The sequence below is a fragment of the Diabrotica undecimpunctata genome, chromosome 5, assembly GCF_040954645.1.
Source record: "Diabrotica undecimpunctata isolate CICGRU chromosome 5, icDiaUnde3, whole genome shotgun sequence".
NCBI classification, from domain to species: Eukaryota; Metazoa; Arthropoda; class Insecta; order Coleoptera; family Chrysomelidae; genus Diabrotica; species Diabrotica undecimpunctata.
The window spans coordinates 135,814,650-136,313,658 of NC_092807.1; the positions used below are offsets into that span (position 1 = coordinate 135,814,650).

Consider the following 499,009-nt stretch of genomic DNA (forward strand, 5'->3'; position numbering starts at 1 on the left):
TGTAGATCACTGTAAGAAAATATACTTATTTAAATAACTTTTATCTTATTTTTATTGAGTGATTCGATAATAAGGGAAAGTAGCCTAATTTCGGATACCATTTACAATTATTTTTCACCTAATAACACATTTTAAACTTTTATCTACTCAAGAGTACTTGCAGAGTAATATAGAAACTAATTTTATTATCATAGACAATTTATTGAAAATCTTTTTTACAAAAAATATTGTTCAATAAAATTAGTGCTTTTGTATGTCAAAAATTTTAGGGCTCCTAATTTCGGATACCCTATCCGAAATTAAGACACCATTTTGTTCATCATAAGAATAGTTACACATCTTGACAAAAGTCGCAAATATAGGTTTTCTTCTTATCAGCATTGGCGCACATCTCATGACACCACTTGAAGCACTTTATACACCTTATCCACTTCTCACCGTGTGTATCTTCGGAATATAAACTGTCACAAAACATACATTCTGTGTCTCCATCTTCATCGTCTACATCCATATCAGAATCATCATCCAAAATAAGGTCATCACCAGGAAGTGTCACTACTACTCGATTCAATTTTTTTCTTTTGCTTTTTTTGGCGTGGAGTTTTTTTTCTGTTGACTTGATTTAATTCGTTGCTTATTTTTGGTTTCTTTTCTTTCAAAGACTTTTTTCTTTCTTGTTCGGCTACACTTCGTTCAAGTTCATCTTTATAAGGTGTACTAGTTATTATCCAACTAGAACCTTTTCGAGGATTTTTTTGTTTGTTTGTTTGTGAGGTATAACTGCAAGAAGGCAGTGGACTAATATCCTCAGCTCTTATCATAGTTGCCGTAGTTTCAGTTGCATTTCCATTGGATGATTTATTTGTTAAGTTATGTTTTGGAGGTGTTCTTTCGATAATGCTTTGTGGTTCTGGTCTTGACTGACCTCTTGTTGGTAATACTTCCCCATGATTTTGATTTATGGGTGGTGGTGTTCTTTCTCTTTGTCTCTCCATTATAAAATCGTGATCAGAAAAGTTATTTTTATTAAAAGGATATATTCCAGATTTGCGAAAACCATTCGCGGAAATTTCTGCAGTAGCACTTTTCAAATATGCCGGGCACATAAGCTTACAAATTTGATACGAGTTTATGGTGCGTCCAGGATTTTGCCTTAACCACATCTCAATTTGTTGCGAATAATATGTTTTAAATGGTGACATAAAAGACAAATCTAGAGGTTGTAGTTTGTGTGAACTGTGCGGCGGGATACACAAAATTGTAACGAAATTTGCACGTCCTGCTTCTATCACATCTATATTTCTTGTGTGGCTGTAGTGACCATCAAGAATAAGCAGCACTGGGTCTTCACGGGATGGTTTCACGTGAGCTACGAAATGCTGTAGCCATTGGGAAAAAATGTGCTGCTGAATCCAACCTGATGGATGGCAAGCTGCAATAGAGCCAGGCGGCGATCCATCTAATAATTCCACTTTCATGTTCTTTCTTGGAAACACGAATAATGGAGGGACAAACCCACCAGCAGCATTCATACAAAATACAACAGTAACTAATGCGCCTCTTTCAGTCGCGGTAACAGATCCAACCTGTTTTTTTCCTTTTAATGTTATAACACGAGTATTCTTGGACTGAACCGTTGTTATGCCGCTTTCATCAACGTTATAAACTCTTGCGGGGTTGAAGTTAACTTTTTCCATTGACGTTTCTAAAAGATCATATAATCTGCTGACATTTTCTGGGGTAAATCCCTTAATTCGGGCTTTCGAGATTCCTTGTGGTTTTCTAAGGGACAAAACTGCGTTTCGCCTCATAAATCCCCTTAACCATTTTTTACCGGCAGATTCGGCATGGGCAAATGGATGACGAAGACCATTTCGTAAAGCTATTTGATATGCAAGTCTCTTGATATCAGCGGTCCCAATTCCGTAAAATCGCCGGTCCATTTCTAGGCAATACGAGACTAAATCTGCTTCCATTTCTGCAGAAAGTACTGGTCTTCTTCCAATTTTAACAGCAACCAACTGCTCCGGAGTTTTATTTTCTTGCTTAACATAATCTTCCAGAGTTGATTTCGGAACAGCAAATAACTTCGAGGCTTTAAGATACCCCATTTCCTTTCCCCTGACGGCACGGATAGCACGTATCATTCGGTCTGGATCCCATTGTTTATGTTTTTTACTTGTTTTTGGCATTTTCTTCTGAAAAGAAACAAAAGTTTTTATGCTAACATGATCATCAATTTAAGGTTCCTAATTTCGGATATCCGAAATTATGGGACTTGTACTATCCGAAATTAGGAATTTTTTATTTTTAAGGTTAGGGCTCTCTAATTTATATGTGATTAAAATCTGCTTTAAATTAGTAGCAAAATCAAATAAAACAGGTTTCTAGCTTACCCCTGCCAAAAGATCAAACTTCAAACAGGAATAAAAACACGAAAAAATAGGCTTTGAAATACGACCGAAAAAAAAACTGCACAATAACGTTTGGTGGTTTCGGCACTGCCATCTAACGGGGAGCAGCTCTACTACCTAAACAATTTAAGATAATGTTCTCTGTGGTATTCAGCGTGACATACGTATAGGTTTCTGTTCGCAAATAAAGAAACTTTTTTAGATACACCGCTATCCGAAATTAAGACACTATCCGAAATTAGGCTACTTTCCTCTATGTGCTATTGTTCAATCAGAGGGTAGCGTTTCTGGTTCCCAAATATTTAAGAATAATGTTGTGAAGAAGCTGTACCGTGTCAAGATCGGAGAATTTCCACATTCTAGCCAAAACACAGTCTTCACTACACAAGGTGTTACTTTTCGTGTCAGGTATAGTTTCCATGATTTCATCTAAAATGGGCGGAGGACTATCTGAAGGCTGAATATGATAGAAGTCTAGTTTTAAGTCCTCTAATACGTAACGTTGGAGGTTTAAATTTATTTATTTGTGATTTAAAAGTCTGATAGAATTCACCTGATAGAGTATGGTGTATTTTGAAATTATCTTTAAAGCTCAAAGAACGCAACATTTAAAAATCTGTAACATGTCAAACATAATATTTCACAGTTTTTCTTCACTTTTGGTTACCATGGTTTTTTGAATGATATTAATTTTTACTAGTTATAAGTAATGATCTGAATCAATGTTGACGTTCCTCAAAACTTTAACATTGATAAATATGTCTAAATTTTGTGAATTTAATCACAGAATGACGTCAATAAAACTATTTGAATACCTAACCAAAATAATACACCAAGGACTGTCTTTTTGACTTTGACAGTTTTCGCCATGGTTTTGTAGAGGTGTTCATTCAGACCTAGCTTTTTTATGTTTTCTACGAGGTTATTATTATTATTAGGGCTACCAGAAAATATTTCAAATTCGATAATCCAGAAGATGTCGAAGTCGACATCTACGAGTCGAGTGATAAAGAACATTTTATAGACGACAATGACATCAATAAAGTAAAAGCTATCCAGAAATGGTCTAAATGGATCCAATTTTACCAATACAATTACAATATTCCATTTAAATATTTATTTTTAAGCTACTGAAAATTACTTATGTTAAAATTTTTAAATTTGAAATTTAATTTAGTTGGAGTCCTTGAATACCTTACTACAACGGAAATATCCAGATTTTTACATCTAAAATGATTTCCTGACTGCATAAATTTTTTAGAATAGCTCTATGTATATTTTATACCTGGGAACCCAGTGTGTAATGTTTGTCTTAACTAATGTATGCATTATTTTATATTATGCCTTACACTTATAATAGAATATATACTATTGTTTGACGTTTAATTTATTATATATTAATATGAATAAATAACCTGAACTTTAAACTATTTCTAAAAAAATAACTATTTTCGTATCACCACTTGACTACGTCGGTTGGTTCCATGGTACAATGAATACACATTCATTGTACCATGGGTTGGTTCCATCACGTTCCATTCTCATTCGCGTGCCATACTTCTTGGCACAACGATGGGGCAGTTTTTGCGTGTGAGAAGATGTTCTTAACTATTTAATGAAAATATTTTCATCTATTTGCTACTTCCGGCTATACCTGAAGTTGCTTATTACTTCGTTTTTTTTAGTGGGAAATCCTATAGATTTTTTTAATTTTAGAAATATCTACGTTATTCTGAACATTTTTTATTAATACTTCTTCCCTATATCTATTGTGAACCGTTTTTGAGTTATAATGAATTTTATATGAAAATTACACTTTTCTACCATATATAATATAAAGTTCAATATCCTCTAATGTAAGTTGAATAAAGGTTTAAATTCCTTAGGAACTTATTTAACACATACAGCAAAACCGGCATTCTAAATGTTCGCCTAATTCTTTTTTTTAATGGGACACCCTATATCGACGGTGTCACGACAGAAAGGCATAAGCGCCATTGACAGTTTTTTTCAGGAGACACAAACGTTTAATATCGCTTAATATTTCTTTTTTTAGATTTTTTTGGCATTTTATTATTATCGAACTGAGGCATTCTGACTTACCATATGTTATTTATAAAACAATTATTATAAACATGAGATATTTAACATTTTGGTGATTACGCCTTTAATGTTAGGTTCTGTGGTGTTTAAGCCTTTTTGAAAGGCGGTTACCATATTTCGAAAAAAGTATTTTGATCAAAAAATGTCGCTTAGGAACTTGTACGCCTTTTAATTTTTCGGAATTATAACAAAAATGGAGAATAAATCTTTTCATTTTAAAGCATAACAATTAAGTAAAAATAATACAAATTAAACAATACACAATAATATATTTATGAGTTTCTTAGAGTTATATTGGTGTAAAAAAATACAAAAATAAAAGTTAATATATTATCATTATCACGTTATATTAAGTAAAAAACAACAAAAGCTATTAAAACGTACCATTTTTTCTACATTGATAACTAAGTAAGTTGTATTATAAAACTAATAGAAATAAAATGCAAATCAAAATTTGATAACAGAAAATAACATTTATCAATAACAAAACAAACTAATAGAAACGAAGAACCGATATAACAGAAAATTGAACCAGTTGATGAGCTAGAACTAATGCTGTCAATTTCAGTCTCATTTTTAAAAAATACTGTCAAGGATGATAAATCTGATTCGGAGTTTAAAGAATCATTTTGTTGTATAAAATCATTACAACCTATCTTATCATCAACTAATGAACTAAATACTATTGCGGCATTATTACTACTATCATCAGCATCATCACTATCTGAGTAAGGTACAAGCTTTTTATCACAGGTTAATAAATTAGTCTCTTCTTCGGCAGTTTCATCAATATTCGAAAATAAACGGCTGTCAATATTCAAATTTAGACTTGAGAAAAACTGAAATCCACAATGGCATCATTATCTAGAACAGAACTAGGCATTTGGAGTTCTTGTTCATGGTCTTTTAGTACAGGCTCTAAAAGAATATCATGCTTTAGCGCTTCATTGAGGACCTCATTTTCTATGGAAAATGAACCATGGTTTTTATTATTTCCGCTGGATTCCTGCACATTGCTTTTCTGATCTTCCCAAATGGATTGCAATGCAAGATTCATTATTTTGTGCCCCCGAGAAACCATTCTAAAAACCATTTAAAAAAAAAGAAGTAAGCGCCATTCAAATGTTAGTTTTTTAAAATAATATTACTACCAAAATATTACTTTAAAATTAAAAAAAAGAAAACTATACAACAAAGTCAATATATATTTTATTTAGGTTCAAACCTTATTTAAGTCGGTTAAGTAGTAACTTTTCTATGGCAAATCTAAGTCATAGTGTATTTTAAATGGCCAAATGGCGGTTGGATAAACGAAAAAATTTTTTCTGAAAAGGCCTAACCGACAGTCGGTAAAATTGTACATTCTTATGGTATATTATGATTTCTCAAGATAAATTATCTAACTAAATGCTTAACAAAACATTAAATATTAATAATATTTCAAATTATTGTTTACCTTATTGATATAACCACGTTTTCAGACCCAAGACGTAAGCACCACCTTCCACTACGGATCTTGTCGCTTACTGATTTCGGTGTCTTATCTTTTAAGAAACTCGTTTGGCGGTTAGAAAATTCAAAGCTTGTTTTAGTCGAGTTGGAATTTTTTACAGCTGCGTCATTTTAATAGTCGATAGGACGTAAAATGTATTTTATTTTGATACCAAAACATAAATTTATAAATTTTGGCGCTTATGCCTTTTTGTCGTGACGCCATCGATATGTGATTCATTATTTTTGAAGAATACGTTTCTCCCTTAATATCTGTATTAGTATTTCCTATTATATCTCTTGCAGTGTTCAAATAAATTAACTTAATATATTTTTATCAGAAAAAATGTATTTATAAAGTAGTCTATATGGAATATTCTGACAAATGACAGTTATTGTTAATGTTTAATAGTAACTTTGTTGTATGCCGTTGGGTGACAGTTATAATAAAATTTGTCTAATTTTCTTGACAAAACAATAATGCAGTGGCGGATCCAAGGGGATGGAGGGTCATTACCCCCCCCCGAAACAAAAAGAAATAGATATCAATCAAATAATCTTAAAAAAATAATTTAATACCCATCAACCCTATATTATTTTACGCCAAGATCAGGTAAAACAATGAACAAGACTAATATTAATGATGTGAGACCTATTACTTCTTATTCTTTCTATGTTCTAAGTATTATAGTCATTTTAAAATTGTATTGAATATGTCGAATATAGAAATAGTAATATTTTTTTCTTAATATGTATGCGTTTTCCAGCGTAGCTTTAAATCTAACGTCATAGCCAAATATTTTGCAGGGTACCTATTTGGTTTCTATTTATATTGACTGGAATGTGTTGTTCTCTTTTGTTAGTAAAATTGACATAAACAGATTTTGTTTCATTCAGTTTGATACTCCATCACCTGGTCCAGATGTTAATTTGTTCAAAGGCATATGCACCATACTTGTAGTTCCGAAAGGTATCCGGATATCCAACGATAAGATAAAGTTTATTAGGAATGTTTAATACATTCATTAATGTTTACATTTACATTAAGTTATTGCATTTAACTTACTTAAATTTGGTTTATACTTATGTATCCTTGGTTTTTTCTAGATATTGTAGCCATAGGATAGGTGGGTTTAAATTAATTGTCTTCAAAATACCTAGTTTAATTAACAGTCCTTGATTTTTCATTATTTATATTTTAATAACTTTTCTTTCGTTTAATAGTCTTGTAAACTTGATTTTACTATTATAGAGTATGCGGGTTTAATTTTTTTTGGTTTAAGTTATTGAACCCCTTAATGTTGCACCCCTCTTTGCTCCTGTAGGGTATTTGGGTTTTAATAACTTCCCATTGGTTTAATATATCGCTTAAAATAATTATTGAGAAAATGGTTCCCTTATATGAGGCACCATATCAATATGCTAAAAATATGCTAAAAATAAGGTGTTCTCACCTGTCACTACTAAGCAAGATATGATAAATAAAGTTCTTTAATAAATCCGTAAACTGATTTTTAAAACAAAGTTTAGATTTCTGCTTTAATCTGTGCCTTCTAAGAATTGCAAGGCAAAACAGACATTGATAAAAATGTTATTAGGGACATGGGGAATCTAAAATTGCATTCCACAACATATCTCCTCAACTAAGCAAAAATCCTTAGCGAATTGGTTTCTCGTACATTGGTTATGTATGACAGGTACAAAAAAAAACAGTAGACAAACCCGTCTCATTAAGGTTGTACAAGAACTGCTTCTACCGTTTAAACCTTGCATTTAAAAAACCTAAACAGGATACTTATTCTAAATGTGATATTTTCGAAACAAAATTAAGTCCTTGAGAAGGAAGAGAGGAAAGAGAATTTGAGACAAGAGAGGGATAGACACCGTCAGCTCGCAGACGAAGCCTACAAGGCGAAACAGGTGGATAAGGAGGTTGAGTCTTCAGACACTAAAAAGGAGCATTCATTTTTGATCTTCAACAGTGTCTTCTATGTTAGACTAGGAAGGAGCATTAATCGTTGTTAACACCGATGGAGAAAAGTTCCTGTAGCAGCCAGTGCAGTGGTTCCAGTATAATAGTAAAATTGAATAAGTGAAATATAAACATAGTTTAGCTGTCTCCAAAGAAGAAGGGGAAAACACGTTGTACCAAGCACATTGTTCCAAATCACAGACAAACTTCTGCTAGGTAGTAAGGAGAAAAAGAAAGACTTGATCTTTTTCCGCTCATCGATAAAGTTTTTTATAATTTTTACTGAAATTTTCTCATTACAGATATGCAAACTTGGGCCCCGATTTGGAAGAGTTTGATGCAGATAATCAGTAGTGTTTTAGTTTTATTTTCCAATCCAATGTTTTGTCCTGGAATTTAAGTACAATAGCTCGGTAACTCAGTAAGAACACAGAAATTTTTCGTGAATAAGTGGGTAAGTTAGATTTTTTTAAGCGATATAGTCACAGCTCGTAATTATGTAGGTATGTCATTAGTTGTATGATTACCCAACAATTTCTACGAATACGAAACTGAACCTAAATTTTTTATTCTTCAAAACTATTAAAATGTTTAAAATGGCCATACTGAAAAGTTTATATTTTTGATTTATCGACTTATTCACAGACGGTACAGATATGTGAAAGAGATATAGTCTATAAATAACTTAAATTATTAACATAAACTAAATACTACAAAAAATATACTGAATACTGAATGTAGAAGGAAACTTAAAAATATTTAATAATTTTTATTACAAAAAATAATAATTAGTTGTTTTGATTTTATTTGTTTATATTTAAATATATTTTTTAATTCACTATAATATTAATTTACATAAAGTTTAAGGTTTTTTTTATATTATTGACTTAATAATTCAATAACTAAAAACTAATAAAAATATTACTTACTTTATGTGGGTGAGGAGCCAGGTAAGAGTTTTAAAAAGAGCTATATCTCAGAAACAGACTATTGAAACTATAAAACATTTTTAGAAAAATTTTTAAGTTAAAGTCTTGTAGATTATAGTTTAAAAAAAGTATGTTTTTTTTTATTATTTTATAAAATATAGCCCAATATATGATGCAAAATGGATTTACTTTAAGATTGTAAACTTAATTTTTTTAATAATTATTTAACACTTCTACTCTAATATATTCTATTCTATTCTATTCTATTCTATTCTATTCTATTCTATTCTATTCTATTCTATTCTATTCTATTCTATTCTATTCTATTCTATTCTATTCTATTCTATTCTATTCTATTCTATTCTATTCTATTCTATTCTATTCTATTCTATTCTATTCTATTCTATTCTATTCTATTCTATTCTATTCTATTCTATTCTATTCTATTCTATTCTATTCTATTCTATTCTATTCTATTCTATTCTATTCTATTCTATTCTATTCTATTCTATTCTATTCTATTCTATTCTATTCTATTCTATTCTATTCTATTCTATTCTATTCTATTCTATTCTATTCTATTCTATTCTATTCTATTCTATTCTATTCTATTCTATTCTATTCTATTCTATTCTATTCTATTCTATTCTATTCTATTCTATTCTATTCTATTCTATTCTATTCTATTCTATTCTATTCTATTCTATTCTATTCCATTCTACTCTATTCTATTCTATTCTATTCTATTCTATTCTATTCTATTCTATTCTATTCTATTCTATTCTATTCTATTCTATTCTATTCTATTCTATTCTATTCTATTCTACTCTATTCTATTCTACTCTATTCTATTCTATTCTATTCTATTCTATTCTATTCTATTCTATTCTATTCTATTCTATTCTATGCTATTCTATTCTATTCTATTCTACTTTACTACATTTCTATTACTACTTTAAATATGTAGAATACAATATTTATTGTATAAATACACAATAATTAATAATATTTTTCATTATATTTAGATATAGATACCTAATATTAGGCTCATGACAAAAGTTTACAGAACGAGCCTGTTGCGAGTAGCATGCGCCTACAGGACTGTATCTGCGGCGGCCTTGTGGGCTATCACGGGTTGTGTTCCTCTGCATGTCTTAGCAGTAGAAAAGAGACATCTCTATGAGAGAAGAGAGAATTTGATAACAGCTATAAAAAAAAGAAGAAAGGGAAAGATCAATGGAAAGATGGCAATAAGAGTGGAATAACAAGGAAGGTGTTGCCCAGTGGACCAAGATGCAGATCCCGAGACTAAGAGACTGATTAGATTGTCTGTTTTAGGGCGTATCTTCATAGGTTCAGAAAAACAGATAAAGATAAATGCCTATACTGCGAATATTCTTAGATTGTTATTCACACAATGCTGGAGTCTAATAGATGTACAGTGAAGAGAAACAGAATGTATAGGTATGAACCATGTGACTGTGAGAGAGATGATCGTCAAGATGGTGGGAAGTACGGAGGGATGGAATAATGTTCACAATTATATCCGAGATATCCGAGCAGTCATTAAAAAGAAAGAAGAAGAAGAAGAGAAACACCAACCAGATCAACGACAGAAATAAGATCTAATTACTATTTTAATGGGAATAAGCCACAATTAAAGGTTAAAATAAATTTATTGACATTTGAATCTCCACTTCGAAATTCGTTCTTAAAATAAGGTAGGTACGCTAAATATTTCCACGGTTCTTAATAGTGTCACCCCCGTATCACAGATAGTATGGACGCTGTAACTAAAGTGGCACCAGGTGCAAGTGTCTTTGTCTATCAGCAACGTGTTTTCTATTCGGCGGTTTTGGTCTATAGTATCCATCAGATGTAGAAGCTCGCTATTTGTTTTTCGTGTCCTCGTTTTAAATAAACCTGCTTTTCCCGTTGACCCTACGCAAGATATATTAAAATTTTTTGGATTTTTGTAATTAAGTTTAGGTAAGTACACTCCAGTGGGTATTATTTTATGAATTGCATGAATTATTTCAAATGAAATTTTAACTTACGGATTTTTTTTCTGTACATCATTTGCTCCTAATATTGCCATAATAATTCCTAATATTACCAGTAACAATATTAGGGACTAAATATTAAACTCTTTTCCAGAATGCCAAGAAAACGAGCTGAATGATCATAAGATCTACGCTCTGCAGAACACATAATCCCGTAAGAAAACTTGGAAGATCACCGGTGTTGTCTGCAGCACAAGAAAATGATTTTGTCGAAAGAATTTACACATTAGTTGAAGTAGGTATACCTATTACAAGCAAGATTCTAATGAAAAGTGTGTTTTCTTACGCTACAACAAATCATACACCAAAAACGTTTTCTAAAGAGTCAAATAAAGCTGGTAGAATATGGCTTAAGTAATTCTTGTGCAGCCATCCAGACGTAGCTAAGCGAAAAGCTCAACTAATGAATACGGCTCGAGCCCAAAAAATGAATATAATATTCGTCGATGACTTCTTTCATAAATTGAGAGATACCATAGAAAAACTAAACCTATTTGACAAACCTGGTAGCAAATGACTATCTACAGAACACTGATTAGACCCGTAGTAACCTATGGATGTGAAACTTGGGTAATGACGAAAAAAGATGAAGCCCAACTCAGGACATTCGAGAGAAAAATACTGAGGAAAGTATATGGCCCGGTACAAGAGGAAGATGGCACATGGAGAATCAGGAGAAACGACGAGGTTAATGAGTTAAATGAAGGTTATGACATTGTAAGATTTGTGAAAAGTCAAAGACTGTCATGGCTGGGACATGTGCAGAGACAAAGCGATGCAAAAACAACTAAGAAAATGTTACAATGGAAGCCCATAGGAAGGCGAAAAAAAGGAAGGCCCAGAACGAGATGGTTGGATGACGTGGAAGACGACCTGAAAACAATGAACATAAGACAATGGAGAAGAAGGGCACAAGAGAGATCTGAATGGAAGGACATAGCCAGACAGGCAAAGACCCATCCAGGGTTATGATGCCAAAAGAAGAAGAAGGTAGCATATATATTACGGAAGAAAAAAGGATGCAGATTGACAATCCATAAGCAACAAATTGTTTTTTTTAATGGGTACATTTAACAAAATGTACCCAAGCACTTTTGTGCTATTTAAAGACCAAAGGTTTAAACCTAAATGGTCTGATCACTTGCCCCCTGGCTCAAAAGCTATTGTCACATATGTAGTACGACAAAGGTAGTACGACATGCGAAGAATTTGTTTTGTGGCTTGACTACTTCTTTTCATTCAGAAACCCTGGTCCTACTCTAATATTTGATGAAGCTTAAAGTCACCTAGATATTTCCGGTATTTATCCGTTTAAACCAGACGCTATACCTGAAGCTGCCTTTGCTCAAAATATAAACAGAGAGGCAATACGGTTACAAAAGAAACAACAAAATGTAATTCGTGGTTTAATCAAGTAAAAACTTTTTACTCCAAATGCTTAAATAGTTCTTTTAAAGATACAGGACTGCTGATTACACAGGAAACTAAATTATCTACCATAAAGAGAAAGCCAGCTTTAAACAGTAAAGCCCATCAAGTTACCAAAGATTTGTTAGTACCAATACCAAAATTGCAATCAAAGTTGTGAAAAAAGCGACGAACAAACGACAAAAAAACTACAAACGTAATGAAGAATCTTGGTATTGTTTTCCTTGTAACATCTGCAGTAAAGAAGATATGCGCTTGTACATAGTGTGCTATCGTTATATTCACGAGGTCTGTACAGGACTGACTAAAGATGACAAAGAAACGTTTACTTGCCCTCACTGTTCGTAAGTTATATTTTATTTTTTTTAGAAAAATGTGTCACTGTTAACTGTAGTTCTGCAGTGTCTAATATTGACATGGGTGGCAATAATAGGAGATATCCTAATATTGCCACTCGAAACGTCAATAAAAAAGTATTGTTTATTTGGTTTTTTGATATAATTAAAATATACTATTAAAGAAAATACATTTCATTACTACTACTCAAATTTGATTTCATTTAGTAATAAAAGTGTAGGATTTATTTAGAACCAAACGGTAAGGTGGCAATATTTGGCTCACTTTCCTTACAAACATTAATGTCAAACATCAATAAACTTATTTTAACCTTCAATTGTGGCTTATTCCTATTAAAATCGTAATTACTTTAAAATGTTACAAGAAAATAGCTCCAGAACAATAGATAAGATTTAGATAAGAGAAGTGAGTGTTCTAAAAATGTCGACAGTCAAATGCACACAAGTAAGAGAGAGCGGTTTTAGTTGGTAGGCAGGATAATAGATACCTGAATCTTTGGCACTGCTATCTTTAGTACTTTAAATTAAACTAAAACCCAAATTTTAGGGACTCAAAATGGAGGTAGCATAAAATAATTTCGAAAGCTTCCCCTCAGGCAAATTATGGGTGCGCCACTGGCGTCAATCTTTATCTACTTTGTGACTACTGCACACTTTTTACGTTATTTAATGTGCTTTAATTAAAATAAATAAAATTCTTATAGCTTGTACTTACCTTTGTTAGTCATTTTAAGGCAATCACTACAAAACGAAAGACTCCCCAAATGTTGTTCTTTATTGTCAACTGTGCTATTAACAACATTAAACAGTACTAGTTTGAATTATTTATTTCATCGTTTTCAATATTATAATACTTTTCACTAATAAAAAAAATTTTTAAACCTTAAAATAAAAGGTTTTTGTGACTTATATTATTTATATTAAATTCCTGCAAACTTAATCGCTATATATATATAAAGCGTTTCCATAAAAAAAACATGAAAATATAAACATCCGTAAAAATATGACTGTACAAAAGCACATCACCTTTTCCTCGATTGCAGATTAAAGAATTAACTTTAAATAACTATGGTGTAATTGATATTAATAATCTATTTGGTGTTATGTTGACCTATTAGTAAAAATATATTGAGTTTGCCCAATGTTCACGTAATTAAATATTATAAGATTGGAATTTCTCAGAAAATGGATGAAAATCTGCATTCAAGGTGTATTTTAAATAAAAAAAATAGATATTAACAGCAATACCGTTCTTAAAATGCAAATATTTACCTCCTTATTTAAGCTTATCTCAGTGCAGGTAAATCAAATGAAAACGTTTTATTCATTGGAATATTTTATTTGGAATAAATTTTAAATTCTTATGCTTATAGGGCTAAATTGTACTAATAATTTTCTTCGTCAAAAACTGTTTTCATTCGATTGAATCTATCAAAATAGACGCTATCATGCTCATCTATGTACAGACAAAAAGGCTTTATAAAAAAACCTAGTCGTACCAGTCGAGTATTTTATAATTTCTATTACTACCTTTATATTTACACTAACAACAACATTATAATGTATAAAATGTACTATTTTTATGCACTCAGTCATTTACAAGTGTACACACAACAAAAAGAAATAAGTTAGGTTTTGGTAGGAAGAGTAAAAGAAACCACGTTGATCGACCTATCTGACCTGCAGATACGGTTTTTACAGAGTTACAGGAAATGAAATAATTCTTTACGAAAACAGCAGGTTTGGTGTATTTCAATATTTACATGGGAGTTCATAAATCTTTTTTAAAATTACACGAAAGTGGTCTTGCTTTATTCTTTCACTTATAAAATTTTCGATATCTATCTTATTTTGCACCAGATGTTTTACATATTTTTCTTTTATTTTAAGGTTTTTGTTTTTACAGTATCTTCAAGAAAGTATGACTATTACAAACTTTTGGTTGTCACTGTTTGGTCTATTACTGCTTCATTGAATATTTCACCTTCATTGAATATTTACTTATTAAATGCTTCTTTTTAATCTTCTGGTTTTGTTCTCCTTACAACTTTTTTATCATTTTTTTTCTCTAGTTGAGTACTTGGTAAATACTATAAATATAGAAAAAATAGGTTGATTTAAATCTAAAAGAGGCCCATGAAGATATATTTGGATGATGTCGTCTTACGGAAAAATAATGTGAATTGCAAGAACTCGTAATGCAAGTGCATAAAACGTGTCCTCCGTTATTACACTGATAGGTCAATAAAGGCTAACAGGCCTCATACCAAACTATCAATGTCTCTTGGAAATACTCGTAGAATATTTTAAATAAAATACCACATACCATTACCACACAGGATAGTGCTGCCCTTTTTCTTGCACAATTCCCCTTTCTTCTACTGACACCAGCCTACTGCCCATAAACAAATCAGAAACGTCAGCAAGTCAAATTAATCAAGAGTTTCTTAAAGCAAAGCAAATACGATAGATGTTACAAAGTTTACACCGATGCCATCAACAATAAAGACAAAAGTGTAGCAGCAATCTACTCATTAGATTAGACAGCAGCTTACAAATTAACTTCATCTATAACAACAGAAAGAGCTTGCAAATAATTACCGGGACAGATAAGGCTACCATAGCCAACGAATATTGCATAATGTCACTTATAACATAAGAATTGCAACTCAAGAGAAGCTCATTGAATTGCAGGAAGAACTTAACTGGATAAAATGGCATGTATTTCTGAAATATGAAGAAAGAGGAGAAAAGCAATTAGTTTTAAAATAAGGGCATTTGCTGCATTCCATTGGAAATACACGATAGAGCAGATGGCGGCGTAGGCTTCCTCGTGCACAAGAAACACCAAGATAAATTTATAAAAGTAGAGAGTGTAAGCTCAAGAGGTATATACCTCATATTAAAACTGAACGAGAGACGCTCTATTAAAATTATTCATGTATGTGCATTCATGACGAGCCATAACGATGAAGAAATCCAAAACAAAATTTATATATAAGTAATATAAGTACTGCGGAGGATGAACACAACTGCGGATTTGGTCAACATCGTGAAGAGCCGTAAGCTGCAGTACTTGGGATATATAATAGGAAATCAAGGCAGAGACGAGCTACTTCAATGCATTTTGCAAGGTAAAATTGAAGGAAAAGGGCCCTAGGACGAAGAAGAATATCCTGGCTTGCTAACACCTGAGAGCATGGTATAGAAAGACCTCAACACAGCTATTTCGTATAGCAACCAACAAAGTCATCATAGCCCTAAGAAGAAGAAGATAACGCAGAAGTGCCTATGGGCTCATTTGGATACGGAGAGCGAAAAGATAGAAGAGGTATGCTACTAAATTTTTTGTTGCATCATCGGCTCTATGTCATGAACACATTTTTCAAATAGAACCAACAACGTAAGTGGATGTGGGCCAGTCCGGATGGTATAATGAAAAACGAAATTGATTTCATAATCACAAACAGAAAAAATATTGTCCAAGATATTACAGTAATTAATAAAATCACTGTTGGGAGTAAAAGAGAAAGGAAAGAGCAATAATAAGAGAGAGGCATTCTAATAAATGGAAATCGATAGAAGATAGAGTCTTATCAGAATTTCATAACTTCAGAATTTAAAGAAGCAGAACATCTAAATGAAAATAAATTAGATGTAGAGAATTGAAAGACAAATACACAGATAATTTTTTAACATTTTGACAGTTTAACAAATATATCTTAAAATCAATTCGAAAAAAGGCAGACCAAAGGCAGAAGAAAATATGAAATCTCTACACGCCCACCTAAAAGTATATTTTAGATAAAAGGTTATTACAATGTGGCAGGATACCTGGTAGAATTCTCCTAAAGTTAACCATCATGAAATTCCACAATTGAAAAATGGAAGAGAACAAAAGTAACCTTTACCGCCTCTGGATTGGTCATACTCGGTTAACATATTATGACTACTTACTAAAACGAAAACATGCGGATCTGTGTGTGATATGTGTGAAAGTATTTTAAAGATAAATTATTGTTGACATTGTTAAAACTGTATAAGATACTTCCAACACTAAAGAGTGTTATTGGAAAAGACAGCGAAACAAAAATCTTTTCACATTCCTCAGAGACTGCTTGCTTCAATCAAAAATGCAGTATTTTAGATGGTATAGAATTGGCTATACTCATTGTCTATTGTTGTAAGACCTAGTTTTGTAACACAATCCATAAACGTTAATAACCCTGCGTGGTTGATGCGTCATGTAAAGAAAAATTTTTTTTCTAGAATACTCGTTAGAATTATTTTAAATTTTTATTCGTCAATCTTATCCTACTATACATTCTGGTGGAGGAGTAGTGATTACCATCAAGTTGGCCATATATCATAGCATCAGTGTAGCTTCTAGTAGTAAGTAGAGCTACATCAACTACTTTTGCTCAGGTTTAATTTTTTGATAGACTTATTTCTACGTATTTTATTAAAAAAACTTCCTGTTACTAACACGTTTGTCATCTTGGTTTTTTTAGTTTTAGTTTTTTAGTTATTATCTTGCAACTATAATCGTTTTTAAGCAATAGCTCAACATTTTGAATAAAATGTAAGTCTCTTTTACATCTCAGTTTTATTCTATCTCTTGTCTAACAAGAGACACATTGACTCATGCTAGAAACTAGCAAACAGGTTTGATAATTTTTTACTTATTTCTTTTGTATTAATTTATTGTTTCTAAATAGAAACTTATTGCTGCAGTATCAATAATAAACTAAGAGTCATCCAATCGACTAACTCTATAAATGTAAAGCTAATTAAACAAATAGACAAAGAAACATTGAATATTAAGTCAGATAAAATCAACAGAAGTACTCAAACTTAATATTTCACTTTAGTTGGGCGGCATACATTTTTTGTTTTAGTCCTTTAGTGCCGTTTCACATGTAGCCGACGTTCAGTGCTGATCATCAGTGATGATGAATATATTATGCATAAGCGCAAATTAATCATTTTACATGATTATCGGTCGGCGAGCAGTGTTGCAGTATTTTCGTGATTTGGTTTGCTTATTATTGTGTTGGTATTTGCTTAAAGAGTGTATAAAATAAGTGATAAAAAAGTAATATTTATATTAATACTGAACTATTAATAGCTGCAATACAAGAAGAAAAATGCCTGGGGTTTCTCTTGCGAGGATTATAAAAACCGTGACAACAAATACGCTGCTTTTGAACGAGTGGCTGAAATAGTGATTGCGGATTTTACTAATATATATGAGCAAGAAAAGAAGGATTCAGGTAATTGAAGCAAATTAGTACCAGATTGCATAACTTTTATTGTACAAGTACCTAATATTTGTTGGAATGAAACTAGTTTACACAAAATTAAATTTTCAAGTCTTGCTACAAGACGCGTCCGCCTATACTAGTAAAATAATTTGCAAAAGAATTTTTAACAGAAGTGGCAGATCTTGTTAAAGAAGTAGATGTGTTGATATCTTCTAAACGGCTTATTGACAGTGTATGTGAAAATAAGTAACCGTCTCTTATTCGCACTAAATTATGTAAGAGACAACATGCTTTTACATTTTTTTTAAAGCCTGAAAGATACATTTAGAGGTCTATGGAAAATACGCCATTTATTGGTTAATATACGAAACGTACATTCTATGAATCATCTAGCTCGTGTCAGTCGGTAATTGAAAACTTTTTTCTTATAATTCAAGTTATTTCTTGCATATGGACGTACGACGTGTCTGGTCAACGCAAACGTTTCGTCTGCGACAATAACATATGGTAGAGCTGTTTCATCACCGTTAGGTAATGCAGAATCATCTGGAAGGTCCAGACGTTCGCTTTATGAAACATTACGAAAATATTTATGAAATTTTCTTTTATCTTCTCTGAGGCTGGAGTATAATGTTACGAATGCATACCCACATCTTTTTCTTCGGTTTTTGTTGCCGTCTTCTACGTAAAATAATATAAACGGCAACGGCGCGCACGATGTTGTTTCGCACATACATTATATTGAAGAACTGTAGTACAAGGGGATATACCCACATCTTTTTCTTCGGTTTTTGTTGCCGTCTTCTACGTAAAATAATATAAACGGCAACGGCGCGCACGATGTTGTTTCGCACATATGACATATTGAAGAACTGATCATACGCAGCATGTGAAAATACGATAACGAAGATGCTGCCGGTCAGCACTGACTGTCAGCGCTGAGCGTCGGCTAACATGTGAAACGGCACTTAAAGTCTATAAAATTATAGCCTACCAGTATTACCAGTACTACTATTTAGTCGTTTTCCACTAATTTTTGTTGTAACTGTATTAACTTCCTACTGTTTTCCTAAAAAATCATTTAATACGACGTTCATATGATAGGTTTTGTATAAGTATTAACACCTACTAACTATTTTGTGCAGATTTAGTTCCGAAGAAATTTCACCGTCGAGATTTATTTGAGCTTCCTATACATACTAAGTATGAAAAATCACATTTCATCTAACTTAAATAAAAATATATTTACTATTATATAATATAACAACAACAATGCTAACACTAGCAACAATAAGTATATATATTTTTTTAACTTTTTAACAATCACAACAATGCAAAGCAGATTTTTATTTTATTTCTTTAGAAATATCGTCATCATTAGTTATGCTCACATGCAATTCCCAGAATAACCATTATCCATTATCTTAACTAAACAGAGAGCTTGTAACATGAATGTGGAAATATGTGCCTACTTTATAGATATCACAAGGCTTTTACTTGTGTTTAACACTAAAAACTAGCAGAAATACTCAGAGCACCGAGTATAGGTATCGAATCATCACAAGACTGTATTGGTATAAGATAGCTCAAGTAAGGGTAGACAGCAACATGTCGGAGATAGCCATAAGAAAAGGTGTACGAGGGGGATGTATATTGTCCCCACTTCTCTTTAATCTTTATTCGGAAAACATCTTCGCAGAGACTCGTAAAGGTTATAGCACAGGAATCACAATCAACGGCAAAGCGATTAATAATACAAGATATGCCGATGATAAAGTCGTTTTTGTCAGAAGCTCACAGGAACTACAAAAGCTTTTAGACGGCATTGTAGAATTTAGTAAGTGTTATGAAGTATATGAATATCATCATCAAAATTACAAACCTAAGCTGTAATTAGAATACATAACAGAATCATTGAACGTGTGTCTTCCATCAGATACCTGGATGCACTAATGAACAGTAGTTGCATTTCGACGCAAGCAGTACTATCAAGAATTGAACAAGTGAGCAAGGCGTTAATAAAAAGCAAACATTTCTTTATCAGGCAAGATTTAGACATGAGACTTCGTATCCGAATGCTGCTCTTAAGTATTTTAATTGTGAGTTGTGAGAGCTGAACTCTTAATCACCCACTAGAAAAGTGCATTGAATATTTTGAGATCCTTTACACAAAATACTATGTATTCCTTGGATCAAAAGAACAACAAACACCGGAGTTCTTAACAGAATGTAAAAGAATAAGCAATTGTCGAATCGGTTAAAACGCGTAGCCAAACGTACATTGGGCATGTAATGATGAAAAATTCAGGATAAAAGGTCAATAGGCCGGTGGTAAAATTCTTGGTTCAAGGACCTGCGACATTTGTCCAGCAAAACATCGACCGAGATCTTCAGATATGCTGTTTTGCGCGTAGCTGTATCCAATTGAATTCACAACCTTTAAAGGGAGGAGAAGAAAAACCAAATATTTACCAATTCTATTTGGTTATTTATTCTTTATACATATATCTGCCAGGAAGCTGATCTAGTCGTAGAATAATTCTGGTTTTACATTAAAAAAATGATGATAAAAATATCAATAAAAGGTATATCATTACACATGTTTCATCTGGTACTTAAGAATGGAAGACTACTGCTAGGGAACCAAAAGAATAGCGACTCGCAAAGTAACCAAACCTCCATAGTAAATGCGTTTCAAAAAAGAATTGCCATAAATGGTCTACTAAAGGCATCAAGTTGCACCTTATTTTTATTAGACCTTATATTTACATTGAGACCACACTATGTATGGATTTTAGGACTAGAATGGACTTAGACAAGAGTTTGGGCACTCTTACAGAAAACAACGAGAATAAAGCTCATAAAAGGAAGCTTAGAAATGTGATGGAGTAGATAGTAGATAACAAGGTCATCATATCCGGACATCCCGACTACACCTCGAAAGTGGGTTATTATTGAACAAGCTCTTAAACCTACCATTTTACAGAACTGGAACAGAAAAAAATTACAGAAAAAAAAACAAACCAGCAACTTCCTTAATTAAATATAGTGGTTGTAGAAATTACATAATTGCTTTAACAAAAATCAAGATAGCAGTCCAAGATTTATAAGGCTGGATAAAATGGCCTCAAAGAAAAAATAGGACCCATATGAAAGTAATCAGTAAAACCCTTCGATGAATCTCCAAGTCTTTCTCCATGGACGGGTATTATAGTTTGATATGTGCTGCTAACTCGAGAGCATGGTATAGAAAGACCTCAACACAGCTATTCCGTATAGCAACCAACAAAGTCATCATAGCCAGAATGATCGCCAACGTTCGGAACGGACAGGCACCCTAAGAAGAAGAATGTGCTGGGGAGTTCTTTAATACCAGAATTAAAACCCATAAATCTAATCGTGTGATCGTGTAGTTTGCAGAGACCAAAAGTGAGGACATTAAGATGACATTTGCTCCACTTGGTAAACAAAATAAGGCAAACAGGCTAGCTTGGTGAACAATTCTAGATTTTAAAGCGGCCATTAATGAAAGACTACTGTGAGTGGATAGAAAGAAATCGTAATAGTATATGGGCAATTAACAGAACATTCAGAAGATTATAGGATAACATTTTTGGTAAAATTTATTAAAAGAATAGGATTAGATGCAAAGTTCGTACGATCAACGTACGACCAACAAAAAGTGACTATCCTTAAATTAGAAGAACTAAAACTGGAAAATATTTCCTTTTAAAACGAATAATTGAAAAGGGCCGAAAGATGAGCTATTAATGGTCAAATTAAAGATGCAATCAAACAGATAATAGCCAATACTTTTTGATAGATAATAACACATTTTAAATCATTCATCTAGATGAAAAAATATCAATAAAATATAAAATAAGAGAAAAAGGGTAATTAAGGAAAAAAAATGGAAGTAACTACACTAGTGTAAAAGGTAATACCATAGTTGAATGCCTAAATAATTTTATAAACAGAATCACAGAATAAACGAAATCAAGAATACAAAAAAACTATAACATGAGCAATACTTTTAAACACTGTGGAAGAACCACAGTTATGCATATAACATATAAAAGAAAAAATACGAAATTTATATGCAGTAAATAAATAAAATAAGCTAGTCTTTTGAAAACAGAAGGATCTATAGAATTAAAAAAAAAAAAAACATGAAGAACCCAATTGTTAAACGTAAAAGTCTGGCCAAGTAGACATGTCCGTTGTGGCTAGTGGTAAAAGTAAGCAGGTAACCTAAAATTTTTTATTTTATGCTTTTTTGGACTAAAAATAATTCATATATGAAAATAATTCAAATTAAAACCAGGAAAAAAAATACCCTAAGAGTTATGCAACCAGAAATGTTAAAAATCTGTAAATTCATCACGTTTAAACTTAAAATTGAAGATTATATTATTTCTAAATTAAAAATACATATCTGAGAATTGCAATTCATATTTTTATTCAACTTATATTGGCAGTTACTATTATAATATATCGGGAAGTAATACCACCACTCCAATTTTAAAAAATGATAAATATCGCAACTTTATAGAAAATTACCATTTTCTAAAACTAAGTGTGAACATATTTTTTACCATATCAATACTAAACAAATATGGTAATGTTTATACTACACGCTCTAAACTCCATTTTGCATTGTTGAAGGCAATTCACATATAATTTTACCTCATTGAGCCACATTTAACAAAAATCAATATAGCTAACATATGCAAATATAATACTGTTGACCTAATCACACAAGTATTATAAATATTATACAATTAAAATAATCTTTACTTTATATATTGCACATAAGACATTTGTTAGTTGAAATATCGGGAAAATCCGTCACGTATTCTAAAAAGGAGGTAAATATTTTTTTAAATCCACTTTCAATTGGAATATACAAAATTAGGAATTGGTGTTATAAATTGTATTACAATTCTTTTTTAGTTTTTATGGAAACGTTTGGAAATTTACAAGGGTACTATCAACTGGACATCCTGGAAATACACCTTGGGTTTTAATTAAAAAAACGGTTTTGTAGTACAAGTACTTATACTCTATTATTGGTCTGTTATAAATATAGATAATATTGTAACAATATATCAATATTAAATTGATTTGAAGGCTGGAAATACCAAATTCAAAATTATTTGTTACCGTAGTTATGTGACACTTAATATTCTCATAAAAAACCGTAAAAATGATTTGTGACAGGTCAACAGAAGAACGTAATACCGAATGCTACAAAGAACTCTATACAAAGAAATATTGAAGGTAATCCAGTATAGTAGTAAAGCGAATGTTTTGGCTTCAACCTATGTGCGAGTTCCGAAGAACGACACCGAGTGTCATAGATCAGCGAAATTATTAACACTTTTAATATATTACTCGTATACTGCAAATAAAATTACCTGAACTTGTTTATTTAATACAAATATTATTGTAATTTATATAAATATTTAACTTTTTTTAGTGGAATTTTAATTGTAAAAATGAGTAAGTCCTTATATGTTTTATGTTTACAGTTTTTTAGAGAGATATTTTTTAGAGAGCATTGAAAGGTACCTAAACATTTAGGAAGAGCGACACTTAGTGTCATAGATCAGCGAGGATTTTAGTAAACTACAAATAAAAGGACTTAAAATAGTTTATTTAATACAATAATTATTGTAATTTATATTAGAAATCCACTTTCCTCTTTGCATCAATCTGTGCTTATAATTTGGAAACCAATAAACCTTTAATTAACCATTTCTTGTTGTATTTTTACAATTTATAATACAACATTGGCGAAATCGCATTTTCTTTAATGATGATACTTATGAAATGTGCTAATAAAAATGCAAGGTTTCGCCACTTCACGAGCATGATCGTTTCTTATATCCCCTCCAAGTACTTGCGCACAGTGAGAGATTAGAGATTACTTTTACCGAGCAGGAGATATTGAATTGCCATTTATGGTGATCGTTAAACTTCTTACTAAGATGTTACAGTAAAAGGATAATGCATTGGATAAAAACAACTGTATGAAGATCCACAATGTTACCATTGCCGTTTATATAAATCGACGACCTTTTGAGCTAGTATGTTATTTTTATATTAATAAACTTCTTTTTATATCTTTTAACAATACTATGATGATTATTAATAATATCAACGACGTTTTCCCAAGTAGTATTTCAAAATTGTCCAATCTTTTCATATTTTCTCATAGCTTTTGCAGATGTATCTAACGAACACGGCTAGTAATATGACACCACTAGCGACAATCTCTTGTTGCAGACGACTCTACCATTAAGGCAGAATCGTCCACAACTATTTACCATATTTTAATAATATATTTTTGATTTCTGTACTAAAATTTACGCACACAAACAATTTCACAATTTTCTTAATTATAAAATCATGGACCTGACATTTTTTTATTCGACAAACTTTTTAATAGAGTTGTATATACTTAACACAAAATCAACTACTTTTTAATATTTGGTACTGCTAGAGAATATATCCGTTACGAAATAGAGCTTGGATTTTGTAAAACTCGAAATTTTTTTATGTTTTTAAATTTAAACCTTAAACATTTTTATTAAATATCTTATAATTTTTAAAGTGGGTCCGAGGAGTAATAATAATTAACGCAAAACTGTAACTGACATATTCTCATTTATAGTATAAATTATATTTCAAAAAAATAAATACTTGAAAAGTAGCTATGCTATTGTACAAACTTGAATGTCTCATTTTCAAGTTAACTTTTTTTCAAATTCAACTAATAGAATAATATAAATTTACCCTGATTCAAATTATTATAGAATAATGTAACATTCCATGCACAATAGCTGCTGGTTTTCTTTGCATAATATTGACGATCAGAAATACAGAGCATTCCACTAGAAATACGTAAGGATATTAATAAAAACATTATATACCCACACATATTTTCTGACAGTATCGATTAATGGGAGTATTTAAAAATCGACGAGACTATTACTTAATAACAATCTCTTAATGGTGATAACATTCGATTAACATAACAGCCAATATTTTGGAGTGCTCTGTATACAAAACACAACTAAATCAATCAGTCTGAATACAAAATCAATGTTAATCAATACAGAAAATGATCCATAAATTTTAGCAAATCGATCTTTTTTATAAAGAGTTTTATGTAATAAAAATACTCCTATAGTTGGTGGTTCTAAAAAAGCTCACCATGACAAAGGACCTAACAATCTCAGTCAGAGAAAATAAAGAGTATAGGCTATCTATGAACCGAAGACTTTTTTACAAATCTGAACACAAATGTTCTGTTTGTTCCAAATCTTGCATCAAATATCCATTTTCAAAGCCTAAAGAAGAAACTAAGTCTTTTACTAGTGAAATCATGTTTCTCTTTTCAATCCTGATCCCTCGGAAGGAGTGTAGTGGTTATCGTGATATTGTGTATTGTTCGTTTCCATAGATCTCTGTCTCTGGTCATTTCTTTTAACTCATGCATAGGTCTTTGGCATATTCCTATAATTTAATCGATCCATCTTGTTGGGGATCTTTCTCGTGATCCTTGGATAATAAGTCTTTTCATGTTTTCTGTATCCGCTCTCATAACATGTTCAAAGAGTTTTATTTGTTGAAAATGGACTTTGCTGACTCTTAGCTCATTTAGAATTGAAATATTTGTCTGTCCTGTGATCGCTCCACGGAATTCATACTCTCTCCTACGACGACTTTGGCCAGATCACTTCTACGTTTCATTTTTTCTGTAGTGACCCTGTGTTTGTGATCAATGATCCCAGATATAAATATAAGCTTACAACATCAAACCGTGATTATGTGTGAATGATTGTTATGCAGTTCATCCACTATCATGATCTTTATCGTTGATATGTTTAACTGCAGACCAAATATTTGACTTCAAGTGCTTTTCTCATAATATACTAACCACATGTATTAAATTATTGTGGAGAGAGTATATATTCTTGTGTGGCACCTTATTCTGGATTGAATTTATTTGAGGGTGTGTCAAGCACTTTAACTGTTCCAGTAGTATGTCTGTATAGTTCAGTTATAATTAAGTGTTATGGTGGTAAAATTAAGTGTTACCTGCCATAAGTGTTGCCATTTGACCATGTCGAACGCTTTGCGATAATCTATAAAACAAATGTATACCGGGATATTGAATTCCCTAGATTTTTCTATTATTTGTCTTATGTTTAGAAGGTGTTCTCTAGTATCTCTACCTTTGGTAAATCCTGTTTGCTCTTGGGATATTTCCCTTTGTAAAAAAGTTTCCAGTCTCTCATTGATTATGTGTAGGATTATTTTGCTAGCATGTGAGATAAGAGAGATGGTACTATAGTTGTCACATTTATGGAAGACTAACCCAAACTAACCGATCCAATTTTAATATATTACAAAGAACAATATCGCTGGTAAAGTGGACAACAAAGTGGACTACAAATAGCTACAAATGAGTTTCTATAGGGGCAGAAAATAATATAAAACATTTATAGGATATATAGATGATTCTGGTAGTATTGATCTGGTAGATTGAGAAGTTCCTAGTGTGAGGATTTAAGTGATAATATTTAAGAACAAGGATATTTCTAAAGACCTTTACATCTAGGAAGGCCTAGGAAGAATTTCTGTACGGATACGGACTAGGCACAAAAGAATAGACGGGAAACAAATAAGCGAAACAAGCAGAAGTATTATGAATGGGATGTTATGCTAATAAAAACGTAAGTAACTATCGAAAATATTTCAAAAATAAACAACATATGTTTGAATTACAGGTCTACTATTTTTATGAATACTGAATATTAAACACATTTTACTTTGTTGCCTTAAAATTTTACTATTTTATCAGTATAATTAATTTTCTCAGTTGTTTAAAGAATTATTGGTTATCCATATTAATTTCGTATTCAGACCGATTATATACGCATAACAAAAACTTTTTAATCTCTCAGTATCACAAGAATTGAATATTAGTTCGCACTTTTAAAACTTTGCAAAAAAGAAATCCAAGGTATGGGCTCTTCATAAAAATATCCTTCTAATCGGCCATTTCGGGTTCACAATTCGAAAATAAAAATATCGACACAGGAAGTCATCTGTTGATATGAAGTGGGCGTGTCATCTCGTTGAACGATTTAGTTTATTTTATTCAGAAAAACACTATATTTAAATCACTAAGCACGCAATGTGAGTTTTTTTGGCAGTCGACATTTTTTGCACAAAATCTAAACTAAAAGATGGTGTTCTATGTAATATTGAATTGCTACAAGATCAGTTCAATATTTGTTTCGCTACTTTCCAAAAAACTACAAGATCTTACAGTTAACAAACTTTATTTAGCATGTTCTCATTTTGTTATTCTACATAGGAATGCCAAATTTTGTTAAAAACTCATAAATGGGCTCAAACTGAACATTAACTTTGAATATTTTATAATTATATCGAACCATCTAATTCACTAAATATTTCAATAATTTATTCTATTTTCTTTTAACCAAATTAACTTTAGTGACCATAATGTTCAATGATGTTCTCGATGCCATACCAATTACTGAATATGTTGACTGTACAAAACAAGACTATCCTCATAGTTTTAGATCGTGCCATTTTTTTAAATGACATGATGCAGTGTTAACCCTACCTCATATTAAAACCGTTTGTTTGAATCCATAAAAATATCGAATTGCTCAGTGGGACATACTTTCAAATGGACGCATTCAGAAGATTCGATCGTTTATCACTTTTACACATTTTAACGGATACGTCCAAATTTGTACTACTAGCCGAACACCAAAAAAGCGTAGATAGGGGAATCAAACCAGAAATTACATGGGGTACATAAAACAGCTTATCACCCACAGCTTCATTTTGTCATAAAACAGAACCAGCATGTGTTAGGAAATAGTCAGCAAATGTCAGTTTAATCCCATTGCCAGCAAGTCCCCCGCGTACATTGTGCGAAGCTGTAATATTCGGCAATCCAATTCGGTCAAATAGGTACATTCAAAATTGCCTTCATCTTTTCCTCTAACAAATTTATGTAATACCGTACAGACTTTTACTATGCAAATCGCCGTAAATTCTTGAATATCTAACTGCCCAGACGGTGGAATATTCGCCATTTATTTGCCAATACATATACCAAACGCACACTTAGTATATCGCCTTGCTCGTGTTAACTGACTTTTTTGTTTAAATGTATTCGACCAAAACGTATAAGTAAATTGTCATAAAGCCCAAAATCTTCATCATCAATAAACTCAAAAGGTACAGTTATTTGCGACTGTTCGTGCAGAGACATGGGGTTGGATATATTTATTGAACCCTACATGAGTTTCTTTCAAACTATAGATTCTTGAAAAATAGAATTTCTATTCACATAAGTATATAAATGTCGATTTTCGGAATCGACAATATTTGCTAGTAGTACCAGAGAGAAATAGTCTTTGTAGGTAAAGTAGATAGAACCAATGTTATTAGGTTTTTGGGTTGAGTGTGTTTACCTTAAAAGGCTCCTGATTTTCCTAATTGAAGGAAATTAACTTTTCTCCAAAATCTGTTCGCTTGTACGTTTTATTTCTATGGAGAATTCGGAATTTCCATAAACCCAACAGACAAATTACTCCATATATTTTAAGTAACTTTTATCACTCTCTTAATAACCGTAGAAATTCAACCTCTGAATGAATAATGAAGGTCTTTGTAAGAATATCCAGATGCTAAATACTTAAAAAGTCAATATTTCATTGCTGCAGGAAAGTTGGTGGTAAAAAAATGGACACATATTTAACATGTATGTGCGAAATAATTTAAGAAATATAAGAATGAAAAATATCTGGTTTTGCTGCCAACAAACCGAGACTTTATTTGCACAAATGTCTTTATTACAGGAAGTCACAGATATGAGTGCCGTTCATGAAAGTACCGACAAATGTGATGACAACGACACTATGATAGATGGTATTAATTCTGAACGCAAAATACCGAAGGTGCTGCAAGTACTAAAAATGTAAAACACAGCCTATTACATCCACGAGAAAAAAAAGGAACTAAATGTACTCGAGGAAAAAATGTTGAAGTGCATGGCTTCTTTCAACGTTACAAAAAGAAGGGACAAACCACCATGTAACATTTTTTAAAAATGTTCTGTCCTTGGTATACTCATTTGATAAGGTGCTGAAACTTTGGAATTGCAAATCACTACACTTAATTCAACAGATCAAAGGAAAACAACAGCGACATTTCGGATCAAATCGTGCACACGTGCAGTAGGCTATATACAAACCTTCGGTACTCCATCGAATCAACAGTAGGCACCCTGGACAATCAGTGTCTGTTTTGTCAAATCGTTTTTACTTTGTTTAACAGCTCATCAAACGTTGACATTGACGTTTTAAAGGAATTAAAAAATTTTAGTTTATCCGTAATTAGCTGACACAAGTTTCTAGAAAGCTCCCAAATTATATCTTTGTCTTACAATAGAATGTTCCCAATATCTTCTTTTTGCCGTCTTCGGCGTTTTATACACCAATACATCGTAACAAATGTATTGAAATCTATTATTTAAGTTGCCTCCAACTAAGTCACTGGGCTGTAATATTCATACCGTGTGACTGAATGTCTCGATTCGAATAAAACATCGTTTCGAATAAATTATCGTATCGTGATTGCCGTCTGAACAAGCTGTTAAACCGTCAATAAAAGTATGGTCGTTTAATGCAAAAACAGTATAATAAAAACTAAGTGTAATAAAACGTTTTGTTATTGCTAGTGGACATTCATCTCTGTATCGTGCAATAAAAAAACGTTTTATTACACTGTTCTTGCGATAAAAGAACATACCTTACATTTATACGTAAATTTTTTATACATATTTAATCTTTTCTTTTATAGGACAGTGGGAGAAAAACTTGAAAATATAAAAAGAAGTCAAATTATAACAAAGTTGACACTGTTTCCTGCTTTCGTTATATTTTACACCACGCTAGTTTTAATCTAGATATCTATAAATTGAGTATCCATTAGATATTCTTCGCTCCTCACTTATAAAAATCGGTAGAGTCAAATATTTTTAGTGGGGGATTTGTTAAACTTTTTACTCCTACATTCACTTCACTTTTTCTTTTGTAGCCTATAGCGTCTAACTTTTTTGTTAATTGTACATTTTGAATTTTTAATAATACCCACTCGATCCATCTACATTAACCGCTTAACGTACTCATCCGAGTTAACTCGGCAATAATCTACGTTTCTATTTTCACATAACCGAGTTACCTCGTGCTTAAAATATTTGTAAACTAACGGTTCCCCCCACTTTCTACGATCGACCGCCAACTGGAATGTTTAGTCAAGGCCAAAGTTGGTTAACTTTAGTGCGTTTGGAAGGCAAATATAAGTGGCATATTTATTCGTCTCTTTATTTATTTTTATAGTTTTTTAATTCTTTTATCGACTGCAAAATAAGTAGTGATGAGTATTTATTAAGTTTAGATGTATCTGATGTCAAAGCTAATATGGATGAAATAGGTTTAGATACAAGTATCGACCTTTTTTAAAAAATTCTTTAACTTTGGATGATACTATGAGTATGACTATCATACGAACATGGTGCAAATTACAGCCAAATGCTCCTGCACCCCCATATTTTCCTTTAAGTGCTGTTTCGGTTATAAATTTTACTGCTTCTGGAATATATTGCAATTTTTTTAACATTTCTTGAATGGTGACCTAATAAATTCCATTGTAGAAGAAACTAACCGATATACTGATCAAAACAATAGAGAAAGTAGTTTTTTTGGGCCTCATTATTTTGCAAAGCATAATCAAGGACGACACCTTTTTTCTCAAAGTTTTTAAGTAATAAACGGTTTGAAGCAATAAACAACAACCTTCATTTCAGCAACAATGATAATTTCGATGCCGCAACATATCCTAATTCTAAGCTAAACAAAATTTGGAAAGTGTACTATTATACAAAGGTCGGCTTGAATGGATCCAGTATATTCCAATGAAAAGAGCCAGGTTTTGAATAAAAAGCTATCTATTGTGTGAATCAAAAAGTGGTTACGGGTGGAATTTTCTCATTTACACAGAAAGACAGACCAATCTTGATCCAGATTACGCAGACCTTCCAGTTTCAGCTCAAGTAGTCATGACATGTCGAAGCCATTACTCAATCAAGGATACTATTTGACTAGAGAAAATTTTTAAAATATTTCCAATAAAACCGATGTGTACGGGACATTGAAGGTATCCAGAACAGAAGTTCCAACAGAATTAAAACATAGAAAGTTGCGAAAAGGTGACATTATAGCCTTTCAAAGAGGCAAGATGTGTGCTCTCAAATGGAAGGATAAAAAGGATATGATTCATTTCAACTGTCTATTCCAACGCTACCCGGGAGGTAACAAAAAGACTACATTTGTTATCGACTACAACGATATGATGGGCGGTGTCGATCGTGGCGATCAGCATCTAGCAGATTACAATCTTCCACGAAAAAGAGGAAAAAACTATTATAAGAAAATTTTCTTTCACTCATTAGATTTGGCTTTGTGGAATTCCTTTGTATTATTTCGCAAAACTGGACGGAATAAATCATCATTAGTTTATAGACTGAAACTAATACAACTTATATTGGAAAAATATTATTGAGATGATTCCGCATGTCGCAAACGACGTCCATCAACGAGTCTTACACCTGTTAGACTCACAGGGCGTCATTTCCTCGAGTATATTCCGGCTACTGCAAAAAAACAAAAACCAATTCGTCAATGTGGAGTATGTAGCAGAGTTCGAGATGCGCGTGGAAGAAGATTAGAGATATTTCTGCCCTGACTGTGATGTATCTCTGTGTATCACTCCTTGTTGAGTGTATCATACTGTCACCAATATTTAAAAATACGTGAATTGTGGTTTTCTTCTCTTATTTGTAGTATTTTTGATGTAAAAAGATTAGGTCTGAGTAACTCGGGTGAGCGCATGAGGGTATTTGTTATTTTAAATTTTTCTAATAAGATGTGCTTTTCTTACTTTAGATTATATCTAGTGACAATAGTCTGGAGACTAAAATAATTTAAAAAAGATGACAGAGTTGCTTGCCGATCTAAACAAACAAATTTTAAATGTAGTTATAAATTTTTGTAGTCGAGTTTGTAGTTCTAGTTAAAAAACTATAGTTAATAGCTTGTGTAGACTTTAGGGGCCTGAAACCAATCAACAGACATAAGCATTTGATACCATTTTGATTAAATTTAGGTTAAACATTTTTAACGACGATGCTTTAATATCGTCGGGACATCATATTATTGAACAAATTCAAATAATTTCGCTTATTATTCGTGCTAAAAGCCTATAACAATATTTATAGGTTTGAAATAACTTCAACATTTAAAGTTAAAACATGTTCAGTTTGCTCCCTATTTTTTAAAATTTAGTCAATAAAGACTTGACTGCTTTGGCTGCTTGATAAGTATATTTTATATAGGTTTAATTTATATTTCGCAACAATTTTATATAATTCACAATTCATCTAGAAAAAATTATCAATACATTTTATTGTACAACTGTTAATTTTAGTGCCTCAAAAGGAGTTCCACTGTATCTGTGGAAGTTTTATTCTTATTTGGACGGAGAGGCAAACTCAAAGCGCTCAAGGTTTTACTTTTAACATTACCACCAATTAATCTAAGAATCCGTCATATACTCAAACAATGAATGATATTTTAGTATTAAAATTTTAGAAAAGTTATTTTACATTAAATTTGTAATACGAAGACCTGAATTTTTATTTTACCGAATCATGTGCTTGTCAAGATATGGTAGTTATGAAAAAGTATAACCTTAAGTAATTTATAGAGCTAAAAACTTTAAATAACAATTTAAATAAGAAGGCATTGTTTCAATTTGTATATTACCAATAAAGTTAACAATTATTATAACATAAAACAAAAAGTACCCTAAAAGTATATTTTGTAATCACTGTACGTATTATTAAATTACTCAAACCGTTAAGTTTTTATATTAGAGCAACTATAAATTATAGAAATAATTGCTATAAAAATTAATAACTCTAGTTAAATTTTTCTTATTCATTTAGATGTATCATTCTGATAATTATTATAAAACAATCCAATACAAGATAAAGATTATTATTTTAACCATATATTTGGTATATTGATAGCACATTTTAAACTGTTTGCAACAAATTTCATCATATGAAACTTTTTATCATCTACTATTTATATGTGACTACGCGATTTTTGATATTAGATAAGTTTGAGTATAGGGCAAATATGTTTTAATAACAGCACTTACCACGTGGGGTAAGGTGGCCTAAGAGTGCAGACACCTGTTTTTATTCAACTATATATTTTAGAAGTGGTAGTGACATCTATTCTTTACGTTCTCAACTTTTACCCGTAGAAATACAGACCCTCTGGTGGCAAATTGACAAGTTACATCGTTGTTTATAATTATGCCATTGTGTAAATCGTGCTTGCAGTTGCAGTATAGTTTATGTATAGTTTTGTTCTTGCTGAAAATAACGTGTTGTGTGGTAAGTAGGCACATTTATTACACTTAAATATGATTATTCTACAGATTATGTTTGCCTTTATTTATTTTACCTTGTTTTACTACGTTTTTTGTTTCGAAAATAAAAACCTACGATTTTTTGTACCAGTTAGTACGCTATCACAAGAACAAGAGTACGCATTTTAAAGTTCTGAAGAGTACGCAGTATAGTACTATTAAAGTATAGTAAAGGGCGGTGTACCTACTGTTAAGAAGACAAGTAGGTGTATATTATAATCTAAAGAAATCACTAACAACAGTTAGCATTGCTTTTATAGAAAATTAGTGCTCACACCATCTCACACCTACAACAGAACGCGTCACAGGAACTGATTTTTACTGCGCAACTGATGGAACGAATATAGACTGATATTGAAAATGGTAAATCAAAAAGGCAAATATCTAGAGAACTAAATATTCCTGAGGCCACCATTCGCAAGCGTTTAAAATGTGGCACAAGTATCTACATCTTTAGGTAGATTCAAATGTGTTTTTTTAGAGATATGGAAATCAGAACACCTAAGGCAACTTGATATAGGGTTTAATGAATTGACAAGAAAAGACCTTAAGTGGAACTTTAAAATTAGTTTCAGAATCAGGGTTCATAAATGCAGACTTGTTCTTTTAGTATATTTAACATTTTCAGCAAGCAGTGAGATTTTATCAAGAAACACCTGTTTGGCTTCTTTTTGATAATCAAATTTCACATCGTACCCTACAAGTCATTAATTTCTGAAAAAATCATACTCATCTTGTGACTATTCCATCCCACACAAGTCACAGACTTAAATCGCTTCATAAATGGTTTTTTAGGCCTTTTAAGTCGACTTATAGTCAATTTTGTGACACCTGGCTTGTCAGTCATCCTGTTAAAGTTATTAACCAGACTGACGTAGCTGCTTTGTTTTTAAAAGTTATAAAGTTGCTAACATCGAAAAAGCTGTAAACCCTTTTAAATCGACCGGAATTTTTCCGTTTAACTAATTAATATTTTCAAAAGAAGACTTCTCTCCTATGGTAAGTGACAGACCATACACCCAAAAGCAATTGAACAAGAAATATTAACGGTGTAAGCAGCAGAATCTGTCTCAAACAGAGAAAACTAAAAGGAGATAGAATCTGTTAGTATATGGGAGGAAGTATGTGGAAGTAAAAAAAATTCACTGAAGGTGAATTAGAAGTAATACATTGTGAAATTTCCTTAGATATCAATAATGAAAAAAAAATCAGTAGCTCAGTTAAATTTTGACCTTTTGAACACACCAGTTTTAATCTATGGATCAAGTTGAAATAATAGATGTTCCCGATTCAACATTATTAATGATTAATAAAGATAGTCCAGAAGACAATCACGCTAAACAATTTCCGGCAATATCAACTAACTTTTCTATTGACAACGTTGAGTCATCAACTTAGGTGAAATTAGGATACTACCAAAATGGAATGTTCTGAAGCTCAAAAAAGAAGAGCTCAAAAATTATAAATTTTAACCAGTACGCCCTTTATGGATACTCTTGAGATAATAGAGGCATAAGCTCAAAGAAAAAGTTCCAACAAAAAGAAAGCTGTTAAGATGCAAAGAAAACAGACGTGAAAATGAATGAAGCACAACTTCAGTTTCCGACATAGTGTTTTTATGTCGATGAAACCAGTAACCATAAAGGTGTTTTGGAGACCCCCTGAAGTGAAAAAGAAAATTGCCAAGCCACGAACAAAATCTCTTAATGATTCAAGAAGTGTTAGAGTAACTAAATAAATCTAGATAACTAACATAAAGCTCTATTTACTGAAATGAAAAGTAAGAACTCTAATTGCGCAGAAGTGTGGAACAAAATATATGATCTTCAACTCTCGCAAAAAGTATTTTTGATAACCACGTGAAAATTTCAAACACTTTCTTTTGGCACGTTGCACAAATATTGTTTTTGTAAATATTTTTATACATTTCAACCAATTAATGTTTAAATATAATATTTTAAAAATGCTGCTTTCAATATACCACTTACATGTTATATAAAAATCATGTATTATGCATAATAATGAAATAAACATTAGTTAATATGTACTGCCTCCTTATTTATTATAGATTTAGCAATGAAAGAGACAAATGCAACTTAAGGGAAAAGCTTAGCGTTTAGTGAATAGCTCTCCAGTTATTGCTTTGGGAAGAAAGTGCGACTTAGTAATTTAGCTTATTTTGAATAAGGTTTCAAAAGATTTGGACCGATTTAGATCTTTGGTTTGCATCAACCGGATGTAATTATTGAATTTCATAAGATCTCTCATCGCATTCAAGGTGACTGAACCAATTATTGACGCAGGCCCTATTTTTGACACTTTTTAGAAATTCGTAATTAGCACCTTTGGTATGTAAAAGAAATGTGTGCTTATTCATTAAGAAATACATGCTCCTTTAAAGATAATAGATATACACTAATAGTGAGCTAGTTGGGCGAAACAACGATACAACATCATATCATAATTTTTACGAAAAATGAAAACAAAGAAAAAATATTCAAATAAGAAAGTTTTATAAGAAAACACAAAATAATGCAATAATAATAGAGGATAAAATGGACGAAAAAATATGTCAACCAGTGAAATATGAAAATATAGGAAAAAATAGGAATATATAATATTTATATATATATATATATATATATATATATATATATATATATATATATAGACACTTTAAAATTTTTAGTAAACATAAGCCAAATTGATGAAGATTAAAGATAGACAAATGAAGCATTAGCCTAAATCAAAACATTAAATAAAATCAAGTTAAAAGAGAATAGAGATAACATTCGCGAAAACTCTTCAAAGGCAATTACTAAACGGCAGCGAGATACTAAGAGACCACAAGAAAAGATAGCCATATAATGTAAATGGAGGAGACTTTTTAAACAGAGAGGTGTCTATTGAAATAGTCGGATTGATATGAAAAGGATAACATGGGAATACCTAAATCGTTGTTTGTTGAGAAAATACAGTGGTTATATTTCTAATTTACCACATTAGATGTCTTTTTTAATTAGCAATATTAAAATATGAATTAATTTTTATTGAAAATTTATTGTTGAAGCGTCAATTATTGGTACAACTACCTTATGGCAAACAAACTCACTGTATCAAATAAAAACTCATAAAAAATTAGTAAATACATCTTCAACATCAACAACTATATAGTAAAATTTTATACTTTTGCAACAGCCATTTTAAAAAAATGAGAGTCAGTTAATACCAAACTCCTTCCTATATTTTCCAGTACATTGGTAGGTATACGAAAACGTGTTTTCTGCCTATTAGTCATACAAAAATACCGAATAATTGACAAAAAATGTCGGTATTTCCCTGACTCCACATCAAATGCAGTCCTAGACAAATTCTATGTGCTTAAATATTATAATTTTTTTTTCTAAAAAAGAATACCAAGTAGCCAACTAGATCTGTCTGCGTAGCATGAAATTAAAAGTTCCAACGTTAAAATATAGATGATTTTCACTCTATTCCTCGATTTAAATTTTATTATGTATAAGCTTACGGTAAGAGTTATAAAGTGGTTGAAAAAGAATTCTGCCAAACGACCAACAATTTACCAAGGACAAAACTATTTTACTTACAAAGCAAAATTTTAACATAGTACGTGCATATTAAAAATAAAAACTTTCGCATGTTTTAAATTAGTATTTAGTAAATGTTAAATTGAGGTAATTCATTGGGGAAATAGTCCAAAATTAAAGTAAACTATTTCTTGGGTATAAAAGACCCAAGTCTTCCAAGACCAAACATCTTCATATAAAATACAAGTGCTACTAAGCAGCTTCTTTGTGCTTAATCGTGAATCAATTGAATTGGACGCATTATTATTATATAGTTATTTAATTAAATAGGAAACCTACTTGTGACTCTTCTTCTTCTTCTTCTTCATCTAGCCATTCACGTCCACATCTGAACATAAGCCTCTTCAAGTCTTCCTTTCCATTGTTTTTTGTTGTACGCTACTTGTAGCCATTTTTTCCCGGCAGTCCTTTTCAGATCATCTATCCATCTCATAGGAGGTCTGCCTCTGGGTCTTTTGTGTCGGTATGGTCTCCAGGTTAAAATTGATCTGTGCCATTTGTTTAGATCGCTCCTAGCTACATGTCCAGCGTATTTCCATTTCAACTTTAATGATTTTTGCACCACATCGGTGACTTTGGTTTTCTGTCTTATCCATGTGTTTGTTTTCTTGTCCTTAAGTGATATACCTAGCATTGCTCTTTCCATCGCGTGTTGAGTGACTCTAAGTATATTCATGTTCTTTTTTGTGATTGTCCATGTTTGTGCCGCATAAGTTAATATCGGAATAATGCATGCATCAAAAACTTTAGATCTAAGATGTAATTGGATTTGTTGATTTCTGAGTATATAGTTCAGTTTACCAAATGCTGCCCAAGCTAACTTTCTTCTTCTTTTTATTTCTTCAGTTTGAATTTCCCTATTTAGTATTATTTTTTGTCCTAAGTATATATATTCTTCAACTTTTTCTATAACTTTATCGTTTATTATTGTCACGGTGTCTTCGGAGTGCATGACTTTTGTTTTGTTTAAATTCATTTTCAGTCCTATTTTAGAAGATTCGGTATGTAGTTCTAAAAGCATGATTTGCATTTCTTGTAGGTCAGTAGCTATCAGGATTATGTCATCTGCAAATCGTAGATTACTGAGGTAGCGGCCATTGATGTTTATTCCCTTATATTTCCAATTTAGGTTTTTAAAAACGTCCTCCAAAACTAAGGTGAACAGTTTGGGTGATAAAGTATCTCCTTGTTTGACTCCCCTGTTTAATGGTACAGGGTTCGTGTGTTCATTTTCATTTAGGTAGTATGTAGCTGTAGCTTGGTTTATAGTTTCTTTTATTAAGTTAATATATCTGCTGTCTATTCTACAATTTTGCATTGCGTTTATTACGGCCGTGTGTTCTATGGTATCGAAAGCTTTTTCGTAGTCTACAAATGCTAGGAAAACTGGAAACTTGTATTCGTTACATTTTTCTATTAATATTTTTGTGGTTAACAGGTGATCGGAAGTTGAATAGCCTTTTCTAAAACCTGCCTGTTCATATGGTTGGTATTCGTCTAATTTCCTTGTTAGTCGAGTAGTTATGACTTTGGTGAGTATTTTAAACAGGTGTGACAGTAGACTGATGGGTCTGTAGTTTTCCAATTTTCGACTATCACCTTTCTTGTGTAATAAGATTACTTTAGAGTTGTTCCAGCTCTTAGGGACTTTGCCCTGATGTAAACAACTGTCCACAAGCTTAGTTACAATTGCAATTAGTTCCTTACCTCCTTCTAATATCATATCTGTGGTAATACTATCTTCTCCTGCAGCTTTATTTCTCTTCATGTTTTCCAATGCTGTAGTTACCTCTGAAATTGTTACTTTTGCCATTATTTCTGATCCAACATTTTTTATTGACTCTACATAAGTAATATTAGTTTCAATCTGTTTGTTTTATTCAAGTAAACCTGTCTGTCTAACACTACATCGATGTACACCAACGCAGACCTCATCACACTCTTGTATATCTTTCCTTTCAGCCCTTCCACGATTTTTCGATCACAACCAACCAGTCTGTATCCTGTGGGCAATATTCAGATCAAGTGTACTATTTTCCGTTGTGTAGGAGCTAAGGTATTTAAACTCTCATACTTGTTCTAGTTTTTCCCCAAGCAATCTTCGATATTCCCAACCATTCCTGTTCCTTCCAACCACACATACTTCGATTTCGACCTGTTAACCTTAAATCCTTAATCTTCAATAGATTCTCTAACCCTCCAACTTTCGACCATTTCTTTGCTGTTTCCATTTGCCTTCCCATTTTATAAATCGTTTGTTCTATTTAAGATATATGGGAGCTAGAGATCGTAATACTGGGTGTGATGCTACTATTTTCTTATTCGAAGTCGAAAAACTTTAGCTTTAACTTATTTTTTAGACTTTTATTGATTGATTCAAACATATTCTCATAATAGTATATACCTATTTATCGCATCCTTAGTTTTCTTTGTATTTACCAGCATTTTATATTGTTAAATTATTTATATTTATTGACCTGTTTTGTTTGCATTACTTAATATAACTCAATTTGTCATGGTTAGTAAATTTTGCAAAATATTTAAATTAATATTTGCAAAGTATTATGCTCTAAAAATCAATAACCGTTTGCATACGATTTGAAAGGGAAAGGAACAAATTTTAAATAAAAACTCGAGAAATACGTTCATATTCTTCACGAGGCATGTTTTGAGGTTTTGCAAGACTTTATGAATGACCTGATTGACTTCTAACCCTACGATTAAGTTCATCCCAAATATGTTCAATATTTTTCAGATCAGGGCTGCAGGCTGGCTATTCTATAGTATTCATTTCTACTTCCCCCATATAATTTACCACGATTCTTGCAGTATGCGGCCGTGCATTATTATGCATAAAGACGAAATTGTCCCCAATAAAGGGATCAAATGAAACTACTGCTTCTGCCAAAACATCCTCTATACACCGATGAGCATTCAGGGAGCCATTGATGAAAATAAGGTCAGTTCGAGCTTCCCATTAGAATTCAGCCCAAAACCATGACACCACCGTCGCCAAACTTTCTTCTTTGGAACATATTAGCTTGAGAATATCTTTCATTTCTTTATCTCCAAACCATCTCTCGACCAACATCAGACTTCAAACAGAACCGCGAATCATTAATAAAGAGAATTCGGCTCCAATTCTGTTTATCCCAGTGTTGATATTGTCGAGCAAAAATTAATCGATTCCTACAGTGTCTGGGTTGTAATTCGGGAACAATAGCCGGCCTGCTTGCCATGCTCTTTCATTGAGGTGTCTTCTAACCGTCCTCTCACTTACATTCACATTTCGAACCTCCTGCAGACGGTTTCTTGCAGCAATTGCAGTGGAATGGAGTTTTCTTAAAAGTTCCATCACAATAAAACGATCATTTTTTTGCGAGGTAACACTGGAACCAGGTCGATGAGTATGTACCATCTCTATAAAGCGATGGAAAGCTCACCGTACTGTAGTTCTCGGAATACCCTAGGTTTTGGATGTATAAACTGGACTTTTTCCGTCTTGTAGCAATGCAATAATTCGAGCAACATCTACTGTAAATGTTGCTCGAATTATTGCATTGCATTGTTGTTGTACTGTAGTACCATATCTTATCACGTAATAATTATTCACTTAGTCGAATTCCACTTTTGAAAAGCTAAATTACTGTTTATTTAAATGTTTTTAACTTAGAAGATAAACAGCGACTACAGAAAACAACGGCATTAGCGACAAAACTGTCAAAACAAGCATACATGATCGCAATAAATATTTAAATTGAGACGCAATAAAAAACAGTGCATAAAACTTCAAATGAATTTTTATTTTCGGAAATTTATAGAGTGGCCACTTTTTTTGCCGTTCAGTGTATATCTCATGGTCTTGTATTATTGTTTCCATAATTTTCTTATAACTACAGAAAAGTTTCATCTCAAAGACTGGCCATTCCTTCCATTTTTTAGTCAATTTTTGTATGTTTATGTCAATGTAATAATAGTCAACATAATGTTGACTATTATTACAAATACTACATGCAATTTTATATAAAAATTTCCCCCAGTTAATGACTTTCAATATAGCTATATGATAACATTATTAGAAACTTTCTGATCTAAACATTAAAAGAGTTCAAGTAGCACATCTTTTATTGTACAATGCAAGCACAAAATAAAATATAAAATTCATAATACTGTCTGATTTCAAACAGAACTGCAGATACAATCCATGTTAGAAAACTACTATGACAAGGAGATGTCTTATCATGTACCCTACCCAATATTACTCTAGAAAAAAATTAGAAAAACATTAGAAAATTGGTCAATACCAGAGGAAAAATAACAAAAAGTAATTTTACGTTTCCTAACGACGTCAATATCACAGCTAGAAGTGGAAGAGATGTGATAGAAGCGGCCTAATATGAAAAACAGTGTAGAAGAGCGGTCTAAAACTTATGCCAGCTGTGCGTTAGCTGACAAGTTAGTAGAACTAAGGTCTAGCTCTAAAACATACGGTAGGAGAATATAACTTTGTAAGCGTGAAGGACTTCGCATATCTGGGTTTGCTAGTTACACCAAACAACATAGTTAGGGACAACAACATAGTTGGTGAGTTTATAACTAAGTAATGCTCTTTATAAGGCTAATGTTAATAAGCGGATTAGAAATATATTTGTCACAGAAAATATAATTTCGAATACTACATACGAAGTTGGAATTGATAAACATTTTAAAGCAGGACAAGATTCATACAGAAGAGTTGAGCTAATGATGAATATAATGATAATATACAGTTTATTCTTCATTACAGGGTCTAGGCTTTTGTTGCTTGTCTTTGCATCAAACTTCGGTTTCTCCTTTGATGTAGCCTTTTGATGTAAATTTCTCCTCTATTTTGGTTTGTAAATTAATATTCGTTTACTTACTTAATGTTCACCTATTCTGTTTATATGTTTTCCATTGTGTACTGTATGGTAATATTTTCAGATTGATCTAGTAGGTAATCACTTCTTAATTTCTCTGGATATGAAGTCTTTTAATCCTTTTCATCATCATCATAATCACCCAGCCCTTTGCGTCCACTGCTAGGTATAGGCCTCCCTCATTTTTGTCCATTGTGCTCTATCTTGAGCACTTTTCATCCAATTTCTTGACATTTTCTTGAGATCGTCAGTACAACGAGTAGGGAGTCTTTTTCTACTTCTTTTCCATCTTTCTTTACTGATTTGGGCGACGCATCCGGCAATTTCAGTGTGGCAATTCGGGAAATTACATCGGTAACTCCTGTTCTTCGTCTTAAGTCTTCATTTCTAACTCGATCACGAAGCGATATACTCAGCATTGACCTTTCCATTGTCCTCTGAGCTATTTGCAGCGTTTTAGAAGTTGTCAATATCAAAGTGTCGGCACCATAGGTCATCACAAGCAACACACATTGGTCAAATGGTTTACGTTTGAATGCCTTTTACCCTTAAATTTCATTTCGCTAGCTTATATTCCAGAGTTATCTTTTTGCGTCATAACCCAGCTGTTCCATCAATACAACAGAGTTGGTGTGTGATCGATCAATGTATTAAAAATGTATTGTTTCCCTTTGTTCAAAATTTTGTGAATTGTTCCACATGTATATTGAAAATTGTCAATGTATAATTAATGTCTTTACCTTTGTAGAAAAATTATATAACACCTTAGTTCATTCAAATGGCTCACTTGTTTTAGTGGATGCTTAAATTATTATTTTTGTTCTTGGAGTATCTACCTTCGAATACCAAAATTTTCCTTTTTTTCTTGTTATTGTCTTGTTTTTTTTTAGCTGTAACCTTCAAACAGCACATTATTATGTCGAATCTTTGTTTTCAATTGCTAATGGTTTTTTTTAGATTAAATAGCTGAAAATTCTATAATAATCAGTTGTATTCCACTGCCTTTTGTGATTATATTATACAATTGAAAGTATATTATTATTTTGGTTTTATTTTCAAGAAATAATAAAAACTACGTTGGCTTGAACAACAAATAAAAAAATAATATAATATGCAACATAATATTTATTATTTTTAATGGGAATTTACCACAATTTCAGTTGAAAATACATTGATACCTACGTTCCGATTTCCACGTCTGTAACTTGTGGTTAATTTCCATTTAATATACTAAATACCATTAAAATGGCACATGAAAATAGCTTCCGAAATATAACAGAATAATCTAGTTTTAGGTAAAAACTCCAAAAATGGTTAAGCCAATAACTTAAAAGGCGTTTTTTAGGATATTTAACAAATTTTAGTATTACGTAGCTTAAGTTTAAACTTACATTGGTAAAATAAATAGAAAACACTTGGCAATATTGTTTAAGTTTTTTGGCATCATCATTGATTTTCAACCAAATATAAATGTATTATTACTACTTATTCTAATGTCGTTGTACCTTTTACATATTTTAACGCTCATAACTTCCATATTATAAAATGGAAACTGTTTTTTATGTACAATCGCCGTGGAATTGACTTTCTAAACTTCGACAGACAATTTGCATTAAGTCTGAAAAGCGTATTAGAAAGTTCTTTTATAAATTCTTACAAATGTTAATAAACGTATGTTATTTGTAAGTACCAGTGTATATTGTATTAAATGAAACTACATGATATTCATACAATACACTCCCAACATTAAACAACAAATTATACATTTGGAGAGAACAGGAGAACAGTTCTTCAACCTCTTATGTTTGAATTGATAATCAGCAGAGTGTTATGCCGTCATTTCAGGCTCCAATTCCTTCATCAGATACTCGGGCTGCCAACGAATGTCTCCCAATTTTAATACATCGAAGCAATTGTGAGCTTGTGTTAGTTGTGAACTTTTGCACATTTCGTATAGCACAAAGACAGAAACCTATATCATTAGGTCGTTTTGTGAATTGTCACTTGAATGTTAAACAACTAGGAAACATTCGTTTGCCTTCCGCCTTTGATTTTTTATCCAGCCCGAGTGTCTAATGAAGGCATAAAAGCATGAAATGACAGCATAACACTGCTGATAATTAATTCAAACACAAAAGGTTCACGAATTGTTCGCCTTTGTCATATATCGGCTTTTAATACATCGAAGAAATAGCTAAGCTTTCGCTTGGAGATGTGATATATATATATATATATATATATATATATATATATATATATATATATATATATATATATATATATATATACAGGTTATTGTAACGCTCAAGATAGGTTTGATTTATTTAGGGAACCAAAATTCCCTCAAATTATGGTGTTTTATGATTGTGCTGTACTTACATTTGAATTGGAATATCACTTAAATTTTAAAATCCCATAATGGTTCTAAGTGAGACTATTGAGTCTTTGTTTATAGTTGGAAATTCGTTGTACAAATACACATTAGTGAAAATCATCCATTGTTTTATTGATTTGCATGTATAAAATGGTCGTATGGCTTTTGTCTTTAAATCACATAGGTACAATATTTTTAATTACATATTTAGCAACAATTTGTAATAGAAAGAACGTCTTATACAAAAATATAAAATGAGTTACACACAGTAATCTTAGAAAGTAATGAAAATGTATTGTGCGCATTTTATTATATTCTTTATTGAATGATACTCTTTATTTTTTGAACAGATATATCGACAGGTCACAAGATATATTCGGTATACAGAAGCAAATGTTTTTTAATATATCTTAAATTTCTGTACAAATATACACAACCTTTACTATTCTCATAATTTCGGTAAAATTCCAGAATCATGCAACATAATCAACGTATTTAATAAAAAATTAACATAGATACCTAAACTGTTTTTTACAACATTATCGATTTTTGGGGGCCTGCGTAGCGCAAGCGGTAGGATGCTTGCCTCGCATGCCGGTGGTCCGGAGTTCGAATCCTACCGCCGGCAAGAATAACTAGACATTTTTAAAAACCAGGGGTAATAATTTTCTACAACAAAATGACATTTTTAGTATAATAACAGTACTGATTTTGAATTATTTCCAAAAAGAGGAAGTTCAGTTACCCTTTTATTTTAATGATGAATGAAAAAAACAATATAAGCGATAAGTGATACCCAATTATTTTTGATTGGTATTAATTTAATACCTTATTATTGCTGTATAACTGCTAAAACGCGTACGTTTTTTTAACACGAGTGATTCTCATTATTTTAAAAGATCTCAATGATTCTGGAAATTTACCGATATTAAAGAAGTCATTTGTTTAAGGCATCTTAATCTGGAAATATCTTTGATTCTAGACAATTGGTTATTAAAATATAAAACGACATTTTTACATTAAAATAAATTACTCGTCTTGTATGTCTAGCATCAAAGCTGCTTAAAATAAGCTTTTCGTATTGTTCTTCAATTTCTGTGTTTAAAAATATGAAATACCTTTTTTGTTTTCTGAAAGTATCCTGTCGTCGATATAGATTACCTTTGTTATATAAATGGGGAGCAATGTACAGATATACGTACGTTTATTAAATGTAGGTAGTTAAAACTGTACGTTATAGTTTATTTGAACACTTTTTACGATAAAATTAAATTAATTATCCTATTACGATTATTGCAATAATTTTCTATATCTTTAGGAAAATCCTAGATCCGTTGCTGCTCTGCATTTTTACAAAATTATAAACCCAAACTAATACAAATTGATATATTTTAATTACCTAATTAAAATTCATCTATAAAACAAAATTGTTAATAAATTATTGTTGATAGAAAATTGTGTTTATAATTTAAATAAGAGTTGACTCTTTTTGGGCTATTAGGCCCTCGATATCTATTGTTATAGTTGAAATTATAAACAAATGTGTTACTGGTATTGGTAATTGATAAAATAGAATGATGAAGAATAGTTTACCGTCTATGGTTTGGTATGGTTTGTTTTATGCTTTATGTTTAATGGGTAATTTCTACTATAAAACGAATAAAATTCAGATTTCACAAATATTTGTTTAATATGTAATCTGTTTATTTATTAGAACAATTTTTTTGTTGGACTTTGTATATTTTAAATTTTAATACAAGCATATAGTAAACTCACAACCTTTCTCTTACATGGTTACTTAAAAATATTAACCAGGATATTCAATCTTGATCTTAATAGCCCAAAATGTGTAATTGTAATTAGTTGAGAAGGTAATAAAACTTCAATAGAACTAATATAGAATATAGAATAATATAGAATTTGGTGTTTTGGCTTATAATTATTTGCAAAAGATCTAGGAAGTGAATCGTCTAAACCTGCCACCATAGGTCTTAAGGTGTGTCATTGGAAAAATTGAGCAACATGCACGACCACAGACAGACCTGTTTGAGCCATCCAGTATCAGAACACATATCGCCTAAAACTTCTACAAATTCTATGAGCACGAATGTCTCCATACGTTCGAGAACCGGATCATCGTCCGAATACCGTATTCGCACATAACCAACAAAGTAACCAGTCTTTCTGTCTGTAAGAATGTTATCCATGCTGTCCATAGAAGAAACACTTTATTAAAAGTCCGTGGTGAAGAACCCCCTTAAAGGGGCTCGACGAGTTGGGAGGCCGCCCTGGACAGTGCTCACAAACGCTTAATAAATCTCTGTGTTGTCGTTCGTCCTCTCTTTCGATGTTTTCTTCTTGGAGCTGCTGTTTATCTGCACCCCTTGCCGCCGAAAAGCAATAGTTATAACAGCAATCGTCTTCTCCTCGAGATGATTTCAGTCTCTGTGCACCGATTTCACGTATAATGGGATCTAAAACATATATAAATATATTAAATAAACTTACAAAAAATATAATTATTTATATAAAATAAAAATTAAATTTCGTAACATAAATATAATGCTCAACAGCTATACTGGGAGCGGTATTATTGCGAGGAAGTCCAATAGGGATGTTCACTAATTTTTAAATATTGTTAAATTCAATAGGTTATAAGATATATAAAAACATAGCAAACATAAAATTGTTTAAAAATATATATTTCTTAAGATAAATCAATTCTTAATTTCAATTCTGATTGAAGCTAGAAAAACGGCTCCTCGCAGCGAGGCTACGGTGTGTGACGTCAGCAGTCGTATCGACAACTTATTTTGTATACGTATTTACGAAGTGTGACCAGTTTTTTAAGTATTTGATCACCGATAATGAAGCCGAATAAGTGGTGTTTTGTTCCTGGGTGTCTAAATACATCTAAAAACAATTCTGAGAAGATTTTTATTATAGTTCCAAATAATTTAACACCATATTCACTTAAAATTGTCAAACCACAGGTTTTTATATCTGTACCTCGGAGGGATACAACACTATGTTCATTTTTTCAATTTTGACACTTTTACAGACTAATAATTAACTTTTATAACTTTATTTAAAGGAATAGAGCACTAGGTCCTAAACCATTTGCCGATAAAGAAAGTGACCTTTAAAAGAACACCAAGGCCATTTTTACTTAGAGGGATAAAACACCATGTACACTTAATGTTTTGTCCCTCTAAGCATGTGAATTACCGCCGCGCATATCTCTATGATGAGAGGTAGACTGTTAGTGATCTAATAATACTTTTGCCATTTATGGTGTGTTTACAGTGGTTTGTTACTAATAATAAGAACAATGAACCATAATTCTCGTAGGAGAAAGATTTTTATAGTACCTACTAAAAAGTTCTGCGAATTCTTCTACTGAATTTACAGATAAGCTACCTTTTTGCTTATTATTTTTAAATTATTAAAAAGCATAACCTCGAAAAAGGGTAATGTAGTGATTTGATACCAACCTTAGACTAGCAATATTATTAAATCTTTTACAACCAATATTATACGCCTTGTTTAATTTCAGAATCAAATAATACACCAAGCAATGATGTTTTAAATGAAGAGCATATTATTAGAGATGCCTTGAGTTTTGATAACGAAGATCAGTCTGATATAGACAAAAGTTCTGATAAACTATTTGTAGTGGAAATGAAATAAGATCTGCATTACTAAAATGGGCAGATACCGTCATTCCTGACAGTAACATAGAAGAAATCATACTATGGTCTTACAAATGTTACGGCCAGAATAAAAATGTTAGCATTAATACTTGTTTAAAAAGTAAAAATTATCATCCAGAAGTTTCTACTAAAGAGTAATACCCACATGGAGGCGAACACTGTCCATGCGCTGATAGAGCGAAAGAGAAAAAACTGACCATTTCTATTTACACGCCCTGGGACTGGCAGCAGTTAGTCAGACAAACCTCAATGAAATATACCGTACATAATATGGAACTAGAAGATTTTAAAAATTTAAGGTCTTTGTATGATGTCAAAACATCTTAAAATCCGCCTTTGATTAATAGAAAAGAGACATTAACAAACAACAAATTCTTCTGTCAAACTGTGTTTAACTGCAAGTTAAATAAAACAGCATTGGAACTCTGTTTTTAAAAAGTAATTTTCATGACGAAAACCAGGAGATTGACTTTGTTAGGTTTCGAAGGCGACACCTTACATTGCCAAAAAATTTGCAACTGGTATCACAAAGTTCAATACTTATACCACAACAAAAGTATAACGATCTATTGGCATCACTGTCATATGTTCCTACATTTTGCCATGATTTTTATCAAAACTTAAAGCATACCTACTAGTAATACTAATAGTGACTATCCAGAAGGAGACTTACTTGAGAATGACTGAGTGGTTTGGACTTAAAATGCCATTTTGGTTAAATACATAGATGTATTATTTGTATTTGTAAAGGTAAATTGTATGGTTAAATAAATTTTATCAGTAAAAGTCAAATAGGATTGTAGTTTTTACCCCATAGAATACCCCATACTAATTCTTACAGTACAATAACTTTATTAGATGGATACAACACCATGTCCGTTAAAAGGGTTAAAAAACACAGGAACAAATTTGTTTTTAATTATAACAAGTTTTAAAAGTTTTAAAAATGAACATAGTGTTGATTCCTTCCGAGGTACAGATATTTGCATTTCTTTTTTTTCTAACTTGCATAATAACTGCCTTTTCTAGTTTTTTCCTCTCTTTGTAGCAAACACCACTTATTTGGCTTCATTATCACTGTATAAATACTTAAAGAACTGGTTACACTTCGTAAATACGTATACACAACAAGTTGTCGATACGACTGCTGACGTCACACACCGTAGCCTCGCTGCGAGGAGCCGTTTTTCTAGCCTCCATCAAAATTAAAATTAAGAATTGATTTATCTTAAAAAATATATATTTTTAAACAATTTCATGTTTACTATATTTTTATATATTTTATAATCTATTGAATTTAACTGAATTTAACTATATTTAAAAATTAGTGAACATCCCTATTACTCATTTGACGTAAGATAGACAAAAAAAAATTAACGCAAAAGTTGGAGCATAGATAGGAATATAATTTAAAATATTGAAGCGAAGCTTCTATACTGGTGTTGTATTACTTTATTTCTCTATCGTAAAATCATGAGGCGAGCGTCACGGAATAGGCGCCACGAGAAAGCGTCACGGGTAGCGTCATATAACAGCGGTTCTTGACATCGATTAACTACTCCATCTATGCTGTAGATATAATCACCAACAATAGAACAGATTTAGAACATTAAAGCACGGTTAAAAACAATGAAAGCTGTGAACAAAAAGTTCGACGACGATAGGCATACAGATGGGTAAAACTGATAATAACCTAAAATTACGCTACATCTTCTTCTTACAGCGTCGCGACGCCGAACCTTTGATCAAAGGCTGCATTTCCTCTTTCTATCATACACCGTATTCAAAGGGTAAGTAATTTCTTTACACGGATAACATTTTGTGAGTCATGCCAAATGTTTTCTTATTTTAAATAATTTGCTAATTTGAGTCACGATCACATATTTCATTTTTCGTTATTATTTTAATTATTCCTTCTGTAATTTTACTGTTGTTAATTAACGACACTGACAGTTTTTGTACATACTTAGGTTAGTAAGTAAATTATTTATAAATAAGAGTCATTTTGCCTTTTTACTGATGTCATTTTTTGACTAAAAATTATATACCTAACTGTTGTTCCCACCTCTAGTTTTATACGTAAGTAAATGGAAATTTATTAAGAAAATGTCACTGACGGGATAGTTTTTTCAATCTTTTTAAATGAATTGATTTGTGTTTAACTTCTTTTAGAATAATACTTTTTCGTTTTTCGGTGGGCATAGCACAAAATACAATTTTTCAAAGGTGTTTAACTGCATTGCAATAACTTACAGATAAAGCGCAGTTGCCACACTTACCTCAATGTGTATTACCAATGTCCAGCTGAAAGATTTACGTACTGTATAATAAAAATGTTACGGCTTTGATAATATTTTTTGGACTTGTAAACGAAATGTTAGAAATAGAAAATTTCGCAGCAACGTATATAAACCCCGTAATCAATGACCGAATTATTGCAATTCACAAAATTTCTTCAGAACAACCTAAAGTACTCAATAGAATGACTAATCTGGCCAGACATAAATATTTCTTGTTATGTTTTCGTTGTAAATACTACCGAATTATTTATAATTTATAAACAAATCCGATTAAGCAGTATTCATATTGCAGGCACTTTTTTTATTCATTTATTACATTTAAAATTATTTGCCAATATAAACTTAGCACCGATTCGATTTGATGTGATGAATTGTAAATTAGCAAGTAAATCTTTAATTTAAATCAATAAAGAAGTAGACCGAAAACGATTAGATCTTTCCAGGTGAATGCGGACCACAAAATCCCCGCCAAACAAGTCTGAGGATGGTAGTGCTGATATTCTCGTGTTTCAAAACCTTTGATCTCTTGATCATAATTTTGCATGTTAATCATTCAGTCCCTGTGAGCTCAATTAACATACGTAAGTATATCATTATTACCACATTATCTGTAAACTGAGTAGAAAATTACACATTATTTCGTGTCTAGTCATTGCAAAACCATGAAAATGCATTGCAGTTAGAGTAGATGTTTATTAATATGTTTTATTGAAAATATAAAATTTACTTTATAATATTAAAATACATAATAACTATGTATAAACTACTTTAAAAAACAACATTGTTTTTTAATACTATACTACTAATATTATTATATTGAGTGGATCAGTGAATCATCAAATGGGCCATAGGAAACTCAATTAAGAAATTCTAAAGTGTTGAATTTTACATCAAAAGTCATGAGAAGCTCTTTGTATAGAACTAAAATCTGTATTAAAAATAAATATTAACGTTGTTATACGAATTTTGCAATTCATTCCAAAATTATGCAAAAATTTAATACATTTTCCAGAGTATTGTTTTAAAATTTGAAAAGTTGAAAAAAGTGTATAATGTGTTGCGTTCGATCACAATGAAGTTAGGATTAACAATATTTGAATTATCAATATTTTTATTGTATGATGCCCCAGATTAGAGCAGTAATTAGACCAGTAATCGCGTAAGGTGTAGAAGTAATATGTCTGCCACAGAAAGTTGAAGAAAAATTAAGACTGTTAAAGAGAAAAGTAATTCGGAGAATAGCAGTCCCACGAAAGATAGATAATGGTAAATGTAGAAAATTGATGAACCACGAAATAAGAGAACTTTTGAAAGAAGAGGACATCGATAAATTTATCAAGGTAGAAAGACGCAGACGGATGTGACATCTAGAAAGGAGAGATTCAGAAGCAGTTACAAAGAAAATCATCAATTAGAGACCAGTAACAGGTAGATCACTAGAAAAATCCAAAACGAGATGGGAGAATTATTAGAGAATTAATATTAAAAAGGGAATTATTAAATCCTTATACGATAGAGCCAAAATTACTTGTTCTAACGAAAATTCGTTCTTGGAGGAAAAACATTTGTTAACATCTGTTTTATTAAAAAATGATTATCCTTTATCGTTTATAAATAAGGAATTTTCAACAACCGATCGAATAGAACAAAACAACTTAGAACGAGATAAGGAATAATACGAGGAAAATAACAATACCATACATAAAAGGATTATCGGAAAAGCTTGAAAGGATAGGAAATAAATTCAACATTTCAACAACATTCAAAACAACAAACACGTTGAGATTTATCTTGTCCAAAACCAAACCTAACAATGAACAAGAAAGGACAAAGAATTGCATTTATAAAATACCTTGTGAATGCGATCAGTTTTATTTAGGTGAAACATCAAGACCATTAAATGTTAGAATAAGTGAACATCAATCCTATATTAAAAATAGAGCATTTGATAGATCTCAAATCTGTAAACACGCATGGGATAATGAAAATAGGGTTCAATGGAATGATTCAAATATAGTCTTAAAAGAAACGGATGGTAAAAACAGAAAAATCAAAGAAGCGGCTCTAATTATGCTAAATGAGACCAATTGTGTCGCGAATTCCTCGGCAGAATGTAGTAGGATCTGGTTACCCATATTGAAAGAGGAAGTTATTAAAAGGAAAATACCAGTATTGGTAAGTCAGTAACATATAGAGAATACATCATTTATGTTTTTTAAATAACAAACATAAAAAATCGGAATTTGGTGTTTATTGAAGGTAAACTAAATGCACGATCAAATACTTACCATGTCGGGATAGTATTATGAGGTTTTTTCCTGGTTTTTCCCTCATAATTTACTATGGAATCACTAACAGGAGAATTTTACTGTCATCATGGCATGTATTTGTCTTTTTAAAGACGAATTACATGTTATGATCTTTTCTGACGGATATTCTCAAGTTAAAGTTGATTTCATGTAATCGAATGAACTATCTTATAAGTAAAGTCGTCCCAGGAACGCAACTGAACAATATTGGCAATATCATTTTAAAGCCGTCTACTTTAAAATGTATAAGGTATGTCTGAATTGTCAATATAGATGAGTCAGTTAAAATTAAGTCATTAGAAGAATTTTTCACTAAGTAACAAAAAACAAAATTTGTTTAATTTACTAATGTTTGTATTTTGAGAACGATTTCCGAAGTGGAAATTGAAACGTCAATAAACGTATTTTAACCTTTAATTGTGGCTTATTCCCATTTAAATATAAATTAACAGTAGAAATTTGCATTCATTTTCCCACAGATAAACCCAACTTTTGTTTAATCGTTAAGGAGACTATGCGTTTAGATAAAGTACAAAAAAAGGGCACATTGCAAGAATGAGCCCCTTGTTCCTTTGCAGATATGACATGGTGCGTGAATGTTAACAGATCGTCTATAACGAGTACATAATTAGACAAACAAAAGTACATTTATATTATAGACATTCAGTAATAAGGGGATATTATTTTATAGTTTTTTATTATATGTGTTTTAATGAGGCCATATGTAAATTATCTCTTAATTATATTGATTTACTCAAAAGAACAAAATGCCCCTTTTATTTTTGTACCCTTCCTATGTGATTGGTTTTTTACTCATAACTCGGTTAGCTTTTAAGCTATGAAGTACATAAAAAAAACTATTTTGTAAATTTTTTTAAATGCAATAAGATCATTTGAATTCATTTTTTAAAACCCTTATTTTTAAAAGAGTTGTAGTTGAAAGGGCTTAAACGAGTCACCCATTACGACTGTATGCAAACTTTGAACAACAATATCTTTATTAACCAATTTTTGTCTTACAAAAAAACAACAAATCTAAATTATAAAATTCAGAAAAGCAAAACCTATATCTTTATTACTCTTCAAGATCTTTCGTACCACTAATAGACTAAATTATTTTGATAACAACAGCATCAAAATTTCTAATATTTTTCTTCTATTTTAAAACCCATTTTTTTGAAATAATTACTTTGAACCGATCCAACTTACAGATCATATAAACAATACATAAATAAAGTAAATTGTCAAGCGGGAACGATCGATTTTATTTGGGGTGCTAATTAGGCGGTAATTTTCACGATATTTTTACATGCTTAAGTTTGATTTTAGAAATTTATAAAAAAAACATAAATAAAGCTTTTTCAAAATCTTTCAAAAAGTTTTGATGAGTTTTCCCCGAACAGAGCTTCATTTTTTGGTTATTTCACGTCTAAATATTCGATTTGGAATTTGACAAATAAGAACCTACTTTTCATGAGCTACAACTCTACTTCTACTGGGTCTACAGACTTTATAAGTACACCATTTTTTTTTAATTTTTATACGCAACATTTTTACTAAAATATTTTTTCGATAAATACTTACTTTTTCTACTATTTGTGAAAAACCATCTTACGGTTCCAAAGTTAAAATTTAAACATCCATTAGCTGACCGTCAGGAAAGAGTTTTAAATTTAAAAATTATCAAACCTAACTAAAGCCAGTTATTGATTATTAAGTAGTACATTACACTGAGTTACATATACCATTTTTCAAAGTAAAACACTTGCACGTCACGATTTATACAAAGTGACGTCACTTGTATTTAAAATTTCCAGAACGTCAACCTTAGAGTTCAAATTTTCCTAACACAGCTAATAATACGAAACCCATACGGAACTTTATTTTTTAAGTATTTAAGACAGCGCTGGAGGAAAGCACAGAAGGCATAAAGATAAATGGAGAAATAATTAATAACATAAGGTATGCTGATGACACTGTGATTCTAGCAAGTAGCATGGAGGAACTGAGTTGCCTAATGAGTAAGATACAAAAAACAAGTGCACAATACGGACTCAGACTAAATATCACAAAAACCAAATGGATGTTAGTAAGCAAAACCCAACAACCACCACAGCAACTGATATTAGACAATGAAAGAATTGAACACGTGGATTCGTACATCTACTTGGGAACAACAGTTAACTCAAATTGGGATCAAGCGAAGGAAATACGTATAAGAGTAGAAAAGGCAAGAGCATCGTTCACTAGCATGAAGCAAATTTTCACCTCTAAAAGCCTCACCCTACCTCTCAAAATTCGACTTCTAAAATGTTATGTATTCCCGGTTTTGTTATATGGAATGGAGGCGTGGACAATTACTGCAACATTGATGAAAAAAGTAGAGGCCTTCGAAATGTGGGCTTACCGACGTATATTACGTATATCCTGGACTGAGCACGTGACCAACGAAGAGGTACTACGCCGGATAGGTAAAGAGAGAGAGGTAGGAATAAGTATAAAGAAAAGAAAGTTGGAATACTTGGGTCACGTTATGAGACATAATAAATATAGAGTACTACAACTGATCGTTCAAGGGAAAATAGACAGCAGAAGGGGTCCAGGGAGGAGAAGACACTCGTGGCTCCAAAACTTGCGGCAATGGTTCGGATTATCATCTGCTGAACTATTCAGATCTGCCGTAAACAAAGTCAGAATAGCCATGTTGATTGCCAACGTTCGGAACGGACAAGGCACATGAAGAAGAAGATACGGAACTACTCGATCTTTCATAGTCGTCAACATGGTGTAATAACCAGAAAAATGTAATCATCATTAAATTTAAAAAATTTAGAACTATATTGATTAAATAACCAAAAACATTTGTTATTATTAATAATATAAATTTTATGAAATAATTCTTCAAGTCTAATATTGCACAAAATAATAATTTTAATTAAATAGATTAGATAATTGTAGGCAACTGATACTGGCATACTTCAAATTTTATTGACAGTTCAGCGTGTGGCAAAAGTGTATAAAGTGTTGCCGCTTTTTTAGAGTAAGAATTTTGTTTATGTTTTGATTTCTGACACAATTTGGTCATAATATAATATATATTAATAAATTATATTTATAAATACATATTAAATTTAGACTAATAGCTTTAAAAACTAATTATTGTTGTGTATTGTGATTGTGCTATGTCAAAACAAATAAATAGTCTGTAGGAAGCTGATAAGCTTTCATATAAGCTAGATAATTTTAAACAAGAAATAATGGCGGGACGTCTTTACTATTACAGCCTAAAACAGGTAAGTTTAAAATTTAGAATATATAATTTTGTATTAAAATGTTTTCTTATGTATCTTAGTGTGTTGCAGTAGTCTTAAAACTAAGTGTATTTACCGTTAATATAATAGTTTGACAAATAGTTGACATTTTAAAAATTCCTCACTTACTAACTATTCTGATGTTTTGGCAACGCTGTGGGGTTCTGACGTCGTAAATCTTGAATGACGTGCAAGCATTTTTATGTGAAAAATGCTATATGTAACATATTGTTAAAAACATACATTTGATATCTGAGAATCTCTGATTAGCCATTTCGCTTTCCAAATGATAATCCAAATGACGATAGTAAACCCCGTAGTAGGCTATTACTTAATCTCATCTCATTAATCTGCCTCTTAATTGTTGGCTTCGTCGGAAGGTATATTGCCCAATTACGATGTAATTCTCTAATTTCAATCTCTCTTTGGGTAACATTCAGATTACATGTGTTAATCTACATCAAAATTCCGGTTAATGATAGATAGTATTTAGGGAAAATGAGTTGAAAATTTTCATAATAATAGCTTTAAAGAAAACTAACATGATTGCAAGTTGGAACTGTTTAATATTTATTTTTTTACTTCAACGTTGAGACCAATAAATTGGTCAGAGAGGCAATTAACCCTTTCAGTCACGCTACAATAAATAATACAAATATCTAAAAAATCAACAAAATATCACAAAAAGAAATACACAATTATATTACTTGTTATGATACGTATTTTAACAAGAATTAATTAATTAATTAATATTAATTAATAAAAAGCAGAGGTGAGGACGCAACAATACAAATGTGTAAGACTTAATGCAGCTTAGCTAGCTAGGTACGCCAAAGAATGACCAATTGACACATAACAAAGGATTCGGCCAATTTACATACCCGTAAAAGATAGTTAGATATAAATAAATGTGAAAAGTAGGTAGAAACAGATAAATTGATGAGAATCAGAGTACTGAAATCAGAAACTTACTAAAGAATGTTTTTGGGCGCCAGAAAAGCATCAACGTTTACTTCCCAAGGTATCTTATACTATGCTGTACGAGTTCTCTTAAGTAATTTCTGAAATTGTACGTTGAATAAAATAAAAATATTAAACATTTCCAACATGCAGTCATGATGGTTTTCTTTAAAGCTAAGCAGTCGATACCCTAATATTAGTGCTTTGATTAAATGCTTCCTCAAGGTCTCAAAGGCAGTTTGATAGTCTTTATCCCAGCATCTCTTTGTTTATTGACTATATGGCCCAGATAATTGACTTTACTTTAAAATAGCTAGTACTTATTAGGGCTTAACATCAATTGTGCAGCTTTAAATCGATTAAAAACGTTTTCTAAATTTTTCGTATGGTCTTCAAAAGTCTCTTTTAAAACGATTAAGTTATCTAAACACACCAGCCACGTTTTTCAAGATAACCCTCTTAACACGTTCTCCATAAGCCTATCAAACATACCAGGAGCATTACAGAGTCTAAATGGCATAACGTTGAATTGCCAGAATCCAGAACCGGTGGTGGAGGCTGCCTTTTTTTATCTACTGCATTGCTACCTGCAAGTATCCAGACTTCAAATCCAAAATAGAAAACAATTTACTTTCAGACAATGTATCCAACGTATTATCGATCCGAGGCAGAGGGTAACTATCTTTCTTGGTAACATTGTTCAACAAACGGTAGTCCACACAAAACCTTGTCGTTCCGTCTTTCTTCTTGATCAGGACCACTGGAGAGACCCATGGACTAGTAGACGGTTCTATCACACCGTCAATCTTCATTTCGTGAACAATCCTTTCAGCTTCCTCTCTCTTCGCCTGTGGTAACCATCGAGCTGTTTGACGAATTGGCTTAGCATTACCAGTATCAATTTTATATTTAACAATGGTAGTTCTTCCCATATTTTCTCCTTTCGGCACGAAAACGTCACGATAGCGCCGAAAAAATTTCCTTAATTTCCTTTTCTCCACCTGGTTTAGAGACTGGCCAGCAACTGCAACCATTTGGTCGAATTTGTCGTTGGAATTATCGGATATTATCGTCTGACAGATAATAGATGTCAAGGTATACAGGTTTCCACTTTTGTCTCCAAAAGTCACCAATTCTTTTGCAATTATGATTCCTCGGGCAACGTCCTCGTCATGGTTTCAAGACTTCATCATAACAGGTGTTCCTTCTTCCATGACTCCCTGTAGCCGCGCTACTATCGTTTTACTGCTCGCAGGCACAACTGTATCTTTTTAACTTCTGCTTAAACAGTGCTGTCATTATCATTATATGGATGAAGAAATACCTTCTCGTTACCAACTTTGTTTACCCTATTCTTAAAGTCCAATCGAAATCCATGTATAATCATTACGTCCATTCCTCATGTAATATCCTCTTTGATTTTAGCAACTATGACGGTATGAACGAATTTTTCTGCTTTGATTTGTATTGTACTTATGATGTTTACTTGAACTCCGTACGTGCCCCTTTTCACCACAATGTCAGCAGCTTATGGTTTTTGTTTTCTTAGTTGTAATGCCTTTTATGATATTAAAAAGATGATCAAGTTTGTCTTCATCCTCTTAATCTTTGATAGTCCTAACTTTACTGTACCCACCAGAGGCATGCGTAGCTGATTCGTATTGAAAGATGGGACTTTAACATAAACAGAACCTTTACTTCGTTCAAATGTCGGCCGTGTTTCCAACTTAAATTTTGCCTCGTCATCTTTTATCTCTACGGCAATTGGTTTGTTTTCCCTCTCTATTGTCTCCTGCTTCCTCTCTTTGCTTTTCAGAGAGACAAAATCACTAAAAAATTTATTTTCTAAAGAAATCTCATTAGAATTTTTCCTTTCCAGAGACACAAAATCACTCGAAATTTTATTTTCTGAAGATGTAATGTAACCAGAAACTTTGGCCACATCGGAAGAAACTTTCAAAATCGACGAGATGACAGCATCATGTTTGTCCTCAAATACATAAGTTTCCGGGTCGAAACCCTCTTTTTTCAAGGCGTTCCTTAGTTGTTGGAATAAACCAGCCTTTTTTTTTTCAATAGAAGTCAATTCTGGATCCTTGAGTTCTTGCCTCACGAGCTGTTACTTTTAATTATTAGATTGTAGCCATGTTTACACAATTTATTTAAAAATGTTCTACTTCTGACAAAAGTTTGTAATGATTTTAATATTTTTCTTTACAGTCTTTTAATTTATTATTAACATGTTATAATACTTCACTTTATTTAGTATTTATTTACACTTATTTATATACAGCTTAAACTAAATTATTTTACACTAAAAACATAATATTAATTTATTATACAAAAGTTTATATTACACTTATAATAACGAATTTAGAACACCAACTGCGACTGTCCAAAACTAAATTATTTCTGTATTTATATTGAGTACCGTTAATCTAGGATTTTCTCGACTTTGCTTGAAGAATGGAATTCGGTTTTTACCTTTGATCGTCGCTTCTAGATTTATCAGAACCAGTTTACTTGTTCCCCAATAACCCTTCGCGAACCCTTGACAATGATGTGGACGCCAAAATAGGTTAATAACAGCCAACCATCGAATTTTCTGGTCTTGACTGGTAGTTTTTAACCATTATAGTCATGAATCAGTAGCGTAACAATAGCAAAGCCAAGCGTCATATATTATTCCTAAATTCTTTGCTGCTGTAGCATGTGGAATCTGAGCGTTATTTATTTTTTTGTAAATTTATTGTGTTTTTCATTCTTCTTCTTCTTTGAGTGCCTCTCCTATCGGAGATTGGATATCATTAGGGTGATTCTAATTTTATTTACTGCTGTTTTGAATAATTCGTTAGTGGTACAGCCAAACCACTCTCTTAAATTTCTCATCCATTGTTCTACGGCCTGTATTTCGGCGTCCTTGGATTTTCCTTGCATTATATTTTGTAGGAATGTGTACTTTTGTCCTCTCATCAGGTGGCCTAAGTATTCAAGTTTTCTCTTTTTTATATTTAGTATAACTTTTGGATCGTTATTTATTCTGCGTATTACCTCTTTATTTGTAATTTTATCCACCCAACTTATTTTTAGTATACACCGGTAGCACCACATCTCAAAGCTTTCAAGATTTTTAACATTCCTGTGTTTAAGAGTCGATGCCTCAACACCGTAAAGCAAAGTACTGAATACATAGGATTTTAACATTGTAGTTCGTAGCTGAATACTAATATCACGATTCCAAAATATTTTTTTCATTTTTATAAAGGTAGACCTGGCAATTTCAATACGTCTTTTTATCTCGTGATTTTGGTCACGTGTGTTTTTCATTAGTAAAGTTGAAATAAACACATTTTTTCCTTAAACGTCAAATAATGATGACATTACTTATCCAACTTGATCCTGTCAAAGTTTGATGTCTCCGCCGGCAGCAGTTTTTTTCCCATTTCTTTAGGGCGGAGGGAAAAATGTTGTCATGGCAACAATATGAAACATGTCACAAAGCAACAATACAAATGTCATTAACAACAATTAAACATCATTTTTATTTATAGTAATATTAAAAGTATAATTAGTTAATGAGGCATTTTCAAAATTGAAACCGTGCAAAAATGTTCCCGACTCTTGATACGCATTGGTAATTGTTGATGATACTGATGGTCGAGAACAACTTTCAGCAATCATTCCCGATGTTGGCGAATCATGAGGGTTTAAAATTTTTTGAGCATTATCGGACTTGGAGGGCCCCAAACGTGCTACTGCATCATTAGCCGCGGACTCAATTTTGTTTAGGTTTTCCATTTTTGCACTAAATTTGCGCTTGCGGTTGCAACAACAATAAGCTGTCTTTACTAATTGCAAACAACTGTAACCAGGGAGACGCAAATCCCACCGACGACTTAATTATTTTAATTTCTAACATCTAGACGACTTTGATAGTTGTCACAGTTAATTTCGAGTAAAAATAGCACATGAATTGTACTATTTATGGTTGAAAATTGCTACGTTTGAAGAAAAAATAGTATACTTTATTCGGCAAAGAAGCGACTTTCCTTGACTTGCCCTCTATTACGCGCCTCACTTCGTTCGGCGCGTAATATCGGGCGCGTCAAGAAAAGTCATGCTTCTCCGCCTCATAAAGTAATATACTATTCTTTCATTCAATTTTATACGCCATCTTTTGGCGTATAAATATAAAATATCTATACGACAAATATATCGCTATGGATATAAATTATTCATAACGAAGAGTTGAATAATATGATTTAAGTACTGAAATTAAAATAAGATATAAGTTAACTATAACTTCTTAATACAGATTTAACACATCGTTGAAAGCTAATACGTTTATTGATAATTTAAACTACATTACTCGTTTACATAATTGTTGAGGTAGGGCCTGACAACCAACAACGGCAACCGCAGCTAATTGCTTTACATGCAAATTCCGATTTATATCTAATCTTAGATTTCTATAGTTATTAGATTTGATAACCATGAAAATATTTGAGTTGTGTATAAACAACAATTATTTTAACAAGAGTATTGTTTAAAATCACTTATTTCCTATAAAAGAAAGGCACGTGTATACTTCACAGTGAATCTGGTCTAAGATGTTTCAATTTCATGTGTGCTTCTCCATGATTTCTGGAACAGCCAGGATGGCAGTATCATCAGTAAATTTTGTGTAAGTTTAGTATCGCATTCAAGGTTAGGAATATTATTGGTGTACAGTAGATAAAGTATTGGACCTGGTACACTGTCTTGTGATACCACTGTCTTAATTTCTGTTACCCTAGAATATGCATTTTGTTTTATTCTAAAATGTCTATCTGATATATAAGATTTTAATAGTTCTGAATATTGGTGTAATTGTAATAAATTCAACGTATAGTTTAGGCTTTCATGCGAAATTTATTAAAAGTCTAGGTCAGGCCTAGGAAGACAGCGAAGTAAAATTTTCTTTCCTCTAATGCCTTTTCAACGATGTCTATCATTCTATGCACCGATTCAATAGTTGAGTATCTTTCTTTCAAACTAAATTAAAAGTAAACACACTACCTGTTTCTGGAATTCGGTAGCTAGGAAATAGGCTAAACACAAAAATATTTTTAAACATATTTAAACTTTAACTAATATTCATTTAAATAGTACATATCGATATTAGGTTTCAATGGGTAATATACAAAGACATTCTTAATAACCTTCTCTCTTACTACGCCTATGAAACAAATTTTCGTGTTATTTTCTCTATGATTCCAAACGAAGCAAGTCAGTTTAAGGGGGTTGAATTCTCTGGTGGATTACCACCATTTTAATAAACTACTGAGTGGTCTGGAGAGTGATTAATTTCGACCCAAATCGCTCTAAATAGTTAAAAAGACGTTTCTGTTCTAATTGATTGCAATAGCTACACGATTAATCCTTAGAGAAAGCGAAGCAGCAAGGTCGGTGTGAAATTTACGTTTTAGCTGGGGATTTTGTGTATTATTGAAATCCCTTCGCATATACGCATGAGAAGATCAGTAAATAGAACGTCTTAAACATGAATAAGGTACATAATGAATTTGGCCGATACATCATTATATATTAAGTTCATGTGCACTTTGCTAATTAAGAACTGTATACTTTCATTGCATATTATAGTAATTCATTAAAAAAAAATAAGACGGTGTTTATATTATGCTAATAGTATTAATTATGGAGTAGTCCAAATGAAAAACACAAAAATCAAATGGATCACATATTTGTGCCGTGAAGATGGAAAATCTTAGTATCATAAATTGCTTAAAATGAACTGCAGGCTGAAACTACACATAACTAGAAAAATACATCAGAAAAAACAGCTAAAAAAGCTTTAGAGTTTAAGTCGTTTTTCGTACAGAGACCGAGGCGTTTAGAATGGGCCACCATATATATATATATATATATATATATATATATATATATATATATATATATATATATATATATACAGATTGAACGAATTTAAAACGGAACATACAATTTAATATATGTCTGTTTGAACTGCATTTGAAATAGTGGACCAATATAAAACTTGGACAAAAATAAATCCATACCCGGTGATAGACATTGTATAAAATATCGTTCAACTATCTGTCTCCTCTAAAGGAAAGAGGAGCTAGCCTAATAGTCGGAGAGATAGTGCCGAAATTTTGAACTGATCAGTAATAAGACATTTCTCTATTGGAATATATTCATTGTAACTGGGTTAAGACTTTGCCTTACAGGCGGACGCCCCTCGTGGTACAGGGGGTGGCTATACAGGGATGAAGTTGTAATTTTTTTCGGAAAAATTAACCATCGATAATATGACTGAAAATTTGCCCAGAGTAAGATCTTGGTATAACTATACGAAATCCCAAAGGGTGGACGAGATATTGGATACATAAGGGGTGGCGGACAGGGGTGAAATTGCCATTTTTTGGGGAAAAATTAACGATAAGTAATATGTCCGCCATTTTCATGGCTCATTATTTAGCCCCTAAAAACTCTAAATCGAAAAGAGCGGACAGCTGGGTTGGTACAGAGAGCCATAAAACGGGATCAAATGTACCACTTGCCTGCGCATTTTAGGTCTCGGTAACAATTTTCAAACTGATTTTATTATGATATTTTTATACCGATTGATTTGAAAATTTGTGTGCTCACTTCTGTTACTATTCTGAAAAGCGTCAAGTAGAGTTTTCCTCAATATTTTCCAAAAAAATTTCCGTAAATGAAAATTTTCGTAATTTTTTAAGATAAAATCTAATTTGTAGAATCCTTTCGATTTTCTGTCACTTATACCATGATTTTTTTCCAAAAATTTTTAAACGATTTTTCCGATAAGAAAAAAAATTTAGAAAAACTTTTCTAAAACATTTGATAAAACTCTACGTCATTGTCTGAATCTTTTATAGAATATTTTGTAGTTTTAAAATGATATTATGATAATGTTTGTTTTTTCAAACTAAAGTCATATTTACTTTACAAATCACATTTTTTTCTTAAATATACCTCTGGGCAAATTTTCAGCCATATTATCGATCGTTAATTTTTCCGAAAAAAAAATGACAACTACATCCCTGTATAGCCACCCTCTGTACCACGAGGGGCGTCGCCTGTAAGGCAAAGTCTTAACCCAGTTACAATGAATATATTCCAATAGAGAAATGTCATATTACTGATCAGTTCAAAATTTCGGCTCTATCTCTTGGACTATAAGGAAGCGATAAGTGGTTTGACAGCATAATAACTGCTTGTGTAGTCTAGTTTTTTCAGTGATTCTAGGCAACCTATTTGGGTGGAGTTCTGACTTGTTCTTGAAAGAATTCAGAATCTAGCAGCCCGCTGAAGTATTGGATTTTTATAATATAATTATTTGACAACCTTTTGTTGGCCAACCACCTAGAGCGGAGTTGAGCCGAAATACATTGATTTCGTATGTTCCGTTTTAAATTCGTTCAATCTGTATATATATATATATATATATATATATATATATAAATATATATATATACATATATATATATATATATATATATATATATATATATATATATATATATATATATATATATATATATATATATATACAGGATGGTCCTTAAGTAATTGTACACACAGAAACTGTAGATTCTGCACTTTATTATATTACAATTTAAGCCAACTTGCTTTAATAAAATGTTGATATTAAGAAAGATACAGGGTGTTAAAGTGGAAATTTCAAATTTTATTTTTCGCTATAACTTTTACGTTCGTAAATATTTTTAGACAAAAATTCACAATTGGATGCTTTTGAGTAGGATAAATTATAATTTTACACATACTTTAATGTAACTGATAGATGGCGCCACATATGTCACATGTGTGGCATAAATTTTCGCTTAACTTTTTTGGCTTTAAATTAGCTCTATTTGTGTTAAAAATATTAAAGATACATTATTTTTACAAAGAAAAGGTATACTTGTTAGTAACCTCAAAATTCAACCGTTTTCGAGATAATCGCATTTTATAAGTTAGCTGCATAATAATATTTGTGCGGTAAAGCACTGAATATCTGTAGATAAGCATAATTCATAGTTTATTCTTATTAAAACAACTCAAAGATGATAATGTTACATCACAAAATGCCTTGTTATGGCTGCTTAATGTCTTATTGGAGAAAAGATTCTTCATCTTCTTCTTTAGGTACCGTGTCCGTATTTTCAGACGTTGGCCGTCATTATGTTTACAATTTTCCTTTTCTATCGCTTCTTAAGTTTCTATACTGGCGTTCTATTACTTTTTCTCTATTGTAATATGCTGAAAACGCAAAATATGTGGTTTACGCAAGATGGTGTCCACATTCCAGAGAGAAGGCAGTGAGAACATACTTAAATACAACTTTTCTGAACGTTGAATTGGTGGTGGTAGTTATATTCCTTGGCAATGTGGTGAGAAATTGATATAATTATTTAATTTATAAAAAATCCCAAAAGATTACTTATTATTCATTACACATTAAACACACAGGCAATTTAGTTCAGCATAATATTAGTTCGTTAGTAAATCATAATAGTTCATTAGTTCGAGATGTAATTATAGTTACTCGTAAGCTGTAACGTAATCATATAAATAAGTAATGTCATCGATAGGTTATTCGGTATAGGGTATATAAGTAACAAATGAACGAGATACATCACAGTTTAATACATCATTTAACCTCTGCGACAAATAAGATGTAGTTCCACAATATACCATAAGATTTGGATATGTAGCCAAAAGAATATATTCCTAATGACCCAATACCGTCACTTCAACTACTTCATTTCTTTTTGTTGTTAACATCACCTGTAGCTTCAAACTGATCAGTTAAATGTTTAACGTACTGGTGACTTACGTTTTTCTGGGTTGGTCGTGTTAAAGATCCTTGCCGTAGACTTAGCACTCTGATTATTTCCATAGTACAGCTTAACTAAATCTATTCTTTCTTCACTAGAATATCCAAATTTTGAAAGCCTTTTCAATAATGCTTCTGATTAATCAGTCGTAGACAAATGTCATTAACCTAACCTAACACGACCTATTAACAACAAGAAAAGATGTATTGAATAGATGGGTGGAATACTTTAACCAGGTACTTAATATAGAGGAAGAAAAAGAAAACATGAAAGACGAAAGAGATAAGGTAAGGGGAGCAGACGAGAGGAAAGAGGAACCATCAAAGCTTCTTGAAGTTAAAGATGCAGTTAAAAAACTAGACAGAAACAAATCACCGGGAATAGATAATTTCCCAGCTGAACTATATAAATAAGGTGGCCATTATACCATAATGGCATTACAGCAGCTTATAAATAAAATATGCACACATAAATCCCCCCCCAATATTTGAAATATTTTGGAAAATTTTGGAATTCCAATTTCTCCCCAATTTAAAAAAAAAAACACTGGAATATGGCTTGAATAGTCATTACCTATTTATAGACTACAAAGCAGCCTACGACTTTGTAAATAGAAAAGAAATGTTTAAAGCAATAAAAGAGCTGGAAGATACCAAATCAGTTTATAAATTTAATAAAACTAACTTTTAAAAAAGTTGAATGTAGAGTACGAATTAAGGGAAAACTGTCTGAACCTTTTAAAACAAATAAGGGGCCACGCCAGAGAGACTCTCTTTTCTGCATACTGTTCAATGTGGCTCTATGTCACAAATCACAACCATTGATTCAATATATAATAAATCAGTGCAAATCCTGGCCTATGCTGATGATATTAATATTGTTGGGAGAACGGAAAACGCTGTACGAGAGGCGTATGTAGCATTAAAGGAATCAGCTACAAAAATAGGTTTAATAATAAACACAACAAAAAGAAGTATATGAAAATAAGCACCCACTTGCAAATCCTACGATCACTTGTTATAGAAAACGACGTCATCGAAGCAGTGAACGAATCTGATTACCTTGGGCTCAATCTCGTCCTTAAATCCACAATTATATCGAGAAATACAAAAATAAAACTCTACAAACCAATAATACACCTAGTCCTAACATATGGTTCAGAGACCTGGACTCTAACAAAAAATAATGAAAACATGTTAGGATGTTCCGAAACAAAAGTACTAAGGCGAATCTATGGAGCAGTGAATGATAATGGAGTGCGAAAAAGATGATACAACTCCTAATTTTATAGAATATACCAGAAACCTGATATCGTAAAACGTATTAAGATAGGACGTCTGAGGTGGATAGGGCATGTAATTCGGATGGAACAAAATGACCCAACTAGAAAAAAGCTTCTTGATAGACCCATTGGTCAGAAAAGAAGAGGAAGAACCAAAATAAGGTTTCTTGATAACATTGATAAAGACATGAGAAATATGGGAATACGTGCTTGGCGGAGAAAGGCCATGGATAGGGACGATTGGAGAGAAATTCTTGAGGAGGCTAGAACAAACGCAAGGTTTTAAAGCCAGAATGATGATGATGACTAATGTCAAATCAAAGGTAACCTGGTAAACACCACAGAAGATAATTTGGATTTATTATCTTTAAAAAAAAAATCATATGAAAAAGTGATATTTTTACAAAAAGAAAAAATTATCTTCAACACAGTGGCGTGTGGATATCAATTTGCACGTTGATTGAATTATTGTATTCTAGGTCACTAAGAACATTCAATTGGTTCATTTGGTGAAATTTTATGTTTTTCTTATTATTTGTGATATTCAACCAATGAATTTGTTAAATACAAAATTATCTTTTGTTGTTATCTTTTGTTACAAAATTATTATGTAAATAAAAAAAAAGTGTCGTGTAAAAAAATACCTTTCAAATGATGTGATACTCGATCACACTTGCTATTAAAAAAAACTGGAGGTTGATGCTGGGCATTTGAGGGCATGAATTTTGCATGAAAATTCGTCCCTCTCCCAATAAAAATTGTTTTTTTAAATGTTGAAGAAACTCCTGGTTTCTAAGTTTCTGGAAGGGTCAAATTTCCATTGGAACACACTGTATATTAAAATTAAATATCTTGGTACCGAAATTTTGTTCTTAAAAACTTTTTTATTACTAAATAATACCTTATCTAAACTGAAAACCCAGAGAGGTGATATATATTTACATATTTAGTTCAAATGCATTTGAGTGGATAATTAGTTAGAAAATACTTATATAAAAAGTACAAAAATACACCCGTTTTAAATAAATAAATTATAGATAGTACACATTATCTGCTTTATAATTGAGTTATAGCTCCATAAGTTTACTCTTAAAATTTATAGTACGTTTATTTATCATTACGACGTCCACGTGGCGTTTATTATTTAATTGAATAAAGAGTCATCAAAATAATTAACAATTATGATTATATTATGTAATCAAGTTGTTAATTGTTATTTATATTAATAATTACTACATGAATTAAATTTTATCAATTCAATTTTCATTTTGTAAGTAATAATTAAACCCTATTGCCTTATTTATGGAGCTGTTATCTATTTTACCGTCAGTAATTGTCTCTAAATCCAATAATTCGATGTTGCATTTTTAAACCGTCGCGTCGCATTTTGTGTTCAAATTGCAATATATACACATAGTTTCAAAAGTTATGCATCATCACTCGTATTCCTGATTTTACTTTTTTAACTTTTTTAAATCCGTATCCTGATCAAATATTTAATTGGTATTTTTCATACAAAATACACCTTTTTTGGTTGTTTATTTTAATTATATAATCAGATAATTACCCATTTAATTGATCTGTTTTTGCCAAGGTATAAACATTGGGGGACAGGCCATGGAGTTGGAGTGCACCTTATCCTCCATGCTATGGCATGCTGGACGAGCCATACAGTCTGTAGTAGTCAACACCACGAGGTATGAGCAGGAACACAAAGTGCATAAATACTCATACGCTTAAGCATCCTAAGGGCCTTCACAAATTACTCGTTTACAACTTGTCTTGAATGATATATCTTTAATCTTTCCTATCAGCCTCTCTTGCAACTCTTGTTTCTTCCGACCTTGAATGGCTATTAGGTTTCCGAGGGCAGATGGGTCACTATATTTCCTTCTACCTCATACTCTTTAGTGTGGCGAGTCATTCAGTGTGACGAGTCATTCACCGAGCGATTGCCGGTATGAGCAATCCCCCACTTACTGACCAAGATACACAGCGATACGCCCTAGTCAATTAATCATGACAATGCTCAATACTAAAACAAATTCCGGAGTAAGTCCTCCGATCGGGTCTCCGGGGAGGACAGTTTTGAGTTTATTAAAAGATAATAAATTAAAGTGAAGAAATAATATCAAGATCTGCACATGTCAGTCAAGAATGTCAAAACTTTATACAAAGCAGGAAAAATCCACAATGCAATACAGGAGATGAAGACAATGTATATTGAAATAATGAGAATAGCAGAGATGAGATAACCAGACTCTGGAGAAATACAAATAGAAAAGCACAAGGTATATTATTCGGGAAAAAGTGATGGATCATATGAATATGGAGTCGGAATAGTCGTATCACTTAAGGTTGCTAAATGCGTTACTAAGTTTACAAGAATATCAAAGAGTGATGTTACTACAAGTAGAAGCCAAACCTATTAATATAAACATCATCCAAGTCTATGCTCCCACTGCAGACAAAGGTGAGAAAGAAGCAATTGAGTTCTATTAGAACATCAACAGTATCATCATACAGAAAATTCCTAGACAGGAAGTTGAAGTTCTCATCATTATGGGAGATTTTAATGCCAAGATATTAGCTGGAGATAAGTCACAGTACATTGGAGCACATGGACTTGGAGTCAGAGACGAGAGAGGAGACCTCCTAGAAAAATTTGCAGAAGAATCATAATATAGTCACAATATACATAGGAAAGTTAAAGAACTCAGAGCGTTATATTGGTATTGCGATTACAGAAAAGTTTTCTCATTCTGTTAAAAGTTGACCGGGTAAATTCAATGCAGCATCTTATTTTTTTTTTGTCTGATCAGTATTTTTTGTGATTCATGCTCCAAGATATTTGTTCAATTTCTATATTATCTAGTGCTAGTTTAACTTTGATGTTTTGTGCTTTTATAAATACCATAACCTTGATTTTCTTCAAATTTATTTTTAGTCCATAATAGTTGCAATGTATATTTAGTGGTTGATCAAGGTGTTGCAGTTCTTCTAGTATTCTCGCCAGAAGAAATATCGTCAGCATATCTTTATGTTGTTAAATGGCCCATCGTTTATTATTAGACCCTCGTTGACTTTGTCCAACGGTAATTCTGAGATGGTTTCATTGTATAAATTAAACAACAAAAGACATTCATATATAAGAAAAAGAAATATTAAAATAATTTAAAAACTATAGCGAAATTATTTTAAATATTTTTTAAGGTTATCTTTCTTTCTTCATTAATTTATTAATTTCTTTATCTTCAGTTTCTTTTTTTTTTTTTTTTTCAAAAAGTAGTTGGCGCCCTCTTTTTATTTCTGTCATTTAAAATTAATATTTACCTTCAATCTTTGTCCGGTAGACTAAATATTCTGTTATATGTTGACAGAAATGTTAATTCAATCATAAGCATACGCCCTATGTCATCTGTGCAAACTTCATTTGAGTCTCCCTACTTTCTGTCAATCAACTCTTCTAACGTAGTGGGAATATAATTTTTTGCCTGTTTTTGAAATTTACAAAAGAAGGCAAAAATTATTATAAGCTTTATTTTATGGTCTGCAGAATTCTCTTGGGGTGAGTACTTTCATTGTAATCTATATTCTCTAATTGTGACAGCATTTTCAACATTTATAACCTTACTTATTTCAAAAGCACGTTTTCAGTTATATGCATGTATTAATCTTACAAAGAATTTAACTAAGTTTAATAATAATTATATTTCGGTTTATCCTTGCTATCTGCTAGTTGTTTAATTGTAATTTGGTAAAATGACAAGGAAGTTAAATCCCTTTTGATGTGTCTCTAATACAAGCCGTTCCTTATATTTTAGTTTATTGGCCGTATTCAATAATTTATTGGCTGTATTATGAAGTTTTATTGGCTGTATTATTGGAGAATTTATTGACTTTATTAGAGGACCTAACCACCTAATTCGGAGGCCACACAAATATATGGAATAACATGTTCTGGAGGACATAACTGCAACTGTCAGGAGGGCCTAACCATCTAATTGGGAGGCCACACAATCACCCATCGATGTCATAAGTACCGCCAAATTTATTTAGTGTAAAGCATTGGCAGGGTTGATTGTTTCTTATTTTTAATAAATATGATTAGTTAAATAATTGTTTTATTTGCTATCAGATAAGAGTTCATGGTTTAATTCCTAGTTTAAGACAAGACGAACTCACACTTGAGATACTGAACTAGGCGAAGCATAGACGATAAGCTCTCATGGTTGATTGAGGTATTATTTTTATAATAGTATTTCACTTCTCTTTAGTAGTCTTATCGTTACAATACATGTATATTACATAATAAAATCATGATACAATTTAGAGATAACTCAATAACTTTAAATAGAGCATTTTATTTTCAAGTAGATAAAAGCGAAGGAATTTTCAAATTTACTGCGAATAATAAATATTCGATAAAGTAACGAAATCAGAATACCACTATGTGAAAGTTACGAAATTTTTACTGTTTGTTCTGTTTCTGAAATATGTGCTCTGCTCGGCTTACTTTACATATTATGGTCTTTTTTGTGAAATATTTGGTTTCAAGTTTTACGCTCTAAATTTTTGTGGAGTTGAAAAATGCTGTAAAAACTTAATGGAGATAAAATAAAATATATTTTATGTTCAAGAGAGAATCAAATATAATTTGATAAGGAAAATTATTGTATACAACAGGTGAGAATAACAAGAAGCAACATAGTCCAGGGAAATACATTGAGTTGCAAATGGGTTTTTTTGGGTAATATATGTCTAATACAGTATAAATACAAAAATGCCCGTCACAGTTTGAAGGCATATAATAGTTATTAACAAATAAGGGTCAAACATAGCAGTTTTTTCGTTTAAATTGCTAGAGGTAAAAATAGTATTGTTCTGAAGCTATTTTCTTGTGGCATTTTAAATTAATTACTATTTAAATGGGAATAAGCCGCAATTAAAGGTTAAAATACGTTTATTTAAGTTTCAATTTCCACTTCGTTTGTATTTTGAGAACGATTTTCGTTCTCAAAATACAAATAATTAGAAAATAAATAAACGTATTTTAACCTTTAATTGTGGCTTAATCCCATTTAAACAGTAATTAAGGTAAAAATAGGGTAAATATATTATTTAAATATATTCATCTTTTAGTAGATGGGCATAGGTTTAAAATAACAGTTTTGAATTTAATCCGATTGTTTGTTGCTTCGGAAATTGCAAAAGAGCGCTAAGGTTTTGAAAATCAAAAATTTGCTATAACTTTTGCAAAAAGGAACCTGGTACTTTGAAAAGTTGGCTTAAGTAAACTAAAATAAAATAGAATAAAATAAAATGACATAAAATAGAATAAAATAAATAAAAATAAAAAAATATATATAAAATAAAATGTAATAAGAATTTAAATTAAATTAAATTAAATCAAATAAAACAAATTCAAATAAAATAAATTAAAATAAGACGCTCCAATTGACATTTGCGAGTGTTTTTGTAGCAAGATCAAAGTTCAGTTGTGTTTTCGAAAGAGTCGTTAGACATTGGAAATGGCAAAGGCGCTATTGAGACGTCGCTCGACTGGATACATCATATTACCCACAGATTACAGTGTTACTTCACAGACTGGAAATATGCGCTTACTGAATTTTTGACACATTTGAAACATCAAATGTAAAATTCATTGATATATTGAATCAAAACAAAATTTTTCTATCTTCGATCTCACACAGATCATATTTTTCTAACGTGCTCTCTGGTTGTAATAATTATTGACAAAAACTGTTTCTATTCAATCACCAATAAAATATTTTTAAATCATGAATGTGTTGCTTATGTGAGTCCATTTCAAAAGGTAAAAGAAATAATAAATTAGACCTACTCACAATCAATTTAATTTAACTATCCAGACAACCGGTTTCGCTTTCTACAATACGCAAAGCATCTTCAGGTCTCGATACAAAGTTAAATAAATGCTGAAATAATAAACCCATATTAGGGTCTTGTCTAATAAAGATAAACAAAGACTTATATAAATTACAGTAATTATGCCAATATTACATGTCTGTGGTTTTTCAAAATGAATATATATATATATATATATATATATATATATATATATATGTATATATATATATATATATATATATATATATATATGTATATATATATATATATATATATATATATATATATATATATATATACTGTTGTGATGTATTGTTTGTGAATGATGAGCAATGAGTATTTTTAATAATAATATATAGGGTGTTTATCGCGGTTCTCAAAGAATTAGTTTGTAAGTACTTTTTTAAATTATCTTTAATATATCTATTATGAAACAGACATATATATCTAACCTAGCCAATGTAAATTTAAAATAAACTATCTTTAAATTGAAATTCTTATGAAACTAATTAAATTCTATAGACAATGTAAAATTTAAACAAACTATCTTCAAAATTGAAATTGTTATGACACTAACTAAATTATATTAACAAAATTTTGTACCTTTCTGTCACTGAATGCCTAAATGAACTGTTTTGCACTATATAGATTCTAATCACCACTCAATGTCTTCGTGCTTCGGTTATCCTTGTTTTTGTGAAATTACTTTTTCCAATTATCAGCTTCCACCAATTTAAAATATATTTCTTCTTAAGCATTTATAAACCACCAAGCAAACCAGCAAACAGCATTTATAATTATTCTTCTTTTCAATATACCAATATCCAATCACCAAATATATTATATAATTTTAATTTTCAAATAATACTTCTTGCATTATCCAATCACCATTTATACATAATATAATTTTTAATCTTCAATAATATTTTCTTTATACTGTTTCTTAATCTTCATTTAACTCACTATATTGAACAATTGGACCTTCTGACTGACTATAATTGATCTGACTTCTTCTTACTAACTGAATGGCTTATTTCATGCTAACTTTCTTACTAAACTGGCCATCTTGAATCCAAATCACCGGGTATTTATACCTTTTCAATGTTCCAGAACCATCTGGTAAGAAATCATATTCCATTTGTTCTATTAAATACATGTCTGAATTTTCTGGAACAATCCATTTCGCAAACAAGGCCATCTTCGGTGATCTAGAGAATTCCTTTCTTTTCTATCGAGAATTCTGTTGACATTTAGGCTTTTCAGATCAGAATATACACTTAAATCAGTAACTAACACTGTAATTTAATAAACTACACATTTTAAACAACATATTATTATAACCACACTTTATATTCGCAACCATTACTTAAACGTCACTTCATTGTATAGTTGGTTGCCTATGCACATGTCTCACTTAAATATATCTACAATATTATAATTATTAAAATACAACTTTTTACAATTATTATATGCTAATTTCTTAAAAATGCCCTCACATAAATATATTTTTATAAAATTCTCTAGTATATAACTTATTAAAATAACCAAATACTTTTTATATCTAATATTATCTAGTAGTGTAACTTATAAATTATTTTCTATAAACACCAATCATATCAATATATATATATATATATATATATATATATATATATTTATATATATACATATATATATATATATATATATATATTTATATATATATATATATATATATATATATATATATATATATATATATATTTATATTGGCAAAAATAAACTGGTATTATCTAAACACAAACCTTTATATATTTTAAGTAATACTTTAGTATGCAAATTTTTTACAAATCCACCTAAAAATTCAAGCGAGAAAGGAGCTAGATATATTGGAAAAGGGATTTCGTGAATTTTTCGTAAAACAATTTTACCTAATTTTTAGAAAGCTGTATAAAATGGTGCTTTAAGAGAATTCTAAAAGCTATTACACAAGCTCTAAATGGCACAGGTGTTAATAATTGGACGTTTTAAAGCTGCTTTTTATAAACCAGGTAATCCTTTAAGCACAAAATTCTTAAATTTTTAGAGAAATAGCTAATGTAGAGCAAGAGAAAATGTTAAGGGTAAACATTTAATAATAGAAGCAAAAAAGATAGTTTGTGTTTGAACTATTTATCAACGGTAAAATATTGTTGATTATTTTTCGTTTGTTTTTGGTTATGTGGATTCTAAAAATTATAAAAAATAGTAGGCAAGCGTTAATTCGATTAAAAAGTTTATGAACAAAATATAATATTACTATATAATAAGTACACGCTTAATTTTATATACGGCTGCCCGAATGAAAAACACAGTATCTGCAGACATACTTTTCGAGAAAAACGCAATTAACTTCTAAAAGTTTCGCGGTACTTATCTATAAACACTGTTTAAGTGAAATATTTTTATTTAACTGTAAATACGTTTAAAATATTTTGTGAGGTTGCCGTTTTTATGGGTTGCATTATGGGAAGCAAAATAACTTTTTGTAAGTCCATTGGGAAAAACTTTACATGTGCTAGTGAGGTTTTTGCAACAGCAACATCGGATTTATATAATTCGTTAGTCTTTTTGCTTTATCAATGTGAATTTTATAATTGTCTAGACTTTCCGGAGGACTTTCTATACCCATTGAACTTATAACTCCCTTTCGTATTAAGATAATAATAATGTCATTTTTTAAATATTTTTGTTTATATAGGATTAAGTCACAATTATTGGTTGTATTAAAAATCACATTTTTAACTAACTTTGGAACTTCCACTTTGGAAATCGTTTTTAAAAAAAATTATTAAATAAATTTTGCCAAATGTAAAACCAAAGTTTTTGTTATTGTTTAGGTCATTGTTAAATTAAATTAAAAAAATAAGGGTACCGCAAAATATGGTCGTAATAAGAAAACAAAACTAGTACAAAGTTTACTAGCATCCAATTTGGTTTATTATGGTTCAACATCTTTCGTTTATAGACAAAATAAGATTGTCCATATCCTGTTGAGGTACATTTGCCCATTCTTTTATCAGACAGAAATGAACAAATTGAAACAAATGAACAAAATGAAATAAGAGAAATGAACAAATTAAAGACATTAAGGAAAATAATGTTAATAACAGTAAAAGATTAAAAGAGTGGTAGCAAAAATCAGAATTAAAAAAGATAACATAATAAAATTCGAAACAATAACATAAAAAATAAAATTTGAAGTTTAGATGGAAAAAAATAATTGACAAATTACAACTCTATGATACTATCGCTGTCATCTTCAGTAGAATCGTCATCATCTAATGTTATAATTATTGGTTTAACCCATTTGAACTTACCGTCCTTTATAAAGGCCAGAAGGTTTCTTCTAGTACATTACAAATTTAAACTTTTCAAATGTAGATGCCGTATTACTTTTACAATCCTAAATTATCATATTACTCATCGAATCTTATTATGAATCATTTAGTAAATAATTTCCAGTGTGTCAGGAAGTTTTTGTGTAGGAGTGATTTCAGCTACTTGAAATGGATAAAGCTAGGTAAGCTATTTCTGTTTTGTTTATAATAAGTGATGTCGGATCGTGATAAAATATAAAGTTTAGAGATGAAATAATTATTTAAGGCATATACAAAAGAATTTTGGTCGGTAATAATATCATAACACGTGCTCAAAGTATAATGTTCTTTTAAAAGGCCCGTAGGACAATCGGCGTCTACAGTGTTCTGTATTACACGGTATTACTAATAAATGTTTTTTTATTTTTCTCAGTCGTTCGTACTGGAAAAAGCCCCTTACGCTAGCGGAGCTACTTGAAGAAATAGAAAAAGAAGATATGGACGTTCCAGATAGCATTGCAATTTTGCCTCCTGAAAATGCTAACGATGACGTTACCGATGAGGATTCGGGTGAAGAAGATAAAGTTGATATTGAGAATTTACCTGGATGTCAACTTAGGGCAGAGTGTCAAGTTAATCTACCAAATCAAACTGATTCAGATGATGATAAGTCATTAGCAGACTTTGTTGAACACAAACCTAAGAAATTTAAAAAATTCAAGTACTCAAAACGAGATTTACAATCGAATTTCTCTACATGGATTCCAATTCAATCTGTAAACAATCAGCGCTCACCAGCAACGATATTTAAATTGTTTATAGTTAAGCAAATTACGGAATATAGTAATACATATGCCCAACAAAAAAATTCTTTAGGTGATATATCTACGGATGAAATGTTCTGCTTCATTGGTATATTACTGCTTAGTGGTTATTGCTCTGTTGCTAGAAGAAAAATATATTGGCAAAATTCTGATGATACGAATAATAAAGTAGTTTGTTCAGCGATATCCAGAGATCGATTTCAATATATTATGACAAACATTCACTGCAATGATAACACCCAACTGGATAAGCAAGATAAGTTCTCTAAAATGAGGCCAATCTTCGAATCTCTGAACAAAAAATTCTTCGAATATGCTCCAATAGAAGAACACCACAGTATAGATGAAGCTATGGTGCCCTATTTTGGACGCCATAGTTGCAAACAATTCATACGTGGAAAGCCCATTCGCTGGGGCTACAAGTTTTGGGTTGGAGCAACAAGACTTGGATATATCATTTATTTTGATCCATATCAGGGAGCATCTTCAACTCTACCACCAAAATATAGTCATTTAGGTTTAGGGTCATGTGTTGTTCTCAAATACGCCGATGTTTTACAGAAGATGCCATTTGCGCCATTTCATTTGTTTTTTGATAACTACTTCACATCTTTGTCTCTCCTGAAAGAATTGAAGTTCAGAAACATAAAAGGTACAGGTACCATAAGAGTAAATAGAATTCCAGAATGTCCCCTAAAAACAATAAAAGAGATGAAAAAACTGGAGAGAGGTACTTTTGATTATTCCATGGTAGATGATGATAGTATAATATGTAATTGGAATGATAATAGTGTCGTTACTTTTGCATCGAACGTGTCTTCAGTTTTCCCTCTAAATAAAGTAAAATGATTTTCACAATCCGAGAAGAAGCATATATACATAAATCAACCTAAGCCCATACAGCAGTACAACGAAAACATGGGTGGAGTTGACAGAAGCGATCAGAATATTGCTCAGTATCGAACAACTGTACGAGGAAAAAAGTGGTATTTTCCTTTGATATCCCATTGTGTTGATATGGCTGTTCAGAATGCATACCACTTGCAAAAACAGGATGGCGGAAAACTTGACCAGTTAGGATTCCGAAGGGCTATTGCAGTTGAGCTGTTAGAAACGCACAAGCGAACCACCAAAAGGGGACCTTCAAAAGCGCCAAGCAATCAACGGGAACACTCACGTTATGATAGGTTGGATCATTTAGTAACCTATCAAGAACAGCAACGAAGATGCGTACACTGCCATAAAAAGGCAAATTTTATTTGTCATAAGTGTAATGTTGTCCTTCATCCTAAAGAATGCTTTTATAATTATCACACTCAATGAATTTAAATTGTACTTGCTAATAAATAAATATTTTTAACAAAAAAAAAAATTTTCATTTAAAGTAACTTATAGTCCTACGGTCCTTTTAAAAGAACACCAAATTGTGGCCAATCTGGAGGTCGGATATTTTTTTGTTTATTTTTCCCTGACTTTTGAAGCCTTTTTAATCACTACTCAATGTATACATTCAGGTTTAAACAAAAAAAAGTTTCAGGACTAAATGGGTTAATATGTGAGGTTAATGTTCTGTAATGATCTTCCGTTTTTATAACATGTAAAACATAATTTTGGCAAAGTGTTGGGGAAATCTATTTTATTTCTTCTACATGTGATACTGATTGGCTACTAAATTTGGGACAGCAGTTGTTTCGCCGTAAACTTCCCTTAAGTTGGCTCCAGATTAATTCAATAGGGTTGAAAACACAAATATGACCATCACGTTTGGCTAATTCGTCTATAACAAACTTTTCTCAAATACTTTTGTGTGAAGAACTTCCAACATTTCGTTTTTTGTATATGTTTCTTCAAAGTATAAATCATTTTCATACAAACAGTACGTAAACAGTACCACTCTTTTAATCTTTTACTGGTATTAACATTATTTTCCTTAATTTCTTTAATTTGTTCATTTCTCTTATTTCATTGTACATAATATACATATAACTATAACATACCTATAACGACATATAATAGATATAACTACATATTAAATATATGATATGATATTTCATTTTATATTTATTATTCCTCTATTACTCTATTAAAATATTAGATGTACTTGAAATTTTTTGTTAATTTTAGCGAATCCGCTCCTGGAGGGATATATATTTGATATTATTTTATTTATGTACCCTAATACTAAAAATAAACTTATCTATACGTAATTTCTTATCAAAATTTGAACTTACAACTCATTTAAAAACCAAGTCATGTACGCATATGAGGTAAAAAGCAGCTCCCGCAATCCCAACATGTCCATGTGATTGGCTGGTAATTGAGATTGGCAGAGATAGCCGTAGGCACGTCTGTCATTTTGTCTAAAAGATCTGCCCGGACACACCGGCGGAGAGGAGCGTATTATATAGGAGATAATATGAAAATTCTTCGACAATATTTACAGAAGATATTTTATACAGGTATGACAAGAAGCAAAATAAATTCGTCTCAAAAAATAAAACATTATTTTTAGTTGTCATAAAACTAATTACTATTATAAAATCCTGTCTTGAATTTTTTAATGTACTATAGTAGAAAACAAATGAAAAAAACATGGCTTTAGCTATAAAGTCGCAAACTATTAAGAAAAAGCAAAAAAAAATATAAATTATCATTTATTTGCTCTTTGCTTTATCCCTACGCGGGGACGGCTTTTCTAAATTACATTTCTCCATAGGTTTTTATCTTGGTTCATATCAATAGTAATCGTCCTGCCTATGCGTCTCCCCCTAGGTCTTCTTTAGTCTTCCTCTATTTCTTCCAGGAACCCGCAGATCAACAATTCTTCGTATTGGGTGATTGGTGCCTCGCCGTTAAACATTACCAAACCATCTTAACTTATGCTCTCTCATTATGGCAACAATTAGTGCTACCCCTAGACTTCCCCTAATAAACTCATTCCTAATTTTATCATTCTTTGTCACTCCACTCATCCATCTAAGCATTTCTAAGTGCCTTTAAAGTACCTTCAGTTCCATACATCGTAGCTGGTATTATGGCTGTTTTATAGAATTTTTCCTCCAGCTTCATTGGAATTTCCCCATTACTCTGTAATACCGATCCTAGGTACCTATTATTACTTTTTACAATAATTTCACCTATATAGAGAATATAAAAGATAACTTGATAAAAAGGTGGAGTAAACGCCCAAGTAATTGTGAAGAAAAAACATACTGCATCAAACTGAACATCAGATACTTCAATCTAAGAGTACAGAAGACGAACAAAAGTTACAGATGTAATCCAAAAGATTGCCATGTTAAAATGGAACTGGGCAGAAAACAGGAAAAACAGAAGACAATCGTTGGACGTACCGATTTATTGAATGGCGAGCAAAAGTAAACAAGAGAAGTAGAGGCAAACCTCAAACCAGATAAACTGATGACATCTAGAGAATGGCAGCTCACGAATAGATGCAAAAAACAACAAACAGACATGAATGGACACACTTAAGGTAGGCTTACATCTGACGATGAATAAAATAGGTTTTGATGATGATGAAAGAATATCAATATCTGATTTATGACATGAGATATTTTATGAGAACACTATACTTGTATAAATAACACCCTTTCTGAACAGAACATAAAAGATAACAAAATATAGATAAAAATACACCAACACACATTAGAGAAATATGGTAACAAAAAAAATCTTTAAAAAGATGGTATAGTAGGCGGTACAGTAGACTATCGCAAAGCTTCATAATATATTTTTTGTATTTTTAAAATTTGAAGATTATTTTTAAAATTAAATATTATAATTTTATTATTTATTTAATATTTATATTTCAAATAATTTATATTTTATTAAAATAACACAATCAATTATTATTTTGTATGCGTATATTATGTATATGCGTATCTCCTACGCTAACGCATTAACAAAGCATACGTTGTTTACTTCTGACAGACATGTCAAATTCTGACGAAATATTAGATTAATAATAAAATATAAATAAATATAATTTAAGTAATAGTAAATTTAATTAATATATAAATTAAATAGGGTGTTTAAAAATATTAATTGTATTTATATGAAATTATTTTAAAAAGAAAAGTGTCATATAATTTATTAAACAAATTATTCAGTATAGTGATTAATTGGATAACATTTATGACTTTTAAATTTTGACAATCGTTACGAATAAAATCTGTCATTGGCAGATATTCTTTTAATTTTTTCTTCTCATTTAATATCTTTACTTTGTTAGTTATTTTCATGCAGTTTTTAATTTAAACCTAACTAAAATCTGTAGCCTGGTTTCAAAGACGGCCTTTTTTCTCTTTATTTTTTTGAAAATTCAGATATGGACGGCTTCTTGTGTAACATGGTGAATCCAAATCTAAATAGTTTTTAAAGTAAAGTTTAAAGTTAAAGTATTTCAAAGTTTTACTAATATACTAAAAATATATTACTGTAATAAACCTGCAGAAATAACATGGAAGGAACTAATGTTAAAGAATCTCCTTTGTTGAAAGGGAGAAAGAAACCATCAAATCCTTGAAATTGGAAAAGAGACAAACAGAAGATTTTGAGGTTAGTATTAAACCGTAACCTAACATTGAATAAACTTATAGACAAACTTAAATAACATTCATTCAAAGTTACTATTACTTAGGCCTAGGCCTAGTTAATAGAGTGAAAATGGACCAATTTCTAGTAGGCCTAACCTATTCACAATTCACATTATTTTTATTTTTCTTTACCTTATGTTAGAATAAAATAAATTTCCCTGACATAAAACTGTTTGTATTTTGGTTTTGAATCCAATGTTTGTTTTAGGTACAGTTCAAAGGGAATAAAGGGATTACCTGATGCTTCTTCATGTGGCCACAGAGGGAAGAAAAATTGCAGTTTATTGAAGATGCAAGATGTAAATAGTTTTGATAATGCATTTTATTCTGAAAAGACAAAAGATAGCCAAGATGCTTTTATTCTTAAGTTTTGAGCAGCAACACAACCAAAAAGAAGCAGACCTGGAGATGGATCAAGACATACTAAAGGCGTAACCTACCAATATTTTATTGAAACAACAGCAGAAAATAGATTAGAGATATGTGGGAACACGTTTATTATTGTATTGGAAATCACAAAACACAGAGTTGAAGGTGTTTTCACAAGATTTAAAAAAGATGGATGTCTCATCCCCGTTGAAACTTCAGGTGGTTATAGGAAGACTAACACATATCAGAAAAAATGGATTCTGTAATACATTTTGTAAATCAGTTTAAAGGCACAGCACATATATATATATATATATATATATATATATATATATATATATATGTATATATATATGTATATATATATATATATATATATATATATATATATATATATATATATATATATATATATATAACGTACGAACTGAAAATATCATCCACATTGGAGTTTATAGAAGAGAAACAACTGAGTTGGTGGGGTCATTTACACCGGATGAAGGATACCGTACCAGTAAGAAGAGAGAAGCAAAAATATTGAAATGCAAAAAAGGGGAAGACCAAGGCCAAGACCACATAGGATGAAGTAATCGATAAGATATTGGATAGAAGCAAAGTGATATGGACAGATGGTCCATTTTGCTTATGTGGTGATTTTATTCTTTTTTCTATTTTGTGTCAATTCATTTAACAATTTACGTTACATTTTCTTCTAATGTCTTCACTTCTCTTTCGATCTCTCAGCATATTTCCTGTAATTCTTCTCAGTACTTTCACCTTTGCCGTTTCCAGTAGCCTTTGCGTTGTGGCCGTATCGGGTCTTATCTCCGAGGCATATGTCATTATTGGTCTTACACTGGCAGTCTATTTGCTTTTTGTACTTGATCTATCACTTCTCTGTCCAGGTCTCGATAGCTAGACAGTGTAATTCCCAGGTATTTCATTTCCATTACTTGTTCAATACTGATGCCATCTATTTCTATTTTACATCTGGTTCGTTATTTGGTGACTACTATTGTTCTAGTTTTCTGAGATGAAATTGTCATATTAAATTCTTTTGTTCTTATGTTAAATCTGTGGACCAGTCTTTGCATCTTTGCAGACTATCTTCATCTTGGGCTATCAATATTGCGTCGTCCGCGTAACAGAGTATTTTGATTTCTTTGTTTTCCATTCTGTATCTTATTCCTTTGTTAACGATTTTGATGATTTCATCCATGATCAAATTGAAGAGCATGAGGCTTAATGAATTCTCTTGTCTTATTCCGCCTGCCTATTTCTATAGGTTCTGTAAGTTGTCCATCTATTCTGACTTCCATTTTGTTGTTTTGGTAGATGTTTTCGATAGTTTTTATAATATTTAGGGGAACTTCTCTATTATACAGAAGATGGATTATATCTTTGAGTCTTACTCTGTCAAAAGCTTTCTTTAAGTTAATCAGACACAGTAGTGATTTCTCAGTAATTTGCTTTCTAACGAATATTGCATCTGTACACGATCTTCCACTAAGAAAACCTTGTTGTTCATCTGCTAAACTTATCCTTTGATTTATTAGCACTTGTAAAATTTTAGTTGTAAGTTTTAGCGTAGTATTTAACAAATTTATACCTCTGTAGATTTCCGGCTGTTTTTTATCTCATTTTTTGAATAGTAGAATTAGTTCGCTCCTTCTCCGATCTTCCGGTATTTTATTGTGTTTTATAATTTTATTAATTAATGTTGTTAAATTGTTCTGTCATTTCTGCTCCACAATATTTCAACAACTCGTTTGGTATCCCGTCTTTACCTGCTGCTTTTCTGGTTTTCAAGCATTTTCCGAACTTCCTGTACATTTATATTTGTTTAGTCACATATAAAGATATACAGAAGCTAAATATTTCTATTATAAGATCTAAATATTGCTTTTCAAATGAAATAAAACGTTCAGTAGTATTCGTAGTGTTAAACTATATAGCACCTAAATGCCAAACAGCTGCTCCAGTTCTGGCAAAGGCATGAAGATCAATCAATAATTCAGAAACTACATGAAATCTCTACGGGCCCGAAGTCGGTTTCCATCCGTTAGAAACGTACGTCTCTTCTCAAATTTGATATCTGATGTAGAATCTTATTTTTCGGTGTCAATTTTATTCGGTTGCACAGGAAAAACGAAAAGTTTGGAGAAATAAAGGAATGTTTGTAGACTCACATATAATTCAACATTGAAACTCTATTTTTAGAAGTCAGAAAGTTACTTTTACATTCCACAGTTTTTCATTCAGTTGTATTGAATTATGTGAGATTTTATCTGTATAATTTCCTAAAATTTCAATGTTGCGCTAAAAAACCTTATGAAACTTATACGTGATGAAGAACTGAAGAACCAAGGTATAATATTTAATAAATCTACCCTAATATTGGCGTATGCGGACACATATTAGCCGTAACTTCAAGAGGATGTTTCTTGTATTCTTAAATGCAGTATATATGCAACAGCAGACAAAGATGACGAGATTGTGGAAGAATTTTACCAACAACTGGAGACCCTGATGAGAATGACCAAGAAAAGCGAAGTGACATTAATAATGGGCAACTTCAATGCAAAGGTCGGCAGAGGTAAGGTGTCAAACGTTGTGGGCGGTCACGGATTAGGAACTAGAAACGAGAGAGGGGAACGTCTCATACGCTTCTGTCAGGAACAAAAACTATTGATAACTAATACTTTTTTTAAACTGCCCCCTCGCAGACTTTACACCTGGAAGTCGCCAGCAGACTCGAAAGAAACAAATGTAAGAAACCAGATCGACTTCATTGCCATACCAGAAAGATTCAGAAACTCAATCACATCAGTGAAAACCTATCCCGGGGCTGACGCTCAATCGGATCACAACCCAGTGGTGGGTAAACTGGGAATCAAACTAAAACGTATAGAAGGGAAGCCTAACAAAACCAAGATAAACATTAGGAAATTAAAGGATCCCAACATTAAACAACAAGTACAGGAATCCTTAAGAAGAAACATTGGAAACTTGAGTGAACCCGCACAAGACGCAGTTGCTAAATGGGAAGAAATAAAAAGAGCTGTTGAAATGACAAACAAGACACTTCTGTTACAGGAGCGCGTAAAGAAGTAAGAATGGATGACGGATGAAATCCTTGATATGATGGAAGAAAGAAGACAATACAAATGCAAAAATCAAGTGAAGTATCAAGAAACAAGTCACAATATAAAAACAAAGATAAAGGAAGCGAAGGAACGCTGGCTGAAGGAGAAATGCGATGAAATCGAAGAGTGCGACAGAAGATATGACTACCACAACATGCACAAAAAGATCAAAGAATTAACAACTAAAAAAAAACCAATAATCCCCACCCGACACTAATAGACGCAGACGGTAACCTTATATCAGACGAATGAAGCTCATTGACACATGGAAAGATTACGTAGAACGACTTTTTAACGATAAACGCAGAGCGACAGTGGACCAAGATGACGACATGACTGGACCCGAAATACTAAGGTCTGAAGTGGAAAAAGCCATTTCATCGCTAAAAAAACGACAAAACACTAGGTCCCGACAACATACAGGGCGAGATCATAAAACTCCTATGCGAAACGGATGACCACTTCCTCGATTTTCTGACAGGCCTTTTTAAGACCTTTTACGACAAAGGGGAGATTCCGGAGGAATGGCTTCAATCGACCTTTGTAGCCATACCTAAAACACCAAGTGCAAAATACTGTGATCAACACCGCTTAATAAGCTTGATAAATCACATTACCAAAGTTTTCACCAAAATCATACACAATAGAATATATAACAAATGCGAAGCAAATATATCGGAGTCACAGTTCGGATTCCGAAGCGCATTGGGCACAAGAGAGGCGATCTTTAGTCTGCAAGTTTTAATTCAAAGATGCAGAGACATGCACAAGGACGTCCACTTGTGCTTCATCGGCTTCTCCAAGGCGTTTGACAAGGTCAAACATGATAAACTCATAGAAATGCTCAGGAAGATGCATATTGATGGCAAGGATCTGCGCATAATAACCAGTCTCTATTGGAACCAAAGTGCTGAGATAAAGATGGGCAACTTACACAGTGGGAAGATAGATATTAAAAAGGGTGTACGACAAGGATGCGTCCTCTCGCCGCTCCTGTTCAATATATACTCTGAACAAATCTTCAGAGAAGCACTGGGAGATGTTTCGGAGGGTATCAAAGTAAACGGAGAGGTAATCAATAATATTAGATATGCTGACGACACAGTTATTATCGCAAATGACTGCAACGAGCTTCAAAGACTCATGCAAAGCATACACACAGCAAGTCAAGAATATGGTTTAGAACTCAATACAACTAAAACTAAATGCATGCTCATCAGCAGAACACAACAACCTCCGATGCAATTGACATTAAACAGCCAAAAAATAGAACAAGTGGAGATATACACATACCTTAGAACCACAGTCAACACAAAATGGGACCAGTCAACAGAAATAAGATCACGAATTGAAAAAGCGCGAAACGCGTTCAACAATATGAAAAAGTAGTTCACAAGCAAAATCTCAATGGAACTAAAATTAAGACTGGTCAAGTGTTATGTCTTCCCGGTCTTGTTCTATGAAGCAGAGGCATGGACCACAACGGAAGCCACCCTGAAGAAACTAGAATCCTTTGAGCTGTGGATATATCGCCGTATTCTTCGGATATCCTGGACAGACCACATCACTAACGTGGAAGTAATGCAGAGAATAGGCAAAAGCAAAGAAATAATCTTCACCGTAAAGAAACGGAAGCTTGAGTACTTCGGACATGTCATGAGGCATACTAAGTACCGGCTGCTACAGTTAATAGTCCAAGGAAGAATCGACAGTAGGAGGGGACCGGGAAGAAGACGACACTCATGGATACATAACCTGCGACAATGGTTCGGACTAACATCGACCGAACTGTTCAGAGGTGCCGTAAACAAAGTCAAAATAGCCTTGTTAATAGCCAACGTCCGAAACGGATAGGGCAAAGGAAGAATATGCAACACAAACCTTATGGCATTGAAGACAGACTACAGAATCAACGATATGCGATAAAACTTTAACATTGGTAACAATAATTTTAAAGTGATGCAAGTTCTTTTACTCGGAAAGCTTCTTCTTTTCTTCATCTTCTTATTTTTATGTAGACATGACTCTGTCTGTTTTTCAATGTGCCTCCAATAAGTTGTCGTTCCGTTTTCGTGGTCTTCCTACTAATCGTCTTCCTATTGGGGAACCGTCTCTTACCGTCTTTACTACTCTATTTGTTGTCATTCGGCTTATATGATCGTTCCATTCTACTCTTCTATTTCTTACCCAGTTCTTGATATTCTCTCACCTTGCATCTACGTCATATATCTGTACTTCTAGCTCTGTCCCATAGTGACTTGCCATCAATTTTTCATCTCTGCTGTTTATAAAATCCTTTTTGTCCTGTCTTTGTCAGGTCGTGTTTCTGCCGCGTATGTCATTATTGGTCTGACTACTGTTTTGTATTCTTCTGTTTTGTGATCATTTCGATTTTTCTTGTAAATTAAAAGGTTGTACCATTTTTAATATTCACACTAAACAAATTTCTTTTCAAACAGAAACAAAACTAAAAATATTAATACTATCTATTTATAAAAGCTGTCAAAAAACAATTTACATATTTGCTATGCAACAAAAGAAAATCATAATTTAGATTCTGAAAATTTTCAAACCAAAGTACTATACATTTTTTGAAATCAGTATTTCAAAAGCTTTTAAATAAGGTATCACATAATGTAGTATGTACATACTTCATAAAAAAGGAGATGCTACCGACCTCAGGAATTACAGGCCCATAAGTCTACTTGCACATATTTATAAACTATTTACAAAAATAATTACGAAACGACTAAAAAAATAAATTGGAATTTTATCAGCCCATAGAACAGGCGGGTTTTAGAAAAGGCTATGGAACAAACGATCACCTACTGGTAATAAAAAATCTTATAGAAAAATGCACTGAATATAATAAACCACTAGCTTTAATATTTGTCGACTATGAAAAGGCATTCGACACCGTAAATCAACAAAAAATGTTGGAAGCCTTGACAGAATGCCGAATTGACTATCGGTATATAAATATAATTAAACATATATACCAAAACGCAACAGCCAGTGTTAGAGTGGGTGATCGTCAAACCCAGAAATTCCCGATACAACGTGGAGTACGCCAGGGGGACACCATATCGCCGAAACTGTTCACTACGCTATTGGAATATATATGTAAAAGGGCAAAACTGACCGACAAGGACATAAACATAAACGGAGAAAAGCTTAGCCATCTAAGGTTTGCAGATGATATTGTACTAATAGCTGATAGGATAGATGAGGCCAAAGAACTTTTAAATCAGCTCTACCTTTCCTCGCTAGAAGGGGGATTGAAAATAAATATATCTAAAACCCAGATGATGACAAATCTTGTAGTCAGCGAAGATATATGCGTAGGAACAAGATCCATAGACCAGGTAATGGCCTATAAATACCTAGGTCATGAGATTCGCAAAGGAAAAGATAACCAAACCGTTGAGCTTCTCCGTCGTATAAGACTGACTTGGGCAGCCTTCGGCAAGCTGAACCATATTTTTAAATCGTCTGATATACCAATATGCCTTAAAAGAAAAACGTTTAATCAGTGTGTTTTGCCAGTGTTAACTTACGGTGCCGAAACGTTGACCATGACAAGGAGGACAGTTCAAAAGATCCGTGTGTGTCAAAGGGCGATGGAGCGTGCCATGTTGGGCGTTTCACTACGAGACAAGATCCCAAATCGCCAGCTACGACAAAGAACAGGAGTGGCTGATGCAGTAGAGAGAGTAGCAACACTAAAATGGAACTGGGCAGGTCACGTGGCTCGAATGACAGACAATAGATGGACAAAGCGGATACTGGAATGGAGACCAAGAGATGATGCCTACCGAAGTAGAGGTCGTCCACCAACACGTTGGACTGACGATCTAAAACGTTGTCATAGGAATTGGATGCAAGAGGCACAAGATCGAAATAGATGGAAAATTATGGGGGATATCTATGTCCAGCAGTGGATAAGCGAAGATTGAATGATGATCACATAATGTAACTTCTTACTTAAAAAAATATAAAAATCAAAGTTATGACTCTCACTTGAAGAGGGATCGCGTAAAGTTCGAAACATTGATGTTATAATATACTATGATTATTTTAAAAATCGACCTATTCAAGCGTTTTGCTTACGTGCTAAAAATAAATAAGTTAATAAGGGGGGTTAACACAATAAAAATTAAGTATGACAGAGCGCTGGTTTCAAACAATTAAAATTCAACGCGATTTAAGACGATTTCTAAATTAAACGATATAACCAGTTTATATTCTTTGTACCATACTTGATATATTTTGTATATCTCTATTCACTTATTTGTATTTAAACGCTAAGATTAAAAAATACTTTTTCGAAACACACTAAGTGGATAAAATACATACCAAGGCAGAGAAATGTCGGTTCCCCGGCGTATTGAGGTGTCGGATGGGCCGCCTCTCCAGGAGACACAGTTTGATCCGGCAGCAGGTACGGACACTGTTGTTCGACATCTTGACACACGCGTAGGCACGGTCGTAATCGTTCGCCAGAACGTGTGTAATGAGGCACCAGAGAACTGCACACCCATCGCCGGTATGCTTCCTGAAAACAAAAATCTCTATGAAAAATTGTAAAAATTAATTTATCGAATACAAAAAAAAATCCACAAGGAAAATAATTCCTGCAGCTGGCTGTATACAACGTATAACAAAAAGAGGTTAATCTTTGTATGTGGGTATATTTTATTTTATAAAAACCCTTAAAAGGGCAACATTAAAAATACGAACGTTTTCGGAACAACTGTTCCATCATCAGGTTAAAATACAGTTTACCATGCCTGAGCCACCAAAATATTTGGGTAAAAACCCTTTTTAATATTTTAATTAAATTTTACTTCAGGTAACATACACCCATGCTTAAATGAGTTCCAGTGTCCGGAGAGTAAACCCTTTTTTTTTTTTTAAATATTTGTATACGTAATAGCTGCATTAACAATATATAAAATAAGGTTTTCCTTAAATCCGATATTTAAATATTTGAACTTTGATCAGATAAAAGGCATATATCGAGCACAGTTTAATTAAATCTTGTCCAAGTACTTTCGATCCCTAGATCATCTTCAGGGGCATTTCGTCAATTGCGGCCTATCCGGCAAGAACAAAATGTCATAAACATATAAATGTACATCACACAACACTACAAAAGGACAAACAAACACTTTAAAATTATTTAAGAAAGGCTACATTACTTGCAGAAGCCGGAGACAGAGTCTTTTTGTAGTGGAAGACTGTTTGTCCTTTTGTAGTGTAGTGTGATTTGTCCTTTTGTACATTTATATGTTTATGACATTTTGTTCTTGCCGGATAGGCCGCAATTGACGAAATGCTCCTGAAGATGATCTAGGGATCGAAAGTACATTTGCAAGATTTAATTAAACTGTGCTCGATATATGCCTTTTATCTGATCAAAGTTCATTTATTCGAGCATTCAACCTTATATTTATTTAAATATTTAACTAAAGCTGGGCATTCACGTTCCAACTTGCGGTCCCACTTAGTAGTACTACTAGTTGGATAATCGTCTCCACTCATGCTCCGACTTTCTATCCAACTAGCAGTCCAATTTCAGTTCTAGTTTGTTTTCACGACGGTATACATCGCTTAATCAAAAAATGTATCGATTAAACACTACGCAAAATATAATTAGGAGGAGGAAAATGGCAGCATTGTGCTTGTTATTGTTATCATTTGAAAAAAAGAAGAAAAAATGTTTTTTTTTCTTCTTTTCATCAACGTGATGAAAAAATTATTCGTTGATCGTGTGAACTATTGTGACACGACATTGCTCAATGTCGTTGATGAGGATGATTACAAAAATTACCTCTGAATGGACAACTTCACTTTTTCGCTGTTGCTGGAAAAAGTTGGTCCACTCATTTCCAAAAAGATACCGTCATGTGTAAATGTGTTAGCCTGCTCTGGCTGGCCTCTACACTTCTGCCAAAAAGCTTAATTCATTGTAGTGCACCCAATTAGGCACGTACACTTCGTCTGCTCCGGTACCAGTTCCACTTTCACTCACTTGAACTTTTTTATATTCTCTGAAGAAGATAGAACGTAGAGAGTCAATTTTTTTAACGCACAGAAGCTACATTGGCAGTGTTTTCGTACTTACATCGAACATTACATTCAGCAGCTGTTGTTGGGCTGTTTTTCGCGCATTTCGGTTCGCGTATAAAGCACTACCGCTATTCCACAAACAGAAATTATCTCTGTAAACATCGATAAATTCGGAAATTCCTTCACTGTTCATTACGAAAGGCGTGAAGTAGATACGAAAGTTGGCGTTATAATGAGTTAATAATCGGTCGATATGTATGTTTAAAATTAGGTTTCGTTTCTCTAGTTATTTGTCTAGGGCTGGACTAATTAATTTTTGATTTTTATGACTTTTTAAGATGCAGGAAAAAATTACAGTTTTTAAGGATTTGTGTAGGTATATTCTATTTTAGAAAGGAATAAAAACTTGTTTTAAACTGGAGCTGGGATTTATTTTGTTGTGTGTGTGTCGTATATTAATAAGAATAATTTTTCGTGCAATTGAAAGTTATTTTCTATTATTTATTTGCGAACTAGGGATCTTTGCTACAACTATGATTTAATTTTCGTTGTTTGTTGATAATTCTTCTGTAGCGAATCCGAAGTGTTGGAAATTGTACCTGTGTGGGACTGTCCGAAATAGATCTACAGAAAGAAAAATTATTTGCCCTAACAAAAAGTAGATGATGATTAAGAATCGTGTATTTTAATAATGGTAATTTTCGTGCAATTGAAAGTTTATTTTCTATTAATAATTTTTGAACTAGGGATCTTTGCGTAAAGTAATTCATAGACATTTAATACGTAACAGGTGCCGAAGGTCAAATGAACGAGGAAATTTTCGATCCGACCTGTGATTCAACTTCACCATTCATGCTCCGACTTCGTCGCCAGTCGGAAGTCGGACCTTCAAGTCGTCCCACTAGATGGTCCGCCTCGTACCACTAGTTGTCCAACTAATCCAACCAGCCCACTCACGGTCCGATTTCAGATCCAACTGCAGAAGTTGGACCACTAGTCGGACTAAAAGTCGGAACGTGAATGGCCTGTCTAATAGACCACAACCTTATAAACTTTCTGTTTTCTGAAATACTTTTATGATCGGTACTTTCATTCTTTTTTATTTAATATTTACTATGTAATCTGATAACTAATCACAGATAGGCATATTTATAACATGAATGAACAAGTGATGAACATGCTTGATCTGGTTTAACTTTAGTATACACTATACTACTCAATACTTACAATAATGTGGGCTCATTTTAGCTACGTATCAACATAAATTTGTTAGGTATTTAACTTCATTTTTTGGTAGAATGTAAACCCCAGTCAAGGAAGAAAACAACAGTACAGCTGATTTTTCTTTGTTTTTTGTTTTTTTTAACAATCTTAAAAACTTAAAAAATATTTTTTGCCTACAAAACGTATCTTATAAATATATTCTAGAGAAAAATAGTTTACATAAAAGTTGAAGGTCATAGATAGTTCTTTGTTTTGAGTTTTCAAATTAAAATACATATCGTCTGTGATAGAGGCGTTCAGAACCATAGTGGATTGAGTCCACTTTTTACGAAAATTAAGTTAGCAGTGTATCTATGTTCTACAAATAGAAATCTTTTCGGTGCTATAACAAACCACGTCCAAAGTTACCGCAATAATAAACATATAAACACATACCTATGTCTGAATAATGTGTCATATTATTTCGGGACAGAGTGAATCAAGTCCAGTTGATTCGTCAGATTGTGCTCAGTGTATTTATTGTGATAGTTTATAATCAAAAATGAATTCAAATGACGACACTCATTATAGCAGAACAAAAATCCCTTAAAGAAGATCAAATGTCCTTAAACTGTCCTTAAAAATAGCTGCCGCAACTGAACCCGAAACATCCAATTAACTTATTGTTGAGCAAAATGTTCACCTAGCAAAAGCAAAACAAGATCGAGATGTAGTAAAATCGTACAGTGATGACGCTTGAGATGAACACTATGTTGCTACTTTTGACCTCCAAAAAGCACTGCCATACCCGAAATTGTCTACAAACATTTTGCATATTACAAAAGAAATTTGTATGTCTATAACCTAGGAAATCATTCCTTTGACAAAAACAACGTATATTACCAATACGTTCCTGAGAATATGCTTGAGAATGACAACTTCAAGCTATACTAGGATCGCACTGTGCCCACAAACCAAACAGTAGCACATAATAGACCAGATCTCATATTAGGTAATAAACTAAAGACACAAACAACACTAATAATTGATGTGGCGATGCCCAACAATAATATACTTTATGTTAAACAGAACAAAAAGATCGCCAAGTGTAGAGATCTGGAAATAGACATGAGACAATGGAGAATGGAAAGGACCTAGACAATACCCATTATTCTTTCTACAACTGGAGTGATTCCGAAGAACTTCCTAGAAAAATATATAAGACCATGCAGAAAGCTGTGCTGCTCTAAACGTCCAAATGCGTACGAAAATTTTTGGGAGGTACACCGACGTATCAAGTCACCTACAGCTCGATAATATGGAAAGAGTCCCCCAGAGCCCGATCCTTTTGATACAGTAGGCATCTGGAATGAGTGAATTTTCCCTTAAAGGGAGTGTGAGCCGTATGGCTAAATATGGATAAATAATTAATAGATAAATTAATGTTTTTTTAAGGAAAGTACTATAAAAAAAGCTCTACAAAGAAAAGTTATTACGCCTCGAAAGAAGAAATACCGGTTTTTAAACTTATTTTTTATTTTTTGAAGCCAAAATTTACTGTGTTAGTGCATAGCAATAAAATTTTATTTTCAAAAATAATATAAATCAAAAACTACTTAAACTGGTCAATCACTATAATATTCTTTATACTAGACACAAAAATTTAATATTTCTTTATGCAAACTTGAACTTGTTTGATAATAATTTTTGATAACGTTTTTGATAATAATTCATCATTTTTGGTGTAGGAATCATGATATTTCATACAATTTTTCAAAATTTATTTTATTGTGCTAAAAATAAAATTAAACAGAACAACAAAGCCAAGCTTTATATTAGTTTAATGGCAGTTCGAAATATTTGAAATAAAATCGTTTTCTCAGCGAGGAAATTCTAATAACCCCAAAATCGCGTTTTCAAAACAAAAAGGAAAACCGTCGGCGAGTAGATGAACATCAGAAAATACAATAATTACCCTTCGGAGTACTTCATCATCACCATTCATAAAATAAATTAAATAACTTTGGGAATAATACTTTTACAAATGAACGTAACAAACAGGAACAGCAACGCGTTGTTGAGGGTAGAGATAAGATCCAGTGTTGGATTTACCAAAGTATATGTGCCAGGTTAAATTTTTGTAAACGATTTATATGATAAATTCTGTCACAAAAGAAGTAGTAAATATATCATATACTACAATAAAAAAAATATGGTACAGTAGGCGGTACCGTAGACTAGTACGAAGCTTCATACTATGTTCTCTTCATTTTTCAAATTTAAACCATATTATTTGTAATTTGTAAAGTAATTTTATAATTTATTTTTTTAATATTGTTCTGAAGCTATTTTCTTGTGCCATGTTAGAGTAATTACTATTTAAATGGAAATAAGCCACAATTAAAGGTTAAAGTTACTTTTATTGACGTTTCAATTTCCACTTCGGAAATCGTTCTCAAAATACAAACGTTAGTAAGTTAAACAAATTTTGTTTTTTTGTTACTTGGTGAAAAATTTTTCTAACAATTTAATTTTATCTGACTCATTTATATTGACAATTCAGACATACATTATACATTTTAAAGTAGACGACCTTAAAATGATATTGCCAAATTGTTGAGTTGCGTTCCTGGGACGACTTTACTTGTAAGATAGTTCATTCGATTACATGAAATCAACTTTAACTTGAGAATATCCGCCAGAAAAAATCATAGAATGTAATTCGTCTTTAAAAAGACAAACGCATGCCATGATGACAGTAAAGATCTCCTGTTAGTGATTCCATAGTAAATTATAAGGGAAAAACCAGGAAAAAAAATTATAAAAATAAAGTATAGAAAACCAACACACACCAACAGATATTTAAATTTTAAATCAAATCACAATATTAATATTAAAAAGGGAATCATTAAATCTGTATATGATAGAGCCAAAGTTACTTGTTCTAACTAAAATTCGTTCTTGGAGAAAAACATTTGTTAACATCTGTTTTATTAAAAAACGATTATCCTTTATTGTTTATAAATAAGGAATTTTCAACAATCGACCGAATAGAACAGAACAACTTAGAACGAGATCCTACAGCATACACTAGGAATAATACGAGGAAAATAACAATACCATACATAAAAGGATTAGCAGAAAAACTTAAAAGGATAGGAAATACATTTAACATTTCAACAATATTCAAAACAACAAATACATTGAGATTTATTTTGTCTAAAACCAAACCTAATAATGAACCAGAAAGGACAAAGAATTGCATTGATAAAATACCTTCTGAATGCGATCAGTTTTATTTAGGTGAAACATCAAGGCCATTAAATCTTAGAATAAGTGAACATCAATCTTATATTAAAAATAGAGAATTTGATAGATCTCAAATATGTAAACACACATGGGATAACGAACATATGTTTCAATGGAATGATTCAAATATAGACCTAAAAGAAACGGATGGTAAAAACAGAAAAACCAAAGAAGCAGCTCATCAAGAACAGCACAACTTTTTCTGTATGATTTTTACCACTTAGAGTATCGTTTGCACCGGCATATATAGTAAAATTCAACACAGTTTTATCTGTCTTCGTTAACATATACAGTTTTATACACCATATCTATGCTTTTTTTTGGAAGATATTGTCTAAAAGCAAGTTTTCCTTTCCAAAGTACCATTGACTCGTCCAAAGACAAATGCTTCCCAGGATAATATAATGTCTGCATTTTCATATTAAAATGGTTCATCAAAGATCGTACTTTATACAGACGATCTGCAGGAGGTAGCTCAGTAGCTGGTAAATTTTCACAAAAATGTAAACACCTCATTATTAAAAAATATCGGTCTCTACTCATATACCTAGGAAAACAATTTGAAAATAGCCTATGCTTTTTCCAGTAGTCGTTTATACGAGGCAATTTTATGGTTCCCGTGTATAGAGTTATTGCTATAAAAATAAGTAATTCCGATAAAAATAATTAATGCTAAAATCATTTCTTTTTTGTCTTGACAGCTTGGACTAATAGTAGTTTGACGGTCATGTTCTTTACTGAACATTTTGCAAAATAATTTAAATACGACATTAATTCACAGAAAAATATATCTGTGTTTTAAAATCATCCTCAAATGTTTTAAAGAGGACATAAAATCGATAGTTAAACGACAATGCGGCTCTGAAACCGAACCTGACTAGAGAAAGACGGCTACAAATCTAGGTTAAAAACGTCTTCCAAATACACAAAAGAAGGTGTTCTACGTGGTTAAGAGGCATCGACCGCTTCCTACAACAGTTCATTAAGTAGCGAAGTATGATAAGCTTTCGCAGAGCCTAATAAACCTCGGGCTGTATCATGTTTAACAAGCTTCCATTGAAATGGAAAGGTGCACCTCTAACGACTGATCAAAGCTGGCACTTGAGACCCACCCCGGCGAATGCTTAGTTTATTTGTGCCTGATTGGCTACTTCAGGTAAAATCTGCCGCGAACGACAAACTTTTATAAACTTTGTGATTGAACGACTTCCTTTTGTGTAGGTTTTTAAATTCTTTTGAGGTACATGAGTGTAAAAATATTTAACACGTCTTTAAAAAGTAGTTTTATACTTAAATTTATACATATTTCTAGTTGCTAAACAAGTAATCTTCTAAACGATAAACAAGATGATATTATTGTAAAGTTTGTCCAAAACCATAGAAATAACTAAAGAACTAATATAAAGCTCGAATCTGCAATATAGTCCAGGGAAATAAGTTTTTTCTCAGGATATCCCAATAGCCAGATATTTTTTTTTTCGTTAATATATATTTTACAATTAAACTTCCAAAAAGGAATATCCCGACATTAACTGCATAATTTTGACTTCAACTCTTTAACAGAAATGTAATGTTAATGTCATACATGTTGTCATACATGTTGAATAGTTGGATTAGAAAATACTACAACATTGTCAAGTGTATAAAAAATAACTACAATTTATTTAAACATGTCAAATTGCCTTGACATTTAAAGTTGCATTAAATATTAGCTGCTTTAGAGTGGCACTTTTTTAAACCACATTTGGTTTTGCACGTGCCATTTTTGTATCCTTGACTACTACATAGAGACGAATTTGCTATACTCTCACGAAGAGATTTTTCAACAACTGAAACTTTTTCGGTAGCAATGAGGGAAGCCAAACATACACTGAAGTGATTTATTATAAATAACTGTGGTAATCTTTCTGTCCCGATTTTGTTCATACATAGTATCTTTAACTGTCACAACAATTCCTAATAATATATTTCTTGAATCAGCTCGTCCTCTATCAACATTGGGGAATCATTGTCTATAATAGATTTCTTTTGGCAGCATTTCTTGTTGCACGAGATACACACGCAACCGTTCGAACAGTCAGGCTCACAAACACCACAAAAAATAAGGCTGTAAAAGACAGATTACCATCCTGCAACTGTCAAATTTAACTAAAATGTCAAGCAATAATCCTCGACATTCTTAAAATCCTATATGACGTCAAAATTAGTGACGCACTGAAAGAAGGGTTTGGGACAGACAGTATTAAAATATTATATTATTATTTAATGAATAAACACCTTAGGAACGGCTATGATTTACGACCGTTTTATGAGTTTGAGGCATATTTCGTACTCTCAACAATTTGTGAACAGAGAATATACCTAAGACTAATATTAATTTTAAATACGTTTAATCTCTTTGTTATATGTAAATGCTACACAAAGATCCGATGTTACTTTTTTGATAATAAAACAATCAATAGACTAGTCAGTCGTGAAAGTTATTCGACTCGATGACTTTTTGATGGAATGAAAAAAAATAATTTTTTCCTTTACTATCCCTGTATAAAAAAGAAAAATATATATTTACATTGCTGAATAGAGCATTAAAAACCCTTTAAACGATGTATCACACGCTACTCCTTTTTATTTAAGATTTTTCAGGTGTAACTACTACCCCTAGGAAGTTCAAGATACATATATAAAAATTAACTTGTTTTAGGATTTTTCATTTGCATTCATAATATTGTATAAAATGAATCTGTTACTTTAGGACCTCGCTGTATAGTAAGCTAACATATACGTTTTTTTTTGCAGTTTCGATGTAGTTTTTAATTATTATTAATTGAGTGCGAAAACTGCAAGTATTTGCTTAATTAAATATAAACATTTTATGTGTTAAGTGAAAAAAAAAAACCTTCAAAATGGCGTATTAAAAATGTTTTTAATTAATTTGTTTCTCCAAAAAGAGCAAAATAAAGCATTCTCGTTAATTATTTATAAATTTTGTAAAAATTAACTTACACTTTTGTGATGTTTTGTGAAAATTGTAAAACTGTCCCAGAGACAACAAAATAAGAAATAAAATAATAATCATATGTAGTCCAGTTACTGTGGCATTTTCCCTTTAAATTTTTTATACCTACACCGATTTATATGAAATTTTTACAGTGGGTAGTAAATTACTCAAAAAACATAAGTTATATGGTGTCGATGTGTGCTTCTACCCCTGGGGTGGTTGGCACCCCATCTAGGAGGTTGAACTTTTTACACTCAAAATAACCCATGGAATTGATATAGAATCAAATTTTAAACAAAAAATGTCATATAAATTTTTTTTGCTAAATTAATACTTTTTGAGTTATACGCACTTGATAAAGTAAACTTTTCGCAAAAAGAACATGTTTTCCAATGATTTTGTACGAATAACTCAAAAACAAAGCGTTTTATTGAAAAATCTATAATGAGCAAAAAAAAGCTTATAAAAAAACAAAGAGAATGTTTTTTTACTAAGTTTTATAAGTACAATACTAAGCGATTTATAATTGTTTGAAGATGACTTTTGGTTTTTAGGATACTATACTCAATGCATTTAACATCAAATATCGGAAAATGGACATCTTTTTTGATAAAAACTCATACAACACTTTTTAAAAAACTAGAAAAAACCTTTAAAGCCATTTCGATTAAAACAAAGCGAAATACAAAGGAAAGAATTTGAATTACTCTAGCGTTTAAAAAAAAAAACGAGCAGTATAAGTAACACTATTTCGATCAGAATTGAAATTAAACGTATATCTTCTACAATTCATTTTATTTTAGTGTTATTTATAAGTTTTAAAAGTTTAACCTGTTTAAAATGCGTATTTTTTGAAAAAATCATGTTTAAATTAAAAAATCTTTTTTTTTAATTATCTAAAAATTTATATTTTTTCAAAATAAATCTAAAACTATAAGAGATACGTGAAAAATAGTTCTATACCAAAATGTAGTTTTTTTTTTAACAAAAATTTTGATCTTTTTATTTTTGTTGTAGCTCGAAAAATAATAGAGATATAGCCAATTGAAGTTTGAGATACAGCGGCTGACACACCTTTAATCAGCACTTTGGGCCTTTACTATTTAAAAAGAAATAATTTTAACATATTTTAATCTACTTAATCTTGTAGCTTTTGAAATTACCTTCAAAATATTTTTTTAATGGACACTGTAGCTTAAAAATTAACGGAGTTATTCTAAAAAAAATTTGGAGCATGTTATTTATATTTTGGAGCATCAACTTATTTTCTGTATATATAAATGCTTTATTCAAGTATATTCGAAAAACTGGTAACAGACACACTAATACTCACACAAATATGTATATAATACATACATACATACATACATATATATGTTATGTATATAATATAGGCACCTCTAAACTGAACATTTGCTTCAGAGAACTAACGAACACAGAGAACCGACACTCCTTTGAAGTTGCGTGGGCAAACCGCCAATGAGTGCCAATGATAGGAGTACTTCAGATCTCGAAGACATTTTAGAAGCTGGGAGATACTGTACAATTTTGGTGTATGGCCTTGCCAAAGACACCCACATGAACAAAATGAATAAGGTCGAAGATTATTCATCATTACTTGAACAAATGCGATACGAATCGTTTATTAAAGCCACAACTAAAAATAGTGCAGTTAAATTATCATCTCTTGTACCAACTGTAAGTGCCCTCATTGAGCATATCAAAAGAGTTTATTTACAAACTCAGATATGGCTTGGAAACAAAGAGATTGATATAACGGATTGGGGATGGTTCAAGAGTGATGATATTTTACAACCAATAAAAATGACAAGTTCACCTGCACAAGAAGAACTATTGAAACTGATTTTTTGCAATTGCAAAACGGGTTGCGGCTCAGCGTGTGGCTGTCGTACACTAGGTCTATTTTGCAATGCTACGTGTGGAACATACTCTGGCGACAATTGTCAAAACTGTACTGCAATAGACGAAGAGGTGGAGTTAGAACACGACGAGAATGACGCTTCAGACAATGAATAATTTGATATATTGTAAATAATTTTTATTTTTGTAAATATATTTTGTATACTTTCTAATGTAAAGTATTTTCATGCATAATTTTTTACAATAAAAACAGCATGAGTATACTTAATTTTTTTATTTAGACATTTACCAAAGGGGAATTTGTTTCGTGAGCATAGAGGTGGTTTTAAAGGTTGAAAATAAGCAACCAATCAAAAAATATTTTATTGATAAGAAAGGAATTTTTGAATATACATGTACATTAAAAACTTTTGAAGTTGTTTAAAAAGATTTTTTTATACATTTTGACATAGGGGGTAGTTTTTAAGGGTTGAAGTGCAATCAACCAAAATTATTTTATATAAGCAGAGAATTACATTGTAGATGATATAAATGCACTACAAAAGCGTTTGAACCTGTTAAACGATTTTTTACAATTATTTTTATTAAAAGGGGTGGTTTTTAAGATTATTTAAGGGTTGAGAATGTACACAATATCCATTAATATAATTGACAATATTTCAATTACCTGATTTAACACGATTTAAATCCATAAAATGCTTTAATATAAATTGTTTTCATTATTCTCAATAAGGGGTGATTTCACCCCTTAAAAATAAAAAGCTCACCTATCGCATATATAACTTTTGAAGAGGGAGGTAAGATAAGCCTAATTCCAAATTATTAGCAAAATCGATTCAGTTATAAAAAATTTAGAGGTATTGACCTCTTTTCCTCCACAGTGACTGGAGTAATGGTAATTCTGCTGGTACCGTGAATGTTGAAGACTTTTACTTTTAATATGCACCAAAAAAATTTAAAAATTATTAGTTCTATACGTACTCAAAAATCGTTTTACAAAGTTACTGTTATTTTAACTCATAAACAATTAGAATGTTTTTCATATTGAAAAAGCTGCCAATTTTACACCAATGAAAAGAAAGTTATTCTAGAACGATTAGGTAAAAATGGGGATTTTATTTTAATTATGCTAATTTGTTTATAATAATTCAGAAATGGTATTAGTCTTATTTTAAAGATTAAATTTAAGGTCACATTATACACATAAAAAAAAAGATTAAACTTCAACAGCATTGTCTGTGAGTGTTAAATGTTCAACAAATGAAAAATACCTTCAGGTTTGAACGTTAGTACCTTGTTTAAGTTTACGCTGCTTGAAGGAGGCTGCTTCCCCTTTTGTTGTTGCAGTAGCTTTTGAGGGAGTGAGTAATGTCAGTTGCGAGGGGTTAGTTTTGGGTAGCGTGCTGCTAGTGGAACAAAGGCTTTAACGGAGTAGTGTTTGTCAGAAAGAAGCATCATGAAGAAGAGTTTTTGACTAAGTCAACCATGAGCAGAAGGTATCTCTGGTGTTACCAGCCATACAAAGAGAACGGCTTTTGAATCAGCATTTTGGCGTGCTATATCTGCGATATTTGAGAGGGGTTATTTCTAGGGCGTCATAAGAAAGTGAGGGACTGAAAATTTTGTTTGGGGAAGCCTGGTGAGTATGTGCTCTAGGCGATGGCAAGGAGTCCTTAGAGTTTGTTTGGCTCTTATGTTGGAGAGCCGATTTAGTCTAGAAAGAAAACGGGTCCTGATAGACGACAAATATTCTGGTTGAAACGTATTAGCGACTGGACCGGTTTAATCACACATACACTTTTAAGAAAAGCCGAAGATATAGATGAATTTGTAGTGGGTGTAGCCAATCTACAAGTAGAGTCGGCACTAGAAGATACAGAAGATAATTCTATATTCTGGATGATTTCCTGCTCTCTTTTCTTTCTTATATTATCGAATTAAACAAACAGTAGACTCAGAAAGTTTTTGTATCTGATTCACTTTTTACGGAGATAATTTTGTATTGGTTAATTAGGATTAAGGAGGTTCTGTACTGACTTCTCTAGAAGTTTTTATTTTTTGGCTAATGTGGTTATGTTTTACATTTTAAATATTCATCATTTAGATAAAAAAATATATTTTCTACTATCTGAAAGCTTAACAAGCAAATGGAAACAGTGATTACACAGTTTTCTAAGCCAAAGCTTGAATTTTTTAGTAAGATACTAAACTCTGTTTACACAAAGTTCTTTCACAGAGTTAATTAATTGCTGAGTTTGTTCGCTAGGTAATTGCATCTGTAAACGACAGAACTCTGTTAAAAATATTAAGCCTGTAAAAAGTTTTCTGCATTTTCACTGAGCGTTTTAATTAATGGAGAATAATTGCCGAATCTCTGGCTTTTAGTTTCAGCAACGACCTTGTTTTGTTCTGCTTGGAAGGTAAGTTCTGGTTGCCGTATACATTTAATTTAAAATAATTTAAAATTTAAGCCAACTTTAAATAAATAGTGAATTACATTTTAGTCATATTTTAAAACTTTTTATCAATAGACGGAATGGTTATCATATCATATTTGGGAGTTTCTATAGAAAGATGTTTTGAGAGAATTCCGTAGTTTAAATTACCTTGGAAAAATTTTTAAATTCCGGCAAAAAGATTAAAAGACTAAGTGGACTTACATATCACATGCGTCTTTATTTAGAAAGAGAATGCGCAATATTGAAATTACTGTATAGCTTGTCTCAAAATAGATCGTCTTGATTTTCCTCTCGTTCAAGAATTACTGTTATTATACTCATTGTTATTAATGGAATAACCAAAGTTCTTGATTCTTAGTGACAAAAGATCAGGGGCGGACTCCAGGTAAAAATAACAAAGCGATTTTATTTAAAGACCTCCATTTTATTGTAAAAAAATTATTTATTGCTAAAATTGATCGCTATATAATATAATAATAGTGCAAACATTAAAAATAAATATTATTCCAGATTTAATTTTGGTTCACTGTCAGAGTCCTTAAAGAATAATTATAATAAGTTGTATATTATAACTTTGAGTAGACGTATAGAACTGTTCAACTTTTACAATACGTTGTTCTAAATTTTTCCAGCTTTCTACCGACATATTTATAACAGTTTTAATTACTATAGAAATAACATTGTTGGTTTCAGACAAGTAGAAATTTTCAGATTTTTACTTTTTGCTTTAGTTTTAATGGACTGTGTGATAGTGATACTCAGGGTAGAAGAACTACTTTTCGCCTTTCTTTGACTTGAAGCCACATATGCTCAATAGGGTTAAAAATGGTACAGAGGAAGCCCTAATACTCTACGCCTTATTGGGATCCACACATTTTGACTTTGACTTCTTGTTCAAGGAGTTTTTTCAATTAAAGAAAAATAAGAGTCCAGAAAAGGATGAAGTAACAGCTGAAATATTCAAATATGGAGGACCAGTACTAATTAAACATTTGGAAAAGTTATTAAAAGAAATATGAAAACAAGAAAGCATAGCGAAAGAACGGGCTGAAGCCACACTGTGCCTAATTCACACAAAAGGCGACAAAAGTTTATGTTATAATTACAGGGGCACAGCGACATTAAATGTTGTATATAAAATACCAGCAGTACATATAAAAGATAAGATATCACAAAAAATAGATAATGCTATAGGAGAGTATCAATGTGGATTCAGAAGAGGGCTCAACACAGTAGATCAAATTTTCTTGTTGCGTAAAAAAATAGTAATAATTATGTAAGTGACACTCAGAAAAACAGAAAACAGTATTAAAATAAATGGAAAAGAACCGGTAAGTTTGAAGTCAGTGGAAAGTGTAAAATCTATTACCAGCAGATTTACCTTCAAGATGCAGATTTGCAAATAATATCCGAAACAAGCAAAATCTTGACCGCTCATTCGTCGATAGAATATTATTTACGGACGCTTTACGGACGATATTACGGACATTTACACGCCATGGTATTTTTAATTTAAGGAATAATAATTTCTGGGATACTGAATATCCTCATATAAAGAGAGCATTTTCAATATGTAATATTGATAATAATAATAACATTTCTTAATTTTTCATTTTTTCCCTGGAGTAACTGCGTTAAATAAGAATTATGCAGCTTATTTGTAAAATGCGATTATCTCAAAAACTATTAAAATTTGAAGATAATAATAAGTAGGTGAAAGTGGTACACAGTGACATGGTTCATAGTGAAACACCGAAATTTATTTTTAAATTTGCTGCCCTCGTAAAGCGCATTTGTGAAATCTACAGTGGTCCAGTAGAGTTGAATGTTGTTGTGAGCGTTCACGTACGTGGAATAAGTTTTTGCGAATAAGAATTAGATTTTATGTGTTTTAAAGGTATATTGTAACTTAATAAGAGCTGTTTATTTGCATGTATTTGTTATTTATTAACAGTGGATTTAAAGCATTCTTACTATTACAATGGCATTTTACCTATGTAATAATATAACCTAAAACACAATTTGTAAGATAATGACTCGCATAGCAAAGTTCTAAATTTTATTGTGTGGTTAGGTTATTGAGACACACTGAAACGGAGTTATGTGGTACACAGTGACACGCGTTTCACTGTGTACCTCAATATCATAAATTAATATTATAAATTATTACCAACAATTTGTTATTTTGGTATTTCAAATGCAAGCAAACGCCTAGAAAAATAGGTAATACATCTGCAGATGTAAAGGCTGCTGCCACAAAGTTGGTATTAGAGGAAAATTATTCTCTACGTGGAGCAGCCTAGAGATATAATACTGGTTTTGTTACTTTACGACGATATGTGCTCAAAAAACGCAATAATCCTGACGCAAATATAAAAATGTTACCCAATTATTTCGTCCGATAAATTTTTATCGAGGAAAGGAAGTAAGATTAGCAGAGTATATTAATACCTGCAGTAAAATGGCATATGGATTGTTAACAAAAGAGTGCAAGCTTGCGTGGGAGATGGCGAATGTAAACAAACTGGTTGTACTTAAATCTTGGACAGAAAACAAGCAAACTGAAGTTAATTGGCTACGGCAATTTATGAGAAAACAAAAGAATCTTAGAATTCGTCAGCCGGAAGCCTGCAGTTTTAGCAGAATCAGTTCGTTTAACCCACACAATGTGAAAACATTTTTTAAATATCTACACCAAATATTTGAAGAGCAACCTCAAGTAGCTTATGCATCGAGAATTTTTAATCTTGATGAAACTGGTACTAGGACTGTGCAAAACTCCAGAAAAATTGTAGCTGAAAACGGTTCCAAACAAGTTAGTCAATGTAGCAGTCCCGAACGTGGAACTCTAGTAACAACTTGCGCAATCATTTGTGCTAACGGCTTATACCTTCCCTCAACAACGGTGTTCCCGAGAAAATATTTCAAAACTCACATGGTAGCTGGAGCACCTAATGGTACACTGGGATTAGCAATGCCCAATGGTTAGATTAGACGAACTCTTTTTACATGTTCTTGAGCATTTCATAAAGCATTCACGACAATCCTTCCGTTCTAAAATATGACAATCATGAAAGCCATGTATCAGTTGCCGTTGTTGAAAAAGCTCGAGCTGCAGGTGTGATTATTTTGACTCTACCTCCACACTGTAGTCCCAAAATGCAGCCATTAGATATATCAGTCTTTGGACCATTCAAAGCACATTACAATGCTGGTATTGATTCTTAAGCTTCTACGATATCCTGAAATTCTCATGACTATTTACCAAATAGTCGAATGTGTTGGAAAAGCTCATGCACAATCCTTAACTCCTTCCAATATAATGGCAGGATTCCAGAAAAGTGGAATTTATCCATTTAATTCTCTAATCTTTGACGACACAGACTTTTTAACATCAGCAGTATATGGCAGGGTACGACGGAAAGATGTCCTCAAATATGAATTACCTGGACCTGCCACCTTACAATTTCGTAAAGAGACTACACCAGATACTGAACGTGGTCCATCTGGCGCACAACTTCATAACAATATTACTCCAGAAAAAAGTGAACCTGGACCATCTAACATAGGATTTCAGCTAGAAACAACTATGAATAATAAACTTCCTACATTTGCCAGTCCAGAAGATGTCAGAGGGTATTCAAAAGCACCACCCCGTAAAGCTAATAGGAAACCTAGAAAGCGAGGTAAAAGCACAATTATTACTAACACACCTGAGAAAGATGCATTGATGAAGAAAGAAAGGGGAAAAGGGAAAGCACTAATTAGTAAAAAGTTTAAAAATCGTTTAAAGAAATTCCCCAAAACAACCAAATTAAATAAACGGTAAAAGACAGGGTCTGACTCCAGTGAAGAAAGTGATATCCAACTAGCCGATTCCTCAGATGATGATGATAATTGGATTCCTGAAAAACCTGACGAAGAACCTGAATATTTTCGAAGTGCTAATAAGGGCGATTTCGTGTTTTCGGGTACGTTTTCGTAAAAAGGTCCACTATGCTGGAAAGCTACTTACCGATATTAATGGCCAAAATGATTATGAAATTTCATATTTACAAAAAAATGAGAAAATGGGTAGTTCTTTTCGCTTTCCTCCACAGCCTGAGTTAGCTCTAGTGAGTAAAGTTGGTATAAAAATGCTTTTACCTCAACCGGTTTCCGTTACAACCTCAAAGAGTTAGTGTAACATACGGCTTTGAAAATTTTCCTTTTAATTCAAAAATAAATTTTTGAACACAAAAACATTTTTTTTTGTTTCACTATGTACTATTCTCCCCTATATCTTTTTTTTGTTAAAATAATGTATCTTAAATATTTTTTGACACAAATAACGCTAACCTGAAGAAAGTTAAGCGCAAATGTATGCCACATAATGTAGCATATGTGGCGCCCTCTATTAGCTACATCAAAGTATGCATTAAATTATAATTTCTCGTACTAAAGAGAACTATTGTAAATTTTTATTTATAAATGTTTACAAACATGAAACTTATAGCGAAAAATAAAATTTTAAATTTCCACTTTAAAACCCTGTATCTTCCTTACTATAAACATTTTATTAAAGTAAGTTGGCTTAGATCTGAATATTTTAATGTGTAGAATCTACTGCTTCGTTTTGTATATTTACTTAAGTACCACCCTATATATATGTAAATTTCTAATCTACTCTACTTTTTTTTAATAGTGTCGTTATTAGTTTTCAGTTGAGGTAATATTTCCAAAACAAAATTCTACTAACGAAATAACAAAGTTTTAAAACTTTCAAAGAATGAAAGTGTATAAATAATCGTAATTAATCATTAGTACATTTTTAATTTTCCAGTAAATTAAAGATGCAAACCGGGAATTCGAGAAATACAACGATGAGTTTTGAGATGAACTAAACAATTCTGTTAGGATCAAAGAATAATTTAAATTTGGCGGAATTTTCATCACTGGGTCCTCGTATAATCACAGAAAGAGAAGAATAGGACCCCGTTTCGTGGCGGGTGGTGGCGAATCGATTTCGTCGTGCACAGCTGGTGCTGGGGCGGTGGCCTCTGCGTCTCCCCTCGCTGTTCTCTGCGATTACGCTGAGATAGACCAGGAACATTAGAACTTTTAAATCGCGAAATTCGTACTTGACATAACTTGATTTTATCATCACTTTCTTCATAACATGATATACCACTTATTTATTTTTATTTAAATTGATATACATTTAAATATTTTTTTAGTATTTTTTTTTTATTTAAAGAACAAAGTCGCATTCACCCCAAGATTATTTATTAGTGACATTCCTGTGACATTTGTAATAATTAAATTTTATGTAACATAATTTGTTCATTTTAAAAAATGTAATCAATTTTCCGGAACAAAATTTTAATCTTTGAACTACTGCTTTCAGGTTATCTAGAAAATTGTGCGAAAGTCTTTGAATTACATATTAAGGATAGTTTATCAGGTAGTGCTGTATTTGTATACTGTCTACTACATTAACACGTTAAGCACGGTGAGACATCAACGCAATGTCTCACTGTCCGGTAAACATAGGCCGGCGTGACACCAATAGACGTCTCATGTCAAACAGAAAATAAGACGGCGTGGCTCACTGTAAAGTCACACGATAATGATAAATTTATGGGAGGCGATAAATAGCCGTCTATAGAAACATCTAATGTGAACCGGTCTGGAATTTTTAGACACATTCAGTACTTACAGTCAACTGAGTGTCATCAATAAGGAGATATTGTATTTCAAAAATAAAATGCATATAAAGTAAACAAAACATTTATTAGCAAAAACTCAGTTACAAAATAAAGACATAGTTTTATATAAATGAAAAAAAAAATCGCATTACTTTGATTTTGTAGCAGAATGCGTTTCAAAAAAACATGGAACACAAAAACTCTTTTTATAAGATGTGCACTGCCATTTCGTTCTTGGAGTTTTGCTTTGTGCTTCTTGCCGTCCTAAAGTTTCTTTTTTTAAAGCATAGTACAAAACACATCGACCTTCAGCGTGCTCTTGTAATACATGACGCTCATCATTTTGGATGTTCTTGGCCGATACAAGCTCATGAGGTACATCTAAAAGTGTCAAGGCAAGATGCTCTCTGAATTCAGTAATCTGCATTTTATTTTTCGTTATTTCCTTATAACACAAGTATGCATTCACTAAAGCAGAACCTAAAATTAACTCGATTGCTAACTTCCGGTACCATTTCGTTCCCTTTCTAAGAGAATGCGAATATGCTTTCAATTGATCCGAAAGATCAATATAAGCTTTGACTTTGTTATAATCCGCGATGGCTTTTGGTTTTTCTATCTCTTTTCCACGTTGTCTCACTCCCACTACCTCATCGGTGTGTTTGGTGGTCAATAGCAGCACATCTCTCGTATCTTTCCATTTCATCATAACGACACCTGTACCACTTTCCTGGGCAAATACTTCATGTCTTTTTAGTTTTTTTGCCACAACTTCTTTCGCGTTCAGTTTTCTGTTCGTCCTTACAGTTCCAACAAGATGTGTTTTTCTGTTCAATAATTTAGATGCTAAATCCACACTAGTATAGTAGTTATCCGTATGGAGGGTTCGACCTTTGTCCAAAAGATTGTCCATCAAACTCATGACTACATTCGCTGTTGCATTACTGATACCATCAGTTCCACAATACACTTGTAGATTATAGGTATATCCACCAGTTGTACAAAGTTTGTACAATTTGATTCCAAATTTGTTCTTTTTGTTTTTAATGTACTGTTTAAATTTTAAACGACCTCTAAAAGGAACAAGAGTTTCGTCAATACATACATCTGGTCCTGGCACAAGAACGTACTGAAATCTTTTTATCAACTTATTGATCAGTGGGGTCAACTTTCTAAGTTTATCATTTGCAAAGTTCACATCCTCGTTATTGTTGAAATGCCACATTTGAAGGAGTTGTTCGAATCTGTTTCTTGGCATAAGATCTTTTACCTTGTTAGCGTATAAAAAAATAATTGTCCAATAAGCTTTTAGACGTGGTAGCTGAACTAAACCCATCCAAATAATTACACCAAGAAATATTTCCATTTCTGTGTTATCAATGGGAACCCATTCCTTTACGTGGCCTTTTGGCTTCTGCTTCTCTCTCAACACTTGCTCGGCATAAAGATTGGTTTGGTACACCACATGGTCAATAATCTCATTTGTAATAAATAGTTTGAAAAAGTCGTATGGAGTCTGCTCATATCTATCGTAGAATTCAGCTTTAATTCCAATATCAACACTAGAGAAATCAAACGTTCTTAGTGAAGTACTATCAACGGGTCCCCATACTATTTGAGTATCCTGGGTAGTGTTATTTTCTTCATCGGCGTCTTCGGATATATTTCGAGCTATCACATCTTCAATAGTTTGATCAATCTGTAACAAAATAACTGCTGTGATCCAAAAATTTTTCAATTGATTTATAATAGCAATGTCGCCAACAAAAAAGAAAGATCTGAACTAAGCTTACTCACCATACTGTTGTGTTCAGTTGTAAGTTCACTGATACATTCAACTGACGTGGATGGAGCAAGTTCTCTTTCAACATTGATCGCCTCAGTGGTTTCAAATTTTTTTGCACGTTTTGTAGGAATTTCTTTATCACTACAGGTTACGTCACTACTATCAGGTACATACTCATCGGATAAATAAACGTCCTCAAATTCACTTATTTTATCGTCTTCATCAGATACCAATTCATCCCACAATGTTTGCAGCCTACGTTGCTCTTGTTCATAATCACCGTTAGCCATGCTGCTCTCTTGATGTTTCGACTTAGAATGATGAAATGTGCGTAGTCAATGAAATCAGAAACACAAATCAACTTGTTGACATGCGCAAAGTGTGACATCACATTCATGTCTCGCCGTCTCTGTAGGCCGATATATTCGGAAAGACGGCGAGACATTAATGTGATGTCACGAGAAAAATGATAAAAAAATACGTAAAATTTTGCAATATTAGAACTGAACTATATGTCAGTTATACATATTGAGTATTCTATTTAACAAAAAATAAACAAAAAACTCCCGTCCATGCGGACCTTTTTTTACTTAGTACACCCGTGCTTAACGTGTTAAGAGTTTCGCATTTAAGAGGTTCGCTATTTGAGAAGTGATAAGCACGAGTATACCTACGATCTTGCGATCTTCTACTTCTGATCTTCCAGATAGACTTTCACGAAAATATGTGTTACTTTTGATATTTCTGGAATCCTTTCACTCCTGGTTCCTTGCACTTACACCTTATTTTTGACGTGTTGACGTGATATGGGGACTGATATATATTTATCTTCTAAAACTAAGAATGTATTCTGGCACAGAAGCACTAATTTTTAGAAATATCATACGAGAAACAAGAATTAAACCGATTTTTTCTAACTCGAAGATAAAATTTTTCTATCTGACTTTTCTTACCAAATTAGCTCGTGCTGTAATATAGGACATATAATACGTCAAAGAGAACAAGTTGTTCCGCTTCTAACGTAATCGACCAGAGAACTAAGGATTTTTTCCGAGACAATAAACAAAATATGCAAAAGATTAAATGTCATTTTTTACTTATAAACAATATATAAACAATGTGAGATCACTAATTGATTCTAAATACTAATGGTCTTCTTTTTTACGTGCGATCTTTGCGACGAAGGTTGGCAATCATCTGCTATTCTTACTTTTCATACTACAGCCTGAAAGAGTTCAGTTGAGCTGCACCAAACCATTCTCTGAGGTTTTTCAGCCAGGACATTCTTCTTCTACCTTTGCTGCTCTTTCCTTGAATCTTTCCCTGCATTATTAGTTTTAGGAATTCATATCTGTCACCACGTGTTATATGACCCAGATATTAAAGTTTTCTTATTTTGATAGATTCTAGTATCTCCTGTCATACTAATGGTGAAGACCCGCAAATTATAAGGAAATGTGGCCTAATTTTATCGAAAAACATAAAAAAATCTTTTAAACTGAGGGGTTTTAAAATTATTTTTGTTAATTCGTTTTGTTAATTTCATAAAAATGCACAAAAAACAGTTATTTCAAAATTTAAATTGTTTTTCACAAGAAGCTATTATCTACAATGTTCTTATGATTAAACTATTGGGTCTACATGAATTCTTAAAGCACAAGATTGAAGAAAGAGGCTTATTTTATCAAATTAAATCATTTAATTTACTAACCTCACTCAGAATCACACTTATCACGGAGAAGAAAACTACGAATCGGCCATACAAGATTGATACATGGCTACTTAATGTCCACCGAGGAACGTCCAACATGTCAACAGTGCAATTGTGCCCTTGCAGTAAACATTATATTAACGAACTGTCAACAGTAAACCAGCCCAGCCCGGAAAAATTGCTTAAAGACATCGCTTGCAGATATTCTATCTAAGTAAATACACCAAAGTGCTATAGTTTCTTAAAGACACTAATCTATTAATTAAAATTTAATACCTATTGTGTTATTTCTAAGAATTATGATGAATGAACGTCCAATATGTCAACAGTGCAATTGTGCCCTTAGCGGAAACCATATATTAACGAACTGTCAACAGTAAACCAGCCAAGCCGGTAAAAGTAACTTAAAGACATCTCTTGAAGATATTCAAAACTATTCAATTCACCAAATTACTTCAGTTCCTCAAAGACACTATTCTTTTAATAAATTTAATACCTATTGTGTATTCTTTAGGAATAAATCAACTGTACCGTGCCAATGGCCTTAGTTGTCGAGGCACTTGAGCTAAATAAAAAAAAACTTATTTAATGATTAAAACGTTTATGTTAAATATTGCGAAAAAGGTTTGCAAAAGTACTGTTGTTTTAAGCTTAAAAACAATTAAAATAACCGACATGCCATAACATGTAAACAGTTATTTTTTTATATTCATTATGTTTGACATTTTAACACGAATTAAAAAAAATATAATATCCTATAACCTTTAAAATCTGAGACCTTTTTTGCAACAATTTACCAAGGCTTTGTTTATGAAAAATAACCAATTTAAACAGAACCGTTTGATTGAGCAGAAGTTCAAGTTTAGAAAAATAAATTAAAAATGATTTCTTTAAAAATGAGCTATCTATAATGCGCCAAAGATAAAGGGTTGACAAACGAAGCGATTTTACAATTTCAAAAATTGGGTTCTAAAATTTAAATTTATAAAAGTCTCAATATATCTGGATCTAATCAACTAAAATTTAGGTTTTTTTTTTAAATTTGGAGAACCTTGTGGCATAGATCAGCCTAGTACATAACCCAGTAACCAAGTAACCAAAAAATTTAAAATTTATATTTATTTTGCAAAATTTCACTTTTTCTTATTATTAATTGTAGAAAAGGGTATGAACAGATAGGTAGCTTCAATATATATATATATATATATATATATATATATATATATATATATATATATATATAAATAAAGTTTTATGTTGGGGTTGCAGTCATTAATAGGGCAGGAAAGTGAAACTCTTTGTTCTTTATCTAGATTTCGCAAAATTTATTTGCTTCTTCAGGATATGCTAAAATATGGTATCAGTAAATACAATGAAATTAAAATTACATATCATTGTATAAAACTAGTATAAAAACTTACAACATGAGGTTAATCCATTAAATTTTCAAATTTACAAAACATTAAAACTTAACTTATTAAAATTATCTAGTTATGTAAGTACAATATTTTAATTTTATTTAATTTTGTACAAAAAATGAAACTTTACAAACTTTTAATAATTATAGTGAACATTTACAATTTACATGTGAAAAAGAGATAGAAAATAGCATCCCATATCTTGACATAAAAATCAAACGTAATGCACAAAATGTATTAAGCACTGAATGGTACAGAAAACCTATATTTAGTAACAGATTTATTAATTGTCATTCACAACATCCACCTCATATGAAAATAAATTTGATATTGGCTTTAAAAAACAGAATAGTCAAATTATCACACATCAATAACATCAACAAAGGGTTATTAGAACTTAAAGACATTTTATTAGAGAATTCATACCCAATTAAAATAATTAACAAATTTTTATTTAACAATCCTAATAATAGAATGATTGACATGAACCAAACAAGAGAACCAAATCAACAAATCGTGCAATCTCAATTTACTTTCACATCACTACCTTACATACCAACATTAACACCCAAACTAACTAAAGTCTTTGCTAACTATTCTGATAATAAAATTGCAACTAAAAATGTTAAAACATTAGCATCATTGTATACAAAAACTAAATAACCTATTAGCATTATGGAAAGCTCAAATGTAGTTTATATAATACCATGCGAAAATTGTGATAAGTCATACATCGGACACACATCTAGAAATCTAATAGGCAGACTAACATCACATAAAAGTGAACTTAGAAATAATAAAAATACGTGTGCATTAATAGATCATGCAATTAATAAAAATCATTCATTTAATTTCAATGAAACTAATATATTAAGACGTGAAAACCAATTAAATAAAAGAGAATTCTTAGAAATAGCATGCATAAATAAATATCAATGCGTTAATAAAAAAAACTGATATTGATAAACTAAGCAATATCTATAATTACATTCTGTCTTACGAAAATTAATACTATAATTTTCTAATATTAGATTTTCTGACTATAAATACTATAATTTCAAAAAATTTTAATATTCATATTTGGCGCCACTTTGTACGTAACCATAATAACAATCAAGAGCTAGTTATCAACAACAAAAAATATAATAAACAGAAACGAGTGTCTTTCTGACATAAATCAAACATCAACATAATCAATGTCATAATGAATTTGTACAAAATTAAATAAAATTAAAATATTGTACTTACATAACTAGATAATTTTAATAAGTTAAGTTTTAATGTTTTGTAAATTTGAAAATTTAATGGATTAACCTCATGTTGTAAGCTTTTATACTAGTTTTATACAATGCTATTTAATTTTAATTTCATTGTATTTACTGATACCATATTTTAGCATATCCTGAAGAAGCAAATAAATTTTGCGAAAGCTAGATAAAGAACAAAGAGTTTCACTTTCCTGCCCTATTAATGACTGCAACCCCAAAATAAAACTTTATTTTACATAACGTGTCAGTCAATAATACCTAACTACTTTATATATATATATATATATATATATATATATATATATATATATATATATATATATATATGTATTCTAGTTATAAATAATATCCTTTAAAAATAATGATGCAGTTAATTTTTCTTGAATTATGCTTAATCTTTTACAATTTTTTTTCTTGACTAAAAAACGTTATAAATATTTTTTAAATAAATTAATCGTTATAAACTTTTCAATGAAATAATAAGCAACATAATATTTATGTATTATAGTAGTAAATATTATCTTTTAACAATAAATTTTACAAAAATTAATTTTTTATTTGAAAATCAAATCACTACATGTTTATTTCTTTGAATTATGCTTATTATTTTTACAATTACTTACTTTGTCTCAAAAACATTTTAAATATTTTTTACCTAAATTAATTGTCATAAACTTTGTATAATTATAAATAGAAATTATGGAATTAATCTGTAAATATAATTGACATGTAACCACTTACATACTCAAATGTTACTATTTATAATTATGCAAAATTTGTAACCATTAATTTATTTAACATTTCAAACCTGCAAAATTTGTAGCATAGATCTTGTTTCTCCTTCTTGTACACATTGCAGCCCGAGCACTCGCCCTGTATTAAGTGCTTCATTAACAATTAAAAAACAATGCTTTAAAATTAAATAAGCCCAAAATATTCATTTTTGAACTTAAAATTAGGCTCTTGGTGAATTCAAAAATAATAATTTTTACTTTTATTTTAGCCTTAAAAATTGTAATTTTGCATTTTTTTCAAATTACTGGTAACTTGAGAATGGGAAGTTTACAAAAAAATTACCACAGACCTATTTTATTCAAAACAATCAAAAAATAAAAAAAAATGTTGGGTCCGTTTCAAAAAAACTTGATTGTTACAAATTGTTTCAATTTTTTTTTTTCTTTAAATTTAAACAACTTTGTATCTCATAAAAGTGATGAGAAGATCTCATGAGAATATTTTTCTGAACGAAACTGAGCTTTTCGTCTTTTCTATTTGGAAATCTAACAATTTTATGTACCTCATAACAATTTTTTTAAATTCACATTAAATTTAATTCAATCCACGTGTATTAACAAATACTGCACCGGTTCAACGACAGCTCATACAATCGTACTCATCTGAATGGTGCCTTTTTGTCTTCCGAGTCATTCAAATATCGGAGGTGGCTCCGAATGAACGTTGACCTTAGCAAGCAGCCTAGCCGTCGCTCGCTACGTATACCGAGCATATGTCACCCATTCCACTATCGAAGGCACAGTTTGAGGATCGTCGATTAAACAGCGGATTGATGAGTTATTATTTAGAGATTTTTAGGTTTAATGTTCTACATTTTACAACAAAATTTCATTACAAAAGGTGATACACATTAAGGTGATGACGTCATCGGCTCTTTTTTAAATGTAACACCCTATATTTTATAACATTTTTAGATCAATAAAAATGAGCTGGTTCCTAAAAAGTATAAAACTCGGGATCTAATGGATATAATTTGAAAGATATGCGCTTAGAAAATAAATTATTTATTATCAATTGTAAACAAGTAGCCTACTATTAGATTTTAGTGAAATGTAATTATTTTTAGTAACGTTCAATAACAATTAAGTAGTACAATAATTATATTATTTCGTGAATGTTCTGTATTATTGCTTAGAACTAATTTTAAGTAGAAATGAATTTGAGTGTAAAGCAAAGAATTGAACTACTCATGATGATTGGGTATGGAGACAAATCACGAACTCAGATGGAAGTATGTAATTTATTTAATGATAAATATCCAGAAAGACCCATAAACCAGTCAACAGTTAGTAAGATTGAAAAGAAATTTCGAGAAACTGGTATCATTGAAAATCAGGTCGTCCCTCTGTAAATTATGATACGACATTAGATGGTCTATTTGCTTTTGAACAAGATGCGCACACATCTGTTCGTAAGGTTAGTCGTGATCTCGATGTTTAGTACACAAAGTAATAAAACTTGAAAAATGGCACCCCTTTAGATGCACACTTGTACAGGAATTACACGAGGATGATCCAGATAGAAGAATACAATTTTGCGAAACAATAATGGAAAACTGCCACCGAAACCCTCTCTTGGTTTAAAATATTTTTTCTGATGAGGCTACATTCACATTAAAAGGCGGGTCAACCATCAGAATTGTAGATACTGGGCAAAAGAAAACACCAACTGGATGCGGGAACATCATAGACAATACCCGTAAAAGGTAAACATGTGGGCTGGCATTGTAAGAAATCATAAATAATCTCAACGACTAGTAAGTTGCACTGAAGAATTGTGATATTTTATATATATTTACATATTTTTATTACAGTGTCTTGAAAAAGTAATAAAATCATTCCGAAAGCTAGACAAAAAGTCAAAAGAGTGTTTCATTAACATCCAGGCCAATTTTCTGACTGCAGCCCTAATAAACTGTGTTGTTTGTATATATATATATATATATATATATATATATATATATATATATATATATATATATATATATATAATATTTTAAAGTAGTATTTGCAGTTAATTTTTTGGAATTATTTATTATATTTGGAATTATATGTTTCCAAACTAGTTTGGAAACATATTTTGTTTGACTTGGTCTTTTCACAGTTTTACGAATGAAATAAGTATACACTTTTTACTTTGTTTGTTTTTTATGAATTATTAATTTATTTACAAATTGTTTCTATTCATCTTATCTGGAACATTGAACGTAAAATACGATTGTTATGATCGTTTTATAGCAACCAAACAAATGGAACGTTTCAGCTATGTCCTAGTATTCAAATATTTTGATTAATTATATTCGATAGACATTTATCATACGGCATCAGATTTGTTTACCATCGTTAAAGATGCCCCATTTTGTAAATAATTTAAAAGTGTATTACTCTTGAGATAGATTGATATCTTTGTCAAAATTGACAAAATTATTGTATACAATTAAATCATAATTCTTTTTTGTAAACTATTATTTTAAAAATAGTAAAATCTCATCTATATAGTAATTAATAAGAAATAAGTGTTATTTTAACAAAATTTTTGTAGCGGACAATATAATTGTACATTTTTATAAATTTATTTTAATTTATCAGGCAACTTATTTTCTTTAGTTTGTATAGTCTACACCCGACTACTACAATTTTCTGTCCAGTATTGGGCTAAGTCTACTGCCTTTGTATTTGCGGGTCATAAATCATTGAGGGTACACTGTGATGGACAAAGATTGCATACTCCCAGGTGTTCCACATTCTATCTTTCTAGAGATGTATAGTTCACCATCGAAATAGTTCAAATGAACGATTCTTTCAACTGAACTAATTGAAATAGTTCATTAATTTTCATAGAACTAGTTTACTGCGAACGATTTGCATTATAAATTGTGTCTCAACTTTTAAAGAAAAAAATAATGAATGAATGAGATCATATATTTATTATTTTGAGAATGGGATGGACTTACTAGTTTAAAAAAAGAAGTGTCGATTAGCCTCAGATAACAGATCATAATTCTTATGAACGTGACAATAACATAAACAGTCTTATCTTAATATCATAATGGTTCGGATCTTATGCCCAAAGTGAGAATGAATATGTGCTATTTAATGTTCCTAGAAAATTCACTGATTTTTTTTATAAGGTTCTTTTAGAAATAACCTAATATAGATACCTATGAGTTTAAATATACGTAAATATCAAAATAAATCATACGTGAACCATATTTATATTTAAAACGGTTAATAAAAAACAAATCTTAATAATTTTTTGCAAATAAAAAAATGTTATTTGAAAAACATTTGAGAAATAAATTTAAAACATTTAAACCTAAACATACGATCGAAAGAAATGGTTCCGAACCCGAACTACTTGTACGGTAGTGAAAGAGTGAAAGACTTACTGAAAACCGAAGAAAACGCGCGGCCGGCGCCGAGCTTGTGTGATGATAAGACGAGACATCTGGCAACTAGTTATGTTAGGGTTGGATTTCGATTTAGGTCCTACAAATAGTTCTTTCGCGAATTAGTTTACTGAACTAGTTCATTTTTGTGAAATAGTTCTCTTGAACTAGTTCGTCTAAAAGAACTAATAAGCACACCTCTTTATACCATGTTTAATTAGGCTTTCTTTTACAACGGCAACGCCGTTAATGCAATTGAGTGTATACTAGGTTCGTAGGTTCTCCAGCCCAGGTCTATTCCGTGTGGTGACTCTGGGTGGAGAGGGAACAATTGAGGGGGTTCGACGCTAAAGCTTCTTATAAACTTTATTCTTAATTTAAGCCAGCGGTTCCTTGAAGTCGTATAATTGGTGCCTTTCAATGAAAGTTTGCCTGAAGTCTACATATTAAGAGATGGATCTATTTGTGCGAATATTGGGTAGGTTTTTTGAGTTCGGCATCTGCTATTCTTTCCATTTAGTACAAGAAGAAGAATCTATTGTAAATCAATGACCTAATGATCTCTACTTAATCGTAGTCAAACACAGTGTGTGATCTTAGTTAAGGTTCTATGATTTATAGCTATATAAAGCTACCCCTACTATCTCTCTCTGCTCAAATACCTCCTCTATGTACTCTGTTCAGTACTTAGCTTGTGTAGGATTTGCCTGGCTTTAAACTTACTTGTAGAATTAGTTTTACTAGTTCCGCACCCAGGAATCATTAGTTAGAGCGATCAAAAATCGCATTCCTCATTAATCTGCTCATTTATCCGCCACTTGTCTCACTTTTAGAATTAAATTAAAGAAACCTATTAGCAAGCGTATTTCTTTCTTTCCTATCACTATACATACTTCTTTACCAAGTACTGGTCCAAATGATTATCTTTTTTTAATTTTTTAAGTACTTACATATGTCATTTTTCGTTAAAAAAAACATGTTTTTCAAAGGTTTTTTAAGAATAGCTCTGAAACTAAGAGTTTTATCAAAAAAACTGTTACAACTAAAATTAAAGCTCATAAAAAAACAAAAAGAGTGACCTTTTAATAAATATTTTCAGTTCAATATTAACTGAGTTATGGCTGTTCAAAGAAGGTTTGTTTTTGTTTTTGTCTTTCAATACGAGTATTTAACGTTAAATAACGGAAAACGGGTACATTTTTCGACAAAAACTCATATAATATTTTTAAAAGAGCTTGAAAAGACCTTTAAAATGAGTGGTGGTAAAAGTCCTTTTCAACAACCGTACGTGAGATACGATCAAAAAAACGATGGGTTTCTCAAATTTTTGTAAAAAAAAACGCAATAAAACTAACGTCATGTTCACTAGGATTAAGATAAATTGTTTTCCTTATAGAATTCACTTTATTTTAGTGTTTTTTGTATGATCCAAAAGTTTAGCCACTTTAGAATACCCAGTTTTTGAAAAAAGTATGATTACATTTTTTTTGTAAATATTAAAAAAAAATATTTTTTTTATAATAGGTTTAATATAAAAAATAGGTTTTTTTTCAACAAAAATTTTAATTTTTTAATTTTTTTTTTAGCTTAAAAAATAACGGAGATATAGTTGGTTGAAGTTTGCTTTATAGCGCATGAACCACTGGTCTCCGACCCTTTGACCCTTCACCCTTTAAACATGAAGGACTTTAGAATGTTTTAACATTCCTATACTTATAGCCCGTTAAATTACCTGTAAAATCGTTTTTTTATGATAAATGATTTTTTGCAATTGTACAAAAGGTTGCGGATCAGCGTGTGGCTATCGGAGGCTGGGATTATTTTGCAATGCAACATGCGGAACATGTCCTCCAGTAAACGAAGACCAATTGGACGGTGAAAATTATGATTCCGATGAAGAATAGATATTCATTTATTTTATACCTCGCTTTATATATATATTATTTATTTTTAGTTTTTTGGAAAATAAAAAAATTGTAATATATTATAAACAAAATTTTTTCTATTTATGTCCTTGTCTAAGTTAAGGATTTAAGGATTTTATTTTCATCAAAAGGGGTGCTTGTAAGGGTTGAAAAAAGTAAGCTCATTTTATAAGTAAAAAAATTAATTTTTGTCTACAAACAATGCACTCTAAAAATGTTTCAAATCGTTAAAAATATTTTTTAATTCATTTTTGACAAAGGGGGGTGGTTGTGAGGGTTGAAATGTTGAAATTATAATAAAGTGTTGTTTTATAAGCAAGAAATTAATTTTTGTTTAATAAAATGCACTCAAGAAATGTTTCAGACCAATAAAAATATATTAAATTAATTTTTTAAAAAAGGGGTTGCTTGTGAGGGTTGAAATGTTGAAATTATAATAAAAAGTTATTTTATATGCAAAAAATTAATTTTCGTTAAATAAAATGCACTCAAGAAATATTTCAAACCGATAAAAATATCTTTTAATTCATTTTTGTCATAAGGGTGGGTGTAAGGGTTGCAAATTTCCAATACATAAAATATTATTGTATAGCTAGGGTATTAATTTTTATTTGTATTTAAATACATAATTGAAATGTCTCAAGCTGCTACGATTCTTTTTTCATATTATTTTTATAAAAAGTATTAGCTTTTAAGGGTTTTTCAAAGGGTTCTAAGGGTTGAAAATTGTGAATAATTAATTTTCATATTTATTACAGAGATCACATTACAATATTTACCTTATGCGAATAAACAAGATTTAAAGTGCATAAACTAATTAAATCCGTGTTTTTCCCAGTTTCTTCAATAAGGGGTAGTTTTCACCTCTTAAAAACAAGAAGCGCACCTAGAGCGTATATAACTTTTGAAGTGGAGGGTAAGATAAGCTTAATTTGAAATTTTCAAAGAAATCGATGCAGTTAGAAAAAATTCGGAGGTATTACCATATTTTAAGCCTCAGTAATTGGACTATATTAATTTTAGGTAACCATCATTTAAATTACTTACAGTTGTAGTAAGTTCTAGTTCATCGTCACTCACATTGTCGGAAACATTGTACACCTGTTCGTTTTCTTTAAAATCACTAACACAACTAGCTAAGTTTACCTCAGGATTTTCAGTCAATAGGGCTGCATCAACCTCTAGGTAGTTCAAAAAGTTTTCAACTCCATGACTTTCGCAAAAGGTTGATAATGTTATGAAATATTTGGTGACCTAAAAACTGTTCGTTCAGCAGAGGTTTCCGTTATGGAGAAGTGTCCGTTAATACAAGTTTTTCTGTATTATTATTATTATTTATTTGATTCGAGAGATTATAAAAAAAAGTTAGTTATGTTTTCAGATAAGATGTTATTTCCTATTCCCATAGCAGTGGCCAATTACAAACTTTTGGTCGTTAACTTATCGACTGCTTTTGAGAAAAATAGGAAATCCAAAATAAGCAATAATTTTAAAATAAAGTTTTTAGAAAAATTCGGAAAATAGATGTAGCCTCGATCAGCTGAAGGTAAAAGCAGTTATTGAAATGTCAGTACACATTTGTACTATTTTGGTTTCTCCTCGTAGTTAGACCCTCTTTGTAAAAGTTATCCGTTAGTTAGAAAGAATTATACATTGATTCATTATTTCACTATTGTTTAGATAATACACAGAAAAACATATTTAACCTGTGTATATAACTTCCTCCTCTCCATGACCTAGTGTTGTTGTGTCTTATATAAATCAATGCCTTGATAGGTCCCTAGGCAAGAAGAGTGTGTCCCTGTTCTCCTAATATCGATGTAATCTTTTATTTTGATAGGGCATTTAGGTAAATAATTATAATGATGACTGTCTTAGTCCTTTTGTGTCTGGCTGTATGACGATAAGTCTAAGCCAAAAAAAAACCCAGTAGTAAAATTCAAATGTTTATATATTTATTATATCGTAAATTTGAGACGTGATGTTTCATGATATCCTTAAGATAAGGTTTATATCCAATTTAAAGTATTTGCGTTTTGAAATATCAGTTTGGTTTTCTTTGAAATGAAAGAAACACATCTGTTGATTATGGGTCCACCTGTACCCAGAAGTGTTTCCAAATGTACGTGATGTTTGTTTTGTTTATTTTTCTGAGAAGGGTGATTAGATTTTATAGGTTCTATTTTCGGAAGCGTTTGTCGAGTATCTTTAGTGTTGTACCAGACTTGATCGCTTGAAGTTTAGAGTTGAGAGTGTGGTGTACAATCATTTGTGAAAAACCGAATAATAAGCGCTTGCTGAAAAATGAGCTCCAGGAGAGGACTTACGGAAGAGAAATTACGAAAAATCCTTGAAGAAGACTTAGAAAATGAAGATGAATCTACCAATTTAGAAACCGTCACTAGTGATGAAGAGTTGGTAGATGAAGAATTTTCTGAAGAAGATCATGTATCTACGGTTGATGATGACAAAGATAAAAGCGAAAATTCGGAAAATGAAATAGAAGTTTCAATTTACTCTTAGTGGAAACTAACAGAGAACGTGGCCGCATATGTAATGAAAAAATGTTAACTGTAAAAGAGATATCACTGGTAGAGTTAGAAGCTTTTATAGGTAAATACTTTCATTACAGTTATAAAATAAATAAACTTGAAATTTTGCATTTTTATTCAAGGTTTACTTCTTCTGGCTGGTGTTCATAAAGGTGCCGGAGAATCTCTGCAGGAACATTGGAGCAATTCTGAAGGTAGGCCCATTTTTAGAGCTACTATGTCTCTGAAACGATTTTGTAACATCAGCCGATTTTTGCGATTTGATAATAAAGAGGGTAGACCTATTCGATGGAGGCACAACAAGTTAGCTCCAATTAGGTTTTTTTGATTTATTTGTAGCACAACTTCCATTATTCCATATTCCGAACAATTTGTACCATTTAGAGGTAAGTGTCCGTTTTTACAGAACAGTTTATTCCAACAAAACCACGTGGGAAATATGGAATTAAATTATGGCTTTTATCTGATGTCAAAACTGCGTATGCGTATTGTGCAGAAGTGTATACAGGATAAGCAGAAAATCAGCACCGTGACGTACAGCAGTGCAGAAATGTGGTTTTATGACTTATAAAAGATGTTCAGAATTTTGGGTGAAACACACCCACGGATAATTTTATTACTGACTACCATTTAGCGACTGAATTATTAAAACGTAAACTAACACGGAACACTGGAACATTACGAAACAACAAAACTTTTATTCCAGTTGAATTTCTATCAAATAAAAGTTAAGAAGCCATATCATTATTTTTTTTTTTTGAGTAAAATATGACTTCAGTTTCATCTAGTCCTAAAAAGGGTAAATCTGTTATTATTCTGCCCTTGATGCATTTAGATGATCAGGTATCATTGCAAGAACATAAGAAACCAGACATTATTTTAGAATACAATACAACCAAAGGAGGTGTAAATACAACAGATAAATTAGCGTCAGCCTATAGCTGCAAGAGAGGAACTAGAAGGTGACCACTTTGCTTATTTTATAATATTTTAGATTTGGTGGCAATTAACGCATATGTGTTATATATGCATGTAAATCCTCAATATAATAGAAACAAACCACAAACTACATAAAAGAGATTTAAGAGCTTTTTATAAAAGAATTGGCATATAATTTAACAGAAAAATGCCGAACTACCCGAATGACAACAAAATCCAAAAAATTTCAAATAAATTTAGATTCAGTAGCTGGAACAAGTGGAAGTGCAAATGGAAGTCCAAAACGTGGAAGGTGTAAAGACTGTGGATGAGAAAAAGACAGAAAACCTCGTACAAGATGTCAAGCATGTAAGAGGTTTATTTGTCCTGATCATTCAAATATCTTTTGTAAAAGTTGCATTGAATAAATATATAATTTTATTGAATATAAAGTTTTATTATATTTTTTATTACAAAAAAAAATGTTTTTAGTTCATTCAAATATCTTTTGTAAAAGTTTCATCGAATAAATATATAATTTTAATTGAATATAAAGTTTTATTATATTTTTTATTACAAAAAAAAAATGTTTTTAGTTTTGATACATCGATAATATGAAACTACAAAAGCTTCTACGAATTAATAAAAAAAAAATTGAAATTTAATTCACAACAGGTATGAGTTCTATCCACTGGGTCCACCTGTACCCATGGACAAAGAATGTAACATTTACTTCAGGAGAGTAGGAAGGTTAAGCACACTCCCGCATTTTTTCCCATAAAGATAACTTGTCTCTATTTGACTGTGTTTTTGAATAAAATAAATTAAAATACAGTGTACTAGTGAATCGCGTGTTTTTTAATAAGTCGTAATAAAGATTTGTTAGTTTATTTTTTTATGTTTATCTTAGAATCATATTTCCAGACATTGAGATCATAATTTTCAGACATTGAAAACCATAGTCCATTATTAGTTTTGCTGAAAAAATGTTTATTTTCAAAGAAAGTTTAGTTAAACTTTCTTAACTTATAATCTAATTTAAAGTTATTTTGTTGTAAAAGTACTTGTAAAGTGGATCCATCTGAAACATATTTAGATAAAATTCTATAGTAGAGCGGTGCTTCTCGCAATAACGTGCCATTGTTTCAATTATATAGACGTAAATGCAACGCTTGGTGATATTGTACATATGCACAAACAAGGAAACCGTTGTACAAGAACATGATACCTCCTAATTTCCATATATCTTTCTCAAACTGTTTACCGTTTGGCTGGTTGCTATTGTAAAATCAAATTCATCTGCAAATGCGTCCAATTTGATATATTTTATGGTCAAGCTCACACGATTCTTGCTCACTTGCATAATAATCGCTTTCAAAATGTCTATAACAACGAATATGCTCTGAAACTACTTTCTGGTGGCATTTTAATTATAATTACTATCCAAATATGTGTTTAAAATGGCATGACAAAAAATATTCAAAATTTCGCAAAAATTGTAGTCCACTGAAAAGTTACTTTGAGATTATATTTTTAAAAGAACGCCATCTTAAAAAAAGGAGGCAAAGAGTTTTCGCACTGTATCTTGTAAATTAGCATAACTTTAGATATTCAGAGGTGTTGGAGTTTTGAAAGTTTCGATTAGTATCAAAATTTTCCTATGCTTTTTTCAGTCCCAATCTTCAGGATCGCAGTGTTTCCTGGTGATAAACTCTAACAAAGAGTGGAAAAGAGCTGCACCTTGTGTTGGCGGAAGCGAAGATGAGTTAAATGTAATTTTGGTCACTGTCTTGGCGAATCGTTTGTGACTCATGCTATTAGAGAATAATCTTTATTTCCACTATATAAAGAGATGAAAAAACTATGGCTAACCATAGTGGGCAAAGATGGTTCGGTTTTCTCATTGAGAAATAATACTGTTCCGCTAGTTAACTAAAAATGTTTCTGTAAAATTTTAATGAATTTAAATGTGGCATCACTTCTGATAGAGCAGTTTTGAAAAGGTCTGTTCAGTTTGTTTCGTTGTTTTTATTATCAAGAAATTTGTCTTAGAATAATATTGGTACGGTACTCTTATTACACTTTACCTCTGCCCATTGGTGCTTTTTCGTGCAACGCAAGCGAACGAGGTGGTGTAAATTTTATGGTGGCGGAATAGGCGAAATAGTATATAATAAATAAATAATAACATAGGAGTATTATTAAAATAATAACCTGATTTAAAATAATATAAATAAAAAATTTACTTTAAGTAAAAATTAGGGCGAACAGCAAAATTATTAACATAATAGGGATATATGCACCAGAAGACTGCAAACCTGACAGCGATAAAGAAGAATTCTATGATGAACTACAAACATTGATGGAAAGAGAAGTGAAGCAAAACGAATTACTTATATTATTGGGAGATTTCAATGCCAGAATAGGAGACAAAGTAATACCAGGAATAAAACAAAGGTTTAATGAAAGAGTTATCAATGCAAACGGAAAGAGAATGGTGGAATTCTGCACATCAAACGAACTAAGGATAACCAACACATTTTTCGATCATAAAATTCAACACAAATACACGTTTGAAAATACAAGAGGACATAGATCAATGATAGATTATGTGGTCACAAACAGAAATATTCACCATAAACAGATAGTGGATGTGAGAAGTTTGATGTCACCCAATGTGGGAAGCGATCACTATTAGGTACTTGGTAAAATTAGATTCAACGAAAAATGGAAAGAGAAGCCTAAACAAACCAATTAAGAGGAAATAATAAAAATAAAAAATTTAAGAGATGACTCCATAAAATCATTATATAAAAAAACGCCAGAACAGAAAATACAAATGTAGAATATCGAAAATGAAAGCAATGTAGAGACTAGCTGGAGAAAACTTAAGAAACATATTCTGAATGCTGCCCGAGAAGCACTTGGAACGAAAATAATAAACAAAAAGTGGTCAACGAAAACACCATGGTTTACACTAGAGGTTAAACAAAAATGTCACCAATAAAAGAAAGCTTTCCTAAAATATAAGTCGTATAAGAAAAAACGAATGAATCATATAAAGAATATAAAAGAATAAGAACTGAAACTGATCAAATGGTAAGAAAAACAAAAACAGATTACTGGGAAAGATTCACAAAAGGACTAGAGATGGATTTCTATGAACAACAGAAACAAGTATGGCGCTTCATAATAAAACAAAGAAGCGAAATGAAGGAACTAGTTGAAATAGAACACATACAAGATGATACATGGGTGGGCTTCCTGACAGAAATGTTTAAAAAACAAAACGAAGAACCTTTACCAGAAACGCCAAATATAATAACTGAGGAAAAGACCAAAATCTCCCAAAACGATGCGAACGAAGGAATAAACAAATTAAAAAATAGAAAGTCACCAGGAGAAGATCAAATACCAAATGAACTCTTAAAATATGGAGATGATCACCTTATACAACAACTGCAACTTCAAAAATGGAGATAAGAAAGACCGCAATAATTATCGAGCAATAAATCTATTAAATACAACACTTAAATTGACAATAAGAATAATAGCGACAAAAATAAACGAACGAATATCTCTGCAAGAGGAACAGCAAGGATTTCGAACAGGAAGATCATGCACGGATGCAGTTTTGTTAAAAAAGATTAAAGATACATTATTTTTACAAAGAAAAGGTATACTTGTCAGTAACCTAAAAATTCAACCGTTTTCGAGATAACTGCATTTTATAAGTCAGGTGCACAATAATTCTTAGTTTGATTTTTGTGCGGTAAAGGACTGAATACCTGTAGATAAGCATAATTCATAGTGCTAAATATGTGCTAAATATCTTATTGAAGTAAAGATATTTCATCTTCTTCTTTAGGTGCCGTGTCCGTATTCAGACGTTGGCCGTCATCATATTTACAATGTCCCTTTGCCATCGCTTCTTAAGTTTCTATAATGGCGTTGTACTACTTTTTTTCTATTGTAAAATGTTAAAAATCCAAAATATGTGGTTTATGCAAGATGGTACACAACCACATTCCAGAGAGAAGGCAGTTAGAACATACTTAAATACAACTTTTTTGAACGTTGGATTGGTCTTGGTAGTCATATTCCTTGGCAATGTGATGAGATATTGATATAATTATTTAATTCATAATATCCGAAAAGAATACTTATTGTTCATTAACTAAATTGTTTACCCATTTTTATTAGGACAAATAGAAACTAGAGCACACGTATTGAATAACGCATATGTGTTCTGTTTCATAATACTTTTGCTAAAAATCTAACCTGAAAGACTCAGCATTTTTACAAAAACATCATCGTCGTCCTAATAACCGATATTGTTATAAATATAGTAAACACACAGGTAATTTAGTTTAGCATAATATTAGTTCGTTAGTGAATCACAATAGTCCATTTGTTCGAAATGTAATTATAGTTACTCGTAAGCTGTAACGTAATCATATAAATAAGTAATGTCATCGATATATTCATCCATTATACATTATAGCCACCACGTAGCCCCAATTTAATACGCTTGATTTTGGTGTATGGGGCGCATTAAAACAACGTGTGTCATAAACATTCGAAACCAATTATGGGAAGAAATAAATACTGCAGCAGTTTCTTTAGAATCAATAGTTATTTAATATGAGACGATCTTATGTGGAATATATTGACAAATGAATTAAAGAAAATGGTGGACATATCGAACACTTACTTTGACAAAAAGTTATGTTATTTAATTTAACTATTTCTTAATTTGGTTTGTAAACATAATGTTTGATTATAACTTTAATTTAACACAAAACGTAAAATGTTTGATGTAAAATCCAACTATTCTGTTATTTTGTCAAATCCTATTATTAATTATCCTGCTGATATATTTATTTTGTTTAATATTTTGGTCACTATTAACTTAAGTTAAAGGTATTTTATACCAAAATTCAGAAGTATTAATGTTTTTGTCTATTTTTTCTCCGTTGCCTGGAGTAATTGTCTTAGATCAGAATTATGCAGCTGATTTTTAAAATGCAATTATCTCGAAAACTGTTGAGTTTTGAAGTTATTAACAAGTATACTTTTTTTTGTTAAAATAATGTATCTTTAATATTTTTTATCACAAATACAGTTAAATAGCAAAAACGTTAAGTGCAAATTTATTCAACATATGTGGCATAAGTTACCCTCTATCAGTTACATCAAAGTGTGTATCAAATTATAATTTTCCATATTTAAAAGTACCTAGTTGTAAATTTTTATACATAAATGTTTACAAACATGAAAGTTATAGCGAAAAATAAAATTTTAATTTTGCACCCTGTATCTTTCTTAATATCAACATTTTAATAAAGCAATTTGGCTTAAATCATAATATTTTGAAGTGTAGAATCTACTGTTTCTTTTTGTACAATTACGTATGGACCACCCTGTATATATATATATATATATATATATATATATATATATATATATATATATATATATATATATATATACTTCCTCTTTGATACAAAATAACTCTTCAGCCAATAGTTGAATTAAAACTCATAGAAATTACAAAAAAGCTTTTTTATATAGCTTTTAGGTTACTATAACTCAATCTAAAATTTTACGGTGGTAAAAAGTTAGCGGTTATTTCCAAATTAACCGTAATCCGATGCTTTGTTGAATTCATTAAACTTGCTGGCAATTTTTAATGAAATTAAGTATTTTCAATCAGCGTTAATTAAAAAAAAAGGCCTTGGTCGTTGTGAAAGCTTTTAATATCGACAACCATTAGCAATTCGAGTAGTTCATGGAGTACGAAGGTAATACAATTAGTGTAATAATGGTACAGCCGGTTTTTTGTAATAAATTTTGTTGCCAAATGTTTTAAAAAACTTTCCAATCTTTTTGATGTTGATATACTAATTTCATAAAGTGGCACATTATACGTGGCATGTATATATTATCTACTATATTAAATTCAAATAAATGATTATTTTATTTTAGAGTTTTATGCTTCAGAACGGTTTCCACGTAGAAATCGAAACGTCAAAGATAAATTACTTTTATTAAAACTGTGGTTTATTCACATTTAATATTGTAACTTTATAAACGTCAAAGGTTTTTTTATTTTTTTTAATAATTATTTTGTTCTGTAGTAGCAGCATTGGTAGTACAATTAACACATTCCTTGCGGATGGCATACATGTGAGCCACAAGGTGCCTTTACCAATATTCGGACGGCGCACATGTATGCCACTAATTATACACATTTTTAATATGTGTTTCTTTACAGTATTGCGCCGAATGATTTAAATTTACTATTAGGTTGTTGGATAAGGTATTCTTCACTTATAATTACATTGGTTTTAGAATACATAAACAAATCAAATATCTATCATCAAATAAGAGTAATGGTTGTGATGGCCAATCTTTTAAGAAATAAATTCTAAAGTATATAAGATATCGTATGTAATTATTATCTCTAAATAATATATATGCCAGACGAGAATCCACTTGTGAATAAAAAACGTTGAAATCACTTCTGCTCTTCAAATCGAAGTTAGCGTAAAAGGGTCCCTGAAGCGAGTACCTAAGTAATTTTAAAACCGTCGTTTTTATAGAAAAACTAACAAGACGTATGAAGATACAGGTCTATAAAACATTCATACGACCCGTTGTGATGTATGGAAGCGAAACGTGGACGATAACAAAGGCAAACGAAGAGAGACTATGTGTTTGGGAAAGAAAAATCCTAAGGAAGATCTTTGACCCTGTGCTGGATGAAGCATCAGGACAATATAGGATAAGAACTAACAAAGAGCTCGAAGAACTTTACCCAGACGCCAAATCATAAAAGAAAGAAAGTCCAGAAGACTCCAATGAGCAGGACATCTCAGATGACATTCTGACGAACGAACAGTAAGACTGGTGTGGGAGGAAGTCCCAACTGGAAGCAGACCACGCGGACGCCCTCGTCTCCGGTGGCGATATAATATAGCAGGAGACCTTAGCACTATGGGCGTGGAGAATTGGATGGAGGTTGCTCAAGACAGAAAACAGTGGGGGCATGTTGTCGAGTCGGCTAAAACCCACGAAGGGTTGTAACGCCACGGAGTAGTAGTAGTAGTAGTAGTAGTAGTAGTAGTAGTAGTAGTAGTAGTTTGTATATAAAACGTTAACCCTTTCCGACACGGCGTACACTGTAGTGTACATATACTTCAAATGCTAGTAATGGGCTATTTCCGAATCAACTTTCTGTAGGTCATGCGGCACACTGTAGTGTCGTATGACAAATTGCATATAAAATTGACGCATCACACCAAAACGTTTACCTTCTACTGTTTTGTGTAAAGTGACCATTCTTAATACAGTAAATATCACGTTAGCGTATAACCTCAAATTAGTTATAAGTGTTTCTGGTGTTTTTTGCGTGTTTATCAAACTGTTATATTTTTCTCGAGTCTATTGTCGAGGTAAGTTATGAATTATTGGTTTCTTAGAAAACTTCTAATATTTTGATAGCATGAAGGTTTACAAATATGTACTTTACAGTGTACATGATGACTGACAGACGGTACTGGAAAAAACCGTTAAATGAGAAGGAACTTTATGAAATCATCAATGGAGATAATTCCGATTTAGAGGAACTAGATATGGAAGAGGATAATTACTTTGAAGATCGTGATATGCAGTGTAGGGGTAAGTGAGACTCTTCTTAGTTTTTTATTTTTTTTTCTTTAGCAAAATTGTGTGATATTATAGTACTGTTGTTTGTAGATGAGAATGAATTGGTGGAAGGCGATATATGTGAGGAACCAGAAGAAGCTGCGCTGATTGAAATTGTGTCCGAATCACATGATATTCAAGACACGCCAATGCAAGAAATACACACATGTCAGACAGCACACGAATTTGCAAGCGAATACCTGAAGTCACAAAATTTAATTGAAAAACAACAGATCAGTTGGACAAAGGGGATCTATGAAATGTCAAAAAATATTCAGTTTTATAAAAGTAAGAAATAAGAAGTGATAAGTTTGCCCAGTCCAGTAGAAATTTTTTACCAGTATTTCACGGATGAGCTCCTCAATATCTGCGTAGAAAAAACAAACTTATATGCTGTTGTTAGCTCTGTGCCAAACTTTCCCGCTACAAACATTGCAGAAGTCAAGACATTTTTTGGAATTCTGTTAATAATGGGTAATTTGAATTATCCAAGAGTCCGAATGTACTGAGAACAAAAATTTGCAGTTCCTCTGATATCTGAAAATATGCAAGTAAACAGATTTTTCAAACTACGAAATACGATGCATTTCACTTTCAACGAAGATCAACAGCCGGAAGACCGACTGTGAAAAGTACGCCCCCTTTTCAATACCATAAGAAAAAGATGCAGGCAGTTGGAACCGGAGGAGGTATATAGTATCGATGAACAAATGGTTCATTTTAAGGGTGCTGTGAATATTAAACAATACATTAAAAATAAGCCGACGAGATGGGGTATACAATTATTCCTATTATGTGGGATAAGTGGAACAATATATGATTTCATCGTCCACCAAGGTGCAAATACAGAACTGAAGGCAGAGTATATGTTGTTTGGACAGGCTCCGGCTGTAGTAATGCACCTATCCGAGCAATACCTCCAGGAGCACAACTTTATTTTGACAATCATTTCAGTTCTTATTGGTTATTTCAATGGTTGTCAAAGAAACCAATATATGCCGCTTTTACAATTCGGTTGGACCGCTTTTCTAAACCACCTTTTACTATGTGCCAAGAGAATAAAAAGAAACTACCAGAGGTTTCGTCGAGAACGTTATCTGCAGAAAATCTGGTGTTGTACTAACCAAGTGGATTGATAGCGGAGTTGTTACTCTGGGTTCCAATTTCGTTGGAGTAAGTTCTTCTGATGTATGTCGAAGATGGGATAAGAAGATAAAAGAGTATATTGAAGTGACACGCCCCAAAGTAGTTTCTCTTTATAACAATGGGATGACTGTTCGATTAATGTCACATGCTGTTGACATGGCTGTAACCAACAGCTGGTTGGAATATAGAAAGCAATCGGAGGAGCTGAAAATACTGCAAAAAAATGTCATGGACCTTATACATTTTCGACAACACGTTGCTGAGGCACTTTTTTTGGCAGGAAAAATACTCGGCAAAAAACGGGGGAGACCAGTTTCAAATAATCCTCTACATCCTCAAGGTAGTTCTCCTGTAGGTAATGCAGCAGGTCCTTCTGGTAAATAAGTGCGTCCGATTGAAGATATTCGTTATGATAACTTTGGCCATTTACCGACTTTCTGTGACAAAATCGCTCGTTGTAAAGGAAGCAACTGTGGATCAAGAACGTATATTCGTTGCACAAAATGTCAAGTATCATTATGTATTGCTCGAAATCAAAACTGTTTTACAGATTTTCATACCAAATAAATAGTTTTTGTCAATTACAGTCTTATAAATAAAAATCATTTCATATTGATATGTGTCTGTTAATCATTGTGTACACTGCAGTGTACATGACGTAACTTAAGAATATCAAATTTGACAAATTTCCTGAGGAGCTTATAAATTGTAGAAAAATATTTCTAATAATCGCTAAAACTTAAAAAAAATTATATATCGTTTTAAAAAATTCGTGTCGGAAAGGGTTAAAATATACACAGTTCGTGGTAAATTGCAATTATTCGAATATGTATATTATAAAAAATATGAGTGACTTGGAGGCAGGTCCGTCGCGGCCCAAAATTTCTAAATCAGGTAAAATATCTGATAAAAAATCTAAAAATTTTAGTAAAGAGGAACTATTACAAATGTTACTAGAACATTATAGTTATGTATAGATAGTATAGATAGACGAATGACTAGTGACAAGAAAAGTTCTGATGATGACTTAGGTAAAAATTAAGATTTTTAAATTTTCGAAAATGTACCTCTTATTATTTTTAGATGATCACTAATATTGAGGAGGTAACAGAACCACCTATCGATGACCAAACAACCGTTACTCCTAAAATAACAATTAAAGTTAGAGTCTGAAATGAAACTCAATGTTCCATGAAGTCCATACCATTTACTCGAGCACAGAAAACTTTATTATGGACATGAGCATAAAAATGCATTTGATTTCTTCTGCCTACTATTTGATGACAAATTAGTGCAAAATATAGTTAATCAAACGAATATATATGCAGAAAGCGAATTTACATTAAAAAGTAGTTATCAAAAATCTCGCATATCTGAATGGAAACTTGTGAGTGATGAAAAATTGCGTTGTTTTATTAGTTTGCTGGTTCACACTGGAACAATAAAGTGTTTAAGATTGCCACATTATTGAAGAACTTATAGATTATTTAGTTTGTGTTTTGGACAATATATGAGTAGAGAGCGTTTTCTAGCCATCTTAAGGTATAGCATTTATCTCTCCCAACAGAAATTCCTGTAAATGATCTGCTATATAAAATCCGACCTATTGTTGAATATTTTATTAAAAAAAAAATAATAAAATCTATTACCCTGGAAAAAACTTATCTTTAGATGAGTTCATGGTTGTGTGGTGTGGCAGACATAAAAGTGTGTTCCGAAAATACATAAAAAATAAGAGAGACATTTATGGGGTTAATGTTTTATATCTTTGCCGAACCTGATGGCTTACCTTTAAAAATTGTTATATACACGGGTCAACTGGATGAACTGGGTGAATCAGGTCATACTGAAAAAGTCGTCATGCATCTAATGACGGAAAAATTAAACGTAGGACATTCTTTGTTCATGAATAATTTTTATAACAGTACAAATTTAGCAGAAATTTTGCTTCAAAATAATACGTACTGTACCGGTACTATACGAAAATATAGAAAAGATCTGCCACAAGATGTAATTTCGGAAAGGAAAAACTATAGCAAGATACTCAAATGACGTAATGGTAGGAGCATGGAAAGAAAAAGAAGGTCTATTATATGTCTACCGAATTTAAAAAAGAGAAAAGAAATCCAGAACAAAAGAGGAAAAATTTAAGTAAAGCCTCGTTCCATTATAGAATGTAATATTTATATGAGCGGAATCGATCGTTTTTACCAACTAATGTCCTACTTGAGCCTTGTAGCCGTAAAACTATGAGATGGTACAAAAAAATCGTTATTCATATTTGGCGCAGGTGTTCCACAAGGGAGTGTATTGGGTCCAGTCCTATATCTAATATACACGTGTGATATACCTGAACTAGAAGACGACACCATAGCTACCTTCGCAGATGACACTGCTGTCTTAGCGGTAAGTGACACCGTCGAAGAAGCTACAGAAAAACTACAAAATTCAATAAATAAAATCCATGAATGGACCAAAAAATGGAAAATTAAACTGAATGAGAATAAATCAGTCTATATAAATTTTACCAATAAGAGAATTAATAATATTCCTATTAGAATAAATGATGTCCAAGTGCCTATTGCAACATCAACAAAGTACTTGGGGATCACTCTTGATGCGAAACTTCGCTGGAAAGCTCACGTGAAGAAGAAAAGAGAAGAACTAGGCATCCGCTACAAGAAAATGTATTGGTTAATGGGAAGACATTCCTCTCTATCCATAAATAATAAACTCCTAATCTATAAACAAATACTGAGACCAGCATGGACCTATGGCTGCCAACTCTGGGGCTGTGCCAAGCCTAGTAACATCAAAGTAATCCAGATATTCCAGAATAAAGTACTGAGGAACATCGTAGATGCGCCTTGGTACGTTGGGAACAACGACCTTCACCGGGACCTCAAGATGGAAGACGTCAATCAGATAATCAAGAAATTTGCAGGGAGCCATGAACAACGACTCCATCATCATGTAAACGTCGAGGCTATCCAGCTCCTCGACAATACGAACCTAGAAAGAAGGCTCAAAAGAACAAAGCCTTTTGAACTGGTATAATGAGTGAGTGAAAAGCAGAGTAAAGTGTTGTGCGAGTATGCATGCTAAATTTAATGCTAGTTATTAGAAATAATAGGAAAGATACTAGGGAGTAGACACCTAATTTTAAGATTTCATTAGTAATTTGAGTTAGAAACAAATTGATAATTGGTCTTACTGACCAGATTTTAATGTAAGTACACTTCTGTGTCTTTAGTAAAAAAAAAAAAAATTCATATTTGGCAAATGCTTTTGTACAATTCATATTACCTATTTAGAAAATATTCAGGGAACAATAATTTGGTTTTTTATGATTTCCGTATGGAAATAATCGACAAACTTATACCACCACTACATCGGCAATCACTAAGGGCTCCCAACCCTCAAACAAGTCACAATTTAACGAGAATTCAAGAAAGCGATGGAAGAGGACGGAATTAGAAAACATTGTTTATAACTTTAAAAAAAGCACTAGGCTCACTTAGTTAACCGATTTCAATTGTTCAAAGTGCGTTTGAAAACTTGGCGTTGAGCCTATATTTAAAGAAAGTTTCGACTATTTAGAGTGCTTGTTTTTGGCTTACCATAATTTTGCAGATTTACTACTTTTTTACAGACCCTTTTTGATTGCAACATTATTGTGCAAAAACTATTAAACCGATTCTATATTAGACACAAAGAAAAAAAGAAGAAAATCAACAGAAATAGGATTAGAGTAAATCCTCCGTATATCTGTTTACGGCAGTTTTGTTAAATTTAGGAATATGTTTTTAGAGATTTTGACGTTTTACATGACATGTCGCTTGCATCATATGTTGCGGTTAAAATTACATGCCAACTCATTAACCGTAAATTTGAATTCAACTATAAAACACGAATAACGTACGTCATTTTCAGTTTTAAAGCTTCACTAGATGAAAAAAATTAATCAACAGGAGTAGAGATATATTTTATTATAATTAAACCTGTTCATATTTTGACACACAAAAAATAAACATCAATATGATGTTAAAATTTAAAAACATTAACTGTTTCAATTACAAATATGACACAGCAAAAAGGGGATAAGTAAAAAAACGGTAATTAAATATAACATAACATATATATATATATATATATATATATATATATATATATATATATATATATATATATATATATATATATATATATATATATATGTAACATGTATATAATAAGATTGAAAGATTTTTGAAAGTATTCTTTATGATGATATACAGTGTAGGTAAAAGTTTATGGTCGGTATGGACCTTATGTGAGATGGAGTGAGAAACACCTGTTTAAAAAGAGAGAGGTATATTAGGTCCGCCCTTTAAATATCGCCGAAAATACATGAGTGGAAATAATAAAAAAGGGGAAATTCAACGTTGCCAAACTTATTGGTTTTGGTTTTATTTGACCTGTTCTGTCTCTTTAGCATTTGAACAATGTTCTAAGATAATCAAATTTGGGCGAAATGGATTTAAATGGCAGCTTACTGTTTTTTATTTGGAATATGCCACAATTTTACTTTACAATAAGTGTTATTTAACATTTTGATTTCCAGTTCGGAAATCGTTTTATACAAATAAAATTTATTAATATTTCGTATTTTAAGTACGATTTCCGAATTAAAAATCTAAACGTCAAAATCCACTTGTTTTAAAGTCACATTCTGCCTTATTTCCAATAAAAATAATAAACGGCATTATAACGCCAACAATAAAAAAGCTTCATACAAAATTATTTTGCAACGTCGCGTTACCACACCAATACCATTTTAGCAAGAGCTGAACCCGTATTCGACGGGCGATAACTAAGAAACTAGAGGTGGAACGTTGACATTTTTATCGTTAACTAAACTGAATCATTTTTTGTAAACAAGTAACTAGTTGATTGTTACCAGTAGTTTCAAATAAGCGAGTACATAAACAAACATAATGGATATTATCGTTTATGTGTATATTTATTGAAGTGAAAGAAACTAATGAAGGATGTATTTATTATAACTTGAAAAATAAACTAAATAATATAAATAGTAAATCGCATTTACATTTACATTATACGTTATTATTAAATCGCGAATCGTCTAAATTGACATTTAAAAACATAAGTTTTTCTACCTTACTTCTTGTTAACCGTGTTCTTCTATCTAAAATTAAATCAAATTTTGAACATGTGTTCACATTTACAATATTTTGTGAATATAGTGATTAAGTTAGGATATACATTGATCAAAAATACTTAAGTCATCTTTATCGGTTTCTTTTTCTTGTACTGGTTGATTTTCAATAGTACAATCTGTTTGTTCTTAAATTATAGAAGTAACCAGCTTCTTAACTCTTTCTTTTATTTTTTTTAGCTTCATTTTTGTCAGAAAATCCCTGCACTTTAAATCGTGAAACCATAAATGTACATAATGATATTATGAGTGCCACTCTGTTCTATCCCTCTAAATCTTTTTGCTAAACCCGATATAAGTAATTGTACTACGTCGGATACTATGGATGTAGAGTTACCGTTTGCTAAAATTTTATTGCAAAATTCTTGCAGGCAGCGTACCATAACAATCACTGAACTACCCTTCAAGTATTTTTGGCCACTCATTGTACTTGTTATTTCTTTAAAAGGCCGTAAAATTTGGAACAGTTGAGAACAAATAATCCAGTCTTCATTATTTAGATTTGGTCTAAGTCTAAGACTGTATTAACTAATACCAATGGAGAACGTATTGCCTCTTCTAACTCGGTCATTCTTTTTAACATGTAATAGATGAAGTTCTACCTAGTTTTCACGTCTTGGATTGGCCGTTTGAGAACTTTGTTATGTTTTAATTGATATTTAAAAGCCTTTTTGATAAGGTCCTTTTTTTGAAATGTGTTTTTTTGCTGAATTGTCGAAAAAAGACTTTTTATTTTATCTATTTGTACACAACAGCATTTAAGTGCGTCCTCCACCAATAAATTTAATGCATGAGCAAAACAATTTAAATGTTTTCATTCCAAAACATATTTAATAGCTTTGACCATATTTGACGCATTATAAGTTACTGCAAAATGTACTTTTTGTTTTAGACCCCACTGATTAATAATTTCACTAATTTCAAAAGCGATGTTTTCTGAATTACGGTTTCCAGAAAAATGGCAGCAGCCTAATAAAACTGTTTTAAATTCTAAATTTTCGGTTAAATATTGTCCTGGTAATGCGATGTAACTTTCAGTTACTGCAGATGTCCAGAGCCCAGTAGTATTACAGATTTTTTCTACTTCTTTAACAACTTATGATCTAATAATTTGCTCAGTTTTGATATAACATTCCTGAAGTAATGAATAAAGATTTTCTTGTTGGCGGTTTATATCCAGGAATCCACCCTGCAAACTTTTTAAAAGCTCGTTCTTCAACTATGGAAAACGGATGAAACGAGTCTTTGCATAGGTTTAGTAAATCCATATCTATTTGTTTCTTTTGTTTTAAACTAATATTTTTATTCATATAAGTATTCATCACCTTCTAAAATGCAGATTAATCGTAAATCGAAACTCATTCATTATTCAGAATACCTAGTTATTTTATTTTCAAAGTTAACCGATAGCCCGACTGTCCACTGTCCCGAAAGAGTTATTTTTAGTTTTGTAGTAGTCTCTCAGATGAACTAATCGTCCTCGTCGACGTAAAGTGTTCGTTGCTTCTCTGTTTACGTCTACACAAAACGTAGTTTTTTTGAATTAACCATCAACTAGTTGGCTTACCAGTTAGAAACCGTAGATTCGTAAATGACAAATAATGATTTAAAATGCAGGGATGTTCTGATAAAAATGAAGGTAAAAAACAAAAGAAAGAGTTAAGAAGCTGGTTACTTATATAAAAAAAGAAAAAGAAGATTGTACTATTGAAAATCAACCAGTACAAGAAAAAGAAACTGATAAAGATGACTTAAGTCTATGGTGTATTTTTGATGAATTGGACATGACTCATCTAAACATACACCTGTATCGAGAGATATAAAAGAAGTCGACATATATTTGTCTGATGATATATTACCCACAAAAAAATTCGAACGGAGATTGGAACTGTCCATTACAGTGGTGGAAAAACCATCGCCATGTGTATCCTAATTTAACCACAATATTCATAAAATATTGTAGTATTGTAACAAAATATGTTCCTTGTGAACACATGTTCAAAATCTGGTTTAATTTTAAATAAAAGAAGAACACGGTTAACAAGAAAAGTGAAAAAACTTATGTTTTTAAATGTTAATTTGGACGATTCGCGATTTAATAATGTGTAATGTAAATGTAAGTACTATTTGTATATTTAAAATGTCAACGACCCACCTCTAGTTTCTGAGGTATATTAGGATCGGAACCAGAGATGTAAAATATCTCTGATCGGAACTAATCGTCTTACTAATGGGCAATGGGCGTTAATAAGAAATATAGAGGGGAGACCAAGGGGAAATATGATTGTTATATTTGTCTATTCCCTGAAAATATGATTTTATATCTGTGTTAGATATCCTGTTAAATTTTACGATACCGACCATAAACTTTTACATGCACTGTATATGAGCATGTTAAGAGTAAAATCAGCAAATTCCAGCATGGTTTTGTAAGAGACAAATCAACAGTAACTAATCTCTGTGTTACCTCTGAACATATTGCTACGGCTATTGAGGCAGGGGAACAGTTGGACGTTCTGTATACTGATTGCGAAAAAGCATTTAATAAGATAAATTACTGTATTCTTTTAAATAAAGTGGTACAGTTTGGTTTCTCAAGAAAAGCTTTTAATTTATTAAAATCTTATTTGTCAGACTCATGGAAAAGTCCTGATGCAGTGGGCTCTATTGCAAAATTTCCAAGGACCTCAATTTGGGATGCTTCATTCAATAATCTTGGTACATCCCTATTTTTATTTTGCACTGATCCCGTTTCTCTAAACTTTTCAACTAAATCGCGAACGTACACGTGACTTACATTCTTGTCCGGATGCCTTTCATGAAATATTTGAGCTGTTCGTAAATAAAAAAAAAACTGGAACAGTAGAAATAATTTCTTGAGGAAGAGGGTTTAAACCTTATTACGACAAAAACAGTCTCTGGAATGTTTATTTACATGTCTAAATACTATTGCAAATAAACAAAGAAACACATTTAGTAGTTTTAAGTTTATTAAAATACAGCGACTTAGATGGGTTATATACCTATTACGAATGCCAGACAACACGACTGATAAAAAGTTAGCCACAGAAACACCTGTAGGAAGCAGAAGTAGATGACGACCGTAAATTAGGTGGTAAGATGGAGTTAGAGTCTGACTTAAGGGTATTAAAAATGGTAGAAGATGGCAACAGGCCATGATCCACAAAGGATTGTCGAGCCAAAGATGAAAAAGATGATAGTTTTAAATTCTAAGGATCGGTATTACAGAGCAATGGAGAAACTTATTATGGAGTTACATGTATTAGATTTAACGCCGGATAAATGAAATAAAATGAGGCGAGTGTTGTGTTCTTATAAAAAGTTCTATACAGCCGTCATAAGACCAGCTATAATATACGAAACTAAATATTAGGCAGTTAAAAAAAAAAGAGAAACAACAAATGCATATATCAGAAATGAGAGCGCTTATAAAAAAATTAAGAATAAATGTGTTAGATTAGGTTAGGTTAGGTCTGGATAGTTCCAGATCTGGTACCCATTTAATGCCAAAATAAGAGATTATAGAACGTAGATGCTAATCATCCAATACAAAGAACTAAGATATTGGAAGAAATAGGAGAAAAAGATTAAAGAGGACCTATGGGGAGACGCTTAGGCAGGATATATCTGTAAACAGGATTCATATTGCTTCATATTGGTATGACATCAGATAAAGACTTATGAAGAGTCTTCATAAGTTCTTACTTGGGAAATGTAATTATAGAAGTCGACCCTGCACGGATAATTATGACGATAATGGACGTCTATGGGGCTTTGTGTTTATATTAAAAAAACTTTGAAATTAAAAGTTTTAAACTTTTAAAATTATAATTGAATAATTATTGTAAATAAACTTCTCGTTTTAAGTAAAATTTAAACTAGCGCATCACTCCTAATTTTCTCCGGAACTGACAGTGGGCAAAATAACTGATCTCGACATGTAACGTGTACTCAACCATAGACATATATAGTAGACTCCCTCTATAACGAGAACTGAAATGGCAGACTAATTACCTCGTTATAAGCGGATCTCGTTATATCCAACAACAATAATACTGTGCATACATATGAATATGTAGTTTTCTAAAACATTAACTTTCTATAGTAAAGCCATTCGGAGCAATATAAGATGCTAATAAATATTGTTTGAATGGCGTTTTTAAAACAAAGTTGTTTACTTTTATTGTCAATGAAATGCATTAAAACAAAAAAGAGTTGTTTACTTTTACTGTCAATGATATACGTTAAAACAAAAAATCTGTATTCTGTAAATATGTATAAAGCGTATAAAGTTATTTTGTCATTTTTGACTGCTTTAAATTGTCCAGTATTCTATCTATCATATTTTCTAAAGATGTGAAACAGTTTTATGCTTCTTCATTTGCGTTTTGTCATTGGATAAAGTTTCTGACAACCTTTAAAACACTTTCCACATCTTGTCTATTAGGACCCATATTATTAGGTGTGAATGGTCAACCCAATACAATGACACTTGTGAATCATAAATTTTACACTTCCGACTAAGAATCATAAATTGTAAGAAGTTTATTGCGGGCGGCCCGCAGTTGAAAAGGGTATTTATTTATAGCTACGGCCGGGCCAAAACGTAAAAACACGTTTTTCAATCTTTTTTTTTTCTCGTTATAAGCAAATTTACCTCGCTATAGAGGGTTACAGTTCAATACAAATTTCAAGGGACATCTAATGTACCTCGTTATAAGCGAAACCTCGTAATAACCGTGTACGTTATAGAGGGAGTATACTGTAATAGAAATAAACTTAGCGGTTCAATACAGAACCATTCCACTAGTACAATAGAAAAAATTGAAGCTAAGCAGTACCTGCATCTATAATGAGCCGGATTTATCGCCCACGTGACCTAAATGAAAAATGAGAAGGTCACGTGGTCGATAAACCCGGCCCAAAGAGATGCAGGAACTGCTTTGCGTCAGTTTTTTCTGACGTACTGGGGCAACGGGTCTGTATTGCCGCGCTCAATCTATTCGAATTATATGTCTATGGTTGTACTATACCATTTTTCTGTGACAATATAATTGGTTATGGTGTTAACCCATTAGCGCCCAGTGAAATCATACGGCATCACAAAACACGCCTACTTCTCTTGACCTTGAAACCTATTAGAAACGATCTTATGGTCTCTTGTTCTCTCCTAACTATAAACAACAGAGCAGTACAGCATACTAACCGCTCATCAGTGCGTTTGTAATATTTGTAGAGTAAGTGTGATTTTTCAAATATTTGGTCTGTCGAAGTTGGGTCGAAAAGATGCACTTACATTTTGCGAAAGTAAATTTTATTTATCTATATAATAAATTTTAACGATATTTTGTAAAAAATCTATGCTTAATCAAATAAATATTTATATTCTTTCTGTCAAATTTAAATTTATTGAGACACTTTTCTAATATCTTACCAAATATGTCGGTGATACCATAAGGTATCACTGGGAGTTTATCATATCATTTATAATTTATGATAATTTTTTTTACAGCAGTGGATTCTGATTATCGGAAGCTCTAGATATGATATATACTAATGAAAATGTCGCTAATAAACTGGAAGGAATATTTATTGAGCCACCTAATCCATCTGTTGACACTGATGAAAATTCAAGAGATGAAATAGATAACCTCATGATAAATAATTTAACTGGTCGTCAATTGCACTGAGCTAAAATAAACCAATATCAAACTTATTGAAGCTAGTGATGATGATGTAAATCTACAACCAACACATTCTTTTGCTGGTCCTTTCCAGGAACCTTTGAGGTATGAAAGTAATTGGATTCAAAACAGATTACAAGAAGTTCAAAAAGAAAAATTACTCAATTTGCAGAGAGGTAAAGAAAAAAGGAAAGGAGTAGAAAAAAATGATTAAAAAAATAAATGGGTAAAGGAGATCTTGTTGAAGAAGTATCCGATTTTTTCTTAACTGACTACAGTGTGTATGAAGGTGTGACATGTACAGAATTGTTTAAATGTTTTTTTGATGATGAATCTCATTTGCGAGGAAACAAGAAACTATGCCTTATTTAAAAATCAAGCTAATCCAAATATAACTCTAAGATTTAAAATGTTTCTTGGGAATGGGTGAAAGAAATAATAAGTTAGACTTACTCACAATCAATTTAATTTAACTAATCGGACGACCGGTTTCGCTTTCTACAATATGCAAAGCATCTTCAGGTCACGATACAAAGTTAAAATGCTGAAAACAATAATCCCTTATTAGGGTGTTGTCTAATAAAGATAAAAACATAGGTAGGTGATACAAATTATATAAATTACAGTAATTATGCCAATATTACATGTCTGTGGTTTTATAAATGAATAAAATTAATAATAATAAAATGTTCAAGCAGACAAGGTAAGACCCACAAATTGGTAACATCGTCTATTAAACTGTAATGAATCAATAAATAAATGAACAACTAAATAAACATTACTTACATGCCGGTACTCTATTAATTGATGGTTGAAAGAACATGGTTCAAACTATCTTGGATTGTTGATTGGAGAACTCAGGTTAACTATTGTAATTGTTTAACAGTAAACTGGGAAGTTCTTGAGGAGACAGATTTTATCCAATGAAGTAGAGATAAGTGGAATGTATTGTTTGTTTTATGAAAGTAATGTTCTATACCATTAATTTCTTTAAAGTTATTTAAGTTTATTCTGGAGATATATTTATGAAATATGTGTTATTTATTGAGATTTTATGTTTTGTTCTGGAAGGTGACAGTTGTAAGACAATGAATAGGAATGGATGTATAGATTGTGTGGGTGTGCAATTGTATAAACTTGAAGTTATCAAAATTTCTTTGATAAATTTGTTGCAATAACTGGCAAATTATTGTAAAGTCGAAAGATTTTTATGTTAAAATTAAATTAAGACACTTTTACACACACAGAAACACACAGAAAACACTTTAAAAAACGGGGGACGAAACAAACATTTAATTAAAAATAAAAGGAGAGGATTTCCAAAAGAACTACATTTCTTATTAGGAGACAATGAGTTTTTTATGTGCTGTATATCAGATTTTAGAGGTAAACTTGACAAATGTAGGTTAAAGTGTGACAGTTCTTCTTCTATTTTAAATGCTGTAAGTTAAGTTATCCAGTTTATGAAACAAGCTGATATTAATAAAATCTAAATTTTTTAATTTTAGATATCAAAGTTATTTGATGTGTTAATATTGGCATACTTTAACAAACTTTAAATAATTGATTTCAATGTAACAATATAAATAATTGTAATACAATTACAATTATTTATATTGTTACATTGAAATCAATTATTTAAAGTTTGTTAAAGTATGCCAATATTAACACATCAAATAACTTTGATATCTAAAATTAAAAAATTTAGATTTTATTAATATCAGCTTGTTTCATAAACTGGATAACTTAACTTACAGCATTTAAAATAGAAGAAGAACTGTCACACTTTAACCTACATTTGTCAAGTTTACCTCTAAAATCTGATATACAGCACATAAAAAACTCATTGTCTCCTAATAAGAAATGTAGTTCTTTTGGAAATCCTCTCCTTTTATTTTTAATTAAATGTTTGTTTCGTCCCCCGTTTTTTAAAGTGTTTTCTGTGTGTTTCTGTGTGTGTAAAAGTGTCTTAATTTAATTTTAACATAAAAATCTTTCGACTTTACAATAATTTGCCAGTTATTGCAACAAATTTATCAAAGAAATTTTGATAACTTCAAGTTTATACAATTGCACACCCACACAATCTATACATCCATTCCTATTCATTGTCTTACAACTGTCACCTTCCAGAACAAAACATAAAATCTCAATAAATAACACATATTTCATAAATATATCTCCAGAATAAACTTAAATAACTTTAAAGAAATTAATGGTATAGAACATTACTTTCATAAAACAAACAATACATTCCACTTATCTCTACTTCATTGGATAAAATCTGTCTCCTCAAGAACTTCCCAGTTTACTGTTAAACAATTACAATAGTTAACCTGAGTTCTCCAATCAACAATCCAAGATAGTTTGAACCATGTTCTTTCAACCATCAATTAATAGAGTACCGGCATGTAAGTAATGTTTATTTAGTTGTTCATTTATTTATTGATTCATTACAGTTTAATAGACGATGTTACCAATTTGTGGGTCTTACCTTGTCTGCTTGAACATTTTATTATTATTAATTTTATTCATTTATAAAACCACAGACATGTAATATTGGCATAATTACTGTAATTTATATAATTTGTATCACCTACCTATGTTTTTATCTTTATTAGACAACACCCTAATAAGGGATTATTGTTTTCAGCATTTTAACTTTGTATCGTGACCTGAAGATGCTTTGCATATTGTAGAAAGCGAAACCGGTCGTCCGATTAGTTAAATTAAATTGATTGTGAGTAAGTCTAACTTATTATTTCTTTCACCTTTTGAAATGGACTCACACAAGCAACACATTCATGATTTCTTGGGAATATTAATTCTTACTGGATATAACGCTGTGCCATCAAAAAGGCATTACTGGGATATAAAAGACGATCTTAGTAATAAACTTGTGACTAACGCTATGCGTCGCAATAGATTTGATGAAATTCAAAAATGTATTCATTTTGATAATAATACACAGATCAATGAATCAGACAACATGTGGAAATTATGCCCACTTATGGACAAACTGAAGAAAAAGTGTTTGTATAATTTTGAGCCTGTAAAAAATGTTTCATATGATGAAGTCGTGATAAAATATTTTGATCGTCATGGATGTAAACAATTTTTCTGTGGCAAACCAATACGTTTCGGTTACAAAATGTGGTGTTTAAATACCAATGACGGCTACCTGATCAATTTTGATTTATATCACGAGAACAATCCTCGGGGAAATAAATCTTATGAATCTCTTTTTGGAAAATACTCTCCTCCTTTAGTACATTTTTTGGAAGATTTACCAGACGATAAAAGACAGTTGCGTTATGACATTTATGTTGACAATTTGTTACTAATTATAATTTGTTTACTTATATGAAGTACCTAGAATATTCTTCAATTGGAACAATTCGTGAAAATCGGTATGGTAATATGTGTCCACTGACAAATAAAGCATCATTTTCTAAAAAATCCAGAGGTACCTCAGAACATATAATACATAAAAACGACGAAATACTATTAGTTTGATGGATGAATAATTCAGTGGTGACTGTCGCTTCAACTTCTTCAGGTGTTTTACCAACTTCGTTGGTAAAGAGATACTCCATGCAGCAACATCGTCGCGTTATGATAAACCGTCCAAATTGTATATCTAAGTACAATGAAAATATGGGCGGAACTGAGCTTCAGCATCAATGTGGGCAAACTACAGAATAGGTTTTAAGAAAAAGAAGTGGTACTGGCCCATATTTACTTGGATGGTAGATATCGTACTAAACAATGCCTGGATCATTTACAGAAATAACAAAAATGTATCCAACCTCGATTTTCGTCGAGAAATACCATTTCGACCATTGGTATTTCGAAATACCAATTTATTCACCGACCAAAATCGGTGGATAAATAGAATAGAATAGAGTGGAGCCCGATAGCAAGAAGAAAGAGAGGCAGACCCCGAAGATCTTTCAGAGATGAAGTGGACGAAGCAATGAGAAAAAGAAACCTACAGGAAGGGGACTGGCTAAACAGGAAAATTTGGAGAAAACGGTTGAGTGAAGGAATACAGTGAAAACTGTGGAAATCCTTGTATATATATATATATATATATATGTATATATATATATATATATATATATATATATAAATAGTTAAGGTTTTTTTGACTCGATATGGCGTCAAATCGACAGGTGCTGGCAGAAAGAAGGTTCACACGGAACCTTTCGCAGAAGTAAGGTATGACAAAATAGATCATTTTGTTGCTCCTTGTAATAGAAGACTTTTCGCTGGAATTGGTTGTACTACATTTGGGAGGACACAATGCATAAAATGTGGTGTCGGACTATGTGTAAAATGTTTTGTTTCGTTTTATTCTAAATAATTTGTTTTTGTAAATTGGATATATCATAAGTTCCCAGTGATACCATATGGTATTAGTCTGTATTTTTTTTTCTAATTAAAATTTGACAAAAAATCATATGTTTCCTTACATAACTTTATCCATTATCTACTTACACTCTGATGTTAAAGTAACATACCTGAAATAAAAAAAAAAACGTAGTTAATATTTTTGGTTTTATAGCAATATTAATAATAGCCATAACTAATAATTAAGACTCAATAATTTTCTCGTATTATTACAATAGAAAGTTTGTATTTGCATTACCGTACAAGTTAACTACTTTAAAGGAAAATGTTACTAAAATATTATAGTTAGCGTTATTGAAATTGCTTTTCCAAAATCTTGCTAAAATTTTTTCTAAAATTTTGTTCTAAAATTTTATAATCTCAAATAGAGGTAATAATATTCAGTTTCGCTTAAATATCAGATTTCCAAAATTTTACGCTTCAAAAACTAATAATAACTCAGCAATATAAATTTAAAATCTGTTTATTTAAATAATTCCAAACGATCGAAAAAGCGCGCGTGCACTTATGACGTCATAAAGTATGTTTCTGTAATGACAGGTCTCTTGTCTCGTATAAAAATATAAACCATTTTGTTTATACTGGTCATAGCACACTACCACCTAGCATTTAAACTTCCGTGTTAACGAATAAAACAACGATTGGCGCATCACCTAGTGACCGGGAGCGTAAATATATATACATGGCGCTAAATTTAAAAGTTTAGTAATATTGACTAGGATTGTGAACTCATTTTAAAGTAAAGGAAACTCGATATAATCCTAAAATAACAAGAAAAATCTTTATCATATACGATAATAAATATTTTTCGTATACTTTTTGGGTTTTCTTGTTAGGTTGAGACTATATTTATTTTCCATTACATTAGAATGTCAAAGTGATTAAAAAAATTAAAGAATAAAATATGAATAAAATGATACTTATGGCATCAATGGGTTGCTTGCTTCTGTATAGGATATTGTTGCCTCTAGATTATGTGGGTATTTCTTAGGTGTTTGCCATTTGAGTGGTCTTGAAGACATCTGCAGTTTTAGTTGGTTGGTTTTATATGTGGTTAATCCATAGTTTTATTTAATATATTATCCCGTAAATAAATAGCAGATGCGGCTGCTGCACTATTATATATTTAAACCGATAGTTTATTGAAATCATAATTTAATCTGATCCAACCAAAGTTAAATTGCATATCTGCCATTTCCTGAAGTGTGTAGGCCATTGTAATATCAAAATTTTTAATATTAATCCTATTCACACAATAAATGATAGCTTTAAATTATTGACTATTATTGATGAAACTGTTTGTAATTATTGTATCCGTAGTAGCTAATTGTAATTTTATGGCCAACTAGGAAAAAACTAGTTTTTCGAAAAAGTGATAAGCGGCCAAAAAGTTTTAAAAATAATGTGTTAAACTAATGATGCCACACAATTTCATTTGATTTAAACGTATTCAAAAGTTTGGGGGGATTTAGGGCTGCATTTTTCTGTGCGCTTAGATTTTGTTGTTTCTTTTGTATGAAAAATGCTTTTAGAACAAGAAAGTAACGTGTCCATTTTTATTACAAAATGTTAAGTAGTTTAGGAAATAATACAAAAAAACAATTTTTATTTTGTAACTTCATAGGGATGTAACTTTTTTTGTGTACACTTTTGTATTAAGGTAAGTTGGATTCAATCAATTTATTGTTGTCCCCGGAATGCGTGATTTAATTTATGGAATACCTTTTTGAAACACCCTGTATCATAATAAAATTTTAACGTACGTAAATGCATACTTTCAATAATATATGACTCTTGGTACCAAAACTCTTTAAAGATCGAAGAATAATGCTATTACATTCCGTATAAATAGACTAATTACTGTAAACTGTTGAGAGAAGCAAAAACATATCAAGATAAGAAGCTATGATGACTTGGCACAACGACTGGGGGTGCCACATAATAATAATGCCATTTGTGACACAAAATATAATTATAAGGCTATTGTTCTTGTTAAACACATTTATATCTTACATATGTAGGGTCCATTATAAATGTGCTAATTTATTAAAACTTTCGAGAAATTTAAATGAAAAACAGACTGAAATATTTGCCGTTTCAGGATTTCTAATTCCCTTCTAATATCTCTGAAATCCTATCAACCCTTTTCAGCCAATGCAATATATTAAAATTAAAGTCAATTCAACGATATCCCTTTTTCCTTATGCTTTATATGTGTTGTCCCTTTTCATAAATACAATTAAGTCCGGCGAGGGTTCTCTTTGTCGTTTATTTTCTATTTTTTCATATATTTTTATTTTGTGAAATCAAAGGAGATGTTAGGAAAATTGACTTTTATTATTCCTGCGTTGGTATGGTGCCTAAAACTTACGTGTCTGGTGTGGTGGGGAGTGACATTCCCCATAGCAAAATACGTCTTGGAAAACTCAATACTTGAGTATCTGCATCAAAAGTATAGACTTTTCGTTTGAAATAGTGCGTACTAATAAGAAAATTGAAAAAGTATTATCAGTTCAAAAAATTTATTGCACAGTTCAAAAAAGGCAGAAATATCAACTTAAAATCATTACATTTTTCTGAAATGAAAAAAAAAAGAAACTAAAGACTTCTAAACACAAAACACAACAGAATTTTCTTTATTGACTTATAAACAAATAAACATTATAAAGAATAATACATACATCAACAAAAGTTACATCATTTATTGACTTTCCTCGTTAACGCAAGTATCGCATTTAAAACATGCGTGTTCTAAACAAACAAAATGTTTGCAATCATAACACAAGTAGCGACTTTTTCTGTCTCTTGTTCTGGGACACATTACAGATCTACCTTGTACTTTCTGAGGTTTAGGCAACAGTTCATCACAATCTGCAGTCTTATAGCCCGGTGTCTCACACAGTTTTCTCGACAACCGAGGATTCTGTTGTCTTTCTTCCATATAATCTGCTATCAGTGACAAACTAAGATATTTCAAATATTTTCGACGCTTCAGTGTATAGTCATTATTGTTGATCTTATAGATTACTTGGGAGTTAATTCCACACATATTCAAGAGCGCATAGAATACCGTCAACGACCACCTTCTGCTGTTTCGGGAAACGTCGTATGTACCTGATAACTGGTCAACGGTATCAATCCCTCCTTTAGTAACATTGTAGAATGTGACTATTTCTGTCTTCTTAGCGTTTCCTGTAGATGAGTCTATTCTGTCATCATGGTGCAGTGTTGATATGATAACAACAGAACATTTTTGTTTTTCTTTGGGATATAGGATACTAAAGTTGTATTTTTTTGGAAACCAAAACGTGTAGAACACTGTTCTTGATTTTTTGTGTTGACCATTGTGGAAGGAATTTGCTTCTTGTTCTTTCGGACAGTACCCACAGATGTTAATTGGTGTTCTTCAAGCAGTTGTTGTATTAATGGATAATTAGTGGACCAATTGTCGAATGTGATATTTCGTTTGCTGCCAAACACTAGTGAAATCAATCGTAAAACTACATCTGTAGGCTTCGTACTCAATTTGAAAGGACCATCCGGTTGAGAACCACAATAAAGTTTGTAGTATAATAACATCTTAAATCGACTAAAGCAATAATTTTGATTCCATAACGAGCCGGTTTATTTGGAATGTATTGCCGAAAAGGGCACCTGCCACGAAATGCCTCCAATTTTTCATCAACAGTGAGATATATGCTAGGTGTATAGGCAGACTGAAAATTGTTAACTACTATTTCGAAAACACTTCTAATTGGGGCTAATTTATCGATTTTGATTCTATCTACGCATGTAGCTCCATTGTTAAACCGCAAGCACCTTAGCAGAAATTGAAAGCGTTTTAGAGACATAGTTTTCTTGAATATTAGCATTTCTGTGCCGTCATTTGCCCAGAAATCTTTAAGGTTTCGCCGAGATGATCGATGAACTCCTGCTAAATAAGGAAATCCAAATACAGCCTTGATTTCTTGCTCGGAGGTCTCTTTTACTACGTATTGGTGATCATCGTTGTAACGTTCACTTACTGAATTGATTTTCTAATTAGTATGTTTTACAATACCAGCAATGAGTATTACATTCATGAAAAGCTTCCAACAATCAATTGCAGTTTTAGCTTATTTATGCCACTCAATAGTGACGTTATAGTAACAGCTACTGAACGATAGAGGTAAGATACTGTTTTTAAGAGAAATTTCATTTTTTGCATGCGTGGGGCGTATCACATCCCACAACACCAACGCAGGGTTAAAATAATTAGACAAAAGTTGATGTATTACTTTTCCCAAGTCAATTAGTACTAAGTGAGGAAGCAACTCAATACAAGAACTACATACGTAAATTATAAATGTTTTTCTTATTTTAATTATTTTAATTTTCTTTCAGCTACAACCTTCTTCTAGCTTTCAGATCTGCAATATGTTTAATTAAAAACACAGATTTCAGTTTATACAAATCTACAATGTTATGTAATATAAAAAATAATTTGTCTAAAGGGGAAGTGGTATTTAAATGGACAAAAGGACATAATAAGTATAATAGGTAACGAAACTATTCGCTGTTTATTTACTATGTACTTTATTTATATACAAACATTATATTTTGGAATTTTAACTGGTTTAGAAGGTTTATTTTGGGAAAAATTCCGACTTTTAAGTAAAGACACTGTTTTTGGAATTTCTAAAAAAATTCCACTTTTTCTTTAAAAGAACTCAACAACTAAACAAAGTACAGAAAAAAATGTTTTTTTCTGTACTTTACTTCAGTACATACAAAAAACAGCTTTTTTTTACTGACGATTTATATTTGTTTTCTATTTCCCTGTACTAAAAATTAAACGAGATATTACTGTTTAAAAGTTGTATTCGCCTGCGTTTAGCATCATCTTCAAGCCCTTTCAGCGCAACTTTTTTTTAAAACGAAGGCTTAATAAAATTGAATATGCACCACTTTGTATTTTTTAAAATAAACTGCAAAATGGTGTTATATTAAATTATTTTCAAGCCCTTCGTTTTAAAAAAGGTTGGGCTGAAGAAAATCAACAACAGTCTTTTCTCTCCCTTACCTCCCGAAAGCTTGACCCCTATCTTCGATGAAGTCCAGAAAAGAGGAATGGAAGAGGTCTTGCCTGTGGGCCAAATAGGAATCAAGTGGTTACTTAGGGATTGCATTGCAACGGGCCGTCCTTTTTGAAGTTTCTTGTGAAGATCTACTTCAACTTAACTAGTGTTAAAATCAGTTTTCATAAAAATACTCAGTCATTTATTCTTTCTTATTTCAATTTCTCTTGTTTTAAACCACCTTACCTTACTGTTTTCTATGTCTGATTTACGGTTTGTAATCATAGTTTCCAACTTCTTTGTTCCAACGAATTCTTCTTTTTTCATTCAATGAACTACTAGTGGGTTCCTTTTACGGGATTTATTCATCAAGTTTAGGTAATCATCAACGGTATATAAACGTTGTTGAAATTTTAGGGTATTTTCAGTATCTCCAAAATCACTATCATTGGGTAAAAAACTATGACCAGGAAAGAGATAGCGTAATGTATTTTTTTCAATGGAAGGATGAGTTTCCAAAATCGTTTTCAGAATCAAAACTATTTTGATGTTGCGGTTTTGGCCACCACAAGAGTCTGACCATAAAATTACATGTTTTGCAGAAGTAACGTTTTCTTTAATGAGTTTCTTAAGACACCTGCCTACTTCTTGAGCTCCCCGACCAGCTTTACCTTCTATCCAAACATAACAATGATCTTTGTTATCTTTGCCGCTATGGATACCAAGGTTGTAAATACATAATTGACGCTTATAATATACGATATTTGTTGGAATTCTCAGAAGGGGAAGATTTTTTCTAAATCAAAATAAAAGGTTTCCACTTCTGGTTGATCTTTGCTCATCTTCATGTCTAGCTTTCTTCTAGATTGTGCATTTTCAGCTTCTTTTAAGTGCACATTTTTTTCTTCCTTTAACTTGCTTAATTTTTCGTTATCTGCGCAATTTTTAATTGTATCTAATTCAAAATAATCACATCTACTACAAGTATCTTTTTTCTTTGAAAATTAAATCGTGTTAAAAATATTTTTTTGTAAAATGAAAATTTAGCAGGATCATTGTCTGCTTCTTCAATATATAATTCATACATTTTACTTAATATTGTTTTTTCTGTTAGGTATTCTCTTTCTGTGTTAGCTCTTCTGTACTTAGGGAATTTCGTTATATGCTCAATTACTTTTTGTTCACGATGATCGTTAATTTTATTATGACTTCCACTTTGACCACGATAATCTCGAACACTCATTGGACGTTTCATAGCTTTCAATGCTGCATTGACTTTGCAACTTGATATTCTCAAGGTCTGTAAAAAGAAAAGTTTATACACTGTCACAGCGGATATATAGTAGTAGTATTTCTTTTGTTACTGGTTTTTGTTCTTTTACGCTTTATTAGGACTTCGGAAATATTTGAACAAATTATAGCTCTCTTAATTTTAAAGAAAAATTTAAGCAATAACTGATACTACTTTTTAACCTAAACGCCTCAACAAGTTATTGTCAACAACGCTTATGTACGTATGTTGCCAAATATTCGATTTACAATTATTAAAACGCTTGCAAAAGGCGCTTGGTCTACTGATGCAAAAGGCGCTTGGTCTACTGATGCAAAACTAATACAGAAAATTGGTCGCTTGGTCTAGTTATGCAAAATTCAAAATCCAGAATAAGAAGAAAGGCATTTAGTTTTCTTAAATATATCTGGTTAACTGTTACTAACAGACTAATGGAATTTATTCTGTAGATAGTTTATGCTATTTCCCACCAGAAAGCACCATATTCCACAATTTGAGAAAATAGCGCTTGGTCTAGTAATGCATAGTTATTTTGAAAAAAAAAAGGAATTTTTTGAGAAATTCCGAAAATAGTGTCTTTACTTTAAACTCGGATTTTCTCAATACTAAACCTTCTAAAGTAGTTAATCTTCCAGAATGTAGTGTTTTTATATAAATAACGTACATTTGAAATAAACAATGAATAGTTTCAACTAGGGACGATTTGGCGGTGGTGAATTTGTTACTTTCTGCGTCACAAAAAATATGAGCGGACTTTATTTTAGTTGTAATTTAGCTTAATGTTTATGCAAATCACTATTACCAGCGGTCATTTTAAAGGTTTCTTAAGATCTTTAAAACAGTTTTTATAAGTTTTCCCTGAAAAACTTACCGTTTTACGCTTATTCAACATCATTTGTTTGGATTGTTATATTCGATGAATAAAAGTCTACTTTCGAACAGCCATAACTTTGTTAATATTAATTGTACGGTATCAAAAAAAAAAACAAATCAGTATTATAAGCTTCATGTTAAATTCAAACAGGTTTCAAGACAAAATTATTGAAGTTATTCGCGAAAAACCGTTTAAAAACGTGCTTTTTTGACGTGTAACCCTAAAGATTATTTTTATCTTCAATTCACTATTCTTGCAAAAAACATGGTTGTGTTAGAACCACTTCCAGAGGAAAAGCGCATATTGCCATAGGATAGATTTTGATCTCTAAGCTAGTTCCTAACTACTGTCAAAATTTCAAGAAAATCACTTTCGGATACTTGTGACGAGATGCCAAGAGGGTTTGGGATTACTTCTTACATTGTAAGGATTATACCAAGGCTTATAACTTGACGATCGTAGTCCTGTCGACAAAATTAGAATACAAATTATAAAATATTTGGTTTATATCATAAAAGATATAATAAAGGCGAATATTATTTGTCCCAAATAGAACCTGATTCTGAATACTTAAATCAAAAGAGAACATAAAAAATTAATTAATTTTTTATATCGGCATTAATTTGGTTAAAAATAAAAATGAGTTTGTTGTACAATTTGTATAATATATATTTTTTATGTCTTTAAGAAATAAACCGATATTACGCAGTATATGTATAAATCTCTTTCCTGGTCATAGTTTTTTACCCAATGATGGTGATTTTGGAGATATTAAAAATACCCTAAAATTTTTATATACAACCAACAACGTTTATATACCGTTGATGATTACCTAAACTTGATGAATAAATTCCGTAAAAGGAACCCACAAGTTCATAGAATGAAAAAAGAAGAATTCGTTGAAACAAAGAAGTTGGAAACTATGATTACAAACCGTAAATCATACATAGAAAACAGTAAGGTAAGGTAGTTTAAAACAAGAGAAATTGAAATAAGAAAGAATAAACCACTGAGTATCTTTATGAAAACTGATTTTAACACTAGTGAAGTTGAAGTAGATCTCCACAAGAAATTTCAAAAAGGACGGCCCGTTGCAATGCAATCCCTAAGTAACCACTTGATTCCTCTTTGGCTCACAGGCAAGCCACTTTCTGTGCCTAAGCTTAACGACTTAAGATCTTTAATGCACCTAATACCAAATACTGCAAAACCTCTGTATCGCTCCCTCTTCAGTAACAATACAGTAGAAGATGACATCGACAAATTTGATGGAGACTTAGACTTTGACATATGAGATGAGAAATGTTTATTTACTATTTTCATAATATTTAGAAAATTGTACCTGCTTAATAAATTATTCAAAACAACGAATTTTATTGTCATACCTAAAAAGAAAAACTAGCTTGTGGCTTACTAATCATTCACTAAAAGTGATATTTTAGTTACTTACGCATCACTAGACCAAATGACCTCCATGTCGCTTGGTATTTTGATGTATAACACAATTATACAATATGGCGAAAATCGTAAGTCAACCAAAAGCCTTTTTATTTTTTTTGTTTTTCTTTAACATTAGCAAGTTACTATTTCGCTCTTAAAGAAAACATAAAAAACTGTCTTCGAAAACAAAAAATTACGACTATTCTAACATATAACTAAATTTTAATAGAGTGAAAACTTTTGGTGCTTGGTCTAGTGATGCATAACGCCGTCCAAATAATATACAAAAAAAATGATACAATATAAAAAACAAATTTTGGTTAATAAAGATTTTTATATATTTTTTAGTTCTAGATACTAAAAATTAAACGATATATGACTGTTTAAAGGTTAAATTCGCATGCGTTTAGTACTATCTTCAAGACTTTCAGCGTAACCTTTTTTAAAACAAAGGGCTTGAAAATAATTCAAGCCCTTCGTTTTAAAAAAAATTTGCGATGAAAGGGTTTGAAAATAATGCTAAATGCAGGTGAATACAACTTTTAAAGTCATAGCTCGTTTAATTTTTAATACAGAAAAATAAAAGATAAATACAAATCTTCAGTAGAATTTCAAATAAATAAGATATAAGCAGAAGGTATAATCGAAGACTAATACTCCATTTTCCTCGCCAATTTGGATCGTCCAAAAAAAGCAAGACGCTACAGGAAAATGGAAATGGCGTCTAGTAATCGATTACAGAAATCTAAACGAAAGGAATGTAGACGATAAATACCTATTACCAAATATAACAAAGATTTTAGATGAATTAGGAAGAGCTAATTCGACATTAAATCTTGCAAGTGGCTTCCATCAAATAGAAGTAGACCCGAAGATGTGGAAAAAACAGCAATTAGTACACTAAAAGGTTACTTTTAATTAAGAGAATGGCTTTTGGTTTGAAAAATGCACCTTTGTCATTTTAGAGAGTTATTGACAATGTCTTAAGAGGATTGACAGGCGAAACGTGCATATTATACTTTTGGACGACATTTTAATTTATAGCACATCGTTACGCGAGCACCTTGAAAATTTAAAATAGTTTTTACTACTACTATTTATCGGTTCACAGCGTTCTCCATTCTTTTCTATTTAACCATAGGCCTGGAGGGATTTCTCTTTTCTCTAGTTCTTTTTCAATTCCCTCTCTCCAGCTTCTTCTCGGCCTTCCTCTTTTTCTTCTTCCTTGTGGTGTCCACGTCAAAATCTGTTTCGGAATCCTGTCATCTGGCATTCTCTGTACATGGCCGTACCATATTAACTGTTTTGTTTTTATGTCATCAACTATTGTATGCTTGACTCCCATCATTTCTCGTATTCTCTCATTTGGTATCCGATCTCTTCTTGATTTGCCTGCTGCTCTTCTCCAGAAGTCCATTTCTGTTGCTAGTAACAGTTTGTCTGTTCTTTGTTTCATTGGCCAAACTTCAATGCCATATGTGATTACACTTTTAAGTATGGTTTGTATATGAGTTGTTTGTTCGCTTTAGATATTGTTTGGTCCCACAGAATGCTGTTCATCATGGATATGGCTTTTCTACCCTGTATATTTCTGTCTTTTATAGCAGCATTGAGTGTTCCATCTTGAGTTATCTTCATACCCAGGTACTTGTATTAAAATAATTTTTGATATAATTAATTAAAGTAATTTATTGGTACTATTAAATGAATCAGAATTTTTACAAAAAACAGTGATGTATTTAGGATATGTAATCCCTCCTCAAGGCATAAAACCAAACCTTGATAAAATCGAAGCCATAAAACGATTTCCTATTCCAAAAACCCAAACTGAAACAAAGAGCTTTTTAGGATTACTAGGTTATTATAGACGATTTATTAGAGATTTTGCTAAAATTACGAAGCCAATGCTTGAAAAAAGATTCAAAGCCCACGATAAAGATTTTATTGACTGTTTCGAAACTCGTAAGCAAATTTTAACGAACGACCCGAATTTACAATATCAAAATTTTACTCAACCACTTATATTATCGGCAGATGCTAGCAATTTTAGAATTGGAACCGTATTATCACAAGGAAATGTTTCAAATGATCGATCCATTGCATACGCCTCAAGAACGCTTTATATTAGAGAGAAATAATTCAATCAAAGGAAACTTTATGAACGGAAATATTATATGTACACGAATCACAAACCATCATCTTTGCTTTTCAGTCTAAAAGAGCCAAATTCAAAATTAATACGATGGCGTCTAAAGCTAAAAGAATACGACTACAAAATTATTTAGAAAAAAGATAAATATAAGACAAACGCATACTGTCTATCTCGCATTACAATTAATGCACTTAAAAATAAATCAAAAGTTAATAATTCTGGAGACGTAGACGAAGATATTTTAAAATAACTCCAAAATCTAGCAGATGAAGAAGACAATATAAACGATCTGCACACAGTTCCCGTTCATTTTCAACAAGTCTTAGCAATTATTTTCCTTGTGTACACTATTTGGCAAATATACAGAAAAAGGATAAACCAAAACCACCAAAGAAATCCAGGGAATGAGAAAAAAACAGCGATAATTTTCCATGCCTTCAAACTATGCTACTCCATAGTTCTCATCTAGCAACAGAGGAGTTCCACTAAATGAATAGGGGGCGTCAGCAAGCGCTTTACCGATATTAAAAAATGCATCTGTATGAGATGATGAGGTGTTAAAATTTTTGGTGAACCATAATACCGAACGTACTATCAACCAAGCAAGATTTGGGCAAGTATTCACGCCGCGCCGGTACGGTATAATTAAAGTTAACTAGTTTTTGAAGGAAACAGACCTTATTGAAATAGTAGTTAAACAATTAAATGGAAATTGTAAGCTAATAACGTATGGTCCTAAAGTTTTGGGAAAAATTTTACCTAGTCTGATTGAGAAGCAAAATGCATTTAACAAAGAAGGCCATGGAATTGAAATGTCATCAGTTATTAACATTTAATAAACAAAGCAGAATATTTTGGTTTGTGCTCTGCGAAATGTCTTATAAAATTGATATTCGTCGAGGTGTTTATAATATGGTTGGGCGAATGTCGAAACGAGATATTTTTAATATTTATCGAGATCAAAACATAAGCAAATCGACAATTTATCGCACAATCAGAGAATGTAAAGAAGGGATACCATGTGTTAACTTGCGTAAAAGTGGCCGACCATGGATTTTGAACCATATAAGAGAGGCAAGACTGATTGAAGCAGCTAAGAACAAAATTGGGGTCTCACAGCGAAAACTGGCCAGAAGATTTCATGTTGGAAAGACTACAGTATACAGGACCCTATCGAGTATCAGTATTATCTACCGGGAAAGAAGGAAAGCTGCAAAATACACAGAGGAACAATTAGAGAGAATTCCGAGATGTTGCCGCGCGTTAAGGCGAGTGCAATTCGTCAACAAGTTGATCGTGATGGACGATGAAAAATATTTTACTTTGTCCAACTCTGAGATGAAGGGTAACGATGGGTTTTACACGAACGATTACAAAATTGTACCTGATGAAATAAAATTCAAAAGTAAGAAAAAATTTGAGGACAAAATTTTGGTGTGCAATTTCTGAGGCTGGCTTTATCTCACAGCCCTACATTGGTGTTGTTCGAGGCGAAGCCTTAAACGCAAATATTTATATTCAAAGATGTCTCTCTAAATTGCTTCAGTTTGTGAACACACATCATGCAAGTGATCAAATAGTCTTTTGGCCAGATCTTGCTTCATGTCATTACGCGAGGATCACAAGGGACTGGTACGAAACTAACAACATTACCTTTGTACCGAAAGCAGACAATCCCCCCAACCTATCTCAGGCTCGTCCAATTGAAGAGTTCTGGGCAATATTAAGTCGGAAAGTCTATAATAACGGATGGGAAGCACAAAATCAGGAACAGTTAAGACGCCGCATATATACAAAAATTAGAGAAATTGACGCCGAGGTCGTCTAAAGGATGATGCAACGTGTCAGGGGAATTATTAGGCAAATCGAAAATAATGGTCCCTTGTCTGTCATTTGAATTTTGATTTATAATAAGGGAAGTTAAGTTAAATTGTTGAATAATTTAATAAAAATATAAGATTCTTGTGGTCAGAGTTATATGCTTTTGAAATTTTTCCCAAAACTTTAGGACCATACGTTATGTTTAATATTGGCATATTTTTAACAATCACTATCCCTTCACTAACCTTCAACGAAAGATTTCAAATTTAGATCCGCCGACATTCTCACACCCCCAATACTCTTCTTGGTATATTTAAAATAAACTCTATTTTTTTTCTAAAACTAAATTAAATATCAGTATTTGACTGGTATGGTACCTCAACTTATTTGTCACAAAAAATTTTTCTAATATAGTCCACCTGGCTTTTTAATATATATACTCATTATACAGAATTTGATTTAAGTCAACACGTGGTTTAAAATTCTAACACGACATTTAAGAATCGTTCAGACTAGTATTACTAATTAAATCAATTTATTTTAACTCTTAATTCATATACAAATTACATGTTGTCGAATAGATATACCCACTAAACTTATAACCATAAGTAACTATAAGTTTGAATTTGTCTGCAGAAATTTATTGTACAGACTTACCAATGTCGAAGTGGACGTTACCTCTTGTCTTGGTACCTTATAAACTCAAAATAAGACTAAAATTTACTGTTACACCGTTTAAAAAGTACATCAGTAACCGGCAAATATGCCTATATCCGGCTCTCAACTGTCATATACCAGAGTTGCCAAGCTCATTATTAATTTAATTTTTTAAAAACTCTAAAAAAAGTTAATTTCTGGAATTTGTTGCTTTAAACAATTTATCTATTTCTCTTGTTTCCACATTAATATAAAAATTAAAATAATAAAAGTTTTTCAAAGTTTTTCAAAAGTTTTCAAAAATTTGTATATTTATTACATATTTGGATTAATATTTTGTTACCAAATACCTACACTTTGTTTTGTAATTCTGACTTTTTTAAAATTTTCTTATAATAAAATTATTTCAATTATTTTGATTGTTACATTTAAATTTAATTTATTTAGTGATTGTTAAAAATATGCCAATATTATACATATTAGCTTACAATTTCCATTTGATTGTTTAATTACTATTTCAGTAAGGTCTTTTTGCTTCAAAAACTAGTTAACTTTAGTTACAACACTAAGAAATAGAAGAAGAACTGTCACCCTTTAACCTACATTAGCTTGTCAAATTTACCTCTTAAAATACTGGTAGACAACAAAAAAACTCAATTTTACCAGTTCCTCTCCTACACAGTGATGTAGTGCCAATAAGCCCCCCTTTTTAAAAGTTTTATGTCTGTTTTGTCCTTTTAGTTGTGTTCTATTCGTCCCTAATCGTTCTTAATTGTCTTTAGTTTTATTATTTTAATATTTGTCATCACAATTTCTGCCAAAACAGAAATCAAATGCTTTTTTATCAAAAATCTGATAATTACAAGCCAAAGAAATTGCACACCCGCAAAATTAGTACATCTAATTTAATTTATTGTCACACAACTGTCCTCTTACTGTAAAAATTTTAATAAATTAATATACATTTCTAAAATATATCTCTTGAAACTTTCAACTTGAAACACTTTCATTTAACAAACAATCACATATACCTTACTCGTATTTCATTTGTTAACATCTCTTCCCTCAAGAAACTTCCTCGTTAATTGCCAGACAGTTTTAACATTAACCGAATATCACTCAACATCAGCAATACAGGATAGTTTGAACTATGTATCACGAATCAATAACTAAAACTTTTTGTACCGGACTGTAAGTAGTATTTTGTTTGTTACTAATTTATTACAATGCAATAGTTTATTTATTTCTTACCAATTTGTGGGTTTTCACATTGTCTGCTAAATCTATTTCATGTATATTAATAAACACAGACAGGTAATATTGGCATAATTACCATAACCTTTTGGATCTTTATCTTTACAAGACAGCACCCTAATATGAGCTTTTTTATAATTTTAGCATTTAATTTACTTTGTACCGTTTGACCTGAAGATTATTATTATTATTATTATTATTATACATAAGTGAGGGCAGAGGAACTAAGTCCCTATTATGCCCAAAAACAAAGAAATTTCATTAATAACCTACTAGTAAAAAAACCAAAAATTACAAATAAAAGAAATAAAATTACAATTTTTGGTTTAAAAGAAAAACAATATTTTAACTATAATGTAAAACGGTCAAGTCTGTTTTTGAACGAATTGGTAGAGGGAGCAGAGACAATGTTATCGTTAAGGTTGTTCCAGCACTCAAAAACTCTATTTGGTAAAAAGTTCTGCCTTGATCTTGTAGAAAAATTTTCTTTCTTCAGTTTGAACTGATGACCTCTGAGACGTTCATCTTGATTAATGATAAAAATTTCATCGAGATTTCCAAAATTGAATTTTAATATTTTAAAAGTTGTAATTAAGTCCCCACGTTGTCGGCGAAGTTCAAAGGAAGTTAGGTTAGCCATACTAAGTCTTTCTGCATAAGAAGGGCTTCTCGGTCCCAAAGAAATTCGGGTGGCTTTTCTTTGAACGTTTTCCAACATAGTCTTGTCTCGAACCAGATCAGGATACCACGTTGGTCCAGCGTATTCAAGTATGGGTCTTACGTACAGAGTGTAAAGTTTACAGAATGCTTGCATTGAAACTCTCGAAAAACACCTCCGAATAAGATACAGTCTAAAGTTCGCACGTTTACAAATAGAGGTAATATGGTCGGACCAAGTTAGGCTGCTGTTTATGATAACACCAAGATCGTTATACGAAAACACTGAAACTAATGGCTGCCCGTTAACAAAGTACGGCACAAGTGGGTTATTTTTACCAATTCGAAGCACTACACATTTTTCGGCGTTTAAGGGTAGTAACCACTGGGAACACCAAGTTAAAAAGGAGTCCAAGTCCATTTGGAGGGTTAGCTGGTTTGTGATTAGATTGGCATATATTTTTGTGTCATTAGCGTAGAACGATATTTTACTTGAGACATAATAAGGAACATCGCTGGTGTAAACCGTAAACAGCAGAGGTCCAAGGACGGAACCCTGAGGCACTCCACTTTCCACTTACCTGTCCTGTGAGAAAGATTCGCCAACTCTAACTTTGTAATATCGATCTGTCAGAAAATCATCTATCCAACGAAGTAAAGTACTGCGAACTCCGACATGTTCTAGCTTATGTAGAAGTCTGCGCTTAGGTACACGGTAAAGGCTTTAGAGAAATCTAGATAAACAACGTCGACCGGCTGCGAACTGTTAAGGGATGACGTCCAGTCGTTAACACAATGCAAGAGATTGGTTAGAGTAGAGCGACCAGAGACAAATCCATGTTGTTGTGTTGGAATAACATGTTCCTGGAAAAGGAATTTGGTCATCTCCTCGGAGATAATGGCTTCCATAACTTTGGCAACTACTGGCAGCAAGCTAATAGGACGATAATTGTTGGGATCGAGTTTATTGCCTTTTTTAAAAATATCGGTAACTATGATCTACTGTGAATTCAACTTGCTGTAAGGATGCGTCGACACGATTACAGTTAATAGCAGGTAGATAACCATCATTCGATTCTTTAGTAAAAACCTGTGAAAATGCTAAAGAGAGAGTTTCGGAAGATTCTTTGTCAGAAGAGCATAAAGTCTGGTTGGATTTTTGAAGTAGAGGAATGGAAACTTTAGACGTCATGGAGGAACGTATGTATTTGTAGACTTTTTTAATGTTACCGCTTTCGATAACATTTGCTTCAAAATTTTGTCTTAGGGTTTTTAGAGATGTTTTTAAGTTATTTGAAAATCTGCGGTGGCTTTGGAAATCTCTAAGAAGCCCGGTGTGTTTAAATTTTCGCCATAGATGTCGTTTGTGGTTAATTTGTTTAATTGCTGTTCGATTTATCCAGAGGTTAAGGTTGTTTTTATAACTCTTACGGAAAGTGGTATTTGTAGAAATTATATTGTGGACTTTATCGAGAAATCCAGTCCACCTTAATGAGGGGTCATTTAAGTTTGCAAAAAATAAATGCCAGTCGATTTGAGTGAGTTCAATGTCCACTTCAGAAAAGTCGGTAGTAGCATATGTTACAATATTATTTTTGGGGGGTAATATTTGATTGAACTGAATGTGAGTCGTTATAACTGCATGATCTGACTTTCCTATAGGAGAACTGACGTCGAGAGATGAAATCAGCTGTTTGTCATTAATGCTTTGCAAAGATGCTTTGCAAAGTGTAAAAAGCGAAACCGGTCGTTTTGGTAGTAAAATTAAATTGATTGTGGGTAAGTCTTGTTTATTTCTTTTACCTATGTATATATATATATATATATATATATATATATATATATATATATATATATATATAATATATTTTATCAAAGAATTCACCGTGCTGTTAAAAAACGTCTCGGAAGAAACAAAATCTGATATGGCGAGTGATTTTAATTTATTTGAAGTATCTGTCGGCAATATTAATAAAACAATGTCGTATAAAATAACTATTTTTGTATAATTGCCAAAAAAATAAAAATAAATATATAAATAAAGATAATTACATTAAAAAAAAACAAAACCGAAGGACGCCTAGGTCGGTTTTGCAGGCGGACACCTTATAGGTACCCTAGAGCCGGGACTGATAACAATTCCAAGATAAAGGCAAGGATATAGAACTCAAATATGGTTAAATGATTTTAATATGATTTTCACTTGTCTTCGTTTATAATTAAAAACATGATAATATATTGATAACGATACAGATTTCTTTGAGTTTGGCGAGGAAGACAATATTAACAATTTTATTTGTAATGAACAGTACCCATGTTATAAACCATTGCAATTTTCTGATTTGAACCGTTATTCTTTGGAGCTTTCATAACATCCAGTTATATAATCCATGTGCGATTTATCCTGAAAGCAAAACTAATCTCCTGTTTTTGTGTTGTGTAATTAGTTATAAGGGGTTAGGTAATCCTTTGGTTTAGTGAATTTCATATAGTCCCTTATTAACGGTTTTCTCCAAATTAAATTGGATAAAGTTGCTAAATACAAATGTGAGAACGTTAATTAAGTAAGTAAGCTTTATGAGATCCGTTTAAACCTTTACAAGGTTCACGGACCGTGATACAGAAAAGTTACGTACATTTAACTTTCATCTATTATTTAAAAACTCGTACTAATTTTTCCCCTTAAAGTTTCCGCTTTCCTAATTTTGTTAGAAGCCTTAATTTATTAGAGACCTTTATAATCTTCACAGTCACCAGATTTTTTATTTGCGAGTCCTGTTCGCCGATGGGATATTTATCCCCAGTAATACGAATCAGTTTTCTAGCTGTTATTGCGTTTAGTTCCTACTAGCGGACCAACTCGACATCGAGTTTTTTAAATGAAATTTTTATTTTGCGAGAAAAATATACAATCTATACAATGACCGGAAGTAAAAATATTTTTATCAATAACTCAAAAACTATAAATGATAATTTCGTGAACTTACATTTTTGAAATCTACGTTGAATTCTCTATTGATTTGACTAATAAAAACGAAACCGGAAGTCGACCTCAAAACCGGAATGAAATTTTTAGTTCATCAAATGTCGACATGGATATCATTTAGCAGTTAATTTTGCATGCTGATCACGAATCCGGTGTCAGATTTGCTCTATCTTGACGTTTTATGCGCGTTTCGAGTCACTTCCGGTGTCGGATCGCAACCGGAAGTACATATTTAGATTCGTCTCGACGAGACCTTTCGATCCATATATACATTGTGGGGTCTAAAACTTAAAGTAAATTTTAACTTCCGGTCATCTCAAAACCGGAAGTGAATTTTTGTACCAAAAGTATATCTTGAAAATCTCATACGTAATACTAATAATATTCCGAAAAAATATTTTAATTATCTAACATGGTTTTTGAGTAAAGTGGTGGACAAGAAAAGGGCTTAGCGTTTTAGTATATAAGATTTCCATCTCTAGTCCTTCGCAAGCATTTTTTTAAACCGCATTATATTTCTTTACATGATGAGTATATAAATGAATAATGAATTGTCATGATAATAATTCTATACAATTCAAGATATTTTTTAAATGCTTTAACATTATATTATATATTTAAAAAAATATAATTTACAATTTATTCATCACAAACTTTCAGGTTAATTCAACTTACTTAAAAATGAAAAGGCTGCTTAAATGCATGAAAACAACCTATGAGAAAGTTTCCGAAACTGTTTTCTTGTGGCATGTCATATGGCAAGTTAAATAATATGTTTCTTTGAGATAGAACCAACGAGTTGTGAGTAGTGTTATTGGTAGTGTTGTTAATCATAGACCACTAATAACTAGACATTTCACGCAGGTAGCTCAAGGTCAAACTAAACTAAATGTCATTTGTAGTACGGATACAAATCTTAAGATGTCGCTATACTCTGTATATAGCTATACTCTACAGTTTAGGTTTAGAGCCAAACTAAAAATTATAATTGTCAATCGCAAATTGTCAGTAATTGATTAGCGTCAATATATTCAGATTTCAGATGGTTATTATTCGTCTAAATTGTTTGATTTAATGGTTATAATTGCAAAAAAATCAAACTAAACTTGGTTTAATATCTCTGGGTTATTGTTAGCATCAACCTCAAATTAGTTTGTGTTTTAAATGTTCCTGGACTTCAAATAGTATTTTGCAGATTAATAATTAGTTAAATATAGTTTTTCACAATAAATGTTGTATCCTACAATGTACCAATTCGTCAACAATTAGACATGCCTTTCCAAATTCTGATAAAGACATTATACGATTTAGGAAGTGGCTTAGTGTTATAAGAAATCCTAATTTTGATATGATGAATTCCACAATTCCACTACAGTTTTTAAAACAAAAAGAATATGCCACAGACACTTTGAAAATAATTTTGCTTGTACATGGAGTCATAGCTTATACCAAAATGCAATTCCCGAGAACAAATAGCTGACTGATTTAAGATTCCTGTTCTAATCTACATCCCAGAAGTATTTCAATGTTGTATGCGGAAGCAAATGTAACAGAAAGTAAGTAACCCTGATATGTAATTAATAAAACTTATTTTAAGTGAATCATGCTATAAATTATTATATTAACTTTTTGTTTCAGTTGAAAGTTCTTTAAAAAGTAGAGATGCACAATCTACACACATGTTTCAATCATTTGAGATACCCCATTGTAGTAACTATTGGGAACATAACAAATTAATAATTTTCCAATTGGTTAATATTTCATGAAACTTTTTAGTTGTAGAACAGAATTATGCAGTTACTAAACGAAGAGATTTTAATTGTAAAAACTGGTGAGAGTAATGATTTAAAAGGTAATTGTAGTTAAAATTTTATATTTTGTATTGTCATCAGCAGATTTGTAAACATTCTCTAATATGATTAAATATAGAATTAACAGTTTGCTTAACCTTCGGGTAGTGATACTAGAGTTTTTTTATAAGTTTAGTTGCCTCTGTGTCATAGACCAGCTGGGGCTAAAAACTAGAAATAGGAGCTTGCCTGTGTTCATAGTCTCCATCAAAAAACAGTCTACTAAGTATCTCACGCAGTAATGCCACTGGACGAAGGTTAATATAATGAGTATGTTTTGCCTTGTAAGTATTGAATAAAGAAATTGAAATCACATTTACTTTTAGGCGTTTCCCTTAAGAATATCACACCGCTGAAAATATTGCAGCAGTGCAAGATTACAAGAAGTAAAATTACCCCTAAAAAGAAAAAAATATATGAAGCATTAAAACAACTACACCATAAAATATTCTTTGGAAAGAAATAGTAAAAAGTCTGTTAAACGCAGACTGTTTTAAGCTAAAGAGTTTTATAAAGAAAATAAATTGGTTGACCTTCAGAAAATTAATAGAATGGCAGCTATGCTAATTCAAATTTAGTACAGAGAGTAAGTAAGTAAGTAGTAAACCAAAAAAAGCTAAGACGATTTACTCTTAATGAGAAATGTTTAACTTTGTCTTTATAAAAACAAAGTGCTCGTTCATATAGTATTCTTTCCAATCTATTTATCTTACCCAGTAATTCATTATTACAAAAACTTCTGGCTTAAACTATTTAGGGCCTGGGAATTAATTAATTATTATGTTAATATTTGAGTCACTAAAAGCAACAATATCAAAAATAGAAGGAATTGATAAGTATATAGCTATATAATTTGATGAAATGGCGATTATGCCAAGTCTTCGTTACAATGAGCAGAGTAGGCATAGATGGCGTTAAAGACATAGGAGATAACAGAGATTCCTATATAGCAGATCATGTTCTAGTTCTTATGGTAAAAGGTCTAAGAAAACAGTGGAAATCATCTATTTCATACCAGTTTTGTAGCAGAGGTGGTGTAAAAACCCCTCAAATAAAAAAAGTGTTGGAGGAAGTCATTTTTAATTTTTTAGAAGCCTCAGCCTGCTAAGCAGTAAGACCTGTTTCGAAGGAAATCAATTTAGCATCTTCCAAAATAACATATTTTTCTTTGTTCGAGTCTCATCTTTGATATGGTCTTCTTTTTTGGGGTTCTAGAACAGCTGCCTAATCTAATGTTGTTTTTAAATTTCAGAAAAGAGCAATACAGTATCTTTTTGGCCTCAGTAGAATAGCATATTGAAGAGGGTATTTTAAAAATAACGGGATTTTAACTCTTCCCTTTTTATATATTTTAGAAAGTGTTTCTTAATTCGTAAACACCTACTTGTTTTACCAGCAAGACCTAATCATGACTACTCCACTAGAAATTCAAAAAAATCTATATTAAATCAGCAAAATAATTGTACAACTACCCTTTACAATTTAAATCTTCAACTTCTTTCCTTAAAATCCGTAAAAGGACAAAAACCTATCTATCTGAAAGACCATTATTCAGTAAAAGAGTTTCTGAACGAATAGCTTTATGTACAAGTAGCTAAAGTATTTGTATAAATATATATTTCAGTATCACACGCAGCAACTAAAACTATGCAATTTGCAATTTATATAAATTTTGCAATACATTGCGTATTTTATTATCTCTTATTTTGTGATATTGACGGTTTATGTAATTTCAGTAAATTTTAAATTGTTGTTATTTTTTTGACTTTTTGTAAGTTTTGTCCATAAAATTGTACAATTTTCAGTGGCATAAAGCACATTTCTATTGTATTCTAAATTTATATACAAAGTTGTTTTACAGGTATTAAATAAATAAATAAATTATATTTTGTCTTATTTTTCGTAAATAGTATCGTGTATATTTTAATTTAAAAATAATTTGCACATTTTAAAATTTCAAATGCACTTTTTTTTAAATACCAAATTATATTTAAACATTTTAAGCTTTATATAAATTTTCCTACCAAAATTAAATTTTGAAATTCCCGCGTAATTTCCCGCTTGAATTAGTTCCGATACAAATCTCTTGGAGCACTGAATTTCATATCTAACTAAAGTATTGTCGTGAAGCATCTAGAGGTAGGTGATCTGTGTTGTTAATAAAATTTACAAGTGAAATAGAACCATATAAACAATATTCAATACTGAGAAGATACTCTTATAATTGGAAAATTAAGATATAACATATTCAGCAGAATTTCATTATATTAACAGAGAAAGCGACTAAAACACAAAAGTCTATTAACAACACAGATCACCTAACCTCTAGATGCTTCACGACAATACTTTAGTTGGATATGAAATTTAGCGCTCCAAGAGATTTGTATCGGAACTAATTCAAGCGATAAATTACGCGGGAAATTCAAAATTTAATTTTGGTGGGAAAATTTAAATAAAGCTTAAAATATTTAAATATAATTTGGTATATTTGAAAAAAAAATTGTATTTGAATTTTTTTTTAAATTCAAATTATTTTTAAATTCAAATATACACAATACCGTTTACGAAAAAATAAGACAAAACATAATTTAATTTATTTATTTAATACATGTAAAACAACTTTGTATATAAATTTAGAATAGAATAGAAATATGCTTTATTACCACTGAAAATTGTACAATTTTATGGACAAAGCTTACAAAAAGTCAGAAAAATAACAATTTAAAATTTACTGAAATTACATAAATCGTCAATATCACAAAATAAAAGATAATAAAATTCACAATGTATTGCAAAATTTAAATAAACTGCAAATTGCATAATAAATCCTTACGAACTAATAGGTTTAAGTTTTTGCATGTGATAATTAAATATACAAATACTTTAGTTACTTGTACATAAAGCTATTCGTTAAGAAACTCTTCTACTGAATAATATGGTATTTCAGATAGATAGGTTTTTGTTCTTTTACGGAACTTAAGGAAAGAAGTTGCAGATTTAAGAGCAAAGGGAGATGGTTGTATAATCTTTTTACTGAATATAATATAGATTTCTTTACTAACGCAGTGGACGGGATCAGTAAATACGCTTGAAAGGTTGAATTTCTGGTGGAGTAGTCATGATTAGGTCTTGCTGAAAATCATGTAGGCGTTTACGAATTAAGCAAACAGTTTCTAAAATATATAAAGAAGGAAGACTTAAAATCCCGTGATTTTTTAAGTATCTTCTATCTATCTATCTGCAATATGTTATTCTACCGAGACCAAAAAGATACCGTATTGCTCTTTTTTTGTTTGTAATTTAAAAACAACTGTCAGATTGGGCAGCTGTTCTAGAACCCCAAAAATGGAGACCATATCGAGGATGAGACTCGAACAAAGAAAAATATGTTATTTTGGAAGATGCTAAATTAATTTTCTTCAAAACAGATCTTATTGCATAGCAGGCTGAAGCTAGTTTCTTACTTAACAAATCGATATGAAGGGACCATTTAAGGTTGCTGACTATAAAAATACCAAAGAAATTTTATAGAATCAATGATACTGATCTGGCTATTATTAAGAAGCAAGGATTGAAGAGCTTTATAGGATAATGCTACTGTCTTATCCACGTTAAAAGACAGTAAATTAGAGTCTGACTAGGTTTTTATTTTAAATAGATCAGAAGTTATAGTTGCATGAAGAATTGCAATATTAGAGTTTCTCCAGGTAATACTGGTATCATCAGCAAAAAGAAAAATGTTTCCATCGGTTTTAAGTTGGTGATGTGATTTATAAAGATAAGGAAAAGTAGATGACCCAATACTGAACCTTGTGGTACTCCACATACAATGCTTTTGTGACTAGAAGCTGTATCATTTGCTTTAACTAGTTATTTTCTATTCCCTAAGTAAGATTGGAACCAATTCAAAGAAATACCTCGAATTCCATAGAAATTTGTTTTTATCAAAATGTCATGATTTACACAATCAAAAGCTTTGGCATAGTCACAAAAAACAGTGGCAGTGTAAAGATTATTGTGTAGTGCTCGATAGACCTCATTTGGTACATACATAGCATCACTGGTACACTTATTACATAAAAACCAGATCTGACTTTGTGATTTTTTACAAATCATTAAATATAAATATAACTAAAACTAAAGGAGCACATAATACACACTATACAAGCATAAATACAAACTGGTATGACTGGTATTAAGATGACCAATTATGGGGATAAATAGGATACTATGAAACATATATATTTTTTATGTGTGCAACTAATCATCAGTAAAAATATGATACCAAGATCTCTAATTTCACTCATTTTAGTTGCTTTAGTAGGTACTTGAATGTATTTATTTATTTACGCATGTACCATTTACACAGGAACAAATATAAAATTTCTATAGTTAGCATATTAACATGGTAATAAAATAAACTATTTAAAGGCCGTTTGGAAATACATAAATACAAATTTCAATGTCAAAAAACAATTGAGATTTATTCTAAGAAAAAAATGTACATCAATAATGGGTACATCCACCTTTGGCTCTCTTGAATTTTAAAATAATCGGCTACACTAGTTATCTCTACATAAAGTTTGAGATTATCAGCAACGACTAAAAACCTGTTATACTTAATTAATAAAGCTATATCATTAATAGACATATTTTACAGTAAAGATCCCAAATAAGGGCCATCAGATGAAACAATTATAGCAGAGGTAATAAGACTTTACCTTCATGTACCAAACCCAATTACTCAAGTAGAGTAATCGCTTCCACTTAAGCAGAAGGTCCATACAGCTGAGGTTTATGAAGCAACACACCATGATTCAACCAGTAAAAGACCTTTAAAAAGTTAATATATATTTCAAATACCTGAACCTCCTTTTGGAAAGCTAAAACAATGTGTTTTTGATAGATAATCAAATTAGTTAAGATAGACTTTTTACTCCCTGTTGGTGGCTCATCAATAGAACATTACAGTACCAATTAAAAGGTGGCACAGAAGCCACTGAAATAACTTAGGGATTGAAAATAGCATAACCACATCATCATTTCTTTAAAAAAGGAGTAATATAACTACTATCATTCCAAGTTAAAGGATATAAGTTTAATGATGGTTTTAGTATGGTTAAATAAATAATAACATAAAGGTACACAGATAGTGTAAGGCATCCTTTTAGAGAATAACTGCGAACATCATCAGGACCATAGTTTAATTTATATTTCAGGCACAAAATTCTATCATGAAGATTAGAAAGCGAAAACGTAATGAAGGGTATACCCACAGTATTAACCAATTTATATGCATATAATAATTATAATATAAATTCAGGTCTTTTAATACATTTTCTTTTTACTCTGCCTACATACATCTTATTTGCCATGATTTTTGTTTTATTTGTTCCAGAGTAATGCATGCTTTTACCTTGCAGAATCCGATTAACATCCTTACACCAGTTATGTATTATGGTTTTAATTGAAAATTTTAATACTAATTTAATTAAATTGATTTTATGGGGCTTGCAAGTTATAAATTCAAAATTTACCTTATCAAGCACAATTGATTCTATTGTATTTATTAAAAACTTTGAATGTGGTTGTTCATTTAAACAAAAGTGAATAATTTTTACAATATTATAAAAAGCTTCAACAAAACAAGAAGTAGGATAACACAATCTTCGAATACCACTGGTATATTCCCTTAAATCCAGCATCATATAGTTTTCAGATGTATAATTGGCAGAAAACATTGTTTTTCTACAATCTGAACAACGAATGAGTTTTTTAATTTTCTTTAAAATAAAACCTGCAACATAACTGGTGGAAAGTTCCTGAATTTTCTTTACAATTGGAATTTTTGATATTGTTATTGGACCAGAATATGATATTTTATAATTATCATAATCTGGAGATTGTAATATGTTTGAATTAAAAAGTTTTGTCATTGGCACAAAAACATTAAAAGAATCATCCTTCTCACAGTTAAAGGTTTTTTTATACCTATCTAAAGGCATAATGGAATTCACCAACAAGGTTTTAAAAATCCCTGTAAATTGGGAGGCTGAAGGATTAGTATTAAGTGCCCCAAAACTTCTTAATTGGCCAAAAGTATTTTCCAAAGCATCCTGATTTAGCCTTCTTGTTAACAAATATTGAAATCCTTTAGTCTTTAAATAATTCCAAATTGCCTTTGTATTTTGTATATTAAAAATCCAATTTTTTAAGCTAGGTGGTCTTGCTTGATCATGATTTGACCTTTTTATAAATTTCATAGTCTGAAGAAGGGGAAGTGCTTCTTGATTCCAAAAATGTAAATGACCAGATTTATCAGAAAGGCCACATCTTAATTCTTTTCCTTTATCAGGAAGTTTATTCGAACCATTCAATGAATCAAACAGACGATCAAAAAAATACAATAGGCTTGTAGTTTCGTCAACATGTTCTCCAATTCTCCTTTCAGTATCTAAAAATAGTAAGAAAAAAATTATAAAGAACACGAAAAAGTAATAATAATAATTTACCAATACGATGAATTAATTGAAGTGCTGCTGCTACTCTTTGGCTAAATATCTGTACTGCCATTTTAACCTTCATTTTCTTTAATTTATTTTCATATATATGTTCATCAGATATATGGGGAAGAACTCTTAAGCCATCTGATGCTTCACTATCATATTCATATAATTTTTGGATATGGGTCCACTTTGCCATTTTTTAAATATTATTAGTAAAATATATCAAATCTTTTTTTATGAGATTATTTCTCATCCCCTTCAAAAGATGAGGAGGATCAAACAAAGGGTATAGAATACATCCTTCGACCTCAAAGGAGTTATTTCTATATTGATTTGCATTGCCTTGTCTCAGATATTCTGCTTCTGTATCTTTTACAAGCATATTTATTACAGCTGAATTCTTTTGATCACAGATAACAGTAACAGGTGTAAGTCCAATATTTAATAAATTAGAAATGATTTCCACCAACAATTTTTTAATTTGAGGGGTTTTTGCACCACCTCTACTACAAAAGTGGTATGAAATAGGTGATTTCCACGGTTTTCTTAGACCTCTTACCATAAAAACTAGAACATGATCTGCTATATATGAGTCTTTGTCTTCTCCCATGTCTTCAAAACCTTCTATACACCTAGTATGCTCATTGTAATGAAGACTTGGCATAATCGCCATTTCGTCAAACATTATAGCTATATGCTTATCCATTCCTTCCATTTTTGATGTGGATGCTTTTAGTGACTCAAATATTAACTTATTAATTCCTGGGCCTCCAATAGTTTGAGCCAGAAGTCTATTTAATGTTGACTTACTGGGTAAGATAAATATATTGGAAAGAATACTATATGAACGAGCACTTTGTTTGTATAAAGACAAAGCCAAACATTTCTCATTAAGGGTAAATCGTCTAAGCTTTTTTGCTTTACAGCTCTCTCTGAACTGAATTTGAATTAGCATAGTTGCCATTCTATTAACGTTCTGAAGATCTTTATAAAACTCTTCAGCTTCAAACAGTCTGCGTTGAAAAGACTTTTTGCTATTTCTTTCCAAAGAGTATTTGTGGTGCAATTGTTTTAATGCTCCATATAATTTTTTCTTTTTAGGGGTAATTGTACCTCTTGATATATTACACTGCTGCAATATTTTCAGTGGTGTGATATTTTTAAGGGCGACACCTAAAAATAAATGTGATGTTAATTTCTTTATTCAATCCTTACAAGGCAAAATCGATTCATTATATTAACCTTCGTGTAGTGGCATTATTGTGTGAGAGACTTAGTAGACTGTTTTTTGATGTGAGTATTAAACAATTTATTATAAGTACCAGAATGTTTCAGTACCTTCATATATCTTTGTTAGATTTTAGCAATGGGAGATTATAAACACAGGCAAGCTCCTATTTCTAGTTTTTAGCCCCAGCTGGTCTATGACACTGAGGAGGCAACTAAACTTAAAAACTCTAGTATCACTATCCGAAGGTTAAGCAAACTGTTAATTTTACCGTTAATCATATTAGAGAATATTTAAAAATCTTCTGATGACAATACAAAATATAAAACTTTAACTACAATTACCTTTTAAATCCTTACTCTCATCAGTTTGTATTAAAATTTCTTCGTTTGGTAACTGTGCATCATTTTGTTCGGCAACTAAAAAGTTTCATAAAATAGTAACCAATTTGAAAATTATTGTTATCTTCGTAATACTTACTACAATGGGGTATCTCAAATGATTGAAATATGTGTGAAGATTGTGCATCTCTACTTGTTAAAGGATTCGCAACTAAAACAAAAAGTTAATATAATAATTTATAACATGATTCACTTCAAGTAAAATAATTTTTATTAAGTACATATTAGGGTTACTTACTTTCGGTTACATTTGTTTCCACACTCAACATTGAAATACTTCTGGGATGTACATTAGAAGAAGAATCTAAAATCAATCATCAATCAGTTATTTGTTCTCTAATATCAAATATTTATGTGACTCACCATACAAATGTAAGCTAGGAATTGCATTTTTATACAATTTATGGCTCCATGAAGAAACAAACTTATCTTCAAAGTGTCTGTGGCAGATTCGTTTTGTTTTAAAAACTGTACTGGAATTCATCATATCTAAATTAGGATTTTTTATAACACTAAGCCACTTCCTAAATCGTATAATGTCTTTATCAGGATTTGGAAAGGCATGTCTAATTGATGACGAATTGGTACATTGTAGGATACAACATTTATTGTGAAAAACCATATTTAACTAATTATTATTAATCTGCAAAATACTGTTTGAACACCGCCACGAACATTTAAAACACAGATCACTGAGGTAGGTGATTTGTAATATACAAACTAATTTGAGGTTAATGCTAACAATAACCCAGAGTTATTAAACCAAGTTTAGTTTAATTTCTTTGCAATAATAACCATCAAATTCAAATCAAAATCTGACTATAAAGACGCTAATCAATTACTGACAATTAGCAATTGACAATTATAATTTTTAGTTGTGTTCTAAACCTAAACTGAAAAGGTAAAGACAGACTAAAGCGACATCTGAAGATTTGTATCGGTACTACAAATGACATTTAGTTTAGTTTGACCTTGAGCTACCTACGTGAAACGTCTAGTTATTAGTGGTCTGCGATTAACAACGAACAATGACGGGAATAGCGAAAAATATACTTATCAACAGAATATGCCAGAATGATAAAGACAATTATACATTACGACTAGAATAGCAATAGACGTGAGCGGCACGCAAACCGGAGGAGTGAATCATTGTTTATAATGTATTTAATTATTTAAAATTTTTAAATTTTAAATGAATATTTAACCCTCCAGCGGTGACGTGAGGTCTACAGTTCCGACTATAAAGTGAATCATTTTTTACTGCGCCGAATTTCATCAAAGCGCTTCGTACATGTAGCTACATGTACCGAATAAAGTCCTTCACTTCGCAGCCCCGTGACGGCTTTATACGAAGTTCCTTAAGGCAGCTTTACATCTAGGCTATGCAAGTCTCATGCTATGCAAGTGCGTCTTGCATGGCACATCTCTTGCGTAGCTTGACCTTTTTACATCAGAGATATTTCTGTGCAATTTTAGATCCCACTTTCATTGTTGCCAACAGAGAAAATATTTATCAATTTGAGGTTTTTATTATTTTAAATAAATATAATTAAGTACTAAAATAAATAATATAATAAATAAATATACACTATTTATGGTTATTAAAAGGGTAAAGGATGTCAACCAAAGAAAAGAAAACATTGTTATTGTTGAATATTGCTGTTGTAGCAACAATCATGAAAAATAATAAAAAAAGAAAACCTAGAAAATGCTGGGTCAAACCTTGGTTGAATGCAGGACTGGGAAATTTGAAGTTACCCCAAGAGTTCTTGGATGCTAGAGACCTTCAAAGTTTTAAAAACTTTCTTCAAATGAACGAGTCCACTTTCCTTAAGCTCCTGGAAAAAATGAATCCCTTAATTCAGAAAAGAGATACCAATTTTCGCCAGTGCATTCCATCAAGGACAAAATTAATTATAACTTTAAGGTATCTGGCAACTGGTGAAACGTTTCGATCTCTAATGTACAATTTTAGAATATCAGAATCAGCTATATCTCAATTTATTCCCATTGTGTGTAGGGCAATTTATGATATACGCTAAAGATAGAGATAAGGTTATGTTTTATTCTGTAATCTATTATAAATTGTTATGTTGGCAACATGAATTTTAACGATAAATTGCAAGAAAATAGCATGAAAAATAGAACATGTTCTAATTTTTCGTCTAGCACAGGAATTGCATGGAAATAGCCCGTGGGCAGGCAGTTCCATGATCTGTCTTGCATGGCTCTTGCCCATCGAGCAAAAAGACAAAAGAGGGAATCTAATCGTTATGAAAAGGCGACCAAAAAAGTGGCCTCTGATGGCGGACATATCCGGAAATGCGAATGCACCAAATTTAAATTTTCCGACACTTATTAACAGTAGCTATAAAATAGTTTTCAGAATGTGTCTTAGACGAGAAAATTTTAATTAAATATTAACGATAACAGTCTAAAATGTGAAACAATTGTTAAAAAACTTCAATATAAATAAGATTTCATGTGACAGTTGGGACAAATAATAACTTAACCCAACTACATTTGATTTCTTAAACAAGGAAAGACTCTCTTTCCTTGTTTAATTTGGCCTCTCAAGATGGCACTTCCTGTCTAACAATATTTTTGCCCTCACCACCTTTACATTCCCTCTTTTGTCTTTTTGCTCGATGCTCTTGCCTAGCATGAAAATAGCATAATGTAAAACTGTCTTTAGGCCCATATCATCAAAATGAAAATTTTTTATGAAGACTTTATTCAAAATATTGATTTGTTTTGAATAAAGTCTTCCCTGTTAATAAAAGAATGAAATATTTTTGTAGTTATTTTTAAAAGAAATAAATACTTTGAGTATTTGATTTGTTAATAGCAAGGAATACATACTTTATTTAAAACAAAACTTCACTTGTAAAATTTTTATATTGATGTTTACGATGTTATTATTTGTTATTATAAGGAAACGGTCAATATTTTCCTAACGTTTCTGTTTGACTCTAGAATTAATTGTACATTTTTTATTATTTTAAAGCAACTGTTGCAAAATATAATTAGTATATTAAATTACAACATTCGTACATAAAAACTACACAACAATTCTATTTAAGAAATTTTAATTTGCAAGTTGCAACACAATAAAAATTCCACATTTTAGAAAATGTATATATATTTAATATTGATATACTCATGTCGTGATGGCTATATAGATTTAAATATAAAAAATGATTCTTGATTGGAATGTTATAAATTTTCATTAATATCGCTGAGGTCTTGTTTAGTAGATCTCATAAGACTGGAGTTTACTTGCACTCTCTTCTTTTTTATGGAAAAAATCTGATTTGTGAATCAATATGTCTTTTTAGTTTCTAGAATTCTAAAACGACCAGAAATAAATGTTTAATACACTCAGAGAAAATTTTGAAAGTCAGAAAAAAAAGAAAGACACTTTTTTTACCTTCGCTGGGGGACTCCGATTATTAGCTTTGAACCTATTATGTTCTTATCTTTCTTTTCTAAATTGATATGTTGTGAATCAAAAGTATGACTAAAGAAATTCTCTGGTATGACCATAATGATGTTTTTGCCATTCTACAAGAATTGTGTTGTTTTTTATTACTTTAATTGTACTTGTACATGAATTGCTACCTTACGTGATCTTTGACCCTTTTGTAATCTAGATCTTTGTAGACATAACCTATAAAGAATAAATCTATGAATATGTAATTATTCAGTTAAATATTTTAACATATTTGATTTACTTCTATTACAATTAAAATAAAGTATTTCTACAGTGGTACTGTTACATTTACTTTTTAAAATGTCAGAGCAATTGTTTGCAAGTTCGATTTCTCATTTCCAGTTTTCAAAGTCTGTTTTTTTTTCAAATTAAATCACATACCTTCACATTTCACATTGCCTTGTGGTTGTGACTGACAGAAGACCAACACATCACCATTTGGCAACGTCGGCATCACTTGGGCGAATTAGCCTCTCGTCATATTTATAGTCGCTACTCAAGTATCGGTCGATGCTTGAGGTCTACCTTGAGTCGTTTTTGTGTTTTATAAACGAATCTCAAGCACGAAATCTAGCTTGAGTACACAAAAATGACAGCTCGTGCTCAAGCATCGAATCGACCTGCCTTGAGCACGGGATCTTAACCTAACTTGTTTGTTTATATTTATATTTTTTTCCAATTCGCTTCCAATACAATTATTTTTTTTGTTTTGATGAGATTATGGATATATGGATATTGTTGTTTAACATCCAGGATTAAGTCATGGCAGCTTAATATTTGATCAAAGTTGATTAAGAGTTAAAATGGAAAGAGGACAAATTCCAGAATTATTAATAGGTGAATTATTATGAATAGTGAATATGCATGCAGCACAGGCACTATCTACTTACTCCAGTATTAAAGCAAGGTATTTATTGATAATAGGCTAAACAAAAAAATAGGTTGTTTGATAGAGATATATTTTTAGGTAATGATCAACAAAATAGATATAATAGTGCACATGTAAGAAATGTTACCAAAAGGCTATTTAGAACCTGGAAAATATGGTTTCCCTGTCTGCAATGAGGCCTACAAATGAAATTAAATACATATCTTGCAATAATAAGTGCTACAGTAGTACTCTGCAATATATGTTTACAGGAAAATAATGATAGTGATGATGATTTTCTAGAAAATACTGATGTGCCAGTAAATAGAAATGTTAATGATGTGAAACAAGGTTTAAATTTTAGGAGACTTTTATTCAACAATGTTATACATGAGAATGTGAATATATTATTGAATACTTATATTATATTAAATGTAATTATTTTTTATTTTATTTGTCAAAATATATTTTTTATATGTAATTTAAAATAAATGAGGGTTATACTATACTCAAGTATATCTTTTAAGCAAGTATATCTTTATTGATTTCAAGTTGTCTCCCTCCTTTTAAATAAGTGTTTATTCCTTTCATAAAACCTTTCCTTATCAAATTTAAAATTAATTACACATTTAAAATATTAATATTCTTTATTTAAAAATATATTTATAACCTTCAAGATAAGTATATTTGAAAGTAACAATTTATAAAACTAAAAAATGGAATAATATCATGCTTGTTAAATATAAAATAATATAATAATCGCTTTACAACCATCATAGTATACATTAAAAATAAAATGACCACAAAATATATACACAACTAGTGTTTACATTTAGAATTTTTAACAGTTTTCGATATAATACATACATTAAGTACAAAATAAGAATAGTTATATATAAATGATTGTTTTAAAAATCCACAACTGTGGATTACTATTAACCTTTGGAATAACTCAAACCTTTTTGGCGAATGTTTTTTATTTGTAATTATAATAGCCACTACTTCATTAGTACCTAGTAGTGTTTATTATTGTTACATATTGCCATAAGTACATTTAAGATTACTTACCATTTGAAGAACATTGACATTCTCTAGGAACAACAGGTGTCATATTACAAGTATTACTTGAAATTATTATTAAATGTACAGGTAAAATTTCTCAAAATTATCATACATAACAACTCTTTATTTTGAACTGGAAAAGCAATAGAGGAAGTCAGATACTTCTGATGTTAGAGTAATTAAACTAACATGTCCTCCTAGCTGGTGGGCATCCTTTTGTCCTGCAATTATACTAATTGTGAGTATATAGTAAATTTACCTCTTCCAAATACTGTGCTGTCCAAGGGACAGTCGATGCTTACATATCTATATGTCGGGAACAGCAACTTTCACAAACTCCAGCACTTCATCAGGCTTTGGTTTTTTCAAAGGGCCATCACCTGCAGCCAGAATGCTGTTGTTTCTCTGCATTTTCTATGACAAAAACTTTGCTTAAATAAATAAAAGTATTTTACCTCTGTTTAAATTTGTTTTACAATTTTCGTAGCTGTTCTGAAGTCCTTAATATACCTACCTCAGGCTGGCAGTTATATAATAGGCTGTATTTGTACTCACAACCCTTATTTGTTCATTAAGCAAGCACCGTCTATCCTTTTATTCTCTACAGTATTATTTTCTTTACCAGCTGGATTATAAACACTTTTGTTGAATAAACTGCATATTTAGTACAATTTCCGCTCATATAAAAATGCACATAATTGAAATTTATTCCCTCGAATGCATATTTTTTATAATATATTACATACCTTAAAATAATTTATTAAAAATAAATTTTTTTTAATACACAACATGTCTCTTCTTCAATAAAGTTAAATTTGGCGCTAAAAATCTTTAAATAAAGTTTAGTGACAATGATAATAATTGACAGAATCTTCTTTTTGTTGGATGTTATCATATGTTATCAATCAAATTTACTTAAAATCCCTAATTTTCGTGCTTGAGATCAATCTTGTACGAGAATACTCGAAGTATCGTATATAGAACACAACAAAAATACTTGAGCATGACTTTGACGTAAGTTCGACTTGGCGGAGCACGTGCTCAAGCACGAGCTTGAGTACCGACTATAAATACGGGGCTTAGTGTTAGTAACCAAGTATTGGTGTCTCAGACCGTACGTCACCGAAATGGTATATAAAAAATTTGACTAATCATTTTTCATTAAATAATAATAATTATTCCCTATTAGGAATTGATCTCACTCACATACTGTTTGCACTTATTTCTTTCTATCATTATTATCTAGTCATTGATAAAGTGTTCAAGAAAAAACAATTTCTGTTCAAACATAATGACATTAGCTGTATGGACAGTATTTTATACTTTAAATATTATTATGTTTTATTTCCTAATAAGTTAGGTAAGTCATATTTTAAGCACGCCTATTCGCTCCGTGCGTGACTGACGCGACACCTACCACCTTCATCTGACAGTTTTGGACCTACCAATTTTCAGGTTAAACATATGACATATGTTTGACATTGGTAAATACAGGCGAAAATGACAATTATAAATAATTAACTTTTTAATTATATTTTTTCAGTTTATGTACAAAATAAATGTAGTATTAAAAACTGGGTTTCTCAAAATTCATCATAATATATCTTTTTAACCGCAAACGGAAAAGAAAGGGAAAAATCTAGTACTGACAAATCAAGTTTTTCACGTGAAAGAGCATATAATTAAAAACAGTAATAGTAAAAGTTATGATATAAAAGCTAAAGTCATCAGGTACTCTGCAGTTAGCTTGAAGCCTTATAAAATATCATTTAAGGTAAATTATTTAAACATTTCCTATTTTAATTGCATAAAAATGATGTTATGTGATATTTACTTTTTCATATTAATAGCACGGATCCATCCTTTTCTTTTCTCTAATTTATATGTAATCTTTGGGAACCCATAAAAACTACACTTACTATTTTTGCTATTATTAGCACAATTAAATACACAACATGTATTTGCACACATTTTTGATACAATTTATGCGTAAAAAGACTCAAATTTTGTCATATTTCGCCGCTACGCACGCTGGCATCGTTTCAAGGTACCCCTACCATGGTCACGCACGGAGCGAATAGAATTTATATTTTTGCAAACTTCTTACTTGATGTAATTTATTATAAAAAAAATTCCTATCTATTACAGAAAAATGAGTTACAAAAAAAACCGAGCCGGGTTACAACAACTCATGGAAGAAGCTTTGTCAGATGATAAACTTGACGACTCTAATATCAATACCATTGTTACCTATACCAATCAGCACATGGAGCAATTTGCTCAAGGAAAATATGCCATAGAAACTTAGACGAGGTCTACTGATGTCTTAAGAGTGGAAGCTTACCTGAGGGCAATAAAATGAGGGAAATAAGAAGAAGAATAGGTGTGGGCTAAACCACTGTCGCAAAAATCCAGAGAGTATGGAAAGATCACGGAATCTTCAAAAACATAAAAGTGATGGCGAATGTTAAGAATAGCATGGTCCAGAAACATACCCATGTCTTTTTTTTTTTTTTTTTTTTTTTTTTATTTTTATTTTTATGGCTTCGGCAGTTTGCCATACAGCCAGTTACATGATCTTTTAATCTCATTAGGTACAGTAAAAAGTTTTTGAGTTATTTGCAATCGAATAGACTAAAATAGATAAATTTACAACATTTAACAAAAAGAAGAGAAAAAATATAAATAATACATACACATATATATCCATAAACATATACAATTAACATGGGTCACTCGTTTCACGTCCAGGGGACCATCAGAACATTATAATATATAACATACACAGTAAATAGGATTAAACATATAAAGGAGAGAAAACAAAGGTAAAAAGTAAAAACAAATTTTTTTTTTTTTTTTTAACTAAAGAAAAATATTACATTTGGTCAAAAAATCGATTATGCAATCGTAAATTAATTTATTTTGAGTCGCTAGGGCAGATAAAACGTTAAACGGAGATTTACCGGTAATACGAACTATATTATTATATAATAAGGTGGATTCCAAATTATATTTGGCACAACCAAAAATTACATGATCTAGGTCACCTTCTACTCCACATTCCAAACAGTTTTTACTCTCGATCACATGAATCCCTGCAAGATGAGCAGGAAAACAAGCATGTCCAAATTTAAGCCTAGATATGGTTGTTATATAACGCCTAGGGACATTATAAGTTCTGTGCCAATGTGCAACAGGGACAGTTGTGTGTAAAGAAGTGTATCTATTTGGGTTGGTAAAACAAAACTCAGACCATAGGTCACTCCATTTATATTTTAAAACTGCCTTGCGTGAAGCAACCAAATCAGAAATACTGGGTAGAAATTCTGTGGTATCCACTGAATAAATACTTAATTTGGCTAGTTGGTCCACATGTTCATTATGTTTAATTCCACTGTGTGCTTTGGCCCATATAAATATCACATTTTTTTTTATTTTCCTTAAAGTGTTTAACTAATTTTTTAATTAATATTATGTAGGGATTGGAGTATGAGGTTGGAACAAAAGGTTGGTTAATGGCTGTGAGAACTGACATGGAATCTGAAACAATAATAACGGAGGAATCTCTGTTAGAAACAAAAAGTAGGGCTTGATATATGGCAATTGCTTCCGCACTAAATATGGAAATATTTGCTTTTAATTTGAACATTTTTTCTACCTTCTCCATGGGGATGTAAAAGGCACATCCTGTACCGTCTTCTGATTTGGAGGCATCCGTGTAGATAGTACTGTAGTAATCCCAATTGGATAAGATGCTTGTTATAATGTTGTTATTTGCTCTTCCAGTGTTAACATAATTTGGTTTAATAAATTTAACGCTATAAAAAAGAGCTTCAAAATCATTTATATCTGTGTGTGATTTTAAATAAATAGCTTCATCAGCACAAACTGTGTTTTCTCTAAGAGCTTCACATAGGGTTGGAGAATTTTTCTTAATCCAATATTTATTCGTTAAATCATAATTGTTTAAATTTGTTAATTCGGTATAAAGGAAAGTGTTCTGGTCTTTAATTTTCAGTAAAAATTTTTCGGCCAAGAAATGTCTTCTAAGAGAAATTGGAGGCTCACGTGCTTCAACATAAAGGGGCTCAATAGGAGTTGTCTTCATGGCACCAATACAGATACGCAAACACTGGTTTATAAATATGTTTAATTTGTTTAGTAAGTTCTTGCTGGCAGATCCATATAACCAACATCCATAATCTATGATAGAGCGAATGTAAGTTCTATAAAAAAGTAAGGAAGTCTGAACATCTGTTCCCCACCAAGTTTTAGTTGTCATTTTCAGAAAGTTTAGGCCTTTTTCACATCTATTTAACATATATTCTATGTGAAATTTCCATGTGAGCTTGTGATCCAGTATAATGCCCAAATATTTAATTACCTTTTTAAAAGGAATTTCTCGCTGTTTTACTATAAATGTTTCGATATTGGGAATATTATGTCTACTGAAAATGGTCACTGCTGATTTTGTGGCCGACAGCTGAAGGTGATTTTCTTCCAACCATATTTCTACAACGTTGTAGGTATCCATTAAAAATCCAAAAGCTTCATCTCTCTTCTTTGTTTCACAGTAAATGCAGAAGTCATCTGCATATTGGATGATCTTAAAAGGATATTTTTCCAACTTTAATTTATGTAGGTCAGCTGTGTATAAATTGAAAAGAAAAGGACTTAAGACAGCTCCTTGTGGAATTCCTGTGAAAACATATCTTGGGCCTAATAAATGGTTGTTAAAATCCCTGACATAAACATGTCTTTCTGAATATAATCCGATAATAGCATACACTATTGCCTTAGGAATGTTAAAATCAATAATCATTTTTTTACTCAAAATATTTAAGTTTAAGGTGTCATATGCTTTCTCAATATCAATAAAAATTGTTGGAAGAAAGTTATTTCTAGAGAAATTATTTTGAATATTTGTTACTAAGGTTGTAAGTGCATCTAGCGTACCCACTCCTCTTTTGTATGCAAATTGACAGGGCGTAAGAAGGTCTTTTTTATGTAGCCACCATTCCAGCCTATGTTTTATCATACGTTCGAAAGTTTTTTGCACACATGATAGCAGAGAAATTGGTCTATAAGAATGGGCCAAGTTAGGGTCTTTACCTTGTTTAGGAATCGGTGTGATTATAATTTTCCTAAAATCTTCAATGCACTCACCTGCAAGCATCTCATCAAAAATTTGTAGAAGAAAACTTTTTGCTATAATTGGTAGGTTCTCTAACATCGGATACTTTATTTGATCAAAACCCGGGGCAGTACTTTTTTTATTTTTTAAAGCATAATTTAGTTCATTAATGTGAAAATTATTTGCCAAAAAATGTTTTTTATCTAAGATCGTATGTTCGATATTTACAGTGAAAGGAACAGTCTGGGGAGCTACATGATTAAAAAACTCATCTATTAAATCATCATTATGTGGCTTACCAATGTTTATTGTTTTACGATTCATTTTTTTTGCTTGTTTCCATATCATGCTAGTTGGAGTATTTTTGTTGAGATTGGAACACCATTCAATCCAACTTTTTTTAGCTTTTTCTTTTAATGTTCGTTTAGTAAGTGCCATGCATTTTTGGTATGCAAGAAAATTATCTTTTGTGGGGTTTTCTTTGTATACTTGCAGTACATGTTTCCTTTCAGAAATTATGTTGTCACATTCTGCATCCCACCAAGGTGAAGGTGTTCGATTTTTGCACTTAAACGGTCTGTATTCTTTTAAAGTTCTTTGTGCCGCACTATTTATACAATTGATTAAGAATGCATATTTTTCTTTGGTGGTTGGATATTCTGCATCAGTAAAGTTATAAAAGTAGTCTTCCACAAACTCTTTATATTGTTCCCAATTAGCTCCTTTTAGGTTCCATCTATATCGCGGAATTGTGATGTCCTGCGGAATTTGCTGCATTGCAAGAGTTATTTTTATCATAAAATGATTCGATCCAAGTGTGTCAGAGTAAACTGCCCAATCTATATCACTAGCTACGTCCGAGGAGCAAAAGGTAACATCTATCATAGAATCATTGCATCCTGGCCGGGTAATACACGTGGGTTCGCCAGTATTCATAACTACAAAATCACAATTATTGCTTGCTTCAATGAGTTGTTTACCAATAGAATCGTTTTTATGGGATCCCCAAGTAGCATGATGCGCGTTAAAATCCCCACCAATAATACATGGAGTTGAAAACTGCGAAAAAATATTTACCCAATCAGTTGTGTTGGTTTTAATATCCGGTGACCTATAAACGGAAATTATACTTAAAGTTTTATTGTTGAATTTGATATTAATACCACAAACAAGAAGATCGACATTAAAATTGGAAACTATGCTTAATTCTAGGTGTGAAATCGACTTTTTGACCAAAATGCAAATTCCTGAAAAACCATCTTGTCTATCTTTACGAATTACATTATAACCTACGAAACTATATACTTTTTTGGGTTCAAACCATGTTTCACTTATTATTGCTACATCAATATTATTATTTACAAGATAATGCATTAGACTATTTTTATTCGAAACAGCAGAACGTGCATTCCACTGACAAATATTTAATGTCTTTGGTAATGGAGTGAAGGTTACTTTTTACATGTGTCCTCCAACACTTTATTTATTCCTGTTTGAATTAAATCATTATTCAAATTTTTGATATCTTCAATGGTATGAATACCTTTTAAAAATTCAACTATAAAATCTGCCATTGACTTTACAATGTTTTTGTTATTTAAATTTTGATAATTTGGTGGATTATTATTTCGAGGCAGTGGTTGATTAGGGCCAAACTGAAACGGAAACATCGGTTGTGGAGGAGGAGTGTCATTAGAAATTCGACGTTTTTTATTGCTATGGCCGGTAGGACTTCGTGTAGGATGGGTGGGCAAAACGTAATTGCTATTATTCTTAAAATTTGAGTGTAAAAGGGAGTTAGAATTTCCAGACTTAGATTCAATCGCTGGTAAAGGCGGAAAATTGGAGTTGGATAAAATAGAAAAACTATTGTTTACAGATATACCAGAATAAGACATTTCACAATATTCTTTTGCCTCAATAAAGGAAATATTTTGTTCAACCATAACATTCTTAATTTTACGTTGTTTTTCATAATGAGGACATTTTCTTGAAATAGAAACGTGGTCATTTGTTTTACAATATAAACAGCGAATTTCTGAATCGTGACAAACATGATTTTCAGCTTTTACATTACTACACTTAATACATAACTCTTCAATATTTTTACATTGCCTAGAAATGTGACCATAGCGTAGACATCTGAAGCACTGTGTAACTCTGCTAAAAAACCGCTCCACCGAAAAATATACACTATTTATTGAAATATAATTAGGTAAAGTGTTCCCTTCAAAAGTTACAATAATGGTTTTTTTGGGGACATACTGTATATCACCATCCTTTTCTATTCTACGATGTGTACGTTTAACATCAACTACTGTTGAAGGAGATTTTATGTTATCTAAAATATATTTCGTATCGAATTGAGTATCAATATCTTTTATCAAACCCTTAATTTCTAATAAATGATTTGGTATAAACGCTACAAGATCATTTTCTGATAAAAGAGGATTGTTTACTAAAGCATTGGCATCAGAACATGTTTTTAGACAAACTTTTATTCTATTTTTTCCAACAGATCTAATTTGGTTAATATTGTTAACATTTAGTTTTTTGTGTAAGATATCTCCCACAAATAAGGGATGAAGACGGCCGGCATTTTCAATATTTTTTCGTTCGATAAAAACACAAATATTACTCAAATTATACTTATCTCCATTTCTTAGATTAAAAACTTTAGGTGTTTTATTTTGTTTATAAATATCCTTTTCTTTATCACTAATGACCTGACGACTGGTTTCAGCTGTTGTCTCAGAACTTAAAGTGGTATCCATGTCTTGTACGGGGACCGATAAATAATTTCCTGACTCCACATCACTTTTAGAGTTATTTGCACTCATTGTCTGTTTAATAGTTACACCTAACGGCGTCTTTCTTTTTAAAGCTTCCCCCATTTAGGGGGGAGCTATTTACACTCCGTACACGTTAACCACCGTACCACTCCGTTGGCTACCTGAATGGGAATCTTGAATACTTATTAATTGTAATATAACTATTAAATACTGTTTAATATACACACAATTATTAAAAACTAATAGGAGAACTTTTAATTATCAAGTTTCACTTTGACAGTTATTTGACGTATGTGTACCCATGTCTTAATAGATTCTTGATAATTTCACTTATAAACTAAGCAAACCAATTCAAAAGACCATCACCAAAAAGTTTGACTACATTATAAGAAAAAAAAATTTAAGAAAAAAAGGAAAATTAAATAAAAAATATATACTTATACTCCAGTCGCCAGAGACGAAAATGCCACTGAACCTCAAAAGCATACGAACAATCTGAATTTTGCCGAGCATATTAATTTTGGGATCCTCAAAAAAAGTTCAAAAAATTTTACCACTTTTACCTCCGGGCTTCCCTCTAACCCCGCCCCACAGGGGGGTAAAAACGCAAAAAAATCAATTTACCAAGAATCTGTACACCGTAGAAAAAAATGTTTCAAATCAAAAATGCAGCGTAGATAATTTTAAACAAAACTGTTTTTTGTGTAGAATGAACCGGTCTCTTAGAAACAACGCATAAAGCGACCGTCGATTTTACATGTCAGTTACGCGTGCGAAATCAATGTTCAATAAAATTTGTATCATCTCGATGGTAAAAATTCGATATCTATTGAGTCAAGTGACCTATCGACAAAAATCAAGATGCGTTTTAAAGGTAAAGAGTTCAGCTTTCGTATTCAGTTTTTGTATTTTGCCGCAAATAAACTTGGTTTTTATAAAACTTGGTTAAATAAATAAGCGTGGAGCGATTTTTGCCATTTTTTATGATTCTCACGAGATCAATACAATATATCCCTTTCATTGACTGGTCACTATGAAGTTTCTATTACTAGAGCCTAACCAGCATAAAATTTTAGTTTTGAGTTTTGGCAACAAATCTGAGGCATTTGAAATATGCTTAAAAAACGCTGGATTTAAACTTTCACACAACAAACTATCTAAAACGTTTAAAACTTTTTTTTTTAATTACACCAGTACGTTTTTCAAAAGAACAAAACTTCTCCAATAAACTACACTCAAAACCGTCTTCTTAGATGCATTTTCCGTGACGAGTGAACGTTTTACAAGTAAAATTCTGCGTTTTTTATTCATATTTCAAATGCCTCACATTTGTTACCACAACTCAAAATTGACATTTTATGTTATAGGTTTTAAAGATTGATCTCTAGAAATGGAAACTACTAAAACTGGTCAATCAATTTTATTGATCTTACGAGAATCGTAAAAAATGGCAAAAATTGCGCCACGTTAATTTATTTAACACCTTTATAAAAACTTTTCGGCAAAATATAAACTGCCTACAGAAGCTGCACTATTTGCCTTTAAAACTTATCTTGATTTTTATCAAGATAAGTTTTTCGTAGCACTACACTCCTTTAAGTGTTTCGACCTTCTTAAGCTTTCTTTCCCATTTTGCTCTGTCCGTTGCTCGGATTTTCCAGTTAGCAACACCGATTTGCTCAGCAGCTTGAGTTACCCCACCTAGCCACCTCAGCTTTAGTCTACCCCGGCTTCTCATTCCCACTGGTTGCTCTGTTCGAATATTTTTTATCATCTTCAATTCCGGGGTCCGCTATACATTCTGTAGTTTAATGTTATAATATATACACCGCCATATTCCGTTACATAATAATATATTATTTTGTGAAAATTAATTACGTTTAAATGCTAATTGCCGTTTACAAAAATTAGTAAGTTAATTAAATTTGTGGTTATTTCTCCGGCAAAATATTCTTGCATATTCATAAGATATTTTATTCAAATTGGGCTTCAAATTCAGTAGTCTTGAGCGGTACATAAATGCTTGACAATTGCATTTTCCCAACTTTAACAAACTTCACAATTGAATATTAATGGGAAAACTGAAAACTAATTCTAACTGCTCGTTCCGTCCTCTTTCGTTTCTCCTCTTATCCATAGGCGGTTTTTGCCCAATATTATTAGATCTAAAGGGATCCTCATCACAGAAATACAGAGTTTAAAAATTACTTTATTAAAAACATTTTTATTTAATACCGAACAATTTAGTTGTGTTGGTTCACAGGTATTTAAAGACTATCTTTGCATAAAAAATATATTAAATAATATGTTTTTATGGAACTAATTCACAACGATTGGTTGTGATTGTGATGAAAATCACATTTTTAATTAAATAATATTTGACGTTTCAATTTCCACTCCGGAAATCGTTCTCAAAAAGGTTTTTTTGTACAAATTATGTAAAAATATGTTTAACCAAAGATTTTGTATTGGTGCATAACCCCGATGTCATCAGAAAGCCAGAGGAAATAAAACGCACTTAGGCAGTCACATGTTTCTGTCTCAGTTTATTTGCAGTTGTTTTACTAGTGGGTTTAATTGTGTCCCACACCCAAAAAATTTAACATCTCATCATCCCAGTAAGATTCAAAACTCCTGAAGACTGCTTTATTGAGCAGTTGAAAGTGGTTGAAACTCATAGGTGGTGTTGGACGGTAGAAAAACAGAGTTACATCTTTTTTTTTATTGCAGTTTCTACAATTCAAATGTATTCACAATGAGATGAAGTTCCATCAAAAATTAAAAGGGCCGGTCAAAGATTTTTGAATGGTCAGAAGTGATCCAACTACTTTATCCATGCTTCTGCTGTCAATATAATTTTTGTTTTTGCTGAAAGATTATAATGCCATTCTAACATAACTCTTTTCCCTTTCATACTTATAAGTGGCGGAATGCTGTTATTTATGTTGTTGTCAGATGCCACGATTGTTTAATTTTTGCCGTGCTCTGGTGCGACGATATGCACCCTTTTAGCACCTTCACTGACCAATACAGTTTGTTGATGATGCAGTGTAATCTATTATCCTTTTTCGTTCATCTAAATTTGAGCAGATTTCCTTGCAAAGCCTTTCTCTAATGAAATCTATCGAAGTTTTTTGAAGTAGTCACTAATAAAAAGTACGATTAAATTTTTGGGCTTTGGTTAACTTTAATTTTTGAGCACGATGCTTCGCAGTGTCAGGATGTCTTGAGAAAAACAATTTCATTCATTTTTCTCCAGCTACTTCCTTTCTGACCAAGAATCGACAAAAGCTTACACGTTATTTCGTAATATTTTCGTTATTAATGGCATACACCACATCACAAAATCTTCCTATATGCCTTAATTCATCTTCCTGAGGTTTTGTGAGTTTTGGAGATCGTCCAAGTCGTTTTCGTGAACTGCCACTAGCTAGGTGGTTACAGGAAAGACAGAGGACAGGTAACGCTCATTTAATAAACCTTCGCAAAGTGAAGCCAGTTTCGATGTGACCGCCATGATTTGGTGCCCATTAATACCTCTCGCAGGGCTACCAGGTCCATTGATATTTTAGTAGATCTACTGATTTCATCTAAAATTTACTGATTTACTGAAACACTATATCGATCTACTAAAAAATATGTAATAATAAAATCATGATCAAAAAGTGATCATTATATCAGTATTTAATTATAAATAAAAAAAAATTATATTTATATATATATATATATATATATATATATATATATATATATATATATATATATATATATATATATATATATATATCCATTATTCTCAATCTACTGAAGAAATATGCAACTTTTCTGATGCCGGTTTAGGCTTCAGTCGATTCCATACGATTACGCAACCCCTTTCTTTCCTTGTCTACGGACAGAATGGTGTAGACGACCTTGACTCAGAAAGCGATTTACGGTAACATCTAGTATATAATATCTATATTTAATATAATATTTACAATTGGCCTTATTTAGACACTGGCCTTATTTGGCGCCAGTACCTTATTAAAACATAGAACGAAATGAGTGTTCATAGACTGGCCTAATTCGAGTTAAATCGTTTATAGCAAGTCGCGATATATTTCTTAAAATAATAAATATTTAAAACTGAGTTTTGGACTATCCGGAGATCACAGTTCTGGGCTTCGACATGTAATATTATTTTTCAACTGGTAATATTTTAATGCATCATCATTGCGTATCTTCTGTGAGTCAATAGGTATACATCTTTGAAACTATACTTACGTAAATATAATAGTATTATGGAATGGTATCCTTTTTTGCACCATTAAAGCGATAGGAAAACTCAAACCAGTCCAAAATTCACGCTAAATGTCAATCCACAATAGGCAACCAATATTACTTTGTATATATAACTGGTTTTTGCATTAAATAAATATAAACTTTTTAACCATTACTAATATTAATCCTGATGTTGCCATATCAGTACCCATACAGTAAAAGAAAATATGTCTAATCTTAATGTCACCAACTTTCCATTGGTTACCTCATATGTACCAACAGCTAAATTCAATTTTAAAACCGACATTTCCCTAAAAAAACAAGCGATCCTGTTCCACTCGATAACTTGAAAGCATTTGACTACGCAAAATCAATAGGAGATATCATTGCACCGAAGAACATCAACTTCGCCTCAAGAATATCAAACAATAGAATTTTTATTTATACAATAATATACACTTATAACAAATAAGTGATATAGATTTACAAAGTACTACTCCAATATAATACTCTAATACTCCACCATGGAGATTAATATTTCCCACTCTAAACACGAATCTTTTAACATATGTATAACAGAAAAGTAACTCCTAGTTTTGTCCTAAAGTCATCCTTCCTAAAAGTCATCCACACCAAACAGTCTCACTCAATCATCTATACAGATGATTTTAAAGTTGTAGTCCAGGTTGGTTCTTCTGTTACTACCACCAACGATGTTATAGCTACCTACCGTCTTTCATAATACCGTAGCATCTATACAGCAGAACTCTATGCTGTCATGAAAGTACTTCAAAGTCCAACCAACAAAAAGAAAAACCTTGCAGTCTGCACTGACTTACTACCCTCCATCCTATCTATCAAGAATAATTACTTCAAATCATATTGAAAGGTAAAGTACAGGACAAATGATCGGTAGGAAGAAGAAAGACGTCGTGGTTAAAAGACCCACGGAGATGGTTTGACTACTCATCCGCGGAAATTTTTCAGGCAGCAGTTTCCAAAGCTACAATTGCCATTTGGATCGCCAACCTTCCAAAGGAGACGAAGATAATTTTATATTAATTGGCGTTTTAAACAAATTAGGATTTAATTTTGTTATTAGTTTTTGATTAGCTTGTGTTAGCCTCTCAACGAGTTAATACTTCTCTAAGTTCGTGTTATTGATTCGATATAATATTAATATAGCACCGAGAAACTTCAAACGTCCTTTAGAAGTAAATAATAGAGTGATATCGAAGAGAAGTTACGCCGGTGAGGAAATATAAAGTCACCTGTTTTAAAGTTTTCTGTTATAAGTCGATAAAATTTATTTCAATCACATAAAACAATATTATGATAAACCAATAGTAGATAAACCTCAAAAAATTATGTATTAATTCTTTATTTACTAGTTTATGATTAAAATACTAGAATAAGAAGTGGAATATGCGGTCGCAAGTTTAAAAAATATTAAAGCTGTAGGTACCGATATGGGATCCTCAACAAGAAATAAAATGTCGTACCAAACAAGCCAGACAAGCTTTTATCAAATTTAAACCGCTACTATGTAACCGCAATCTTTCCTTTAATCTCAGCTTCAGGATGGTTAAATGCTATGTATGGTCCATATTTTTATACAACATGGAAACATGGACGTTAAGAGTACCTTCCATTAATAAGTTGGAGGCTTTCGAAATGTGGACGTTGCGAAGAATGTTCCGCATACTATGGACAGATAGGGTGAAAAACGAGGAAGTCTTAAAAAAGGCAAATACTGAGAGAGAATAACTCAATTTGATCAAGGTGCGAAAAATTGGATACCTCGGCCATATTCTGAGAGGAAAAAAATACGCAATCCCTCAACTAATCATCCAGGATTGAAGGCAAGAGAGGAGTAGGTCGCAAACAAATATCGTGGCTACGGAACATAAAGAACTGGACAGACATAAATAACACTGGCGATCTATTGCATGCCGCAAAAGACAGACGTCTAGCCTTAAGATAATTCGTCAACGCACTATAGGTGCACGGCACTATAAGAGAAGAAGAAGGTACCGTTAACGCTAATGCGGAAATAGTTAAATTCTTAAATATCAAGAACCTATGCAAAAACTTATTCAACACGGTGTACGATACGGGAATAATACCACAAGAGTGGCTGAAGTCAGCATTTGAAACCATCCCTAAAAAGTACTCCAAAAAAATTTTCCAAAACACGCTCAATAATATCAAAGCGGGAGTTACCGTTATCGGAAATTTAATTAACAACTTATGGAGACGACACTGTGATCATAGCAACGAGTATAGAAGATCTATCAAAAGCTTAAGTATGAATAGTGCTGAGATGGGAATTATTACTCTTAAAAAACGAAGTACATGCTAATTACAAAAAAAACACAAAATATACATAATCAATGGTAACGTGATAGAACAAGTAGAAAAATATCAGTACTTGGGAACTGTGATTAATGAAATCAATGATATAATAATAATAATAATAATAATATATATATATATATATATATATATATATATATATATATATATATATATATATAACCAATACGAATGAAGCCACTCCTAACGTGCAAAAATCTAAATTTGGAGATCAGACTACGTCCCATTCGCTGTTATACATTTTCAATAATATTATATGGAGCTGAGACTTTTACAGGACATTAAAAAAATGTAATTTAAAAAAAATCAAGGCTTTCGAACTCTGGTTATACCACAGAGTATTGAAAATATCATGGAATGATAGAATTACAAATAAAGAAATACTGCAGAGGGTTGGTAAAGAAACGTAGGCCAAGTGATAAGGGGACCAAAATATGAAATTTTGAGACTCATAATATAGGGAAAGATTCAAGAAAGAAGGTCTGTTGGCCGAACGCAGAACTCATGGTTGAAGAATCTACGTGATTGGTATCAATGCAGATCGATTGATTTGTTTAGAACAGCAAGTTTAAAAATAAAAATAGCCATTATGATTGCCAACCTCCGTAAGGAGACGGCACTCTAAGAAGAATATGCAAACACTTTAATAACATATACAGTAGTATGAAAATACCATCAGATTGGTTGAAGTCAACTTTCGTAGCAATTTCAAAGCAGCACACAGCCAGTACTGCGAAGATCATTGCCTGATAAGCGTAATGAGCCACGTACTCAAAGCGTTCTCAAAAGTAATTCATAAGCGGATTTATAACAAATGCGAAGAGAGAACGGGAGACACTCAGCTTGATTTTAAAAATGGTTTAGGAACACGAGGGGCACTTTTTTACATGCATTTCTGCACCAATATGACCTGAGGAGGGATTTCTTTATTGGCTTTATCAATTACCAAAAAGCTTTTAACAATGTAAGGCATGATCCATTAATACAAACTTTAAGGGAAAGGTCTTGATGGAAAAGAGTAGGGGATGAATCAACAGCTGTACTGGAATCACAAGGCAGAATTAAGGATCTCCAACGGTCTATATACATAACAAGTGGAAATAAATAAGAGGATCTTTGAAATAGAGGAATACTATAAATTAGCAGACAAAAATTCACCTTCAAGCAGCTTTTCACAGTAATCAGTTCACAATGTGTCAAGAAAATCTACTTTTGATGGACGAGATTACAACTGAGGAAATGTCGCTAAGAGAAGTTGTTCATGCTAATTCGAAAACTGGAAAACAAGGCTATATACGTTGTAACTGCAAAAGAAAGTATTTCACGGCTAGATGTATTTGTAAAGGTAAGGGGCTTTTATGCAATTGGAACTGTCATAGTAGTTTAAGTTGTTGTAATAAACAACATAATACATTTCGTTTGTTTTGTCTTTGTTTTTTTTTCATCTCAATATATCTCAGAATTAAAAAAATATATTTCTCTGTTATATTGATAATATTTTAGCTACAAATCGCCTTTCGCGCTATTTGTTTTAAATACAATAATCTTATGTTTATTAAAACAATTTCCTTAAATAAAAAACATACCCAACAAATTTTTTATTTTTACTTAAAAAAGATATATATATTTTTAACATACACCAAAAATGTATGATGAATGTCGGCATTCTCTGGTAAAAATTAGAACATATGATATTTAACCAATACATTCGAACATACGCCAAGCGACTTGGTAAATGGTGACATTCACTGGTGTATCTCGATATTCACTGGATTTCGTGCTTTCACAGTAAAATAATATATATTATATATATTTTATAATTGTATTTGAATTGTAGCATTTCAAGTCACCTTGTATAAGTTAAAACACCGAAAAAGTATTTTCAATCTTTTTGCATCGCTGGAGTTGATAATAAACACATTTTAAAGTTTGATTATATATCACAGATGGGTATTTCTTCGGTATTCTTTGATAGAGAGCCACTGTAGGATACTATGCGCGTCAAATAAGTAGGAATTTAACCGTATATGTTTTGTTTATACCGAGTTGGGCGAATGATTTTTAAAAATTACTCACTCTCCGTAAAGCCGCTGTCAAGGGCAGTTTGTTTCGTTGTAGTCCTCATTTTCATCAAATTCGCAGTTTGTCCGTTTTTTGTCTTTTATTATAGGAAAATGTGTAGTATAGTAATATTGTAGCAATTCAATGTGTAGTTACCGTTTTAAGTGAGGTTTGGAAGAGATTTTGTTGAGACAAGACGCGGAGGGTGTCGGCGTTAAGAAGCTGGCAAATTTGTTAAAAAACAGTAAATAATACTCAATGTAATGTGTCAATTTTGAACGAGTAATCACTGTGTTTTATTTTCCATGCCGTCTCTCATTTGAGATTTGTAAAACGGCGTTTGTGTTTGCAACAACTTTGAAAGATAACCACATGTTTCCATTTTGCCCTGTAGCTTCCATACTCGTTTTGTTTGTCCCTGGTTGTCATCCCAGGCTATTTTGCAGTTGATGCATTGATTGTGTGGCAGAGAATCTAAATCCAGTACTAACCCCAGAAAATTTTAAAGAGAAAAAATAACATGTAGTGAAATCCAGGTAACTTTTTTTGTTGAACTTTTAAAGTAAAAATAGACATTTTCTATTAATAATTGTTTTCACGACAATTTAAGAAATTGTAATAAATATGTAATTTTTATTGTTAGGGTGTGGCCTAGCTGTCATATTAATTATTCTCAGTTATAAAATTCAATATTGATATCTGAGAGCTAGTTTTATTTTTGACATTTGGTACATAAGTTTTCATAATTGAGATCTTGTTTTTTTGTTTTTTTTTTAAAGGTTAACCTATATGCATTCATTTAAAAAGATATTTTTCATTTCTAATTTTTTCCATTACAATTTATCGCCCATTAACAATTGTAAGTTCTTGTAGTATCTTTAACTTCTAGAGTTTGTAAATGGATAAAACATAGTAAGTGTATTTCTCTGTTATTTTGTATTTATTTTGTAACTATTTATATAATATTTTTTTGAACTATTTATAGTTGTAACTGTTTTAATTTTTTCCTAGACCAATTTGTTTATTTATTTTAAAAACGTTTCTAACCCCTTTTATATTTTTTAGGAAGAAAGAGCCTTTTTATGTAAGTATGTACCCTTTTGCTTTACTTTTTGTGGTTGTTCCAATCCAATTCCACTGTTTAATTCACTTATTAATGATCCAGCTCTTAAATAAACCCTGAGTAGCCGTTCGCAATAGTTTCGTTTTATTTTGCTTATCCTATCTCCACCCCAATAATTTCTGTCCTCAATTTTTCAACATCACCTGTTGTTCTCATTTATACGGACTAGTATTCGTTTCAGTACCTTTCTTTTAAAGATGTCTATGCTGTTTACAAATTTTTGAGTGCACATCCAAGTTTTATATTCATAGCTCACTATCGGTCGAATTATGGTCTTGTAGATTCGTATTTAAGTTTTTTGATGTATGTCTCGTGATTTAAATATCGGGCTTATAGCAAAGTATGCCGTATTGGATTGGATTATTCTTCTGCTAAGCTCGGCATCGATAATGTTGTCATTTGTGATGTTGACTTCTAAATAGATAAAGCTATCTACGTTTTCTAAGTTGTTAACTGTCAGGTAGGGTCGTGTTGCTCTTTTCGATCGACTTTGTACTAGGATTATAGTCTTTTTTTGTTTATTGAGAGACCTATTTGTTTAGCATGTGGTTTAAGTTCTGTATACGTATTCTCACGTTATTTGAAATGAATCTGTCATTTCATGTTGAATCTGTACCACTCTTGCCACTGTGTCCGACATCGTCACTCGGATTAGCCTATTAAATTTAGATGGTATTTCATATTAACTTAATATTTTGTATAAGTGTGCCCTGTTTATTAAGTCATATGCCTGTTTACCGACAAAAATATTAAAGACATCTGTGTCATATTCCCTATATTTGCTTAAGACTTGCTTAACCGTAAATAGTTGATCAATGGTAAACTTCCTTGCCTAAATCCTGCCTTATATTCTCCGATGATCTTCTCTGCAAGGGGTTGTAGTCTATGATTACTAGGAACCAGAGAGGCATTATTTGCTTTCAACGAGATAGCTCAAATATGCATAGATATAAATGTGGATATGCATATTTGTAACGTTGATTTCGAAAAAGCATTTGATAAAGAGAGACGTGAAAAATTAGTCCAAATTCTTAAGACAGTTCTTCTTCTTCAGGTACCATCTCCGCTACGGAGGTTGGCAATCATCATAGCTATTTTAATTTTTGAGGCAGTAGCTCTAAAAATTGTTTTGAGCTGCATCCAAATCATTCTCTCAGGTTCTTGAGCCATGAAATTCGTCTTCTTCCGATGCTTCTTCTGCCATCTATCTTTCCTTGCATTATGAGTCGCAGGATGCCAGACTTCTCGCCACGCATCACATGTCCGAGATACTGTAGCTTTCTTTCTTTAATTGTAAGTTCAACTTTCTTCTCTTTACCTATTCTTCTCAGTACTTCATTGTTCGTAACTCTATCTACCCAGGAAACCCTCATAATTCTTCTATAGGTACACATTTCAAAGGCGTTCTTCGTCTCATTGTGTCTAGATTTAACGTCCATGATTCCACTCCATAGTATAGTACACTGTATACGTAACATTTTGTTGGGCGTACTTTAAGAGCTAATGTTAAATCTTTGCCACATAGGACCTTTTTCATTTTCATAAAATTAGAACGTGCTTTTTCCATTCTGACTTTGATTTCTGCAGTGTAGTCATTATTTTCTGTTATAAGTGTTCCTAGGTAAGTGTACTTTTTTACATTTTCGATCTGCTAGCCTTCTACTGTCAAGATTTCGTTAGTATTATGGTTGTTTTTACAAATTTTCATAAACTTCGTCTTTTTGATATTGAGCGAGAGTCCGTACTCCCTACTACACATTACTATTTTACTTATGAGTCTTTTCAGGTCTTGTAAACTATCGGCTATTATTACTGTATCATCTGCATATCTGATGCTGTTAACTAAGACTCCATTTACTCTTATGCCGACTGTTTCATCTTCCAGAGTTTCTCGAATTACCTCTTCAGAATAAGCGTTAAATAATAGAGGTGATAGTATGCAGCCTTGCCTGACTCCTCTCTTTATTTCCATATCTTCAGATGTCTCTTTTTCAATTCGTACTATTGCTCGCTGATTGTAATAGAGGTTTGTTATTAGCCTTAAATCTCTATCTAGGTTTTTATTTTTTGGAATTTCCATGAGTCGGTCATGTTTTACTTTATCAAACGCTTTATTGTAGTCTATAAAACCGACGTAAAGAGGGCGGTTAACATCCAAACATCTCTGCGACAGCACGTTGAAGGAGAATAGTGCCTCTCTTTTACCCATACCATTGCGGAAACCATATTGTGTGTCACTAATATCCAGCTCCAGTTTAGTGTAAATTCTGGCGTGGATAATTTTCAAGGTATGTGACAGTAAGCTCAGACAAAACGGACTTTTCTCCCCTTTACAGAATAATAACAAATCCGTCCTGGAATCAAAGAGCACAAATTGTAATAAATAACGAACCAGTTCAGAAATTGAAATGAGGAGAGGAGTTAGACAGGAATATATTATGTATCCATTTTTTTTCTTTTTTTCCTCTTTATAAACAATTCGGCTTGTTCATTGGCGGATTAATACCTCTATGGAAGGTTATCACTCCATCTTTTGCGCGGTCGTCCGATACTTTTTCTACCGATTGGTGACTTATCTTTTGCTATTTTGACGACACGGGTCTCCTCCATTCTGCTTATGTGGTTATCCGATTCCTTTTTTCTATTTTGTATCCATTCATTTATACTGTACGTTACATTTTCTTCTAATGTCTTCACTTCTCTTTCGATCTTTCAGCGTATTTTCTGTAATTCTTCTTAGTACTCTCATCTCTGCCGTTTCCAGTAGCCTTTGAGTTGTGGCTGTGTCGGGTCTTGTTTCTGAGGCATATGTCATTATTGGTCTTACACTGGCTTTATAAATTCTTGATTTCATCTCAGTGTTAATGTGTCTGTTTCGCCCTATAGTGTTATTTTAAGGCATCCTGCCAATCTATTTTTTGCTTTTTGTACTTAATCTCTTACTTCTTTGTCCAGGTCTCCATAGCTAGACAGTGTAATTTTCAAGTATCTGTATCATTTCCCTATAATACAAAACTTGGATTAGAACTGAGTGTAAGAGCTCTGAGATGTTATGTGTTTTCCATACGATAATATGAACTTAAAGACGGGACACTGAAACAAGAACACATAAACAAGATACAATCATTTGAAACATGGTGTTACACAAAAATTTTTAGAATAGCATGGACACAGAAGAAAACGAACACAAAATGGGCAAAGAATACGAAATAATAAACAATACAAACGAGAAATTTGTTACACTAATGAGGGTACAGCGAAATGAAATGCTAAGATTGTGTTTCCATCATTACAAGTTTTAATAATGTCACGGATCAGATATAACCGTCTTTACTCTTAGTTTTTAATGAAGATTAAATTTTATTTTATAGAATAAAAATTGTCCCATTTTTTCCGGACCACAAAGGTAACTAAATATCCCTAACGAGCTCCCTATTTTCCCGTAGCACTTATTTAACAAAAATGTTTTTAATGGTGACCTGAGTAGGGCGATGTTTAATTGAAATTGCAATTTGGCGGCAGTCAACAAGTTGCAGGGGTAATGCCAAAAAACACTCAGTGGTTTGTTGATGGTATTTTCTCTGCAATTAACAATTAATCACTCGCCACTTTTCGGGATCGTCATTGGGACCTTTCCCTCATTAATCTCTTACGTTTTAGTGCCGCTGAAAAATTGAATGTTGTCTAATAAAGGCATTCTTTCGTTATATTATATTTAATCAGTTGGATTAATGCCAGCACGTAAAGTGCTATGAAAGCTTTTAGGGATTTATGTTGGTGAAGGATAATAGATCTGGTTTATTTCAAAGATGGCTTTCAGTTAATGTGCAATAAAATAGTTATGTATATTGTACTAGTAATAAAGTTTACCACGGAGAAATGATGTACCTACTTTTATACGTACGGCTATATTCTAATCAGACCTAGCTAAATGTACATAATAATATGTGAATAAAAAGCATTATTAGTTTACATAATATATAACCATAATAATAAAAAAATAATCATAACAGTTTTTCTAAGCACTAAAGTAAATAATCAATAAACAGGAGCATTAATAAATCGCGAATTTTTGCTGATGAAATAGACGGCTAACAGATATTGCTCTACAAAGTCATCTTTTGGGAATATTCTGGTAGATAGTCCGCTAAGTACCTTAAGATTACAAGAAGATTACATTCCACAAATCTAAAGAAAAAGACCTTTCAGAGTGTCAAGAATTTTACTTCGACCTAGAACTATACAAGGTGTTTCAAAAAGGTATGTAATAAATTAAATCCCGCATTCCCAGAACAAAAAAAAAATAGATTGAATCCGACTTACCTTAGTACAAAAGTGTACACAAAATAAGTTACACCCTTTGAAGTTACAAAAGAAAAATTGTTTTTTGCATTATCTCCTAAACTACTTGACATTTTGCAATAAAATGAAAACGTTACTTTATTGTTCTAAAAGCATTTTTCATAAAGAAGAAACAACAAAATCTAAGAGCACAGAAAAATTTTAAGGGGGTGTGCAGCACTAAATCCCGCCAAACTTTTGAGTACGTTCAAATCAAATGAATTTTGTGGCATTATTAGTTTAACACATTATTTTTAAAACTTTTTTGCCTCTTATCACTTTTTCGAAGAACTAGTTTTTTCCTAGTTGGCCATAAAATTACAATTAGTTTCTAAGGATACAATAATTACAAACAGTTCCATCAATAATAGTCAATAATTTGAAGCTATCATTTATTGTGTAAATAAGATTAATATTAAAAATTTTGATATTACAATGGCCTACACATTTCAGGAAATGGCAGATATAAATTTAACTTTGGATAAGTTGGATCAGATTAAATTATGATTTCAGTAAACTAACAGGAATATCGTAGGTAAATGTCAAGGAAATAGTGCAGCAGCCGCAAGGCGTTATGCTGTAAAATACCCCAATCGAAATACACCCGAAAGACGATTATTTCTGATCATTGATCGTCGTTTACGGGAAACGGGTACATTCCAACTGCAAGTTGCTGGCAATAGTGGTCGTCCAATAATGAATGCAACTGATGAAGACATTTTAGAAATCATTGAAAAAGTCCCTGGAACAAATACAAGGGTAATAGCTGCTCAACTAAATGTTCCTCTCGTAAGGGTTTAAAGGCGTTTGAAGGACTAGCTGCTTAAACCCTATCACTTAACAATGGTTCAAGAGTTATTGGTTGAAGATTATCCTAAAAGGATTGGATTTTGCGATTGGTTGTTAATGGAAAACACTCGAAATGTTAATTTTATTAGAACTATTTTGTTTACCGACGAGGCTACCTTCAGTAGCAATGGAATAACAAACCATCATAAAGAGCACATTTGGACCGAGGATAATTCTCACACCAAAAACGACTCATCACCAAGGGACTTTCAAAGTTAATGTTTGGGCAGGAATTGTGGATAACAATCTAATATGCCCAGTATTTCTTCCCAACAATTTAAATGGTGATAATTATTTGCAGTTCTTGGCAAACGATTTACAAGAGTATTTGGAAGAAGTGAATATTGCAATAAGGCAAAATATGTGGTTTCTACAAGATGGCGCTCCACCGCATTACAGTAATGAAGTCCGGGAATACCTTTGCAGGCAGTATCCTAGTCGGTGGATTGGAAGGGGTCGTGACGCACCTATTTCTTGGACACCCAGAAGTTCAGGTCTTAACCCCATGGACTTTTGCTTTTGGGGGTTTATGAAAGAGAAAGTGTATTCTGTAACAATAGAAAACGAACAACAATTAAAGGTTAGAATAATTAAAGCTGCAAATCAAAATTATTAGAAAAATATGATTTTTCAGCGCATTCACACAGCGAGAATGCACGATTTACAAGAGTAGACAAACGTAGTAGAAGAATACCACCTACACGTTGGGCTGACGACATCAGGCGTATCACCAAAAATTGGAAACAAAGAGCACATAATTGGAAAGAATGGAGGAGTTTAAGGGAGGCCTATGTCCAGTAGAGGACGTGATAAATAAAGTTCTATGAAAATCTAAACGTCCCAATAAAGAATATACAGATATACGATATAAAAATCATTGGAGATATAAATGCGAAAGTAAAAAAAGGGTAATAGAAATCTAACATGGAGACGAAGTTTGCATAAAGACTCAAATAAAAACAGTAAAAAGTTAATCGAACTTGCTACATAGAACATAATGGAAATACAAGATTCGATCATAATGATATTTATAGGGTAATATGGACTTCCCCGATAAAAAGTAAAAAATTAGATATATCATGTCCTAATAGAAATCAAACATGATAAGACAATAGCCGATTGCGGGAGTTACAGAGAGGCAACTGACATCAACGACCATATGCTAGTAATAGCAAAATTAAAACAAGAATTACAAATAATTTCAAAACGTGTTAGAGACAGATTAAATTACCAATTAGAGCGCCTTCAAAAGAAAGAGGTAGAAAAAAGACTAAACGAATAAAGAAATAAAAGGTTAAAGAATCCAGTCAAGCAAGAAATACAAGAAAATGGTAATCCCTTCAGACAGCCATGTCAAAAGCATTGGAAAAATATATAGAAAGAGTGCATAGAGACGGAGATCAATACTGGTTTTACGAAAAATACTTTGGCAAATGAAGAAGCAGGGCATAAGAACACAGAGAAAGTACTCAGAATACCATTGAAAAATATGTGGCCAAGAGAAGAAAAATTAAAAGAATTGATGTAAGAAAAACAGAAAACAATTAGAAAAGTAATTAAAAAACATATTAATAGAGATAAAAAAATTTACAAAAAAGTTAAGAAATCCAGAGAAACAAAAAAGAGTAATAAAAAGTATTGCTTTTCAGGGCAGTTTACAGTACAGGAAATAGAGGTTTAAAACAAGGGGATAGCAAGGAACAGTGCGTAGCATAAAAAACACCTGAAAAAAAGTTTTCCAGAAATCTGGAGAAAAAACGAAAAGATACGGACGAACAATAAACTAAACAAAAACGCAATATATGGAAATGAGAGGAGACATAACAAATGATAGCAAATAAATCAAAACGAAAAGAACAAGGCCTGTCTATAGTTTGGAAAAAGTGTTAGAATTTGAATACTTAAAAGTAATCATAAATAACACGGGAAAAGAGGAAAAATAATACATAAAAGAATAATAAAGAGAAGCAAAGCAGAGATACGGAAAACAAAAAATGTGTCAAAAAGAGTTAGTCCACGAACAGTAATTAGACTCACGGTGATGTGTGCCAGCGAAACGTGAATCATGAACCAGCAAAAAGAAAATAAAGTATAGATCTGCGAAAGAAAAATCTTCGAAGGAATACAGACGGCAGGAAATATTTGTAGAAGACGAACAAATAAAGAAATTACGAGGATGTATTAAAAAACGAACAATTACGCCACAAACAACAGCTTAAAGAGATAAATGATTTGGTCACATTATACGAATCCCAGGGAACCGAAATGTTAAAACAATTCTGAAGGAGGAAGAAATGGGGAAAAAAGGAACCTAAAGAAGAAAATGGTTGGAAGCAGTAAAGCATTTAGAAATAGGCGTGGGATATTGGAGAAAAAATGCAAGGAACTTGAAAATATAAAGGGAAATACGCACGTTTTTTAAGCCTTGGGTTCACAAGGCCTATAGCGCTGTTGGATATATTATGAGAATTTATTTTGGTTTTTTCATACTAATTGATAAAAGCAATTTTTAATTGTTTAATAAACATTTGTTTGCTGACAGCTGTAAAATATATACTATATTAAATAAATTAATTTAATTAGTAATTTAATTAATAAAATTAAGTAAAAAATATGGGTTTTTCTATTGTCATTCTGTATAAATAATTCTGTTAATGATTTAAAGAGAGAATTAAACATCATTTTAAATAAGTTAGCACAGAAGTCCTATTCCCATTAGACTAGGAGCCATAGGGTTGAGTATGCACTTTTATGTCCCCTCGGTACCCTGACGTTTTTTTATGTTTTTTAATGCTTTGGATGGTTTATTTTTAAACTGAAACGACCACCTTTAAATCGAGGTGTTTTGAAAGTTAATCGCACGTATGAAACCTGATTATATTTGAAAAACCCCATGGATTGTCTATTTTTCAATTGTTTTTCATGAAATTTGTTGTAAATCTCTCTCTAATAATCGGATCAAAGTTAACCAAACGCCATTTTGTTAATTTTTAGGAGATTAGGAGACATAATCAATTAAACAATTAAGTTGTTAATAAAAAATTTTCTAATAAAAACGGGTTTTTAACCTGGTACCCTCGAAAAATCAAATCTAGGCACCAAAAAAGTACCTAGGGGACATAAGCATACTCAACCCCCTCTTGATTCCGAGAGTATCATTTAAAAAATCATCGAACAAAAATTATAATTTAAAAATAAAAATCGATCTGTTTTGACAATTTTCTCCAAGGTTACCTATTCTCAAAATAATAAATTTATTTCATAATTGGGCAATGATTTAAATAAATGATAGAAAAAAAAACATTTACAAACTTTGCAATATGATAACATATAAAATATTATGTTTATATGGTATTAAACTGCAATAGATTTAATGAAAATTACATTTTTAACTGATGTTCGACGTTAAATATTTTAAAAAATGCACGTGGCATATTAATTTCAAGAGAGATAGATATAATTTTAAAGAACTGAACAAGCTATATTCGTGCTGGTGCCTCTGGGAATTTCCTTCTGTTCAAATATGTTTTATAACAACGTGATAGAAGGGATCGATTTCATTCTGTTCCTATTTATTGGTTTTAGCTTTGCAATTATGCATTTATCTCTACAAAAACACTGACATACATATTTTACCGAAATATGCTTATATTGAAAAAGTAAATAGATATTCACAAACCAATAGCGAAAATGTATCTACATATTTCGTACAAAAATATCTTTCCGTACAATCACTAAAGATTTTATAGACAATTAATTTTTCGTTATAACAACGGTATTTGATCGGCAATTTTTTTACAAAATATTTTATTAAAGCATCACAGTTCTGAACGCTCGACTTAACAATAGTTATTGGTAAGTGGAATTAGGGCAGAATATTAAAGAAATTCCAACGACGATGGGTTGTAACAATTTAAGGCGCTCTCGTTCAATAAAGACTATCTAGGGTTGTGTATTGTAAATTTCAAAGGAGTCTTTTCACTGTGTCAACCCATCCTCACTGCGACCTGCAATTGCTTTTGTGTATACCATTTGCCTTTTTAATCTAAAAGATCTAGACTTTTAAAACACCTGATAAGATTCTAAAAAGATCTTTTTCCTCTTTCAAGAACCGAGCAACTCCACATTTCTGAAGTGTTTGGAGACGAAAAAAAAATTATTTTGTATGTTAGAAAATGTGAATAAGGCATGCTCAATGAAATTAATCCTTCTAGAGGAACATTAGACAAGCCTGATCTATTCAATCACTAATTTTCATTCATATTGTAGACGCAAAAATTTTGTTTTAAAAAAATGGAGTTGCCTCTTTTTTGTTCCAAAAACCCCACATGGTAAAAATTAAAGTGAAACAATGTAGTGTTTTTGGAATTTTTTATTGCAAATAAAATACGTAAATGAAAATATAATTATCAAATATTTATTTTAAAGCAGAGCCAATAACACCACCATCATCAAAATCTTCGTTTACATCTCCAGAATTTGGGTCTTAGGCATTATCATTAACGATTTCAAACATGCGGTATTAATAATCTTGGTTATTTAAAAGTACATATTCTACTACTTAGTCTAATAAATCCTTAAGTTATAATGGGTTTATATTGTAACATTTTTTAGTTTACTTTTTTTTATTTCCTTCAACATACAACCGATACGCAACTGTCCGTATCTGTGTTTTGCAATAGCGGCTTGTACCCTATTATGTAAATTGCCTTAATAAAGACGTAACAAGTACAAGGCATACTGTAGTTAAAATTAATCTGCTTGAATAGAAAAATTTAACCCTTTGCGCGATCAATAGTTAAGATTTGCCACGCCATTATATTATCTCCAATAGAGTTGGTCTATTGAAGATAATATAATGGAGAGAATAAAAGTTTTAGAATAAGTAATATAATTCACAGTATATTTTTTTTGTTACAATAAATTTCCGAGTATTTATTTATTTAGCGTATGGCTACATCACAGGTTCATATATATACATATATATAAATTATATAAATTACAAACAACAGTAAATACAAAAATATTATTCTACAAACAAACATCTAGATTATAAATATATTCGATTGACTCTTTTGTAGCAGCCAGGAAATCCGAAGGGTTGCCGTTATAGGATCTAATCGGGCATTCCTCCACCATGTGTTTTACTGTTTGCCTTTCGGCGCCGCAGTCGCAATTTGGTGATTTTATTTTTCTCCATCTAAAAAGTGACTCGGAACATCCGCCACAGTTCGTCCTTATTCTATTGAGTGTTGTCCAAATTCGTCTCGGTTGGTTGAAGCCTTCAGGTTTGCTTGTAATACATGACATGTTCCAGTTAGCTGGTGCAGCGTTATTCTCCCATTGTTATCTCCACCGTTCAGTTACATTAAAGTTTTGATCTACTAGCCTTTTTGCTGTTTTTAGAGGCGGGTGTCTTGAACGGAGCCTATTTATGTCTCTGGCGGAAGTTCCGACATGGGAGCGGAGCTCAGGATCAGTATTGATTTTTGTAAATTCTCTGACAAGGGCATGTTCCCGGCGGATGGGTGGTGGAGCTATATGACTCAAAGCTGGTAACCAGTAAGAGGGCGTGGCCTTGATTGTGCCCGATATAGTTCGCATGGCTTGGTTGAGTTGAACATCAACACGGTGAGTATGTGGACTGTTTATCCATACTGGTGCACAGTATTCCGCTACGGGGTATACCAGTCCTAATGCTGTCGATCTAAGTGTGGGTGCTGAGGAGCCCCATGTAGTGTCGCAGAGCTTTTGCAGGATGTTGTTACGAGTTTGGAGTTTTGCAGCAGTCTTAGTAAGATGCTCTTTAAAGTTTAGCGTTCTGTCAAGTGTAACACCTAAGTATTTTGGGTGTTTATTATAATTAAGGAGTCTATCCTCAAAATGGATTTGAGGTTGATAGTTGGCCATCTTGTTGTTCAAATGAAAGCAGGACAATGAAAGAAATTGATCTCTCAGATCAGAAAAAAGCGTATTCACATTGCTTGAGACGAGGAAATAAATGGTACGGGAAATTAGCCACATAATTATTGTTTGGTAGTGCCTTGGTGAATGCTCATATTCTTATATTGTATATACACAGGTTACACAAACTAAATTGACTACAACCGCTATTGAAACTAATATTAACGATAACACCGATGTCCGTCATGAGCTTTTAGAAGGAAGAAAAAACAGACGTGTGGTTGGCTACGTCAGGATGAAGAATGAATTGGGGCGAAAGGAAGCTCAAAACAAGTGTTCTCGTTCTAAATTTTTGTACAACCAATATAAAAAACATTATTGTATTTCTTGTTTTTTCTCAACACATAATGTTGTTTTAAAATAAATTGGTGTTATATTATTATAATTATTTTTGCACATTCTGAATAAAATCTTTTATTTTTTTCATAAAGTTTTATAATTTCCATATCTTTCGTAAAAACGGTCTCACATCCGATCAGGAAATATTATTTTGCTCCTTGGACCACCCTGTCCAAATTACAATGTAATTTATATAGCTGTGGGGGCGCAGTTGACGTGACGGTGTCCCGAATACAAAACAGTGAGGCATTAGAGTGATGCCTCACTGTCCCAAGAGTACTATTTAGTGAGGCATCATATTGATGCCACCCGGGACTGAACGTGTTAACCACTGGTGCTGCATTTTACTGTACAAAAATTTTACTTTATAACTTAGGGATTCACGACTGTATCAACGACAAGGTATACACCGACGATCAAGCTAAGCGTGGAGCCGATGAGATTACTTCTGTTGTATGAAATTTTTAGAGAATCAGTAATGTTATGAAGAGCTCGTTGTTTTTACCGATAACTGTCCAGGTCAGAACAAGAACTGGCGATGAATGGCTTTTTGGTTGCAGTTTGTCAAGGAAAAGAAATTTAAACAAATAATACATCAGTTTTTGGTTAGTGGTCATTTTATTATGCCATCAGACTGAGATTTTGGTCAAATTAAGAAACGCCATATAAACCGTGCATCAGTTATTTATTCGCCAGAAGGTTGGACAGATAATTTTATGACAGCAAATAAAAAGAATCCTTTTGTTGTTATGCAAATGACACAGAATGATTTTTACAGTTTTGAACCTCTTCTAAATAATGTTAATAAAAACGCACGTTTTCCTGATGAGCAGAGCTTAGATTTTGCTGGAACATACAGCTTTCGATTTATATCACAAAATGTTGGGTCATTTTTTGTCAAACATAGTGTCAATGGAAAATATCAAGAAGTTTATGTCATAAGAAAAGTCAGACCTGTAAAGTAGAGTTGTCAAACATTCAGAAAAAAAAAAACAAAAAACATCTGAAAATGGCAAAAAATAAAAAAATATATAAAAAGCTTATCACCTTATATTCCGCCAGTCTACGATACCTTTTATAATCAACTAAAAGAAGCGACTGACAATCATTATAAGGAAGTGAAAATTGTAGATACATAATTTTAATATTTTTTTCGAATATATTGTTACGATTTTTTAAACCGAAGAACATGTTAAGCCATGTTTTTTTAAATAAACATTTTTTTATAAATATGTGTTTTTTCTGTAAAATAATAAAAATGTTTATGCATTTTAATTACTAACATAATCAAATAACAAGAGTTATGGTTTTTTAAAGTTAACTCAATATTTTTTATCAAGATTTTTTTAAACTTTAAACCTTAATATCCCAGCTTTCTTATTTTGTGGCTTACCATTATGTTGCAATAAGGTCTTTTCTCTAACGCATTTTATTTCTCTACTACCAACACGTTCCCTGATTAAATATTGGATTTAAACATTTGCTTTGCTATATTTCGACCAGAAGGAAAGATCAGGCTATATCAGTCTTACAGGTAAGTGAGTGGACTATTTCCACTGAATATACACAAATTTAATGATTGAGGTGTATGAAGCAGTGCATCATTGTTTATGTCAATGCACATTACTAATAGTAGCTCCCTGGTATGTTCACTTTTTGAAATAACCGCCCCTGTGTTGAGTCAAACTTAATGTCACTATTGATCGTGTGGATTTGAAATTAAATAGCTACACAACTAATGCAACGACCTGTTGATTTCTCCAGTAACGATCCTCCTTTCTTTAATTTGAAACAAAGTGGCCAAATAATGCTTAAATTTTATCTAAAGTTAAATATATAAATTAACTTTTATGGAATCACACTGTCAGTTTGCTGCTCGACATATTTTATTTAAAAATTGACTTAATTCGAAAAAAAAAGTAAATGTTACATTTTATGTATTCCTGAGTTAAAGTTATGCTTTACTTTCATCGTTTTCGAGCAGCACATATTTATGAGTTATACTTTGCAATTTTTCTATGGGATTAAATTTATTTAACTGATTTGATTTAAATGAACTGATGATGTGTATGGATTCATATGCGAAATGACTACGGACTGAATAAAGGAGAAAGCAGCAATATCCTCTTGTGTTAATAAACTACATATTTATAAAAAAAATGAGAGAACCAAAATATAAATTGTGGTTATCAGGTTAGAATTACTTATCTTACATTAAGATCATGCCAAAATTACAATATTAATAAATAATCTATACAAAAAATTCATTTCTAATAGATGTAACAGAACTCTCTTTGTAAAACACTTGCCAAACTGTTAAACATTGATTCAACAAAAGTGCAATAGTAAACTTTTTTTTTAAACCTAAAAATATTATTATACAAGAACCATAATATATTAAATGAAACAGATTTAGTTGATGCGACTAAAATTATAAATAAAAACAAACATTTAAGCTATGGTATTTGATTTGGGATATAAAGTTCTATGTTCAGAGGTATGTATTCCCTTTGAAGCTTTAAGTGATTGCCACGTAATCGCTTGTCACTATTAAGCACATACAGGCCTCTGATTAGATTATCTGGTGAATTCAGAACTTTGCATGAACAAGTTAGACCTCAACGAAGTTGCCTCTAGTCAGTGTTGCCACATCCGTAATTAACAATCGTTGAAGGAGGAACGTCAAAGATAATTAGAAACGAAATTACTGTAAAACAATTTTAAACAATGATATTGTTTATAAAATAAGGAGAAACAGTTTTATTAAATTTCAGTTCGTACAATATCTAAGCTTTATATTATACCCCATGAAAACGCAAATCTGGCTTTAGTTTTAAAACTGAAAAATTCTCGAACTACAACAGCGCCTATAGGCCGATACGGTGTTATGCCTGCATTATGAAAATATATGAATTACTAATAAAAGAATCACTTAGAAAAAACAGTCATCAACTACAAATAATAAAAGAGACCACAATTGGTAATTTAGAAAGGTAAGATCTGTAGAGGACGCTATAAAACACATTGTAAACAACGTCAACATGCACAGAAAAAAAATTGTAGCCTTTACAATGTTTCGTTCGTAGTATTATCGGCCCTTGATATTATCAAAATTCTTCTAAAAAGCCACATCTAGAAAGCGTTCAGCTTTCTTAATAAGTATTTGATTAATTAATTGCTCTATCCTTAATCGAATAGCTGATTTTGTATTTAGATCTTCCGTAATCTAGATTCCTTAGTACTTTATTTTGTCCTCTTGTTCATTTTTCAACTTCATTTTTTATCTGTATCTTATGACTTCACCTCTCTTACTGAAAACCATAGTTTTTGTTTTCTTTGTTTATTGTTAAACCAAACTGTTCCCCAGTATCACTAATGGTATTTTGTAGCGTCTGCAAGTTTTTCAGCGATAATGACTGTATCGTCGGCATAACGGATTTTATTTATATTTTCACCATTTATCTTTACCGCTTTTGTACAGTTTTCAAGTGCTTGTGTAAATAACTCTTCGAAGTATATATTTAAGAGTAATGGTGAAAGTACACAGCCTTGTCTGATAACTCTACTTATCTGTTGCGCATCCGTGCTATTTCCATCTATGTTACTACAGCCTGTAGGTTCAAATAGAGATTTCTTACGATGTGAATCTTTTTCGCTTTAGACATTCCATGAGAATGTTATGTTTAACTTTGTGTTATGTTTACCTTTGTTAAAAGCTTTCCCATAGTCTATAAATGCGAATAAAAGATCTTTTCGTTGGTCTCGACATTTTTGAGCAAGAGTTGTGAAACTATAACGAGCTTCTACTGTTCCGAAGAAATTACGAAAGCCAAACTGTCAATTATTCATATCTGCTTTACACTTTCTGAATATTCTTGCATGTATAGCCTTTAAAAGTCTTCTTCTTCTTTTTTTTTATATATACATGATTGTCTGTTTTTCAATGTGCCTCCAGTAAGTTGTCGTTCCATCGTTTTCGTGGTCTTCCTACTGATCGTCTTCCTATTGGGGAACCATCTCTTGCCGTCTTTACTACTCTATTTGTTGTCATTCGGCTTATATGATCGTTCCAATCTACTCTTCTATTTCTTACCCAGTTCTTGATGTTCTCCATCTTACATCTGCGTCGTATATCTGTACTTCTAGCTCTGTCCCATAGTATTGTTCTGAAGCTATTTTCTTGTGGCATTTTAAATTAATTACTATTTAAATGGGAATAAGCCACAATTAAAGGTTAAAATACGTTTATTGACGTTTCAATTTCCACTTCGGAAATCGTTCTCAAAATACAAACATTAGTAAATTAAACAAATTTTGTTTTTTGTTACCTAGTGAAAAATTCTTCTAATAATTTAATTTTATCTGACTCATCTATATTGACAATTCAGACATACATTATACATTTTAAAATAGACGACTTTAAAATGATATTGCCAATATTGTTGAGTTGCGTTCCTGGGACGACTTTACTTATAAGATAGTTCATTCGATTACATGAAATCAACTTTAACTTGAGAATATCCGTCAGAAAAAATCATAACATGTAATTCGTCTTTAAAAAGACAAATACATGCCATGATGACAGTAAAATTCTCCTGTTAGTCATTCCATAGTAAATTATGAGGGAAAAACCAGGAAAAAACCTCATAATACTATCCCGACATGGTAAGTTTTTATGGTTATAGTATTATTTTATTTAATAAGAGATAATTGCGAAGATTTGAAATATTTTTGTATGACGTTACTAAATATTTGATATATAGGATCTTCGAAGTACAAATGATATTTAACTTTAGGTGCTATATATTCTTTTACAAATTTAACTATGTCGCGTTCACTGTCATTTTTTGAGAATTGTACAAGAATTCTTTGTTTTTTATCATAAAGTTTTATAATAGATGGTGCTGCTGGTTCGTAATTAACTTAAGAAATAATAATTTGATTCATTCCAGTGTTTACCGAGCTTTCTGATATAGGTATACCTGTAATCGGATTTTCTTTGTTTGTATCGATTGTAACACCGTCGCTATCATGGGAATCTTCATCATTGGCATCTTGGTCATTTATTATTTCATCGGGTTCAACAATCAAAGACACTGAATCTACATTATTTGGGGTTCCTAATAATGTTTCATCAAAATTTTCTATATAGTCGAAGAAATTTGGAGGTGTTTCGGGTTCTACGTCTTGAGTTTTATTTGCATTTAATCTTATTCTTGATAGACAATCACTATTTGTGTTTAGAGCACCTTTTTTATAAACAATCTCATAGTCATACTCTTCGAGTTTTAGTCTCCAGCGAACTAATTTTGAGCTAGGATCTTTTAACGAAAATAGCCATTGAAGAGGCTTGTGATCTGTAACGAGAGTCACACGACGACCAAAAACGTATGGACGGAAATATTTAACAGCCCAAACTATAGCGAGGAGTTCCTTTTCGATCATAGAGTAGTTTATTTCTGAATCATTCAATGTTCTACTCGCATAATTGGTAGATCAGAACCTATTTTTCCTTGAATTAAAACTGCACCTATTGCAAAGTTACTCGCATCTGTTGTCAGATTAAATGGTTTCGTAAAGTCAGGGTACTGTAAAATAGGTTCATTTGTAAGAAGATCTTTACAAATATTAAAGCATTCAACACAATCTGCGTCTTTAATATTTATATCGTTATTCTTTTTCAGTCGCATTGTTAAGGGTTTTGTAATTTTTGAAAAATCTTTAATAAATTTCCGATAATATCCCAATAGTCCTAGGAATCCTTTTAATTGTTTCGTTGTAGCAGGTATTGGGAAGTGTTTTATAGCCTTTATTTTTTCTGGGTTTGGCTTTACTCCGTCTGGAGTGACAATATGACCTAAGTAGGCCACTTCTTTTTTTAAAAATTTAGATTTGTCCAACTGTATCTTAAAGTTGGATTCACGTAGTCTCTGGAATACTTCTTTTAAATTTATGAGATGTTCTTGGAGGCTAGTACTAAATATTATGATATCATCTAGGTAGACAAGGCATTTTTCGTTTTATATGCCTCTCAATATGTTATCCATTACCCTCTGGAATGTAGCTGGGGCATTTCTAAGGCCAAATGGCATTCTTAAAAATTCATAATGCCCATTTTTGGTGTTGAAAGCGGTTTTTGGGATGTCTTCTTCTGCCATTTCTATCTGGTGAAACCCAGATGCTAAGTCTAGCGTGGTAAAGTACTGACAACGCCCCAATTTGTCCAAGAGATCAGTAATATTTGGAAGTGGATATCCATCTCCTAAAGTGATAGCATTTAAACGTCGGTAGTCCACTACAACGCGAAATTTAGGTTTGTTGGAGGCATCGAGTTTTTTAGGAACCACCCAAATCGGTGAGGACGATGGAGAACTAGACGGTCTGATGATATTTTGGTCTAACATGCCTTGAATTTGATTTTGGACTTCTTTTCGATATATTTCCGGATATCTGTATGATTTAGAATATATTGGAATCTCGTTAGAAGTTTTTATATTATGTTTTATTTTATTAGTGAAAGACAATTGGTTGCCCTCAATATGAAAAATGTCCGAATATTCTCTTATTAGTTTTAAAATGGAATTCCTCTCATCGGTATTCATATGTTCGGTACGAATTTTCGAAATATCAAATTTAAATTTTTCGGTATATATAGAATTAAGATTGGGATGATTTATTTGTTCGTATTCATCGAACTTTTCAACTTCTATTGGTGAACTTAAATCAACTTTAAAATGGGACTCTAATAAGTTCGTAATAGTGCATAGGGCTTCATTATTAACAACTCTTGTAATACATTGGGGAATTTCTAATTTTCCTAATTTTGTATAAGGTACAATTACGTCACCATTTTCTATATTTTTTATGTTTAACCTAATTACTTGTTCGGAACGTGGAGACACTGTTTTTAGTAACTGTTTTTAGTAAATTATTTACTAAATCAATATTTGCTTGTAATAATTTTAAATTATCTAATCCTAATAAGCAATCAAAGTAATCGTGAAACTTAAATATATGATAATTTAATTTTAGCGGCTTTTTATGCCTAAATATAGACGAAGAAGGAATTACGGTACAGAAATTTTCCTTGGTTGTTCCAAGAGCAGTAGAAATTTGAAATGGTTTTTTGTATATTGAATTTTTAAAATATTTGTCACCTATTTTTGGTGTAATAAAAGATTTAGTGCTCCCGGTATCTATTAAAACTTTTAAATTATGTTCAGGGAAAATTATGTACGGAAATTCGCATTCTTTGTTAGTTAAGTTTAATAATTCTACATGCTGTGGTTTTCTTCCGAGGCTAGCTCCTCTAAAAAATGGTCTTGGGATGAACTTTTAGGACAATCTATATTATCCATATTATAAAGTTTTTCCGCGATAATATTTTTATTCTGGTTTGCAAAATTATTGGGGTTACGGAAATGAGTCCTATTTTGAAAGTTTTGCGTTGGTCTGTACGTATTATTAGTTGTTTTACTCATTGGAGTACGGTTTGGGAATTTTCTATTCGGATTTGGCTTGAAAGCATCATTGTTTCCATTAAAATTTGAATTTTTGCTTGTACTAGGATTATTTTGGAAAGAAGATTGTCTCATATATTGAGAATTCGGAGGATGTATAGGGTTTTTCTGTGTTGAAAATTGATTCCTTTGTGTGTATTGAATTTGGGGTTGATGTATAATTTGTTGATTTTGTCTGAAATTGGATTTTGGCCTGGATGAATAATTATTATTTTGATAAAGTTTGGGATTTTTACTGTGAGAAGAATTATTTTGTTCGAGATATATTTGAAAATCGTTTGTCAGAATGCCTAATGCAGAATTTAAATCTGGAGGATTCTTTGTACGCATTAGGGTTCCAAGAGGTTCTTTTAACCCACGTAACAGTACTCTTAATGCTAAATTTCGGAAAAAGCTACCGAGAATATTAATCTCAACCATATGTTCAGTTTTTGTAGACAAAACAGATATTTGATGATTTAATAGATGTTGAATTCGGTTATAAAAATCGAATGGGGATTCATTGCCTTGTTTTAAATCTGAAATTTCTATGCTTAAAGTATAAATATCTCTTTTATCTGAATACGAATTTATCAAAGCATCTTTTAAATCCTGCCAAGTTCTAAGAATACAAGAAGAAACATTAATTGCGGCTTCGCCTTTTATTTTTGCTATTATACTTGACATCAAATGTTCATTTTGAAAATCATTTGCATCCGCAGCATTATAAAATTTATTTACAAGTATTTCGCAAATTTCTAAAAATCTAGGAAGTAATGTATGATTTCCATCAAAATCTGGAATCATATCTAAGTATTCTTTCTTTAATTGTGGAACTGCCATTTTAAATTTATTATTTAATTTTAATATTTCTGGAATTATTTTATTATTAGTACTATTGAAATGTAAATTAGTTAAAATTGAGTCAGAATCTGAATCTGAGTTACTACTCTCTGAATAATCAGTATCTAGTGTTAAATTAGGCTCTCTATATGACATTAATTCATTTACAGTAACGTAGCGATCTTGTCCATGGAATACCATGCTTTGGAACTGGATCTAGAGACTCACAATATTCACTTGAAAGTCCCTCCGGTATAGAAGTACGAATCTTCTCGTCAGGTTACTCAATTCGCCCAACTGAAATTCACTTCGCGAATATGGTTCAAATGGTCAAAAAATCGTAGAAACGAACCGAAATTTATATTTATTAACGCCCGTTTGACCATCCTACTGACTGCGCCAAATATATTAGAGTTTTCCAAAACTATATTTTTAAAAAATATTTATTTAACACAAAATAGTAACAATAGGTTTTACTACGATAAAAGCAGAAACTAGACTAACTAACAATATGATTTTTATACAGAATGAAATATAATATTAAAAGTACAATGTATAACATTCGGAACGTAAGTTGTCTTAATCAGCGTTCTTCAGTTCACTGGACTTGGGTCATTACCTCATTAAAGCTTAGTTCGTAATTTATGGGTCGATAACTTATATATATATATATATATATATATATATATATATATATATATATATATATATATATATATACAGATTGAACGAATTTAAAACGGAACATACGAAATCAATGTATTTCGGCTCAACTCCGCTCTAGGTGGTTGGCCAACAAAAGGTTGTCAAATAATTATATTATAAAAATCCAATACTTCAGCGGGCTACTGGATTCGGAACTCATTCAAGAACAAGTCAAACTCCACCCAAATAGGTTGCCTAGAATCACTGAAAAACTAGACTTAAAAAGCAGTTATTATGCTGTCAATCCACTTATCGCTTCCTTATAGTCCAAGAGATAGGGCCGAATTTATAATGTTAACTATTAAATATTTTTGGTATAACAAATAGTAATTTTACTTATTTTTTATTACAATAAAAAGGTTTTTAAATTTACATTGCATAAATAATGATTGTTCAGATATAAGAAAAATTTGATTTATTATTACATTAATAATCAAATACAAAATATATTATTTCTATTTATCAATAGGTAAAATTCAAATTGTAGAATTCCTTTAACATTTTATAAATAATTATTAATAAAAATCAATTTAATAGTGGAATTATCAATTTTTTAAGTTTTGAAATTTACTTTGTAGATATTTTCAATATTTTTTTGACGTGACAACGTCTTAAATTAGGTTGTGGCTCGGAGTCATTCATGAAAAAGTGTAACGCCCGCTCACGTCTGTTACAGTGAGTCACCGAACGAGAGAGAGGCCCGCCGGACCGGCGAATGCCTTGCGTCTCTCTCCCACTCAAACATGATCGGTCCGCTGCGCGCGCAGCACTAGAGAATTAGGCGCGTTGAATCGGTGCGTGCTTCCGTGCTTGTGTCTCTGTCTTTCTCGAGCGTTCTTGGCGTTCAAGACACATTACAGCAGAAACACTTCCTTTCATTTCATATTTCTCCTATCATCGTCCTATCCTCAACAAAATCACTCAAATAGAAATTAGTTAAGTTTAAGTTTACATGTACAATGTTTTAGTAAACAAAATATATTTCTATAGTTAAAATTTGTGCAATTCTTATTTTCATTCAATTCCTTGTTCCTATTGTGCAATTTAATAATATTCATATCAATAAATATTCTACCGAGAAAAAGACGTTGTCACGTAAAATCTTCGCCCGTAAAACTGACTTTACAGGCAACCGATTTTTTTTTAACTTTCAAGTTGATTGAATTTTTTTTCATTAGTTAATTATAATTTTACAAATTCTGTTTGGACATTAATTTTGCATCATTATTATTTTAAAATATTAAAATAATAATGATGCGCGTTCATTTAGATCAGTAATTCTAGACGCATGCGCTAAATGTAATAAGTATCAAGATGCTTTTATTCAACTTCGATTTGACTGACTTCGATTGTAATGAAGTTTTTGAAACCTTAGTCACTTATATGGAACAGGACTGACGAGAACAATTCCAAAAAGAAAAGTAAACGATGTCAGATTTTTACTATTTAACCGGCAGTATAAGTTGCATGATGTGAACGAGCCTTAAAAAAAAACTAAAAAATTTCGATGCTTCAAGCTTACCACCATGTCAAGATGAATTACACCAACATCTACTGCGAGCTCATTATATTTCAAATATTTGGACAAATGCTCATAAAAAAGTACCAACAGAATTGATTGTTGAAGAACATGGTTGGGAGTTTGAAGATGAAACATATAAATTCAAATGGTTTAGTGGACCTCAGATGCCAGAATCAGTTCGAGAAGTAGTGATTGAAAATGAAGCAGATAATGAATGTGATATTATTGAAAGTAAAAGTGACGAAGATTATGAATGTGATAACATCAATGAGAGTGAGAAAAATGACGAAGTTTTTCTAAATTTTTTTTTCTTATCGGAAAAATCGTTTGAAAATTTTTGGAAAAAAATCATGGTATAACTTACAGAAAATTGAAAGGATTCTACAAATTAGATTTTACCTCAAAAAATTACGAAAATTTTCATTTACGGAAATTTTTTTGGAAAATTTTGAGGAAAACTCTACTTGACGCTTCTCAGAATAGTAACAGCAGTGAGCATACAAATTTTCAAATCAATCGGTATAAAAATATCATAATAAAATCAGTTTGAAAATTGTTACCGAGACCTAAAATGCGCAGGCAAGTGGTACATTTGACCCCGTTTTGTGGCTCTCTGTACCAACCCAGCTGTCCGCCCTTTTGGATTTAGAGTTTTTAGGGGCTAAATAATAAGCCATGAAAATGGCGGACATATTACTTATCGTTAATTTTTCCCCAAAAAATTGCAACTTCACCCCTGTCCGCCACCCCTTATGTATCCACTCTCGCGTCCGCCCTTTGGGATTTCGTCTAGTTATACCAAGATCTTACTCTGGGCAAATTTTCAGCCATATTATCGATCGTTAATTTTTCCGAAAAAAATTTCAACTTCATCCCTGTATAGCCACCCCCTGTACCACGAGGGACGTCCGCCTGTAAGGCAAAGTCTTAACCCAGATACAATGAATATATTCCAATAGAGAAATGTCATATTACTGATCAGTTCAAAATTTCGGCTCTATCTCTCCGACTATTAGGCAAACTCCTCTTTCCTTTAAAGGAGACAGATAGTTGAACGATATTTTATACAATGTCTATCACCGGGTATGTATTTATTTTTGTCCAAGTTTTATATTGGTCCACTATTTCAAATGCAGTTCAAACAGACATATATTAAATTGTATGTTCCGTTTTAAATTGGTTCAATCTGTATATATATATATATATATATATATATATATATATATATATATATAGTATAGACTTTTGACTTACAATATGTACAAATAAACGAATATACTTATCTTAAACAACTGTCACAGTTTTCCTTATAACAATACGAAGAAAAATATTTTATAGAAAAGATATCAAATTGCTTTGTTGCGTACCTAAGTTCTTAAAAAATGCAAATGTCCTACAAAAATTACCAACCGGACTTAAAAAGTCTAATTAGATCATAACCCTTTAGTGCTATTATATACAACCCTTTAATTTTTTTACAGGTCGTTTCATTAAGAATATGTCTGGACAGTAACAACGTCATTAAATCCGTACAAACGAAACGCCGTAAATTTGCGACTTCTTCCGCGTCGATGCACGAAGTTGGGCCATTAAAAAAGCAATTTCAAGCTATGCCACACCACCCCAATTGTGATGCGCCCAGCGGCAGTTCTTTCTAGATGCCATGTGCCGCCTTTCTGCCAGGTACGGATTCAAATAACTAAAATTTTACAGGAAGTTTGCACACAAGTTTGCAGGAAAATGGATTAACTTTATTTAGACATTACCGGATATTGTTAATATTACATTGATCGTCCAGAAAGTATAGAACGTTTCGTCACACAAATTTAAAAATAAAAGATATCAACAAAAAATTTGATTTACCAGGTCATAGTACCTTAAAATTTTTTTCAATGTAGTTGCCTTGGTTGTCAGGGAATTTATTGTATCGTATAATCACTTTTTCATTGCTGTAGTCCTCCAAACGCCAAACCCCTGAGCCAGGATATCACTTTATCTTTGTGCTCTTCGTCGTTTCCGGACTCTTCTCGATCCAAGAATTCCTTTAGTTTCGAAAACAGATGCTAATCGTAAGGCAGGCTAAAAGAAGGCTGTTCGAAAATGTCCCATTGTAGAAGTTGAAGTTCTTGGCGATGCAAGGAGCTGAGCATTGCCGTGAATCAGAAACATCTTTCTCGACAGCCAGTCACGTCGTTTATTCTGTATTGCACGTTTTAGTCTTTAAAGGGCTTTGCAATATGCTTCTGAATTTATTGTTTTACCCCTAGGCACAAACTTTACGTGAATTAAACCCTTATATTTAAAAATTGAATCACACTTTTTACTTCACATTTGGCAGAATTTTCAATGAGCTCCGTCATTTAAAAATGTTTAGAACAAAGAAGGTTCTTTCGAATTGTATTGATAAAATCATTGATATTTATCCACAGGTAAATAAAAGCCATATTTACATACCTACATATATGTATCTATATACTTAATAATAAATAGGAATTAAATAAAAAAGTGCAGTCTTTGCAACAAAACATATTCTTGATAGTGATTTTTTAAGCGTTAATTACTAACGTTTAAAAACATCTTGAATAGGGTTGGAGATGTGGAACAACCCTGCAGGAGCCCTTTTGTTGTGGTGAAGTCTCCTATGATTCTTGTTCCCATTTTAATGGACACTTTATTTTCTTTATACAGAGCTTTTGTAGCTTCTATGAGTTCCGTCTGTATTTCTAATTGGTACATTGCCTCCCATAGTTCTGACCTTGGTACAGAGTCATACGCCTTTCTCAGGTCCACAAATGCCAAGTGTATATCTCTATTTTTTGCTTTTTTCTTTTCCAACAGTTGTTCCAGTGTGTATATGTGGTCTATGCATGATCTTCCTGCCGTGAAGCCTGCCTGATCCTCTCCGATTTTCCTTTTATCGCTTGCTCTATCTTTTCTCGCAGTATCTTCCCATATAATCTTCCTATTGATGATATTACGCTTATTCCTCTGTAGTTTTCGCATCGTTTTCTATCTCCTTTCTTAAATATAGATGTCATATATGCCGCCGTCCATTCCTTTGGGAGCTGTTCTCCATTTATGGCTTTCTGAAATATCCATTGTATCATCCGGTGTAATTTTTTTGATCCGTATTTTATAAGCTCAGGTGAGATGCCTCCAGGTCCCGGTGCTTTCTTATTTTTGATTGCTTTTATGGCCGTTCTCATTTCCCTATCTGTTATTTCTATTTCTTGTTGTGGGAATCTGCTTCGTCTTTGCCTGTTTTCTTTTCCAATGAATTGTGGTCTTTGTTCTGTTAATAGTTCCTTGTAGTAGTCCTTCCATTCTTTGTCCTGTATATTTCCCATTTTAATTTTTTCTTTTGAGTTTTGTTTCAATCCTCTCAGTACTTTCCATGACTCCGAAGTTCTTGTACCTCCTATATATGTTTCAATATTTAAGCAGATTCTTTCCCATTCTTCATTCTTTTGCTGTGTTATTTGTTTTTTCACTTCTCTATCTTTTTCTCTATATTCTTTATAAACTTCATCGTTGTTTGTAGTCAGCCATTTTCTGTATAGTTGCTTTTTTTCTTGAATTATTCTTTTTGTTGGTTCATTTATTTCATAATAGTGCTGTTTATTTGTTATATGTTCTTTTTCCCCAAGGACTTCGAATGCTGCTTGCTTTATACTCGCCTTTATATGCTCGTATATTTCTTCGATGTTGCCGTATCTGAATTCTATTAATTTTTGGTCTAGACGTTGTTGGTATAGTTCTCTTATTGATTGTTCTTGGAGTAGTTCTATATTGTATTGTTTTTCTCTTATAGTGTTCAACGGTTCTTCTGTGGAGGGGGTCTTGTTATGTTTCCAATTAATGCTCATTTTTGCTGTCAATAGTCTATGGTCCGTTCCACATTCTGCTCCTCTTTTGACTCGCACATCTTTGATCTTTATTGTGGTATCTTGTTTGATTATTATGTAGTCTATTATCGATTTCAGCTTTCGTGTTTCTTGCGTCCATGTATATTTATGAATATTTTTATGTCTCCAACCCTATTCAAAATATACTTAGAGAAAGCCTTGACTACATGGAAAAGAAACTGCGAAGGCATGGGAGTACCGGTACGAAACGAATACCTATATATATATATATATATATATATATATATATATATATATATATATATATATATATATATATATATATATATATATATATATATATATTAAGTTTTGCAGACGATCAAGTAGTGATTGCACAAGACCAAGACGACCTCAGCTACATGATGAAGAAACTACAAGAAGAATATACCAAGGCTGGCCTAGATATTAACCTCGCGAAAACAGAGTACCTATCTACAAGTGAAGAAGACATAGAAGATCTACAGATTGATGACAACGTAACAATCAAAGGAAAGGATAAATTCAAATACCTGAGGTTTATAATCACGAAAAAGGCAACAACAGAGGAAGAAATTACACAAAGATTAGGACAAACAAGAACAGCAATCCGACAACTTAATTCAGTATGGTGGGATAGACCCCTAAATATGAAGACAAAAACGCAGATTTATAAAACATTAGTGCGAAGTATTATGACATATGGGGCTGAAAATTGGATCATAAACAAGAAAAACAGCAGTAAGATAGTAGCAACAGAGATGGAATGCCTGCGAAGATGCTGCAGAGTAACAAGAATGGATAGGAGAAGTAATGACGAAATAAAGCAAAGAACATCAATAGAAACAGACATACTAACATATATAGAACAAAAAAGACTAAAGTGGTATGGACATGTAAGAAGAACTAGCGACAGCAGATGGATAAAGAGAATAACCGAATGGAGCCCCATAGGAAGGAGGAAAAGAGGACGACCCCGAAAATCCTGGAGGAACGAAGTAGACGACGTCATGAGTAAGAGAGGACTAAATGATGGAGAATGGAACAACAGAGAGAGATGGAAACGGTTGAGCGAGGGAAGGCAGTGAATACTGTAGAATCCCTAAAAATATATATATAAAAACATCTTCAATTGTCATCTCTCGAAGCAAGCTTACCCGTTTACGACTGGCTTGGTCACGTATTATTAAGGATAGATATTTGATACTGGTTGCTATAAGCTTGTGTTTTAAACCAACGCTAGGTTTGAAATCTAAGCAAGAAGAACCTTCTCAAGTACCAATTATATTTTCATCTTTATTATCTGAACTTGCAGTTAATGAGGTGCTAGCGGTAGTATTGATTTTATTAGTCGTGGGGTCTTAAATTTTTCTATTCTGTTTAATTTGGCACTCGGGATCATCATCGTTGAAATCCATCCATTGTTTCACTTCTTCTTCATCACATTTTCTTTTTCACTATTTGAACTTGCAGTCAATAAGGTACTAGCGGTGGTGTCAGTTTAATTAGTTATATGGCCTAAAATTTCACTACACTTCATAATTTGGTATCCGGGATCACCATCGTCGAAATCCATCCCTTGTTGAACTTCTTCATCACATTCGTCGCAATTAATTTTTTTAGCATATCTATTATTTTAGACGACATATCGTACACTTTCAGGATTTTAAACGAAACACACAACTTTATTCTACGCTTTTTTCAAGTTCTGCTTTTTTACACTGTTCCATGCTACTCCGATCATGTACGACGTGACTTTCAAATCAACCTTTTTATGATTTTTTAACAGGCTTTCTTCTTCCTTGTGTTTTTTTTCCATAAGTAACTTCTGTATTCATTATTTTTTATAATAAAGGTTAAAAGTCTTATAATGCCTTGATCTATGGTCTGTAATAATCAAGTCACATTAGGTGGAAAAAATATGACTTTTATAAAATCGTTTTTTTCATTTAAGGTATCACATGATGGATATCATGTGTTATCATATCGTTATCAAGAAGCAAAAATGTTTACTCTCTTTTACTATTTTTTAATTAATGGACTTTAACGGATGTCAAAAAAATTTCTATAAACTATTCCATGAAAAGTTAGTAGTAGTAGCACAAGCTAAGGCAGTGCTACAATCCTTGCTTATTTTAGGTGAAGGTGCTACAGTTTTTTTGTCAAAGCTTTTAAATTGAGTCCAGTTTCGTCTGCATGATTAACGTTTTTGGGGGCATAATTTTTTTCCTTTAGTAACACCCTTAACTTGATTCTGAATGAATCTACTGCTGATGAATCAGCAGACAGTTTTTTTCCTTTTACTTGAAGGTCACGATTGCCATGACTTATACCGTTTAAACCACCCTTGCCATGTTTCCTTAAAAATTTAACGGTACTTTGCGTTTTTTGTTAAATTGAACAGCTTTCTTACACAGAATTTGACCAAAAATCCAACCAGAAAACTAATACATATTCCATAACAAATCCAAACAAATTTATAACTTAAATCTGTGTTTGAGGCAAGTTTCATCATTTTACGACTTGTAAAAGTCAAAAGAATCAAGCTAAGACATAAAGTTTCTTATTTAAGGGACCACAGTGTGTTATTTGTTGCGGCTACGCTGTATTCGTCCTAATATTTGATATTTGTCAGCGAATAACAAATACGCTAGTACGCTACTTCACACTTGTGCCAGCGTTCCAATCATGCCAAATATTTACATGCGTGTTTGCACCAAAATGGATCTCGACGTATTGACGGTTGCGGCAACTCATTTTTACTTAAATGCAGTTTACCAATATATCATCTGGTATTTTTTCATTTGCCACTCTATTTTAAAGTAGGTACACCACAAATCAAAGCGTAATAGGTAGGATAGTTATATATAAATACAAAAATTTGTCGAATTAATGGTTCAAGAATAACAAGAATTACAATAAGTTTAGGTTAAGATAAACATCGAGACAGCGTTAAAAAAAAAGGCCTCTCACAGGGAAGCGTTTTAGCACCAATGCTCTTTAATATATTCACAAACGACCAACCTACGCCGACCGAAACCAAGCACTTCCTTTATGCTGATGATCTTGCAATATGTGCTCGAGGAAATAGTTTTGAAGAAGTGGAGTAGAAACTCAGAACTGCCGTAAAAACGACAGCATACTACCTGCAGAATTCCCTGAGATCCAATCCCTCTTAAACCCTTAGTCTACGCTTTCCACCTTCGCGCAAAGGAAGCCAAGCGAAAACTCCAAATTGCGTGGAATGGTAATACATTAAAACACAAACCAACTTATATATCTTGAAGTAACTCTGGACCGGTCCCTCACCTACAGACAATATTGCATAAAAACGAGAGGGAAAGTAACAACTAGGAACAGCATACTCAGAAAGATAATGGGAAGTAAATGAGGTGCACGTCCTGGCGTTTTAAGAACAACGGCACAGGCACTGTCATTCTTAACTGCTGAATATGCGTGCCTCGTTTGGGGCAGATCTGCCCACACCAAAATTTGATACTGCGCTACATGAGACATGCAGCATAGTAACGGGGTGTATGAAACCAACCGCAACTCTTACATCTATATAAAGCAGCGGGTTTTGCAAAACCCTCAGCACACAGAGGCGTTGTAGAGCACATAGAAAAAATTAAACAGATCACTGACGAGCAACATGCCCTATACAAAGCTCGAACACCACGAAAGCAACTTAAATCCAGGAAAAGCTTCCTTGGAACAGTGCAGGATGAACCGCCTGAGTATTTCCTCTTTCCCAGGTTAAATGAACCGGCCAGTCCCTAGACTTTTAAATGTAGAAAACTATAAATAGGATAAGAACGGAGGTCGCTCCAGTCTTATCAGTCCAAATCAAACATGGATAAATGGGGCAAAATGGACCAAGATGATATAAACTGTCACTGTGGAGAAACACAGAATATGAAACATATTCTTACATGCAGAAACTGTCCTCATCGATGTACCTTCGAAGAATTGTGGCTAGCCAACAAAAATTGGACCGACGTAGCCCGATACTGGCCGAAATTTTATGAATGCCATGTCCGGACACGATAAAGTAAAGGAAGTAAGCGAGACAGCGAAGTATGAGCACTCCACACATACATTTACCGTGCACTCGACTTATTCGTGTCCTTTGAAGTGTATTAAAAGACCGACAAGTGAACGTATAGGTATATTTGCTATTTAGTTCTATTTGCTAAAGCAAATAATTGATGAATGTACCCTCCGGATGTACACTTCGTCTTATGCGGCCGAATAAGGTGCATAACGAAGAACATCCAGCGAAGTGTGGAGCCGCCATTTTGCTCGTGTTTTGTATTTTATATCCGTAATGGTAGACTTACCAACTGTGCATTTATTAGATAACTTGGTAGCAGATTCAGCTGTTCGCCTTCTTTTAACCGTTTATCTCGCATTTATCTTTCATAGAAAGGACAATACGCTTACATTTAGGAATTTTCAATCGAGTGTACTTAACCGCAAGAGCATTTAGCTTATTACTTAACGGCTGCTCGAAAGTACCTAACTAAATATTAAAATGATTTTTGTCTTGCCATTTCACAAAAGTATATAAAAATCGTCTGTGTATGGGTATCTGTGTGCCTTTAAAAAAATATCAGAGTATTATTCTAAGCATTAAATAATTAAACTAAAAAAAATGAAACAAACAACTAATTAAACAATTTATATTAGTTCTAAATACCCGTAAATTGTACACCAATTGCAAACAATTGCAAATAATTTTAAGGCAATTTAACCCAATTCGCCTAGTCCGAAAATGCTTCCTAAGGTAGCAAGAGTTTTTTAAAGATGCCTTGTAAGTAGTTTTTTTAATACCTTTAGAACGCTTCAATTTAGAAAAACGAAAACTGGTATGGTTATTTATTTATCCTCTAGAGTTGAATCGATTTCAATAATTGCGAATTCCTAGTATTGTTCATAGGCGTCCGTTTTGGGTAGGTTAACGGTTATTTTAACGCATAACTTTTTGGTCTGTAACTTTTAAGCATTTGTGACACTAGATTTTTAAATTTTCAGGTATTCTTGTACTAAAAGGTACTCTTACTTTAAGTCTAAGGGATACACTGTTTCCAAGAAAAATCGATTTGAAAATTTTTCGTTTATTCAACATAAAAATTAAATTAATAGGTACCTTAATTAACTTTATAAATTACTCTTTGTTTAAATAAATGCAGTACACAATTCCTAAAAAAAATTGGGAAAAGAAGCAAAAAAACAATTTGAAACAAAATTTTATTTAAGGTTTTTAAAAACAAAGTATTTATTACGATGTAACGAGTAATACAAAAAAACAAGTATCAAAGGTAGATAGTAACAAAAGATGTTCAATGTTATGACCATTAGTCTCTATGCATACAATCTGCTTAGAGAACGCCGAATTCTTGCAAAAATTTCAAAGTTATTTCTGAATTCATTACAAGCATCTTGTATCCTTAGCCAGAGTTGTTTACGATTTTGTATCGGAACGAAATAAACAAATGCTTTTATATATCCCCAAATACAATAATCGCGAGGATTAAAATCCGAAAACCTTGCTGGCGAAGCTACTTGGCCACTTCGTCCAATCCAGTGTTCTTAGTAGTTATTATCAAGAACGTCTAGTACATTCCTGCTAAAGTTGGCCAGACAGCCGTCATGTATAAACTATAAGTCTTGCCAAATATTTAAAAGCACATTTAACAAATCAGGTAAAACATTTTGCAAGAAATGTTAATAATTTAAACGAGCATGCAATCCCACGGGTCCAAGTAGACAATCGTCAACTACTCCCATCCAGACGTTTATGCTAAACCTATGCTAATGGTTAAATTCTTGAATACAGTGGGGTATTGTCACCAACGTACGAATAATTATGTGCATTATGCACATTAAAAATTTAATTTTTAATGAATGTACATTAAAAATTTTATTTTTAATGAATGTAGCTTCGTTAGAAAAAAATATGTGTCTGAAACAATCTTCATTTTGATTTTTCTGACTTGGTTACTACATAGCGACTTCTTCACGAACAGGAAAATCTCCTTGTAGTAGTGCTTGTACACTTACAAAATAAAAAGGATATAAATATTTGTTTCATATTTCCTGCGGAAGATTTTAAAATTGTGGGATACATGGCAGATAGTCTTCGAACGCTAATTTCTGCATTTTCCTTAACTTTAATTAAAATAACATCTTCATATGTTGCTGCTACATCATTATGTTGCCTTGTTTCATTATTTTTTGGGAACACTGTCTACGTTACTGCTCAAGCGTTACAACTTATTTCGCAATAAATTAAATGTATATCAGCGTATTCCTAATTAGTAAAAACCATTTTTGTTGAATTGAAAGATTTTAGATTTCTGCTTTACTCTGTGCCTTCTAAGAATTGCAAGGCAAAACAGACGTTGATAAAGATGTTATTGGAGACATGGGGAATCTAAAATTGCATTCCACAACATATCTCCTCAACTAAACAAAAATCCTTAGCGAATTGGTTTCTCGTACTCATAAATAGTAAATCGGAAAAAGAAAAAGAAAAAAAGTTAAGATTTGATTTCACATACAGTGCGTTTGTGGAATCCACAGGACGAAGAAAATGTCTTCACAAAATTAGCTGACATCTGGGGAGATACACCAGCAGAAACTCACAAAGAAACAAGAAATACATGCTCTCGTAAAATAATTAAAATTAGTCAGCAGCCGTCATAAGAATCAACATATACTGATAACCGTATTGAACAAAAATCGTCTGTTATAATATGGGATAAACAGTCTTTAGTAGGTAAAAACGGTTATAAGTGGAGTAATTTACCAATAAATGATGGAGGTCGTAAAGTCGCATCCAGAAATATTGTTTAAATCCATCCAGGTCCAACCAACTTAGCTAAAGATGCTATAGAACCTACTTCTTCTTCTTCAAGAGCCATCTCCGCGGCGGAGGTCGACAATCATCATAGCTATTCGGACTTTTGAGACGGCTGTTCTGAAAAGTTCATTTGATGTACATCCGTACCACTCTCTCAGGTTGCGCAGCCATGACATTCTACGCCTCCCTATGCTTCTCTTTCCTAGGATCTTTCCCTGCATAATCAGTTGGAGCAAGGTGTATTTCTCCTCACGTGTAATATGTCCGAGATATTCTAATTTTCTTGTTTTTATTGAAAATTTCCATTTCTTTGCTCATCCTTCCCAGAACCTCTTCGTTTGTGACGTGTTCTGTCCATGATATTTTCAGAATTCTTTTGTACACTCACAGCTCAAATGATTCCAGTTTTGTCATTGATGTCGCATTCAAGGTCCAAGATTCCATTCCATAAAATAAAGTCGAAAAAACATAGCACCTCGCCAACCTAACTCTTAGTTCCAGTTTTAAATCCCTGGTACAGGTATGCATATTTGTCCACTTGTTCGACGTTGGTTCCGTTTATTAGAAGATTCTCGTTATTTCTTTGAGTTTTCGATATTCTTATAAGTTTCGTCTTCTTGGCATTCGTTGTTAGACCATACTCTTTTCCATACTCTGCTATTCTGGTCACCAGTCTCTGAAGATCTTCAATGTTTTCGGCTAAGATCACAGTGTCGTCCGCATATCTAATGTTGTTAATGGGAACTCCATTTACCTTTATTCCAGCTGTTTCAATCTCAAGAGCTTTCTTCAGTACCTCTTCGGAGTAGGCATTAGAAATAATTGGCGAAAATACGCATCCCTGTCCCACTCTACATCTAATTTCAATTTCTTCTGACAGCTGTTCGTTAACACGTACTTTTGCTCGCTGTTTATAGTATAAATTTGATATGATCCTGAAGTCGTTGTAGTCAATATTCTTTAATTTCAGGACATTCATTAATTGTTTATGTCGTACTTTATCGAATGCTCTATTATAGTCAATAAAACATGCGTATATATCTTGACTGACGTCCAGGCACCTTTGTATTAGTATATTAAGTAAAAAAAGAGCTTCACGTGTTCCTAGGCCTTTGCGAAAACCAAATTGTGTATCATTAACGTCTATGTCCAGTTTGTGATATATTCGGTTATGGATGACTTTAAGTAGTAACTTTAGCATATAAGACATTAAGCTAATGGTGCGGTAATCGCTGCATTCTCTTGCGTTTTTCTTTTTAGGGAGACAAATCAAAATAGATGTTAACAACTCTTTGGGTAATACGCCTGAACTATAAATTTGGTTCAAGAGTCTCACTAAAACATCAATGTGCTAGAACCTACAGATGTTTTTAATTTATTTTTTACAGATTAGATTCTGAACGAAGTTTTGCTACATACAAACGAAAAAATTGCAGAGTTACGAGAGAAGTACCAGACAAAAAAAGATACTGTTTTAGAAACGACATTGCCTAAACTGAAAGCACTTTTAGGTTTGTTATTTTTATCTGCGGCTTTAAAAAATAATCACCTCTCAGCTGACGTTATGTTTGATAAAACTTATTGTTTTATTGCGGCCATAGATATAAAGTGACGATAAGTAAAGAAAGGTTTAACTTTTTGATCAATTCCCTAGGATTTGATAAAATCTTGACAAGAGGAGAACGTAAAAAAGAAAGTAGTTTTGCTCCAATATCTAAAATTTGGAACTTGTTTATTGAAAACAGTGTCAAAAATTATAAAGCTAGTTTATATGTGATAATCGACTAACAACTCCTAGGATTTCGGCAGGTGTCCATTTCGCATGTATATGTCAAACAAACCTAGTAAATATGGCATAAAAATACTTATGGTTTGCGATGTGGCTACAAAATATGTAATAAATGCAACACCGTATCTGGGTAAATCTACTGTAACCAACAGCGTTTATTTAGCAGAACATTTTGTCACAACCTTGACGAGACCTTTCCATGGAAGTAGACGTAATGTGACAATGGACAACTGGTTTTCCAGCATCCCTCTTGCGAATAAATTATTGTCTTCCTCTTACAATTTGACAATGTTCGGAACACTCAGGAAAAATAAAGGAGAAATACCTCTTGAATTGCTCGAACAAAACTTGGAAGTGAGGTTCAAGTATGTTTGTGTACGATAAAAACATTACATTATTATCTTACAAACCTAAGCAAAATAAGACAGTTCTTCTACTTTCAACTAGCATTTTTCTAAAAACATTAATCATGAAACAACAAAACACAAAATAATCCATACATATAATTCAACTAAAGGGGCTGTAGATACGTTTGACCAAATATCTCAGCACATTTGCTGTAGTAGGAAGACTAGAAGGTGGCCGCTATGCATATTTTACAATATGATGAATATTGCAGGAGTAAACGGTTTTGTAATCTACCATCACAATGCAACTAAAAACAAACAGGTGCCATTATCAAGATTAAATTTTATGCTGAAACTTCATGAACAATTAACGAAGCCGTAGCAACAAATAAGACTCCAAACAGTACCAACTTTATCAAGAAGTCTCAAAGAGAGTCTTTCCATGCTTTTGAATTTAACGCAGATTGCTGAAGACCGCCGAGGTCTCCACGGGAACGGAAAACGGACTTACTGTAGTTTTTGCTCCACAGCAAAGTAAAGAATGACAACTACCAAATGTTTCGGAGTGCCTTGTGTGGAGAGCATCAAATAAAAATGTATATGGAATGTGTACATCAATAGAAGGTTATCGTTTCTATATTTGTAATGTTTATTATATGCACAGTTTTATCATGTACATATTATTACAAGATTCTGTTCTGTGTCAAAAGTATCTATTTTCTGTTGTTTATGTTTGGATTGTTAACATTTAAATGTTTTGTATTTGTATCGTTCCTAAATAAACTTCTCTTGAAATTAAACCATTTTGTTTTAATTAGATATGAAATAAAAAGAAAATACTAGACCTAAAGATAAAATAGGTAACAAAAGAAACTACATTAACTAACAACAATGTCATAATGAAAAACGTAAGGTATACTTCTGTTGACAGTTCAAGGCCAACTAGTGCAAAAAATATTAATTTATCTTTAATGACGAGAAACCTAAAAATGTTTAAATCTATTTTTCTCGAAAACGGTGTATTCTACCGACTTAAAATAACAGTACCTTTTAGTACTAGCATAGCTGAATATCTACTAATCTAGTATCACGAATGCTTAAAAGTTAAAAACAAAAGGAATGCGTTAAAATAACCTACCCAAAACGGACGCCTATGACCGGTACTAGAAATTGGCAATTGATGAAACCGATTTAATTCTAGGGGACAAATAATCGCACCAGTTTTTGTTTTTCTAAATAGAAGCGTTCTGGAGGTACTTAAAAAGAAATAATTACAAGCAGCCATCATCAAAGAGCTCTATTTTAGCTCTCTTGGGAAGCATTTTCGGACTAGGTAAATTGGATTAAATTGTCTTAAAATTATGTAAGGAATCTCCGGTCTTCGTTTGTGAGGAAAGTTTCTGGACACACTGTATAATAAATTATTCTATTTAGTCATTACTGAATGATTTTATTGCAATCTGACTTGAACACTCCTTTCAGAGTTGCCGCTTTTAAAAGTTACATATATATCATTGGCTTAACTTAACAATTAACGCACTGTATATTGAAACTAGTAGATTGAAAATTCACGGCCATTATATTTAACAACTAAATTTTTAATGTGAAATTAATGTGAAAAGTCAATATTTTAGTCAATAGTCAATAATAGATAAAGGCTATTAAAATTTAGCTATACGTTTTTTAAGCACACATTTGTTTAACATTTATAAAATATAAAACTTAATGCCCATTTATAATAGACAATCATACTCCAAGTTGTATTACGCCATAATCGATTAAACAAAATCCAAACAGATTCCCACAAACGCCAAGAACCGATTAAAGCTAATTATTAACGCTTACATCAAGTCAAAACCGATTTCGGCCTTCCAATATGATGCCGTTGCAGCATGAAATCAATTATTTCCCAGTCCAGTCCGATGCTGTTTCTCACAAATCCTCTAACTGCCCATACTGCGCGCCGACAATGTGGTATGTAATGAGACGACCCACATTTATGAAAAGCTAACAAGTGTCGCTTGCAATTTATGATCGTCTATGCATGTGCACATCGAAATTGGCGCAGTCGAAATAGGACTGTACCGAATTTGTTGCGCAATTTGCTCGCGTTTGGTATACACAAAACAGAGAAGACAGAAGTTATGTTTTCTTAATATCAGTACAGTAAATTTGTTTTAAAATTTGATTCCATTTAAAAATAAACCAATAAATAAGTTAACAAAAATGGAATAAATGATAAAAACTGGAAATTGTTTGCGTAATTTTTATTTTAAATAATATACTGTGTGGCATAAGTTACGGATATTGCCAATATACTGGTAATGCTACTTCAATCTGCATTAATTATTTGTAAGTAAACAGTTAAAAATTAATATACTTTTTCAGAATCAGACCAAAAATATCATTCTATTGACCAGTATTGACAAAGCAACTGTACAGCCATTTAAAAATGGCCTTTTTTTCTCTCAAATGGAATAAACAAATAGGATAGTTTAAAAACTAATTGACCGATCTGCGCCAAGCACTTATTTTCATATTTTTCATGTCTACATCGATGTTATCAAGGAACCTTGTTCTGGGTCTTCCTCTTCTTCTCTGACGCATTACATGCCCTATCCACCTCATCTTAATATGTACCCAGTGCCAAGTTACCTTTTAATTTGGTGACAATTTTATATATGGTTTATATGTGCTTTAATATGAGTTAAGTCGTTTGTTTTATTCCATAATAATAATAAAAATAATAAGAACAACCATATTTTATGTAAAAATTATGATTTATATCGACGGTGAAGGATCAATATGTCCTATCTTCCTTTTTATTAAAATTGAGATTTTGGCGTCAAGTTAGTAAAAAGAATAGTGATATCTTACAAAATTTGTATTTTTGGGAGAAATAGTCAACATCATGTCGTACCATCTAATTTCAAGTCTCTAGCGTCAACAGATCTGTAAGTAAATAATCCTATCTAAATATTTTTAGTGTCTGTTCTCCATAAACTACAGTACTTGCTGGTGATTTGTCAAAGTTTTCTATAGAAAAACGTTTATTTTTATGTTTATTTTTGTTCACGATATTGGTAAGTTGTTATTAGAAATAGTATGAAGCAAGTGTAGTATACTTGTAGTATGGATTTACCAATAAAATTATAAAGATTAGCTTTTGTTGCAGCACCTGTAAAGCATATTAATAAGACAAAAAAACCTGTCCATCGAGATGACTCCAGACGTATCAAAACTTTACAGTACCATTTAAATAATGGACAAGAACAGTTACAGGTTTGCCGACAAATGTTTTTAGGCACGCTTGGAATAAAGTATCAGATGGTACAATGTTGGGTTAAACAAAGTTCTTTTGAAATGCTTCATGCTCCAGGTGGTAAACCATATAAAACTGATCAGAAACTACTAGACAACATTGACATTCTACACAATTTTTTAAATGCCCTCCCAAAAATGCCTTCACACTATGCTAGAAAATGCTCCTCCAAATTGTATTTGGAACCTACGTTCCATACGATAATGGATGTCTATAAATTCTACCTTAGTAAGTGTGAACAAGAAACAGTTAGCTGTGTAAGCAGGACAACCTTTAGTGCAATGACTGTCAAAAAAATATTTCAATTTTGCCCACAAAAAAGGATCAATGTAAGACTTGTGCAAGCTACAGAAGTGGAAATATTATGGAGAATATTTGACAGGAACATATTAACAAAAAGGATACAGCTAGAGCTAAAAAAGACAAAGATAAAAACGAAGCAGTACTTGGCAATCAAATCATCCTGGAACTCGATGTTCAGGCTGTAAAACTTGCACCATTCACGCAGGCAAATGCCTTTTATTATAAAACAAAATTGTGCTGCCATAACATCAGAGTATATAACGTAGCTACAAAACACGCTACTTAATACTGGTTTTCTGAGCACCAGAACAATCAACTGGTAGCCTTTACATTCACGTCTTGCCTTATAGACTACCTTACCTAATACTGTCTCACTGATGATAGAAAACCGATAATCATATATTCGGACAGATGTACGACGATAGATATTGTCATTGTGTTACATCCAACGCTTTGCTAAACTTTAGCATAATGCATAATGTACAAATTATTCAAAAGTTTTTGGAAGTTAGGCATACCCAGATAGAAATCGATTCAGTGCAGGCCTATATTAAACGAAAATTATAAAACAGGGAAATTAAGCGTCCTAGCGATTATATTATTGGTATTATTAGAGAAGCCAGAAAAAATTCATCTCGGTATGAAGCAATAAACTGTAAGTTCAGTTTCAGTTCAATTCAGTAGAGTGGCAAAAGATCTGGTAGTTATGAATATCAGGGTTATCAATTATGATCCACAGGGCGTTATCAAGGTAAAACTGGATCATTCTAGCTCAAAATTCACTGAATTACCAATAAGGTCTAAAAAGTATCCTCCGATTGAAATTTATCCTCCGCTGTACACGCCTAATTGTAAAATTCCTAAATCGAAATGGCAACACAGGCAGCAATTAAAATCGGCAATTCCAGGCGATTGCCACAGTTTTTACGATAATTTGTCATATTTGGATTAAAACTTTCGTAACAAAGATGGATTTCGTATTCATTGGCCATGAAGTGTCATAATACGGAAATTTAATATTCTGCCTATGTGAAGTTTCTATTGTATTTTTGAGTTGTATCTATTTAGTTTAAAAATATAATTTTATGTTTTAGTTTTTCGTTACTTACTGCAAAATATTGCGTTTTTTTTAATAGGTAGATAGATTCTAAGCGAAAAAAGAAGGTAAACGAAAAGAAAGCCAAATACATGTGCATCAACAGACAAAAGAGACGAGATAGAATAGGGCAAAATGTTAAAATAGACCCATATAACTTTGAAAGAGTGGGGAGTTTTAAATATCTCGGAGCGACAATCACTGCATATAAAGATATCACGGAAGAGATTAAAGGAAGAATTATGTCAGCAAACAGATGTATGTACAGCTTCCACAATACTATTAAATCTAAAAGCCTAACACGAACATCAAAAATTATAATATATAAAACGGTGATTAGACCGGTGCTCATGTATGGGTGTGAGACGTGGACCCTGACCAAAGAAACTGAAAGAAAACTTAGATGTTTTGAGAGGAAAATTCTCAGAAGAATCTTTGGCATACGACATTAATTGCAAACCAATACCGAATGAGAACAAATGCTGAGGTCAAGCAGATGTATAGGGCGAGCGATATAGTCCAAGAGATTAAATCCCAACGTCTAAGATGGGTTGGCCATGTCCATATACTCCCTAATAACCCTAAGGCCCTTAGGACGTCCATGACTGCGATGGAGAGACAATATATGGTCAGATCTAAAAACAATGCGGCTACCCACTGACCCAACTATTATGGACGACCGTTCAAGATGGAAGCAAGTTGTGCAGTCAGCCAAAACCCATCCTGGATTTAAGTGCTACGAGAAGAAGAAAAAGATTCTAAGCACTTAATATAAGAAAAATTAGATACAAGAAAAATATCCTATGCGCCAAAATAGTTTAACTCCGTAACTATTTTTTATAATAAATATGGCACAATTATGAACTGTAATATGAAGAAATATTGTAAGAAATATTTATTTTTTAAAACTGTTCTTTTTACAAAAGCCATATTAAAAAAATAAAATTAACGTGTTTTTTTTCACACCTGGTCTATTAAAACTACATCTATAAAATAATGTTTTCGCTCTCCTGAAAAGTAGCGTTTTTTTACAGGACATATTGATCCTTCATCATTAATATACTCTTTATAAAATGCAGGAATTTAAAATATTAGCATAATTTATACCTTAATAACCAATGATCGTAAAATTCGATAATGCACTTAAAGAAAATAAAAAATCAACAAAAGACACAACAAATAAGAAAACTCTGCTAAAACACCCGAATATAAAATGAGAACTAACGTTGAAAATTAACAAAGAGTTATGCAAAACAATTATCAATGATAATGAAGATTCCAACAAAAAATGGGAAACATTTAAGAACACAGTAGTGATGCCAATTAAAGATACGCTGAGTAGTCACAAAATCGATGAAGCTAAGACTCCATGGATGACAGATGAGATCCGGCAACTAATGGACAAAAGAAGATTATACAAAAACAAAAATGTAAACGAACACAAAGCCACACACAAGGAGATCAGGATCAAAATAAGAGCAGCTAAAGAGAAGTAGTACAACGAGAAATGTTTAGAGATAGAAGAACTCCAGAGAAATTATGACAGTTGGATGAAAGGATGAAGGATGAAATAATACATGCAATAAATCTGGCAAAATCTAATAAAACTGCGGGGCCTGACACAATTCCAACTGAAATAATTAAATTAATATCAGAAGATCAGATAAATGTATTAGTAGACTTATATAATACGGGTATTATTCCGAGAGATTGGCTCAAATCAACATTTATTACATTACCAAAAAAAACCTAATGCAAAGGAATGTAATGACCACCGTATAATTAGTCTAATGAGTCACACACTAAAAATATTCTTAAAAATTATCCATTTAAGAATTTTCAGAAAAGTGGAACAAGATATCAATGAAACCCAATTTGGATTAGGAATGCCATGGATACACGAGAGGCATTATTTGGATTTAATGTCCTCATGCAAAGATGTATGGATGTAAACCAACTACTCTATGTTTGTTTTATTGATTATAATAAGGCGTTCGATAAGGTCCGACACAACCGTCTTATACAGTTACTTAAGATAAACACATTGACAAAAAAGAATTAAGAATAATAACTCATCTATACTTTAATCAAACAGCAAAAGTCAGAGTAGGCAAAGAACTTTTGGAGAAAGTAGAGATAAAAAGAGGCGTAAGGCAAGGTTGTATACTCTCCCCCTTATTGTTCAATCTATATTCGGAAGAAATAATTAAAAAATTACTCGAAAATGTCACAATTGGAATAAAAGTCAACGGCAGACCCATCAACAACATCAGATATGCCGATGATACTATACTAATTGCAGAGAATATACAAGATCTACAGACACTTTTAGATAATGTAGTAAATGCTAGTGAGGAAAGCGGACTAACGCTTAGTGCTAATAAAACAAAATTTATGACAATTTCCAAAACAAAACAACAAGACATTTTAAACATAAGAGGGGTAAAATGAGAATTGAACAAGCTAGAGCAACATTTAATAAGATGAGAAAAGTATTATGCAGTAGAGACCTTAGTTTGCAACTCAATATAAAAATATTATGTTCATATGTGTTTTCGGTGCTGCTGTATAGGGTGGAGGCCTGGACCTTAAAGAAAGAGGTGAGCGATCGACTTGAAGCATTGGAGATGTGGACCTACCAAAGAATATTAAAAATAAGTTGGGTAGACCGAATAACAAATGTTGAGGTCCTCAGAAAGATGAGAAAGGAAATGGAAATCATAAATACGATTAAGATAAGAAAGTTATCTCGGCCACGTTATGAGAGGGGATAAATATGTGTTGCTACCAACCATAATGCAGAAAAAAATACAGGGAAAACAAAGTATTGGAAGAAGACGCATCTCCTGGCTCAACAATCTGAGAAAGTGGTATAATTGCAGTTGCAATCTCGAAAGTGAAAATAGCTGTGATGATTACCAAGCTCCTTAGAGGAGACGGTACCTAAAGAAGAAGATACCTTAATAATTACTTCAATTTATGAATTATACTATGTAATTACCTGTTTGTTATTTGTTTATTTATTTTATTATTTGTCTGTCATAATGAATATAATATAATGTCAGACCAATCAAATACACTGCTTAAAATAATCAAATCTTACTGAGTCGTATCAGTTTTTTAAGGAATCAGCTTTATGTAGCCTGGACATGTTGAACGTCTGTTATTAAGTTTTGTATTAGGCCTCTAGACCTAGAGTGTAGGGCACTAACAACACGCTGTATTAAAGAGATTAGTAGGAACAAAATTTTCAACGTATAATATACGTCATATTTTATCGATCACCGATTATTATATGAACGAATATATTTATATTATCTGTCAGCGATTATTATATGAAAATGAAAGGTAGGTAGTGGCATAAAAATTAAAATTGAAAATTTGGCCAGAAATACTGAAAGGTTGAGAAAAGCTGAGTTAACCCTTTATCGGGAATTGTAACCATATGGTTGCATTGATTTCAAAGTACACTGCAGCGCGTTCCCTGCCTTTTACATACGAATGAACGATGTTACCTAGTGGTTACATTGTGTGTCGAAGAGAGGGTAACAGTCGTGAAACACAGAGTTGAAAATAACTACTCGTTTCATCAATTTGTTTTGGCGGTCACAGGTGGCGTTTAAGGTTATGGTAAACACAGATTGCAGAAAGTGTTGTTTTAGGTAAGTTTATTTACGATTTAAAAGATTTTATTATTTAAACTTATTCCAGACCTACTATTTAATGTTTCGACCATTGTGTACATACATTATTTGTAGTATTTGAGAGTGAGTTGCATCTGAAAATGTATCCATCTGGTAACTTTGCCCCATAACGATTTTTTAATTTTCAGTAAATATAGATATGGAAAATTTGTTGACACAAATACCAACTTGTTTTTTTTTAAGTGTAGATAGAAAAAATAAGTGTAGATTGCCGCCAGTAGATTTTACCATATCTGATGGGTCTGATACTTCTGATGATGAAGAGCCTGTTTGTATCACTTCAGTTGTCAGGTAAAATATGGTTTTATATCGTTACTGAATACAATCTGATAAAATGTCTTTTACAGATGACAGTGATTTTGATAGTAGCATATTAAAACACGATGAACACATTCAAGAATATAACATTGCTGATGTGGAACCCACCCCAGGCAGCTCGGACGAACCACCATGCAAAAAAAAAGAAAAAGTTCAAACCTACATTTAATTGATTGAAAGAAGATATAAGAGCTGTAGAAAATGGAGAAATGGAGAAAGTTTCATTGCAAATGCTAATGAATAATTTTTATCCCCACTCGAATATTTCACGAAATTGTTTGATGTTTTTCATAAAATAGTAGAGCAAACAAATCTTTACAGTACTCAAGCGAGGGGAGCCAGCATTAACACTAATCATAAAGAAATGTCAGACTTTTATTCTATTCTCCTTCTAATGGGAATAATAAAACTACCGGCATATGAAGCTGGTACTAGAGTCGAACAAATTGCTAGTATTATGCCGGTAAAACGATTCAAATTAGTTAGACGTTATATCCATTTCAATGACAACAGCCTTGTTACACCGGCTACCAAAGACATATTTGTCAAGATACGACCTCTTACTAAGGACATTCGTCAGAATTGTCGGAAATTTCATTTTGAAAATGACTACTCTATTGATGAGACGATGGTGGCGTATAAAGGAACGTGTGCAGGTAACTTGCAGGCAATACATAAAAAACAAACCCCACAAATGGGGTTATAAATTTTTCGTAATTGCTGGAGTCTCTGGATGTATACTAGATTTTATATCTTACCAAGGTTCAACTAATTTTCCCGAAATAACAGAAACTCGCAATGAACTAACAGAAAAAGAGGATTCATTGGGTGTTGGAGCCAGTGTCGTTATTTCCCTATGCAAGTCTCTCCATGAGCCTCATAACAGCATAGTAGCATAGTATATTTTGATAACTATTTTTCTAGCCTTGCTCTTTTTTCTTATTTGAAAAATTCAATGAAAATCTTGAGTTTAGGCACTTTACGAGCTGATAGAATTGGAGGTTGCCCAATTGACAGTAGCAAGATTTTGAAAAGCAAGGAAGGGAAACGTATGACTATAAGGCTGACAAAGAGAATGGTGTCATCGTTATCAAATGGGTTGACAATAAATGTGTGTTACTTGGTGGCACAGCCTATAGAGTCGAGTCAACGAGTTCAGTAAAAAGGTACTGCAAAACTGTTCATCTGTAATAACAAACTACAACAAGCACATGGATGGGGTAGATAAAGCCAATGCGCTAATGGGTCTTTACAAAACGCTGTGTAAAGCTAAGCGATGGTATTATTCAATATTTGCCTATCTTATGGATATAAGTGTCGTAAATGCGTGAATGATCTATCGGAATGATTGTGAGGTTTTAAATGTAAAAAAATATAACCCTTTAAAAGTTTTTCGAAAAGAGCTTGCATCTTCATTAGCTAATGCCGGAAAAGAATGTCGACGCGGTAGACCTAGCTCTTTGAATATGTTTTCAACAGAAAAAATTATATATCCAGTTATTGCTAGACCAGATTATACGACAAGAAAAGATTGTGTTGGCCATTGGCCTGTCCACACAACGAAAGGGTGGTGTAGGTACTGTCAAAAGGGTACAAGTCGATTTCAGTGTGAAAAATGTAAAGCTAGACTTTGTATCACAGATAAAAAAAACGGGTGTGGCAGTCCAGTGGGACTGCCGGTGGAAGTTACACTCCTATACACGCATTCGCCGTTACAAATTTATTTGGGAGTCAATCTGCACAATCATTGCATATGTAATTTTCTAGGTAAGACATAGCAGAAAGAGAAACAGAATTAATAACAACTTACTAATAATGAAGGATTGAATCAATATTTTGATGAAAATGTATATTTTTATTTTCATATATGTATGAAAGGAGTTGAATGCAAAATTTGTTTACACATACTCTGCAGTAAAATTCATTGTTTATTTTGTTATTAATATAATAATACAATACAAATTAAACTGCAATATTCATAAGTATTTAAAAATGACAATAATATACATAAAAAAATACACTCCAATACAGTGCAACATAATTCCATATATAATAATACAATACAAATTAAAATGCAATATCCATAAGTATTTAAAAATGACAATAATGTAATAACATTAATAAAAAAGTCCTCCCCGACTGGGAATTGAACCCCGGTCTCCCGCGTGACGGGCGGGGATACTGACTACTACACTACCGAGGACATAACGCAAATGTATTTCAAAATTGACAGTTCTGGATCATACAGTGATTTATTGAGATTATTATTTTGAAATACAAAAGAATAATATAATTATGAACATTTAATAAATAATACAAAACATATCACATAAATAATAATATTAATAAATATTTTATTATATGTATAATATTATATGTATATATATATATATATATATATATATATATATATATATATATCTTTATATAATATGTATAATATTAAATTATATATACAAAAGGAACATTTTTATATTCGAGAGATGAAGAGAGAGAAAATATATCTTCTGTCTCTCTCTTACTCATTATCTTACATATGTACAGTCTGTCCCAAACCCTTCTTTGAGTGCGTCACTAATTTTGACGTCATATAGGATTTTAAGAATGTCGAGAATTATTGCATGACATTTTAGTTAAATTTGACAGTTGCAGGATCGCAATCTCTCTTTTTCTAATTTAAAATAATTTATTAATTTTAATATTAGTCTTTGTTCTTTCTCGATATATCTCGGAATATTTAAAATATTTTTATGACAATAAATACAAAATTAAATTTTCACTGTAAAATGTCTGATAATACTAACCTGGAATGACAGTTATCATTTTATCAGTTGACATTGCGAAAGTACTGTCACGATCGAGACAATCTGCGTCAAATTATATTTATGCGCATCATTGATTGGATATTTATTTAGCGTATTCTAAACTCCAACCAATTATACATCCGTACGTAGAATTAGCTTTACGATAAATAATTTTTTTAAGTTCTATGTATAATAATCACAGACTCACGTTTTTTTTGTCACTTCTAGCTTAATGTGTTAGAGAGAATTCGATCAACTATGACGCACTGAAAGAAGGGTTGGGGATGAACTATAATGGTTTCACAGATTCACTCCCATACAAATTTCCAACGTGGAGCGCGCGTATAGAAGTATAACTTCAAAAATTGTTTTGTGTCATTTCATAAGTAAGTAAGTTATGTCTTAAAACATAACCATGAATGGTCAATGTGACCATATGGTTACATTATCAAACTTTTTTATTTGCAATATATTTGTTATAAATCAAACGTTTTTAAGTTATTTTGTCCCTTTTAACACCCTAGCCAAATTTTCAAATTTGTCATTTAGGATATACGCCTTTGCCGGATAAAAAGTTAAGCACTATGAAATACGATACGTTATTACGTTATTTTGTCCCTTTTAACACCCTAGCCAAATTTTCAAATTTGTCATTTAGGATATACGCCTTTGCCGGATAAAAAGTTAAGCACTATGAAATACGATAACTGTAAATACTGAGGATGTCACTGGTTTAGTACTTACAAACCAGAATCCTAGAACTAGAACTGTATCTGATATCTGGTGTTGGCTGACGGTATACAGACAACCAAACTAATTCAATCATAAACCTGTTTAAACTTATTAAAGCTTTGATATCCAGAAATCCGTTAATTCGTCCGTCTTTTCTGAGTGAATTCTTCCTCATCAAAAAGTAAAAAAATTGAACAGGTAAAGCCTAGTTCAGTTACTCAAAAATTTATTAATTTTGATTTTACGATTCACAGGGAAAAAACCACTGTTTTAGAGGAGGTATACAGTGCTAGATATGTATGAATAGAATTACTGGAAAAAGTACTAAATACAAAAAACCGAAAATACCATATGAACATGTGAATTTAAAACGGTAAAAATAATATTGACGAAAAAAATTTAACCAATATGTTCAAGAAACAGGCAATTTCCATATTTTGTACTTAAAAAAAAAGTTAAAGCTTAAGACCTTAAAATTTAAAAAACTATTTAGAAAAGAAAATTATAAAATCGGTATTTATAAACTAAAGAGATAGCCAAATTGTAATAGGTCTCTCCAAAATAGTCAAATCGCTGTTAATCTTGCAAGTTTTCCCCGTTCAAAGTAATTATTCTCAAGAAAGTTAGATTTTACTAGGCAGATCGGTTAGAAGATTGCAACCGAAGTCTACATCTCCGTGCAAATCACTGTCAAAATGTTCTGCATTCCAAATGAAATCAGCAAAATTATTCATCACCTCGACGTTCATCAGCTCGATCGTTATTAAATTTGATAATATAAGCCATTATATGTAATATTCTACTGATTAATTCAAACAGTACATTATATATATACAGGGTTGGCCACTCAAAATTGTCCACTCTGATATATATCAATATTCATTGGATTTTGTGAAAATGTCAAAACTTGACACAGGAGGCATCTTTTATCTATAGGTTATTCCACGAATATACGACTGTTTTGGATTATTGCGACAACGAATATTTTACTGTGCAAGTAGAAGTATGAAAGTAAATTGGTCTAATTATTATTCCAATAAAAAGGATCTACTGTTAGTATGACATATAAACTAAAATTATTTCAGTTAATAAATATTCAGATAGACACAAAATTTATTGTGAAATTTAATCCGAAAATTACAAAAATTTTTACGCAAACGCTCCTACGAATAAATACAATGACGTCTATGAAGCCAAATGTGTTCATCAGACATTTGGGTTGGTTTTCGGAGAAATTTAAACACCAAATAGGCGTGCCGGGTTTCTTTGATATTACACTATTTTATTACTTTATTAGGTACTACAACTGTAATAAAAAGAAATATACTATTTTTAATATAAATGAAAAGAAATTGGCAGAACGATGATGGTTCAGAAACCAGAAAAAGAATCTAATATTTCACTTTGTTAGTTTTAAATATTTGTTTGCTTTGAGTGGATGTACTCTTAAAAGTTCCGAAAGTAACGGGTATAACATACCGGCTATTGATAGTTAAAGTACCGAGTCCTTACAGGTATTAAAATGTAACGAAAATTTACATACAGTTTCTTATATCGCCGACTGATTTTAGTTTTAAAAACCGTCCGTATAGAGGTGTCCGGTGAAGAGAGGTGTCCGTTAAGAAAGAGTGTACTGTAGTGTATTTGTTTATTGAGGCCAAAAATTAAGAGACGTGTTTTAGATGTAGACAACTTTATATTTAATGTACTTTCTTATTTTACTGCTGAGAAAACCAACGGGGACCCTTTGCGACCAGTTCAGTCCGTACATAAACGTGTGTGTAATGCACTCTGTATTAGTGAAACATAACTAAATTCGGTTTTGCAAAAAGTAAAAAAAAGTGGACAAAGTGAACAAAATGTCGCACAATATAAATCTCGCCGACAACCAAAGACTATAGATCTTCCCGAAGGTTGTAAATTTGAAATTCGTGAGACAATATATAAAATGCACGAAAAGAAAGAAAATTAAAGAATAAGTAACTTTTTGGCATTTTTAATACTAATTGAATATTCGACCAAATAAATTACACTATTTAATCACTTAAGTATTGTTACACTTCGTTTAAATCACTTAATTTAAAAACCAACTGGTATACAATACTAAACTTAATGATAGCAATTATATACTTCACAATCTGAATTACAACTACTGTTCTATAAACTATCAACTCTATATTTATAGCATTACTTCATATTTAAATCTAAGGTTTATATCTGTCATAACAGTATTTTAAAAATGGGGAGAATTTACTATTGTACAATTCAGCACATTGGACCAGTTAAATCGAATATACCTTAAACCGAATTTAAAACAGTCGTATATTCGTGGAATGGAGTATATATAGATATCTGTCATTTGTCAACTCCCTTTCTTCCAGTACGCCAAACCGTCAATTTAAATAGGAAATATACCATGTGTGGCAAATCATTAGACATGTATTTCGCTGAAGAATTCAGGCATCCATGATTTTTTTTTATATTAACTCTATTCTTTTGAAAAAGTATGAGTTTATTGAAAGTTCCTCCTATTCCTATATGAAATAAACCTCATAAAAACTAAACGAAATGCCCATGTTTTGCTAGCGTCAATTTCAATTTTTTCCCGTCACGTCAAAAACTACACTTGAGTTCAAAATAATCGACTCAAAATTATTTTGCGAAAGTATGTCACCTGTTTCAATCTAAAAAGTGTATTTATTATATATATACTATATTAAAAAATATTTTATTTTTGGGTGACTCGGTGGACGTATTACAAATAAGAAATGCAACAAGTAGAGAGGGGGTCAGAATTTGACTCATTGAAACCAACACGCACCGATTTGTTTTGGTTAACATCGTACGCATCAATTTCCATAGCAACCCACTAATACATCACTCACTTATAAACTCCATTCGCTTAGCTCGGGCATATTTTGACAGATTCATTGTCGGAAACCTACAACACAACAATTCCTACTTCTTAGTATTAACACGTATTAATAGCTCAAGTATCCTACTATTGCAGACTTCTTTCTTTTAAAAAAAGAAGAATTATTCTAAATAGTGGAAATGTATACTAAATCCATCAAATTTTGGGTAGTATATATTTAAAAAATATATTTTAGTTATGATAATTTAACATAACCATTTATTATATGGTGCAGATAAATAAATATTGATTGTCGGTAATTCGCAAAGTTATATTTTATTTACTATTTAGTTTGTTTACTATTAATATTGGCTATGAGTACGTGTGCTTGGTTGTATAGTAATTTCCAACCACTTTTAGTCTGTCAAAAAGTAACTAACTTCGCAAAAAAATAATTACTAAATTCACTAGACAGTTCGGACTGGGAATAGCGAACCGAGTATACTAAGTTTGCAAGTGCATTACAAATGGATACGACACTCGGTCATAGATGGCCGTGGCAATCAACTAAATCTATGCCAATCAGCTATATCTTGAGTGTATCGTAGGTACCAAGATACGGAAGATTCTGTTCGCCGTCAAGGAGGAGGCCGTAAACGAATAATAACGGAGAGAGATGATCGATTTCTTGTATTAAAATACCCAAGAAATTGAACTGAACTGAGTTGCCTAATGAGTAAGATACAAAAAGTGCACAATACGGACTCAGACTAAATATCACAAAAACCAAATGGATGTTAGTAAGCAAAACCCAACAACCACCACAGCAACTGATATTAGACAATGAAAGAATTGAACACGTGGATTCGTACATTTACTTGGGAACAACAGTTAACTCAAATTGGGATCAAGCGGAGGAAATACGTATAAGAGTAGAAAATGCAAGAGCATCGTTCACTAGCATGAAGCAAATTTTCACCTCTAAAAGCCTCACGCTACCTCTCAAAATTCGACTTCTGAAATGTTATGTATTCCCGGTTTTGTTATATGGAATGGAGGCGTGGACAATGACCGCAACATTGATGAAAAAAGTAGAGGCCTTCGAAATGTGGGCTTACCGACGTATATTACGTATATCCTGGACTGAGCACGTGACCAACGAAGAGGTACTACGCCGGATAGGTAAAGAGAGAGAGGTAGGAATAAGTATAAAGAAAAGAAAGTTGGAATACTTGGGTCACGATATGAGACATAATAAATATAGAGTACTACAGCTGATCGTTCAAGGGAAAATAGACAGCAGAAGGAATCCAGGGAGGAGACGACACTCGTGGCTCCAAAACTTGCGGCAATGGTTCGGATTGTCATCTGCTGAACTATTCAGATCTGCCGTAAACAAAGTCAGAATAGCCATGTTGATTGCCAACGTTCGGAACGGACAAGGCACATGAAAAAGAAGAAGACATTGATATATGACTGGTGCTAATCTTAAAGAAGAGCTTAGAGTGGTCCGAGGTGTGGTAACCAGCTTTGGATAATCAGAAGGAGACTGAAGGCAGCCAACATGACAGTAAAAAAGGCAGCTACGGTACCCAAGATATTTGCAGCCCAGAAGCTAAGGCGTTTAGAATTTGCTCACAAACATCTGGATTGGGACTACAATCAATGTAATCAGGTATTATTCGATGGCGAAAGTAGAATCTGTCTTCACTGCAACGACAAGAAGCATTAAGTCTATAAAAGACCAGGAAACCGATTTGTTCAATGTTGTATACGAGAAACTGTGTCATATGGAGACTATTCTTGTACGTTTTGGATGGATGGGAAAACCGAGTCGATTTTCGTGCCTGGTGAAGGACCTGGAGGAGGTTAAACGGCGGATCGTTACATCAGATCAGAGACATTTTGGAGGAATATGTGGTTCCCTACGCGGGATTTATTAGTGATGTCTTCATTTTAATGCAGTGCACGATGTCATACTGTATGAGTTACCACCAAATATCTGACTAAGATACGAAACAAATGGTGTATTTCCTATTTAAACTTAAGAGTTTATGGGACTGGGAGGGTGGTACATCAGTAACTAATGTCTTTATCGTCAAAAGATGACCTATTTGGACTTCTTGGCTCAAATTATTAGGCTTAAGATTTTTGAAATTATATTTTTATCAAGAAAATTTTATAAACATTTGTAACAATATATAATAAGTATTGTATCTTTTTTTCTAATATTAACTTTCTATTAATATCAAGTTTGTGACTTAGAGGGCAGCAAAACATTTGTTTTTTTTTACCAGAAATAGTTTAATTATAGGTATTCCGATTATATAAAATTCTCCTACCTTTACGACAATAAGTTTCCCGAGAAGCCAGCGACTTACCTAAAACAAACAAAAATCATAATTAACAAAATTAAAATTTAAAAATCAATAAAGAAAGACAGTTAACCCTTTACTGCATAAATTTTTCTTTTTTGTCAAAACTAAATTCTTAAATAACAATTTTAATTCTATTAATACGTAAAAATTTTGAAAAAAAATCTAGCTATGAGAAAAACTTATGATGCAACAATATGATATTAAAGTTAAACTAATTTGAAGCTACACGTTACGCTGTGTGAAACTGCAAATAACAGTTTCTTTCTTAATTAAACACAACGGTATTGTGCATTTTGTGCACATTATATGTTTTCTCAGTACAGCCTAAAAAATTGCATCTTAACCCTTTTCCGGGCAACACATTTTATTTAGGTAACTGGGCAACTCAAGTTCATTGGGCCCACCACTGTTCTTAAATATACTATTCATATTTACCCATATGTTTCTAATAGTCTTTTTTGATTTTTTATTAAAGTTAAATTTAAATTGTCTAGATTAAAAAAGGTGCTACTATAGTATGCGGTCTACCTCGACGGTGCCCTATACCTAAAGGATTTGCATAAAATAATGAAATGCAAGAAAACTTTTGTAGAAAAAATATTTATTTACAAGTAATAAACATTTGGAGCCAAATAGACTTAATTAATAAATAAATAAAAACTTTTGTAAATCTACCAGGCCATTTTATTTGAAAACAGGGTTTGATATTTACGCATACCCTGAAAAAAGATTATTACTGTGTTGTTGCCTTTCATTATTGTGTAAAAACCCTTCTGAGAAAAGATTATGGTAATTATCTGCTCATGTATAAAGTATCAACAAAAACAATCTTTACAAAATGAATAAAACGCATAAGTCAGTATAAATAAACTTTATAGATTACCAGAAGGCATTTGACAGAGTAAAACATGACAAATTAATGACTCTAATGCAAGAAATTGGAATTGACAACAAAGATCTTAGAGTTATCAGAAATATTTACTACAATCAAACGGCCAAAATCAAAATAGAACACCAGTTAACTGATAAAATTGCAATAGAACGTGGAGTACGACAGGGCTGTATTTTGTCTCCATTGTTGTTCAACATTTATTCTGAATGGGTATTTAAGGAAGCTTTAGACGGTTGTGCGAAAGGAATACTAATAAACGGTGAATGGTTGAATAACATTAGATATGCAGATGACACTATAGTTTTTGCCGATAATCTGAATGACTTACAGATATTAACAAATCGCATAACAGAAGTCAGCAACAGATACGGACTAGCTCTTAACATAAATAAAACCAAATTTATGACAATTAGTAAAAAACCACTACTAAACGCTCAACTTACAATCAACCAACAGAATATCGAAAGAGTCGAGCAATATACATATCTAGGCACCAATTTAAATAGCCAATGGGACCACTCAACAGAAATTAAACAGCGAATAATAAAAGCAAAAGCAGCATTCGTTAGAATGAGAACCATTTTCAACAGTCGAGACATATCATTAAAAACAAAATGCCGTCTATTGAACTGCTACATATTCACAGTTCTGCTCTACGGAATGGAAGCATGGACACGGACTGTTGCATCTATGAATCGGCTCGAAGCTTTTGAAATGCGGTGTTATAGGCGCATCTTACGTATATCCTGGGTTGACAGAGTTATTAATGTGGAGGTCCTGCGTAGAATGGGGAAATAATGTGAAATTCTCATGACCGTCAAAACTAAAAAGTTGGAATATCTAGGACATGTAATGAGAAATTAAGAACGTTACGGCCTTCTCCAGCTGATTCTCCAAGGGAAAGTAAATGGTAAGAGAGGACCGGGAAGAAGACGCACTTCCTGGCTTCAAAATTTACGAAAGTGGTATAACACGACTACCACTGAACTGTTCCGCGCTGCAATAAATAAAATAAAGATAGCCATGATGATCGCCAACATCCGGAACGGATAGGCACTTTAAGAAGAAGATAATAGAGCATAGACCATATATCATATATGGTTTTATGTTAACATCATCTGCACAGTAAGTATTGTGATGCATGGTAGACAGGACTAAGAAACTTCTTTGTTTTTACGGAATGTAAGAAACAAGAGATGCTTTTGGAGTGAATCCGAAAATAGAAGATGTCTCCAAATGGTACTCGTGTGGTAGACATTCCCGAGGAACAAATTTCTTATTTTTGTTCACTGTGCCTACAAGAGTTAGTGAATTTGCCAGTAATTCATGTGCAAGAGCAAGATCAGTGAAATAGTTATCACAAGTCACATTCCTCTTGAAATTATAATGAGGCTCAACGAGTTGCTTTACAACTTGAGATGCAAGACCTTTGGCTACTGTATTTGCTGCTAATTTGTCGTTTCTTCTTCGTTCAGATCTTGTGTCCTTATCGTCAAGTCGAACAAATCTTAGCAAATTTTTCAATCGTTTTAACCCCATGGCAACTTTAAATATGATTGGTCTGTCTTTAAAACTTAGTCCAAAGTATATCTATAATATGGATGTTGGCACTCAGTTCAATAAAGGCATATAACTCTGTATAGTCGCAATATTTCTAGTTCTCTATACCCAGGACTTTTTCGGTTTCTTCATTTGTACACTTCACTATTTCGTTCACATTTTTTTTCGTCCACAAACAAACAAAACGAATTAACAGAATCATCTACAGTCTGACCAGGGGCTAACATTACTGTGTGCACTTTGCTTTTTTTTATTATGTTGCAGGATCGCATACGTCTAGTTGGTTGTGGTTAACTCCTCCAGTTAATTCCATCATTAGTTTCAAGAATTACACAATCTGATATCTGGGAACTTGTAGCTACACATTCTTTTTCATTATCACTCAATATTACTTGCTGATTATCCTATTCACTTGCTTCCGAAAGATGATCTTCAATTTCAGAGTCACTTTCAATGTCATCTACTTCAGGAGATTCTTAATCATCTTCTTCTTTAGGTACCATCTCCGCTACGGAGGTTGGCAATCATCATAGCTATTTTAATTTTTGAGGCAGTAGCTCTAAAAAATTGTTTTGAGCTGCATCCAAACCATTCTCTCAGGTTTTTGAGCCATGGAATTCGTCTTCTTCCGATGCTTCTTCTGCCATCTATCTTTCCTTGCATTATGAGTCGCAGGTTGCCATACTTCTCGCCCCGCATCACATGTCCGAGATACTGTAGTTTTCTTTCTTTAATTGTAATATTAACTTCCTTCTCTTTACCTATTCTTCTCACCATCTTTATCATCGGAATCCCATAAATTATTAGCAATTTAACAGTTCTGCAGCTGATAATGGTTTTCGGGACATTTTATTCGCACTAACTACTTTCGCTGTAAGTCAATATAATTTTGGGAGCTTAGTTGTCGGCACTCACATCGATATAAAACGACTGATAGCAGATGCATTATTTATTTCAAAATATGAATAGGTACCTACCTAACAATATTATTGCATTCTACCAATGATTATCAGTTTTTAAAATTCATTTAGAATAGATATAAGATCTATTGGAAGCATCTCTTTAATATTTACATCAAAGAGATGTTTACATTGTTTATTATACGTTTAGACTTTATTATTGGATTTCCGGAATCATACAAGTCGTTTAGATAATCCATAAAAACATTACCTGATTGCCAGATTAACTTTTGTTACAAAGATTCAGACTTTAGTTATAAATACAAATAGGATCCGACGGGCCCGTGTTGCCCCTTTACGTGACAAAATTCTTTCGACGCAATAATTTTAACAATGATAATGAATATTTTGAATAGATCATGACTATGTTAAAGAAAACATACCGCACTTAGGACTATTGGAAACTGATATTGATTTTATCGTGGAAAATTTCACTACAATGATTATAAAAGCTGCAGAAGAAACTATAGATGAAACAAGCAGGCCAAAACGTAAACAGACGGTCCCATGATGGAATGCTGAATGTCAAGATGCACTGAAACTTAGTAAACATGCCTTCGACGTATTAAAAAATCACCATACATAGTTAATTTTAAAAAAACATAGAGCTAAGGCGAGATATATAATTAAAAAGAATAAGCGTGAGTCATGGAAACAATATGTATCCTTAATTACCGATGATGCCCCCGCATCTGATATGTGGAACAAGATCCGCAGAATTAAAGGTATTCCATAAACTTACAAGATAAACTCTCTTAATATGAACGGAAATTAAATAACTGATGAAGCACAAATAACAAATGCCTTAGCAGTATCGTTTTAAACATACAGCAATGACTCTATGTATGACCCTATATTTATTGAACATAAAAGAAACTCAGACCAAGAAATAATCATTACTAATAATAATCATGCACTGAATTCATCACTAAGTATAAATGAACTAAATGAAGCACTTCAGGACGTTAAAAATTCTAGCTCAGGACCTGATGAAATATCTTATTCATTTCTTATAAATCTTCCAGCAAATGCTAAACAATACTAATCATTTTTCAAGTTCGTAAGATAACGGTACCCAAGATAACGGAACTCTTCAAGGATCAACACTTAGTGTAACAATTTTCTTGATTGCAATGAATGAAGTTGTTCATAACATTAATACTCCTATCTAAATTGGTTTATATGCAGATGACCTTGTTCTTTATGTAAGCAATAAAAGTAGCCAGATAGCTACAACTATTCCGCAAGATTTCATCAAATCTTCAGAAAAGTGGTCAGAGAGAACAGTTCTTCGTTTTTCTACAAACAAAACAAAAGCAATATGTTTTTCAAGAAACAAACAAACAAGTTGGCCAAAATTAACACTATATAATCAAAATTTGCAGTATGTAGAAGAACATCGATTTTTGGAAATGATATTGGATACAAGCTTTGGAAAACCCACATTCAACAACTTAAAAAATCTTGCATGCAAAATATGAAGATTCTCAAAGCATTAGCCAATCATAATTGGGGAGCTGATACCACACAATTACTAAATATATATAAAACACAGATTCGGAGCAAGCTAGATTATGGATCAATAGTCTACAGTTCAGCTAAAGATAGTTTATTAAAGCAATTGGACATCATACAAAATACCGCATTAAGGCTGGCACTTGGAGCATACAGGACCAGTCCAGTAGAAAGTCTGTATGTAGAAGCTGATGAACCACATCTTTCAATTAGAAGACACAGACTAAGCCTACAATATGCAGCTACAATTGGAGCAAACTGTAATAACCCTGCTTACTCCTACACATTTTCTGACAATTTTCATTTAATTTTTAAACAAAAACCCTTTCTTTCTGCATGATTTAGAAAAAGAATCACAGGTTTCAATTTTTCGAAAATTATTTTCAATGAAATAAACGACCCTCCTCCTTTGACCATAAAAGTCCTCAAATGTAATACAAATCTTCTACTGTATCCTAAATCTGATAATTCATCACATATAATTCTACAACGGTTTCAAGCGATTAAAGACAAGTACAAAAGATATTACCAAATATATACAGATGCGTCAAAAACTTCTGAAATGGAAACGGTAGGCGCAGCTTTCGTTGACGAAACAATTAAACATTAGTTCCAGCTACCTAAGGAGTACTCCACATACTCCGCCGAATTGTATGCCATATCTAAAGCCCTACAACATATATATCAAACCAGCCCAAATTGGAAGCAGTAATTTTCACAGATTCTTTAAGCGCAGTACAAGGAATATTAAGGGTTTACCCAAACCACGCAATACTATGCCAAATTAAAATTGATCTAGAAGAACTTTACAGTAAGAATAAAAGGTTAGAATTTGTTTGGATTCCATCTCATGTAGGCATAATGGGTAATGAAAAAGCTGATCGGGAAGCTAAGAAGCCTGCTATACGAATAGACCAGATAAAGAGCTCCTAGAAATTCCTCATTCTGATATTCAAAACACCATCAAAGAATTTTCAATGATAATATGGCTCGAAAGATGGAAAAAACTTGACGACAACAAACTACAACGCATCAACCCATATTTGTCACCAAAAGGGATAACGCCACAAAAACGACGAGATCAAGTCATACAACACCACTTGAGAATAGGACATACCAGGTTAACCCACCCGTACCTAATGAAGAAAGAACAACAAAAACTGTGCTATGTTTGTGATATTCCTCTGACAATCGAACACATTATTGTTAGTGGCCCACTCTATCACCAGGAACGACTTCAAAGTGATTTACCAAGTGATCTCAAAAAGTGCTCTGAACTATAGTAAATGTGATAAAGTGAATAAGTTTTTAAAACTGACTAAATTGTACAATCTAATATAAAAATAGACTTAAGTTCTTAATTGTAATAAGTTGTTATAAGCAAACATTTGATTTTATGTACAACTCTTCCCCTACAATAACCTTTCATGGTTGACGCGGTTTACTTAATAAAAAAAAATAAGAAAGTTACAATATCTGGGAAGTGATGAGTGGACAGCGATATGAACTGCTAAGGCTGATAATACAGGGAAAGATAAGAGGAGGAAGGAGTATAGGAAGAAGGAGACTGTCATGGTTGAAGAATTTAAGGGACTGGTTTAAATGCAGTTCTATAGAACTCTTTAGAGCAGCAGTAGATAGAGTAAAGATAGTGATGATGATATCCAACATCCGATCGGGAGACGGCACTTAAAGAAGAAGAAGGTGCAAAAACGGTGTTTTTTATATATTTTTTATATTGTATTAAATCTATACATTAGGGTAAAATGATCACAATAATCAATAAAAGTACATAAAAAAAGATAGAGGATAGATAAATATAAATATTTTAATTTTATGGGTGAATATTCTACTCAAACACTAATAATGAACTGCTGTGTCGAGCTACATATTTTCAAAAAGATAGATTACTTACTTATGATCACTTAAAAAACTGTAAGCGTCTTTTAAAGGTAATGTTACAGGGACCCTTTTACGTATGGACAACGTTTAAAAGTTTTGGGGTTAAACCTTTCCGTTATGAAAGTTGGGGTTATCAATCATCGACAAAGTGATCAATAAATGTTTGTAAGGTTGCGGGAAGTGGATTGTACATGTGCGATTTGTTGTTTTTGACTTTATTAATATATAACAAAACGACGGTAAAATGTCAAAGAAAAATTGACTGATAGTTTTAGTATCGAACAGAGCAACCATCATTCACCAAAAGGAGGTTACCAGAAAATCGGAGAAAATATTATATTTAATATACTCTTAAATAAAGTTCATCGACTAAGAATATAAGTACTCTGTGTCTATAAATTATTTTAAAAGCCATCCAGTGACGAATATGATATTTTAATTTAACGAACTACAATTTAAGTTGGCGGTTACACCTCTCCCAAATAACTTTTTAGTGTTACAAGAATGTAAAAGAAATCGGTGGACAAAATGTTTTTTAGACAATATTTAAGGGTCCAAAGACTGTTAAAGAGGAGATTGTAATTGCTGGTATTCACAAAAAATGACGATTTTTAGAGTTTAACGAAATAAAATTCTTTTTTATATAAATAACGACAGTAACTAGCAATGGCGTTCTCTATTGTCTATCTTTCAAAATAAACGGAATAAACCAGGAGTTCTCGACAAGTCCTCACGTACAATTTTATGTAATTTACAAATATCGTTTGCTAATAATTTTACATAATACTATACATTATTTGTTTCTAATAGTAACTTATCAACTTTTATCTTTTATTAGTAGCAGTAGTATAATAAAATGTGAATTAAATAAACATTTGTTTCAAAGTTTAAAATAATTCCGGTAATTTCTACTAACTGCCAAATTTAAAATGTTATTTATGTCCCTGCGGTGCTAATTACTGTCATAATGTGTAAGGAATTTGTAATTTTGGTTGATATCAACTGCAAATACTTTCTTCTAAGTTATTCAGTAATTAAGAAGCAATTAGAGTAATTCTTGTACAGAATATGTTTAAAAGCTTGATATATCCAGGGCCTTAATTAGTCTTTATTTGTTCTTCGGAGCACATAAACATATTCGAGTTACGATTATTTGTACCATCTTGGATGTACTGTTACTGTTTTGATATTTTTTGTTGGTAGCTGTTGTTGTGATTTGCTGTTGGCAATTATTTTTATTTTCTGTTGTTGACTATTGTTATATTTGATGCCGAATTTTTACCGAAAAATGGAGGAAATTGTTCAATGAAAACGTGGAAAAGCTCTAAAACTTTCAGAGAAGCAGATACCAATGAATATTATTAATTATCATCTTAATCAGGATAACAACGATTCTGTATCAACTGTAATTAGGAAAGTGTCAGAAATGAGTAGTGTTTGCGAAAATACTCTTTTTCGCATATGACAAGAATATTCATCACCTGCTGGATTACAATCTCCAAAGAACAGGCCCAAGAAGCGAAAGGTTGGTAATTCTCGTGACAACAAGTACGATGAAGGTGTCAGGGGCCAAATTCGTAGAATAGTTCATCAATTTTTTCGTGACAACATACCACCAACAATAAACACCATATTAGCTGTTGTAAATGTCGAAGCAACGTTGCCCAACTTTTCACAGGCCACGCTAAATTGCTTGCTGAGTGATACGGATTTTGTGTTTATAAAACGTGGCAGAAATTCAATTTTGATTGAAAAACCAGAAATCATCTCGTGGCGTCATCGTTATTTACGCGCAATTCGTAAATACCGTGCAGAAGGATACAACATAGTGTATTTGGATGAATCATGGGTAAATATCGGGCACAGTGTGAAAAAGAAATGGGTTGATAAAACAATTACATCTCATCGGGATGCTTTTGTTCGTGGTCTGACAACAGAATTAAAAGCTCCAACAGCTCGTGGTGCACGGTTCGTTTTATTGCACGCAGGATCTACCAGTGGATTTGTTGATGGAGCATAGCTCACGTTTTTGGTAAAGAAAAATACTCAGGACTACCACAACGAAATGGATGGACCGACCTTCGAAGATTGGTTGAAAATAACTTAATGCTAAATTTGCCAGAAAAAACTGTTGTGGTAATGGACAATGCCTCCTATCATAGCAGAAAGTCAAAACAAATTCCCAACAGTTCAACACTAAAAAGATATTTTCAAGAATGGCTTCTGTCAAAGGACCTATTTTTTGAAAAAGACTACCTAAAATGCGAGTTACTTGATGTAGGCCTCCAAAGCAAAATATGACAGGTACATAATAGAAGATATTGCCAAAAATCACAATGTGAAGATTCTGAGGCTCCCACCATCTCAATGTGAACTCAATCCTATCAAAATGGTTTGGAGTGAAGTGAAACGGTATATAGCTGGAACCAACGCGAATTTTAAAGAAGCTGAAATGCGAAATTTAATTACAGCAGCGTACCAGGTCATTACGCCAGAGAAATGGAAAAACTACGTAAACCATGTAATAGCAACAGAAAAAAAAATGTGAGAAATTGACAATTTGTTGGATGATATCGAACCAATTATTATAAATAAAAATAATGGAGATAGTGATGACAGTGACGATAATAATGATGATGATGATAGTGAAGCAGAAACTAAATGTGACAGCGATTGACAGAAAAAGGAACTAAATATAATGGTGTACAATTACGATTACTTACACACGAAATTAAATACAATGACTTCTTTTTTTTAACTTAGTTATTAGCTTTATTTTCGGATATTTCTACGTTTTGTTACTGCCAACATATACAGTGCGGTTTTTAAAAGTCCTTCTCCCCTTAACTTTTGAATGGAACAATACATAAATAAAATGTTTATTTATATTTCAGTTTTATTTTATTGGATTTTATTTAAATCTATAAACAAATGGTTTGTATCGCTAGCACATACTGTAAAATTAAAAACAAACTGCTTGTGTGACATAAATAAAGGGCATTTTATAATTTCTATTTTAATTTAACCCAAGTATGTTGTAACAAATATTATTTATGTTTGAGAACCACTGACAGAAGGAAGCCAGGCAGAGTCGTTAGTGGGCATTAGTACTTAGGCTATCTTCAACACAAAAGATTGATTAGGCTAAGTAGTAAGAAGTGACGTTTATTTTAATACAAGTTTGCAAAGAAGTGTGGCATCGATGTTGTGCATTTACCCCGTACAGACTAGTCACTTTGAGACAATCGGTAGACTATGCATTATTTAAATATAGTATAAACATAATAAATACATTTAGAGTCACACATTAATTTTACGTGGTCATTGTAATGTTTCTTCAACAGAAAGAACAGAAAGAAGATTCCTTCAACATCATTTTAGACGCATAAACCAGCTCCTTGGTGAAATGTACAATATAAGGCATCGATTAAAGCTTACAAAAATGCCTATAACAATTACAAAAGATATAAAACACTTAACAATGGAATAGAATTTTAAAAACTCAAAGCTAAACCTCAGTAAACAATAAAAACTTGTGAGCACAATTTGTATCTAGTATAAACAACAGGCTCCCTATGTCCGAAATGTAAAACAATGTAAAAAAATATCTGGAATGCCGGCTTTAACAAAATTACTCAACTAAAGAAAGATAATAGAGTAATCACAGATTAGACCTAGAAATAGCAGAAGTATTTGCAAATACTTATAAAAATAGATATAATGCAAGTAATAATAATTATTACTTGCATTACAAAATCATTGTTATAATTATTATAACAATGATTTTATCAATTTTAAACAGAACGAAGAACGCAATGTAATTATACCCTTTGTAGATGACACAGATGCTTTAAACTGCAAATTTAATATATATGAATACAAAGATGCATTAAACACATTTAATGAGACTAGTGAGGTTCCAGATAATATCCCAATAGTGTTTCTTAAGAATTTACCCGAGAATGCTCACAATCATCTACTTAATATTTTTAATATCATTTGGACAGAACAGAAATTTTCAACAGGTGGAGAGAATCTAAAATAATATATATTAGATTATTATTTATAATCCATTTTAAATCAAATAGGTCACATAATTATTACTATACTCTTTACAATGATTATTTAAATTCTTACGTGACATTTTTGAAATAAAACACACTAATTTTGTTCTAAAAAGAATCAATTTTATTAAATTGGTAAAAATATAAAACAAGAGGTATTCACTTTAAAATTCAAAATAATAAAGTACAAAAAGTGTCAATACCGCAACTGTCAAATAAGTGTTACCAATTTATGCCAAAATATCACCTTCGTTCGATTACAGTTACAATGTGTTTCGAACAAAAATATTCTTCATAAAAATGCTTTATAATGCATTTATACAAATTAAATGAAACATATTATTGTGTATTTCTTTAAGTTAACAGTAATAGAAATCTTTAAATGTTATTTCTACGCGTATATAATGAAATATGTCTAGTGGCTGTAATGCCAGTGTACTCGGCAAAGTGATTCTAAAAAAGAACACACCTAGCGCCTAAATATTTCGTGTTGGTATCATGTGACGTCACGGGCTATGACGCCGATGACGTGCAACGGTTTGTAAATTAGATGGACTGTAGATCGGTTTAAAACGTTTTCCTACGTCTTGCGATACCCAGTCGCCACTTCTGTCGATTCCACATTATCAGGGGTCCACATTAAAACTTGTTTTGGGAGACGTTCTTCAGATATTCTCTGTACATGACCGTACCATCTGAGTTGTTGGGTACCAATATCGACAATATCGTTTACTATTGTATGTTTTACTTTTATAATTTCTCCTATTTTGTTGTTCGTTACTCTTTCTAGTCTAGATTTTCCAGCTGAACCTCTCCAGAAATCCATTTCCGTTGCCTCACGTTTTCTTTTGTATCTTTCCTTTATTTGCCATACTTCACTACTGTAGGTAATTATACTTTTAATAATTGTGTTATATATCTTGTGCTTGTTATTATCAAAGATTGATCGATCCCAAACCATTATATTGAGAAGGGAAATTGCTTTTCTTGCTTGGTTGTTTTTCTCCTCAATTGTGTCGTCTATGTTGCCTTCTTTTGTGATGATCATACCCAAATATTTATATGTGTTGCAATATTTGATAACTTCTTCATCTTCCAATATGAGGTCCTCTTGTTTTCCGCCAATACACATATACTCGGTTTTTTGGATATTGATTTGAAGTCCTCATTTTTTATACTCCTCGATAAATTTTCGAGTCATATACTAAATATCTTCATAATCTTGTGCAACACTAGTTGATCATCTGCAAATGACAAAGTGTATTGCTATTGTTGTTAATCGGCATTCCCATATTTCTACATTTGCGCTTCCACAGTTTTAGAGCTTGTTCTAGATCAATTTTAAATAATATCGGTGAGAGACAGCAGCCCTGTTTAAGACCTTTATTCATTTGTAATCCATTAGACAGATTATTTCCAACCTTTACCTTTGAATTAGCATTAGCGTACAGTTCCTTCATCGCATTTATTAAATTCATGCTTATGTTTGTGTTCTCTAACGCTTCACATAATTTATAATGTGGCACGCTATCATAAGCCTTTCGTAGGTCTACATAGAATAAATGTACTTCTTGATTAACGACTATTTTCTTTTCAATAATCTGTGTAATGCAAAACAAATGGTCAACAGTAAATCTACCTTCCCTAAATCCTGCCTGTTCCTCAGCCTCTAAGTCTATATATTCGCTTTCTATACTGTTTTTAGTTACTTTTCCGTATATTCTACTGATCGAGTTTGTCATGGCAATGGCTCTGTAATTGTCACATTCATCCCTTCTGCCTTTTTTGTGTATAGTGGATATGAATGATGTCTTCCACTCCTCTGGGGTTGTCATTCCATTAAAGCAGTTTTGGAACAGTTTGACTAAACTTGTATATAGTTTGGTTGTACCGTGTTTAATTAACTCTGCAGGGATGTTACCTGGACCCTATGTTTTGTTATTTTTTAGAAATCTACATACATCTTCCACTTCTTTCGTTGTTATTCGTATGGCCGAAGTTAAAATATTTATATTTTGTGTTTCGTTGCTGTCTTTAAATTGTGGTCTATCTTCCCTTAGGAGTTTCTCAAAATATTGGTCCCAGTCATCTATTGTTATTGTTGACACTATGTCTCTCTTCTTATTTTGTCGTAAAGATTTTAAGACTATCCAACTTTATGTGCTTCTTCGTCCTCCTAGATGTGAATTTATGGTGCTACACTTTTGTTGCCATGCTACATTTTTCTTCCGACATATCATTTTTCGTACTTTAGCTTGAGACTCCTTGTAGATTATTTTATCCGTTTTATTCTTTGTATTTAAGAATTTTTGATATGGGTCTGGTACCATTATCAGTTACACGGTCGTCTCCGAATTGACCTATTACTGCGTTATGAGTTTTTTTTTCAGTTCTGCTGTTTAAGTCTCCCAAGATGATAATTTCTCGAGATGTGCCGACTTTTGCAACCTCTAAATTCAATTTCTCAAAAAAATCGTTTTTAATGTTTACTGGTGCGTCGTCATTTACTGCATATACATCCAAGATTGTGAATTTGTGTCTCTCTGTAAGGTTCATTTTTATCATTCTCTCGTTTGTGGCCTCCCAAGTACTTATGTATTTCCTTAGCTTTCTACGTATTAATATGGCAACACCTTGTTGAGTCTTTTCTCGTTTGGTACCCCGCTGTAGAAGTGATCATATTCTCCGATGTTTTCTGATCCTTCTCCTTTTCGTTTTGTTTTGGTGATTGATGTCCAATATCAGCTTACTTATCTCATACATTATTTCATTTATTTTAGGTCTAAAACCTTGCACATCGCAAGTTCCTAAATTCATTCATTCCGAGGAGTTTTGCTGGGTTTTTTAACATTTTATTTTTTTCTTTGTAATGGGGAGTTAGCCCGATGCCTTAACCTCCAACTTGGAGGGCCAGGGTTAATTTTAGAGTTTTTCTTCGCCTAGACAATTTGCTTTCACTGCAGCTTAAGAGCATCATCTACCCTTCGTCTGTAATCCTAGACAAGGAGCCCTTACAGGGTGATATACACCGGACCAGCTGAACCCTGGTTTTTCTTAGAGGTGTTGCTTCAGTATGAATCCTCTTTTATCCGGGCTTGGGACCGGCTGCATCGGTTATGAAGCTACTCAATTCACCCCACACCAATTAAGGCAGAGTTATCTGCCTGTATTGTATCTGTTTAATACCAATATTAAAAACAAAATAATCCTAACCAGATCCTGAGTCTTACAATCGTCATCTTTGTCATCTTTGGACACTTGAAGATCGAAATATTATAATCGAAGAACAAAGTGGTTTCCGACAAAATGGATCGACTCTCCGATCACTTTTTTCTGTTGGTGCATGTAAATTAATGTGCTATTTTTCTGTAGTTTTGCTTTATTCTTATTTTACATAAACTACTTGAGGCTGCTTAAAAATGTATCACCAAATCGGTAATTTTTTAACATAAAAAATTGTACAGAAATTTTTTACTAGCTGGCAAGTTTTGAGGCCGGGTATGTATTTCATCAACTTAAAAATAAGGCGCTCTCTCCACACAGTCTCATAGGCAGCAATTTTTTACAGACATAGACGTCTTTCAAAGCCCACTTCGACAAATATAGTTAGGGCAGCACTTGGTCACACCAGCTTCGTCCTCTTCTAAAACCGGCTTGCTCAATTAGTACAGCAGCCTCAATTGTGTTACATTTTCTGTTATATAGGAGTCGTTCCAGTAATTTATGACACCACCTGAATAACGCAATAGGTCCATAAGTTTCAGGCAGTTTGTTGTCCTTGCATGTTTAAAGTGAATAAATAAATAGTAAGTGAATAGTAAATAAGTTAAAATTATTGCCTTTCTCTATGTACTACAATTTTGTCTAATTATACTATTTTTATCAAACGAGATACAATTTTATTGAATACTTTTTTCTTGTTATGAGCACATTCTGTTGACTCTATAAAGTGATTTAAAATGTGTCACATCGACGCTTTTGTCGACCGTTTTTGTTTGTATATTTCCCTTTTTATTCGCTTTTTTTAGGGAACACTGCGTACTTAACTTTCAACAGGATCTCTCAATGTGTTGTGTGCGAATGTGGCAGAGTCAATAATACGTTCAGTTGGAAAATGATTACAACAAGCTTGTTCGGTCAAATTGGAACAGGGCAGAGCGTTTTAAAGACTAATTGCAAAAACGTTTGGACATTTCCACCCGCTAAAATTTTTAAAAGAGACATTGTCTGAGTGAGCATCAGCATATTAAGTGTTGGTACGTGTAATAGGTAACCGTTAAATTAAACAGAACCAAATGTATCTACACTATAAAAAAAACAAAATTATGTGATTTAATAATATAACATACAATGTAAAAGGACAAAGTTTTTATTTTTAATCGAATATATACAACTTTCCACTTTTTTTTTGACTTTCCACATCTCTCGTGTAAGGAATAGACGTATGTAAATTTTGGTCCATAATAATTTTAATTTTTGGTTATTATAAGTCGATAATTTTGCTGATTTTGCGTGCAGTCTGTAATAGAAGAATAAAAGTGTTATTCGTAATTATAGCAAGACTGCTACTATCGCGAGTAGTAGCAGTAGAAATATGGATTCAGCTGAAAATACATCCGATGACAATCGGAAAAGAAATAGAGAAGAAGAGGAACTGTTATTTGGTCCCAGTCAAAAAGTACAAAGAAGCCCAGTTAAAACAACACAGAGATAAAAACAAAATAGATCAAATACTAAATATGATAAAAAATTTAACATTGGAGTTACAAGAATTAAAAAATGGTATAAAAGAAGAAAAAACGGAACAAAAACAATACAGAGAAAAAATGAGGGAACTCAGAACTCAACTAGCAGAACTAAAACAAGAGAATAGTAAAATCTGGAAAGAAAATGAACAAATCAAAAAGGATCTAAATGATACAAAAGGACGCCTGGAAAGACTGGATAGAATAAGAAAAAAAAATAATGTGATAATACAGGGAATGACAATAGAAACTGGAGATAGAAGAACACTAAAAGAAGTAATAGGAAATTTTATGACAAAAGAGCTAAATATTACCGTAAATATAGAAGAAGTAGTGAAACTAGGAGACAAAACATGTTTAGTCAGACTGCCAAACAAAGAAGAAAAGACAAAAATTATGGAAAACAAAAGTAAACTTAAAGAAGTGAGAAAAGGAAAAATATATATAAAAAATGATCTAACGACAGAGGAATAATTACAAATACAGAAGGAAATACGAAGCATAGCAAAAGATGAAATAAAGAAAGGTAAACGTGTCCAAATTAAAGCCAACAATCTGATAATAGATGGTGTAGAAAGAAGATGGAATAGAAACACCAACCAGCTGGAGGACCATCCTGGAGGTGGTTCAAAAAACTAGCAAGGGATGATAGGGTACATTATTCCTTGACGGACGAGGCAAAGGAACAGAAAATGACTGCAGATAAACTCCGATACAACAAAAGTAAAATAAAGAAAGATAGACAAGAAAACAAAAATGAAAGACAAAGACAACAGGACCAAAAAATAAAGAGTTGAAAATAAGCACATGGAATATAACCACTATGCTAGCTCCAGAAAAAATGCTAGAAATAGGAAAATAACTCAAAAAGTATAAAATAGATATTGCAGCACTGCAAGAATTACGCTGGGAGGGACAAGGACATATTGATAAACAAGACTTTAAAATGTTATATTTAGGAGGAAAGAAGCAAGACCAAAAAGGGATGGGATTCATGATACTAGGGCACCTAAGATAGAAAATTATAAATTTCAAGCCAATATGCGAAAGAATGACCTATGTGAGAGTCAACAACAAACCATTTAATATATCAGTCTTGAATTTATACGCCCCCACAGAAACAAGCAATACAGACGAAAAAGAAATGTTTTCTGATAGGGTTGAAGAGGAGATATAACAAATGCCCAAAGAAGATGTCATATTTTTACTAGGAGACCTCAATGCCCAGATTGGAAAAAAGGACTTTTTACAACAAATTGCAGGAAAGCATACAATACACGAAAACACGAATGAAAATGGGCAAAGACTATGTAACCTAGCAACAAGAACAATTTTTTTGTTAATAAGCTTAACAAAATTTGAACACCCTAAAATACATAACGTAACATGGAGGTCACCAGATCAGAAAACATATAGTCAAATTGATCACATAATGATTAATAAACGAATACAATAGTCAATAAAAGATGTAAGAACATTTAGAGGTGCGTGTGCAGATTCAGACCACTACATGGTCACAGCCACTATAAGACAAAAAGTTAAAATTGAAACGAATAGAAAAACCAACATAAAAAGTGGAATGTCAATAAAACGAGTAATGAGGAAGTAAGAAAAAAATATGAAGAGACAATAACAGTTCAAATAAAAGAGAAATATAAAGCAGAAGATAAAATAACAGACTGGGAGACGATCAAAAAATCAATAGAAGAAGGTGCAAATATGCAGGTAGGTAAAAGTCAGGCTAAAACAAAAAACAAATGGTATAACCAAGAATGTAGAGAAATAACAGAAAAAAAGTGCAAGCCAGAAATAAATGGCTAAGAACAGATAAAGAGGAAGACAGAGGGGAATATGAAAAGTTAAAAAGGAATGGTAAGAAAGTGATAATGCAAAATAAAAGAAGATAAGTAGACGAAAAAATGCAGGAAATAGAGCAGGAAAGAATAAACAGAAATACGAAAAATTTTTACAAAAAGATTAAAGAACAAAAGAAAAAATACAAAGGCAAAACAAACGGAATAAAAAATAGAGAGGGAACAGTGACATGAGAGGATCAAGAATACAAGCAAGTATGGAGAGATTACTACAGGGAGCTCTCGACGGAGGAAACAACAGGAGAAGAAATGCATAACGAGGAGGAAATGGTGCACGAAGAAGAAGCAGACGAAGTAGATGAAGTAGACATCGAAATTTTAAAAGAACCAACCTTAGAGCTTGAAAGCTTTGAGATGTGGTGCTACCGCCGTATACTAAAAATAAGTTGGGTGGATAAAATTAAAAATGAAGAGGTAATACGCAGAATAAATAACGATCCAGAAGTTATACTGAATATAAAAAAGAGAAAACTTGAATACTTAGGCCACCTGAGAGGACAAAAGTACACATTCCTACAAAATATAATGCAAGGAAAAATCCAAGGATGCAGATATCCAGACCGTAGAAGAATGTCCTGGATGAGATATTTAAGAGAGTGGTTTGGGTGTACCACTAACGAATTATTCAAAACAGCAGTAAATAAAATTAGAATCGCCCTAACGATATCCAATCTCCGATAGGAGAGGCACTTAAAGAAGAAGAAGAAAAAAGTATTCAAGCTGTTATCAAGAGAAAAAATTCGCACATTATGCTAGTCAAATCATGTTTATGGTGTACAATTTATTGTACGTCAGGCACATCTGGGTTTTTAGCATATTCTGACGAAGTTAATAAATTTTGCGAAAGCTAGATAATAAAAAAAAGTTTCTCTTATCCTACCCTTCAAATTAATGACTGCAACATCAAAATAAAACTTTAGTTTAAATATCGTGCCAGTATTGTATTTATTTTATCGTAAGTATATTTTATTTACATATAAAATTTTAAAGGTATTCCAAAGATATGTTTATAAACCAATAAAATAGTCGTAAAGTGGTAGGAGCTGCACCACCCTTTCTAAAATTTTAAGCAACTTATGTTGACAGCAAATATTTTACGACATTATAAAAACGACCCAAAGCATGATACTTGGTGAGAAAATATAAGGAAAATTCACATGTTCTTCATATATCTTCCAATACGTTATGGATTATTTTTAGGGGTGATTGATTGACACTTATCACAGCTAACTGTAGGGCCAGGGCTGTATATTTGTCGATGGAATTTTATCGCACCGAAAAGTTGATGTAGCAAGTTTTTTCAGGCAAAAGGGTATATAAAATTAATTATTAAAGTTGAAAATGGATGTTTGTTTTCAACAATTCCATTGAAATGGAATAAAATTAATAAAATTCAGCTGTTTATTTCTAAAAGAGGAAAGTATTTAATTGGGTTTCGAGGTTTTGGGGGATGAGTTTTGGACATCCGGTAATAAACACAATTCTCTATTGAACTATTAAAGGTTATAAATTTTTGTGTCACCCCATATATAATAAAACACCGAAAAAGATTCTAATCTTTTTGCGTCTCTGAGATTGATAATAAAGGGTGATTCATTTAGAGGTACTTTTTTTGGTGGCGATTTGATTGGAGATCGTGCATGAATACTGTCAAACTGACATTTCGCTTTTGTTTAGTATTGTTTGACATTTCATGATGGAAAGACTTAGCCCGGCACAGCGTCTAGAAATTATTAAGTTGTATTTTGAAAATGGGAGTTCTGTGAGGAATGTGTTTCGTGCGTTTAGAGCAATTTATGGTCCACATAATCGGCTTATCGAACGTACAATTCGCTTTACGATTAGTAAGTTTGAAATCCAGTTTTCATTATTGGATAACACACGACCAAATAAACCACATTCAGCACGTACTGAAGAAAATATATCGGCGGTAACGGATAGTGTACTCGAAAATAATGAAGAATCGATTCGCCGCCGTTCCCAACAGCTTGGCTTGCCATAAGCAACAACTTGGCGTATTTTACGTAAGGATCTTGGTTTAAAAGCATACAAAATTCAATTAGTGCAAGAGTTGAGGCCGACCGACTTTCCGAGTCGTCACCGTTTCAGTCGATGGGCTCTTGATAAGCTTTCAGAAGATCCACTGTTTTCGAGAAAAATTTTGTTTTCAGATGAGGTCCATTTTTGGCTTAATGGGTACGTTAATAAACAAAATGCCCATATTTGGGATAATAAACAACCCGAAGAGATTCAAGAGTCGCCATTACACCCTGAAAAAAAAACTGTTTGGTGTGATTTATTGGCTGGTGGAATCGTTGGTCCATATTTCTTTAAAACAGAGGCCGGCCAGAATGTTACTGTAAATGGAGATCGTTATCGTGCCGTAATAACGGACTATTTGGTACCTGAAATTGAAGCTCGTGGTCTCGGTGACATTTGGTTCCAACAAGATGGCGCCACTTGCCATACAGCCCGTGAAAGCATGGCTTTACTGCGAGAACGATTCGGTGAACAAATTATTTTACGCTTTGGACCAGTGAATTGGCCGCCTAGATCCTGTGATATCTCACTCTTAGACTCTTTCTTTTGGGTGTACCTAAGTCCAAAGTCTACGTGAATAAACCAGATACGATTGAGGCATTGGAGGCCAATATTACTCGAGTCATTGGTGAAATACCAATTGAAATGCTGGAAAGAGTCATCGAGAATTGGAACTTCAGAATAAACCAACTTAATCGTAGTCATGGCCAACATTTAAAAGAAATTATCTTTAAGAAGTAATTGGAAAGAATGGTTCTTTTGTATGATAATAAATATTTTCAAATAAAATTTATTTTTTTTCGTTGTTTTTTCTTGTTTGAAAAAGGTACCTCTAAATGAATCACCCTTTATATATATATATATATATATATATATATATATATATATATAAACATTTTCGAGTCCGTTTATAATAATTATAATTGATCTTTGTTCCTCCTAGATATTTGCGCACGAAATAACCAGAAATATTTCCACTTAAGAGAGTTGCGAGAGGAGTCAATTTCATTGTTGAAGTCATAAAGAATTTCGTCATCGGAAATTTGTTAGTGTAACAGTTAAAAAGAACAAATTAGGGTCTGGACGAGGAAACATAATTTTCGGTTAGTTTCAAAAACTGCAAATTTTCATTTAATTTCATGAGTTTTAAAAAGAAGAACATGATTTGAGCTGGAAATTATATGTGGCAGTCTTTGTAAAGTGAGAGTACCAGCGGTTAGTTGCTTTATTCCGTGTCACGGGATTTAATAACAGTGTTTCTGAGGGCTAAGTGCGTCTCCATGGTTTTGAGTGAAAAATAGGCAGCTGAGTTTTAAAAAATCGTATTGTTATCATCCAGGATAACCTAAGACCCAGTTTTGATGTTTGTTCAGCTTCCTTTTGTATTCAAATCTAAGCTAACAAACTTTTTTCAATAATTTCAAAAGAAATAATTAGCCAGTGAAGCGATTAGTTTTGTTAAATTTTTCTTAATAAAAATTTATCTTTAATATACTAAGATTTGCTCTCATTTCAGTTTAAAGGTTTATAAATAAATATTAGTTTTATGGATCAGCTTATTGTCATCTTTTAGTTTATTTTAAATAAAATTAATTTTATTTCGACATAGCTAGTATATCCTTTTCTGTCTTTGGTACATAACCATAATTTTAAAGTCTGTTTTGTTAGAAGGTCCAATTCAATATAAGGTTTGTTAATAAATTTAGATATTTTTCGTAAAATAGTTTCGAAACACAGTTTAATTTTATTTTTAGATATTTTTATTTGTAATAACTGTTTATGTGAAAAAATTTTTTAGGAAAGAAAAGCCTTTCTTGCCAAACAACAAGAAGATTTTTTTAAACGGTGTATTATTTTAAATACTTTAGAAATCTTCTTGTGTAATGTTTCCCAGGATATCAATATAAGTATTTTTTTGATTTCTTTGTTGTAGTTAGTCCTGTCAGTCCTTCCCAAATAAAGAAACTCTTAACCACGACTAAGCTCCCCAACCAATACACGAGTAGCCGTTAGCAAACGTTTAAGTTTATTTGCTTACCCTATCCATCCAAATCCAGTGATGGTTCAGTCCCCCTTTTCAACCCCCTATAAGCAAATTATTAGTTGTTACAAAATGACAGAGATTATGTTAGTTTTAAAAATTTGTAATCGAACAAAAACCATTGTGAATTAAACCATAACTATTATATATATATATATATATATATATATATATATATATATATATATATATATATATATATATATATTATATATATATATATATATATATATATATATATATATATATATATATATATATATATATATATATATTATTGTGATATTTAAAGTCTTGGTGCGCCAAGCAATAATTAGCTAATTAATTTTTTTGATTAATTAAAATTATTTAAATGATATGATTATGACTCTATCACAATTTTTAATTCTTTTATCTCAGGGTTAAATTCGTGCTTCAATATCTATGCTATTACATGTGAAAGGTAAGGTCCAGAGAATACCGGAATAATAAAAAAACATATGATCTAACACTATATATTGAAATAAAAATAATGAAATAATTCACACTTAAAAGTTTTCAATAAACAAATCTCATATAAGGATTCTCAAAATTTTGTTCTCCGTACGTGAACAATCAAAATTTATGGTACAAACAATATTAATTGAAAACTCAAAATCCCAGACTATTCTAACTCTCCTAATCAAAATATTTGTATCCTTTCTAAATTAAGTGTAAAAATTGTGTTATCAATAAAAGAAAAAACTGCAGAAAACAAAATATCTCTCTCTGATGATGAGTGGTCCAAATCCTTGTTCCTTGTAGACTATATTATCTCCTCTCAACCGCTCCCTATGTAATCAGCAATCTTACACAGATTGTTGCAAGTATATCGTCCTTAATGATCTCCTTCAAAAGCACAAATCATTCAAATTATGATAGCCTTTCTCCTCTCGATAAACTGAATCTCTCGTTGGCCCGAGTGAAAAATGACTCTTGGAATATCTTCTCTTTACGATAAACTGAATCTCTCGTTGGCCTGAACAGTGACTCTTGGAATATAAGTAGAGAAATATGACTTACAATATTTTGCTGCTTCAGCTTCTGTCAGATACACTAACTCCACAAAAACTCACTAACATTCAACACTACTGCTTGCTACATTTCAGGAACCGTCAGAGAACAATCACTGTTCCTCTTACAGATTTGGAAAACCAACTGATCTTCATTTCTCTCTCCTCAATCTCGCTAAACTTTTTCCTACATACTTATCCCACCTTTTTCAATCTCCGCCAATCAAAACTCGTCACAATTCCCCCATTTTTTCATTTCGATAACAAACAAATTTTTACCTATAATTATAAAATTTCCTAAAACTTATTTACAAATAATATTTTCTATAATTCTTAAAAACTAACAAAAACCTCTTTCTAAAATCTCTTCTATTTGTCTCTAATCACTGCATTAATGTATTTTGGAAAACCCCGTTCAATTGTCTTTTTGTTTTCACTTAAAATTATGCGGGTCACTCAAGTATAACAAAGAAATAATTTATGCAAAGCTTACATTTTGTTTAGTACAGGTAATTCAAGAAATTAATAACTCTCCTTCTTCGAAATGTTTGTTGGATATTATCCTACTTATCTGAATTATTTTAATGTTATTGAATTTTGAAATATTTTTAAACAAACCAATATTTTTCTCGATTTTGCATATCATAACAATATATATATATATATATATATATATATATATATATATATATATATATATATAAACTCGAGGTACACTCGAAGAGTGGTGGGTTTTTCGGTCAAAGTGGAGAAATAAAAGACAAAGAAGGTGGCTTTTGAAGACGTTCGTACGATTGACGGTCGTACTCCTTTTCTCGATATATATATATATATATATATATATATATATATATATATATATATATATATATATATATATATATATATATATATATTTATAATTAGTATGATGATTAGAGATCTAATTAAAAATCCCAAAAAACACATTAATGTGAGCTTTAAAAAGCATAGATTCTTTTCTTTTAAAAAAAGCATGAAATATGAACAAAAAAGGCAGAAATATTTAAAAAGCTTAAAAGAAAAACAACTTTCTTTAACACCTTGACTGCGTAACGGAAAACCTGTACTTTATCCTTCTCTGCGTTACATATCGCCGGCGATATGTAAGTACACTTAAGTTTTGTGCGTTTAAGTGCCCGGGGATATTTAATTAAAGTAACAAATATTGACATCTCTGAGCAAAAGTATCTAATTTTATCAAACAAAAATAATAAATTATGGAACGAAAATAAATTAACTTTATTCTGATTTCTTTGTAGCTCAATACATATCAAAATAAATGTGTACCACAAGAAAATAATAACAAAACAAGATTAGCAAAATCCAGGCATATTTGGACAATTATTACAAAAACTTGTTACACAGCGAACTTTTTTGTCAGCTTCTCTGCTGTTTAAAGTTGTTCGTAGTGTTTGGTAACATCCTTTACATGGTTTCCTCTTTTTTCGACCTAGACCATCAGGTTTTAAAAACGTATGAACCCTTTTTCTCATAAAATCTACAGGGCGTTGTACTATTTCATCAGATACTGCAAGATTTTCAGCTAACTGTTTCCTGAATTCCAAAATTACAATCTTAGTTTGGGTAACCATATTGTAGACCACCCATGCATTAACTAATGATGTACCCAAAATTAATTCAAACATGACTTTCCGTAAGTTAGCAATGTAAAATGCTGAACAATTTGACAAACTATGTAACTTACCTATACCACTTCAGAGATTTTCTAACTGATCTATGGTAAGAAGACATTTGATCACTAAAATCTACCCCTTTTTTAGCTTTGTTATAGTCAATGATGCACTGTGGTTTCGAAATTTCATTACCTTGTCTATTACGTTTTCCTAAAATAGTAAAAATTGTAAGGTAGGTACTTATTATCAATGAAATATGCTGCATTACCAGTAGCAGTTAATGTCGCATCATGACTAGGATCACTGGATATCATTAAGACTGGTCGTTTATCAAACCATTTTATTATTTTTATACCATAACATTCTTGTCCAATAACCTGTCCTTTTTTAGCTTTTAACATATTTTTTTGGTATTCCTCTTCTATTACTCCTCAACGTTCCACAATAAATCATTTTTTTCTTATATAAATCTTCGACTAGCGGTATGCTTGAGTAAAAATTATCTCCATAAACGGTCCTCCCCACTTTTGGCTTAACTATTTACAAAAGTTCTTTTACTATTGTATGCAAATGACTTTGTGCTGCAGTTGTATCTCCCTTTCCAGCATATACAGTTATATTAAAAGTATATCCATTTAGAGAACATAGTTTGTATAGTTTTACTCCATATTTATGACATTTGTTTAATGAAATGTATGGCCTAAAATGTAGTCTACCCCTGAAAGGCACCATTGTCTCATCAATAGTTAGTACCCATCCAGCGTTTAGAATATTAGTATATTCTTTCACTAAAATTTTTAATATTTTTCGAATTTTGCTTAGTCTATCACCAGATGGTGCATTCTCATTATTGGCAAAATGTATGAATTATAAAAGTATCAAGAATCTTTAATTATATCGTTAATATCATAATTTATTCACAGTTGTATTTGCTATTTTTCGCTAATTTATTTACAAACAAAATGCAATATTTTTTCTTCATTATTATTTATCTAATATCATTTAACCAGCGACCTCTTAAGTTTTATAACAAACATAGCGTTATAGGCTGTAACGCCCGCCTATTATGCTCTATAAAGTGTGTTTATGTTAACTATATCCAAGCTAAAATAAACAAATAATACGCAAGTGAAGAATAAAAAATATTATATAGCATAAAGCAAAACATTAATATTGAAGACAATTAAATTATTATCCTACGAGTACTACAAAATCAAACAAAAATATATTAATTACCACTGTTTTTCCACATTTTAAACAATATGAATACATATTGAAGTTTAATTTTATACATTAGCTACAAACTCAAAAACAATACAGTTCATTAGTCTCAGTTTATAAATAATGTATTAGTATGCATGCAAAATACGATTATATATTATTTCGCCGCAGTCGCAAAATGTTGAAAATTAAATGTAATTCTGCGAAGAATCCCTTTAATAAAGAAAATGCGAAAGTCAACAAAAAACAAAAAAGCCTAATTCTCTACATCAGATGTTTTTAAAAGAATTGTCCCTTTTTTCGTCAATGACGACATTCATTAAGAGGTTTAAGAGAGCAAACACAAGAAAGAGAAACAACGTAAATGAAAATTTGTCGTTTTGGGGGAAAGGCAGCAGATAAAATGGGAAGATGGTACGCTCCCACTCGAAAAGCTACACTCAAATCTCTTATCTTAATAATGGAATTATGAGACATTTATTGCTATTTAAATTTGTCGACAGGAAAAGGAACACGGTATTGTTGTCTTTTGGGACTTATTCTTGTACATCCTTTAACAATGAATATACTAAATTCAAAAAAATAGTATGGTATTTTTTCCAATCAATATTTCTAAGATAGAACTGGTGTCATACTAAACACACAATAGATTTCACAAACACACATTTTTTCATGGATTTTTTTTAAGTTAAATAGGTGTTCTAAAGTAAATGGGTTTTGCTGATCATAAATCTGTACTTATGTTTCTTTTCATTGTCTCAGGTTTTCAGGAGGAAAATATTTGATATGTTTAATTAAAACTAGTCACTAAGCAATTTAGTTCAGCTTGGATAAACTGTTGAGGTTGGTCTATTTCAAGATTGAATTCGTCTTCATCGGATTTTTCGTTTGAGCTTTCATCTGGTAATTGCTGTGGGGTAGTATAAAGAAAAGGTAGATGAATGGAGATTTTTGGTCGCTTAGTAGACGGTAAATTAGGATACTGAATTGTATGTTTATTTTTTGAATTGAAATCTTTGACATTTCAGGAGTAAAAGTTACAATGGTCTTCATGGTTTGTTGGTTCCTTCCATTACCTAGGAATGTCGAAGGATAAAGAGCTTACGTATACCTTTTATCCATTTTCTCAGTAGCTCGACACACTGAAAGTCCACTTTATGTGGAGCCCAACGTTTGTCCTGATCACCAAGCTTTACACCGAAGTAAGCTTGATAAGCTTTCTTGATATATTCTGTTATGTTTTTTTAATGATATATATATATATATATATATATATATATATATATATATATATATATATATAACAAGTTTATTACAGCTGCCGCTGTTTCTCGCAACCTAGCTTCCAACGCTTGCGACCGTTCCAGTCATCTACTTGTAGACCCCTATCTTCCATTGCACCTTTTACTTCTTGTCTCCACGATCTTCTTGGTCTTCCCTTTTTCCTGCGGTTGGTGGGGATCCACTGTAACATTCTCTTTGGCCATCGTTGATCATTCATCCTTTCTACATGGCCATACCATTTCAGCCTTTTGCATTCTATAGTTTCCAGGACGTCAATGTCCATGCCCATACGTTCTCTGATTTCACTATTCCTTACTCTATCTCTTCTAGTGAGTTGGCAACATCTTCTCCAATAATTCATTTCCATTGCTTTTATTTTGGATGCGTCATTTTTATTTATTACCCAAAGCTCTGAACCATATGTAGCAATGCTTTCTATAATACTTTTGTATATCCTAATTTTTGTGTTTCGGGTGATATGGTTATTCCAGAGTATACTATTCAGTTGACGTATTGCTGAATTTCCTTGACCAATTTTAGTAGCTATTTCTTTTGTATTCCGACCATTGTTTGTAATGTTTACACCGAGATATTTATAGCTATCAGTATTTTGAATTTGTTTGCTTCCTAGTTCTAAGTGTTTTCCTTCACCTCCCACTACTACGTACTCTGTTTTTGATGGATTAATTGATAAGCCCCACTTAGTATATTCTTCATCTATTTTTCGTAACATGTAGTGGATATCATCTTGATCTTCTGCAAGTATTACTTGGTCATCAGCAAAATGCAAGCTGTACAGTGTATGGTCTCCAATTTTAACACCCATAGGTTTACATTTTCTTTTCCAAATATCCAAAACCCCCTCCAAATAAATCTTAAAAAGTTTAGGTGCAATTCAGCAGCCTTGGCGAAGTTCTTTGGTTAATTTTATCTTTCTTGTCACTTTTTACTGCATTATTTCTTTATCGATATGTTAAGTTAAGTACAAGAAATAAATTCACCAAAGATTTTTGCTTGGATACGGAGATATGTTGTGGAATGCAATTTTTGGATTTCTCATGTCTTTCTTTACACCTTTTTTATATTCTGTTTTGCCTTGCAATTTATAAAAGGCACAGATTAAAGCAAAAATCTGAAGTTTGGTTTTGTCAAGCAAGAGTGTCTTAATAAAATTTTAATTTATAAAACAGTTATTAAACCAATATGAACATATGGCATAAAGCTGTGGATCTGTAGTTGTAAATCTATATTGCTAGAACGGAAGAGAATATAAGAGCATTGTGCAACAGTAAAAAAAATAATGCAGTAAAAGAAATCACAATACCTCAACATTAAGTTAGTAGAACACTAAAGCGACGTTGACAGAAGGTCTTTTTAATTTTGTGAAAAATCTTGATATGATAGGATCAAACCAAATTCAGATTCATAATTGTTAAACTTAAGGTGAATTTTGGGGTTCTCCCGGAAAAATATTAATTTTTGGCGGTTTTGTGAATATACTTTAATTGTGCTAACTAATTATTAATCTTCTGGAGATTTGGTATATTTAAATTGATTATTGGTAAATAAATAAATTTTCGTTTATAAAGTCAATGTAAAATAAAAGTGAGCTCCAAGTGAAGTGAAAATGTTTCCAACATAGAACGGATCGGGATCAAGTGATTTTCAGTACAATACAGTACAGTTTTCAACTGTAATGCAGAACGAGCCTACAAACCTAATACATACCTATTACCAAGTAAGTCAAATAACTAGCTCCACCATTGTGCTCAAATCAACCAACAGTAAGCCAAATGATACCTTTTGATAATTATCAACAACAATATCAGGTACAGCCAATAGTTGCCCAGCAAACCAACTTTTCTCATTCTGCATCAAACTCTCAAGCTGACTTAAACTTAAAAAACAATACACAAACACAGAATGAATATATTTCGCTGTCAGATGAAGACTCTCAAAATAATAAACACTCATGACAAACAATAAGATCAAAAAGGAAAAGGCTTAAATGTCAAGATTCGAAAGAAGAAGAAGCTTCAATTACACTGCCAAATAGGTTTCAGCCACTTCCACAGAAAAACTCCGTATATGAAACGAATAAAAATCCACCAATCTCAAAAACAAAGATATAGAAAAAACAGTCGACTATTTAATAACAGTTTTACAAACAATAGGATGTGAAGCAATACCACAGCGCCAAAGACGTGTGCAAGAAAACCATAATATCCCCCTCCATATAAGAGAACTTGTAGCAGAAAAACGAAGAGCTCGACGCATATGTCAACAAATAAGAAATTCACTAAATAAAACGTACCTTATCAGGATAAATCGTAGACCAAATAGAGTATTACATGACCGACAATAACAAATTAACCTTTAAGAAAAACAACAGTATTCGCAGAGCATCTTGCAACTGTATTCGCACCACCAGAGACTAATAACGATGAAGATGATGATATAAGAATGTACCTCGAAACTCCATGGCAACTATCTCTTCCTCTGACAACCATTTACTCCGACAGAGGTTCGGCAAAAAATGTTTATTTAAATTGAAACTTTCTGTTTCATTATATACAGGGTGGTCCTTAAGTAATTGTACAAAAAGAAACAGTAGATTCTACACTTTAAAATATTACGATTTAAGCCAAATTGCTTTTATAAAATGTTGAAATTAAGAAAGATACAGGGTGTTAAAGTGCAAAATTAAAATTTTATTTTTCGCTATAACTTTCATGTTTGTAAACGTTTATGTATAAAAATTTACAATTGGGTACTTTTATATATGAGAAATTATAATTTGATGCACACTTTGATGTAACTGATAGAGGGCGCCACTTATGCCACATATGTGGTATAAATTTGCACTTAACTTTTTTGCTCTTTAAGTTACCTGTATTTGGAATAAAAAATATTAAAGATAAATTATTTTAACAAAAAAAGGGATACTTGTTAATAACTTCAAAATTCAACAGTTTTCGAGATAATCGCATTTTAAAAATCAGCTGCATAATTCTGATCTAAGGCAATTACTCCAGGCAACGTAGAAAAAATAGACAAAAACATTAATACTTCTGAATTTTGGTATAAAATACCTTTAACTAAAGTTAATAGTCACCGAAATATTAAATAAAATAAATATATAAGCAGGATAATTAATAATACGATTTGACAAAATAACAGAATAATAGGATTTTACATCAAACATTTTACGTTTATGTTAAAATAAAGTCATAATCAAAACATTTTGTTTACAAACCAAATTAATAAATAGTTAAACTAAATAACATAACTTTTTGTCAAAGTAAGTGTTCGATATGTCCTCCATTTTCTTTAATTCATTTGTCAATATATTCCATAAAAGATCGTCTCATATTAAATAGTATCATTGGTTCTAAAGAAACTGCTGCAGTATTTATTTCTTCCCATAGTTGGGTACGAATGTATATGGGATTCTTATAGACACGTTGTTTTAATGCGTCCCATACAAAAAAAAATATAGCGGATTAAATTCGGGGCTACGTGGTGGCTATAATGTATAATGGATGAATATATTATTTTGTATACATGTCCAAATCTTATGGTATATTATGGAACTACATCTTATTTGTCGCAGAAGTTAAATAATGTATTAAACTGTGATTTATTTCGTTCATTGGTTACTTATATACACACGGAATAACCTATCGATGACATTACTTATTTATATGATTACGTTACAGCTTAGGAGTAACTATAATTACATCTCGAACAAATGGACTATTAGGATTTACTAGCGAACTAATATTATACTGAACTAAATTGCCTGTGTGTTTACTATATTTATAACAATATCGATTATTAGGACAACGATGATGTATTTGTAAAAATGCTGAGTCTTTCAGGTTAGATTTGTAGCAAAATTATTATAAAATAGGACACATATGTGTTATTCAGTACCTGTGCTCTAGTTTCCATTTGTCCTAATAAAAATGGGTAAATAATTTACGTAATAAACAATAAGTATTCTTTTCGGATTTTTTATAAATTAAATAATTATATCAATATCTCACCACATTGCCAAGGAATATGACTACCACGACCAATCCAACGTTCAGAAAAGTTGTATTTTATTATGTTCTAACTGCCTTCTCTCTAGAATGTGGTGGTGTACCATCTTGCATAAACCACATATTTTGGGTGTTTAGCATTTTACAATAGAGAAAAAGTAATACAACACCATTACAAAAATTTAAAAAGCGATAGCAAAGGGAAATTGTAAACATGATGACAGCTAACGTCTGAATACGGACACGGCACCTAAAGAAGAAGATGAAATATCTTTTCTCCAATAAGACATTTAGCACCCATAACAAAGCATTTTGTGATGTTACATTATCATCTTTGAGTTGTTTTAATAAGAATAAACTATGAATTATGCTTATCTACAGGTATTCAGTGCTTTACCGCACAAATATCAAACTAAGAATTATTGTGCAGCTGACTTATAAAATGCATTTATCTCGAAAACGGTTGAATTCTTGGGTTACTAACAAGTATACCTTTTCTTTGTAAAAATAATGTATCTTTAATATTTTTTAACACAAATAGAGCTAACTTAAAGAGCTAAAAAGTTAAGCGCAAATTTATGCCACATATGTGACATATGTGGCGCCCTCTATTAGTTACATTAAAGTAAGTATAAAAATATAATTTATCCTACTCAACAGCATCCAACTGTAAATTTTTTTTCAAAAATATTTACAAACGTAAAAGTTATAGCGAAAAATAAAATTTTTAATTTCCACTTTAACACCCTGTATCTTTCTTAATATCAACATTTTATTAAAGCAAGTTGGCTTAAATCGTAATATTTTAAAGTGCAGAACCTACGGTTTCTGTTTGTACAATTACTTAAGGACCACCCTGTATATATATATATATATATATATATATATATATATATATATATATATATATATATATATATATATATATTATTAATATTACTTATTTACCAACTTTAATACATAATAAAATATTTATGATTTTTCATATTTATGAAACTTTTTATTACTGTTTTTTTTTTTTCAATTTCAATTAAAAATATTCATAATATTTTAACTTTGTTTTAGAGGGTAGCAGCTGCACTTAAATTGGCGAGAAAAATAGTACACAATATACGAAAAAGAAATGAACAAAATCTTGTTTTATCTTCTCCGGGAAAAAGCAAACCTATGTTAAAAACGAAACCTACTGATTTACCTAAGGGCAATAAAATGGACATTGGAAATACAACATATAATATGTACCAGGATAGTAAGTAAACCAACATTGTGTTAAAAATTAGTTGACAATTATGTAACCCGTAGAACCCCAATAAGTTGAGAATTAGAAACATGTAACCCGTGAATGAGCTGCATGCTAGAGAAATTGTTTCTACAAGTAAAACATCCTTGAGTAGAATATTAAAAGATTTGGGCTTTAAATTTAAAAAAGATAATCATTAAAGAACTTTAAGTAAAAGAACTCATATCGCAAGGCAATGAGCGGGTTTTTGATGTAAATACTTGGAAAACAGAAAAAGTTCATATCCACAGTTGTATTTTTAGACGAAACGTGGATGATTTCTAGGGGAAATAAAATGATGGCGTGACAGATTGACAGAGTGGAGGTGTACATAAACCAGATGATTATAATGAAAAAATATTTATTGTGGTTCATGCCTGTTTAGCAAAAATATTTATTACAGACGTCAGTTTGGTTCCAAATCCTTGACTGTCGATTATCACGGTGAAATGTCTTTGATTGTCATGGACAACGCACCCTATCATAGTAAAATTATAAATAAACAACCTTCCACTAAATAATTAAAAGATTGATTGAAGAAATACAATGTTAATTTTGATAGGCAAACATCAGTTAAAACCAGAATTGTTACAATTGGCCAAAATGAATCGACATGAAAATATATATTGTAAATGAATTGATACGTAAATATGGACATGAATTGCTTAGATTGTCGCCGTATCACCCAGATTTTAATGCTATCAAATTATCATGGGCATATTAGAATGATCGAGTATAGCACGCCAAGATGATTTAAATAATAAAAAAAAAAACAGGAATAAAGAACCGGGATCTGAAAATAATTAGAAAGCTTTACTGGAATCAGACAGCAAATCTCAGAGTTAAAGGTGAACACACTGACTATGTGAAAATCATGCGTGGAGTGAGGAAAGGCTGTATTTTGTCTCCTTCAATCTTTAATCTGTACTCTGAAAGAATATTTATCGAAACTTTGTACGAAACTGAAAAAGGTATTCTACTAAATGGTTACCGGCTAAACAACATTAGATATGCAGATGATACTGGTAGTAATGAGTCTTTCAAACGTAGCTGTTTTGTCGCTACCCTTGTATTAACCATTGTATATTAACCAAGAGTAACAGATTCCCTTTATATATTTCTAAACTGCTCTGGCAGTGTTAAAAGAAACATGCCATTACTTACAAACAAACTCATTCTCTTATGAGATACTGCTTATTAACTTCCATCCCATTATATGTTGTGGAAAAGAAACACAAGACTAAGAATATTAATGCCTTATATTAAAGCTAAAATCTATTTAAGCTCTTAGCACAAAATATCTTTTTATTTCCTATTAAATCAGGTTTAATACAAATGTAGTTAGGGCAATCTTGAAATTTATCAGGATATTGGCATTTCCTGTATTTATTTGATAGGAAATGAGATCAGTAAAGAAGCAAATCAAAGTAAAATGTCGAACATTTCTCAGAATGCCTTGAACGATGATTTTCTTTCGAGTTATATCCAAAATTAGAAATTTTATGCGGGATCTTACAATTACATGACTGTTAATTGTAAAATAAAGCAACATGTTGCTCGCTCTTATTTTAAAATCGATCGAAATACTTCCGCTGCGAGTATTTATCTAAAAGGGTTAAATATATTTTATAAATTTAAATCTTATGGTTTAATGTTTATAAAATTGAATTCTTATTATGTGGTTTTTATATGTTAGTACATTATTATTATACAGGGTAATCAACTTTTGTGACAAAGTATGTTGTATTTGGTATTATAAGAGATATCAAAAAAAAGTTATTTACAAAAAAAGAAGATAGCTGTAAACTTCACATTTTAAAATTAAATACAAATATACAGGGTCTTCTATAACACCGTATGCACCAAACGCGTGTTTCTTTAATGAAAAAAAAAGATTATTTTTTAATTTTGTTTTATTTTAAATTTTAAATTAAATTAGAAATACATTTTGTATGAGAAAAACTGGTAGACATGGTATGTATATTACATGATCACATAGAAATTGGAACAAGTAAAGTGACAAGTTCTCATAATTATGCACTCGCGCCAGATAATAATCGAAGTTTTAGAGCAGATAAAATGGCCGCAGAAGCAAAAAAAATGCAGAGTTCGTCGAAAGCAGGAGCAAAAATATGCTTTTAATATTTTAGAAGGAAACACGTCGCTATATAAGCTTGGAATAGACGATACTGTGTGAGTGTAAAAAAATTCTGCCATGACTTCCACAAGTGCTTCTGATGATGAGTTGAATAACTCGAAACACTTATAGAGCAATGGTGGAGTTCCGATTGAAATGAAATGCAATCTTTCACTTTCATTTAAACGTCTTTCTCTACGTAAAGAGCGAAAAAGATAGTGATTTTCTAAGGTGAATCGTAGATGCATGTTGAAGTAAAAAGATACTTCTAGCGTCGTTAAAAGTCTATAGTAAGAGGCTTTGAATTTGCGGTTCACCTAATTTACTATCAGAGAGAGGTCTCTGGACTTCTTGTTACTTCGTATAGATGTCGCTGCTAGCGTACCTGGATGTTATTTTGTTTATAATAACCAAATACTAGACTGCATTTCATTTCAGTTGAACTTCCACAAGTGCTCCTGATGATGAGGTGAATAACTCGAAACACGTGTAGAGCAATGGTGAAGTTCCGATTGAAATGAAATGCAATCTTTCACTTTCATATATATATACAATAAAACAAAAATAATGTGGTGCGTGTCTCATGTTGAGGGTCTCATATATACACCACACAAGTAACGTAACTATTCTCCAGAGGCTAAGAAAAGACAAAGAAATTAATAACACCATAAAAAACAGAAAATTGGCTTATTTCGACCACATCATGCGTAATGATAAATACCGACTTCTTTAGTTGATTCTACAAGGCAAGATTGTGGGTAAGAGAGGCCCTGGATGTAGACGTATATCCTGGCTGGCCAATCTTAGGAAGTGGACTGTGGGATGTGGTCGCCAACATCTCTAGAAGATAGGCACGTTTAGAAGAGGATGGAAGATCCTATATATTTGTAATTAATTTTAAAATGTAAAGCTTACAGCTTCCTCCTTTTTGTGTAAATACCGTTTTTTGGTATCTCGTACACAGTGCGTTCCAATGAAAATTTGATCCCTCCCCCAGAACCTCAGAAACCAAGAGTTTCTTTAAAATTTAAGAAAATACGTCAATTTATATTGGGAGAGGGACAAATTTTTATGAAAAATTTATGACGACAAATGTAATCCCCCACTGCCCCGCATCAACCCCCAGTTTTTTTTTTTAAATAGCAAGTGTGGTTGAGTGGCACAGTATTTGAAAGGTAATTTTTTTCTCTAGACGACACTTTATTTTTTTTAATGTACGTAATAACTTTGAAGGTAATTTTGGATTTAATTAATTTATTGGTTGAATATCAGTAATAACAAGAATCGGATCACAATCCGGTGGTGGCTGTAGTAAATATAAGATTCAAGAAACTACAGAAAAGTGCAGTTAAACAAAAGATAGACGTTAAGCAACTGAAAAACGCAATTATACTGGAAAGGACAAGAGAACAGGTAAACAACAATCTTGGAAACATCGCTGCAAAAAACAGGAACACAGGCAATGTAGAGAATAAATGGATGGAGATAGAAAAGGCCCTTATGACAGCTGGTGAAGGCTCCTTAGCTCCAAGCAAAATTAAGAAAAAGAAATGGATGACAAACGAAATTTTGCATCTCATGGAGAAAAGGCGAAGAAATAAAACCAACAAGACAAAATACAAAGAAGTGAACCGTGAAATTAAGAGAAAAATTAGAGAAGCCAAAGAGAACTGGGTTCGGGACAACTGCAAGGAAATAGAAGAATATGATAGAAATTACGATAGCTTTAACATTCGTAAAAAGATCAAGGAAATAACAGGTAAAAAACTGAAACAAGCATCCATAGTAAAGGACAAAAAAGATAAAATAATTACAGATTTAAATGAAAAACTGGTAAGATGGACAGAATACATTGAAGAACTTTTTGCAGACGTAAGACCAGAAATAGCAGTGGCAGAACCTACAGACGACACAAAATGGCCCGAAATCCTAAAAAGCGAGGTAGAATATGCTATAAGGAACACAAAAGGGGGTAAAGCTGCAGGACCAGATGAAATTCCTGTAGAATTGTTGAAACTAATAGACGACGACGCACTTGAAATAATGGTGAACCTCTTTAACACAATTTATAGAACAGGCATCATACCAAAGAAATGGCTCTCCTCTACTTTTGTCACAATCCCGAAGACGAATAACGCCAGAGAGTGTTCAGATCACAGAACTACAGTATTGATGAGCCACACACTAAAAGTATTTTTAAAAATAATTCACAAAAGAATATTTAATAAATTAGAAGAGGACATAAGCGCCACACAGTTTGGATTCAGAGGTGGACTGGGAACACGGGAAGCTTTGTTTGGTCTGAGTATGTTAATGCAAAGATGCTTGGATGTAAACCAAGACCTCTACGTAGGTTTTATAGATTTTGAGAAGGCCTTCGATAAAGTCAGACACCAAAAGCTGTATGAAATCCTAAAAAGCAAAAACATCGACAGTCGCGACATTAACATCATATCCAGGTTATACTGGGGACAAACAGGAAAAATCAAAGTTGATAATTAGTTAACCGAAGAAATTGAGATTCGTCGAGGTGTGCGTCAGGGTTGTGTGCTTTCTCCACTATTATTCAATATATATAGCGAAACAATATGTCAGGAAGCTCCTAGAGCAAAACATTGGTATGAACATTAACGGAGAGTTAATTAACAATATACGATATACTGATGACACGCTAATAGTAACAGATAACCTAGCAAATTTACAGTTTTTGATGAAAAACATAAACACCCATACCAATAAGTATGGTCTAAAACTGAACATCAAAAAGACTAAATTCATGATTGTAACAAAGAAGCTATACACCAATGTGAATTTAACCATAAATAATTAGCCAGTTGAAAGAGTTACGTCCTACAAATATTTAGGGGTTTGCTTCACTGATACTAATGACCAGACAAGAGAAATCAAGAGGCGAATAGAGATAGCGAGACAATCGTTTGTCAAAATAAAAAAGTTCCTATGCAGCCGGGACATAAATATAAATTTAAGACCGAGAATGTTAAGGTGCTATGTTTTCTCCGATCTGCTGTACGGCATGGAAGCCTGGACACTGAAAAAGATAAACATCAAAAACATTGAGGCATTCGAGATGTGGTGTTACAGGAGAATGTGAAAAATACTATGGACAGAAAAAGTAACAAATCAAAATGTTCTGCTGAAGATGGAGAAGGAATGCGAAGTCATAAAAACCATACAAACGAAAAAACTGGAATATCTGGGACACCTAATGAGAGGAGAAAAGTACTCTCTGCTTAAACTCATAATCCAAGGAAAAATCTTGGGAAAGAGAAATGTGGGACGCAGGAGGATTTCCTGGTTGCGAAATTTAAGGGAGTGGTATGGGTGCAGTTCAATACAGTTGTTCAGAGCTGCAGCCAACAAAGTAAAGATTGCTGTGATGGTAGCCAACCTCCGATAGGAAACGGTACTGCAAGAAGAAGAAGAATAACAAGAAAAACATAAAATGTCACCAAATAATTTTAGTAAAAGTGTAAAAAACACCAATTTAGTAGTTTTTTAGAAAAAAAAACCAAAAGTCACTAATAAAGGTAATGTTTGACAAAAAATTGCAAATAACTAGAAAAGAAAGCATTTGTCAAAAAATTAACAAGATAGAAAAAGTATTAATTTCGATGAGGTACGCGTAAAAAAAATTATTCGGAGCGATTCGGGAAATGGTTTTTTTGATATTTTATTTGTCAATAACAATTTCCGGCCGAATTGAAAAAATTTTAAAAATACATTTAAACTTGAACTGAAAAAAACTATATAAAATTGAATAAAAAAGGTTTAGTGCGGTAGAAATCCGTTTAGTCACGTACACTGTAGTCAATAATATAATCTATCAATTGGCCAAGAAAGATTTGTTTTGCTTTGTGTATGGTGTGAAAACATGAAAAAGGATTTGATCCAGGACCAAATGTTTGTCAAATATTTACAGGCAAAAATCTGTGAGCACAAAACATGAATTATTTAAAATAATAATAAAAACTAATTCTATATACCACTTCTCAACATAAAAGTTTGTTACTGGTTAAGCCTTTCAGCAAATACTGCAGTCAAAATAATATTCGGTCCATAACTTCTCGAAAACACTTCCCAGAATGCAGATATAGTTCAACTTTTAAGAAAAACGTAATTTTGTTCCGGAAAACAGCAATCTCTGTGAGACCACAACCACTAAAACTTGTGTGGTAAAGTTCCACTAAGTCCTGCACATCCTGTGGGATTATTGACGCTAGACACGAACAATAAGAGTATAAATTGGGTAACTGAACGTTTTTTGTTGAGAAGTAATTTGGGGTTATTTTGAATTACCAGAGTGATTCTGCATTTAGTATTAAAATTTTTGCGTGCACATTTTTTGTGTAAATTTATATAAACTAAAGGGAATTCCGAAAGTAAGATAAAATATTTATTTGGTCGTTCAATTTTAAGGCGTAAAGTTTCTATACACATATGTGTTATTAAGAATTATTATTTTCTGATCAATAATAACAATATTTATACAGTGTATAGTATAAATCCCGATGCACATCATCGGCGTCATAGTAAGTGACGTCACATTGTACCAACACAAAATATTGAAGTCGTAGGTTGTTCCTTCCTAGAATCTTTTAGCCAAGTACACTGGAAATATAGCCACTAGACACATTTTATTATATACGCGTAGAAATAATATTTAAAGATTTCTATTAATGTGGTCTTAAAGAACACCATACACCATAACTTGTTTCATTTAATTTGTTCAAGTGGATTTTAACGCATTTTTATTAAGCACACTTGTCCGGATCACGCTCTATCAGCGATCGAACGAAGGTAACATTTTATAATAAATTGGTGTAATAAACCTATTACACATAGTTGCGATGTTGACACTTTTTATTATTTACTATTAATTAAACTCTGTTCTTTTTAGAACAAAATTAGTGTGATTTATATAATATAACATAATATAGCAAGTTAATAGTCGTTGTAGAGATGGTAGCTTCTTTGATTCAATATTTTAAACAAGCACATGATAAAAGTGGCCACATTCTACCGTTGACTGCTGTTAGGGACGTATGTAATGTATTTTTTATATGTTTATGTAAATGCTTAAAATATACATTTTTGTTTTAGCGTGTAGCCGCAGATTTAAATTTACATATTTCCACTGTGAGTTCTATCTCTCAGATCGTAAAAACTAAAACACCTCTAACATCACTACCAAAAAAACGTACTAGGCCTAAGGAAGTTACGAATACTAAAATAATAAATACAAGCAAAATTCGTAAAAGAATTTACAGTATGTATGAACGAAGTAAGTATACTTTTCGTTAAATATCATAAAGTGTATTAAGTTAAACAGATTTGTTTAACATGAAATCAAATTCTTTTCAGAAGAACATGTGACTTTGATCTTTTTATGGATCTAATTAAAGAAAAAAGAACTGTTTAGTGGTTGTCGTATATTACTTAGTATTTTACTAAAACATACTAGTTTTAAATTGCTAAAAATCAGAAATACATATATCACAGAAACTGATGGAGTCGAAGAAATCTGGGCAAAAATTAATTCTAATATCTTAGCCTCGGCCAAGGAAGTTCTTGGTGAAAGAAATATAAATAAAAATAAATCGTTCCCAATGCGAAAAACTTCATGGTTCTGTACAGAAGTAAAGGAAAAATGTAAAGAAAAGAAAAAAGCTTACCTGAAATACATGTCAACCAAAACACAAGAGGCATATCATAATTATAAGACAATTAGAAATGAAACACATGAACTTAAAAGAAAAAAATGATAATGAAATGGAACATGATTTTACGGTCTGCAAAAGGAAATATGACGCTTCATAAGAGGTCAAAGAACGGAGGTAAAGGAACTAATAGAACCAAAACACATACAGAAGGATACGTGGATTAACTACCTATAAAAACCTGTATGCAAATAAACAACTTAATATAAATGTACAGGAAGTTCGGAAAATATTTGAAAACCTGAAGAATAAAAAAGCAGCAGGTAAAGACGGAATACCAAACGAGTTACTGAAATATTGTGGAGCAGCAATGACAGAACCATTAACAACATTAATTAATAAAATTATAAAACACAATAAAATACCGGAAGAATGGAGAACGAGCGAACTAATTCTACTATTCAAAAAATGAGATAAAAAAAACAGCCAGAGAACTACAGACTTATAAACTTATTAAATACTCCTACTTATACCTTGGTATAAGACAAGGGTATTCATTGAGCCCCATATCAACATAAGGAAATATCAAAATACTACTATCAATATTACGCAGACGAGACAATATTGATAGCTCAAGATGAAGATAGTCTGCAAAGACTGATCCACAGATTTAACATAAGAGCAAAAGAATATAATATGACTATCTTATCTCAGAAAATTAAAACAATAATAGTCAGCAAAGAACCAACTAGATGTAAAATAGAAATTGGTGGCATCAGTATTGGACAAGTAATGGAAATAAAATACCTGGGAATTACATTGTTTAGCTATGGAGACCTGGACAAAGAAGTGGAGGATTAAGTACAAAAAACAAATAGACTGGCAGGATGCCTTAATAACACTATATGGCGAAACAGACACATTCACACTGAGATAAAGTCAAGAATTTATAAAGCCAGTGTAAGACCAATAATGACATACGCCTTAGAAATAAGACCCGACACAGCTACAACGCAAAAGCTACTGGAAACGGCAGATATGAGAGTACTGATATAATAAATCAGTGCAAATCCTGGCCTATGCTGATGATATTATTATTGTTGGAGAAACGTAAAACGCTGTACGAGAGGCATATGTAGCATTACCAGAATCAGCTACAAAAATTGGTTTAATAATAAACACCAACAAAACGAAGTATATAAAAATAAGCACGCAACCACAAATCCTACGACCACTCGTTATAGAAAAAGATGTCATCGAAGCAGTGAACGAATTTGTATACCTGGGAGCGCTCCTTAACACTAAAAATAATACTACAGCAGAGATAAACCGCAGAATTTGCACGGTCAAAAGATGCTATTTTGAGCTTAATCCTCTCCTTAAATCCACAATTATATCGAGAAATACAAAAATAAAACTCTACAAAACAATAATACGCACAGTCCTAACATATAGTTAGAAAATTCTGATTGAGAATTCCTGCCAATCCTCCCTTATTAATAAATACCTTTTCGTGCAAAGCTATGATTCTTCCTTAAATGACATACCCAATGGTGACCAACTTTAACCGTACCGTACCGGTTAAAATTGCAATTAAGAATGCTAAGACTGTCAGGAATTTGTTTTCTAAAACTAAAACACCTCTGTCCCTTCTGGAACAAGTTAATGTAATATATCATATACCTTGTGCTGAGTGTGACTCATGTTACATCGGTCAGACAGGGAGATCACTGAGAGGGCGTCTTACGACACACCGCAGTGATATTAACTTATCTAAGCACACTTGTGCTCTTGCCCAACATGCTATTAACACTAAGCACGAAGTGAACTTTAATGAAGTTAAAATTCTTGGCACTGAACGCAATCTTGTTAAAAGACAGTTTTTAGAAATGTGTTCAATATTAAAACATCCAAATACCCTTAATAAGAGAACCGACATTTTAGTAATTTGAGCCAAATTTATCATGCATTAATTTTGCAGAATTAGGCTTAATATGTTGTTTACTTTAAATTTGTCCCTTAATGGGTTTTTATCACATTTTCATATAATAAATTTAAATAAAAATAAAATAAATTATTCTTTCCTTATTACCTTAAATTTATCAACTTACATTTTATTAACTATTTGGTCAATATCACTTTTACATAATTAAAGTAATTGTTCCTTTTGATTAACTTGTTTGGTAAAATTTTAAACTGAAATTGATTCATAGAATCTTTTTCATTACAGTTCCAAATGCTATGAACCTTGGACTGTGGAAGTTGAATTAATCTTCACCTGTTGGCTGGCTAACCAGTGACGTCATAAATATTATAATATATGATATTTTGGATTGACCTCGCATGCTTTGTTCTTTGTTAACAAATCAATCACTGGAGGGTAAATGGTGATCTTAACCACCTTTTCCTTTCATTTTTTGGCTTTTTAACGACAAGTAGTCAACCAAATTTATCACTTTCTATGAATGTACCGCTCTATTATATTAGAGGTTGGTATTTTGCCTTGCTGTTCTGTCATTTTGACCTCAAGGCCATATCTATTCACACTGTTTGCGTGGGTGTTATACCTGTAAATTCATTTACCTGCGACATTCAGTAAGCTTAAGACTGGTAACTTCATTTTTATCTTTATTACTATATTAATCTTAAATAATTCACTATTGTTACCCAAAGTTAAAATTAAAATCTAATTGATTATAAATAAATTGTTGGAAGTGCATTCTCATGATCTTTCTAGTTCTTTACACTATAAAATAAACCTTAATATTTTTTACTTAAGTTTTTATAATAACTTTTTTATATACATGTATGTTTATCACATGTTCTTTTGCTGTGCTAATTTTGTTAAATTGCAAACTATACCTAGTTTCAATTAATTGTTTTATACAACTTTAACTCTAAATGTCCAGTTTCGTAAGCTTTTTCATATTTTTAACATCATTGACTGCTACATGTCTTTGTAAGGTAACACACTTTTTTTAACTTCTCTATGGATGTTTGGTTTCATATTGTCCTTTTTAGATGAACGGATGATGCTTTCTGAGCAGAAGGCGAAACGTCTTCAATAAATAGATGAAGTAGCCACCTTCTTTGTTTTTTATTTCTCCACTTTGACCGAAAAACCCACCACTCTTTGAGTGTACCTTAGTTTATTTTGGATTGACGGTGGTACTCCTTTTCTCGATATATATATATATATATATATATATATATATATATATATATAAGAATAAAAAAAAAGAAAAAATATATATATATATGTATATATATATATATATATATATATATACATATATATATATATATATATATATATATATATATATATATATATATATATATATATATATACTATTAAGTCGGCCGCTTTCTCCGTGCGGTGTAGGATAAATCTTTGATACAGCGTATATAAGTGACAGAAAACCGATACAGGGCGGTAACTTTTTGGCATTTTTGGATCTTTGGGTATCCCAAGTTTTACAATAGCTATTCTTTACAGTTTTCTGGTATTTGTATTATCATTCTGTAGTTAATGTTTCTTTTTTTATTCTCATTTGTGTTTCTTTTCAACTAACTAGAAAAATCACGTTATTCGTCGTTAGGATTCTTCCGTCCAAAAAACTGTTCATATACTACTAAATATATATTGGAATACTTTTTAGTACTAAGCAACACTGTAAAAATTTTTAACATCTTTTATTTAGAAATTATTGAATTACAAACAATAAAAAATTTATTTTCATAAAACTTAAAATATGACCATTTTAAAAATTTTAAACATTGTAGAATCTTAAACCAAGAGATAAGTTATAAATAGAATTTGCAGTTCTCTTCTGCGAAAAAGAATTTTTGGACACGCTGTATCTGTTTATTTACAGTTTTTGCTAAAGCTGCTTATGCATCTGGCCCATATATGTATAAATTTACTTTTAAAGCAAACTATAAATTTAAGATGTCACAGTTGCAGTTTTTGAACAAAAATTTATATGTTGAACAAATATAAAAGAAACAAGTTTGTTAATAACACATCAGCTACTTATCACGGAAACGGCCAATACAATAGATCCTGGATAACTGTATCGAACTCCATATAAAGTTTTTATATTTCTATTCAGGACACATAGAATGCGCAGATCGTTTGTGGTGTAATAGCTAAAAGGCGCACTACTCCAATGTTCCCCTGGGACTAAATGCTGACACCCTTCCAGTTATTTTTGCCGTAGAAGATAAGTGAAACGAACAGGAACTGGGAAAGATGCGAATTGTGAAGTGAAGTATTGTTTGATAGACTATTTCCGAAACCAATTCTTTATTAAAGTAGCTTTTGACTAGTTCAGAAAACCATTTAAATTGGAATAAGCTAGAATATCATTTTTTAAGTAAGAACATAAGTTTCAAACATACAACAGTATTAACTGATCAAAGTTCTAAAAAATCAACTGGTTAAAGGTAAATGTACAGGGTGTTTCTTCATTCGACGGACAACGTTTTACCCTAAAGAGCTTACGTGAACTAATTAATTTTGATATGAAAACATCAGGAGACCGAAAGGTTAAATATTTAAAACCAGGAATAAAAATCTCATGAATGGAAAAATTTGGAAAACAGGAAAAAACGTAAACTCTCTGAGCTGACCTGCCTTCTACAAAGAGTCTAAATACGTCATAGGAAAATAAAAAAAAGAGGAAAATATAATACCATTGTCTCCTTCTATTAAGGTAAGCAATGCATATTTTGTCCTCTTGAGCTTGACAGCACAGCACCTTATTATTAATTCAAAAATGTGCCCAAAACACAAAATACACGACATGGGTCGTTCAAAAAATTAACGTGACTCTTCATCGCATTTCTAAGCATTTCTTCATTAGAAATGTGTCTTTACTCGCTATCTTTCGCTGACTATATTATGAGATTAAGGTAGCTGATATCATTGGTTAGAAGGTAAACATAAAACGAAAGCGAAGGATTTGCCGCTTTTTAACCGCTATTTTATTTAATTACTTGGGCTCCGCCATCTCTAATGGTTGAGGGTGGGAAGAAGAGATCCGTCACCGCATTTCAGTGGCTAAATCGGCGACATTCAAACTCATAAGAATATGAAAAAACGTTACAAAGAACACAAATTTATTCCTTGTTCGAGCATTAATATTTCCTATCGCCACCTATGCTTCAGAAACATGGACAATCAAAAATCCCGATTTAAAGTGTGCTATGGCATTTGAAATGTAAGTCTACCATTGAATATTGCACATACCAGAGACCACAGATCGCACAAATATTTCAATAGTAGAAGAACTTATTATAAAAACTAGATTCACCACAATAATCTTTCAAAATCGATATTTTGGACATATAACTAGAGAAAGAGGAAGCATCAAACGAATGATAGTTGAAGGCTGTGTAGCGGGCAGAGGATACAGAGGAAGATCTGCAGCACAATTGTCGGACCAAATAAAAGACATGACTGGTTACTCATTCGCCGAAACAAAACAAACACTGGGATAATTGGATAGAAATAGTCAAAAATTACATGACGTCACTACATCCGAACGTGATGGCAAAGAATATAGACGCTTATAGCGTCTATATTCTTTGGTGATGGTCTAGCCAACATTAGTTACACCGGCCGCCGACGCGGCGCACGCCGTCCTGTCTGTGTTTAACCTTACAACTGACCTAGCATTGAAAATATAACCTTACTTTACTCTGCCTTTAATTTAAGGGCGTTTTAGGACATTTCGACTAAGTTTATGTTGTTTTGTACTATTAGGAATGTTTTCGGTAATTAGTGAGTTTGTTTCGTTTAATTCTTTCATGGATATTATGCCTAGGAAGCGTAAAAATATTACCACGTTAAGTGAACACACTTCTGTGTCACAAAGAAAAATCGCAAGAACATGTGGAGTGAGTTAGGGGGTAGTAAGCAAGATTTTGAAGCGTAAACTAGAAAAGGGATTAATGGATGTGAAAAGATTAGGAAAATGTGGAAGAAAGAGGAAAACAACAACAGCAGATGAAAGATTTTTACTTCGAAAGAGCAAATTGGACCCAAGAAAAAACAGGCCAAAAGCTCCAACAAGATCTAGCAGCATCAGATGTAGTGATTTATGATTCAACTGTTCGGAAGACTTTTGTAGAATGGTAGAATGGCCATGCTTCCGAAGAAAAAACAAATTCTAACTGAACGAATGAAGAAAAAAGGCTATTTTGGACTAAAAAATACTCTAATTGGACTGTAGACGAACAAAGAAAAGTCCTATTTACAGATGAAACTTATTTTATAGTACAGGGACAGCGGTCGAAATTCGTCAGGAAGTCTGACACTGAAAACCTTACACCATCTCATATTGATCAAACCGTAAAACATCCAGTCAAAAAAATGTTTTGGAGACATTTTTCATAGATGGGGGTTGGATCTTTGGTACCAATCGAAGGTATGATAAACTGCCAACAATACAAATCTATGTTGGAACAGCGTTTGGACACAAAACCCCGAAAATGTCAGCCCCAATGGGGATCGATTTATCAACAGGACTCTGCTCCCTGTTATAAGTCAAAGCAAATGATGGAATTTTTCAAAAATAAGAAGTTTAATATTTTAGTTAGATTGACCAGGTAGTTTGCCAGACCGCAACCCTATTAAAACTTTATGGCCATTTGCAAAGCTACACTGCGCAAAATCGACTGTACTACAAAAATAAAAATGATAGAAATGGTTATTCAGGTTTGGTTTCGAGATAAAATGATATCTGGGAACTGTCATAAGCTCGTAGAATCTATGCCAAACGGGTAAAGACAGTAATTGCAGCCAAAGGGGGACATATTACTAAATGATGTAAGTTTACCTTTAGAGTTTTGATAAAATATAATTTTTTTTTTAAATAAACTGTTTTTCATTAAAACAGTCTATGACACCAACAAACAATCAATTTTACAGATAACGCACGAATATTATTCAAATCTCTATAAAGCAGAACAAAAACCAACCCAAGAAATCCGTAATCAGTTAAAACTCAAAATAAAGAACGTTAACTCTGACCTACAACCAGAAATCAGTAAAAATGAAATAAAAAAGACACTCAAAGAAATGAAGAATAACAAATCTTCTGGGAAAGATGGAATAACTGTGGAAATGCTAAAACATGGGGGGGGGGAAACTACAGTGGAAGTCCTTTATGTACTACTTAATAAAATATTGAACACAAAACAAATACTCACCACATGGAACGAGGCAATAACACTATTACTATTTATGAAAGGCGATAGAAAAGATCTGAAAAACTATAGACCCATAACGCTACTGATTGTAATGTACAAACTGTTAACTAAACTACTAACAAACAGATTAACAACTAAGTTAAATAATTACCAGTCAAAAAAGCAAGCAAAGAAATACTTGGATCCGCCGCAACAAAACAAAAGTGACCGATGTATTAACGCAGATAGCAAAACTTAAGTGAAAGTTCGCTGGGCATACCATAAGACAGAAAGACGACAGATGGAATAAGATGATTATACACTGGAGACCATATAGTTACAAACGAAAAAGAGGAAGGCCACAAATAAGATGGGCAGATGACTTGAAGAAACACGCAGGCCCGAAGTGGATACAAACTGCCTACAATAGAGAGACGTGGAAGAAGGAAGAGGAGGCCTATGTCCAAAATTGCACAGCAAGGGCTATATAGATAGATAGATAGAGATGATTTAATTAATTATTGTTAATGAATCGTACTGTATTTAGTATTACCATTGACTTTATCTTAGATTTTTCTTTAGAAGCTAATATATTCCAATCCACAAACCCAAGTTAGTTAATTATATTAATCTTAGTTAGTTATATTACTTCTGAAACACTTTTTAAACAGTTTAATGCTGTGGCGATGGCTGTACATTACTATAATTACACCCCAATCAATCAAACTGCTGTTTGTGTTCGCTGACCAACAAGTAAATAAACCAATGTAATTCAGCTATTATTATGTAAACATTAAATTTACACCACAATCCATTCAGAACATAATTTCCAGTTAACAAGCGCTAAATCAATCCCTTGTAACCTTATTAGATACCATCTTGCAACCGAAAGTGGGGTTACTGGTCAACTAACAGTTTCAAAATTGGGTCACTAAAACAGAATATTTCCTATTTGTGCACTCAAAGAAGCTGTTAATGATACTCTCCGACCCTTCCAATCAGTGTTTGTCCCGAGCAACTATACCAAAGAGGCTATGCAAGTGACTAAATTGGAAAATAATTTCTCTGCATCTATAAAGCAAGTCTATGCAGCAAACTTAACGAGTAGTAACCGGCGCAATTTGGGTACGATAAAGTAAAAAAGCTTTTAAAAAGTTTAAAGAAAAATAAAGTTTTATAATAAATTTATATTATTCAAATTATAAAATGCTGTGTAATTAAAAATACTAAGCTAGAATATTTTATTACGTAAATCATAATTCTACGTATATAAGAATATAAAAAGGTAAAGATGGGCTATAAAAATTTTAAAACTATATAATTTAGAAAGAAAATGCACCAAGAAAAAAACAGTAGATATATTTTAGGTTGTATAAATAATATTAAAAGCTAATGGTATAGTTCATTTCACGAATTTTGACCGATAAGTGAAATCGAACTTAAGGTATGTTTAGAGTTACATCTCTATCAGATACAGGCAAGTCCGAAGTTTTAAACACGGACGTATGTTTTTTAATTAGGCCAAGAAAATACACTAGTGGCTAAAATTCTGGAAACTTTTCAGAAATTTTAGTTTTGTTATCAGAATTCCTCTTTTTCACAAGACTTATGTTATTTATAAGTTTATCTATAATTTTATTACATCGTTTTATGCTTCTACTTAATATTTAATATCTATTTTAAGGGGGGAAATCCTCTAAATATTTAAAAATAAATAAAACAACAGCCGTTAACTATTAGTAGATATATTTAAAAAAAGTGGTACAATGATTATTATCAACAAAATTAGTATTTGGTAGGATAACCTTTGTTTTTTAGGACAGACTCAATTCTGTGAGGCATGAAGTTGACGACACGAGCCAAAATCTTCTGGTGTAATAACTCTAAACCAGTTTTGAATAATGGCTTCTATCAGTTCTCTCTTGTTGCTTGGGTTTCGGCGTGATACTAAGACTTTCAGTCTTGACCATAATTTTTTTATTGGATTTAGATCGGGACTATTTCCAGGCCAAGACAGAACAGTAACATTATGGTTTATCAAACATTCCATGGAAGTCTTAGCCGTATGACAAGGCGCTCCATCCTGCTGGAAGATGCATTGTTGGGCATCCCCTTCGAACAAATCTCTGATAGTCGGCAGCAGTTTGGCTTGCAGTGTCTCTTCCTGATATTTTTTTGCATTAATATTGCCCTCTATTACTGCTAAACGTCCAACTCCATTAGTGGTCATGCAAGCCCATACCATGACACTCACAGGATGCTTCATATTGACCGTAGTACACTGGGGCAAAAAGTCTTCTCCCGGTCGGCGGTGAACAAACTTCACTCCGTCACTCCCAAAGATCGAGATTTTGGTTTCATCACTCCAAATTAGCTTTTTCATCTTGCGATTTTCGTTTTTCTTACTCTTACGTTTTTCTGTGTGTTAGGTTGCTAATTCCTACCGCCACAACCCATTTGGACGACGAAAAGAGAGACTTATAAGCACAAACACTTATACGTATTCGAAGTGATAAAAATTATTAATCTCTAGACAGAGTACTGAGAATATGGTCCCGTCAAGAGTTTCCAATTCATAAAATTAAACATGTTAAACACTTTAACATTCCATTGCTTAATGTAGATCTAAAAAATCACCAAATATCCTCCTTATTTCTTGAGCTCCTGTCAGGACGTGGTGACACTCTAAATATAGCTGCCCTGCTGTCACCATTAGCTGCGATTCTGTGCCATATGGAGCTTCATGTAGGGACTTTCTCACCAGAGTCTTCATTTAGTCTGCCCATCCTGTTCCTCTTGGTCTTCAGTCTTCTACCTTTCCTTGTACTACCAATAGTTCCCAGGCCTTGGTTTTTCTATGTGGCCGAAGTAAATTAGGTATGCTTGGTTTACTTTTTTAATAGCCTGTCTTTTATATGAAGCTCTGTCACAATTGACAGGTTGGATTTATGTTCTGTCTAAGATCTCTCTTCAATAGATTTTTTTTATTGTCCATGTTTCAGCTGCATATGCAGCAATGGAAAAAATAAAGGCACTGACCAAACGTAGCTTAGTATTCCTTGTTATTGTTCGGTCTTTCTATATTTTAATTAATTGAGCTGTTTTATTTCGGGTCATTGCTAGTCAACGCTTGATATCTGAGGAGTAATCGTCATTGGGGGGCAGAGCCATCGTTATCAGGGGGCTCAAGTATACAAATCTGTCTATAGCTTCGAAATTCGCCACTTAGTATATGTTTGGTATATTATTATTTGTTCTGTCTACCATCATTATTTTTATTTTTCCGGTGTTGAATTTTTTGCTTATTTGGCTTATCTGTTCGGTGATGGTTATCATTTCGACTTCATTCGATGCTAGTATAAATGTGTGTTCTGCGTTTCGTAGCTTGCTGATTTGTCTGCCTCCTATAGTGATTCTTTTATCCCATTCGTCCAATACTGTTCTCATTATATATTCAAAATGTACAATATTGGTGATATAATGCAGCCCTGTTTACTTGCTTTCTTTATTTTGAACGGATCTAAATTTATTCCGTGTATGTTAACTATGGCTGAGTTTTTATTATACAAAGTTTTTATTAGGTTAACTAATAGGTGGTTAAGATTTCATAAAAATCGGTCAGTCGGTTCGGTAAGGAATCTTATTAAGTCTTATTTAAACTTTGGGGTAATTTTTTTTATGTCACTAAGTTGTTAAATTTCTGTTTATTTCAACTTACATACAGAGCTCATGTGTACATCTTGCTTTTCATGCAAACAATTAGAGAAACGGAGACTGGTTTATGCAAGATTTACAGGTACGAATATACGACTTCATAATTGCTGAATTTTTTGCAGGATTTTACAGGAGAGTCGTTCCGGCCATCGAGAATATTGGGTATCGAGGATTTGTGGATCTTAGGGTTATTTTATCTGTCGAGTGTGTTAATTACACAACCTTTCTAATATATGGTATGATGATATAGTAACTTAAATGCAATCAGGTGTGTCTAATAATTACACCTGGGATATCTTTTTTGTCATTCACTAATCCGCTGGCGGTGGTAAAAACCTCCCAAAGAGTTTAGTACTGTTATATATTAATCTTGCACAGAAACAGTAGACACTTCGAAAAAATTAGACAGGCGTGTGTGAGTTTATGTCATGTCAAGGAGCAGCTCCGAACGTCCACGCCGCTATAGTTAATTGAATTATTTTTAACCGTTTTATAAGTAAATAAATTATTATGTTTTGTTAGTCTGTGCTTCATTAAACATTAAATACACAACAAATTTTGAAGACAAGTCAAAGAAAAAAATCCAAGTAAAAGTAAAAAAATGTCGTTAATTGGGGCCATAAAACAATTCGATCCTACTAAAAGTGATGTCACGTCTTATCTAGAGAGACTTGAGCAGTTGTTTTTATGTAATGTAGTGAAAAAAGACAAGGAAGTTTCATGATTGATTACTCTAATTGATGAATAAGTTTACAGTGTCTTAAAAGACTTATTAGCACCCGAACTACCAAGTTCAAAAACATTTGAGGAGTTAAAAACAGATCTGACTGAACTGAAGCTAAAAGGTATAAGTTTTACAATACAAATCGAGAGCCGCAGAAGGATACTAAAAATTTTGTGTCAAAACTAAAAAGTGTGGCTCCATATTGTAAATTTGGTTATTTTTGAAAGAATCTCTCAGAGACAGACTTGTATGTGGTGTTCGATCAGTCACAATAAAACGTAAACTCTTAGCAGGAGATGATATTTCCTTTAAAATAGCTTATGAGATAGTATTATCAATAGAACTTACAGAAGGTCAAGTTAGAAGGACGAAACCGGAAAATCTAGCTGCAATTGAAGAAAATTTAGATAAAGTAATGTTCTGAAAGTGCAAATCTACAATTGCTACAATTGTAGCGTAAAAGGTGAAAGCTACAATTAAAAATGATGGTGATCAATGTGATCATCAAGTTGATAGAAGTTGTGTTTAATATATATCATGCTTTAGATGTGGTAGAAAACATGGTTCATCAAAATATTCAGCCAAAGCATGGCAATGTTTCAGTTGTAAGAAAGTGGGACATATGAGTACTGACTGTCGTTTCGAAAGAAAATTCATTATTTCTGGGATTCTTGTCTTCATTAGAACCTAAAAATTCAGCTCCAGAGAAAATAGTTTTAGGTATTTAATATATTACAAAGACCAGTATGCTAGCTCTAATCTAAAGCATTTTTTTTTTGGACTAAGACAGTGCCTATAACGATTATTTGCTTTCAACTAATCGATAAGAAGAAGTGGGTGAAGTCTGCGTTTAGTGCGCTAATAGTGGAGTTGCCACATTATAATCCAAATTGAAACAGAATTTAAATATGTTATAATTTGTTGTAATTATATAACAAACTATTTAAATAAAAAATTGTTTTTTTTATTTAATTAAAATTTTAATTTAATTTAATTTTATATTTAATTAAAAAAAATCAAGCAGAATTGTATATAAAACAAAAATAACGAAAACACTGTAAGTGGTAAAATTTAAAAAGAAATACTTACTAAATTTATCAACAAGGTCGACCTGTTTCTAAAATAAATTGCAATATAATTTCTCGCCAGAATCTGATCATTTATTATTTATTTTTTAAAGTGTATTTAAAGGAGTGCTGATAAAGAATATCGAACGTATTTTAGCAGATTCGAGCCTGTCGATGAAGGCTTATTATAAGAAAAATGGGAAAGGGTTAAAGGCCTCTCGGAAAGAGGGAGAAAGGTAAGATATGATATTGCGATTAACAATAATGGGACTATAATGAAAGGAAAAATTGGGCGACAAGCAATTAACTTTATGTTATATCTTTTACGAGGAGAAAATTTAGTTTATTAATTTTTTTTTTAAATTTAGCTTAAGAAATGTAAAATTTTATGTAATAAAGTGACGCAAATTGTGCTTGTGATGAAAAGTTTACAATTTCTGTATACTAAAATGTTCGTTAATTAAAAAAGTTAATGATTAAGGCTTAGAATATATATATATATATATATATATATATATATATATATATATATATATATATATATATATATATATTGTGACAATTGGGGTTTATAGAAAATAATTTATAAGTTATATACTACATAATATTAGATATTTGGTTGTTTTAAATAAGTTATATACTAGAGAATTTAATAAAGGTATATTTATGTGAGGGCATTTTTAATAAATTAGCATATGATAGGTGTAGGGAGTTGTATTTTAATGTTGTAAATAGATTTAAGTGAGCCATGTGACTAGGCAACCAACTATACATACTCCAAGTGTCATATTAAGAATTTTTACGAATATAAGTGGGGTTATAATAATATATTGTTTGAATTGTGTATTTTATTAAATTAGAGTGTTAGTTACTAATTTGAATGTTTATTCTGATCTGAAAAGCCTAAATGTCAACAAAATTATCAATGGAACATTAACGAATTCTCCAGAGTGCAGAGTGTGACCATTGTTTACAGTCGAACATTCTCGAAATAATGATTATGGCGGTGGATCGAACAGATATTTTTTTCGAGAACATCTATATGGAAGTAATGGAACAAATTGGAACATATCTTACCAGATGGTTCTGGAATATCCAAAAGGATATAAATACCCGTGATTTGGATTCAAGAGGGAAGTTTTTAGTCAGAAGTCAAGCAGTTTATTATGAAAGTTAGTAGATTAGTTAGTGAAGTCAATTGTTCACAGTTTTAGTAAGTCAGTCAAGCAGTTTAATAAGAAATATGAAAGTTAGTTGGAGATAGTCCAATTGTTTAATATAGTGAGTTAAATGAAGATTAAAAATTATGCATATATTTAATGCACATTTATAATTATACACAAATAATTATTGAAGATTATAAAAGTATATTAGAAGAATATTGGATGGACATTGGAAGGAATTAAAATTATATTATGATTGGAGATTAATATAAATCAACTTATAATAATTGCATATTGGTATATTGAAAAGAAGAATAAATATAAATGGTGTTTGCTGGTGGTGTATAAATGCTGGTGAAGAAAACTATATCTTAAATTGGTAGAAGCTGATAATTGGAAAAAGTAATTTCACAAAAACAAGGATAACCGAAGTACGAAGACATTCAGTGGTGATTAGAATCTATATAGTGGAAAACAGTTCATTTAGGCATTCAGTGAAAGAAAGGAAAGAAAGAAAGTATCCCATATCTGGTTTATGTGAAATCTGTTTAAAAGAAAAATAATCACGATTACCTTTTCACAGCATTGACACTGAAATAAAAGCAAAAAGAATTTTAGAAGTTGTATCAACAGATGTGTGTGGCAATATAGATCCAGTAACTCTTGATACTAAAACTTATTTTGTTACATTTATAGACCATTATTCAAATTTTTGTATATGTTATTTAATTGAGAAAAAATCTGCCGTAATAGATAAACCTAAAGAATATATTAATGTGGTCACTGCTAAATTTAATGTAAAAATTGAACGGATAAGGTGTGATAATGGAGGTGAATACTCATTAAAAGCTTTTAAAAGATTATGTTCAAATAATTGAATCAAAATTCAGTATACAGTGTTGGCACCACCTGTCAGTGACACTGGTGTCAACGTCAACAAGTAGAATTTAGGCATATTGTAAACATAAATTTGTTTTAGAATAAAACGTTTATTTTTGTCAACGTATCGTTTTAGTATTCCATCTATAAGCAGATTTTTTCCATCACGCATTAACATCAAACCATTTGATGGAAATAATTTCTCCAACTGGCCATTCAGAGTTATACTGGAACAGGCTGGTGTTGGGATAGATAGCCCAAGATATACCTGCAGGTGATGTCGCTCGAGAAGTATATAAGAAAAACGATGTGAAAGCCCGGAATATAATTGTGCAATGTTTGCATAACAATGTACTGGAAATGATTAAATCAAATACCTCAACAAAAGAGATTATAGGTACTTTGGAAAATACTTACCAAAAGAAGGGAATTAGGACACAGGTTCAACTGCAGCAGAAACTAAGGTCCTTGAAATACACAACAGGGTCTTTACATATGTTTTAACAGAATTCAATCAAACTGTGTATGAACTTAAAAGTGCAGGAGGTCAAGTAGAAGATAATGAAGTTATATCATAGTTACTCTCTGCAATGCCTGAAGCATATGAAGCAGTTACTACATCAATTGATATTATGTTTTGTCAAGATGAAACTAAAGTTACTTTGTTAAAAACAAGCTACTAATGAAAGAGACAAGGCACAATAAAACTGACCGTAAAACAAATCCTTATATTGCATTTGTCGCAAATAAACAGCCATGGAATAAATGGAAGAATAAAGCTGGAACAAAGAATGGTAATATGAAAAATAATAAACCATTTCAACTTAAATGTCATAACTGTGGAAAAATGGGACACAAGCGCTATCAGTGTTGAAAAAATAAAAATGAAAACATTCCTAACAGAAAATGGAGAAAAGGTAACATTTTTGACAGCAGAGAAAACCACCTTAGTTAGCAACTCAGAATCTGGTAAAATAAATTTCATAATAGACAGTGGTGCTACAAATCACTTAGTTACAAAGGATGTTGAAAGGTTTTTAGATAATATCCAGGAAGTAATGTATAATATAAATGTAGCAAAGAAGGGTCAATCATTGGAGGCAATAAAACAAGGTGATTTGAATCTACAAGCAATAAATGGTAACCAAATTGAAATGAAGACTGTATAAGTATGTAATCAACTTTCATATAATTTATTATCTGTAAAAAAAATAGAAGAAGCAGGTCTTCAAATTGTGTTTAAAGATAAACAAGTCAACATAATGAAAGGAAATTATGCTGTGATAACTGGTAAGTTATCACCATGGTGAGTTATTATAAGAAATAACTTATATAGTTATTGTTGAATTAAGATGTAGACATCTATCAGAAGCACAAATTACAGCTGTTAAACATAATATGCTAATCCTAGCTAAAGAAAATTGGTCACTCTGCAAAGTATCCCATATCTGGTATATGTGAAATCTGTTTAAATGGAAAACAATCACGATTACCTTTTCACAGCATTGACACTGAAATAAAAGCAAAAAGAATTTTAGAAGTTGTATCAACAGATGTGTGTGGCCCTATAGATCCAGTAACTCTTGATACTAAAACTTATTTTGTTACATTTATAGACCATTATTCAAATTTTTGTATATGTTATTTAATTGAGAAAAAATCTGCCGTAATAGATCAATCTAAAGAATATATTAATATGATCACTGCTAAATTTAATGTAAAAATTGAACGGATAAGGTGTGATAATGGAGGTGAATACTCATCAAAAGCTTTTAAAAGATTATGTTCAAATAATGGAATCAAAATTCAGTATACAGTACGTAGGAATCCAGATCACAATGGTGTTTCTGTACGTTTTAACAGAACCATTATGGAAAAAGCTAGATATTTAATTTTTGATTCAAATTTAAATAAAAGCATGTGGGGTCACAAAAAGCCAAATATGGAAAAGATAAAATTATTTGGTTGTAATGCTTATAATTTAATTCCTAAAGGAAATAGGAAATCTAAGCTTGATCCTCTTAGTGAAAAGCTAATTATGGTGGGTTATTCAGACAACGGCTACCGACTAAGGAATCCAGAAGATAGAAAACTAATCCATGCACGGAATATAATTTTTGATGAAAATTCAATTGAAGATAATAAAATTAGACTACATGAGAATAAAAAAATTGCTTAAATTCAAACTGAAAATAGAGTGGAAAATATTTTCTTAAAGAATCACTGAACAAGTACAAAGAAGAAGAAGAAGTAGTTGAAAGAATTAATGGAAACAGAAGAAGTACACGAAATAAAAAAAAACCATCATATTTTGAAGACTATGATTGTGAGTATAATACAAAGATGATCTGCTAGCAGCTTTATCAGTAAGTTAATTTCTTGATGATGTTCCTGAAACCTTCTCTGAAGCAGTCAATGACGTAGAATGGAGACAAGTAGTCCAGGATGAACTTAAGTCTTTAGAAGAAAACAATACGTGGACTTTACTGAAACAACCTGAAAATAAGAGTGTAATAGACTCCAAGTGGGTTTTTCGTAAAAAAGGAGTGAATCGAAAGGTAGTTAAGAAAACTAGAATAGTAGTTCGAGGCTTCCAACAGAGTAATATTAGTGAAAATGTGTATGCACCAGTAGCAAGAATTGCTACAATTAGGGTATGACTGTCATTGTATGTAGAATATGATCTTTTTGTAAAACAGCTAGATATTAAGTCTGCTTTCCTTTATAAAACGTTGAAAGAATCAATAAATATGTGTCAACCAGAAGGGCTTGACAGATATGAAAAAAATTTTATTTGTAAGTTAAGTAAATCACTGTATCATTTAAAATAATCTCCTAAATGTTGGATTAAACTTTTTCATGAAAGTCTAAGTGATCTTGGTTTTTAACGATCTAGGATCCTTGTTTGTATTTTAAGGATTTTATATTTTTACTTTTGTATGTTGATGATTTGATAATATTTTCAAAAGTTGAAGACAATATTATTTTTAGAAAAGCTAAGTTAAAGAAAACATTTAAATTAAAAGAGGTTGATGATGAAAAATTAGTATTTTTAGGTTTACATATAAGTAAAATTGGAAATGAAGTCTATTTTCACAAAAGGAATTAATTAAGAAAATTTTGCACAGATTTAGCATGAGTGATTGTAAAATGTCAGATATTTCAATGCAACCTAAACTTAATAGCCAATTTGTAAAGATAAAAATTTGGTAGGAAATTTTAAGTTACTTTATAGGGAATTAATTGGTTGTCTGATGTATATAATGTTAGGCTCTACGCCAGATTTAAGTTTTTGTATGTCATATTTTAGTCAATTTCAAAATAATTACACTGAAGAACATTAAAAAAATGTTTTGAGATACTTGAAATTTAAAGAAAATTATGTCTTAACTTTTGTTAAAGGTACAAACAAAGAAATAGAGATAGTATCTGATGTTGATGCAGATTTTGCAAACAATCAAATCGACAAAAGTATTTGTGATTATGTTATAAAGTTTAACAATAATGTTATTTGTTGGAAAACTAAAAAGCAAAATATAGTGTCACTATCTAGTGCAGAAGCCGAATATATGGCGTTATCTTTATGTGTCACAGAAAGTTTGTTCTTTAGTCAGATCTTTGAAGAGATTTTTAAAATTATATAAAGTGTACATGTGTATGAAGATAACCAATCATCAAAAAAACCAAACATATTGATGTTAGATATCATTTTATTAGTGATTGTTTGAAAAAGGAACTTATTACTTTACAGTATGTACAGTTTGATCAGCAACAAGCCGACTTTTTTACAAATTCATTGTCAAAAACTAAATTCACCTATTTTATGAAACTTTTAAATGTTGTTGAGTTGTAATAGTTTTGTAGTTACGCTGATATAGAATTGCGGAAGGGTGTTGGTATTACAATTCTATATTGTACATTTTTATGTGTTAAGTGTGGGCACCACACCACCAGTGTCAACGTCAACAAGTAGAATTTAGACATATTGTAAACAGGAATTTGTGTTAGAATAAAACGTTTATTTTTGTCAATGTATCGTTTTAGTATTTCATCTATAAGCAGACTTTTTCCATCACGTACCCCTAAATTATAGACGTTTTAACAATAAAGTATATTAATATTTACTGATAATTTTCACAACTTCTTTTGTAATAAAATATGTTAGAGATAGATAGATAGATAAGAAGTTTTAACAAACTTACCAAACATACAATTGAACTCTTACCTAAAACAAAACAAAATATATTAATTATTATTTTAAAATAAAGAGAAAGAAAAAAAGAGACTGAATTTTTTTTTTTTTAAACTTCAGTTATTAATTACTATTTAACTGGGAATAAGCCACAATTAAAGGTTAAAATACGTTTATTGACGTTTCAATTTCCACTTTAAATGTTAGAATAAGTGAACATCAATCCTATATTAAAAATAGAGAATTTGATAGATCTCAAATATGTAAACATGCATGGGATAATGAACATAGGGTTCAATGGAATGATTCAAATATAGTCCTAAAAGAAACGGATGGTAAAAAGAGAAAAATCAAAGAAGCGGCTCTAATTATGCTAAATGAGACCAATTGTGTCGCGAATTCCTCGGCAGAATGTAGTAGGATTTGGTTACCCATATTGAAAGAGGAAGTTATTAAAAAGAAAATACCAGTATTGGTAAGTCAGTAACATATAGAGAATACATCATTTATATTTTTTAAATGACAAACATATAAAATCGGAATTTGGTATTTATTGAAGGTAAAATAAATGCAAGATCAAATACTTACCATGTCGGGATAGTATTATGAGGTTTTTTTCCTGGTTTTTCCCTCATAATTTACTATGGAATCACTAACAGGAGAATTTTACTGTCATCATGGCATGTATTTGTCTTTTTAAAGACGAATTACATGTTATGATCTTTTCTGACGGATATTCTCAAGTTAAAGTTGATTTCATGTAATCGAATGAACTATCTTATAAGTAAAGTCGTCCCAGGAACGCAACTCAACAATATTGGCAATATCATTTTAAAGTCGTCTACTTTAAAATGTATAATGTATGTCTGAATTGTCAATATAGATGAGTCAGATAAAATTAAATTAATAGAAGAATTTTTCACTAAGTAACAAAAACAAAATTTGTTTAATTTACTAATGTTTGTATTTTGAGAACGATTTCCGAAGTGGAAATTGAAACGTCAATAAACGTATTTTAACCTTTAATTGTGGCTTATTCCCAGTTAAATAGTAATTAATTTAAAATGTCACAAGAAAATAGCTTCAGAACAATATTCAGTTATTAATTCAGTTTTGTTTTGTTTGTTTGTTTTTTCTAAACCTATTTACTAAATACTATTTTCTTTTTATTGTTTATGTTATAAATAATATTTGTTATTTCCCGCTCAATTTCAAGTTGGTAGTACTCAAAATTCATACAGTGTTTTGTTAGACATTAGTTTGAAAAATGTTTTTTGTATTTTCTTCAAACTATTAAACAATAATTGTCCTCCCACTTTCTCTTTCTGCTCGTGAAATGTGACTGAAATCAAGTTTGCAACGACGACTGTTTTAACATGTCGTCTTTGATTTTGTTTTTTAACTTTTTAATGTATGTATTAATTTTCAAAGTGTCTTTTTAAACAGTAACATTTTTAAGGTTATTTGCAATTTCAATACATATCATGTTATTTAACGTTGTTATTTATGCCACGAATCTTACATTCGGGTAAGTTTTTTATAGCTTTTTTATTGCATCATGCAAATTGTTACAACATAGTAATTTTCTTCGTAGACCTTGATAAAGGTGGCAAAAAACCACCGAAAGCTTGGATTCAGAATAAATAGTACGCCTTAGCAAAGCTCTATTTTTTATTGACTACCACACCCAAAAAGAAAAAAGTATTTACATATATATATATATATATATATATATATATATATATATATATATATATATATATATATATATATATATATACATGAAGGACGTTATATTTGATACAAAATTTAATTATTTTCCCGTATTCTAATGAAGTTTGATATCAAAATTTTTTGTTCAATTAAAATCCCCTGTTTTCTAACAGTAATTGAATTTCGGAGGAAAAGCGTATCTGATGTCCCGTTGACGTCTTAATAGAAACGATCTTATCTGAAAAAACCTCGACAATAAAGCAGGAAGTGCAATTACTGACAGGAGATGTTGCGTTTTGTGGAGAGTTTACCGATGGAAAAGAAAAAAGGGCCCTTTGTTCGGTTATTGCCTGACCGGGGAGACATTATGTGCCGACATAACAGGACGACATTCTAAACGAAGAAAAAACATTTCTATTTCAAGAACAAAGAAACGGCACAAAACTTTGAACAATAATTAAATAAAATCAAAAAAGAGAATAGGTATTTATTTTTTTATTTAATTTGTACTCTACATTTTATAGTACAGTTTTTATTTTATTTTAAGTTATTTTATTTCTGCACAATAGAAATTACATCAAATTTCTTTAAAGTTCAGACTCAGATAGTTATAATTCAGTCTGATTGGACGAAAAAATTCCTAACCTTAAAATTGTATTACAAAGTAAGAGGGAAAAATTCCAGTGGTTCGCTTTATACCATAGTTTAAAAAAAAACTTATAGAGGAGTAAAGACTTTTTGTGTAGTAAATTTATCCAAAAGGATTAAAAATCATTAAAAACTTTAACGGTGCAGTCGGACCATCATTAGGAAAAACTAAAAGTACACTGTGCGTCATTAAAAAGAAGCACCTAAAATTTTTGGCATTTTTTAATTTTTACAAACCCTACAAAAAATTGATTGTCATTGTATGCTTGTGTAATATTTAAGAATACGTTCCAAAGCAGTAACCAACAATTTCTTAAATACCTAACAAATTTAAAAAAAAACTTCTCCCAAAATGATGATTTTAATGAAAAATTTAAAAAATTAATATTGTAAATTTTTTGTTTTCTTTAAAAAAATTACAATAAGTTGTAAATTTATATATTATGTATACCACCTCTATTTTGAATTACACTCCCCATTCGACTTGGCATTGAACTGATCAAATTCTGGATATTGTCTTAAGGAAAGGTTTCTCATTCTTTTATGAGCGCCAACCGAAGCTGTTCACGATTTATTGGAGCAGGTATTCTCTTTCTTACTTTTCTTTGAGTTGGTTCCAAACATCCTCAATCTGCACTTTGAGTCAGCCAATTCATTTTCTGCACACCGACGTATTGCGTTACCATGCCGGCTACGTGTGGCCACGCTTTGTTTTTCATGAAAATAAATTTTTCGTCCACAAACCCAGCAAAAAGCATTTCATGCTCGTCTAGAATTTCGTTAATGTATCGGTGACTATTCAACGCTCCTCTATCAATAAACACGGGAATAGTATGGCTTTTGAATGAAATGCTTGCACAAAACATTACCGAGCTTCCTTCAAAAGCAAGACAAGCAGCATATCATCCAACTTGGACTCATCAGTAAACAAAACAGTTTTCCAATCTTCTATCCTCCAATGCTCGTAGTCTCTAGAGAACTCAAGTCAGCGTTATCGATGTGCTGCTGTTAACAAAGGTTCTGTTGCTCGGCAGCAAGCCCTTAGACCAATTTCCCTTAACCTTTTTCTTACTGTAAAAGTGCTTAATTCTGGATTGCTCTAGCGGTAACCAACCAATTTAGCAAAGAAGTGCGTTGTTAAAAACGGTTTACTCAGGTTGTCGTGATTATACATTGACTGAGACCCTAAGCTGTCTGGCCACATCGCTAATCAGTTTCGAGTTGCCATACAAAAAAGTTATTATTGCCAATATAATCGCCAAAGTTCACTAATTGGACAGTGTACTAAATGAAAAAAAAAAGGGAAATTAAATTTAGTTTAAATTGTGATAATTATATTAGTAGCTAACAAAGTCCAGTTAATCGCTTAAAATCTGGCATTTGAGCAATGACATCACGAACTTAAATGAGAATGTGTTGTTGAACAAAATAATAATGAGGTAAACTATTATGTTTATATACAAATAAATGAAATAGAAGAAGAGTTTAAATAAATGTGTGGTTCTACTAAATAATATTTCTCGTGAGGTGGGTTGCCTATGCATAATTCAACAACTAACATATCTTGTGACTCTTTCAATAACTTTTTTGTTGAAATTGCTGAGAATATTATAAAATCCCGTCCAGATACACCAGACGACACAATTTTGAACTATCAAAAATTTCCAGCTCCATCGAAGTCATTTTTTCTGTCTCCAACCAATCAACAAGAAGTATCCGCAGTTATAAAAACATTAAGAAAATTCAGATTGTTTGGATACTAATGACCTAAACGCATCTTTTATCAAAAGCACTAGTGAAATAATTACTAAACCTTTAACACATCTTAATAATAGTATTTTTTCAAACGGGATATTCCCAATTTTATTTAAATACTCCAAAATTGTTCCCATTTTTAAAAAGGGCGATCATAACCTTGTAGACAATTATAGACCAATTTCCATCATTTCTATAAATCCAGTAAAATAATCGAAATAATTCTGAAGAAGCGTCTTATATGATAGATACCAAGCAGTCAAGTACGAAAATTGTCTCTGAATTTAAGCCGATAAAGCATGTAGTTCCACAAGGATCAGTTCTGGGCCCTCTATTTATAATATATGTTAATGCCTTGCTTAATTTTATGGCTTGATTTAAAACAGATTTATTTTCAAATGACACTACTTTTGTTTTTTCAAAATCGTTCAGTTTTAGAAATCACGTCTGAGTATGTAAATTCCAATGCTCAATCATGGTTCTTAGCAAATAACCTTAAACTAAATGATAAAAAAACTCAAAATTCAATTTTTGTCCTTCTGACTTTCTACCAGCTTTTGATAAAATTATTGATTGGCGGGTGAAATGAAAGGGATCATACTTCTAATTTCTTTAAATTTTTCTTTGTTCCATTTACGCCTGTTCTATCAATTAAATGTTTAAATTTTTAAAATATTGTGGTGTAACCTTTGGTTTTAACACACGCACTTTGCGTCATGGTGCGATCTCTGAGTACGACGTTTTAACTTCAACTTGCTCTAAGTTGTCCTTAGATATTTTCAGCATAACAGTTTGGGAGATGCTCAGGGTGAAGGTTACTAGGGTAGTTTTTGCAATTTCCATCTAATTGAAAAATCTAGTAGTGCATTTAATTACAAATGGATTTTTTAAACGCGCACTTGCCATTAGCATACGCACCAAATCCATAGGTACTTCGGGCTTAAGACCTTTTTTGTAAATATACCAAAATAACCCAATAAAAGTAAAAGTAGAAGAAGAAATAACTGACCCAATTAAAATTGGCAATGGGATAAGACATAAAGAATCCCTGAGTTTTATATTATTTAATCTGATCATGGATGTAATGGTAAAAACAACTTAAAATACTCTACTATAAAGACGATGCAACACTACTCTCTCAAAGTAAAAACGATTTACAACGTATACTGCACCAATTTAATATTACCGACAGAAAATTTAACACGGTAATTTCCCAAAAAAAAAAATAACAATAAAAGTGATGGAGTTTAAATATTTAGGCATCAGACTATATAGATACGGAAAGCTCTAAATAGACGTCAAAAATTGAAAGAGAATAAAGCAAACAGGGCCGCAGGTTGCCTTAATAAAACAATGAAATGAAATAAAAATATCAGGAAAGAAATAAAAGGCAGAATTTACCAAACAGTTATCAGACCGATAATGGTATACGCACTAGAAACACAACCTGGCACAAAAAGGACAAAAAGAATGTCAGAAACAGAAGAAATGAAAAATCTTGGTAAGATGGTCTATGGTAAGACCCTATGAGACAGAGTAAGAAGTACAGATATATGACGTAGATGCAAGGTGAAGAACATCAAGGACTGGTTAAGAAATAAAAGAGTAGAATGAAATGATCATATAAGCAGAATGACAATAGAGTAGTAAAAAAGGCGATAGTTGATTCCCCAATAAGCAGAAGATCTGTAGGAAAACCACGAAATCGATGGAACGACAACTTACTGGAGGCATATTAAAAAAGAGACAGTCCATATCTACATAAAAAGAAGAAAAAGTAGTAATATTTTTAAAGTCAAAAAATTTTCTTTACTAATAAGTTTTATTATCTTTAAATATATATCATCTGGATCCGAGGCCTTCGTTGCTTTGGCGTATTGATTGGTTTTGTAACTTCCGATATTAATTTATCAAGTATTATTTTTTGGACTGTATTCATTTGTAATTCTGTTCTTTCGTCATCTTTATCAAAGAAATCTTAGATATATTTTCCCACATATGCCCTTCTACATTTCCTAGACTAGATACTACTTGATTGCTATCATCTACCAAAGATGTCGTGATGAATTTTTTTTCCATTTTTCTGACTTCATTTATCTTTTGGTAAGAATTAAAATTGTCATGTTTTTTTTATGAAACTGACTAGTTCCTCACATCTGCTCTTCATTATTTCTTCTCTGGCTTTCCTTGATTTCACATGAATTTTTCTTTCCGATAATTTGCTAACAATTCAAAATTCTGAAAGTGAGCTACAAAGTACTATCTACAAACTTTTAACTGTTATTACATTGTTATTTTAATTACCTTGTGGTACAAGTTTCAAATAAGACAGAGTAATAAAATTGACAGGCTTTAATACGTATGCGGAAGAATTTACTGAACATTAAAGAAAAAGGAATAAAAATTATAGACATCAAATCTACTCTATTATATGGATTTGAAATCTGGATAAGAGGTTACTCTAGAATCAAAGCTAGCGAAATGAGATTTCTGAGAAGACTAAACGGAATTACAAGACTTGATAGATAGGGATATGAAGACCTAAGAAAATATCTACTACATGAATAAAAAAATAAAAGAATATAGACCAAAATGTAAAAGAAAAATAAAATTATTGAGATTCAAATAACTACATCAATAGTAACTTAAAAATTGAAATGAAGAATAATTGTAAAGTGGCCATTGAAAAGTTAAAACTAAGTTCAATGCCAAAGCATGAAACAAATGTCTAATTCCTGGAATGAAGAAGCAGAGAAGTTGTTTTAAACTGAAGATATGTAGGCGTCACATTTTTTCTTCTTTTTGTTTAGCTCGTCTTTGGTAAGACTGTTTTATATTTTACTATGTATTTTTTTTGTCAGTTATATCTTACCACTTCTTCTTGTTTACCCCATTTATCAGTCAATATTTTTATGATAAAGCACTTTTCTCTCTTTTATGGTAAAGCGCCGAATTGAAATCTAACAGAGTTACTTTCGTCTTATTTTATCTATTACGAAAATATATCATTTAGATTAAAACTAATAATTCAGAAAAAAATAAGATAAGTATATTTGAAAAATAATTAGAAAGCAGTTTTAAAACTAAAACGAAAACAAAATAACTTTTTCTGTGTGTAAGAAAACCGGTTTATATTTTTGAAGTCAAAGAGGAGGTAACATAATAGATGTAAGGGGCATCACAAAATGTGATAAGCTCTTGGAAAACCTAAAAGCTCTTTTTTATAGTACAGCTTTAACTTAGTTCAGACTAACATAGTTTGCAAAGTAAGACAATTAAAGTTTTTTTTTAACAATAGTTTGAGTAAATAAAATCTCTTTGTTATATTACTATATATATATATTACTTAGGTATATTACTCAAAAACGAGGTTGTTCAAAATAGGCCAGTAAATGAATGTGTAATACAGCGATACCGTGTAATTTTTCGTGTCACCACGTAATTGCATGAAGATGTGAATACTTCATATTTTTATTTTTAGCGGTGAAAACGACCCCTATTAGAAAAAAATCTTATAATTGTAAATTTAAGTAATTATACAGTGACAATTAATTTAGATTTGTTTACTGTTTTTAGTTTACACCACGTAATTTCTAGCCCTATAAAAACCACCCCTTGCAAACAAATTTGAATAGATTTTTTTTTCTTTAAAACTATAAATACAATATTTTTTTTTAATCAAAATGTTATGATATATACATATTTATATAGCAAAAAATACGACCGTTGATTAAATTTAAAATATATTCAATGGTTGAATCGCAGAGGTTTTATCGGTCAATAATTGGCAAAAATGAAAGTCGTCAACTACTTTATTGATTTATTCGAATACGTTTCGCTTTTATTTTTAAAAGCATCATCAGCTCACTACAAATAAAAAAGATTTTAGAATATAAGTAAAAAACCAACAGGGTTCATACTTACAAAAACAATTTGTAGGGTTTTTTTATAGATGTTATAAAAACTCTACGATAACTTAACATTAAAGATTAACAACTAAACGAGAGAAATGAAACAAAAAAATACAAGAAAAACTGTAAGAACACTATAATAGTTCATTTAATTTTAACCGATGGCTTCATTTGAATGTTGGTTTAAGCTCTTTCGAGGGTCAAACCACACTAATCTTCTCGATTGTTTTCTATCAGCTCTAGGATGTCATAATTTTCACATGTGGGTAATTGTCGTACATGTGTTTCTTTGGAATACAGGGAAGAGGTACGATTCTTGAGGGAATTAGCGAGCGGAACGGGGACAGACCCTTTTAAAAAAGGATTCATTTTTTAAAGAAAAAGAAAAAATGAATCCTTTTTCCTTATGAAAATAAGATATGATGATGGAGTATATAAAGTGCAGCATATTTCAATGAAAATGTCTCATATTTCGCGCATATGAGTGAAAGGATCATTTACTTGTGTCTCTTGCCTTGTTTGCTTCTCGTCAAATCTTATACAATTTAGTGGAAATGTAAAGCGATTACAACTCATATACGCTCTGTAAAACGTTCCTGAAATTGAGGTGTTAATCATATATTTTGCAGATAAATGATTATCTTTTTTTCCGGCAGAAAGGACTAGAATTGCAAGTAAGGCTCTTAATTCTTCAATTGATATTTGAGACACATTTTCGTGATTATGTTTCTCAGCTTGTGTTACAATTTCTGCATTTGTATGTTGCAAAAGTAGCGTATTTGGAAAGAAATGTAAGAAGTGTTCATTAAAAGTATTACAGTTTTTAGCGGTACCTCTGGGACCTGATACCCAGATGAAAGTGAATAAGATTTCTTGCAGCTGTCCTTCTTGATTTATCGGGAACTTTGTTTGACCACTTATGACCATTCATACCCTTAAAACTTTTTTTTGTTGGAACTAATACATACTTTGATTTTGCAGCTATCGCCGTAGAAATTTTTTCAATATCCGAAATGGCATCTTGCCCTGTCGGTTCATTAGAACAAGGAGATCCAATCAAATCTTCAACAGCTTCATTATCCGAGTGTGAAGATTCTATCTCCAGATTATTTTCTTTCCAGTCGCTACCACTGTTTTCGAAGGGATCTGAGTCAAAGTCTTTACCATTCATAATACGCGCAGCCCCTTCTTCCAGTTCTTTTTCTGTCAGTAGCCTTTTGATAACAAATATATTGTTCTAAGCTATTTCCTTGGGACATCTTATGTAATTTACTATTTTATTTAGAAATAAAGCCACAATGTGGCAATTGAAATTAATTTATTTGACGTTTCGACTGTCACTTCGGAAATGGTTATCAAAATACCATCGAGTTAGAATCTATGGAGAGGGCATCACGTGACTAAAAACGACCTCACTTCGGCCATATTGTTAAGATTGTTTTGACACTTTTGACATATCGTATATGTTTGTTTACGTTTGTTGTTTTTCGAATATTTTTAGTTTTATAATACTTTTATAGAAACTGTAATAATATATTGTGATAGTGCATAATAATGGTTTCTTATTCTCAACGTAGTTGAAGTAACAGAAGCAATGTTAATAAAAAATCTTCAGGAATAACGTTCTACAGGTTAGTATACAAATATGTAAACAAAGTAATGGCCCGTACTTCAGAGAATAAATTAATAGTATTTGACTATTAATTTCTCTTTATGTATAATATATCGTGTTTTTAGTGTTTACCGCGGGATAAATAAATCATAGTTTATTAAAAATGCATTGCACTTTTTTAGATTATGATTAAATCTTCTGAATAACTATTCATATTTTTATACTAGTTTTAATATTATTGAGTCCGGCCATGATCCCACCGCCATATAGGTATCATCGTTAGCCACGCCTACCTACGCCGCTTTTAATACACACGTTAATATCCTCATAGCTTCTCCATAGATTCTAACTCGATGCAAAATACCGATTACAAAAAACGATTTCCAAAGTGGAAGTCGAAACGTCAAATAAATTAATTTCAAACTAAAATTTTGGCTGTATTCCCAAATAAAATAGTAAATTCCAAAATTTATATTTAATACAAGAACACAAAATAAAATAATGAGCTAACAACTTAGCTCTATGGGATTTATTCTAAGACGATGAAAATAGCCAAAAAAATGTACACCCACTAATAAACTTAATAGGTTATTAATTAATTATTATTAATTATTTAATAATTATTAAGGTAATTAATAACTCAATTATGTGTGTCTTTTATAAAGAATTTTTAAAATCTACTTTAGTGATTTATGGAATATAGCCAACTACAGAAATTTCTTTTTCTTGGTGTATTTTATATAAGTATTTATTCTATATTTGATACAGTACAGGACAACATTATGCAAGTTACCTTAATATTAATAAAAGAAAGAATAAGCTATTTTGTACCATTAGAGGTAATAATCATGAATTACTGTTCTATTTATGTGTAGTTTTAAATTAAGTATTTCATAATAAAGAAAATGAGAAACCTCTTTTATCTTTATGCAGTCATATTTTTATATTTTTATAACTATTTCGCTTTTATGTCTGTAATACCCCTCGCAAGAATCTTATTAACGGGTGACAAACGACTCTTCCACCATTTAGATTCCAAACTTAACACTAAGATCCTACGAGGGTGGTTTAGAAGACATTTTTACCGCCCATACTGTGTTGTAAACAGAGAACAAAATCTTGCACAAAAATAAACCGTTAACGATTCGGAAATCTGGTCCTTATACATACGCAACTTTTAAAAACAAGTCGGTGAAATGTGTAAAAGTGCCGTAAATATGTCAACACCGCGCCGCCTCCAAAATGTGTGTGGCACAGAGCTTAACTGATCGATTTCTGTGACCCGAATACGAGAGGCTACATCCAGCCAGCACATAGCACGCTGGAGTCAATGTGAAAACGAGGTTAAGACGGGGGTTGAACGTAGATTATATTGCTCCCTTGCGAATATCGGCTACGTAAGTACATGTAAGATGAAAAAATAAAAAAAGAAAGAGCGACTGAATATTTTAAATACATTGTTGGTGGTTAAAATTCAATTGGTAGTAAAATCACTTATTCTTAAATGATAATGTACATAAACATTTACTTTTTCTTGATACTTAATAAAATATAATTTTTAGATAAATGTCATTTAAATACTGAAATACTTTTAAGTTTCTTCACGTTAAAAATATTTTGAATCCTATTTCTGTTGATTTATTTGTCTTAACTATAATGATTTCATATATTGAGAATACCTCTCCACATAACCAAAACTCAAGATACATGAAATTTAAGGAACTATCATATCTCGACCGTGCTGTTCCACTTAGACGTGGTGATGGGGCTTGAGCCAAAAATAGTGCTGCTATGGAACCTGACCAGGAGAGCTAGACCTGCCAGTAATAAATGGTTTACGGAAGGCATCAGGCTGAAAGGCCCTTAAGGTACGAACTCTTATTCCTTTCATACTGGTGATACCAGAGTATATCTAAGAGTATGGGGTAAGCAGGTGTAAGTTAATAAGAACAAAATTTAACGGACCTGAAAAAGGATCCAGCAATTAACAAAACTACTCAAAAAAAGGATATTCAGCAAACAAAGACTTACAATTTTCCACAACATTAGAGAACGATTCTCGTATATGCTTTTCTAGAGCTAAAAAATGGTCAAAAGATAAAGTAGCAAGATATTGACAATAATAAACTTTTTCTACTTATATTAAACCTTGGGGCTATTCGAATTAGGTAGGTAAGCCTATAGTCGTAGCCAGTATAGTCGTAGTCGTAAGGTTATACCACAAATCATTCTAATTACTTCTCCATTAAGAACATATGCTACTAAATAGATATCGTACCAAATGTACCCTAGACAGTAAAGTTTCAAAAAAGAGATCTATATAGCACAGATATTGTCCAATAATACATTCAATTAAACCACCAGAATTTAAAACCTTTTTTAATAGACTTGGACCTAGATTTATTTGTGGCCAAAGCTACAATTTAAAACATCTGTTTTGTTCACCCTAGACTTAATATTACCAAAAGCTGTGAACTGCAAAAAGAAATACTAATAGATAACCTAAATATAGTATTCACAAGAGAGCCAAGATACTGGCCGGCAGACCCTGCGAAAATTCCAGATGTTCTTGATTTTGCTGTAGTGAAAGAAAAAAACGAAAAATACTTTAAACCGGAGTCTAGTTTTAATTTATACTGTGACCATTTATTACTTATATAATACAAAACCTGTATTAACTGGGGTAGTTTCTTGTCCAATCATGCTCTTTTTCTACTAAATTTGCTTACTATTCTCCTCCATTTATCCTTGTTTGTGGCTCTTTATTCACAATCATCAATTCCCTCTTATCTGAGATCTTCCTGTACGCTATCAAACCATCTTTGTCTGGGTCATCTTTTACTTCTGTTCGTGATTAGGTTTCGTTTGAGAATCATCTATTGGCATCTTTACATTCTTATCACGTGCCCCATGCATCTCACTCCCTGTGCTTTTATAAAATTACTGATGCTTGGTTAGTTACACAATTCCTCTAGCTCCCTGTTTGTTCGTCGCAACCAACCTTCCACCATGTTTTTAAATCCATATATAACTCTAAGCAATTTTTCTTTCCCATCTATCCAATTACTCCGTATTTGCTTTTTTCATTGTCCTTACTTCATTACCATACGTCACTGTGGGTCTTATTACTATTTCACATACTTAACTTTGTTTTTATCGATACATATGTGGATTTCATCAGTAAGTCTTAGGCTTTTCATCTGTTTATTTCCCTTTGATAATCTGGCTTTCGGTTCTCAGCTGAATATTACACAACAATAAAACAAATAACTAAATTAGAGCTATTTTAGATATCAAGTCAATAATCAAATCAACAAACACATCCCATCAAATCCGGATAAATAGATCGAAGGTGCAATAGAACATTTTAACACATTTGTACATTAAGCAGCATCGAACTCAACACCATATACCTACAACCTTGCATGCGAATAAAAACTTCCAATACAATGTACGAAAAAATAATTAAGTAACCACCTAACAATTTTTTGTTATATATTTAGTATCATGTTATACGATATCAAAGCATCCGCTACACACGAAGATACAGTTATAAATAAAGAAGTCTTAAGAAAACTTTTAAGAGTCTTTAAATAAACATGCTAAAACTGAAATACCGAGCCACATAATGAGAGGAGCCAAATACCAGGTTTTGAAGATTACAATGCAGGAAAAGATTTTAGGAAACCGTGTGAGCTACGATGTACGTATGTCCAGTATAAGGCAATATGTGCATAAATAATGTTGTGCTTCTTAATTAGCTTATGAATTATCATTACTAAATTACAATAGATTTAATTGTAAATCGGTCATGTGCGTCCACATTTAAATTTATTGGATCCAGTTCAACAATAAAGAAATTGATATATTAACTCATAAATCATATTTTACTGATTTCTATTTATTATTATTTTTTTTTGCTAAGAAAAAGAATACGAACGACAAACAATAGGTCTTACAGTTTAGAAACATTAAAACAGGCGTGCAAAGAAGTGTTCGAAAATAGTCGATTAGTCAGAAACGTAGCTCTCCAGTTTGGTCTTCCGAGAATTACACTAAAACGTTATGTAGATAAGTGACGCGATCATGATTTGGGGCCGGTTAATTTTCGCCCGAGTAATGACCACCGCATGGTATTTTTTCAAGACGAAGAACTTCTTCTTGAAAAATATTAACAAGATGCCTGCAGAAGGGCGACCAGCTTTGATAAAGAAAATTTAGAAGCATTTTTCAAAAATCTAAGAGAGCTTAAAAATAGATATAATTTATATGCCAAAGATGTCTACGATATAGATGAGACAGGTGTAACGACGGTGCACAAACCACCAAAAGTGTTAGCTGCAACAGGCAAAAGAAGCATAGGACAAATAAATTCTGCCGAAAAAGGTGTCCTTGATACCGTGGTAGCAATTATTGGCAACACTGGAAGGTATGTACCACCCGTCTTTATATTTCTGAGCGTGTATTTGAAGGATACCATATTTCACGCAAAGCAAAGCATTTGGGTGGATGAGAACTGAAGTTTTTTTGCCTGTGTTGCAACATTTTGTTTAACATGAGAGACCGTCAAAGAAAACCAGAAACTTATTAATATCGACAATCATGAAAGTCACTTAAGCATAACGGCAACAGATTTTGTGAAGGAAAATGAAATCATTTTTTAATTTTACCTTTTAACGTTACCTCCTCGCTGCGATCAAAAGCTGCAGCCGCTAGATGTGACTATGTTAGCTTCATTCAAAAGTTATGACAGGTGGATAGTAAATAATGCTGGAAAGACTATCACCATTTATGATGTTGCAAATCTAGCTGGAGAAGCTTTTCTTCAAGCTTTTACGCCAAAAAATATATGCAGTGGATTTCGAGCTACTGGCATAAAACCATTTAATGATGAAATATTTTCTGATGACTATTTAACATTATATGTAACAGATAGAGCAAATTCAGAGAACAAACAACAGACTTCGTCAAATAGTGGTCAAATAGCAGACCTCGGATGACAACTGTTAAACATTACACACTCAAGTATCTACAATTATTGAAAAAACTGTTCATTTTCATTAAATTTAAGAACAAAAAGTGAATGCAGAGACGAAATCTCAACAATTACAGTCGGTATTCACATTAAAGAGGCCACTTTTTCAAGCCACAATGTCAACAATTATAACTCTCGAACAGATTCGTCCTCACCCAAGAGCCAATCAAAGCAAATCTAACGTTAGACCTAAAAATCGCAAATCTTTAATACTAACGGACACATAATGTCAAAGAAAATTTAGAAAAAGAAGTTTGAAATCGATAAGAAAAGGTTAATAATAATAATAATAGAGAAAGCACTGCTTTCAGTGGCGATGAACAGAAACGACTGGGGAAGGTCGAGGCTCAACTAGGAATGTAGCATTACTGATGATGATGATTTTAACAATATAGAAATCTACCTAAAGTATCAAAAGTATACTATGCTACTGCAAAAATTTCTGGCAAGACTAATGCAACCTATAGTCATTATGTGGTTTACATTAATGACAATTTGTTAAATGGCTATGATGTTAGTTTTATAAAACGCGATATAGACAAAGCGACAAGCTCGATTTCGTTCGAAAAAATATTCCCATGAGATTTTTTCTGCATATTCACTTTCATGAGATACCTCAAAATAAGGTTTAAGAGGTTGCCCAGGTGAAAAATTTTTAAACAAATTGTATCAATAAATTTTTTGGGCGCGGACAATTTTTTTTTTATTTTTTGAGATATTTTGATTAATATAGGTCTCTTGTAGTTTTTGTGTAAACGTGATCGTTTTCGAATTATAAACAGTTTAAAAGTGAAAAATCCCCAAAATTACGATTTTCAAAGATCAAAAACACAACTAAAAAATATTTTTGAATTCACCAACGACCTTAGTTTAAGATCGATCTTTGTTCTATTATCTCCCTATAAATATTTTGGAATTTAATTTTAAATTAAATTAATTTTAAACGGATGTTTTTTAATCGTTAATAAAGCGCTTATGACGGGAAGCGCGCTCAAGCTGCGGCATGTATAAGAGAAAAAAACAAGATCTATGGCACACATTTTTGCTGATTTGAATTCGCATTGTACAAATGAGCGCTCGACCTGCCATGCGCGATTCATTAACAAAAAACAGTGTTTTAAAATAAAATAAGCCCAGACTTTTCTTCAGAGGCTGATAAAAGAAGACTTGAACTTGAATTTAGGCGCTAAATGATTTCAAAAATAATATTTTTAATTGTGGTTTTGAGCCTTGAAAATCGTAGTTTTAAATTTTTTTAGCTTTAAGTTATTTAGAACTTGAAAATGATCAACTTTAAAGAAAACTTACAACAGATCCTTTTTGTTCATAATAATCTAAAAGAACTTAAACTAAATGAACCTGATGAATCGTGTATGGTAGGGCAAGCGCTCAATTATACAATGAGAATTAAAACCAGCAAAAATGTGTGCCATAGATCTTGTTTCTCTCTCTTATATACACCGCAGCCCGAGCGCCCGTCCCATCATAAGCGCTTCATTAACCATTAAAAAATATTCGTTTAAAATTAAATAAGCCCAAAATACTTATCGCGAAATAATAGAACAAGGTTTGAACCTAAATGTGGGTCCTTAGTGAATTCAAAAATAATATTTTCTAGTTGTGTTTTTAAGTCCTAAAATTTTTTTTAGGTTTAAATTGTTTATAACTCGAACACAATCAACTTTACAGAAATTACAAAAAATCTATTTTATTGAGAATGATACAAAAAAAATTATCTGGGCCGAAACAATTGACACTAGTTAAAAAAATTGTTAAACAACTGTTTGCCAGGACGACTTTTATGTTGGGGTATCTCATGAAAGTGATTATCCAAAAAAATCTCACGGGAATATTTTCCCCAACGAATCCGAGCTTTCGCCTTGTCTAATAACCAAACACAATATTTCTTAGAAAGTTACCCTGTTTTTGTTTCTCCTGATGATATTATTTACTAACTGCCTCTGCCCATAAAAAGTAGGAGTAAGAGGTTTGCTAGCATAATTTCTTTGAACATAAATTTTGATGAATTTGATTTTACTTTATAAAAGTTTATAATTTAATAAATAATTTTATTTTTTATTTACTCATTTTTTTTGTATATTATACTGTTCAGTTAGCCTGCTTCCATGTTCCAGGTGAACTACTAGGTAGGTTAACTGGTCAAAATTGCAGATTATTACGAAAATCACCCCCCTATTCCTATAGATGTTTATTGAACTTTAAAAACCATATTAAATGGTTTATAAATAACAAAGAAGCAATGGAAAAATAGTGGCTTATTTTAAACCAGGCAGTAAATTTATTTAAAAGATGTTCAGTTAACCTTACTCTACCCTACTCGTCCAAATAACTATTTGACCAGCAGTTAACAATATAAAAATAATCAAAATTATCGCCATCGGTATCAGCAATTATTGAAAGTATTGAGCTTTGTCAAAATATTAATATCTCAAAGGAAATATTCACAGCATACGATAAAAATAGCGTAAATTAAAAATTATAAAAGTACGAATGTTTATTTGAATATTAAGGATTTCATGTAAGAAACCAATGGTTATTATAAGAATATCAAGATAAAGAAAAAAAAATTAGTTTTTACTCACTATACTTAAAAATTGTACGACGTGTTGCAGATATTTTTTTAATGTAAAAAAAAATAACTGAAATAATATTAGTTTTAATGACTAAATTCTAAATACAATACCTGATATCTTAAAACAAATACAACCTAGATTATTGACAAGACACAGATTAAATAAGCATTTAAATATATCATCATTATCCTTGACTCTACAAGCTGTCGTGGATTTTATGCTTTTTCTAAATCCACTTTCAGTCTTCTCTATTCTTCACCACATCTCACCATCGTTCTTAAATTATTTTTCACTTCCTGTAACCATCTTGTACAGTTTATTGTTTCGTTCAAATTTTTTTGATGACGTTTCTAAGGATGCATTCTATCTATGGAGACAAGTCAAACTTCTACTCTCCTTTACAAACCTATTTGTGTTCTCCGATTCCATCAATTTTTAAGGTTCAAAATTTCTCTATAACTCCCCATGAGATACCTTCGTTGACTGATACGTAGATTTTTAAAATGTTATTTCTTCAAACATTAGAAGAAACTACGAATCTTTCTTTATTTTTAAGAATGTTTTAGCAGCAAAGATAACAACTGGTTTAGCTTCTCTGGACAGCAGTGTCCAGAGGAGCTAAGCTCGTTTTATAAACTTATCGTTTATAAAACTCTTATATTATTTTATTGTGTGTGACAATTTGCAATCTTAGATACGTAAAGCTAAAAACTTAGATTTTAAAATATCCAATAGTAACATTGTAAGATTTTCTTCCAGTTTGATCAGCAGATATATTCAAGTACTTGATTTTATACTCGTTTATTTTCCAACTACCTAACTCTCTTCTTCAATCTTAATCATAATTTCTTTTAGCGATGCAAAGTTTTAAGCAACTAGCCCAATGTTGGATACTCTCGTAATGTTCTCCCATACACACAGGCGCGTATGCAGAAAGAACAGTGTCTAGGTACTGAGTCATTCATAGATTCCGTGTTATCTTCTAGTAAATGATTATTTCAGCAAATTACTCATTACTCATTATTAATATCAAGCACTAAAAGTCCAAGAGTCAATTAGCATGTCAGCACAAAAACACAGCACATAATAAGAAAAATTCAGAAACGAATTTCAAGGACACAATAAAGAAAAGCTCGGAATCGTTCGGAAAAATATACTCTATATGTGAGATTTGTTTCCATAAGCATTTTCATGAGGTACTCCAAAATAAGGTTCAAGAGGTCGTTCATGCGAAAAGTGAGTTAAATTTTTTTAAACAATGATTTTTGTTTACACAAATTGTAACTAAAAAATTTTTAATTTTTTTAGCCCGGACAATTTTTTGAGGTTTTTTTGGGTCATATTGGTGACTATAGTCAAGTTCTATTGTAGGTTTTCTCTAAAGTTAATCTTTTTCGAGTTACAAATATTTTAATACTGAAAAAAAGCAAAATGGCGATTTTCAAGTTTAAAAAATGCAAATAAAAAATATTATTTTTTAAACCATTACACTTACATAACGTACTTAAAAAATTCAAGTCTTCTTCTATTAGTTGCCGATGAAAATTCTGGGCTGATATTATTTTAAAACATTATTTTTTAGTTGTTAATGAAGCGCGTATGGCAGAGTCGGGCACTCATTAGTACAATAAGAATTCAAACCAGCAAATATTTGTGCCATAGATCATGTTTCTCTCTCTCATACACACCGCAGCTCGAGCGCTCGTCCTGTAATAAGCGCTTCATTAACATTTAAAAAACAATGATTTTAAATGAAACAAGCCCAAGATATTTATAGGGAAATGATAGAGACAGCTTTGATCTTCAATTTAGCTTCTTAGTGAATTCAAAAATAATATTTTTACTTGTGTTTATAAGACTAGAACATTGTAATTTTGCCAGACCTATTTGTTCAGAATGATCGAAAAAAAAAATGTCCAGGCCGAAAAAATTGATTGTTACGATTTGTTTGGTATCTCATAAGTGATTATGCAAAAAAATCTCATGGGAATATTTTTCGAATGCACCCTATCTTTTCGCCTTGTATAATACTGACACCATGAAAACAATAATTATTATCAGTTTTTGTTTAAAATGTAATAGGGTAATAAATTAGATCTTAACAGAAGCAATAAATTACAGTTGAGGAATATTTGGTTGGTAATATGACAGTACTCATTTGACTGTTAGGCCTCGTTAGGGAACAACGATATTCATTTTGTATAAAAAGGTAATCGCATAAAAATTTAACCACACAATTACGTACTTATCAAATAAAATCGCGTAGTTTCAGTATGAAGTTCCTACTTACTAAAAAATAATTAATCTTTCAATATCAAAAAACCACTGCTGTCTTTTTAATGCTAACATGTCTATTAGTCGAGCAATTTACCCCTAAAAAGACGCTTAAAAACGAAATATACCGACTAATTGCAATTCTATCGCAACAAACCTATTCTATCAAATTCTATATATTTTTTCAAGTTCAAATGTTTTTTTTTCAAATGGGCCTTAAATTGCCAGTTTTAGGCGTATATCATCGAAGTAAATACTTTTTCTTATACGGTAATTTTTCTAAAAATGCGTTCTTTTCGAGTTATTTGCAATGTTTTGTTGACAAAATGCCTTAATTAGTGATTTCTGAACACTTTCTATGAAAAACTACTGAATAAATTATAATTCTACAAAAAGCTTTACAATCTTAAAACCTTCACGTACAAGTGAGAATATTTTGAATATAATAAGTGGTTTCTAAACAAAGATTTCTAAGCGCCGCGCGTTTGGATCGCCGCAACCGTACACGCATATTATCATATACAGCGATATACAGTGATGAGTGTCTTACCATCCGGCTTTTTAACGTAAGAGATAGAAAACACAGTTACCTTGTGAAATAAAAAGAGATGAAACTCGTAGAGGTGAGAAATAATCGGAAAAACCCATAATTTATATTACATTACATTACCACTATCGATAGTCTCACACCTTTAGACGTTAGATTCGAGCTAAATCACCTCGGAGTAACGTCGAATGTGTGACGTATTTCCATTTTTTAATTTCGCATAAAGTAAAAACTAATTGACCACAATAAAGCAAAAATGTGAATAAAATAATTTAATTAATAGTGATTATTTAATCTAAGCTTTTAAATTATTAATCAAGAATAATTTCTACTATGATTTGAGGAGTTTCATACACTCTTGTCACGGAATAATTATAAATCCTTCGTGGATTAGTGGTAAGAATTCGACATTGCGACACAGACATCGCAGACGATTAGAGTTCAAAACCCACATGTGGTCTTCTTTCTTTTTTTTTAATAATTTGAAATTATGCAAAGATCGTTTTGCTTTGAATCACTAAATATTTATGTCAATCGTTACTAGTATTAGAAGTGTTTAAAGTTAAAACAAAAAATCTTATTGACAAAACAGTATCGTCGTACTTTCGAAAATAAAGTAAAAATTCTTCAAAATTAAGAGAACTTTTAAAGAATGTTTAAATAAGTAAAAATTCTACAAAAATAAAAACATATTGTAAATAAACGTATTTACAATATGTTCAAATAAGCCTTCATTATCAGCAGAACAATAACCCAAACTGTCACTAAAGAATTATAAAAGTCTGATGGATCAGAGTTCAAGGCACGATGTTCTCATCGTTATATCTCTCTTATAGTTTGGACTTGATATATCCCCACATAAAAAAATCACAAGATGCAAGATCGGGTGAATCATTTAATATGTCACTGTACTCAATAAACTATCAGTAGGAAGCGACCACAGACCAGTAAGACCTAGAGACCTACAAAAAGAAAGAGCAAAGATGATAAACAGTTGCAAACGCATAGTTTGAAATTCACCCAATCAGCCAGAAGCATACATAAAAAATATAGCCGAAGCTTGACAGAGTAATAATCCCAAACCTCTAAGTATCGACGATCACAAGAAATTAATAACAGACTCGGTTAGAAACGCACAACTCAAATTTTGCAAGAAAATGACACCAAAAGTGAAAAGATAAGCAAACATACAAAAAGCTCTAATGGAAATACGACGAAACCTAAGCTAGAACGAAAAGGGAAACAAAGAAGAAGGTCGTTTTTAGGTCGAGGAGTTAGACAAGGAGAAAATATTTCACCAAAATTGTTCCCGGCAGCTATAGAGTCAATATTTAAGAACACTCAATCGCAAGATATGGACATCAATTTAGATGGAGAAAGATTAAATCATCTAAGGTTTGCAGATGATGTTGTATTAATCGTAGATAACTTACAGGATACAGTTTCTATGATACATTCGCTTAAAAGTCTGTCTGAAAGAGCAGAATTAAAGATAAACTTTGAGAAAACTAAACTTATGACAAATCTCGTAATGAGTGGAAATATAACTATAGACAATAATACCATACAACAAACAGACACTTACAAATATCTGGGACACGAGATCAAAATAAGCAGAGACAATCAAACACATGAAATACAGAGGCGAATAGGCCTGATATGGGCAGCATTTGGCAAATTAAGCCATATTCTAAAAAGTTCAATTCCCATGTATTTCAAGCGAAAGGTTTATAATCAATGTGTTTTGCCTGTAAAAACTTATGGAGCAGAGACTTTAACACTCACGCAAAAATCTGCGAATAAACTCAGAGTTACACAACGAGCCATGGAACGTGTAATGCTGAACGTGAGCCTTCAAGACCACATAAACCAATAAATCAGGCAAAGGACAGCCAGAACACAAGATGGACGGTGGACAAGACGTATTATGGAATGGAGGCCCAGAAACTATAAAAGAAGCCGAGGACGACCACCGACTAGATGATGATATAAAACGTGTAGCGGGAAACTGGCTACAAGCGGCCCAGTGTAGAAAACACTGGAAAGAACTGAGGGAGGCCTATATCTAACAGTGAACGCGATTGGCTAATTGATGATGATATAGTCACGAGCATTAACTTCTTCTTCTTCTCGGAGCACTACAACCCGGGGTGGGTTTTGGCTGACTGCACAACTTACTTCCATCTTGAACGGTCGTCCATAATAGTTGGGTCAGTGGGCAGCCCCATTGTTCTTAGATCTGACCATATATTGTCTCTCCATCGCATTTGCGGACGTCCTAAGAGTCTTCTTTCTGTGGGGGCTTCCTCCCATATTAATTTGGCAAGGCGGTTATTAGGGAGTCTATGTACATGGCCAGCCCATCTAAGACGTTGAGATTTAATCTCTTGGACTATATCGCTCGCTCTATACATCTGCTTGACCTCAGTATTTGTTCTCATTCGGTATTGTTTGCTATTAATGTCGTGATAAGGCCCAAAGATTCTTCTGAGGATTTTCCTCTCAAAACATCTAAGTTTTCTTTTAGTTTCTTTGGTCAGGGTCCACGTCTCACACCCATATATGAGCACCGGTCTAATCACCGTTTTATATATTCTAATCTTTGATGTTCGTGTTAGGCTTTTAGATTTATTAGTATTGTGGAGGCTGTACATAAATCTGTTTGCTGCCTGAATTCTTTCTTTATTCTCTTCCGCGATATCGTTATCTGCAGTGATTGTTGCTCCGAGATATTTAAAACTCTCCACTCTTTAAAAGTTATATGGATCTATTGTCACATTTTGCCCTATTCTACTTCGTCCCTTTTGTCTGTTGATGCACATGTATTTGGTTTTCTCTTCGTTTACCCTTAAACCAGTTTTCTTTGCCTCTACCTCCAATTTATTAAAAGTCTCCTTCACATTGGTGACAGTGTTTCCCACAATGTCAATGTCATCTGCGTATGCTAGTAGTAATTTTGGTCCATTTACTGTCAGTTATTCTGTTTTAAGGTGTGCTGCTCTTACTACTTTCTCCAGGATGATTTTAAAGAGGAGAGGTGACAGCACATCTCCTTGTTTCAGGTCATTGCTTATTTCGAAAGATTCTGAGAGTTTGTTACCTATCCGTACTCTGGATCTACAGCTACTCACACATAACTTAACAAGCTGGATAAGTTTTTTTGGAACTGAAAGTTCTGCCATTGCATTCCACATCTGATCCATTTTAATGCTGTCGTATGCTTGCCGGAAATCTATGAAGATATTATGGATAGTTCTATTGAATTCCCATCCTTTTCCAAGCAGCTGTCTTAGAGTAAAGATCTGATCTATGGTCGATCTATGTTTTCTGAAACCGGCTTGGTATTCTCCCATGAAATTTTCTACAAACGGTGTCAGCCTACTTAATAGGATGTTTGATAAGATTTTATATGCCGTATTAAGTAGGGAGATGCCTCTATAATTAGAGCACTTGGTTTTGTCTCCCTTTTTATGGATGGGGATTATTACACTTTAGTGCCATTTTGTTGGTATTTTCTCTTCGTTCCATATAAGTGTTATTAGTTTGTGTATTTGTCTATGTAGAGTTTCTCCTCCGTACTTACGGAATTCAGCAAGTATATTGTCAGAGCCTGGAGCATTAACTGGACTTAATTATAAACAATAACATAATACCGTCCTACACTAACAGTTGTTAAACAATATTCTAATATCTTCTTTGTGTGCTGTGCTTATTTTCAAGCGTTGGCTATCGTCGTATTAACAAACTGATGACATGTTTCTCGGCCAGCACCTAGATGAAACAATTCCTCGACCGTTTGACCTGTCTATTGTCTAATGTTATAACACCAGGACGATTGTTTTCTTAAGACCTAGCGTTTTACTTCGATTTTGCCCTGAATCCTAAGATATGTACTTCTAATCGGTACTACGAATTATGTCTAATTATGGTAAACAACGCGATATTACAATGTTAGCAACATTTTAAGTTCATCTTAGATTAATGGATGTTTGAAAATTAAACATATATCTTTCTATCTATCTAATTCTTTATATTATATTTTAAGACTATTTTTCTGTTTAAAAATGAAGGGTAAACAACCCTAGTGCACTATCAATCTTTGTATTTTCGTTGTACTTTTCTCTACACTCAGAAAAATTGGATCCTTAGGTTCTGTTCAAGCTTTGACTTTATGGTTTTGATTTTTTCCAATCACATACTAGTATAGATTTAAAACTCTTTCATTTTCATTTTTTCTTTAGGGTGAAATACGTATAAGCGGATACACAAACGCACTGTACGTGAAATCAAATCTTAACTGTCCTTTCTTTTTATTCCGATTTACTCTTTATGAATACGAGAAACCAATTCGCTAAAGATTTTTGCTTAGTTGAGAAAATATGTTGTGGAATGCAATTTTAGATTCCCCATGTCTTTAATAACATCTTTATCAACGTCTGTTATGCCTTGCAATTCTTAGAAGGTACAGATTAAAGCAGAAATCTGAACTTGGTTTCGAAAATTAGCTTACGGATTTATCTTTCATTTTCCTTAATAATACAGATTTGTCAATATTTTCCAGTTGAAACAATTTTGTGAATATTCATAATGTTTCATTTGTGGTTTCACATGCAAATAAATACTAATGAGAAGTTTTTTAGCCTTAAAATTAACGTAAAAATATTATAATCTCATGGTATGTAATAAATTTATTATTAGTATATCAGTTGTGTACAATATTTTGTTACATTTCGTCCCTCGTATGGTAAAGTAACGAATCTGCAAAATTGAAATTTTACAGGAGAGCTAAAAAACCTTTCAAGTTAATGTGAAAAATAGGGATATTAACCTAAATAAACGACATTTTTGTATTAGATTCTATAAATGTGTCTTTATATAATTAACTTAATCTAAAATTCAATATCCTTTATCAAAGCAAAAAAACGCAGATTCGTTAGTTATCTTTTGCAAAATTATCCCTTAGTCCAATATACTTAGGCCAATGTAAAGTATTGAATATACTTTAGTATTTATATTAAGAACCATTTCCTACAATTAACTTAAAGCTTATATGCGAAAAAATTGATATACTTCACATAATCATAACATAGGTACTGACTACTAATAATAATTTTTATTGACAGCTACTAGGAAACATAATACAAAATAAAAAATATGAAAATAAAACCATGACCAAACACAAAACTTAAAAATTACAACAAAAAGCAATATAATTATATTGTGTCGTCATATTCAGATTCTTCTGAAATATCTGGTTCAGGCAGAGTATCCCTTATAAGAGTTTGGGTAGGAAGGCTTTCATAAAATCCATGGTATGCACGTGGAATCTGTAGATCTTCGCATAACTTTTTCAGGTCTCTGTATTTGGCAATGGAAATGGGCAGGTGATTAGTATAAGGCGTAGCTGGTTTGAAGTTTGATGGACGACCTCGTTGTAATTTAAGTACATATTTGACAAAGGGTGTCGTTTCTTCATAGTTCGTTTTAACGAATACAGCATTTAGATCTGTTTTTTTGTACATAGACCAAACTGCTTTTCTAAATGGTAGACTTGTATTACTGTTGTCTTCACCACGAAAATTACATTTATCTGGACAAAAATCCATAAATTCTTGGTGCACTAAAGGGTTAACTTCAAATAGGTGAGGTTTATTGCGAGCTGTTCTTATAACTTGAGTCCAACCTTCTGTTGTGTACACTGGAACGTTCTTAACCTTTTGCTCAATTTTAGCGTGTATTGAATCACATTCCATTTGACTGTGTCCCGGTTCAAAAAACCTATGGTAAATTTGTTTTATATTTGAATGCTCTTTAAGGATATGCATACACATGACTATAAACCTAAAATTTTTCTGTTAGCCCCCACAACTGTCTGTCAGACATCATTCGCACATACTCTACCACGTCGTCCTTCCGTTTCGTCCCAGACATAACAAGTTGTACTTGCATCTTTAAGATTATAAATTGTCATGTTATAAACTGCAAGTTTTCTAACATAAAAGAAGGGGCCACTAGGACCTTTCGGAGTAGACAGAACAGCTTGAAGATCTGACTGAAAAGCTAAAATATTGTTTTGCTCTTCGGCAATTTTTTATCATTGTCTCTTAGTTTTCGAGCAGCTTCTTTCCGATTGCAATGTTCTTTATAAGATTCTTCATCATTAGCACGTTCTTCATTAGCAATGCAAACTTTACAACGATATTTCTTAGGTTTATAAAATTTAAGTTTATATTCCTGAAAATCTTTCAATAGTTTTCAATTGAAACTGCTGTACGTTGAGCTTCCAAACACGTTTCCTTATACAAACTGTACATAATTGTAACATTCAATGTTGATTCTAAGAATTTATACATACTTTTTTTATGACAGTAATGTGACTCGCCACTTGGAAAGGAATGTATGTGATCCCTAATGAAAGTATCGTCTTCTCTTTTATTAACTAAACTACTAAAGTGACTAATTCCCCGAGAGTTGGTTTATTTTACTCATGGGTGTGGTTTTGTTTACATTTTTTATAGTCTGTCCAGTAATATAAAAATATTAATTCTCTTTATAGTAAACTCGCGAATGTGCAATATTCGTAATTTTGGACGTGTAGAACTTAATAAATCCCAACGGTAAACTAACGAATCTGATTATTCGTAAGTTCACTGTTGCAAAAGTTGAAAGACAAGCACATACGTTACTTTGAACCAGTTAATTGTGAGTTTAATATTGAAGATACATATTCAATACTTTAACAGACTGTAAATCTAGTTGTAATATGTAATCCTAACCGGTTAATGCAATTTCGTGAATTTCGCAGATTCGCTACTTTACCATACATGGGACGATTTAAAGGGTAGCCCCATTAAAATAGGCAAAATGCCGTTACTCCCAGAATTCAATTTTTTTATTTTTTTACGTTTTGTGTAATTAAAAAATAGGGCTCAAAAAAATTTTAGCTCACCATCCCCCTCCCCCACACTCTACCCCCAAAAAAGTAAATTTTTCGTTTTTATTTTTTTTAGGTGTGAAAAATAGATGAGGCTTTTAAAAAATTTGTCTATTTTTTTAGAACCGTAGGTTAAAAAAGCGTAACTTTTTTTGGAGGTAGCTTCAATTTTAAAGTTTTTTTTTTATTTTGTGCATTTGATTAATAACTACATATACCCTGATTCTTTTTAAGATTTTCCGTATGGTCATCTTCAAAAATCCAAATTGTTTTTTTTTAAGGTTTTTAGGGATTTTCTGCATTTTATAAACTTCAAAATAGATCAATTCAAGGTTTTTGTATAGGTTATTTAACTATTTAGGATATATATTTTTTTTATATAGACCCGTAGGTTGAGTGTACATAACCTAAGAATGAATTTTTTGGAGGTGGCTGCTGATTCATTCGTATTTTGTGTCTTTGATCAAAAACGATTTTTTACTTTTTACGCTTTATGTAATTAAAAAATATGTCAGTGCAATTTAAGTCCACCCTCCCCCTACCCTAAAAAAGTGAGTTTTATGGACCTGTAGGTTGAGTGTAAATGACCTAAAAATGCATTTTTGACGTGACAACGTCTTAAATTAGGTTGTGGCTCGGAGTCATTTAAGAAAAAGTGTAACGCCCGCTCACGTCTGTTACAGTCAGTCACCGAACGAGAGAGAGGCCCGCCGGACCGGCGAATGCCTTGCGTCTCTCTCCCACTCAAACATGATGGGTCTGCTGCGCGCGGCACTAGAGAATTAGGCGCGTTGAATCGCTAAAGTTGAAAATCGTTGAAAGTATCGTCAGCTGTGTCTGTAGTGAAAATGTGGAGTGCTTACAGTGTCCTATTTTAGGGGGAACCACCAGTATCAGATATAATTTTAGGAAATTACCTAGGGACCTATATTCTTTTATAATATTGCTATGGATTTATCCATTTAATATTGAGCAATGATTGTAAACATTCTTTATAGTTTAAACTTCAATGAAAATTATTAACTGTGTCTAAAGACATATATGATATGAGGTATTTTACCCAAGAGTATTAAGTATAATGAATATACATAAAAACATAATTTTGTTTTCTTAGGATTTAACATTTTGTCAGCACATTATCTTAAATTCACACTTAAATCAATATGTTTTTACTATTAGGTCTGTTGAATGTTTGTTCTTTACACAAAATTTAGTCTATACTTCATATTTATTAAAGGCGGTAAAATATACATTACAATTCAGTTGTTTATAAACCACTTTCAAAGCATAAAGAACCTTTTAAGCTTTGTTTATATTATTTTGTGTATATTAATTGAGTTCATTGGAGTAGCCCACTTTGATACAAAAATACAGTCAATTTATGGATATTTCAAGGTGACAATCTAAAAAAGCTGATTTCCTCCCATGCATTTTATTAGAAACACTTGAAATTTAAAAAAAATTTAAAAATCGTAAGATGTAAGACCTTAATCGTGAGATCGTGAGATTTGTCTTCAATTCATGAGTAGATTCGTCATTTACAACAACTACAACAATAAAGGTAAATAATTGTACACTAATATTTCATTATCGTAAACTATGATTGATTGATTAATTGTTAGATTGACACAAAAGTTGAGAAACTGAGTTTATAGCGGCAATTCCTTGTTCCTATTGTGCAATTTAATAATATTCATATCAATAAATATTCTACCGAGAAAAAGACGTTGTCACGTAAAATCTTCGCCCGTAAAACCGACTTTACAGGGAACCGATTTTTTTTGTAGAGTTTTTAACTTTTTTTGAAGTTAATTTGTTTTTATTTTGTGTATTTGATCAAAACATATATCTCTGATATTTTTCAGATTCTTAGGCAAGGTGCGCCATCTAAAAAATCCCAAAAAACTGTTTTTAAAGAGTTTTGAGGGATTTTCTTAATTTTAGAGACTTCAAAATATATCAAATTCCCTAAAAAAATAGTTTTTGGATTTTTTAAGATAGTGCACCGTACGGAATAATCCATTTAATGGGTGTACGATTTTCGCCCTACTTCCTGGTAATCATGTGTTGCTTCAAGTTCGATTTCCAATCTCTAGTCCATCTAGAAATTATGCAGAAAAAAAAGCAGAATTATAATTTTACGGTATTTATTTATATCACTTGAAATATAAAATTTCAACAAATAATTCGTCTCATTTACTTATACAACCTCCATTTAAATCTAAACACTTAACTAAACGTCCAGATACACCCGAAACTAAGTCAAGGCCATAATTTTCGGTAATGGTGTTCCAGGCCTGTAAAACTGACCGAATCAAACCTTCTTTATCTCGTGGCGCCATCTTTAATCTTTATCAGTCCACATATGTTTTCAATGGGGCTAAGATCTGGAGATGCTGCTGGCGACGGAATTCTTGCCAGTTCGTGTTCTTACATCCAAGCTTGAGTATGAGCAGAAGTATGGCATCTAGCATTATCTTGCGGAAAACGCCACCCCTCTGGATATAAAATATGAGCCGTTTCAAGAAGAAAACCATTTAGGATGTCACAATATTTCGCACTATCAACAGTACCATTAACTATACAGAGAGGTGTAGCACCACGCTGAGATATTGCTCCACAAACCATTATTTAAGTGGGAAATTTGGAAATTTGAACGGAAACATTTTCTCTTGATAGGACTTTTAGATGATTTGCACCAACTTTCATCAGATATAAAGACATTATTAAAATTATCTTCTCGAAAACGTTGACAAAAATCTATTCTTCGTTGCCTTTGCAGAGGTGTGATTGTAGGGATTTTGTTTTGATTCCTTGATATGTAGCCTTGCTTTTTCAGTGACATGCGGACAGTTTCAGGCCACATTTTTATTCTTCATTGATTTTCAAATCTGTTCGCTAATTTTCGAAACCCTAGGCGCGGATTTTTTTGTCCTAAAGCCACTAAAGCATTTAAATTGTTTCCGGGAATCTTACGCGGTCTAACCGAAACTGGTCTATGTCTCATATATATGCCATTTTTTATCTTCATTGTCTCATACATTGCACATTTTTCGAGTTTAGTCAATTGCACTAATTTTTTAACGTTTAGGACACCCTTTCTATACAAATATTCCACCACTTTTCTTTTTTCTACTTGCGACATTATTTCACAAATCTTAAGTCTGTTTACAGACAACAATATTTGACAGATGGTGTTGTCATGCGATTTTGTCCATAACCTACTATGGGCACAACCTACTTGATGTATTACTTTTGTCTTAAAATGTTACAAAAAGGAAATCTATTTTCCTTATATTTAGCTATATCTAAAATATAAAATTCCGGATACTTTCTAGAAGGACTATAGTATTTTTTCGTGAGTAATTTCATGAACATTGTATGGCTTATCATCCTTTCTTCTAGCACTTCGGGCAATAAGTTTCCAATCGGCAGGCTAGTTCACTTTACCTATCTCTTTTTGTGCTGTTGTGATGGCAGAAGGCATAGAGTTGCATTCAATTTCACTATGACACACGACTAGGAATTTCAGATCAATGGATTCTAAGTTCCTGAACGACGGTCAAGCACGTTACAGCAACAAAGTTGTTTGCATTCTGCCCACTACATCTATTACTGAAACATGAAATGTGATTTACTGATGAAGGCAGAGATGCAAAATATTGATATAGACAGCTTGCTATCTCACAACTGTTTTTTACTCACTCGACCCCCAAAAAACAGTCACCTTGTTTTGTATTAACTTCGTATAATGTGAAAATAACAAATTTAAATTGTTTATAAAAAAGAGCATTGTTGGTAGGATCCATCAGAGATAGTAAAACTTGTTGCAGATCAAAATTGCCGCTCACAGATGTTCCGTTCGATCTTTATGCTTGATTTTGGTCCCTCCTTTTTTCGGCTTGGACTTTTGCTATAAGATGAAGATCATAGTTTGCTTTATTTTCACAGCTGTTATTTCCACTAGAATTGTATACCATATGTACGACATTAATCTTTTTTTGGGCGATGGAAGCCCAAATTGTACTGTTCTCTAAAAAAATTTTTATACATAGACATACTAGCCATGACTTGATTATTTTCAGTGCATATTGACTTATACAAGGCATACATATATGACATCTATATTTAAGAAATGAGATAGAAAACGATGCGAAAACTACAGAGGAATAAGCGTAATATCATCAATATGAAGATTATATGGGAAGATACTGCGAGAAAAGATAGAGCAAGCGATAAAAGGCAAAATCGGGGAGGATCGGGCAGGCTTGACGGCAGGAAGATCATGCATAGACCACATATACACACTGGAACAACTGTTGGAAAAGAAAAAAGCAAAAAATAGAGATATACACTTGGCATTTGTGGACTTGAGAAAGGCGTATGACTCTGTACCAAGGTCAGAACTATGGGAGGCAATGTACAAATTAGAAATACAGACGGAACTCATAGAGGCTACAAAAGCTCTGTATAAAGAAAATAAAGTGTCCATTAAAATGGGAACAAGAATCATAGGAGACTTCACCACAACAAAGAGGCTCCTGCAGGGTTGTTCTACATCTCCAACCCTATTCAAAATATACTTAGAGAAAGCCTTATATAAATACCTATATACGTTAAGTTTTGCAGACGATCAAGTAGTGATTGCACAAGATCAAGACGACCTCAGCTACATGATGAAGAAACTACAAGAAGAATATACCAAGGCTGGCCTAGATATTAACCTCGCGAAAACAGAGTACCTATCTACAAGTGAAGAAAACATAGAAGATCTACAGATTGATGACAACGTAACAATCAAAGGAAAGGATAAATTCAAATACCTGGGGTTTATAATCACGAAAAAGGCCACAACAGAGGAAGAAATTACACAAAGATTAGGACAAACAAGAACAACAATCCGACAACTTACCTCAGTATGGTGGGATAGACACCTAAATATGAAGACCAAAATGCAGATTTATAAAACATTAGTGCGAAGTATTATGACATATGGAGCTGAAAATTGGATCATAAACAAGAAAAACAGCAGTAAGATAGTAGCAACAGAGATGGAATGCCTGCGAAGATGCTGCAAAGTAACAAGAATGGATAGGAGAAGTAATGACGAAATAAAGCATAGAACATCAATAGAAACAGACATACTAACATATATAGAACAAAAAAGACTAAAGTGGTATGGACATGTAAGAAGAACTAGCGACAGCAGATGGATAAAGAGAATATCCGAATGGAGCCCCATAGGAAGGAGGAAAAGAGGACGACCCCGAAAATCCTGGAGGAACGAAGTAGACGACGCCATGAGTAAGAGAGGACTAAACGATGGAGAATGGAACAACAGAGAGAGATGGAAACGGTTGAGCGAGGGAAGGCAGTGAATACTGTAGAATCCCTAAATATATATATATATATATATATATATATATATATATATATATATATATATACAAGGCATACATAATTGTAATGTTAAGAGATGGATCAAGATATTTTCTTTTCGTTCCCTATCAACTACAATGGAAATCAACAATGGCAAAGCTTTCTACTGATTCTTAGTGTAACCACAAATATGGTTTTACAAACTTGGATTCTTTCGTTGTTCAGTGGTAAATAAAAGTTGACTGTGAATTGTTTTTTTGATAACGTCGTGTTCGTGCTTATTTGTTTTGTCTGTGTTACAGTGAATAAAATCGCATTTTCTTATATATAAGTCTTAAATGCGTAATATTTTCGAAAAATATTAAGTCGTACTGATCTGAAAACTGTATATTACATTTTTTTCAAGAAGCTCTCATGTCAGTTCCAGGTACATGACATCTACGAGATAAGATATCAATTTTTTTCTCCTCTGTTTTGCAGTATTTTTCCTCCATGGCTTACTCGTTTTCTGAGATTTGATGTTCGTTTAGAATTTTCTTGCATGCCTTCAATGTTCTTCGTGTAAAGGCTCAAAATCAGGAGTTTCACTTTCTACTTCAATATCCAAAAGCACACGTTTTCCTTCGGCATTTGAATCCAAATATTTAAATGATGAGGGGTGGTATGTAGCAAAGTCAGGCGAGAAACACTCCGTCTTAGATTCTGGCTCACTGTGGTCATTGCTTATAGCTCCACCAAATGTAAAAGGCACTTGGTCATCTTCAGGTGGTCGCTCGTTTAGAACACGAGTAAAACCTACAAAGGATGGTCAATGAAGTGGCAATACGATTTACCAAAACAAAAAAGCGCTGCTACTTTCTGTAGGACACACCTACTTTACCTCCGTTAAAACTTCATGCCTAGGAATAAATTAAATTTGTATGCGTGCTGAAAGTCCCAGTAATAATCTAGATATAAGAGTGTAAAAAGTGGGACATACTGTAGATATCAAGAAAAATCAACTCATGAGATAAGTAGAAAAACAACATAGACATGATCATCATCAGCTGTTTTGAATACACTGCTGAACATAGTCTTCACGTAAATAATTCCATTCCATCCGATCTTGAACATCCTTAATCCAGTTGTGTTGGATGCGCTTGATGTTGTCTGACTACCTAGTTGGAGGACGTCCTTGATTACGATAAGCATCCTATCTATATAGACATAACCCCAAAATTTTTAAGCCAATAAATTGTTTTCAAATAATGCAAATTTCAGATGTTCATACTGCTCGAAATCCTAAATCTTTCACATTTTCAGATCCCATAATTTTGTTCCCTCTGGAACCCATAAATATTACTAAAATTATGTTCATAACGTAACAGCTTAGGTCACGTATTTATCGTATTTACCTAACACAATAGTTGCGCAAGTAGATAAATCGTCTTACTAAGGAGCCGTTATGTGTGCCACGAAATAACTCAACTTAACAGTTGTAGCATTCAGCGTTGCACAACTCAGATATGTACACTTCCCGTCATATAAAACTGGTACACTTTTTTTCCAATGTAAATCTGTGTTCAGACTGGACACAATGGTCCGTGAATCAATTCGTTGTTGCCATCACAGATAACGGAATTGCACAAAATCTAAATATATAAAAAAACCGTTCAAAAATTATAAAGTTTTTAGATAGGTATTATTTTTATCATTAACAACAAAAAACCGTATTTAATAAATTGAATAACCAGAGATAGGGTTGAGCTAATATCCAAAATGTTTGAAGGATCTTTAAATCTAGGGTATTGGCACAGGAAGCATTGGAATGCATATACTGTAATTTTATACTTCAATTACCTACTGAACACGAATTGTATTTTGTGTCAATAATTTAGTAATAGGCAAACTACCAAGATTACATTATTATTTATTACAAGAACAATACACGTGAAAAATTAACATTATACTTTATCCTACGTATTATAAACTATAAAATAGTCGGGACGAAAAAACGCTTTTCAAAACGTGACAGTTACAATCCAATATCTCATTGTAATGTTTTATTATAATAATTTAAAGTTATGTCTAGATTGATTATCTATCATTATTTCTGAATTGAAATATTTTCATAAATTATAATAAAACACAAATTAATGTGTGGGTACTTAATTGAGATTATGGAAAATTACAATAGTAATAGGAGAATTTTTTAGGATGCATGTTTAAATAAATGTGACTGACTGATAGAGAATGTTTGATATTGTTTTAGTTTTTAGTATACCCAAAACTGGCGGTCTGTCGCACTGCTTTTAGCTAGTTTCATATATCTAATATTTTCGTTGAACTGGCAACAGTGCCCTAGAAATTAGAATGACCCATGTGACAAGACCAACGTACACAACTTAAAAAACACGGTTTTTGGTTACAAGAGTTGGACCAGTTTGTTATGACGCGAACGGTACGTACTTTGCAGCGGCCTACTACATGACAAATAATTAAACTGGAAATTGTAGAGTTGTAGATTCAAACAGCAATTCACGGGTTTGTTTAAATGGTGTTTGTTTTGGGTTTGTTTAACTCAAAATTGTACTATTCCGAGTTACCTAGTTAGGTAACGATATGTAATCATTAGACTTCGGCAAATATGCATATTGCATATTTTGCATATTGTGCATATTTTATGCAAATATTTCATATTTTGGCATATTTGTATAAAAGTTTGCATAAAGTGCATAAAAGTTCAGATTTGTATACTGTATTTGAAAATTTTTAAACATACCAATTTATTTCAATTCTTGTATAACATTTTGTAGTCATTTTAATCAAGAAATGATCTAAGTACGTAATCTCTACAGGTACAAAACATTTACAATTTCAAAGAAGATCAATTTAAGTAGCCCTCAACATTCTTAGAAAGTCTCGGTCACTGAGGCATTCAGTTATTGGATAATCGCTAAGGGTTCGCTCACTTGCATTTTATGATCTAATCCCCAAATCTATCTACAATTTATTGTATCTTAACAGCAGGTAAACGGCTAATAGTTTTGTTCCTAATTTAGGGATTTTCCAAAATCTCCCAGTTTATTGAATTAGGTACCTAAACATTTCTAATTTGATGCTCAGATTTGTAAATTATTTTTGTTTTGATATTCAAAGCGTAAACACTCGTTGTGCTTAACAAAAAGGAAGATTGTGATTTTATAATGCCTAAAACAACCAGTGCTTCAACTTGGATTAAACCTTATAAAGAGCTGTCTATGGATATGGGAAAAATCTACTGTTCAGTCTGTGGCAAAATTGTAAGTATCTAATATTTTCTATTAAATATCTAATATTTCATACATACAGGGTGTTTCCAAATGACACTTACAACGTTTGACTGTAGATACTTCTCGAAAAATTGAACAAAATGATATAGGTAATGAGGGGTCAAACTTATTTACTTTTCGAGATACAGGGTGTTAAAATTAAAAAAAATTAAATTCTTTTAGTTAATAACAACAATAACTTTAAAACCAATAAACGTATTTACTTGAAATTTAGTACTCGTAGGTTGTTTTTAAATGAAAAATAGCTTCCTTTAGTGAGAAAAAATTGTCCATGGTACAATACAATGGTGTGTATTTAGAAAAATTTTTCACCTTTACTTTTTTTATGAAGTCAGCTATTCTAAAACACAATTATTTTTATTGTAATTGAATTAACAAAAAAAAAACTTGTTGAATTTTAAAATAAGTTATATGATGTACTAATGGTTAGTAACAAAAACTAATTTGTGGATTAATACTGCATTTAAAACACTTAGAGAGTGTTTTTTTTCCAAACCAGTTATTTGATTAACCAAAAACACCTTGTATATTTTTATATTTTAAAGGTTGGGTTAAAATAAAGATTTTTATTTTTATTTATAGATAGAATGTGAGAAGAAATTTCAGATAGACCAACATGTGAGAACTGCTTCACACATTGCAAAAAAAGGAAAAATAGGAGGAAAACATCAAACTTCAATGGCTAAATGTTTCCAATCTACTTCAAAAAAATTAGATGAGCAAGAAACTTTTAATGAAGACTTGTGTCGCGCATTAGTGTCTGCAAACATACCGCTTTCAAAATTAGCAAATGTAAATTTTAGTTCGTTTCTAAAAAAATATTGCAAACTTAATGTTCCAAGTGATCGGTCTCTAAGAAGAAATAATGTGAACGGGCTATACTCGTCGGTGTTAATTAATATTAAGGAAGAAATTGCAGATAATTATTTTTACATATCTGTAGACGAAACCACTGATTCCTCAGGAAAGTATATTGCTCATTTATTGATTGGTGTTCTTAAAGAAGATACCTTACCAAAATCTCATCTTATTTCATGCCAGCAACTTAAGAAAACAAATGCTTTAACAATTTCGCGTTTTATACAAGAAACATTAGCAACTTTTTCTCTTCCGACAACTATCCCTTTTAATAAATTACTGCTTATTTTATCGGATGCTGCTCCTTATATGGTGAAAGCAGGACAAAATTTAAAAATATTTTTCCCAGATTTAATACATGTTACTTGTGTAGCGCATGGATTAAACAGAGTTGCAGAGGAAATACGAAAAAAGTTTCCATTTGTAAATACCATGATATCCAGTGTCAAAAAAGTATTTCTTAAATCTCCTATAAGAATTCAACTTTATAAAGAAATGCTACCTAACATTCCTCTTCCACCACAACCTATTTTAACGCGATGGGGAACATGGTTAGAAGCAGCTAATTTTTATGCAGATCATTTTGTTAAAATAAAGAACATAATTGATACGTTAACAGATGAAAGTTCCCAATCTCTTTTGGATTCTAAACAAACTTTTCAGAGTAACTTGCTTCAACAAGAACTTTCATTTATAAAATCAAATTTTAGTTTTGTTCAAAAAACAATTACTCAGTTAGAATCACCAAAACTGTCATTGTTCGAAAGTGCAGCATTAATAAAAGAATTTGCGTCATGTTGTCGGAACGTTAGAGGTAATATTGGAAAAGATATTTTAAAAAAATTTGAAGCTACTATGGAAAAAAATTAAGGTTACCATATTCTTTCTGAAGTAGTCAGTGTTCTAGCTGGAAATATTTCGGAAACAATTAATTTAGAACCAAATGTTTTGGTTAGTTTGAAAAATGCTCCCGTTACATCAGTTGATGTTGAACGAAGTTTTTCCATATATAAATATATGTACTCAGACAGAAGCCACAAGTTTTTGTTAGAAAATTTTGAACACCACTTGGTCATTTATTGTTACCATAATTCTAAATAAGTTTATTCATACTTAAAAATGATGTAGTTACTTAAAATAAATGTAAATCTTAATGAATAGTAGGAAATATTTAGTTATGTACACTTTTTTTTTAAATAAAATTGTTACTATTTTACGATTTTTTTATTTATTTGTATGCATATTTTGTAAAATATTTGCATATTTTCGGGTAAACACGTGCATATTTATGCGCAGATTTTCTACATTTTTATTTGCATATTTGCCGAAGTCTAGTAATCATCAGTGCTTAGGGATAAAGTTTTTTTTTAATATGATAAAATTAAACACATATGTTACTAAAAGTATTAGTTTGTTCTAGTAATTCGCTTTTATGACATAAACTATTTATTTAACACAAACAAAAACATATGGTATGAATATAATAATAAATGTATATTAAAAACGCTATAAACTACCTCTTTATTTAAGAGCTTTTACCACTTTATTATGCAACTAGAAATATTTTTCCGCCCCTAAAAATAGAGGAATAAATTGTATCTCCTGAACCGAGAACTCAACAATCAGGGCATGAACAAGCCGTAGCCCGTCCCTCAAATAAACCTCGTAACACATCTCCTGTTTCATTTCTCTTCATCCCTCTCAATCTCATGGAGGCAGTTTCAACTGTCCTTATTCCGTCCTTCAGCGTTGAGGAGCGTATTTTAGTTTCAGTTCAGGGGGAGGCTGGAAACTAAACTCGAAAGTTCGATTTAGACGGCATGCACTATGCACGTGGCTTATATCTAATCCGAAAATATGCGGAGATATGTCTCTATGTATATTAAATTTTCCCGAGAAGCTCTTTATTAGATTCGTCTAAATTTTATTCCTAAACATGACTGCAAAAATGAGGAGTACAAGACTTACATTAAAAAACAAGTTATGTTTTTAGTGGCATATACAAAAAATATTATAAAAAATAACAGATTAGGTTTTCGTATAAGAAATTTACTAACCTATCTCACATTTTAAAACAATTAAAAAATATACATTAAATTAAAAATAATTTACTTAATAATTTACATTTAATAATTTATATAATTTTGGTTAACTCAGTAAAAATAAATATCTGAAAAATATATCGTTGCAAAAGCGATTAGGCCACCTTTAAAATTAGGTATCCTTCTTCTTCTTCTTCCTGTTTATAAGCAATTCTGCTTGTTCATTGGTGAATTAATACGTCCATGGAAGGTTATCACTCCATCTTTTGCGCGATCGTCCGATACTTCTTCTGCCGATTGGTGACTTATCTCTTGCTATTTTGACGACACGTGTCTCCTCGATTCTGCTTATGTGGTTATTGGTCTTACACTGGCTTTATAAATGATTGACTTCATCTCAGTGTCAATGTGTCTGTTTCGCCATACAGTGTTATTAAGGCATCCTGCCAGTTTATTTGCTTTTTGTACTTAATTTCTCCCTTTTTGTCCAGGTCTCCATAGCAAGATAGTGTAATTCGCAGGTATTTTATTTCCATTACTTGTTCAATGCTGATGTCATCAATTTCAATTTTACATCTGGTTGGGTATTTGCTGACTACTACTGTTTTAGTTTTCTGAGATGAGATTGTTATATTAAATTCTTTTGCTCTTATGTTAAATCTGTGGACCAATCTTTGCAGACTGTCTTCATCTTCAGACTGGCTATCAATAATGCGTGGTCTGCGTAATAGAGTATTCTTATTACTTTGTTTCCCATTCTGTATCCTCTTGCTTTGTTAACGGTTTTGATAATTTCATCCATGATCAAATTGAAGAACATGGGGCTCAATGAATCGCCTTATCTTATTCCGCTGCCTTAAAGGTTCTGTAAGTTGGCCATCTATTCTGACTTCCATTTTGTTGTTTTGGTAGATTTTTTCGATAGTTTTTATAATATTTAGGGAAACTTCTCTATTATACAGAAGATTGATTACATCTTTGAGTCTTACTCGCTTTGTCAAACGCTTTCTTAAGTTCAATCAGACACAGAAATGCTGGTCTATTATACTCTAGTGATTTCTCAGTAATTTGCTTTATTACGAATATTGCATCTGTACACAATTTTACACTACGAAAACCCTGTTGTTCATCTGCTAAACTTATCCTCTGATTTATTAACACTTATAAAACTTTAGTTGTTTTAGCGTAGTCTTTAAGTTTATACCTCTGTAGTTTTATGGTTGTTTTGTATCTCCTTTTTGAATATGACAATTAGTTCGCTCGTTCTCCATTCTTCTGGTATTTTATTGTGTTTTTTAATTTAATTCATTAATGTTGTTAATTGTTCTGTCATTGCTGCTCCACAATATTTCAGTAATTCCTTTGGTATCCCGTCTGTATCTGCTGCTCTTCTGTTCTTCAGGGTTTGAAGTATTTTCCAAACTTCCTGTACATTTATATTAAGATCTTCATTTGAGGTAATTTCTGGTGTTTCCGGTTTTAGCGTCGTTTGTTCTTCCGCTGCATAGAGTTTTTTTAGATAGTCAATATATGTATCCTTTTCTATGTGTTTTGGTTCTATTAGTTCCTTTACTTCTGTTCTTTGATCTCTTATGAAGCGCCACATTTCCTTTTGCAGACCGTAAAAATCATGTTCCATTTCTTTCTAAAAACGTCGTTCCTAATGTGTTGCGTTTCTAATTGTCTTGTAATTATGGTATGTCTCTTTTGTTTTGGTTGACATGTATTTCAGGTAAGCTTTTTTTTCTTTATATGTTTCCTTCGCTTCTATACAAAACCATGGAGTTCTTCGCCTTGGGAACGATTTATTTTTATTTATATTTCTTTCACCAAGAACTTTCTTGGCCAAGGCTAAGATATTAGACTTAATGTTTGACCAGCTTTCTTCTACTCCATTACTTTCTGTGATATTTGTGTTTCTGCTTTTTTCAGTTATTCTTTTTTGGAATAGAATTTTGAAATAGGTCATAGGACTGTAAGTTTTCGACTTTTACCTTTGTGGTGTATTCTGGTGTTTTGTTATCACATAAGTGTTTTCATTCGCATTTTGTACAATACCAATTTATGATCGCTTCCTATTTCTGCTGATGTTAGTGCTCTTACGTCCAAGATTTGAGACTGCTGTAACTCTCTATTCGACAGAATATATTCTATCATATTATATCTTTGTCCTCTACTATACGTAATGTCCAACGTAATGTCCGACACATATATATTCATAATATAGTGATCGATGGTCATTTAAATATTAGAATTTACGTGTTTTAAAATTTATTCCATACTTTTGCATCATACTGTATACCGCTTTTTATATAACATTCCCAAATTATTGCTATGGGATTTCAATTTACTCATTTAAAAAAATAATTTACTTTAATAAAATTATTTTTTGTTGTTGATAATGTTACTAAAGTATGAAATCATATTTCTTTTATCGAAGGACAACCATCCTGTGCGATAAAAGTGAGATGTGTTAAAAAGAGAAGATTAATCTTAGTGCAGCATACTGGGAAAATACTCCAGGTCAAAAGTTATTACTATCTTTTCCTCGCTACGCAAAAATACTCATGCAGTTTCAAAAACGAAACTCAGATGTTACCAGGTGTTTTCACCTAGATAGTGCCCACTCATATACGATTTCAGTAAAATGGTAAAACGTGGAAGAGTGTTTCTGCAAAAATGCACAGAAAACATGTTTGTAAATGTGGGACACTTTTTCGCACTGTTTGGTTATTACACATGTCTTTAAAACTGATACTAATTGTTCTAAAAAGACTAGATCTTTTGAATTCAAATATGTACGTATAGTATAAAAAAGGATGTTGAAAGACGTAGTGTATATTATACAATATATACAGTGGTACCTCAATATACGAGCGCCCTATTATACGAGTGTTTTGAGATACGAGCCGCGGAGCGAGCGATATTTTGCTATGAGATGAGAACAAGATTTGAGATACGAGGAATCGGTTTTTATTCAAATTCATACCTCTATTTGACTACTTAATTTGCTTTGTAAATAAAAGGTAGTTTTACTGGTAATAGATCTTTACGGCCTCGCCATTGGACCGAGAAATTAAATGTTGTGTAAATTTTTACTATAGACCCCAGTCTGTCTGCTTTGCTTGTTTCGCTCATTTTCGAAGTATTGTTGATCAGTTGGATTCGCGTTTTGTGCTTTTTGTACATTAAAATATTACATATATTTTTACAACCATGGGTTCGAAGAAGAAGATGATGTCTATCGAACTAAAACGTGAAATCATTGAAAAACATGAGCAAGGTGTACGAGTAACTGACTTGAAGAGATTGTACTTAAACGGAAGGAGGAGATAAATGGTATAATGCCAGCTAAGGGCGTTACAATAACTTCTAAGGTCCGGACTTCTCTCCATGAAAAGATGGAGAAACTACTAATGGTGTGGGTGACAGAGAAGCAGCTTCAAGGAGGAACCTTAACACAAAGCATCGTGAGAAGGTACGAGTGATTTACGAAGATTTTCTGAAGCAGATCCCACACACTTAAACAAATGATAAATCGAAAGACTCGTTTAAAGCCAGTCGGGGCTGGTTTGACAACTTTAGAAAAAGGACCGGCATTCACTGCGTCATCACGTATGGTGAGGCAGCAAGTTCGGATCTGAAAGCAGCTAAGGTTTACATCAAAGCGTTTTCCGAACTGGTAGAAGTCAATGGATACACCCCCTAGCAAGTCTTCAACTGTGACGAGACAGGGCTTTTATGGAAAAAGATGCCGATGACAGGTGACCAACCTATGAAAGATAGATTAACTCTACTACTTTGCGCCAATGCGAGTGGCGACTGTAAAATCAAACCTCTTCTAGTGTACCATTCAGAAAATCCCAGAGCCTTTAAGTCACATACGATTTTAAAAGAAAGACTGCGAGTTATGTGTAGGTCAAATCCAAAGGCGTGGGACACCTGGAGATTTTTTGTAGAGTGGATAAACCTAGTGTTTGCCCCTTCTGTTAAAAAATATCTACAGCAAAACAATTTACCCATGCAAATCCTTTTTGTCCTCGATAATGCCCCTTCTCACCCACCAAATCTCGAAGATGATTATCAAGAGTTTAAGTTTATAAAGATTCTCTACCTACCAGCCAACACCACTCCTATCTTGCAGCCCATGGATCAGCAAGTGATTTCTAATTTTAAGAAGTTGTATACCAAGCACATTTCTGGGCAATGCTTTAAGGTGACAGAGAACACAAATCTTACCCTTCGATAGTTTTGGAAGGACCACTTTAACAAAGTCATATGCCTAAGAATTATTGAGCAGGCCTGGCTAAGTGTTACAACAAGAACCTCAACCTCTACATGGAAGAAGCTGTGGCCGGAGGCTGTAGATGAAAGAGCCTGCGGGGACTGGAACCCGAAGTGTCAGTGGTAGATGAGATTGTTTCTCTTGGAAAATCCACGGGTCTGGAGACGGATGAAAGAGATGAGAACGAACGTCGAGGAACAGTCTCTTCTTCTTCTTTGAGTGCCTCTCCTATCGGATATCATTAGGGCGATGCTAATTTTATTTACTGCTATTTTGAATAATTCGTTAGTGGTACAGCCAAACCACTCTCTTAAATTTCTCATCCAGGACATTCTTCAACGGCCTGGATTTCTGCGTCCTTGGATTTTTCCTTGCATTATATTTTGTAGGAATGTGTACTTTTGTCCTCTCATCAGGTGGCCTAAGTATTTAAGTTTTCTCTTTTTTATATTCAGTATAACTTCTGGATCGTTATTTATTCTGCGTATTACCTCTTCATTTGTAATTTTATCCACCCAACTTATTTTTAGTATACGGCGGTAGCACCCATCTCAAAGAGTCTCAGGAGCTGACAACCGAGAAGTTAGACGAACTACATTCTCAGCAGCATACGGGGGTTCATCGAAAAATTAGTTTTGAAGAGGAGCCAGAATTGGAATACGTTGTCTCTATAAGAGATATAAAGGAGATCCTGGGAATGTGGGAGAAAGTTGCAGAGGTCCTAGATAAAAATCACCCCGAAAAAGTAACAACTGGTCGTTAATCGGTGTTGTTTAACGAAACTTGCCTAACAAATTTCCGCAATATTCTGAAAGGAAGTAAGAAACAAACCTCCTTGGATAGTTTTTTTAAACGATCTGCAGATGAAAATGAGCAAAGTGTGACGAAATAAGCGAAGACCACTGACGACAATTAAGCGCTTTCGTAAGCACTCATTTTTTCTTATGTTTTTACAGAATATGCATGTATTTTCTGTTACTTATAAATAAATGTTTCTTCTTTTAAATACATTTTTCTTATGTAAAAACACTTAACAAAAACAACTAACGAGTTATTTTTGGGGACTGGAACGAATTAATGACATTCCAGTTAAATTAAATGGGGAAAATTGCTTTGATATACGAGAAACATTACGGAACGAATTACACTCGTAAGTCGAGGTACCACTGTATTAGCAAATTGACTCGGTTAATTTTCTATCTTATATATTATTATACACTGTAACAGAAGAAAAAGACGTTTGTACATTGTATGTTTCTGTATTAAAAAAATGATTCAATGGCCTATCTTGCAGTGCTACGTTTTCAGTTAACTTTATTCAATATTCAGAGTGGTTATATTTCGCATGTCCTTAAAATGTAAACTGGCCATCTGTGGAGAGTTAATCTTAAATATTTGAAGAGCCGGCTCATGAACCGTGGTTGGTGAAGTCTGTTTAGAAGTTTTCTGAAACTTGTTTGCAATGTTGCCTTTTTATATTTACTTTAAAACTATTAGAACGTAATAAATTTATCATTGTTTAACCAAATGTACAGTACATAAGATGAATTAGAGACACTTATCTTTATGCAAATCCAGACAAGGAATACTTGCTACACAGCTCAATAACGACCATAAGCGATTTACTGCTCCCAATCGATGGTAGTTTGTAGGCCACTTACATCAATAAGATTTCCTTATGAAAATGGGTGATCGGTAAGATTGTAACAAAAATTGTGCTAATGTAACAAAAATGTGGTAAGGAGTCGGGGTGACTCTATCCAGTGTAGCAAAAGGGTGAACTCTAAAATGCACCTTGATACACCAACGAACTAATATGTGGAATAACGGAAGATGGAAGGGATTAGATAGAAATAAATTATGTAAAAGAAATAAATATGAATTTTATGAAGTAAATATGAATTTTAAAATATAACAGAATTAAGTGTTGGCTAGCGACTATGCAGGAGAATGACCACTTGGCACTCAAAGAAGGATTCGGCCAATTTGCATGCCCTACAGAGACCGTAAGATATAAGAACTAATGACAAGAAAACCACCAAGAAATAAACAGATGAAAAATAAAAGTTGCTCTAATGAATGCTTGGGCGCCAGGAAGTTAAATGTTTTCTTCCGAGATATCTTGTATTGCTGAAATATAAAAGATAGGTACGAATTGAAATATTAAATTTTAACCACAACTTTAATAATTACCAAACTTAGGTACAAACTATTTTAAAAGCTTATATACTAAACCACCACCTCTTATGTACAGTTAACTATAGCTATATTTACAGTAAAATCCATGAATATAATTATAAAACAATTTGTCCTTGATATACCCCTTAAAAATTTCAAATTGTGACAAAAGTTATATACTACTCACTAATAGTTTAGTTTTCGTTCAAAAATTGTTTAGGTTTTTAAGTAAAAATTCTCCGGATATGTGTGCACACGATAACCTAACAAAGAGAAATTCAAGGGAGAGTTATAATCTCATCCCTTGGTAGACAATAAATAATTAAATTTAATTACAATGATAAATGTTTTTTTTTAAATTGAAGATATTTATTATTAAGGATATTTTTAAATTAAAGTGAAACCAAAAGTGAAAACCTTCAAGAGGACGTAGCAAAAGTTATTTAAAATGATTGAATGATAACAAAAATAAGTCAGTTCTTCCTGCCGGTTTCCGTAGGTTTCCCTCGAAGATGATCCGGTGGAGAACTGGACTCAGGTGGTAAAAAGATACCAAACCTGTATTCCCTGGATCAGGTACTATTGGACAAATAATTCCAACTAAAAATTCTTCTTAATTTCCATAAATAAATTTGAAATTTCTTCCCCTTGTCCTAAGTAAGGATAACCCCAAAACTAAAAAAAATTTTTCCCCTGACTTGTAACTGGATTCTTGGAGTAGGCGGCTAGGGTGATCCAACTGAAAATATCTTCGTACAAAACAACAAAATAACTCAAATGATTTCCTCCAAAATAAACAGCTCTTCACAATAAAAATAAACTTAAACTAAATTCGGGAAAAAGTGGCACTCCCCCAGCCGCAACTACTCTGATCGAATCGATCCTCTTTCGATCACCTCCAGTTAACAAGTCCACGTTGAGATTCTACACGTCGCAGAATGAGTGTACTTTCAGAATTTTACCACTGAGGGCGCAGTTTAATGCCAACCTTAGAAAATAAAATTTACTGGGAGTTATTTAAATATTTAGTTTAAGAATATTTCAATATGAATTTAATTTAGAATTAAATTAAAAGATTCCAGTCACAAAAAGAAGGTAAACGATTATTTAAGTAACGGACTCGTTACAAGATTTACTTTCCAAGTTTCTCATTTTTTTGTTGTTCCTGAGGTTTATTTTATATAGGCTTACTTGTGTTTTTTTCTATTTACTAGGTACGGCTAAAAAGAAGTTCTTATAAATATCTAGAAATTTTTAGAACGTGAGACAGACCAGTTTATCAAGATATTGAACGGTACTCTTCCACGCATATGGAATAATCACCTCACACAATTAAATCGAAAATAATATTTGAGTAATAACTTTCTAGCTTCACTAAATTTGAATTATTATCAAATAAAATAAATAATTCATCTACATGTGGTTCCTACATATTTAACCTGTACAAAAATTTACTCACCAGACGACTTTCACCAGATTTTCATAGTTTTATTTAACTAGAGTTGGCTAAATTCTCATTTAAATATTTCCACATCCCTATTTAATTCATTTTATTAATTGTGCCTCTTGTCTGCCTGTTTTGTTTTCTACTTAATATCGTTTGTGTTTATTCCCATCTAGTTCTGCTTCAAATCGCTTGCTAACTAGCTGGCTGAGGTTACGGTAGCGTAGTGCTACACCATTTCAAAATCTATTTGATGGATTGTATTTTCTGAAGTTACTGAAAGATTCAATTCAATAAAAAGTGGTTATTATATTCCAGTGGTTCGGCTATCATTACCGAAACTTAAACAAAAAAAAACCTAGGCGTGACTTTGTACAGAACACCAAGCTTTAGATAATATTGAATTACAATTACCTAGAAGCTCAAAATCAGAAATAACATCATTTAGAAGCTCTGGCGACACAACACGAAGCCATCGGCATCCACATTCAGTTCTTTAGGCTTAGGCCTTGTTTATTGTGTAGCTTAATATTACGCACGACCAATATCGATCAACAGTGCTCACGTTAAAAATATTGATGTCCAGCTAAATATCACCATGAGAATAATCGCTGGAGTAATCAAATCCATACCAACCCATTGGCTACCAGTGTTGAGCGACATCACACACCTTTGTCGACTCAATATCTAACCACAGAATATAAAAAAATCATAACAACACGGCGCTGTTGATTCATAACTATATAGAAGATGCAACTAAAACTCGATTACGCTCCAGAAAATTTCCCATACAAACCGCAGAAACGACCCCAACCACCGGGTTTAACATGATGACCAAGTGAACCTATGAATGATCGGAAGCTCAACCAAATCCAATTATACCTTGCATCACAGAGACACTCCCTGGATTTGACCTATCACGTAAGAGCTGGTGCTCACTTAACCATATCAGAATTCAGCATGTTCGATGTGCGTATATATTGCACAAATGGGGTAAGCTACAATCACCGTCAACAAATGGGGTAAGCTACCAACACCGCAAACCACTTCAGATTTTAAAATGGTAACTCTCATAACCTCAGAACTAAGGCACCTGGCCTTTATAAACCTGATCAACTTCGCCAGAATTAATGACATTTTACACTTCAAACAGGTCAAAGTTATCCATTAAAATTTTTTTAACTCAAGATAAAAAAACGATTAATTTTATCATTTTTTCAACGTTACCGGCAAAATTTAAGTCTTTTATAAACATAAAAGAACAAAAGTATATTCTACATGATCTATAAACTTTTGTTACATTTTGGTGTGACCAAATTGGAAACAAGATTTGAGTTACTTCTCTGTTAAGGAATTTTCAAATTATTTTTTGAATAGCAAATATTTTAAGCAGTCCAAATTAGGCAACATTGCTTATAAATTTCTGACCCTCTGCATCTAGTCTCTCTTGTGGTTTGGAAAGCTTACTCATTTCCCTGCTATTTCAATATTAACGGGAAACCTAGTCGAGACCTTTCTTTTTGTTTGTTTACGCGAAAAGAGGATTTTGTATCTCATTTAATGTATACTCAGAAGTTGTAAATGGAGATAATAATTGATTAATTTGACGTAGATAGTAAAGAAAATTTTATAAATTAGGAAAATTTATAGATAGCTGTTTATATTTAAAATATAACATACAAAAGTTATTTAGATGCCCACTGTAAGGTTGGCCATCATAATGAAAATTCATCCCTGTTCTGTTCTGTTTGAAATACTGAATACGTGTAGGTATCCATCAATCTAAAATGAACGATTTTTGTTAGTCATAATTTCTTCCCCGACTAGGTAGAAATACTACGGCTCAAACTACAAAATATAAGAGCCAACTAGTTTTTAGTTTAGTTCCCGGCCGCAAGTTCATGTTTACTGATGGATGTAAATATAACCGCTTTTATGTACAAATGAAATATTTCAGTAACTTATAGTCTACTCTCGTCAATCGGCAACACTGGTGTCATCACATGATTGCATTTCCTAACCTAACATCGATGTATTGTGGCACGTGCATGACTCCTAAGTTATTATTTATGAAATTGCAAGAATCCGTTGCTTATTTTAAATTAAAATTAAGGAATAAAGCGTGCAGACCTTACTACTATTACAAGTAAGTAAAAAATAAAAAATAGTAATTACAATGTAAACTGTTTAAGCAAACAATAATCTAGTGGTATCGTTTGTTCCCAACAGTAATTTTATATGGAATCAACATGACCCATTAGTAATAAACTTTTTCTCTTTCAGATATGAGACGAAACCGGCCTCTTAGTGAAAAAGTTAGAAGAAGCTATAAACAATATAACTAACTCAGAAAAAGAACCATTTTAACATCTGATGAGACTAACTATATTCCTGGAGATAGCGAAGATGGAAGTGAAGGAGGAGTTCAAATAAGCGACAAAAAGGAAGAAGCTAACAGTAGTACCGAAGAAGCAGATATAAGCAGCGATGATAAACGCCATTCAATGAACAAAGAAAATAGTAATAATGGGAGTGGTGAAGCTACTGACGCGAGTTCCAATGTAAACACGCATGTTGTAACTTGGAAAATACCTTCGAAAAATTTTATACCTAGAGGAAAATTGCCTAAGGAAACGAAGGGTGCCAATCTTTTGGAATTTAACGGACAGTATTCTAAGCTAGACCTGATTCTAAAATTATTTCATAGAAGCTTGTTTACACATATTGCTGATAGTACTAATAAACGTATAAAGCTATTAAAAAGAAAAAAGAATTTGACACAACTGCGAGGAGACCGACATGTATAAAATTATGATAGTACTTGGCTGCACTCTTGTGATATCCTATAGTAGGGTGCCGAGTTTTTATAATTACTGATCCAACAATGAATCATTGTCAAATAGTATAATAAAAAATGCTATCGGTACAGATCGATGTACTTTCCTACTTAAAATATGTTATACTGACCCAACAAAACCCACCTCAAAATTCTAAAACATATAATTTAGAAGACGTCGTAAACTGTTTAAAAACACGATTTAAAAAAAAAATCTGAATCTTTTTACCAATCCATTGATGAGACGATGGTAAAATTCAAAGGGCGATCATCTCTCAAACCATACATACCTAACAAACCAATCAAGGGAGGTATTAAATTATTGCAACGATGCGATTCCATGACTGGTTACATATACGACTTTAACATGTACTCCGGTAAGGAAATCATAGTACTAGAGGGGACTCTTGTGAGAGAGGGTGGTAGCGACACTACACTTCAATTAAAAGACTTATGTTTATGTATTGATCGTTTTTTACCACTGTTGATTACATGAATAATCTTAAGTTCCCATGCGTTGGTACATACATGAAGCGCAGAAAGAATACGCAACAATTTATTGATAAAAAGCTATCTAGAGGTGAATCTGATTCATTGGTAAATGATAAAGACGTAATGGCATTTAAATGTCAGGACACTAAATAAGTTTTACTTTTATCAAACTGCCACTTGCCGTCTTTAAGAAAACTAAAAATTTGCGAAAAATGCACTTTTGATTATTGAAAATGTTAAATGAAAATTGTTAACGGCATCTGTAATTAATTTATGGATGATATTTTCGGAAATTCAGAATAAAAGGAAGAAAGTTGCTCTTCTTCATTATTTAGTACCTGTAGCTGAGCGATTGATGAGATTGGGGAGATCCAAAGTCAAAATTAAAAGAAGGGTCTCTGGTCGTCTAGGTAGGCACACAAAAATGCAAAAAATTATGAAACATATTGGAGATTTTTGTTAAAATCCTTTATAAAAGGTATATAAATTAAAAAACCCAAACGGGCTATGTCATGAAGACAAATCGTTTTCGGAATCCATATTCCATCATCAGTGTCCTAAAAAGTATATATAAGCACTTTAATTAAAAAGAACATGAAGTTAAAATTTTGATCAAAGTTAATACAAAATGTGGTTAATACTTACTAGGTGTACATGTTTTGAGCCACTAAACATCTGGGTAAAAACCCGTTAAAAGTTATATGGTACAATATAGTTTACATTATTTAGTCTTATATTTTAGGATGTTAAAGTTACCAGTGGATATGATAACATGGCAACGTACGACTCCACGTGAAGTTGCTGGTCCTGAGACGAAGTGTCTACAGGGAGCTGATGATAGCAACTGATTTGAATGAAAAAAATTGACATGTTAGGACGGAAGTCTAAACAAAGTAGTCAGTGTAAGTTAATGTCTGTGTCTAAATATGACGGAAGCCAGCAATATTTAAAAATAAAATAAGTTAAAGTTAAAATAATATAACAGTAGTAACAGCAACCATCAATGTTGTAGTTTTAAATTGTGAATTTGTCCTGAATTTATGTTAACAACATGGAGAAAAGTGTTTTCATTTGGTACCTGAAAAATGCATTTTCCATGTACCAGATGGAAATCATATCCACTGGTAACTTTAACATCCTAAAATATAAGACTAAACAATGTAAACTATATTGTAACATATAACTTTTAACGGGTTTTTACCCAGATGTTTAGTGGCTCAAAACATGTACACCTAGTAAGTATTAACCACATTTTGTATTAACCTTGGTCAAAATTTTAACTTCATGTTTTTTTTAATTAAAGTGGTTATATACTTTTTAGGACACTGATGATGGAATATGGATTCCGAAAACGTTTTGTCTTCATGACATAGCCCGTTTGGGTTTTTTAATTTATATACCTTTTATAAAGGATTTTAACAAAATTTTTTTGTGATACATGGTACTTAGTTTCCTTGTGGATATACAGCCAGCTACAGGAACTTAGTTTCCTTGTGGATATTGGAGATCACCTTCCAAAACCAACTAGCAATAAAAGAAGATGTTTCAGTTGTTCTCAAAAGAAGAAGAAAAGCCGTACAAAAACTTTATCTGTTGAATGCAATGTCCCATTGTACAAAAAGTGTTTTATAATATTCCACTTATAAGTAGATTTCAATTATACATTATTAAAAAAAAATTGTAATTGCTACTTTGTAAAAACTACTGTTGGGACCAAAAGTTCCCACCTCCTTAGAATGAACAAATGTAAATTTTGCGACTAATTATATACATAACTTGTTTAAATTAATTATTCTGGTTATAAAACTGAAGAGTTTCAATCTCTTACGTGTACAAATAAATTCAGTGGAAGGGTTAATAAACTTTGTATTTGTTATTTCGTTGATTTAACTGTCCTATTTTTTTAGAAACATGTTTCATTTGTCGTTTCAAATAAAACAAATATTATACTCGCTAGTGAAATGGTGCTTCAAAAACAACCACATAAAAATGAAAACACTGTCGAATTCGTAAAAGTTATAATCGATTTTGAGGTTTATGCTGCTGTTAAAATATTTTACATAGCATGTACAGACCGGTCACACAATGCATAATGCTTATTTATTCCCTTTGAGGTTGATGATAATGTATAGTTGAATTTTGGTTTGCTTATTATATTATTGTATACAATACTATACAGAGTTGGAATTACTGAAATATTGTGGAGCAGCAATGACAGAACAATTAACAACATTATTTAATAAAATTATAGAACACAATAAATACTGGAAAAATAGAGAACGAGCGAATTAATTTTACTATTCAAAAAGGAGATAAAAAACAGCCAGAAAACTGCAAAGGAATAAACTTGTTAAATGATAAGTAATCAGAGGATAAGTTTAGCAGATAAACAACAGGGTTTTCATATTGGAAGATCGTGTACAGATGCAACATTCGTTATATAGAAAATTACTGAGAAATCACTAGAGTAAAATAGACCAGCATTTCTGTGTCTCATTGACCTAAAGAAAGCGTTTGACAGAGTAAGACTCAAAGATGTAATCCATCTTCTATATAATAGAGAAATTCCCCTAAATATTATAAAAACTATCACTATCACTATCACTAGCAACAAAATGGAAGCTAGAATAGATAAATAACTTACAGAAACTATAGAAATAGGCAGCGGAATAAGACAGGAGAATTCATTGAGCCCCATGCTCTTTAATTTGATCATGGATGAAATCATCAAAAGCGCTAACAAAGAAAAAGGATACAGAATGGGAACCAAAGAAATAAAAATACTCTCTTACGCAGACGATGCAATATTTATAGCCCAAGATGAAGATAGCCTGCAAAGACTGGTCCACAGATTTAACATAAGAGCAAAAGAATTTAATATGACAATCTCAAACTAAAACATAAGTAGTCAGCAAAGGACCAACTACATATAAAATAGAAATTAATGGCAACAGTATTAAAAAAGTAATGGAAATAAAATACCTAAGAATTTCGCTATCTAGCTATGGAGACCTGGATAAAGAAGTGAAAGATCAAATACAAAAAGCAAATAGACTGGCAGAATGCGATAATAACACTATCTGGCGAAACAGACACATTAACACTGAGATAGAGTCAATAATTTATAAAGCCACTGTAAGACCAATAATGACATATGCCTCAGAAACAAGACCCGACACAGCCACAATTCAAAGGCTACTGGAAACTACAGATATGAGAGTACTGAGAAGAAATACGGAAAATACGTTGAGAGATCGAAATAGAAGTGAAGACATTAGAAGAAAATGTAACGTACAATGTATAAATGAATGGACACAAAATAGAAAAAAAAGAATAGAATAACCACATAAGTAGAATGGGGGAGACCCGCGTCGTAAAAATAGCAAAAGGTATGTCACCAATCGGCAGAAGTATCGGACGACCACCGCGCAAAAGATGGAGTGACAACCTTCCACAGAGTTATTAATCCGCCGATGAACAAGCAGAATTGCTTATAGAGAGAAATAAGAAGAAGAAGAAGAAGATACAGAGTTGGCCACTAAAAAAAGTACACTCTAACATTTAGATATATTCACTGGGTTTTGTGAAAATAATGAAACAATTATCATTGTTGGTTCATCATTAGACAGCTATTTTTCTGGAGAATTCACGCATCTATGATTTCTTTTCATATTAACTATGTTCTTGTGGGGTGTAATTCTGGTCCGACTCCATAGTATATTACTGTACGTCCAAGTTGGGGGTGCAGTAAAGGATAGAGTGCTTAAACAAATACAACAGAGATATTTGCAGTATTTTGGACACATTCCTAAAAGAACAGGTACGATGGAGAAACTGATAGTCGAGGGTAGAATTAAAGCCGTTGGGTAGTTAAAGTCGTTGGGTAGTTAAAGCCGTTGGGTAGATCAAACAAAAATGAAGTCGAACAACTAGCCCAGGACAGGGAAGGATGGAGGGAAGTCGTGAAAAAACTGTAAAGGCCTGATGGTGTCACCACATCCCAAAAGAGATTAGGACTTAGGAGGAGGCACGTTGGGGACGCTAAATGGGTTATCACATATTGGCGGTCAGACAACCTTAGTATCTCGACTTACAGAAATTCTCAACATACAGAAACATGACTTAAAACTCACAAATAAGCTATTTTAAGAGCTTGGACCTTCAGTTTTCAGTTTTAAAAAAAGACTAAAGAGTTTTGCCTGCTTTCATAGATTTGTCAGCAGCTTTTGACACTGTCTGGCGAGAAGGAATGATTTATGCATGCTCGTTTAAGTGCACTGCACTAAACACCATTACATTTTTTAATCTGATCTGTAGTTTTTTTAGTCACTTGTTTTAATTTATAGGTTAGGTATAAGTTAAAATAATTTTATCAATATTATCGGTATCAAATTAATTCATGTGGGCCGTGATAAACATTGTGCATTCGCACGTATGTATGTACATAGCAGATTTTACAGAATATACTAACTACTATGTGCAGAGTCACCGGACAAGTCGGATAAATAATATAATCTGCTATGTGTATCCCGATACACATAACAGCTATTAGCTCCGTGCGTGACCATGGTAGGGGTACTTTGAAACGATGCCAGCGTGCGTAGCGGCGAAATATGACAAAATTGGCCCTACCTTTTTACGCATAAATTTCATCATAAATGTGTACAAATACATATTGCGTATTTAATTGTGCTAATAATAGTAAGTGTAGTTTTTATAGGTTCCCAAAGATTACATATAAATTAGAGAAAAGAAAAAGATGGATCCGTGCTATTAATATGAAAAAGTAAATATCACATAACTTCATTTTTATGCAATTGAAATAGAAAAAAATTTAAATAATTTACCTTAAATGATATTTTATAAGGCTTCAAGCTAACTGCAGAGTGCCTGATGACTTTAGCTTTTATATTATAGCTTTTACTATTACTGTTTTTAAATATATGCTCTTTCACGTGAAAAACTTGATTTGCCAGTACTAGATTTTTCCCTTTCTTTTCCGTTTGTGGTTGAAAAGATATATTATGATGAATTTTGAGAAACCCAGTTTTTAATACTACATTTATTTTGTAAATAAACTAAAAAAATATAATTAAAAAGTTATTTATTAATAATTGTCAATTCTCATGTATTTATCAATGTCAAACATATGTCATATGTTTAACCTGAAAATTGGTAGGTCCAAAACTGTCAGATGAAGGCGGTAGGTGTCGCGTCAGTCACGCACGGAGCGAATTACTGTCCATGATTCGAAACTTAGAACATAACAAGTTTTTATTATTTGATTTAAAAATTTAACGGACCTTTTTATCAAATATCTGATATTACCATCCGATGTGCAGACGTAAATATAGTTTAAATATAACAAAACATAAAAATGACCAAACAGTGCACATAGCAGGTATTGCAGAATCAACATCGATATATTTCTTATTATTCATTTTGTGTGAAAACTGGACACAGTAATAATAGTTGACCTATCCTGTCATCGAATGCCATAGTCTGTGGACTAGTACGCATTTCGATGCGCATCGCCCCGCCTCGAATTTTCCCATTGGCTCTTGACCTGGAAATCCCTATTTATCGCTCGAACAGCGCATATAAATATTGGCGATTTTCAGGTCAGCCAAGTCAGTCCCTTACGGGCTCTCCGAGAGCTTAGTGCTCTTGGGGCGCTGCTTCCTGCTGTTCCAATTATACTCTGTGGCTGAGATATTATTCCACTACAATCTAATGTTTTATTTCGACCTATATTTTCGTCATGTAAAAAATATCCTGTCTTTTTCAAGATAAGCCGTCAGAAAACCACGACCTGATGCTTTATTTCGACTTGGTGTATCTTTGTCATGTAAGAAATATCTTGTCTTTTTCAAGACAAGCCATCAGAAAATAAATAATTACAAGTCCATACCCAGTAAGTGGACTTGGGTAGAGGAGCATTTGACAGCGATATTCGAAGCCCTCTACAGAGCACCCGGAGATAACAGAAGGTGTATAGACCCCTAATTGTTCCCCCGAGGTGACAATCCTTCGTCTCAAATTGGTCGGGAATAATAATAAAAAATTAAAATATTTAAATATTACTACAAACAACTTGTTTTTCCTACTTTCCTTGATTATAACTTTAAAACGATTCATTGTTAAGTAAAGTGGTAAAAAAATAAAATAACGAGAATTGGATTTTCTATACGACTGGTTAAAAAAGTTTACTTATTACCCTTGCTGCAAAATAGCAATAAATACAAAAATGGAGAGAGTATTTTTTCTTTTTCAGTGTTTCTCAACCACTTAAATTGCACTTAAAACATTTATAATTCGTCCAGAAACTCTTTCAAATCTCAAAGACATCTGCCAAACATTATTTTGAAGGGGAACGATAGTAATATTTTTTAAGTTAGATTAGTAATTTTTTATAAGCAATGTATATACCTATATCCTCGTGGAATGAGTTATGGGACAAAAGAAAAATCGCATGTTTTTTTGCCAAAAAAAATATTTTTGACTTTAGAAGGTGACTTTTCGATGGAAAATTTAATTTTGAACAACTTTTCTGTAGATGTATATGTACGAAAAGTGCATAAAATTTAACCAAATGCAGACTAGTGCATAGAAACTAATTCACACCTTTATCAAAAACGCTTCCACTTTAGATGGTAGCACTACGCGGATTTTTTATATTTGAGAGTTGATTGACCATATTAAATAATCAAACTTTAACGTTGTAGTATCTTTTCAAAGTACATAATCAGTAGCCTATAATACCGTATAAAAGAATGGGTGTGATAATTGAGTAATTTTGAGTTGTAAAATATTTGTTTACTATTTCCGATTCGCTGGTTTTTCTTTGTCAACTTAATTAATTTCCCGTAACTTCTCTACTATTGTAAAACAAAACTGAGTTAGTCCACGCGACTTCATTGCTGCCTTTATAAGTTTAGTTTATAAACGTGATCGTGGCACGTGTCTGAGACTTATATCTGTATATTATAAGATACGTGCATATTTTTTAAGACTAAGAAAGTTCTATGTGCAGATTAGCACAGACAAGAACATGTATTAAACAAATGAACGGGGTACTGTGGGATAGACAGATTACCAGAAATACAAAGAAGAGAATTTATAACACCTTGGTACGCAGTATATGATGACTATGGAGCAGAGAATTGGGTAATAAATAAACGAAACAGGTCCAAAATAAAAGCAAAGGAAATGGAGTTTATGAGAAGAAGCTGCAGAGTGACAAAAATGGATCGCATCAGAAACGAAGAGATAAAACGAAGAATGGCAGTAGAACAAGACATACTCAGGTACATGGAAGAAAAACGTTTAATTTGCTATGGACATGTGAGACAAAAAATTAATTAAAATCCTTTGTAAAAGGTATATATTTAAAAACCCAAACGGGCTGTGTTAGACAAAACGTTTTCGGAATACATCATTCCATCATCGGTGTCTAGGAGTACATGAATGTAGCCACTAAATATATGGGTAAAAACCCGTTAACAAATAATTAGTTACATTTGTTCGACATTATATCTTATAAATACTTATGATGTTAAAGATACCATTGGATTAGGTAACATGGCGACATATGACTCCACGTTGAAGTTGCAAGTCCTGAGACGGTGTGTCTACGAGGACTTTATGGAAGCAACTGATCATATTGTAGATCATATTGTAGATTATACAAGGTGGATAGCAAAGATTTCATATTGGAGCCCAATAGGAAGGAGGAAAATAGGTAGACCCCGAAGATCATGGAGGGATTAAGTGGACGAGGCCATGGAAAGACGAGATCTTAGAGATGGAGAATGGCAGAACAGAAAGGACTGAAGACGTTGGCTGAAAGAAGGAAGGCGGCGACAGCTGTAAAAATCCTTATATAGATAGATAAAAAGTCCTATAAATTATATTTTACCGATTTCTTCCGTTTAGAATGGTAAACTTAATTTTTTGAATACATTAAATTATTTAGCATAACAATTTATGGTAAATGTGTTTTAAATTATAAAAAATGAGTGGAATGTCTTTGGGATCATTTTTATTCATATAACAGGTAATTTATAGAATGTTTGTTCATAGTAAACTGTGCTTCTCGGAGCACTGCCACGAAGCATCTACAGGTGCTCCGCTATAATTATGGCGATTATAAACGGTTAAACAGTAGAAAAAAAAGCTCCGCTATAATATAATGGCAGTGTTAAAGCGATTACTGACGTGGAAATAATTCGACAGGCTGAAAGGTCTGTGGAAGAGTTAGTGACGCCAAATGCGCCAGAAGTGTTCAACGAACTGCCTTCTTCTTCTGTGAATATCAGTTCCACAGTGTTGCCAAACAGTTCAATGTTTCCAGCTAAAATGCGTCGTCATTTTGAAAAGGTGCTTTAAGAATGTTATGGAAAACCCACTGATTTCTTCAGAAGGAATCAAGGTGAACTGACACATGCCCAAAAAACTATAACCTACTATTCAAAAACAGTTACCGAAAATGATTAGTTGCTCAAGCAGACAAAGCTCACACCATCGCGAAAAACCTCATATAGTCGTGCATCAAGGACATAATTGACATTGACATGTTGGACGATAAAGCCAAGAAACTACTAAGCACGGTACGATAATACAATCTCGCGCCGCATCCTAGACTTGGCAGAGGATGTGAAATCAACCTTACTTTCTCGAATAGAATCTATTAAGTTTTTACTACAGATAGATGAGTCAACAGATGCAGCTGGGTTGGCAATTTTAATAGCATTTGTGCAATACCAGCACTTCGAGTTTTTTCAAGAGAATCTACTTTTCTGCAAACCTTTGACAATGAATACAACTGGTGCCGAAATTTTCAAGTTAATAGAAAGCTTTTGAATGGAAAATAACATTCCCTGGAATAACTGCGTCGATGTGTGCACTTCTTCTTCAGTGCCTTATCCGGTCCGGATGTTGGCGATCATCAAGGCTATCATGGTTTTGTTGACTGCTCTGCGAAACAGCTCCGCTGAGGTCATCCCAAACCATAGTCGGAGATTTTTCAACCACGAGATACGACGGCGTCCCGGTCCACTTCTGCCAAATACTTTACCCTGCATAACGAGTTGAAGAATTCGATATTTTTCTTCGTTCCGCATCACGTGGCCGATGTGTGCACAGACAGCGAGAAGGCGATAACTGGAAGAACGTCGGGCGTCATTTCAAGAATAAAGGAAAAAGCCAAGGAATGCAGCAGTAGCCACTGTATCCTTCATCGCCATAGCCTCACTGTGAAAAAAATGCCACCTTCCTTAAAAGTAGTCTTTGACGAATCCGTGAAGATCAATAAGTTTATCAAATCATGACCACATGGGCAGTATACATTCGTCTTTACTTCTTCATACGAAAGTAAGGTGGCTTTCTTGCGGAAAATGTTTAGCTAAGCTCGTTGAAATGAGACCTGAAGTTAAATCCTTCCTAATTGACAGCAATTTTGCCTTGGGTGATCGATTGTGTAACGAGCATTGGTTAATTAACTTGGCATATTTCAAAACAATAACTGTCTTTAACGCCAATGATAAAATACAAGTGTATAGAAAAAAAATAATTTTTTGGGCAGAATTGGTGAAAGATAAAAATCTGGGTAGCTTTCCACTAAACACATAATTTAGGAAAGAACTAGAATCGAAGATACCTGAAGCTGTCTTTAACGAGTTCCGCACTCATCTGCTAAATTTACTTGAAAACTTTCATAATTATTTTCCTGAGGAATTCCACGACAAAATTAGAGAAAACTTCTGGGTTGCAGATCCATACCTTGCAATGTTCAAAAAACCAGCTTCCTTAACATCTTAGCAGTATGAATGCCTGATAGATTTGACATCGGATCCTGCGATAAACATTTTGAAAGTAAATCGCTAGTAGATTTTTGGTGTCAACTCAAAGACGAATTTAAAATTTTGTCAGATAAAGCGAAAATTATTCTTCTCCATTTTGGAATAACCTACTTATGTGAAGCAGCATTCTCTGCCTATGTGGCCACTAAAACAAAATATAGATCTCGACTGAATGCGGAATCTGACATTCGATTACAATTATCCCAAATTCAACCGGATATTACTAACCTGTGCAAATTAAGACAGCCTCAATCTTCACATTAAAATGAAGATATTACGTTTTTAAAAATTTAGAAATAGGATCTGTGTGTTCATTTTATTTTTGTTTTTCGTTTATGTAATTAAGTTTCTTATGTTTGCGATTAAAAAAAACTTGAATAAAGTGAATAGAAAATGTAATGGTTAATATCTTCCCTCCAACTAATATCTCCCGTTCTCTGTGGCACTTATATAGGTTTCAGGTACAATAGGGTAAGTGCTCGCTGAAACGGGGGCCCTTAAGCACCGCAAGGCCCCGGGCCTAGATGGGATACCGCCTAAGGCAATTAAACGCATGGGCCTACTGGAGCCTGCGTGTCTCCTGGGCCACATGAACCCTGTCCTCGTTGGACAGAGCTTTCCCGCTGACTGGAAAACATCGAAACTAATTCTCCTGCCTAACGGAGAGGACAAATATCGACCTATTTGACTCGTATCTTGTATTTGTAAACTTTTTCAGAGAATGCTGAGCGAGAGAATCGATGAATCAATTAAGAGGTCTGGAGGCTTATCCCCTAGACAATATGGTTTCCATAAGAATGTTAGCACCACTGATGCAGTGTTGAGAGTTTACCGAGCGTTAAATATAGAGGACCGCCACCAAAAATGGGCTGCATTGCTCCTACTAGATGTTAAGAACGCCTTCAATTCACTGCAATGGGGAACAGTGATGAGAGCGGTTGAGAATAGAAACTTTCCTGGCTACTTGAGGAATCTGATCTCGAACTATCTATCCGAGAGAAGAATCCTGTTTAAGAAGGGTGTGCTTTACTGAGTCGTGTGTGCTTGATATATCTATGCCCAGATATCTGAATTGCATCACCTGTTCTATGGGGTTATTCTCCACCACTAACTTACATCTGAGCAGACATACATTTAGTTTTGTTGGTAGAAATGGTCATATTTAGTTGGCGGTTTATTTAAAAAAACTTAAAGAGCTGTCTCTGAAGATCATCTTCTGATTCGGCAATAATTACTGCATCATCTGCGTAACACACCATACCAATTCTTTTGTTGCCCATGCTGTATCCGAGATTGAGAGATGTTACTTTGTTTATAATTTTGCCCATGAGTAGGTTAAACAAGAAGGGACTTAAACTGTCGCCTTGTCTAATTCCTCCCGGTTTCCTCAAATTAAAACGAAAATAAGAACAATCCTCGTCGTTTGTTTCTTTATCATTTTGTTGTGAATGCCATGGAAAATATATTCGAATGCAAACTTTTCCAAGTTGTACCTTGAACACCATTCCAACATGGAAAGGGACGATGCCATTCATGTTGCAAATTAGTAAAATCTAGAAGAAAAAAGACCAATAAGTTGGCAAAAACAACCATAGTTTGCTCATAATGCCAAAAGTATTTAGAAGAAGTCAAATGTTTGTCTATCCTGCGATGATGCCAATTCAACTGAAGCTGAAGACTAAATTATAAATTTTTATTTTTTTAACTATTCCATTAACATCTAGGAATTTTTTTTTATTTGTAAAAGTGTTATTTTTAAATTACTTTTAATAAATAAGTACGTTGTGGACATTTATTAAAACCACCTTGGTTCTCGCTCTTTCTAATAAAAGGTTGGTCCTGCTCCCCTAAAAGGGTTAAGAACCAAGGTACATGGTAAATAAATACATCAAAGATGTCTAAGGAACACACAGTTTTTTTCTCATATATACATAAATTTTAATTAGATTTTAAAAATTGGTACACCGTTATAATGCCTGATTAGCCAGTAATGAATATATCTTAAATTCGGTGTAATATTGTTCTCTATGATGAAATAATCAGAGAAAAGATAAAAAGTGCACTAATTGAATGAAAATTTGTAACATAAAACTCAACATAAAACATAAAAATCTAACAGAAAATGTGTTTATTAATCTGTATTTCCTTCAGCAGCATTTGACAAAAATTAAATATCAAAATAGTATTTTGGCAACGATGGAAGGGAGGAAGTCTTAAACCTCTCAATGGATCTTTCGTTAAAAACTTAAGGAACAAGATGCATGTTCCTCTGAGATAAATAAGTGAAGCCCTGTGTTCAAAACGGATAGAAAAAGGCACGATCTAAAGGTAGAGTTTTAAAGAAATATCAATATACAGGCTGTTTCAAAAAGGTATGTCATAAATTAAATCACACATTCCAGGGACAAAAATAAATTGATTGAATCCAACTTACCTTAGTACAAAAGTGTGCACAAAAAAAGTTACAGCCCTTTGAAGTTACAAAATAAAAATTGTTTTTTTGATTTATCTCCTAAACTACTTGACATTTTGTAATAAAAATGGACACGTTACTTTCTTGTTCTAAAAGCATTTTTCATACAAAAGAAACAACAAAATCTAAGCGCACAGAAAAATTTTAAGGGGGATGTGCAGCCCTAAATCACCCAAAACTTTTCAGTACGCTCAAATCAAATAAATTTTGTGGCATCCTTAGTTTAACACATTATTTTTAAAACTTTTTTGCCTCCTATCACTTTTTTGAAAAACTAGTTTTCTCCTAGTTGGCCATAAAATTACAATTAGTTTCTACGGATACAATAATTACAAAGAGTTCCATCAATAATAGTCAATAATTTGAAGCTATCATTTATTGTGTGAATAAGATTAATATTAAAAATTTTGATATTACAATGGCCTACACATTTTAGGAAATTGCAGATATGCATTTAACTTTGGGTAAGTTGGATCAGATTAAATTATGATTTCAATAAACTATCGGGAATATCGTAGGTGAATGTCAAGGAAATAGTGCAGCAGCCGCAAGGCGTTATTCAGTAAAATACCCCAATCGAAATACACCCGATAGACCATTATTTCTAACCATTAATCGTCGTTTACGGGAAATGGGTTCATTCGAACCGCAAGTTACTGGCAATAGTGGTCGTCCAATAATGATGAAGACATTTTAGAAATCATTGAAAAAGTCCCTGAAACAAGTACAAAGGTAATAGCTGCTCAACTAAATCTTCCTCACGTAAGGGTTTGGAGGCGTTTGAAGGATCAGTTGCTTAAACCCTATCACTTAACAATGGTTCAAGAGTTATTGGTTGAAAATTATCCAAAAGGATTGGATTTTGCGATTGATTGTTAATGGAAAACACTCTAAATGTTAATTTTATTAGAAATATTTTTTTTACCGACGAGGCTACTTTCAGTAGAAATGGAATAATAAACCATCATAACGAGCACATTTGGGCTGACGAAAATCCTCACGCCAAAAGAACGACTCATCACCAAAGGACTTTCAAAGTTAATGTTTGACCAGGAATTGTGGATAACTATCTAATAGGCCCAGTATTTCTTCCCAACAATTTAAATGGTAATAATTATTTGCAGTTCTTGGCAAATGATTTACAAGAGTATTTGGAAGAAGTGAATATTGCAATAAGGCAAAATATGTGGTTTCTACAAGATTCTCAAGATTCTCAAAATTCTTAAGATTCTCCACCGCATTACAGTAATGAAGCCCGGGAATACCTTTGCAGGCAGTATCCTGGCCGGTGGATTGGAAGGGGTCGTGACGCACCTATTTCTTGGCCACCCAGAAGTCCAGGTCTTAACTCCATTGACTTTTGCTTTTGGGGGTTTATGAAAGAGAAAGTGTATTCTGTAACAATAGAGGACAAATAACAATTGAGGGTTAGAATAGTTGAAGCTGCAAATCAATTTCGTCAGAAAAATATGATTTTTCAGCGCATTCGGTTTTTCTTATTAAAACGATACCGAATATGTATTGAAGAAAATGGGGATCATTTTGGACATTTCTTGTAATATCATATTTATAGAGGTTACAGATATTTTTTGTACTTGCTAATTCACTTATTTACTATAAGCCATTTATTTAGTTGCACGTAATTTTTTAAAGGTTAATGAAAAGGGCCGTAACTCAATAAAATCTGTTTTTTGAAAAAAGTGATAAGAGGCAAAAAAAATTTTAAAAATAACGTGTTAAACTAATGATGCCACAAAATTAATTTTATTTGAACGTACTCAAAAGTTTGGGAGGATGTAGGGCTGCACAGCCCCCTTAAAAATTTTCTGTGCGCTTAGATTTTGTTGTTTTTTTTTTGTATGAAAAATATGGCTGTAACTTTTTTTGTGTACACTTTTGTACTAAGGTAAATTGGATTCAATCAAATTATTTTTGTCCCCGGAATGCGTGATTTAATTTATGACATACCTTTTTGAAACACCCCGTATTTTTAGGGTATTGTTTCCTGCGGTATGCTGTTTATTAACTTATACACGGAAATGTTATATATACAGTAAGTTATTTTGTAATATCTATCATTGTGTCAAGAGTTGTATACATAAGGTCTTCCACACACCAGAATTTTATAAGTTGATACGCATTAAATGATTTTCGGAGTTGATACTTTTCTTTTTTGAAATGTTTTTGTAAACATATTGTATTTGTAGCTGTATATATTGAAACTTATTATCTATAGAAAAAAATCTTTTTACCTGACCTGTCGTTAACCTTTCGAAACGAAATTAGGCAATATTCGCATCTAATGGAAAATAAAACCAAATGCAAGTCGTGACTGTCCCTTTTTCTTCGTTAACATATCTGGACTACCTTAAGCATGTCATCACGTCTTCGGTTTTGATTAACGAGCCCGGGATCTTCCAGCCTAGCAGAGGATGTATTCACTAGAGCATTTCTAATACTATCCAACTCAACTTTATGCGTGACATGAATGCAGTTTAAAGGAAAGGTTTTTTGGATTTTTATTTTTAGGGAAATTTATATCGATTTTATTTTATGAATAGAATTAAAAAAAAAAGCTTAAAGGAACAGAAAAGGAAGTTACAAATAACGAAAGCTTTAAAGTATATTTTTCTTCTTTAAATTTTCGAGAATTAACAAGATGGCACATGTCTTCATCATTGTCTAATAATTTTTATGGAGTTATAAATTAAATGTATTAGATACTTAGATAACGAGAAATTAAACAAAAACTGTTACAAATAGTTGATATATTAACATTTCTAGATTATAAATTAGGTGTAAAGTCGGAACATACAAGTAAAAAATAGAAGATGAAATTAGAAAATACTTTAAGCACATACAAATAAATGTAAACCCTTAAATACTGACTGACACATAAATTGTGATTTGCCTATCACAATCAAAACTTTAAACTTCGTTTCATTTAAGTTTGGAAGACAGTGCATTTATTAAACGTTTACTGTGTCCAATTTATATTCTAAAAGAAGTCTGCTAGACTCTAGACTAAGTACATGTCAGTAAAAACATTACAAAAGTGATCCAAACTATCCTGGCTTGTACATAAAAAGCAGTAAAAGTTACGAACAGTTATTTCAAAGAGACTCTAAATAAGTGGTTCTTTTTTTATTTTAGTACACTGATCGATTATATCGAACATTGGCGATCATATTGGCAATAATAACTTGTTTTACGACAGCTCGAAACAGATAAGCGGATGTCTCTTGATACCATTCTCGGAAACTTCGGAGCCAAGATGTTCTTCTTTGACCTGGACCCTTATTACGGCGATTATTTGCTCTCTATTATGAGGTGTAGAAGGTTATCAGCATTCAATTTTTGCTTGTTCACTGCTGGACATAGATTTTCCTCATAATTTTCCATATGTTTTGATCTTGTGTCTTGTGTTGGTGAATGAGCTCTGCTTTGGTGAACATTATCTCTTGGTCTCTATTCCAGTATCCGCTTTGTACATCTGTTATCTGTCATTCGAGCCACGTGACCTGCCCAGTTCCACTTTATTGTTACTATTCTCTATACAGCATCAGCCACTCTTGATCTTCGTCGAAGCTGGTGGTTTGGAAACTTGTCTCGTATTGAAACGCCCAAAATGGCACGCTCCATCGCGCTTTGAGCCACACAAAACTTTTTCATTGCTATTTTTGTCATAGTCAATGTTTCCGCTACGTAAGTAAGAATGGCAAAATACACCGATTAAAGGTTTTTTTTTAAGACATATTGGTAGGTATGTCGAATGATTTGAAAATGTGGTTCAACTTGCCTAAGGCTGCCCAAATTAGTTTGTCTTATACGACAGAGAAGCTTAACGGTTTGGTTATTTTTCCTTATGCGAATCTCGTGACCTAGGTATTTATAGGCCATTACCTGGTGTATGGATCTTGTTCCTACGCATATATCGTCGCTGACTTCAAGACTTATCATTATCTGACTTCAAGATATATATATTTTTAATCTCTCTTCTAGCGAGGAAAGGTAGAGCTGATTTCAGAGTTCTTTGGCCTCATCTATCCTATCAGCTATTCACACGATATCATCTACAAACCTTAGGTGGCTAAACCTTTCCCCATTTATGTTTATGTTCTGATCTATCAATTTTGTCTTTTTACATAAATATATATTCAAAAAGCGCAGTAAACAGTTTTGGTAATATGGTGTCCCTCTGACGTACCCACGAGTTTGACGATCACCCACTCTAACACTACCTGTTGCGTTTTGGTATATGTATTTAATTATATCTATATACCGATAGCCAACTCTGTCAAGGCTATTGTTCTCCGGAGCGTTCATTAACGCACCAATCAGCGAACGGGAAACATCTCCTAACATGGGAAAAATTGTTCATTGGTTGGAATAAGGGTTATTCCAACTTTTGAGCAATTTAAAATTTCCCATTGGCCGATTCTACGGGAAGTCCACTTTCCTACGTCATAATCCCTCGAAACAAAGGATTTTCGGATATAAAAGAAGGTGGATTTTCTGTAGTCGGCCAGGATAACATGGAGAGCCACCTGGAAAGAATCACGGACTACACCGAAAAATGGAAAATCAAGATCAACGCCGAAAAAACGCAGTTCATCATTTTCGGCCAGGATAGACGACAACTACGGAACCAGATCACAGTAGGAGACAACAGAATTCAGGAAACAGAGACGGTCAAATACCTAGGAGTCCACCTCGACAGAAAACTCAACTTCCGGGTGCATACACAAAAAACTAAGGTAAAAGCTAATGCAGCTAAAAAACTAATACTTCCTTTCATTTTTAGGTCCAGTCCACTCTCGAAGGCGAAGAAAATTCAACTCTACCAAGCATATGTTAGGTCGGTGATTCTGTATGCTATACCAGTGTGGAGCTCCATTGCGGAATCACACTGGAAAAAGTTGGAAGCAACTGAGAACTCATGCTACCGAATCATCGACGGAACAGCATGGGAGGATAGAGTTACGAACGCGACAATCAAGAACAGGTTAGGATACACGCCACTAAGGGAAGTGGCCGAGAACAGAACCAGGTGGTTCTTTAACCAGGCCACTCGAAGACTGCGAAAGACCAGGGATATCCTCGAGAAGAACAGGATCCAGAGGATACACAGATCTACCCATAGACTGATCGACCACCTGATCAGGGTCTAACCAGGCGTGCAGGGAAGTAGGTACGTTTGCCGATTTTAGTACCTACAGAAGCAGACGAGGACACCACCCAGGAAAATCCAGGAACCGAAAGGAGAAATCTTCAAGAGCTGGCGGTGAACGAGCGGGACGTCGAGGAAGAAAGAAGGCTAAAATATCTTAAGTTTTGACATGTAAATATCTTAGAATGGCAATAAACGTTTTTATTTTTATTTTTATTTTTATTTTTATTTATAGTAGTCGGCCAGTTCAAGCTTACCCTCGTAATATAAGACTCTAGGTTCGGTGCTAGTTCATCCACCTAGAATCTGACTTTTATTTTACTGATTTTTTTTTCTGATATTGATTATTGATATTTTTATGTGCATTTGATATATATATATATATATATATATATATATATATATATATATATATATATATATATATATATATTTGTGTATTTTTCTGTATTTTTCTACTGTGATATTTCCTCTGGATCCTACACAGAGAAAGTACGCATTTGCTATTTTACTATTGCATATTTTTGTGTTTGAATATATTTGTTGCGATATACGTCTCCGTAGACCATACGCTCAAATATATTCCCATTTTCTTTATTTGCTATTTTATTATTGCTGTTTATTGAGTATTTTCGTTGCGACATTTCTCTGAGAGATCAAACGCTTGAAATACTCACCTTATTTGTGCTATTTGATTATTGCATTTATTGTCTAAATATATTCGTTACGATATTTCTTCCCGGAGATCATACGTTCCGAAATATTTACATTTCTTTTGTGCTTGTTGTCTCCTTTCGTAAGTCAAGGAGTCACAAGTTATTTTCTGAGTATTCCTTCCGTAAGTTAAGGAATCTCAGGCAGATTTTATGGTTTTTATATCATTTCTTTATGTCTAATTGCATATACACATATTTCTGATTATTATTATTGCCTTGAAGTGCAGAAAACGTACAAAGTGGAACTTCTGCTACGCAGATTAGGCACAAATACGTTTGCACACATATTATATATTATTTTTCTAACTTACTTCATTTTGTTATATACATATCTATCTGTGCACTTTGAGAGCTTTAGGTGGTATTTCGCATAGCGATCAAGCACTAAAGGCCTGTAGACACAGCCGCTTTGTGATAGTTTCCTATCGAAATATACACAAACCTGTGTATCTCTTGCAAAACGTCCATTACCTATACGAATTGCCAGAGTGAAAATGGTAGACACCCGTACTACCTCCAGATCCAACTCCCAGGATCGTAGGAAGACCGCAGAGCCAGATATGCGCCATTCCAGCCCTATCGACGCCTCTCGGCAACACTATCAAAATTTTTTTGTTGATTTATGGTGTCAAAGGCCTTTTCATAATCCACAAATATTATATATTTGAGAAGGTTATACCTGTTTAAGGTTTAATGTAGTTTCTCTATTTTCTTTAGTTTATAGAAGGCAGCTTTGATTTTTTCAATGCACATTCTTATTTATTTGCTCATATCTTATTTATCGTTAACATTGGCGCACAAATAGGTGATATTGTGGACTCTTTCTAACTTTATTCTATACGCTCTAATGTTCATTGGTTGTAACTCTGTTTTGCTGAAAACCATAAGTTTTGTCTTAGAAGTATTAAATTTTAGCCCATATTTAACACATGTTTTGTCGCCCTGTTTAAAATTCGTTGCAACTCTTTTTCATTCTTCTTCTTTTTTTTGTCGACACAACTCTGATTTGCAATGTGCCTCCAGGAAGTTGTCGTTCCGTCGTTTTCGTGGTGTTCGATCGTTTCATTCTACTCTTCTATTTCTTACCTACTCCTTGATGTTCTGCACCGTGCAATCCTTGCATCTCCGTTGTATATCTGTACGTCATTGTTGGTCTGATAACTGTTTTGTAAATCCTGCCTTTCATTTCTTTTTTATATTTTTATTTCTTCATATTTCTCCCCATTCAGGCAACCTTCGTCTCTGTTTGCTCTATTCACTTGTTCTTCCACTTCTGTTTCGAATTTTCCATATCTACATAATGTGATATCTAGATATTTAAACTCTATCACTTGTTTTATTATCTGCCCTTCCAAATCCAATTTACATCTTAGTAAATTTACTGTAACAACCATTCATTTTGTCTTTTTGGGAAAATTAACATATTAAATTTTCTGGCGGTTAACTTAATTTGGTTTAACAAATATGGATCGAAAGTAGTCTACCCATGTTTCCTTCTGAATGTATTTCATTTTTATTTCATTAGTTCGTTCATCTCTTTTTGTTGTTTTGTGATTTTCCATATTTCTTTTTGTGGTTCAGTATTGCATTCGTTTGAGTATTTATTCACCAAAAGTATAAATAACTTGTAATTAGTTGGGAAAAGGTAAAATAAATCAATATGTTAATTTATTGATGTTTTGAAGTTTTACTTTTTTGGACTCGAAAAAGTATACAGAGAGCAGTTTCATAACTTTACCGATACTTTACATAACTTTACATGACGTTGGTTTTATTACAATACATATTTTTTCCTCTACTCTATTTTGATCTTCCCTTAATCAATTACCATAAGTCATTGAAGATAAATAAGACAAGAAAAATGTCAAGCACTGATCTTCTTCTTCTTCAGATGCAAATCCGTTAATGGATGTTAGCGATCACATTTTTCATTAATTCTCTATTTCTTGCAATATGTATCAGAGATTGTATGTCGTTAATCCCTGTCCATTGCCTTATGTTTCGGAGTCAGGACATTTTCTTGCGTCCAATTCCTCTCTTGCGTTCAATTTTACCCTCGATTATAAGTTGAAGGAACTGGTATTTTTCATTTCGCATGATGTGACCTAGATACGCCTTTTTCCTTTTCTGGGTGGTTTTGAAAAGTTGGCGTTGGGTTTATTCTTTTAAGGACATCTATATTTGTGATTTTCGCTGTCCATGGTATTTTTAGGATACGGCGATAGAGCCACATTTCGAAAGCTTCTAATCTGTTTATATCCCTCGTTTTGAGTGTCCAGCCCTCTACGCCATATAGCAGCACTGACCACACGTAGCACTTAGTAAACCTTAGTCTCAGTTGAAGATCGAACTCTGAACAAGTCAGAACCTTCTTGAATTTTACGAAAGCTTGTCGAGCTTGCTCAATGCGACATTTTACATCCCTGTCCGATGCCCAGTCTTCAAAAAGCCACGATCCCAGGTATTTAAATTTACTCACTCTTTCAATGGACTTAGTATTCAGTGTTATGGTGGAGTTTTCAAGTGCATCCAAGTTTCTGGAGATGATCATAAATTTGGTTTTTTTGGTATTAATCTTAAAATCCCATTCGCTTACTGTATTCTCCGATTATAGTGACAAGTTGTTGAAGATCGACTATGTTGTCACAAATTAAGACACCATCATCAGCATATCTTATGTTGTTGATCAATACTCCATTCACTTTGATTCCCATCTTTGCATCCTCCAAAGACTCTTGAAATATGGCTTCCGAATAAATGTTAAATAAAAGAGGGGAAAGCACACATCCCTGTCGAACGCCCCTTCTTATATGTATGGGTCTGGGTATAGAATTGTCTATTTTTAACTGTGCCGTTTGATGCCAGTACAAGTTTTCAATGCATCTTATGTCTTTTTGGTCTAGATCAACTGTCTTGAGGATCTGCATTAACTTGTGGTGTTGGACACGATCAAATGCTTTTTGGTAATCTAAAAAGCATAGGAACACATCCTTCTTCTGATCGTAACAATTTTGGACCAGCACCTGTGTTGCTACTATTGCTTCTCGTGTTCCTAAACCTTGCCTAAACCCGAACTGGGAGTCACTGATGTCCCATTCACATTTTTTATATAATCTTTGATGTAGTATTTTTAAGAATATCTTTAAAGTGTGACTCATCAGACTAATGAGTCTGGGATCCTCACATCTTTTTGCATTGACTTTCTTGGGCAGGGGAATAAAGGTAGAGCGTAACCACTGTTGAGGATAGCAGCCAGTTTCATAAATTAAGTTAAATATTTTGTGTAGTGCTGAAATTTCCCTTTCATCCAGTAATTTGAGTATTTCTGACGGGATTTCATCTGGTCCAGGTGCCTTATTGTTTTTGGAATTTAATATTGCCTTTTCTATCTCCTCTTTGGTGATTAAAGGGCCAGTCAGCTGGTCAAGCACTGATACAGATGACGAAATCCTTGAGATTAGTGTGATGTAAATATATTTTTTTAAATGCAATAAATAATATGACATAAACTGCATGGCATAAATGTGTGCAACACGTTGAACATAAAGAAGAGTCCAAAATGTGGAAGTTGGACAACATAATAGAGACCCATATGGAACCAATAATAATTAATCAAGACAAAGAAGGCAGCACGTGTAGCTCCTTAGAATCTGAATAATGTAAATGTTTTGAAAAACTCATGATAATGCTACTTTATTCAAAACACTTTGTTATGTATATCTTACTTAATAATTATTTTATTCTATTTTATTTATATTTATTTATCTTTGATTCATGCAGCCGACGTACAAAAAGATGGCCTATGGCAATTTTTTTTTTAAGTTTTAGATATTTGTAGTGTACTTTCATTTATTATAAAATGCCTCTTTAAATAATGACGTTTAGATTGGAAAATTCAAATGTAAGTAGGGAAGTGAAATGTTGAATTCGTTGCATTTTGCATTTACCAGAACAATGCCAAGGTATAAAAGAAGAACATCTTGAAACGCAAAAATATTATTATATATGCCTTTTAAGATTAATCAGAAAGACATGCAGCTTGTATATAAAATGTAGAAGGCCAATATGTCTGAAATTTTCCCGAAAATGTTAAACTCAATCAACCTGTCAATCAATGGAGCTAGTAGAAATACTTACCAAAGCAGTGTTGTGATCGTAAATAACCCGTCTTACCTGAAACAAACGAGCAATGAACTACAAAAATAATAACTTAATTTTTTAAATATAAAAATAGCTATAAAAAAAATACTGAGAGTAGAAGATAAAAATATTGCGATTTTCAGATCTTTAGATTCTTTACATGTATGTCTATAGATTACTTTCTCACAAATTTCCATTATGCGTTTATGAATTATTGTTAAATATAATATTTGTTTTTGTAAAAAAGTGCTAAGAGACAGCTTAGGTATTATTTTGGCAATTATATTGTTCTGAAGCTATTTTCTTGTGGCATGTTAGAATAATTATTATTCAAATAGAAATAAGCCACAATTAAAGGTTAAAGTACGTTTATTGACGTTTCAATTTCCACTTCGTAAATCGTTCTCAAAATACAAACATTAGTAAATTGATATATATATATATATATATATATATATAAATATATATATATATATATATATATATATATATATATATATATAATGCATATTTATAAAAGTTTATTTTGACCGGCGTGAGGGAAACCTCACAGGCGTCTAATTTGACAACGGTTCTGTCAGCTCATGTTATCATTTTTCATCAGCGTTTCATATAACCGGAAAGTATGAAAACAACGCTGGTGTAGCTTGGGGATAAATTAGAGAAAAGGGGCTGAGAAATTAGAAATTGTTTGGAAACATTTATCAGGCTTTATTTATTATTGCAATAAAAACCAGAAAAGGAATAAAGGATTTGCTAGCGATAATGTTCTTATGGAGTAAATATGTAGAAATAACTGAACTAAGATTTACAAATCTATTCAGCTAGTATATATATATATATATATATATATATATATATATATATATATATATATATATATATATATATATATATATATATATATATATGTTCGGAAAGATTTCCGCGGTTAGTACAATTAAATTAGCCCCCAGACACTATTACACTCACTAGTCTAGTAGTAGTAAAGTGACTAGTGAGTGTAGTAGTGTCGGGGGGCTCGGGATACTGATGAGACATCAGAAGCCCTGAAGAAGACATCAGAGAGGATGTTGAAAGCTCGGCCCAATGGATATCGACGCGGTTCAACCCGGAAGACTGGTGAGTTTAACATTAATTTTTATAATAGTATTAATCTTAGCTCTAGGTTTATATATATATATATATATATATATATATATATATATATATATATATATATATATATATATATATATATATATATATTAATTATTACAATGTATGAATTAACATTATGAATCAACTTTTTGTTGTTTGTTTGTTTATTTAATTATTTGTTTGTCAGAATAAATATAATATAATGTCAGACCAATTAAATACACTGCTCAAAATGATCAAATCTTACTAAGAGTCGTATCAGTTTTTTTAGGATCCAGCTGTACAACGCTGAAATGTTAGTTAGGTAGTTGTACAATATTAAATTAAAATTACATTATCTGCAAAAAGAAACAACATTTGAAGAAAATGACTTCTCTTTTCGCAGTAATAAAAATTAATAATCACAAGACTTAATGTCACTGTCAAAATCTAAATAAGACTATACGTATTATGACAACTTCAACTTCAGTATCCAGCATAACATCACAAGGTCTGTGCATACGATCGTCATATAATAAATAACAATCAGAATGCCCACTCTCAGATGCCGCCTTTGAAGTTTGTCAGCACGCGAACGCCATGTTTTAGACATAAACATAGACTCGAATTGAGAAATTTGTGACAAGCTTCATTGTAATTTAAATTTTTAGAGATTAATAATTTAGTACATTTGAAATAATTTATTCTATTCTTCAACTAAAAGTACGAATAAAATAGTGCATATTAGGTCTGTAGATGCCGTAAATAAATTAAACCTGGTTAATTTGTCTATGCACACCAGATAAAATGTCACTGAACAGCACTGGTTCCGACTAAAACATGGCTGATTCGGTCTGTGTGAACGAGATGCGCGTACTTATTTTTTCAAGCAGACTGGACATTCTGATTGTTTATTATTCTGTGACATCGTACAGTTATAAATATTATCATAAATCAACAATTATCCGAATCATCAATATCATTAAAATTAAAAAATTCTTATTAATTCCTTCTTCGTCTTCTTCTTCGGCTTTTCCCATTATGAGTTCCCCTTTTTCGTCCTCCACAGCACTCTATTCTCCCAGTCACCTTCTCTGAGGTCTCTATCTATCATAACATTTCCGACGTATGTTTTCCATCTTGTAGCAGGTCTTCCTCTCCGTCTTCTTCCCGGCGGGTCCCAGTTTAATATTCTTTTCGGCCACCTATGCTCTGGCATTCTTTGTACATGCCCGTACCACTACAGGGCTCTGTTTTCCAACTTTTTTGTAATTGAGCATTTTACTTCCATTCTGTTACATATTTCCTCTGTGCAGAGAGATGTGCAGAGACATAGACAACACGATAGGATATAACAGATCAACGGAAGCATGGAAAAAAATAAAAAACATCAGAAGTAATAAACTAAGTAAAATTACCATACAGATAATTACATCAAAAGAGTGGACAAAGCATTACACAAAATTATTGCAGGAGAATAGGCCGGAGTATATCTCATACGACCCTGTGACAATAATAACGGACGAAGCAGAAATCACAGAGGAAGATATAAATAAAGCACTAAAGAAATCCAAAAACAATAAAGCACCAGGACCAGGGAACATAAAAATGGAACTGCTGAAATATGGAGGCGCAAGGATACTATCCTTTATACGAATGTTGTTCAATAAAATCGAAGCAGGAGAGAAGGTTCCCGATGAGTGGAATTTATTATACATGTCCTTCATTTTCAAAAAAGGTGACAAAAGGTCACCAAATAACTACAGAGGGATCAGTGTAATGCCTTCAATAGCAAGAATTTTTTCATCAGTTATAAAAGAAAAACTAGAACAACACATCGACCATTATAGCGAAGAACAAGCCGGATTCCGAAAAGCCAGATCATGTTTAGATAATATATTCATTATGAGACAGGTGATTGAAAAGAACAAAGAAAAAAACATTGAAACACATATGACCTTTATCGACTTAGAGAAAGCATACGATAGCGTGCCCAGAAAAGAACTATGGGAAGCAATGAGAAGAATGCGCATTAGAGAGAAATGGGTGAATATAACACAAAGACTGTATAAAGAAACACAAGTGCAAATAAAGTTAGGTAATAAAATAACAAAAACAATCACCGCAACAAAACGCCTCAAACAGGGATGTGGTCTCTCACCTACACTTTTTAACATATATATATATATATATATATATATATATATATATATATATATATATATATATATATATATATATATATATATATATATATATATATATATATATATATATATATTATTGTGATATTTAAAGTCTTGGTGCGCCAAGCAATAATTAGCTAATTAATTTTTTGATTAATTAAAATTATTTAAATGATATGATTATGACTCTATCACAATTTTTAATTCTTTTATCTCAGGGTTAAATTCGTGCTTCAATATCTATGCTATTACATGTGAAAGGTAAGGTCCAAAGAATACCGGAATAATAAAAAACACAAACACTATATATTGAAATAAAAATAATGAAATAATTCACACTCAAAAGTTTTCAATAAACAAATCTCATATAATGATTCTCATAATTTTGTTCTACGTACGTGAACAATCAAAATTAATGGTACAAACAATATTAATTGAAATCTCAAAATCCCAAACTATTCTAACTCTCCTAATCAAAATATTTATATCCTTTCTAAATTAAGTGTAAAAATTGTGTTATCAATAAAAGAAAAAACTGCAGAAAACAAAAATATCTCTCTCTGATGATGAGTGGTCCAAATCCTTGTTCCTTGTAGACTATATTATCTCCTCTCAACCGCTCCCTATGTAATCAGCAATCTTACAACAGATTGTTGCAAGTATATCGTCCTTAATGATCTCCTTTAAAAGCCCAAATCATTCAAATTATGATAGCCTTTCTCCTCTCGATAAACTGAATCTCTCGTTGGCCCGAGTGAAAAATGACTCTTGGAATATCTTCTCTTTACGATAAACTGAATCTCTCGTTGGCCTGAACAGTGACTCTTGGAATATAAGTAGAAAAATATGACTTACAATATTTTTCTGCTTCAGCTTCTGTCAGATACACTAACTCCACAAAAAACTCACTAACATTCAACACTACTGCTTGCTACTTCTCGGGAACCGCCAGAGAACAATCACTGTTCGTCTTACAGACTTGGAAAACCAAAAAATTATCTTTTCTCTCTCCTAAATCTAGCTAAACTTTCATTCCTACATACCTATCCCACCTTTTTCAATCTCCGCCAATCAAAACTCGTCACAATTCCCCCATTTTTTCATTTCGATAACAAACAAATTTAACAACAGTTTTAAACAAAACTTATTTACAAATAATATTTTTCTATAATTCTTAAAAACTAACAAAATCCTCTTTCTAAAATCTCTTCTATTGTCTTTAATCACTGCATTAATGTATTTGGAAAAACCCGGTTCAATTGTCTTTGGATTTCACTTAAAATTATGCGGGTCACTCAAGTATAACAAAGAAATAATATATGTATAGCTTACATTTTGTTTAGTACAGGTAATCCAAGAATTTAATAACTTTCCTTCTTCGAAATGTTTGTTGGTTATACTTTCTGAATTATTTTAATGTTTTTTGAAATTTGAAATATTTTAAACAAACCAATATTTTTCTCGTTTTTACATATTATAACAATATATATATATATATATATATATATATATATATATATATATATATATATATATAGATTAGGCTTTGAAAAGATGGTATAGAAAATGCGGAACAATGCGCATACCAGTACAAGAGAATATATTACATTCACTACTTTTCGCAGATGGTCAAGTCATTTTTGCACAAGACAAGGGAGTATATGGAATATATAATAAGGAAATTAAAGGAAGAATATGAACTTTGGGGACTCAAGATAAATATGTGCAAGACCGAATACTTATGTATTGGACCCGAGGTTGCAGATTTAAACTTAAGTTTAGAAGAAGAGACTATTAAGAGTTGTAAGCCCTTGAAGTATTTAGGGTCAATGATTAGCCGAGATGGTACTTGTATGAAAGATATATAAATGAAAATAGCACGGGGAAAACAAGCCACAAGAGCACTTCATGTAGTGATATGGAACAACACTCTAACCAAAGAACACAAAAAGAGGATCTTTCAAAGCATAGTGATGAATATTACCCTATATGGAGCGGAAGTATGGCCAATGACAACAACAATACGAAATAAAATAAGAACAGTCGAACTGGACTTTATGAGAAGATGTCTACAAATTACAAGAGCGGATAGAATAATATTAATTCCAAAATCGTATATAATCCAAATATGTTTATAGAATATACAAATAATATTTTCTGTATATTACTTCGTGTATATAGAAATACTTCGTGTATTTTCAAACATCAGAATTTTCTAATAAAACCCCTCACGATATGTTATCCCGACTAAACTTTCCACAGGTTTTTCACTGGATGAATCTGAAATTCTAACGGAAAATGGTAATCCGTGAAACCACTAACTTCTGACATGCATCCAGTTCCATATTTCAAACACACAAAGAAATTCTGGATTTACTTTGACATCTTGTGGAAAAAAACTTTCTTTTTCTTTCGTTCCGTATCAAATAACCTGATGTTGGCAAGCCAGCTTAGTTTTTGTAAACCTGTAGAATATAAATGAAATGCAGCTTCTGTCATGGTCAATTACGAATCATTTATTATCTAATATGAAAAAGCTTTGTTTGTTAGATACTGCAAAAAAATCTTGGTTAAAATGGATTTCTTTTTAGAGTTATATGTATTAGTTTTTCTAAGAGCTTTATTATAGCATATTAATGCTAAAATGAGGAGGTAAAATGTAAACAAGACTAAGTCACAAATAAGTAATTTTTCAGGGGGGGCTAAAAATTGTAACTTTACTCTGAAAAAGGATAATAAGTTTAAATCAACGTTATGCAATAGCATAAGTTCGAAGCATGAGATTAAAACACTTGTTTCAGTTAGGGTAGCTAAAAAATAGTTTAAAAAATTTATTTTGTTTTGACAATAAGGCCTTTTGCACGAACTCAGTGGAAATGTCGTTTTGCATGTAAAATGTTGTGGACACAAGATGATTTGCATGTAAATAAAGTAAAAAAGCAAAGTAATAAAGTAAAGTAACGATGGTTTTCTGAATGAACTTCTATTTTTATAAAAGAATAATACAGGCCTTACCTAAGTGACAAAAATTTTCATAATAGGTAGTTAATGCAACAAACAAACAGTTTTTTTTAAATATGGAAGTCACAGTGCTTATCGCCGAGACAGTCACTTATTACTTTCTGCTCCTGATCAGCAGCTGCTGTAATGGGTTAATCTAAAATAAAACTCTTGTACCAAATAGGGCGTGGGTTAATCAAAAATAAAACTCTTGTACCAACCAAAGCGTGGTTCAGAAAAACATTTTTTTCAAAAGTTTGTGAATATCTTTGTCTTTCTTTGGTTAACGCATGAGGAAGTGGGAGTTCTTCCAGTCTCACTTGTTTAAGATTCTTTTTCCCTTTCTTTCTCAAACATATAAAAGACTCTTTTCCTTCATACTTGTAGTTTTTCAAGCCTCTTATAAACACAATATTTTTGTAAGAAAAAAAACAAAAAGAGAAATCAAACGATTTCTACTTAGCGAAACCGAATTCAAATCTTAACCACTGTGTTTCCTAAAATTTGCGAAACAAACAGCTGGATGAATTACTCGGCAAGGGAATCTAAAATTGCATTCCACAAGCCGTTCATCCTAGTCAAAATTCGTAGTGAATTCAGTTTCTCGTACTTCCAACGAAGTAAATAACAAAACAGAATGACGGTATTAGATTTTTGTTTTGATACAGTGCAGCAACAACCGCTGATACGTATTTCGACCTTCTTAGGTCTCTTCAGAACGGTATAGTCACTGCTCTGAACCAAAACAAAAATCTCTCCCGTCCTAGACAATAGTTATTAAAATAACTATATACAGACGTAACTACGCCATCTAAAAACAAAAAGAGAAATCAAACGATTTCTACTTAGCGAAACCGAATTCAAATCTTAACCACTGTGTTTCCTAAAATTTGCGAAACAAACAGCTGGATGAATTACTCGGCAAGGGAATCTAAAATTGCATTCCACAAGCCGTTCATCCTAGTCAAAATTCGTAGTGAATTCAGTTTCTCGTACTTCCAACGAAGTAAATAACAAAACAGAATGACGGTATTAGATTTTTGTTTTGATACAGAGCAGCAACAACCGCTGATACGTATTTCGACCTTCTTAGGTCTCTTCAGAACGGTATAGTCACTGCTCTGAACCAAAACAAAAATCTCTCCCGTCCTAGACAATAGTTATTAATATCTAATACCGTCATTCTGTTTTGTTATTTACTTCGTTGGAAGTACGAGAAACTGAATTCACTACGAATTTTGACTAGAATGAACGGCTTGTGGAATGCAATTTTAGATTCCCTTGCCGAGTAATTCATCCAGCTGTTTGTTTCGCAAATTTTAGGAAACACAGTGGTTAAGATTTGAATTCGGTTTCGCTAAGTAGAAATCGTTTGATTTCTCTTTTTGTTTTTAGATGGCGTAGTTACGTCTGTATATAGTTATTTTAATAACTATTGTCTAGGACGGGAGAGATTTTTGTTTTGGTTCAGAGCAGTGACTATACCGTTCTGAAGAGACCTTAGAAGGTCGAAATACGTATCAGCGGTTGTTGCTGCACTGTATCAAAACAAAAATCTAATACCGTCATTCTGTTCCATTTTTGTAAGACTTTCTTTTTCCCTTTTTTCGGAGGGGTTCAATTTCTTTTTATGTCCGGTAACATATTTCAATTCTCTTCAGTTTAATTGATTGGATGTCCTTATAGTATTTACTTAGCTTCTTGGTATCAAGAAGTGGTCAATCTTTTACTAGTGCTCTTACCTTGCCTATACCACTGTAGATGTCATGGTATTCCTGTTTAATTAAAATTAAGGGTTTTTTTCCCAACTGGTAAATAACTATTTCCGCGTACAACGAAATACAATGAAATCCTTTGGATTGATATTTTATGTGTTTCCAAAAAATGAAGCAGTGTTCTCAAAACAATATTATTTTTATTTTAAGAAACACAACCATCGCTAAACAACCTTAGTACAGAACATCCCTAAAAATTAGCTTCTTTCAAATAGTTAAAGAGAGCCGATGATATTTCCACACTGTCTTTTCCTGCCTGCTTCTCTGTTTAAACATATGACTTTGAGTTTTTAGATCAGTAATACAAGAGGTCTAAAACCAAGGTTGTCTCACGTAATAAGCTTCTTGAATTGGACTTTTCGGTTGTGGCTGAATTTGTTGAAGATCAAAGTAAAGGTTAACAGAATGAGAAACATCCATTTCTATGTACTCATAAAACGCCTTTGTTCTTCTTGAATGAATCCGCTTTTCAACCATTAGCTGCGTTTTTCAGCAGACTGTGCTGGTGCACTTTTAATTTATTCTTTGAAAAGGCAGCACGTACTGTAAGTATCAGAGGCAAGTGACTTAAAACCTATGCTAATATTTTACTTAGTCTACCAATACTTAACTCACTACTCAGATATAATCTTATTGACCTCTTCTTTTCCCTTCAATAGCAAACCGAAAATGCACTTATTTGACTATGTTTCTATTTAAGTTTCTTTAATACCAATAACAGTGCGAAAAAGCTTTAAATGTACATAAGTTTTAGCACGAGAGACAGTTGGAAAAAAGTATTGTATTGAGTACTTTCGCTTCAGGTCCAGGTCCAGGTTTTTCTTCTTTTTGTTGACGACCTAGGCCTATGTCTTTTGATTTGTGTTGTATGAATCAGACTGGTAATTATGGTGTCTTGTATTTTCGTGTCTGGAACTTTATAATACTCTTTTTTGAAAGCGCTGATGTTTAATAGGCCTTATTTTTACCCACGTGAAACGTTTATTGTTGTGCTTAAACGGTACAAAAACAAGGGCTCTTTTAGAAACTACATACTTGGTAATTTGTTCACTTTTCCTTTTTTCTCCTGTAACTCTTCTCTTTCTAGTACCATCATTTCTTTCACCAACACTTACACTTCCATCTGCTCCATCTAATATTCTTAAAATAATAAAGTATATACTAATTGTTTTTAAATACTTTGACAATAAACTCTCACATAACCTCAAATTTGTAAGTCGCACTGGGTCAGCTGAGTGGCAGTTGCAGAGCTCCTATTGGTTACCTGGAAATAAGCTGGTTAGCATGGACCAGTATAAATAGTGGAAATAAGTTGTTTTACATGTAAAGGTGGTTTTTAAGATGCTTTTACCATGGGTAATATTTTTTTTGCATGAATCAGATAAAATAAACCACTTTGGCTACAATAGAACAATCCATTGGCATATCTAACTAAAATTGATTTTTGTGTGACTTAAGCCTGTTTGCATGTTACCTCCTCAGATATAATAACACATGAAGAACTATCAACGACTTTTGACGGGACAAACGTCTTATACTAACATTTTAACAATATAACAATATCTTCCAGTATATGTCTGATTGGTTAAAAGAGGTTTCCAGACCATGTATTTATTACATTTTAAGCAAATTTTAACCCTGCTGTGTTGTCAGGGTCTACTTGATAAAGACAAAATTTCTTATCTTACAAATTATTACGTGGCGTAACGTTTTGGTCTTCCGTGACTTGATTACCTAATGTGAGATCAATTTTATTTTTTTTTTAAATTAAGTTGTTACCTATGGTAGAGTACTTGTATTTACTCCCATAGAACTGCGCGAAGGCGGCGTTAAAATTCACGTAAAGGTACTGGAAGTGGAATTATACTAACCAAACTAAAACGTATAGACGAGAAAATTACGATCATCGAAATTGTTGCAGTGATGGACTGGTATAAATGTGGATGGATGTGATAAATAATATATTGCATCGGTGCATAAAAAAATGCATTTTAAGGAAATCTCGTTTATATTTTCAATTTGTTATTTTGAGTTAAGACAGACTGTATAACTAATATTATTTTTAAGATTTCTAAACAATTGTGCTTAAAAATTATTTACAAATCAAATAATTTATACGTATATACTTATAATAAACAGACTGGATAATATCATAATATAGTACGTCCACTCTATCCTTTCCCATGCATAAAATTATTCACGAATTACTTTTTATACTAGGTCTCTTTTCTACTCACAGAAACTAGTATTGCAAAAGTAAGTCGCATGTCCATAGAAATCACAATAAGTTAAACAATGATCAACAATATGGCATGTCTTTGATACCTTGTTTACTGTAAATTTTGACGTTTATAATTTTTATTGACAGTAACATTAGCTCATTTGTCGTGTTTATTGATTTATTTCAATTTATTTTTCTTTTGGTTTTTCAAATTATTTTACTTGTAGTCTTTGGGTGTGTCATTTTAATTATATATTTTCAAGCATAATTATTGTTAGCACGACTAACTGTTGCTCTCTTAATTTGATTACTTCCGGTAAGTATTTATTTTCAAGCTAATGAGAAAAGTAATATTTTGTAATCTACAAATTGTCATTATAGTACATGAGTCTAGCTATAGTTCCGTCGAACGGAAACTTATTTGTATATTTTCGTGATTACTTATTATTATTATTTTTAAGATATATAACTTGTGTTGAATTTATATGAATATTTTGAGTTGGAAAGAAGTAATGGAGGACCTTTGGAGTCTCTTACCTATATTCAAGAGGTAAAATATCAAATGCATGTTTGTTAATTAGTTACTATTTAATAATTATATTTAAGAGATTTGCCGCTGCTTTCAAAATATCACAGCGGACAATATACTTGATAAAAAAGTAAAGAAAACAATCTTGTCCTTTCAAAACCAGGCAAAGTCGTCTTAAAAGTAAGACGACTGATACGCCCGAGACATCAAAAATGGCAGTACGGAATACGTTGTATGATATGTACCACCAGAGTAAGTATTGATTTCTTCATTGTGAATTTTATGATAAACAGGAACCTGGGTAGGTACTTCAATTTTCATGAAACTTTCTATCTACCTATTTTTGGCTATAAAAGACGATAATGAATTCTTTTTTTTTTTCAGAGAAACATGTTACTCTGCGGTGTTTTACCTGTTAATTAAGGGATAAAGAAGTAGTGGATATTGGAAAATCATCGCTTAATACAGTGTTAAAAGACATCGGATTTAAATTCAAAAAGGATGACAATCGACGAGCATTAATTGAGCAAACTAGTATTCCTGCTCTAAGAGCCAGATTCCTTCGTAAATATACGGAAAATCTTGAAAGTGTATTTACAAGAGAAGTATTATTTTTTTAAAATGAAACTTTTATTTACTCCAAAGATAATAAAACAAATTTTTGACAAGACAATATTGCCAAAAGTGTACGAAAATCAGGAGGTTGTAATGGTAAACGTTTTGTATTTGTTCACGCTGTTTTGTAAAAGTGTTTGTTTCAGGAGCAAATTTATTGTTTTGTTCAAAATCTAACGTAGCTGATTATCATGGAGAAATGAACAACGAACTTTTTACTAAGTGGATAAGAACACAATTAATACCTAATTTAGAAGAGCCATCATTGGTTGTAATGGATAATGCTTCTTATCACAGTGTCCTTTTAAATTAGGTAATATTAAATCTTCATAACAATATTAACTTTGTTGTTGTGACTTTTTTTTAATTTATTTATTACCGTTTTATATTTATGTTTTTACTAGTAATAGTCGGTATGAGGTTCAAGCTGTTTAATGTTGAGTCTATCAATCTCCTCAATATTGAAAAAGAATAAACATCTCAATAAAAAAAAGAGTGTGTGTACTTAGTACGCACGTAAGAAGTTATACTTCTTTTATATGATTTCAACGAAATAAATTTATTTTAAACAGTCTATTTGTATTTTAATATTAAACTAATTTTAATACTCACTATTTTCCAAAAAAAAAGTCCTTAAAATAATACCAAGAAATTAAAAGTAAACGTAAAAAGTAAAAAAAAAAAGAAAAAAAGTAAGGCAACAACACGAGGTGTTCCACAGCTACGTGCTTCCATCGCGGTCACCCATCCAAATTATAACCGCGTTCGACGCTGCTGCTATGTGACAATAGAATAAAATTAATACAAAATTAATTATTTTGGCAGATTGTACACATAATATTAAGATTACTTTTTAATCTTCTTTTCATCATATTTTTAATAATCCTATTCCCGGCGAATACTAATCCAAATACACAAAAATTATAATAAATAATAATATATTTAATAAATTTTACTTTATAAAATACATCCATCGGGATAATAAATCAACGCAGATTATGGCTTACGCTGACAATCTGGATTTGATCGCACGTACTCATCGAGCAAAAAGACAAAAGAGGGAATTTAAAGGTAGTGGGGGCAAAAATATTGTTAGACAGGAAGTGCCATCTTGAGAGGCCAAATTAAACAAGAAAAGAGAGTCTTTCCTTGTTTAAGAAATCAAATTTAGTTGGGTTATGTTATTATTTGTCCCAACTGTCACATGAAATCTTATTTATATTGAAGTTTTTTAACAATTGTTTCACATTTTAGACTGTTATCGTTAATATTTAATTAAAATTTTCTCGTCTAAGACACATTCTGAAAACTATTTTATAGCTACTGTTAATCAGTGTCGGAAAATTTAAATTTGGCGCATTCGCATTTCCGGATATGTCCGCCATTAGAGGCCACTTTTTTGGTCGCCTTTTCATAACGATTAGATTCCCTCTTTTGTCTTTTTGCTCGATGCACGTACTACACGAGGACTTAAAGAGATGACTTCCACCTTCTTGATAGCCGCACAAAATATGGGCCTTAAAATAAACGAGGAAAAAACCAAAATGTTAGCATCTATTCCAAATAACAGAGATAGAGCTAGAAACGCCGAAGAAAACTTCAGTATAGACCAATATAATTTTGAGGTAGTAAATAAGTTTACATATTTGGGTTCTCTCATAACAAACGATAATGACACATCTGAAGAAGTAAAACGGAGGGTACTGCTAGCAAACAAATGTTATTTTGGACTAAGCAAGCAGCTAAATAACAGAAATTTAAGCCAGAAAACCAAACTAATAATATATAGAACACTCATCCTACCAGTACTGACATATGGGTCAGAAACATGGACCATCTCCAAAACAGACGCAAATCTTCTGCTCGTCTTCGAAAGGAAGATACTAAGAAGAATAATGGGCGCATTCTGTGAGAATGGTATTTGGAGAAGGCGATATAATTTCGAATTGTACGAGAAGTATAAAAAAATAGTAAATGGTAGAGATGTAATATCCTTCATAAAAATAGGTAGGCTTAGTTGGGCTGGACATGTGTCAAGAGCAAATGAAAATTACCCACCCAGACGAACTCTATTATCGGTCCCAGTGGGAAATAGGAGTAGAGGCAGACCACGACTGAGATGGAGGGACGGTGTGGACGAGGACGCAAGGAAAATCGGCGCGGCAAATTGGCAACGGTTGGCGATGAACAGAAACGACTGGCGAAATAGACTGGGGAAGGTCAAGGCTCAACTAGAGCTGTAGCACCACTGATGATGATGATGATTCCTGGCGAATACTAATCCAAATACACAAAAATTATAATAAATAATAATATATTTAATAAATTTTACTTTATAAAATACATCCATCGGGATAATAGCCATTTCGTAATTATTACATTGACAGTAGTAGGTATGAGTGATAATGATCTACACATCGACGTACGTTTCATTTAATATTTTGATTTAACTTGTTTGAAAATGAATCATGACGCACGGGAAAAGATAGAGTGGACGTACTATACATAATAATGCAACATTAGTATTAAAAACATATAAATATTTCAATAAAAAACAGTTTAAAAAAAAAAGAAAATGGCCCTGGTTTTGTCACTATAACCGTTCACATCCTAGGTCACCTTCATCGTTGTCGGTATCTGACCACGAACTGTCCGAATCGTCTTCGCCAAAATGTATGATCAGTTCAGCCACATCATCTATTAAATGTTCTTTTCTAAGGTACTATTGTTCTACTCAAATAACGTGATCGCAAGTTTTTTTTCACACATCTGCTCCGAGATTATTAAATTTTTCTTCTGCTATCTGCCTAACTACTAACATTTTGAACGACACATTTTTTGATGCTAGATGATTTATAACTACTCCCCAAATTTTCTCAATTAAATTTAGCTCGCGGTGGTATAGAGGAAGACGTAATATAATATGTCCTAATTTTCCCATTAATTTATCTACCACATATTGTTTATATGTTGGCTTGTTCAACTTAATTTTTGCATTAAGTTCAGGTTGTGTATCAGGCGCCAAGTGTCGTGACGGTACTTCCCTGACGCTAGCCACAGCATTTTTCTATTATAGTCAGTGTAGAGTGTAGAGGCTTGGCTTCAAAAATGAAATTATTTCAAATATTGATCGAATGCAAATATGTCTCGTCATATACAGATTACTTGATGTGCCTAAACAAATCAGTAAACTGTACAGTGTAATTTCCGTACCACAACAAACACGATCAATTGACGACATGCAAGCCTACATTTCCCCTCATTGCTTAAACATCTATATCCTTCTCGTCTGGGCTTTATTGACGTGTGGCACGGTTTCGCTCCATAAAGCATGGCATGTCTGACCACCGTCTTATACACCTTTCCTTAATAATTCATCTACACACAAACACACAGCCAATACCCTTTTCCAATTTCTACTTCCCACTGACAACTCGTGATTTATTTGTCTATTCTACATTTGGATTTTTAGACCCAAGTAAGTTTCTTTCTTAAATTTTGCTACAAAACTATTTACAGGGTTTTATATATTTACAGTGCATATAATATATACAAAAGGGTTTTAACGCAGCAACCATTCAAGAAAATATATAAATTAAAAAAATTTGATTAAAAAAAAATAGTATGAAAATAGATACATTGACAAATGCTATTTAATATACTGTTATATTTTCCCTGGGTTCAGAGATTAATTGAAGTACACGTAGTCAAACTAGTTTTATTTAACTTACTACAAAAAAAACTCACTAATAATAACTAAATAACAAATATCTCATTAATAAATTACCGTTTATCGCTTTACAAAATAAACAAAAAATTGTCTCCTCAAAGTGACGACGCAGCTGTTTTTATATAGGAACAGATGTTCTAGATACCACCAGCGAAGGCACGCACTCCGAGTCAGCGCTTTCAACACAAAATTCCAGGAAAATATCGTGAATAAAGCATTGACAAAAGACAGGTAGAATTTTCGAGATACTACAGGACCATAATTACAGTCATATAACAATACTATAATAAAAACAAATCATTCATTAAAAAGTTACAAGTATAAAACTTAGAAGAAAATTAATTGGAGTAGGTAGATAATAAATACTAATCTTGAAAGACGAATAAAGTTTTTACAAATACAAATATGCAGGTAGAAATTATAAATTTTTGTTGTCACATGATTTTAAGTACTGTGTTATTAAAAGGTTTTGTTATTGATTAAGAAATCATTATCATCAGTTGGCGTTACAACCCTTCGTGAGCTCTGGCCTGCCTCAAAACATTCTTTTATCCTTCCCTGTCGTCAGTCGTCTCCATCATTTTCTTCTTCTTCTTTAGATGCCATATCAGAGTTATCCGAGGTTGGCAATCATCATTACAAAGGCTTCTCTATCTTCGGCCACATGGCATAATTGTCCTGCATTAGCTATCTATCGAGTCCATTCACGAATGTTTTTTAACCAAGAAACTTGTTTTCTTCCTACTCCTTAACGGCGTTCTATTTTGCCTTTAAAAATCAGTTTTAAAATTACATACAGATTTCCCCTCGCCATATGTTCCAGATAAAACTTTTAAGGTGTTTAAGAGTTTTTGGTTAGTTAGTCAATTCTCTATCTATGTTGAACTTCCTTTCTTATTAGTGTTTATCGTTGTCCAAGATATATTCAACCTCCTTCTATAAATCTATCCAATGTTTCAATTCTGTTCATACTTGATCCTTTTAGTGTCCACAATTCAACTTCGTACAAAAGTATATACCAAATATAGCAATTCTAAACTGAGATGATTATTGCAAAGAAATGTTATTTTCATAAAAGTAGTTTTAGTAATTGCTATTCTTCGTTTATTTCTATGTCTGGATCCAGTTGGTCTGTTACGACAGTTCTCAAATATGTAATTTTGTTTCAATTTGGACTTCATTTAATTAAAGCTCTGAATCTTGATGTGGGTTACGACTAAAGACTAAACATTTCGTTTTGTTTAAGTTTATTTTAATGCCCATTTCTTCTACTACTTCGTAAATACGATTAAGCAGAATTTGGAGACATTCAGTATTTTCTGACAGAATTATTGTATTATCCGCGTATCTTATTACATTAAGTAGTTTCCCGTTGATTTTGATTTCACATCATTTTTACTCCTGTCTCTTAAGTTTTTTTTTTAAATAACTGGTCGGAGTAAACATTGAACAATGTTAGGGACAAAATGCAACCTTTTCTAACTCCTCGTTGTATGGAGATTTCGTCGGTGTAATTTTCTCCAATTTTTACGATAGCAGTTTGATTCCAGTACAGATTTTTTAAAACACGAATATCTTTGTCATGTATTAATATATTTTTTAGCATCTGCATTAATTTTACATGCTATATTTTATCGAATACCTTTTTGAAGTCAAAGAACCATAAAAATGCATCTATTTTTATTACGGCACTTTTGTAATAGCGTGTGTCTCCGTAGTTCCGACAGCATTTCTAAAACAAAATTGGGATCTTTGAGATCTTCGCATTTGAACCCAATTCTGTTGTAGAGTATTTTTAGGAAAATCTTAAGAGTGTGGCTCATTAGACTAATAAATTGATATTCTGAGCATTTTCTAGCATTGTGTTTTTAGGTATTGTAACAAAGATGGACTTAAGCCAGTCTCAGGAATCACTCCAGTGTATCGCATTAAAAAGTTTTACTAGTATTTTTATGTTATCTTTATGTATAAGCTCCATCAACTCAATTGGTGTATCATCTGGACCACAAGCTTTTCTAATTTTATCATTGTTAAAGGGTGTTTTACCTCTAATTTCATAATTTCTGGGTCGTTAGTACAATTTTGGTAGGATTCGGTAATATTATTTCTGTCATCTTCAAACAACTCAGATATATACAGTTGGCATTCTTTTCTTATTTTGTTCTCATTGACAGTAATTTTGTTTTTATTGTCAACTAGTACAAAAAGAACTCGCTTTTTAAATATGTTACTTATTTATTTTACTTTGTGCACATTAAAAAAGTAGTGCCTAGATACCATATCTTTAATTTCCTCACACCTTTCTCTGATCCATTTTTTTTTTTTGGAAAATATAATCTCCCTTTCAATTCTTCTCTGTAGATGTCTATATTCTGTTTCATTCGATTTTATAAGTCGACGTTGTTCCATCAATTTCAAAATGTCTTCTGTCATCCATTGATTTTTCATGAACAAGTTACTTCTATAATCATTGTTTGAGGAGATTTTGTAAATTTGGTTTTTAAATCTATTCCATAGTTCCTTTGGATCTTCTAGTTTTTCTCCGATGTTTTTTCTCTATTGTTAAATTATTTTTTAATGTTATTTTTTATCCTTATATCATCAAAATTAAATATATTGGTGTTGGGTTTTGTCATTGGATTCGTTTTACCTTAGTTTAATATCTACCACAAGGGGTTGGTGATCCGATCCAATATCTTCTCCTGGAAATGTAGTGACCTTTTTGACGGCGTTTCGGAATCGCTCACTTAGAACTATATAATCTATTTGGTTTCTTGAAAACCCAGGGCTCAATCCTCTTACTTGTAGGAGGGCATATCTGGATTAATTTCGAAAAATGTGTCCAATGTATTATAACTTTTGATTATTGATGGTGGTTAGTACTGCTCGGTTCTTTTTAATTTTTCTAAGGACCCCTCTGTGTATATTGGACCCGCAACCTCGGGTCCAATACATAAGTATTCGGTCTTGCACATATTTATCTTGAGTCCCCAAAGTTCATATTCTTCCTTTAATTTCCTAATCATATATTCCATATCCTCCCTGTCTTGTGCAAAAATGACTTGGTCATCTGCGAAAAGTAGTGAATGTAATATATTCTCTTGTACTGGTATGCCCATTGTTCCGAATTTTCTATACCATCTTTTCAAAGGCTGATCATATATATGTTAAAAAGTGTAGGTGAGAGACCACATCCCTGTTTGAGGCCTTTTGTTGCGGTGATTCTTTTTGTTATTTCATTACCTAACTTTATTTGCACTTGTGTTTCTTTATACAGTCTTTGTGTTATATTCACCCATTTCTCTCTAACGCGCATTCTTCTCATTGCTTCCCATAGTTGTTTCCTGGGCACGCTATCGTATGCTTTCTCTAAGTCGATAAAAGTCATATGTGTTTCAATGCTTTTTTCTTTGTTGTTTTTAATCACCTGTCTCATAATGAATATATTATCTAAACATGATCTGGCTTTTCGGAATCCGGCTTGTTCTTCGCTATAATGGTCCATGTGTTGTTCTAGTTTTTCTTTTATAACTGATGAAAAGATTCTTGCTATTAAAGGCATTACACTGATCCCTCTGTAGTTATTTGGTGACCTTTTGTCACCTTTTTTTCCTTCTCTCCTGCTTTGATTTTATTGAACAACATTCGTATAAAGGATACTATCCTTGCGCCTCCATATTTCAGCAGTTCCATTTTTATGTTCCCTGGTCCTGGTGCTTTATTGTTTTTGGATTTCCTTAGTGCTTTATCACACAACTTCCTCTGTGATTTCTGCTTCCTCAGTTATTATTGTCACAGGGTCGTATGAGATATACTCCGGCCTATTCTCCTGCAATAATTTTGTGTAATGCTTTGTCCACTCTTTTGATGTAATTATCTGTATGGTATTTTTACTTGGTTTATTACTTCTGATGTTTTTTTATTTTTTTCCATGCTTCCGTTGATCTGTTATACCCTATCGTGTTGTCTATGTCTCTGCACATTCTCTCCCAGTATTCGTTTTTCTCGAGCTTTATTCTTTGTTTAACTTGTTGTCTGAGGGTAACATATTCTCCCCGTGTTCCTGGGGTTCTGTCGTTTAGCCATTTATGAAATGCACTTTTTTTTCTTTTAATCATCTCTTCTAAGTCGTCGCTGTATTTCTCCAAATATGTATTCTTATGTTGTTCAATACCCAGTACTTCGTTTGCCGCTTTGTTTATTGCCACGTAACATTGCAGCATTCTTAATTTTATACCAAGAGAGAGGATGTGGCTTTTGAAAAAGACCCCCATTCGATTAAAGGTGGATCTAGCTTTTCCGATGCGCGCTTCTATCTCCTGGTCGTATTCTTCATTTATTATAGTACCCAGATAGTTGTGTAATGTGTAATTAATATACGAAAAGAAATATTCACATTCCGTCAAACCTGCCATTCTATGACACATTTTTTTACGGTCAGTTTAAGTAAGCAAGTGACATATTCTAAATAAATCAAATTAAATCAAATGTAATACTACGGCATCGTATTTGCCTCTGTGTAAATTTAAAGATAATTAACAAAAATATACAGAATAATTTTCATCTTTTCAGTTTCAATTTATGCTGGACTTTTTGATAAAACGAAAATATATTGTCCAAACTATAGTATACGTTTAATAGTGGTTGTGTATTCGTGTAAATAAATTTTATTACTTCACAACCATGAAAGTGGTTACCAGTACACTATTAAATCTTTCTCCTAAATACAGTAAGTTAGATATAATTGATAATTTTTATTTATTTTTTATATTTTGGAACTTTCTGTATATTTCATATGAACGCTCCTTCTACCAGAAATATACAAAACTTTGTGGTTTTATAAATAAGCATACACCTACTTCTTGTTTAAATGTAATTTTTTAGTACCTTTAAGAGTAAAAATTACTCATTTTCACTGTCTATTCCTTTTCGGTAAACATGTTACTCCATTTTTTATTAAGACGTGTATTACGATTTTTTTTCCTACATTATAAAACATTATCTTCTTGGGAGTTCTTCGCTTAGAGAGAATACGCTACATTTATTTTATCTGCTTCCAATCCACTTAAACTACATCTTATCCAGGCAACTTAGTTGTGCACAATGTTTGTCTCTACAAAACTTTGAGTAGAATGGAGCTAATCATTTGCTAATCTGATCGAAATAACTATAAAAGCAATGGGATAAAATACCGCGTTATAGAATTGATTTTAAGAGATAATGATAAAACTATTTGTTACTGGTTTATTGTAAAGTATATATTTAAATGATAAAAACCAATAGTAAAGTACAGTCTATCCGTTGGATCGTTAAACAAGTATAACATTATTCACGATTTTTTTATGTTACGTTTCTTTCTTACTCACAGAAACTAAAATGATTAACTTAAGCCGCCTGTTTATACACAACAGCATACATCGAAGAAGTACGAATATATGAGAATGGTGAGTAATTGATTTACCTATTGGCAATTGTAAGTTTTGTTTTGACATCGTTTGTAATGTTTGTACATTCTTCACGTGTTATTTAAATCGTCAATCCTTTTAATCCAATGATATATTTTAATCTCTAAATTGACAATTAGTTTTAAATACCCTGACCGGGATGTTAAATGCCGAATTTGGGAAATATCTCGGCCCAAGCTGTTTATTGTAAACAAAAACGTCAAGGACGGTCAAACTGTTACAAATGGATTGCTAGGCCACCTTCAACATGATTGCAGAAAACTTACACAATTAGAGGACAGCAAGTCAACTGGCAGGCAATCTTTATAGAGCAACAAAATTTTTAAAATCTGGATGAACCCATTATCAAAAGGTGCACTTTGGCTGCTCTGCACCGAGCCTCCAGATTCTTAAGATCCACAATAAGATGAAGTAGCGACAGTTTAGCTGCCAACAGCTTCTCGTAAAGACCATGCAAAGAGAGGAACTGCTGATTCTGCGCCAAGAAGAACGAGAGGGTCAGATTCTACAGTTGAAAACCGTAGAGGACGAAAAATGATGAAGAGTGATGAAAAAGTTCTAACCAAAAAAACCTCAGGCCGAGCAGAAGAAAAATCCAAATGTAATAGTAGTCCGTGAGTGGCTGGACAAAGGGTTATTGGCTTCAGTAGGACTTCTTGTGTCTGCACGATGACGTCATTATACGTAAATGGCAGAGTCCAAATGAAACAAGAACAGTGCTCCAACTTGTTCTTCTAAGGACATGTATAAAGGATTTGCTGACAGAACTCCAAGATAGGCGCTCTAGCGGGAATTTTAGGATCAATTTCGACCTGTATACATACAGAAGAGATCCAAAACGAGACTTGGGGGAAACTCAAATAATTTAGGAACGGGACTCCTTAGGAACGAGTTGCTGTCGACATTCTGGGATTAATTTCAGTACCAACATCAGAAAATAAGTATTTAATGGTTGCTATGGACAATTTTTCCGAATGGCTTAAGTATTTGCACTACCTAACGAAAAAGCAATCACAGTTGGTGACGACCTGCTTGAGGATGTTGTTTTCTTACATGGGAAAATTTTACTCAATTTCAACCAGGGGCGCAAGTTCGAATCAAAAGTTTGGAAGATCATGATGGCTTTGCTGGGAATCAAGAAGACTAGAATGACACCGCTTTATTCTCAGTCAGACGGCATGGTAGAAAGACATAAACGCACAATCAAGAACTACTGAGACTGGGACAAACTAATGCCTCTATTTCTGCTAGCCTCCCAAAGCTTCCATCATGAAGCAACTAATCACACTCCGGCAATGCTATTGACTGGTCTAGAGATAAAGTTCCCCATAGACCTTTTACATGGTGAATCACATTGGATGTAGTGGATACAGTGACGATGCAGTTAGGGAAATGTGGCATGAAGCTCTTAAAACTGCAACTATAGAAATATGGGCCAAAACTGTAAATAAATGTGAAAAATTACTAGTAGAGTGGTGGATCCAAAAAAATAAAATTAGTGAAATTAATCCAGTGATTATAGATTTACATAATGATAGCGGTAGTGAATTTAGTGACGATGATGATGATTTATAAATTTAAATAATCAGTAAGTACACTATTATAATGTTATTTACAAAAGAATTGTACAACAGGTTAACCATGATATTTATACATTTGAATTTTTGCTCCTCATTTTATGCAAATTAACTCTAACTGATAATACAGGCAAAAATATTCTAAACAAAGTAAGTAATTAAAAAGATTATGGAGAACTCTAGTGCAGTTTACCGTACCTTTTACTACAACGAAAGGTTTTCTGCGAATTCCGTTAATCGTTTAGAGGTTTAAGTTGGTTGAATGTACTGTAGTATGAAGCTTTTCGCTTGTCTACTGTACCGTCTATATATAAAATATTGTATATTTTTTATATTAATATATAAGTCAATGATTCTAATAACGCTTGTAATGCAATACGTGTCTAAATACAGATAACACACATTCAAAGATTCTAAAAATTTTTAAGTTAACTTTAAGATTACTCTAAGTTGCATTGAATTAATGTTCAAGAAAGGAGATAAAAAAGACCCCAACAATTATAGAGGTATAAATCTACTAAACACCGTCCTTAAGCTCACCACAAAAGTCCTAACCAACAAAATCAATAAACTAACAACTTTATCAGATAAACAACTAGCATATCTATGTTTTATAGACCTGACAAAGGCTTTCGATCGCATCCAAGTCGAAGACGTCTTACACCTACTTTATAAAAGAAACATACCCATCAATATTATACAAACCATCGAAAACATCTACTTCCATAATCGAATACAGGCAAAGATAAATGGAAAACTAACACAGTGTATATCAGTACAAAGCGGAGTCAGACAGGGTGACTCGTTAAGCCCACTTATCTTTAATATAATAATGGACGAAATACTACAAGCAGTACTTAAAGGTCATGGTTACAGAATGGGGAACAAAGAGATCCAAATATTATGTTATGTAGACGACGCCGCATTAATCGCTGAGACAGAAGACGAGCTCAAAGATTAACACACATCTTCAATACAATAGCCAAGAAATACAATATGATAATATTATCAGAGAAAACCAAATGTATGAAAACATCTAAATACCCACTACGATGTAAAATCGAAATTGATGGTAACATAATAAAGCAGGAACCAAGGTTTAGATATCTGGAAATAGATATGACTAGTTACAGAGGTATTAAAGAAGAAGTACGACAACAAAGCTTAAAAGCAAGTAAAGCAGCGGCATCTCTTACTGACACAATCTGAAAGAACAAACACCTTAAACAAGACACAAAAATATGAATCTATAAAGCAGTAATTAGACCTATATTAACATACACGGCGGAGACAAGACCTGACACATCTAAAACACGACGACTACTAGAAACAACAGAGATGAAAATACTCCGACGAAGATGAGGGAAAAGTCTGTTGTCTGAAGAAGAGCATGCAATATAGAAGACATAAATAGCTGGGTGACAAAACGGAAACAGGAGTGGAACGAACACATTAGTAGAATGGCGGGGGATAGGATAGTACGAATAGCACGAGATAAGTCACCAAATGGACGAAGAAGTAGTGGCACACCAAGAAAAAGATGGTGTGATAATTTAAACAATTTAGGAGGCTAATATTGAAGAAGAAACAGGCTTTAAAGCTTAAATACAGAAGGAAGAAAAAGAAGAAGAAGAAGAAGAAGAAGAATAGTTGAATTAAGAAGGAGAGTCATATAATCTGTCGCACTTGCATATTTTTTTGTCATTAATAGTATTCTGTCCAAATTTTAACTTTCCCGAAATATACAGTGTTATAGTGTATAAACTTTTTTGGTCACTCAGTATATATGCATCTGAAATTTTTAACATACAATTTCTAAAATAAACTGTCTACCAGTTTTTCTATCAACCATGATAGATATTAGAGGGTCTTCAACAATGAATGCCAGATATCTGCTATATGTTGATTTATTCTTTTTTCAGTACTGTATATTAAATATTTTACAAAGTTTTAAAAATAATTTTGGATCAAAGATTTTGCCCTAATATATCCAAAACAGATATTAAGATATTCTATACATGACATCCAATAAAATCAATGAAACAGCAATAACGAATTCAGTGTAAGCAGATATAATTTCATACATTCATTTTTGAATATATAAACGTTCCCCCCATTTCAATATTTATTATCAACCAACGAAAAAACGAGGAGTTTCAGATCAGAAAGTCATATAACCCCAATATCTCAAGGCAGGTGTAACCGGGATCTAGGATGCTGTGTGCCGTCGTCGGATTATGCTTCCCCCTTTGCTCCTCCCTCCAGCCCCTTTATCGATCTTACCCACATCAGTAGATGTTGTTAGCTTTGGTATCACAAAAGGGCGACGCTGTACGAATCCACGAATGAAAGTTGCTTGTTCTCCAGTTTTTTTGTAGATTTGTTTGTAGCTTGATAAAATAATTTGAATATATACAGTAAAAAATTTTAAAATGCAAATAGTAGCTCACCCCTTTTCTATCAAACCTAGAAAAGTAAAATATATTTTTTAAAAAAATACCGTCTTTTTGTTCGTTTGACAACAAAATTGTTTAATTTACTATGGGATCACTAGCACAAGAATTCTACTGTAATCATTGCATATGGTTGTTATTGTAATGAAAAATCACATTCTATGTGATTTGTCTTTTTTAAGGTACTAATGTTTTTTATTTTGAAAACAATATCCGAAGTGTAAATCGAAACTTCAAATAAACTTATTTTAAGGTAAAATTGTAGCTTATTTTCAAGATTAATAGTAAACTACGTTATAGCAGCAATATTATACTAGTATTATACTACTACTACTAAGGATTTCCACAGTTTTCACTGTCTTCCTTCACTCAACCGTTTTCTCCAATTTTCCCTGTCATTCCAGTCTCCATCTCGCAGGGTTCTTTTCTCCATAGCCTCGTCGATTTCATCTCTGAATGACCTTCGGGGTCTTCCTCTCGTTCTTCTTCCAATCGGGCTCCATTCTGTGATTTTGTTTATCCAGCGTCCTCTGTCCGCTCTTCTGACGTGGCCGTACCAGGATAGTCTCTTCTCCTCTATATAGTCGATTATGTCTGATTGCACTCCCACTCTCCGCTTAATCTCTGCGTTTTCAATTCTGTCTCTTTTTGTAAGTCTACAGCTTCTCCTTAGGAACTCCATTTCTACTGCTCTTATTCTACCTCTATTTCTCTTGTTTATTGTCCAGTTTTCGGACCCATATGCCAGGATACTTCTTGTCAGGGTATTATATATTATCTTTTTTGTCTTTATCGTAATGTTCTTATCCCACAACACTGAGTTTAGTTGTCTTATACAGTTTCTTGTTTGTCTCAGTCTGTTGTTTATATCTTCTTCTGTTGTTCCCTGGTTCGATATTATGGTTCCTAAATACTTAAATTTATCTGTTCCATTTATTTGTCTTCCCTCGTCTATCTCTAGGCTTCTCATATCCTTGTTTTCTGTTGTTAGGTATTCGGTTTTCTCTAAGTTTATTTCCATTCCGTTGTTTTTATATTCTTCTTCCAGTTTTCTGAGCATAAAGCTGAGATCTTCTTCATCTTGTGCGACGACTACTTGATCGTCGGCAAAACTTAAGGTGTATAGGTATTCGTCTCTTACTGGTATGCCCATTCCTTCGCACTTTTTCCTCCATGGTTTGAGTGTCTTTTCCAAGAATATTTTAAACAGATTAGGGGACGTAGCACAGCCTTGTAGAAGTCCTTTTGTCGTCTTAAATGGATTGTAGGCTTTATTTCCACATTTAATAGCTACTTTGTTTTCTTTGTATAGTGCTTTAACTGCTTTTATTAGTGTTTGTCGGATTCCGAGATCATTCATTGCTTCCCATAATTTGACTCTAGGTATTGAGTCATATGCTTTCTTTAGATCAACAAAGGCCAGATGGACCGGTCTACCTTTTGCCATTTTCTTCTCTATCAGTTGTTCTAATGTGTACGTATGATCTAGGCATGATTTTCCACCTGTGAACCCTGCTTGGTCTTCTCCAATTTTTCCTATTATTTCAGTTTCTAGTTTTTCCTTAATAATTTTCCCGTAAAGTCTACCTACCGACGATATTATACTAATTCCTCTATAGTTTTCACATTTTTTCCTGTTTCCTTTCTTATGTATGGATGTGATGTATGCTTGTGTCCATTCCGCAGGTATTTCTTCTCCATTTAGTCCTCTTTCGAACATTCTATGTAGCATGCGGAATAACTTTTCCGTTGCGTTTTTAATTAGTTCGTTTGGTATTCCTCCGGGTCCTTTGGCTTTTTTGTTCTTCAATGTCTTGATTGCTCTCTTAACTTCTGCCAGGCTTATTTCTATCTGGTCGTATGCCCCATTTCCTGCATGTTCTATATTCTCTTCCTGACATTGGGGATGGTTTTCTGTAAGTAGTTCTACGTAGTATTCTTGCCACTCGTTTTCACTAATTTTGCCGATCTGGGTTTTCTCTGTCTTATTTCGTTGAAGTGCTTTTAATATTCGCCATGATTCTGAATTTCTCGTTCCTCCGATATGTCGTTCTATCTCTGTGCATCCTTGTTCCCATCGTTCGTTAACTAGTATTATAAGGTACTTAAATAATGGACCACTTGAGTGGAATTCGATATTTGGTGACATTTATATCTAAAGTAAATTGAGGAAGGTAATTATGGTTCAGTTCGCTTAAAGGTGATAAAGGTGAGTGTATCTGTCTTTGTTTCGAATTAACGCGATTTCCACTATAAAATGAAAAACCATCGTCAAGGTCGTCGATTCAAAGTATCTGTCAAAGTACGAAGTCGTTATCTGTCTAATAAAGATGTTCTACACTGAGTTATTTGGAGTTGACATTGAACTTTGGGTTTCATATATTTATGTTCACTTACTACTACACACCGCAATTATTATATGTATAGGAGTTCTCTACGCTTAAAATTGAAAATGGATAATTTCGGAAAGAAGAATGGTCGAAGATTGTAAAGGTGTACGATCTCTGCTCTTTTTATAACTCTATTATTGCCTTTTGCTACATTTTTTGGCCAAACCAGCGTACCAGTAGTATTATGCGTCTGAAACCCGCTATGGATGACCATTCAGTAAATCTATTTTCGATTTCGAACCATCTGTCTTGCCACAAAACCTCCATGGAGATCTTGTTATAGTCGTGAGATTTGCGAGATGTGCATAGCACTTAAGTTTCCTAGTAAGGACACAAGTGTTAACTTATAAGTATTTATTTAACAATAAAACACTGTTATCTGTTTCAACACTTCCACAAAATTTATTATAATTGATTATCACTACAGCTGTTTCGGCAGTGTCTTTCTCAAGTGATCTATTTTTGGTATGCGTTTACACTTTATAGTCTTCAACTAAATAAGTTGAGGAGGGGAGAAGTTTTTGTCATAAGTTGGTCATTTAGAATTACGTTCGTATTTTTTAATTTATTTTTCATAGATTCTAGATAGGTTGCGGCCTTTATTTTGAATGTGAAGAATTTCAAATTGGTCATTAAAAGAATGATTATGGTCTGGAAGGTGAAGTGCCTACGTAGAATATTTTTCTATTATTGAAAGCCCTTTTGTGTTCTGCTATACAGTTGTTAAAATTTATACCCGTTTGACCGATGTAAGATTTTGGACAGTCGCCACATTTAAGTTTGTATACACCACTGTGTATGATTTTTCTTTTGGTTCTTGTTGTTCTTAATATATTTGATTGAGTTGTTGTTTATTCCAAAAACTGGTGTTATTCCTTTCTTTTTTATATGTTTGGCTACTTTTGTTAATATCTTGCCTATATATGTAATAGAGCAGAATGTATTAAGTTATTTCTCTGATGGTGGAAATACTAATTTCAGGGCTTTCTTATGTAGTTTATGTTTTAAAATTTGGTTTATTGTTTTTTCATTGTACCCATTGTTTAATGATATTTAATTCTATCTCGAAGTTATCTTTGTAATCTATGTAAGATGCTATGGTGGGCTGCCAATTTATGTTATGTAGGATGGAACGATGAATTGTGTATAGTCGTGTCAGTATGGGTAGTGTTATGCAATAAGGAGAAATTATGTTTGGTTTTAAGTCTGATAATCTTTAAATCTAGAAAATTTATGGATTGATTCTGCTTTATTTCTATTGTAAATTTAATATGACTATGGAGCGAATTAATATACAATAAGAGATGATCAAATTGCCTGTTGGTTCCTGTAAAACATACCAGTACATCATCTATGAAATTTAGAAAAAAGTTCTGGCTCTATAAAATTTATAAAAAATTAAGAATTTTGATAAACAATAAAACGTATCTTAAAAAAGAATTGACCAGTCGGATCCTAGGAAGTCTCATTTGATTTGTTATTAAAAGAGCTACAATATATTATTTTAAAAAATAGTTTACCGATTTTGAATAAAAAATTAAAAATGTCGAAAAATTCACATTTATTTATTTTCAATCGTTAATTTTGCATAAACTATTGGGTCAAATTTATTGACTTTTTATGTACTTTTTTTCATAATTGTGCCCATTTTAACCTAAGATATTGAATTGATACAATAAAAATAAAAAAAAATAATCAAAAAACACCGTTTTTTGCACCTTGTGGTGGCACTACACTTCGCTATGTGTTATTTGTTATTCACCCAAATATTTGTTATTCGTCAGCGAATAACAAATACGCTACTCCACACTTATGACGGTGACCCAAACATGCCAAATTCATGCGTGTTTGGCAGAACCAAAAGGAACGTGGACGTATGAACGGTTTCTGCAACTTATTTTTACATTTCACAGTGGGTACACCTCAAATCAAAGCGTAATCGATACGATAGTTAAATTTGTCGAATTAATGGTTTAAGAATAACGAGAATTGCAATAAAGTTAGGTTAAGATAAACAGCGAGACAACCACATACAGTCGGCGTGCATAGAAGTATTCTGTATTTGGGTATTTGCTTATGCGTGCGAATAAAGCAAATAATTGACGAATTTACTCTCCACACTTCGTCTTATGCGGCTGAATGTCTCGTATAACGAATAACATAGCGAAGTGTGGTCCTGCCATTAAAAGTGCCATAAAAAATATTAACCAACAGTTTAGAGTTAAAAGAACAAACACTTAAAGGTTACTTTAGGCATTGCCTAGTTTAGACCTAGTCTGAAAATGCTTTTTTAAGTGAGCTAGTGCTCCTTGTAATTAGTTTTTTTTTAAATATAAATTAAATACCTTCAGAACCTTTTTATTTAGAAAACAAAAACGGGTACGATTATTTATCTTCTAGGGTTGAATCGATTCCATCAACTAGTACCGGTCATAGGCATCTATATTTGGATAAGCCAATGGTTATTGTAACGCATAACTTTTTGTCTATAATTTTAAAGCATTCTATACTATGCGATAGTAGAATATTCAATTTTCAGGTATTCTAGTACTAAAAGGTACTCTTAATATAAGTCGGTTTCTAGAAAAATCGATTTAAAACGTTTTTTCGTCATGAAAGTTAAATTAATATTTTTTGCACCAGTTGGGAATAAACTGTCAACAGAAGTATAACCTACGTTTTTTCTTTGTCAAATTGTTGCCAGTTCGCGAAATTTATTTGTGGCATTCAAACACAACAATTTCAATTCAACAAAAATGTATTTTTCTAATAAAGAATACGCTAATATGCATTTAGTTTATGGCGAAATGAAGTGTAACGATCGAGCAGCATAATGTAGCTACGCTGAAAAAATTCCCAATCGTGAGTATTCCACTCACTCAAAATTTACAGCTCTTCATTACGATTCAGAGAAACAGGTTCAGTGGTTTTAAAAAATAATGAAACAAGGAGATACAATGATGTAATAGCAGTACATGAAGATGTTGTAATGGAATTTGAGGACAATCCAGAAATTAGCATTCGAAGAGTATCTGCCCTGTATCCAACAATTTTAAACTCTTCCATAGGAAATATCTTACACAGCGAAAATGTATATCCTTTTTATTTTACAAAGGTATAAGCACTGCTACAAGGATATTTTCCTGCTCGTGAAGAATTCGTTGGTTAGAAGATGGTTAAAAAAACAGAAAAATCAAAACGAAGATTTTTTCACATACATTTTGTTTTGCGACGAAGCTACATTCACAAAAAATGAAATTTTTAATCAAATAATGCACAATAATATTCTTAAGCTGTTGACAACACCACTTTATTCGAGAATTTAAGCATCAGCATAGGTTTAGCAAACGTCTGGATAGGAGTAGTTGACGATTATGTACTTGGACCTGTGAAATTACTTGCTTGTTTAAATGGTGTTGGTTATTTACATTTTCTGCAAAATATTTTACCTAATTTGTTAGACCATAAGCCTTTAAATATTGGGCAAAACTTATGGTTTCTACATTAGGATTGTCCGGCTCACTTTATCAGGAGTAAACGAGAATACCTTGATAATAACTACGAAAAGACAACTTGATTTGAAGGGGCAGTTCAGTTGCTTGGCTAACAAAGTCGCTTGTGAATATTATGTTTGGGGATACAAATAAGCATTTGTTTATCCCGTTCCATTACAAAATCATGCATAACTTTTACTAAGGATACAAGATGTTTGAAACGAATTTAAAAAAAAATCTTTGAAATTTTTGCATAAAATTCGGCGTTCTCTAAGCAAAAAAACAAATTAATGCATAGAGACTAATGATAATCACATCGAGCATCTTTTGTAGGGCGTAGGAAATTTCGACACTAAGCAGGTAGCGACTAAAATTTAATGGCAATTTTCGACACCAGCCCTAATTCCCGTTTTTATCTTACAGGTATATTCGACACCAAATAAATATAGCTGCGACATAAATAAAATACCATAATTAATTAATTTATTTATTTTAATAAAAGTAATGTGCATTTTATTTCTTTATAACTGTAATAATATCTAAATATAATACAACTAGTACCTAATTTTTGTACATTTTACCGTTAATATACTTGTATACAATGATTTATTTGCTATTATAGGACTGATAAAATACAACTTTTATAAAATCTAACCTACGTATTTGTTGGTATCGTAGTTTATCCATCATTTTCTCCAAAAATGCCAATTTAGCCTTAACAGTAGTATCTTTGATTTTTGCTGGTATACGTAAACTATTTATTTTGACATAAGTGTCTACTTGAAATTCTTTTAACTTTTCAATAAAAATAAAAATAGAAGGATGTGTTGAATAAAAAGAAGAATTAAATCTCGAATAAAAGGATTCACAGGCATTTGTGGTCCTCGCAATAGACGGATTCTGATTAGACCATATGTGTGGTGGAAATAGAGCGCTATCGAAAATGTAATTTTCCAGTAAATAATCTGCATATATATCAAGTGTTGCGTTTATAGGTTTATATGACATTAAATCATAAAGAAAGCATTCTTCAACTTCTGCTGGATTTAAATAAGTTAAACCAAACGTATGCCTTAACCATTTTCCAATTTCTGAATTTGTATCCTTATATTCTTGTACCAAACCCAAAGATTGAATTTTTTTAAACCAGTTTTGGTGTAAGTGAAAATGGCATCCACTAATTTTTGCATTGGGCCACATATACAATAAAGCACAGTGAATTGCTTTTTCAAAGTCCACAAATATTTCAGTTGGCTCTAATGATAATTGAAATGTTTCAAAAATCTTAGACCTTAATAAAGAAAATAAATTTTTGTATGTCATTGACAATTATTTGTCCTTTAACAAACAGTATGCTAAAGGAACATAATGTCCATTTTCCAAGCCATGTATAGTAAATAATTGTAGAAAATATTTGGGACTGTATGAAAATGTACCATCCATATACAAAGTTTTTAATTTACACAACAAACGAATATTTGTCTCGCACGAAAATACAATTACATTTAATTCAGGATGATTTAAAAACAAAAAACTTTCATTGCGACAGGTTTTAGGAGAATAATTACTAACCGCGTTATGGACTTCTGATATGCTTCTTGGTAACGGACCTGGTAACAGTTTACGACGACAGTTGTAAATATTCTTTCTTATGCTAGCTATGTCAGGAACCGTCAGCAAATTGGCATCACACTCAGCAACAGCAGTTCTTGTAATTTTGGCAGGCTTTTCCGATATGTCCTCTTGGGCTTTTCTTTTACATGCATTGGTTACCATCTTTACTTCAAGCTTTTTTGGATCGGCTTCATGATTATGTACCAAATCACTTCTTGTGATGGTGAGGTCCTCACAGCCTATTGTAAACACTTTTGCGGAACACTTAGTGTTTCTTTGGATGCAGCGCCAAAATATCTCGCCGCTTTTTAACACTTTCTGTTTCGAGAACGAATGATGCTCCACCACTAATAAATCTCGACCACGGAAACTTTTTATCAAACTTATTTTTTAAATATCCGTATACGTGCACAAGTCAACGTCAAACAAGAAATAAATTACAACTGAAATAATTTAGTCACAAGTACACAAGTGCCACGCCCCCCGCCGTGACAATAAATATTGGGAAAATCCGCTTGTCCTGCTTGGGTGCAAATGTCCATCGCCGCTAATTACCTACCTACCTGCTTTACGCCGCGGTGTCGAAATTTCCTATAATAAAATTTGACCCTTCGATTACCCCAGGTACAAAGACAATTTGGTGTCGAAAGTTCGCCCGCCGCTTTTGTAAGTATCTACCTTTGATACTTGTTCTGTTGTGTTAGTTTTGTTCCATCGTAATAAATATTTTGTTTTTAAAAACCTTTATTTATATAAAAATAAATTTTTGTTTCAATTTGATTTTTTGCTCCTTTTCTCAAACTTGTTTTACGAATTGTGTGCTACAGTTATTATAAAATTAATTAGGGTACCTATTAATTTAACTTTCAATGCGAACAAACGAAAAATAGTATCACAAATGCTTAAAAGGAATCGGTTCAACTCTCAAGGATAAATAATCGTTCCAGTTTACGTTTTTGTTAATAGAAGCGTTCTGGAGGTATTAAAAAAAAACTAATTACAAGGCGCCATCTTCAACAAGCTCTAGCCTCCTTAGGAAGCATTTTCGGACTAGATAAATTGGGTTAAACTGTCTTAAAATTATCTGAGAAATCAGTGGTCTTCGTTTGTCAAGAGAGTTTTTGGACACTCCATATATACGATCGATTTAAAAAACAGGTTGCTAATTTAAGAACTTATTTTTAGAAGCAGACTGAGACATCTAGTTTACATCGCGCAATAAACGTTGCAGATGACATAATATCGCTTAAACTGGGGAAAAAATTCACGTAAATTATGAAAAATGTTTCTAAAAGAGGGTTTTCTGCTTGTCATTTAGGATTAGGACATATCAAGCAAAAACTGCCTGATTAAGGCCAATATGGATGTCAAATTTAAGAAACCGTCAAAGTATTTATGGTTTAGTTTGACATGTACCAAAACGCGATATTGTAAAAATATTTAGAGCTCAAAATATTTCTGTCAACGATTTACAAGACAATTAAAGAGTACCAAAATGGTATACCATGCCTTAATTTACCCAAAAGTGGAAGACCAAGAGTTTTAACTTCTGCTCGACAACAGAGATTAATTCAAAGTATGGAGAACCAATTAGGAAAGTCTTTGCGAAATGTTGGCCAAAGATACGAGTATAATGTTTCACGAATGACTGTAAATATAAGAATTTCCAAAAATAATTTTAAACGATATAAAAGAAAAAAGCTCCTAAGTACACACCAGCCCCGTTAGAAAAAATTACTAGATGTTGCCTTGCATGGAGACGTATTCATTTTCCTGGTAAAATTCTCATTATTGATGCTGAAAAGTATTTTGCTTTATCCAATTCCGAAATGAAAGGCAACGAAGGATTTTATACACTTTTCTACACGCAATGTACAAGATGCACCGGACAAAGTAAGGTTTAAGGTAAAAGTGAAATTTGCCGATAAAAGTTTGGTATGATGTGCCATCTCAGAAGCTGGTGTTTCAAAGTCGTTCGTTGAGCGTGTTCGCGGTGAAGCTCTCAATGCTGACAATTACGTTGACAAGTGTCTTACAAAGCGTGTTCAATTTATAAATACTCATTACCTCAATGATAAAATCATATTTTGGACCTACCTAGCCGATCATACAATTACGCCAGGAGAACGACAGATTGGTTAACTGTTCAAAATATAAATTTATGTTAAGTTTTGGGCTGTTTTGAGTCGAATGGTGTATAATAATGGCTGGGAAGCCCAAAATGAAGATCAGCTAAGGCGAAGAATTTTGCAAAAATTTCGTGAGATCAACTTAGAAACAGTCCAAAGGCTTATTGCACATGCAAGACCAAATTTACGTGTCATCGAAGATCACGGACCTCTTTCTGTTCTAGGTATAAAAATACATTATAAACCTTCAATATATAGACTTAATTTTCTGTATTTAGTTAAGAAAATAAACTTAATTTACAATTAGAGAATTCATATTTATTTTTTACGAAAACTTTAGGGATACGCGTTATTCGTTTTGATACTTAAAATTTCAAGTTGCGCGTGTTACTATAAATGATTTCCGAATTCTACTCCCCCAAAGTATTTTTTCTCAAGTGTGCCTATAGAAGTTTTACTTCTATAAATTTTATTTTTTACAATAAGTAGGCACTAATTTCTTTGTATAAAAACATAAAAAGACAATCCGTCTAAGAATAAAAGTAAAGTGTTTTCAATTGCATAAAACGATAATCAGTACTTTTACATTTTTCAATTTCTTATAGCATAAAGCGACATAGATTTCCTTTGTTGTGAAACGACAATGCCCATTGTTTGAAGTAAAAGAAGATGGTAATAAAAAACTGAATTGTGCCTTTCATACTTGCTGCACATTTTTAGCCAGTTCTTTTGTTAAGCTTTTAAGGTGACGCCATATTTACTATGTCTTTCTATGATAAAAATGTACATTAGTCTTTTATAAAGATTTCGGAACTAATAAATTATTCTATAAAATTCATGTTCTAAAATTATATATAATTATACAATTTATACGATTTCAAATGTTTAAATTGGGATTCCACTACAAATTCCACTACGAGCAAAAACAGTGAACATAAGTGTACCTTCAACTACAAATACATGTATGTATAATTTACTCATTACTAGTTGAGGTTAGTTTTTTGTTTCAACTGATTAAAATCACAAAAGAAAAAATTTAAACAGGATTGCCTTACAACCGGCAATCTATTTTTATTTTAAAATGAATAAAAAGCTGAAACTTTACCATGACACATAGAAGCCAAATTATAATTTCAACTAAAAACGCAATTGCTTTTGACTACATGAGCAGTGGCGTATCAAATACCAAAACAGTAAATATGTCTCAAACACAAAACCAAGTTTTATCCGATTGTACGATTACGTTAAAGCTATAGGTGATATAATAGGCCCTAAACAAATCTCCTTTGCATCTAGAATATCAAACAATCGCATTTGTATCTATCTTTCTAACACTAATCTTGTTGACCAGCTCATAGATTCATATCCCATAATATAGATAGGAGATGTTTCTTTAAATATCCGAAGACTTATTTCCTCTGCTAAAAGAATAATTATATCTAATGTTTCTCCGTTCTTACCACATGACATAGTTGAAAATAGCATTAAAAATCTTGGACTTCGCATCGCATCTCCTATATCCTATTTAAGAGCAGGTATTCCTGGGGACGAATATTCACATGTATTAAGTTTCAGACGCCAAGTTTACGTATACCCTCCCTCCGAAGATTTTGAATTACAAACATCAGTACTTATTTTCTTCGAAGGGAATGAACACAGAATCTTCCTTTCTACAGACAAAGTACATTGTTTTATCTGTAAACAAACAGGACATATAGCCTTCAACTGTCCAAATCCTCCAACAGACAATACAATCCCAACCAAATATCTACCAACAAGCTCCAACTCATCCGTAAAAATTTCATCTCCCTCTACACATACTGCCAAAGAGCCATAAATCGAAAATAAAGACTCCAACACTAGAACCAACACAATCAGACCAAATTGCCATAACACAAATATCTCAAAAACGAGGACACTCTAAAATAGAAACTCCTACTGAACTAATAAGCCCTGAAATTTCTGAGAAAGAAGCTCAACCATTGTTAGATATGCCTCCCCCTCTATCAGCTTCCCCCAAAAAAGGTCCCAAAGCTAAGAAAAAAAGCACAAACCTGATACTCCAACAGAATTAGTATTAACCGAAACAAACAAACAGAATCCACAAACCTTTAAAATAGCCATAGGCAATTTCATTTTCTTCCTTGAAAATAGTTTTGGACATTCTGATCCTTATTCGGAAACGAAAAAGCTCTGAAAAAAAAGGAATATATCCAAATCTTTCAGATAGATCCTTAAAAAACCGATTTACCCGTTTAAGTAAAAAGATCAAAAACCAACTACAACTAGAATCCTCTGAAGTCACAAGTTTATCACACCCAATTTCATTAAGCGAACTAACTGACGATGAGTGCCTTTCCGATCGATCCCAAAGGTAGCAGCACTGAAAAATCTCCCCTTCTAATATTCTTTTTATTTAATTTAATCCAGTGGAATTGTGATGGGTTTTACCCCCATCTAAAAAATCTCCAACTGCTTGTTGCTGATACTTCACCCGATTTCATTTTTTTGCAAGAAACCAATTTCCCTAAAAACCATAATCCATACCTTAAAAATTACGTTGGCTACCACTTTATACGAACATCACACGCACGATCTAGTGGTGGGAGCTCTATATTTACTTCTACAGATATATTCCACCAAGAATTCCACTTAACAACAACTCTAGAAGCCGTTGCCGTTACTGCTTGGTGTCCAAATAAAATCGTAATTTGCAACGTATATATTCCTCCCTATTACACCCTAACAGCTCTCGAAATTACAAACCTAACTAACCAACTTCCTGAACCATTTATCTTAGTTGGAGATTTTAATGCACATAGCACTATGTGGGGCTCCAGTAATACTTTCGGTAGAGGCAAGATGATTGAAAATATCATAATCAATTCCAACCTTAATTTTCTAAACACTGGAAGCAGCACATACTTTCATATTCAAACAGGTACTCTCTCTTCCATTGATTTAAGCATATGTAATCCAGAATTATCTACTCATCTTACATGGAAAACAGTGGAAAGTCTCTATGGCAGTAACCATTTTCCCATTTTAATTTCTAACAATGATAACTCACAAAGACAAAGCCAAATTAAGTGGAAAATTGCTCACGCTGACTGGGATCTATTTAACTTAATTGTTAAGGAACAAACAAATAAAATCTCCTTTATAAATTCTGCTTATGAAGATCTTAACATTTTGATTAATTGTGTTATAACTTCCGCTAAAAAATGCATCGGTAAATACCACTTTGATCCCTCCAAAAAATATGTTACTAAACTACTTAACTAGCTGTAAAAGATTGTTAAAAAGCATTAAACCGATATCGTAAAACTAGAAACCAAGCGGACCTAATAAACCTTAGAAAACTAAGAGCTAAATCTAAGCGAATTGTTAAAGAAAGCACAAAGAACTCATGGAACAAATACATCAGTAGCATAACTTCCGACACACCTTCTAGTCAAATATGGACTAAAATAAAACAGATGAAAGGTAGATATACAATATACAAAATTCCAGCCAATATAGAAAATAACAATGTCATAACTGATAACCAGCAGATTGTAAACACACTTGCCAAATACTATTCAAATAAAGCTAAACTTGATAACAACTGTACTGGACCAACAAACATAACAAATAAATGTGTTGTACATAAGAATCCAAATTTCAATGATCATCCTGTCAATCTCCCACTAACAATCGACGAATTAGTCGAAGCTGTTAACTCCCTAAAGAACAGTGCTGCAGGACCGGATGACATTCCATCGATATTCCTAAAACATCTACATTAAGAGAAGATACCCTTATAAAGTTACTAGAATTCTACAACAACATATGACTAGGTAACCAAATCCAAATCGTTGCACGATGGATAATCTTATCACTCTTCAATCCGATATTATAGAAGCATTATGTAATAGAAACAACCTTATAACTGTCTCACTAGATATAGAAAGTGCTTTTGACACAGCATCAAGGCCGGCAATTCTAGAAAAACTTAAAGAGTCTAATTTATCTGGAAACATATATCTATTTGTTGAGAATTTTTTAACTAACAGAAGTTTCAAAGTCTCTGCAAATGGTAAAATGTCTCCCTCATATATCCTGGAGACAGGAGTACCTTAAGGATCAGTCCTCAGCACAACCTTATTTTTACTGCTTCTTAACGACCTTAGTTTCTTAGTACAACTCCCTGTCAAATATAATATCTATGCGGATGATCTAGTTATTTACTGCTCGATTAAAGTAACAAGCTCCACTAGCACTCTTTTGCAAAATACTATTGATAACATCTCTCACTGGTCTAACAAAATTGGTTTCAGCTTCTCGCCTACAAAGTCTAAAGTGATTAACTTTAGGAAAAAATATAAACAAATTCTTCCACTCATAAAATTAAAAGAGCATCCACTACAAGTAGTTGAAAATCACAAATTTTTAGGGGTAATTTTCGACAAAAAATTAACATGGAAGAAACATATAGAAAATACTAAAGCCAGTGCCTCAAAAAATATAAATCTCTTAAAATCACTAGCCAATCGACAATGGGGAGCCGCAGAAGAATTCCTATTAAGTTTATACAGAGCCCTGATGCAAGTTAGACTATGGATCGATATTATATGTCTGCCCCTAAAACTTATTTAAAATCACTAGATACAATTCAAAACACTTCATTAAGAATATGCCTTGGAGCCCAGATCTAGCCCTAGAGAAAGCATATATGTCGAATCGTGCGAACCCCCTCTAATTATTAGAAGACGACGTCTACTAAACTCCTATTTTGCTAAGGTTTCTGCAAACTCAAATAATATATCTTTCCAACTTATTAAAAATTTTCAATTAACAGCAGCACACAGTAAATCTTGGCTAAAAATATTACCTGACTTTAACGTAAATTTGTGCAGATATAAGATAATGGAAACCTCCACGATACTCATGAAACAAACTTTTAACGACATAATTAATAGAGGCAAGTTTGATAACATAATATTCACAGATGCATCTAAAGACGAAGAAAGTGTCGGATGTGCTGTAACTTCCACAAATAACAGACTAGCAATGTATAGACTACCCAAGATGATCAGTATATTCACAGCAGATCTCTACGCTATAGTTACAGCTCTAGAGGTTCCAATGCAGGGTACCAAAAACTTAGCAATCTGCACAGATTCATTATCATCCATAAATTCAATTAGAAAAGTCTACACATCAAATCCTTTAGTTAATGAGATCCACGAAAGATTTTTCCATCGATTTTTAAGTCAGTGATGTCATTCAATTCTCTGTTAATCCGATATAAAATAATATTTAAATATATTCGTTAGTACAATAAATTAAAAGTGAAAGAAAATTCACATAAATACTTTCACCTTTAATAAATTATAAAAAAATTATTTCCCCCATCTATTCCAAACTAAAATAGTACTAATATCAAATATAACGATTTTAGGCAGTATTCATTAAAAAACTATACAAATTCTTAAAATACGTATATAAATAACATGAAACTGTCGCCAAGAAATGTCACTCGATTCTTTTCTGACTGCTCGCCCCTTGTTATTTCTTTATTTGCCACTTTTCTCTTTGATATTGCCTTATAAGGACCTAGGTCCCCAATTCAAATAAATCTTTCTGATTCAGTTCACTTACTATTATGTGCTCATTTAATCGTAAACTGGTCTTTTGGGCACATTTCCAACAGCTCTGATATATATTTTCTGAATTGTCTTCTTAAAATCATATTTACCCATTTCAGCATGCTTTTTGTTCGCTCTAAATTATCACGCTTACAATAAATACTTTGTATTCGCAACATATTAAAAAAAAACGTTGTTATTATTTTTCAGAATTCAAATATAACCATATTATATATCAGATATAATTATTATTGTAGACACTGTTCATCCTCCTATGTATAGGCCAATTATTTTTATTGTATTTTATTTTGACTTTTTCAAAATTCGATATATTTTCAAACATTAGTACATTTTAGATTTTTGTAAAAAAAACCAAAATCAATTTGTCAAAAGATTAATAAAAATTATTAAAGGTATTTATAAATGATTATTAATTACAAAAAAACTTTTTCTTCCTGTACTGCCTATCCGTTTCGGATGTTGACGACCATAATGGCAATCTGTATTTTGCAAACTGCTGCTCTGAAAAGATTTGTGGTTGTTGTGTTGAGCCACGTACATAGATTTTTCCACCAGAACACTCTTCTCCTTCCTGGTCCTCGTTTTTCTTTTACTTTTCCGTGTAGAATTAATTGTGCAACCCATATATTTCTTTCTGCCACATGATGTTACCGAGGTATTTGATTTTGACTGTTTTTTTTGTGGTTAACAACTCTTTTCCTTTATGCATACTTAATAAAACGTATTGCTTAGTAACGTGGTCGGTATAGGATATCTTCAGGATTCGATGATAAAGCCACATTTCGAAAGTCTAAATTTTCTTGCAGGTAGCGTCTGTAAGAGTCCACGACTCTCTTTACTACAGTATAGGAAAGATATAACATCGTAGTATTCTGATTTTTATGGGTACTGATAAATTATGGCATTTAAATAGCTTAGCCATTTTTAAAAAACATAATTAAAAACATATATGAAAATGCTACCATGCAGATAAAGCTGGACGAAAGCACAAAAACTAATCATATAAGACTACAACGGAGAGTAAGACAAGAGTAAGACACCATCTCTCCCAAACTATTTACCCTTGCTCTAGAAGACATTTTAAAAAAACTAGAATGGAACAACAAGGGTATCAACGTCGACGGATCATACTTAAGCCACTTGAGATTCGCAGATGACATAGTTTTAATAGCCGATAATATCCAAGAACTAAATGATATGTTACAACAATTAAATGCAGGTTCAGGAGCATTAGGCTTAAAAATGAACTACAATAAAACAAAAATACTGAGCCGAGACCAGACAAATATAACAATTAAAAACCATACCATAGAAAATCTGTCACGTAGCCCGACATTATGTATATCTAGGTCATGTCATCAAACTAGGAAAACCAAATCAAGATGCTGAAATTAAAAGAAGAACACACCTGGTATGGGGCGCTTTCAGCAAACTAGCATATATCTTGAAAAACACCTCCATTCCTGTTAACTTAAAGAAAAAGGTGTATAACACATGCATACTACCAGTTTGTACCTACGGCTTGGAGATAGTAGCCCTTACCAAAAAATCTGCCAAAAAATTAGAAACAACGCAAAGAGCAATGGAACGAATTATGTTTGGAATATCACTGAGAGACAAGATTAGAAACACCGAGATAAGAAGTAGAACGAAGATTAGGAATATTGTGGAAGACATTACAAACGTGAAATGGCGCTGAGCAGGTCACGTAGCCCGATATGATGACAACAGGTAGACACGGAGAATTCTAGAATAAAGACCAAGGACGACAACAAGAAACATGGGAAGACCTCAAAGAAGATGGGTAGATGACATAAGAGCAGTGACAGGCACAACAGTGGATTAGATTGGCGCAAGATAGAGAAAGATAGAAGCAATTGGGAGATACCTACATTCAGGAGTGGATGGAGAACGGTTGACAGAGAGCCATTTTTTGACTTGCAGATCTTGCTTTCTCTATCCTACATTTTATTTCTAGGGAATGGTCCCAATTTTCATTGACGTTCGTACCAAGGCAGGTGTATGTTTTTACTCTTTCTATCGGTTGACCATTCACACTGATTCTTTCAATTTGCTGTTCCTTCTTAGAGATCATCATACATTTTGATTTCTTTATGTTCAGTGAAAGTCAATATCTCTGACTCACTTCTGCGATTATACTCATTAATTCCTGAAGGGCTTCATAGCTGTCAATGAATACCACCGTGTCATGATTTTATTAATACATTTCATTCCAACAACTCTATCTCTTGGCACTGTGTTTTTACCCAATTTTCTTTGGCCTTTCGTATTTTGGTTCTTATTTATTCCTGAATATTTTTGTACATTCCTTTATTATTCTTTCTTCCATGAGTTGCAGTATATTGTCTTTCATCTAACTTTTCCTCTTCTCTTTATTTTCTGTTCGATATTCTTCTCTGATCTCGTTAAAGGTTTCACATATATTCTGGAGTGATTCTTTTGGATCATATGTTTGCTCCATGATAGTTAGCTAAAAAGAATCCGTGCGACTGTCTCCTTTGTTTCCTTATACAAAAATACAATGTGATCTAAAATAAACCGAACACGTTGTAAAAATGGCATCCATAATTATTATGAGAATAAAAGTTTGTCCAAATGTTCATTTATAGGTACTGGTATTATTTTTTATGCTGAAATAAGTATCATGTAAATTTATCAATTGATTTCAATATTGTGTGTATGCAAATCAAATTATGGTATTAAATCTGTGATATGAATCAATGCTTCTTCTTCCTGTGCACTGGATTTGTAGAGCAGAATCTGTTTACTTGAGGGATGGATGTTTTACACAAAACTATAGTGTCTCGCATAGCGGTTATACTAATACTGAGTGTGAGTACGTCAAAAATAGCTTCGTATCCATTAAGTATGCTAGGGGCGGTGCCTACAGGACTGTATTAGTTTACGTGTATAAAACATAAACGCACGTCAAATAAAGAATTCAATGTAAAATGAAAATAATAAAAAAATACTTGATACAAAAATAAAAATATATGTGGAGGAACAGAACACAGGTTTTTTAGATATATGTTATATCAGTATCATTTCGATAGTCATAAAGAACACAAGTTAGAAATAAACTTGATTTTACGTTTAAAAGTAATTGATATTGTGCTATTTTGAGAGTTTGTTTAATTAGTGTAAATTTGGTGTTCTTTAGGGCCATAATTTTTGATTCGAAAAAAATCAAATTATGGAAGAAGCTGTTATGGACATTTATGAACCGCTCGATGAATTAAACACTTTAGAAAAATCTAATATGAATAGGTATATTGAACACAAAAATAAAAATATCGGAAGATGATTTTCTATGAACGTAGAGCATTTTTTATTAAATCACCCATTAATAAAAAATGATTTAGTTGATATAAAACAGTTGGTATTGGTAGGGTCAAAGACATTTTTAAAACTTACGACTTAAACATTATATTGCAAATAAAATATTTCGTTATAATATAATAAATAAAAATTTTCTAATAGGTTGTATCAAAAAATTGGTTTACACATTATTTTACAATGATTGCGTATATTTCCAAGGATTGTAAATGTTCAAAGCATACACACAAAATACAAGGACGGCACAACTCAATAAGTATCAAGACAAATGATAATTGTAGAATTTTTGGGTAATGTAGTAAGTACATACCTAAGTAAGTAGGTAAGTAAGTAGGTAAGTACCTCAGAACAGAATAATTGATTTATGTAATTTCCCAGTAGATCCATTCATAGTGAAATGATCCATACATAAAAGTGAAAGAGGCTGTTGAAATTGTATCATTGAATTTATTACTCAACAAATCCAGAAAAGCGTATACGGCCTATGAAACTCTCTTAAACTGTTGAAATGAAAAAAAAAATATAAAATCGTTCTCAGAATCTGTCATATTGGTGTATTTTATAGAACTAACTACAAAAGATCCTCGACATAATGGACCCATAATTCAATGCTTGGAAGTACTATTAATATACATCAATAAATAAATGTAGAAAACCTAATCGGTCTAACGTATAATGTCTTTTTTGTACAAAGGCTGTGGTTGCCAATACTAAAAAAAGATGTCAATAACAAGAATATATCTACAATAGCGGATTAATAGGAAGTGGAGACACATATATATATATATATATATATATATATATATATATATATATATATATATATATATATATATATATATATATATATATATATATATATATATATATATATATATATATATATATATATATATATATATATATATATATATATATATATATATATATATATATATATATATATTGAATTTGAAATTTCCGCGGGAGCTATATGTGGTTTCAGTTGTTTTCCGGGTTTGACTCCGCGTTAAATATTTTTGGTTTTTAGAAAAACCATTGTTTTGACGACGTTTCGGCAAGGTCACACTTGCCATTGTCAAGTCAGATTCTGCTTCGTCTTGATGTTACAGGCGAACTGATTTCTCGGTCGCTGCACGCTGAGTTTAAATATCTTGTTGCGCTTCTTGTCATTGGTCCTGTGCGCAGAGTGGGCGTGGTCTTCTTCGCTATTTTAATTTTTACGTTTTTCTGCAGAATTGTTTTCCACGTATTTGGGAGTCTTTGGGCATCATCTCTGGTGTTTAAATTTTTCGGATGTTTTTCGATCTCTATGGCTTCTCTGATTACACGTTTGGCCTTATTTTCGATGTTGGCTAGCATTGTTGTTCCATTTAAGTCTATTTTATGTCCTGTGTTTATGACATGTTGTGCTAGGGATGAAGTTTTTTCTTTTCTTTCGATGGCGTTTCGATGTTCTTCGCGTCTAACCTGTATCCTTCGATTTGTTTGTCCGATGTACGATTTATCGCAGTCTTCACACGGGATCCTGTATACGCCTTGATTTTCTAATGCAACTTTTGTTTTTGCTGATGGTAATATGGTTGCTATTTTTCTGTCGGTGTTAAAAATAGTTTCTATTTTGTTTTTTCTTAGAACTCTGCTGATTTTGTCTGTCGTACCCTTTATATAGGGCAGGATAGTTTTACCGACTGGTTTTTATTAAGCATATATATACCGACTGGTATTAAGCAAGTGGAAAAAACCAACGCTCTAACAATATCACGGTTTCAACAAGAAGCATTAGCAAAATTTTTTCTTCGTGCTGCTGTGACTATTGATAAATGATTGCTTATTTTATCTGATGCCGCACGATATATGGTGAAAGCAGGACAAAATTTAAAAATATTTTATTTAAACTTAATACATGTCACTTGTTTAGCGCATGGAATAAACAGAGTTGCGGAGGAAGTAAGAAAAACATTTCCACTAGTTAACAGTTTAATAGCGAGCGTCAAAAAGGTATTCCTCAAATCACCTGTAAGAATACAATGTTACAGAGATATGCTTCCTGCTGTTCCATTGCCACCGAAACCCATTTTAACACGTTGGGGAACATGGTTGGAAGCAGCTAATTTCTATGCTGATCATTTTGTTGATTTAAAAAAAATAATTAATCTTTTAACGAATGATAGTTGCTAATCTTTATTGGAAGCTAAGCAAGCCTTTTAAAATAATATCCTCCAACAGCAACTGTCATTCATAAAATCTAATTATAGTTTTGTCCAGAAAGGTATAACTCAATTAGAATCCTCCAAATTATTATTGTTAGAGAGTACAGTTTTAATAAAAGAATTTGAGTCATTGTCTCAAAACGTTAAAGGCACTATTGGAAAGGAAAATTTTTCAAAAATTTAAACTTACCATGGAAAAAAATAGTGGTTACCAGGTTCTTTCTGAAGTGGTTCAAGTACTAGCTGGGACATTTTCCGAACCACTTAATTTAGAACCATCTATTATAGTAAATTTGAAAAATGCCCCAGTTACATCAGTTGATGTCGAAAGAAGTTTTTCTATTTACAAATATATGTATTCAGATAGAAGCCATAAGTTTTTATTAGAAAATTTTGAACATCATTTGATAATCTATTGTTACTATAATTTAATAGTTATTTAACCAACAAGTGTATTAATAAGGGCGATTAACAATTGAGATATATTAACGCGCGAGCGAAGCGAGTGCGTTAATGTTCGAGATTGTTAATCGCCATTTTAATTCACGAGTTCGTTACAAAACTTTTCCGTCGACCATACTTTTCAGAAATAAAAATATCTTAGTTTAAATTTTTATTTACTTAACGATAAATAATGACATACAATGACAGACAGTACTTACAGCGGCTACTTCATTTTAAATAATTTGTTAGTGGGAATATAAATAGGTATAGGTATGTTTGGTTGCCTACACCACAGGTAACTGCCAATCACAGAGCGTTAAATGTGGTTAAATTAATTTATGCAAACAATGTATGTTGTGTTGCCTATAATAAAATCGTACATTAATAGAAAATCATTAATCAATGATTTTGAGGGTGTTAAAATTGATCATAAATGGATGGTCGACGGAAAAATAATATTTATATGTTAAAATAATTGTATACAGTCTTTCCCAAACCCTTCTTTTAGTGCGTCACTAATTTTGACGTCATATAGGATTTTAAGAATGTCGAGAATTATTGCATGACATTTTAGTTAAATCTGACAGTTGCAGGATCGTAATCGGTTAAATGTAAAAAGGTTATTTTTTTTAATATAGAATAAAAACTTTAACAATTCAAAATTGTTTTTTTAATTTACATATTAAAGGTCCCGTCCTGTATATAAATTTTTATTACGCATTATATTGGAACGGCAGTTTGTCATAATTCCTATTCTATACATTCGAAGGAAAGTGGTTAATTAGCTAAGATTTACCATCTCCAATAATTCAAGTTTCATCATGGTTGTTGAAACACGTATATGTCTCCCTTTTAACCATTCTACTAAAGAGTGTTTAGTCCAACTTGAATTTGGTATGAAGAGTAACATGTTGGCCTAAAATGAACAAGAAAAAATTTAAAGACGCTAGTGATATTTCAGTAGGTTATGGCTAACTATATTTTTATACAAACCTTCACTAAACATTCTGTATACACGAGTTCTAATAACATGTTCATAGTTATTGGTTAATGAACGGCAGAAACTGGTAATTGCCTGTTGTCCCAGCTAAAAGTTGTCCCAGCCTCTTCTTCTAATTGAAAATAATTTAATAATTTTAATATTAGTCTTTGTTCCTTCTCGGTATATCTCGGCATATGTAAAATATTTTTATGACAATAAATACAAAATTAAATTTTCACTATAAAATGTCTAAAAATACTAAGCTGGAATAACAATTATCATTTTATCAGTTGACATTGTGAAAGTACTGTCACAATCGAGACCATCTGCGTCAAATTACATTTATGCGCATCATTGATCGGATATCTATTTAGCGTATTCTAAACTCTAACCAATTGTACATCCGTAAGTAGAATTCGCTTTAATATGCAAATACCCGTCTACGATACATAATTTTCTAAGCTCTATGTATAATAATCACAGACTCGCGTTTTTTTCTGTCACTCTTAGCTTATTGCTTTAGAGAGAATTCGATCAACTATGACGCACTGAAAGAAGGGTTTGGGATGGACTATATGTTATGTATTTATAATATTGTAAGTATTTTTGTAAATAAAAAAATATTGTGAATCTTTTTTATTACATGCATTTTTTATAGATAAATATGCATTTTTTGCATAAAATACTGCATATTTTTGCATAAAATACTGCATATTTATGCGCATATTTCATACTTTTTTATGTGCATATTGGCCTAAGTCTAGTATACAGATTATAGATTTTAGCAGAATTTTTTAAGATTTTTTAAAAACGATTTCCTGAGTGGAAGTCGTCAAACATTAGTTAAAAATGTAATTTCCATTACAATCAATTGTTGCTTAATCCCATATAAACAAAATATTTAAATACGTTTGAGCTTTCTATTATTATTTAAATGTCAGGTATAAATGATTTTTAATTAACGTAATTAACGTTACTTTTATTATAAAATTGTACGTTTCATTATAAGATCCAAAATAAAAGAGTTACTTTATTCAAAGTAAAACAGAAACCTCAAGCACTCGCTAACAATGCCTTCTCTCTCGAATATACTTTCGAGTGAAAATTAAATTTTGTAAGGTAATGCTACTATTAATGAACTTCCCTTTTCGAAATCACCCCAAAAGGTAATTGTAATGCTGCATGAAATAGGTGGTGGAAAATGAAATCTTCGAAAGGCGAGAGAACTAATGGTTAAGTACACTAACGACCAGCTAGTAGAAAGTGTGTTAATTACTTAAGAGAGAAATGAATTCAGAAGTCGGTATACGTAAAATTCTGATACGGTGTAATTGCATTTTTTAAGTATATTTAAGTCTCTTCCTAATATCTCACAATAAAAACGATTTCGCCAACATGATTTGATGGGTGAATTAATAGCTCCATGTATATTTTTCCGGTCCCATGTAAAGGTTGTCTTTAATTAGTTATCCAGGAGAAAGGGTTAAGGCTTACAGAACTGTAAACGTTGCCCAGGAAATCGACTTAACTAAGGAAAACGGCCAAACAAGAAAATGGAAAAAACAAGAAATATCGCAAAAAGAAAAGACAGAGGACAGATAACTATGTAAACTACATTCAAGCATATTATAGCATAAGTAAACTGATAAACACGGAAGGCACATTCTGGTGGTAGCGTATTAATGATTGAACGTCCTATTTCCGCACTACGAAATATCTTACGCATTTAAAAAAGTATGTATATGATATGTATATATACATATATATTATGTTTCGAAAGGTTATCGCGGTTAGTACAATTAAACCTAGAGCACAGATTAATACTATTACAGGAATTCATTAAACCTAACAGTCTTCCGAGTTGAACCGCGTCCATCGAGCAAAAAGACAAAAGAGGGAATGTAAAGGTAGTGGGGGCAAAAATATTGTTAGACAGGAAGTGCCATCTTGAGAGGCCAAATTAAACAAGGAAAGAGAGTCTTTCCTTGTTTAAGAAATCAAATTTAGTTGGGTTATGTTATTATTTGTCCTAACTGTCACATGAAATCTTATTTATATTGAAGTTTTTTAACAATTGTTTCACATTTTAGACTGTTATCGTTAATATTTAATTAAAATTTTCTCGTCTAAGACACATTCTGAAAACTATTTTATAGCTACTGTTAATAAGTGTCGGAAAATTTAAATTTGGCGCATTCGCATTTCCGGATATGTCCGCCATCAGAGGCCACTTTTTTGGTCGCCTTTTCATAACGATTAGATTCCCTCTTTTGTCTTTTTGCTCGATGACCGCGTCGGTTATCATTGCGCCGAGCTTTCGACATCCTCTTCGATGTCCTGTTTAGGGCTTCCGAGGATTCAGTCTCACGTGCCCTCAGACACTACTACACTGATCACTAATCTAAGTAACGCATTGATACGCACGATCTAATGTATAAGTCTCGACTTTCTAGCATCGGTAATAATGAAGCTATAGCAGTTGATATATTTCATAGCAGGAGTACGCATTGTTCAATTTTGTCACATGCGAAAAATCATGTCATTTTTTCGCTGTATCTAAGTTTCCTTCTACCACAATTTTACAATTATTACCTTAGTCCAACCCTTGATAACCCTTCCTATTCCAGTTCAACCTTCCATCCTTTAGAAATACAGTCAGTTTTAAAATAGCAAGAAGAAAGACTCCCTTTTGATTATTGACTGTCACTAGGGGCAGTCGTTGGCTCTTTCGTCTGCTGAGTCTCGCTAGGCAGAGGTATACTCTCTCTTGCCTGTTACCTAACGCTTGGTACAGACGTACGGCTCTCTTGTCTGTTGTCTATCGATGAGACCGGACGCTCTCTCTCCCCTGTTGACTGTCGTTTGGTGATAGGGATGTTCTCTCTACTGTTGACTGCCTCTAACTAATTATCTTTCTCCTGCTTTTAGTTACGCGAAAAATACACGATAATTACGATAAAACACTGTTTTAAATCGTGTACAGACGCAAAATGTGCTCTATCTCGTGATCTCAGTGTTAGTACCGCGAAACACGTGTTCAGAAACCGGTACCCGGACAGATTTACCGGTGTGTAAGCCTGTCAATACCGCGAGTGTGTGGAGCAAAAATATTGGTAAGCCTTTGTATAAACTAAATTCGCTATAATCTGTATAACCTTCTACCACATATCCTAATTTATTTGAACCAGCCCTATGTAATACAGTCCTCATTAACTGAAATTATATGTATAATTTCACATATGTACACCCTTTTTGTGTATCCATATGTATACATATGGATGTGAAACGTGGACCCTCTCAACCATTGATGAAAATTAATTGAGAATATTTGAGCGCAATATACTAAGGAAGCTATTTGGAACAACCCAATTCAGCGATGGTTCGTGGATAATTAAAATGAACCACGAGGTGGATGAACTAATGCAGAGCGCAGATATTGTTAAATTTGTAAAGTCACAAAGACTAAAGGTCTTTGTGACTGGTCACCTAGAAAGAATGCCAGATAATCGAGATGTAAAAGTAGTCCAGAGATGGAAGCCCCAAGGAAACAGAACAAGAGCAATGCCCCGTAAAAGATGGATAGACGACGTAGAGAGGGATCTTAAAACCATGATCATCAGGCAGTGGCGAAGGAAAGTATCCGACAGGGCAGAATGAAAGAACATTGTTAAGCAGCCCAAGACTCACAAAGAGTTGTAGCGTCATTAGAAGAAGAAAATTAATACTGAAAGAAACATCTTTGGTTCGTGTGATAGTTTTTTTAGTAAAACATTTAAACTGTAACAGTGCTCTCGTTTGCTGTTTCGCGGGCTCGTGTAAATTGGATAGTGATCGGCGGTTTTGATACAAAAACTTTGCGCTAAAACTTTGGCTAGATCTTAACTTAGTTATAGTAACAAAGTTAATCATTAAATTACGTATTATCTAAAGCTTGTGTTCTTATTTCTCACCTTAGTGGGGGTTCCTTCGACTTGGAATTAATTATGGTAGTAATATCGCCATCCTAATTTGTGGAACAAATCTTCCGTTTATTTCTACCAAGTATCATAATTTTTGAAAACGATTATAAAGCAAATGTAAAAAGGTAATTTTTATTACAATCGATTGTGGTAAAATCCCATATAAATACAATATTAATTTAATTACGATTTTATGTTTTAGTTCATGTCCTGCAGACTTTTATAATATAGCTCGTGATAACTTTTGAATTACGTGATATTGGTTTATGCCATTAATGAATCCATAAAATAAATGATTTTATCATGTTCCATTACTAACGGTAGTTTTGTTACTAATGGTCATTACATCGGGAAGAAACTATAGGACGTTAAAAATATACATTGCTTGAAATAAATAAACTTTTATGAATTATTTAAAATTTAAAACGTAGATTAAAAAATATTATGAATATTGGGTTAATAATATAAAATATACTATATTTTATAACATATTTTTATTAGCCGACACGGCAAACGTTTTGCCATATAAAATATTTCTTGGTAAAATTTTTTTTGGTAGCTAAATTAAAAATACCTAACCTATTTGAGTATGTGGGATGGGGTCTATCACTGAAAGAAGAATGGAGCGTTGTAAACGATGACGGCCTATAAAAATAACAAAACAACAACCGTTCATTGTTGACCATTTGACGCATTATTGCGAAATATTTATGTTGCTCCGAACGATGTTATTTGAAAGCATGACAATACCTCAAAGCAATAGTGAGATGAGTCCCAAATTTATTTATTTTTTTCAAGTACACTATTTACATAGAATTTCTTGCACTCTATACAGAGATATGTATAACTACATAAAATGTTGTTCCGCAATGATTAAAGGAACTGTTTACCCTTTTAAAATTCATACATGACATAAAGTTAGTGACAAGCAGGGGAACTTTTATAGTATCCCTGTGGAAGGATAACAAAAATGAATCAAAAGATGAAAATGATTGTTAGTGCTTATCCTAAGAATAACCGAATCTGCATAATAAGCGTGTTTGTGTGAATGGTTTCCACATTGGCTAAATATGGTGAGCAAATTTAGAAATAGTTTCGCAAGAATTTTAAACAAGTATAATAATTTTGGTTTTCAGGTGATCAGGCAAATCCACGACAGAATATACTGCCTAAGATACTGCCCAGTATTTTTATGGTTTTAATCCAAGTGACACAGAAGACGTGAATGATACAGATTAGGATCTTAATTACTATTTACCTAGCGCAAGATCAACTAAGATTTATCCTTTATTAAAAAATGTTTTTCATAAAAATTAATATCCGCATACACTGAATGAAATGAAGGAACCTTCCACCCGAGTTGATGATTTAACTACACCGATGAGCCAAATGAGATGTGTGAAGTTCAAATGATAGATCCTAGTCTACATGAAAAGTCTTGTATGTAGGCTTTAAAGCCTGTTTCTTCTTCAAAATTAGCCTCCTAAATTGTTTAAATTATTGCACCATCTTTTTCTTGGTCTGCCAATACTTCTTCGTCCATTTGGTGACTTATGTCTTCCTATTCGTTCTATCCTATCCTCTACTGTTCTATTAATGTGTTTCTTCCACTTCTGTTTTCGTTTTGTCACCCATCCATTTAAGTCTTCCATATTGCATTCTCTTCTTATGTTTTTGCTTCTGTCCATATCCAACAGACTTTTCCTTGATATTTGTCGTAGTATGTTCATCTCTGTTGTTTCTAGTAGACGTCTCGTTTTAGATGTGTCAGATCTTGTCTCCGCCGTATATTTAGATTCTTGTTGTTTGTCTTGTGTTAGGTGTTTGTTTATTCAGATTTTGTCATTAAGAGATCCCGCCGCTTTACTTACTTTCAGGCTTTGTTATCGTACTTCTTCTTCAACAGTTCCTTAATATATATACACAACGCAAGTCTAAGGATATTTTAATAATTTGACAATACCAATGACAGAAATTTTTTGACCATATAAATTTGCTTGTACTATAATTGTTAATACAGACACTCACTTCTTATCAAAAAAAAATTTGTAAAACTGATAGCAATACGTGTTTTAGAATATTTTTTATAAGGGACAAAAAAATCGACATTTTTATGTTTTGTTTATTTTTAATTTTAGTCACTTTATACCATTCTTGCTTAATAGGTTAGTTAATGATATTGTCTTTTTACCATGCAACGACAACATTTAACGTTGGACGAGATGAATAGAGCCGTGGGCCTCCTTCAAGCTGGTATGCGACAAACTCAAGTTGCTTATCAGCTGGGTGTCTCCCAAAGCGTCGTAAGTCGTTTGTGGCGTCGGTTTAGAGACACTGGGAGTCCAGCCGAGCAACATCCAGGACGTGGTCGCTCTACAACCGTCGCTCAAGACCAATATTTAATTTTAAATGCCAGAAGGCAGCCAACAATCACAGCACTCGAGCTGGTTAATGAATTACAGCTTGCACATAATGTAACAATTAGCAGCAGTACTGTGAGGAATCGTCTCCATGAAGCCAATCTTCGTAGTCGGCGACCACTGAGATGTCCACCTCTATCTAGAGGCAATCGCGTTGGAAGATTAACCTGGTGTCAAGAGTTTCAGAATTGGACTGACAATGATTGGGCCACAGTTTTGTTTAGTGACGAGTCTAGATATGGATTTCATCCAGATTCTCGTCGGACAAGAGTTTGGAGAAGACCCGGAGATGGAGAACGATTACGACATCTTCAAGAAGTGTATGCATACAGAGGTGGTACATTAATGGTATGGGGCGGAATCATGATTGACGGAAGAACTGACCTCGTTTTCCCACGTGGCTTTCTCACAAGTCGGCAATATTTGGACACTATTCTTGAACCTGTTGTGCGCCCGTTTGCTGCAGCTGTTGGAGAAAATTTTTACTTTATGCATGATAATGCTCGACCACACGTTGCGCATATTGTAACAAACTGGTTGGATAACGAGGGTATTGATGTATTGCCGTGGCCAGCACACTCACCGGACTTGAATCCCATTGAGAATGTATGGGACATGCTTCAACGAAGAATTACTCGACATATGGGCAATATCTACAATAAGTTTCAATTAAAAGAGCTTCTGAGAGAACAATGGACACAACTACCTCAAGCAGACATTAACAATGTGATTCGGAGCATGAACAGTAGATGTATAGCTGTGATAAACCAACGTGGTGGCCATACTTTATTTTAAGTTTATATTTTTTCGTATTTTTGACATTTTATGGTGGTATGTGAAACATGGGTGATTTTTAATATATTTTTTTTGCTCCAATTTACTTTTTTGCAATTTATGGTTTTTGACATATTAAACAACAATTTAAACTACAAATTTTGTATTACTTTTTTTAAGTTGATTACAGATAAACAAAATACGTCTATTTATAAAAATATCCCTAGACTTTTGCGTTGTATATATATATATATATATATATATATATATATATATATATATAATATATATATATATATATATATATATATATATATATAATATATATATATATATATATATATATATATATATATATATTGCCAGATAACCTTGCTTCCTGCTTTATTATTTTCCCATCAATTTTGATTTTGCATCGTAGTGGGTATTTAGATGTTATACATTTTTGTCATACATTTTTTTAAATGGGCTTTTATAAGTCTCTTAATAATTTTGGATAGGACCAGTAGTAAGGCAATAGGTCTATAGTTGCAGATATTTGCAGACGATTTTTCACCACCCTTATAAAGAGAAATAATATTGGCTATGTTTAGGCACTCTGAAAATATACCTTTTTTAAACGAATCGTTAATTAGTGGGACCAGGAAAATTTTATGTATAGAGCATTAGTACTTCAGGAAGGTTTGCTTTTGATACTACTGATCGTTTGGATCAGTGCAGATTTATCAACTGATCTTATAAAGAATGGATTCAAGACATTTTTTAAATTGGGGAGATAGGAAGTAGAATCTTGTTGTGGCAAAATAGTTGATGTTATATTTTTACTCACATTAACGAAGTATTCATTTAAGGGTTTGGAAGAAAAAATGTTTAGGCTGTGTTAATTTTATTTCGAAGATCGACTAATATGGACCAAGTTTCTCTTGCAACATGTTTAGAGATTTCCAGACGATTCTGATAGTACATTTTTTCAGCTGTGTTGATAGGTTTTAGATAGATTCCTCTGTACCTGAAGATTTATTCAGTGACAAAGACGTTGGTAGTAAATTTCTTGATGTACCAGGTGGACCAATAAGCCAATCTCTCGGCTATATATCAGAAACTATTCATGTTATAACTTTAGGAGAAAAAATTCCTTAGTAAAAGTGGCCAGGAGAAATCGCTGGAAATAACTTTCAAGTTTCTGCGTGAACCGCTAGGGGGCGTAACCTGTGAAGAAAAATTTGAAAATCAGTTTTTTGTGAAATATGCCCAATTAAACCAAATGTTAAAGAAGTAAACTAGAAAGAAGCCTAAATTCCGCACAAAGTTGTTCAAGTACTTTTTTTTATTTTTTCAAATAAAGGGTGGGGAAGAGTGGGAAAGTATTTGTGGATAAATACCTATAACTTTGGTTTGGATCAGCCGATTTTAACGAAATTATAATAAAACTGGAATAAATTCGTAACAATATGGCGCAAACCGCATGTTGATAGCTTTTGTTGAACTCGAGATATGAATAAAAACGCATAAACATAAGTAAGTATAGTATTGACTCACCCTTTATGATATCTTAAAATTAAATATGTGGAAGATCATACAAATATATCGATCATTAAAACTTAATGTCCAGTTAAATGTTCAAATGGTTTTCCATCGTAGTCCACACAAAGATGTAATCTTTCGCGCGTAGACATAACAGCTGCTTCAATCTCAGCTGTTGATATACTATTTATTGCGTTTATAATGCGCTGTTTCGTGTCATCTCGCATGGTTGGTCGAGTTTGGTACACTAAGTCCTTCAATCTTCCCCACAGATAAAAGACCAGACATGTTAAGTCTGGAGATCTAGCTGGCCATTAAAATATACTTCCTCTTCCAGTCCATGTATCTGGATAACTTGAATACAAATAATCTCGAACTCGTCTGGAAAAGTGCGCAGGACACGCGTCATGTTGTAATATCGTATCTCTTCTTGTTTGTAAGGAAATATATTCCAATAAAACAGGCAACTAATTTTCCAGAAAATCCAAATATGTTTTGCCATTTAAAGTTCTATCAAAGAAATATGGACCTACAATATTTCCATCAATTATACCGCACCAAACATTAAGACTCCATCTACCTTGAACCTGCATCTTATGTATCCAGTGCAGATTTTCTTCAGCCCAATAATGCATATTATACAGATTAACACCACCCGCACTATTAAACGTAGCCTCGTCTGTCCACAACATCTTTGACATGATATGCGGTTGTTCTTCTAGCAGACCTAACATCCAATTGCAGTAATCCAGCTTTGCAATAAAATCTCTCTCATGTAAAGGTTGGTGGAGAACTACATGATAAGGATGAAGTCTAAAAAACAGAACAATAAATATTGGTGAAAAAGAAACCACTAATATATATATTTACTAAAACTCAAAAAATCTTGAAAAATCCACAATTCTTTCACAAGAAAAATCGTACATAAGTATTTTAAGAAACGGATAAAAGGATAAAAGCGCCGTCTTGCCGTTTTTATCGGAATATTAAAATAACAGTTGAATCAAAAGTTTAACCCTTTTCGAGCAAGTGGTTCCACAGCGGAACTACAAATTCATAAATTTCTAAAACCTTTCCCAGTAAACGCTTGACGGAACCACGTTCAGACCGGTGTCCCCTACAATTTTGTGTTTTAGATCGCTAATGCGGCGACTTTCTCGGTGGCTTCAGTTTGTTTCAAGGAGCGGTAGATGTATGTTACCTTTTTACTTTTTGTCACGCATAACGAATTTTTTTATTTCAACTACGCAAATAAAAGATATGTCAGGTAAGTGGATCATAAATATATACATATTGATGTTATTTTAGAGTTGTTACAAAAAAGTTCTTATATTTTTTCATAAATATGTTGTTTTTTGCTTTCAAAATATGTGGTTCCATGTGGACCCACAAAGCCTATTATTAGCATAATATAAATATTTGTTTTTATTGTTTCAGGAAACCGTTTCTTTAGAGAGCTTGAAGCTCTCGAAGCTGATGAGGTATTTCAACTTATTGAAGAGATACCATCCGGAGAAGAATCAGAAGCTTCCGAAATAGATTCAGATGATGATGGACGAGAGGATGAACCTCCCGATGATACCAATGATGAATCATTTGTTATTGAAGATGATCTTCAAGAAATACAAAATACTGCGGAAAATGAAGACACTGGTACGGACATTGAAATATAATCAAGTAATCAAGAATCAAGTGAAGACGAAACTGGAGTCAATAGGAAAAGAAAACTAACAAAAAAAAATACAAGATACAAATACACAAAACAAAGGTAAAAAGAAACCTAAGAATAAAGAAAAGGTAGTTGTTTGGTCCGATGATTCAAAAAAATTTGGTAAGAGTCCTTCAGTTTTTGTAAGTGATGTAGGTCCTAATGTGCCCGAAGAGATAGAAGAACCGCTGGATATATTTATGCTTCTTTTTTCAGAGGAGCTTTTGGATACATTAGTATTTCAGACCAACTTGTATGCAACCCAAAAAAATAAACAATATATTCCAACAACAAAAGAAGAAATGAAATGTTTCTTAGGAATCAATATTCTTATGGGTATAAAAAAAGATCCAAGCTACAGAGATTATTGGTCTGCAAGAACTGATTTACGAGACACCTATATATCATCTGCTATGTCTCGAAATCGGTTTGATTGGTTTTTGGGTAACATGCACCTAAATGACAACTTTATTGCTCCTAAAAAAGGTTCTAATGATTATGACAAATTGTATAAAATAAGACCAATGATAGATAGATTGACGGAAACATTTGATAAGTATTATAATCCCAGTAAATGCCAGTCAGTTGACGAAGGAATGATTAAGTTCAAGGGGCGAAGCTCACTACGACAATACATGCCGCAAAAACCGACAAAAAGGGGTTATAAAGTATGGGTGCGAGCAAATGAATCTGGTTTTGTTTCGCAATTGCAGATTTATACAGGTAAAACAGGTGATCTTGCAGAAAAAAGGTTAGGGGCTAGAGTGGTCAAAGATTTAACAAGTAGTCTTGCTGGTAAGTGTCATGAAGTGTATATGGACAATTTTTTTACTTCTTATCTACTCTTAGAAGAACTACGGACCCAATATATATATGCTTGTGGAACAGCAAAGCTGAATACTAAATTTTTTCCCAAAGATTTCTCTAACGATAAATCAATGAAACGTGGTGACACATGTTGGAAAATTAGTAATGGGGGCATATTGGCAACAAAATGGATGGATAACAAATCTGTTCATTTCTTGAGCAATTTTCATAACCCTGAAGATATGCAGGAAATCTCAAGAAAGCAAAAATATGGCTCCAAAAAAACTTTCACTGGTCTTACAGTAGTGACAGATTATAATAAACATATGGGTTACGTAGACAAATCAGATATGTACAAGGCTTGCTATGCAATAGATCGTAAATCTAAAAAATGGTGGCATCGAATTTTCTGGCATTTTATTGATCTAACAATTGTAAACGCATATATCATATTCAAAGAAAGATCTCAAACACCATCAGTTACTCTCAAAGTTTTTCGTTTAGCAGTATCTGCAGGTTTGATAGGTGCTGATCCATCCACTCCCCAAAGAGGAAGACCAAGTTCAACAGCAGAAGTGCCGAATAAATTTAAAATTCAGGTTCCCATTGAAATACGCACCGACAAAGCTGCTCATATGCCCATTCATGGCAATAAAGTTCGATGTGCTCACTGTAGCACTAGAAACCAACCTCATAGAACTAGATGGCACTGTTCCTCATGTAAAGTTGGGCTTTGTCTCACGGATAAATCTAATTGCTTTTCAAGTTTTCATAAAAAATAAAAATAACTTTTTTGAATTCATACTTATTTTCCTGTGGTTGTAATTGTTTTTGTAGTTTTCATGCGAAATAAATAACTTTTTTTAATTCCTACTTATTTCCCTGTGGTTCCACCATGAAACCACCTCCAAACTCCAAAAAGTTGTCATAAAAAAATATTATTTCCAATTTTTGGTGTTAAATTTTACGATAAATAACACAATTTTTGTTGAGAAATACATTTTAATGCAAATAGCATAATTCGGGCTGCAAAGGGTTAAAGGTAATTCTAAGTTTCTGACCTAAACGTTCACTTTATAACATGAAAAACCAACCTGTGATGTTTTAGAATCCCGAGAACAGTAGTTTTGGGTACGTTTAATTCTATAGAAATTTGCCGACTACTTATATGTGGATTCTGTTGAATTAAAGCAAGAACATTGATTGAATTATATTCGGTCATACCTCTACTACGTCGTTTAAAACACGAACGATGAAAACTACCAGTTTCTCTTAATCTTCTTGCGTTTCTTTCAAATACTTCTTTGCCATAATGTCTTCTCTCAGGATATCTTACAGAATATATACATGCGGCAATAGCGGCATTTTGGTGACATTCGAAATAAACTTCAATCATATCATACAATTCTGCATTTGATATACTCATCACGAATTATTAGTACTGATAATTAATTACTAATATTACCAATATTAATATCTATTGAAAAAAAAAGTGCAACGTTCATTTCTAATTATAATATAACACTTCTTAACAATGTTTTGACTGCTGTCAATAAATAAACAATATGAACACCCCGTCAAATTCATTGTCGTAGCCTACTTAGTTTCGTATTTAATCATATGAAATAACAATGGTCAAAATAGGTATCAACATTAAGATTCTTCTGTTATAAAAAAATTTGAAAGTACATACCTAGTAATTTATTTTTTAATTTAATTACAGGGTGAGTCAATACTATACTTACTTATGTTTATGCGTTCTTATTCATATCTCGAGTTCGACAAAAAATATTAACATGCGGTTTGAGCCATTTTGTTACGAATTTAATCCAGTTCCATTGTATTTTCCAATAAATAGGTGTTTCTATTAAACATTTTGAAGAAAAACAAATTTTAATTTTTTCTATTCGAAAGTACCCTGTACTTATGACTATTAAAATTAAATGCAATTATTTTATAGTAGATGTAAATTAAATAATCTACACTCTTTCTAATCACACTAATTTTGTTAAAATCGGTTGATACAAATCAAAGTTATAGGTATTTATCCACAAATACTTTCCCACTCTCCCCCACCCTTTATTTGAAAAAATAAAAAAAAGTTAAACATCTTTGTGCGGAATTCAAGCCTCTTTCTAGTTTACTTATTTAACACTTGGTATAATTGGGCATATTTTACAAAAAACTGGTTTTCAAATTTTTCTTCACAGGTTACACCCCCGCGGTTAACCCAGAAACTTGAAAGTTATTTCCAGCATTTCTCTTGGCCACTTTTACTAATGAATTTTTTCTCCTAAAGTTATAACATGAATAGTTTCTGATATATAGCCGAGAGATCGGCTTATTGGACCACCCGGTACAGTAGTGAATGGATATTCTTGGCTGATATGCTGATACCTTTGGTAGTCCAGGGTTTGTGATGTTTTGACTTAATTCTAATTAAAGGAAATGCCTTATTGAAAATACAGACAAGCCTATCTAAAAAATCACTGAAACTATAGTCCACAGAATGAAAGTGCCACCAAGAAGTCAAGTTTTGAGCGAAAAAAAATCCTACCTTAACGTTGGGTTTTCAAAGATTGTTTGTTAAGAGTGTTAAACTTGATATATACTGCTTTATGATCAGATAGTCCTGCATAAATAATTGTAAAGTGCATATCAAGGGATGAGAAATCTGAGACAATATAATCAATTATGGTAGATGTTGTTTTAATAATTCTTGTAGGAAAATTAACGTACATTGTGAAACCATACGATTCGAATATATTGACCAAGGATACTTGGGTAGCACAAGCAACAGCGTAATTAATATTCAAGTCACCGCATAGAATCTTGCTGTTTTTATTGGACAGGTCATTTAACAGGTTCCGAAAAAATAGTTCCGTGGAAATATCAGGTGATCTATAAATGCAAAGAATGTGTAGATTAAGATCCTTGTTATAAACCAACGAAAACTTAAAAAAGATTCATTTAACAGAAAGTTATATTTTCCTATAGGAGACACCAACTTGGACGATCAGACCTAGCAATTGTGGTATATTTTTCTACAAAAAAAGACTCGTTGACTTCAAGCCAGTACTTGGTAACCACAACATTAATTAGCAACTGCAATATTAATTAATTAGTGGATTCCTTTTTTAACCTCTGAAAAGAAGAAGCAATCTCCCTAAGAGAAGACTACTTGAAAATTAAGAGTTCTCTATAAAGCACATTTTATTAGCCGGAGTGTGGAGTTTTATTAGCGCTTTGATTTATATCCTAACAATCACCGTTAAAGTACTTGTTAACATAACAAATCGATTAATTTGGTTTTTAGATGACAGCCATTAAGTACTAATAAAATGGGTGAATATTGCAATCGTTATACTTGACAATACTTTACATACAGCAAGATTAGCGATAAAAAATGATGAATAATAATACTTCAAGCATTCAAATAGTTTTTATGAGTCACAAGAAACCATTTACGCTCCACTATTGAGCCATGAAAGCACTGAAATAATACCAATTAAATTACTTTGATGACGTTAAACTCTTACGAAAAATAAACCAAACTCTGAAAGCGACTATGGAGCTCTTATGGAAAGATAATATGGAACTATTTGCAGAGTAGCGATAACTTTTCGCTCGTTCAATTTTTGTCTTTTTTTTAATAGCACAAAATGTAATATATCTCACTAATGGAACGCAGACCATTTTTAAATTTCCGTTGATATGATATTCTTGGTATTGGCATGTGGGAGAACAATAAAGGAGATTGGAAATAGCATTTTCCTTATCATTACGGATACATTCATACATTATCGAGATATTTTAATTGTTTTTACGTATATGTTAAATTAGAGGAGAAAATTAAAATTAAAGTGGGTAATAATAAAAGTTAAATTCAGGATCCTACATACCCAAAAAATTTATACTTATTTAACAGGATCTTTGTTATATTTACAAAGAATGCTGATATTTTTCCTTTTAAAACGTAAATAGTTTTTGTTAACAATGTTTTAGTCCAAAAAGTTGTAAATTATTAATAATAAATAAGTTTTTAACCAACACTAACAAGAATTACAAAAAAAGATGGTAAAATAGGCAGTACAATAGACTAGTGCCAAGCTTCATACAATTTCTTCTGTATTCTTAAAATTTAAATAATACACTACCGAGCATAAAATTAGGGTCACCCCGTAATTTGAATTTATTTTAGAAATTATTATTCTGTTTTAACTATTTTCGGTTGTAACATAGTTTACTAACGGATTGCTTAAAGAAAACAACGTTTTTGTCGTTTAAAGTTTATTAAAAATAATATGAAGAATTTTCCTTTGATATACTAAATATTGAAAAGGGACAATTTTAATTTGATGTGCTTTTTGTTGAAAAAAAGAAATTTTAAGAACTTCAGTAGCGAGTATTCCCTCCTCTGGTAGTGATAACAGCTTGCAAACGATGAGGCATGCTTTGGATCAGATTTTGGATCACATTCTGCGGAAGATTATTCCATTCTTATACCAATATGTCGCGAAGCTATCTCAAATTTCTGGGGACCGGCACATGACTCCTTTAACGTCTCTTCATCTCATCCCAAACATGTTCTATGGGATTGATATCTGGACTGCTAGCGGGTCAAATAAATCGTGTGATTTGAACCTCGTCAAGATACTCAGTAACTATCCTAGCAGTGTGGGGCCGTGCATTATCATGCATAAATGTTGCGTCGTCTCCAAGAATAACCATAAACGGTAAAACATGGTCTTACAGAATCTGTGTCAGGTACCTATGCGCTGTCAATGTTTCATTCTCGATAAAGACTAACTCCGTGTAAGCATCAAACGATATGCCTCCCCATGCCATAACCGACCCTCCACCAAATGGAAGACGCTCGGCAACACATGCTTGAGCATATCTCTCGCCTGGACGTCGCCACACTCTAACACGTTTGTCTGAGCCCGTAAGACAGAATCTCATTTCATCGGAAAACAATACACGACTCCAATCCTGTATTGTCCAAGCCAAATGTTCTCGTGCAAAATTCAATCTGGCAATTCGGTGTTCACGGGAAAGCGGCGGTCTAGTTACTCTAGTTCGAGAAAATAAATCAGCAGCATGAAGTCGTCACCTAACTGTCCATTCACTTATGTTTACATTGCTCACTTCTTGCAGATGATTTCGAAGAGAAACTGCCGTGACCGTTCGGTTTCTCAAAGCACTAGAAACGACAAAGCAGTCATCTCTAGCTGTTGTAATCCTGCCTCGACCTAAACCAGGTCTTCGAGTAAGCAGACCGGTCTCTTCGTACCGTTGCCATAACGCCACAACAGAATTTATGCTCATTGCAATACACTGACAGTGATAACAATACACAAACAATTTAGAATTAACGTTAAAACCATAGAAACAAAAAATGTGCTGATAACGGTTTTTAGGAATTAGGCTAAGGGGCCCTTTTTTATCTCAAACGCTTGTCGAAACAACGATAACAATTTTTTTTTCAAGAAATCCATTAGTAAACTATGTTACAACCGAAAATAGTTAAAACAGAATAATAATTTCTAAAATAAATTCAAATTACGGGGTGGCCCTAATTTTATGCTCGGTAGTGTATTTTAAAAATCAAATAAAATTATTTTAGTATTTATTTATTATTTATATTTTAAATACATTGTATTATGTTAAAATAATTTAATAAATTATTATGTTTGCTCTTAACGCTAACTGCTAACGTATTAACAATATTAACAAAGCATACTTTTTTACTTCTGACAGATCTGTCAAATTCGGATCAAAATTAAATTAATATTAAAATTTAAATATCATTTGATAATAAATTTAATTTATTATCAAATTTTATTAGAACGTGGCATATAAAGTATTGTCCAGCGTATTGTACAGAAGATTGATCCCCTATGCTGAACGAACAAATAGTTGGGAACTACCGGTGCGGTTTCCGACCCAATAAATCAACAACGGATCAAATCTTTACAGTCAGGCAGATTCTTAAGAAAACGTTTGAGTTCGGAGTCGACACCCACCACTTATCGTGGATTTCACAGCCGCATACTACTCAGTCAACAGACAAAAACTTCTACAGGCTATGGTGAAATTTCAAATGCCGCTTCATCTTATTCAACTAACGGAACTTACACTCACAGGTGTAGAGAGTGTAGTCAGAATCCAAAACGACTTTTCAAGACCCTTCCATTGTAAAAATGGACTGAGACAGGGAGATGGACTGTCGTGTCTCTTACTTAACCTTGCACTAGAAAAGTAATTCGAGAGTGCCATATTAATACGAATGGCACCATCTTTAATAAATCTGTACAAGTGATCGGATATGCAGATCACATAGATATTATTGCTTATTGCTCAGGGCGTCTGCACTGAGAATGAGACTAAAAATAAACGCACAGAAAACCAAGTATATGTATTGTAATTGATCGGGCAACCAGATACCTAGACTATTAATTGATGATCTGGAACTGGAAGGTGTGGACACCTTCGTCTACCTGGGCTCGCTGCTGACCAAAGACAACAATGTCAGCGAAGAAACTAAAAAAAGAATAGTGCTTACCAATAAGTGCTATTATGGCTTAAGGAAACAGATGGCCCCAAAACTATCCAGAAAAATTAAAGTTACCATAAATAAAACACTAATAAGGCCAGTGTTAACATATGGGTCAGAAACGTGGTTACTTACACAGAAAGACCAAGAATTGCTTAAACGTTTCGAGAGAAAAATTCTAAAGAAAATATATGGAGGAGTCCAAGAACAGAGTTTTGTGGCGTAGGTGCTACAACTTTGAGTTATACAGAAGTTTTGGGGAACCCGACGTTGCAAAATGTATTATATTAGCACGCCTTTGATGGATGGGACATGTAATTAGGCGAGATGAAGATGCAATGATAAGAAAAATTTTCGACTGAAGAGGACCAGTGGGAAGACGAGCCAGAGGAAGACCAAAACTTATGTATCAAGATAACATAGAGAACGATCTAAAATCCATCAGAGTTAAAGCATGGAGAAGAGTTGCCAGAGACAGGGGCGAATGGAAGATTGTTCTGAAGAAGGCTTTGGCTCATAACGAGCTGTAATGCCACTGATGATGAATATTGTTGATTTGCTTATGTTTTGATCTCGACAAATATTAACAATATCTCATTTTGACATTCGCCCAATCATATTATAAACACCTCGACGAATATCAATTTTATAAGACATTTTGCAGAGCACAAACCAAAATATTCTGCTTTGTTTATTAAATGCCAATAACTGATGACATTTCAATTACATGGTCTTCTTTGTTAAATGCATTTTGCTTCTCAATCTGACCAGGTGAAATTTTTCTCAAAACTTTAGGACCATACGTTACGCGGTCATATACTTCGGAATGAAGACCAAAATATAACCAAAAAGGGCCCTAGATAGTAAAATGCAGGGCGCAACACCAAAAGGAAAACCAGGGAAAAGGTGGGAGGATGAAGTGGCAGCGGACGCTCAAAATTTGGTAGACGTGAGAACCTGAGAAGATCGGCGCGGAACCGGCAAGGTTGGAGACATAATTTGAAAGAGGCCAAGGCTCGATTTCTGTAACGCCATTGGAGAGAGAGAGAGTGAAAAAACGAGAGAGAGCGAGGGAGAGAATATGTCTAACTATTTAAATAAAAAGGGGCACAAAAACTATGGCAACAAATATTCTTCACAATTATATATCAACCTTCTCATTATTCATTAATCATTTAGGTCACATGGTCAATAAACCCGACCCATTTGAAAGAAATGCAGTGACTGCTTTGCGTCAGTTTTCTCTGTCGCATTGGTGGAACGCGTCTGTATTGCAGCGCTCAGTCTATTTATATTATATATTTATGTAAATAACAATCGTTTAAGGTTATATGTCTGGTGTGGTACGTTTATAATTTGAGCTGTTTTAAGTAAATCGCATTTGTTGTAAACTAAATCGTTGTTTTTGTTATGGCAAACGTACACACCCCTCGCTTACTTTCTCACGCTACACCCCTGTGTTTAAATAATTTTATCTTTAAATTATTTGTGTTTAAAACTTTGTTTCTTATAAGTACTTTTATCCAAATATCTTTAGTTAAAGTTGTCATCAAGATAATATGATCTCCAGCCAATACATATCTAGTATACCGTTTTAATAAAGCAGTTATATAAAATCATCGACTATTATGCAAACGATGTGATAAACATGTCAAGCTGTCACGTGCAGGCTCAATTCCCTTGTAGGTCGAACCTTTTTTATTCGTACTTTGTGACGAACAATAATTACATAATTTCGTTGTGCTGTTGGTTGCGTCACTCGGCGATATGTTGTTTGTGTTTTCAAGAAGGAACAAAATAATACTGAGTACTTAAATAAAGTTAGTTAAAAATCAATTTTCCATTAATTTTATAGTATGTATTGAGGAAAAAAAACTCAGTCTGCAGTTTTGTTGGGTGGAGTAGCTCGACAGAACTGTTGCCGATCCCAGGTCTGGATAAAGGAGGAGGGGGTCTACAGTCAGTGTAGCAAACAGGATTAGACCTCGGAACAAAAATGATTTCGGTACTTGGAATTTAAAGTCTAAATAAAAGAGAGCAGAAAATTACAAAAGAGCTTGTAAAAAAAATATAGACATATCTGCACTACAAGAGACGAAGAAAAAAGGAAAGGGTCAAATTATGCTAGATCACTATCTGATGATTTACAGTGGTGTTGCGAAAGAAGCCAGAGCCAAAGAAGGAGTCGCCCTGTTAGTACACAGAAAGTTTTTACACCAAGTACAAGAATGTAGATATAAATCTGAAAGAATAGTAAGTGTAAGAGTTAAACTGGATGTCAAATCTCTGAATGTGATAGGAACCTATGCACCAGAGAACAACAGCGATGCCACCACAAGGGAAAACTTCTACGAACACCTTCAGACTGTAATAAACGAGACCCCAAATGATGAATATATAATCATTATAGGTGATTTTTACGCCCGTGTTGGCAATGTTATAGTTCCAGAAATTAAACAGCGATATAATAAAAATATCAGCAATGAAAACGGAGACCTTCTGACGGACTTTTGCAGAATAAACTAGATACGTATTAATAACACATTTTTCCCTCACAAAGAACAATATAAATACACTTTTGAGAACAGTAGAGGAAAAAGATGTATGATAGACTATATTCTGTCGAGTAGAGAGTTACAGCCCTCTCAAATCTTAGATGTAAGAGCACTAACATCAACAAAAATAGGAAGCGGAAATAGTTAGAAGTAGAGGAAGACCTCCTTCTCGTAGGACTGACGATCTCAAGAAAATAATAAGAAATTGGATGGAAAGTTCTCAAGATAGAGCACAATAGACAAAAATGAGGGAGGTCTACGTCCAGCAGCGGACCCAAAAGGATGGGTGATAACGATGATTATTATTTTTTATGTTTTCTTAAGATTTATAAAAGCTGTACTTTAAACATAATGTTTATGCCTGGACCTGCCTCTGGATCTGGATCTGACCATCTATTCATGGTATTCACCGACTTTGTCAAGTCAAATGCCCAGAGGGCATTTGGAACAAACCTATTCTCACTGCTAATAGGTATTACAAATTATTTTACCTCTTTTACCTTTTTTTAAATATTTAAAGTATTTGAAAGTTGAGATTTGAAATATGTAGAATGCAATCAATTACGTGAAGGATTTTTTAATCCCGTTGTTAATCCATCCAAAAAAGCTTGTTGGGCGATTTGACTGTAGTGTCGCCATATTTTAGATTTTTTATGCTTAGCGTTCAATCATGTCTCATTCAGATCATAAATTTTGCGCTTCACTTCTCTAGGAAGTCTTTATCTGTTAAAGATATTGTCTCCACACAATAATGTCGTCTCTTTCTAATCAATGGGTGTTTCTTTCCCTGCATTGATATTGAAAATTATTTTTTTTTTAATATTTTATAAAATGTGGTTTTCGTCAAATTTGGCAAATCAGGATCATTATTCACCTTATTTAAAACCTTATCTACGGTGAGTATTTCATTTCTCATTAAAAAATTTCATTAATCGCCGTAAATACACTTCGATCACAAACTCCATCTTTGCTCGCCACTTTTTTACAATATCTCCAAACACTAACCTGTGATTTTCTAATGTTTCATATTTAAATACATTTCAAATTATTTCTTTTACTTTAGCGCTAAGAGGACTTCTTGTAATTCGTTTTCGAGAAAGACTTCATGTATTTTCAACTAATTCATCAGCTGAATCAGTGGACGGCATTTTTGTTTTCATTAACAGTAATCACGTATACAGTTATATATACACAGTATACAGTCGTTATTCAGATAAAAATAAATACTTAAGTAGTTTTAAAACGCACATAAATAATTATCACTAGTTCAATATTAACAGCATAAACATATACTGTCCTTTAACCATTAAAACGGCAAATAAATTACTAACAAATTCATTCAAAATGCAACACTTTATTCAAAAAATAGAAAATCTGGTCCGAGCCTATATTAGTTGTCGACGATGTCGAGTAGCAATTTTTCCAGCAAAATAGAGATAGTTACTTCGTTTAGTTTTTGAATATTCTCGGACAATCGTTACTTGCATAGTTGTTTAAATTATTCATTAATTTAATTAATGTCATTCTTTTTTCACTAACTATGTATTCAGTAAATGGAGATGGGCAGGACATGTTGCAAGAATGAAAGACGACAGTTGGACAAAAAAATTGCTTGAGTGGAGACCACGGGCTGACAAGCGAAGCCGAGGAAGACCCCCAACGCGATGGACCGACGACCTCAAAAGAATCGTGACCAATTGGATAGCAGAGGCGCAGAACAGAAGCAGATGGAAAAGTCTAAAAGAGGCCTATGTTCAACAATGGACAACTCAGGGCTGATTGATGACGATGATGATGATGATGATGTATTCAGTAATTACAATAATGTATAGACTATGCAATAAAAACTAATAATCGAGAGAAAAAAATTAATAAAGTGATCTAAATATTATACTATTAATAGCGGAACGATAGTGTTGGTTCCAGTAGGTACCAAACATTAGTATTGAGACTAAATCAAGAATATACAAAGTTATATAGAAATACACAAACAAAACCAAAAGATTGTTTAAAACAACAAAAGTAAAGGTACTTCGTGGCACAGCTGTAAGGCAATTCTAGACAGGAAAACAAGTGAAAACATAAGGATTATATGTGAGCTAGACGATACCTATTAACGGTTGAGTGCTAAACAGAAAAAAAGAATGGAATAACCGTATTATCAGAATGGAAGAAAGAAGAATGATGAGAATCCCTCGAGATGAATCGTTAACGAGACGAAGAAGTAGAGGCCGATCCCGAAACAGATGCAGCGATAATTTGAACATTGAAGCAGCTGGATGAAGTTTTAACAAGAGATTCGACTTAATGAAAAAGGAAGAAGAAGAAGTAATAAGATTATTATAATATATGTAATGTGTTCATAAATATTTTATAATAACTTTTAAATTTTGGGCTCGTATTATAAGAGAAATTTTAGAGAGAGATGCATTAGAGGTATGAGGATTTAACTGTTTTTACAATATAATAGCAATTAATCTTCGAGTAATTATCACACCCAATTGTACTCCAAGGAAACATCCACATCCATCCTGTGATACCCTATTTAATTCGTAAATGCATAGCTGGCAACAGACATCATTGTGGTTTGGCGCGAATGGAATAAGACGTTTAATGGGAACAACTCTCGAGGAAATACATCATATTTCGATCAGTTGGAGCTTTTCAATGTAGAGTTTTCGTCAGTTCAAAAGGAATTTTGGGAGAAAGGAAAATATCGATTTTGAATTAGATAGGCGTAGGTGATTTGTAGAATTATAAGGTGGAAAATTACGCCGCGTTGGTGTTAATGGAAACGGATGGGAAAATGTTTGGAAAACAAAATCGATAATAATTTGTATTAGCAAAAAATTGTAAACATATTTGAAAATTGCTAAGTACATTTGAAATACTAAATTGGAGGAGCGTTTGACGTAGTGAAGATAAGTTTTTTAACACTAGAAGCACCAGAGCGGTCATTGTGACCGCTTTGTATTTTTGACCGTCTGTATTACGCATTCATAGTTATTTTAGAAACTTGAGAATCTAGGACTTTTTCGAGATCTTTTTGAGAATTTAAAGTTTTTTTCATGTACTTAGTGTAATTACTTTTTGAGATATGTTAATATCTACCTAAAAGCACCGGATGCGGTTATTTTGGCCGCTTTCTATTTTTGATCCTTTTGTATATAGGACTTTCCTAGATCTATTTGAGGATTACAATTTCCTTTTTATAGATACTTAGTGTATTTACTTTTTGAATATGTTGATATCTAGAATATCTAGATTTGAATATGTTGATATCAGATAATGAATCTGAAGTAGAGTTGTATGATGAAAGAAGCAGCTGGACCAACGGCTCATGCTAAGAGAAGCATTATTGGAGATTCTGCAGCAAGTACATGGCGGCTGTTGATTGATGAACGCATACTTCGTAACAGAAAATAATGTACTGTTACTAAAGGTCGAAGGCAACTCAAAGATGAAAATTGGCAAATTTCGATTGTAGAAATCAAAGAATTTATATCCTTACTATATGCTAGAGGAGCTCACACAGCACGAAATGTTAGCAGAAAAATGCTGTGGTCTGGTACGTAAGGTACAAATTTTTTTCCAGAGATGATGTTTAGAAGCAAATTTATAAGCTTAATCCGTTTTGATATAAGGAGTATCAGGTCTGAGCGATTATCAACAGATAAATTTACACTTGCGTCGGTAGTATCGCACCCACTTATAGAGAATTATTTATTATGCTGTACACCTGACCAAAATATATCTATCGACGAACAGCTTTTCCCACGAAGGTAAGATGCCGCTTTACCCAGTACGCGGTGAATAAACCCGATAAGTTTAGAATTAAATTCTGACTTGCAGCCGATGTCCAATCCAAATATTTATTTAACGGATCTCCTTACCTGGGGAAAAATTAGCAACTTTTATGGGAACATGTAGTTAGCCGTCTAATGGGACCATTTAGAAATAAAGGAAGAGATGTCACGACCGATAATTCTTTATGTCCGTAAAGTTGGCAAAATCTATAGTTAGATAATATTGAAATAGGCACAGATAAAAAGAAGAAACCTGAAACCATTACCGACTACAACCACACAAAATACGGAGTAGACTAAAATTAAAACACGGAGCTTTAAGCAGATGGCCGTTGCAAGTTTTTTTAATATTTTAGATATGGCAGGAATAAATGCTTTTATTATATACATAATTATAAGGAAGTTACTGGCAGTCAATTATCTATAGTATATATATATATTTAGGGATTCTACAGTATTCACTGCCTTCCCTCGCTCAACCGTTTCCATCTCTCTCTGTTGTTCCATTCTCCATCGTTTAGTCCTCTCTTACTCATGGCGTCGTCTACTTCGTTCCTCCAGGATTTTCGGGGTCGTCCTCTTTTCCTCCTTCCTATGGGGCTCCATTCGGTTATTCTTTTTATCCATCTGCTGTCGCTAGCTCTTCTTACATGTCCATACCACTTTAGTCTTTTTTGTTCTATATATGTTAGTATGTCTGTTTCTATTGATGTTCTTTGCTTTATTTCGTCATTACTTCTCCTATCCATTCTTGTTACTCTGCAGCATCTTCGCAGGCATTCCATCTCTGTTGCTATTATCTTACTGCTGTTTTTCTTGTTTATGATCCAATTTTCGGCCCCATATGTCATAATACTTCGCACTAATGTTTTATAAATCTGCGTTTATAAATTATCTATAGTCTTATGCATTAAGTTAAATGTGACTAAAAAAGAGGCAGTTCCGTAACTAACACGAAAATATTACAGCGTTGCATACATAACCGGTCTATTCCTAACCTAAGTTTGATTCGTTGATATTTGAAATGCGCGCTTTCTCTAGCCAAGTAGTTACGCGATCACGAACATTTGACGTAAAACTTCATTCATGTTTGGCCATCCTTTGGAAAAGGAACAAGTACTGATACTTAAATTGCTTAAATATTTTGAATTAGAAAAAGAAGCTGGATAAACTTTATTACCAATTTCTGCTGTTCGTGAAGTAAGTTTAAAATTACACTGAAAATAAAATTGTGTTATTTTTATCTACTGTTTATTTCAGCGTGTTGCTGAGGCGTTATGATTTTCTTTGCCAACAATAAGACGATTGGCAAATGAAGGTGTCCAAAAAGATTTTGTTTATTAAATCACAATGAGCCAATCAGTAGCCACGAGTCTTAAACCAAAAATATTTCTATTTCTTTGTGTTCTTGAAGTGTTACCATCTCCCAAGTAACTACATACTATATGACGACGGAATTATCATTATTCACATCAAATTTTCAGTAGAAATTTGAAGTTTCCAGGCATTGGCCCCGATCATGTGAAGAAAGTACGTAAATAAACCCACCATGACGTTTTACGTTTTAAACTAATTCGATATAATGATATACACTTATCATGCGCATCTACTCCATCCATTCCAGAATTGTAGGAAGGAAACAATTTTAGACACCGTTACTGGACATTTATGTACACAATTTTTTCTTACAATTTCTGTCGCCTTTATGTTTTTTTGTTTCAGATATACCATTAGTTAATATGTCGTGAAATAATTATCGAAAAAATTTTATTTCTAGATGGTTTGGGCAGGTATTTCAAAAGATCAATTACCTACTATTTTAGCTCCAAGTGGTGTTTCTTTAGTATCTTCAGTATCATTTGGTTTTTTTCCACAATAAATGTCAAAACCATAATAATATCTAGTGGAACCAGTTATCATCAAATTCTTATATCCAAATTTGACTGGCTTCCCTTTAATAAATTGTTTTGCTGGGTTATGGCCGAAATATTTCACCATGGATTCACCTATGGATATAATGTTCATGGAAATAACCCCACGGGCAGAATTTTTCTATAATTTTATCTGCTAGGGGTCTAGTTTTATATAGTTTTATAGACAGGATCTTTAGAATCGCCTAGTTTGGCGTTTTCCGCTACATAAACAATTCAGCTACTAAAATCTTTCGTACTTTGTCATCCATTTCACACTTGAGACGTTAATTACGTTCTTCACAATAGCTATATAATATCTGCACGGGATGTTCAGGGTATCTCTAAGGATATCCCAAGGCTACCTCTTCTTCAAAACTAGACATTATATCGTTATTCACATAAATAAACACAAAAAACAATGCACGTTTGTAACACAGATGCTTGACCCTACGCAAACGAGTAAATAGCCATGACGAGTCATGTGACTTCTATGCGCTCGTGGATTGGCCAGTAGATTTAAGACGTTTTGCAAATAAATGAAATTTTTAATTGGTAAATAAGTCGTTTTGGTATATAAAACGTTATTCTAGACCTAAATAAAGCCATAATGTTTTTAATAAAATAAAAACCTCAAAAAATCGAAATTTTGGATTTAAGACATTTTGGAAATAATGGAAATAAGCTCTTCAATTTTGTATCTACTTTTAATTTGTAAAATAAAGCAATCAAACTACATACACAACAATAATACTGATCCATATATTTGCAATAAACCTAAAAAAGTCTCGTTTCCACAAGAGACATATAAATATGTTATTTTAGTGTAGCATTGTGAAGTATTGCTTATGGATTAGGGAGTTAAGTTAGATTTATACAAATCCGTAGAGATTCGAGTTCATTATATAAAATTGGTGACACTGAAATACTGTTTTTATATCAATATTATGTATAAATCGAGCGCTATTCCTAAAATAAATGCAAAATTGCATTAAATTGTTTGTAGCAATGTAATGTCCGTATAATTCTATTTGCTTTCTGCATATTTAGTTACGTTACAATCGAGTTTGTAATGCCATTTAATTTTTAATTTAGTTGCAACGGCATATTGCAGGATTTATCAAATATATTTTGTTGTATAATAATATTATATCTGATTTTAATTTAATCAATTATGCCTAATAGGAAAACATTAAATACACAAATAAGTAAATCAGCTCATTTAATTGAATACAGCATAATTCGGTTATAATCATAAATTATTAAAGAGGTAACATTAAAATATTCTGACTCACAAACGTCAATGGCTGATAGTAAAGAGTACGTCAAATTTTTCTTGACTTGAGCGATTCTTGGTTTGGTGCCAAAAGACTATCAATCACCGACAATCGAAAGTCGTACAATGACATTTTTGTATTAGAATTATTATAGAATAAGTATGCGTTGATTAGCATAATTTGAAAAATATGTAGGTATGCCTATTTTTTTGTACCACCTTATAGTTTTGTGTTCGCAACTTTAATAATTTAACATCTGGTCACCTAAGTCAATACCACCTTTGTTTTTGTTATATTCAGCGACTAAACGGGGCTTTTATTTATCAATTCCTTTCCTAGATATTGTTGGAACCATTTCATGACCAAATTCAGAAGAGATCATTAAAATATCTCGCTGATCATTTCATTTATACACACATATCCCTTGATTATTGTAAGCACTCACCAGTTCATTTTGTTTTAATTTTCATGAGACAACTTCGTGTGAATTTTCCCCTCTTCCTATTCTCAACGTTCCTGTAAGATAAGTTTTAACCGAAAGTAGTTTTTTACACAATGAAACACTATTATAAAAATTAACCATATATAAGGAGTGACCAACATTTAGTTTCGAATCCATCAAATTTAGCACTACTTTTTCCGTATGATTACGTCCTCCAACTACGGGGTCACTAGCTCCACTATAAACTAATATGCGTTGAATCATCCCGGTATATTCTGCCAAAGTATATGGTTTGACATCATATTTGTGTCGTTTTCCCTTGAGAAATTGACGAAAACTAAGTCTTCCTCTCCATAAAATCATAGATTCGTCGAGCGCTAATTTTCTTTCTGGATAATAAAGATTCTCCATTTTATTATTAAAAAAATTTTATAAGCTCTTTAATTACTGACTGCAAAAGTAGCGAGTCGATTTCTTGATATAAAGTCAAAGTGTCATATCATGTACATCTTTATCTTCAGTTACTTAACTAGAAAATACTGCTGCTTCATTTGACGCAGAAGTATTTGTAAGAATATCATTTTTAACCCGGTATCTTTTTCTTTTGCTTTCTTTTAAAGATCAGATTTGATAAGCTTATGCCAGTTGAACTATGCAGAGTTCTTCTATAAATTGTAAGTATTTTTTGAGCTGTAATTCAATTTCATTATTATATCCTTTTTGTGCTTGTAGGTGGATGATATGGTGTACTGAATTTATGTCAGATAACTAGTGTAATAATATCTATGCATTATCTGAAACTAAATAATTTGGAATTCCAAATCTACAAAAAATTTTCCTTAGTAACTTTATGGCAGCTGTACTTGTGAAACCTTTATCAATGTATATTTCTGGTCACCTAGTATGGGCATCAACTAAAATAAAATAGTACGAGTTCATAAAATAACCTGCAAAATCTACATTAATCTATCAAACGGGGTACTAGGTGTCTTCCAAGGGTGTACTGCAGTTTTTTCTAGATTATTTCTAATTTTGTTAGAGCCTGTACAAGTTTTGCATACACCTTGTATGTCTTTAGGAATTTCTAGCCACTAGCAATATTCTCTTGCAAGAATCTCAATCTTGACTATGCCAAAATGAGCAGTATGTAATGCTGTATAATTTAATAATTTTTTACGTAGGTAGTTTCTTGGAATCGTGGAATCTATCCCTAGCATATATATTAGTTATACACTTTTTAGAGCATTATACACATTTTGCAGTGTGAGGTCTCTTGTAGTTTTAAAACTTAATTCTTTGTCTGTCCTTAAAGTTTTCGGAGAAAATAAATATGTATTTTCTAATTGTAAATTAAGTTTATTTTATTAACTAAATACATCAAATTAAGTCTACATATTTAAGTCTATTTTTATAAAAAAGAAAGAGGTCCGTAATCTTCGATAGCACGTAAATTTGGTCTTGCATGTGCAATAAGTCTTTGGTTTGTTTTTAAGTCGATGTCACGAAATTTTTGCAAAATTCTTCGCCTTAGCTGATCTTAATTTTGGGCTCCCAGACATTATTATACACCATTCGACTTAAAACAGCCCAAAACTCTTCTATAGGCCTCGCCTGAGATACATTTGGGGGGTTATCGCGCTTGGGAACAAAATTTATATTTTGAGCATTTAACCAATCTGTCGTTCTCCTCGCGTAGTGGCATGACGCTAGCTCGGGCCAAAATACGATTTTATCATTGGGTTAATGAGTATTTATAAATTGAACAAGCTTTGTAAGACACCTGTCAACGTAATTGTCAGCATTGAGAGTGTCACCGCCCAACAAACGGCTGTGAAACACCAGCTTCTGAGATGGCACACCATACCAAAATTGTGCATCTTGTACATTGCGTGTATAAAATCCGTCGTTGCCCTTCATTTCGGAATTGGATAAGTAAAATATTTTTCATCATCAATAATGAGAATATGCACGGCAATATCTAGGAATTTTTTCTAACTGGGCTGGTGTGCATTTAGGAGCTTTTTTCTTTTATACCATTTTAAATTATATCTAGAAATTGTTCTACTTACAGTCATTTGTAAAACATTATATATTCGGCCAACATTTCGCAAAAACTTTCCTAATTGGTTCTCCATACTCTGAATTAATCTGTTCCCGAGCAGGAGTTAAAACTCTTGGTCCTCCACTTCTGGGCAAATTAAGGCATAGTATACCATTTTCGCACTCTTTAATTGTCTGGTAAATCGTTGACACAGAAATATTTTTAGCACTAAAAATTCTTTCATACTTAATTCTGTAATTATAAGTTTAAAGAAACAGTGCTTATTATTGCATTCTAGTTGTATTTAGTATAGGAAAATTCTTAAATGGAGAGAATTTTTTTTTCTTAATTAGATTGTTTTGATAAAGACCAATTAGCCAGACAATTTTTTACCTATAATATTTTTATTTTTTAACTTAATTGAAAACTGATCCTTATTTACTATATGCATATTCATGCACCGTCAGAAGACAAGGACGACGAAATAAAAGATCTTTCATATGAACAGCTAAATGACGAATACAAGCGCCTACCTAAACGTGATGTAAAAATAATAATATGTGATTGTAATGCTAAAGTGGGAAAAGAACCTCTGTACACTACAGTAACTGGTAACTACAGTAAACACGAAGTGACAAACGATAATGGTCAAAGACTTATAGGTTTTTCCATGGAGAAAAACATGGTGGTGAGAAGCACACAACAAAAACGAAAAGAGATATACAGAAGGTACGTGGGTCTCCCCAGATGGAAGGACAGTGAATCAAATAGATCATGTTATGATTGAAAGTAAATATACGAATATCGTTCAGAAGGTAAGAAGTACGAGAGGAGCTGAAATCGACTCGGACCATTACCTCGTTAAAGTCACATGTGGGAGGAGACTGGAAGAAAAAGAGAAATCGAACAATAAAACGAAGAGAAAGTACAATATTGAAAAACTTAAGAAAGTAGAAATAAAAAATAAATATGAAGAAGAAATAAATAAAATTCTACAACAATGTGATCAAAATTTACAGACAGATCAAGCCTGGAAACAAATTAAATCTGCCGTATTAGAAGCTAGCGAGAAAATAGTTAAGTGCGACTCCAAGAGAAGTACAAACAAATATTGGTTTGATGAATAGTGTCAGGCGACAGCAAATGAAGAGAAGAGGATCAGACAACAAATATTAACAGATAATAGAGAGTGTAAGAAACAAGCATATAGAATAATTCGAGGAAGATTGAAAGTTTTGTGTAGAAGGATAAAAGATACCTCAATGAGTTGAAATTAAAAGAGATAGAAGAGAAGTTTAAAAACAAAGAGGTGAGGTCGTTCTATCAAGAAGTTAAAAAAATGAGAAAGGGTTATCAAAGCCACTGTAGTTATATGAAAGGTAAAGACGGAAATTTAATTAGCGATCCGGCAGAAGTAATGCTGGAATGGAAAAAACATTTTGAAGAATTATTAAATAGTGAGGTGGAGCATGAAGCAGTAGACAACTGGACGGTTGGAGAAGATGTGATAGTTGAAGGGCAGCCTATAGAGGAGGAGGTGGTGACAGCAATACAAGAAATCAAAAATAACAGAAGTCCTGGTAAAAATGACATATGCATAGAAATGATCAAGTTTGGTGGAGAACAACTACAAAGAAAAATATACTAGCTACTAGTGCAAGTACAGGAAAAGGAAATAATGCCGTCAAAGTGGTGTAAGGTTCACATGTGCCCTCTGCATAAAAAAGGAGACAAACTGAAGTGTGACAACTATAGAGGTATAGCCTTACTAGACACGGTATACAAAATCTTGGCAAGAATATTGAGAAATAAACTAAATTGCTATACGGAAACAATCCTACATGAGTATCAGGCTGGCTTTAGAAAGGATAGATCTACTGTAGACCAAATCTTATCATTAAAGAAGATACAAACGACTTGTTATGAAGGTAAAGTTCCCCTGCATGTTTTGTTTGTGGATTTTAGACAAACATATGATAGAGTTGATAGAGTCAAAATGTATCGAACAATGGAACATTTAGATATCATTTAGATTTAGATAATGGAATATTTAGATTTAGACCAAAGAAACTGATCCAGCTAGTTAAAATGACACTCAATAACTCTACGTGTGAAATTGCTTGGCAGAACTATTCGTTGCTTAGAACTATTTTGGAATACTGTTCAGTTATTTGGTCACCTTATTTTCAAAACAATATCGATACCATAGAAAGAGTGTCCAGCATGAATTTTTGAGATATTGTGCTTACCATGTCTACTACTATTGAAAATCATGATTATTCCCAACAACAAGTATCTTTAATCACCCTCACTAAAGATCCGTCGTGATATATGAAGAGCTATATTTATATAGAAGATCATATATAGATTTATTGATTGTCCATACCTATTAAGCCAGATTAACTTTAATGTTCTCCTCCCCATCAAGCTCTACGTTACCACAATGTTTTCAATATTCCTTTCCACAGAACAACTTATGGTATTCAAAGCTATTGGATAGGTACATGGGGCTATTAAATGTTCTAGAATTTGATATTTTCAATATAGCTTTAACTCAGTTAAAAAGATCTCTGGCTTTGTGATATGTATATTGTAATTGTTGAATTCTGTTCTTGTTACATTTTGTTTGTTTGTTTTTTAGTATCTAAGATTTTTAGTCTCATTTTTTAAACTTTTTTATATTGATTTTATATTATAAGTAATTTTAAGTTTTGAATCCTAACTATGATATTGTATATTATAATTTAAACTGTTAACGAGGGACTATCCCGTGTATTAAATAAATAAATAAAATAAATTGGAATCAAATAGCGAAAATAAAAGTTGAATTAACCGACTGCGGATATCCAGATTCGCCTTGGGATGCGCCAAGGGTGTATTTTATCACCATTGTTGTTTCATTTATACAGTGCAACTATCTCAGAATTAGCGTTGACCAAAGTCAATGAGGACCTAATAATACACGGTGAGCCACTTAATAAAATAAGATATGCTGACAATACTATCCTTTTGGCGGGAACACTAGAAGAATAAATAGATATACATTGCAATGATTATGGACTGAAAATAAATTTGAAGAAAACCAACTTCATGCTCTTTACAAAAGTACAAAATATCTAAGTTAAGCTAGTACAGAAATTGAGCAAATATCTTCGTACAAATATCTTGGGGCATGGTATAGGGCATAGCAGCTTTTAGCAGAATAAGAAAATTTTACTTTTGTATGGGCTTGAGGCCTAAACACTGACATAATTCAACATCAAAAACCTAGAAGCATTAAAAATGTGGTTTTACCGACGTATTCTGAAAAATTCATTGATGGATCGCAAAACAAACGCATAAGTTCTCGAACAACTCGCAAAGTTTTAAATTCCATACAAATTAAAAACTTGTAGTAGTAAGTAAAATCTCGTGACTACACAATCTCTTTGAATGGTTTGGATGTAGTTCAATTGAACTATTCAGGCGCGTAACCAACAAAATTATAATTGCCAGAATGATTTCCAATCTCCAATGGGAGCAGAACTTGAAGAAGAAGAAAAGATAGGAAAAATAAAAGATTTTTGTTAGGTCAACAGTTGTACATGAAAAACATGTTGAAGAAATATAATATGTGGAATTGTAACATTGATAATATGTGGAATATATGTAATGTGTAGTAATATGTGGAATTGTAACATGATACAACAGTTGTGCTAGGTGAAAAATTGTCAAAAAATTAGTCACCTAAAGATGATGACGAAATTAAAAAAATGTTACAAGTCCTTTATCAAAAAGTTACTGAAACTTCTGTTATTTACAGATTCACGACCAGACATATGTTTTGCAGTACATAATGTTAGCTGTTTTACACAAAATCCTGAAACGACATATTGCACTGCAACTAAACTTATCTTACGATATTTAAAGGGAACTTGTGAATATAAAATAGAGTTATACCGCCCAAATACTAGACATAGTGAGATTGTTGGCTATGCAGATGCCGATTAGACCGCAAATGTTAATGGCAGACGATTTGTAACAAAATAAATTTTTTAAAGAATGGAGCTGTCATTTCCTCGGCCACTAAAGGAGAAAGTTCAGTTGCTCTTTCAACCACAAAAGCGAATATGTGACAATGAGGATAAGTGGGCATTATGGCTTCGTAGGAAAATTGAGCAATTTGAGCAGTTCAACAAGTCAACAGTTTTGTTTGTTGACAATAAGGTGCACAAAATATTGCAAAGAACACATGCTACCAAGCAAGAATTAAACACATATAGATCTTAGATACAATTTCTTAAAGGAAAAAATTATTAAAAAATTGTTAAAGCTTAAACATGTGGCAACAGAATATCAAGTTACAGACTACCTAACGAAAGCTGTTAGAATAGAATAGAAATATGCTTTATTGTCACTGAAAATGGTACAATTTTATGGACAAAGCTTACAAAAAGTCAAAAAAATAGCAATAAGAAATAAAATTTACTAAAATTACATTAATAGTCAATATCACAAAATAAAAGATAGTAAAATTTACAATCCATTGCAAAATTTAACTAAATTGCAAATTGCATAATAAAACCTTACGAACTAGTTTACGAATAAGTTTAAATTGCTGCATACGTAAACTTACTATAATTTCTTAGTTATTCATTAAGAAACTCTTCCACTGAATAATATGGTCTTTTATATAAATAGGCTTTTGTCAATTTACGAAACTTAAGGAAATAAGTTGTAGATTTCAGTTACAAAGGGAGATGGTTGTATAATTTTTTTGCCGAATATAATATAGATTTCTTTACTAACTCAGTGGACGAGATCAGTAAATTCACATCAAAGGTTGAATTTCTGGTGGAGTAGTCATGATTAGGTCTTGCTGGAAAAACATGTAGGTGTTTACTAATCAAGCACACAGTTTCCAAAATATATAAAGAGGGAAGAGTTAAAATCCCGTGATTTTTTAAATAGTTTCTGCAATGTGTTATTCTACTGAGGCCAAAAAGATACCGTATTGCTTTTTTTGTAATTTAAAAATAACATCAGATTGGGCAGCTATACTAGAACTCTAAAAAGGAAGGCCATATCGAAGATGAGACTCGAACAAAGAAAACTATGCTATTTTGAAAGATGCTAAATTGATTTCCTTCGAAACAGATCTTATTGCTGAGGCTAGTTTCTTGCTTAACAAATCGATATGAAGGAACCATTTCAAGTTACTGTCTATACAAATACCAAGAAATTTTACAGAATCAACGATACTGATCTGTCTGTTATTAAGAAGTAATGGTTGAAGAGCTCCTTTATAGGATAATACATACTACTGTCTTATCCATCTTAAAAGAGAGTAAATTAGAGTCGGACCAGGTTTTTATTATAAGTAGATCAGAAGTTATAATTGCAATATTAGAGTTCCTCCAGGTAATACTGGTATCATCAACAAAAAGAAAAATTTTTTCATCGATTTTTAAGTCAGTGATGTCATTTATCAAGATCAGGAAAAGTAGAGGACCCAATACAGAGGTACTCCACATACAATGCTCTTGTGACTAGAGTCAGTATCATTTGTTCTAAATACATAGTTGTTTCCTATTCATCAAGTAAGATTGGAACCAATTCAAAGATATACCTCGAATTCCGTAGAAATTTAGTTTTTTTAACAAAATGTCGTGATTTAAAGAATCAAAAGCTTTGGCATAGTCATAAAAAACAGTGATAGTGTAAATATTATTGTTAAGTACTTGATAGACCTTATGTAGTACAGAAAACATAGCATCACTGGTACATTTATTAGATAGAACTATAATATATAGAAAATGAAACTTTGTGCTAAACATTATAGTTTGAATTAATTACTATTTAAATGGGAGTAAGCCGCAATTAAAGGTTAAAATACGTTTATTGACGTTTCAATTTCCACTTCGGAAATCTCGTTCTCAAAATACAAACATTAGTAAATTAAACAAATTTTGTTTTTTGTTACTTAATGAAAAAATTCTTCTAATAATTTAACTTTATCTGACTCATCTATATTGACAATTCAGAGATATATATTATACATTTTAAAGTAGACGACTTTAAAATAATATTGCCAATATTGTTGAGTTGCGTTCCTGGGACGACTTTACTTATAAGATAGTTCATTCGATTACATGAAATCAACTTTAACTTGAGAATAACAATGAACAAGAAAGGACAAGGAATTGCATTTATAAAATACCTTGTGAATGCTATCAGTTTTATTTAGGTGAAACATCAAGGCCATTAAATGTTAGAATAAGTGAACATCAATCCTATATTAAAAATAGAGAATTTGATAGATCTCAAATATGTAAACACGCATGGGATAATGAACATAGGGTTCAATGGAATGATTCAAATATAGTCCTAAAAGAAACGGATGGTAAAAAGAGAAAAATCAAAGAAGCGGCTCTAATTATGCTGAATGAGACCAATTGTGTCGCGAATTCCTCGGCAGAATGTAGTAGGATCTGGTTACCCATATTGAAAGAGGAAGTTATTAAAAGGAAAATACCAGTATTGGTAAGTCAGTAACATATAGAGAATGCATCATTTATGTTTTTTAACTAACAAACATATAAAATCGGAATTTGATGTTTATTGAAGGTAAACTAAATGCACGATCAAATACTTACCGGGGATGTCGGGATAGTATTATGAGGTTTTTTTCCTGGTTTTTTCCCTCATAATTTACTATGGAATCACTAACAGGAGAATTTTACTGTCATCATGGCATGTATTTGTCTTTTTAAAGACGAATTACATGTTATGATCTTTTCTGACGGATATTCTCAAGTTAAAGTTGATTTCATGTAATCGAATGAACTATCTTATAAGTAAAGTCGTCCCAGGAACGCAACTAAACAATATTGGCAATATCAGTTTAAAGTCATCTACTTTAAAATGTATAATGTATGTCTGAATTGTCAATATAAATGAGTCAGATAAAATTAAATTATTAGAAGAATTTTTTCAATAAGTAACAAAAAACAAAATTTGTTTAATTTACTAATGTTTGTATTTTGAGAACGATTTCCGAAGTGGAAATTGAAACGTCAATAAACGTATTTTAACCTTTAATTGCGGCTTATTCTCATTTAAATAGTAATTAATTTAAAATGCCACAAGGAAATAGCTTCAGAACAATATTATAGTTTGACTTATTTTAAATAGAAGAGATGTTAAGAATATTTTTAAAATGAGTGCGATTGGCCTGATCCTTTTGTGTCGGTGTTTGTATCTAATTTCACCTCACAAAAGTTGTCTGTTGCATTAATAACCTATATAAAGGCATATCCAATGTAGGTAATAGTTTTTCAATAAAATTATTTAAAGCCTTTGGTTAATTTCGTAAACCCAGTCCCTTTTTTAACATCACAAAATAGCGTTTTACTAGTATTCACGTAAATTTCAATGTATCGATTTATTCAAAACTTTACAAAAAGTGTTCAATTCTAAAATATTTATATTACCTTAAATTCATACAAGGTTTTTTAAAAGTGGATATAATCAATATTCTACTCGTTATCAATAAAGCAATGAATATAATATAAATAAAATAAATAGATTTTCAATACAACAAATGGTTATTTTATTTTCCATTCAAATTGGATGTCCTATATATATCCCAGATTTCAGTTTTTACGTTTTGTTACACGCGCATGCTCAAAACCTGAAAATGCGTTATGGCACAGATAAACTCTAAAAGATCAGCGCAGTAAAGCAAATAAAAAGGCTAGAATTGGGGAAACAGCACGAATATATTAAGATAAAACTACTAATTTAGTTTAAATATAATAAGATGTCTGTTGATTTATTGAATAATTAACAAATAATTCGCATTGAGTCATTTGAAAAATTCTCTCTTGTCCATAATATGTAATTATTAGAAGCACACTCTGTTTTCGAGAAATATTGTGTTTTCATCGAATAATATAAAAAAAAATTAAAAATAAATTCCAATTTTGAAGACAGAAACTTTTGTTTCATGAATTCCATAAGAGAACACCGTCTAAAGCAAATCTCCTTTCCTTGTTTGTACTGTGCAAAGGACATAAATGATTAGGTACCTATACAACTGTTGTCGAGTGTATTTAGATTGTTCTCATAACAATGTTGTGTGATTTGCTTGGAAACGGAAATTTGAGAGAGAATAATACTCTGTGGAATGGCAGATACGTTTGTTAAAGGATAATTTGGAAATTTGTTGGTATTATAATGAGTATTTAACGGAGGAGCAATATAGAATATACAACAAGCAAAAATTAAAAATGTGGCATAGTAAAGAGATACAAATATGAATATAGATAATATGTTAATGGGTTAGTTAGAATTTTACAGGACAAATTCTATTACTTATTTTAATTTACTGATTATTTTTCTTTATCCTTTAATCCAAATAACTAATAATTGTATTTACGGTATGTCATAAATACTGAGTTGTTACTGAAAATTGAACAAATACGTCCGTATTTATCTTTTTATATTTGATTATTAGATTTAATAAATATTGTTGATCTTTAGTTATTTGCTTCTAACTTTGAAGTTATCTCATTTTTTCCAAAAAAAAATACAAATCAGCTTATAGCTGATAGACAGCAGCAAATATCTTAGACTGTTTTATTCTATATAATAAAAACCTGCCAAAAAGAAAGAAGATACCTTATAAAAAAAGTGTTTTATCCTGAGTAAACTCCTTTCTTTCTTTAATAAATTACGTGCCTATATCCATCTAAAGTAATCTGAGAGCGGTTTAAAGTGAAACATTTTATTGTTGTTGAAAATTGGATTTTACAGTAATTAATAGCAAGATAAATTGTTTATTTATGAATTTTTTACCTTGCAGTCTTTGCAGTTGTGAACGATGGAATAATTCTGTGAACAATCATAGCGAGTGAGCAGGTCAGCGTGATTGCAGGATAGAATCCTGGCAAAGTTATCGAGCTCAATGAGTGTTGTAAGGAGTCGATGGCAGGTGTTGGAGTCCCCGTGGAAAGCGGCCTCGGGGAGCGCCTTGTCGACAGCGTGTTCACAGCAGTGGGGCATCCGGAGTCGGTGCAGCACGTCACGCCTGCGCTGGGGCGGCACGTCTCCTCCGCAGACTTCCTCTTTGTGCGAATCTTGCAAATAATGAAGGCACTGTTTAGATCTGTCTGAGGTCTGACAGGGCGGCGGACACACAGTCGTGTCGTCGACGGCTGAACTGCTGCAATAATTAGAATTAGAAGATGATGAGAGTGGCCACGTTGGAGGAGCGCCAACGCGAATAACGTCAACACCGTCAACGACAACGGAGGAGGCGTCGTCGTCGTGTTTGGAGAGCGGTGACGATGAGCTGGTGACGGAGGTAAAAGTGGCGGCGAACGCCAGGCCGGCCATCAGGAGCAGCGATGACAGGCGGCCCGATCGAGGGGCCCGGGGCATTCTGCGGGGCAGGGTGCGGTGGCGGCGGCGGCGTCAGCAGCTACGGGAACCGGGAGCATCGCTGCGGGCGGCCGGAGTGCCCCCCCTCGCGGCTCCGAGTGCCCCCGGGATCGACGACGGTGTGCCTCCGAGGCTCCCGGCTACAAGAAGGCTGCTCCAAACTCCAAGCGGGCCCCCCACAATCCTCGCTCATGCTGCATGCTTGCCGGCGGCATAGAAGAACGAGGTGGTGGAGGAGGTGCAGGAGGGCCTCCTAGACATCTCACATCACTCACTCTAAGACACTTGTCGCGTTACCGAAACTCTAACACTTGAAACTACGAATCTTTGGGCCGCCATCTTTACTCGAAGAGGTAAATGCGGTGTGATGATGGTCAGAGTCGTCGTCGTCCTCCCCGCCCGGGCCGAAGCTGTGGCACCGGCCGTTTCTCACTCGACACTGACAGCACCGACGGCGGCGCATTAGAGCGCCGGCGCCGGCGCGATCGATAGCTATCGCCCGCTGCCGCCTGCCCGCCTCTCATCCTCTTTTTACTTCAGTACCGCTACATACACATCAATGCTACATTACATAGTGGACCAAATTTTATAGTTTCTCTTGAATGACGGACTCAAAATTATATTTTTTTATATGTATCTATTATAATTTATTGGAACAACGTATCGACGCATTTAATTTTTGGTAGCCCTTTTTAGTCCTGTTGTCTCTTGAGAATTATAATTGTCATTTTTGTTTTATGAAATTATCATCCCGAAGTCCTTTACTCTCCTACAAGGATTTATATACGCGCTCGAGACTAGCATGCCACTTTTTAAAAAGAAAGTTGTACAGGGGGCGGAAGGAAATTACCAAAATTTATATACAATAATATAATACAATATATAAATATACAATATAGAAGTAATGGATTCGATCGATACTTGATAAAAATTCATTTTATATAACAATCAAACACTGTTTTTTTGTTTATTGACATTTTTTTTATTTACATAAAGTACCTCAAAAACTATGACTGTTGGTATAGGAACAATAATATTAAATATACAGTACTTTTCAGATAAAACTATCCACCTTAAATAACTTTTGAACTTCTAATTTTTAGGAAAACGCAAAAACACGCCAATTAATATTTGAAGGAAGAGACATTCTTCTTCTTCTTAAAGTGCCCTCTCCTCAATGGAGGTTGGCTACTACAATTTTAAAATCTTCTCTATCTTCAGTTGTTCTTATTAGCAGTTCAAAATTTAGCCCTGTCCATTGTCGGATGTTTCTGAGCCACGATAGTCTTTTCCTTCCTAGGCCTCTCTTTCCTTCGATTTTTCCTTTCACTATAAGTTGGGCATATTGGTACTTATTATTTCTCAGTATGTGGCCTAGGTATGATGTTTTTCTAACTTTTACTGTATTAAAAAGTTCTCTTTCCTTGCCTATTCTATGCAGCACTTCTTCGTTTGAGGTATGCGATGTCCATGAAATTTTGAGCATTCTCCGGTAGATCCACATTTCGAAGGCCTCCAATTTATTTACGGTTGATGTTTTTAGGGTCCACGTTTCAACTGCATATAGAAGAGTCGACCAAACGTAGCATTTTGATAAACGTAGTCGAATTTCGAGTTTTATTCGAGAATCACAAAGCAGTTTTTTTTATTTTTTCGAAAGATTTTCTGGCCTGTTCTATTCTCGATCTTATTTCTAGATCAGGATTTAGGCTGCTATCGATCCAACATCCCAGGTACTTAAATCTATTGACCTGTTCTAAAATGTGCCCATTTATTGTGCAAGGTTGAGGTACGTTTTGGTTTTTTCGGATTGACATCACTTTAGACATTATATCATATTTAAGATTGCTGGGAAAGGCACCCTCTCACCCTCCCGATTATCCCTTTACTTTTTTTTAAATTACTTTCCCTTTTGTTATTTTATATTTGGATTTTGCTCATTTCAAAAATGTATAATACATTCGGCTTGAAGTGATTACCTAGATCATGAGATAGAATTTTTCTTTTAACAAGATAGTATCCCTCTCACCTAATTGACTATAACCAAAAAGATTGTAGCACAATTCAAACTTTTTAAATATTTAACCGTACTATTTGTAGTATCTTTAAAACCAAGGAACAAAAGACTTTACTGTTTATTAAAGTTGTATCAAAGGTTTTCGATATTTGGACATTCATTTTAATCGGTTAATAATCAATGAGAATTTATTATAACTTGTAATAGAGTATTTTGATACGTGTGCAATTTTAAGATTTAGGGATAAGTTTTATTGTGGTTGATTCGAAGTCTTTTAATAGTCTTCTAATAATTTTTTTTTAGTTAGGAAATCCAGGGGGAGATGACCAATAAACGGTTGGAGTTCATGACGAGTTGTTCTGCTCTTTTGCCACAAGTTTTGCCGAGCATCCTTTACGGACTTTTTGAAAAAACGTTAGCTGGTTGAGTTGTAATGACTCCAGTACTATGGTTGGTAGCTACTTTGGCAAAATGATCTGCTGTTTCATTGCCAGTAATTCGAGTATAAGAAGCCAGCTATATGAGAGAGACTATTAGATCGTGAGCAGAAAGATTTAGGTATATGTCATGAATTTTTTGAACTAATGGGTGGTGAGTGAAAATTGTATTGATTGAGTGGATATATGAAAGGGAATCTGAACAAATTGCAATATGTCTGTTTTTATGAGACATACATTTAATATACAACAGAATACTATATAGTTCTCCTGAGTAAACGCTGCATGTTGAGGGTAACTGTAATGATCTTACAAGTTAATGTTTAGTGGTAACTGCACACTCAATACCTGTGGTATTTTAGAAGCATCGGTATAGAAAATTAAATCACATGATTTTTTTTGTATAATTTCTATAAATGTTTCTTTATAAGAATGTTAGAAGGTTTATGTTTGTTAAAGGTGATGAGTGAGGCACCTATTAAAAGAAGATTTTTAGCCCAGGAAAGAAATAAAGGAAGAGACAATGAACTAGTTAGAAGGAGGTCAATATTTTTAAGTAGTGGAGAAATTAAATGAGATATTGGTTTTATGATAAGGTGTTGGATATTGTTAGTGAAAGAAGACTTCATTGTGGTAATTAGGGAATAAATGGGCTTAAAGTCGTTTGCTGATGTTGATGCAGCATATGAAAGTAGAAGAGATTGTCCTCTTAAGGTGAGAGGAACTTCATTGAATTTACGGTACATGTTCTCGATAGGACTAGAGCGAAAGGCACCTAGGATGTCGGATCGAGTATAGGAAAAGAGGAAGCTACCGTAATCGCGCTCAGATCGAATGAGATCTCTGACTCTTAACAAAATAGTTTCATCCCGTTTCAAACCGAGAATTTTACATTGAATAACAACAGATAATGTACAATTGTTAAATAGAATTTGGAGCAAGGGAGTAGAGGTCCTCCTGAGAAATTTTCTAAATTTTGTTTTGCTCTGAGAGAGTGGTGAACCTATTTTAGTTCGGTATATCTATCTTATCAAATATGGTTGCTACGACATCTTCCTGATTGTTGATTGCTTTAAAAATGTCATGTTTTCAAGAAGTTTGCATGTAGTACAAGTGAGAGAAATCGGAAGAATAATATAAATTTTGCGATGATGCAGATAGATCATTATTATAATTTAATGTTATTTTCCGGGAGTTGGCTGTATACCATATCAGTTAAAAAACTTTAATATCGAAGTAAAAACTTTTGTTGTAATTAGTTTAATATTTAATTAAAAAATAAAGTAAAAATCCAAATAGATTATAACAATAATTAATAATGTTTTTTAGACTTATCAGTCCATCTTTAACGAACCTGAAAAGTAAGTAATCCCCTACTAAGTAACTTAGTCCAGAATAGACGGTTTTCTGCTTATAATTTTTTTTATATGCATGAATTTGCTTGAAATATTGACAGTAAGTAGAATATTATATTCTAACTAAATTTTGATTTAAAACTTTCAAAAGACATTTCATAAGGAGATAGAGATGTTTTGAAAAGTTTTCGGTTTGTGAATAGAAAACGGTTGAAACATATAATCTGTATGTTTTTTTTTTGGATTTTTACAATTGAAGACATGAGTTGATAAAGGTGCTATGTCCATTTTTTTCAAAAAATAACTTATTTGTATATTTGGTTACCTAAAGTCGTAATACAACCCCTGAATAACTCAAGATTCTTAAATTGTTATTAATAAGGATTATTTTAATTGATAAAGGTACTATGTCCTATGACTAAGTATCCTTTTTTATTAGATAAAGGTGCTATGTCCATATTTAAGGACATAGCACCTTTATCCACTAGATAGTGGGAAAGTTTTATTTACATGGTAGGTGCCATGTGATATTTTAAGGTTATGTTTGTTGTTTATCACATCTTTCAACGTGGGTTCGAGAAGTAAAAGAATGTTAGAATTAGTAAAAAACAAGAAAATATGTGGAGCCAGCCAAGCACTAGTGGACTTCAAAAGAAGGTCAACTCTAAAGCAGGTAAGCATATTAAAAAATTTTTTACTACCTTTATTAATTAATCATCTCTTTTTAATAACAATTTACCCCCTCTGCAATTCAATTTTTTATTTAAAGAAATATAGATATAATATACATTACTTGAGTTATTATTACATACATACCTACCTATGTACATAAATTAAATTTTTAGACTATATGGATAATTGTACTGATAAAAGTGTTACATCAGGCAGCGAATATTCCCCTTCCAGTGAAGAACATTTAGAAGAGGATTCTGATAACTCAAATATTTCTTATTTGACGAGTCTCATAAACAAATATCCGGATGTTGATAGAGTCAAACGTAAAATGTTTTCTGATAACCAAGAAATTAAAAAGGTAAAGCTAAAAAAAGTTAAGATTAAGAAATAAAAATAGAAATTAGAAATAAGTATAAATTTAATAAATAACTAAGATATTTTTAAGGTTCCGACAAACAGCAGGGAAACCCCGGATAGGATTGACGAAGTGCAGGAGGAAATACCTCGGGAAATACGTATACAAGACCATAACCAGCAATTGCATTTTACTGCCGATGAAATAAGTAGAAGAGAAATTGTTAAACCAGTTTTAAAAATAACTAAAAAAAGAGTCCGGAAACCTGATAATTGGAAACGAAATAAACCTGCAAGGTTAAGACAACAAGGTAAAGAATATATTTCTCCAAAGACTGGTAAAGTGATGGAAGAAAAAACAATTAAAAGAGATTTACTGTGTAAAGAAAAATGTAGACTAAACTGAACTGAGAAGTCTAGTATTGCAAGCAGAGAAGAAATTCTAAGAAAATTTTATAAGCTAGATACAAATTCCAAAAATATTTTAATTTTTAAAAGTATTACGATGCAGGAAGTTAATCGTCACCGCCCTCGTAAAAATATAAAAACGAAAGCTTACAGCTTTAAATATTTTATTACGTGTGATAAAGAAAATACACTAGTGTGTAAAGATGCTTTCTGCTCTTTATACCGAATTGGACGAAAAAAAGTCTTTAAAGCTCAAAATGACTTAAAATCTGGCCAGGTAATGCCCTCACCACATAAGCAAGGGCATCACAAAAATCCAAAAAAAATATCCGATGAAGTAATAAACTGCATTGAAAATCATATCAAGCAGTTTCCTTCACAAGAATCACATTATTCTAGGACTAAAAACCCACATAAAAAATACCTTTCCCCTTTACTAAATATTAACCGACTTCATCAACTGTATATAGAGGATTGTCAAACAAAAAAGCTCGAAACTAAATATTTCGTAAAGGCCTCTTTTTACAGACATATATTTGAAACAAGGTTTAACTTATCTTTTGGTGTACCAAAAAGTGATACTTGCAGTTTATGCGATGCTGGAGAGAACTCTTTAGAGCACTCGAATAATTTTCAACTTGCTTTTGCGCAGCAGAAAGTTGACCGCGAAGTAGTAAAAATTTCCAAAGAAAAATGTTACATAACAATGGATCTTCAACAAACGCTTTTGCCAAAGCTATCAACGTCAAAATCTTTTTACTTTAGACAAATGTGGCTATACAACTTTGGAGTCCACTGTTTAACCAGTTCTGGTCATAAGTCCTATTTTTTACATGGACTGAGGATATTGCCAATAGGGGAGGTAATGAAATAGCAAGTTGTTTGCTACGATTTTGTCTGCTTCTTAAAAAAGAAAATCCCCAAATTGATCATTTAATAATTTGGTCAGATCAATGTGGGGCACAAAACAAAAACTTCTCCATTATTAACCTTTTTTAATACCTAATATTAAATAAAATATTTAAGATCATTGACCATAAATTTCCCGAAGTCGGTCACAGTTACCTTGACTCTGACAGAGACTTTGGAAGAATAGAAAAGGTTCTTAGAAAACATCAGAATATTTATATACCAGACCAATATCGGGAAATTATTAGATCTGCGAGTACCAAACAAAGTGTATGCCTTAACATGGAACATCTTTTTTATTGCTTTGAAACTCTACCTGCAAAACTTCATTTAAACAAAAGACTCACTAATAGTCTTAACCAAAAAATAAATTTTCGAGATAACGTGAAGTGGCTAAGAGTAAGTTGTTTTGGAAAATACTTTTACAAAACTAGTTTAGATCCGTTTACCCCATTTATGAAAGTTGACTTACAAAAAAAAAGAGAACTGATAGTACAAAGTAACCAAGTTGTTTTACAAAAGTTACCTAAATGGGGTGGTTTGACTTCTGAAAAAATTTCAAATCTACAAGACAACTTACGTTTATTCCAGCAGAGTATAAATGGTATTATGATATTGTTTTAGAAGAATGTTTGAAAAACCCTAAGAAAAAACGTAATTCATGTTAAATTTAAATGTTTCTGTGTCTTTGTTTATAAATTTTTAATGTATCTTAATTTGCTTTTGTTAATCTGCAAATAAAATTTAATTTCCAAATTATTTAATAGTTTTTTTTATTATTTTTTTAAAATTTAAATACAACATAGGTGACATAACACCTTTCTCTACTCAAGTTTATACCAACATCTGCATAAAATGTTGGTTGATTAAGGTGTTATGTCCATTAAAATTAAAATTACTAAAAAAGTTTAAATTCTAGAAAAACAAAAAATATTATATAAAAAAGTACAAAACGATTCTAATCTAATAAGATATTGGTAATTTTTATAAAATTTATTTAAAAAAATATATAAGTGAAAACGCGTTTCTTTCAATTACTCAATATCTGAAAAAGTGGACATGGCACCTTTATCATCTCATGTCTTCAATTTGCATGTCATAATTTTGATATATTAGAAAATCCAATTCATTTTATGTAGCAAGTACATGATTTGTGTATTGATTAAGTGTATTGATATATTTTATATTTGATATTTTGTTGATCTTATTTGCTATACAATATATCGATGAAATTTACATTTGATAGTTATGTGTATTCTTATTATTCCTTTTATTTCAACATTAAGAGGGTTTAAAAAAAGCTTCATACAATGGGTTTTACCTCAATATACTATGATTGAAGTGCTTAAAATAATTACAGAGTTTATTTAAACAATTATCTCTACTATTCCTTTGAACCTTTCCTGTATTGGATAGTTTTCTTCGATTTAAACTTGGGCAGTCTCTAATTAGATGTTAGTCATTTGGCGGTGCTTAATTATAGCTTTACTACATTTCGTTAGAGGGCTCCAGAACCGAACTGTTTGCTTTCCATAAATTAGCGCGTTGAAAGAGATATTCACGATCAGCGATTGGAAATAATCCGATATTTTAAATTAAGGTAAAATCTTATAACTTATTAGTACGTTTAAAAGTAATGATAAGATATAAATGGGAATAAATTACTATTGTAAAATAAATGATTTATTTGACGTTACGATATTAATAACAAAAGATATCTTCAAGTTATTATAGGCGACGGCACAATTAAGTTAAATATTACATATTTTGGTAAAAAAGTATTACTCTTTAACATTAATAGATTAGATGCTTTAAAAAACAGGACAAAATTTATAAGAAATCGGTTTAAAAATATGTATACCGTAAACAAGGACTGTCATAAAAATTAAAAAAGAAAAACAAATAAAACAACATTAAAACTAGACTGAACCCAGTAATAAATAAGCAATATATTTGTTTTTGTGTGAAACGCCCAACATAGCACGCTCCATCGCCCTTTGACACACACGGATCTTTTGAACTGTTTTCCTTGTCATGGTCAACGTTTCCGCACCGTAAGTTAACACTGGCAAAACACACTGATTAAACGTTTTTCTTTTAAGGTATATTGGTATATCAGACGATTTGAAAATATGGTTCAGCTTCCCGAAGGATGCCCAAGTCAGTCTTATACGACATAGAAGCTCAACGGTTTGGTTATCTTTTCCTATGCGAATCTCATGACCTAGATATTTATAGGCCATTACCTGGTCTATGGATCTTGTTCTTACGCATTTATCTTCGCTGACTACAAGATTTTTTTTTATGTTGGGCGATTCACTACGAGACAAGATCCCAAATCGCCAGCTACGATAAAGAATAGGAGTGGCTGATGCAGTAGAGAGAGTAGCAACACTGAAATGGAACTGGGCAGGTCACGTGGCTAGAATGACAGATAATAGGTGGACAAAGCGAATACTGGAATGGAGACCAAGAGATGATGCCTACCGAAGCAGAGGTCATCCACCAACACGTTGGACTGACGATCTAAAACGTTGTCATAGGAATTGGATGCAAGAGGCACAAGATCGAAATAGATGGAAAATTATGAGGGAGATCTATGTCCAGCAGTGGATAAGCGAAGATTGAATGATGATATGTGTTTTTAAAACTCTTTTCTTTAAAAACTTAATTTCCACAGAATAGAGTAAGCTTAAATTAGTTCGCTAAAATATGAACTTCCTCGGAAGACTGATAATAATTATTGTTAAATTACAATATTTAACCACTCTTGTGCTTATTTTAGATTGTCTGTTATTAAAACGATATCATCACCGAAGCGTAAGTGGTTTAGTTTTTCACTATCGATATTGATTTCCATGGTATCCCACTCAAGTTTTTTAAGCATAAATTATTTGCAGCGCTCTAAACAGTTTTGATCTGACATTGTCATCTTGATGTACTCCACGTTCTGATAACAGTTAATTACACTTTGCTTAGTAAATTAGAGTCTTTTAAACTTTTAAAAACAAAAGTAGGTTATCTATAGTATTTTTTAAATTTAGAATGTTTCAGATCGTTTGGTAAATGGTATTTAATTCTGTGACGATTGAACTTTTCGTACTTTTCCACATGTTTTACCGTAAGGGGTGAACCGCACTAATCCCAAATTGCGTTTTTCTTTCTTAAACAGATGTTCATGAGAAAGCTAGGTATGTCCAAGTCGTAAACAGGAAATAATTATTTGCTTTTGTCTGGGTACCTCGAGTGGTTGCCATGGTCCAATCTTATTTTTTGTCTCCTGAAGCTTTGCTGGTGTGAATTTCCATTTATTGTTCCAGTTTTCGAACAGGTGCTTTTGAAGTAGCTTTTAAGATCCATGCTTACAGATTGGGGTGACATGGGGATACTGTTGTCGTTTATAGCGTCTTTGGCATCTTTTCTACTGCTTCGTTACCTGTTACCTGCTATTCCAACATGTGATGAGACCTAGAGAATCGTGATGCTTATATCTTTAGTATGCAATTTATTTAGTTCTTTCTTTATTAGTAAAGCTAATGGATGCTGCGTGTATATTTTCCTGATTATTTGTAGTGATGACATATAATCTGTCACGATTAATATTTTGTTGTTAATTATTGCCACTCCAACTCCATTTTCAGTTTTAGAAGCGTATAGTATAGTATACGGCGTAATCGGATTGGATAATTATATATATATATATATATATATATATATATATATATATATATATATATATATATATATATATATATATATTTATATATATAAAATAGTGTTAATTACAGCGGATTAAGTTAGAAAATAAACTATGAGACTCTTTGGGTAAACACAGCTGAAAGAAAGGCTAAGTGTACTCTTATTCCTTTATTATTCCAATATTTCGTCCCAAAGAGTCTCATTTATATATATATATATATATATATATATATATATATATATATATATATATATATATTGATGTGATTTGCTTATAATTGTAAATCTACTTATATAGTCTGAAATGTAATAAATTTATCTTTATCAAACAAATCAAAAGCAAAGAATATCTCAGGGCTAAAAATAATTTTTATTTTTTTTTTAATTAAAACGTGGCTTCAAAGTATCTTCTGCTAGTTCCATTTAAGAGAGATGAACAAAACAAAAAAGAAATAATAGACAATAAATTCTGATATTAAAACAATTGTCCTTTATTTTAAAATATATCCAATTAATTTAAAATTCCGTTGAGGTTAAATCTTACACCATACACTATAAATAGAATAAAAAAATAATCAATCATCCATCAAATCACACATCCCTTAATGATCAATAAAAATTAAATACACATATTTCTAAATCAAATATCTCTTAATATAAAAATTTTAGAAAGAATTATTGGTTCCTTGACTTCTTGCCTTAACTATAAAAATATTGCAAATTACAAACAATTGACATGAATGTTGATAGATGGTCCTGATAGAATGTCTTTATAGATTTTATTGAAAACTCAAAACGTTGATTTTCAAACAGACTATCTTCCCTTGATTCTGCTTGGATTATGCCCTGACCAGATCGCAATGTACTACCCGGATCCTACCAATTTCCCTGCTCGCTATTCCGCCTACTGTTTCTTTTGATAATAAAAGAAACAGACAAACAGTATGTGAAAATGTCGTGATGTCTTCACCACAAGCTCCAAACTCGAAGACAAACAAACTGCTTCCTCTCAGACACAACGAAAATATATCTGTTTATACTTACAGTAATGCCTCTATTTCTACTGGAACTCGTCTCTGCTTACCACAATGGCTGCTTAATTTTCCACACAAACACTAAGCACTACTTCTTATAAATTCACACAATCTCCTTCTTTTCACTCATTTCATTCCCGGCAAGCTTTTCACCCCCTTCTTCTTAATCCATCTCAAACCAATCCAAACAAACCTTCCCTCTCATCAAACGCATCATCGGTTTCTTAGTCCATTAAATTTTTGGTTTTTCCAAAAATTACCTGACGTTAAAGTACTCTCCTGCAAACGACCTTGAATTCTTTTTTAACTTTTGTAAAGGAGAAAATTCATTAACCAGTAATTCTTACTTATTACTTTCTAATCTATTATAACCGCAAATTTCAAATAGTTATGTACTAAATCTACCTGGTCATGTCCAAACCGTATTGTCTTTTTATCGGAGAAAACTTTCTAGATCACTTATTCACATATTCGGAAACCACTCACGTTGTTCCCGGTAAATGGTTTATGATTTTACAACTAAACTATTTCTATATACAGGGTGTTCTCGATTTTTTTAATGGTCTTTTTATTTTAATTATATTTAAAATTTGGGAATATTAATAATATATATATTGTTCCTTCCGTTATAATTTACTTCATGTTGTTTGTCGATTTTACTTTATTATTTTAGATTGATATTGGTAATTCTTAAAGTTTGGCTAAATTAACTTCCAGAAATCTATTGAAAGATTAAAATGTTTATCAGTTTTAAATATTTCTGGGAAAAATTTGTAGATAACAATCTCTGTCTTTAGAAATTAGGTAGTTTTAACATTTACAGAATCGAATCAAGCGGTTCATTGTTCTCGTGCCCGCCACGTATTTATGTATTTCTGAAAAGGACAATTCGTGCTTTCTCAAGATAAAATTTTATGGTTTTTAGAAACGCCCTCCCCTCCACTAGGAGCTTCTGTTAGACGTTTTGTAACGTATTTTTAAAAGTATCATTCGAAACTCAGTTCTGTACACATGTTTAGCTTAGTCAATAAAAGTTCTATCAAAATTGTCGTCGTATATTATTTTAATTTGATAAAATAGTATTTTATAGCAACTATATCTCACGGTAAACAATCGTGAGCCGAACATATATTTATATATATTAATATATTGTATTTATTAATTATATTTGGATAATATTTCTTACTTATTTTTAATATTTTTTTAAATAAAATTTATTATTGGTAAGAGTAGAAATATAAAGTAGGTAAATTGCATCGTGACCAATATATGCCAGGATATGATAAAAGTTATACACCCGACCCAGAGAAGACGTTATTAACTTTACGATTTACAAATCGTGAAAAGAGGAAATAGCGAGTCATAAAATATTTATATACCGAGAGCTTATCCTAAGAGCAATAAAAAATACAGGGATAATATTTTATGCAAGTATTATCCTTTATATTCGAAAGACTGTGTTTTTAACATATATAGCGGTATATGCTATTATTCATTTTATTTTTCAGTCAGGAATATTCTTGGTAACCATACCATATTATAAATATACAGGATGCACTATTCTCAAGGGCATGGAATCTACTAGAGAAACTAAGTCAGTGATGTTATAAATTCCTTCAGAGTAAATATGTAGATCCAAATCGGCAACAAATTCAAATTAATAAGGCATATACTAAATGTACCGACTTAAAAAATGCTAATAAGTCTTTTATATATTTTTAAGAATAGCAGAAATACGCCTTTCTAATTTTAACGCTAATCGTCAATTACAAAATCTAGTTGGCTAGTTTTTATATCATTGTCATACCTATTTGATGTTCAGTAGTTAAATAATAGAGAGAGGGTTAAATAACACTTTCACAAAATTTATTTTAATTTATGATCACTTCAGCTGTTTCGACACAGTCTCTAACTTAAGTGATCTATTTTGCTTCCATCGTTGTCTTGTTTGTTTTTCTGTTAGTTGTATTTCTTTTGTATGATTTTGTTGTCCTGTTCTAGGTGTGACACCTCTTCAAGACGTGGTTTGTTTTGTTTGGATGTTGGCATTGCGTCGCTGGGTTATGTCTCCCTGTTGGTACGCATCGGTGGATGTAGTTCTGCGAAGAAGATGGTGTCCAGAGTGGTCAGAGTTGAAAGGATTTGAGCTAAAACGGTCCTTTTCAGAAATTATTAGTACAGAGTATATAGTTAAGAATTGTAATTGAATTTAATTTTTAAATGTATAAATGGTGTAGCTGTGGCTGTAGCCTCACAATAGACAGGTATAATTGTGCAATGGGATCGGGAAACCACAGAACACCGATCCCTCCCTGTCCGTAGCGAAGCTCAAAGTCAGCTATTTATTAGTTACGGCGGTAAAAAAAGTGGAGTTGCCTCCATGATATTAATATATTCATCAGGAAGTTCGTTGCTGGCTAGTCAGCAATTTAGTGGGTAGGAAGGGGAGTTTGCGTTTGGGATGTCTGATGAATACATTGCCGAAGGATGAGTAGGTAGTTTTAATGATATTTTGGGCTCTGAAATGTTGGCCACTGATGATTTTGATTGTATAACTCCTGCTCAGAGAAAAGAGCCTCTCATTGATGGGCAGGATGTTCGACAGCTGACGTATGAGGGCGGAGGGGTAATCGTGCCGTTTGTAGTTTACTCTACCCTGTTCCAATCCCAGAAGTTGTTGTGTGAGGCCGTGATTAAACATGGCATATATATTTGCTCTATATTCAATCACGGGCCTAATAAATGTTTTGTATGTGTGTATGAGTGCATCCGTCCGAATTTACCACAGAGAGCATTAAGTAAACCTACTCTTCTCCTCACCCTGTAACGGGTTGTAGCCAGATCAGCCCTCCAGTTTAGTATTTCTGTGAACACCACACCGAGGTACTCTATTTGGTTACGGAGCTGAGGTCTGAGGTCGATTCTTACGACTAAATTGTCTGTAGTTTATCCGCTGAGATTGGGGTGTTTAAAGAGAATCAATTGTGTTTGATTCAATCAAATGGAGTTAAGCTCAATAACCTGCGGTATGCAGATGATACAATAGTGTTTTCCAATACCATAGAAGGGCTGCAAGACTTAATGAACAAATTAACGGAAACAAGTAGAAAATATGGACTGGATATAAACACCAGCAAAACCAAGGTAATGATCATCAGCAAGGAAAACATAACTGGAGCAAATCTGTATGTGAACCAAATAAGAATTGAACGTGTTTCACAATACAACTACTTGGGAACTATAATCAATGAGTCATGGGACAATACCCAAGAGATTAAATGTCGCATCGGAAAGGCAAAAAGTGCATTCTTGACTATGAGCTCTGTGTTCAAGAACCATGACCTCACCCTAAAAACAAAAATAAGGCTCCTAAAATTTTATGAATACTCAGTGCTTCTGTACGGAGTAGAAACGTGGACATTAAAGGTGAAAACTCTATCAAAACTTCAGGCTTTTGAGCTATGGTTATACAGAAGTTTTCCTGAAGATACCATGGGCAGACAAAGTCACCAATGAAGAAGTACTGCAGAGGATAAACACAACCGCGGATTTGGTCAACATCGTAAAGGGCCGTAAGCTGCAGTACTTGGGATATATAATGACAAATCAAGACAGATACGAGCTACTCCAATGCATTTTGCAAGGTAAAATTTAAGGAAAAAGGGTCCCAGGACGAAGAAGAATATCCTGGCTTGCTAACCTGAGAGCATGGTATAGAAAGACCTCAACACAACTATTTCGTATAGCAACCAACAAAGTCATAATAGCCAGATTGATCGCCAACGTTCGGAACGGAGAGGCACCCTAAGAAGAAGAATAAGCAGAGTTTCAAAGTTTGCGTCCCAGTGCCAGTTTCCATCGTCATTTCATTTGTCCCAGGTTAGATGTAGTCCAGATTCCAGACTAGATGTAGTCTTTTGTGTTGCGGTGAATCTAAATCCAGTTCAAACCCCAGAAAATTTTAGTTAAATTCAGGTAACTTTTTTGTTGAACTTTTAAAGTAAAAATAGACATTTGCCATAAATAATAAAATTGCTTTTATAACTTCTTCTTTATGTGCTGTCTTCTACCGAAAGGTGGCGACCATCAAACGATAAGTTTCTCTGTTTTCTGCCGCATGTATTATGTTCGCAGCTTCTGGTATTTGAAACCATTCTGTCAAGTTTCTCAGCCAGGATTTCTTCTTTCTGCCCAAACCTCTTCTACCTTCAATCTTGCCTTCCGCGATAAGCTGTAGCAGACTCTACATATTTATCATTACGGAACACATGGCCCAGGTATGAGGCTTTCCTCCTTTTAATAACCAGTTGTTAACAATTCCACATCTTTACCCATTCGTCTTAATACCGCTGTGTTGCTCACTTTGCTTGTCCAAGGTATTCTCAGTATGCGTCGATGCAGCCACATTTCTAGAGCTGCTTACTTCTTTATAGTTGCTGCTGTTAACGTCCACCCTTCAACTTCGTAAAGTAGCGTAGAGAGTACGTAGCATTTCGTGGCGTGCCATCGGAGGTTAACGCTTAGGTGGCGGTTGCTTAAGAGCTTTCTCATTTTGATGAATTTGTATCATGCTATTTCAATTTGGATCTTAATCTCTATGTTTGGGTCCCACTTATCATTTACTGTATATTTAAATTTACCAGAAATTTAAATCGGTGTACTCTTTCAATACGTTCGGCTTCAATATTCAGGTCGATATGTTGAATGTTCTTTTTACTGATCATCATAAATTTACTTTTCTTTCTATTGATCTTCAGTCCAAATTGGTTGCCAGTTGTATTTACTCTATTTAGTTCCATCTGTAAATCTTTGATGTTATCGGCCAGTATAACAGTATCATCTGCATATCGAAAATTACTTATTGGTACACCATTAATCTTGATGCCCTCGTTGTACTCTCCCAGTGCCTCTAGAAATATTTGTTCCGTGTACAGGTTAAAAAGCAGTGGCGAAAGAATACAGCCCTGTCTAACCCCTCTCGAAATGGTTACGTTTTCACTCACCACATGTCCATTCTTCATGTGGGCTATTTGATTCCAATATAGATTTTGAAGTTATACTTCTATACGCACGGTCGGCGTTGGAAATTTGCATGAGAGTGAATCTGGGAAAAAATTACATATTGTAAGATAATGAGTAAGAAAGAGACAGAAGATATATTTTCTCTCTCTTCCTCTCTCGAGAATAAAAATGTTCCTTTTGTATTATATATTTAATATTATATATATTATATAATAATATTGTATATATATATATATATATATATATATATATATATTTATAATATTATATATAATATAATATGTATTAATATTATTATTTATGTGATATGTTTTGTATTATTTAAAATTAAACGTTTATAAATTAATCGGTAAGATAGTTTCGAAGCAAATTCAGATTTCTGCTTTAATCTGGAGCCTTCTAAACTGCAAGGCATAGCCAGACGTTGATAAAGATGTTAATAGAGACATGGGGAATCTAAAATTTGCATTCCACGACATGTCTCGTCAACTAAGCCGAAATCCTTAACGAATTTGTTTCTTGTACTCATACAGAGTAGATCCGAATAAAATGAAAAAGACAGAAAAGATTTGATTTCACGTTCAAAGCGTCTATGTATCTGTTGATACGTATTTCGACTTAATAAGTCTCATCAGAACAGTTATTCATAGCCGTTCTTAACGTGAAAAATAATCTTCTCTGTCGAAACTAAGACAATTTCGAAACAAATTCAGATTTCTGCTTTAATCTGGAGCCTTCTAAAAATTGCAAGGCATAGCCAGACGTTGATAAAGATGATATCTGAATTTGTTTCGAAACTATCTTACCGATTTTTCTATTGCGTCCATAACGAAGCAATTTTATTGTTGCTTCCTAATAAGACAGAGAAGATTATTTTTCACGTTAAGAACGACTATGAATAACTGTTCTGATGAGACTTATTAAGTCGAAATACGAATCAACAGATACATAGACGCTTTGAACGTGAAATCAAATTTTTTCTGTCTTTTTCATTTTATTCGGATCTACTCTGTATGAGTACAAGAAACAAATTCGTTAAGGGTTTCTGCTTAGTTGACGAGACATGTCGTGGAATGCAAATTTTAGATTCCCCATGTCTCTATTAACATCTTTATCAACGTCTGGCTATGCCTTGCAATTTTGAGAAGGCTCCAGATTAAAGCAGAAATCTGAATTTGTTTCGAAACTATCTTACCGATTTTTCTATCAGATGTCGCTATTGCGTCCATAACGAAGCCATTTTATTGTTGCTTCCTAATAAGATAGAGAAGATTATTTTTCACGTTAAGAACGGCTATGAATAACTGTTCTGATGAGACTTATTAAGTCGAAATACGTATCAACAGATACATAGACGCTTTGAACGTGGAATCAAATCTTTTCTGTCTTTTCATTTCAGTTTATAAATTATTTTTAGCTTTTGAATTTCAAAATAATCACTGTTTTACCGAGAACTGTCAATTTTAAAATCCGTTAGTGTCATGTCTAATTGGCAAATTCTTTACGTGTTTGGTTCATACGCTGGTGGTTGTGAGTTCGAATCCCAATTATGAATTTTCTTTTTTATTTTTGAAATATTTAAAAACCTCACGTTAATTTTTTTAAATATATGTAATATACGCAAAAAACATAAATTTTAAAATAAAATGAAAATTTACAACATAATCCGAATTGTTGGTTTTTTATTTTTATCTCCGTAAAGTAAGTTAAATGTATATTGGCAGTTTTAAATACTTATGAATATTACATTTTAATTTATATTGTATTATTATATTGATTTATGTTGCAGTGTATTTATTGTATTGTAATTTTTATATTAATGTTTGAACTTGTGTGTGCTGGTAAATCTTGTTTCAGATTATAATATCTGAGAAGAAATGGACTCGATTGATACTTTAAACTTTATTGTTCTTTACACTTACATCGGTAATAATTGACTGAGAGCCTGTTAAGGGCAACTGTCATACACTTGACCTTTGGCGGCGTTGCCAGTACAGTGTTGTCAGGTGCAGTACAAAAATTGAAAGTAAAAATATACGAACAATTAATAACAAAATAAACAATGAATTTTACTGCTGAGTATGTGTAATTTTTTTTTGCATTCAACTCCTTTTATACATATATAAAAATAAAATTATATATTTTCATTAAAATATTGATATAATCCTTCATTTACTATACTCCTATTACAGGTCAAATGTTGATATACAGCAAACGATGCACCATATACCTATATAACTAATTATTTTTCTCTTTCTGCTCTCTCTTACCTATAGCAATACATATGTAATGATTGTGCAGATTGACTCCTATATAAATTTTTAACGGCTAACGCGTGTATAGAAGTATAACTTCTACCGGCAGTCCCACTGGACTGCCACACCCGTTTTTTTTATAATCTGGATGTCCTTAGTGTCAAGTCCTGTAAGATGTAATAGTTTTATGAATTTGTCATGTTAACCCATAACATGTCCATAACAGGTTATAAATTATAAATGTTAGGGTGTAGCTAAGCTGTCATATTAATTATTCCCAAAGTTTAGAATTTAATATTGACATCTGACAGCTAGTTTTATTTTTTGACATTTGGTACATACCTAATCATAATTGAGATCATGTTTTGTTTCTGTTTTTTTTAAAGGTTAACCTAAAATTTTTCATTTAATTAAATTAAATTTTTCATTTGTAATAATTTATTTCTGCTACAAAATATCGCCCATTAACAATTGTAAGTTCTTGTAGTATCTCCAAATTCTAGAGTTTGTAAACCCATAGTAAAAAAGTAAGTTTGTTTTTTGTTATTTTGTATTTTGTTATTACTATTTATATTTGTAACTGCTTGTGGTGAGATAACAATATATATTTAATTTTTTTCCCCAAAACAATTTGTTTATTTCTTTTAAAAAAAGTTTCTAACTCCTTTTTGTATTTTTTAAGAAGGAAGAGCCTTTCTTTCATCCAGCAGGAAGATTTTTCTAAGCGGCGTCCATTTGAAATAGCTTAAAAATTTCTTGTATTGTGTTTACTCCAGAAGATTCATGTAAGTACTCCTTTTTGTTTTATTTTTGTAGTTACCCCAATCCATCCCCCTTGTCGTTCACTTATTCACGATTCAGCTCTCCAAAAATACCCTATCTCTGCTGCAACTTCTATTACAGGGAAAGGTCTACGGAAAGAGTTCACCAGGAAGAAGAAGAATATCTTGGCTTCAGAACTTACGAAAATGGTTTTCCTTGACCACTTCAGGACTATTTTGAGCTGCGGTCAATAAAGTTAGAATTGCCATGCTAGTAGCTAACATCCGTAACGGATAGGCACCACAAGAAGAAGACCCTATCTATCTCTCTCTCTCTCTCTCTCTCTCTCTCTCTATATATATATATATATATATATATATATATATATATATATATATATGTAATTTAGCTCTCCAGGCCTAGAAGGCCCATGGCTTGGGTTACTATTCTTTTCCATTATTTTCTGTTTGTTGCTTTATTTTTCCAGTTTGGTATTTTAAGTTTTTCTATGTCTTTTTCAACATCCTTCTTCCACCTGGTTTTCGGTCTGCCTTTCTTCCTTTTCCCTCCTATTCCCCCCATTAGCATTCTTTTTGGCAGTCTCGTGTTTTCCATCCTTTCGATGTGTCCCAACCATCTCAGTCTTTGTGACTTTATGATCCCTACGATATTCGGCTCTCCATACATCTCCTCTAATTCCATATTTGGTCTTTTTATTCATATACCATTTCATAATTTACCTTCAAATATTTTCCTGGAGACTTTTCTTTCCCAGACTTGCAGCAAGACTTGCTCGGATTTGTTCATTGTCCATGTTTCACTGGCATATAATACGATAGGTCTTATTACTGTCTTATATATTCTTATCTTAGCCCTTCTAGATAAGCTTCTCAATAAATTGTTTAGTGCAAAAATACAACGGTTACCGGCCATAATTCTCGCTTGGATTTCTTCCTTAATATTTGGTCTTCTCATGAATGTCGCTCCTAAATACTGGAATATTTCTACTTCTTCGAATTTATATGTTTTTTCATCTGTTATTACTGTCAGATATTGTTCTTGTAGGTAATCTCTTTCTGTCCATTCCATATATTTGGTCTTTTCTTCATTTATGCACATCCCTTTCTTTCTCGCTTTCATTTCTAATCTTTTTATTATTTCTTTTAATTCTTGCTTACTTCTGGCTATCAGTAGAATGTCGTCAGCGAATGCTAAGCATTGGTGTTTTCTTTGATATATAAGTCCTGACCTGTTGATTCCAGCTTCTCTGATGGTAACTTCGAGGACGATACTGAACAACAGCGATGACAGTGGGTCTCCTTGTCGCACTCCCTCACTGACCTCAAACTTATCTGTTTCTTCGCCATTTATTTTAACCCTATTCTCTGTTTTTCGGAGTGTCACTTTTACCATTCTTATCAGTTTTTCACTAATTCCCATTTCACGTAGTGCTTTGTATATTTCTTTGCGCTTTATCCTATCGAACGCTTGTTTAAAGTCGATGAATAGGGCCATTGTAGGTTTCCCATATTCGTAGCTTTCTGCTTGTATTTCGCTAATATTTCGATATTCCCCTATGTCATTATCTATATTTTGAGATAGCTTATCTTTTATATATATTGCAAGTATTTTATATGCAACATTTAGTAGGGCGTATTCCCCTGTAATTGTGGCATAAACTTTTGTCGTCTTTTTTGTGAAAAGTGTACAGTGTCGCTTCGGTCCATTCCTTCGGTAATTTTTCTTGTTCCCATATGTCTTTTAGCAACTTTTCCAAATGCTTAATTAGTACTGGTCCTCCATATTTAAACATTTCAGCTGTTACTTTATCTCTTCCTGGGCTCTTATTATTCTTTAGTTTCTTTATTATTTCTTTTATTTCTTTTTCGTTAGGCGGTCTTTCCTCTATTTGTTCTTGATCGACATTTTCCTTCACTTCTTCTTCCTCTTCATATTCTGTTGTGGGAATTTCATTTAAAAGTTCTTCAAAGTATCTCTAGCCCTGTAATTTCCGTTCCTTAATTTTCAACCCCTTATAGTAATACCCTATGTGGTAGGCAAAATATTCGTTACAAGTTTTGGCAACAAATGTGTGTCATTTGAAATATGCTTAAAAACGCTGGAATGTTTACATAACAAACGATTAAAAACTTTTTTTACTTTTTTTTTAATAACACTAGTACGTTTTTCAAAAGAACCAAACTTCTGCTATAAACTACATACAAAACCGTCTTCTTGGGTGCATTTTCCATGGCGTACGATCGTTTGTAATGTAAAACATTAAATTCTGCGTTTTTTATTCATATTTTAAATGCCTCATATTTGTTGCCACAACTCAAAATTGAAACTTCATGTCATAGGTTTTAAATATTAACCTCTAAAAATGGAAATGGAAATTTTAAATGGAAATTTTAAAAATGGCAAAAATCGCGCCACCTTTATTAAAACTCGGCAAAATACAAAAAATACACACGAAAACTGCTCTCTTTACCTTTAAAACACATCTTGAATTTTGACGATAGGGCATTTTTACCGTCCAGCTGATACAAATTTTATTGAACATTGATTTCGCGCGCGTAACTGACATTCAAAATCGACGGTCGCTTCAAGCGTTGTTTCGAAGAGAACGGTTCATTCTACGCAAACAGTGTTGATACAGATTTTTGTTCAAAATTATCTCAGCTACATTTTTTGTTTGAAATATTTTTTTCTGTGGGTTCTACAGATTCTTGGTAAATCGATTTTTTTTCGTTTTCACCCTCCTACAAGGGGGATTTTAGGAGAAATTCCGTGGGGGAAAGTTGTAAACTTTTTTACATCTTTTTTGGGGTACCAAGATTGATATTCTCGGCAAAATTCAGCTTGTTCGTGTGATTTTTAAGGGTCAAACCCCTGACGACTGGACTATAACTTTTTTGCTTAGATATTAAAGCCTAAATAAAATTACACTGACCGGCAAAAAAAGTAGCCACCCTATAAATTTTCAAAAATAAAAATTCATTGGAAGTTTTATGCACTGTTTCATATTGTATACTCAACAACTTTCATTTTTAAAACAAAAAATGGCCATTACTGCTTGATTCCTTAGCATAATTTATTTAATTAGAAGGCTACAAAAGAAAATAGTGTAAATATCGAAAAAATTACAAACAATAAAAATTATGAGTGAACTTGAACTAATCTGAACTTGAACTGAATTGTCAATATCGGGGAATATGCCCTAAAACATCAATAACCGTTTGCATACAATTTGGAGGGTAAAGGAACAAATTTTGAGTAAAAACTTAAGGAATACGTTCATATACTATGAGTATGTACCAGTCTCTATAAAGCGATGAAAAGCTCTCCGTACTGTAGTTCTCGGAATACCTAAAGTTTCGGATACATAAACTTGACTTCTTTCATCTTGTACCAAGGCCATAATTCAAGCAGCATCTACTGTAGATAACACCATATCTTAATTATTCACTTAGTCGAAATCCACGTTTGAAAAGCTAAATTACTGCTTTCCATAAAATAAGTATTCCAATATTCCAATAATTGGGGAGAGATTTCTGTCTCCATATTTATTTTATAAGCTGCTGTAATGCCATTATGGTATCGTGGACACCTTCCTAATATAGTTCAGGTGGAAAATTATGTATTCCGGGTGATTTATTTCTGGCTAGTTTTTTAACTGTATCTTTAACTTCAAGAATCGTTGGCGGTTTCTCTTCCCTCTCGTCTATTCCCCGTATCTCATCTCTTCCGTCTTCCAGATTTTCTTCTTCTTCCTTTTAATTAAGTGCCTGGTTAAAGTATTCCACCATCTATTCCATACATCTTTCCTTGTTGTTAATAGGTCGCCAATTTAACGTTTACCGTATCTTGTGGTTGTCTTTAATTCTTTTCTGTTGATGTTAACTTTCTTATAGAATGCTTTGAATTATTTGCATTCTTGATCCTTCATCGTCAAACCAATGATTTTTACGGTCACAAATTTCTGTTCATATTTCATCTTTCGCTGCTGCTTCAATGTCTTTCTTCATTCTGGTCCAGTAGGAGTCTATGACCTTCTTCATTTACATTTTGATTTCTTAGTGTGTTGGTGATGTTTCCGAGTAGCGTTCTGCATCTCTCAGCTTTTGCACATTCCATTTTTTTCCATCCATTTTATTTTCTTAACTGATGTTTGAAATTCTATCCTTCGATGTTGAGATCACTAGGCATTGATCTGAGACCTATCTGCGCCTCTATAACTTCTGTATTTTATTACGTCTCTCCATGCCTTGAATCTATTAAGATGTGATCAATCTGATTCGTTGTTCTTCCATCAGGAGAGGTCCAGGTTACCTTGTGTATGTTCTTGTGTTCAAAACATTTGCTAGCAATTGGTTAATTTTAGGTGTTGCGAATTCAACTATTTACAGAACAATTAAGGAATATAAGCAGACTGGAACAGTAAGATATCCTAAAAATACTGACAGTCGACCTTATATCCTTGCAACATACGATGAAATAGTTATTAAGTGAAATAAAATAAACATTTATTTTCTTTTACAATGTGATAAATAAACACTATAAAAATTCTTCAACTTGTTCATAACAATCCAACATTTTTTTATTGTAATTAGTAGTAATATATATTGGAAGTAAATTGGAAAAAAATATTATTCAGACATAAACAAAGTCAGGTGAATCGAGGTGTGAATTTCCCGATACTGATTACTGGATTACCGCAAGGCCGAGATAATCAACCAAAAAATACGATGTATTTGGTGACTTTTTTAGTAACTTTCTTGGGTGTGAATCTGTCTTTTTAGTTTACTCCTCCTGGTTAAAAAACAAACCATAGACATAGTGAACATGTACAAAAATGTTTTAGCACTGCAGGAAATGCGGTGGACGGGAACTGTCACTTTTGACAAGAAAACCTATGACATACATTATAGCTGCAATGCAAGCCAACACATCGATGGGGTGAGATTTATTGTAAACCAAAGAAGAAAAGGCCTTATTATTGACTATAAAGCCTACATTTAAAAAAATGTCCTATTTGCGCTTGAAAAGGAAATTCTTTAATTACAGTTTGATCAATGCACATGTCCCAACTGATGACAAATCAGAAAGAACAGTTATTGGAAGACCTAGAGCAAGCCTACAAAAGATGTACTAGAAATAACATTAAGATTGTATTAGGTGATATGAATGCAAGAAGAGGAGAGCGAATATTCATGCCCACGATAGGAAAGCATAGCCCATAAACTCACTTTAATAAACTCAATTTAATAGTAACATACCGTTTTTAAGTGAAATGTTTCAACATTGTTATAACTTATAAGGATGAATAATGAACAGGTGTATTATAATTATCAAATAATAATATCATCACTACTTAACATAATAAAATAGGTTATTTACATGATTAAAAATGTTATTTATATAAAAGCACAAATTTGATGTGTATGCGTGTATACTCTTATATTATTTTTAAACTAATTTATATGGATCACCTGATCCTCTTTTTATAAAACGGGATGTGCTTATAGCTTATTCTTATCCTTTAAATCAAATATATAATAAAGTAATAATTGAAATCCAATACTAAATGCATGTGATACTTTTTTTTTACAATACGTAGGTGCTTTATACTTTTCCACAACATTAATATAATTTATAGTAACAACTTTCTTCTCTTAACTTTTTATTCAATTCTGTAAGACGTTCTAATCAATAACACGAAAACTTCCCTGCGCCAAGTTTATATAACATCTGCCACCTATTGACGAGAAACTTGAATGTCGGTGAAGGAATCGATGACGAAAAAAATTTGAGGATATCTTTATGAAGAAATTGTTTTGACAGACTCCAATTTATCACATTAGATATTGGTCTTATGTAATCATTCATATGGTTATTAACAATTTAGCCATGTATTTATATTAGATAAATAATATTCTTTATTGTTTTCTATTTTAGTATAAATTACTAAAAATATTTCCTTAATCTTAATGTTACTAATATATTTTTAAAAATTCTTGAACAGAAAGAATATTCGTTAATATTATATTTACAATAAAATTTAAATTACTTTCACCCTAACGGATCTACGCTAACAAGGATATTAGAGGCAAATAGATAGATAGATAGATAGATAGATAGATAGTTTATTTGACTGTAAGTTACAAGGTTTACAGCAAGTCAAAACTAAAATTATAAATATAAATTATAAATAATTACAAAGTATAATATAAATCACTATAAAGTCATTACAAAAAAATGAAAACAATACACTAAAAATATTTAAAACATTAAAATACATATAAAACGTACAATATGGACATCATAATATAATTAAAATAATATTGAATTTGTTTATGTTGCAGCTTGGACATTTACAGATACACTCTGGTAATATTCATCTAATGTATAAGGACACATGGTCACTAGGTACTCTTTGACTTGGTTTTTAAAAGCTGTAGTTGAATGAATGTTTTTAAATTTTTGAGGAAGTTGATTATACAGTAGTAAACCAGAGACAGTAGATGACTTCCTACTTATTTCTAAATTTCGATGGGGTATTACAAACTGTCTCTTATTTCTTGTGTTGTGTGAGTGAATATCACTGTTATATAAAAAAGTTCTTTTATTTTTATGATTTAGTATCAATAATTCCAAAATGTAAATTCCATACACTGTTAATATATTTAAATCTCTAAATAGGTTTTTACAAGACCAACCATACGGAACACCTGCAATACATCTGACAATACGCTTTTGGGCCTTAAAAACGTCCTTTATACTAGAAGAGCCACCCCAGACAGTTATACCGTAACTCATTGTCGATTGTACCTCAGCAAAATAAAAAAGACGAAAGTGTTGCAGACTAAGTATTCTACCCAAATTTCTCAATTGATAACATTTAGAATTGAGTTTTTTACAAACATTCCAACAGTGAGTCTTAAAAGATAAATGAGAGTCGAAAGTCACTCCTAAAAACTTCACATCACTACAACTCAAAATACCATCACCATTGATGAAAATACTTAAATTAGGTTTAGTAGAATTTGAACGAGATGTAAATGATAAAAATTTAGTTTTGTGAACATTAAACAGGAGCGACTGATTACTGGACCAATCAGAGAAGGTCTTCAGTGAGTTTGTTATTTTATCTTATAAAAAATTTATGTCTTTATCGCGATATAGCATTGTTGAGTCATTAGCATAAACTGATCAAAATGCATCAGACATTACATTTGGTAGTTCATTAATATACAAAATAAATAATATCGGGCCCAATATGGAGCCTTATGGTACCCCATTCTTGTTAACAATCGGATCAGACATTGAAATCTTGAAGTTATTTTTCACTCTAACTATTTGGTGCCGGTCTTTCAGATAGGAACCAAACCAACTATGGGCAACTCCCCTAACACCATATCTGTACAATCTATCGAGGAGTACATAGTGTTGCACACAATCAAAAGCACGACTGAGGTCACAAAAAATGGCAGTTGGATTTTCACTGTTTTCAATAGAGATTAAGACTTCCTCATAGAAACTGTTAATGGCTGTGGAAGTAGAAAATTTATTTCGAAATGCATGTTGATGCTTTGTGATATTTTGGTTGATATCTAAAAATAATAAAAGTTGTTTTAGCATTGCATATTCAATAATCTTAGATATCACAGATGGAACAGACAATGGTGGAAAATTTGACATTAATTCAGGATCACCTTGTTTTAATACCGGTGAAATGATAGAAGTTTTCAGCAAACTGGGAAAAACACTAGCATTAAAAGAAGCATTTATAATGTGAGCAAGTGGTGTCAAAATCTGAGACGCAATTTTCTTAATTACTATACCTGATATTTCATCAAAACCACACGATGGTTTGTTTTTAATTTTATATTTTATTATGTCTAAGATATCTTCCTCTGTTACATAAGATAGGAACAAACTATTTTGAATAAAATCGTTGGAATGCTGATGATTAATGCTGAAGACTACGAGTCTGTTATTATGAATAGTTTGACCAACTTTATTCTGAATCACATACTTATTATTAAAGATATTGCAATAATTTTCCCACATTGTAATTATCGTTTTGTTGAAAAATGTGTACGTGGTTAAGATGATTTCTATTATATTACAGCCCTTCTTTAATCCGAATAGCTTTGGTCTTTGGTATTTCTTTTTTCATTCTGTTAATAGATTCATTTTACACTTTTTTATTTTTAATAGGGGAGGGCGGGGTAACGGCGTCACCTTAACAGATCATCATTTTTTGTGACTTAATTTTGAGATGAAAGAAATATGTAACTATGCTAGCGATCCAAGAACTAAGTTTTTAACTTAAATTAGTTTTCAGAAATTTTTCATTCGCCTTGATTAAGCGACAATAAACGCAACACTTTTTTGTGTAACGTGACGGCATTGCCCCAGGCCTAGGGGGTAATGGCGCCACCTACTGAACTGATATGATGGATAAGACTATTCTATAAAACATGTTCTAAGCAAATATCTTTATTGAAATTTTATTTGGAAACATAAAAAAATAATGATGTATAATGAATAATAAATGAAAACATAACCTAAAAACAACCTACTATTCTATTCACAGAAGTCACAAACATAATTTTTGGCACTGTCTTCCACTGCATTGAGAATGAGCTCATTTCGAGCAAAGTGTACAGTGATACCAAAGTTCAGTCTCTCCAAATTCTCCACAAATTAATCATTTCTCGTTATCGGCAAACACAGTGGGTAGGGATATATCATCATTTGAATCATCATCACAAAGTTTGTCATCATCAAAATCTTCTGACTATGTTTCATCAAAATCGAATTTTGGTCTGATAGTTTTCTTCATTTTCTTTGTTTTTTTATTCTTAGAAAGCTCGTCTTCAGATATAAACATCCTTCTGTTTTGTTTAAATTTTTTTGATTTTTTTTCAATAGGTATTTTTGTTATTTTCGCAATCTATAAAATTTCGTTTTACAAAGAGTAAATGGTTGTAAAGTCTGTGGATATCTAAAACCAGAGCCCACCAAAGCTAAATTAATCAAAACTCAATTATCGACTTATTTTTATGAAAGAATTCATGCTGATTTTATGGGACGTATAAAGGGGAAAATGATACTCATAATTATTGATACTTTTTAAAAGTGGCCTAAGTGGCCTGAAGCTTTCAGAATGAGTTTTACTGATAAGCTACTTTAGATCGTTTTAGAGAATATTTTTCCCGATTTGGTTTGCTGCGAATTGTTGAAACGGACAATGGAAGTCAGTTTACTTCTGAAAATTTTTGTAATTTTTTAACTAATAATGCTGTAAAATTTTTGACTTCGCCAGCTTTTCAACCAGCATAATGCGGTAAAATATGTTAAATCTGGTTTAAAGAAAGCCCTTTTAAAAGAAAAAAATAAACATGTTTTATTAAATACATTATTGTGTCGATATCTTTTCTCTTACAGAAATTCAGTTCATGCTACAACAGGGTTGTCTTCCTCAAATGTTATTTTTAAGTCAAAAATAAGAACAGGTTTAGATTTATTAGCATCAAAAGTCGTGAAAAAGTTAATGAAAAAGCAAATAAACAAAAACAGAATTATAAAGGGAAAAGAGATGTACATTTTGAAGTAAGGTAAGTAGTAGTAATTAAGAAGTCTTGTGTAGAGATTATAGGAACCCAAATAAACCAGGTTGGGTGGAATGTGAGATTGATGAGATTTTAGTTGATAGAAAGTATTTTTGTATGTTATTAGATCCAAACATTGTTTGGATATCTAATCCCTTAGATGTAATTGTGCCAAATGAGAATGTGTCTCAACCTTTAGATGTAGTTGGGCCAACTCCGGTTATTATACAAAATGAATCAAAGCAAGAATTATCGATAACTGCCGAGAGGGTGCTAGGGGTGATTCCAGAAATAAGTGAGAATAGTTTAAATTCTGATAAAAATACTTCAGAGGTTAAAAATGAAATTTTGTTAAAAACTGTATCTGGTGCAAAAGATAATCTTAAGTTAGCTAGTAGTACCTATACCTAACAGAGAAATTAAACCACCTCAA

General features: G+C 32.2%; 2 protein-coding genes and 1 long non-coding RNA gene across 3 annotated transcripts; 2 read left to right on the plus strand and 1 right to left on the minus strand.

Moving 5' to 3' along the window:
* Window positions 1-13,534: 13,534 nt before the first annotated feature.
* LOC140441834 (uncharacterized) lies at window positions 13,535-71,333 on the plus strand. Its single transcript, XR_011951037.1, has 3 exons — window positions 13,535-33,600; window positions 50,972-51,109; window positions 71,097-71,333. It is a non-coding gene; the product is annotated as an uncharacterized lncRNA (long non-coding RNA).
* On the minus strand, window positions 44,375-470,452 carry Mid1 (calcium-permeable channel component Mid1). The gene is made up of 3 exons (XM_072532776.1): window positions 469,445-470,452; window positions 89,811-90,009; window positions 44,375-46,989 (listed from the first exon to the last, which is right to left on the minus strand). Exons 1-3 carry the CDS (start codon window positions 470,027-470,029, stop codon window positions 46,715-46,717), a joined length of 1,059 nt encoding a protein of 352 aa, XP_072388877.1. The 5' UTR covers window positions 470,030-470,452; the 3' UTR covers window positions 44,375-46,714.
* LOC140440923 (uncharacterized) lies at window positions 440,646-441,177 on the plus strand. Its single transcript, XM_072531279.1, has 2 exons — window positions 440,646-440,771; window positions 440,942-441,177. The coding sequence occupies exons 1-2, from the start codon at window positions 440,648-440,650 to the stop codon at window positions 441,175-441,177; spliced, it is 360 nt and encodes a 119-aa protein (XP_072387380.1). The 5' UTR covers window positions 440,646-440,647.
* Window positions 470,453-499,009: the final 28,557 nt, after the last annotated feature.

What these genes read in the sequence shown, in the direction of transcription:
- LOC140440923 (XM_072531279.1), top strand. Translation starts at nt 440,648, where the DNA reads ATGCGGCGACTTTCTCGGTGGCTTCAGTTTGTTTCAAGGAGCGGTAGA. An exon ending in GCAAATAAAAGATATGTCAG is followed by an intron (nt 440,772 to 440,941) that starts GTAAGTGGATCA and finishes TTATTGTTTCAG; the next exon opens with GAAACCGTTTCTTTAGAGAG.
- Mid1 (XM_072532776.1), bottom strand. Translation starts at nt 470,029, where the DNA reads ATGCCCCGGGCCCCTCGATCGGGCCGCCTGTCATCGCTGCTCCTGATG. An exon ending in ACAACTGCAAAGACTGCAAG is followed by an intron (nt 90,010 to 469,444) that starts GTAAAAAATTCA and finishes TTTTGTTTTCAG; the next exon opens with GAAGCATACCGGCGATGGGT. An exon ending in ACCGACATTTCTCTGCCTTG is followed by an intron (nt 46,990 to 89,810) that starts GTATGTATTTTA and finishes TATATGTTTTAG; the next exon opens with ATCCCATTATACGTGAAATC.